General features: G+C 34.2%; 6 protein-coding genes and 1 long non-coding RNA gene across 37 annotated transcripts in view; 3 read left to right on the forward strand and 4 right to left on the reverse strand.

Moving 5' to 3' along the window:
- Positions 1-13,811: 13,811 nt before the first annotated feature.
- On the reverse strand, positions 13,812-78,280 carry LOC138701962 (uncharacterized). 5 transcript variants are annotated; one of them, XM_069829363.1, is made up of 10 exons: positions 77,826-78,280; positions 58,522-58,668; positions 54,722-54,888; positions 48,613-48,774; positions 44,917-45,013; positions 41,949-42,268; positions 36,360-36,488; positions 35,062-35,253; positions 31,857-32,579; positions 13,813-27,507 (listed from the first exon to the last, which is right to left on the reverse strand). In XM_069829363.1, exons 1-10 carry the CDS (start codon positions 77,933-77,935, stop codon positions 27,425-27,427), a joined length of 2,130 nt encoding a protein of 709 aa, XP_069685464.1. In that variant the 5' UTR covers positions 77,936-78,280; the 3' UTR covers positions 13,813-27,424. The 5 variants fall into 5 exon arrangements, with proteins under 5 accessions (XP_069685459.1, XP_069685461.1, XP_069685463.1 ...); XM_069829359.1 differs by having other exon boundaries at positions 30,904-32,579; XM_069829358.1 differs by having other exon boundaries at positions 13,812-32,579.
- A 35-nt stretch (positions 78,281-78,315) lies between these two features.
- LOC138701963 (uncharacterized) lies at positions 78,316-107,452 on the forward strand. Of its 4 annotated transcripts, none has more exons than XM_069829365.1 (4): positions 78,316-78,380; positions 81,135-81,184; positions 83,227-83,524; positions 88,294-89,869. In XM_069829365.1, the coding sequence occupies exons 2-4, from the start codon at positions 81,137-81,139 to the stop codon at positions 88,863-88,865; spliced, it is 918 nt and encodes a 305-aa protein (XP_069685466.1). In that variant the 5' UTR covers positions 78,316-78,380; positions 81,135-81,136; the 3' UTR covers positions 88,866-89,869. The 4 variants fall into 4 exon arrangements, with proteins under 4 accessions (XP_069685466.1, XP_069685467.1, XP_069685468.1 ...); XM_069829366.1 differs by lacking the exon at positions 78,316-78,380 and adding an exon at positions 79,008-79,917; XM_069829367.1 differs by lacking the exons at positions 78,316-78,380; positions 88,294-89,869 and adding an exon at positions 104,150-107,452 and having other exon boundaries at positions 79,008-81,184.
- An 8,359-nt stretch (positions 107,453-115,811) lies between these two features.
- Positions 115,812-189,164, reverse strand: LOC138701964 (anoctamin-5-like). Of its 2 annotated transcripts, XM_069829368.1 has the most exons (18): positions 189,047-189,164; positions 188,603-188,929; positions 188,335-188,485; positions 182,154-182,275; positions 173,318-173,389; positions 167,490-167,650; positions 162,629-162,797; positions 160,162-160,394; positions 153,063-153,223; positions 150,469-150,701; positions 148,167-148,331; positions 146,366-146,569; positions 141,056-141,153; positions 138,505-138,653; positions 136,652-136,857; positions 136,051-136,229; positions 133,318-133,423; positions 115,812-129,094 (listed from the first exon to the last, which is right to left on the reverse strand). In XM_069829368.1, the coding sequence occupies exons 2-18, from the start codon at positions 188,846-188,848 to the stop codon at positions 128,777-128,779; spliced, it is 2,973 nt and encodes a 990-aa protein (XP_069685469.1). In that variant the 5' UTR covers positions 188,849-188,929; positions 189,047-189,164; the 3' UTR covers positions 115,812-128,776. The 2 variants fall into 2 exon arrangements, with proteins under 2 accessions (XP_069685469.1, XP_069685470.1); XM_069829369.1 differs by lacking the exon at positions 173,318-173,389.
- Positions 189,165-208,561: 19,397 nt separating this feature from the next.
- Positions 208,562-371,323, forward strand: LOC138701965 (uncharacterized). Its single transcript, XR_011332735.1, has 4 exons — positions 208,562-208,723; positions 210,981-211,030; positions 334,043-334,231; positions 370,867-371,323. It is a non-coding gene; the product is annotated as an uncharacterized lncRNA (long non-coding RNA).
- Positions 371,324-384,333: 13,010 nt separating this feature from the next.
- On the forward strand, positions 384,334-394,744 carry LOC138702279 (uncharacterized). Its single transcript, XM_069829860.1, is given in 4 exon segments — positions 384,334-384,349; positions 392,406-392,664; positions 392,840-394,626; positions 394,629-394,744. Coding segments are annotated over 4 exon segments (2,178 nt in total).
- An 85,831-nt stretch (positions 394,745-480,575) lies between these two features.
- Positions 480,576-495,313, reverse strand: LOC138701968 (histone H2B.3-like). Of its 2 annotated transcripts, none has more exons than XM_069829377.1 (2): positions 495,188-495,313; positions 480,576-481,844 (listed from the first exon to the last, which is right to left on the reverse strand). In XM_069829377.1, exon 2 carries the CDS (start codon positions 481,811-481,813, stop codon positions 481,436-481,438), a length of 378 nt encoding a protein of 125 aa, XP_069685478.1. In that variant the 5' UTR covers positions 481,814-481,844; positions 495,188-495,313; the 3' UTR covers positions 480,576-481,435. The 2 variants fall into 2 exon arrangements, with proteins under 2 accessions (XP_069685478.1, XP_069685477.1); XM_069829376.1 differs by lacking the exon at positions 495,188-495,313 and adding an exon at positions 488,902-488,987.
- A 14,250-nt stretch (positions 495,314-509,563) lies between these two features.
- Positions 509,564-576,716, reverse strand: part of LOC138701967 (uncharacterized) — a 1,800,590-nt gene continuing 1,733,437 nt past the window's right edge. For 18 of the 22 annotated variants that reach the window (XR_011332758.1, XR_011332755.1, XR_011332753.1 and 15 more), the window contains 4 exons: positions 554,401-554,456; positions 552,330-552,401; positions 544,009-544,117; positions 509,564-509,707 (listed from right to left, as the gene is read on the reverse strand). The gene's annotated coding sequence lies outside the window, so the exon portion shown is untranslated. Of the gene's footprint in view, positions 509,708-544,008; positions 544,118-552,329; positions 552,402-554,400; positions 554,457-573,555; positions 573,601-576,716 lie in introns of all 22 variants that reach the window. The other 4 variants (XR_011332740.1, XR_011332739.1, XR_011332743.1 and 1 more) reach the window with 2 other exon arrangements.

The raw sequence follows: 576,716 nt of genomic DNA on the forward strand, positions 1-576,716 counted from the left end.
TCCTACCTCACCCCATACTACTCTATTCTATTCTATCATAGTCTATCCTACCTTACCCTACCATATCCCATTCTATCCTACCCTATCGTAATATATCCTATCCTGTTCTTTTCTATCCTACCTTACCCTACTCTACCCTATCCTATTTCTAACCTCTTCCATCTTTCTCTGCCCTATCCTACCCTTTGCAAACATTATGCAAATAAATAAAGACACTGTGTCCGTAAAGTCATGGTGCAGTTTTGAACACTTATAATTGCTAAACGAAACGAAACGATGAAACTTATGATACATCGAAGAGTATGTCAAAGAGTTTCTGGAGCATAAATTTCAATTTTGTGCGCGCGCAGGTAATGACGGAACACGACTGCTATTTCTATAATTAATCCAACACTATTTTGTACATAATTTTATTCTTTTGTTTCTAGATTAGTGGAAGAGAAGGCCTAATGACCTTAGCTCGGCAAGAATAAATAAATAAATAAATAATATTAAATCATTCAGTACGTAAATACTCGTATATAAATACTATACTATATTATACTATGGTATGCTAATATTATGCCATACCATACTATATTATATACCTCTGATTGAGGTTTTGGCTGATATGTAGGCTACATATATTATCCGGCAGTACATCACACTTGACGATATGTGTCAAAGGGAGAACAATATTGTTTGTATGCATCTGAAGTCTGACTAGTGTAATATGTAGCTAATCGACAATGTATGCAACGGAGGAGGAAAGGAACTGGCCACCCTACCCCATTATCTCTGGCCTAGTTGCCTCATAAGTGGTGCCATGTTGGTATCACTTGAGAGGTTCAGACCTGCCTTCGGACAGTTGACTAAACAACTAAACAACAACTATACTATACCATACCATAATATACTGTATCATGCTATACCATGCCACACCATAGCCTATACTGCCCTACCCTATATTGTTTTATTCTGCCATTCGTATACCTATCCTGTTATGTTCTATCCTCTAATTTAACAGCACTAAATAAAAATGTACTTTGGATCCCATCACATGACAGAATGCAGGTTACTGAGGTAGATATAGATCTCCTCGTAAAAGAGACATTAAAATTCAATAAATTCTATACCATCAAGTATCATATTAGTCGCCTAAACAGAAGTCAATGAAAATATTTAAAAAATAAATAGAAGAAAAACATACATTTGAAAATAACAAACAATTATGGTCTGTCTTTAGCAAGAGTTTTTCAGTTCCATACTCACAATATTATAATAGTAATTACATTATGCAACGAGCCTATAATGATAGTAATTAAGACGCGAGGATGTTTATGAAACGAGCGCAAGCGAGTTTCATAATTTTTATACGAGCGTCTTAATTACCATTATAGGCAAGTTTCATACGACTTTTTATGCTCGACCATATTTCTAACTTGAAATTATTCAGATGTATACATTTTATTTGTATCTGACAAGATCGGAAGTGACCTTGTTCTAGGTCGTGAATTGTGAGATGTGCGCAGACGCGAAATTATTGATTTTTTCCGAGGAACAATAATGTCATTGACCTTGACGTAATCCCGTTAAACTTGATAATATTATAACCTTGATTATTGAATTCGACATTGAAAAACGAGATGACAAATTGAATTTATTTGAATATTATTTACAATTAACGCTAATTATTATAGTAACAGAACATAACCTTCTGCGACAGTATTAGATTTCCAGCCTCCGTGACTTTTCGCTAATTCTGTTTCGATTGCATATCCGAGAATAATCGATACTTGCGGTTTTATAACGGTACAAAGCTGACTTATCATTGGCTAAACACATGTAAGCTGAGTTATCATTGGTTGAACACCTGTACTTTAATGACATGCATTAAAGGACTGCTACCAGGTGTATAATTACTACATTTCGGCATGGTCGAGCATAAAGAATTTAAAAGGACAGCAGAACAAAAAGAGAAACGTGGCAAGCCTTGAGAATTTATTATTACTCGTATTATGATATCATATCATTATTATTATATCATGTTGTTAGCAGCAGCAGCTGTATGCGCCAGTATGTTTGATATGGAAGCATATTTTTTGGGGGGAAAAATTACTGTAGTCTCAATGAAAAAAATATGGGAAAGGGGAGGACCATGCATTGCGTGTCACACTACCACACCTCTTCCTAACCTGGGGACTTTTAAATTAACACTTCCTACGTCATTGAACTGAACAATTGACTGCAGTTCTTAGCCTTGGATTTTAACTGTTGCTTGTGCCATTTTTCCAGCGAGAGCTGCATTGATAATGTACATAAAAAAGGTCAAGCTGGTTTTTCTGCCTCATGTGGGTTAACAATGGCCGAGGGTGTGGTCGCCTGATACAATGGAAACACCACGTGTAAAGCTCATGATGCTGACAGCACAGAGAAATACGTTCTAAAGGTAAGCGTTCACTACATCGTATCGCACTCCTCGTACGAATCGCACGCAACGGATATTTTAAGTGCAGTGCGTTCACTGTAACGGATCTACCTCATCGCCTCATCGGATTCCCTATCAGCTGTTTAAAACATGACGTCGTACGATATTGACATTACTGAAAAGAGAGGAGTTTGAGGTTAGGGCTATTATTTATAAGTGTTAGCGAATAAGAATTTGTAATTCCTTCATGCGTCTTAATTGAAGAGGAAGAAACGAAAGAAATATTGGTTACATAATATATATGTAAGAAACGACTTGATTACTATAATGGAAACGCGTCAAATTATGTAATTCTTTCCAATTTTCTACAAGCGAAATAAGTTTTCCGTCTGCCATTTTGGCGCGACACTGAACATGACACACCATAATAGTAACAGTTGACCAATTAAAATTGATTTATTAAAGAAGGCCATGATCGCACGCATCGGAAAAGTTGCCCATCCGAGAAACGTGGACGGATTTGCCGAGAGGCGATGCGTCCGATACGATGTAGTGAACGCGGTTACATAACAATTACAGCAAAGATAGTCTTTTTCCGATCCGTGCGATTCGTCCGATGCGTGCGATACGATGTAATGAACGCTTACCTTTAGAGTAAGCTTGATGCAGCTTTCGATTGCAAATAGGACCAGGCAGATGCCTGGGATTGGGGAATCATAGTTAATGTGCGATCGACTTGTTCTCTTTGTATTCCCCTTGTTCTTTTCCATGCTTCTTGTTCTCCTTGCATTTGCCTTGTTCTCATTTTCTTTCTCATGTCCCCCTCTTCCTCCTCTTCCATTTATCTTTTTATATTATTTTTCCCTTGTTATCCCTGTACACTTCATGGCCACTTTCACATGGTTATCAAAATTATTATGTATTTTACAGCCAGAAAAGTATGAAAAAATATCAATCAATCAAATGTTATGTTTTATTTAAAGACGCTCGCAACTGCAGATGTTATATCAGCGTCGCCAGTGTGCCGGAATTTTGTCCCGCAGTAGCTCTTTTACATGCCAGTAAATCTACTGACATGAGCCTGTCGCATTTAAGCACACTTAAATGCCATCGACCTGGCCCTGGATCGAACCCGCAACCTTGGGCATAGAAGGCCAGCGCTATACCAACTCGCCAACCAGGTCGACTCAATCAATCAATCTTCTAAATGTATCCAGCTGTTTGCCGACAACATAAAGTCCACTATAGTCCACTGTAGTCTATTCAGTTGTTGTTTTTCACGAGAAATGAGGGGTATTTTGATCGGTGTTCATTATAGATGCCTGTTGCTAGTAGCCAGTTGGGGTGTAGTCAATATATACTGCAGGGCTGTGTCTTCTGCAATTGATACTGATGATTTTAATTTACTTCTTTTGTGGTTTATGGATGGACAGTATGGAAGAATGTGTTCCAGATCTTCATCATGATTATTACACCACAGACAAGTAGGATTATCAGAAATGTGAAATCGGTTTAGGTACAATTGTGTGACAATGTGACCTGTTCTGGCTCCTGTCAAAAATGTTTGAACATGTCTGGGCAAGTTTTTGTTTCCAGGTCATTTGGTTTCTTTTGAACACACTGTGAAATTTTTCCTTTGTCAGAAGAGCCAATTATTGATTCATAGGTTTATAAAATGAGACCTTACTGAAGCAAAGGCACTGGATAGAGATATCACTTGAAGAGGTCTTCTTAGTTGCTATTATATTCCAAAATATCAAGAAAGTTACTTCATACCATGTTCATCCTCCTCCAGTCTTGACACTGAATTGCTAGCTATTGATGCTGCTCTTCAGTGTGTTACTCAAATTAAAAAAAAAATAATAAGAAAATACTTATTTTTTTTCTCCAGGTTGGAATATTTTTTTTTATTGAACGAATATTCATAATGTGATGAAAATGGCGACAAATATAGTCAATTGCATTGGAAATATGCTTGAATATTTATGAACCTGTAGTGCAAAGGGTTTCTGGGGAAAATGTTCCTAAAATGCCCATGTTTTTAACTTGAATTTAATTAATACTTGGCTTTCCCACCAATTCACATAGAGTGCAATAGTTGAATGTCAAGTGGATTACTGAGTATATAAAAGAAAAATTATCTAAAACCACCTTCTAAAAAAAGTTCATTTCCAAAAACACACATTCACCTTACTAAATAATCATTATAACTGAAAGAAGAATAATGTAGCAATGGAAACGTCTGAATATTTAAGAATAAACACTAAACGAATCAATTAAAAAGGGAAAGGGTAACAGGATCACTTCAAATGATAAAACAGGCCTTGTATGTTTCAACAAACCAAAATAAAATGCCATGAAAATAGAGATAATAAAAATATATTAATCAGGTTTGGTTTAATTATAATATTCAGAGATTTATTAAATATTAACTGATATTCTTATCATGACGGTGTTATTGACCTGGCTGAGCTTTCACCCTATTAAACACACGATGACATGTCATAAAATTGTACATTGAGAAATTAGATACGAAATGCGTTACATTCCATTACTATATCTATTTTTACATTAATTTTTTAACAACTAAAATATACTTTGTAGTTAATATTTACTTATACTGAGAATTCAACCATAATAATGATGTAAACATAACTGGACAAAAAAAGTCTTATATAGTAAAAATAAATACATAATCAGTTTAAATTACAGTAAAACCTCGTTAAAATGAACTGACCAGTAATGCAAAAAGCATATAATATAAAATTATACAAATCTGAGCTATCACACTAATATATACATAAAACAAACATTGCCTACCGAAGTCTGTTCATATTGTAAATATCAAACTCAGTTACGAATAAGCAGTCTAAAATAGGGATAATGTAATTCTTATTACAAAAATACTGCATTTATTTCATAATGTAAGATGATGTTTCTTTTCATCTTTGATTTTGGCACCTGCAAAAAATCAGGATTTTCTAAAAAAAAAAAAAAAGTGCACATAAAAATACTGTATATAGATGTACTTTCTATCTCTCTTTTTCTTTTATGGTACCAAACAGTCAACATTCTTAGGCCAATTAATGATGATGATTTGTATATTAATTAATACACAAAGGCCGAACTTATAAATGGCTAGATACACGAAGTTTAAATTCGATATATGGTTCAGAATGTAATACTTAAATCGATATAGAATATATTCAGCATTTCCCAAACTATTCCGACTTCTCCTTACATTTTATATAATCTTTCAGAGATAAGAAATAAAAATAAATTTATATGCAACAAAAAATTTTCATGCCAGAGCCAGAACATGGAGGGCCACATTTACAGCGCATGCATTTTGTCCAGACACTTCTAGACTCTTCCTACAGAGCTGCGCACGAGATCGGATGAGTCTACTTATGAATTATAGGGGCACCAGTGGCTTGTGCAGCAAATGCTGCAAACTAAGTTCATTAAGGTACGATCACACGTCGCTACTTTTGCAGCGCTGCAGTACAAAAAACTGCGCAACTCTTGTACTGCGACGTGTGAACAATGGTGCAACCCGAAAAGTAGCGGCTGCCGAACCTGCTGCCCGCTACTTTTCCATGCTGCGTGCAGCTTAAAAGTAGCGACGTGTGAACAGGGTTCTCAGGGTTGCAGCCGCAGCATTTTTGATATCGGTTTTGTTGAAACTTTTGCTGCGGTTGCAACCAGTGTTACCACCCAAATGTGCCAATGATACTTTTATTGCTTGGATATATTTTAATGTTAAATGTGATGAAAATAAATTATTTCTAACAGTTATTAAATACACAACACAGTCTGAGCATAATTGCTGACGATATAATTCATTTTTTTAATTTTCCGTAGCGTAGTTCCAAACAGGAGGGTTGCCAACATTGATTACGTGAATATACTGTTGGTTATCATTTAAGTATATAGGCGTTTTTAAAAGCTTTATAGTAAATATAATGCCAATTTCTGAATACTAGATACGACAGAAAAGCAAATGATAAGGAAGCTTTCGCATGAGTTTCTTAATAATGCGAACATAACCACAAAATGTATATTGAGAAGTCAACACGGAGATGGAAACCTGCAGCATGACTGCGGCTGCAAAAGTAGCGCCTTGTGTGTGAACAGACTCGCAACCTCCAGTTGCAACTTTTGCAGCACTCGGGTTGTGCAGCACGAAAAGTAGCGTGCAGCGCGCTACTTTTGGCTTACGTGTGAACACGACACGCAACTTTTGCAGCTGCAGTATAAAAGTAGCGCTGCAAAAGTAGCGACGTGTGACCGTACCTTTAGGCGTTCAAATGAACATTTTTCAGATTTATTTTCAACGAAGAATACCAGACATTTTGAAAGTTATTTGCTTCTGTAATGATGAAACATACTCCCTCTAAATGGTTTGTTTATGCCAAACTGTAAATGCACGCTAAAAATCCTGGAAAATCTCTCTCTCTCTCTCTTTTGACTTATGATAAATTAACAAGACTTCCAGATTCTGAAAAATGGAACAAATATGAAAACTGTAAATACACGTTAAAAACCCAGGAAAAAAAAATCTTTCTCTCTCTACGTAGTAGGCTATTGATGATATGAATGAGAAGAGTTCAGCTGGCACCGTGGATCGTGTCCCGGCATAGCTCAGTTGGAAAGAGCGCTCAGCACGCAGAGCTGAGAGATCCCGAGTTCGATTCCAGGTGCCAGAGCAAGTTTTTCTCAATTTAATAGATATATTTACAGTATGGCTACGTGCAGTCATTGTATTCAATGAGGATGGCAAGATCTCATATATGAATATATATATGTATATTCATCAAAGGAATTTTGCAATCCACTGGTAAATTATTAGACGGAAATTTGTAGTGGTAATATTAAACACACAAGTGCAAATTAAGTTATGTTGTAATATACAATTTAACGGAAAGACAACAAAATGAATATTACGATGCCAAAAATGAAACTTGTAGCAATTATTGAGATATCAGTGAAAAAACAGAATCCAAGATTAAAATTTACCTCCAATATCTTTGTTAGCAGTGTATAATGGTTTATAACAGTATATATTTTGTTTATTATAACAACTCTGTTCTTCATTAAGTGCAATGAAGACATCATTCATGTATGGCAACTTCATTTCGTTGTAAAGACGTCTGATAACTCCATATACACAAATATTACCTAAAAGAATGATTAAGCAGTCTTCAGCATATTAATTGAGGCGCTGACATGGGAAAGGTAGTAACTGCCAAAAACAAAATTTTTCAGGGGAAGCAAAAAACAAATTTATGTACACTTTCTCACTTACATTATTACAGAAACTGCTTTAAATGAAAGGCATACACTCATGTCTGTGTTACAAATGAAATTTGAAAAGTCTGACACAGATTTATCTGTGAAATCCTATTTTATGAAAATACAACATTGAAATCACTCCTTAGCCAAACGAGAATTAACGTTATTTATACAGTATGCACACATTTTTCGGTAAAATGCATGATACTTTTCATCGAGGAAGTCTAACATAGATAACAAGTCTCTCTTTTTGGCATCAGGGACGACTGATCTTCTTTCAAGGCGTTGCAAGCACTGCAAGTTAGTGATTGACGTTAATGACTGTACTTTCTTAAAAATCCTGTGCTCTGTCCACATTTCAAGGTCATTAAATGACTGTCTTGTTTTTATTAGAGGAAAATCAGCTCTTGAGAGTCTAATCCAGTTGAGGGTGCTGATTTTGATAGGAGTTGTATTCAAAAACTTGTCACATTTTGCAGAAAAGTCGAAGAAATCCTCATCCTTCATCATTATTACATTATTAGGCCTTACCTCTTCTGGAACCATGGTCTTGCATCTTTTTTTTCCTTTTCTCTATGATGCCAAATTCCCAATCACATGGCATGTAGGAATGTTCTGAAACCAGGAATTTCCAGTCCACTGAATCAAAATGTTTCTTGGCAGTAATGTAAATCAGGACCATTAGAATCATCCGATTCTTATTCTGCCCTGCACAGTTATCAGCCCATATTTGTCTAGACACACTCTGATGTTGTAAAAGGAGTTACTACCTTCTCCGTGCCAACAGCTGTGCACATACAACTTACAACATCTACTGATTATGTTTTCAACTTCGTTTCATTACATAAGGACATACTACCTTCTCTGTGCCATTGGCATGACCATTTACTACCTTCTCAATGAAAAACCTAAAAATTATAATTTTTGGCAGTTACGACATTTCCCATGTCAATGCCTCAATTGTAGATCCAATTTAAAAAGTATATATGTTGTAATAAGATAAAAGCAACTTCTTATATTTTTTAGAAGCTCGGATGTTCCAGCTTGGGAAACACTGTAGTAAATATTAATTGATTACCGTAAACTGGGGTTACTTTGAACACACGAGAAACTTTGAACATTTTTTCAGAAAGTCATATTTAGGTTTCTACATGCCGCACTTGTTATAGATGGAGGTAAATTATCATAAAAATCATTCTCATACAAAATTTACCTCCATCTATAACAAGTCCAGCATGTAGAAGCTAAATATGATTTTCTGAAAAAAATGTTCAAAGTTTCCTCTGTGTTCAAAGTAACCCCAGTTTATGGTACCTTAAGAATAAATATCCACTTCTAACTGCTTTCCAACTCATGCAAATATAGATTCTAGAAAAATGTACCACATCACAGTTCAGATTGACAATACAGACGGAACATACGGTATGTTGAAATTTTCAACCATTAACTCTTTATAGAGGACAACCAGATATCGATGCACTGTATTCACAAAGTTGTAGAATTTTCTGTACAATCTAAAAGAAATTTTAAAAAATCTCAGTAATAATATCCATTCCAACTGTCCTTATTGCTATTACATTATATCCAAATTGAGCTCAGCAGACAATTCTAATTGTAAGAACTGCAATTCTTTGGCAATTCCATTCAGACTCTTGTTTTGTCGATTACCACACTTCAAAGTTCCTCAGGGTGATATCAACCATTGCAATTACGCTACATAATCAAATCCCTTTATACCAACACTGTGTTTACCACACCACAAGCACACCATATACAAATACATGGTAAACTGACATTCACTGGACACAAACAAATATTTCATTTTTCAGATGATAGTCCATTATTACCTACACTAAACTAGCTACCCCACTTCTTCCCTTTCTATTTTTCTATTGCAGCCATCTACACTCTAATCCTTCCCATATGGTTAGGGGAAGACAAAGATGTCTAAAGTACAATGGAAACTGCCTCTCCTCACAATTATAATACGAATTAATTTGATTTCACTATACAAACAAAGCAAGTTACAAAGTATTATTTTGTATGAAGTACATTATATTACCTATACTTTATATTAACGAGGTCTTACAGTAAACATTTTTAACAAGAGCACTGTACACTGCTTCCACACCTAAATGTTAAAATGTCAGTTACTATTCAATCAGCATATTTATGTTGCTCTAAGTTTCTACATATATATATTTAAAAAAGGAAGAGTTTTATCACAGAACATTATGCAGGATGTCTCAGATTGGTGGGGAAAAGTGAACAGTGAATTTAGCAGTAAAATATCTCCTAAAATATTGTTTTTATTTCATGCATAACAGTGTTCAGTTTATAAAAAAAGTAATCCGTAACCTCAATATAACAGAAAGTATATTTACACGTTATTAGTTAAAATGATTTACAAAAAGGACAAGTGCAGTCTATCAGTTCTTGTTATGGGAGAAATTTGGGGACTTGTGTTGAGTAGGTACGGAAACTGAAATAATTTCCAAGGCAAATTCTTTGTTACTTTCCTCGTGGGACAAGATTTTTGGGAAGAACATGCAAGAAATGGAAAGAGATAATGGGTCACTAGGCCCAATTTGGGAAAGATTAATGATGATGATAATGATATATATGTATGTATATCTATTTCGCTTATGTTAAAAGAATCAATACTGAAACATTTTTTACTTAAACAGATTCCTTCCAATATAATAAAGATGCTCATGAGTGGTTTTTGAGATTAGTTTACAAATAAGAGAGAACTGAGTAAATCATATCCAACTAAATGAAGATGCAAGAAAACTTAGTACACAGACAAATCAATGAATAAGTTCTGTGGCCGGGAGGAAAAAGGTCTTAAGTAAAAATTTTATACTTTTCAGGAGAGCAATAGAAAGGTTGAAATTGGTGTTAATTATAGAGTTTTTTTAATTAAAAGGTTTTTCCTGGATATTATTTGTTTATATTTATTCTAAAATAGGTAATGTTGCTCATTTAACAATTTTCTTGATTATTTCCAAAAATAGCCGCCGGAAGTCATAGGCGGTAGTGAATTGGTGCAACATGATGTAAGCATAGCACATCGTATACCATCCAGGCCAGGAAAGACGCGTCCTATTGTCATCCGCTTCACAAAGAGGAGAAGTCGTGATGAATGGCTCCAGCTGTTCAGGAACGAGGCCAAGAAAGACGACAGCGGCCCTGGGATTGCGACAAAGAAAGTCAACAGGGAACTTCCGGAAGGAAGAATCACAGCAGGTGACCAACTGACAGCAGTGACCAGAGACCTTTTGAACAAGACAAGGGATGCAGCACGACTGAAGAATTATAAATTTGTATGGACAAGAGACGGTAAGATATTTGCAAGAAAAGATGAAGCCAGCCCCGTGAGTAAAATCACTAATGTTGACGATATAAATAATTTGTAAATACTATTGTGTCGGTAACCACGTTTAATTATACAATATAATTGACTTAAAAATGGCTAGTAATACTATATTAAATGAAATCCATCACTGCAAATTTAATAACAATAATAACACAATGGTTTTTAACGATTTACTTCACTGCAATGAGTATATTACCAATATTCTATCAGATCTTAAAATATTTCACTTAAACATTCGTAGCATCAACAAAAATTTTTCCGAACTCTGTGTTTTACTTAATAATTTTTCCTTTTACTTTGATATTATAGTTCTAACTGAAACCTGGCTTGATCATGACTCTGGCTATGATATTAATGGTTATAAAAAATTTGTTAAAAGCAATAAGTATAATAAATGTGATGGTATAGTTGTATATTTCAAGGAAAACATCGTAGTGTCTTTAAGTGATATTGACATTTCCCATTGCAACGCTATACATTTTCAATTAACACTTATTAATGATACTCTTGTTAACCTAACTGCAATTTACAGATCTCCAAAACTATGCAAAAATGAATTTCTGAAAAATTTTGAAAGCTTCTTGTCAATATACAAAGATTTAATCAACCATGTTATTCTTGGTGACATAAACATTCAAATTTTAGAAAATAGATTAGATAATTTTGGCAACACGTATTTAAATATCATGCATGAATATGGATACGTGAAATACTTAAATTCCATTACTCGTCCATCATCCAATTCATGTCTTGACCATATTTTCCTAAAAACGGGAAATAACTTAAATTTTATACCTGGAGTATATGCAAGCGCAATAACAGATCATTATATGACTTTTGCATTGTTGTCAATCAGTAATAAAAGTATTAGCAGAGAAGCCACTGAACCTTCGGACAATTATAAGCTAATTATAAACCATAAAAGCCTAATATCAAATATTAATAATATTAATTGGGAATCTATATTCTACAATGAAGACGCAGATACATGTTTCGATAATTTTTATAAAATACTCTGTAACCTAATTTGTAAATATTCTAATCATGTCCCTCTCAAATTCTCAAGTAAGTACAAAAAAATTAAACCTTGGATTACCACAGGTATTGTTAAATCAATACGATCTAGGGATAAGTTAGCTAAGCAAGTTAAACGAGACCAACAAAACAATGTTTTATTAAATTACTACAGGAAATATAGAAATATTCTCACTAATGTAATAAGAAATCAGAGAATCAAATATTATTCTGAAAAATTTAACAAAAATAAAAATAATCCAAAGCAATTTTGGAAGACCATAAACGAAGCTACTGACACCCAATGTAATAAAAATAGTATATTAAAGACAATTATAAGTCGAAATGGAATAACAATTGAAAATAAGGAAACTATCGCAAATGAATTTAACAATCATTTTACTAATGTAAGTCATGACATCGTATCTAATATAAAAAAGAAAGTATTTGGTACTCATCACTATAAGCTTTATAATAAAAGTATATCATCTATGTTTATGTTTCCTGTAAACGAGTGTGAAATCATTAATATTGTAAACAGTTTAAAAAATAATGTGGCTCCTGGTATTGATGGTATTACAACAAACACCCTGAAACTTATTATCGAAGCTATTTCTAAACCACTTGCCTTTATATTTAATTTGTGCATATCTCAAGGTGTATTTCCCTCAGCCCTAAAACATGCTGTGGTGATACCAATTCACAAGTCTGGTGACAAAAGTAATCTTAATAATTACAGACCCATTTCACTATTACCCAGTCTCTCTAAGGTATTTGAAAAATGTATAAAAACACGGTTAATAACATTTTTAGAAAAAAATAAACTACTAAATGATAATCAATTTGGTTTCAGAAAAAATTTGTGCACTGATGATGCTATTATGGCAGTTACCTCAAAAATAATTCAAGAATTAGATGTAGGAAATAAATGTCTAGGAATTTTTCTAGACTTACAAAAAGCTTTCGATACGGTCAATCACAGTATACTTTTGAATAAAATGGATAGATTAGGAATTAATGGAATTGCTTTAAAATTATTTAAATCTTACTTAAGTAACAGAACTCAAGCAACTAAAATAAATTATCACCTTAGTAAATCACGTAACATTGATATAGGTGTACCTCAGGGGACGATTTTAGGTCCTGTTTTGTTTTTAATATATATCAACGATTTACTTAAAATTGACATTGAGAAATATTCTGGTACTCTGTATTCTTATGCTGATGATACTGTGGTTATATTTAGCGGTTCGAGTTGGAATGAAACTTATCAAAATTCTAACAGTGGTATTAATATTATTAAAGAATGGCTGGATGCTCACTTACTTTCTTTGAACGTTTCTAAAACAAAATTAATACCATTTTCATTAACATCACATGGCCTTGAGCAACTAGAAATAAATAATAATATAAGTATAACTATACATGATTGTAACCTACCTACTTGCTCATGTAACGCTTTGAGTATATCCTCACAAGTTAAATATTTAGGCATTATTATTGACCAACATTTAAAATGGGACAAGCATATCTCCTTTCTGTGTAACAGATTGCGTAAAACAATCCACAAATTTTCCATTCTACGCTCTTATTTACCTGTTTATGTTCTGCGTACTGTGTACTTAGCTCTGTTTCAATCAATAATTCAGTATGGTATTTTAGGTTGGGGAGGAATGGCAAAATCGACTCTCCGTCCTTTAAATCTGCTCCAAAAAAGAATTATCAAAATTTGTCTATATAAACCTTTTGATTACCCAACAAAATTAATTTTTCAGGAATTTGGCGTATCAAATCTAGAACAAATTTATAAACAAAAATTGCTGATTTACTTCCATAAAAACCACAATAAATTTAAATATGATCCTCATGAATACCAGACGAGACAAAACTACAGTTTCTTTCTAAATACTCCCAAATGCCACACAACTGCTGGATTAAAACACAGCAGAAATTTTGGACCCAAAATATATAATACATTAATTAGAGCTTACCCTGAGCTAAGTACACTTAACACACATAGATTTAAGAAACAAATCAGATTAATTATTTAATTGTTTAAGCCAATTGAGTTAAAATTGTTACTCTAATATTCATGTACTTCTGTATTTTCTATTTGTATATAGACCCTGTTATTACATGCTGTATGTATTTTACCATTTATTAATGTGATTGTGCTCAATGAACTCTATTAATTTTGTGATATATTTTGTATAACTGATCTGAACTGCGCCCGAGCACGAGCTTCTGCTCTTTCGGGCTGCAATGCCTAATGTAGCTCAAGTGTATAGTATTAATAAATATTATTATTATTATTATTATTTTAAGTCTACAACCCAAACTGAGTAGAAGGACTATTTAAACATAAGACCTTTTTCATGTCAAAATAAATGAGAAATGTAAATTATTAGGAATACAAAATGGGTCTTAAAACAATTATAGGACTGTTTACCCTGGTGCTTAAAGTTTTAAAAAGAAAGGGCATCAATACGTGATAAAATAGCTAAAATATAATTTAGACCTTTTTAATAGGGAAGCATGGAAAGTAAACATGTGGTGTTTGCAAGGAATAAAGTATTAAATATTCTTAAGTCCTTTATTCTGTGTGTGATCGATTCAAAAAGTACTTTGACATTTGATAACGCTCTATAAATCCAGTCAGGAGTCTTATTTGACTTTAATCGTTTTACCAGATTGTAGAGAATTGTTTCTGCTTTCAGAATATATAAAAATCTCATTTTCATAAAAAATTGACTTAAGACCTTTTTCTTCCCGGCCACAGAGTTAGAGATTGAAGTAGCGACCTATTTCCTTTGTAATGAGGTCCAGAGACATTTCTTCAATTAAACCTCAACCTAACTGTTCACTCCATTTCTGTTCGTGTGTGATACATGGAAAACGTGTGAACATGCTCAGGTTGAAGAACATGAATTGTCTTATAGGTCGCATAGTGATACCAGTATGCAGTTAATTTTTATGCTCGACCATGCCGAAATGTAGTAATTATACACCTGGTAGCAGCCCTTTAATGGACCTCATTAAAGTACACCTATTCATTAAAGTTCAGGTTTTCCACCAATCAGAAAGCAATATGAAAGTGCAAGTATCGATTATTCTCGGATATGCAATCGAAAGACAACTAGCGAAACATCACGGAGGCTGGAAATCCAATACTGTCGCAGAAGGTTATGTTCTGTTACTATAATAAGTAGCATTAATTGTAAATAATATTCAAATAAATTCAATTTGTCATCTCGTTTTTCAATATCTAAACAAATTTCAAGGTTATATCAAGGTTAATGTTTATTTTACTCTCTAGATTATATCAAGGTCAATGACATTCGTTTCTCGGAAAAAATCAATACTTTCGCGTCTGCGCACATCTCACAATTTACGAGATATTGCACAAGGTCACTTCCGCTCCCCAGTCAGATAAGAATAATATGAATACTTATGAATAATTTCAAGTTAGAAATATGGTCGAGCATAAAAAGTCGTATGAAACTTGCCTATAATGGTAATTACGATGCTCGTATGAAAATTATGAAACTCACTTGTGCTCGTTTCATAAACATACTTGCGTCTTAATTACTACCATTATAGGCTCGTTGCATAATGTACTATTATGATACAGACAGAGACATGTCCCATACCATTCGAAATGACTGACCAGAATGTAATACCGAAACATGCAGTGACCAAATTCTTAATTAAAGGAAAGGAATGTAGCCTATGTATTGTGGAAAGGAATAAAATGATATTGAAGTTTTCATTTTGGTTAGAGATATTACATTGCAAAGTTCTAATGTTCAAGAAAAATGTAATAGAAAGATGGACGAAGTAGCTTCATAAGTCAACAACGAATCACTAGAAGATTTTAAGCAGCCTGAAATAGATCAAAGATTGTTAATCTGACAATTTAGGCGCGTTAGCATTAAAAATCATTTAAAAAAGTACTAACTTCTTAATTTATGTGCAACTTAACTTCATACTGGCCATAGCAATTTGTCAGTCTAAATCTACAAGTAAATTAGTAACTAATGCAAAGAACAACGATTCTACCATCCATCATGTTACAAAATTAGGATAAAACGGAATTGTACAATGTTACAGAATCACATATCAAACAAAGATTATGTTGTGTTATTACTGCAAAATTAAATTAGTTTTATTTTTTCGCCATTTCGTAAATGTCTGTTTTATAAAAGCAAAATGCTACAAACTAAATGTATTATAGTCCCATATTCTATCATTATAGTCATAGGTATCTCTTACTGCTTGCTCAATATTATATCTACTATACCTTCCAAAGTTGCAAGTCAGCCATTTTGAAGTGGAAAATACGAATTTTGAGTACCATATGGATGAATGACGCATATTATGTCCTCTGTTCAAACTTTCGTAACTTTAGAGCCAAATGCCCAAAGTTATTTTTAAAGCACTTCATTTCATTTCAAACTTTGATTTGGTACATAACATTTCTAAAACAGTTGAACATCAAGTTTTGCAAAAATCACAATGAAAATTCGAACAGAGTAATTTCTTGCAGACAGACAGACAAATAGGCAAACTGAACACAACTGGTGCTGTTTGTACTTATGCGAACGCACCTAAAAGTGTCATTAAAACTGTGGTGTAACTTTTAGGCGTTCCAACTGTGTGGTGGAAAGTTCTCGACATTTCACTATTTATTAATTTCATCCTCAACATGGATACTATATTACTCATTGCAAACATCCCTAGGATCCTAAAAATAGATAGTCTATTATTAAATATAGTATATACGAGTAGCAATCAATATATTTCCGAACTGCACTTGTATTTATTGTACTGTTAAACATACATGCATGTGTCATTGAAGATCATTTCTTTCATGCCTATTGAGTCGTCTATCAAACAGTGTCAGATTGTCTTTAAAAACTGAGCTTCTACTGTGCAAATATGTCATGGACTTATTGCGATTTTTTCTGAAATCTCTCCATATACACTTTATGGCTAGTCTTCTTCTCTGTCTTTCACGCAATGCATTTAGTATAGATTCCAAGTGTTTCCCTGCTTCTAGAAAACTTCTCAGTTTCCTATGTCCTGTGTTTTGCCTACATTTAGGGCAGTCCGGAAACTTATTGACTGCTCCTTGTGTGTATATTATATGTAATTCACATTTAAAATGTAAAATCTCGAAACAGTTGAGTAAACCATAGTGAAAAATTTATTGTGAGCTGGGACTAATTTCAGAATTTCACTTCATATGAAGAGAAAATATATTGCACACACTTCAATAATTTCTTCTCTTATCATAGACCCATACTTTCCATTTATAAACCGAAACAAAAATAAAACATTCAAACCAACACAATAAAAATTAGTTTTACTCTCGAAACTGAGTGATGTATTCTACATTCTTTTTTTTTCTCCAATTTTAAACCAAATGTCAGGTTATATATATCCCTCACCCCCTCTCTCTCATTTTGCCAAAGTACCATCTATGGTGTTTGAAGCTTCAATGTCTGCTGAATGTTAATAGGAGAGTTCTAGGCAATGCAGTCATACAAAGATGCATACAGAAGCCCTAGTAGAAGAAGCAAGGAGGTTTGAGTTAATATTTAATGAACAAAAGATTAAACAAGGACATTAAATGCTAGGCCACAAAGTTAATCTATTTGGAAAATTTGGCTCTAAAAGATGTGAAAGATGTTACATATCTATGGAGTGTAGTTACGGGCGGAAGAGCAGCAGAAAACATGAAACAATAATTAAATTGGCTTAAACAAGGTCTATCTATGCTTATCTTTGAAACAAACTAACTAAAGGTTATTTGTACATATTATTTAATAAGTTTAAATGTTTTCGACTCTACAGAGGCATCATCAGAAGTTATGCCATAGAATACATAGAAGTTTTAATGTGCATTTTTGAATAAATTAATTATTTCACCTTATTCACTTTGCATTCATATTGGTTTCCTCTATATGCATATTTAAACTTATTACAGCAATTGTTTCGTGTGCTAACGTCCATACTTCGCTTAACAAAGTCTGAAATAAGATTGTATTTTAGTTTATGTTCATTCAGGCTTATACACTACTTAATGGTTTCTAAGCATTTATAACCCCCATTTTCTTCATATTGTACCACTGTATTTCGTAACTTGGTGTTTAACCTGTTATTGTTCGCATACCATATGATTTGCATATCTATATGATACAATTCACATACAGTGTTCATTGTTTGTAGTTGTGTTTATTCTAAACACAAGACACTGCACTAGAATTATGTGATCCCCTTTTACAGACTGTTCAACAAGATGTAGGATCATCTTCATTTTAACATCATACTGATGCAACAGCTCACGCAAGCATTTTACTGATTTTTTTAGATTTTAAATTTTAATCACATAAGATTTCATAATAGTATTTTATAACCAGAGACCTTAAGTTTAGGCATTATGAATCATTAAAATAGGCAGGCAAAAAGGCATCATAAATAGCTAAAATAGGCAGGCAAAAAGGCATCATAAATGGCTAAAATAGGCAGGCAAAAAGGCATTATAAATAGGTAAAATACGCAATAAAAGGCAATTACAAAAACCTTGCATTAGACCCACAACCTTGCAATTTCCACAAAGGGATTTCGGCAGCAAGAAAAGCTTTACATAAGTCGAATGCAAATTGAGATTTTCGATTCAATGTTGCAATTACTGTTGGAAGCAAAGAAATGTTGCAATATGAAACAACATCGCAATGAAAACTGAAAGAAAAGTAACCGTTAAAAATAACGTTAGACCCGCACTCATTGTTGCTTTGTGAAATAAACACAAGCGATAATTAAAACGCTTACTGTTATAAATTTTTGCACGGCAGCACTCATTGTTGCAAAGAGAATATGAACTGACTGAAAGACAATAATATACATTCGGTGAAGTCACTTTCATTGTAGAGGTTATAGAAATAATTAAAATATGCCTGTAGGCAATTTTTAATAATAAATTAATAAATTACTGATAAATAATCAAATAAAGGCAAAAAAAGCATTTATTTTGTAGATTAGGCATTTAAATTAAAAAAGGCAGAAAAGGGCAACATAAAACTGTGACGTTTCAATCACAAAGGTAAAAGTTGTATAGATTTACTTCCAAAATGAAAATAGATTTAACACATTTAAAAAGGCATTTTGCCAAAGTTCCGGTCTCTGTTTATAACTAATGTTTGTAACTTGTTTATTCTTATTAGTGTTATATACTATAGCAGATCACAAAAATGCACATTCAAACTTCCATGCATTCTAAGGCATAACTTCTGATGATGACTCTGTAAAGTCGAAAATGTTTAAACTTATTAAATAATATGTACAAATAACCTTTAGTTATTTTGTTTCAAAGATAAGCATAGACGGACCTTGTTTAAACCAAGTTAATATAACTGCTTACTGGCTTCAACATGGTTTTTAAATTTATGAAACAAATTAAAAAGGCAAATGGGGCTTTTGTGAAAATCTATCTAATTTGCAAGAGAACAATAATTGTTACAATGAAACAAAATTGCAGATATACAGAAGTAATGTCAAGTCTGTGCTGTTACACGGATCAGAATTCTACAAGGTTACCTAAAAAATTACAGATTGGTTTCAATCTTTATAAACAGTTACCTCAGAAGAGTATCAAATATCTTTTGACCAGTAACCATGTTAAACAAAGAACTATGGACACAGTCATGAAAAGTCCACATCAAATACCAAATAAAAACAAGGGGAAGTGAAATAGGGTAGGACACATTCTCAGAAAGCTGGACACTGCCAATGAAAAGCAGGCACTTGATTGGAATCGACAAGGCACTTGCTGATGGAAAAGGCTGTAAGATTGATGGAGGCATTCTATAGAAGATGAGGGATGGCAACAAGGACGGAGTTGGAAGGAGGTTAAAAGGATCGCGAGTAACAGAATAAGATGACGCTGCTTTGCTGGTGATCTGAACTCCAATTGAAACTGTAGGAATTAAGTCAAGTCAGTCAGTCATAATGCAAAACGAGTTAAACTGTACTTCACCAAGAGTGTGATTTTTAAATTTCCTTTACACCACACAGTTCAAAACCTAAAGCTACACCACAACCTAATTATATTGCAAGACTCTAATCTCATGTTTTAGCAGTCATTAGTTCTATTGCTGAACTGTTCACCCTTATGCTCGAACTTAGGAACATTTACCTCTATTCTGAGACAGTCCTTATGTGATGCAAATGCGTACCTTTGTTTCAAGGCACTTTCCTTTTGTTACAGACTTTGGTTATAACTGAAGCACGTTTAAGAACTTCTATGTAAGCATCACTGTGTAAAATACTATAAAACTGTACAGAATACTCATTAGTATGAGCTTAAATGTAAAACTAAAATTACGACATTATTATGAGCATCAAATGAAATATACTACAGAGTGATTCAAAACCTACTTTATATTATTAAGTAGTTTCTAATACCATTACACGTGAGATACAGCAAAACCAGAATTCGAACAAGCCTAAAAGGGTGACCCAAGAGTTCAGTCTCATAAGTGATAATTACAGTCTTCGTTTCGGGTAGACGAAAATGGAATGTGGTGTGGATGACATGGATGGAACGTACACTATGTGAGAGAAGGCTGATCGTGTGATTCTGCATGCCTTAGATTTCTCTCAGCAGCAATATGTTATGAATTTCACAGTTATCATCCAGTCAAATCGAAACCTGGTATAAATAAATGAAGAGTCCACTGCAAGAATGATGGACGTCACTTTCTTGTCGAAAATGAACCAAGACTGTCAATGCATAGCTTAAGACGTATAGAATGTACATACAGAGTTATTGTCGGACCATCGGATCTGTGCCCCTTCAGCGCTGTCGTTGTTCTTGAAAATCAAACGTTGTCATAAATAACTGGTCCTCCATGCTACAATATCATTTCTTTCAATCAAAATACATCTTGTATTTCTACAATTTTTGAACCTAAATCCCATGTCTCGAATCACTTTCCGTAGCGTTTCTCTCCAACCTTGGAAATTATTGCTTCTCTCACAACCTTGAGTAATTTCTTCAATGTCGGAACTTCTTTCTGCAAGGTATTAAATTCTTGTATCTTTCTCCTTAAAATATACATTGATTCATATGATCTACAAAAATTAAAGGTTCCCTTGGTCTGTTCTTCCCTGGTGATTCTAACTTTTCATCTCCTGCACATACTCCTTCTCTCCTGATTTTCTTTATTAGGAGCTCTGACCTGCCTATATAAATTACATAACATATTGTATTAGTATTAGTTAAGTAAGTAATTTTAATACGTAATCAATTGAAATAAAATAAGCCTCACCAGTGATCGCAGCTGCTTTTATCATTGCCTTATTTATAGGAAAGAGATGACATGTTTGTTTCTCTTCATCGCAAAATGCTATTACTTGCTTAATATTTTTTTCACCACTCCGTCACAGTCTAATACATATTAGACTGTGACTCCGTGCTGCAGTATTCACGTTGAGTTGACAACACTGTACTGCAAGTGCAAATAAACTGTCCCGCAAGAAGGCTCAAAATTGTGAATAGTGGGGGAGAGAGATAGGAATGCAGGGAGAGAAATGAATTACCAAGGCTGAGGAGGAATTAGGGTTCAGTTCGCATATCTTACGGGGGCACAGATCCGATGGTACGACGATATATGGCATTAACACTGATAGTCAATGTCCAGTAATGATCGAAAAATCACAGTTAAGTTTTGAGCGCTAAGCATTTCAAACTTTCAATTGCTTCTCCTGCAAAATGTATTCCAAATGACATCCATCATTCTTGCAGTGGACTCTTCAAATGCAATTGAAGGGTTCAGAGCCATAGTGGACCAAGCATCATTTATTACAAACGGAGAAAACAAGGGTTAAAATTAAGTGATTACCATAATTCAACGAAACATATAGCAAGTAAGATAAAGTATGCACAATTAAATTAAATGATATGTCAATCTTCATTAAACTATGGTATTCACTTAACTTTAACCCTTGCTTTCTCAGTTTTTAATAAATGGCGCTTGGCCCACTATGGCTCTGAATCCTTCAATTAATTAAAAAATTCTTTCAAAACATACATTTTTAAAATGCTGATTTCCATCGAAATTTACTTATACTATGGATCTGAATTCTACCTGCCACTGAGTTGTCATGGAAGACACAACTTCTATTATTTACTCCAGTACTAAGAGGAGACAATGTGATTTTTATCTTGGGGACAATCCATTGTGCATGACATACGTTGTGCAGATCTCTAACAAATTGTTAGTGCTGCATTGTGTGTTATCACACTAAAAATTTTGCACAATGTAGGTACAAAGAAATCTGCATGCTTGTGTCCATGTATACAATATTCTCATAAGGGGCATCAGTTTAAATATCTGTTGCTGTAATGTTTACTTTTGGAATGGAATGGCACCTTACATTACAATAACTATATTCCATCTATGAGATTGGAGTTTTGGGACAACTGGTATATATTATTATGTAACATAATTAATATGCTTGGACATTTAGCTGTAAACATAATAAATCCAATATATAATTAATCTTTTTGTCATTCTTTTTTTTTACAAAGAGGAATAGTTATAGCTGCACGAGAGAAATGAGTAAAAATAGTGGTCTTCTGTTTCTCTTTTGTTTATCTCAGTAAACTTCTGTTTTACTTCCGAAAAAAACTTTTGAATGAACAGTAAAGTTTGAACACTTATCAAGGATGTCGACACATAACCATACTTTATGTACATCAGCTACTATAATTATTGCAGTACCAACAGGAAAATGTTTAAAACTATAAAATAAATATGAAAACATTACTCACAACTTTTAGTGTGGTGAAGCACAAGAAGAAAGTATTCTTCAATAAACGATTTGACACAATACTCACTCATTTATTAATATAAAACTTGTTAAATAAAAAAAAAAATGGTTTGTTCTCATTCTGGTTTTAGTATATTTAACACGAGATGCTGTATTGCAACAAGCTATTTCATTTTAGTTTTGAATGAAATGCCTTGTTACAGTTATGCTTTCAATTGGATATGTAAGTTATTTCAGGCATGGACAAGAATTAACCAAATGTAAACACCGTATACATACACATTCCTCGAAATGTTTAAATTCTTTTACGATCACAGTGGTGTACCAGAAGCCATAAGGCACCTTACCAATCATAACTATCGAATAAAGGAAGACAACATATCGTACCAGTCAAAATGACAGTGGCGTAGCATGAAATTTTGAGCAGGAGAAGCTAACTCAAGTTGTCTTTCATGCAATATGAGAAAATGTATTACAAAAATACAGTCTTAAAATAAATAGAAGTCAATTTCAAGTCAGCAGTCGAAGATTGGTTGGAACCTCGTAAGTAACACCAATAAGGCATGACCTCAAATGATACGTAATAAAATATGATTTCACGGTTTACACATATCTCTTAACAAATAGACACATATACGTATAACATTAGCTCACTCCCTGTCATACTTAGAGAAATCACAATATTAGTATCATTACGTAAGTATGCGTCTGTCTTTTGATTGTGTCCTTCACTCACAGCAAGGGAGTCTGTCATTTGTTTTTTAAATCACACTTTTGTTCGTAAGTCAGTTTTGATAATACAATTGTCCTAAAAAAATTCAAGTAAATTAGTGTCAGGAACTGATATTTCGCTCATTATTTATTATATCAGCCACAGTGCACACTAACACTTCAACTGAACACAACTGACGAAAAGGGATAACTCGGAAACTACTTATTTTAAATGTTAAAGCTAGCTTCTTGCAAGCCTTGTGACTAGGGTAGCTTAGAAAGGGATGGAAAATCTGAGGGGTGGATTACACAGAAGAAACCGGTCTGCTTGGAAGCTGGTGTGTGCAGGCTTCTTGTTTACTGCTGCATCAAAAATCATCCTGAGCTGCCGCATCACAATATTTAAAGCGTAAATATAAATTCTATTAAAATTAATAAATAATTTTCTTCATAAACTGCAGGTTTATTATGAAATTATTATTAACTGGGGAAGCTAAGCTTTTTAGCTTACATTGACGCTACGCCACTACAAAATGAGGAAGCAAAGGTAGATTAATTATTAAAAGAAGTGTTGCTTCGACCTTTTCCATTATCGAAAAAGTATACAAAAAAAAAAAAAAACTCACAACCTTCAGAGTTTTTGTGTACACACCACCAACAGAAAAAGTAAAGCTACAATATCGCACCCTCAGAACATTACTGTCGCAACTACCAAAAGTAGTTTTGAGTAAATGCAAGATAAACTTTTCAAAGTCCTATGAAAACTCAGAATTACCAAGTATGAGCCCTGCATACTTTGTCCTTGAACTTGAATGAATGAATGAATGAATGAATTTAGCCATTATGTCCCGTGAAGGGCAAAGGCCTCCTATAAAAGGGGTGGCTCGTTATTACTCGCCTGGTGAGCCATTCCAGGCGAGGTTTTACTTTGTTGGCCTGTATACCTTTAAAACTAATGTACACTCCCTTGAACTTAGAGATACAATATTTCTACTGTTTGACAGAGGATTAAACAAAGATTACAGAACGGCATGTACTGCCCGTGCCTCACTTCCTGAGCTGTTTCTTTGCGGGGCGAGACGCAGAGGGGGAGAGTAGGAGATCCTGGGTACAGCATGTGCCTACTACCCTACATTTAACACATCGGCCTTTTCAGGATTCCTTTCGTCAGCTATGGAGCAAGATCAGCCATGGACAAGCGAATGTATAGGCTGTCCCCTCACAAAACAAATTATGTTCTTCTCATCAATTCCTGAAACTAAACACTAATACCAGTGGTACACTACAGTCTCTACTCGAGATTATCGACCTAGTCGCGATTACGGTTGTCATGTGTACACATCTGTAAACTCTTTCCAATGACAATGTTTCTCAAACTTTTTCCACCGCGAAACCCCTTTTAATCTAAAGTGTAACTGCGGAATCCTTGTAATATTTTATTAGTATTTAATAGTTAACAGACAAGTGAAAGCTAGTATCTCAATAATTCTGTTCAGTGGGACGAATTTATTTGCTTTTTAAGCCTGCAATCTGGTTTTATGGCGGAAAGTTGTAGTCTCATTTCTACTGTACTTCTGCATTTTGTCTTTTCGGTATTTTGTTTTAGTGAACACATACACAGAGAATCCAATGATGAAAGTGATAAGTATTATGGGTAATTTCCGTTTTAGATGTTCATTAAACATATCATTATTACGCATAATCTTGGATTATTATTATTATTATTATTATTATTATTATTATTATCATCATCATCATCATTATTGGTGGTTTCATGTTATTATTGATTCATATTTTCGTAATATTTATATATTTTTATAGTATCCACTGAGTATAAAATAAGTCATTGGAGCAGCCCAGTCGGCTAAGGCGCTTGCCTATCGATCCAGAGTTGGGCTCGGGCGCGGGTTCGATTCCCGCTTGGGCTGATTACCTGGTTGGATTTTTTCCCGAGGTTTTCCCCAACCGTAAGGCGAATCTCATGTAATCTTTGGCGAATCCCTGACCTCATCTCGCCAAATACCATTTCGCTATCATCAATCCCATCGATGCAAAATAACTTAGTAGTTGATAAAATGTTGTTAAATAACCAAGTAAAAAAAGTGTAAAATAAAATTTAAAATCATATAGGGCTCACGGAACCCCAGAACATACTTTGAGAAATGCTGCTCTATGACAATTCAGCAGTTGTCCAGACTGAACAAAGATTGGCCTAGTGTGTATATACATTTTAGGAAATCGCCAACAGAAATAATAGCGATAGTGGTAACCACGATTACAGTATCCAGTATTATAAACAGTAAAGACCCCTGCAATGACATAGGATAATGTTTTCAGAACATGTAATATGCTGCCGTGCTACACGCTGCAACTGCCGTGCCGGTCCGAGCAGACCTAAGAGGCGTGGTTATAAGCACTAGGGAGCTCTCGGTTCAGGACGTGAGACACGGGCAGTAATTCAAAATTCAATTTTTGGAAGTTATGACAGTATTGCTCTAGGGTTGTGATATCTCTCTCATGATGAAAAATGTACTATGTTCATTAAAACTTAATGTGTATGGCAGTGAAAAAGTACTTTACCTAAAACACTGAAGGCTCAAAAGAAAAATATTAAAGGAGTAGAAAAGATCTCTTGCCTATCAAATTGGAAACATTATTATTTGAGATGAGCCAGACCCAACCATCTGAGGTCAACAAAGAGAAACAACAAATTTATGAGCCTACTATTCCGTATTTTCGAGAAAAATATCAGAAGGAAGGCACCTGGGAAGTACATGGTTTAATGATCAGAGCGAGGGGCACCATCCCACGATCAACTGTAAACACTATCAAAACATTTGGAATCCATGACATCATTCCAAAAATAATTACTTCTAGCATTAAAGGGTCTGTGGCAATTCTGAGAAATCATTTATACGGAATATCATAATTCCCCCCCCCCCCCCTTTCTATCCGTTAGTGTGTGATTGTTACAATATAAGTACAAATTTATTATTTCTTAAATTTAAGCTCCTAGTTCACATTTCATTTTGACTCATCTATTTTACTGTAATCATTATTATTCTTATATGTATGTTATTCTGTGTTTTTGGCAACCCAGGATGCCTGGGCAGACTATTTCTTGGAAATAAATGATATATTTATATATTATTATTATTATAATATATGATATGTACTTTAAAGTCTGTTCATACAGAGCGTGGCAGGAACAATAAGCATGTTTTAAGTGCAATTTATTTCAATTCTAACATATATTTTTTACAATTTCTAACATTATCTTAAACTGCAATTCTTGGAGTTTCAAAAACACTTTTCACTTTTTGAACACAATGCCTTTGAGATGCGCACCATAATTTTAAATGCATTGTTGTATGTGGCACTGTAAGTCCACCATTACTTTTCGTAATGTTACTGGCTCTACACTGTTTACCGCCTACTGGATTTGATTTTTTAGCTCTTCCAGGTTTCCTGATCTAGTTTCAAAGAATTTGTGCTTCAGACAGCCCCATAAGAAAAAGTCAGGGTTGTAAAGTCTGGAAAACGAGGTGGCCACGGTACTCTCCAAATTAGACGTCCTTGAAACAAGTTTCGAAGAACTGTCATGCTCACTACTGCTGTATGCATTGTTGCACCATCTTGCTGCAACCACAGATTCCCTTACTCGGACTACATATTGTTCTGTGCGAACTGAATGAGATCAACTAGGTGGTGATTTGTTTTTCACTCTTCCTTCTCCACACCATAGTCTCACCCATTGATGAATAGCATCTTCAAAAGGAGAATCATGATGGTTCAGTACTCATCGAAATGCTCTCTGCATTTAACAATTCAACAGCACAAATACGCTCCAGCGCTCCATGGTTAACTAAAATGTCGGAGAGAGAGAGAGAACACAAAAATGCCAAATTATTTCCAATGTCAACTCTACAGGCCTGTCACATATCCTCAACAATAAACCCACCAGATTCAAAATAATCTAAAATTGAAGACCTGAGAATGATAAGTGGATAAAGACCATTTTTTATGAAATTGAGATTTTAATGAAAAACGCAACAATAGCTCTTACTCCATCTATTAGTGTGAAATGGTATAGTCCCATCACTCTAATTTCCGGCAGCCAATCGCGTTGCAGGTCGGCTACATTTATACGTGTGTGTCTTGTGATTTGCTGATTCATTTCTTAAGGCTCGATAAATACTTAATATAATCGCCCGCCATTTTAGCTCTTTTGTTGGCGTTCGCAGAAAGCACACGAAGACGTTATTTGCCGCTCAATTATTTGCTGAATTACATTGCGTTTGATTTATTATCATAGGAGCTACGACATGATAATGTTTAACGGTGTGGCAAATAGATTCCTTGTATGGTAGCTAGGCAACATAAGAACAAAAATGGCTAACGATACTACTTACCTAGACTTTATAGAGCCTTCACTTTCGAAGATGTAAGCAAAGAGGCGGAGTCACGCCGGAAATAACAGCGTTGGGACTATAGTCAAATACTTCATACAAAGAGAACTAGATAGCTCTAAACATTATCATTTTTTAGATTTACAGTTTTGTTGAGGAGAAGTGAACAAAGACCAGACAGACATCCTACTCTCACTCTCAGCATAACACACAATATACTTGTGTCTGATACTTTTGTTGCTATGAAGAAAGGATTGCATGTGGATGGAATTAATTTGAATTTAGCTGAAAATCTGTACGATTCGCCATTGCCAATGTCAGAAAACACTGGGTGATATTTTGAACTTGAGAAGTTCATTCCTCCAGAGTAAAAGCAGTGATATGATCATATTCGTAAAGATGATTGGAATAGTAAAGAAAAGAACACAGATATGGACTTAAAGTGACAATACTTGCATATGAATAAGTATGATATGTTTCCTCGCAGCAGACATTAATATTTTGATAAATAGTATTTATATTATTATATACACATGTTATCTTGAAATAAATTGAGTACTTTCTTTGAGTGTGAAAACTGGATACGTGTATTGCTTATATTTGTCAATAATATACGATATAATATCGTATAATGGAACTTAGTTAATTTTTACTACAATGACATGAAATTATTATTTTCTTTATGCTGAAACACATTTTAAGTAAAATTATTAAAATAGAGAGTTTTTTAAGTTCACATTTTTGAAATTCAAAATTTTGATTGAGAACTGGTTGGCTCCATTGTCATTTTTTATTAATAATTCATTGGAGATTCAGACGTTATTGATTTCGTTTTCCATTGTACAAAATATAGAAAAGTTATTGATTTACTTTTTCATTGCACAAAATTATTGGTTTACTTTTCCATTGTACAAACTATAGATAAATTATTGATTTGCTTTTTCGTTGTACAAAGCATAGAGTATTATTGATTTACTTTTTCATTTTACAAAGCGTGTTAAAATTATTAATTTACTTCTTCATTGTACAAAGTGTAGAGATGTTATTTGTTTACTATTCATTGTGGAAATTATTGAGAAATGTATTTATTTACTTTTTCATTGTATGAAGTAAGTTATTGATATTTACTTTGATGATTAGGGCTGGGATTTTGATGAAATTGCATTTTTTCTAGTAAGCCAGAAATAGCTGCTTTAGTATTTATATGCTATGTGATAAACGGAGTATTTCAAAACATATTTGTTAGGGCATGCTTTTGCATTTTTTACCTCTTACAACTCATAAGAGCATTTTTTGTTTTATTCGGTCATTTGTGGGATATTTTCATTTATTAATTTTGGCCATAAATCCCCATTATTAATGTAAAATATTACTTATTTCCTTTGATATTATAGAAAATGTTTTTTTCAATTAATACCCATTATTTTGTATATTATTTTAATCGTTCTTCTACACAAATATTGTCATTTTAACGTAGTACACCCCCACGTAATGGATCAGTCCAACCACCCCTTCAATATAGACTCCTCTATACCTGCTAGTTCCGGATAAGAGTGGCCTTGTGGTGGACTACATGGAACTACATCAGGTAAAATAATTAATTAAAGTGTACTACTAAGAAAAATTATGTAAAATTAAATAAACTTGAATGTTGGTACTAGAATTTAATTTAATTACTAATCTAAAAATTAATATTCCTACTAAGCCAATTATGTAAGACCAATTTTTAGGGCATTTTAAGGGCATCTTTGAAAGACTTTTAGTTCATAAATGCATTGTTTTTAGGACACTTTTTCATGATTTATAGGTCATCAAAATCCTAGCCCTATAGATGATATAAAATGTTAAAAATATCCGATATTTTTCAATGACCATTAAGATATTTGCTGAATGATGAAAGAAAACGATGAGAGTAGTTTTTCTCGATTATCTCAAAACTACTATCTTGGTCTTTATCTACTTATCATTCTCAGGTATTCAATTAAAACCCACTTATTGTTTCTGCCATGCCCTGAACTTGTCAAAGAATACATACAAAATCTATTCACGTGTCAATAATATGCATAATTTCGTTTGAAACTGTACACCACTGAGTTTTTCTATAATTTAGGAATAAAGTTGGTGCCAGATGGCTAAAACTGATGTCCATGTCTGTATTATCACACTACAACTAGAGGAAGACAATGATACAATACTGACTTACGATAGCACAATACCTCATCTTCTGCACAAGATTTGTCTTATACACAATCCTATGGTGGAGATTGTACAGTCACTGTGTTGCATCCCATCTATCAGCTCAGTTGAACCATCTTCTCAGACTCAGTTGTCAATACTTCCACTAAATTTTCATAATTTTAAGATGCCTTTCATGTCAACAAGTTGCAAAAATTACAAAACTCACTATTCAGCTGTCAGACACACCTAGAAATAAATAAATATCGTTCGAGATACCGATTAAGTGCTTGCAACATGTGGCTAAGCACCAGTCCATGAAGTTAACGAATTTCAGAGGTAGAATTTCACGTATTTTTAATTCTAGTACCGTATTAAATAGATTTGATTATCATCACACTTCCGTATCTAATTAAAAACCCACAATATGCGACAGGGACCTTAATGCTATAGAAAGTCTTTCCTCTTTAGTACACATTGAACTCTTCAGTCCAACATGTGATCCATAATTAATTACTTATAACCTGAGCTAACTTAATTCACTTTGGAAGAAAATTATTTCTTGATGTAATTACAAAAGGCGTTCTGAATCACTCTATATTATTTCACACAACCCAAGTCTTCTAGAAAACATTGTCTATTAAGCTGTTCCAGCTAATTGTTAAATTCGTATTTACCAAATGCTACATCCTCGTAGGACTCATCTGTAGTGTTGGTCGAATGTTATCTGCGCCTTCTTTCTGATGACAGGACCTTTCTGGAATGGGAGAATCGATACTAGAAGAACTGTTACACCTTGCATCTGAATCCCCATTTAAGATATCCCACTTCATCCCCACTTCTTCATAACCGGGCTCAAGGTTGCCGGATCGTTGTTTCTCCTCATTGCGATCCTTTACTTTTTCGTATCCCCAAGAAGTATCGTCAGAGTCCCTGGTTTCGTTGTGTAATCTCTCGTAAGGTGGATCACAAGGTAAATCAAAGTAACTTACACTCTCGTAGTTGGGATCATCTGCCATGCCGGACATTATGTCTTGCCCTTCACTCGACATGCTCTCATAGTTTGGTTCCCCCGTGTTCATAGCCATTTCCCTATTCCTATCCACACTGGCATAATCGGGTTCAGGTCCGCTGTATGTGTCACCGTCACTTGACCCCCTGGACCGCAGACTCTCATAACCTGCGTGGGCACCAACAAGGTGGTTCTCGCTATCTCTTATGGCACTAGAGAAGACGATACTGCTTTTGTCTTGCGAGTTAACTTGTTCGTAACCTGGATCCTGCTCTTCACTGCTTATCGGTGTGCTTGTAACATTGTTCTCTGCACTACTCCCATTTTGTGACCCCACCTGGTTGTAACCCGGATCTGGTACCCCTATCCAGATGTTTCCTGAATTATCCCTCACGCCACTGTCCGCACTTGCCACTCTTGTTGATTCACTCCCCGAGTTTCCCAAACTGCTGTTTCTGTTCTTGTTAACACATGCGTAGCTAACTTCCAGCACAGAGGACCTCACTTGTTCATAGCCTGGATCCAGCCTGTCTAAAGGCATTACTTCAGAGTTCCCGCAGATATCTTTTCCTGTCGCCGACCTAACCTGCTCATAACCTGGATCGATATTAGACCTACCTGATGCTTCATTTCCGCTCTCAGAGTTGGTCCTGGTAGTGTCACTTGCAATGGTGTCATTACTACTAAAATGTTCTGTAAAATTTATACTCGAATTTGTAGTCTGGGAATCCCTGGGTTGTGGACGAAGTTCTTCATAATTGGGATCACAATCTGATGGGTTTCGATGCACTACTTCGTACCCTGGGTCATGATATGAGGTTCCGAGACTGCTTGGTCCACCAAGACTTTCATAGCTAGGCTCAACAACATCGGGTGGTACTAGGAATTGCTGCGATGGTGAGCCATGAAGCATTTCGTAACCAGGGTCGACTTTACTCGTAACAGAACTGAATCCCAAAATAGAGTCATGATCTGAGCTACAGGCTGAGATCACATCTGCGTCTTGCTGTGAGCGCAGCTCTGGTGAGCCGTGGCTGGAAGCTGTGTCAATGGACGTTACTGAGGCATGGCTCACGTTGTCAGTTGGCTCCAGAGTGCTTGTACCTTGCTGTCGATTCTGGTCTGCTTCTGGAGCTGCACTCCGTTGCTTCTTCTTCATTACCTTGGCATACATTTCTTCCAAATTTCGGCCAACTGTAAGTCCAGGATTTTTCTTATCTACAGCAGCATATAGGTCGGGACTACCAGCAGGGGGAGGAGGTAGTGGTGAGTTTGCTTGTCGCTTTTCAGGTTTAGGAGAACCAAGATTTGCAACAGAACTAGTAGCACTGGAAGATGAGGCTGAAATGAATAAAAATGTTATATGTATTAATAATGAACTTAAAAAAGTCAGCAATAATCACAAACTTCTTTCATTATAATATGTATCAATCTTTCGAACAACTTGTCAGCATTAGGCTATTGGGTATGCAACCGTGTCTTGAAACTTGATATTTCCAATGTTTTGGAACTACACTCAGGGCAGATAGGTATGACTAGGAGCCTATTCCACAAAGGTATAGTGTTGTACATTACAAGTAAAGTCTCTAGTAAGTAGTAAAAATACTAGTTTATGTTCCACAAAAGACTTTCCTACAGTAGTACTTTACCACTCCATACTTACACATTACCACTGAAATTTCATGATTGTATTACACAAAAGTACTACTAGTATTTGTAACTTATTAGTGAATTGTCAAATATTCTCTACCAATAAAAGGAGACTAATACATACTACTGTACTAATGTGATTTAAATTTATTTATTTCATAATATTAAGATTTATTTTGATAAATATGTGCTATAGAATATTTTTTCTTGCTTCTATTTCCTTCAAAAGAAACAATTTCATCTCCTTTGACACTATTTCAATAATTTTGCAGTGTTTGTAATTTTGTAACAATTTAGTTCGGGGGTGAATATCGTTATTAGTGGCATCTGTTGGCTAATATGGGAAACTATCAAGGAGCATTATGCGAGGTTCACGAAAAAAACATGATGATAATAATAAGGAAGTAAATTTTTCATTATTAAAGAAGTAAACTAAAATAAATAATGATAAAATACACATATTTGGTCAATATTACAGTACAAATCAAGATTTCAGGTGTAACTCCCTGTAAAGTTGATTTGAATAATTTCGAGGGAAAAATTGTTCCGGAGCCGGGTATCGATCCAGGGACCTTTGGTTTAACGTACCAACGCTCTACCACTGAGCTACTCGGGAACTCTAACCGACACCGATCCAATTTTTCCCTCTATATCCACAGACCTGAAATCTTGATTTGCATAATACACGTCACTGTTCGTTAACAGAAAACCACAATTTAAGTCACACGGAGTTAGTGTGCACTCGAAGTTGGTTGCTTGACGGTTGTCAGCCCACTTTGAGGTCTGTGGATATAGAGGGAAAAATTGGATCGGTGTCGGTTAGAGTTCCCGAGTAGCTCAGTGGTAGAGCGTTGGTACGTTAAACCAAAGGTCCCGGGATCGATACCCGGCTCCGGAACAATTTTTCCCTCGAAATTATTCAATATTACAGTGTTCATAAAATCGATAAAATACATTATAAAGGAGAAATGTTACAGTTATATGAACACCTTATAAGTTTATTGAACTTCTTAGTCAGACATGTTTCGGAGAATGCTTCATCTTCAATGATAAATTACATCGACTGCAATGAAAATAATTGCAATTAATAACTTTAATAGTTATTTATCAAATATTAAAATTTTAAAATTGATACAGTCAAAATGAAAACTGACCAAGTGCAAAAAGCAAAGTTTTGAGAAAACTAAAAAAAAAAAACTGTATATTATTCAGCTTTATGTGAATAATGACCTGAAAATGTTACAAGTACAACTTATTGGCATAAAGTTGAATTAATTCTTACTTTCTCACATTTAGATATATGGGTCAGTTTGTTAGCTTCCTCAGAACTTTGTTTTTTTGCACTTGGTCAGTTTTCATTTTGACTGTATCAATTTTTATACTGTATTTGATAAATAACTATTAAAATTTTTATATTTGATAAATAAGTATTAAAGTTATTAATTGCAATTGTTTTCGTTGCAGTTGATGTAATTTATCACTGAAGATGGAGAAGCATTCTCCGAAACATGTCTGACTAAGAAGTTCAATAAACATATAAAGTGTTCATATAACTGTAACATATCTCCTTTAATGTATTTGAAAATAAATAACATTGCAGGGTTACGAAATTCATAGAATCTACGAATCTTTGCTGTATAACCTACCTTAAAATAAATTACGATTAAAGAGCTAAACATAACCTAATTCAATGAATGAAATACGAAGATAACCAACTGCTTCATGTTATGAGGTAGTATGTTCACTTGTAGCAATTCATTGGTAATGTACAACACACTTTAATTCTTTAGTGGAACAGAAAGATATAACTGCATACTGCACATCTTTCATCAGTAATTTGTAATGTACAACACCATACCTTTGTGGAATAGACTCCTGGATAGGTATGCATGGAATGAGGAACGACAACTGCTCTGGATAGTATAAGATGAAGGTCTCTCTGTAAAGCCTCTATACCATTAGGTAGAAGAGGATCGACTAAGTAGGTAAGTAAGTATTATGATAAATTCAAGGAATGCTTTAGTGAAAGTAAAGAAAAATAAAAAACTTTACGTAATTCATTCTAAGAGAATTTTTACACAATAGCTTTGTAGTAAAGACGGTATTAAAAGAGTGAAATAAATGAAATACTGTTTCAGAACGGAAGACGATTTCAGGTGTTGGAAGCACTGACCTTGACGAGAATGGACTTGAGCCACCTGCTTCAAGCTGTCTACACTTGGAGGCTGTGGAGGGTAATGAGGATTGTCGATTCCAGAGACTTCAGGAGTCGGTTCCAACACTGCAAGTGGCTGAATCTGGGCATAGGTTTCACTTCCACTTGTGTACACCTGTCCAGGTTCATCAATAGCTGCATACATCTCGTCTGCAAAGTAAAGAGTGCAGCTTCAATCATCCTCGACATCTATTGTAGTTTCTTCTTTCATTTGTTATTTCATACCATGAATTTATATTATCATCGAAACTATAACAGTCGTAGCGATATTTTACTACTTAATTAACTTATTATTCCCAGAATATGAATTTTACCAGCTATCGAAAAGTATTGGGAATAAATTTGAATAAGGAACAAAAAAAGTTTCCTTCCCAGGCAGGATTCGAACCACGAAAGTTTTAGTTACCAGTCTATCGTGCTCTGGAGTGAACAAGGCTCTGAAATCAGCTACAAGGGTTGGTTCGGTTTTTTTGCCACTACTGTACATTTAGTAACTGTTACAAATCATTTATTTTCATCACATCTAACATTAAAATAAATCCAAACAATGAAAGTATTATTGGCACATTTGGGTGGCAACACTAGTCACAACCGCAACAAAAGTTTCAACAAAACTGATATCAAAAATGCTGCGGCTGCAACCCTGAGAACCCTGTTCACATGTCACTACTTTTAAACTGCGCGCAGCATGAAAAAGTAGCGGACAGCAGGTTCAGCAACCGTTACTTTTCGGATTGCACCATTGTTCACACGTCGCAGTACAAGAGTTGTGCAGTTTTTTGTACTGCAGCGCTGCAAAAGTAGCAATGTGTAACTGTACCTTAACGAACTACATTAGACACTGCAAGTGTGAATAAAGATACTATACTCAGATTTTTAACTATGGAGGATCTGCCACTGGTTGGCCGAGAGAGACACTGGGAACGCTTGCTGGAACTCACTGTATTTAAGCTACTACCGGTACTCTTCCTATGACAGAATAATTTAAATAATCCAACATTCACAGATACAGACTGACGTGCAATTTAATGACTTGTGCGTGTAGCTTTTAAAAATTCATAGATTTGAGCCTCTCATGTTATTCAACATGGTACGAAATATTTGGGTATTTGCACCATGCCATGAATGTAAAGCCATTCAGTATTTTGGAGCCAATAAGTAGCTCCGAAACATTGGATGTCTCTACATCTACGATAACATGCAAATACATACAATTCTTGCACCATCACTTAATTCCATTTCCGAAAATAACTCACCTGAATCATCTGATACAGTTGCGTAATGGGAATCAACCAACTCCTGAGTTCTGCTTCTCTGATTTGATACTCTTGTTTGTGCTTTGATATTTGCAAGGGGTTCCCTCACGCTGATACTTGTATAACCCTCTGTAAGAGGAAAGGCACATATTAGTGTTTACATTTGAACCAACAAACATGTGAATCTTTAGAATAAAATTTTATTTTTTAATGTGGGATTCAATTCATGGACGAATTCAGGGCCTAAAAATAATAAAAAGAGTTCACATAAACTTATGCTCATACAACTTTCACTCCAAGCTTAGGTTTTAATGTGTTTTGCAACAGTATTGTTTACCTTTAAAGGAATGAGTTTTTTGCACTTTGATACAGGCTGTACAATTCTCTTCTCCCTCTTGAGAACTTTCTGTGTTTGGTTTCCGTAGATGTGTGCTAGTGACCAGCATTTCTTATGCTGTTCTATTTACAGATACAGCCACATTCACACAGAATGATATGCTAAATTTTCACAACACTCGTTACTGTGCTGAAGAAAATCCCTGTTGAATCAGGACCTCAACAATTTGGTACCAAAATACGGCCATTTTTGCTCGTTTTGGTCTCAGCTAAACAGGGTCCAGAAGTCTTTTCTATGGACATCCTGGTCTCCGTCGTCCTTGTGGATGATACTGTAAGAGTACTTCTGGTATCCTGTTTGGTGACATTCTGAGTACATGTTGCAGTCATCTTTCTCGATATGAAAATAATTATTGGCAGTAATTTAATTGGATCTGTTGTTTCAGCTCAGACATTCAAAGGCGAATCCCTCTGCAATGTTGCTGGATGGAGAACCACTTGGTGTAATTAATTGAAGCCTTGCCCTGAATAGGGATCTAAGTGCCAGAATCGTCGAAAACGAGTTATTAGTGGAACAGGAATCTATGATAGTTTCTCTATCATAAGAGAACATCTGTCAGTAGCTATGCAACTATATCAGATTGAAATTCCAAAGACGAAGTTCGTTCGTTGTGGAAGACGCATCTAGCTTCAGTTAGTTTTTCTTAAATTTCTCAAAAGTACTAAGAATTGAAGCTTAGATCCCTATTCGGGGCAAGGATTCAATTACTTGCAGTTTTTACACAATGGTGCTCTTGCCCAATTTAAGTTACTAAGAATCTTTAGGTCATCACAATCATGGAAGAGCCACTTCAAATCCATTCCTTACACAACACTAATTAAGAATATTGTAATGTTTCATCATATTGAACAAGACTGTCAATAACAAAAATCTGAATTTTTTGAGGAGGTAATGGGTGAAATTTCTGTTTTCTACATTTTTCAAGCTACATTCTTGATTTTTTGTACACATAATCAAGTTTTGATAGATAATGATGTAGTGAAGTTTCATTTCTGTGAGTCAATTAGTTTCTGAATTATTAAGAAAAATATTTAAAAAATTTTCACATTTCAAAATGACCTAGTTCAATAACCTCAAATATTTGTTTTGCTGTTTCACTAATCATAATTTCCACAGCTACTGTCAAATGTTTGTCCATAAATTTCATGTTGCAGGGGGGGTCAAAGTCATGCTGGCCAATGAAATATATTAGGTTGGCAACTTAAATACCTTATTTAACAATGAGACAAATAGTAAAACTATTTTTGTTTTGTTTATATAACTTTGAGCGGGCAACTATCACTTTCAAGAAGTTATTCTATGTTATACTTATATCTTCTTCTTATTATTATTAATTATTTATAGTTCAAATATCACGCGAGTTCTCAACTCTTTGGATAATTCACTCCAGCTTGCATTCACAAATTTTTTATAGTTCAAATATCACGCGAATTCTCAACTCTTTGGATAATTCACTCCAGCTTGCATTCACAAATTTTTTATAGTTCAAATATCACGCGAGTTCTCAACTCTTTGGATAATTCACTCCAGCTTGCATTCACAAATTTTTTATAGTTCAAATATCACGCGAGTTCTCAACTCTTTGGATAATTCACTCCAGCTTGCATTCACAAATTTTTTATAGTTCACATATCACGCGAGTTCTCAACTCTTTGGATAATTCACTCCAGCTTGCATTCACAAATTTTTTATAGTTCAAATATCACGCGAGTTCTCAACTCTTTGGATAATTCACTCCAGCTTGCATTCACAAATTTTTTATAGTTCAAATATCACGCGAGTTCTCAACTCTTTGGATAATTCACTCCAGCTTGCATTCACAAATTTTTTATAGTTCAAATATCACGCGACTTCTCAACTCTTTGGATAATTCACTCCAGCTTGCATTCACAAATTTTTTATAGTTCAAATATCACGCGAGTTCTCAACTCTTTGGATAATTCACTCCAGCTTGCATTCACAAATTTTTTATAGTTCAAATATCACGCGAGTTCTCAACTCTTTGGATAATTCACTCCAGCTTGCGTTCACAAATTATTTATAGTTCAAATATCACGCGAGTTCTCAACTCTTTGGATAATTCACTCCAGCTTGCGTTCACAAATTATTTATAGTTCAAATATCACGCGAGTTCTCAACTCTTTGGATAATTCACTCCAGCTTGCATTCACAAATTTTTTATAGTTCAAATATCACGCGAGTTCTCAACTCTTTGGATAATTCACTCCAGCTTGTATTCACAAATTTTTTATAGTTCAAATATCACGCGAGTTCTCAACTCTTTGGATAATTCACTCCAGCTTGCATTCACAAATTATTTATAGTTCAAATATCACGCGAGTTCTCAACTCTTTGGATAATTCACTCCAGCTTGCATTCACAAATTATTTATAGTTCAAATATCACGCGAGTTCTCAACTCTTTGGATAATTCACTCCAGCTTGCATTCACAAATTTTTTATAGTTCAAATATCACGCGAGTTCTCAACTCTTTGGATAATTCACTCCAGCTTGCATTCACAAATTTTTTATAGTTCAAATATCACGCGAGTTCTCAACTCTTTGGATAATTCACTCCAGCTTGCATTCACAAATTTTTTATAGTTCAAATATCACGCGAGTTCTCAACTCTTTGGATAATTCACTCCAGCTTGCATTCACAAATTATTTATAGTTCAAATATCACGCGAGTTCTCAACTCTTTGGATAATTCACTCCAGCTTGCATTCACAAATTATTTATAGTTCAAATATCACGCGAGTTCTCAACTCTTTGGATAATTCACTCCAGCTTGCATTCACAAATTATTTATAGTTCAAATATCACGCGAGTTCTCAACTCTTTGGATAATTCACTCCAGCTTGCATTCACAAATTATTTATAGTTCAAATATCACGCGAGTTCTCAACTCTTTGGATAATTCACTCCAGCTTGCATTCACAAATTATTTATAGTTCAAATATCACGCGAGTTCTCAACTCTTTGGATAATTCACTCCAGCTTGCATTCACAAATTATTTATAGTTCAAATATCACGCGAGTTCTCAACTCTTTGGATAATTCACTCCAGCTTGCATTCACAAATTATTTATAGTTCAAATATCACGCGAGTTCTCAACTCTTTGGATAATTCACTCCAGCTTGCATTCACAAATTATTTATAGTTCAAATATCACGCGAGTTCTCAACTCTTTGGATAATTCACTCCAGCTTGCATTCACAAATTTTTCGACAAGATGAGAACTCTTGTGACATTACCTATAATAATGGAATAACAAATTATTATGTAAAATAATTATTTATCGGAAATCTAAGTGCAAATGTACAAAATGGAAGAGAACGTTTCAATTTATACTGTGCTCAGGATTCATCCCTTAAAAGGAATGCCACTGAACACCTTCCACCCTGTGTAAAGTTATTGTATTTCCCCTCAGATTTCCTACTTTTTAATCACTGCAGATATCTGCAATCTTACAAGAAGCTGTCCTGCGGAGATATCTCTCAGTGGAGATGAAACTTCACTTGTCAAATGACCTGTCAATTTTTCCTGAGGCCCTCTAATTCGGGAATTAAATTATTCAAAGTTCTGATAACCTACATTACAAGATATTGACTTTACTATCATTCTGAAGGAGACTATGTGAAGAATGGACAATAAATCTTACTTACTTACTTACAAATGGCTTTTAAGGAACCCGAAGGTTCATTGCCGCCCTCACATAAGCCCGCCAGCAGTCCCTATCCTGTGCAAGATTAATCCAGTCTCTATCATCATACCCCACCTCCCTCAAATCCATTTTAATATTATCCTCCCATCTACGTCTCGGCCTCCCTAAAGGTCTTTTTCCCTCCGGTCTCCCAACTAACACTCTATATGCATTTCTGGATTCGCCCATACGTGCTACATGCCCTGCCCATCTCAAACGTCTGGATTTAATGTTCCTAATTATGTCAGGTGAAGAATACAATGCGTGCAGTTCTCTGTTGTGTAACTTTCTCCATTCTCCTGTAACTTCATCCCGCTTAGCCCCAAATATTTTCCTTAGCACCTTATTCTCAAACACCCTGAACCTATGTTCCTCTCTCAGAGTGAGAGTCCAAGTTTCACAACCATACAGAAGAACCGGTAATATAACTGTTTTATAAATTCTAACTTTCAGATTTTTGGACAGCAGACTGGATGATAAGAGCTTCTCAACCGAATAATAACACGCATTTCCCATATTTATTCTGCGTTTAATTTCCTCCTGAGTGTCATTTATATTTGTTACTGTTGCTCCAAGATATTTGAATTTTTCCACCTCTTCGAAGGATAAATCTCCAATTTTTATATTTCCATTTCGTACAATATTCTGGTCACGAGACATAATCATATACTTTGTCTTTTCGGGATTTACTTCCAAACCGATCGCTCTACTTGCTTCAAGTAAAATTTCCGTGTTTTCCCTAATCGTTTGTGTATTTTCTCCTAACATATTCACGTCATCCGCATAGACAAGAAGCTGATGTAACCCATTCAATTCCAAACCCTGCCTGTTATCCTGAACTTTCCTAATGGCATATTCTAGAGCGAAGTTAAAAAGTAAAGGTGATAGTGCATCTTACAAAAAAAAAAAAACATCTTGATTACACAACTTTTAACACTGTAGCCTTTCACTTCGGAATATGTATGATAAGACTTTCTTCGTTAAATTCTAATGTACCTTGTTTATATGTTTTGACCTATTTATGGGTCGTCCTCAGAACTGGTCGTTGTTGGTCTTGGCGCCTCTTGTTTTGTTTCCTGTGAGGGTGTGTTCGTGTGGTATAATGTAGAGTCAAAGAGTGTGTGTTCTGAAATTGAGTTGTGTGTTGAAAATTTCGTTGGGGTGTGTTTTCGTGTGTCTGTGTATTTCATATTGTTCTAGTTCATGTCTTCTGGCTTTATGAAATATACAGACACACGAAAACACATCCCAACGAAATTCTCAACACACAACTAAATTTCAGAACACACACTCTTTGACTCTACATTATACCAAACGAACACACCCTCACAGGAAACAAAACAAGAGGCGCCAAGACCAACAACGATCAGTTCTGAGTATGACCCATAAATAGGTCGAAACATGTAAACAAGGTACGTTAGAATTTAACACAAGAAAGTCTTATCATACATACTCCGAAAAAAAAAAAATAAAGAAATAACTTACTTGAATCCTGAGAATCACCACTAAAATTGGCTTGCTGTGGCTGTGGTGGGTCTATTTCTGGAGCTGGAATAGGAGGAGTCATGTATGGCAGCTCCTGGTTTGCAGATATCCTGCCCGCAATAGCTGTTGCGGCCTGAATGTCAGGTACTGAGCCAGGTAGAAGAGTTGCAGTTGGTGTCAGCAGAAGGGAGTTGTGTGAGGAAGACTTCCTTGTTCTTGGAGGAGGCACAGGATTGGTTGAAGTGCCTGCCTGACTGGATAAAGGCCTCGATGTATTGTCTGCACTGGTGCTTAGATGCAATGATTGAGAATCTTCACTTCTGCAAGCATGTCACCACGTTCAGCACTTATCCATAACCACATTTATTTAATTAATCAATAATTTTTGTACGAAATTTACAATCTTACTGTTTTATTAACATACAGTAGAACCTCTATTTAACGTTTTTCTGGGGCCAAGGAATATTTAATCTTAAATAGGGATTGACGCTAAAAAGGGGTTTACTACTTTTGCAAAAATGCAATTTATTTGCAATAAAGCTACAATAAGTAAATTACGGACAATACTGCACATAAAATGGAAAACAAAAAGGGAAGCTGGGTGCCAATCAAGTCTTCTCACCATCTCAGAGATCTTAGCATTTGGACTTTTTTTCCATTTTGCGAATTAAATTACAGTAAAACCCCGATAAGATGCTGTTCAAGGGACCGGGTGTAAAATGCGTATTAGGCAGGTATACTAATTTTGACTTATATACAGTATCTATTAGTATTTTTCTTTATTAAAATACATGATTCATGAAAGGTAATACAGTATTACTCCATTATGTAATTACTGTACTGTACGTCAAGGACATTTACAATATGTACTATACTTAATTCTTTCGGAAAAAAAAAAAAGTCATTTATAGTTGTTTGCCAGGTGCATGTTCTCCAAGTCCTCATGTTTACCACACTTCAGTTTCTGCGAGTACATCCTCCCGACATCGCAGCTGTAGTGATTGAGTCGCGATTTTTTATTATCGTCCTTAATGTCGATGATGGGATTCCTAACGCATCAGGGAGTTGTTTCTGAGTAAGAGTACTGTTCTCATCGTACTTTCGTAAGATTTACAATTTTTCCGACACAGAAAGGCCTTTTCGTTTAACACTCAATGTAATCACATTGACAGACACTTCAATACACAAAAGGACAACAAACTGCCCAGCAAAAATTTCCAGAATTTTATTACGGCCGAGTAAGGAATGCTGTTTGAGAGAGAGGGTTAGCAAGTGGGTGGGTTACTGTAACTGTATGTAGGCTTTAATCGCACAGATAAGGAGTCGAATAAGAGAGCGTAACAAGAGGGTGGGGGAGGGGCGAATGCTAGTCACGAAAGTTAGGCTTGCTCTTTTATTCGTAGGGGAAGATGGGAGGATATAATAATTCATAATTAATAAAAATAATCAGACCCACATAAATAATTTATTTTATAATTATGAAATCACTATGAGTCATGGATCATATTCGCTTATCAGATGTAGAAGTTCGATATAATATAACAAACACGACCAACAAAACAGTTTATTTAGTTTTTTCGACCCTGCCAACCAATGCATATTGTTGTATTGAGCTGCACTGAACGAGCGCACATATTCTCTATAATGTCTGTCTTCTCTTGAATAGTCCTTCGGGAAAATGGATTTAATAATAAGGTTTCAATAACACACAATTCCGAACTCATTGTAAGAATTAATAATATATGCAGCAGCTAACATATGCATTCCACTCATACAATTACATTGCACTCGAAAATCACAGCCCATTCCCGCTGTCAATACTGCTCTGTGTAACGTTAAATAGTCGTTGGTGTAGCTCTTGGACCAGAGCTTCAAACAACACATAACAGTAGCATGTGCGCCTAGGACGGACTAAGGAGGAAGGCACTTGCGCGCGTATCATATTCTCGATATTTCTACGTCTTTCCTGTAGCTCCGAGAAACGAGCAAGCGTTGCGATACTTGCGGTGTGCAACCTGCGGATGGTATTACGCCTATACAGTATTCCAAAAATCAAAATAAATTTTAATGTACGTAACGCCATTTTGAGAAATACACATTCTACGAAAATATTGGGCTTGCGCAGCAAGCATAGCATGCCCTGAGAAATCGCCCCTGGGGTGGGGTATACTAAGGTATGAAGTATGAAGGTTTAAATGCGCAGGTAAAGGGTCGAATACCAATACTTTTCAGGTTAATGGCACCAGTGAGTTCAATGACCAAGACGTTTCATTGCTGATACACTACATTGCTGAAAATTACATCGAAAATATTCCACAAAATCAGCATATTATATGGGACTTGAGCGCAACAAATGGGTATTTTATAAAGGCGTTATATATGAAATGTGCAGGGACTGGACAAAAAACGCGTATTACACAGAATAGCGTAATAAGCGGGCTAGTTTTATCGAGGTTTTACTGTAACTTTTTCCACGAGCGAAAGCATTTTCCTTTTCACGATTATTGTTTTCTATTATATGTACAGTAATGGTGAAAAATTCCATCTCTTCACTGTAGTAGTGCTGACACCACACACCTCAGCAAGCACAACAAAGGCAAGAAGTAATTGTCATGCATGAATGGCTGTTACATCCATCACTGAATGTGATTGGTTCTCGAAAAGGACAGGAATTAGCAGATGAATAGGAATGCAGTTTCATGTTGAAGTGGTGAGGGAGAGGGAATCAAGTCTGGTGAGGCAGCAGCATTGCCAAGTCATTGATTCTTAAAAAAGATTACATTTTACGCGTTTAATTGAGAAGAGTTTAGGGCAGAAGATGATATCAGCTGACAGACGACATTAAGATATATGGATCATATGAGAAGAGAAAGAGGAAGCCAGAAAATAGGAAAGATTGGAGAAAGCTGGGTTTGCAGTGGAAGACCTGCCCTTGGCCAGAACACTGAATGAATAAAACAGAACTTACTGCAAAGAGGCTCGATGGTTCAAATTCCCCTGAGTCATATCATAAATAGCCGCATCCATCTCATGACTAGCTCCCACTTGTGCATATGGATGTTCACCTGAAAAGAAGTGTATGACGTGAATATAAATGACATTAGGAAAACACACAGAAACCAAAGTTCAATGTAAAATGGTGTCATTCATTAGGCATACTTTCTCATTATACATAAGATAGCAAGTGAATTAACCACTAGGTTAAGTAAAGGTTACAGGTTTGTCAATGTGTCCAAGATCACAAAGGCACAATATCTCCACTTCTGGAAATCTCTATATGCTCTACTATCCATCCAACTCAAGAATGAAATCTGATATCAACAAATGCATGTATTGTAATGTCTCATGATTGGCTGTCTACCACAGTACACCTCTTGGCATAAAAAATATAGTCCAATATCATATTTTATCATTTATTTTTCACTTTCAAATAGATGTTATAAAATAATAAAATATGTGATAAATAAATAATTATATTCTAATTTCAAATATATTTGTCATAAGATTACATCATTCATTACACAGTGGGATAGGCTGCGATACCTTACAGATATGCTCAATATCTTACTATAATAATACCGGACAACTGTATACTAGCAGCATTGATGTGAGTGCGAAATATCGCGGACCTGACATCTAGTGAAGCGGTGTGGAATTACGTCCAAAAATACAAATATTAACATAGTGAGAATCGGACTATTGTTTAAAACAATGTGGAATAATATACGAGACACTTAAGAAATGTTGAATAGTATTTAATGTAACATTATTATTTTGTATCAAAGCTGTATATTACGAGAAATATTGCATACTTCGTATTACTTATTGGCTTTTAAGGAACCCGGAGGTTCATTGCTGCCCTCACATAAGCCTGCCATTGGTCCCTATCCCGAGCAAGATTACATCATATCGCACCTCCCTCAAATCCATTTTAATATTATATTCCCATCTATGTCTCGGTCTCCCCAAAGGTCTTTTTTCCTCCGGCCTCCCAACTAACACTCTATATGCATTTCTGGATTTGTCCATACGTGCTACATCTTAAACATCTAGATTTAATGTTCCTAATTATGTCAGGTGAAGAATACAATGCATGCAGTTCTGTGTTGTGTAACTTTCTCCATTCTCATTCATCCCTCTTAGCCTCAAATACTTTCCTAAGAACCAACATGGGACTTCTTTAAAAATTGTTATCAACTGGAGACAATTGAAATTATGGGCCAATTCACTGGAAGCTAGGGAACAATAACAAAATATTTCTTTTAATTTTTGTGGACAATTTAATTTATCAATAACAATCTGTAAAAAAATTACACTTATGTCCCTTACGTTATCTATTCAGATTTTCAAATATAATTTATTTATATAACAACAGCGCATAATTTCAATTATTTATAATTCTGTTATATGTACTTTAAATTCGTGTTTATGTTCTTCTTTTATTATTTAAAATTATTACATTTTGTTAGGTATACTTCATCATTTTAGACAGGCCATTCTGTGGTAAAGTTTATAAATTAGAGATGAATAAATACAAATAAATAAATAAATGACTAACAATGGAAATTAATGTCACTACCACTAAATTCACATATTACGAGTGTCAGCCAAATATAAACCGAACTTTTTTTCACCTACTCCTTATTAAATTAATATTTTTTAAATGTTCACAAGTTATTCTTCTGCACAATTTCTGTTAACATTTAAACATTTTCGCCATCAGACTGACAGTTTTTTATTCCTTATTACAGCACGCAGAGTGATGTGTTTGAAGCTGATTTATTCCACTGCTTCATCATTTTTGGATCATTGTTCATGCAATGCCTCCTTCAGTGATCCAAACAAATGGTAATCAAATGGTGCTAAATCGGGGCTGCAAGGCAGATGTTCGATGAAGTCCAGTGGATTTGCCTTAATTTATTTTGTTAGGGCAGCATTTTTAGGTCGAGCACTGTTGTGCAGAAGCAACACACATCTCTTTTGGACCAATAGGTTGCCTTGACTTTGTCCAGCAGTTGACAGAAGTGTTGTTGTTGTTTTCTAATGCCAGGCGTTTGACAATAAAGTCATTTGACCTCTTGCACTCCAATATTTTTCAAAGATATTATCATGGCCAGCCACTGAAGCACAGATTTAGTTAGGAGACTGATATATTCCAATTCTATGCAGGTGTTTGGCCAAACAATCATGGCCTGTTGCCAATCTAAATGCAGCTACAGACGATTTTTGTGGTAAATCGGGAACTGTGGATTATGATGCAGAGAGTTCCATTTTTTCTCTTGAGATTGTGTTATCAAATTTTGTTTGTTGAAGTCTAAGTATGTAGATTTAATAAATCTTTTCACAGAGTAATACGTAGATTAAGTAACAGGTCTGTAAGTAGCAGTGCTGCCCTTCTTTGCTAAAGCATCCGCATTCTTGTTTCCCAGGATTCCACAGTGGGATGGTATCCATTGGAATACAATTCTTTTATTGAGTGATATTAATTGAGAGAGCATTTTAGTTATTTCTGCTGTTTGAGAGGAAGTTATGTGTTTAGAGACGATTGATAGAATAGCTGCTTTGGAGTCCAACAATATAACTGCATTCTTAAATTTATTGATGTAGCATAGAAGATTCCTGAGACTTTCACTTATTGCAATGATTTCTCCAACAAAACTTGTTGTTCCATACCCAAGAGATCTATAAAGTGAGAAGAGACAGCACGTAACACCTGCACCGGCACCTTGTTCTCTGGAATCAAGGATCCGTCAGTGTATAAATGAAGCCAGTTTTGTGGAAGGTACCTAATATTAATTGTCTCTAAAGACAATTGTTTTAGTATTTCAGTGTTTACTGAAGTAGGCAGTATTAACTGTCCCTTGTTCATGGAGAAAATCGACATACACAATTCCTTTGCAATCTCAAAACACAGTGGAAAGAACCTTACTGGCAAACAACCAAGTTTTGGACTGGTTCATCTTTTCTTTATCATTCCATACTGGTCTGCTTTGACTTGGGTATAATGATGCATCCATGACTCATTACAGGTGAGTATGCAATTAAAAAATGCTTCCTCCTCTGCTTTGTATTGATTGAACAGTCTGAGAAATTTCAACTCAGGCAAACTTACAATCTGCATTCAAGAGATGTGGAAACAGCCATTCTGAATTATGATTGCACACTGCCATGGCTTATCCCAATTTATTTAGAAATTCCGTCCACTTTCACAACTGGTCACCTTTTAAGTCTTAGAACTGCTCAAACATTGTCTGGCTTAATGCTGTTTTCAGGCAATGCAGATACGTCAAGTTTTGCACATTCTTACGTACACAGTGAATGCCTTATGCCATGAAAACATTTGCGCCTTTGATAATGTTTAATTCCCGAACTGTTGACGTAATCTTTGCAAAATCTCGGGTTAGTTTCACGTTTTCATTCGTTAAAAACTTAATTATAATGGACTGTTCAATGACATTAGGTACTGCTTGTTCACTCATTGTGCTAGCTATTGAAGAAACGAACGGCGAACAGGAGATGATTTGCATGGCAAACAGGGATTCTAGACATGCCCACTAATATCCCAACTTCATCTCAGCTGAGTACATTTGTTCACTCAGTATAGGATAAAAAGTTCGGTTTATATTTGACCTTCGTACATAATATAATTGTCTTTGGTGCATACTTCGTAATTTGTCATATGGATGCTCTGCTTTGAGACGAGCATATGGAGAGAAACTGTCATCAGTCTGGCTCAGAGAACTGTGCTCACTGCTTTTACTCTCATCTGTTGTACCATCTTGTGTAGAGCGCTTTTTACTTGTCCGAGATGTTCTTGCTGAAGAAACTACAAACAAAGGAAATGCAGAGAAAATTTATTTTCATTGTTGCTACTAGTGATAATAAAATGGTAGTATTTTATACAATAAATGCAATAATTTCAACAAGTGTTATAATTTTTGTTACGAATACAAATAATTAAACCAGAACTAATGCAATTTCATGCTTAATAATAGCATTACACTGATTCCATATGCACAAAGCCAGAAACAAAATTTGGCCCATCTGAATATTTATATGTAGTAAGAATTAAGAATGACTTCGAGTATAGTTGAGTCGATGTGATGCCGGTTAAGAATGTTTTAAGCCTGGTTGACAAGACTCGAAATGCAAGAAAAGTCACAAGGACTAGACAATGCAGCTGTTAAACCCCCCGCTGTTTTGTAAGTGGTGGTTAAGAGGTTTAAAGACCCTTAGCACTAACTGATGGAAGTACTGAATGTAAGAATGGCAAGTATAAGGAGTGGGGGCATGGCTTGCATGTTTATAAACTATACCGACTAAAAATATTAGCTATTACTACATACGAATCCTAGCTCTATTTATGAGTCCTGCAATGTAAACTGGCTCTTTTTGTAGAATTTATCATACAATTTAATTACAATCCTCCTATGTAGTTCAGATAGTAGCATTTCTAGTTACAAACTCAGTGGAACTGCTTTGATTCCAGGCAGAGAAATTGTAATTTAATACAATGCCATCGAAACTTTAATGCAGTCATTGTCTTGTGTTTGTGCTATGCTGGATCATGCTTTGAGTTGCAATATGCTTATAATATGATCACTAGAGCTAGGATTCGTATGTAGTAAAAGCTAATATTTTTAATCGGTATAGTTTATAAACATGCAAGCCATGCTCTCCCACTCCTTATACTTGCCATTCTTGTCATTCAGTACTTCCATTAGTTAGTGCTAAGGGTCTTTAATTCTCTTAACCACCACATACAAAACAGCGAGGGGTTTAAAAGCTGCATTGTCTAGTCCTTGTGACTCTACTTGCATTTCGAGTCTTGTCAACCAGGCTTAAAACCTTCTTAACTGGCATCACATCGACTCAACTATACTCGACGTCATTCTTAACTCTTACTACATATAAATCATATCTCTAGTTATAACTGGAGTTTTAAAAATTCAGGTGGCCTAAATTTTGTTTCTGAGTCTGTACAAGTCAGAAGTTTTTCAGTTTCAGTAATGTTGGAAATGATTTTTGTGTTGCAGCATTAATATACTTTCTCTACACTTCGTATAATGAGAAAGTAATAATAAGATAGTGTGAAACTATTAACCTATTTCTAGTACACTACCATTTTATGCAGGTTCCACAGGACCTCAAATGTCACAGTCATTTTTAGGTTTCTTTTTTATATTTCACATGCAATTTTCTATCACGTTATGCCTATATATTGTATTGTCCATGGTACAGGCAGCTATGTTAGTATCAAGGTTATCAGCTCAGAGTTATGTCACGTTTGTTTTTCATTACATGTTGTGTTGCTGCATAATCATAGAGAGTGTTTTCTTACGATTCACATACATGTGCTAACACAGTTAGCAAGTAGAAGTTCAAAGACAATTTCAAGAAAGACCCTGGTGATAAGTTCTAAGTCATATAAGTTCATATTTTCTCAATTCTGCATCCATCTCGCCTACAAACAGAATCACTGAATTGCAGTTCTTGCTCTGTAGTAATTTGATATCCAATAATTTCGTGATCTTCCATGGAAATTCTCCAGGTGATAAGTAGAGTCATCCAGTCATTCTTTGCTGTAGACCAGTGGTTCTCAACTTTTGAGAGACTGCATAAGATAAGATGGGGTCTGGTCCCAACAAATTTACTTGTAAATGCCTTTCCAATTTTTGTAAAGTTCATACATTTAACTAACAAAAAAAAATAATAATTAAATATGGCGTAAAGAGTATTAGTTCGCTACGAAAACGGTGTGACATGTTGACAAATAATTTAACTCATTATCAATCACGGGATTAATGAAATTTTGTAGTATTTGTAGTTTCTTCAATCCAACATCATAAATTAATTTATGCTAATTTTCATCGACTTTCTGACCACCAAAAACTTGACACAACAAAAATTGATAACAGTGATAACTGTATTATTACAATGATTTTAATGATGTTTCTTTGAAAAAAAAAAAAGGTAACTTGTAAATGCCTTTCAAATTTTTCTAAAGTTCATACATTTAACCAACAAAAAATATTAATAATCAAATATGGTGTAAAGAATATTAGTTCGCTACAAAAACTGTGTGACATGACAAATGATTTAATTCATTATTAATCACTGGATTAATGAAATATTGTAGCATATTGTAGTTTCTTCAATCCAACATCATAAATTAATTTATGCTAATTTTCATCGACATATTATCCCTTTCTGACCACCAAAAACTTGACACAAAAATTGATAACATCGATAACTGTATTATTACATTGATTTTAATTATGTTTCTTTGAAAAAGAAAAGGTAATGGAAGAAAGATGTCAATATGTTGGCAAAACACTTATCATACATACATACGACAAATGTTTTATATGCAGTGTATGTAATTTTGTGTATAAAAATATATGAATATGTCAATTCTAAACAATAGTCCTAATGCTAATTAATATTATGAATTAACGCAGCACATTAACGCAGTAATAATTATGAGTTATTGCAAAAGTTAATCTTTATGTTTAGTTTCTTTTATTTTTATTACACCTGAGAATTTTTAAAGATTTAGTGAGGCTAGTGAGCCTTTTGTTGCTGTTTTCTGTCCGTTAGCTTATTAATTCTGTGATGAATTGAAGTGATAGCCAAATGGAGACAGAAAGTTCCAGGCAGTTTCTCTGTTTCGTTTTAAGCACAGCATGGCAGAAAATGCAGTTTCACAAAGATATGTGGTGGAAAAACAAAGAAGAAATCTGATTGATGTGTCATGTAAGTTTGAATAGACACTACCTGGATCTGTGCTTTTTGATATAGTCATGAAAATTATTCTCCTAAGAATATTTTCGGTATAAGATATTTACTCGTGAAAAATGCTTACAGAAGTGAAATTACAAATTCCAGGGCCTAATACTGGGCCATGGCCCGGCGGTTGAGAAACATTGGTGTAGATTCTACAATGACATCTGGATTTCTAACAATTTGTCGTTCTCAGTGATCTAGCAAATACAACACTCTTACTGTATCTGAGGTTTGAACATTCAAACTTAACTGTTAGTTAGGTTAAAGCACTCGCTGGTCCCAATCCTACATCCTGTAGCAGTCTATACTCAACCATTTGTGAATAAGACAAATAATGCCATATCGTGGGAAACTATTGAACTATTCACCTTGTAGATACTGTAAACTGGGGAAAACTTAACCACAAAGAGAAAAAATATTTAAATCATGATATCAAATGCACTGAATATATTTTTAAAGTTCATTTTTTCTCAATTTCTTAAGTATTTTTTTATAATTCTTAGTCACAATTGGTACTGATACCATGATTTAAATCTTTCTCTTGTTTCTGTGATCAAGTTTACCCCATTTTACGGTACTGAATATGAAGAAAATCCGAAAAATCTACAGAGTGATTCACAACGAGTTACCGCAAGAACTTATTTCCAAAAACATTTTGAGCAAAAAAATGTTATATAAACATGGGTACTATTCTCAATATTTTCAGAGTTACACTAATTTGAAGTTGATTGTAAAATGCCTTTTTTTCTTTAGTTTTAAGGGTAAAAAAACATTACACATAGAGAATGAACTATTTTTTTTAGTAGGTTAATGCCTTTTTTTCTTTAGTTTTAAGGGTAAAAAAACATTATACATAGAGAATGAACTATTTTTTTAGTAGGTTATTTTACGACGCTTTATCAACATCTTAAGTTATTTAGCGTCTGAATGAGATGAAGGTGATAATGTCGTGAAATGAGTCTGGGGTCCAGGACCGAAAGTTACCCAGCAAGAGAATGAACTATTCAGAAGTTTAATTTCTTTAAGTAACTACGAGGGGGATCCAGGAAATAACGACCGTTCGCACATACCCACCGCGCAGCTGACTCCCCTTCCTTGTTTGAAGATCAACTGGCTTCCTTAACATGTGTTCTCATAATGTTGTGAGTACTGGTTGCAACAAGTCGCCATTGTGCATTTTGTGTTACTTCAAAATGAACAACGTGACTGATAATCCTGCCGACTGTGAGGTGAGGAGTGTGATTCGATTTTTGAATGCCCAACATTTGAAACCTGCAGAAATTTACCGGCAATTGAAAGAAGTGTATGGTGATACTGTAATGAATGAAAGAAACGTGAGAAAATGGTGCGAAATGTTCAACAATGGGCGAACAAATGTCCACGATGAAACTCGACCCGGACGCCCATCACTCATCACAGAAGACCTGAAGACTAAAGTGAACGACAGAATCTTGCAAGACAGGCGCACATCACTCGACGAATTGCATATTGCCTTTCCTGACATTTCTCGTTCTTTGCTTGGTGAAATTGTGTCGCAACATCTTGGCTACCACAAAATCTGTGCATGACTGAGTGACCAACACAAAACTCAGAGAATGGCCTCAGCATTGACATTCTTGATGTGATATCACACAGATGGAGACGCCTTTCTTGATCAAATTGTGACTGGTGATGAGACCTGGGTGTCTCACAACACCCCAGAGACCAAGCGCCAATCACGTCAGTGGCATCATCCCTCATCACCCAAGAAACCGAGAAAATTCAAACAGACTCTCTCAACACAAAAAGTCATGGCTACTGTCTTTTAGGATCGCAAAGGTGTTCTTTTGCTGGATTTCATGTCAAAAGGCACTACAATCAATGCAAATCGTTATTGTGAGACTTTACGAAAACTATGGCGAGCCATCCAAAACAAGAGGCGAGGAATGCTTTCGAGAGGAGTTGTGCTTCTTCACGACAACGCCCGCCCGCACACTGCTGCTTCAACTCGAGAATTGCTGGATCAATTCGGTTGGGAAATCTTTGATCATCCGCCCTATAGTCCAGACCTTGCTCCTAGCGATTTTCACCTTTTCACTAAGCTGAAAGACTTTCTGGGTGGCACGCGTTTTGGAAGTGATGAAGAGTTGAAGAAGACAGTGAACACCTGGCTTAATGAACTGGCGGTAGAGGAGTATAACACGGGAATTCTAAAGCTAGTGAACAGATACGACAAATGTTTAAATGTAGGTGGTGATTATGTAGAGAAGTAAAGGAAGCTTCAGTTATGTAACAGACTTTGTTTTTTCAAATAAATATATTTTTTTTAATTATTACAACAAAACGGTCGTTATTTCCTGGATCCCCTTCGTAGTATTGTGTAGCTAAAAATTTGTTGTAAATTTCATAGTTGCTTCGTACAATTTTTTTTTAGATTTTTAACCACAAAATTACATTTTTCTCATGCACTTACCACAACAATTTTTACAAGTCATGCTACTCTTGTAAACTCTTTAATACTGTACATTAGAATGCAAAACTGAACTGAAAAGAATCAAGTTGCTAAAAGTTACATGATTTGTAACAATTGTGAAAAGTGCGTAAGAATAATATAATTTTTAGTTAAAAATTGAAGGAAAAAAAATCTGTACAAAGCAACTAAGAAATTCACAACACATTTTTAGCTTTGGAATACCAGCCAATGAAAGAAATGATACTTCTAATTAGTTCATTCTCTATTTGTAACATTCTCTCACCCTTAAAACTAAATAAAAAAGGTATTTTACAAACAACTTCAAATTAGTAGAACTCTGAAAATATTGAGAATTAGGACCTATGTTTATATGACATATTTTCCTCAGAATGTCTTTGGAAATAGGCTTCATAAGCGACGGTAACTCCTCGTGAATCACCCTGTATATACAGACAGAAAAAAGTATGCCAAAATCGTCTTTTTCTTCACCCTGAATGCTGAAAATGGTTGTAAGAGTTATAACCACTGCACTCACCCAGCGGCTGCACTACGTGTTTGTTCTCCTCGACTGTAGCATAAAGCTCAGAACTCGTATCTCCATTAGGCTCATTGCTCTCCCACAGTGTGTCTCCACTCTCCAAGCGGATTCTCTCTGAGTCAATTGGGATGTCGGGTAGACTTCTGTTCGCTGTTGTTGAGGCTCTGTTAAACATAATGTTATTTAACAAGAGATCTTGTACTTCAAGACCAGAAAAATATTCTATATAACGACTACAACATACTGAATATTACACAGAAGTCTACTTTTACATGCACAAACAAATTTACAAATAGTGAAAGTTTTAAGTAATTTGAGCTCAACGTATTACAGACTCAAGCAATAGTACAGGTGATGTACAAGATACATGAAGACATACACAACCTAACCTCACATAACATACATAGTAGTGTAAATATATAATTATGAATGAATTTGATGTCAAAAAAGGTCTCAATTATTATTTAGTATTAGTCACAAAATAAAGTGACAAGTTATTCAATAAGAAAGATCTATAAGGATATCATGCTTCGCTAAATAACAAATTTCTTGTGGCGAGAGGGGGGGGGGTTGGAGGAGTAAAAAATAAAGATAATAGTACACAAAACTCTGCCAGTTGGTCTCGAAAATTAAATAAATTCAAAATGAATTAAGAGTATTTTTATGTACTTTAAATTAAAAAGAGAAGAAATGAACTTGTTTTATTATATACAAGTTATAATGTAAACCCGGAAATAAAATCCCCAGATGTGTGACGGAAATCACAAAGCAGTGTTTGCAAGTTTGCACAAAGACTTAAAATATTGTGCCGGCAACGTGAGATTCGATCTCACGACCGACGGAGGAGAGGCTAAGTCGTCCGTGTTTTGGGCGGGTTGCGCGCGCATCTGGTGCTTGCGGAGAGAAGAAAGGGGAAAGAGCGATCGCGGCGGAGAGGAGAGGGGTCCGGATTGTTCGAGTGCTTTCTCTGGAGTGCTATCTGGACGCGCGTCGAAATATCGAGAACTCGTACTTTCCAGAAACTGTGGCGTGAGTATAAATTACGCACGCGAGTGAACTTGGGACAGTCATCCATTCAGTCAGTCAGTAAGCCAGTTTTATGTAGCAGTGAAGCCAGCTTCGAGACCAGAGCGTGACTTGAGTTGTGTCCGTAACTGTGGAGCTGAAGCCCGGAGTTCGAGTGCAGTGGACCGCAGTTGGGGGACCTGAGTTCGAAGTTCAGCGGATCGTCTCTGAAGGTCTGTGGTTCGAGATTCTGTGAACGCGAGTGTCTGAGCTAGAAGAACTAGCCAAGACAAACGAGCTGTGAACTGAGAACTGTCCGTTCTGTGTTGTAAATAGTGCTTTGTAAATATTAGTTAAGATTAACAGTTCATTGTTGTTCGTAATAGTCCAAGTAAATTGTCATTGTCGTCAGTGGAGTGCACTAACGAATGCTGTGTTACTGTGCGGAGAGCAAATCCTATTGTTGAGATAATAAAGTTACATTGTTGTTCAGTATAAAAAAAAGTTACAATATATTCGGAAAGAAGGAAAAATTACTTAATTACAAATGAGGAAAACAACACAATGACAAATGCCATGTCTTACATCAACAATACTTGGTAGAGCGGCGAGTATAAACAAACACTCTCTGAACAGTTCTATCGCAATGTGTGGGTGTGTATATTCATCCAAGAACGATTACAAATGATTGGGTGAATCATTCATTGAAGAATAAAGTGAGTGCACTGTAGCTTCAGTATCAAAGAATTTCCGACATTAAACTTTTGAGTGGGACGAAAATTAATTAGATCCTAGTTATGTTGTCCTTTTAATTAATCTTCAGACTTGAAGCTGTCTGGACTCTGAAGCTGTCACATAAGTACGTCAGTTGTCATTGCTGTGAGTAACATTTCGGTCAGAGATGGCAATTTCTCACAGCTATGATTTTGAAACTATAATCACAATTGGAACCAGCAACAAAATTACAGTCTTTAAATCACACTCCTCCAATATTACTGACTGATGAAACAGGTTCCTGTACAGTCTCCACAACAAGAGAAAAAATGCACTGGATTTAGAATCAGATCCATATTAACATTAACGATTTTACTGAAAATAATCTCAGGAATAAATTCCATAAGTGTAGGTCAAAATTCGGGAGTCATCCTGTGTGTAACGTGTTTTTAGGAGACATGAGTTATCTGTAACTATTAGCCTCATATTGGTCAAATAATTCCTTTTAAATGGATAATGCCTGGTGAAATAACTGTGGATAAAGTGGTTAAGAGAGATTATTATCCTTCACGATAGGAGGACAAACATTTAATGTATGTTAGTATTTAATAATGTGTTACATTACTATTTTACAAATTATAAGAAATAAATGTAATATTTACACGAGAAAAAGAAACATCTAAAGCAAAGCATTCGACAGAGAAAACAGGCAAGGTAACAAGAAGCGTAGGGTGACCAGATACACATTGATTAAAAAAAAGGACACAAAGCTTCAAAAAGGAGGGCATTGTTCGAAAAAAGAGGATAGAAAATATGTAGCCTACTTTGATTTAGGCCTAGGCCTATATTATACTTTGAATTACATCAATACACAGTACAGATTTAGGTTTATATCATATTTAAAAGTATGTTAATATCTATTTTATTACAAAATAATTATGATGAAACTTAATAATAATAATGATTTTACAGTTAGCTACATATGAAAGTCAAGGGAACTATAATTATTAAAGAGGACAGAAAATATCTATTTATATTTCGGCTTAGGCCTAAATTATATTTAAAATTATGTCAATATCTATTTTATTATAGCATACTTATGATAAAACTTAATAATATAAAATGATTTTACAGTTAGCTACATATGAAAGTCAAGGAAACTATAATTATTAAAGAGGACAGAAAATATCTATTTATATTTCGGCTTAAGGCTAAATTATATTTAAAATTATGTCAATATCTATTTTATTATAGCATACGTATGATAAAACGTTAGTACATTATGCAGCGAGCCTATAATGGTAGTAATTAAGACGCGAGTATGTTTATGAAACGAGCGCAAGTGAGTTTCATAATTTTCATACGAGCGTCTTAATTACCATTATAGTCAAGTTTCATACGACTTTTTATGCTCGACCATATTGATTTTTTCCGGCAATTGGTGAAATGAATTTGCGGGAATGTGCTTTGTGAAAGGCTGGAAGATGACGGTGAATTGATGTTAATTTGTGTGTTGTTTTTTTCGACTGAGTTTAATATTGTCTAATCTCGCGCTAGTTGTCTTTCGATTGAATATCCGAGAATAATCGATACTTGCGCTTTCATATTGCTACAAAGGTATTTTCTGATTGGTGGAACACCTGAACTTTAATGAATAGGCGTACTTTAATGAGGTCCATTAAAGGGTTGCTACCAGGTGTATAATTACTACATTTCGGCATGGTCGAGCATAAAATAATATAAAATGATTTCACAGTTGGCTACTTATGAAAGCCAAGGGAACTATAATCATTATCAAAAGGAGGAGCAAAGAGAGTTATGAACATTGGAAAAGAGTATATTCCGTCAATACTGTGCCACCCCTACTGGAAAATTACTTGAAAAAAAGCGTCAGATCAGATAGTTTCAAAATATCAGGCATACAAGTTACGAAAAGGAGGACATTTCTTGAATTTTAGAAAATCTGCCTGGACCCCGGGACAAAAGCCTAAAAAGGAGGACATGTCCGGACAAAAGAGGACGTCTGGTCACCCTACGAGAAGCATGATTCTTTAATTGAATACTTGACATAAAACAACCTTTTGTTTGATTCAGTGGTGTCTGCACAAGACACCCCACTGCCAACCACAGTGCAAGCATCAATCTCATTCGAATGCTGGTTATGATTCAAATTCTCTTCAGGATTGGTTATTTTCACCATGCCTGCAAGCCCCAGTAACTCATTCCTACAAGGAGAGCAGACAAAATGCAGAGCACAAAAACATATCATTATCACAATGCACACTTGATTATCACACATAAAATTATGGAAAGCACTTACCGATACCAAAAAACACACAGATATAGTTAGACAAAGTGTACAGTTGAGAAGCAGTGGCTCTCAAACATAATCCTTGACTGCACAAAATATTGAAATCTTAAACGCATTCACATAAAAAAATCCAGGCAAATATCAATGAGAGAAGTACAGTAAAATCCCTCGTAATTGGCACCCAAGTAACTGGCAATACCAAAACAATGGCACTTTGGCTGAGCAAAAAAGAAAGAAAAAAAAAAAAGTTTAAATCTGCCATATTACCACAGTCTGGACCATCATATTTGCCACATTAGGAAGTTCGCAAGAACTTTAGTTTTCAGTGAATTTTCTAATCTAAAATTATTGTATATCATATAAATTAGTTTTTATTTTCAGTCAATCATGTATCATGTTAAGATGGCAGAAATGGATTCTGTTACATCAACATACAATATTAATATACGTCACGAATATTTTCGACTTACTTTCAAGTCATCTTCAGGTGATAGTTTACTAACAAAACAAACATTTGAACATGATGAAAAATATTTAAACACATCTATAATACACAAATAAATAGTCTAACCATGCGTACTTTTCTTAAAGTGGTTAAATGGCATACATGGTATTAAATTAACATTCAGATAGAAAGCCTTCCAGTGGATATAATTATAATTTATACAATATATTAAAAAGGCAGGCAGTGTGCCTGAGATATAAAATTAAAATCGTTTAAAATTATTGTTATGTAAAACTGAAGGCTAAGGCTTGTTCTTTATAAAGTCAATATATTAGAAGACTGTAGTGAAGTGGATGTAAAAGAAACTCTCAGTCTATTCACCGTGGTGAGAGGCATAATATCTGAAAAAATTAATCAAAAAGAGGTCTTAAAATTTTGAAGAGGAGTTAAGTGATTAAAGCCTGAAGGGGCTTTAAAAGTTAATACTCACGAAAGATGTACAGTGGAGGCTTTCTATCTGAATGTTAATTTAATACCATGTATGCCATTTAACCACTTTAAGCAAAGTATGCATGGTTAGACTATTTATTTGTGTATTATAGATGTGTTTAAATATTTTTCACCATGTTCAAATGTTTGTTTTGTTAGTAAAATATCACCTGAAGATGACTTGAAAGTAAGTCGAAAATATTCGTGACGTATATTAATATTGCATCTTGATGTAACAGAATCCATTTCTGCCATCTTAACATGGTAAGTGATTGAATGAAAATAAAAACTAATATATATATATATATATATATATATATATATATATAATATTATTTCACAAACTTATCTGAACTCAATATGACTTTTAAATTTAAAATTATTGTATTATTTGTGTAGCGTAATGTGTTTTAATAAGGAAAATCTACAGTTTATTTATATTTATTTTGTTATGTTCTGGCCGTCAATGTTGCCACATTAGGAGGTTCACACGAAGAGAAGTAAGTTTCACATGGCTGCAGTTTCAATATTTGGCACCATGAAATACGAACTTTTTTTTTTGTATATACCAGTACTTATTCAATTATCCAGAAAAATCTCGTATCCGAAACTAGCCTGGTCCTTTTGGTGCCGATTACGAGGGATTCTACTGCAATTACCTTTTTCTTTATTCATTTACTGTTACAGTTGACTCCCAGTCAATTCATTTTGCAGATAATTCATGACCTTAATGTTATCAGTTCTGTTTTTACTAGATTTATACTCTCTCCCTCTTCTCACATGGTTAGAATTTATTAAGGAAGATCAAAGATACAGACAAGAAGGTGAGAAACAGCTGATAGTGGAAAGGATGACGCAGATGAAGAGTGCGAGGATGAAGCCAGAAGTTATGAAGTTGCACACACCAAGCTAGTATTGCTTCAGACACACTTTTGTCGTACATGGAAAACTATGATTACTTTTCGTTTACAGATATTGTTTTCCTAAGAAATTTGCACTCTAAAATCAGAAAAAAATTAAAAATTCTCTAATAAAAAAAGAGAAAGAAAGAAAGAAAAATGCAAGATTATTTTGTTAAACCAGTGATTACCAGACTTTTTGAAGACATGACTCATTTTTGGACGAGATTTCAGTTTGAGATCCCCTCCCTCACTACCGTACCTGTTCTTGACTCCATTTCAAAAATACAAATCCCTGTAAAATCGTAAACAATTTAATCTGTCGGAGCTAAAAGGAATTAAGTCAAAATATGAAGTTTTGGGTTATGCAACAATTTGAACAATTGATGTCATGCACATCGAACAGTGGAAGAAGAAACTAAGACTTTTAAATATTCTTTTGTCTTCCATAACATAAAAATATAATATTTGTGTTATTAGTGGAATATTTTTTGCTTCTCCTGAAAAGTTGTCAAAAATGACTTAATTCCTTTTAGTTCCGTCTGATTCAAATATAATAACATTTTACTCAAAACCAGTAGATAAGTTTCCACCAGAAGTACGATTTTAAACAATAACTTTTAAAATATTTTCCAAAAAAAAATAATAATAAATAAATAAATAAAATAAAAAATAAAACTCGAAACAATTACGAGTCACAGATGGATATTGAATCTGTTGCGTCCAACTGGCTGAAATTAAAAAAAAAAAAAAAAAAATGAAGGAAAAATATGATGGAATGTAGAAAAAAAAAAAGGTTTATTTAACGACGCTCGCAACTGCAGAGGTTATATCGGCGTCGCCAGTGTGCCGGAATTTTGTCCCGCAGGAGTTCTTTTACATGCCAGTAAATCTACTGACACGAGCCTGTCGCATTTAAACACACTTAAATGCCATCGACCTAGGCTGGGATCGAACCCGCAACCTTGAGCATAGAAGACCAGCGCTATACCAACTATGCTACCCAGACCGACTGGAATGTTGAAACTAGCCCATTTTTCGCACAGCGTTGACTAGTTTGCATGAAAAAAATACCTCAAGCTTGCAAAAGAAGCTCCTATATTTTTTATAAAATTTGAAACACCTCTTATTCATGCAAATTAAGTTTCTCGTCCATGACTGCCATCAAAACAAAGGCGAGAAATCTCGAATTTGTAAATGATATCACTGTGTGTATCGAATACATAGTCCAGATTTGAGAGGCTACGTTCTGAAAAACAGGCACATTTATCATATTAACTATTTTTACTTTATTATTGCTGAAAGATTTCTTTAGATTTTTATGTTCAAAATTGTTTAGGTTTCTAAATGCAAAATAAATATATGTTAATAAGGCATTTTCTTTTCATTTTGTAAATCATCTCGCGACCCTTCAGCTTTTTACACGACCCCCACTTTGGGAAACACTGTTAAACTAAAATATCTTACGATATTTTGTAAAACTTGTGTTTCTCGTTTTAATATTCTATTCCACTGCGGTAGCTACTGTATAATATGATATTGTTTCAAAATGTTTTGTACCGTTTCACATTTTGCACTTGATTTTGAAGCGTATTTTAGTAATTAAACCTGCCTGAGTAACTTTTACTGGACTTTGATTAATAAAAAATTTCGCGCATAATTCGCAATTTTCGATATTCCGCAGAAGTTCGTGCATTAATTACCGCGAATTATTAGGAGTTCAGTGTATATAATACAGCTGACTATTTTTCCCCTCGTGTATGTGGTACCTAAGAGGTTACGTCCATTTTTGGTTTTTCCCCTTCAAAATTTTCTAGAGCTCCTTCAGTGGAGCAGTATAACCTGGAGTGAGACAAGTGGCCAACAGGCTTGGAGCTCACATATTTAGTTTCTTACAGCCCCAAACCCCTTGCAAGTACGCGTTTTAAATTTCTCCTCCCAATTCTCCTCTTTCAATTCAATTTATTTTACAGGCATAGTATGGAAATTAGTATGCAATAAGAAACGAGCAAAGACCTCACATTAGAAGCCTGTTTACTCTTTTGTTTATTGCACTGCAATAAGAAACGAGCAAAGACCTCACATTAGAAGCCCGTTTACTCTTTTGTTTATTGCATTGCAATAAGAAACGAGCAAAGACCTCACATTAGAAGCCTGTTTACTCTTTTGTTTACTGCACTGCAATAAGAAACGAGCAAAGACCTTACATTAGAAGCCTGTTTACTCTTTTGTTTACTGCACTGCAATAAGAAACGAGCAAAGACCTCACATTAGAAGCCTGTTTACTCTTTTGTTTATTGCACTGCAATAAGAAACGAGCAAAGACCTTACATTAGAAGCCTGTTTACTCTTTTGTTTACTGCACTGCAATAAGAAACGAGCAAAGACCTCACATTAGAAGCCCGTTTACTCTTTTGTTTATTGCATTGCAATAAGAAACGAGCAAAGACCTCACATTAGAAGCCTGTTTACTCTTTTGTTTACTGCACTGCAATAAGAAACGAGCAAAGACCTTACATTAGAAGCCTGTTTACTCTTTTGTTTACTGCACTGCAATAAGAAACGAGCAAAGACCTCACATTAGAAGCCTGTTTACTCTTTTGTTTATTGCACTGCAATAAGAAACGAGCAAAGACCTCACATTAGAAGCCTGTTTACTCTTTTGTTTATTGCACTGCAATAAGAAACGAGCAGAGACCTCACATTAGAAGCCTGTTTACTCTTTTGTTTATTGCACTGCAATAAGAAACGAGCAAAGACCTCACATTAGAAGCCCGTTTACTCTTTTGTTTATTGCACTGCAATAAGAAACGAGCAAAGACCTCACATTAGAAGCCTGTTTACTCTTTTGTTTATTGCACTGCAATAAGAAACGAGCAAAGACCTCACATTAGAAGCCTGTTTACTCTTTTGTTTATTGCACTGCAATAAGAAACGAGCAAAGAGCTCACATTAGAAGCCTGTTTACTCTTTTGTTTATTGCACTGCAATAAGAAACGAGCAAAGAGCTCACATTAGAAGCCTGTTTACTCTTTTGTTTATTGCACTGCAATAAGAAACGAGCAGAGACCTCACATTAGAAGCCTGTTTACTCTTTTGTTTATTGCACTGCAATAAGAAACGAGCAAAGACCTCACATTAGAAGCCTGTTTACTCTTTTGTTTATTGCACTGCAATAAGAAACGAGCAAAGACCTCACATTAGAAGCCTGTTTACTCTTTTGTTTATTGCACTGCAATAAGAAACGAGCAAAGACCTCACATTAGAAGCCTGTTTACTCTTTTGTTTATTGCACTGCAATAAGAAACGAGCAAAGACCTCACATTAGAAGCCTGTTTACTCTTTTGTTTACTGCACTGCAATAAGAAACGAGCAAAGACCTCACATTAGAAGCCTGTTTACTCTTTTGTTGACTGCACTGCAATAACAAACGAGCAAAGACCTAACATCAGAAGATATGCTGCTGTTACAATAATAATTTCACAGTCGTTTTTTTAAAAAACATTAATTTTAGGACCCATGTTTATTAGACCTTTTCTTCTTGTTTTTATGAATACTACCATGTCTCAAAATATTATACCATTTTTTCTTAACACCTTTTATAATAAATGTATGCTATTCCTAGAATTTAGCTACTAGGCCTATGGTATTTAATATGTTGGTTACTTATCAACACAAATTTTTCAATGTTCCACTATATTTCAGAACCACTGTCTCGAATACATAGACATAATAACTAATGCATAAAATAATTTATTTTCAAAATAGAAGTTTCATCCCATAACTCCATAAATAATACAAGTTTATTACATATGTCTGAATGAAATACGCATAAGTATCGTTACAAAACAATATTATGACAAAAGTTAATTTTTTTATCAACAGTAATCTCACTAGAGGTTTGATTTATCTACAGAAAATCAAAACTCGAGTGGAATTTAATTGACTATTACACGATAAGAAGAGACTATATAAAGATTAGAAGAAATAAAGTACTCTAATACAATAAAATATTAACTGACTTACTGAAATTCTATTACACTAATGTTAGCTTCACCAAAACATTTGAACAGAGCAATCATTTTCATTTGATTGGCTATGCTGTAAACAAATCACGATCCCAAAGCATGTTTTATAGTAACGTAAAGAATTTGCAGTTTGAAATGTTGGCAAACAAAGAAACAATCGAAAATCGAAAAAGAGAGGAGAATTGGGAGGACAAATTTAAAAGGTACGCAAAACGCGTCCTTGCAAGGGATTGGGGGCTGTAAGAAACTAAATATGTGAGCTCCAAGCCTGTTGGCCACTAGTCTCACTCCGGGTTACGCTGCTCCAGTGAAGGAGCTCTAGAAAATTTTGAAGGGGAAAACCGAAAATGGACGTAACCTCTTAGGTACCACATACGCGAGGGGGACGGAAATATGATCAAAATGATCATGGGACGGGACGAGGAGGAGATGGCTGGTGTAGATCTGCACATTGAAATGAACTGTGTCATTTCGCAGTGCAGGAGGAGTCGAGAAGACTCTGTCGTCTGTTGTTCGATGACAAGGCAGGTGAAGACCGCCAGGAGAGACGCCGTGAATTCTGAATCTGCAAATTGAAGATTCCCTGTCCTTTTGCATTGCGACATGAGTGACATTGCACATGTATTTCATAGTTTTACAGACTCTAAACTAGGGCATTAAGTTGTTTGGTAGAAAAAAGGGGGGGCTTATGGGGAAGGGCATATAGGTCCGTGGCCCATTTCTCTTAGGGCTCATCCCGACATTTGTCTTAACGCCTTAGGAAAACCACGGAAATACCTTAGGCAGGATGAGTTGTCTCAATATAAGAGACTAGCTAATTTGGCTTTTAGGTAATAGGTCGATTGATTTATGAATTTAGGATAGTTGTAATTATTAATTTAGAGTAATTAAGGGGTTCATGGGGATATGAGTGCAGGTCCGTGGCCCATTTCTTTTAGGGCTCATCCCGACATTTGTCTTAGCGCCTTAGGAAAAGCACGGAAAAACCTTAGGCAGGATGAGTTGTCTCAATTTCAGAGACTAGCCAGTTGGCTCTTAGGTAAAATGACTGTGAATCGATGGATGTATACTAGCCAATTGGCTCTATGATAGTTCCATCGATCAGAAAATGTAGATATAGTCAGGGAGGGTAGTGATAAAAACAAACAAATGCTAGGGAAGCGATAAAATTAAACAAATGCTAGGGAAGCGATAAAATTGTGCGATAAGCAGCCATGATTGATTGAAAGACGTCCTTTTGTACCGTTTTATTGGTCAAAAGTAGTATGATGTAGTAAAAGTGTAACAGCCGAAACAAAAATATTTCTCTATACACAAGAGCTACAAGATTAAAAAGTTTCTTAGTTGTCTTCAAAAAGATAGTCTTATTAATGGAGAAAAATTCGTCCCATGTGAATGACTACATACGTAAAGTCATAGATTACACAATATTCAATAGAGGATGGCGAGGTCCTCATATAAGTATATATAATGTGTGTGCGTTAACAGTGATTTAAAAACTGTTGTTGAAATGGCCATAAAGTCATTAAAATAAGCGCTTCTGCATACGACTTATGTCTAAAATGCAGGTAGTAGGACATTGACGATACAAATGAAGAGAGTTCAGCCGGCACTGTGGATTGGGTCTTGGAATTGCTCAGATGGTAAGAGGACTTAGTGCACCAAGCTGAGTCCTGGGTTCGATTCCCGGTACCAGAACGAATTTTTCTCCATTGGTAAGTATCTACGTGAATGACTACATAAAGTCACTGATTACAGAATATTCAATAGAAGATGACGAGGTCCTCATATAAGAATATATAGATAAGAGTCTGTCACGCCACTTTATCCCTAGCAACAGAACAACTGGGCTGGGTTGACTTTGGAATAAGCAACTTTCACAATTAATTGAACAGTCTCCTATCTCTGCTTCAATAAAGGACCTACAAATTCTCAAAATATCCTGTGGAACAGGTTCAGGACATTTAAACTGTTTGGGAAGGACTGTCTACAAAGTTTGGGAATTACTAATAACTTCAGGGAAAAAATGAAGTGCATAATATAGATTACAATCACCTTAAGACGCGAATCTTACTCACTTGAGACCATCAACTCGAGTTATCCTTGATAACTGCAATAAATGAGTAAGCGACAGCTGCAGTACGTATGACTCATTCGAGTTATCTTTATGTTTCTGAAGATTGAACTTGTAAAGAGTTCTGAAATGCTGGCAGTTCTCTATACAACACAGTTACACACATACCTGAACAATCACGCAATCTTTAAATCTCTCATCTCAACATACACGGCTACACCCTACAGTGCATGAAATTTTAATAAGAAGCCCAATCCTCCCAATTCTTCAAATCTATACTAATAATAAATCTGTAGCCAAAATTTTTCTGGTAATTTTCGATTTTCCAAAAATAATTGGTGTTAACATGTATAATTAACCATCCTGCGACCGAAAATCGGTTTTTTGAAATTTTTGCTTGTATGTCCGTCTGTCGTCTGTCTGGATGTTTGTTACCTTTTCACGCGATAATGGCTAGATCGATTTCTATGAAAATTGGAATATAAATTAAGTTCGTTGTAACTTAGATTTTAGGCTATATGGCATTCAAAATACTTTATTTAAAACGGGGGTTATAAGGGGGCCTGAATTAAATAAATCGAAATATCTCGCTTGATTTTCATGAAAAATATTACATAACAAACGTTTCTTTAAAAACAATTTCCGGTTAAGTTTTATTCTATACAAAATTTTGATAGGACTGATATTTAATGAGATAAATGAGTTTTAAAATTACAATAACAACGCCATCTAAGGTGCTGCACTGAAATAAAAACAAATGACTTCGTCTATAAGGGGCCTTGGACAACAACAATCGAAAGCTATTAAACATAGCCTACAGAGAATGTTTCTGTGTTTGTATGAAGTAATAGCGGAAGCTAATTAATTGTTTAATTATTATTTCACCATTGGAAAGTGTAGTTTCTCTAGATAGACATAATTCTACAATGTTATTACAGTAACTTCTGAAACATATAGCAAGTAATATAAAGTATACACATTAGAACTAAATGATATGTCAATCTTCATTAAACTATGGTTGCATATAATAACAATTAAGAAACATGTTAAAGGAATTGTCATTGCACCAAATGATTGCTCTCTGGACCAAAATGACCGCATTTTAATATTTTAAATACAATTTAAATTAAGTAACATATTAAACGATTTATCCTTCTATCAAACACGAATGTTCCCTGGATCAAACGCCCTATTTTAATTATGTAATTACTTTATATTTATTTCTAACAGGTGTAGCAGAGCGCACAGGTATGGCTAGTAAAGAATATTATTCTTACGTGTCTTTAATTACATTCCGAATTCTAACTTATCTGTTGTCATATTGACATAGGGGACTGTATGACTCCTTTGATTTTCCGCAGTTTTACAATTTGTACTGACATAATTATAAATTTTCCTAAAAATGTTTCCCTTGTTAAGGATTTTTGTTTTTGTTCATTAATTTTGCTAAGTTTTACAATAAAATTGAAGAGTGTGATTCCAAAATGCGCTCAGTCCATTTGACCATTTTTATGATTTGTACATACAGTAGAATCCCGATTATCCGTCACCCTATTAACCAATTGGCGGATTATATTATCCAACTATTCTTCTCTAGCTCCCTTTTTTTTTTTTTTTTGCAGAGAACAAATGAATTGCTGTACGTTATGTTAGTATATATTTGTCCTGCAGAGGGTTATTAAGTGGCAGCCGGGTAGCTTAGTTGGTAGAGTAGCTGGCTACGGACTGGAAGGTCCGGGGTTCGATCCCAAGTGGTGACGGGATTTTTCTAGTTGCCAAACTTCCAGAACGGCCCCGAGGTTCACTCAGCCTCCCGGGGGTAAAAGGTGGTCAGAGCGTGGTGCCGAACACACCACCTCATTCTAGTGCCAAGGTCATGGAAAGCATGGGACTCTACCTCCATGCCCCCCAAGTGCCTTCATGGTGTGTGATGGGGATACCTTTACCTTTTTAGAGGGTTATTAAGTAATTACAAGCCTTTACCCTTATATAGTATGTAGACCTAGTAGGAATGCTTTCGTTACTGGCAACAGGAACAGTTACTTGTGGGAGGGGGTGTTTTTTCCCCTCCCAACTTGTAAAATAGTCACTACATCCTTTCATAGAAATTACCGCAAGAACTTTCAAACCATATACTATTCAGACCTTATCCTTACTGTTCGAGTGGCCGTACTGTGTACTTCTATGCAAAATGTCTTCCACGGGTGTCAAAAGAAAACATGTTGTGCTAATTATCGAAAAAAATATATAAATAATTGAGAGGTTTGAGGAAGAAACTGTGGCTCATTTCGCATCAGAATACGAGATTGGCGTTACAACTGTGCACTATTTATTAAAAAAAAAAATTCAAGAATAAAATTGTACAAAGTACGAGTATAGGTAAATCTACAACATGAGACTTCTACTTTTCCTATCTTTCTGCAGACAACCATAACCCTTGGTCCTTAAAACCCGTCGTTGACGACGATACTTAAATCACTGAAGTTCTGATCCATTACCTAACATGCAGTGGCGGCTGATTGACTGAGGCAAGTGAGGCCGGGCCTCAGTCACTTGGCTTAAATGAAATCAAATTTTGTGTTTTTATACAATGTATTAGTTATTTGAATGAAGCATATATCGCTGTAGAAACATTTGAAAACTGTGATGTATATAGACCTGTTTTGCAGTAAAATTTGTTCCTGAGGCCAGGATTGCTCGTGCCGGGTCTGGCTTGTGATGTTAGACCTGTTTTGCAGTAAAATTTGTTCCTGAGACCAGAATCGTTCGTGCCGGGTGCAATTCATGTCCTTTCGCAGGCTTTGAGTTTACGCTTATAACATTGTAGCTGAGGCACAATTCGTCTGGCCTGGTCAGGTTTCACTTCTCCCATCCATGGGCCGGCCTCAAGGTTAGAGTGGGGTGGGAATAGCAGTGGTGACTTGTCTTCCTAACTAGGCCATAAATAACAAAATTCCAGCTCTTTGGCAGGCAGAGACCCACACTATTCTCTCCCCTTATGTCTTAGTATGACTTAAGCGAGAGTGTTGTACTATTGTACTTCGTAGTACAGTAGTGAATCTGGGTCAATGTTGTTATGTATTTCGGGAAAATATAAACAGAAACAAATGAGCGAAATAATGCTGGTGCAGTTAATTCATTGTTAGAGTGTCCTTTTTCGAGAAGAAATAATATTGAAAGAAAGGAAGTTTTAAATAAAGAGAGAGACTACCGAGATACCTACGACATCGCTGATAATTTTTCTGACACATAATCTTAAAATGCGAGTTTCTATTGCATCCTGGCATGGGCAACATAAATGGTTATGTGGTAATGTGATGCAAAATAAACTTCTCTTGGCCTTGTTTATTGCTGTCAAAGGAAAAAAATAAAAAGAAAAGAAAGAAAGGGGAATTTCAACACATAATATGGGATGCTTCATCGCACTGAAACAATCACTGAAACTCACAGCATAACAGCTTATTTGGTGAGTGAAATTATTTTTCATTAATAGTAATAAGAATAGAATAATAATAGTAATAATAATAATAATACAGTAATAATGATATTAATAATATAATAACAATAATAATTAATATCATAAACATTTCCTATCGGAGGCACTTAAACTAGTTGCATCTGGCCGTTACTGCTAACATGTTAAACACAACACCACGCAGGAAATTACGAAATTGTAGTTTAATTTTTGAAAATCTTTTATTTACGGATTATCAGATTTTTTCGATTAACCGTTTAGTCCATCCCCTTCATCAACACGGACGTTCTACTGTATGTATAAAATTGTGTTTGAGCATTCTATTATTATATTTTAAGCATATTTTCTTCCAAAGCAACGTCTTCAATCGGCGTACCTCCGTCAGCTAAGGTGCTTGCCTGCCAATCCAGAGTTGCACTCAGGTGCGGGTTCGATTCCTGCTTGGGCTGATTACCTGGTTGGGTTTTTTCCGAGATTTTCCCCAACCATAAGGCGAATGTCAGGTAATCTATGGCGAATCTTCGTCCACATCTTTGCCAAATAATATCTCCCTATCACCATTCCCATCAATGCTAAATAACCTAGTAGTTGATACTTACTTACAAATGGCTTTTAAGGAACCCAAAGGTTCATTGCCGCCCTCACATAAGCCTGCCATCGGTCCCTATCCTGTGCAAGATTAATCCAGTCTCTATCATCACACCCCACCTCCCTCAAATCCTTTTTAATATTATCCTCCCATCTACGTCTCGGCCTCCCTAAAGGTCTTTTTCCCTCCAGTCTCCCAACTAACACTCTATATGCATTTCTGGATTCGCCCATACGTGCTACATGCCCTGCCCATCTCAAACGTCTGGATTTTAAGTTCCTAATTATGTTAGGTGAAGAATACAATGCGTGCAGTTCTGTGTTGTGTAACTTTCTCCATTCTCCTGTAGCTTCATCCCGCTTAGCCCCAAATATTTTCCTAAGCACCTTATTCTCAAACACCCTTAACTTATGTTCCTCTCTCAGAGTGAGAGTCCAAATTTCACAACCACACAGAACAACCGGTAATATAACTGTTTTATAAATTCTAACTTTCAGATTTTTGGACAGCAGACTAGATGATAAGAGCTTCTCAACCGAATAATAACACGCATTTCCCATATTTATTCTGCGTTTAATTTCCTCCCGAGTGTCATTTATATTTGTTACTGTTGCTCCAAGGTATCTGAATTTTTCAACCTCTTCGAAGGATAAATCTCCAATTTTTATATTTCCATTTCGTACAATATCCTGGTCACGAGACATAATCATATACTTCGTCTTTTCGGGATTTACTTCCAAACCGATCGCTTTACTTGCTTCAAGTAAAATTTCCGTGTTTTCCCTAATCGTTTGTGTATTTTCTCCTAACATATTCACGTCATCTGCATAGACAAGAAGCTGATGTAACCCGTTCAATTCCAAACCCTGCCTGTTATCCTGAACTTTCCTAATGGCATATTCTAGAGCGAAGTTAAAAAGTAAAGGTGATAGTACATCTCCCTGCTTTAGCCCGCAGTGAATTGGAAAAGCATCAGATAGAAACTGACCTATACGGACTCTGCTGTATGTTTCACTGAGACACATTTTAATTAATCAAACTAGTTTCTTGGAAATACCAAATTCAATAAGAATATCATATAATACTTCCCTCTTAACCGAGTCATATGCCTTTTTGAAATCTATGAATAACTGATGTATTGTAGCCTTATACTCCCATTTTTTCTCCATTATCTGTCGAATACAAAAAATCTGATCAATAGTCGATCTATTACGCCGAAAACCGCACTGATGATCCCCAATAATTTCATCTACGTACGGAGTTAATCTTCTCAAAAGAATATTGGACAAAATTTTGTACGACGTCAACAAAAGTGATATTCCTCGAAAGTTACCACAGTTGGTTTTGTCCCCCTTTTTAAAAATAGGTACAATTATGGACTCCTTCCATTGTTCTGGTACAATTTCCTTTTCCCAAATAGCAAGTACAAGTTTATAAATTTCGCTATATAATGCACTTCCACCCTCTTGTATTAATTCTGCTGGAATTTGATCGATACCTGGAGACTTGTACTTTTTCAGATAGTAGTTGATACAGCGTCGTTAAATAACCAACTAAAAAATAAAATAATGAAATAGTAAGATATGAAAAGACCATTTAAGTCTGCAGGCTAGACTTTGGCTCTCTCCTTCATACAAAGAAAAAATGAAATAATTTTAAAATGCATTATAGTCCCTACTGTTTTAATATGATGCATTATCTTCTTAAAATACCGTGACAAGACTTTCAGGACTAATGTTAGGGTCTAACTATATAACTGTTTGTCACCTGTTCATAATAATTAGATTATATTGAACAAGTTCATAGACCTATGTCACATTTAATTTTCAGTAAATGAGTGCTTTTTGAGTGACAGGTTTCAAGTATCTTTGGAGATGTTCTTTTAATCACAACAGATAAAACTTCCTGTCATCCAGCTATTACTAAGGAAAACTGGGTTTGGTCGGAGAATCACTGTATTCCTTTCATCAGTTAAATTTTTAAGTAATGTTATCTTATCTCTACATGTCAATATCACTTGACTTCAATACAACTTACGATTTTAACTCACATTTAAAATATTTGTGATAAAAAAAAGTGTCAACAAATGTCATATTTGGGTGCCTTAAAGAACTACTTTTCTTATGAATGTTAGGATATTTCAGACTTTCAAAACAACGTATTTCACACAAACTACTCAAATAAAATTGAAGTACACGAAATGTATTATACAGTATTTATATTTGAAGCATATACAGATCTGAGGAAAATATCTACAAATAGATACTATATTCTAAATAGGATATGGTGATCATCTTTCCTATTAAAACATTATTATTATTATTATTATTATTATTATTAGGCATTTATTTTGGTTAAAATAGGCAGGCATATAGGCACTAAAAATAGTAAAATCAGGCAGTGAAATAGGCATTTATTATTCATGGAAACAGAGAAAAAAATAGACAAATACTTAATAAACTATCCCTTATGGTACTCACTTTCCTTGGTTACATGTGACAACAAGATGCATTTTTAAGTTGTCAACTGTCATAGTGAGCCGCCTGTCAGAGAGAACGTTTTTCATGGTGGAAAAAGATCTTTCTATGTCTACTGAAGTGATTGGAGCAAACTTAAAACAAGTTATTTCAGAAGGACTGCCTCTACTTTCTTTCAGAGATCAGGAAAAATCAACTGTGTATTGCCTCAAAAAGAGGGGTGTGAGAAGGGTTTAGAGACTTCAAAGTATGCGTGACTTGTGCGTGCAAGCGACAACAGTAACGGGACCTGGAGACTTGCTTTTAATACTTCCCTCATCTCCTTTCTTTCGCTAGTAAACCCCGAAGTGACCTGAGCACTGAGGGTTATACTGTTCAAACATTTGTGAAGACAGTGTCATCATGAATAAAGACCACCTTCTAGCCTGCAGATATCAGAATGCTGCCAACAGATGAAGAAGGACTTTGCAAGCCTCTAAAGGGAGGCAACAACATAGGCTAATAGATTATTAACGTCTGTACAATTATCTAGCATTGATGGAACTGGTAATAGATGGTGAAATGAATCCGAGGACTCATCATGAGATAACCTGATATTCGCATTACAGTTCGGGAAAATCTCTGAAAAAATCCAACAGGGTAATAAAGCCCATGTGGCTTGGATTTATTTTTGTGAGGCTAAGTTAAGGACTGTGTATATGTGTTAAAGTGTCTGACTGCCAATTTTACAAACTCACATCTGTGATGTGATAGCTACAGCAAAGATAGAGATAATATGTTGGAAAGAACATGACAAGAAATTTACTTCAGGTTGGATGTTGCCAGTTGTCTCTAGAGAGTCACATGCAGAGTTTAACTAATAAATGTTATACGGCAAGAAACATCCACCAAGTGGATTTAACTATTTGCAACCAAAATATCCTTTTTGCTCTTTCGTGTTTCATTCACCGGAAGGTGAAGATATAACCAACCTTCGAAATGTTGTGAAATCATATTCATCAGCAGCGATGAAAGAAGTACCAACTACACCTGTTCTGAAAAGTTCAGTTTCAGTTTCAGCTTTGATTTTTCAATAACAGGTCTACTACAAAAGATTATACTGTCACAACATCTGATAGAAATGAGAACTTGGGAATCCATTTCCTCCTCAATTCTCTTCCCTGCTGAAATTGTATAATGTCGTACCAGAAGTCACCATATTTCTCACACATTTTATTGTCCAAGAAGGACCAAACACCAGCAATTGTGCATTTAACTTAATATCTATAATAAAATTAACAGAAACATTTCTACGACTATTTAATATCTTCAACTTAACAGTAAAATACACCCCTTACAATTAATTGTATTATGAATACTTCATAATAAAATTATTGGTAATGCCATTTCAGATATAAAATTCAGATAGTATAGGCCAGCGTTTCTCAAACTTTTCTGAAGTGGGGACCACTTTTTAAAGTCAGAACAGTTCCGCGGACCACGTTACTCTTGTTCCGTTTGAAAGCAAATTTATCATTTATCTAGCATATTTTAATACCAGTATACTTACATTTTAATGTAGAAATAATTAATTAAAATTAATTTAATTCAATTAATTTTATATTAGTATTAACTAAATTAAGTTCATGTTAACAGAATAACATTTTTATATCGTGATTTGCAAAAACAGGAATAAACAAAATTAATGCAGAAACATGCCCTTTTTTTCAACAACAAAGATGCAATTTTGCATGTTCTATTATTGATGTACGACGTACAGCACGTGACCATTTGAATGTGCAGACTGGGTGTCAGCAAAACTATTAAAAAGTCATCAATATATGAAAAGGTTCGGTACTTTGGTCCTGTTATGAATTCGGGTGGTCCCTAGCTGGTAACAGGCACAGCGCCAGATTTGCACGGAAAAGATGGCGAGAAACATCACGTTCATAGTGCTTTAAATCCATCTTTTGTTGCTGAGAGTAGAGTGGGAAGGCGATAGATGGGTAGGGTAAATAAATTTCATGAAATGTTAGTACTGGGAGAAAAAGTGAAAGGCGATTGCCATGTGTAATTTATAAACTCTGAGATTTTCTGCTATTGTGTGATACGCAATTCGTTTGAATTTTATTTCTTCTTCTGTCTTTTTTGAAGGACCACAAGGACATACCTCGAGACCACAGGTAGTCCGCGGACCATAGTTTGAGAAACACTGGTATAGTCTTATTAGACCTATAATTAAAGTTAATTTTTTGTAATTGTTTCTAATTTAGAAAATTGGTACTTTAAATTGTACAATATTATTTACACAAGATTATTTCTCTTTTCATATGAACTTACTTAACATGCACAAACATTTAGGCTATACATGCAGAGAGCAACATGAAAATCTTGACACAAGAACTTAATGTTAAGAACAGTTCGCTGGTCATTCAGAAAAACACGAGTTATAATAACGGAAGTTATTACACTGTGGAACGGAACGCATATGAAATGCAAGGCAGACACTCATAAGTTGTACTTACCTGTATATTACAATGCACTGTTGTAGCACCCTGCCCCCAATCTATACTACTAATAAATCTGTAGCCGAAATTTTTCTGGTAATTTTCGATTTTCCAAATGTAATTGGTCCTAACATATATAATTAACTACCCTGAAACCGAAAATCGCTTTTTTTTTATTTTTGTTTGTATGTCTGTCTGTCTGTCTGGATGTTTGTTACCTTTTCACGTGATAATGACTGAACCGATTTATATGAAAATTGGAATATAAATTAAGTTCGTTGTAACTTAGATTTTAGGCTATATGGCATTCAAAATACTTTATTTGAAAGGGGGGTTATAAGGGGGCCTGAATTAAATAAATCGAAACATCTCGCTTATTATTGATTTTTGTAAAAAATATTACATAACAAAAGTTTCTTTAAAAATGGGTTCCGATAAGTTTTATTCTCTGCAAAATTTTGATAGGACTGATATTTAATGAGATAAATGAGTTTTAAAATTAAAATAACGCCATCTACGGCGGTGCAATGAAATAAGAACAAATGACCTCGTCCATAAGGGGCCTTGGACAAAAACAATCGAATGTCTCTGTGTTTGCATGAAGTAATATCGGATGCTAAATTAACCGATTTGTATAATTAATTATTATTTCACCATTGGAAAGTGTAGTTTCTCTAGATGGACATAATGCTATAATGTTATTACAGTAACTTCTGAGTGAATCGAGGATAGGTAAGATTAAAATTGCTTCTTACGCACAGAAAACTTAATAGGCTATTTTGTACATTCATTAAACTATGGTTGCATGTAATAACAAATAAGAAACATGTTAAAGGAAGTTATCATTGCACCAAATGAGTGGTCTCTGGACCAAAAGATCGCATTTTAATTATTTAAATACAATTTAAATTAAGTAACATATTAAACGATTTATCCTCCTAACAAACACGAATGTTCCCTGGATCAAACGTCCTATTTTAATTATGTAATTACTTTATATTTATTTCTAATAGGTGCAGCTAGGTGCAGGTACGGCTAGTATACAACTTGAGAGGTCCAGGACGTAATACTAAGGAAACAGAGATTTCTCTAGTATGCTATTTCGCCCTGGACCTCTCTCACATGTTATGTTGGTAATTAGTAACACATGGGAGTGGAGAACTACAACAGTGCGTTAGAAATACAGGCAAATATCAAACAATTGTTATGTTGAAAGTATTTGTGGCTACAAACTAAAACCACACATGTATCACTAGGCCTATATAGTCTACAGCTCACAGACACCATTGACACAAAATAAAATTATGCCTTCTTCAGTGTAGCTTTTCTGGAGAAATACCGAAACTATATCTAAGCAGTGATGTGGGTTAATGTGTGAAATGGAAAGAAGTTACGATGCATTTCCTAACAGTGTAGACCAACCTGGAAAACAAAGTGCTGTGATACACTGTAGGCCTATCTATTGTATAAAGTGAACTTCCATCCATATATCTAATGAACGAGACAGTACCCTTTAATACACAAGAAAGTGAAATACAACAGGCCTATTTTGTATGAATAGGCAGTAACGGTAATATATTGTAATACTTCTCCAATGAACTTGAAATTAATTACCAATTGCCCTCAACTATTTCATTATAATAGGCTAATTTACCCATTTTAAATTAAAATTGCAGTATACGGATTCTCACTAACAATTATATCTTAAAATACTAAAAAGAGCAGATTTGTCTGCGTTTGTCGAATGCGTATCATCATGCTTACGAAAATGCACTTTTCAGTGCCAATAATTTATTTTGTGGGCACAAGGTTGGAATTTTGAAGTAAGAGGGAAAGGAAGGAATCCGTGTTCTGAAATTTATCCAAAATATCTCTACTGACTTTACGTTAGTGAAGACAACATGTACATTTGACTACAACCACTTGTTTTGTAAAACACAATATAAGTGAATTTCTTACAAAAATATTCATGTGTTATTAACTTAGTTCAATTGTAGAAAATATAGGCCTATTCACATTCAGCTCAAATATCTCAACGTCACAATCAAAACATTTTAAATGTGGAAAGCTCTATGGACTGTGATTTAATCAATCTCTCATAAGTCTTACTTTGGCACAGTTTTCCTGCAGCATACACAAACAAGCAGGACAGCAACAAGAGGTACGGCCACTCCCACTGTCACTGCCCACAGCGACCACACGTCTTCAGTGATCAGCATTCTGGTTCATTATAATCCATGAAACATATATTCCTCTCAGCTTTATTTTTCATTTGATTTACAGTAATCCGTCCTTGTTTGTTTTATGCCCATGTGTTTTGACAGCGCGTTAACCTCTTGGCCTACTTGCTCAGTAAGCTTAACTATACTTTAATTAACAGGTTTAAATCACTCAATTTTTCGTTTCATCCTGTCACACAGCTCTGCTGACGTAAAGTGTATTATTGTAAATCTTCGCACACACTTAACAAACTTAAGAAACCAAATATGCGTTTATATAATATGCAACACATTCACTTTACAACACTCCCTACTCATTATAGGCAGCCATTTATATTGCGGCGATCTGACTGCTCTCTATTGAAGAATGTGTGTACCACAAAATGAATCCTCCTATCTCTGCCTTCGACATTACGAGATTATTATTGAGCGAGTGTTAAAAAACGTAAATTATTTATTTTCATGTGGTAAAAATACAAAAATATTTGCCAAAACATTACTAAAATATTGGGTTGATGCAGAAGTTCGTAGTGTTTTTTTTTTTCACTGTGACAAAAGTTTTTATTTGAGGTGAATTAATAGACGACAGAAATTAAACAGTAGGCCTATTATTATTATTATTATTATTATTATTATTATTATTATTATTATCTATGACCCTATGCCAATGCTGGGATAGTTTTTCGATTTCGTGTCTGAAGAAATGTGCTGGTTTGAAGCTAAAGAAGTCAAGCCAAGTTTGTAAAGCATCTTAGTTATCAAAGGCGTTGCCCTGAAGAGTACTGGATAGAGAACGGAAAAGGTGGAAATCTGAGGGCGCAAGATCGGGAAAATGTGGAATCACCCTCTCAACCAAGCTCCTGGATAGCTACTTTCGTCATGTTAGCGGAGTAGAGGCGTGCATTTCCATGTTGCAGCAGCACTTGATGCTGTCTTCCCAGTCGTTTTACGTGAATTGCGGCCTCAAGGCATCTGAGTTGTTGACAGTAAAGTCGGCAGTTATGGTTACATTCCTAGGAAGCAATTAATAGTACACGACGCTTTCTTTATTCCACTATATATATATATATATATATATATATATATATATATATATATATAAAATAGATCATCTTCTGTGGATAGTGTACACTAACTTTTGTATAGGGTGTTGTGTGTTGAAGCGATAGAACTATTTTCTTGCAGTGCTTCTCTCTTCTCCGATGGCATTCTCCCTGTACATGGCACATGTTTCGAGCCGCCTCCGACACCTTTGCTCCTTTATTATACTCAAAACAGAATACTATGTAGGAAGTGTCTTTTTTGTCCACTTGACACTCCATCTTCTTTAACCCACAAATAACACAAACTTTCTCCAAATCCCCAGAATTCAAGGCGTATTTACAAGCACAACATTCCAAATGACAAATGGTAAACAATCTCCGAACGCAAAGTTGTGATGAACGAAAATGCCACGAAATTATGCATCAACCTAATATTATTTAGCCAAAATTTGACACAAGTACCTATATACTTATATAGGGCTTTTTTTTTTCTGGAAAAAAAAAGGTGGTAGAACTGTGTGTAAAATAGGGTCTATTATAATGGACTGGGAGATGATTACTACCTACTGTACGGGAATTTTGTCGTTTTTAACTCCTTTTCAACCAGCTTCAAGACTTTCAAGGCCTAAGCAGAATTCAAAGAAAAATTAATTATTCACACACTTCATGGTTTAATCACAGTCTAGTATATACAGTCATGAAGCTTGAGTTGTGAGGGTACCGGCACTAGGAACAATAAACTGTGCTGGTACTATTTCACATTGTCTGTGATGAGGTGATAGTAGCAATCTTAGTGGTTAGCAACTATCTATGGATGCACATTCCCCACGTATTGAGCTTCGTGACTGTATATACTAGACTGTGGTTTAATGATGAAACATTCAATAAAAAGGTGCCGGAACTCTGGCACATTCCACCAGAAAAAAAAGCTGATATAAGGTATCTTGTAGTACTCCCCAATAACAGCCAAACATAGTTGCTGGTAGTTTCATTAAGAGTTTCGGTATATAAAAAAAAAAATGTCACCTAGAAATTCTCGAATTTAAATGCATGTCCATAGTTTCTGGATAGTGTGTGAAAATGTTCGTTCCATAGCACAGAATGCTAGCCTTGCATGTACCATATTTAAAGAGCACTCACATCGTAACTTTCACTTACAGTTGCACACTCCAAAACTTGGTATTCACTTTTTTTTAACCTGGTACCAAGCTCAATTTTTCTTCAATATATCTGCATCTCTCTGACCATTTCGGAAAGGAGATTTGTGGATGTTTCTGGTTTTTTATTATGTCGCACAAAAAGCCTAGATATGAGTATATGAATGCCAAATATTTTTTTTAAATAATCGTCTTTCAGTAAATCTTTAAGTATCTCAATCAACGATGCATTGTTTCTGTCCAAATTATTCACAATAGACACAAAACTTTAAAATACTGGCAATTAGCTATATACTCCAGCATGTTACCAGTGTTACTATGGGCAGAAGAGAAGAAAAAGAACATCGGGATATTCCTGTTTAAAGAGATTAATTCTTGAAGCAACTTTAATTAACACTTTTTTCCCATTTGATGTTAACCTAGCCACGTTAGGAAAAAGAGTCGCATATTTTCACATAAGCCTAGCCTGTATAGAGTATTAACCGCATGGTCTATGTAACTTTTATAACTTTTGGAAAGCTTACTGAGAGACTTTCGGCTGCTCTTTTCATATATGCGTACATATTTATATTCTCTCACATTATGTACAATTTTATACACTCACACTTTAGATAATAAATTATTATATAGCATTGTTAATTAAAAAACAATTACATTGAAATAAAGTTGCACAGGACTTAGCTTTTTATTTCAAATTTACATAATATTTTTAAAAATATATAAAAACCAATACATTTGTGGTGTGATACATTTATTTAAATAAAAGAAATTGGAAAATATGTTTTTATGTGAAATAAAATTCGGTTTAAACAGTCAGGAAGGTAAGGTCCGGAATTTTGAACCAATGTATGAGTGCCTATGTTCGTTCGTACAAAAAATATTTGTTCACATAAGAATTCGCTCCCTAATTATATATTCCAAAAGCTTGAATGCTATTCTGCTTCTATCTATAAAAAAAGTTTATTCATTATACTATATAAAACTTATTTTGTTTTATAGAAATGGATACTGAAGACAATGAGCAGCAGCAAATAAATCAAGCTAATGTGGTAAGTTTACAAGTAAGTTATATAAATGTACGAAAGTTCGTAAATTTCTTCATTTATAAAATATTCTTGAGTTTTCTTAATAGGTATTTCATAGGTGTTAATATGAGGTATGAAAAATGTATCAGTATGTAACGTGAAGTTAAACTCTCCAATGTCATAACATTTGGGAATTAGGAAGATGGAGGTCCCATGTTTATAAATCTACACATAAGAGATAACCACTTTTCTTCAGAAAAAAAGAATTCATCCAATTATAATCCAGAGTCATTTTAAAAGCTTTAAAGAAATGTCAACCAACAGCATATCCTATCCTGGTTTTGAAGTATAGGTGTAGCCAAATGCTTAAAAAAAAAACTCGCATAAGAATATGAAACTGTAAAATTTGTGTGTAAAACTCTTTTTTTTTATTCAATGTTTTTTTTTTTCTAATGGCAGATATTTGACTTTTCGTTATTCACCCATATGAAGCCAGTTGTGTAGACCAATTTATAGTCAGGCAACATTCAAAACATAGCACTTCTATTCTCGACTCACACATGACATCATTGTTCTACATGACTTAATCTCTACTCCAGTCTGACTGGTAGGAGAATTTGGTTTCTGCGCACTTTGAAATGTATGTTGCTGGGCTATACATATAGAGTCGTTCCTGAGGGTGTGCCATAAGATGGTGGTCTATGCTACACCAGCTATGAGATGAGATGATGATAGAGATTTGTTGGGATGACACAGGGGAACCGGAGCTCCTGGAGAAAACCCATGTGACTTGAACCAGGGGCTTGCTCAACACAAGCTATAAATCGGAAGCACACCTGGGATCGAACCTGGGTCCACAGGATTATAAGTCCAGTGCTCTAGCCACTAGAACACCGTGATGGCATTCAGCTCAAATTTATTTACAGTGTTTATTTCGGAAGTCAGATTTGAATAAATTATTTTTAATCTTGTATTATAATTTGAGAGTTGGAAGGCAAATTTTCCTAACTACAGTAAAACCCCGATAAGACGCTGTTCAAGGGACCGGGTGTAAACCGCGTATTAACTGGGACCACGTATTAGGCGGGTATACTAATTTTAACTTTTATACAGTATCTATTAGAATTTATCTTTATTGAAATACATGATCCATGAAAGGTAATATAGTATTACTCCATTATGTAATTACTGTACTGTACCGGTACGTCAAAGACATTTACAATATGTACTGTACTTAATTCTTTCGGAAAAAAAGTCATTTATAGTTGTTTGCCGTGTGCATGTTCTCCAAGTCCTCATGTTTACCACACTTCAGTTTCCTGCGATTATATCCTCCCGACAACGTCACAACTGTAGTGATTGAGTCGCGATTTTTTATTATCATTCTTAATATCGATGATGGGATTCCTAATGAATCAGAGAGTTGTTTCTGAGTAAGAGTACTGTTCTCATCGTACTTTCGTAAGATATCCAATTTTTCCGACATAGAAAGCGCTTTTCATTTAACACTCAATGTAATGACATTCACAGACACTTCAATACACTAAAGGACAACAAACTGCCCTGCAAAAATTTCCAGAATTTTATTACGGCCAAATGAGGAATGCTGTTTGAGAGAGAGGGTTAGCAAGAGGGTGAGGTATTGTCACTATATGTAGGCTTTAACCGCGCAGGTAAAGAGTCGATTAAGAGAGCGTGACAAGAGGGTGGGGTATAATAAGGTATGAAGTATGAAGGTTTAAATGTGCAGGTAAAGGGTCGAATACCAATACTTTTCAGGTTAATGGCACCAGTGAGTTCAGTGACCAAGATGTTTCATTGCTGTTGCAGTACATTGCTGAAAATTACATCGAAAATATTCCACAAAAACAGCGTATTATGCGGGACTTGAGCGCAACAAACGGGGTATTTTATAAAGGCGTTATATATGAAATGTGCAGGGACCGGACAAAAAAAAGTGTATTCACGGGATAGCATAATAAGCGGGCGCGTCTTATCGAGGTTTTACTGTACCAAGAGAGAGAGAGACTTTATTTTTTACTTGCTTACAAATTGTTATTTTTCAGAGTGAAATCCGAAAAATGGTGAAAAATTTGGATCAGCATCATGGTTTGCAACTTGTTGATGCTGTACCCGTTCTTTTGAAATTATTCTGTACGGACAGTATGAACCTCAAGTCTCTTCATCTTAAGTCACTTATACAAGTTGGGTTCCATGTTCTGGAAGTAAGCTATATCAAGGACAATGAGAGCAATGAATTTTCAGCACGACTGCTTACCCTACTATTGAATTCATCAGAAAATGAAGACAGAGAAGTGGAAAGGAGCAAGAAAATATATATTTTTGCAGCATGGTGCAACTCAGGTACGTCCACATCTCAACATGAATATCAAAATATCCTCAGTTTACAATTGAAATTATATAAGATAACTAATGCGCAAAGCTTGCCAATAGTCATTAAATACATGCAGCATAATTTGATGATTCTTCAACAATACTTACTGGTCATAATCCATTAACAAACACAGGGTCCTTCATATAATGATACTTCTATCGCACCCCGCCATTTCTACAGTAGTAACTTCAGCTTCTAAAATTTGTTTAGGAGTGAAAATGTTTATAAACAACAAAAATGAATACAGATGCATCTTACTTATGTCACAAGAGATATTCAAAGTGTCCTTCTTCTGTTTCAGTACATTTTTAACATCTCTCAAAATTGAATAATTTTGAGGGAAAAATTGTTCCGGAGCCGGGTATCGAACCCGGGACCTTTGGTTTAACGTACCAACACTCTACCACTGAGCTACTCGGGAACTCTAACCGTCACCGATCCAATTTTTCCCTCTATATCCACAGACCTCAAAGTGGGCCGACAACCGTCAAGCAACCAACTTCGAGTGCACACTAACTCCGTGTGACTTAAATTGTGGTTTTCTGTTAACGAACAGTGACAAAGTTCCCGAGTAGCTCAGTGGTAGAGCGTTGGTACGTTAAACCAAAGGTCCCGGGTTCGATACCCGGCTCCGGAACAATTTTTCCCTCAAAATTATTCAAATCAACTTTACAGGGAGTTATACCTTAAATCTTGATTTGCATCTCTCAAAATTGTTCTGATATACTTATATATATATATTATTTTAATGTACTGAAGTACATATGATATTTCCATGCAGATATTCTGCGTCATCATACGATGAAAGAGTAATAGAACGGAGAAAAATTCCCTCCGGCACCGGGATTTGAACCCGGGTTTTCAGCACGTAGAGCTGAAAACCCGGGTTCAAATCCGGCGCCGGAGGGAATTTTTCTCCGTTCCATTACTCTTTCATCACTCAAATACTTGGCTGATCTCTTCTTGCAGAATGTTCCTTTAACTTGTCAGATATTTTTTTCCACTTTTTCTATAACTTATAACTGCAAAAACTTTCATATTTTGTTAGCTTCATTTTATTACAAGGTCGGTACTAGGCGATAGGTCTCTCTATAATAAAGATAGTATTGTTATAATTCGAACATGCCGCATTACCAAACACAGGGATTATATGTTGTTGTTGTTTTCTAATGCCAGGTGTTTGACAGAGTCATTTGATCTCTTGCACTCCAATATTTTTCAAAGATATTATGGTCGGCCACTGAAGCACAGATTTTGAGGTGTTCTGAATCCATTGAAAATGGCAAGTTGTAGCCAATTTAAGTAAACACCATATTTTAACGTTTTGGTGGCTACTTCATTCACACACAACCCCCAGAATGTCTGGAGGACCACACCTGCTGTTGGTCGACGGGTCCATTGGACCTAGCTGGGAGATCTTGTTGATCACCAGCTTTCCCTCCTTAAGCCACAGAAGGACGATTTTAGTGCCATAGCAGGTCAACACTAGGAACAGAAAAGTAGAAAGAGGAGGAAGGAAAGTGAAATGAATGCTCTAATGCCGTTGGGGTCGAAGAAAGTAAGAGTTCAGTCAGAGGACTGGATAGGAAAGGGTAAAGAGGGAATTAGGTATTGAATAGAGGAAAATTATACCAAATTCAGTCATTAACTCATCATTATATTGAAGGAGGGGTAGGAAGAAGGAAGACTATACCTTATGTCGATGTAGATTTTGTTACTCTGACAGTTAAAAATTAGAGAAGGGAAAGCGATTATGGATAAAAAAGTACTCAAATCTAAATATGTCATTTTTTGAAAAAGCTCAAAGGTGTGGGTTTCAAACCCAGTAAACCTCCCCCCTTCCTTTGCATACGTACCTGCTTGAATTGCAGAGAAAATTTTATCATTCATAATAGCAGTACAAACACACGGCAAACAAAAATAACAAATTTTTTTCATATGAAATTAGCTCCTAAGTATTTGCATTTTGTTCTGTAACTAGGCCTAATGCACAATATAATATGTTTCCTATGAAGTGGTGTCTGAATTGTTTTCCCCATTTCATAAATAATTTCCCATGTATAGCGCTGTCCTGCTTATAACACTTTAAGGTCACAGTCTCTTGACGAGCATATTAATGGGGTTATACTGTATGCAGTCAATAAGAGCACATGAACACCTTGTTTCCATTAATGCACGACTAGTTTTATTATTTAATACCGTATTGGCATAGTGGGGATGTATAATATCAGAATCGAGTATTTTAAACTTCCCGCATCTTGCATAAACTTCTTATGTAATATATTATTTCAATGTACCGAAGTACATATGATATTTCCATGCAGATATTCTGCATCATCATACGATGAAAGAGTAATGGAAATATCATATGTACTTCGGTACATTGAAATAATATATGATATGCGTAAATCACGAAGTGATTTAAGACGGCGCCTATTCCGTCGGATCCCGGCCAACTAGTCACTCATAACGAGTGCACCTCAGCACATGTGTGGACTTCGGTCCTATGTTCAGTTCCATTACTCTTTCATCATATGATGACGCAGAATATCTGCATGGAAATATCATATGTACTTCGGTACATTGAAATGATATATGATATGCGTAAATCACGAAGTGATTTAAGACGGCGCCTATTCCGTCGGATCCCGGCCAACTAGTCACTCATAACAAGTGCACCTCAGCACATGTGTGGACTTCGGTCCTATGTTCATAGACATCTATGACGTAGTGCAGAGGGCGGCCACTAGAGGGAACCCAAGAGTTGGAACTCAATCAGAGACAATTCTGTCCGACGTCGGGGTTGTATCCAGTGTGGCTTAGTGGATAAAGCATCAGCACATAGAGCTGAAAACCCGAGTTCAAATCCCGGCGCCGGAGAGAATTTTTCTCCGTTCCATTACTCTTCTTATGTAAACTAGGCAACATCCGTTCACGTACAAGCCGTGCTCTTTCCAAGAAGGTTACAGGAATTTCACGCATGCGCGGGAGAAAATTGTCTCCCGCTGGCCGCTTATGACTCATCAAGAGCACAAAGCGTTAAGTGAACAGTGAATCTATCCTACAGATGTCAGGTGCATCGATGCTATCGTTCACGTGCTATATCTCAAGGAAGAAATTTAATAGTCTGTATTTTAGCCTGTAGGTGTCCGCATGTCACTGTCGGAACGTTTACTTTATGTGGATGTGTGTACAGTGCTGCTACGAGAGTGTAGTTTGTGAATTACTATACTTCAGTGTCAGCATAATAGCATAGTTTGGCTTTCAAATGTGTTGGCTGAATGTAGTGGTGGTATGAATTTAAGTATCTGTATGGTAGTGTATAATATTTAAGAATAATATTTACTGGCATGTATTTATAGTAATCAATCTGTGAATAGGATTACTGTACAGTACTGGTATAGGCTATAGTGTATCAGTGTGTTGTGAACCAAAATATACAATATTACTGAACATACGCTTTTGTAAATAATGGCATTGTGGTATGTATTAATACCTCTGAGGTGATAAAAGAGAGATTGAAAGAAGGGAATAGATGTTATTGGGCACTTCTCCAATTAATGAGATCTAGACACCTTTTGAAGGCAGGAAAAATAAAGATATACAGAACTGTGTTGAGACCAATTGTCACCTATGCATCGGAAACCTGGTCTATGCTTAAGGAAGACGAAAATAGAATTGCTATTTGGGAAAGAAAAATTTTAAGGAGAATATATGGACCAAAATTAGTAAACGGAGAATGGAGATTGCGATACAATAGCGAGTTGTACGAGTTGTATGGTAAACCTTCAATATTGGGGGAAATAAAAAGCTCAAGATTAAAATGGCTGGGCCATGTGGAAAGAAGAGAAGAGGACTCATTACTACACAGGATATATAGAGGAAATCCAGGAGGAAGAAGACGCACAGGGAGACCTAGAAAGACATGGATGAAAGATGTGGAGGAGGATATGAAGGAGCTGGGGATCCGAACATGGAGGAGGCGTGCCCGGGACAGGAATGATTGGGCTTCACTTTTTAGGCAGGCTTTAGTCCTACAAGGGCTGTAATGCCACAGATGATGGTATGTATTAATTTTTAGCAAATGTAAACAATGAACTCTGTTCAAGTAATTTAGAACAGTAAAGAACTGGGTAAACTGGCTTACCAGGAAAAATTGGAAATAAAAAGACTGGGTTTCATTATTATTATTATTATTATTATTATTATATGTTCTTTTGAATTTATATACGGTTTTTTCGATAGTGAAACATTGGAATCATGACATTTTATATTAGGCTAAACGTACGATTTCAAATTCTCTTCGATTTTGGAACACAAAATTGTGAACACATATAATATTTTATCACGAGCCGCCACTGACTGTATGTCAACCTGAAAATCAGACTCTCAAATACAATAAAATCCCTCTGTTGTGACTCAAACTTAACCCTGACCTTAACCCAATCGAGTACATGTGGGGTATCTTAATTATTTTTTCTTCTGTTCTTCCTAATAACAGACTGCAGGACAATTATCCTATTTGTTGCCTAGGGACCCAGGATAGTGCTTAAAAATGATGACAGCATTAAAGCATATTAATTTTTCTAACAGTAAAGAACTTTGGAATTAAAAATAAACAAAAAGATAACTTTTTTAAGAACGGCTGGAATACAGTAATTATATCACGTGAAGGTGAAGAATTTGAGTGTATGTACTGCTGATTTTGAAATGTTACAAATTATCTTTATCTTTACAGAAACCATTTCAATGCCACTTCACCTGCATGAGAGAATAGCACCAATATGGAAAAATTATCTTCAAGAAATTCTCTTCAATCTGGTAGCTGAATTTCATTCAACATGTCATAACGAACATCAGCAACAGTTAGACAAGATATTCACTTCACCAGATGTAATCATTTTTTTGAATATTTGTCGCCATTCACCGCTGATATTTCAAGCTACTGTTACAACATTCACTAATTTTCTTATAAACATGAATGGTTGTTCAATAATCGTATCTCTTATGAGTGAATTTATTAAACTAGTGGAGTATCACTGTAAAGAAAGTTTACCATCACTATTTCCAAAGAAATATAAAGAACTCGTTTCATACTTACGGTTAAATCCAGATATCAACAATAGTTTTGATGAATATGGTGGTGATTTTAAGAAGCAACATGTACTGGAGCTCTTGGTTACAGCTTTTAGAGAAGAAAAATATAATGGTCTGACTTTAGTGAGTTGTTTTCCAGCTTGGCTTTTCCATCTAGTTAAGTATTATTCTGAAGAATATGACAGAAAATTCTTCAGTGACTTCTGCTTCTAATACTCTCAGAGAGAATTAACGTTACTGTTGTATAGTTCAAGTGATTTATGCAAATTCTCGAAATATTAATTTAATTTTGTAACTGTTAACAAGTGGGTGCAATCTTTCTCTCGTAATATACACTGCAGCTGTAACAAAATAGTTCTTGAGGGACAAATCAATCGTTTGTTGTGACTCAAACTTAACCCTGACCTTAACCCAATCGAGTACATGTGGGGTATGCAGGACTGAAGCATTAGAAAGCATCTTGCTGTTTCACAAAAAAAAAGGAGCAACTACTGGAAGCACAACTATAGAATGGGAGATCACCATTCAAGAACAAATGCAAAAATTTATTGATAGCATCGGAGGAAGTATGAAGAAGCAACTCCTAAGAACCATGGAGGCCACACACACTATGAAAGAAATGCTTCAGTTGCTCTGAATCAATTATAGGAAGAAAGAAGGAATGAAGTTTTGGCAGTTATGTTAGTTAGTTAGTTAGTTAGTTAGTTAGTTAGTTAGTTAGTTAGTTAGTGGGGTTTAAAAGGGTGCATCAGTTACTTTGGCCAAATGCAAAAACTTATTGATAGCATTGGAGGAAGTATGAGGAGGTAATTCCTAAGAACTATGGAGGCCACACACACTATGAAAGAAATGCTTCAGTTGCTCTGAATCAATTATAGGAAGAAAGAAGGAATGAAGTTTTGGCAGTTATGTTAGTTAGTTAGTTAGTTAGTTAGTTAGTTAGTGGGGTTTAAAAGGGTGCATCAGTTACTTTGGCCATTTGGGCCCTTATCTAAAATTCTTCAAAACTATGGGTTCAGTTACGAGAGAAATTTTTTTCTTAGGGTCGACACCCACTTAAATAGAAACAAAATTATACCGGATTTTATACTAATGCAATTTTTATCGGGTCATGGGAAATTTGGGTCTTATTTAGAACGATTTAAATTACGTAAGGAAAATGGCTACTTATGTGTCTGTGAGGAACAGCAAACTGTGGATCACCTTTTGTTTCATTGTCCAGTATTCGAAAATGGAAGATTTATTTTGTTCGGACATTTACAGTTTTGTAATGTAATATATGACAAACCATTATTCAATGTGTTTAGAAAAATTTGTAATTTTATATGTAATGTATTTAAGGATTTGTAATTAATTCAAATTAATGTAGTAGATATGTGTTAATTTCAAGTAGCAAGACTGGGTTACCCACGTCAAATGAATTCTCCTTGTAATAATATAAACTATCAGTCTATAACTATAACCCTAATGTACTTTCAGATAAAATAGGGCTCTAGAAATTGTATGTTCAAACAAACTAAAAAACATAAACAATACAATAGGCTGAATGCTAACAAGAAACTAGAACACGTTATCACAGTAAAAACGAAGTACACAAATGCAGTATCTACAAGGTGATTTGTAAAAAATCGTAAAAGTGAGCAGTTCTCAGACCCTACAATAAAATAATAAAACAAATACCACCAGAGATGAATTGTATGGTGCATTTCAAAAGAATAAAATTTTATAAAGTATTCGGATGTAGGCAGTTATGCTGCAGCTATTTATTTATTTTTTATTTATCTATTTATTTATTTATTATTTTGCTAATAATTGTAACATAAAATATAATATATACAGAAAAACTTTAGCTCACCCCTGAAAGAGTGGAACTCGTGCTCAGGGGCGGATTCCTGAATTGAAATTAATAATTATACAATACAATTTGTCTTATGTCTACTATGCAATTATAGTATATAAATTTAAATTCACAATTTTTTCAATTTTTATAAAATCCATACATAACTTTTTAAATTTAATACTAGAACTATTAGAATTGACAAGATTAGGATATTTAAGTATAAATTTGTTATATATTCTTGGGCCTAAATTACTACTATGATTAAATACTATAACAGTGTTGCATTTTGGTTCAAACAATCTTAAAGAATTCTTATCTTTTGTTTCATAACTATGAGAATACAATTCAAAATTATTTCGATTTTTATGTATGAATTTTATTAATACAATATAAATGTTAAGTACATTAAAGTCTAGAAACAAATTTTGAGATGGAAAATCAATAGGTTTATGAAGACATATTTTAATTATTTTCTTCTGTAATAAATAAAGTGGATTAAAATTAGATTTAAATGAGCTACCCCATCCTATAATTCCATACATAATTACCGATTGAAATAAAGTTAAATATATTGTACGTAATAAACTTATGGACAAGTAATTCCTCAATAAAACAAAATAATATACTATTTTACGTAATTTATTACAAAGGTAATTAATGTGTTGGTTCCATTTTAAATGATTATCGAAAATTATGCCTAAATACTTAACTTCAGAGGATTCTTTAATAATCGGACATTTACACTGTATAAGACAGCAATCAGAATTATGTAATTCAATATTTAATATAGATGTAGGAGGTTCGTTACATTTTTCAGATAATGAGAATGGAATAATTATGGTTTTATTTTCGTTGATAGAAAGATAATTTATGTCAAACCATTTTTTTTTATTAATTTAAGTCCATTATTTGAATTATTATATGCATCATACCAGGTTTTTCCACCAAAAAGTAAAACTGTGTCATCTGCATAAGTATAATGAACACCATTGTATTGTTGTAAGTCAATTTTTAATAAAACAGTATATACAGTGAAAGCTTGGTATATATGTTTTATGTTGTGACGCACCATTGAAGGTTTGAATATGTTTATTTCGCCCAATATTACGTTAAGCATCGAAAGTGACCATAATTTTGTTGAGTTTTGATCATCATATCTTTAAATTACGTGATTTACGTGTTGGCGAATCCTCGGCCCCATCTCATCTCACTACACCTCGCCAAAAAATTGTAAAAAATTGAAATTGTAAAAAAAATTGTAAAAATTGTAATTGTAATCTTGTAAAAATATGACTTGTTCCACATCTTAAACCATCATTGCTAATGTAAGATCTATGGAATATAATAAATGAAATGAAATTTACATACTATATTGTGTGTTCTATCTTTCTATTAACATAGCAGAAAGATCCTCATTCAATTTGTCTCAGTTTCCTTATTCTGCACAGCTGCGACACATATACATCCATACATAAGCCTACATAATACACATTATAGAACATATAATTTTGTAATAATTGGTACGGTATATTATTAGGTTTTAGGAATGGAAAATTATATTAACATACATTACTGATGCATTTAGATCACAGTATAAAAATAATGTGGAAAAATATGATAGCCAAATATAGCCAATTTAAATTACATTTATGAGTCATTTCTTAATTATTAAAGGAAATGTTATCCATTTAAAAAAATACCTAATGTAAGTAATGGAGAACATGAAGACCCGAAACTTGAACTTAAATCATCTTATGCAAAACGCAAACGTGAGACTCTTCTGTCCCACGCTGAAGTTGATAAACAATGTTGATGAATAATTTCAAGGGAAAAATTGTTCCGGTGCCGGGTATCGATCCCGGGACCTCTGGTTGAACGTACCAGCGCTCTACCACTGAGCTACCCGGGAACTCCACCCGACACCATCTCAACTTTTCCCTTTATATCCACACAACTCGCGTGGGCTGATGAAACGCCAGAAACCGACGAGTGCACACAATCTCTGTGTGACTTGTAATTATGGTTTTCTGTTAACGTACAAGTCACACAGAGATTGTGTGCACTCGTTGTGGGTCTCTGGCGTTTTGTCAGCCCACGCGAGTTGTGTGGATATAAAGGGAAAAGTTGAGACGGTGTCGGGTGGAGTTCCCGGGTAGCTCAGTGGTAAAGCGCTGGTACGTTCAACCAGAGGTCCCGGGATCGATACCCGGCCCCGGAACAATTTTTCCCTTGAAATTATTCAAATCTGCTTTATAGGGAGCTTCACCTGAAAGACTAGATTTGCATAATGTTGATGAATAATTTTTATTAATAATGTTAATAAGGATAGGGACCAATGGCGGGCTTATGTGAGGACGGCAATGAACCTCTGGGTTCCTTACAAGCCAGTTAGTAATGTTAATAACATTAATTAATAAAACATCTTTAAGACACTGTTCACATCAGAATCACATGTTTAAGAAGTTAAAATATGGATGAGAAAGAAGAAAATACTTACTGTTGCTGCATTTATGATTTTAGTTATTCTAGTCATGTCAGTGAAATGCATAGACGAAAAGTGTAGCAAAGAGACATTCTGAAACGGTGTGCAGAATTAAGGGGAGGGTAGGGTGAAATATGTAAATTCTAAACTAATAAATGTTAAAGCCTTGTTTTTTGTACACTTATTACTCACATGTGTTGTAATAAGCTGTATTAATTTCAGATTGATATCTCTTCAGGTTTTCCCCTAACAATATTTTAAATGTTAATTTTTTGGTTAGAGTACAAAGTGTATTAAACAGGGTTAAAATTTAACATTTTTTGTTAAATTTTTTACATCAGGCTCCACATATTGTCCGCAATCAACCTTGCTATTTTCTTCCCTGAATCTTTGTTTGTTTGTTTTTTTTTTTTAATATTTTCTACTGAAAGCCAAGTGTTCATTGAAAAAAATAGTATTTACAAATTTAAATTTTTTTTCTCAAATATGATGATGTTCTCTAATGCCAGGCGTTTGACAATAAAGTCATTTGACCTCTTGCACTCCAATATTTTTCAAAGATATTATCATGGCCAGCCACTGAAGCACAGATTTTGAGGTGTTCCGAATCCATTTTTTGGTTTGAGTTGCACAATGGGCAGTTAGGGGACTGATATATTCCAATTCTATGCAGGTGTTTGGCCAAACAATCATGGCCTGTTGCCAATCTAAATGCAGCTACAGACGATTTTCGTGGTAAATCGGCAATTAACTGTGGATTATGATGCAGAGAGTTCCATTTTTTCCCTTGTGATTGTGTTATCAAATTTAGTTTGTTGAAGTCTTAAGTATGTAGATTTAATAAATCTTTTCCTATCCAGTCCTGACTGAATTCTTACTTTCTTCGACCCCGATGGCATTAGAGCATTCGAGGCCTAGGGGTTCATTTCCCTTTCCTTCCTCCTCTTTCTACTTTTCTGTTCCTAGTGCTGACCTGCTACAGCACTAAAATCGTCCTTCAGTGGCTTAAGGAGGGAAAGCTGGTGATCAACAAGATCTCCCAACTAGGTCCAGTGGACCCGTCGACCAACAGCAGGTGTGGTCCTCCAGACATTCTGGGGGTTGTGTGTGAATGAAGTAGCCATCAAAATGTTATCGGCTACAATTTGCCATTTTCACTCCATTTTCTCAAATATTTGAAGTCATACCAACATTAAAATAGCAAGTTATGTGACACATATATTAGACAAGATCCACAGAAAAAAATCTGCTTCCTAGATTTATTTTTGTAGGAGTTGATACATTTTTTACATGACAAAAAGTAAGAAAAATGAAAAGTTGAGAAATGGTGGTTAATTTTTACTTACAGTTTTGCTGAAAACAGAAACCCTGATCACTTCTGAAATATTAGAAATGGCCAGCCTTGTATGTTACTCCTTCCCTTGCTTTGTAACTTCTTCCAGTCTCAACCTAGCAAGTTTCACAGCACGACAGATCCTCTGGAGTATCATTGACTGCCTTTTCTTCAGTCAGGGAATGTTGACAGTCTCGTTGTCTTGCCAGTTTGATACCCTTAGTACTAGTTGACACAACAGTAGCAGAATGTGTATCGATAGTTTGTGGTCCCCATATTGTATCCATAAACTGCCTGTGCTACAGCCACTTCTACTCGTCGCCTCGATTCGAAACTTTCCTTCGGGTATACAGCCCTGAAAATTCGTGGAGTGATAAACCAAGCACGTTATTATAAAGCAAAAATGTAAAAAACCGTGTATTTTGACCAAAATGACCATTTTTTCATCTTACTTCCCCTTAAGTCCGGAAAAATCATTGTCTGAACTCTTAATGTACAATACAGGCTTTCGCAACTTTCTGAGAACGTTTCAAGAGGATCTTCAATTCTTATAGAGTCTTTGTGGTAAGATAACTAAAAAATGCTTACCTCATTGTTACTGGCGACCTTCTGCGTTCAAGCATCTTCACTTCACTTCTCTTTAGTATATTCTGACACTTTCTGTAGTTCAGCCTGTCTCATTAAAATTTTTAACGAGTCTATACTACACTGTGTTTAATTAAGATTTGAGGAGATACAAAACTTTATTGCAAGTAAACTATTGAACTTATGTTAAAAAAACCAGTCCAGAATATTCCTGCTGTTAGGCCGTTTGTTCAGCTGCAGCTGAAGCTCGTATTCTGCTGCACTGCCACTAGACTGTTAGTGTTTTGTTCAGCTGCAATTAAAGCTCGTATTCCTTATTGTTGTGCAATGGCTGCTACACATGTGGAGTAATCGTTCTGAGTTTTGGATTTTCACACTAATAGGACAGTTATTATTATCCAACGTGCATTTCGTACAAAATTAGAGAAGAACCCACCTAGTGAAAATTCAAATCGTGCATATTGCAAACAATTTAAAGAAATAGGATTTCTGTGCAAAGGAAAAATCACCTGGTCGCCCATCAGCCTACTTGGACACAGTGCTGCTAAGACGTTGTTGGGTAGGGCGTGCTTTTGAAAATTATGGCCCCCAAGATCACCGGACCTCACACCGTGTGAATTCTTTTTGTAGGGTTAGATCAAAGACAGGGTATTCGTCCTACCAAAGCTGCGTGATACCTAAGGGAGCATATCATTGTAGGGGTTGAAACTTTGAAGGTCATGTTGATGCGAGCGTGGCAAGAACTAGACTATCGTGTTGATGTGTGTTGTGTCAGCCATAGTATACACATAGAACATTTGTAGGTTTCAAAAAACGGTTTGTATTCCTAGTTCGTTCTGGACTGGTTTCATTAACATAAGTTTATTAGTTTATTCTTCATTTTTCTATAAAACACTTATAATATCACGATTAAATTTCTAACTTCTTTACTGTGTTAATATTTAGAATTTATCTTAGCTGACTAGTCCTTCAATGAAGGACAAGACTTCGAAACTATCAGCTAATGTATCTGGCACAAGAAAATTGGGAAATTGATGACGGAATTTTCGGAGATACACTTTTTATGAAGACTTTTCGTGAAAGTATTGCAAATGAAAATGTGTTGTTCTTCAGCCGAGCAGTGGAAACGGGATTTATTATGAGGGTAAACAGAACCATAAAACCCGAGTACATATAAGACGTTACCAGCCGACTGGTTTCCTTGAACAGCAGTGGCATTTTGTTTCGTCCAGTCTGCGCATGTGACGGACACAGGGTTGTCAAATGTCCTGGATTTCCCAGGATTGTTCTGGATTTTAATGGTGTGTCTTGTGTCCTGGATTCAGTTATATTTGTCCCGGAATGTTAAAAAGTTTGGAAAATACAATTCTTTGCTCATTTCTGTAAAATTATTAAAAAAATTCCTTAGTCATTTTTTCAAGACCCTGTTCACCATATGTTCAATGAAGTCGTCAATGCTGCCTGGTGCCTCAGGTTGTATTGAAATAAAAACGATAATACTATAATATGTATTAGGTATTATACAGTATTTTTATTCTTTACTCTGTTTGGGAGTTGATTTATTATTGATAGAATTTAAACAATATATCAATACTTTTTTGACGTGAATATGTTAGGAGAAAATATACAAACGATTAGGGAAAACACGGAAATTTTACTTGAAGCAAGTAAAGCGATCGGTTTGGAAGTAAATCCCGAAAAGACAAAGTATATGATTATGTCTCGTGACCAGAATATTGTACGAAATGAAAATATAAAAATTGGAGATTTATCCTTCGAAGAGATGGAAAAATTCAAATATCTTGGAGCAACAGTAACAAATATAAATGACACTCGGGAGAAAATTAAACGCAGAATAAATATGGGAAATGTGTGTTATTATTCGGTTGAGAAGCTCTTATCATCCAGTCTGCTGTCCAAAAATCTGAAAGTTAGAATTTATAAAACAGTTATATTACCGGTTGTTCTGTATGGTTGTGAAACTTGGACTCTCACTCTGAGAGAGGAACATAGGTTAAGGGTGTTTGAGAATAAGGTGCTTAGGAAAATATTTGGGGCTAAGAGGGATGAAGTTACAGGAGAATGGAGAAAGTTACACAACACAGAACTGCATGGATTGTATTCTTCACCTAACATAATTAGGAACTTAAAATCCAGACGTTTGAGATGGGCAGGGCATGTAGCACGTATGGGCGAATCCAGAAATGCATATAGAGTGTTAGTTGGGAGACCGGAGGGAAAAAGACCTTTAGGGATGCCGAGACGTAGATGGGAGGATAATATTAAAATGGATTTGAGAGAGGTGGGGTATGATGATAGAGACTGGATTAATCTTGCACAGGATAGGGACCGATGGCGGGCTTATGTGAGGGCAGGAATGAACCTTCGGGTTCCTTAAAAGCCATTTGTAAGTAAGTATATCAATACTTTTTTCTGTATAGACAGGCTGTAATGTAACATAATTTTTTCAGATTTGATCAATAATTCAAAGGAAATTTCATAATCCAGAAAAAATGTAACAAGATTAAAAAATTTAGGCTCTATAAAATTAGTTGAACTACATAAAACAAATAAAATAGTTGCATTACAAATTGAATTAATTGAAATATGTAGTTACATTAAGGTATGCAGTATCATCGTTTGTCCTGGTTTCCTGACTAGAAAATCTGGCAACCCTGTATACATAAGAGAGAAGAGGAAGACATATACAATTTTATTCCCTCCATTTCAATATGCTTTCTTAAAGGTTAAAATAAAAATAAAGTTCTTATATTCAATACAGTTTTACCGAATTTTTTATTTGTATTACGAAAAAAATCCTCATACAATTGTCACTATTATGGAGTTTCATATCTGCAATAAAATTACATAATGCAAGCATATTGCACAGTCCCTTTTAAAAAAATAAATGAAATCCTCTTTTTACGTACTTTCCTTTCATCAGATAATATTTTCAGGCAAGGAAAAGAACCAATCATAGCTTTATAGAACAAATATGAATTATTGAAACATTCAGATTTTCGTGACCTTAACACAGTACTGTTTAACAATCTTCTATTATAAGTCCAATTATAAATAAAAAAAACCATTATACAAGACGCTGCAAAACAACATAGGACATAGTCATAAGTCTTGCAGCTTACAGTTAGATTCTAAAAGCATAAAAATGTAATGTTTCTGCCTCACATTAGCGTCCAAATTATTAAAAATATAAATTTGAGACGTTCTGTAATTATTATATGTAAAGATTAATTTTTAGTCCTACAGAATTGATCTATTATGGTAACAATGGTTATTAGATGAGAAAAATTTGCTCCGGTGCCAGGGATCGAACCTGGGTCCTTGGTTCTACGTACCAAGCACTCTGATCACTGAGCTATGTCGAAGTTCAAGCCACAGCACCGGATCGAATCCCTCTAGAGGAGGGATGATGATAGAGACTGGATTAATCTTGCTCAGGATAGGAACCAATGGCGGGCTTATGTGAGGGCGACAATGAACCTTCGGGTTCGTTAAAAGAGCCAGTAAGTAAGTAAGTAAGTAACCCCACTCATCCCTAGGCTATCCCTCTCTGTGCATCTTTAGCTGACATTCAGGGGAAGCTATTGAATGATGATGGAATGGAGAAATGTTGACAGAACGATATGGGAAAACGGGAGAATCTCGAGGAAACCCCAATTGCGACTTTGTCTGCCAGAAGTACCACTATGGATTTTTCAGGCCTGACTGGGACTCGAACCCAAACCGCCTGTGTGACAGGCTGAAGGTCTGATCACTCAGCCACCGCAGAAGACATATTTCACATTATATTCTACATTTTACTCCCACTTTAGGTCATGGGACAGCATTAAAGTAATGTGAGAAAAAGGGCAGCTTCATCAAAAAGGTTGCAAAGCTCTGATGCAGGCAACCAGCGTGGTCTGGGGTTAGTAAGTTGGATTCAGGCCACTGAAATACTCTGGGGATTAGTGGGAGGCGTTCGTATTCAGAGACTGTGCTGTGCTCAGGTGAGGCTTCGAATCCTGGTTGGATTTTTTCAGAGTTTTTCCAACTGTAAAGTGAATATCAAGTAATCTCATGATGAATTCTTGGACTAATCTCGCCAAATACCATCTCAGTGCCACTAATTTTACCAGTGCTAAATAACCATTGTCACAGCATTGTTAAATAACCAATAACACTGCAGTACGGTATCGATTTTCGGTTTATGTGGGTTTCAGTGTTTTAGACATTTTTATGTAGATTTGCAGCGTCCTGTATATTAAACACATTATCTTTTATCTGTTGTGCAAAATAAGATTGTCCAAATTCCTTAGTACTTCCACTGATGCTTATCTACATTAGTAACGTAACTTTCTATCTAATGTCTCAGCTGTTCTTCTTGTTAGTATCAAAGTTTCTGATAGTAAATAGGTTAAGAACATAACAGTCTGTTAGCAGAAGTGGTGGATGGATGATTGGAAATTGTTGTCTGTATTTTCTCTTCAGTTTTTTTTGTCACTCACCAATGAAGGGCATTTCTCCGGAACTATTTACCATAAACTGGGGTAAAGAGGATCACATGTGGTAAAGTGGATCATATGTGTATTGTTAGATAAGTCAGCGCCACATGGATCACACATGCAAAGAAAACTATTTTTAGTGGCATTTATAGAAGAAAGGTTTTCTTTTCATGTGTGATCCATGTGGCGCTGCCTTATCTAGGCAATACACATATGATCCACTTTACCACATGTGATCCTCTTTACCCCAGTTTACGGTACTTTCCTGTTCACTGTTGTCTTATCGTCATTTTTCACACAACAATCACATAGGCAAAATGTTTATAAAAAAATTGCTAAGACGGAAAGCACCTTGAACTCCATGTCATCATGGCAACATCTAACTAGATGCCTGGGAATATATTTCACCACCCTCAAATGCAATGTTTCATATTTGGAAGTGACAAGGTATGTGGAATTCAAGAAAGGCAATAGGAGAAAAAAAAACATAATGGGGATAACCATCCATTTCTGGCTAGCTCTACTATAAATGCAGAATCTATTGTATAAGTTACAAGAAAAGAGTAATATATACAGTACTGTGGAAATTAAAGTATTACATATAGGGACTTAACATGGGAAATCAGTTTTTCTCAAACATTCTCTCCACTGTTCATTTTAGGGAAATTTTAAGATTAAAATGTGAGTCAGAATATAACAATAACAATCCCCAAGGCCGGGCAATCTGATCGATGTTTTTCATAGTTTCCATCAGTCACAAAGGCAAAAGTCGAATTGGAAATTTACCATTGCCATTTTAAACCAGTGTGCTACGAATGCTCTGCTGGTGTGCCGCATGAAAATGAAAATAATAACGGTTGTCATAGCAAAAATTGAAAAAGTAAAAGAGAAAGAATTTTTGGCCTAAGCAAAGCAAATTAACTCTGAAATAATATTTGCACATTGTTACCTCCATAGAGAAGTGTTTCAAAGTCACTACTTTTTGAGTTTGCAGTATTGCAATAAACACCTTTAAAAACAGCTTAAAAGATAACCTTATTAGCATTTCACTCCAATCATACTGATTTAAACTATCACTGACTACATTGTTACTTTTTTCTTTAGACATCATCCTGATTGTGCTGTATTTTAATTGTCTCGTAATAATATCTTTCTATTATCTAATATTATTTGAAATATATTAACATTCTATGTATTTTAGTTTAATTCTGCTACACAGTTTATTTCAGTGTTTAATTAATAGTTCATAGTATTTTGTTGTTTAATTTGTAAATAACTTTTGTATACATGTAACTCTCATCTAAATCAAATTGTTGAATTCTTTGTAAGTTCATGCATATGTATATACACTTTTTGCTGGTTGAGTGGAAGAGAAGGCCTTACGGCCTTAACTCTGCCAGCTAAAATAAATCATTATTATTATTATTATTATTATTATTATTATTATTATTATTATTATTGCAGCAAGTGATGAAAATGGTTAATTACATAAAAAGGGCATTAAAAACAACATTAATTTCATATCTTCGCTCTGCAATTGATTCTAAATATACATTCAACTGCTTATTTACACAGAAGTTAGGTGGTTATCACTTGATCTGAATATCCCGATTTTCTTAGTGATGATAGATTTATCTGATTTATTTGTATTTTATGTCCTCATTTCCAGGGCGCGAATTAAGATTTCTGATGGGGATAAATTCTAGATTGAGAATACCATACATAAATTTACTATTATTATTATTATTATTATTATTATTATTATTATTATTATTATTATTATTATTGCTATTGTTGACAGTACTGTAATGAAATGTAAACACTGTAAGTAAGAATGAAGAAGTACTGGTAATGAATAACTCACCTCTATATCACGACTGGATCACACTTTTAAAAATAGTTGACAAGATGTGTAATTCCTAAGTTATTGATTGTTGTCAGCTTACCGGTGATGATAATACATCAATATTATTTTCTGTGCTTACTTTATATTTTATAAAGTAGGGCTATACTCGTATTAAAACAATTATATTTTGTGAGGGTGATAGAAGTTATGCCTGGCAGGGTGTTAATATGAATTTATGAGAGGAGGATAACTTTCCAACAGGGGGGAAATCCCCCCATCCTCCATTAATTCGCACCCTGCATTCATTTCAATAAACGAAAAGAATAACAAACAGTCAAACCCGTAGAAAAAAAAAACAAAACAAAAAACAAAGATATTTATCCTAAAAACCATAAAAAAAATCCCTCCTAGGGGGGAATTCACCCCTACTTTGGAATTATTGGTTTAGATTATATGAGTGTGCCGCGGGATTTTAAATTATACCTTTAGTGTCATAACCATTGAAAAATTAAAATCAGTTAAATTAATAAAAGCTATATATTATAACTAGCCATACCCGTGTGCTCCGCTGCACCCGTTAGAAATAAATATAAAGTAATTACATAATTAAAATAGGATATTTGATCCAGGGAAGATTCGTGTTTGATAGAAGGATAAATCGTTTAATATGTTACTTAATTTAAATTGCATCCAAATAATTAAAATGCGATCATTTTGGTCCAGAGACCACTCATTTGGTGCAATGACAATTCCTTTAACACGTTTCTAATTTTTATTACATGCAACCATAGTTTAATGAACATTGACATATCATTTAGTTTTAATGTGTATACTTTATTTTACTTGTTATAGGTTTCCATTGAATTATGGTAATAACTTAATTTTAACCATTGTTTTCTACGTATTCAGTAAATGGCGTTTGGCCCACTATGGTTCTGAACCCTTCAAATAACTTAAATTATATAATATAATATAATATTATATTATTATTATTATTATTACATTATATTATATCAGAAGTTACTGTAAGAACATTATAGCATTATGTCCATCTAGAGAAACTACACTTCCCAATGGTGAAATAATAATTAATTATACAAATCGGTTAATTTAGCTTCCGATATTACTTCATACAAACACAGAAACATTCTCTGTAGGCTATCTTTCATAGCTTTCGATTGTTGCTGTCCAAGGCCCCTTATAGACGAAGTCATTTGTTTTTTATTTCATTATACGGCCTTAAATGGCAGTTATTTTAATTTTAAAACTCATTTATCTCATTAAATATCAGTCCTATCAAAATTTTTCAAGGAATAAAACTTATCGATCATTATTTTTAAAGAAACTTTTGTTATGTAACATTTTCCACAAAAATCAATAATAAGCGAGATATTTCGATTTATTTAATTCAGGCCCCCTTATAACCCCCCTTTTAAATAATGTATTTTGAATGCCATATAGCCTAAAATCTAAGTTACAACGAACTTAATTTATATTCCAATTTTCATCGAAATCTGTTCATCCATTATCGCGTGAAAAGGTAACAAACATACAGACAGACAGACAGACATACAAACAAAAATTTCAAAAAAGCGATTTTCGGTTTCAGGGTGGTTAATTATATATGTTAGGACCAATTATTTTTGGAAAATCGAAAATTACCAGAAAAATTTCGGCTACAGATTTATTATTAGTATAGATATGACAATAGAACACGGCCTACTGATATATCCTAAGGTCCCACACACGTGATATGACCTAGATGTTAAGATGTGTTTAAATAAACCTATTTAAATAAAAAAATAGTTTTTACTGTCAGAGTAAAACAGTAATATTACTACCAACATTAAATTTTTATATTAGCAATTCTGTTTCAATGATATGGGCCATGATTCGAAACAATGTTACATAATTAACTTTACTGATTTCAAGTAGCGCTGTGTTAGTTCTACCAGTTCCATATAACAGTGTGAAACTCGATGTTAAATACAGCAGAAATAAAAGACACGACTGTAAAATGTTAAATAAAGCAAATGAAGTTACATTTTAGAATTTTATTTAATTCATTCCTCTGAACTTAAGAAAATAAAATAGCTGGTAGTCATTTTCGATATATTTTTAGTCCTTTAATATTTTTCCTTATAAAATTTTGCTGTGAAACATACAGTGAAAATAGTTTTTACAAATAAAAGATTTCCCATGTTAAGTCCCTATGTCCAGTACTTCGATTCCCACAGTGTGTACTTTTTTGTATAATTATTAAATAGCAATAGGCTAAACATAATAAACAAAATTTGTAATGAATATACATTATAGATTCTTGAAGACAACATGAAAAGTATATTTTTAGTGTTCGAAAATTCTTCTGATGGAGCTGTGGTAAAGCTTTCTGAAGACTAGCACTACTTGGTGTAACAATGTATGAAATATGCCCAGCTAATTAATTTGTTATTTAAAACGAGTTACACAGCGGAAGTGACTGTAATATTACATGAAAATTTAAACAACATATTTGTTGTTATACACAGCAGTTGTAGAAAACTTACAATGAAATATTGGACCCATATTACATTTCCAGATTTATATGGAATACACTACTGATACGTAATTTCTAACGTTCATTTAGGGCATATACATTATAAGAAATGTATCTTTCTTCTTGATATATTCTGAAAGTATCTTGTTTTACAACATTAATAATTTTAGCAGGAAAGTGCTCAATTTTCAGTATGCATAGTATTTTAGTATCGTGAGAATACCAAGGTAAATCTCTTATAACACAATCTCTTTCATGCTGCATATATTATTTAAGTAAAAATAGCTTTTATCTAATCCTAAATACTAACACTAGAGAAATTCCTATTTCTGATTAAAGAATTCACTCAGACTAAATGGTTTTATTCTTGCAGGCTGAAGATTACGTCAGATTGTGCTTTACCTACCAGGCAGTATTGGACAACCTCTATATTGCAAAACATTTTACATAATACATATAAAACATATCATAGTAAAGCACCTACTATAATGTACATCAAATAGGGAGTACCGATATCACAAGAAGTAAAACATTTATCATGTACTACATATTAGTCATATATAATACTTCATTACATCTAAGTAGAACTGTATCATTTTTACCATTTATGTACGTTTAGTTACTTTGTATGCCATCATAATTGCCCCTTTCATACGCAGTTAACATTTTTATTTTTCTTTATCTTACAAGGGAGGTGCTCAAACTGTCATTGTGGATTTTGGTGAAAATGCGTCTTAAGCTAATTTAGGGTCGCTGACTAACCTGGTAATAGTCACTCGTTTTGCATTAGAGCCCTTCAGCTGCTCCAGAATCTTGAAGAATGCAATATTATACATCGTTTTTTCGCATAAGCAGCTACTGTTGCTGCACTTCGCAACTTTTGCCCCATTCTTACTGGTCGTGATATGCTACACAGACAGTGGTACACGAAGCTTGCAAGCAGCAGATTCTCTTGTGTTCTCATCAATCATAGTCAACGAATTTCAATGGTAGTGATAATGCCATTACCAAGACATTTAAACAAAAATGTGTGTGTGTGTCTAATGCCTACCCACTTCACTTAACGTGATTCGGGTTCCACATACTGCGGATAGATGGCAGAACTGTGACCCATTTTCAAGTTGCACACCACTTTGGCGGGCAACATAATGCATGATGTGAATCTGTGAAGAGTTATGTCGTGTACTAGTGAGTGTATGTGTAAGTGTTCGTGTAGATGTATTGTAGGGAATGGGTGAAGATGATGGTGAAGGTGAGGAAGGGAGAAGAGGAAACCCGGAGCGGGCACATAGCCTACTCCTGTCGAATAGCACCAAGGGAGCCGCCAGGTTTAATGTCCCCATCCGACAGACGAATCACTAACAACAGTGACATATGCCTTCTCTTCATATGCACTGCAGAAAAATTTGGGATTTAACCCAGGCATATTGGTGCACAATCTAGTGATTAGAAGTTGTGCACCGCCATCTCTTCTAGTCCCGAGGTAGAAATGTTACATTAAAATTTCTGACCGCACCGGGAATGGAACCCAGGCCGGCTAGTCTGGAGACAGACTTAAACAAAAATGTGGTACAAGAATTTCAAACATTTCATTCAAATGCCAAGATACTGTTCAGTTTGTAATTTTAATATAACTAACTTTTTATGATAAAGTTTTCGAACATCTTAGAATGACCAGGAAAACGATTTCTTGAAAGTATTATCATAGCATTATGGGAACCAATGAATAGCGTCCAATATAATTCATTTTCAGTTATTCCGTGTGTGTGTGTGTGTGTGTGTGTGTGTATTCCCTTATACTTATCATATTTACCCCTGTATAGCCGCACTTTTTTTACCCAAAATCTAAGTAAAAAAAATTGAGTGCGGCTTATACTTGAGACATTCTAAAGTATAACAAATTTCTTATAAAATACAGTAACATACGGTATCTTATTATGTATAAAAAACGTACTTCAACCAGTCATCTCCATCTGTGTATTCACAAAAATTCAAGTGCATTGTTTGCTTTCATCTATCGTCGCACATTTTTCGTCTATATCAGACTTCCTCTCTGCTGCTCTGTTTCCATTTCTCGTGCATATCGCACTACTTGCAATTTAAATTTTGACGAGTAGCCTGTTCTCACTCGACCCATGATTTCACACACTGAACTCCCACCGTAACGAATAACGAGCAGTGACCAACCCTCCAGCACCTTCGTTACACGTGGTACTGTTAGGCGGCCAAAGAACAACAATGCAGAAAGGATATGTGAAACAGGAACAGGCAAAATGTGCCTAACCCTTGAATTTTTTTTATTTTAGTAGGTTATTTTACGATGCTTTATCATCTTAGGTTTTTTTAGCGCCTGAATGAGATAAAGGTGATAATGCCGGTGAAATGAGTCCAGGTTCCAGCACCGAAAGTTACCCAGCATTTGCTCATATTGGGTTGAGGGAAAGCCCTGGAAAAAACCTCAACCAGGTAACTTGCCCCGACTGAGATGCGAATCCGGGCCACCTGGTTTCGCGGCCAGATGCGCTGACCATTTCTCTACAGGTGTGGACACCCTTGAATTGGAGGAGGAGAAGAAATGTTTTCTACTACTCAAGAAGTATGCAACTAGTAGTGTTTTAAATAGTACTTAGCACGAAGAGATATAAAAATGTTCACTTTGAAAAAGTTCAGAATTGTAAAAAAACGCTACAATGTTCGTTATCTGCTACCGCAAACGTGCTGCACAACTATATTCGTGCACACGTGGCTCTTTCTCCCATAATAAATGTCAGGAGTCACCTCCCGCACTCATGGATTTGCATGCAAAAATGAAACAATCAGCTAGTATCATATTAATCAACGATCCTAAATTAGTTTATAACAGCATTATCACGAAAATCCACCAATAAAAATTTAGCACTGCTCTTGTTAGTAAATATGCATACACAATCCTATATTGGCTCGGTGCAATACAAATACCGTTTCTTGTCACTTGTGTAGAATTTTAAGCATTGGGTATATATATTAGTAACTAGTGTGATATAAAAGATTTATAAAGCAGATGATAATTTTAGTAATAGATTTGATAACAGCAAAGGCACAAGATTAGGCTTTGAATACTTAACAACATTCCTAATGTATTGGCATCATATGACTGTATATATATAATCTCACATCATCAGAAGTAAAAATAAATCAATCATATAATATATGGAACACTTCTGCAAAAAACCACGCAGATATATTACACTTAATTTTTATACAAGTCTTACATCATATTCAATCGTAATTCTTTGCTTATTTCAAGATTCTTTTAGAACATCTCTCAACCCAGTGTATACAGCATCATCAAAGCAGAATAAAGAAGGGCAAAAGAGAAATAAGAAGCAGAATCGAGTATTACGAAAAATATCTCTGGGCTAAAGTACATTATAAAATACACTGGTCTACAAAAAAAGACTTTTTGGTCTGCTAATGAGGAAATTTCAAGTGTTTTATACTGAAATTGATGCCCTGATTCCAGATCTGTAATCCGATTTATCATAGCAAGTCAGGTTTTTGAGTTGTGGGACTGTAACATTAATTCTAAATCTTACTATTCGAGATATACCTGTGCTATAAAGTCAATGTTATAAATTGAGCTTAGTTTATATATTCTTTGTAAATTGTTATACTATTTTAAATAAATTTATAAGAAGATACACACTTACAATATGTAGTAAGCACTAAAAAACTCTGTTAAAAGTGCTTGAGACCTTTGCTTTTCCGCTTATGTTGGCATGTGGTTGATCGCTGTAGGAACCAGCAGAAATCACCCATTGTGCTCGGACCATATTGACTTTGGTACCTGGATTCCATCGTTGATATGTCCTGATGGAACCTCTCACCATGTTCGCCGAGATTTTATAGAAAAAAAAAGTCGAGGTGTGAATGAAGAAAGTGCATTTTTGAAGACCTGTGATAACCTAGATTCTGAAATGCTCTAAGCATGTTATAAACTAGCTCAGTATAATTATCAGCTCGATAATTTCCTAAAAACCTAGCTGACACTAGTACAAATGTGTCCCAAGCTTCCAGTTCAAGAGCACTCAATTTTGACCTGAATGTAGTGTCACACATCATAATTAAAAATTAAAAATGTTATTACTTGTGATGTGATAGAAAAAAACGGACTTCAGAGCTGTAATCAGCACACTCAAATTAAGGTTAGTACACTTGTTTTTGTTCGGTAGCAAAATCACAAATAAAATTAATAAAATGAATCTAAATGTATTAAAAATGCACAAATTAAAAATGTTATTATTTTAAAATTATGACGTGACAGAAAAATATGAACTTCAGATCTGTAATTAGCACACTCAAATTAGGATTGGTACACTTATTTTTGTTCAGTAGCAAAATCACTGTAGACCAGTGATATAGGGGAGGAAAAAGAAGGAAACTGGAACTTCATAGTGTCATTAATGCCAAAAGTTCAGAGAAATATTAGTTGACCATATCTGGAAAGGAACCAATCGTAATAATTTGTTAGACTTTAGAACGCAAATAATGAATTACTTATTAGTTATTACCTAGGTTGAGAAATATTGCACATTTTACAGACGCTAGTCACAGCACAATAAATTCATCCATCAAATAAAAATTTAGTTTACCTTCAGAACAAATGCAAAAATCACACAACAGTTGAGGAATCCAGTGACATAGTATGATTACAAACACTAAATATACCGAAATTTTCACAATGATTCTCAGAAAGATATAAAAGCACATATTATTAACATCTACTTAATATAGGTGTAGACATACATAATTGAAAACATTAGTATAATCTAGTTTCAAATTCGATAACTAGCAACAGATAGAAATCTCATTAGAAATTAAAATGTATTTATTATCATTACTCGAACCCACTACCAGGGACACGAGTCTAGATGATGAAGAAGATTATTTTAGCCTATACAAAAACATGATTTATGAAAAGATTATGCCAGTGTCTCCTAACATATCACGTTATAAGCTACCACAATTATAACTATCATAATATCTTGAGCAATAAGTCAAACGTAAATCAATTCAGCAAAGATAAAATGCCCATTTAACTCGTATTATATGAAAAGGATTGGAAGCTTAAGATGATAATTGACCAGAAAAATCTGCTGAATACAATAAGTGGAAAGACGATTATGAAGTAATCCTCCAAGATCACTTGATTTGATTAGGATAATCCACGTAACATTATTTATTAGAAATAATCTCGATATTCCTGAGTCACACGCATGTTTAGCACCAGATACTATGTTCGTAAATAATAAATCTGTTCTGGTCTGGTAATTTCTTTCTATAAGGAAGACATTTTTTTTTAATTCCTTTAGCTATGGTCAACTAGTCTTTTCGCAATTCTAATACAGTATAACCTTGTTAATACGTTCATCAAAGGACTGCCATAGGAAACATTTTATATTGTGTATTATTTACAGCGAAAAATGCAAATAAGAGGTTATTTCATACGAAAAAATCTTTCATTGTTGTTTGCCGTATGTTTGTACCAGTGGCGTAGCGTCAATATAAGCTAAAAAGCTTAGCTTCCCCAGTTAATAATAATTTCATAATAAACCTGCAGTTTATGGACAAAATTATTTATTAATTTTAATAGAATTTATATTTACGCGTTAAATATTGTGATGCGGCAGCTCAGGATGATTTGTGATGCAGAAGTAAACAAGAAGCCTGCACACACCAGCTTCCAAGCAGACTGGTTTCTTCTGTGTAATCCACCCCGCAGATTTTCCATCCCTTTCTAACTAAACTACCCTAGTCGCAAGGCTCGCAAGAAGCTAGCTTTAACATTTAAAATAAGTAGTTTCCGAGTTATCCCTTTTCGTCAGTTGTGTTCAGTTGAAGTGTTAGTGTGCATTGTGGCTGATATAATAAATAATGAGCGAAATAACAATTCCTGACACTAATTTACTTGAATTTTTTAGAACAATTGTATTATCAAACTGACTTACGAACAAAAGTGTGATTTAAAAAAGAAATGACCGACTCCCTTGCTGCCAATGAAGGACACAATCAAAAGACAGACGCATACTTACGTAATGATACTAATATTGTGATTTATCTAAGTATGACAGGGAGTTAGCTAATGTTATACTTATACGTGTCTATTTGTTAAGAGATAGGCCTATGTGTAAATCGTGAAATCATATTTTACTATGTATCATTTGAGATCATGCCTTATTGGTGTTACTTACGATGTTCCAACCAATCTTCGACTGCTGACTTGAAATTGACTACTATTTATTTTAAGACTGTATTTTTGTAATACGTTTTCTCATATTGCATGAAAGACAACTTGAGTTAGCTTCCCCTGCTCAAAATTTCATGCTACGCCACTGGTTTGTACTACTATTATGAATGGTAACATTTTCTCTGCAGTTCAAGTAACTACAGATAATTTCACTTGATACACCACTAGGAGCAACACAAATGTAATTTTTCACTTATAGATAGAGATTTCTGCTTTGTCTTTTTGCACTAACAAACTAACTGCACACTCACAGAATTCAAAGGATGACTAAATTTTACAGAAAGAACAGGAATATATTGATAGGGAGACTTTTGAGTGTTAAAATCATTTCATACAAAGGAAAGTACAGGTAAATACATTTTTGGGCCGGTCCATGATTGCCGAGGCCTTGAGGAAGAAAGGTCTCACTGTACACAAAGAAGTCCATGGCATCTCTCAAGAATGGATCCTGTCGGCGAATTGACATGCTTGCCATTCCACCAGGTTCTACATCCGCCTACATTATAGACCCGAGGAGCAACAGCCCGCTTATGGTCTGTCCAAAACTACTTCTGACCTGACAAATGGCGCCTTTAGCATGTTACCATGGCAACCATTCAAACCAACCAATCACGAGAGACACGTAACCATGGTAACGGGACAGTGTTGCCGTGTCTATGTTTACAAGTTGCACGTGAATACCACGACCTAGTGGCGAATACAGTGCCCGGAATGACTTTGAGTTGGATGGTTAGCACGTGCTTTGTGTGAATTAAAAATATTATTTACTTGTATTATTGTTTTAGTATATCGATAAATATTGTGTTTAAATTATATTACACGTATTATCTTCGTTGTCATTAGTGGAGGGTGTAACTAGTGTGTGTTTTCTAGTTTTTGCGAGAGTTTCTAAACAGGTGACTTGTGCAATGTCGGAAGGAAGGAAATGCAGGCAGAGAACAAAGAATATTGTACAATGTGCCCCGTTAAAGAGTCAAGCGCGAGAGATGGTGCGTCACGTAAGAGGGTATTTTGAGAGGGAAAAAGATAATGGTGGGCCTTGGGTCTCTTTTATCTTTGGCGCAAGTCGTAATGAGAACTGCTGCTTGTGTTAAAATTAATAAGAGCACTGTTATCGATATTGGAAAAGAAAAAGGCCGTGTAGATTTTTCATTATAAATATTTTTACAGTTTACAATTTTTTCAAAGCTTTTCTAACAATATTAAATTGAAGAATACCGGCACTCCTAAAAGTAAAGGCTTCGTATTAAATTTAAATCTGTTTTTACAGTTTACAGTCCTTTCGACGCTTTTCTAACGGTATTACATTGAAGACTACTACTACCACTAATACTACTTATAATAATAGACTAATAAATATAATAATGTACACCAATTTTAATGCCTAATGTTCAACAAATTGGTTAGAAATATGAGTTCATGTCTGCCGTTCATTACTGCACTCTATCGGCAGCGTGCTCGCTTACACGAAAGATGGGCAACATGACAACACTGCTCCCCCTTCTGTGTATGCTGTCAAGTCGGAAGTAGTTTTGGTCAAGGTATAAGTCCACGCAGAATTTACGAGACCACAGTTCCATATTATTTCGAGAAATATCACCTCACCTCCACTGAAGTTGTAGGCCAATGGTTGGAGCTAGGGGCACAATATCTCGCCTCTTTGTCAGTTTCTGCAAGAAGTTTCAGCTAAACAATGACTTCATTCGTGATGTTTCCCTTACTGCTATCAGAGGATCACTTGCCATTTTAAAATACCACCTGTACTTTGCTTCCTAACAAGGAAGAACTTTTGTTTGAATGTCTAATCTGTTTGTTTACTATGTCTAGTTTCAATTTTGTTTTCACTCTGTGTGTTAGTTGCTTTGTCCAATGAGGCAGTCTTGTTATTGGGAAAGCTGAAAGAATGTCTTTCTAAATATAATTGGTAGAAATTGTGTTAATGTACGAGTTATTTGTAACCAAAACTTTAAATGTAATCATCTCAAAAAATAAATTTTCTACGTTTTCAACCACAAGTATTCATTTTATTTCTCAGCAGTTAAAGCTAGAGTGATGAAACTTGACATACTTATTTATTAATATCTCTGGTGTGAAACGGAGCATTTGATTGGCTGTATTCAGCATAATTATATTGCTAGAGAATTATACGTAAAGCAGTATTATTTATTTTTATTAATGTTTGAACATTAAAGGAATTATATATATATATATATATATATATATATATATATATATATATATATATATATATATATATTTTTTTATACAAATGAACAAATTAGAGTAGGGGATTACTAATGCTCCATTGCACGATATACAGTGTTACCTTTAAGAAAAAAATCAGATTAAAATAATAATAATTCTTTTAGAACAGGATTTTCACTAAGAAAAAAAAAAAACAAAAATAAAAAAGTTAAAAATTTTTTAAAAAGTGTTTATGAGAAAAGATTGAAATTTATAATGTGTGATTATGATATTAATATGCATATTCAGTAAAAATTGCAACTCTCAGCTCAAAAATTGTGGATTTTAGACATTTTAGTAGCACGTCACCTTATTGGCGTAGAGGTAGCACATGAACTGCATTCTTCACATACCCCCAAAAAAGGAGTTACATAGTGATAGTAGTTAAATATATTGTTAATTAATGTGATTTATTATAACATATGAGCTTAAATTCCATGACTAATGCACATGAGAACACTAATACATACTCTTGTTTGCCATGTGAGTCCTTTCACTATAAAATGGCCCATAAAATTAAGAGTAATGCGTAACAGTTTGTAATAACAACGCAACAATGGGAAATTATGTGGTATTCAAAGTTAGGAAACACTGGCTACATCAACTTAAAAACAATTTCGAATCTCACGAAAATAAATACAGAACGATTAAATTCTAAATTACTGGCATTCTTACCAAGTCACGAGGCTGCTTTTGACAGGAGATGCATTGAGTCCTCAGCCAACTTCAAGCTAAGCAAAGCACACAATGCATGGAGTTTCCTAGTCAGTTGTTGCACTAAGCTAGAAACACAGATGGCATTTTACATTATCAATCTTACTCAGGTGTCTGAACTATATTGAGAAATACAGTATGTTCACAGAAGCTCTCTGTGATTATTACAAATAGGTATAATTTCGTAATGGTGTACATTACGAACTTTATACTAGTGTCATAAGAAATAAAGACTCAAAGAATTCCTGTTTTGAATATTGCGGTATGTGTAATTGCCGCCAAAAACAATAGATGGCAGCAGAAGCGAAAAAAAAAATCTGTTAATATGGGTTTCGTTTGTTCGAGTTTGCTAGTCTTTTATTATTTTTGCATTATTGCATAGTAGCAAATGTTTGTAACCATCTTAACAAACAACTAGCGGGAAAGTGGACTGGATGCACTGGAAACCAAGACATTTTCTGCAAGTGGCCACCGAGGTCCCCCGACTTGAATGTCTGTAACTTCCTCGTATGCGGTTACATAAAAGATATCTATGTACCTCCATTGCCTCAGAATCTTCAAGAGCTGCGACATCATATCTCCAGTGCCACTGAGTCCATTCTAGTAGATATTTTGGAGCACTAGTGGCATGAGTGGGAATATAACTTTGATGTCTGCTGTGTGACACACTGAGTGTCTGTGAGATATGCACTACAAAATTTTTGAGTTGCTTTTTTGGTGTCACCATTTTCATGTACATACATACATATGACTACCAACAGCAACAATACATCTTATTATAATCACAGAGGTTTTCTGTGGACACCCTGTACGTATTTTAATTATGGTTAGATACATAGTACAGCATAGCCGAGCTTAAAGCAAACAGAAGGCGAGAATATGAAATGTGCCATTTATAAAAAGCAACATTGTGGTTAGGTTACAATGCCAGTAACTTAGGTTTGACTTGCTCTGTAAAAAAACAATTCCAACAAGCATTAATGACAAATACAATTTTATGGGTATATTAATAATATATTTATCATAACAGCAACATGGAAATATCACATCATTTGTTCTGTGATTCATCATGCAACTCTTTGGTACCTAAAGGAACTATAATAACATAGTAATGTAAAATTGATAAACACTATGGAAGATATCACACATAAGTATTTGTACCCTGAGCAGGATTATCTTCAACTCAAGGAATAAAAATTTCCAGTCATTCTAACCTCACTATACATAAAAGACACTTCGCTGTTCAATCTCAGTCACGAGAAATCTATAGTTTCTCAAATGTTCAACATTACAATTATTCTTTACTCCAGACCTACAAATCAAACTCTGGTTTATGATGGCGCCACTTTATGCCAGTATACTGAGTCCTATGGGAGGCAGTTTATTAAAGGAACATTTAAATTAAATTTAAACAAATTAAAGTCCATTTGTAAACAGTGAAAATATGGATACTTTTTTCTAATTAATCTGACATGTTCAAAATCACAAGTTTAAATATATATACCGTATATAATACAGAAATATGACACAATTTCTGCTTCATGGATATAAAATTTACAATCTACAAAATAATGAACTGCTAACAAGCAATTAGAAGCAATTTGTAAATCACTTCACTTATTAGTTAGATTATAAAAGCAGTTCCATAACCTTACATATCTTTGGCCTTGATTGTCCATTCTACACAAAATATATCAGACGATCATTACATTTGCACCATAACTTTATGTTTATACAGCACTGACAGTTATTGTAACAGAATTAATTTTTAAGTAGAAATAAAAATGTACGACATGAAAACCAATCACATTCGATCCATTGGTAACTAGATCCATGTGATTTCCATATGCTGCAAACTGCAGTGAATATATTAAAAGCACCTTTGATATTCTCTGTTTATTAAAAAAAGAAGATATTTCAATTAATAAAGGATAATAAACAAATGGATAGGAGGTTGTATACATTATACACTCGTATACACATGTTCACCATACAAGAATTGAAATGCTCAGTGCAACAAAATAGTACAAGTCACTGACAATTTTACAGAATAGCATTTCAAATATTTCAAACAATGCCATAAATAAAATTTCTCTTGTTATTTCTTAACCTTTAGAAATTTATAAGGCTCTATATCATTATAATACATATCGTCGTTGTTCCTGCAATAACTTCTATGTGCAAAATATAAAATTTTTCAGTAGGAAGAAAAAACACATTAGTTCATCTTATGGCAGCCGTATATAGGAGACTGTGAATTCTTATATTTTCGAAACAAAGAAATATAATTACATATAGGAGATTTTATGATTTGCTGTATCACTATTTTAAGTTATTTAAGAGAACAAAAAACTGAAAATCAATAAATATGTCACATAGGAGTTATTGCAGGAACAACGACAATATACTCAATATGGAATTGAGCATTAATGTCAATATATGTCAATAAACAAATGTCAAATGCAATGGAGCTAATTTTTTACATGTAAAATAAAATCTTTACAGACATTTGTCGTGCTCTTTCTATATCAAGTTACAGTGAAATCTTGATTACGACAAAAATATTTGGTTTATGAATATGTTGCAATGAACCCTTCAATTGAAAATTTATAATTTAATTACGTTTATATCACACTCAATACAATGTGATGTAAATGTAATGATAATACAAAATAACCTTAAATACAGATGTATACCGTAATTGTAATTATTATTATTATTATTATTATTATTATTATTATTATTATTATTATTATTATTATTATTATTATTATTATTATTATTACGGGTATAAAATCACTTTTTAAGGGAGACATAAGATAATTTTAATTTATTAAATAAAATATTTAATAAAAGGATAACTCTAGGCCTATATGCATCAACATAATGAGGAAATTAATTGTAATATAGGCCTAATGTACTTGATATATGATAATGAACAGTAAGGAATGGACGAGAGTTCTTAGCAATATGAAATTTCCTGTCTCACAAAGATAAAGAATTTAAACAAATAAATTTTGAATTAACTAAACTTTTTTCTCTGTAGCTTGAAACAAATATTGGCGGCTATTTTAATTACAGAAAGAGCACCCCTTGATTGTTGGCTGCCTAAGAATCCATGGGCTAGTTGGTCTACCATGACACAATCTGTAAAATTGATCATGGGACTTTAATTTCAGATCTTCCAGTCAATATTATATTAATCTTTCGTTCGCAGCATGCTTGTTAGCTTCATGTATGGTGTTAGTAGGTGATATTGTTATCATGTGGCAATTTGCACTGATCGCTTCCTTCATAAGTATTTAAAAATTCTTCTTGTGAATGTTACAAAGTTCAACTGAAAACTTTACATTACAATTTAGAATAGTAAACAAAAATTGTCTGTTAAACCAATTATGTTAAAATGAAGTTGTTCGTGAGAATTTATTGGATTTTGGCTTCTGGAATTTTGATCAAGATCTAACAAATTTTCGTTGCACTGGCTCTTGTGACCCATTGGATATTAACACATTTACACAATATGAAACTAAAGAAATGACTGGATGCCTTTCATCATTGCTTCACAAGATGATCATAGAGTATTTATGTTTAATTTTTCAATATATATATATAATATTTTAAAAATTATCATGTACGATACATTATTACAACACCATGATTTCAAGGATATAGTTCACATAAAACCAAATCACCTTTTAAGTTAACAGAAAAAGTATATTGGTGACATTCTTAAACAAAAATAGGCCTATATTTAAAAAATACCGGTACGTATTTCTTAAACTAAAATGCGTATTACAAATTATAGGTACGCATTATATTTCTATGAATGGAAAGAAGCAATCAATAAGATCAATTTTTCATACATAATTAACACAGAAGGAAATTCTAAAAGAACAAAATACATAAAAAGAGAAGATCATATTGTTCTTCGGAAAAACAGTAAATGAGGTTAAAATGGACAAAATGTTAATAAACATCACACTATTACTTCTGAAAACACCCATAACCTGCTTAACACTGAAAAATCTGACTCAAATGTGTACAAGCAATCATAATCAGAATTCGGCAAACTACAATTCATGGTTGAATGAGGCGTTTCTTTGTTCGAGCCACATTACTGTTCTCTTTAAATAAAAAAAAGTTAAAGTTATGATATATTTAATGACGCTCATAACTGCCGAGGTTATATCAGCATCACCAGTGTGCCGGAATTTTGTCCCGCAGGAGTTCTTTTACATGCCAGTAAATCTACTAACATGAGCCTGTCGCATTTAAGCACACTTAAATGCCATCGATCTGGGCTGGGATCGAACCCGCAACGTTGAGCACAGAAGGCCAGCACTATACCGACTACGTTACCCAGGCCGACTCTTTAAATAAAAGAAAATGTATAATTGACAATATAAACTCGAAGTAACCAGGGAGTTATCATACTGTATAAAGTTTGCCGATTCCTAACTTATTGTAGAACCTTCATAAATAATATGCACACCTAGATTTAATGCACTGACGTGATTAGTACCGTATGAACTAAAAAAAATGTTTTTTGAAAATCATGAGCAACATTGCCTCAAAAATTGTCTGTAGTTACAGATTATGGAGTACTATATATTTAAAAACACGTGTAAGTACAACCTAACCTCAAAAATACAGAGGGAGAAAAAATTATTCTTTAAGTACATTGCTAATGGTGGATTATCTGGTTTGATGTAACAGAAACAAAAGTTTTCTTGCTGCTGCAGTGCATTTATACTTTTCTTTTTATACATAAAAGCCCCTAGCAGAGGAAATTTTCTTCAAACAATCTTTTCGATGAAAATGTTGTTCCTTTGCCTTAATAGAATGACACTGCAATATTAAATATTTACATACATTAGCAAAGAACACAAAAGCAGAATCATAAGATATATAACCAAATAATCTGCTTATGCATATCTGAATATTACAAACAAACAGGGTGTATCCGAAATGAGTATAGATTTTTTGATGAATGTAAGGTGGTGTCCATATGAATATTTTGACATAAGGAACAATGGACCTCAGATGTACGCTTACAGCACTAAACAATAAAAAATTAAATTAAAATCGTTCAAAGAAAGTTGTTAATTGTTACAAAAATTAGTCCAAAGCAATTTGTTATTCAATGCTAACAATGGAAGACAAAGGGATGTCTAAAGCTACCCAGCATTTTTATCTTTTAGGGCCATAACAGAAACAATGCATCAGCAGAGACTCAACATTCATCATATCAAAATACTCGTATGGACACCCCATCACATTCACCAAAAAATCTGTATTCATTTTGGGGATACACCCCCGCCAGGGCCATAAGAATGTATCAGTAGAGACCCAACGTTCATCATATTAAAATATTCGTATGGACATCCCTTTAGGCCTAAACAACAAAAAAATCTGCACTCATTTTGGGAACATACTGTATAAAATAAAACGAGTACAGTATCAAGAAATTCACACACACTTTCTCATTATATATTTTGTGTGTTTCACAATAATTCAGTTCCTTTATCAGGTTGCAAATGATACTATTTTCTTGACTCATGATTCGAAATACATACTTAAACGAAACCATTTAATATGCACCCAAAAAAGATTAATTTTCGTTTTCTACATTGCACATTAAAAAGGCAGTCCAAAAGTAAGACATCTAACTTCATTTTTACACTGTACAGTTTAAGTAGATTAGATGTAATTTATCCTGCACAAATTTGCGTAAAACAGCTATTTGTATATTGTAATCATTTCTAATAATATTTTTATATTTATGAAATTCGCCATTTATCTACTTATTTACTTATTTATAATTTATGTCTTTTTTATTTATTCATTAATTGACTGATTTATTATTTATTTATTCATCTATAAAAAGGCACTGCCCCCATTATAACAGACAGTACAAAAATATGGTCACTTATGTCATGAAAAAAAAAGAAAAAAAAAAAAAAAAAAGAGACGAGAGAGGGGTATATAAATATACAGACTGAAACGTAAATAATGTCATTAATTTCAAGGGGTTACTCTTTGAGATATTTGAAACAAAAGAGTTAATACAATTTTGCTCTTTTTACTTTCTTTTCGAGAAAAAATTATTTTACATGAAACATTTCACAGTGTATTTTGGGTAAACTATTGAATTAATTCCCGATATGCTCAGTCAATTTAAGAGAGCAGTGTATTATGATGATAATGAATGGAAAGAATTTTAGTATTGTCCTTTAAATGTGCAGAAATCTAATCCCAACAAATGTAAGTTTTTGTTCTGCAAGGGAATTTTAAAACTTAATGCACTCTGACAACCCTGTAAAGGTTATTGCCTGAAGAGATGCAGCTCGCGTAATGCAAGAAATGGATGAGACAATGAGGAACATAAATATAAAACACACAATTGCTTTTAAGGGAAATTTGATTCCTTATATGTAAGTTTACTGGTTACTACTTAAAAAATTAAAGTGGGCAGGAACTATTTCTAATTGGCTGAAGAAAATGTTTGAAGTACGACAAACAGAGATTTTTTTAAATCATTAATTAGATTTGTATAACGTAAAATAAGCTTTTCTTGTTGTCTGTGTTCACCGAATATTTAATTGAAATCAAATCAAAGAGTTTAAAATTAATATTTTTAATTTAGTTTAACGTAAAATAAGCATATTGTATTTTTATTTTTTCCCTTTACAGTTTTAAATGTTTTAAAATGTTGTTTTTATAACGTGACATAAGCATCATTATTGTTTATTGATAATATTATTAAAAGAGGTTGACTCACACGTAACAAATGTGTTTATGACAAGAGATCTCGTTCACGAGGAATAATGAGACTTTCATGAATTCTAACAAATTTCGCAACGAAAAGTAGGTGTAATTCAGCAAATAATAATTATTTTCTCCGAAACTTTGGGGTCTGGGAACATACTGCTTAGTTCATTCAATTATTTCATCTCATTTAAGAAGAAATTGTTAGGCTAGATTTCGAGTTCGCCATTTTGTGTTATCGATTTCAAATAAAGATCCATTAATCTTCTACTGAAAATTAGATTCCATGTGCATAATTTTCTGTTAGAATGTCCAAAACTACATTTTTTTTTACTATGAATGCTGACCATGACAATATCTTTGAAAAATATTGGAGTGCAAGAGGTCGAATGACTTTATTGTCAAATGCCTGGCATTAGAAAACAAAAACAACAACATTTTCTTTACCATGAATGCTCTGAAAACGTGCATTTTCGCGCAAAATCGTTTTTCTAAAAACATGCATTTCCACGCATTTTTTTTTTCAGGTTTAACATTTGATATTTCAGAGATATACCGCTTTGCTAGTTCAACATTGATTTAAATCAACATACAAATCTACAATGGCGCAAGAAAGAACTTCTTGCACTATGGAGCACTGCACATCAAATTTCATGCTATGATGAAAATTAAAGGATTAGTAAATAAATAATTTAAAGTTAAGGACATATTTATGATAATTTACTTGGTAATTGTATCCTGCGATGTGGTGTCGTGGTCTAAAGTATCCTGCCTAGGATTTGCATTACAAAATGTGCACTGGTTCGAGTCCTCATGGAGGAAGAAATTTTCTCATGAAATTTTGGTCATTGTATGGGACCGGTAAGGATTTTAAGTACAGAAATGGATGTCCTAAGAAGATCAGCTGGGAAATCTAAAATGGAAAAAATAAGAAATAGACGAATAAAAAACATTATGGAAGTGCAAGATGAGCCAGACACGTCTTGGGTTTCTGCCATCATGGAGAATTGCTCCGAATCAACAGACATAATACGGTTCGTTCTCTCATCGCAGCCTCAATCCATCAGAATGCTTCCTATGAGGTTTATGAGGAGGTTGGTTGCGTCTCTTCTGATGGCTCTACTAGACGGGCTGATATCATCATAATTGATCGGCAGAAGGATAAGGGTGTCATTCTTGATCCCACAATCCGTTTTGAGATGCATGAGCAACAGCCACAAGAGGTGTCGTGAAAAACAAGTCATACATGAGCCTTGTTGTCAGCATCTTGGAGCACAATACCACATTACACATTGGACAGTTTTTGGGCTCATGTTCGGTGCCCGTGGCACGATCCCACGTGAAACTTTAAATCAACTTAAACAATATAAAATTTCTGATGCAACGATTGATGCCATAGGATCTCACGTGTTAAAATCATCCTTAGCTATAATTAGTAATCATTTGTACCCAACAAAATTTTTATTGTAAATGATTTCCTACATTTTCTTATCTTAATGTTTTTTCTTTTTCTTTCCAAGTGTCACAAAATTGTTTTGTTTACTTATTATTCTTTATGAATTGATTAGTAGACCGATCTATCAAACCCTTATTTAGGGCGGCTTTTGTTTCTACAAATTATCTAGAAAGGAAAAGGTTACAGTGATATGGTCATATCAGAAGAATGCCAGAACTACGATTACCAAAAATAATTATGGAATGGATGCCACCAGATAGAAGGAAAAAAGGACGACCAAAGAAGACTTGGATGGAGGGTGTACTAGCAGCTATGGATGCTAGAGGATTAGAGCCAGGCTAATGGATGAACAGAGAGGAGTGGCATTTGATTTCTGGAAGATGCCGACAGCTGTTATGACACCGGAATGATTGATATGGGACCAGTGCCCACCCAGCATCGTGATGCACTTGGGGAGCTGCAATAGGTAGCGAAATCCGGTTTCGAAAGTAAGGTTAGTTGAATGACTTGGCAAATAGATTATTACGAGGTTTTGTCATTAATCATCATTTCTTAGGGCCGAATTCATAGTCAACACTTATCGTAAGGAAATCCTTACGCAGTTGCTTATAGATCATTTCCAATTCATAAATCCCACTGAAGTGAACACTTATTCAAATAAGGTAGCTTGTCAGCTTACTCAAGCGTTTCCTCATATGCATTATAATCAGCTGATTCGGTATACAATGGATGATAACTATGATTTTGATGAATTTATTGAGATCTATAAAGTAAATGAAAATTTGTTTCGCCAAAACAAAAGATATATCAGAGATATGGAAAACCTTTTACAGATGTACAATGAGCAACAATTTAAGAGGAGATACTGTTTCAACAAGAACGCTCTTGTGGATATTCTGGTGTCTCTCATTGAAATTCACAATGCAGCCATGAGGCTTACCGATTTCACCACTGCTGAAAATACTGGTTGCTTTGAGATTCTATCACAGTCTACAATATACAGTCGCGAAGCTTGAGGTGTTTTTTTGCAAATCTCGTGATAAAGCGCTCCAAGCGGTTAGCAACTAGAAACAATAGACTGTCCATGGTCGACTTTGGACTGTGTCATATTTCTATCGAGTGCTAGCTCGTTGCGTGTTTCACATTGATGCGTATGAAATGTTCGTTATTGGTTGTAATGAAAATGTTAATGGCTAAAATATAATAATTGGAATAATAATATGGGACAAGGAGGAGACGTTTGTAGTGCTATAAACTGTAGCAACAGTAAGCGAAAGAGGCCAGAGTTATCCTTTTTCCTATTTCCGAAACATTCAAAAAGGTTCCTGGGTTTCCACAAGAATGCTGTGCAGAAACAAAACTGTTAATTTGAAGTTCTTTGTGACTGTTAGAATACATTATATCCTTAAATTTCACAATGAAATGTTTCAGTCTAACCGAAAGGACATTAGATACCGGTTAAAGTTCTGTCACTTAGACTGCTAAATTTCCAGAGAAATAAAGGTTAGGTCTACTTTTTTTTTTCAGAGGATATATTTTTAATTGTAGCTATTAATTTTGTTATTATTTTTATGTGTTATTTTACTAAATACGTAGAAAAATTAAGTTTGTTTTAATGAAATTTATTGATCACGTTTTATTTTCACTTCTGGTGGGATTATTATTGCTTAGGCCTACTTTTTTCTTCAAAGGATATGCTTTTAATTATAGCTGTTAATTTTGTTGTTATTTTTATTTGTTGCTTTACTAGAGACGTAGAAAAAGTCTGTTACAATAAAATTTATTGATCACGTTTTATTTCCAATTCTGGTGTGATTATTATTGCTTAACCTCATCCCACTTTGTTAACTACGTAAGCCTACACTACAAGTACCGGTACACGTAAGTTACTCCATTAATTCATATTTCCATTATTATTGTTGTAAAGAGAAATGCAAATTAATATTTATTGGTTTCATAGTTAATTATCGCTATAATCCTGAATGAGTGAAGCTATTATAGTAAATTTCAGTTCGTTTTGCACAAACAAAAATTATATTAACTTATTTCTCGCAGGTATCTTCGAGTTTATGGTGGAATTTAATATACTTCATTAAAATAATAAATTAACTTTATGCATTTAATATTTCAATAATGGAAGGAAGGTGTTAATTTTTCCAAAAGATTACGACAACGAAAGTGTAACATATTTTGTTGGCTGCTAGGAGAGAGATCTGCGATGATGAGGCGATAGTAGCAATCCTAGTGGTGGACAACTACCCATGTTTGCATTTTTACTACATATTGAGCTTCGCGACTGTATATAGTAGACTGTAATTCTATGCTACAGCATCATTTCAGGTAGGTTTAAGCAGTATTTTTTCGAAAAGTATTCAGGTCCCAAAAAAGTGTTAATTGTATTTTCGTTTGTATTCTATCCAAGGAATAAGCTGTTAAAATTTGCGTAATTATACCACTTCCACTTTGTTTACCATAAAATAACTGAAAAATAAGTTAAAATGACTTACTGATAGGAATATTTCCGGAGTTTGCATTAAACTGAACTGCAATTTTGTCCCATGTCAATTTCTTCTTTTGGAGAGAACAATTGTCAGATTTTTTTACTTTTGACGATATCTCTATATTTCATAACTACTATATTTCTTTAGCTCATTTCTTTCTTCTTCCGTAAAATGTTTTCTCGATATTTTGTATAATTTTTAGCTCTATAATATTTACTTTTATATTTGTGTACGATATTAATGTCGAATTTGAAGGCGCTGGAAAACAAATGAATGTAAGAAAGCGTTGACATCTAGCCACGTTGCCATATTTCTTTCGATGTCAAGGGAATGCTCAGTGCATATGAAAGAGTAGCGTCTCTGCAATACGACCTAAAACAAGTGCTAAGGAAACGCTCATTACTTGTTTCCTCATTTTATAAATGACGACTATGAATTCGACCCTTAATAATTTTACTGATTTTTCAGTTCGTTAAATGACTTGATAAATATGAAATGATTATGTTTTGTCATTAATTTACAAGATTCTTCTATTTTCTCCAAGGAAATATTTCACACACGTTCAGGATACCTTCCACAAGAATTGTGAGGTCTACTAGCACTTAACTGATTTAATCTGGCCCTCTGTACTCTTCCAGAATTCTATGACTAATGCTTGCAAAAAATAAATGTATTTTTCCCTTTTTATGCTTATATGCCAATAATTGCAATGAAGTCATACTAAAGGCCACACTTACTTTCATGTAACCAGCATTGTTTTTTAATATTTCTGTGTACAGTACAAATTTTAAAAATTACTTTTAAATCTTCAAAAAAAATTCAGTCTTCATTTTTCACATATATTGGCCTGTACAAATGTCTAACTAAACCTAGAAAGCTTACAGAAGAATAAAATGCTTAGCAGTATCACTGAATAAAAATGGACATAGCACCAAACGTTATTCTTGACGATGCGATGTGTGATACAAAATTCTTAAAGGGAAAGTGCATTGCAACTATTCAAATATTCAAGGAATATTTTGTGGAGACAGAAGTGTTCATAATACGAAAATACATTTGCAGATGACCAGGTAATTTTAGCAAGAAGAAACAGTTATTTGCAGGCAACCATTTGCAAATTAAGCAAAGTATCCAGTGAACTACAATTTAAAAATTTCAATAGAAAACGCGAAAATGGTCTATTATGGAAAGTATCCTTTATGCGCAAAAATAATTTTGAATGACGAAACTCGTACAATTGAACAGCTTACGAATTTCAAGTATTTACGCATTTATCTGGGATGTAGTAGAAGTTAAGATGTAGGAGAAAATTTCCATGATTTTCATTATATCTATGGCACAATTACAAGAGCCGCTGTTGAAGAGAGTGAGAAAGGACACCATGATTAAGTTCGATAAGGTTTTAGCTATTCCTGCTCTTTTACATGGATTAAAAAGTCGGACACTGAATAGAGCAGACCTGGGCACTAATACCTCAATCGAGTCACTTTATATTTCTCCTTAACTCTCCACTCCACCTTCCCAGGCTGAGACGAGTAGACAGGAAGGTAAGCACTGCTCAGTGACGGATTGTATAAGGCATGCATCATAGCTCTCGCCGGTCGCCTGAAATCTATCACTGATGCACTGTGCGTATATTTATAAGGCAGTGTAAGCGAAAAGTACAACAAGTCTGTTGCATTAGTAGATCACACAACCAATGAAATAGCACAAGGAAGATAAACTAGTAACATACAACATTTATAAAATGTAATGTTCATAAAAATTATTTAACTGTGTTTGTCTATAATTTGTACACGTCACTTAGCTTACTAGGTCAATAGACACTTACGTACTTTGGATTTCTATAACAATTTCAGACATGCAAGGCTATAGAACTATCTTTAAATGTACTACAGGTATCAAATTCTGAGACACAGTGAAAATAACGTATGTTAAAAAATACTGTTATATATAAGTACGATGTTTATTTCAGTTCATCATTCAGTATAATATTTTGCAATTCTTTTGTTACATAGACGGCCCTATTTTCTTCTGTTGCTTAACTTATTTGTATTGAGAGAACTCTGTTATAAAAACTAGACACAGAAGTTTACTGTTCACAGTCTCTACAATTATGTAATTTACTATGAACAGGGCAAATTACATGATCTATGCAATGGATATAAAGCTGACATCATATCTAATCAATTCTACGTTTAACATTTAAATTCTGAGGTTCTGTGAAAGTTAAAATGTAATTTTTTTTTGTATAAATTAAAAACTATGTTATGACAATTATTTGTTATATAATTGCTACCGAGGTATAAATTTTAAATGGTATTAAATACAGGTTTTATTTGTCTACGTATTAGTTTGCTTTCAGTATGAAAATGTCTCTTTAGTTCATTTATCAAAAATGGAACCTATAAATTGGTTATTAAAGGGATACAATAACTTATCAACACAAACTAATTAGCTTCACTCTTAGAACTTATTAAAAGAAAGACAATAAAATGTATCACATATTTTATACTGTTTAAAGATGTAACATTTCATTTATTTTTATTTTATTTTGGACAGTAAAATCATGGATGGAAAAGTATCAATAGCATCAAATTAATAACAAATTACATTTTAAAATACAGTCTTTTCACGTTGTATTACCAAGGTTTAAAACTGTAAAACAGCTTACTAAAGTTTGTCTTGTTGTGTAGATTATTCAAGATTTAAATATGGCACGTTCTTAATTCAAGTACCGGTAACATTTGATTTTGTTACCGGTACTTTAACTTGAAACATATCAACAATGACTAGTATTTCGTAGACTTCTTTCCCTTTTTGCCATTGTGGGACGACTGTTCTATTTGTGACCAGAAAGGCAGTGGTTGAAGTTTTCATAATAGTGAAAAATGACTACATGTCAAGACTAAAAACACATGCCTACATGTAAAATGACTGAATATGTAATAACAAATACAATCAATCATAGTGACTAGACTTCATAGTCTTCAATATGATAGCAGCTGAGATATATAGAGTGGCCTTCTCGAACTTCCCCGATTTTGACTGTCTATGAAAGGAAGACAATAAGTGCAGGGAATGTTTTTACCATTTTTATTAGGAAGTTCAACTCAAATATTTTCATCATTGATGTGAATGGCACTGGTGATTGTTGTTGATGCGGGTATTACACAACATAATTATTATCCTTATAAGGTAGAATTTTCAAGAAATCAAGCCAAACTGACAAACTCCAGTGACAAGAATTTGCAATTGAGATTGCAGAGAGCATTACCAAAAATCAAGTTTTTTTAGTCATGTTAGTTTTCTGATGATGCAATTTTTCATTTGTGTGGAAAAGTTAATCAGCACAATGTTAGAATATCGATGGCTCAGTTCAAAAGAGAAACAATTGAAAATTTAAAGCTTTGAGAAACCTGTATTTATGTTCCTGTGAAAAATTAAAGGATCATTGAAATTACTCCAGATTCTATTAATAATGTTTTATATGTAAGTTTCAATTATAGTGATCTTAATCTGGGTTTTTCACAGCAACATGAAGCTTTAAAATACAGTTTTCACAAAACTTTAAATTTTGAGCTATTTCCCTTTTGAAATAATACATCGATATGGAGCTCTCAAAACTTCCGTAGATTCATGTAGCATATTGGAGACAGCCCTAAACTAAATGTATGATAATTGGACCTATCTTTTTTATTGAGCCTCCTGTCACAGCAGCTCTGTACTTAGACATGGTACAAGAATACGTTTTTTCAGAGATTGCACACAAACAACCTGGCATAATCTGCCAAAAAGATAGAGCACCATCTGTTGTATACCGGTATACAACACTGGACAACACTTTCCTGAACCGTGGATTGAACATGGCGGTACAATAGTATGAACTCCTTGCTCTCCCCGATTTTACTCCATTACATTTTTCTCTGGGGTTATGTTGAGGACACTGTATTCCACCAAGCTGACGGACCTCAACTACTTACGACATTGCATTGTGGAAGCAGCAGCAACTATCACACCAAATATGCTTAGAGAACCTGGATTGAAACTGAGTATCATTTCAATATAGTTTGTGCTATCGAAGCGGCTCATGTAGAACCTACTACTGATTGTTTTTGTGAAACTGTTTGAGTTCTACTTCCTAATACAGATGACAAAAATGTATCGCATTTTTCTTTCCTTTGAAAGGCAGTAGAAATCAGGGAAGTTCTAGAGGGTCACCAGGTATATGAACGATATTGATATCAGATTAGTATTCTGACATTTAAGTCTTGGTAATATAACTGAAAAATATCTATAGAAGCACAGACTTTAACAGAGTTTCGAAGTAAATGCTGCACTCATGCTTTTCACTTACGTTATCTTGACCATTTCTCGACTTCTATAATCTGATGGAGAGAATGAATTTAGTTGCGTGTTAGTACAAATAATAACACACAAATCCACTAAGATGGTGGTATGAAAAAAGAACGTTTTCATGTCGAGAGTACTTTCCATTTGTTATAGAAAGGTTTGAATTTATTAGTTTCTTATATTTTATTTGAGATTAGGTCAAATAGTCAAATAGTAGTGAAGTTGATACAAAAGTAAATCTGTAGAAATCCCTGAGAGTTATCAGACCTGACCAGGGCTCTTGCCTTCGCAGTGATGAAAAAAAAAGTCGATACTAACCCACACAACTTTAAAAACCATCCGTTTGCACACCTCAATAAATCTGCATCTCAAATAATATGGCCAAAAGTTATTAAAAATTCATTAAAAAACAATATAGTATGTTGAATATATTATTACACTAAAGTAGGCTAAAACAAATTATTAAAATATAAAATGCTTGCAAGAATTATTATTACTAACAGAAAACTATGGAAGCCAAACAGAGCCTCTTTACCACTCTAAAAACATTTTGATATAAATTACAAACTTCAATAGTCAATCTTAAAACAAACTAGGCTTGGATTACATATTTCCTTGCAAGCATTAACACCTACCAAGGCAGCAATTCCTCATGATTTTCATAAAAACATTAATGTTTCATACCATGACAGGACGATCAGATGACAGTGATTCCCCTGCTATTCTCCTCCTTACAGCTCTGTCTGTCTCTAATTCATGTTGAGCCATCATTGCAAGATCCAATTCGGAGCCTGAAAGATGTCCCCACTGAACGCAAGGACTTCTGTCTCCATCTTGACAAACCTTCCCATCTGCTCTATACCTAGCCCTCAGTGTCTCCTGATGAATGATGATCTCGTTGGTGATGTAAGCTTCACGACGGATCTGGTCTCGCAGCTGACTTGACATATCGGGAATGCACCAGCGTACTATTATCATCACCATTGCTACCACGTTCTGCACACATTTCATCATACAATAATTTAATTAATATTCAGAAGTGAGCCATATGGCACACTATGAGATAAGTGTAGTCTGTGAAAGAAAGGTATCTGGTTCTAATCAGTAGTGAATAATTGAGAACTGTTTTTGCAAAATTTGCTAACTGCAAAATTTGCAAAATTGAGATTTTGATGGATTCGTTAACATAAGGCAGGCCTCTACATGATGTTAAAGGCGTCTTAGTAAAACTGGATTATCTCTCTTCATTGTAGTGTGTCAAAGTGTGATCGTTTTTTCAAAACTTGCTTTCTGCTATAAGTAAGAGTTACTGTCTCTCCTGTAAAATTTAGTTTTTTCAGTTAGCAAGTTTTGCAAAAACGGTCCTCAATTATATAGCAATTTGTTTACCATTTAGACCTCCAAGTAACAGTAACATTAACCAGAATCACAAAGAGGGCAAAGAAAATATTTAAACAGACATAAAACAAATATATAGGAATATTTTACTTAACGTATTTTATCGCATAATCATCGCATTTTTTATACCTTCCCCCCCCCCCCCCCCCCCCGAGTGAAAATGTAAGGTGCGATCATTAAGTGAAGAATAAGATTTGCTGATGCTATGACGAGAGGAGATGATACTAAGGGATATGCTACTGGAGTTAAATGACAGCTGTGAACAGTATAGAATGAAGATAAATGCAAATAAGACGAAGACCATGGTCACAGGAAGAAAAATAGACAGTAAACTTGCGAATTCTAAATGAGACAGTAGAGCAAGTGGACAGCTTGAAATACTTGGGGTGTACTATAAGCAGTAACATGAGTTGCTGCCAGAAAGTCAAAAGGAGGATAGCAATGGCAGAGGAAGCTTTTAGTAGGAAAAAAAATGCATCTTATGCGGATCTCTGGAAAAAAGAATTAAGAAAGAGACTATTAAAGCGCTTTGTATGAAGTGCGGTATTGTATGGGGTAGAAACATGGACATTACGACGAAGTGAAGAGAAGCAAATGGAAACATTTTAAATGTGCATATGGAGAATGGAATGTGTGAAGTGGACAGACAGAATAAGAAACGAAGCTGTGTTGAAAAGAGTGGGTGAAGAAAGAATGGTGCTGAAACTGATCATCATCATCATCATCATCATTGGCGCTACAGCCCTTGGTGGGCCTGGGCCTCCCTTAGTAATTGTCGCCATCCGTCTCTATCTTGTGTAGCAGCCTTCCAATTCTTGCACCCCAACTTTCTGGCATCCTCTTCCACTCCATCAATCCATCGCAAGTGCGGTCGACCTCGTCTTCTCTGACCTCCCGGATTTGTTATTACAATTTTTTTGCAAGGTTCACTTGGGTCCATGCGTATTACATGTCCTGCCCACCTCAATCTGCTAGTTTTAACTGTATTGATTATATTTGGCTCTCCTAGAAGTCTATATAATTCATAGTTGCATCTCCTCCTCCAGAGACCTTCCTCAAATGTTGGGCCATAGATCCTTCGCAGAATCTTTCTTTCGAAAATCTCCAATCTTTTTTCATCGTTTTTGGAGATTGACCACATTTCTGCCGTATATGTCAAAACTGGTCTCACTAATGTTTTGTAAAGAATAACTTTTACTTTCCTGGATAGAGCATGCGAACTAAAGTGATATTTCAAGCCGAAATATGCTCTGTTTGCTTTCATTAATCGATTAGAGATTTCTTTGGACATGTTATTATCGCTAGTGACCACTGATCCTAAATATGTAAAGTTGTCAACTTTCTCAAAATTATAATCTAATATCTGCAGGCTGTCTATTTTGTCAACTATCTTTCCATTATCTGCCAACATATATTTTGTTTTCCTCTCGTTGATGATGAGGCCTATTTCTTTTCCAGCCTGTTCCAAGGAAAGGAACACTTCCTTTACATATTTCATGGATCTGCCAATAATGACAATGTCATCTGCAAATGCCAATATTTGTGTGGATTTATAAAAAATGTTGCTCCGTGTTTGCACTTCAGACTTCCTGACGACACTTTCCAATGCAATATTGAATAGGAGGCATGCTAATGCATCTCCTTGACGAACTCCATTGTGTATTTGGAATGGTTTGGATGTTAAGTTCTGTATTTTAACTTGATTGTATGTGTTACTCATTAGCAATTTAACCATTCTAATTAATTTAGTTGGGATATTCAATTCTTCCATTGCCACGTAGAGCCTTTCCCTGTTAATACTATCATAGGCACACTTAAAATCGATAAAAAGCAGATGAATTGGGATACAAAATTCCTTCATTTTTTCTAAAATTTGTCGTAAAATAAAAATCTGGTTAATTGTAGATTTTCCGGTGCGAAACCCTGTTTGATAGTCCCCCAATAAGTTCTCTACGTAAGGACGAAGCCTGTAGTATAGGATATTAGACAACGTTTTGTACACTGTGTTTAACAAAGTAATGCCTCTAAAATTTGCACATACTAATTGATCTCCACTTTTATGTAGTGGGCATATAATTCCTATGAGCCAGTCTTTTGGGATTATTTCAGTATTCCATACTAAGTTGAAAATGTGCTCCAGATATTGATTTAGTCCTCTTCCACCATTCTTTAACAATTCAGCTGCTAGATTATCTGATCCACATGCTTTATTATTGTTAAGTTTGTTTAATGCTGTCTCAATTTCTTCCATTGTTATTGGTTCTATTTCATCATTTACTACATTCAAAGCAGATTGGTTTGTTACTGTGGTTGTGCTTGCTTGACCGACACTGCCCCTGTTTAATAAACAGTCAAAATGTCTTACCCAGCGCTCAAGAATATCATTGTTGTTACTAATGAGAGATCCATCCTCATGCCTGCATAAGGTTAATCTTGGTTTGAACTGTTTCCTAGCCATGTTAATGCCTTTGTAGAAATTTCTGGTCTCGTAAAAGTTCTAATTTCTCTAATTCAGCATTCATCCATTCTTTCTTTTTCCTCTTATGAATTGTCTTTTCTACTCTCCTTTTATTCCTATACTCTTCAAGTAAACTTCTTGTTCCATGTCCCTGTTGTAATTTCCTATATGCTATATTTTTTGTTTTCAATGGCATTTTGACACTCCTCGTCAAACCATGTCTTAGGGCGCTGGGATTCCATTTTCCCAAATTCCTGTTCTGCAGCTGTATGTATTACTGCTTTTCCTTTTCCCCATTGCTCTTCAATATTATCTTGTATTGATATGATCTGTTTTAATCCCTGTTCCAATTTAAATTTGTACTTTTGTACCACTTCTGGCTCATTCATTTTCATTATATTATATTTTTTAGCTCTACTACCATTTATTTGCTTTGCATTAGATATTCGTGCTCTGAAACTGATCAGGAAGAGAAAAAGGAATTGGTTTGGTCACTGGCTGAGAAGAAACTGCTTACTGAAGGATGCACTGGAAGGAATGGTGAACGGGAGAAGAGTTTGGGGCAGAAGAAGATATCAGAGATAGACAACATTAAGATATATGGGTCATATGCAGAAACTAGGAGAATGGCAGAAAATAGAAAAGATTGAAGAATGCTGGGTTTGCAGTGAAAGACCTGCCCTTGGGCAGAAAACTGTGAGTGAGTGAGTGAGTGATTGTATTCTATTAAAAGGGCAGGTCTTTTGTAACTTCATAGTTTTCTGGGGCATAATGAGTTCATTTAGTAGTCTAAGTGAGAGGACCCCATTTAAAAGGCGACCAAATCCACTTTCATTCATTTATTGCCTCAGCTATGATGATGGCTTTCTTTTGTGTTCCCATGACACTATTTTTGTAAGTTAGTCTAAAAAATTATGATCCTATAGTCGCAACGCTGTTATTCCCGGCGTGACTCCTCCTCTTTGCTTATGTGTTAGGAAGTCAAGGCTCTATAAAGTCTAGGTAGGTAGTATCGTTCGCCATTTTTGTTCTTATGTTGCCGAGCTACCAGACGAGGAATCTATTTGCCACACTGTTAAACATTATCATGTTGTAGCTCCTATGATAATAAATCAAACGCACTGTAATTCAGCAAATAATTTAGCAGCAAATAATGTCTTCGTGTGCTTTCTGCGAATGCCAACGAAAGAGTCAAAATGGCGGGCGATTATATTAAGTATTTATCGAGCCTTAAGAAATTAATAACGTCTTCCTCAGCGAATCACAAGGCGTATATGTTTAAATGTAGCCGACCTGCAACGCGATTGGCTGCCGGAAATCAGAGCGACGGGACTATAGTACTTCTATTCACGTCTGAACTCACCTCAAACACAACGACAAAGGCAAGTCTGGCTGCCAGTATGTGCCAGTACATTGCTGTTCTCTCATACTTGTTCACTGCATTAGGTGGTTCTCTATAGTCTGCATATCTGCAAGGAAAATTCACCTCACAGAAATATCTGTAAACCAACACATCAGAAGGGAAACATGCATGTATTTTATTTTCTTCCGTAAGTTGGCTCTTTTAATGGAAAATATGATGTAACCTCATAACAGGTATTCAAAAACTTATAATGAAAATGGAAACAAAATGCGATAAAATTTAACAAAATCACGTAAATGAAATAAGTATAATAAATCCTTCAATAACTTGTCTATTTTAACCTAATTAGTATAAGAAATTACATTAGGTTATAAAGCAGCTATTCTATCAATAGTCTCTAAACACACACCTTCATCTCAAACAGCAGAAATAACTAAAATGCTCTCTCAATTAATAACACTCAATAAAAGAATTGTATTCCAATGGATACCATTCCATTGTGGCATCCTGGGAAACGAGAATGCGGATGCTTTAGCAAAGAAGGGCAGCACTGCTACTTACAGACCTGTTACTAAATCTACATATTACTTGTGAAAAGATTTATTAAATCTACATACTTAGATTTCAACAAACAAAATTTGATAACACAATCCCAAGGGAAAAAATGAAACTCTCTGCATCAAAATCCACAGTTAATTCCCGATTTACCACGAAAATCGTCTGTAGCTGCATTTAGATTGGTAACAGGCCATGATTGTTTGGCCAAACATCTGCATAGAATTGGAACATATCAGTCCCCTAACTGCCAATTGTGCAACTCAAACCAAGAAATGGATTCGGAACACCTCAAAATCTGTGCTTCAGTGGCTAGCCATGATAATATCTTTGAAAAATATTGGAGTGCAAGAGGTCAAATGACTTTATTGTCAAACGCCTGGCATTAGAAAACAACAACAACATTAGGTTATTACACAATAAAAATATGACTAGTGCTTTCGCCAATTAAATGGCATCTTCACGACTAATCAGCATATGGTAATTCTTTAAGCATAAAGACGCAGGTAAAATGCATGTTTTTGCAGACTTCTATTCAAGGCACAGATTCTGTATTTTAACATCTACTCTATATGAGGTTTAATTACCACAACTACCACGCCTTTTTCAAGTTATTATTATCATCACATTGCTTTCTGTTTGTGCAGTCATTCATAATGTTGTAATTATCTCACATCATGTATTTTATCATATTTTATTACAGTATGTTGCACTTTACCTACGTCTTTATGCTTAAAGCATTACCATATGCTAATTAGACCTGAAGATGCCATTTCATTGGCGAAAGCGCTAGTCATATTTTTATTGCGTAATGATCTAATGTAATTTCTTGTACTACTCATTAGGTTAAAATAGACAGTTATTGAAGGATTTATTATACTTATTTAATTTATATGCTTACTTGTCGGACCAATATGCCTTTTAAAAAAATCACGTAACTCGAAAACACTGGATTTGTGTGATTCGTAACACAAAACAATATTTATTACTGAGTTAGGCAGCGAATGAGTCTTTCCTGTGTTTAATTTTTTCAATTCTCAACAAATACTTGTTCATCACACCATATATACACGAATACTCTACGCATATCTTTTCCGAAATTTAGCAAAGAAAAACTGGGATGTGCACATTATTTGAAATAAGGTTAGCACCGCTTTGCCCCAACCACTGGATCCTGTTTATACTATAGCGTTGTCTGCCTCACGCCTCGATCTGTATGGCATAGAGTTCGGCAACACAATTCTTTTTCAGAAGTCAATTCCAACGCGATTCAATCATACATTACGAATCAATTCTAATGATTCATTTACGATTCTCCCAGCCTGTGATTCCAACTATTCTTTTGAATCGTCAACAAATGACTCACAGAACTATTCCCTTTTCAAACCATGGATAGAACAAAAAAATTTTACATCTCTTGCATAGATGATCTCTTTCTGATTGACTGGAATCATTCATCATGACTTCCATTAGTCTACAAAATTATCCAAGATAGTGTTTCCTAATATGCTATTATAGGTAGAGTTCCGGATACTTCTACAACAGCATGTGAAAACAAACTGATATTTTATTCAATTTTAGAGTACATCATTATGTAGAATTAATTTTTTGTAAATAAAACAAAAATTACAGTTTTTTTTTTTTTTTTAATTTTCTCTCCTAAAATTAGGGTGCGCGGATTATTTTATGGTGCGGAATATTTGCGTATAATTATATGGTATATTGTAGAAAATTATTATTCTTACTAAAAAGTTTCAAAGGAAGGAATCTTATGTGTAGCGTACTGTGTCAATATGCAATAACACGCCACTCTCGTCATCTGTGCTGAGGATACATTTTGCACTTCACAATGCACTTATCATTCTAGTGTTAAGTTTGAACGTATCCAACAGTATTATCCCATAACTTTCTCTACGGAAACTGTTTACCTAATCAGCACTTAAAATCTATCTGTAATTTTCGTGTCTTTTTTTTTTTTTTTTTTTTTTTTTTACACAGATAAAGAAAATTATTTCACATATTAATAACAGTACATGATAAGTACAGGAAGACCATATCGTAGCACTTTATAAAATTACTTCGATAACCAATCTTAAAGGCCTCCTGCACATCAGCCTGAAAGGTTTATTTCACTTCCACTTAATGTATATAGAAAGGGCACTTTTCATTCAAACTTACCTGCATTCTGTTATGTTAACGTAGGAACTATTGAAGGGCTTAGATTCTGACTGAAAGTCTGATGTATTGAAGACAGATAAGGAAAAATTAAGGAAACCTCCTAGACTGTTGTTTGGGGATACTGTAATTGCATATACTAGGTGTGGAATGAAGTCGGATGTGAAAGCAATGATGAAACCCTGCAACAAGATAATAAAGCACATGAATAATTCATTCATAAATCAGACAGTACATATTAGATGCTAGTAATGAACAAATAGAAGGAAAAAGGCAACACACAATGATTAGCTCTTTAAATATTTTAACACCATAAAAACAATTACTGTTAATCAGCTCATGTCAAAACCTCCTCTTAAACTGTACAAGGTGTCTGATTTAAGCCGTTCATTTTTTTTTAGGCAGCTCAAATATCAGTCCCGATATCTGGGAGGTATTTAATGGTTTCACAGGTGGAATCAGGGGTGGGGAGTTTGATGTTCACGATCATCCAGATAGGAATACAATACTGGTGTTCGTACGAAAGTTAGAAACAAGTTGGCATCTTGGGAGTAAAAACAGCAAGCATCGTTCAACTACAAATAAGACAGTTTCCATTACTTACATTAGTGATAACGGATAGTTTTCCAATAGAATCAAGAATGCGGTTCCAGACACCAATGTCACGTACTCTTTGGGTAACAGGTCTTCGATAATAAGTTAGCAGCTTCTTAGCATCCAGTCGCATTTCCAAAATATTGTTCAGTAAAGCGAAGAAAGGTGCAAGTGGAAAAGCAGCGACGAATATTGTGACAAATCCATACTGTAACACTAAACAAACATTACATGTTGAGGGCATATCAACTAATTTTATATTATTGAAATATTTTAATGAAACCTATTTACGTTCGAAAACAATCACTTGAGAATTACAATGGGCATGAAGAAGAATCAAAGGAAGTTCCTTATTATGTAGACAAGGATAGGAAAAATGCTTCTATATTTAAATGGCTTTAATGTAAACGTGCAGCTTTGTTGATACACCCTATGGCATGATGCCCTTGATGTGTATGAATTTAATGCACTCTTCATGATTTTAGATTTTACTCATTACAGTATTTAAGACATTTCCATGTTACTTGTCATGTATGACGATGTAACAAATATGTATACATTCGGTGCCAGTATCAGCAAATATGAATCTACAAGATATTACAATTAAATTATGGTTTATTTAACGACGCTTGCAACTGCAGAGGTTATATCAGGTTCGCTGGTGTGCCGGAATTTTTCCCACAGGAATTCTTTTACATGCCAGTAAATCTACTGACATGAGCCTGACACATTTAAACACACTTAAATGCCATCGACCCAGGCTGGTGCAACCTCGAGCACAGAAGGCCAGCGGTATACCGACTATGCTACCGAGGCCAACAATTTCATTGATGAAACAACAGAGTCAGAAGGGCGGTACACAGCTCATTTAATAATCACCAAAATGAGCAAAAATGAATCAAATAAACCACATCTCCTGTGTTCGAAAAACAAGAAAATTCCTCTACCCATTCCTCATATATGTGTGGCCTGTACCATCTTAAATTTCGACACTGTAACGTACAACACTTCTATTTAAAAATATTTAGCCACACAAGAAAAATGCATTTCTAATTCTGGTGAATGACTGATAAGTTTTCTGAAAATTTGGATATAAAAAAATATAATAATCCGTGGAGCTATAGCCCGTGAAGGGCCTAGAGACCGACCAGCCAGCTGCTGGCTTCACGCCCACATGCCGAAGCAGGGGTGGACAATCATCCAACCAGAATGTAGGTATCGTGTGGTTAGCACGATGATCCCCCTAGCTGTTATAGCTGGCATTCACAACCGGATTTCTTCGCTACCTATTGTAGCTCCCCAAGTCCATCACGATGCTGGGTGGGCACCGGTCCCATTTTCATGAGAAAATTTCTTTCACTATGAGGATTCGAACCAGCATGCATTCCATAACGCGAGTCCTAGGCAGGATGCCTTAGACCACGACGCCACGGTGCGGGACGAAAATTGGAATATTGACTGTAATTATTACTTAAATTTGGGATTCCCCGAGACTTCCATAATTCTCAACAAACCCAGTCATCTAACTCGACTTTCCTTTTATCACACACTTGTACTTATGTTTCTAAAGTGAGAGGGTGTCTAAAAAATCCCTGTTTGGGTCACATTCTGACAATATTTAAAAAATGTAAATCTAAAAAAAATTAAATAAATTAGTATACCTACAAAGCAATCAACGGGGGGAGGGGGGAGGGGACCTACGCAAAGAAAGGCAGGAAAATTAATAACTTCTTCAGAATCCTTAATGTTCAATGATTCGCATATATCATTGCATAGACTTTTCAAATCTTTCATTTACATAAAATAGGATCTTGTCTTAACATCCTATGTGAGGTCAAAAATTTAAAAAGTATTACAACTTACCCATTTCCAAATATTCTGGAAACAATCCTTGTGGCCCCCACTCCACAAGTTTGAAGTCTTTGACCCACTGGTAATAGCTGCGACTAGATTTCTGATCTTTAGATATTCCAGTCTTCACTTTCAGTGTGTTCAACCATTTATAGAACAATCTAGACAGAACATAATATTTTCAGACTACCTTAAAATTTAATGTGTGTAGAGAAATATGATCATAACAACAACCAACATGTTCAGGGTGTCTACCAAAAATATTGAACAAAATTTCGTTGCTTTTTAGTCACCACAACTTAATAATTAACTACTCATAAGCACGATGAAAAAAACATTAATCACATTTCAGTCATGTTACAATCTGTCGTCAGACTTGTTTCTTCAGTTCTCTGATTTTCATTTCAATGAACGTGCAGCCAACTTCTCTTCCAGCCTTTTGGACTACCATTAACCAGAACTGATCTTGCGAGGAAAATATACTTTGTCTAGTGTGTACCTGTACTTCGAATGGTTTGAAAATTTTATTCATTGCGTCTGTAACTTTAAGAATCAATGTCACCTATATATATACAGACATTACCACCAACCAACTCCAGATATTCCTCTGGTTACATACCGGTAATCTGTGAAATTTTCGCTATATGGAATAGAGTTGGCATGTTGAACTTTGTTATTGGTCAAAGAGTCTTTCTTTAGGAGAAATGTATCATGCTTGTAACTCTTTTTGTCATGTTTAGCATTATTATCATTTCATGTGAATGTATGTCCTATCAGAATGTTGATAATAATGATTAATGGAGGAATTCGTAAATCTGACAGGAGAAAAGGGAACATTATACAAAAATCTTCCCCATACACCATCTTTGTATACAATAAATTCTACAGGGACTTACCCGACTTTGAACCTGGGTCTTCACTGTGAAAAGCCAATCCTACAGCCATACTTACTTACTGGCTTTTAAGGAACCCAGAGGTTCATTGCCGCCCTCACATAAGCTCGCCATTGGTCCCTATCCTGAGCAAGATTAATCCAGTCTCTACCATCATATCTCACCTCCCTCAAATCCATTTTAATATTATCTTCCCACCTACGTCTCGGCCTCCCCAAAGGTCTTTTTCCCTCCGGCCTCCCAACTAACACTCTATAAGCATTTCTGGATTCGCCCATACGTGCTACATGCCCTGCCCATCTCAAACGTCTGGATTTTATGTTTCTAATTATGTCAGGTGAAGTATACAATGCGTGCAGCTCTGTGTTGTGTAACTGTCTCCATTCTCCTGTAACTTCATCCCTCTTAGCCCCAAATATTTTCCTAAGAACCTTATTCTCAAACACCCTTAATCTCTGTTCCTCTCTCAAAGTGAGAGTCCAAGTTTCACAACCATACAGAACAACCGGTAATATAAATGTTTTATAAATTCTAACTTTCAGATTTTTTGACAGCAGACTGGATGACAAAAGCTTCTCAATCGAATAATAATACGCATTTCCCATATTTATTCTGTGTTTAATTTCCTCCCGAGTATCATTTATATTTGTTACTATTGCTCCAAGATATTTGAATTTTTCCACCTCTTCGAAGGATAAATCTCCAATTTTTATATTTCCATTTCGTACAATATTCTCGTCACGAGACATAATCATATACTTTGTCTTTTCGGGATTTACTTCCAACCCTATCACTTTACTTGCTTCAACTAGAATTTCCGCGTTTTCCCTAATCGTTTGTGGATTTTCTCTTAACATATTCACGTCATCCGCATAGACAAGAAGCTGATGTAACCTGTTCAATTCCAAACCCTCTGTGTTTTCCTGAACTTTCCTAATGACATATTCTAGAGCGAAGTTAAAAAGTAAAGGTGATAGTGCATCTCCCTGCTTTAGCCATGTTACAGCCATGTGGCTACAAAATTGCAGTTTGAGAAACTAAAAGATTGTTTTGTAGAAGTAAGTTCTTTTGAAATTATTTTCCCAATCTTCTGGCTCTTAAATGTTTTTGCTGACCCTTAAACTCTAGTCAATACATTTTTGGTTCTCTCTCGTCTCATCCATTGGACGTAGCCTTACCAGATCAGTTGTCTTTCCCAGCTCTCCACTATATCAAGCATTTATACCTATCATCTTTCTGCAACATTATCGCTGTTCATTCGAGTCTTTTAAATTCGTTACCCTTCATTACTTTCGTTACCAACTACTTAAATTAGTTTCTTTTTGGTTACTTTCGTTACTGGTAGACACTTTGATGTTTTACCTTAGAAAACTGACAGAAATTAAGAGAATTGATAACGTCTACAAACAAAATAACTGAAACAGAACAAAGCTACTAAAACTTTACAAAACATTGGCAGTTTCGACATTGTTTTATGGACGTGAAAATGGGTTCTGACTGCTCCAGCTCCCAACACTACACGCAAACAAGTATATAGAAAAAAGGTCGGGGTTGTACTTGCAAACTTTAAATCTAATAACAGGCATGGTAGTAATTCAAGGACGATCCGAGTGAAATATGAAGCAGCAAGTGTGGCGTTAACTCATAGTTATGCATAGTAATATACTCACGGAAACATCATCTCCAGGATGGTATTCATTATCTGCTTTCCCACCATGATAATAGCAAGCTGGATACACAGTTCCATCAGACAGCCCCCTGGTCCGCACTGTACAGATCACAAACAATATCATGTGAAGAAAGCTACTATACAAGAATCACTTTAAAAGTAATACACAAGATACAGAGCTTGTATTATGTGTACTGACTGCTGACATAGTGTTTTGCTTCTTGGCAGCTGGGCATTTTGTAGCCGGCCACACTCATACAGTAGCGTGTAAATTAATCTGAACACGACATATTTTTACATTTTCTGTCATTGTTGGCCTCACAGCTGCTCATACCGCTTTAATTGACATCTGTAGTACGTGTAATTCCATTGTTGAAGGTCTGTCGTTATTATTTTTTTTTTATAATATGTGACATTTTGCCTGTCGTTTTGTACTTATAAGCATTTCAGTTGTGTTGAAGACTTAATACTGCAATCCTGTCGTCTTCACAAATGGATACAACTCCACGAAAACGGCCTAAAATTATAACATTAGTAGAGCATTCTTCTAGGACACAGAGGTAAATTGCTGCAGAATGTCACATAGGTTTGGCTACTGTTAATTCGATCATGAAACGATACAGGGAGACTGGATCCATCACACCCCAGAAAAAAGGAAACTGTGGCCGGAAAAGGAAGACTTCACCTGCAGATGATCGTTTAATTGTCAGGAAAAGTAAGTTAAATCCTAGACTAACTGCTGTCGACTTAACCCGCGAGTTAACGGCTACCACTGGGGCGAATATTCACGTCACAATAGTGCGGTGTAGGCTTTTGGAAGCTGGACGAAGGGCTCGTAAGCCTACTAAGAAGCAACTGCTAACCCCTGTTATGTGCAAAAAAACGCTAAATGTGGGCAAAATTACATCAACACTGGACAGTGAATGACTGGAAGAATGTACTTTTTTCTGATGAGTCTCATTTCGAGGTCCACGGCCACCGTGTTTCTTACGTACGGAAAGGATCCGAAAAAGTAACAGCAGCTCATCTCCAACAAGCACCCAAATACCCCCCTAAAGTAATGTTTTGGGGTTGTTTTACACATGAAGGGCCTGGAGCATTAATACCTATCAAGGGAATGATGAATTCTGACAAATATATTCACTTATTGGAAACCAGAATCGTACCCCAGCTGCAAAAATCATTTCCGGATGGCAGAGGTGTGTTCCAACAAGACCTGGCACCATACCACACGTCTCGAAAAACTACAGAATTCTTCAACAAGAAGAATATTCAGATACTCCCCTGGCCAGGCAACTCACCCAACATCAACCCCATTGAGAACTTGTGGTCAATTTGCAAAAGAAGAATGCAAAAAATGGATTGTTCTACAAAGGAGATGATGATTTCTGCCCTCATTGGTGTATGGTTTCGCGATGAAGAAATGAAGAATATTTGTGGGAAATTAGTGGAATCCATGCCAAATCGTCTCAGAGCTGTTATTAGGAACAAGGGAGGCCACTGAGGTATGTCTTAGATCCTTTTTTTTATCCCGTTTGAGTGTTTTTGCATAAGTAATTACGTTGTTCGGATTAATTTGCACGCTACTGTATGTTAACCTCACTACTTAAAATGTGTATAAAATCGAACCTTATAGAAGATGCTGGCTAAACAAGCATTGTATTGGGAAAACACATTCTGATTGACATGGAAAAGTTCAGCCACTGTAATGTTTCTGATTTCATTTGTTCGATATTTAACCTCACAATAATTAAAATACTCAATTTAAGATGAATGAAGAGCAGACTAAGTGTATTATATCCGTAAAAAATCGAACTGATTATTCGTCTTGCACTAACAGCACACCAAACTCCAACTTTCCTAGCATAAAGAGGAATTTCTTGTAAACAATGTGAATTTTCAGAACATCAATAGCAAGTATTTTGATTGTTTACATGATCAGTCAGTTGGAACCACAGCTTGTCTGAAAAGAACACGAGCTGTGGGTCGATTAAACTTTCAGTCACCAATGAAAAAACACACTCTTTGTCTTCTTTTCATTGTTCTAAAATTAAGCATTTTAATTATTGTGAGGTTAAATATCATATATACTCATAAAAAAAATAAAATCAGAAACATTACAATGGCCGAACTTAATCATGTCAATCAGAATGTGTTTTCCCGATACAACGCCTGTTTAGCCAAGGGAGGACGTCATTTCCAGCATCTTCTATAAGGTACGATTTTATACATGTTTTAAGTATCAAGGTTAACGTACGAGTATGGCCAGCTGCAACATGTCCAGCCACTGAGAAGCAAAACACTGCGCCAACAGTCAATATATATATAACAGAAGGCCTGTAGTACTATTATCATGTATCCAATGCAATAATCACGAGTCTTCAATCAGTTTTAAACTCGTATTTAAGGCAGATACCGGTACTAACAAGTCATCTGTTTCTTGCCATATCATTCTGCATCAAGAAGCAGTTGATGTTAGAAATTGTACAGTATGTGAAAAGATCCTGCTCTGATGAGAAGTTTCCTGGAAAGAGTGAAGAGTCATCATAACAGATGGAATACTGGGAAACTATTGTTAAAGCCATAGTGTTACATCATAATTTGCTGTAATGATTATACTCTTCAAAGAAGCTTTCTCGACATTGTTTATATAGTTTTTGGTCAATTGCGTCTGTAAATAAATTAATGACTTATCTTCACCCCAAAAAAATTACTAGTTGTATAGTAGATCTACTAGTCCAAATCTATTTAATATAATTTTACATGATTTACCTCATGTTCTTACATCTGAGGTAAAAATAAACATCTATGTAGATGATCTAACTACATGGGCTACTGATAAAGATAGAGATAAAATATTAAGAGTAATTCAAACAGCTGTAAATAACACTAATAATTGTGCACGCAAGTAGAACCCAGTTATTTCACACTCTAAAATTGAATATACAGTCTTCACAATAAGATATTTATTTAATGTTTTTCGCAATGTCTGCCACGATTCAATATCTTGAAGATCATAGCCAACAAGAAGTGGAAATCAGGAATCTATGATAATGTGTCTGTTTTATAACGCTTATAAAATGGTAAGATCCAAAATGACTTACAGTAGTGAAATTTAAGAAGCATCAGCAACTCATCTACACAAAATTTCTGCTCTTCAAAATGCTGATTTAAGGCTATGTCTGGAGGTCCCAAAACTGCAATTGTTTAAAAGGACAATGAAAAAAAAAATCTCTTCTGCATATTGGCGTATCCTGTGTTTTTATGTAATTTAAAAAATCAGATGTTTTCAGCTTATCTAACAGCCTATTATATGCTGATCTTCCAGATAAATAAAGTGAAAATGATTAATCCATTAAAAGATGTTATGAAGAGAAGTACACTACATCCTTCTTTAGGCTATTCTTGTAGGTGTTTAATTAATGTTCTTCTTGTTGGAAAAATATGTTAGCTTGATATAATGATCTTTCTGCTAACTACTGGATAAATTTGTATGATTTGAGGCTTTCTCGGCGTTGGTTCGCTAATATGTTTTCGCGGGATATCAGCCGAGTTAAGATTTTGGAATGCTCCAAGCTTTCGACTGCTATCTCTGCAGCCATCTTCAGGGAAGTGATGTCCGAACAGAAAGTCGAAAGGTAATATAGATGTTAGGCTGTCTCAGGTGAAACGGGATTGGTTGGCGGATCGGCCAATCTGGGGCCGGGAATTGTCATCTCTCGTAAGCTCCGCCCCTCCCGGGATTCCTGTGTGAAGTTTGGCGGGCGGTGAGCCCTGTTCCGCCGGTTGGAATCGGTCGCCGTCCTCGGTCCGTGATCTTCATGACCTTGATTGTAAGAGGGCCTAAGTTGGTCCAAGGCCGGTGTCCATGCCTGACTGAGCTGGAGTCCACTGTCTCTGTTAAAGTTGTTTTTTCTCCAGCTTGATCTCTATGGCCTCCTTGATTGTACGATCCCAGTAGTGGCATGATTTGTTAATGACCTTGGTGTGGTCAAACAGTATTTTATGCTCCTTTTCTATGCATATAGAGGCCATAGAGATCAAGCTGGAGAAAAACAACTTTAACAGAGACAGTGGACTCCAGCTCAGTCAGGCATGGACACCGGCCTTGGACCAACTTAGGCCCTCTTACAATCAAGGTCATGAAGATCACGGACCGAGGACGGCAACCGATTCCAACCGCAGAACAGGGCTTGCCGCCCGCCAAACTTCACACAGGAATCCCGGGAGGGGCGGAGCTTACGAGAGATGACAATTCCCGGCCCCGGATTGGCCGATCCGCCAACCAATCCCGTTTCACCTGAGACAGCCTAACATCTATATTACCTTTCGACTTTCTGTTCGGACATCACTTCCCTGAAGATGGCTGCAGAGATAGCAGTCGAAAGCTTGGAGCATTCCAAAATCTTAACTCGGCTGATATCCCGCGAAAACATATTAGCATACTGGATAAATTGTTAGCTTGTTCTTCTCGTTGGAAAAATACGCTAGCTTGATATAATGATCTTTCTGCTAACTACTGGATAAATTGTTAGCATACAGAAAAAGTTACAGAGGAATTTTATCTATCATTTATTAAAACATTTTCGCTTATTTTCTTGATGTCCTGTATAGAGGATGAACCATAATGTAATTAATTTCAGAAAGTTATTGTTTGAGATATTTGAAACAAAAATGTTTAATACAATTTTGCTCGTTTTTGCTTCGTTTTCGAGATAAAAATTGTTCTATATGAAACATTTCATAGCATGTTTCGCGAAAACCATTGATTTAATTCCCAATATGCTCAGTCAATTTAAGAGAGCAGTGTATTAGGATAATAAATGATTGAAAGAATTTTAGTTTTGTCCTTTAAATGTGCACAAATTATATCAGAATAAATGTTGTTGTTGTTGTCTAATGCCAGGTGTTTGACAATAAAGTCATTTGGCCTCTTGCACTCCAATATTTTTCAAAGATATTGTCATGGTCAGCCACTGAAGCACAGATTTTCAGAATAAACGTAACTTTTCGTTCTGCAAAGGAATTTTATAATATTATATTTGTTCGGATCAAATTTCTACACATTTATGCACATTTAAAGGATAAAACTAAAATTCTTTCAATAATAATTTAGCACCATAACACACTGACTGCTTTTTTTAAATTGACTGAGCATATTGGGAATTCAATCAATGGCTTTCCCAAAACACACTATGAAATGTTTCATACAAAACAATTTTTATCTCGACAAGGAAGCAAGAACGAGCAAAATTGTATTAAATTTTTTTGTTTGAAATATCTCAAAGAATAACTCCGAAATTTAACTCACCTCTTCCTGCCTATAATTGAAGAGTTTCGAGTAATTTCCAGGATAGCCGACAAACTTGCCCTTGAAGAATGCGATATAGAAAATAGATGCATAGTAGTTGACAAACTGGAGGAGGTAGATTTTCAGGGTGAGACTGTCATCAAACTCAGTCTGAGTTCTCAGAAGCTCCAGTTCAGTCAAGTATTCCGCAAGCCACGTGTATATCTGCATATCAAGGAAAAATAAAACATCTTAAGAACCTGCAGTGTGTCTTAAAAAAAAATACGTTTTTTTTTTCCACATTCTGTATACTACGTGAAGAATATTTCCAATAATTTTTCTGTATAACATTAATAAAAAATTATGAAGTTATGAGTAATATTCAATACTTTTTTACAACCTTTATACACTACTGTTTGTGAAAGAATGGCCCGAACGACTCCAAACTTGGGAGCTGTGTAGAACAGTGTACTGCCAATATTTGATTATGTTTCCAGAAAGATGGCGTACATATAGGCCCAACAGTGACGTCTCTTGTGTCACCACTAAGGTCAGTGTTACAGGGATTTCTCGGACAGTCTGTATAATAATTTTTCCACTACCGCAATAATAAAAAAAACATGTAAACAAACATTCATTTGTTTATGCTCGACCATGCCGAAATGTAGTAATTATACACCTGGTAGCAGACCTTTAATGTATGTCATTAAAGTACACCTACTCATTAAAGGTCAGGTCTCTCAGCCAATGACGACTCAGGTAACAACTGTTCAGTCAATGACAGGTCAGCTTTCTACCATTATAAAACCGCAAGTATCGATTATTCTCGGATATGCAATCGAAAGAGAATTAGCGAAAAGTCACGGAGGCTGGAAATCCAATACTGTCATAGAAGGTTATGTTCTATTACTATAATAATTAGCGTTAATTGTAAATAATATTCAAATAAATTCAATTTGTCATCTCGTTTTTCAATGTCTAATTTAATTTTAATGTTATCTCTGTAGGTTCTTATGGCCTAGCAAGGTCAACGTGAACATCTGTTCCTTGGAAAAAATCAATACTTTCGCGTCTGCGCACATCTCACAACATACGGGACATTGGCCAAGGTCAGATACAAAGAAAATTAATAATATCAAGTTAGAAATATGGTCGAGCATAAAAAGTCGTATGAAACTCGCCTATAATGGTAATTAAGAAGCTCGTATGAAAATTATGAAACTCGCTTGCGCTCATTTCATAAATATCCATACTCGCTTCTTAATTACCTTCATTATAGGCTTGTTGCATAATGTACTATTCTAACCATCAGAGTTGGGCAAGTTATTTTTCAAAAGTAACACAGTTACAGTTACTTACTAGAAAAAGTAAGAGAGTTACAATCACAATTACACAAAAAGTAACTGAGTTATAGTTACAGCTATCAATGCACAGTTACTATTAGTTACTTTTTAAAAACTTCGACTAGAAGACATTTTCTACATGTGATAATTCAAACCCTACAAGATATCAATTATTTTCCACCGTAAATACGGAAATGAAGCTGATTAAGATATCAGAATTATTTAATTAACACCATTCTTTTCAAATTTAAGAGTGGCACTCAAAGAACTGACTGGGAATCAAGCATTCAAGGCTATTTTAATCTGTCTAGAATTTTATTCTATTCTACATAAAGTGAAAATATAAAAACATTTTGTAATACCGGTACTTAAGATATTTTTATACTTTCACTTATTTATATATATTTTTTCTAATATCAGACTTCTATGGTTATACAAGAACTATTCCAGATATACATGTGAATTATTGTGTTACTTACCCAGTTGAATACCATAATACAACACAGATTGATTGATGCTGCTGTGGAAGTTGTAAACAAGAGAGCATAACTAGTGATGTAAGACTCTCCTTGTACTGCCAGAGCTGCTAAAACAGACATTCTGTACAGAACAACTCCCAGTACAGCAGCAACTGCCATTGCAACCTAAAAATGAAATGTATTTGTTACTTAAAATTTTTTAACAAGTAAAATTCGAATGTCAAAATAACTAGTGGCAGGACTCATAAAGCAAATCCTGTGAAGGGTCACGTGCCCTTGAAGCAGGCAGAGTTCAATTGAGGAGCATTTTCAAAATGTCTCGTGTCCACCCGATAACTAAAATGAGCTTTCTGTGTCCATGCATCCTTCAAATATAACTCTATATATAACTGTCACGATTTGGCTTTGGAATGCCCTCTAAACCACTAAAATCTTGCATTAAAAGTGACTACTGGAATCAAACTGACTCTTGTCCACAGCAGAATTGCGACAAAATATTAGTTCCAGCTTTGGAATCAAGAATTTAAATGTCATATTGAGAGTTCAGATAAGTTCGTGAATTATAATATCAAATAGTCTGTTTTATTTTCAGTTTATCATTTATCAAGTTATGGCAGCAGAAGTAGATTCTATTACATTAATTACAATATATTAATATGCATCACGAATATTTTCGACTTTTTTATGTAAGTCATCTTCAGGTGATGTAATTTACTAAACATGCAGATATTGGAATGTTTTTTATCTGAATGTTTTAATTTAATACTATGTTTGATGCCATTTAACCTCTTTAAAATGAGCTAGCAAGGTTAAATTTTTACTTGTATTTTATATGTGCTTTTTATCTTTATATATTTTCACCTACGTTCAATTGTACTTGTTTGTTACTAAATTGCATCACCTGAAGATGACTTACATAAAAAAGTCGAAAATATGTTGTTGTTGTTTTCTAATGCCAGGAGTTTGACAATAAAGTCATTTGACCTCTTGCACTCCAATATTTTTCAAAGATATTATCATGACCAGCCACTGAAGCACAGATTTTGAGGTGTTCCGAATCCATTTCTTGGTTTGAGTTGCACAATGGGCAGTTAGGGGACTGATATATTCCAATTCTACGCAGGTGTTTGGCCAAACAATCATGGCCTGTTGCCAATCTAAATGCAGCTACAGACGATTTTCGTGGTAAATCGGGAATTAACTGTGGATTATGATGTAGAGAGTTCCATTTTTTCCCTTGAGATTGTGTTATCAAATTTTGTTTGTTGAAGTCTAAGTATGTAGATTTAATAAATCTTTTCACAGAGTAATAAGTAGATTTAGTAACAGGTCTGTAAGTAGCAGTGTTGCCCTTCTTTGCTAAAGCATCCGCATTCTCGTTTCCCAGGATTCCACAATGGGATAGTATCCATTGGAATACAATTCTTTTATTGAGTGATATTAATTGAGAGAGCATTTTAGTTATTTCTGCTGTTTGAGATGAAGGTGTGTGTTTAGAGACTATTGATAGAATAGCTGCTTTGGAGTCTGACAATGTAACTGGATTCTTAGATTTATTGATGTGGCAGAGAAGATTCCTGAGACTTTCACTTATTGCAATGATTTCTCCATCAAAACTTGTTGTTCCATACCCAAGAGATCTATAAAGTGAGAAGAGACAGCACGTAACATCTGCACCGGCACCTTGTTCTCTGGAAAATATTCGTGATGCATATTAATATATTGTAATTAATGTAACTGAATCTACTTCTGCTGCCGTAATTTGATAAGTGATAAACTGAAAATAAAACAAAGTATTTGATATTATATTTGGAATCAAAAGTCTCACGCTTTCATTTGATTCTAAATGCACCCAACCTCTTTGGTTTCATAATGTTTCTTGCCTAGCTGATGAGAAATTTTAGACGTAAAACCATTTTTCGTGATTTTCCACAAAGTTATGAGAATGGACAAGGGTCGTTTTGAAAATAAGCTCCCCAATTGTAACACACTCCTTGCACAGAATGCCAAGATCGACAATAAAAGTATGAAAGAGGATAGATGATAGAGGATGATACCAAGTGAAAAGTGAAATATTGAACATGAAAACCAAGTAAATTTAAAAAAAAAAAAGTTTTAATCATTCCATCGGGGTTTCTCCAAAATTTGACCATCGTCATAACAATAGATAAAACATATTGAAAATGTAGGAAATATGCTGGGACCAATCAAATTTATCATTGCAACAGATTTTATCATTATATCAGTTTTCAGTGTTAATTTTGAATATAAACAAAAACAAACTAATGCAAATTAAACTTACCAACAGTATAACCACTGAAAAACTAAGAACTGTAGCAGGCAATTTCATTCTCCAGAATGGTACATGTGGCTCCATCATATTTGTGACAATGTTGACTTCCTTCTTTTTCACATTTTTAAGCCGTGCGAGATACTGAGGTCGGGGATGTTCCTCCTGAATATCGAATCCCGTCAGATCCCAACGATGAGTTATCTCAGCTGAATAACGTTTCCACAACTCTAGGAACATTGCAGCTATAAATAAAGAGTTAAAGGAATAAGAATTAGTTCCCAATTAAATTTATTTTATAAAGCAGTAATACGATGGGAAATTTAAGGCAGAAAATCAAAAGTACAAATCAGTGAACATAAAGAAAGATGAGTTTATAAGTAAGCTTAAGCATTATTATAATCAACAATTACAGAAAGCAACAGAAAATTCATATTATTAAATTATAAAATAAACATTCACCAACAACTCAAGGATATAGAAAGTATTTTTCTGAAATAAATATGTAACTGGTAAAATCAATAGCCTGAAATATGTGAGTTAGGAAGACGAAAAACTTTAGCTCATATTATTTCGTGTCAAGATTGACAACTAATTACTATGAGACATATTTACTAGATAATGCTAATAAGTATTAAAAAATCAGTTTTAAAGACAAAATATCTGTTTAGACAACTAATGGCATAAAATGTAAAGACTATAGAATTGAAAGAAAAACAAATTTAAAGAGATGTACCAGTAAATACATGTAATAAAAATAGTAAACATAATCTACCTACATTACATGAAATAACAGTCTGTGATGATAATACCGGTAATAGTAAGATAAAATTCTTAATCTACATAAAGATTAATTTTTTGGTCCTACAGAATATGTCTGTTTCGATAACAATTAACCACTTCCCTTATTATCCCGAGTTAACTCGGGTTGCTAAAATGTGTCAAAATTTATTAACCCGAGTTAACTCGTTTGAGTCCCATTGTCTACTCCATAGTGGTTTTTTACGTATGTAAGAAAATTAGTGATGTACAGTGATTCTGCAATATTAAATTACCTCTTTACGAAAATAAAAAAATATTACACTTTTTTTCACAAAACTGGTAAAATAAATAGTAAGGGAAGAGGTTAATATTAGAGGAGAAAATTTGCTCCGGCGCCGGGGATCGAACCCGGCCACCAAGTCACTCAACTGAGTGCACTCCTTGTATAATGGCAGTTGACTTAATAATATAAAAATGTCAACATACATATCGAACTTGGAGTCAGGCAACAAAGGAAAAAACACTGCAGGAGAGGGATTCGATCCAGTGCTGTGGATTGAACTTCAGCATAGCTGAATGGTTAGAGCGCTTGGTATGTAGAACCAAGGACCCGGGTTAGATCCCCGGCGCTGGAGCGAATTTTTCTCCTCTAATATTAAAATTCTTAAGTTAAAGTGCTTGAAATAACACAAGTTGCACTTCAAGATCAATTTTTGGCTAGGACAATAAGTCTGTAATTGATCAGAATTTTATTTCAATTTCTTTGGATGATATTAAGGCGCATGGAGGTCAGGAGGTCATGGAGGTAAAATTCTATTACACTTTCATGACCCTGGCACCAGAATGAAGTGCAATAGTCGACACCATGCTCTAACTATCTTTTTTTCTCTGGGGAAGACCCAGTACTCAATTTGATAGGACACTGAGCAGACCCTGGGACCGTTCTAGATGTTTAGATGAAGAATTTTATTCTGGTGGACTCTGAGATTGTTCAGGAAGAGATAGGAGGAAGAGAGTGGAAGAGAGAGGAGGGAGAAAGGGGGAGGGGGAGGGATCCATATACTTAGGCACGGTTTGGCACATTGTGCACCCTTATATGTGATGAATGTCCAAGTCCAACAGGTGGCCTGGGTGGGATTCGTGAATCCGACGCTGAAAGGGCCACCTGGATGGAAGGCCAGCGCTCTAGCACTATAGCCACAGATACGACAAAATAATTCTGCACATAATAACTTATTTCCTTTGGGAAATAATGTTTCCTTTATTATGAACTGTGCTGATTGATTTGTAAGATTATTTTAAATACAAACAAATGTCAAAATAACGACATAAAATTTCACGTTCCATTTGAAGTTTGTACACCACTGTTTTCTTAAACCAACAGGCTGCTTATTCATATACCGGTACACAAACCTTCCTCCTTTCATGCCTAGTGCTTAATGCCCACGTAGGACGTCAAGGTCAGAAAAATGCGCTTGCTTTGACATCACTGGTCTAGAGGTAACAATCAGGACTCATGCTTCAAGTTGAGCTAATTACCTGGTTTGGATTTTTTTTAGATATTCTTAGAAACAAACTTAAGACGAATGTTAGGTGATCCTCTGGCAAACCCTTAGACTGATTTTACTAAATACAATTTCGCTATTACCAATTTCATTGATATTAAATAACCGCACACAAGGTTAATTATGGCTGAGATGCATGCATATATTTGAAAATTTATGAATTCAAAACGAAACATAATCTTAATTAATCATATAAGAAGAAAGACAGTGAAGATTCAAGCTAGGAAAGCTTAGCTTCCAAAACCGTGCGCAAACAAAGGACATGCATAGCATGCTTACCCCAGAAAGACATAAATATGGCAAAGAACACTGTGGTAGGATTGTCGAACAGGTATGTGACTTTGGCATGAAGACACGTCTCCTCCAAATCCCAGTAGTCACAGAAGTAATCGCAAGTTGGACACATTGTGATGTTGAGGTGTGTGTTGCAGATATCCTGACTACATAATAAAACATTCACATCTAAGAACAACAATTTCCAAATTTATTGCAGAAATTAATACAAATTTTTAGAGAATTCTGAACAAGTACACAATATACGTTTCAAATTCAAAATCCATTTTGAATTTCATTAATTTACACAACTTCCAAAAATAATAATAAGAAAAAATATTGCGGTCATCAAATATTTATTAGCAACTAACATAATACAGTACTGTCTTATTATAACAGACTTCAATTTTACGTATTATTTATTAACAATTATTTTTGTTCATTGAGGAGCCCAATCTAGGCTGCCCTCAATTCAGTATCATGTATTGTATTTATATTTTATTTAGAAATGATCTGTATAGCGCTAAATGCGCTGATCGATCAATAAATTATTAAAAAAAAATTACGTACATATTTTAAATCTTCCATTAAAATTCCATACATTATAATGCAAAAATGTTTAACCCTTAACCCGAAATACAAGTCTGTCAGGCCAGTATAGTATTCTGTTTCTTGACTATTTGCAACGCTGGTTAATATTACAGTAGAACCTCTATTATCCATGGTAATCAAGTGGATGGACTGGACGGTTAATCGAAAAAATCGCATAATCCGTATCATAAAATATTTTCGTAAATTAAGTGCATGACAGTTTCATAATTTTCATCGTGGTCTTGTGTTTAACCCTAGAGCATATATAAATAGGTCGGCCTTATACGCTTTGAGGTTAACAACTTTTGTCAGGTTTACTACGCTGCCATCTAGTTGTTACATGAGGAGTCACGTCATAATTCCCATTTGAATTGCATTAGCAACTGTACTGCCACCTCGTGTTCGTTTATGGTGGACGGGTGGCGATCCTGGCAGTTGTTCTCTTCGAAGTGCTGCCGATTTTAACATAGCGATGAGTTATCTGTTACATATATGATCTAGAGTTTAACATGCTAGTGAATCAGAAGTTTATCGGTAATAATTTAAGTCTGGTTGTCAACAATGGTTTTATAAGGGCCAAGTAAATTCCTTGCGTTAATTCTTTGTGGAAAGATAGGAATAGCAGAGGTTTCTTGTTGTAGATTTACAGATTTTATACACTTCACTGTACCTACACCAATTTCACATTTCTGATAATCCTACTTGTCTGTGGTGTAATAATCATGATGAAGATCTGGAACACATTCTTCTATACTGTTCATCCATAAACCACAAAAGAAGTCAATTAAAATCATCAGTACCAGTTGCAGAAGACACAGCCCTGCAGTATATATTGACTACACCCCAACTCTGGCTACTAGCAACAGGCATCTATAATGAACACCGATCGAAATACCCCTCATTTCTCGTGAAAAACAACAACTGAATAGACTACAGTGGACTATAGTGGACTTTATGTTGTCAGCAATCAGCTGGATACATTAAGAAGATTGATTGATTGATTGATTGATTGATTGATACACTTCATTATTGTTTTTAATTAAATCGCGCACATTTGTAATGCCAATGTCATATTCTGATGCGAGAGGAGCCGTGATTTCTCTTTTCCCAAGCTGATCAATTATTTATTTGTATTTTTATTTTGATAGCCTACTTAGTAAAACACTTTTGACATCCGTGGAAGATATTTTGGATAGAAATTATGAAGTACGAGCACTCGAACAGTAGAACAAGGACTGAATGCTGCATGGGTTTGCTCTAAATTTTGCGGAATTTTTGGGACCACTTTTTTGAAAGCAGGTAGTGATTATTTTACAATTTGGAAAAAACACCTTCAAGTAGGCCTACCGGTAATTGTTCCTATTGCTGGCAGTACACTTGTAATATGTAAGGATAAAGGCTTATAATAATAGACTCTAGAAAAGAATAAGTACTAATATAAGGTAGCCTATAGCACTGGTGAAATCATTGCAATAAGTGAAAGTCTCAGGAATCTTCTATGCCACATCAATAAATTTAGGAATGCAGTTACATTGTCAGACTCCAAAGCAGCTATTCTATCAATAGTCTCTAAACACATACCTTCATCTCAAACAGCAGAAATAACTAAAATGCTCTCTCAATTAATATCACTCAATAAAAGAATTGTATTCCAATGGATACCATCCCATTGTGGAATCCTGGGAAACGAGAATGCAGATGCTTTAGCAAAGAAGGGCAGCACTGCTACTTACAGACCTGTTACTAAATCTACGTATTACTCTGTGAAAAGATTTATTAAATCTACATACTTAGACTTCAATAAACAAAATTTGATAACACAATCCCAAGGGAAAAAATGGAACTCTCTGCATCAAAATCCACAGTTAATTCCCGATTTACCAGAAAATCGTCTGTAGCTGCATTTAGATTGGCAACAGGCCATGATTGTTTGGCCAAAGACCTGCATAGAATTGGAATATATCAGTCCCCTAACTGCTCATTGTGCAACTCAAACCAAGAAATAGATTCGGAACACCTCAAAATCTGTGCTTCAGTGGCTGGTCATGATAATATCTTTGAAAAATATAGGAGTGCAAGGGTCAAATGACTTTATTGTCAAACACCTGGCATTAGAAAACAACAACAACAACTTTTTTCCGCAGCAAAGAAAGAATAGTGAGAGAGAAAGACAGTCGGATAATCTGCCGATCGGTTAATAGGGTGACAGATAATCGGGGTTCTACTGTATATCTTGTCCTTTGAGCTATGTTTTCTTTAGTCCTCCTTTAGGTGTGCCGTAGTGTGGTTGTCATCTAAATCTGTTCAGTGCATTGTTGTCACAGTTTCTTATTACAGTATGTAATGTCTGCTATATCTACCGGTTCATTATTACAAGAGACAGCCACAATCTGAAAAAAAAAAAAAAATTTGCCACACATGAAATTTATTTCGGCAAAATATGAATTAAAGATTATTTCACTGCTAAAATTTACAGGTTAGGATTGCGCTAATAGAAGATTAGAGTACAACAATGACAAATAATTTCAAACATGACCAACTCTTATTGCTTGCAATGAACACGTTGCCAAAAAATATCTGATGATCCTCATGATCATATCAGACAATAATCATATAAAAATCACTATTTTTCTCCAGAGACAATGACTGAAATAAGTACAATTTAACCACACGCAATTTTAATCTTTCAGTGTAGGCAGAACGTGATGTAAATTTGCTTACAATTGATAGTTTGCCAAAAAAATATTTGATGACCATCGAAAATCGTATCACAAAATAATAGCATAAAAATCACAATTTTTCATCAGAGGCAATGATAACTATGTGCAATTTGAATCTTCCAGTGTAAGCAGAATATGACGTAATTTTTGTACCGAAATCATACAATGTTTTTAAACTCTTTGTTCATGACACTTTCAAGAAGACAAACTCCTCAACAACTTGCATTCGTTTATGGGGGTGTAGCAGATGAGACAAAATTTACATTGATTGGTATTTTGGTCAAACTCTTAATATTTTGAACTAAATAAGACCTCATTTTTTCTATAAAATAACTAAATATTAATTAATTTGATTTGAAACAGTATTATTTTTTACATTAAATGTTCTGTAATTTCTGTAACAGATGTTAGTGGATATGTAACATGTATGACAAGTAACAAAAAATAAAGAAGGAAAAAAACGTAATTTATAAGAAAATTATATATAAAAATGGCTGCAATCTGTATTTTTACAACATTACACTATTTTATCTTTATTCTTAGCGCAACTTAGTAAAATGTACTTGACTAAATAAATATGTATTTCTCTGTTTTAACTTCGTAGTATAAAACCTATAAACGTTTCACTATTTGAATCTTTAGAAAATTCTATACAATTTTCCTCTATTTGAATCTTAAGAAAATTCTTTGTATTTTACTTCATAAACTTCTCATTAATAAGCGAAAAAGGATCGATAAAATTAGTAATGTTAATTGTATTAGACTTGTAGTTGGCGTACTATATACATAAATATTTACATATTTATGACGAACTATATACAACACATACAAGAAACGTTAGCTTCATTATAAGTCAATATATCATCCAATAAATTTACTCAGGTTTTATTTAATAAATACTGACACCATGTTTTAAATCCCCATCCTCTATAAGAAAAGATATGGAAGAAGGAACCAAAATGCAGGTTGGTGAACGACATCAATTTAATTGAAGTTATTGTATAAATTGTATGTTAGATTTAAATAGGAATTATGAAATTAGTTTTGATAGATAATTTCAGATATTTTTTTTTAAACATTAATGAAATATATTTAAAGACCGTCTTTCAACAGCCAATGTTTCTCTTTTTACTTGCAAAAATTACTCTAAATACTGTCATGTAGGACTAGAAACAAATCATAATGTGAAGGTTTACAGTAATTTATAATTAATTAATAGTAAGGTTTACTAAATGGCTTTCAAATTATATTTTAATACAGCAAAACCTCATTAAACCGGATATTGTTTAATATGGACATGTGTACTGAAGAAGTAAGAAATTAAAAAAAAAATTATGTTTTATTTAACGATGCTCGCAACTGCCGAGGTTATATCACCATCGCCGGTGTGCCAGAATTTTGTCCCACAGGAGTTCTTTTACATGCCAGTAAATATACTGACATGAGCCTGTCTCATTTAAGCACACTTATAAATGCCATCGACCTGAGGCAGGAATCGAACCCGCAACTTCGGACAGAGAAGGTCAGCACTCTACCGACTGCGCCACCCAGTCTGGCAAGAAAAAGTAAGATCTGATACAGAAGGTTCTGAAACAAATTATTGTATTCACGCTGAAAGGCTGAAGTTTCTACAGTTATATTTTCATCTTACAATGTTTGGTGACGTATATACGTCCATTGATGTGACATATTAATGAATTTAAATACTATTATAGTCACAATCATGCCATGGTATGAAAGAAAAATTTCACAACCTCGAGCGGGAACTCGATAGCTCAGTGGTAGAGCGCCTGACCTGAGTACAGGAAGTCGCAGGTTCGATTTCCGATCGAGGTTGTGAAATTTTTCTTTCATACCATGGCATGATTGTGACTATAATAGTATTTAAATTCATTCTACAGTTATTTCTAGGAAAGAGCAGTAAATAACTTCCATCCCCTCCATTGCTTTCTACTTGCCACCCAATTGAACAATCGTAGTTTACTCTACAAGAATGTTCAGTTGAACACTATGTAATATAAAGTGTGGTCAGAAACTTTCAATTTTGTGGCTGTAGTGAACAACACAGCGTCCTTTACATTATCAACACATGAAAGAAATTTTGTATTACAGCTGTGTTGAACTTCGGAGCAAAGAAATTAAAATCAAAGGCTATCATGAATTTCTGATTGGAACTGGTGAGCGATTCTCGCAGTAAGAGAGACTGAGGACTGGCTTGCAAATAAAGAACGTGATTCCGGCTATCACATAATGAAAATGAAGAAGAAATTGTGGCTAGTATGAACAAGGAAATGAGGATACTTTATCAGACTCCCAAAAACGAAGATAAATGAGGTTAAACAACACTTGAATTATGTTGTCGAGTTTATTCAACAAAGTGGCAATAATGAAATTCCTGCATAATACTACCATAAGAAATACTGCTTAAACTTACATTAAAGAAGATGTTAGACAAATTGCAAAAGACAATAGACTGTTATTTTTCAAACAAAGAAAGAAAATTACTTCTTGTGATATCATCTAAACAGATAATGCACTTCAATATGCTGTTACAGTATACCATAATTGTTTTTGTTCAGGATATTGCCTGTTTCTCTATTTCTGTTAATTCAGACTTAGTTAATCTGGACAATGTTCAGCCCCAATTGGTCTGGATTAACGGGATCTTACTGTATTTTTAAAAGATGCACGTCCAATATTTGATATGAATATAGTGTAATGACACCCAAAAATAGTTTTATCTGAAGTTCATGAAATACATGAAGCTACAACATTTTTGTGTACCAGCAGCACTGATGATTAGATTATACTTATTTTCTTCAATATTGGAATATTTCTTACAATAATTTAGTAAAAGATTGACGTGAAGCTTTGAAGATTACGGGTATTTTTTTTTATTTTTATTAATTATTACGATCAGTATGTATATACTGGGTGTTCAGTTCAAAGTGTGTCATGGCTCTCTGTATGCCGTCATGTGGCTAGTCGAGGAGCCTAGAGAATTCAATCTTCCTACACTTCCGCAGAGGCATATTACCCATGTGCCAGAGAAGTTGCCTATCAAGTACGGCATTCATTCTGAAGAATACTTACCGATACGTACGGTAACGCCTGTAGTGGCAGGAATGTGAACTGTTTGGAAACACGTACTGAGGTGAGTTTTTTTCTTACTGTCGGGATATGGGGAGAGGGTTAAGACGATTACTTACGAGTTTGTTGACATTAACTTCAATGGTCAACATGGACACGGAGCATTTGATTTGTATTGTAGAATGTTGCCGTACGCAACCGATGATAACAAATACCCTGCGTATGACTTGCCCGCGCAAAACACAGTTCGAAAGAGGTTATGGTAGCACACAGACCGTACAGACTACCATCTATTGCTATGACGTTCAAGTTATACCGTACATGTTCTCAAGTTCAGATTGAATGCCTTGATTAATAGGCAACTTCTCTAACATAAAATCTGAAACTCGCTTCAAATCGCTGACTCACAACAGTGACGTCATGATATACTTTGAAATGAACACCCAGTATATCTGACAGCATAACATTTTCTGACGTTTCTGAAACAATCAATACAGTTAACACAACATATTACATGGGCTAATTTCAATTATTTACTGATCACAAATATTTATTTCCTCTCTTCCCCAACATTGTGAATTTTTCATCTAGCTTTTTGCGTATTGCTTTCTCCGCCCCTCCCCCCTTTTACCTTCAAATTTCAATCTGAGAAATGTGGGCTTTAAATTATAATTTTACATAGTTCAGCTTAACGTTTTCCATACCTGGGCTGATCAGTGTGAAGTGTCAAGCAACTGTAAATGAAGCAGATGACTCCGACAATTGAAGGAGGCAGGAGTATGTGTGTGTAGAATCCAAGCCACGCAAAATAGAGACCTATCTTCACTCCAAAATATTCCTTTACATAATCAAGCGGTTGGTATCTGTACCACTTCTTCACTGCTGCCCACTCACTGTACAGTTTATTTCGCATACTGCCTGGCACTCTCAATTCTCCCTGTTCGAAAGAAAGAAAACTATATAAACGAAAGAAATACAAAGTTTCCACGTAGTGGTAGTAGTAGCACAGTATAAGTAGCCTATTCATACAGTAATACAGGCAGAGAGAGAACCGTTTGCTTATGGGGGCAAAGTAAACCCATAGGATCCCCATAAAACGGGGTTATGGGGGACATCATTTACCTCCTCTCCCCGTTACAGCTTGACCGTGGTACAGTATATTGAAATATAACCATTTAATGAAGGTATTTTCTGGGGGCATGTTTCTTACACTGTTACATCCATATCCGCGATGTTTTGGACCGAGTTGTATAGGGTAGTAGGTCTACTACAAATTATAATAGGGCATAACTTAAAACAATCTCCCTCTTTTTCTCTCTCGTACAGGAACACATGCATACATCAATAAAACTACGTAACAGTGCTAACAGAAACTTTTTTATATGAAGCTTACCTTCCTGAAGATATCAAATATATATGAAATATAAACTCTAATTATTTTATTTAATCTCGTCTTTAAGTTTACACAATATACCGGGATCACTTTTCTTTTTTTCTGCATTATTGTGCAGTATGTTATTCATACATCTTCAAGTGTCGGCCTGAACATCTGCAGACTTCTAACACTTGAGTACAGGCTATTGCAAAAGAAACATTACAGTGCTTCCATTCCTCAAATGAGGTATAGGAATTCTTAAACATTCAGAAATTTAAAATGAATATTACAGTCCAGACACATGGTCTGAAGACATTAATTCGTCAATTTAAGCACAGAAAATTAATCATAAACAAAAGAAAGAAAGATCTTTTGAATTGAATATTTTCTAACGTTAATAGAAAAAAGAGAGTTCAGATAAGTTTGAGAGGGCGGTGCCCCCCCCCCCATGCCCCTTTATAACTCCGCCTATGTACAGTAAGGGAATTGTGTGTTAATAGGGCTATGACAACATGTTAGCTTAGCATCACTAGCGTGACTGGTGGTGAATAACTGTAACTACATGCTCATCATATCTATTAACTTGGAAAAATAAATAAACACATCACAAAATATGTAATATTAAATACAACAATGCACATGTCTGACATCTTAACTTTAAATAAATTTAACTTGAGAACTGGCACTCTGGATCTACAATCCCCAGGAGATGATCACTGTGACTGTAACAGCCCTTGGGCCTTATACTTGTTTCGATGATGACGATTATTATATATATATATATAATAAGTGAGGCCTGGACAGCTCATAGTATTGATATACAGTGATTAACTGCAGCAGAACTGAAAGATATGAAGTGTACATTAGGAGACACAAAAATGGATGAGAAATTGCAACATTATGAAGGAACTAAAGATTAAACCAATCGTAGATTACCTACAAAATGACACCAAAATTGGAAATCACATGTAAACAGAATGCTTTGATCTAGAATTTGATGCCAAATGTTGAATTATCGTCCTGTGGGCAAGATATCCTTGGCAAAACATTGGCAAAAGACCGTAACGGGCCACTAGGCCCAATACATGGAAGGATGACGATAATGTTATATACTAATGGTGGGTACTTGGCTTGTTCGTCATTCACTCATATGAAGCCAGTTGTGTAGACGAATTTACAGACAGAGTCATTTCCCAGGCTGTGCCATAGGAGGCTGGTCTAGGCTACACCCGCAATGAGACGAAATGATGGAGATTTGTTGGGATGCCACAACTCCTGGAGAAAACCTCTTTGTTACCTGGATCATGGGCTTGCCCAACACAAGTTATAAATCAGGGGTATGCCTGGATCCAGAGGACTGTAAGTCCAAGGCTCTAGTCATTAGACCATCGTAATAGCTTAGGTGTAAGACCTAATTAAGAAATATGTCATGAGCTTCAGTTACTGTGGTTAATAATTTAACAGTACTACAAATTAATCGGCACAAATTAAAAAAGGTCGAATATATAGTAAAGGAAAGAAAACAAGCTGAAATTTTATACCCATAAAATTATGGCATTTCCAGTTTTGATATGGCTCGAAGACTTAGTTACTAATCTAACGGAACAAAAAAAGCTGGAAACGAAAATTAAATAAATTGTTAGATAGAGAATAAAAGATTGAATTGCTAAGCTGATGGTTCATTAAAAATCGGAAGAACTATGTAACAATGAAAAACTAAAACTAAGATGACGTGAGTGACTGTAATAAGAATGACACGAGCTGTATAGATCACACTTTGACGAGGAATTACTTACATCATGTAGAGGATAAGCTGCAGTGTACACCCACTCATTGATGAGTCGTTCAATACCAAATGCGAAGTCGTCATTTTGATCTTCTGAGAACCTCTGCCTATCCAAGATGAACTGTACAATGCGAGAATGTATAGCCGGTGTGAAGAAACCCTCGGAATGTATGTCAAATCTGGTAAAAAAAAAAAAAACAAACCAAAGACTAATAAATTTACAAATGTAATCTTCATCTTACGATGTTTGGTGACGTATACACGTCCGTTGATGTGACATATTAATGAATTTGAATATTATTATAGTCACAATCATGCCATGGTATGAAAGAAAAATTTTACAACCTCGAGCGGGAATCGAACCTGCGACTTCCTGTTCTCCAGTCAGGTGCTCTACCACTGAGCTATCGAGTGAAGATTACATTTGTAAAAGTTTCTTTCAACCCATAAGCAGTGCTGACTAGATCAGATGCTATGGACAATACTCTATAACAGAGTCGCCAGTATGAAAGGATAATTCCAAGCCTTTGGCGTGAGATGAACTCGATAGCTCAGTGGTAGAGCGCCTGACCGGAAAACAGGAAGTCGCAGGTTCGATTCCCGCTCGAGGTTGTGAAATTTTTCTTTCATACCATGGCATGATTGTGACTATAATAGTATTCAAATTCACTAATAAATTTAAAAATATTAAAATAAATGACTTAAATTAATTTTAATAATTTTACATTTTATGACAAATTTTCGTATTTCAAGTCATATGAATGTATAAAATGAATAGTTTTCACTTTATGGCTTATATTTCGTAATATCAGCAGTATTTTGTACACTGTGTATCGCAATTAGTAAACATCTTCAAAGATTTATTTTGACAAAACTATGGTATATGAATACAAGAATGAGATTTGCTGTACACTCCTCTAGACGCACTCTTTAACATTCAGTAACACTTCACTTTTATCACCCTTTAAAATCCATTGCCCTTGGAATGATTTAAACCCACTGAGCTTAGATTCAATAACTAGCATGTATCTGCTAGAACACTGAAAATGATTGTTTTATAATAACTATGTACCACATGTGTACACAACAATCATTTTCTATTCAACAATCATTTTCTCTCAATAACTGATAGCCTAAACATCCCACAGAATAATAATAATAATAATAATAATAATAATAATAATAATAATAATAATAATAATAATAATAATAATAATGCCATCGATTGTTTGAAAATATCTATTCCTGTAACTTTCCCAAATATTCAAATTTTTCCAACAAATTCACGAGAAATAATTAGGCCTACAATTCTAAAGCAATTAAAGTCTAAAAATTCCTTGGGATATGATGAAATTACTAGTAAAATATTAAAAGCCGGTTCACAAATAATAGCCAAGCCCCTGTCTTATTTATGTAACTTTTCAATGTTTAATGGTGTATTTCCAGAGCGACTGAAATATTCAGTTGTTATTCCTTTATTCAAGAAAGGGGACAGAACCTCGCCCGAAAACTACAGGCCCATATCCCTTCTACCAGTCTTCTCAAAGGTCTTCGAAAAAGTTATATATGAGAGAGTATATCATCATCTTGATAGATACAACATTCTCATTCCGGAACAATTTGGATTCAGAAAGAATAAATCAACTGAGCAAGCGACATTTAATTTAACTAATAAAATTCTGGAAGCTATTAATAAAAAATTACAAGTAGGAGGGATATTCTGTGATCTCTCCAAAGCTTTTGATTGTATTAACCATAAAATTCTACTACAAAAATTAGAATACTATGGTATTAAAGGCATAGCACATCAGTGGTTTGAGTCATATCTCCTGAACAGAAAACAAAAAGTGGAAATCAATGCATTTAATAACTCCTTTATATCTACTTCAACATAGGGAAATGTTCATACAGGGGTCCCACAAGGATCTATATTAGGGCCTCTTCTTTTTCTAATTTTTATCAATGACCTTGGCCCCATAATAAAAGGAATAGGTTATCCTATACTATTTGGAGATGACACAAGTATCATAATTACAGACAAGAACTTTGCCACATTCAAATATAAAACAGAAACAATTCTCCTTAAAATTTATGACTGGTTTACAACAAATAAACTAGTATTAAACATTAATAAAACTAACATAATTCAATTTAAAGCCACTTCAAATTTAATCTCTGAAACATTGGACACAACTATCAACAATATACCTCTACTAGAAACATCAACAACCAAATTTCTTGGTTTGCATATTAATAATACAATAAATTGGAAAAATCATATCAAAGAAATAACCCCCAAACTTAGCTCAGCATGCTTCGCAATTAGGTTGTTACAACAATTTCTAAACAGCAGTATCTTAAAGACAATATATTTTGCCTATTTTCATTCCATTATGTCCTATGGAATAATATTTTGGGGAAATTCTGTAGATAGTAAAAATATATTCTTATTACAAAAAAGAGCCATTAGAATAATAGTTGGAGCAAAGGCTAGAGAATCATGTAGATTATTTTTAAAAAAATCAATACATATACTCTTTAATAAATTTCCTCTTATGTAATACAGAAAATTTTCCAAATAATTCAGCCATACATAGTATAAATACCCGCAGAAAGAATGATTTTCATACGCCATCATCAAATTTATCATGCTATCAAAGGAGAGTACGTTACATGGCGATAAAAAATGTTCGATAGTCTTCCTAAAGACATTAAGAATCAGCCAAAACCCTGCATTATTTAAGGTAAAACTAAAAAATTACTTAATATCTCACACTTTCTATTCTGTAGATGAATTCTTGACATTTCGCAGTACTGTGTAAATATTTTAATACTATTAAATGGTAAACATATTGCATTGTATAAAATATTATTGTTATTAAGGTATTAATTCTGTATATATTTCATATTCGCATTTTATATGTTAAACGTAAGAATTGGACATGTTCTTTATTCTATGCTATAAAGCAAATGTAAGAATATTATGAAACGAATCCACCCACCCACTCACCCACCCACCCACCCATCCATCCATCCATCATCTATCGATGTCACTACACATAACCCAGATCCCACACAGTCTGCAGCTTTTTTTCTAAATGTCGGGAAAATAAAATCTCATATATTCCCTTCTAAAAGTGACCACGTGAGCAACTTAACATTCTTGTATTTGCACATCCACTATACTTATCCTCTGCACCTGCACTATTTCTAAACGTGTAGATCATTCTGTCAAATAGGTGATTCCATTACGAATGGAACTGTCCATGAATCTAAACCTGATAAATGATTGCATTGTGTTTTCAAATGTGTAACTCTGTAAAATTGCTTCTTCCAGATAACCAACTCATCCATTGCTAAGCAAGACAACAGGATCAACAGTTCAATATAATCTCCTGGTGGAATGCGGGAATAATAATGTGCTTATTGTCCATACTCGCTACATTCTGTTTCCCTTGGGTTGTAACTTGTAGCATTTGCCAAAATAAAGAAAATTAAGAACGGGAATAGTAAAAAAATTCATAGTCTGGGAATATTCCCAAAAATCATGTGGGAAAATTTCCGCATAAATTTCTTTCTGCAGGAATATTCCCATAGCCCAACACTAGTGAAAATGTCTTTCATTACTTTCTATACACATGTTGCAGCAATATGAAGTTCTGCAGTACTGGGTACATGAGGTCGGGAAAACTCAACAAACTAACTGCCATACAGGAATCTCGCAGCTCGGTAAGACTGCCAGACCAAAACACAATGTTTGGGTTCTTCTTATCAGTTACTGCATCACACTCGCACTTAGCTGTATAGGTCTCGCAAGCAGGGAATGCCGATGGAAGGAATGCGAATGAAACAATGCGACAAGGAAGAGCGGGTGACAGGAAAGGTCACGAGATAGCTTGAATGATATTCAAGAGTACAGTTGGAAGAGAAATGACATCGATAGAATCAATCTTGCATTGTGATAGTTACATTACGACTTTAGTTGTTCCATTGCACGTGAATACGTATCTTGTATTGCACAGTATTATTATTTCATTCATAAACATACGTTGCGTGTTTAATTAGCTTCGAATTTTTCTCTTGCTACGTTCTTTATTTCCACAGCGATGTCCTCATTTGTTCATCTTCTTGGAAGAGACAGTACTTCCATCGGCCCACACCTCTCGTCCCCTTGGCGTGCCTACATACACGTCAAAACAGGACAGCAACACCATCATTGCTTTTCGGTAATCGTTTCTTGCGTGAGCTATATCAACTGCATTGAGATATATTTTTAAACATAACAGTAATTAGATATACAGTACAGCAGCGCATTTTCCTCGTTGAAACATAATATCTACTATCTACTGAAGAATAAATCGTACGAATTGTGTTCAAGCAAGTATCGGAGGTGCTTTCTAGAGGCTACACAACTATCGAAAGATTGTGTTCTTACATTATTTAATAAGTGTCGAGAAACAGGTTTCGTTCTCGATAAGAAAAAGCATTATACACGCCAAATACGGTACTGTAACAGAATTTCATACATTGCTACATCATATGTACAGAATGTAGTGGAAGACAATTGAGCAACTGCTCTGAAATACAGGAGGATTCTTTCCATTTCCTTAAATAAATAATTCACTAGTTACGCAAAACAGTTCTGAGAGACGGCCGGCCCCTTAGGTTTGACTCAACCTCTATCAATACCTCTAAAATTTACAAAATGAAGTTTTTCGAAAGTAACCTGAAACAAACTACTCTAAGATACATCCAACAATATATATAGACAGAAAAAAGGCAAGAACGACAGAAACAAGGGCAATAACAAAAAGAGAATGATTTACATAACAATGATCTAGTTATCATAAGTTATTGCTGCAAAAACGTACAAATATTCCTTGTCTCTACTATATACTGCAGTGAAGCGGTGACCCTTGGCTGGAAATACTTTAGTGTCGACATAGAAGTTTGCCAGGAGACGATCTGCAAAGGTGTTCACTTCATCAAACAGTGAGTACGTCTTCTCGTGGACATCATGCAGTGCAGGGATCTATCACACACAATCAAACAAATAACTACTTTACCGACTGAATGGCACCCATAAACTAATGTTAAGGGGTTAGCCTTGCTATGCTGAAAAGAAATAAGATTTAAAAATGTCTTTAAAGTAATTTAAACACTTTTAAATTTTGAAATTAATTATTTCAAACTAGACTATACCAGAATATTTGACAATAATTTCATTCTTTTTTAGATTGTTTTTTTCAAAATACCCATCATTTCTCGTGAAAAACAACAACTGAATAGACTACAGTGGACTATAGTGGACTTTATGTTGTCAGCAAACAGCTGGATACATTAAGATTGATTGATTAGATTGTTTTTCGAAAAGTCCTTTTATTGACGTTTTGTCTGACATGTACATTATTATCATGCAGTACATCTCACTTGACGATATGTGTCAGAGGAAGAAGAATTGTTTATACATCTGAAATATGATTAGTGAAATATGTAGCTAATCAGCGATGTATGTAATGCAGGGGAAAAGGAACTGGCCAACCTACTCCATTATTTCCTGGCCTAGTTGCCTCATGAGTGATGCTTTATTGGTGTCACCTATGAGGTTCCAGGCAGTCTTTCGACTGTTGATTAAACATATACAGTACATATGAAGTAAAGAAAGACAAATAATATGTTTTCCGAAGTGATAAAGTGTTAAAAGTTGTGTAATCAAGATGTATGTAGAAGTAAAAAAATAAGAAAAAGTGAAAGAAAGAAAGAAAGAAAGAAAGAAAGAAAGAAAGAAAGAAGGAAAGAAAGAAAGAAAGAAACATACAAACAAACAAAGAACAACAAAAAAAGCCAGATGAATCAGAATAATAATTAGGAAAGACTAAGTGACAAACAATGCAAAAATAAAAAGAGAATATGAAATAAAAAGAAACATGAAAGGTATAACCTTTAGTAACGCATAGAGGTGGTAATAATAATAATAATAATAATAATAATAATAATAATAATAATAATAATAATAAAATAATAATAATAATAATAATAATAATAATAATAATAATAATAATAATAAATGTAATCAGTTTAATATTTTTTCTGCATACGCGAAATTATTTCTTCACTTTGATTCCACGTATTTTTAAAGTTACTGTATCTTACTTTTAAAGTTACTGATTGGTGCTGTAACGTCAACAAATTTTAGAGGTACTGACATCACCAATATTTTTCTATTTTAAGGAGATAGAATGTTTAAAACTTTAAATGATAACCCTTCCTTTTCAGAAAACAAAGCTGAAAGCAATTAGCACAGTTCTATAGAGTGCTTAATTTACATGCATAATATTAATAACAACTGGATCATCATTATTAAACACAAGTAAAAACTCCTTTAGTACTACTAAAAACTAATACAAGATGCATACATGACTTAGAAACTACTTTCTACAGTATTTTAGTATTTGGGACATCTGGCCGAAATCTACGGCTGACAACTAGGATCCAGAATACAAAGCAGAGGTTAAATGAAAAATACAATATGATTGCGGAGAGATTACGAAACAATGATAAATTTAAAAATAACGTACAATTTGATTTCGGAGAAACATGAGATGAAAATACATTGAAGAGTAATGAAATGCAGTGAAGAAAAAAATTACATAGTATTATACAAGTGATTGTGTAAAATGGATAATGAATCTCTCTGTACCATTAGACAAATTTTGTTAATGTCCTCAATAGAAAATTTAAGAGAAAGGAGAATGGTTTCGGTTAACTTAAATGAAGTTCCCCTAGCGCCAAAAAGAAGTCCTTTCACTTCCCATGTATTAATATTCATTTTGTATCTCTCACTGAAGTGAGGAATACATGGGTTGTAAATAGACTTCTTTTCATCGTTAACATTATTGGCTTGTTGATCATCCTTCTCAAAACGGACAGTGGGGTCAAGAATGAGGCTTCTTTGATTCCGGCGATCGATGGCTATAATGTCTGCTCTTCTCGTAGACCCATTCTCAGCCAAGCAGTGCACTTCTTTGTAAACCTCCCACTTTGCCTTCCGAAGAGTGGTTGCAATGGAGCTTCTCACTTTATGGTGGCGATTGTTCCTCAGTAGTTCTTTTAACACTAAACAATGTGTTAAAAATTGGCTATTATATGATAGTGTGCTAAACATACTTTTAACACTGATTGTCAACTGTTTAAGCCAAATGTCAATTGTTTCCCACTAGATGTCACACAACAGCAACCTGATTAATAATAAATAATGTGATACAATTTCACTGCTAAACATACTTTTAACACTGATTGTCAACTGTTTAAGCCAAATTTCAATTGTTTCCCAATAGATGTCACACAATAATATGTGATAAAATTTCACTATTACAAAGAGGGGGAATACAGCAGTGGAAAAGTCTGAGGAATTGTCTCCATATCAATACAGATGAACACTGTCTAAAAGAATAGTGTATGACACACACATTAAAAATGATTTTATTTCTGATCACTGATTTTATTTTATTCGTAGATATCCTTTACTTCACATGTGGATTAATTTCGTAAATATTCTTACTCACAAAATATAATGTAATTTTTAATACTTTTATCATAAATAAATATCTTCAATCTTTGTTTTAAAATTAAGAGATTGCTACAAGACTTACATCTATATGTAATAGGAGATAGAAACCAACTTCTTACCACAAAATAACATGAGGCAATATAATTTTATTAAGTGATCGAATTAAAAATTCCAGGAGTTAAGAGCACAGCAGGTGACAGTATGGAATGATAAAAGAAACTTTGCAATGAAGACCATCTATTCTAAAAATCCAGGAACTTATTTCCTAAGAACTTCACTTTGAGATTTAATACTTCTTGCTATTTCCGTTTGATTCTACTGTTTCTAAGACACAATGAACAAAAGTAAAATGTAATGTTAATTCGTAGACACGAAAAAGATGTAAGAAACTACTCGAGTTCTAATTGGGATAAATTTTACAAAGCTGTACTACGATTAAATTCGTTCCATATACCAAAGAAATGCATTTTTTAAGCAGAAAAGAATTATAAACAGCAAAAATGAAATGTTCCATAAGCAAGCAAGCAAATAAGCATACATACAGAAACAAAAGCAAAGAAAGAGAGAGAGAGAAAAAAAAAAGAACATAGCGATATCTTGCACAGACAATGGCAATACAATTTTAAATTAACCTGCTACTGTAAACTAGGTACAAGAGACGAGGCTCTAGGCTAAAATTACAGGTTTCACAACGCACAGAATGGAACTTTTGAAGATAATACCATATTCTATTGATTTTGAGAAAGCTTTATTATTCAGAATGATATGAATTTAATTTATATTTTATTAATTTTTTAATTGTTATTTTACGATGCTTTTCCAACTGCTATGGTTATCTAGCATCTGAGTGAGATGAAGGTGATAATGCCGGCAAAATGAGTCCAGGGTCCAGAGCTGAGTTACCCAGCATATGCTCTTATTGGGTTGAGAGAAAACCCCGGAAAAAACCTCAACCAGGTAACTTGTCCCAACCAGGATTTGAATCTGGGCTCGTGCATTTCACAGTTAAGCATGCTAATTGTTACTCACAGCGGTGGACTGTGAATTTTATTATAATTCTTAATAAAGGACGAATGTTTTTCAGTCACAATATGGTTAGTCTGTACATTAAGTCGGTCAATTGGTCCCCTTGGGTAAATACTCAAATTTCAACTATCAAAATATAAAATTGTTTATGCTCTCAACCCCTCTTTGGTTAAACGAGCATTGAGTGACTTTTTTTCCTATTGCGGATATGCATCTTCAGCCGTCTTACATGTCATACCAACATAACTTACAAGACATTACGAATGTATCATGCTAGTTTGCAATGTTCCAGCAGGATAGAAATTCGGCCATTTTCATACCTCCGGAAAGTATGTTGAGGTAAGAAAATGGAGTGTTATGACAGGTTAGGTTAGCCTATGGTAGTTTAGGGTTTTGTTATGCCTTGTATAGGCAAATATGTGACAAGTTAGGCTAGGTTAGGTTAGAATTTTAGTGACAAGTTAGGTTAGGTTAGTTTAGGCTTTTATTATGCTTTGCATATACGAAACTGTGAAAGGTTAGGTTAGGATAGCTTAGGCTTTTTATGCGTTGTATAGGCGAATCTGTGATAAGTTAGGTTATTTTGGAATTTTAGTGACAGGTTAGGTTAGGTTAGTTTAGGATTTTATTATCCCCGTGAAGATGAAGGTGAAAGCGATTGAGTGTGGTGCTTTTGAACAGGTGGTTATTTTTTGTTTTCTATGTTGGCAGTTCAAGTGCATCGGTGTCTACTCCAAAATTGGTGGAAGTCACTCAATGCTCGCTTCTCCCCCTCTTTATCAAGCAATGGTCAGTCTTCCAAGTACGTACAGTATTTTGTAATTTATCATTACCATGTTTTGTGTGATCTGTGTTTTATGTTCAGAAATGAATAAATTTTTTGTTTCAAAAGTTCTTACAAAAACCTGAACATCCATCATTGTTTCGATATTGATTCTTAATTAAATTGTTTCTCTGATTTGTCTCAAATTATTAAACTTGAAGATTCAGATTTAGTATTACAATCTTTGGAAATAATATAACAACTGATGGCCAGTCTTTCAGCTATTTGTTGTTAAATAATCAATTATAAAAATGATTCAACCAGAAATAAACCCTGATTGGAACAGAAAAAATTGTGGGTATGTACTTTAGAATTGCAAATTTTTTACTAATATCATTTTCTCTCATCCTGTATTGAAAACATAGTTATGAAATATGAAACTCTCTGTAGAAATTCATTTGTGAGATTATTAAACATCTAAATGACGGAAATTTAGTCACGCAAAAAATGTAATATTCCACAATATACAATAGATACATAGAAAATGTTATTAGCTTTATTTTCGAATATCAAATTTTGCAAAAATGTATATTTTCACATTAAGATCTGCTGAGCACAGACCAGTGACAGATGGAAGTAACCATAAAAATAGAGACTACGAATACCACAGCATCATTTACTATTTGAAACTTCCCCCCCACCCGAAAGTTAAGAAGTTTATGGAAGTTAACTGTGTACTTATCATGCCAACTTCGCGAATAAATTTCCCTAGCACTAAGAAGTTAGATATTCTTTATTGTAGTACAGTATGAGTTCTGGTTTAGAGTTTAATGTCCTTGATTTCCAGTTCCTTCAAATATTTTAAATTAAGAATTTCCTGGACTTTGTGGAATTCCATATTTCCAAGTTGGCAGCATTTGTAGACCTTTTATGATAAGATGGTAAACGAGGTTGATTACAAGCAGAATGTAATTTTTATATGAGGGAGATGGCCTGTAAAGTTTGCCTGGAGTTCTCTCATTCAGGGAAAGGTTCCTTAACGTGCCATGAATCTGTGCTTCTGAACTTCCGACTTCACTTCTTACCCAAAGGGATTCATGCTAATTATTTTCATCGCCCTTGAAACTCTGTCACCTTCTACAGGGTTTCAGCCTATCATCAAATGCTTCATAACAATGCAATATCTATGCTAATGTGAATAATTGTAATGGAGGATTTACTAGAAACATTAATGATGTATTTATTAGCCATCAGCCAATAAATGGGTATGAGAGGCTTAGTGCAGTCTGCTACAAACACACCCTACCACCACTAGAAAACCCACACAAATATTTAGATACCTTCTGAGACAGGTACATTGTAGCATGTAATAGAGGATTCATTTTGTTGTCCTTCTGAACTCTACATAGTTCCTAAAGGTCAAAAGAATACACAAGAGAATTAACAACACAATGATATATGAACACTTAACATGCATACATTATTCAGCAGCAGACATAAAATGGAATTTAAAAAATACATATACAAACACTGACGCAAATGAAATATTGAGACAATTGTTGAAATAAACTATTTTTGCTTCTCATTATACTCGTTCAAGTACCGAATGTTCCATTAAGTCAGTTTACCGAATGGGCTATTTTCCATATAGACACTAAATTTCGGTAAACTGACTTGGGAACACTCTGTATAAAATAGAAAGTATAGTCCCGTCGCTCTAATTTCCGGCAGCCAATCACATTGCAGGTCGGCTACATTTAAACGTGTGTGTCTTGTGATTTGCTGAGGAAGACGTTATTCATTTCTTAAGGCTCAATAAATACTTAATATAATCGCCCGCCATTTTGGCTCTTTCGTTGGCGTTCGCAGAAAGCACACGAGGACGTTATTTGCTGCTCAATAATTTGCTCAATTACAGTGCGTTTGATTTATTATCATAGGAGCTACGACATGATAATGTTTAACGGTGTGGCAAATAGATTCCTCGTATGGTAGCTCGGCAACGAAAGAACTAAAATGGAGGACGATACTACCTACCTAGACTTTATAGAGCCTTCACTTCCTAAGACGTAAGCAAAGAGGAGGAGTCATGCCGGGAATAACAGCGTCGCGACTATAGATACTACGATTTAGAGATTTTCGCGAAATACAAATTTTCGACATCCCTGATACAGAAAAGATGATTTTGAGCATGCAGTCTGTGTACAGCAATAATAATTTCTTTTATATTTTGTTCTCAAGGGAAAAAATGGAACTCTCTGCATCAAAATCCACAGTTAATTCCCGATTTACCACGAAAATCGTCTGTAGCTGCAATTAGATTGGCAACAGGCCATGATTGTTTGGCCAAGCACCTGCATAGAATTGGAATATATCAATCCCTTAACTGCCCATTGTGCAACTCAAACCAAGAATGGATTCGGAACACCTCAAAATCTGTGCTTCAGTGGCTGACCATGACAATATATTTGAAAAATATTGAAGTGCAAGAGGTTAAATGGCTTTACTGTCAAAAACCCGGCATCAGAAAACAACAACATTTTTGTTCATATATTTACTATTTACAATTCAATTTATCTGGGAAAGCTGTACTTGAAATATAGTAATTTTAATAAAACATGGAAATACTTTATTTGAAATCAAACTTCTTTTTAAGTGCTGTTTCTACCACTACAGCCAATCATCATCAGTATTTCAATTCGTTCCCTTTTTGCAAGATTCGCCATGATTAGTCACATGAAAGAACCACTGTTACTGGTATTCAACTGTTTTTGGCTATCTTTAATCTACGATTATTTAATTAATGGTCCCCTTATTCTCTGTAATGATACGTTTATTTATTTTAGAACTCTTCTCACCACAAAGGATAAGGTGTACTTTAAACATATAAATATGATTACAAGTTCAATGAACCACTGATTTTGTTTGAAACTCCTACAAAAATACAGAGCTGCAAATACATTTGTTGTTGTTTTCTAATGCCAGGCATTTGACAATGAAGTCATTTGACCTCTTGCACTCCAATATTTTTCAAAGATATTATCATGACCAGCCACTGAAGCACAGATTTTGAGGTGTTCCGAATCCATTTTTTGGTTTGAGTTGCACAATGGGCAGTTAGGGGACTAATATATTCCAATTCTATGCAGGTGTTTGGCCAAACAATCATGGCCTGTTGCCAATCTAAATGCAGCTACAGACGATTTTCGTGGTAAATCGGGAATTAACTGTGGATTTTGATGCAGAGAGTTCCATTTTTTCCCTTGGGATTGTGTTATTAAATTTTGTTTGTTGAAGTCTAAATATGTAGATTTAATAAATCTTTTCACAGAGTAATACGTAGATTTAGTAACAGGTCTGTAAGTAGCAGTAGATTAGTAGAAATATACCAGTTTTAGAGCAAGATAAGTATTACCAAAAAGTAAAAGAGCTAATGAACTTACTTTCTACTTCATTAGAGCAATTAATCCTTTCAAAGCAGCTAAAGTAATTTGAAATTAAAAAACAGAGGTGGAGGTGAAGAGTTGGAATAGAAAATTCAATCAGCAATGGTTTTAAACTTTCACCTTGAAAGCTAAGTCGACAAACTCTTCCTCAAAATCGTGTTCCCAACACATATAAAATTATTCAAAGTGGAAAGTTTTGAAATGAACAATGTATAGTGTTTCTTCACAAAATTAAAAACAGAATAGTTACAAGCAGTGTTCCATAATTTTTACTCAACCTGTATAACAGTTTAACATATAAGTTTACATCTTAAATTTCGTTTCCCAGTCTATACTAACTTCACCATCTAATTTGTTACAAAAAATCACGAAGGAAAATGCATTCCAATTCTTGAAGTGAAGTGTCATTGTCTGTTTTTGATTTCTAATTAGGAGGTACTAATTTTTTATTACAATTATCATATTTCATGTGTATTATTTCCAGACAAATTGACTCGTAGATAATGAATATGAACAAAATCCCTCCAATAGTATAGAAAAAATTGTTGTACACAGACAGATGGATATACAGCTTGCCCAAAAATACTTTTTGAGCATCAGAGGTGTTGAAAAAGTGTACTTCAGCAAAAAAAAATATCAAAATCGATATTTTACAGCATTATGATACTTACTCTATTGATGAAGTAAAAAATGTATATTCTATTTTAGTTATCAGTAATATTTGATACTGTAAAATAGTGCTGATATAAAAATGTTAATGGCATTATTATCCAATCCTTATACTGTAATTTCTGTGCAAAAGAATTAAACCTATACAGGATGTTAAATGTTAGAAACTTAGTGTGACATGGGACCTCCAACTTAATTTCTCTCCTTAAGGAGATTTTTTTTTCCGTTTTTCTCAGCTGATTCTCAATTTGGTTAGTTTATAAGCAAGCATTGCAACTACTAGTCCATGAAGACTGTAAAACAGCTAATGTCAACATTTGAAGCGTTGCGCCAAATAACAGTCTATATTATAATTTTTGAAAATCGAATTTTTAATGGAATAATGCTCTGTATAGTCTTACACAGCTGTCACAAAAATTGTTTTTCAATATCTGTATCAGAGGCGCTTCTACACGAGTTACAACCATGAATTTCTTGGTTGGAGCAACGGTCTATGTCACTAGTCACTTCTAGCGTATCCAGTTGTTTACATCGTATCAGGAGTTACTGCATAGGAGTTTGTTCTCTTTACGAATACTGAGTATTTGAACTCTGTGTATTAGATTTCGGTTGATTATTACATAAAATGGACGACTGCAAGACAATGTCGATTTCTATGGTAGATATTGACCAGCTTAAAAAAAAAAAAAACGGATCCAGAGTAATTAATATAGTGATCTTCAGTACACAACAGGGAAGACGAAGTCGCAAGTTAGTGCGAAAGATCCTCCAAGTAATGTAAGTTTCTGTCTGTTATTTTTGCAGTATTTTATTAGTTAATTTATACTTTAACTAGTGTTAATTGGTCTATGTTGTGTTTTGCCACTGTAGTTTATCAAGGTATTTCGTTTCAGGAACAGATTTGTGGAAATTCTTATAAAGAGATGTGTTCACAGCTTGCTCTCGATTTCAGAAAGGATCTGTTTAAAATGTATTACTTTCTTACAGTCAGCATTTAAAAACTGTGATTGTTATTGCCTTCATTATTAATAAAATTTATACTTAACAGATAAGCCATCTGTTGGGATGGATACCAGTGGCGTAGCGTCAATGTAAGCTAAAAAGCTCAGCTTCCCCAGTTAATAATTTCATAACAAACCTGCAGTTTATGAACAAAATTATTTATTAATTTTAATACAATTTATATTTACGTGTTAAATATTGTGATGCAGCAGCTCAGGATGATTTGTGATGCAGCAGTAAACATGAAGCCTGCACACACCAGCTTCCAATCCCCTCATTCTTCTGTGTAACCCTACCCGCAGATTTTCCATCTCTTTCTAACAAAACTACCCTGCTCGCAAGAAGCTAGCTTTAACATTGAAAAGAATTTAGTTTCCAAGGTATCCCTTTCGTGAGTTGTGTTTAGTTGAAGTGTTAGTGTGCAATGTGGCTGATATAATAAATAATGAGTGAAATAACTGTTGCTGACACTAATTTACTTGAATTTTTAGGACAATTCCATTATCAAGAGTGACTTATGAACAAAAGTGTGATTTAAAAAACAAACGACCAACTCCCTTGCTATCAATGAAGGACACAACCAAGATAGACGCATAACTTACGTAATTACTAATACTGTATTTATTGACCGTTAATATTGTGATTTCTCTAAATATGACAGGGGGTAAGTTAATGTTAAATTATACCTATACGTGTCTGTTTGTTAGAGATAGCCTATGTGTAAACCATGAAATCATATTTTACTATGTACCATTTGAGGTGATGCCTTAATGGTATTACTTACGAGGTTCCAACCAATCTTCGGACTGCTGACTTGACATTTACTACTATTTATTTTAAGACTATATTGTTCCAATATGTTATCTCATATGTACATGGAAGACAATTTGAGTTAGCTTCCCCTGCTCAAAATTTCATGCTACGCCACTGATGGATACTGAATATTGGGGACCGGGGTTCAAATTCCATTCCCCAACAATTTCTCAACTGTAATATTTAATTTTCTTTATTCATTTGTTATTGTTACAACTATCATTAATTTAATGGTGTCCCTACATGTCAATATTGCAGCTATTTTCTAATAATAGTGTTATTATTTGATAAATATTGTATGTTTATTCATAATATGACATTGAGTGTAACTTTAATAAATTACATGGTTTTAATTCGTATTAATACACATTATAGCATTTAAACTAAATGGCATAATCATTTTGTTTATAATTTAACCTTTTTATTGATTTTGTATATTTCATAATATTTTGATGGTATAAAACAGTTTATTGTCTGTATTCCCCAGTGGTTTTGTGGTTTTAAAAATGTTACAAACTTTTATGATGTGTAATATGACTTTTAATAACATACAATCGTATACTTCGCTTTGTGTACAAAACATTTTGATGGATTAACGGTCTATGTTGCCTGTCCGATAGTAAATATATGAGTGGAATTACGATGTAACATTTTTGTTCCTCCTGCACAGTTAGCAGATTGTAACATGGACCGTTATTCGGCCCAACGCTTCATTTATCAAATAATACATAATCGCCAATTCCCCCATTTGATAAGGAAATTCATCGATAAGATATACATTATGCAAGCACAGACTTTCTGGGACCTTCAAAACTGAATACAAAATACTTTAAGCAGCAATAAAAGTACGACTACAGAAAAAAAAAAAACAGAAAGCACCTTAGATGCTAGTACACTACTATTATGACTTATGACTAGTTAGATAAATGAGAGTTGATATGTTTCTAAAAATGATAGGGGAATAGCTGCCAAACGTAAATATATCATTATTCATTGTTCGATACACTCTTTTGAAACTTATAATCACTAAATAACTTTATATATATTTCTAAATTATAGACATCAGCTCAAAGAATTTGAGTGACCACAAGGGTCCTGAATACAATAAACATGTACAATATAATGTGATGTGATACATTAAAGAAAAGAGAAAGTTAATTGTTGAAGGCAAATATAAGTGGATTAATTGAAATAGAGATGATGATGTAATATTTGAAGAGAATCCTTGATAATATTTATATGAATAGACATTACATAATCAAAAGGAATGTGAAGTTCCTTAAGATAATTCCATGTGAATTTTGTGATTGAACCTCTACTGCCAAACAGCAAACCAATGACGGACCATTGTTTAAGAGGGACGTTGTACTTTTGAGAAAGATACGGCAGACAAGGTTCATATATGGACTTCTTCTCAATATCAACCTCGGTGGCCTGATTTAGGTTTCTTTCGAAACTGATAGTAGGGTCAAGAACAAGAGCCCGTTTTAAGTGTCCGTTAATAGCAACAATGTCTGCCAGTCTAAAAGAACCATCTGATGATACACAATGTACTTCTTCATGAATCTCCCAATTTAAATTTTTTAACGATGTCGCCAAAGCATGTCGTACACGATGATGTCTAGCATTGATCAGCAGCTCGCCTTTAGGGCATTGTCCAAGCACTATGTTAACTTTTGCAATTACCTGGCTGACTAGTTTTGAAGTGGTATCCTTCATTGTCTGCAGCCTAGACTTCAGGTAATTGCAAAAGTTAACACAATAAAGATATCATAAAGTTATTCAGTAAATATATTTCTTGGGCAAATGTTTATGTAATGAACTTCTCTTGTTTTCCTTCACAACCACAGATTTTATCAACTTTTTTTTATTCTATAATAGTGATGAGTACATTTATATCATGCAAGTATTAATAAAATGTATTCAAACATGTAGCAATTTGTGTTAGTAAAAAAGAGAAAAATTATTTTATTTACATAAGAAATATTTATCATAGTTGCAGATAAATATTACTTTCTGGTTTTACCTCGGACATTCCTCTAGCCGTCTGTAGATGCCCAATGAGTTGTTAATTATGGTTTTGTAGTAAAGTTATAGAGGTCATACACATCAGGACACTGACTTCTAAATTTTCTAAATTTTATTGACCATTGACTTGTGAACTTTCATGCATAATACATGCTCTGACTATATCATTCATTCATACTCTGTACTACCTCATTGTGTTATGTCATTCCAGCTTTCGTTTGTGAAACAAAACAATTAAATTAGCAAATGATTTTTATTGTACTTCATTTCACGAGTCAATGGCATAAATAATTCTAATAACGAATTAATTATTTCCATTTAACGATTTAGAGACAGAATACACATTTGAAATGTTCTGCTTATTAATATTTTTCATATTTTAGTAGTTAATTAACATACTATTTTTAGATTTTTAAACACTGCAAGAAATACGCAAAATGATATGCTTAAGAATTCTCAAATAACCGAGAAAAGAAACAGAAAGTTACAATGAAAAATGTCAAGTTTATCACAAAAAATATATAAACAGAACATAGACTATACTACTAACAATGTTAGTTTTAATTGTCTGAACCACAGACCTCCAGATATAGGTACTACTGATGCTGCATATATCTACAGCACCAATAAAATTACAATATTTATTACAATAAGTGCATTGGAGTATCTGAAATTTATTTTCCACTGACTTTGCGAGATAAAGGACAGTCTTTCATAGGAATGAAACAAAACTGGGTAGCTTATTCACAATTAAAGCTACGGTTTGGCTACAATGATCTTCATCGAACGAGCATCGCCGACGATTGAAATCGCCAGCGGTCATCATCAGAGAGTGGTTTCTTTACCGGTGAACTTGGTAGGTGGATAGTAAATTGTTTTATATAGTTGACCATGTCTAATCAGCTGATGTAAGGATGACAATATGATAACGTTATAATATAAGTTTTGCCTTGAAAAACAAGTACGGATCTTTAAAGTAGTTAATGCCATGTTTAGAAATAGATATACAGAAGGGTCTTTTAATTCACTGATATTAAGACATCTTGAAAATGAACCCACCAATTTAAGGAATATTTCAGACTTTCTCCCAAACAATTTCATTTTGTCTTAAGTTCAATTGAAAATGATACTGTAAAATTACCCACAAAATTTATTCACAAACCAATGAGCCCAGCTGAAAGATAAGCATAACTTTAAGGTAAAAACCAATGATATAAACACTTTATTTTTACTTTTTACAAAGTTATTTTTTTCATTTAGGAGCATTTATTTAGGACATAATGTTACAAATAAAAAAACAATGTAAGAAGGAGGTTGTTGCACTTCTCTCCTTTGCTCGGAATTCCACTTCAGTTACTATTTCACACTCAAACTTTGCTTCAGTAGCTAAATCTGCCGCATTGTGTGTATCCTTCAATTATGAATCACTTTACTCAATTGTTTTAACAGTTCTGGTTGTTGCAAAATATAGATTTGTTACTGTTTACGTTGGTTCTTCTTTTTGGCTCATGTCGAACAGGGATTTGTGTTTAATCAGTTAGTATCTCGTCTTCATTAGTGGAGAAACTGCAGAAAGATTTCTGTTTTACCGCCATTATGACATGTATGATGTATAAATCACATGTTATTAATTTATGATTTAATTCATCACCTACTGTAATTTTACAATTGGTTTCTCGGCGATGATCGCCAGGTTTCTGCCTCCAAGGCAAACGCCGACGATGGTTGTCGAGCCCAGCGACGTTCGTTGACGTTCATCGCCGTAAAGAAACAATGCACATTCAAATCAACGGGACAGAATCCCAACGAAGATCGCCAGCGATGATCGTCGGCAAAGATCGCCATAGCCAAACCTTAGCTTAACATAAATATTAATTCCTCAGTTTCATATAAAATAATTTTATCGTCGTCATTTTTTGTATCAAACAGAAAATGAAAATGCCACAATGTTCAGCAACTAATCCTCCTACAGATACAGACACACTAAATTTCTTTCATGCCACATGTTTTCAATTTTTATTTCTTCATAAACACAAACTACATGAAAATAAAATGTGAAGGAAAGCAGTTAAGGACCCTGGATTTAATTACAATTTACTATGTTCCATTAAAAATGCTGCATCAGCAATGGCTGTCATAATTATTGAATTTAATGGTACTCAAAACTAACAAAAAATTATGTAATTAAAACTAGTATATAAACAGTATAAAATATTACCTCTTTCATTGGCATCCGTAGTTTAAGGATTTCACTGTAACGGCGCAAGACTTCCAAAGGAGCATGGACTTTGATGAAATTTAATCCATTTGGTTCTCGTTTCTCGTATTCTAATTCTAATCCTGATAAAGAAAAAGGTAGAAATTTATTACACAAAATAAAATGATGGACACTGATATGTAATAGTCCACAAAATGGTCTTTATACATCAAATTTGATGACACTCAATTTAAGCAAAAGTAACTACCAACTATTTTCACTCGGTAAAAAAGAAAGAGAATTCAATATCCAATACACTGGCCAACAACTTCCTACGACTTATGAATCCAAATATCTTGGAGTTATTTTCGATAGTAAGTTAACATGGAGCAACCATTTGAAATACATTTCTGAAAAAGCTTAAAAGATTCTCCCTTCTAAAAAGACTAGCAGGAAAGAAATGGGGATGCTCTAGGAATACTTTGAACACTACATATAAAATGTTTATACAGCCAGCGCTGACATACTGCGGAGAAATTTTAATTACTTCACCTTTCATAAACGAAATATAATATGTTCAAAACCAAGCTCTCAGACTCATTACTGGTGGAATCAAAACAACTCCAATAGATTCTATGAGATTCCTCACTAATATTAACAGCATCAAAATGACAATAGAAGAAAAAGCACTGATTCAATATGAAAAACTTGTTAGATTACCAGGAAACAATTGGCATTCAAACAGTCCTCTCTGTAGATTGAAAACTCAAAAAAGTTTCATATCCATTGTTCAAGAATTAAAACAGAAAATCAATATCCCGAATTTAAAAGAAAACTTACAAATTAAACCAAACTCTTTAACTCTATTAAATATAGAATATAATCTAAATTTAACAGAAGATATACTGAAATCAGAAGTAAACAATGAAATACTGAAACAATTGTCTTTAGAGACAATTAATATTAGATACACTCCACAAAACTGGCTTCATTTATACACCGACGGATCCTTGATCTCCAGAGAACAAGGTGCTGGTGCAGGTGCTACGTGCTGTCTCTTCTCACTTTATAGATGTCTTGGGTATGGAACAACAAGTTTTGATGGTGAAATCATTGCAATAAGTGAAAGTCTCAGGAATCTTCTATGCCACATCAATAAATTTAGGAATGCAGTTATATTGTCAGACTCCAAAGCAGCTATTCTATCAATAGTCTCTAAACACACACCTTCATCTCAAACAGCAGAAATAACTAAAATGCTCTCTCAATTAATATCACTCAATAAAAGAATTGTATTCCAATGGATACCATCCCATTGTGGAATCCTGGGAAACGAGAATGCGGATGCTTTAGCAAAGAAGGGCAGCACTGCTACTTACAGACCTGTTACTAAATCTAAATATTACTCTGTGAAAAGATTTATTAAATCTACATACTTAGACTTCAACAAACAAAATTTGATAGCACAATCCCAAGGGAAAAAATGGAACTCTCTGCATCAAAATCCACAGTTAATTCCCGATTTACCACGAAAATCGTCTGTAGCTGCATTTAGATTGGCAACAGGCCATGATTGTTTGGCCAAACACCTGCATAGAATTGGAATATATCAGTCCCCTAACTGCCCATTGTGCAACTCAAACCAAGAAATGGATTCGGAACACCTCAAAATCTGTGCTTCAGTGGCTGGCTATGACAATATCTTTGAAAAATATTGGAGTGCAAGAGGTCAAATGGCTTTATTGTCAAACGCCTGGCATTAGAAAACAACAACAAAATGGTCTTTGTCATCATGTCATTCTACTTAAACCATTTAGGAATCTTTTGTTGTATTTTAAAATGCACACAGATTTGTAGTTGCTTGTAGGTCTACTGCAGTTTTCTTCAGTTATGAATTGTTTTAACACCTCATCACTTGTCAAGATTTTATTCTTTCATAGTTTCAAATCCTACATATGAAGTAAAAGTTTGATGCTACTCCTGGAAGGTGGAGTTAGACAACGTTTGGCCTCCACTTGGGACAACAAAGGATATCACATTCCAAGTTTGTATGTAGTGCATATATAAGGGGTAGTCATAAAGTTTTAATTATCACCTCGAAAAAATGAAACTGCGACCATGAAACTTGGTGATGGTGTTAGTCCTTCTCTACATATTCACCCTTCAACGCGACACATTTTTCCCAATGATGAATGACTTGACGGAGGCCTTGGTTGTGGAAGTCTGCATTTAGGCTGTTCAGGAAACGTTCCACCTCAAAAATCACCTCATCGTCATTCTGGAAATGCCTGCCACGCAATGGTTTCTTCATCCGAGGAAAGAGGAAGAAGTCACTGGGTGCCATACCAGGAGAATACGGGGAGTGAGGCAAAATTTGATAGCCTAAAGAAGCAGCATGTGTGACTGTGTCCTGTGCAGAATGAGCTGGGGCATTGTCATGAAGGAAAAGGACCCCCTTGGACAGCTTCCCGCGATGCTTCGTCTTGATAGCCTCTCGTAATCTCGTCAGGAGATTTCGGTAGTATGCTCCTGTGATGGTTTGCCCCTTCTGAGCATAATCTGTCAGCACCACACCTTGGATGTCCCAAAAAACACTCAGCATCACCTTCGCCTTTTTCGGCGGTGGTGAATCCACATGTTTCCACTCCCTGTATTCTCCTGATATGGCACCCAGTGACTTCTTCCTCTTTCCTCGGATGAAGAAACCATTGCGTGGCAGGCATTTCCAGAATGACAACAAGGTCATTTTTGAGGTGGAACGTTTCCTGAACAGCCAAAATGCAGACTTCTACAACCAAGGCCTCCGTCAAGTCATCCATCGTTGGGAAAAATGTGTCGCATTGAAGGGTGAATATGTAGAAATTGACTAACACCATCACCAAGTTTCATGGTCGCAGCTTCATTTTTTCGAGGTGATAATTAAAACTTTATGACTACCCCTCGTATAGCCAGTAGGCCTACAGTTAAGCATGCATAAAAAATGTATATAAAGTACGTCATAATCTTCAACATTTTATTTTCCAAAGCTGTTGATCTCCTTGCAAAGAAAGGTGCTGAACTACCCCTAAATAAGACAAAAATGTACCCTTCATGTTCACAAAAAGCACAATTACGTTGGGATAAACAAATTGATTTTATGTGTACAAGTATAAGAAAGACAATTTATAAATTCATAGTACTTCGAAATTTTATCATTAAGGAGGCATTGAGAATAATATTTTTAGCTTTACTACAATCATTAATACAATATGGTATAATAAATTGGGGTGGAGTACCATCATCTGTACTTAATCCATTAATTTTAATACATAGAAGTTTAATAAAAATTTGTCTAACCAAAAATATGGATTACCCAACAAATTTTTATTAATCTTCTGTGTATTAAAATTAATGGATTAAGTACAGATGATGGTACTCAACCCCAATTTTGTTATACCATATTGTATTAATGATTGTACTAAAGCTAAAAATATTATTTAATAATAACATTTTTATCTGAATTTTCATAAAGTCAAAATATGGCATGTTTTATGTGAATTTTAAACATTACAGAATTTCTATTATCGTTTTCTATTTGCTCTATCTTATTAGTTATAGCTCATCAATAGTAGTAGTTCATTTTAAATTTTAAACGATGTCATTACAGTCAAAATTCCATTATACTGATTTGTCTTTCTTTGCATAGGCTATTTGATGTTACAACAGTAGGCCTATTAATTTTTACATTTCATATGACCAGTGCTATAGTTGGGTTGGAATGCACTAGAATGCAGTTCCAGTAAAAATAATATTAGAGTTCCACAGTTCCAGTATAAATAATACAGGACAGGGGCGGCTTTTGGGGTAGTGCCAGTGTGCCATGGCACCGCCAATGAAATAAACAAAAAATAATATCCTAAAAAGCAGTTGTAATAGTTTATTTCTACACTTTTATTCGTATTTCATCTGAACGAGCGCGCGCACAGATCGGGACGCACTCTTGCAACGTTTTTCCGAACTTTGGAGCTACTTCTGTGTGGCACTCAGTACGTCCATATAACACTGTACAAAAGGCTACTGATTCTAGTTTATGTACGTTTCTTATGGCAGACTTTGAGCCGAATTCAGTTTGACTCAGTAGTTAATATTCCGCCCGCTAGAGCACAGTAATGCAGAAATTTCGCTAGATGGCAGGGTTGTTGGAGACTTTAGGCAGAAATCATCAACCGCAGACTTGCACGAAAACACAAGTTAAAGTTCCGCGCCAAATGTTAATGTAATGTTGCCAATTCAAAACTAATGCACATAACTTGGATTTGAATGTGTAAAGTATTATCCGTTTAACTATATTGAAGGCAGGGATAGTCATGGTTCTTTTTAGAAAGATAAATATTTTTTTCATATTATGTAACACTGTTTGTTAATGTTGTGTGATATTTGTTTTATTTTGCGGCAACTAAATATCGCTACACTGTTGCTATAGTGTTGATGCTTTTGTTAACGATACATGAGATCTATGCAGGACATGAACATGTGTTACTCAGGCCGCTGCCTAGGATTCATCGGCCTGTTAAATGAAATGCAAACGTGTTCGTTTATTATTTATATCACTGTTTATCTCGTGTGTTTTTGCCAGTAATTTTATTAGTTATAAAATTGATTTGTATTTGACTAACAATACTGTGAAAGTTTTGCATTATCTGTATCTGTAAATTTCGTTATTAGTTTCGGAAATGTTATTGTAACTGTTACTAGATGCATTATTAACTATACACCTGGTAAAATAGCTGGTTTAATTAATGTGTTTTATTTAACATAATGCAAACGTGAGCTGCGATTGTCAGTTTCACCAGGGTAATTTGCGTAAGACCTTTTTTCATTTTTGGCATCACCACCAGAATGCCTCACCAGCCACCACTGATACAGGAAACGACTGATAAAGCAAGTTGGGACTTCTGAAATAGCAGAGTTCCAGTAAATTTTTTTTTCAACTACAGCACTGCATATGACTAATAAAGAATGTATAAATTACATCTTGTTAGATTTTTATCACAACCATGAACTTTACACTGAAAATAATTGTATTGTATTGTATTTATTAACATTCCATGGTATTCATACATGCTTACAGCTAGAATACGGAACAAGTCAAAAAACTTAATACTATTATAAAATCTTAATTTATAGTCACAGTCTAGATGAAATATATACAGACGAGATTTACAATATAGTCTACTAGTACAACACATAGTTTTAGTATCAATTTCATGAAGTGTTATTGAATGTCATGAATTCACCTACAGAATAAAAGGCGTGAGAAATTAGGTACTTCTTTAATTTGGCCCTAAATAATTTTATGTTTTGAGTTTCATTTTTTATATCGATAGGGAGGTTATTAAAAATGTTTACTGCCATATAACGCACTCCTTTTTGATAGCACGATAGACTTGCCGATGGAGTATGAAAGTAATTTTTTTGACGTGTATTTATGCTATGAACTGTTGAATTAGTTACAAAGTTTTCACGATTACATACGAGGAAGACTATTAATGAAAAGATATACTGACAAGCCATGGGCATTATTTGTAGTTTTTTAAAAATAGTCCTACACGATTCCCAAGATTTGGCACCTACTATTATTCTAATTACTTAGCTACTGTATAGACGTAGCCAGACAAAACAATCCCTACAGAGTAAGTGACCCTTCAGGTTGTAGGCTACCTTTTACCCCAATGATGGAACCTGTACTTATACGGTATATAGTTTTCAAACTTTGAAAATGTTAAGAGTTCTAGGACACAATGGAGTACCCAACAGTCTATTTCTGAACACATTACCGTAAAAACCTAAAGAAATTACAAATAGTGAGCATTTAACCATTTTCAAATAAAGAAACAATAATTTCAAATATTAAGCCAATGTTCAGTGGTTCAGAAATGTTATAAAAAGTTCAATACACTAAAGTAAGAATGCTTTTTATGCTGGCATGAAAAAATGCAACCTAGTTAAAGTAATTGCCATTGACAAGTTTCATGTGAAAATGAAGAAGGCAGTAAGTTCACTTTCAGAAAACTTGAATATATCATACTGTAAAATGCAAAAACGTATTGCTTTTACAAGATGATTTATTACAATTCTTATAGCATTTCAATAATATTTGAAGGTAAATCATTTTTTATCTCAAACCATAGTACATGTCTTACCTATCAAATACATCACTGACCTTCTCGTTCCAAATTCTTCTCGAATACTCTCCTCTTTTCTTCAGAAGCTTTTGAATTTGAATGCTTCACTAAATCATCCCACACCAAGACGAAGTCTACACTCCGTATCCCATCATGGAAGAAAAGAGATGAACGACTTGCCGGTTGTGACTGAAAATGTTACAAAAGACATGTATAGACCTATTTTAGAACTTCTCTTATACACAAGTGTAAACATTACTGGTTAGCATAATTGACAGTTTATGACTTCAGTGGCATTTCTGCTACCTTTGTTTGCTGTTTGCTAGGTGAACGATGGATTTCAGCTCCTTCTCTTCCTTGTTCTTCAGCCTCATGTTTACACAGATCATCTTGTGGACTAGAACTGTCTTTCTTTGCTTCTCCGTTCAAATCTTGTGCACTATGATAGATGCTAAGGGCAGACACTCCAATGTCATCTGGCAATGTCTGATTACTCCTCTGTATAGATGCTGTTGCACCTGCACTTTTAGGTAATAAAGTGTGGTCTTCCATATCTCCCACACTATACTATAAAATGTACGTAGGCGTAACCGGTTAATACCGTATCTTCTTGTTAATGGGTAACTTTTTAACCTACAAAACAGAGACAAATGTAAGTTGTCACATGCTGACGTTTAAGTAACATGCAATTTTGTTATTCAATGTAGCTTTAATATCAATTTAAACTACAAGTAAAAAATAGAAACTTACCAAACATATTTACTTTTCTTATTACTTTGGTTACGAGAACATTATGCCTTCCATGACAGATCAGGGCTGCAAGCATAACCCGATAGAAAACTTTCCCAAGCGAGCAGTAAATTTCTCTGTAACAATGAAATAAAATGATATTGATACGTAAAATTACCAGAACATTAACACTTCCAAAATCAAACACATACGAATTGAAGTAACTTGCCAATTTCGTAATAACCGTAGTCATCCCAGATTTCATATTTTCTAGTTTAGAAACTGAAATAAAATATTATAAAGTTTATGCTGCCCTCTGTCAGAGCAAAATTGCGACTTTTCCTTCGAAATTTGACTTATTTGGATAACATTTCATCATCATCATCATCATCATCATCATCATCATCATCATCATCATCAGCCCATGAAGCACGAAACAATTTTCGCCCTCCACCAACACACACTTTTTTTTTTTAGATATTTAGCAAACTTTAAAAAAAGTCACATGTAACAACAATTTAACATATTATTATGCTACTATCCAAAGGAGGCATATGCGAAATAAGAGAAAACCGAAAATTTATTTCCAGCTCGATTTTTTATTTTCTCAGAATTTTACCGTCACTATAAATTTTTTGAAGGCATTACAGCAAATTATTCTCCTTTGATGGTGAAAGTGATCAGGAAGAGGAACAGAAATTGGTTGGGTCAGTGACTGAGAAGAAACTGCCTACTGAAAGATGCACAGATGCACTGGAAGGAATGGTGAACGGGAGAAGAGTTCGGGGCAGAAGAAGATATCAGATCATATGAGGAGACAAAAAGGAAGGCAGAAAATATGAAAGATTGGAGAAAGGTGGGTTTGCAGTGAAAACCTACCCTTGGGCAGAACACTAAATGAATGAAAAATGAAGAAGCTTTATATAAAAATATGTACTATAAATTGATTTCCATATTCAGCAGCAACGTCAATAAATTCAACAAATGAAACAATGATGTCACGAGTATATTGCAGGCTTTTGTTTTAGAGTAACTGATTAGAAATTTTATGTAGTTTTACCAAAAGGGCTTGATTTTTTACCAATTTCGTCTTCATAAAGAAAGGAAGAAAAAAAACTTATGAAATTCGTTTATAATATTATATAGTTATTGCATTCTTAAATAATTGATGTCAGTATGTATAGGCTATTGTAATTAACTATCATGAGACCGAAAATCACAGTTTTGAAATTTTTGTTTGTATGTCTGCATGTTTGTTACCTTTTCACGCGTTAATAGCTTGACCGATTTCTACAAAAATTGATAGGCCTATGTGAAATAAGTTAGGTCCCACTTAGATTTTAGGCTATATGATATTCAAAATACTTTTTGAAAACGGAAATTATAAGGCAGAATGAATTAAATAAATCGAAATATCTCGCTTATTATTTATTTTTAGCATTATATTACGCAACAAAAGTTGCTTTAAAAATACTTCCGACAAGTTTTATTCCAATCAAAATGTTCATAGGACCTATATTTAACGAAATATAACGAGTTTTAAAATAACACTGCGCTTTCTACCTTGTCGCCTCAATCAGGGTGATATCAAATACGTTACTATATAGTATTTGCTGATAATAATAAAATGAAAACAAATGACTCTGCGATTATTTAAGGTGACTTTGTACAAACAAGCGGAAAGTATTTATTGAACACTTTTTTTAATGTATTATGTCCGAACGAATGAAACTCATGTACAGGGGCCAGACAAGGACAGATACATAAGTTGTACAACATAATAATAACAAATCATAAATCTACAATCTGTGAAAAGCATGTAACATAACAAGAATTAAGAGAATAAAATAAATACGAACAGCAAAGTAACACTGAAGTTTTAGAGAGAAAGAAGAAAATGTTTGAAACCATCAAATAATAAACCAAACGAGAATTAAAATAAATAGCCTAATCTTGTCAAAAACGTTTTTTCTTAAACATTTCTTAAAACATGGGGAATTTGGTAAAACTTTTTGTTCTAATGGAAGCTGATTATAAGCCGTTATTAAAAAATGCTTAATCCCTTAAATTACTGAGCCATTTCGGGAAAGAAAAAAATATATTTGTTTCTAACAAGTGCTGCGAAGCGTATGGGTACGGCTAGTTTCACAATATAGGCTACTATTTCATTTTATCTGATTTGTAGTACAATAGACACCGATTAATTAATTTAAATAAAGTGTAAGCCCACAATATTTAATTGTAAAATTCAGATTTGTTTTTCTTATCTGATCTGTATAATACACAAGTACTTTAAATAGAAGATGTCAATACTCGAGATAAAACTTGTTCCATTATCTCGTTTATATGACAAGCACTGATTACTTTCGATAAAGAAATATATATGACACTTTTCACGAATCAAATTTTTTCTCGTAATTACATTTGCGTAACAGACACCAATTAATTGAATAAATGAAGGAGAGTTAACATATTTAAGGGTAAAACTTGTTTTTATTACCTCAATGGCATAACATTAATCGATTATACTTAGAAAAATTCGAGAGTAAAACTTGTGCTTATTATTTGATTTGCGTAACAGACATCGATTATTTTTAATACAAGAATGAAATAATTACATATTAATCTTAATTTATTATTTGATTTGCACAAGACACATCGGTTGCTTTTAAATAAAGAAAGAAGACAGTACTAAAGAAAAATTCTACTTGCGATTACTTTAAGCAAAGAAATATAAAATATTCAAAATTAAAACTTGTTTTCATTATGTGAATACTTAAAATAGAGGAAGATGACAAAATTCAGGATTATAACTTTTTATTATTAAAACGTTTATTACCTGATTTCCAAATAAAACTCGGATTGTTTTAAGCAGAGAAAGACAATATCCTGGATTAAAATTTGTTTCATTATTTGATTTGCGTAGTAGACACCGATTACTTTAAGTAATGCAACATAAGCTAACACTACTGAAAATCAAAACTCGCTTTTATTATCTGGTTTGAATGGTCACCAATTGTTTGAAATAAAGGTAGATAAAAATATTCAAGAACAGAACTTATTATTATCTGATTTGCATAACAGACACCGATTATTTTAAATAAAAAAAGATTGCAATAATGAAAATTAAAAATTGGTTTGTATTATCTGATTGTATACCGGACAGCGATTTTTTTAAATACAAGAAGATGACAATATTCAAGATTAAAGCATGATTAAATTATCTGATTTGTATAAAAGATACATAACTTTAAATAAAAGAATATGAAAATATTCAATGGCATAATTGTTTCAGTATTTTATTTTTACAACAGACAACGATTACTTGAAATAAAAAAAGTTAAATATATTATTATCCCATTTATACATACCAGCCATCTATTATTTTAAATAAAGAACGTTAAATGTATTATGATCCCATTTATACATACCAGCCATCTATTATTTTAAATAAAGAACGTTAAATGTATTATGATCCCATTTATACATACCAGCCATCTATTATTTTAAATAAAGAACGTTAAATGTATTATGATCCCATTTATACATACCAGCCATCTATTCTTTTAAATAAAGAAAGTTAAATATATTATGATCCCATTTATACATACCAGCCATCTATTCTTTTAAATAAAGAACGTTAAATGTATTATGATCCCATTTATACATACCAGCCATCTATTCTTTTAAATAAAGAAAGTTAAATGTATTATGATCCCATTTATACATACCAGCCATCTATTCTTTTAAATAAAGAAAGTTAAATGTATTATTATCCCATTTATACATACCAGCCATCTATTCTTTTAAATAAAGAAAGTTAAATGTATTATTATCCCATTTATACATACCAGCCATCTATTCTTTTAAATAAAGAAAGTTAAATGTATTATGATCCCATTTATACATACCAGCCATCTATTCTTTTAAATAAAGAACGTTAAATGTATTATGATCCCATTTATACATACCAGCCATCTATTCTTTTAAATAAAGAAAGTTAAATGTATTATGATCCCATTTATACATACCAGCCATCTATTCTTTTAAATAAAGAAAGTTAAATGTATTATTATCCCATTTATACATACCAGCCATCTATTCTTTTAAATAAAGAAAGTTAAATGTATTATTATCCCATTTATACATACCAGCCATCTATTCTTTTAAATAAAGAAAGTTAAATGTATTATGATCCCATTTATACATACCAGCCATCTATTCTTTTAAATAAAGAAAGTTAAATGTATTATTATCCCATTTATACATACCAGCCATCTATTCTTTTAAATAAAGAAAGTTAAATGTATTATTATCCCATTTATACATACCAGCCATCTATTCTTTTAAATAAAGAAAGTTAAATGTATTATGATCCCATTTATACATACCAGCCATCTATTCTTTTAAATAAAGAAAGTTAAATGTATTATGATCCCATTTATACATACCAGCCACCTATTATTTTAAATAAATAAAGTTAAAAATGTTCAAAATTTGAAATTATTATTCTCATTTATATACAAACCACCTATTATTTTAAATAAAGGAAGTTAAAAACGTTCAAAATTTGAAATTATTATTCTCATTTATATACAAACCACCTATTATTTTAAATAAAAAAAATGTTGAAATGTTAAAAATGTTCAAAATTTGAAATTATTATTATCTCATTTACATACCAGTCATCTATTATTTTAAATAAAGGAAGACAAAAATATTCAAAATTTGAAATTGTATTGTTCTCATTTACATACAAACCACGTATTATTTTAAATAAAGGTAGTTAAAAATGTTCAAAATTTGAAATTGTTATTATCTCATTTACATACCAGCCATCTATTATTTTAAATAAAGGAAGATAAAAATATTCAAAATTTGAAATTATTATTCTCATTTACATACAAACCACCTATTATTTTAAATAAAGGAAGTTAAAAATGTTCAAAATTTGAAATTATTATTATCTCATTTATATACCAACCACCTATTATTTTAAATAAAGGAAGTTAAAAATGTTCAAAATTTAAACTTATTATTAGCTGATTTACATACTAGCCACGTATTATTTTAAATAAAGGAAGTTAGAAATGTTCAAAATCTGAAATTATTATTATCTCATTTATATACCAACCACCTATTATTTTAAATGAAGGATGTTAAAAATGTTCAAAATTTAAACTTATTATTAGCTGATTTACATACCAGCCACGTATTATTTTAAATAAAGGAAGTTAGAAATGTTCAAAATTTGAAATCATTATTATCTCATTTATATACCAACCACCTATTATTTTAAATAAAGGAAGTTAAAAATGTTCAAAATTTAAACTTATTATTAGCTGATTTATATACCAGCCACCTATTATTTTAAATAAGGAAGATAAAAATGTTCAAAACTTGAAATTATTATTATCTCATCTATTATTTTAAATAAAGGAAGTTAAAAATGTTCAAAATTTGAAATTATTATTATCTCATTTATATACCAGCCACCTATTATTTTAAATAAAGGAAGTTAAAAATGTTCAGAATTTAAACTTATTATTAGCTGATTTACATACCAGTCATCTATTATTTTAAATAAGAAAGTTAAAAATGTTCAAAATTTGAAATTATTATTATCTCATTTATATACCAACCACCTATTATTTTAAATAAAGGAAGCTAAAAATGTTCAAAATTTAAACTTATTATTAGCTGATTTACATACCAGCCACCTATTATTTTAAATAAAGGAAGTTAAAAATGTTCAAAATTTGAAATTATTATTATCTCATTTACATATCAGCCACCTATTATTTTAAATAAAGGAAGTTAAAAATGTTCAAAATTTAGCTGATTTATATACCAGCCACCTATTATTTTAAATAAGGAAGATAAACATTTTCAAAACTTGAAATTATTATTATTATCTCATCTATTATTTTAAATAAAGAAAGTTAAAAATGTTCAAAATTTGAAATTATTATTATCTCATTTACATACCAACCACCTATTATTTTAAATAAAGGAAGTTAAAAATGTTCAAAATTTAAACTTATTATTAGCTGATTTACATACCAGCCACCTATTATTTTAAATAAAGGAAGTTAAAAATGTTCAAAATTTGAAATTATTATCACATTTACATGCCAGCCACCTATTATTTTAAATAAAGGAAGATAAAAATGTTCAAAATTTGAAATTATTATCTCATTTACATACCAGCCACCTATTATTTTAAATAAAGGAAGTTAAAAATGTTCAAAATTTGAAATTATTATCTCATTTACATGCCAGCCACCTATTATTTTAAATAAAGGAAGATAAAAATGTTCACAATTTGAACTTAGACAGCTACAGTATAATTAAGTAAAAGATGACGACGATTATTTATAGTGGATTGACACACTTACATAAAACCACCGATTACTTTAAATTAACGATGTCGACAATATTCAAATTATTAGAGCTTTAATATTTTATCTGACTTCGTTATAGACACTCATTAATTTAAATTAGGGAAAAATGACACCATAAAAAAAAGCATTCTTTACATCAGATTTACATAAAAGAAATGTAGTCTATTGCCGACATTTTACTATTGCTCCACTAGCTCGACGTAAATTTTCATGTTATCTCCAATTTTATGTTCTAAGCAAATATTTGTACTGTCTATTGTAAATGGGGCTTTGCCCTGTTAAATAAATAAATAAATAAATAAATAAATAAATAAATAAATAAATAAATAAATAAATAAATAAATAAATTCACTTCTTTTGGTGAAGGCGAGACTATAATGGCAAGGTCTCCACTTGCAGAGGGGAAGGGACGCTTGAAATATTGCTGAGAGCTCTAGTATTTGTCTTTGAGCATGAATATTATTTTTACAGTAAAAAGATATTTTTAATGTTTATTAACTTCAAATTTATTAGCTAAAATCATTATTATTATTATTATTATTATTATTATTATTATTATTATTATTATTATTATCATTATTATTAATGGTTCTATTGGAGCATTAAATCAAATTTTCCTGCGAAAAATCTTCACCTATTCTGGTAGGCTAAATGTTAATCTGTAGTTTGACTCGATAAAGATTCACTATCGGTAGTAAACGATTTTGAACATGTTTGACAAAGTGAACGAAATTAACTGATTTTAATTTAGTAGAGGAATTCAGAAGTCCGTCGCAATGATTTAGTAGATGCGAGTGTCCTTCAAACAAATGATCCATAGTTCGAGTTATTTCATGAGCGGATCGTGTATTGAGAAAGGAATTAAATAAATAAAACATGTTTTTCATCTCAATTACTTAGTATGGCCAAATCCGATCGCTTGGTATAGAAAGAAAATAAGTCACCCTTCTCTTTCCATAGATAGATATCTAGCGTATTCCAAAGAAATGCATTAAGTCAGTGACTTAGTTCTATTCTCCGCCACATGTAGCGCGCAATGACAGTTACCGTTACTATGCTGTACTACGTATATACTTCGTTCCATAATGTCTGATGGGAGAAGTAAATAGAGGAGGAGCGAAGTGTAACTGCTATATTCAACCAATGGCAGAGGCCTCATTCCACGCTTATTTTGAAGTTGGGCGGGGGTAGAACGCTTCAGACCGCCCAACTTCAAGTCAAGTATGGAGTGATACCTCTGCCATTTGTTGAATAGCAATTGTACTTCTTCCCTCCTCTGTCAGCAATGCATACGTCTGCTGTCAGATATTATGGAACGAGGTATAGGTCTGGCAGTATCAAAACGACTTAAGGGGTTAGGTACAGCTTACGGTGTTAACATTTTTGGAAATATTCAACATTTTTTCCTCCATTACTGTATCTTGTACAATAATGAAAATTGGTATGTGTAAAACACTGTCCTTCTGCTATGGGGAAAAAAATATTTTTACGATTAAAAACACAATTTATATACATTTTTTTTTTTTTTCAAAATTCAAAATGTTGGCAGTTCACTATGCAGTGATGAAGAGTTCCTCTCATAACTCAAACTTTTTAACTTTTTCATGTTCTCTTTTATTTTATTGCTGAAACTCATATTTACAATATCATGCTATTTCAACTACATTTATTAATAAATAATATTTTTTTATTTCGTGTTAAAAGAAAATACTGATAATTGACCATTTTTTAAAATGAATTTATTTTCTATCAGACAATCTATCAAAGGTAGAGAAGTGATTTTGCATCATATTGTAGATATGACATGCATAAATACACACAAAAAATTTAATCACATAAAGTTGGATAGTTTTTGAGTTTTAAGGGAAACGCTTCATCACTGCACAGTGAACTGCCACCATTTTGAATTAAAAAAAATATATATATTTTTTAAATCGTAAAATATTTTTTTATATAGTGGAAGGACAGTATTTTATACATACTAATTTTCATTATTGTACAAGATACAGTAGGCCAAATGAAGGGAAAAAATGTTGAATATTTCCAAAATTTTACTGCTGTAAGCTGTACCTAACCCCTTAAGGAGATTACACACTATTTTTCTGAGAGGGATCATTCTTTTCCACCCTGCGACAGAATCTTTTAGAGCAGGGATGTCAAAGCGCCTGCACTGCGTGTTCCCAAGAACCCGCACAACATTTCCTTAAGAGCGATGATTGCACTTTATCTTGCTGAAAAGTGAATCTTGTTGGATTTGTATTGCTTGTAGTATGAGCACGTAATACAGGCGATTTAACATCCCTGTTTTAGAGTCTTTAAGAAGCATCTTAAAAAATCAGATCGAGTTTACTCCAAGGAAGAATACATGGCGATTTTTGTAAATAGCAAAGCAAGTGTTGTGGGCTCTACTATGATGTACTAAATTTTGACAAATGGTGGCCTTCATTTTTTCAACAAATTTACCGTATCAGGTGAAACATTAACAAAGAGTACTCCTCGTATGAAAAGATTAAATTTGTCTCTTTTTCATTAAAGAAATTCCGATGCGGTGCAGATAAAACTGGTGTTGTTGAAGCTCGTCATTCTATGGACCTAATGGAAGCATATCCAGAAGTAATTGATTGACTAGCGGACTTACTAGTGTTAATTATGTAAGTCTGTGCGGCTTACAGCTGTTTCGGTGCTTCATCACACCATCCTCAGAGCCTACTAGATCTCGGCGTCATCTCGAACTTCTCTGCCTGTTATGTGGGTGCGTTTGATTGTTGAAAGGTGTTGAATAGTGGAGTCAAATAGTGTGTGTGTGTACTGAAATTGATCTGTGTGTTGAGAATTTGATCGGGGTGTGTTTTAGTGTGTTTGTATATTTCGTATTGTTCTAGTGTGTTGAGTTTTTGGTTCTTGGGTTGTATGTGTAGAATTTCCATGTCCGCATTTATGTTATTGTATGTGTGGTTAGCATTGGTTATGTGATCGGCGTATGTAGATGTATTGTGTCCTCTGGTTATTGCTTTAATGTGTTCTTTGTAGCGTGTTGGGAATGATCAAGATTCAAAATGGGCATATCCAGAAGGTAGGGTTCCCATATGTTCCAAGAATTCCATGAAGACTGGTGACATAAAGAAACAATTGAAGTATGTTGTAAACGAAGATGTTTCAACATTTTATCACAGTCTAGTATATACATCACGAAGCTCAATACGTAGTAAATATGCATCCATAGATAGTTGCTAACCACTAGGATCGCTAATATCACCTCATTACAGACAATGCGAAATAGTACCGGCACAGTCTATTGTTCCTAGCACCCTCACAACTCAAGCTTCGTGACTGTATATACTAGCCTGTGATTTTATATTGTAATATCATAGCCAATATTATCTTGTTCGACTAATGATCGTGAATAAAGCAGGACTGTGAAATGTTTTCTTCTGAATGTTGCCATGATACTTATATATAGTTTAAGTACGCAACTAAATGTTTTTTTTTTTTACAAAATCTGTAATACTTAGTTTAATATCTTTAATGTAAACTCTACTTTAGTTAGTGTTTTAATGTAATTTTGTCTTTTAGCAGGCCCTTTTGGTTATTTTTACAATCTGTGAACAATGACTAAGCATAGAAATGCTTAAAATGCCACATGACATGATTACGCACAATAAATAGCGTCATTTGATAGGAATAATACGATATATTTCCTGATAATTTCCACATGGTGTAAGCAATGGCGAGTAATTATGAATCCTCAAAAATCAAATTTAGTCAAATTTACTTATAAGAGAAACACTGCAAATTATCCAGTAACATTATGTGGTTCAAAAGTACCAATGGCTCAATTTATTTATTTGTTTTTTGTTCATTTTCTTATTCACTCATTTACTCATTGATTGATTGATTGATTTATTTATTTACTTATTTATTTTCTTATTCACTCATTTACTTATTTATTTATTTACTTATTTATTTATTTATTTATTATTTATTCATTTATTTGTCCATTTATTTATTTATTCATTCCAATCTTGGATTAATCTTAGATAGCAAACTTACTTGGCATAACCACATATCGGCTATTGTTAAAAGAATTAGACACAGAATCTACCTGCTAAAACACATTATTCAAGACAAATCTCCATTGCCTCTACACTACAAGAGACTTATCTATATTTCAATCATTTTATTTATTTATTTATTTATTTATTTACTTATTTATTGATTGATTGATTTATTATTTATTTATTTATTCATTCATTTATTTGTTCATTTATTTATTTATTCCAATCTTGGATTAATCTTAGATAGCAAACTTACTTGGCATAACCACATATCGGCTATTGTTAAAAGAATTAGACACAGAATCTACCTGCTAAAACACATTATTCAAGACAAATCTCCATCGCCTCTACACTACAAGAGACTTATCTATATTTCAATCATGCGCCCTGTGTGGCAATATGGATGTTCAATTTGGGGATCTGCTTCTGCATCACAAATAAGAAAAATACAGGTCATGCAAAATCGCTATTTGAGGCTGATGTCTGGTGCACCTTGGTATATCAGTAATAAGAACCTGCACGATGATCTCTGTATTCCTGAAGTGACGGAGGTCCTAAGACAGAGCTACATCAGACTGTATAATTCCTTTCTAAACCACATGAATCCGCTACTTCAAGTCATTGTCACAAATCCACCGCAAGATCCAGCACACAGAAGACCAAAAAGAAAAATGTCATAGTGATATGAGGCTATAGAGTACTTTTGGGATTGCCAATGGGCAATACCCATAAACAAGTGTCAAGTTATTTTATTTCATTTTTGTTTTTCCTTTCTCTGTTCTTGTTATTCTCAACTATAATGTATTTATTTATGTACAATAAAGTTTACTACATTATAAAAAAAATATATTTCCTGATATCCCCCAAATATTCATGTCTGTAATAGAACTAAGTCTAAAAAGTCTAAAAGATTAAAAAATATATAAATTAATCTGAAGGTTGTCTTTTCTATGTCTCTCACATTTTAATCATCATCCTGTATACAATATGAAAAAAAAAACTGAAAAATATTCATTGAAACACATACGAGTAGAGAAGTTTTTTTGCTCTCATGAAAAGTAATAATTATAGATTGAATTCCCTTCTGAAATGCACGATTCAATTTTGTCTATTCGCGGAATTCTGTCTTGTACTTTTCCTGTAACGTCTCCGTGGTTGCCCTCACCTAGTGTTCACAATCTCAGCGAAGCCCGCTTTGTGAGAAAGTCTAGTGATGCCTCAAAGACAAAGGCTACCTTCACTTACACCACAATGGATTCAGTACGAAACAAGGAGGTTGAAGTGAGATCAGAGGTTCTATATTACCAATGGTTTTGAAATTTATCGTTTGAAGAGGCGAAAAAATTCAAATATCTTGGAACAACAGTAATAAATAAGTAAGTAAGTAAGTAAGTAAGTAAGTAAGTAAATAAATAACTAAATAAATAAGTAAATAAGTAAGTAAATACGTAAGTAAATTAAATAAATAAATAAATAAATAAATAAATAAATAAATAAATAAGTAAGTAAGTAAATAAATAAATAAATAAATAAATAAATAAATAAATAAATAAACAAATATAGGAAATGCCTGTTATTATTCGGTTGAGAAGCTTTTGTCATCCAGTCTGCTCTCAAAAAAGCTGAAAGTTAGAATTATAGAACATATTACCGGTTGTTCTGTATGGTTGTAAAACTTGAACTCCCACTTTGACAGAAGAACAGAGGTTAAGGGTGTTTGAGAATAAGGTGCTTAGGAAAATATTTGGGGCTAAGAGGGATGAAGTTACAGGAGAATGGAGAAAGTTACACAACGCAAAACTACATGCATTGCATTCTTCACCTGACATAATTAGAAACATTAAATCCAGACGTTTGAGATGGGCAGGGCATGTAACACATATGGGCGAATCCAGAAATGCACATAAAGTGTTAGTTGGGAGGCCGGAGGGAAAAAGACCCTTGGAGACGCCGAGACGTAGATGGAAGGATAATATTAAAATCGATTTGAGGAAGGTGAGATATGATGGTAGATACTGGATTAATCTTGCTCAGGATAGGGACCGATGGCGGTCTTATGTGAGGGCGGCAATGAACCTCCGGGTCCCTTAAAAGTCATAAGTAAATCCCGAAGAAAAATAATGCCAAGTAATGTAACGAGTTCAGAACTATCAGCCTGATATCGCACTCGGCGAAGATTCTCTTGCGAGTACTGAATCGACGTTTATATTCTAAGATGAAAGAAGAGCAGTTTGGCTTCAGGAAGGGAAAAAGTACGAGAGATGCAATTAGACTGCTACCAACAATCGGCGAAAGATACCTAGAGAAGAATAAAGAAGTGTATGTAGTATTTGTGGACCTAGAAAAGGATTTTGACAGAGTGGATTGGAATAAACTGATGGGGATCCTAAAGAAAATTGGTGTCAATTGGAAAGAGAGAAGAGTATTCAGTAATCTTTATATGAAACAACGAGTCAAAGTCAGGATAGGAATAGAAGTGTCAGAAGGAAGTGAAATAGGAAGAGGAGTACGTCAAGGATGCCCTTTATCACCTATCCTGTTCAACATCTACTTGGAGGATGTAATGACGAACTGTTTTCAGAACATGGGAGGGGTGATTATAGGAGGAGGAAAAATGAAGTGATGATATGGCGTTGTTAGCAGAAGAGGAGATGATATTAAGGGATATGCTACAGGAACTAAATGGCAGCTGTGAAGAGTATGGGATGAAGATAAATGCAAATAAGACGAAGAAAAATAAAGAAGGTAAACATACGAATTCTAAATGGGACAGTAGAGCAAATGGACAGCTTCAAATACTTGAGGTGTACTATAAGCAGTAACATGAGTTGCTGCCAGGAAGTCAAAAGGAGGATAGCAATGGAAAAGAAAGCTTTTAATAGAAAAAGGAGCATCTTCTGCGGACTTCTGGAAAAAGAACTAAGGAAGAGATTAGTGAAGTGCTTTGTATGGAGTGTGACATTTTATGGGACAGAAACGTGGACATTACGACGAAGCGAAGAGATGCGAATAGAAGTATTTGAAGAGTGGATTTGGAGAAGAATTGAACTTGTGAAGTGGACATACAGAATAAGGAATGAAGTTGTGTTGGAAAGAGTGGGTGAAGAAAGAATGATGCTGAAACTGATCAGGAAGAGGAAAAGGAAGAAACTGCCTACTGAAGGATGCATTGGAAGGAATAGTGAACGGGAGAAGAGTTCGGGGTAGAAGAAGATATCAGATGATAGAAGACATTAAGATATATGGATCATTTATGAGGAGACAAAGAGGAAGGCAGAACATAGGAACGACTGGAGAATGTCGGGTTTGCAGAGAAAGACCTGCTCTTGGGCAGTACACTAAATGAAGTAAGTAAGTATGTAAGTAAGGGAAGAAAGGGTAAATACATTATGTTAGAAAAAGGAAGAGTTAAGGCAGTACAACCCTTTCAATACTGTATTTAGGATCTATTATCCATGAATCTGGAACCTGTGACATGGAGATTGACTATCGAATTTCTCAAGCGAGGAAATCTGTTAGGATATTGATTAGTATATGGTGGAGTAAAGAAATTGAGAAAGAGGCAAGGAGAATTTTCCTCTATACAATAAATTGTGGAATCCATAGACCTACTAAGCTATGGAACAGAAGTGTACTGAGCGACAAAAAAAATTCTATCTGTAGAAATGGATGGTTTAAGACGAAGTGCAAGGATATCCAGTTTCCAGAGAATAAAGAACGAAGACATCAGAAAGCGAATGGAGGAAGAAGAAACTGTGATACAGAGAATAGAAGAAAGAACATTGCAATGCTATGGGCATGTGAGAGGGATGAATGAAGAGAGTTGGCCAAGGAGGATGTTGGGATGGTTAACACCAGGAAGGAGGAAACGTGCCCGTCCTAAAGCATCCTGGAGAAATGGAATAACGATGATGATGAGAAACCGTAATTTAGAGGAAGGAGACTGGAAGGATAGGCAAACTTGGAGAGTGAGAGTAAAGGGCAACCGCTGAAGATGTGGAGAAGCCAATAAAGTAAAGTAAGGAAATTTATCCCTTGAAGAGGTGGAAAAATTCAAATACCTTGGAGAAACAGTAACAAATATAAATAATAATAATAATAATAATAATAATAATATAAATAATAATAATATAAATAATAATAATAATAATAATAATAATAATAATAATAATAATAATAATAATGATTTATTTTAGCTGGCAGAGTTAAGGCCGTAAGGCCTTCTCTTCCACTCAACCAGCAAAAAGTGTATATACATATGCATGAACTTACAAAAAATTCAACAATTTGATTAAGTGAGAGGTACATGTATACAAGAGTTATATACGAATTAAACAACAAAATACTATGAACTATTAATTAGACACTGAAATAAACTGTGTAGCAGAATTAAGCTAAAATACATAGAATGTTAATATATTTCAAATAATATTAGATAATAGAAAGAGATTATTATGAGACAATTGAAGGGTACACGGGAATAACGATCAAGGTACATTTTAGAAAGTTTCGAGAAAAACGAATTTTAAAGTTTAAGCACTTAATACTTTCTTATGTGTGTATTTAACAGAAATTGACGTAGTGGAATGTTAACAACGATGATTTCTTATTACTAGCTAGACCACATGATAGTACTTCCTTTCCACTATAAGTTAGCACTATTAACTCAATTTCGATTTTTGATGGACCTTGATTGTTTTTCTCGTGTACCCTTCAATTTTGAAAGTACAGCACTATCAGGATGATGTCTAAAGAATGAAGTAACAATGTAGTCAGTGATAGTTTAAATCAGTAAGATTGGAGTGAAATGCTAATAAGGTTATCTTTTAAGCTGTTTTTAAAGGTGTTTATTGTCTTGCAGCCCCTAATACTTTGTGACAAGGAATTCCATTGACGCGAGGTGGTCGAGAGGAAATTAAACGCAGAATAAATATGGGAAATGCCTGTTATTATTCGGTTGAGAAGCTTTTGTCATCCAGTCTGCTTTAAAAAAAAACCAGGAAGTTAGAATTTATAAAACAGTTATATTACCGGTTGTTCTGTATGGTTGTGAAACTTGGACTCTCACTTTGAGAGAGTAACAGAGATTAAGGGTGTTCGAGAATAAGGTGCTTAGGAAAATATTTGGGGCTAAGAAGGATGAAATTACAGAAGAATGGGGAAAGTTACACAACGCAAAACTGCATGTATTATATTCTTCACCTGACATAATTAGGAACATTAAATCCAGATGGGTAGGGCATGTAGCACGTATGGATGAATTCAGAAATGCATATGGAGTGTTAGTTGGGAGATCTGAGGGAAAAATACTTTGGGGAGGCCGAGACATAGATGGGAGGATATTATTAAAATGGACTGAAGGAGGTGGGATATGATGGTAGAGTTTGGATTAATCTTGCTCAGGATAGGGACCGATAGCGGGCCTATGTGAGGGCGGCAATGAACCTCCGGGTTCTTTAAAAGCCATTTGTAAGTAAATAATAATAATAATAATAATAATAATAATAATAATAATAATAATAATAATAATACTTGTGGCTTTTAAGGAACCCGGAGATTCATTGCCGCCCTCACATAAACCCACCATCGGTCCCTATCCTGAGCAAGATTAATCCAGTCTCTACAATCATATCCCACCCCACCTCCCTCAAATTCATTTTAATATTATCCTCCCATCTACGTCTCGGCCTCCCCACAGGTCTTTTTCCCCTCAAGCAATAATAATAATAATAATAATAATAATAATAATAATAATAATAATAATAATAATAATACGTACTAGCTTTTAAGGAACCCGGAGGTTCATTGCCGCCCTCACATAAGCCCGCCATTGGTCCCTATCCTGAGCAAGATTAATCCAGTCTCTATCATCATATCTCACCTCCCTCAAATCCATTTTAATATTATCTTCCCATCTACGTCTCGGCCTCCCTAAAGGTCTTTTTCCCTCAGGCCTCCCAACTAACACTCTATATGCATTTCTGGATTCGCCCATACGTGCTACATGCCCTGCCCATCTCAAACGTCTGGATTTAATGTTTCTAATTATGTCAGGTGAAGAATACAATGCGTGCAGTTCTGCATTGTGTAACTTTCTCCATTCTCCTGTAACTTCATCCCTCTTAGCCCCAAATATTTTCCTAAGCACCTTATTCCCAAATATCCTTAACCTGTGTTCCTCTCTCAAAGTGAGAGTCCAAGTTTCACAAACATAAAGAACAACCGGTAATATAACTGTTTTATAAATTCTAACTTTCAGATTTTTTGACAGCAGACTGGATGATAAAAGTTTCTCAACCAAATAATAACAGGCAATTCCCATATTTATTCTGTGTTTAATTTCTACCCGAGTATCATTTATATTTGTTACTGTTGCTCCAAGATATTTGAATTTCTCCACTTCTTCAAAAGATAAATTTCCAATTTTTATATTTCCATTTCGTACAATTTTCTCGTCACGAGACATAGTCATATACTTTGCCTTTTCGGGATTTACTTCGAAATCTATCGCTTTACTTGCTTCAAGTAAAATTTCCGTGTTTTCCCTAATCATTTGTGGATTTTCTCCTAACATATTCACGTCATCCGCATAGACAAGCAGCTGATGTAACCCATTCAATTCCAAACCCTCTCTGTTATCTTGGACTTTCCTAATGGCATACTCTAGAGCAAAGTTAAAAAGTAAAGGAGATAGTGTATCTCCTTGCTTCAGCCCACAGTGAATTGGAAAAGCATAAGATAGAAACTGACCTATACGAACTCTGCTGTACGTTTCACTGAGACACATTTTAATTAATCGAACTAGTTTCCTTATTTGAAGGATTCGTAACAAGCTAATAATAATAATAATAATAATAATAATAATAATAATAATAATAATAATAATAATAGTTGGCCTGGTTGGCGCAGTTAGTACAGCGCTGACCTTCTATGCCCGAGGTTGCGGGTTCGAACCCAGCCCAGATCGATGGCATTTAAGTGTGCTTAAATGCGACAGGCTCATATCAGTAGATTTACTGGCATGTTAAAGAACTCCTACGGGACAAAATTCCGGCACATCGGCGACGCTGATATAACTTCGGCAGTTGCGAGCGTCGTTAAATAAAACAAAACATTTAATAATAATAATAATAATAATAATAATAATAATAATAATAATAACAACAACAATAATGATGTGCTTAGTAAAATATTTGGAGCTAAGAAGGATGAAGTTAAAGGAGACTGGAGAAAGTTACACATTGTATTCGTCACGTAACATAATTAGGAATATTTTCTTAGTAGGTTACTTTACGACGCTTTATCAACAGCTTAGGTTATTTAGCGTCTGAATGAGATGAAGATGATAATGCCGGTGAAATGAGTCCGGGGTCCAGCAGCGAAAGTTACCCAGCATTTGCTCGTATTGGGTTGAGGGAAAACCCCGGAAAAAAAAACTCAACCAGGTAACTTGCCCCGACCAGGAATCGAACCTGAGCCACCTGGTTTCGCGGCCAGACGCGCTAACACTTACTCCACAGGTGTGGACAATTAGGAATATTAAATCCAAACGTTTGAAATGGGCGGGGCATGTAGCACATATGGGCAAATCCAGAAATATTATATCATTTTCTCGGGAGGAAATTAAACACAGAATAAATATGGGAAATGCCTGTTATTATTCAGTTGAGAAGTTTTTATCATCCAGTCTGCTGTCAAAAAATCTGAAAGTTAGAATTTATAAAACAATTATATTAGCGGTTGTTCTTTATGGTTGTGAAACTTGGACTCTCACTTTGAGAGAGGAACATATGTTAAGGGTGTTTGAGAATAAGATGCTTAGGAAAATACTTGGGGCTAAGAGGAATGAAGTGACAGGACAATGGAGAAAGTTACACAACACAGAACTGCACGCATTGTATTCTTCACCACATTAAATCCAGATGTTTGAGATGGGCAGGGCATGTAGCACGTATGGGCGAATCCAGAAATGCATATAGAGTGTTAGTTGGGAGGCCGGAGGGAAAAAGACCTTTAGGGAGGCCGAGACGTAAATGGGAAGATAATATTAAAATTGATTTGAGGGAGGTGGGATATGATGATACAGACTGAATTGATTTTGCTCAGGATAGGGACCTATGGCGGGCTTAGGTGAGGGCGGCAATGAACCTCCGGGTTCCTTAAAACCTTAAAAGCCAGTAAGTATATATATATATATATATATATATATATATATATATATATATATATATATATATATAATTTTAGTTGGGAGATGTGAGGGAAAATACCTTTGGTAAGGCCGAGACGTAGATGGAAGGGTAATATAAAAATGGATTTGAGGGATGGTAGGAATTGAAGTAATGGCCTAGCTTTTGTGAAGGCGGCAATGAACCTTCGGGTTCCTTAAAAGTCATTTGTAAGTAATAATAATAATAATAATAATAATAATAATAATAATAATAATAATAATAATAATAGTAATACGAAAGCGATAATATTTATTTAATTTCAATTATTAACGTACTAACGGATGCACTGGAAGGAATGGTGAACGGAAGAAAAGTTCGGGGCAGGAAAAGATATCAGATGATAGAGAACAATATTAAGATATATGGATCTTATGCGAATACTAAGAGAGTGGCTGAAAATAGGGAAAATTGGAAAAGCTGGGTTTACAGTGGAAGGAATGCCCTTGGGCAGATAACTATGAATAAACGAATGCACAGAATCGAGCCAATTTGAGGACAGCAAAAAAAAAGCACATTATTTAAAATTTATCAGGCAGACTATCTCTCTCTTTCCACAAAAGAACATCGACCAGTATAAAGCTTTACAGGTGACTGCAATGCCGGCCTGGATCTTCGGAGTTATGAGGTGGGCAGAAAACGTACTTGTAGATTTGCAATTTTTTTTTTCGTGAGTTCTCTAACTGTGTAACCCCTTGACCTGGAACTGTTGGTCGACCAGCTGGCTCATTATGAATACATGTCCGTCCATTTGCTGGAGCAATAGAAACCGGTTCTCCAGAAAAAATGTGCAAGCTTTGGCAAAGGGGGAAGTTTGTGCAATTGCTGGAGGCCGTGGTGTGAGGCTGGATGCTGGCAGATGCATGGAAGTGGTGCCAGTGTACCCCGGGTCACTGACTCGAGAGAGAGTCTGGCGTGTGTTTCGGGAGTGGGTGGGCCTTTTGCTCCCAGCTTATGGACAACAGTGCCACCTCCGCAATCCGAGCGGTTTTATTCTTCGTAGCGTAGGAGGTACTTGCGACAAGTGCGATTTTAACGACGACATTTAATCTAAATAAGTTACGCATTGTTCTTATCCGTGAAAAAATGCACCATTTTTTTTTTGACAACAGTGTACATTTCTTTATGCTTTGGATAAGATCTGTTTAGTCATTCGTGGAACTAAAGGAGATATTATTTTCTATGCTGATTATAATTAATTGATTAACTAGAGGACTTACTCGTGTTAATTATGTAAGATTTGTCCGGCTTACAGCTGTTTCAGTGCTTCACGCACCGTCCTCAGAGCCTACTAGATCACGGCGTCATCTCGAACTTCTCTGCCTGTTATGTGGGTGTGTTTGATTGTTGAAAGGTGTTGAAGAGTGGAGTCAAATAGTGTGTGTATACCTTATTTTATTTCATGGAGTGCAGTTTCGTAGAAAGGACTTTGCCGACAGATCTTCTACTGCCCACTACTAATAGGTTGTCATAAATAAATGTCTTCCTTACTGTGATGGAAATCTTGTCTTCTCTTCTTATTAACCAATCACAACCTTCGTTCAGAAGAATTGACAGGCTCCCCTCAAATCCACGTGGAGGCACAGTTATCGCATCTTTTCCGAATTCCAAGAATCCCGTCAGTCTGACTTCGATAGTCACCAGGATTGTGGCAACTGTGCAATCTTGGAACGAGGGGACAGGATGGAATTATCAGAGTTGTTTGTGTAGGAAGTCATAAATCTGCACTCTTTGAAATAAAATAAGGTATACTGAAATTGATCTGTGTTGAGAATTTGATCGGGGTGTGTTTTAGTGTGTTTGTATATTTCGTATTGTTCTAGTGTGTTGAGTTTTTGGTTCTTGGGTTGTATGTGTAGGATTTCCATGTCCGTATTTATGTTATTGTATGTATGGTTAGCATTGGTTATGTGATCGGCGTATGTAGATGTATTGTGTCCTCTGGTTATTGCTTTAATGTGTTCTTTGTAGCGTGTTTGGAATGATCTGCCTGTCTGTCCTATGTAGAACTTATCGCAACTATTACATGTGAGTTTGTATACACCTGTGTGGTCGTATTTATTTGTTTGTGTTTTTTTGTGTGTTGAGATGTCTTTGTAGTGTGTTTTCTGTTCTGTATGTTATGTTGTATTTCTGCTTTCTGAATGAAGATGCGATCTTGTGTGTGCTTTTGTTTTCATATGTTAGTGTGATGTATTTCTTGTGTTCTTGTGTTTGTGTTGTGTTTTGTGTATTTTTGTGTTTGTTAAGTTTTTGTTTTGTCTTTCTTATGATGTTGTCTATTATGTTTGGATTGTATCCATTTTCTTGTGCTATGTATTTGATTGTGTTCACTTCTTCATTGTAGTGTTGTTGGCTCATGGGTATGTTGAGTAATCTGTGTTCCATTGTCCTGAATGTAGCATGTTTGTGTTGTATGGGATGGTTAGATGTGTTTTGTATGTGAAACATATTGCACTGAAACAGCTGTAAGCCGGACAAATCTTACATAATTAACACAAGTCCACTAGTTAATCAATTAATTATATTCAAGTGTTAAAAGTAGTGTACGCAAGATTCAAAATGGATATGCTGATTAATTGCACAAAATCTTTAATTTACTTTTAATAGTCTTACTTCTTATGACTCTGGTCTTAGATATAGGCTATAGTGTGTTTTTTCTGGGTATAGGACATACAGATTTCACATTACCACAATAAATCTGTGTATAAACACAATGAAGAAATAACTTCATCAGTGGGCCACGTTCAGAAATTAGCAGGCTTTGACAATCTGTAGAACAAGAGAACAAAAGACTTCGACTAAATAACCATCAATGATGCGCACTTATTTTGAAAATTGTCAGAACCTACCAATTTGTAAACATGGCCCAACGATTAAGTTACTTCTTCATTGTTTTTTTTTATAGGTTTCTTATGACATTGTTAAATTCCTACAATATATCCTATAGCCACGTTACGTAAATATTAAATAAACTTTACTATTTCTACAAGTATTCCGTGCATTTGGTCACAATCTCAATTTAAAATAAAATGATATTCGTGAAAATAATTATGCCTAGCTAATTTTCGGCAAAGATACATGGCAAATATTTCCAAACACTTAATCGGCTATGCTGGAGTTCTGTCTTAAAAATTCAGGAATAAACTATTTTATCTTCAGGTTGTAATTTGTTCATGTAACTTAAAATATTATCGATTGAATGAATCATGGATAAACGTCTGTCTTTAATAACCTTGAATTAATTCGTGACAATTGAACTTACTAGGAATCTCAGAGATCGAACCAGGGACCTCAAGATACAAAGAGCAGTGTTCGGTAAGTGAGAATGCTTTGACTTGGTGATGGAGAGGTTGGTTAAAAATACGGAAATTAATTTCTTTCAGTTTCAAATGCTGGAACCCACCATACACACAAAGTTGGTAATACATTTTGTTGTTAGTGTGTGGCTTTCAAATGTATGGTGTAATTAAGTTTTCAAAAGAAAGAGTTGAAGTTATTATATAAAAATAGATATTGAAAACAAGAAAGAATTTTTGTTTTACCAGATTCACCTTCAGCAAAATCAAAAGAAGTACAATTGCTCCCGGGAAACAAGAAATAGAATCAGATTATAGCTAATAGAAAATTATGAAATAATATATTTAATTATATCTACCAATTAAAGACACAAAAATAATGAAATTAATACCAATTTTATTTTATAATAAGTGAAAGTCTGAGCAATAGTTTGTCATAAATATACCAGAAAATTGGTAAATAAATGGAAGTAATTAAATGAATAATAAATACAATAAATAATTTGATAATAAATAACTGGATAATAAATAAATAAGAAATAAATAAATAGATAGATAGATAGATAAATACATAGATAGATAGATAGATAGATAGATAGATAGACAGACAGACAGACAGACAGACAGATAGATTAGATAGATAGATAGATAGATAGATAAATAAATAAATAAATAAATAAATAAATAAATAAATAAATAAATAAGCCTATAACAATTCCGGTACCTCTCTTATGTCTACATAATGATTAAACAGAAGATTCTAAACGTATCAAGTCTTTTTATATTATCTAAAATAGTAAACTATTTTAAATGATTTAATATGATGAAGATAATAATAATAATAATAATAATAATAATAATAATAATAATAATAATAATAATAATAATAATGTTCAATTTATTATTCTCAGTCTTGTGTCGAAAAAATTAAAGTGTAATTTCATTCATTCATTCATTCATTCATTCATTGTGTTCTGTCCAAAGGCAGGTCTTTCACTGCATACCCAGAATTCTCCAGTCTTTCCTATTTTCTGCCCTCCTCTTTGTCTCCTCGTATGATCCATATATCTTAAATATAATTCCATACACTAATTAATTATTTTTTTGAAGTTCTTTCTTGAACATCAACGAAAAAAATTACAAAACACCAGTTGTTAACGTAACAGACAAAATTAAGGACGACTATGTATTATGCATTGAATATTTCTTGCTATCAATGTTCATTTTGAATGAAATGAATTTTGATACAGTATGTAGTATAACATTAATATATTTTACGAAGCTCGAAATTCAGCATTGTAATATTATCTATTTCTTTTCAGTGATTGGGTGGTTTGTTTGTCCTTTACACATGCTGGATTTCATTTTCTTTCGTAGGTCTGTTTACGTCGCATTTTCTTGATTGTTTACAGTTCTGTTACATTAAATGTTATTGTAGCCTCTCTTGTATTTTTAATTACTTTCAAGTTATTATACATTATAATTTAAAGAATAACTTTGATACATGTCCATAATAATAATAATAATAATAATAATAATAATAATAATAATAATAATAATAATAATAATAGCCTTAAGCATTTCCGCCTCTGGAGTCTGCATCTGACTCATCCAACGTCCTTTAGGCCATCACTGACCGGTCTGTAATTTAAAAATCTGCGTGGAATTCTAGTAGGTTCCATTCTATTTATTTGTGAAATACAGTTGTTTCTATATTTAATTACTTCTTCATTTACATCGAATATATCTAGTTCTTCTTTCATTGGTTTCTTTTTCTTATAAATCTATATTTTTGTAGCATTCCACACTTTAAAGGAACTTCACTTTAATTCCTAGGAGTCTCGTCTTGTCTCTGTGGCTCAAAGTCCACGTTTCACTTCCATAGAGTGAAGATGGTACCGGCATTACTTTATAAAACTTCAAAATAATATGTGCGTTCTTAAGGGGCTAGGTACAGCTTACAGCAGTAAAATATTCAATATTTTTTTTCCTCCATTATTGCATCTTGTACAATAATGAAAATTAGTATGTGTAAAACACTGTCCTTCTGCTATATGAAAAAAAAATTACATTTAAAAAAAATTATTTACATTTTTCTTTTCAAAATTCAGTTCACTGTGCAGTGATGAAGCGTTTCTCACATAATTCAAAAACTATCCAACATTCTGTGATGAAATTTTTTGTGTGTATTTATGCATATCATATCTAAATATGATACAAGATCACTTCTCTACCTTTGATAGATTGTCTGATAAAAAAATTAATTTTAGAAATGTTCAAATATCAGTATTTTCTTCTAACACAAAAAAATATTATTTATTAAGGAATGTAGTTGAAAGAATATGACATTGTAAACATGAGTTTCAGCAATAAAATAAAAGAGAGAGAACATGAAAAAGTTAACAAGTTTATGAGTTATGAGGGAAACGCTTCATGACTGCACAGTGAACTGCGAGCATTTTGAATTTTGAAAAAAAAAAAAAAATAATTTTTTTGAATCGTATTTATGCATATCATATCTAAATATGATACAAGATCACTTCTCTACCTTTGATAGATTGTCTGATAAAAAAATTAATTTTAGAAATGTTCAAATATCAGTATTTTCTTCTAACACAAAAAAATATTATTTATTAAGGAATGTAGTTGAAAGAATATGACATTGTAAACATGAGTTTCAGCAATAAAATAAAAGAGAGAGAACATGAAAAAGTTAACAAGTTTATGAGTTATGAGGGAAACGCTTCATGACTGCACAGTGAACTGCGAACATTTTGAATTTTGAAAAAAAAAAAAATAATAATTTTTTTGAATCGTAAAAATATTTTTTTCATATAGCAGAAAGACAGTATTTTATACACACCAATTTTCATTACTGTACAAGATACAGTAATGGAGGAAAAAAATGTTGAATATTTCGAAAAAAATTTACTGCTATCAGCTGTAGCTAACCTCTTAAACTATTTTTAAAAGATCTTCCGATAGCCCTTTAATTTTAAATATTGTAACCTTTAATGTGTCAAAATTTTCAATTTAAGACAAAGTACAGCCGAAAAATGATAAGAGCAATCATAGAATCTCTAAATGCATGAAACGCTTATGCTGTCTTTTATTTCTTTTCTTTATTTGTTTATTGTATGGTATATGCCATATAGCTGTACAATCATTTGCAATGGAATTACTGTGTTTCACCAGAATTGGTTTGTTGGAGAACCTTTAGTACGAGTCTGTGATAAGAGAAACAAGAAATATATAATTAATGTAATGAAGTAAATCTATCCCACTAGCAAACAGTATATCAATACAAGATTCTGATCCGTTACAAGCAAGTGGCGTCAGAATCGCCTGACGTAACTCATTGCCGTTGCAGTATAAGTGACAAATGTTGAAACTTCCGAAACTTTTTATCAATTTGACCTTCTTGCATAAAAGTTTTACGTTAAAATTTAAAATGAGTCGTATATTCCAAGATATTGTTCTCTATTACAACGAGTAGCTACTTTTGGTCTTATACAGGATGGAAGTGAAATATCTGTGTAGATCGAAAGGGACGATAGGATACACTTAAAGGAATAGAAAATCTATATTACGTTTTGTAATTAAATGTACGGTTAATTAGAATATTTAGTTGGATGTTTCAGCAGTCCGCAACATCACCGCTAACACGGTAATCTTTCTTGTAGTAATAAAGGGAATCCGGAATTTTTGTCACCGATTTTTCGTCACATATTACATTTTGCCACTGCAACATTTTGTCACCGATTCACTTTTGTCACCACTATATTTTGTCGCCAAATCACTTTTGTCACCACCATATTTGTCACCGATTTAATTTCCTCTTCACTATTCGCCACCACAATTTTCACCCCCTTCGTGTCGCTTCCTTTGATGATACCTATATAAAATGATATGCAATATAAACCCCCTTACTTCAGCGTGTTCATATTGTTCATTTCGTTTTCAAGGATACATTCATTTTTTCGTTTCGAAATCTTCAGGCTACAGGATTCATTGTGTTCATATTCTTCATTTAGTTTCCAAGGATACATTGATTTTTTTCGTTTCTAAATCTTCAAGTTACAGGATTCATTGTGTTCATATTGTTAATTTCGTTTCCAAGGATACATTCATTTGTTCGTTTCGAAATATTAAAGTTACAGGATTCATTGTGTTCACATTGTTCATTTCGTTTCCAAGGATACATTGATTTTTTCGTTTCTAAATCTTCAAGTTACAGGATTCATTGTGTTCATATTGTTCATTTCATTTCCAAGGATACATCGATTTTTTCGTTTCGAAATCTTCAAGTTACAGGATTCATTGCGTTCATATTGTTAATTTAGTTTCCAAGGATACATTGATTTTTTTTCGTTTCTAAATCTTCAAGTTACAGGATTCATTGTGTTCATATAGTTGATTTCGTTTCCAAGGATACATTGATTTTTTCGTTTCTAAATCTTCAAGTTACAGGATTCATTGTGTTCATATTGTTCACTTCATTTCCAAGGATACATCGATTTTTTCGTTTCGAAATCTTCAAGTTACAGGATTCATTGCGTTCATATTGTTCATTTAGTTTCCAAGGATACATTGATTTTTTTCGTTTCTAAATCTTCAAATTACAGGATTAATTGTGTTCATATTGTTCATTTCGTTTCCAAGGATACATTCATTTTTTCGTTTCTAAATCTTCAAGTTACAGGATTCATTGTGTTCATATTGTTCATTTCATTTCCAAGGATACATCGATTTTTTCGTTTCGAAATCTTCAAGTTACAGGATTCATTGCGTTCATATTGTTCATTTAGTTTCCAAGGATACATTGATTTTTTTCGTTTCTAAATCTTCAAGTTACAGGATTCATTGTGTTCATATTGTTCATTTCATTTCCAAGGATACATCGATTTTTTCGTTTCGAAATCTTTAAGTTACAAGATTCATTGTGTTCATATTGTTCATTTCATTTCCAAGGATACATTCATTTTTTGGATTCGAAATCTTTAAGTACAGGATTCATTGGTTTCAAAATCTTCAAGTTAAGGTATGGCGGAATTATTTCGATTTGTAAAAAGTAATTGAGCAAGAGACACATTAATCTATAATGGACATACATATACAAAGCACAGAATTATAAAGACCGGGATTGTATGTAGATGTGATCAGCGCGACATTTGTAATTCACTGATGACTATTTCCTCAGATAAGGAAATCATTACAAAAGATCCTACAGAGCATTCGAACTACTCTGCAAATTGGGGTAGAATTGGAGCTGCGGAATGTGTCGAAGCAATGAAAGCTGAAGCTGGAACTTCAGCGGAAGTTACAGGTACGTCATCTATTTTACAACGACGTAAATTATTATTTTGGTGACGAAATCCCCCCAGTATAAAAATGATGACAAAATTATATATGATGACGACATATGATGTATATGATGACGACATATCTTCGGTGACAAACTCTCTTGAGTGACGAAAAACATGACAAAATGTATTTGATGACCAAAAACGTAGTGACGAAGAATAGGTGACAAACTATAACGGTGATGAAATTTTCGGTTACGAAATGCCCTAGATCCGTAATAAAGATGTAAGAGGTCAACGAACTCAGGTTTGTCACTGTAAGCGAACCTCCCTCCCTCTCTCTCTCTCTCTCTCTCTCTCTCTCTATAACGTTGCAATCTGTTCGCAATGTTCAGTGACTTGAAATTAGTGGTTTTTAAATTAAATTTACACGAAAACCGACCATGCTATTGAAATACGCCAGAGGGATAAATGATTCTTTAGTAGATTTTCTATCGATGTGGACAAAAATCACGATCCTACTCACGATAATGATCGAATAAGAAGGTGTTAAACATTTGGAAAAAAACATTTTGTTCTGAGAAAACTATAAACTTTCCACCAATATGGTGTTACACTTTTTTTGTTACATACAACATGAGCTATTCGCCCTGAAAATCTGCAGGATTATTTCACTTCCACCCTGCATTATGTCTGTCGTTCTGTAGCTCTGTCATACTTGGCACTTCATTTGTTTCTATTTTATTTTCTCTTCGTTGTTCCAATATTTAATTATACTGGAATTTATGTATATCGTCGTTGATTTTATGAAACCTCCTATGTGACAGTACAGAGCATAAGTTTTCAGGAAAAAAGAAAAAAAGTAATTAAATATCAATAGGCCTACAAAGCATATTAAACAATTCGATAGAAAACAAACGTTGGTAAATATGACATCATTGAAAATCAGTGTAGGTCTATTGATTTTAATTAATTTTTTCTTCCTGCTGAAAAAATATGCTATGTACTGTCACACAGGAGGTTACACAAAATCAACGACGATATATTCTTCATAACCTCAATTAAATATAAAGGTAGGCCTATGTCTCTTTTTTTCATTATGTCCGAAAGAATCTTCTATTTACTCTAAGAAAAGGATTTATTTCTTATATTATTTTTTCTCGTCTATACTTTTATTATTCGAAGCAAGTTAATTTCCTTTGCTTGGATTCTGAAACGATTTTATTTTTAATCTCTTCTTTTTTCCCTTTTTTTTTTTTTTTTTGAAGAAATTGTCCATGACGTATTACCGTATGTTAGCATTGATTAGGTCATCATCTTACAACATTTTAGTTATTATATAAAACGTACATTATTGTTGAGCTTACACGCGTAACGCTGTTTACTGTAATTGTATTGTATTGTACTTATTAACATTCCATGGTATTCGTACATCGCTTCACAGCTAGAATATTGAACAAGTCAAAAATTTAATACTGCTATAAAGTCTTAATTTATAGTCATAGTCTAGTTGAAATATATACAGAAGAGGTTTACAATATAGCCTACTAGTACAACACAAAGTTTTAGTATCAACTTCATGAAACGTTGTTGAATGTCATGAATTCACCTATAGAACGAAAGACGTGAGAAATAAGGTAGGCCCTACTTCTTTAATTTGACCCAAAATAATCTTATGTTTTGAGTTTCATTTTTCATACCGATAGGGAGGCTATTAAAATTTTTTACTGCCATATAACGCACTCCTTTTTAATAACACGATAGACTTTTCGATGGAGTATGAAAATCATTTTTTGACCCGAATTTATGCTATGAACTGTTGAATTAGTTACAAAGTTTTTACGATTACATACGAGGAAGATTATTAATGAAAAAATATACTGACAAGCCATGGGCATTATTTGTAGTTTTTAAAAAATAGTCCTACACGATTTCCTAGATTTGGCAACTACTATTATTCTAATTACTCTTTTCTGTAGTAGGAATATACTGTTAATATCTGTGGAATTTCCCCAGAATATTATTCCAAAACTCATTACCGACTGGAAGTATGCAAAGCATATTGTTTTTAAGGTATTGATATTTACTATCTTTTGCATAGATCTAATAGCAAAACAAGCTGAATTTAGTTTGGGAGTAATTTCTTTAATATGATTTTTCCAATTTAACACATTATCGATTTTTAAGCCAAGAAATTTGGTTGTTGTTGTTTCTATTAGGGATCTATTGTTAATTATTGCGCTTGAAATTTGCGACGTTGAATTTGGACAGGATTTAAATTGAATTACGTTAGTTTTGTTACAATTTAATACTAATTTATTGACTGAGAACCAGTCACATATTTTAAAGAGAATTTCCTCTGTTGAAGATTGAAATATGTTGGGGTTATTGGCTGTAATTACTATACTTGTGTCATCTGCAAATAATATAGGATGACCTACATCTTTTATTAGGGGGCAAGATCATTTATAAACACTAGAAAAATTAGGGGACCTAATATTGATGCTTGAGGAATTCCATTATTAATAGTTCCCCATGTAGATGCAGATTTCATAGTTGTATTGATGTCAACTTTCTGTTTCCAATCTATGAGATATGAGTGAAACCATTGGCGTGCAACACCTTTAATTCCATAATAATCTAATTTATCTAGCAGCATTTTATGATTTATATAGATGGTTTGTATTCTCTTAATTTGGCTGTGAGAAGCAGAACTCCAAATTAAACAGCTATATTGTCAGATGGGTCCGATTAATGAAGTATATATGAACCGTTTATATCGTATTGCTAGTGCTGATTTGTGTGACATTATGTGCTTAAGTCTATAGATGCGATGTCTGCAACTCTTTGTCCTTTTTAAAAATGTCATTTCAATGCTATGTATTTTTGTTTCCATTATTTTTGTCGGCACCCATGTTTCACTCTCATATAGTAAAGTTGGCGTAGCCAACGACTTATTAAATTTAATCGTTGATTTCTTTTGTGTTTTAATAGTTCTATGTATGTTTGAAATGTATTTAGTTTCATTTTAATGTATTTTTCTGTTTCTATTCCTATATTTATATCACAACCAAGATAATAGAAATTTGAGACTTGTTCACTAGTTTTCTTATCCAGCACTATTTTTGATCAGATTAATGATTTCACTCAAAAATGCCATTATTTTATTTTTTGTCCTAATATTATTTTAAAGTTGTAATATTTTACTTAAAGAATTTAAGAGATGTAAAACATCTTCGTTTTTTCTGAATTACTTCTAAATCGTCAGTAGAATAATACAAAACACTCAGATTGGTTTCCTTGTTTAATTCTATTTCTAATTAAAAAATAGTTTTCATTATTTGATAATGCAATTTTATTAATATAATATAAATGTTAAAAAGAGTGGACGAGATGTTATACCCTTGTCTCACACCTTTACTTATTAAAATCTCTATAGTTCTAAATTTTTCAGGTTTATGAGAAAAAACTAATATGATTTATAGACAACAACTGAGGTTATATCATTATTTAAAATGGGAGACCGGAAATGATGTGAAAACTGTAAAGAAATATGCCTACTAAACACAATGTACAAATTATAGGCTGTAAAACAATTTTAATAACAAGCTTAAAGTAATATTAGACGCGTAATACATGTTTCCAATCACATTTAGCCTATTATATGTGATGAGTAATCTTGTTTTATTAGCCTATACTATTATTAGCAAAAAAAAATAAATGTAGGATAAATATTGAAGGGGAGATTAGACCGAATAATAAAAAGGTACATAGTGTAAATTGGAGTATTTGTGTAGACGTGTACTGCTAATAATGTGTTAGTGGTGGCACCGGATACAAACAAATGTGAGGTACACCATTACATGTAAAGAAGTGCTGTCACGAAAAATATATCATATATATCATACAGTATCATATTATACTATTATTATTCAAAGATTATTCCTTTTTACTCGATCGAATGCTTTTTCGAAATCAATAAAGTCTATGTAGGTTTGTAAATTAAACTCTCTTCTCTTAACAATCACTTTTTTATACATCTTGATTACACACTTTTAACACTATATCACTTCGGAATATGTATTATATGTCTTTCTCGTGTTAAATTCTATCTGAAGAAGGCCCATAACAGGCCGAAACATGTTAACCAGATATGATAGAATTTAACACGAGAAAGACATATAATACACTATTTTTAGTTGATTATTTGACGAAGCTGTATCAACTACTAGGTTATTTAGCGTCGATGAGATTGATGATGGTGAGATGTATTTGGCGTTATGACGTTGAGGATTCGCTATAGATTACTTGACATTTGACTTAAGGTTGGGGAAAACCTCGGAAAAAAACCAACCAGGTAATCAGCCCAAGCAGGAATCGCAACTTCAAACCGAGCTACGCATTTGGCTTTCTCAATCACTTGATGTAAAATAAATGCATTATATATTATACATCGTCCAGTACGAAAATCACGCTACTGTTGCATGAAAAGTACTTCAGATGTTACTTTATGCTCAACCATGTAGTAATTATACACCTGGTAATAGTCCTTTAATGCATGTCATTAAAGTACACCTATTCATTAAAGTTCAAGTTTTCGATTATTGTATTGTATTGTATTGTATTTATTAACATTCCATGGTATTCATACATGCTTACAGCTAGAATATGGAACAAGTCAAAAAACTTAATACTATTATAAAATCTTAATATATAGTCACAGTCTAGATGAAATATATACAGACGAGATTTACAATATAGTCTACTAGTACAACACATAGTTTTAGTATCAATTTCATGAAGTGTTATTGAATGTCATGAATTCACCTACAGAATAGAAGGCGTGTGAAATTAGGTACTTCTTTAATTTGGCCCTAAATAATTTTATGTTTTGAGTTTCATTTTTTTATATCGATAGGGAGGCTATTAAACATTTTTACTGCCATATAACGCACTCCTTTTTGATAGCACGATAGACTTGCCGATGGAGTATGAAAGTCATTTTTTGACCCGTATTTATGCTATGAACTGTTGAATTAGTTACAAAGTTTTCACGATTACATACGAGGAAGACTATTAATGAACTTACTGACAAGCCATGGGCATTATTTGTAGTTTTTTGAAAATAGTCCTACACGATTCCCTAGATTTGGCACATACTATTATTCTAATTACTCTTTTTTGTAATAGAAATATATTGTTAATATTTGTAGAATTTCCCCAGAATATTATTCCAAAACTCATTACCGACTGGAAGTATGCAAAGTATATTGTTTTTAAGGTATTGATATTTACTATATTTTGCATAGATCTAATATCAAAACAAGCTGAATTTAGTTTGGGAGTAATTTCTTTAATATGATTTTTCCAATTTAACACATTATCGATGTTTAAGCCAAGAAATTTGGTTGTTGTTGTTTCTAATAGGAATCTATTGTTAATTATTGCGCTAGAAATTTGCGACGTTGAATTTGGACAGGATTTAAATTGAATTATGTTAGTTTTGTTACAATTTAATACTAATTTATTGACTGAGAACCAGTCACATATTTTAAAGAGAATTTCCTCTGTTGAAGATTGGAATGTGTTGGAGTTATTGGCTGTAATTACTATACTTGTATCATCTGCAAATAATATGGGATGACCTATATCTTTTATAAGGGGGGCAAGATCATTTATAAACACTAGAAAAAGTAGGGGACCTAATATTGATGCTTGAGGAATTCCATTATTAATAGTTCCCCATGTCGATGTAGATTTCATAGTTGTATTGATTTCAACTTTATGTTTCCTATCTATGAGATATGAGTGAAACCATTGGTGTGCGACACCTTTAATTCCATAATAATCTAATTTATCTAGCAGCATTTTATGATTTATACAGTCAAATGCTTTGGATAAATCACAGAAAATCCCTCCTACTTGTAATTTTTTATTTACTGCCTCCAGAATTTTGTCAGTTAAACTAAATGTTGCATTTTCTGTGCCTTTAATTTTCCTAAATCCAAATTGTTCTGGGACTAAAATGTTGTATCTTTTTAGATGATGATATAATCTTTTATACATTAGTTTTTCAAAGATTTTGGAGAAGACTGGTAGAAGTGATATGGGTCTGTAATTTTCTGGAGACGTTGTTTCTCCCTTTTTGAAGATAGGAATAACCTCTGAATATTTTAATCTCTCGGGAAATATACCATTGAACATTGAATAGTTACATAAATAACTTAATGGCCCAGCTATAATATGTGAACTCGCTTTTAATATTTTGCTTGTTATTTCATCATATCCTGAGGAGTTTTTTGACTTTAGATTTTTAATAATTGCAATTATTTCTTGTTTGTTTGTTGGAAATATTTGAATATTTGGGAATTTTGTCGTAAAATATTGTGTTAAAGAATCTAAACTGTTAGTTACATTATCTTGGGGGAAGTTGAGGTTATCTGTTATTGTAAGAAAATATTTGTTAAATATGTTTGCAATTTCATTTGGGTCTGACGTTTTTGTATTGTTAGATATAAGGGTATAGTTTGTTACTTTACTTTTTGATCGTCCACTTTCTGTTTTAATTATGTTCCAAGTTGTTTTGATTTTATTATCAGAGTTTTGTATTGTTGTATTATAGTGTAATTCTTTAGCTTTTTGTATTACTTTGTGTAATATTTTTGAATAATTTTTATAGTGTTGTTTTAAGTTTGTATCATTACTATTTCTGCTCTGTATGTATAATGATCTCTTGGTTTTGCATGAGATTTTAATACCTTGTGTAATCCATCTATTGTTACATATTGTTTCATTTTTATACTTTACAGGAAAACTGAATTCAAAAATATTTAGAAATGTTTTATGAAACTCGTTGAATTTACTGTTCATATCACTTTGACTGTATACTGATTCCCATGTTTCATTTTTAAGATTTATTTCAAAATCATTTAATGATTCCCTGTTTATATTTCTGAATCTCACTTTAGTTGGTTTTTTTGATGATGTGTTAATATTTATAGTTAGGAGTTGAGCATCGTGATCCGAAAGACCATTAATTATTGGTGTTGTTTGAGATATACCTATTTTTTCTTTTCCGATGAATAAGTTGTCTATTGCAATAGCTGAATCCCCTTGTATTCTGGTCGGAAAGTTTACTGTGTAAATTAAATTGAAAGATGCTAGCAATGAATTTAGTTGATCTTTCCTAATGCTTTCTGTTAGATAATCGACAGTGATGTCTCCGCAAATATTCTCGGATATGCAATCGACAAGGGAAACGTCACGGACAAGGGACAAGGGAAACGTCACGGAGGCTGGAAATCCAATACTGTCGCAGAAGGTTATGTTCTGTTACTATAATAATTAGCGTTAATTGTAAATAATATTCAAATAAATTCAATTTGTCATCTCGTTTTTCAATTCTAAATCAATTTCCAAGTTATACATTCTCTGCATTACATCAAGGTCAATGACATTATTGTTCCTCGGAAAAAATCAATACTTTAGCGTCTGCGCACATCTCACAATTCAAGAGCTATGAACAAGGTCACTTCCGATCTTCTGTCAGATACAAATAAAATGTATACTTCTGAATAATTTAAAGTTAGAAATATGGAAATCCAATACTGTCGCAGAAGGTTATGTTCTGTTACTATAATAATTAGCGTTAATTGTAAATAATATTCAAATAAATTCAATTTGTCATCTCGTTTTTCAATTCTAAATCAATTTCCAAGTTATACATTCTCTGCATTACATCAAGGTCAATGACATTATTGTTCCTCGGAAAAAATCAATACTTTAGCGTCTGCGCACATCTCACAATTCAAGAGCTATGAACAAGGTCACTTCCGATCTTCTGTCAGATACAAATAAAATGTATACTTCTGAATAATTTAAAGTTAGAAATATGGTCGAGCATAAAAAGTTGTATGAAACTTGCCTGTAATGGTAATTAAGACGCTTGCGCTCGTTTCATAAACAAACATACTTGCGTCTTAATTACTATCATTATAGGCTCGTTGCATAATGTGCTATTAAGCTTTTCATTAATATTGTTTACAAGTCTATGATCTGTACATTGTATTTAGTAGGTATATTTCTCTAAAGTTTTGTCATCTTTTCCGGTCTCTCTTTTTAAATAATGATAGACTATAACTTCACCTTTTATCTAAAAAATCATAATAGTTTTCTCGCATGATATTGATCTCGTAAACAAATTAAGTTAATACTTTTATTATGTTTCAATAAATCAATGGTGTAATGCATTTATCTTTTCATAACGTCCTCGAAATACATCAGTCATTTATTTAAAATTTCTGTCTAGACTTACACTATATAGCAAAATCGATTCAATTGCACGTCATGTTACCGAAAACGTTAGCATGTCTCGTGTCTCTATGAAACTCGAGCTAATCCGTTACTATGTAAATCGTGAACCGTTGGACACACAGAGGCATTGCCAGTCTGTTGTTTCAAGACCTGTGTTATGTTCCTTTCATCTGATCATGTTGACAAGGAAGTGAATTTTGACGTAACACCTCATGTAAATTTCATGAACTTGCTAAGTGAATATTAGAACATTTCATAAGAACTATGATCCTAATTACAGCGTTGATTAATTACTCGCACTTATTAATATTCTACTTGCTGAATTTAACTTAATGTCTCTTGCCAATCGTAGATTACTGGCTGAGCAACTTTTATTATATTATAAAATATTCAACGGTCTACTGGATGATAGCGAAATATTATCACAAATGCAGCTTAACGCTAGAACATCACATTTAAGAAATGGTCAATTGTTATATTATAAAAAACCAAACACTTCTGCACATAAAATTTCATCAATATTAAAAATGCGTTCAAATTTCAATGCAATATATAAAACATGGGATCTAGATTTCAGCACTCCTTACATGAAATATAAACATTTTCTTATTAATATACTGAAGGTAGTTGATTTTAAATAATATTGCTATCTATTTGTTACTCTGTAATTTGCCAATTATAGCTACATTTTACATATTTTGGTTATATCTATATTCATAAATTTTTCATTTATTTTTATTTTGTATTTTTCATTTATATCTACATCTGTGTCTTTTATTTAGGTAGTATCTATTTTTCTGTTTTTTTTTTTTTTTCATTTTTCATTTGTATTTTCACTTGTATCTTGCATTTGTATCTGTTTTATCTCTTTTTTCATGTTATCTGCAATTTTATGTTCTAAGCAAATATTTGTATTGTCTATTGCAATTGGGGCTTCGCCCTGTTATATACATAAATAAAATAAATAAATTATTTTATTTTATTTAGAATCTGACACAGACACATGTGTTTGCCAAAAGGCATAGAATAGTTTACAACATTTTCCCCGATTTACAAAGAAGGGAATGAGTAGGTCTTCTTGTATAAGCAATGAATTTCAGGAAGAATGACGTTTTGATATAAAATAACAGTATAACTAGTTGCATGTTTGGAGTTATTTGAAAAATTTATGGGCATCATATAAGCTGTTTTCAAAGTAACAAAACAAAAATATGGATGCAGTTTTGGAAATGAACGTTAGAACTTTTTCTATATTAAATTTAAATTTTATTAAATTTAAACACTACGAACACTATATAACTATACAAGCGGTTTCTAACTACAGAAACAGAAACTTTTATGACTGACGTCACGATTTTATCCTGTACTTCTTTATAAAGTTTATATTTGTCATATCATTTAAGGGGTTAGGTACAGCTTACAGTAGTAAAATTTTAGAAATATTCAACATTTTTTTCCTCCATTACTGTATATTGTACAATAATGGAAATTAGTATGTGTAAAACAGTGTTCTTCTGCTATATGAAAAAATATTTTTTACTATTTGAAAAAAATTATTTACATTTACTTTTTTTCAAAATTCAGTTCACTGTGCAGTGATAAAGCATTTCCCACGTAACTAAAAAACTATTCAACATTCTGTGATGAAATTTTTGTGTGTATTTAAAAAAAAACTATGAACTTTTCACCAATAATAGGTTTTTGTTAGATATAACATGAGCTATTCGCTCTGAAAATCTGCAAGGTTATTTCACTTCCACCCTGTATTTAATATTAATCAACAAATTAAAAGAATGATGAGTAAAGGTTTACTTACAACTTCTTATTAAATATTCATAACTTTAGAATTAAGTCTGTTCGAAGACATTAAAAAGTACATAAATGTTTTTTGTTACGAAGTATATTGAAATTAATTATATTTATTAGGTTAAAACAGCAAATAATTAACGATCTAAAATGAATGAATGTACATCCATTTCATATTATGTATTTAAATTTGGGATGCGAACTATGTTGAGCAATCTTCGTTCTGAATAATTATGAAGAAACAGTGGTGAATTTTTCAGGTTCTCTTTACAAAGTGAAATAATGTCCAAGGACCACACCTGTGGAGTAACGGTCAGCGCGTCTGGTTGCGAAACCAGGTGGCCCGGGTTCGAATCCTGGTTGGGGCAAGTTACCTGGTCGAGGTTTTTTCCGGGGTTTTTCCTCAACCCTTTAGGAGCAAATGCTGGGTAACTTTCGGTGCTGGACCTCGGACTCATTTCACCGGCATTATCACCTTCATATCATTCAGACGCTAAATAACCTAGATGTTGATACAGCGTCGTAAAATAACCCAATAAAATAAAAATAAAAATAATGTCCAAGTGTCCTCAGGTAATCGAGGTGTATGCATTGCTGTGACAATCCTGACAATAACTCGTATTCGTGTTTGAAGTTGTAGCTACTCCCTCTTCGGTTATGCCCTCACTCGTCTACCTAATGTGAATTCCGCAATCAAGGTCCTCGTGTCGTCTCTTCCTTTTGGAGTTCATTCGGTTTGCGGCTGGCCCTTTCGGTACTTGCAGGTTATTAGGCAGAAGTAATCACCCGCGCAGAACATTCTTTGGAAAGTAGGCTAATTTTGCACAATCTCAGCATATATTTCCTCCAGCAGCACTCTTGACTTTTAAATACACGTAACCTTCCAGCAAAAGCTTTTTACCTCCTCGCGCTGAAGTTGTAATTGTAGCTTCATCTGCAATGTTCCTCATAATTATAATTTAATAATTTGTTTGCCTAAACGTAATTTTTGTATTTTTTTTTTTGTTTTCTAGCAACATATAGTGATTGTCAGTTCATGTCTTTTACTGTAGTTTTTGTAATTTTTTTATTTCTTGGCAACATATAGTGATTGCCAGTTCATGTCTTTTACTGTAGTTTTTGTAATTTTTTTATTTCTTGGCAACATATAGTGATTGTCAGTTCATGTCTTTTACTGTAGTTTTTGTAATTTTTTTATTTCTTGGCAACATATAGTGATTGTCTGTTCATGTCTTTTACTGTAGTTTTTGTATTTTTTTTTGTTTTCCAGCAACATACAGTGATTATCAGTTCATATCTATTACTGTAGTTCTTGTAATTTTTTTTGTTTCCTGGCAACATATAGTGATTGTCTGATCATGTCTTTTACTATAGTTTTTATTTTATTTTTTTTTGTTTCCTGGCAACATATAGTGATTGTCAGTTCATGTCTTTTACTGTAGTTTTTGTAATTTTTTTGTTTCCTGGCAACATATAGTGACTGTTAGTTCATGTCTTTTACTGTAGTTTTTGTAATTTTTTTGTTTCCTGGCAACATATAGTGATTATCAGTTCATGTCTTTTACTGTAGTTCTTGTAATTTTTTTGTTTCCTGGTAACATATAGTGATTGTTAGTTCATGTCTTTTACTGTAGTTTTTGTAATTTTTTTGTTTCCTGGCAACATATATTGACTGTTAGTTCATGTATTTTACTGTAGTTTTTGTAATTTTTTTGTTTCCTGGCAACATATAGTGATTATCAGTTCATGTCTTTTACTGTAGTTCTTGTAATTTTTTTGTTTCCTGGCAACATATAGTGATTGTCAGTTCATGTCTTTTACTGTAGTTTTTGTAATTTTTTTGTTTCCTGACAACATATAGTGATTGTCAGTTCATGTCTTTTACTGTAGTTTTTGTAATTTTTTTTGTTTCCTGACAACATATAGTGATTGTCAGTTCATGTCTTTTACTGTAGTTTTTGTAATTTTTTTTTGTTTCCTGGCAACATATAGTGATCGTCAATTCATGTCTTTTACTATAGTTTTTGTATTTTTTTGTTTCGTGGCAACATATAGTGATTGTCAGTTCATGTCTTTTATTGTAGTTTTTGCATTTTTGTGTTTCCTGGCAACATATAGTGATTGTCAGTTCATGTCTTTTACTATAGTTTTCGTAATTCTTTTTGTTTCCTGGCAACATATAGTGATTATCAGTTCATGTCTTTTACTGCAGTTTTCGTAATTTTTTTTGTTTCCTGGCAACATATAGTGATTGTCAGTTCATGTCTTTTACTGTAGTTCTTGTAATTTCTTTGTTTCCTGGCAACATATAGTGATTGTCAGTTCATGTCTTTTACTGTAGTTTTTGTAATTTTATTTGTTTCCTGGCAATATATAATGATTGTCAGTTCATGTCTTTTACTGTAGTTTTTGTAATTTCTTTGTTTCCTGGCAACATATAGTAATTGTCAGTTCATGTCTTTTACTGTAGTTTTTGTAATTTTTTTGTTTCCTGACAAGATACAGTGTTTGTCAGTTCATGTCTTTTACTGTAGTTTTTGTAATTTTTTGTTTCCTGACAACATACAGTGTTTGTCAGTTCATGTCTTTTACTGTAGTTTTTGTAATTTTTTTGTTTCCTGACAACATACAGTGTTTGTCAGTTCATGTCTTTTACTGTAGTTTTTGTAATTTTTTTGTTTCCTGACAACATACAGTGTTTGTCAGTTCATGTCTTTTACTGTAGTTTTTGTAATTTTTTTGTTTCCTGACAACATACAGTGTTTGTCAGTTCATGTCTTTTACTGTAGTTTTTGTAATTTTTTGTTTCCTGACAACATACAGTGTTTGTCAGTTCATGTCTTTTACTGTAGTTTTTGTAATTTTTTGTTTCCTGACAACATACAGTGTTTGTCAGTTCATGTCTTTTACTGTAGTTTTTGTAATTTTTTTGTTTCCTGACAACATACAGTGTTTGTCAGTTCATGTCTTTTACTGTAGTTTTTGTAATTTTTTTGTTTCCTGGCAACATATAGTGTTTGTCAGTTCATGTATTTTACTGTAGTTTTTGTAATTTTTTTGTTTCCTGGCAACATATAGTGATTGTCAGTTCATGTCTTTTACTGTAGTTTTTGTAATTTTTTTGTTTCCTCGCAACATATAGTGATTGTCAGTTCATGTCTTTTACTGTAGTTTTTGTAATTTTTTTGTTTCCTGGCAACATATAGTGTTTGTCAGTTCATGTATTTTACTGTAGTTTTTGTAATTTTTTTGTTTCCTGGCAACATATAGTGATTGTCAGTTCATGTCTTTTACTGTAGTTTTTGTAATTTTTTTGTTTCCTCGCAACATATAGTGATTGTCAGTTCATGTCTTTTACTGTAGTTCTTGTAATTTTTTTGTTTCCTGGCAACATATAGTGATTGTCAGTTCATGTGTTTTACTGTAGTTTTTGTATTTTTTTTTGTTTCCTGGCAACTTATAGGGATTGTCAGTTCATGTCTTTTACTGTAGTTCTTGTAATTTTTTGTTTCCTGGCAACATATAGTGATTGTCAATTCATGTGTTTTACTGTAGTTTTTGTAATTTTTTTTGTTTCCTGGCAACTTATAGTGATTGTCAGTTCATGTCTTTTACTGTTGTTCTTGTAATTTTTTTGTTTCTTGGCATCATATAGTGATTGTCAGTTCATGTGTTTTACTGTAGTTTTTGTAATTTTTTTTTTTGTTTCCTGGCAACATATAGGGATTGTCAGTTCATGTCTTTTACTGCAGTTTTTGTAATTTTTTTGTTTCCTGGCAACATGTAGTAATGGTTAGTTCATATCTTTTACTGTTCGGAAATTTCTCGCATAATATATTCGGAAATCTCAGTACCTAGTAAATGAACTTCGGGACCATGTCTTCAGGAATTTGCCTTCGGGAAAGTAGCATTCGGGAAAAGGTGGCTTCAGGAAAACGTCCATTCGGGAATGCGGATTGGGTAAAATGGGTGGGAACGTCTTTATACAGATGTTGAAATATGTTTCAACTTGAAAAGTGGCGGCTTTATCTTTCTGATTTGAAATTCGACTGCAACGAAAATACATAAATACATAATGAGCTCATTTTCAGCATTCCTGTGTCTATCAGAGCCTAGTTAATATACTCAGTGCAGTGCAAAACGTAAGAAACGAGAATTTCAAATCACATCACAATTGAGGAACAGGTTTAAATTACTTCCATCCAATATAAGGCAGGAAATAATTTTATACTACACGGGACGGTTCACCCCCATAAATTATTCCTGATGCGGGCTCACAAATTCAAGACGTTGTTTTCAACAAATTTGCATAATTTACAACTACTAATACTTCATAAAAATGCACACTTCACAGTCGAGAAACTCAGAAAACAAATCATAAATCACTAGATTATACCTTCACGTTCCTACAGAAATCTAAAATTCTTCCCCAGCTTTCTGTGTGACGTAATCTGACATAGTACTGTGATTATAAAACGATATTCATGTAGTAAAGGTATTATTTCTTCAATTTTGATCTACAAGACAGGTAGCATAAAATGTAACAGATTATATCTCATGTATACATTATATCTCGCTATCGCTATCGTGCTTTTGGAATACCCTATCCAGTGACATCAGAGACTGTCGGAATTTAGCAGTGTTCAAAAACAAACTTATTAAGCATTTTCTTACTGCGTAGAGTAGATTTAATTGTTATTTTATTAAAAAAATATATTCTTTCTTCTTAACTTCTACAATAAACTGTCTAGCCTTTATTAATCAGTTAATCTTTTAGTACTTTGAGTTTTATTGTATTTGTAAATTTAATATTAATTGTAATTATAATAAGTAATTGTATTATTATATTGTAGCTGTAATCCCCTGGTAGAGGGGAAGAGAAGGTCTGATGGCCTTATCTCTACCAGGTTAAATAAATAAATAAATAAATAAATAAATAAATAAATAAATAAATAAATAAATAAATAAATAAATAAATAAATAAACAAATAAATAATTAAGTAAGTAAATAAATAAATAAATAATTAAGTAAATAAATAAATAAATAAATAAATAAATAAATAAATAAATAAATAAATAAATAAATAAATAAATAAATAAATAAATAACTAAGTAAGTAAATAAATAAATAAGCCTAGACATTATAGAGCATGTTGACTACATATCGATTTCACAAAACGCTTCCACTCTGTTCTGTCTTTTGCTGGTTCCTCCCAGTTGGTAATTCCCATTTCCATGCATTCCTTCTGAATTTCATCTTTCCATCTACTTCAAGGTCTTCACAGTGGCCTTGTGTTGTTAACGGTGTTCATATTATATTCGTTTTGCGCTGTTGCAGTCATCCATACGTATAACATGTCCTGCCTAATTTAATCTTCTGGTCCGTATTACGTCTAAAATTGACGGTTGATTATAAAGTTTGTGAATATCATTATTATGTCGAATTTTCCACTTGTTTTCAAGTGGGTCAAAAATTGGCCAAAAACTGTATTGTAAATATAGGAAAATTATATATAATCTTTACGATTTTTTGTGATAATACTTTAAACATGTGTATTTGTATAATTGTTCAATTTCAAAGACTTCAAATTCAGAAAAGTTTAATTTACTCATAGAAGTGTAATTAGTAGCTTCTAAGCTTATTTTAACTATTCTTTTTTGTGAACAATTTAGAGCATCTAAATTTTTTTTTAAGTTCCATCCCACGCAATAATGCCATATTGGATAATTATGTCAATTTGTTTACAAGATTGTCCGACCCTTTGTCATCTTTCTTGATAATTTATACTTTCTGAAGTTCCGAACATTGAGAAGTTTCTTCAGCTAGAGAACGGTGAAACAATCCCAATAATGTCATACAAATTTTTATGAAATAACATTATCAAAATATGCAACTAATATTATGCAGTAATAATAATAATAATGATAATAATAATAATAATAATAATAATAATAATAATAATAATAATAATAATCCGTGGCGCTACAGCCCATGAAGGGCCTAGACCGACCAGCCGGCTGCTGGCCTCACACCCACATGCTGAAGCAGAGGTGAACGATCATCCAACCAGAATGGAGGTATCGTGTGGTTAGCACGATGATCCCCCCAGCCGTTATAGCTGGTATTCGCAACTGGATTTCGCTACCTATCGTAGCTCCCCAAGTGCATCACGATGCTGGGTGGGCACCGGTCCCATACACTGGCCGAAATTTCATGAGAAAATTTCTTCCCCCCATGAGGACTCGAACCAGCGCGCATTCGTAACGCGAGTCCTAGGCAAGATGGCTTAGACCGCGACGCCACGGCACGGGACAATATCATGCATTAGATAATTTAAAAAAAAACGTAGTAGGCCTATATCCTACTTCCATATTTTTCATTATTTTCTGACATAGGCTGCAATGCTACCGCTCGCATTGATTAAGGCTTTCTTGTGCACATACAGCAGTAACTCAATTACTTAAAACAATGCGGATCAAGTAGCGGCCCGCGGGCCACATGAGGCCCTCGTTGGGTAATAAGCTAGCCCCCGAACACTGGTAATAATTCTTAAAAGACTTAGATGATGAATACGTTGGCAAAGTACCGGGAAGACAGTGAACTTGTTTTTAACGTCAGGAAGGAGTTACCTGAATTTTTGCAGGAACATGTAAAATAGAAAACATTTAATTACATACAAAAGTTGCAAAACACTGAGTGGTTTTGCATATTAGCTATTCTGAATGACCTTATAAAACATCTGAATATTTTTAATTTGGGATTTCAAGGTAAACAGAACATAACAGAGCTTAGAAATCACACTGTTTCGTTCAGGAAAATGCTTATCACCTTCGAAGATAACGTGAACTGAATTTCTGAAACGCAAAACGGGACACTTAATAATGCTATAACTTCGCAAAAAAATTCCCTCTCCTAGTCATATAACATTCAGTATCGGAACTAGAAATACAATTATTTGATTTTAAAATAATATGGGCGTTGCCGGTTTAAGATTGATCAAATATAGCCTATAACAGCAATCCAAAAATAAAACAAAATTACATTACTCATAAGACAAAGCACAAAATTACAATCTATTGGTAACATTCCTATTGCGTATATGTTTTGGTGAATGAATTTCCATAAGAAGTTCTTCTTCTTCTTCAAGATATAAAAGAAGTGAAGGAAATTGTATTTGAAATTAACAAGACCTTCAATGTGTCAAAGTTCAGTTTTGTTTTCTTCTGTGTCTATAGTTCGCTCATTTTGGCAAAATCTCTTTCTACATGATTATTGGTTCCAGTCAGAGATAACCTATATTCTACAATTTTAGCAATGTTTCTGAATGCCGATAGTTTTGAAAGGAGAAATGTTGAAACATTAACTACCCAACTCAAATATACTTTTTCTCCTCTTCATTCGACTGAGTGTCTTTGTCATTGTTCAGTATGAATGTTTTTTTTTTTTTTGCATTTTCTTAGAAAAATGGGACTAATAGACGTCCCGACATGAGCTGTCGGGACACCGGGACGAAATGTCTAAATATGAGACTGTCCAGTTCAAAAATCAGACGTCTAGTCACTTTATTAAAGAAGATATTTATAAAAATGATATAAATTATTTCAAGTGCTGCTCTACGATTAAGGTAGAGTGCGAGGAAACTGATTTTTTTTTCCATTTGCTGAATATGTAATAGAGAAAGAATACCTGGTAGAGTTCGCAGGACTCTGGTTAATCACAAAGTTAGTTTTCTCTAGAACTGTATTACCTAGGATAACAATTTTTTCACTGACTATTACTTACGGAATGTTTTCTGAGTCCACTGCTATCAAAGATTTTTAGCTAGTATTAATTCCTTCAGTTGTTCAATTGTGTTAATCTGTGCATTAATTAAAAAATATATATACAGCTTCCAACGCAGGCACACTTTTTTCTGAAACTATACAGGGTGTTTAAAAATACAGGGAATAATTTCAGGTATGTATTTCCCACATGTAGACAATCAAATAGTTCATTACAACATGTGTCCGGAAATGCTTTTATTTCCGAGTTATGGCCTTCACAACATTGAAATTCACCGGAACGTTTTTCTTTCCGCAGGTCGTTACCGTCAAAGGACACATTAAGAGGGCACTCTGACAGTTCATTCCGAGGCGAAGGTTACATTCAGTGTTGTGTAGGCGTTAGACTGTGCGACATGTATTCAAATCAAGAGCTGGCAGAGATACACTTCATGTACGGTAAGGCGGACGGCAATGCTGCGCTGGCTCGTCGTTTGTACCAGGAGAGGTACCCACAGCGACAATGTCCAGATCGGAAGACATTTGTACGTCTCCATTACCGTCTGTGCGAGTATGGAAAATTTAACTCTCCTGGTTTGGGAAGAGGACGACCAAGATCTACAACTCCAGAAGTACAGGAGGAGATTCTGGAGGCTGTGAACATGACTCCTCCTATCAGCACACGAAGGGTAGCGTTGCAAGTCAATGTTCCTCATACGACTGTCTGGAGACTGTTGAAAAAGTATCAATTGTATCCTTATCATTTGCAACAACGTGTACAGGCCCTGCACGAGTTAGGTTCTGTCAGTGGTTCTTGCAGCAGTGTGGTGTAAATCCGAACTTTCCTGCCTTAGTATTATTTACAGATGAAGCACAGTTCACACGAGATGGCATAACAAATTTCCACAATCACAATGAAAACCCACGTGCAACTGTTCCATCTCATCACCAGGTGCGGTTCTCCCTCAACATGTGGGCCGGTATCATTGGTGATCGATTAGTTGGACCCCATGTACTTGTAAACAGACTTACGGGGCAGGCGTACACAAATTTCCTGGAAAACACCATACCTCATGTTTCAGAAGACACTCCACTGATCAATCGTCAACACATTCACTTCTTGCATGATGGCGCTCCTGCAAACTTCAGTCGTACGGCTCGCCGGTACTTGGATCGAAGGTTTCCTGATCGATGGATAGGTAGAGGTGGCCCAATTGCTTGGCCTCCACGCTCACCTGATCTGAACCCTCTCGATTTCTACTTGTGGGGCCATTTAAAATCATTGGTTTATTCGTCTCCGGTGCCTGATTTGGAATCCCTTCGGAATCGAATTGTGGCATGTTCTGAGGACATACGCAATACTCCTGGAATTTGGGATCGTGTTCGCAGGTCAATGAGACATCGATGTGAGGTCTGTATTCAAGCAGGAGGTGGACATTTTGAACATCTTCTGTAATGACAACGACCTTCGGAAAGAAAAACGTTCCGGTGAATTTCAATGTTGTGAAAGCCATAACTCGCAAATGAAGCATTTCCGGACACATGTTGTAACGAACTATTTTGATTGTCTACATGTGGGAAATACATACCTGAAATTATGCTCCGTATTTTTTAAACACCCTGTGTATCAGAACTTCACAAATTTTTATATTAATGCTATTGATAAATGTCTTGATATAGCCAGTTAATCAATAGGACACTCACTTACTTATGACTTTTAAGGAATCCGGAGGTTCACTGCCGTCCTCACATAACCCCGCCATCCAGAGCAAGATTAATCCAGTCTCTATAATCGTATCCCATCTCCCTCAAATCCATTTTAATATTGTCCTCCCATCTACGTCTCGGCCTCCCCAAAGGTCTTTTTCCCTCCGGTCTCTCAACTAATACTCTATATGCATTTTTGGATTCGCCCATACGTGCTACATGCCCTGCCCATCTCAAACGTCTGAATGTAATATTCCTAATTACGTCAAGTGAAGAATACAATGCGTGCAGTTCTGCGTTGTGTAACTTTCTCCATTCTCATGTAACTTCATTCCACTTAGTCCCAAATATTTTCTTGCTGTGGTCGTGCCAGAGAATCAGTCCTATTCCAAGGCTTATTGTGTGGTTTTGTAACAAGCTGTTTTTTTTTACAGTGATGGGTTGTCAGTCCTTCGTCCAACCCCCAAGCTAGAGGACCACGCCTCATCGGCTTTGAGAGAGGTGGGATATGATGATAGGGACTGGATTAATCTTGCTCAGGATAGGGACCGATGGTGGGCTTATGTGAGGGCGGCAATGAATTTCCGGGTTCTGTTAAAGCCATTTGTAAGTAAGTTGCCTAGCCCTTAAACCAAAAACAGTTGAACCATACTGAATTCTAAGATAGTTTTTATCTTCAGCATCATAGGAAAATGTTAGTCGGAAAGAACGTAGCAAACATACAGCCAAAAAATGAAGTCCTGTCGACCTTGAAGTGTGTTTACTGTAACATTATTTGTTTTAAACTTGTATCAGCTTTTATATTAATTCGATGCAAATGAACAGTTCTTACTTTCTGGAAAACTGCGCAGTAACCTCGTAGAATCATGCTATATCTATATTTAAGTAGCTTTCTGTTATCTTTGATGCCGCGATATGAACCGACTCAATTTTATACAGAGCCTAGGTGAGTGAGAAAGAGGATCCACGTAATATTTGTGTAGGACTGTACCATTTTTTAGCCTGTCTTTAACCAAAATTAGTAAATAGCATACTTTTAATGTAACTGAGAAAAGTAGTTCAATTCTGTAAGGAACTGTTTTGGATATTATAACCGCGTTTTAAGCATCCTCGATACCATGTAGTTATCAGTTTCCTCACTAGATGTCTGTACGGTCTGCCCGTAGTTGACCGTTTATACTACAAGCGAGTCAATAACCTCATATTCTCTTTTCGTAAATATACACAGTTTCCGTATACCGTAATTCATTAATTTATTATTTATTCTCAAATACCAATAATTCTTGCCTAACTATGAAATAAAAAGAATTCAAGCTTTACTTTTTACTACTTTCGGAAGTGTTGGTTTCTTAAGAGCATCATATTTAAACAGTTCTAGCAAACCTTTAACGTTATTGGCCGTTTTTATAATTTTAATTCTGTGATTATGAGACCGTTAACGGTCAAAGTACCAATAAATTCGTTCTTACAACGCAGAATTAATGTCATAACTAAGATAGCTATTGCTATTGTCTTTCTAACAGATACCTGATTCAATCCGTTTTGAAACTGACTGGCTGAAACGTATTATCTGTCACATGAGTATCAGTTAATAATACAGTGTTTGTGATAAAATTTAATTTAAATTTCTCTTATAAACCACCCTGCCACTATTTAACAACTTCATCAACTCTATATACAGGGCGATTCACGAGGATTCATCGTCCCTTACGGAGCTTATTTCCGAAGACATTCTGAGCAAAAATGTCATATAAACATTTGTCCTAATTTCAGTATTTTCAGAATTACACTAATTTGAATTTGTTTGTAAAATACCATTATTCTTGAGTTTTAAGGGTACAAGAATATTACAGATAAAGAATGAACTATTCAGGAGTATCATTTGTTTAATTAGCTAATATGCTGAAAGTAAAAATGTGTTGTGAATTCCATAGTTGCATCGTAGAGATTTTTTTTAAAATTATCTATAAAATTACATTTTGTTACGAATTTATCACAACAATTGTGGGGCTTAGAACAAAAAGCAGGTAAGTGAAGAAAGCTAGTTTTGAGGAAATTACAGTTAAAGTTCTACATGCAATGAAATATTATACACTAGTTTGGTGAAATGATGCCCATATAGCAGCACTGCACAGTGTGATCACTTACCTGATTTTATCCCAAAGAAACATCCTTTTGGGCTATCACAACACGCACTTACCTCATTTTTTTTAATAATGTCACTTACCTGCTTTTTGTTCTAAGCCCCTCAATTGTTACAAATCACGCCACTCTTGTAAATTCTTTAAGACTGTACATTAGTATGCATAATTAAACTGTAAAGAATCAAGTTTCTAAAGTTGTAAGGTTTGTAACAATTTTTGTGATAAGTCCGTAAGAATAACGTCATTTTTAATTAAAAATTGAAAAATTAAAACTAAAGTAAAGAAGTATTTTACGAACAACTTCAAATTAGTGTAATTCTGAAAATATTGAGATTAGGACAAATGTTGATATGACTTTTTTGCTCAGAATGTCTTCGGAAATAAGTTCCGTAAGAGACGGTAAATCCTAGTGAATCACTCTGTATACATATCTTGATTACCTATACAGATTTTAACACTATATCATTTCGGAATACTATATAGTTTATTGCTTTCACGTGTTAAATATTAGGTTACGATATCTTGTTGACTAGTTTCAGCCTGTTGTGGGCTATCTTTAAAACTCCAGTTCTGAAGATAGCCCACAACAGGCTGAAATTAGTCAACAAGGTATCGTTACCTGATATTTAACACGTGAAAGCAATAAACTACTATGTATACCGAAAAAAATATATAGGCCTATATACATCTTTCTAAATTACACAGGATATAAATAGGAAATCCTCGTATTTCTGATAACAGTCTTTCTAATATCTTAGCCATGTTGAAAATAGGTAACATAAAAGAACACTGTTTTACTTTGTTGTGCCAAGCGAATGAAGAATGTGCAAGCTACGAAGAGGAGGGGGGAGTGGTCAGTGAAAGAGGAAGAGAACAGTGCTGATAGCGACCTGTTTTACTAGGGGAAAAATGACTAGTGAATAGTATTTTAGAGTAATGAGTGACCAATATCAGTGAACTAATAAAAGATCAAGAAAAGAGTAGTAGGAATTGTCTAGCGGTACTGAATTAAATTATCAAGATTATCAGATTAACGAAGGTGTTGAATACAGGAACTATTCGATGGTGGAAGTAAGTTGTTATAGCGAATAGCGAACTGAATAACGAATCGGCTATAGAAGTGAACTAGTATAAACAGTAAGGCTTATGTGAACTAGAGAACAGCAAAAGAAAGGTAGGGTAAATTTTAATTAGACGATAGACTGAGTAGTAAGAAGAAAGATAGCTTGTGGGATTATGGTAGTTTTAATAAAGTGTACTACAAAGAAATGTTATTTGTAACGATTGTTAATGGCGGCACCGCATAGGTTACGTGAAAATGTGAGGTCCATCATTTACACGTAAAGAAATGCTGTGACGAAATATATATCATATAATTTTGTTATGCATAAATTTTTGCTGTAGAGTAAGCACAAAAAGTAATGCAAGAATAAACAATACTTAAAATTTAGTTAAGGTTTCCGCTATGAAAGTCAAGAGAAATTTATAGAACTTTTTATACAGGGACATCATTTTATTTTTACTTCAATTTTTATTGTACCTGAGTTTTTGAATGTACTTCACTCCCACCCCTTCTACTAAGGAAGTTCCAACTCCACACAGAACCAAGACCGCAGATAGTAAGCAGTACTGAGTTACTGAGTATAGTACGTTCCAGAAATATGTTCGCGTTTTCCAGTGACGAAAGAGCTTTCAATATTGAATCATATTTTCGCACAGGTACTGTCCATTTGCCTACGTAGGATCCCGATTTCCCCCTCCTGCTTCTGCTCGCCCCTCTGTAATAGCTGGGCTGTCTTAGCTCTTTTCTGAAAACATTAATTTCTCTTAGGAATTGGAAGTTTACGTAATATTATACAGCTGTTTAATTTAACTTAAATAAAAGGGCCTCGTTAAGTAATTAACTGTCACGTGATTCCTCCCTTTCTACAATGCTGCGGCATAACCACTTGGACGGACAGTAGATAGCATGTCTGAGTAATTTTATATTTTCGGGTCGGGCAGAAGTGAAGATTGAATTTACAGTACGTAGAGTAGGTACAGAATTATTTCAACATGAGTTACTAGTACGAAGGACGACACTGGCAATTGGAATTAGATGCAATAGTCTATAGTGCGATAATATGCACAAAAGAACTGAAGCCTGTATCGAAATGAACGGCCACCATTTTCAAAATTGTGTTTAAATATTCATATTATGATTATTTTTCAATTTAACTTTTTTCTCTATATTGTACGCTAATGTGCTGTAGACAGTATAATATACACTGCATAATGAATACGTTCGCATGGATAACTCACTTCGTGAGTAAAAACACTTATTCTTGATACAGTACTGTACTTTGATTAAAGAAAAATCTAATGAAAATTATCAAACTCAAAATCGCGATATTTCCTAGTTTACGTAAATGGATGAACTACTTTTCTTCCTTCCTATACCTAGTAGAGTGATTTGTGTTTTACGCCAGTATCATCGAACTCCAGTCTTGGAGGGGGGAGCAAGCGGTGTTCCCGGTTCTCTAAAGGTATAGACAGGTTAATATTAAAAATGTTAGTAAAAATAAAATGATGTCCCTGTACCTTAAGAGACAGTGGAGCAGATGATATAATGTTGATCATAAGTGTCGACTTCGAGGTGGGGGAGGCAAGACATTTTCTGCCCCCGCAACTTATATGCGTCATCCCGCAATAAAATTAATAGTGGGGCCTCGTTCCTTCTCACAAATAATTCGAAGATAAATTCCCTGTGTTTAAAAAAATAATTAATTTGTTTGAAAGACCAACTAGAACATAAGCCAAAAATGGTTAATTCACATTCATAGAGATGGCAGCTGCCGCATAGAGGAGACGACCTTCATATATGAGCCGTTCAGAGCAAAAGTGGTGTAAGTCAGAATTGGCTAATGAGGTTTAAAGTAAAAATTATGTAAAATACAGCGCAAAGTAGCAATTAATATGTCCTTCTTGCTATCCACTGACTACTAATAGTTTAAATAAATTGAATATTAATTGCTACTTTGCGCTGTATTTTACAGAATATTTACTTTAACCCTCATCACCCATTTTTGACTTACACCACTTCTGCTTTGAACGGCTCATATGGAAGGTAGCTGTAAATGTATTGATTGAATAAGCAGTCGCGGACAGCCAATAAGGGCTGGTCCCCCAACTTGGGGGTTGTGCGAAGGGCTAACAACCCATCACCGTAAAAAACAGCTTGAGGATAAGGTGCTTAGGAAAATATGTGGGGCTAAGAGGGACGAAGTTACAGGAGAATGGAGGAAAATTACACAAAGCAGAACTACACGCATTGTATTCTATACCCGACATATTTAGGAACATTAAATCCAGACGTTTGAGATGGCCAGGGCATGTAGTACGTATGGGCGAATCCAGAAATGTATATAGAGTGTTAGTTGGGAAGCCGGAGGGAAAAAAACCTTTGGGGAGGCCGAGACGTAGGTGGGAGGATAATATCAAAATAAATTTTAAGGAGGTGGGATATGATGATAGAGACTGGATTAATGTTGCACAGGATAGGGACCGATGGTGGGCTTATGCGAGGGCGGCAATGAACCTCCGGGTTCTCTAAAAGCCAATTGTAAGCAAGTACGTTCTTTCAATTGTGCCGTAAATAAGTTGATATTTTTTAATTTTATTATCAATGTCGTCATTAATATTATATCGATGGCTAATGAATTTGCGAAAATGGCCATTTAGGTTAACTACGTTTTATTATGTTCACAAAATTGGACAGTTACTGATATTTTGTCCCCGAATAGGTAACTTTACGAAGTAGGAAACTATGTAACAAGTTTTTCTAACTTTAGAAAAAATCAATTTTTAAAACAGTTTTCTAATTTACCCTCAAATTTACAGATACGAGGTTTGACTTCTCAGCCATCGATATGTAACTTCACAGCCGAGGTTAAAGTTAGAAACTTGTGGGACTGTGGTATTACTATTTACATCTATTGTTGATCTTTCCGAGGCTTTCCAATAAACCGTAATTACTTCTGATTTCTGTAAAAGTTTCGCAGTTAAAGTTCTCTGGTAGCTGGTTAAAAGTAAATGCCATCCTTTGTAATTTATTTTCAGACTTGACCATAGAACATCGTCGGCAAATAAAATACTTAATAATTATAATGATGAGAAAATTAGACAGATAAAAACTGATCCTGTCTCATCTAGTATTCTTTTTACACGTCTCCATTTCCACATCTTGGAATGTACTCAGAGATTAAGCTAGAAAATGAATAATTGTCACAAAAATGCACAAATGAAAAATGATATTGTGCAAATTGCGAAATGCCTGTGCAGTATTATATAGTACACAAAGATAAAATTAATAAAGTACGCAGAAACAAAAAGTTATATAATTTGTTTCTTGAAGTTTTATTACTTGCAATCCATCTTATCACACTCTAGATGTACTTATTAAGTATTAGACTTAGGTATGTTTAGAATCAATTACTGCTGAATTTACATCACATTAAAATACGTTATTTTATGGGCACTCTAAACATTGAAATTCTTTACTAGTAGACCCTTCAAGATTTATTGTTAGCAGAGTGCCAACTCTTTTTACTGAAAGGCGGTTTCTAATTCCAGTTTTTACAAGATTCATGCAGCTAAATCCTCGCTCACAATTTACAGTATGCGATGGAATTGTATAAATCAGTTAGAAGAAATTGTTCACTTAACTTACATGAACTTCACCAACTCTTTGAAATCAATTCCTGAACATCTATTGCTCAATACCTTTTTGAACATTGCCCATGTCATTAGAATTTCGTTTAAATTCAGATTGGTTCAAACACATCTCTGATTTCATTTTCTCCAGTACCATCTTCTTTTCTGAAATCCAATGAGTTGTCTCATCTTTGCACATTTACATTCAATGTTTGTTGCATTTTTGGAAGTCGAGTAGCAAAATGCAACAAATGCGACTGTGGCTTAAACCTTGGTTGTACTCTTTTCCGGTATTGTTTTTCTTATTATTTTTCTTCTTGCATTCACGTTCCGCCATATTGGTTTCAAGCTAGGTAGATCTTTTATTGCGCTTACATTTTTATAAAATATATTTTATCTACAAAACTTTTTATTGATTCTAGTTCACGTTAACACTTTGTTTGTTAAAAAATAAAATTGTTTAGTCACACGTTAAAAAGTGTTAATTTAAGAAAAAAGGTTATATACCTTGGACAGAACTACTGGTTCAGGAGACACTGATGAAGACGCAACATCGCGTCGAAACAGGCCGTCTGTCCAAGGTATATAACCTTAAAAAAAATTTATGCTCGACAATGCCGAAATGTAGTAATTATACACCTGGTAGCAGTCCTTTAATGCATGTCATTAAAATACACCTACTCATTAAAGTACAGGTGTTCAGCCAATGACAAGTCAGCTTACAGGTGTTCAGCCAATGATAAGTCAGCTTTGTACCGTTATAAAACCGCAAGTATCGATTATTCTCGGATATGCAATCGAAAGAGAATTAGCGAAAAGTCAGGAGGCTGGAAATCCAATACTGTCGCAGAAGTTTATGTTCTGTTACTATGATAATCAGAGTTAATTGTAAATAATATTCAAATAAATTCAATTTGTCATCTCGTTTTTCAATTCTAAATCAATTTTCTGGTTATACCAGAGTAATGTTTATCTTATTCTTTGCCAAGGTCATTGAAATTCGGCCTCGGAAAAAATCAATACTTTCGCATCTGCGCACATCTCACAATTCAGGTCAGTTCGCACATAACCATAATTTTGAATACTTTCAAGTTAGAAATATGGTCGAGCATAAAAAGTCGTATGAAACTTGCCTATAATGGTAATTAAGACGCTCGTATGAAAATTATGAAACTCGCTTGCGCTCGTTTCATAAACAATCATACTTGCGTCTTAATTACTACCATTATTGGCTCGTTGAATAATGTATTATAACACTTTTTAACGTGTGACTAAACAATTTTATGTTTTTACAAAACTTTTATAAACGAAAACCTATTACAGTGTCATATTCTATAAAAGATCTTTGTCAAATAACTTTGATAGTGTAATATTAGCCTATTATTTATGCAATATAGGTACATCTATAATTTATAAAATATTAAAATTGGCGTCTTTGAACTATCGTATGTATACAGTACGTAACATTACTTTAAATCTAATGTTAGAACCTGCATTTGATATTGTTTTATTTCCATCCGAGTTTCAAAACAATGCAACTCGAACTATCGGTGGGATCAAAGAGCGTTCTTTATTTCTACAACTCACAGTATCAAAATCGATGCCCATTTAGACCGCCCCTCATTCTAAAAAAATGCTTCAAAGTCTGAAATTAGATCCTAAATTTCACTCTTGCATTTAGCGTAACCATGGCAACGGAACCATAGGATTCCCATGCGTTTAGTTCACAAACTGTATGTTCCAAAACAATATTCAGTTCCACAGAGATGACATAGCACGAGGCTTGAATAATTTGATTGGTAAGTTTGCGTGCTTCGTTACCGATATAAATCGGTAAACTCGTTGCACGAAAGCAGAAACGAGATTCCATACAAGCTGTGAAATTAATCCCCACTCATATTGTGCGGCCTGAATTGTATTGACAAACCTGAAGATGCAGTTTTTATGCGAAACACGTAGCAAAATCAATAAATAAACTGAGTTTGAATTAAACCTGACTTCCCCCTCACCCACTATTTTTTTTAAATCGTAAAATATTTAGCTTCTGTGTGGAATATGATTGTTATGACACATAGATGCAAATAACAGAATAAACAGAATACATAATAAAACGTTTCATTTTTTACATTGCAGTAATGGATAAAGTAATTAACAAAAATAAAGATCTATAAACACTACAGACGTTTTATTACTACTTGCTTCGTGACTGATCTATTCTCAACAAGAATCATCATAATCATCATCATCATCATCATCATCATCATCATCATGCTGTCACTTTTTATTTATTTATTTAACGACGAAATCCTACCTTTCCTCTTTCCGATCAGTTTCAGCATCATTCTTTCTTCATCCACTCTTTCCAACACAGCTTCGTTTCTTACTCTGTCTGTCCACATTTCAATTACTTCTATTCGTTTCTCTTCACTTCGTCGTAATATCCATGTTTCTGTCCCATACAATGCTACACTCCACACAAAGCACTTCACTAGTCTCTTCCTTAGTTCTTTCTCCAGAGATCCGCAGAAGATGCTCCTTTTTCTATTAAAAGCTTCCTTTGCCATTGCTATTCTCCTTTTGACTTCTTGGCATCAGCTCATGTTACTGCTTATACAGGGACATCAGTTTATTTTTACTTCAATTTTTATTGTACCTGAGTTTTTGAATGTACTTCACTCCCACCCCTTCTACTAATGGAATTCAACCGTCCTCCACACAGATCCAAGACCGCATATAAAGTCATAGGCCTAGTAGCCTTACGGTCATAGTAAACAGTACGTTCCAAAAACATGTTCGCGTTTTCCAGTGACGAAAGAGCTTTCAATATTGCATCATTTTCCATTTGCCTTCGTCACATCCCGGTTTCCCCCCACCTGCTTCTATTCGCCTCACTGTAAATGCTAGTGGCTGGGCTGTCTTAGCTCTTTTCTGAGAACATTAATTTCTGTTAGGAATTGGACGTCTACGTAATGTTATACCCATACAATTGTTTAAAGTAACTTAAATAAAAGGGCCTCGTTAAGAAATTAACTGTCACGTGATTTCCTCCCTTTCTACGACGCTGCGACGTAACCACTTGGACGGACAGTAGATAGCATGTCTGAGTAATTTTATCTTTTCGGATCGGGCAGAAGTGAAGATTAAATTTACAGAACGTAATGTACTCTTTTATAGAGTAGGTACAGAATTATTTCAACATGAGTTACTGATACGAAGTACGAACCTGGTAATTGGAATTACGTACAATAGTGTATAGTGCGATAATATGCACATTAGAACTGAAGCCTGTATCGAAATGAACGGTCACCATTTTCAAAAATGTGTTTAAATATCCATATTATGATTATTTTTCAATTTAACTTCATTCTCTATATTGTACGCTAATGTGCTGTAGACAGTATAATATACACTGCATAATGAATACGTCCGCATGGAAAGCTCAGTTCGTGAGTAAAAACACTCATTGTTAATACTGTACTCTATTTTGATTAAACAAAAACCTAATGAAAATTATCAACTCAAAATCGCGATATTTCCTAGTTTATGTAAATGGATGAACTACTTTTTTTCCCTCCTATACCTAGTAAAGTGATTTGTTTGTATATTACGCCAGTATCATCGAACTCCAGTCGTGGAAGGGGGTAGCAAACGGTGTTTCCGGTTCTCAATCCAAAGGTATAGCCAGGTTAATATTAGAAATATTAGTAAAAATAAAATGATGTCCCTGTAATACACCCCAAGTACAGTAGAATCTCTCTTATCCCGTACCAAAGGGACCAGGCTAGTTCCGGATACGAGATTTTACTGGGTAATTGAATGAATACCGATAATTATATACAAAAACAAAAGTTCGTATTTCATTATGCCAAATGTTGAAACTTTAGCCATGTGAAGCTCATTTCTCTATCACTTGCTCATAATTGAATATACATAAAACTGTTTGGATTTTCTTTATTAAAACACATCACACAACACAAATAATAGGCTACACGAATTTTAGGTTCGAATATTCACTGGAAATTAAAGTTCGTGCGAACTTCCTAATGTGGCAACACTGACGGCTCGAACATAACTAAATATGCATAAAAACTGTGTAGATTTTCTTTATTAAAACACATCACACAACACAAATAATACACTAATTTTAGGTTTGAATATTCATTGAAAACGAAAGTTTGTGCGAACTTCTTAATGTGGCAATACTTACTGCAGGAACATACTTATATAAACATGAAAACTGTGTGAATTTTCTTTATTAAAACACATCACACAACACAAATAATACACTAATTTTAGGTTTGAATATTCATTGAAAACGAAAGTTTGTGCGAACTTCTTAATGTGGCAATACTTACTGCCGGAACATACTTATATAAACATGAAAACTGTGTGGATTTTCTTTATTAAAACACATCGCACAACAGAAATAATACACTGATTTTAGGTACGAATATTCACTGAAAATAAAAGTTCGTGCGAACTTCCTAATGTGGCAAAACTGATGGTCCCATCTGAGGCAATGTTGCAGATTTAAACATTTTTTTGGTCCATCCAAAAGTGCTGTTGTTTTGGTAGTACCGGTTATTTGGGTGCCGGTTAAGAGGGATTTTACCACAGTCTAGTATATACAGCCACGAAGCTTGAGTTTACGAGGGTACTAGGAACAATAGACTGTGCAGGTACTATTTAGCATTGTCTGTAATGAGGCGATAGTAGCGATCCTAGTAGTTAGCAACTATGTGTGGTTGCATATTTACTACGTATTGAGCTTCGTGACTGTATTTGAAGCTGTCCACTTGCTCTACTGCCTCATTTATAATTCGTAAGTTTACCTTCTTTACTTTTCTTCCCATGACCATAGTCTTCGTCTTGTTGGCATTTATCTTCATTTCATACTGCTCACAGCAGCATATCTTTTAGTATTATCTCCTCTTCTGCTAACGACGCCATTTCATCAGCAAATCTTATGCACTTTATTCTTTTTCCTCCTACTATCACTCCGCTCATGCTTTGAAAACAGTCCTTCACTAAATCCTCCAAATATATGTTGAACAGGGTAGGTGATAAAGGGCATCCTTGTTGTACTCCTCTCCCTAACCTATTGTCATTTTATATTATTTAATGGCTTTTAACTAAACTAAAGTAAACTAAACTTAACTATCAACCAATCCATTTATCCAGGAATGATGTACAAATACTCGCGCGCATCAACATGTACAGTATAAGCATGTCCGAGTGCATGTATGTGCCAAAGAAATAGAAATAGCCTACTTGAACGTCACAGATATGTATGTTGGAAGGGCTGTACAGTAGATAGTCTCCAAATGTCAATATTAATTTGTCTGTCCATTAAATCATTATGCACTTTTTGCGTTTCATGCTATTCTACGTCAATCATTCTGAACGCTCATTAGCGTCACAGCAACGTAGCGTGTGCCGGTATTTACCAAATATGACGCGAACAATTGAAAGCACTTAAGTGACGGACATTATTCTGTAACTTTCATAAGAACGTCACTTCATACAAATTCAATTTCTTTTACCTAATACATCCGAATACATTGCCTGTAGCATACGCAATGAGTGTGACTTAATCGTGATGATGTGGGTTTGAATCCCTATTCGTCCATGCATATAATATAGTACAGCGTTTCTAAAACTATGGTCCGCGGATCACTTGTGGTCCCCGAGGTCTGCCCTTGTGGTCCTTCAAAAAGGACAGAAGAAAAAATAAAATTCAAATGAATTGCGTATCACACTATAGCTTAAAATCTCAGAGTTTGGAAGTTATACATGGCAATAGTAATAATAATAGTTTTATTTTCCCTGGCAGAGTTAAGGCCATCAGGCCTTTTCTTCCACTCAACCAGGATCAAATCACATACAGAAAAAATACACACCGGTATACAAATATGAACTTAAAAATAATAAGAAACATAATTAAGTAGAAAAGAGAGATTGAATACATATACACAATCAGTATTAACTTTGAAATAACAATAATAAAAAATATATATATGTAATAAAAAAAGAGACTGAATACATAATCACAAACAGAAAAATACATTCTAGTATACAAGTATTAAGTTAAAAGAAAAAAAAAAGAATTAGTACATATGAATATAATCTCACAACTAAAGGAATAGTACAATTAGTATGATCAGCACAGCACGTGTTACATTGAGACAATGACAATTACCTAGATATTAGTGTTAATGGAAAAATAAAGTAATGACTGTGTAAAATAATAATAATAATAATAATAATAATAATAATAATAATAATAAATAAAAATTATACCTAAAAACTACTTCTGTGCATTTAAAATATTTCTAAACAACCTAATTTTAAACAACTGAGGACTAAGACTACCCCTGATTTCCAGCGGAAGCGAATTCCATGAGCGGGCCATGGCTATCGAGAAAGAACTTGAGTACAGAGATGTCTGATGACGTGGTATTGATAGCAATAGATTGTGCTGTGAACGTGTATTACGATTATGATGTGAAGCTAGGAGAGTAAACCGAGAGGCAAGGTAGTTGGGTGTGGAATCATGTATAATTCGATATAGCAGGCAAAGAGAATGTACTAATCGTCGATCTTGCAAGCGGAGCCAGGAGAGTCGTAGAAAATACTCCGATATATGATCGTGTCGGCGGATATTGAAAATAAATCGGACGCAGACATTCTGTACACGTTGAAGTTTTTGAGAAAGTTCAGCACTTAGGTCGCTATATAAAACATCACAATAGTCAAAGTGAGGCATTACAAGGGTCTGAACTAGAATTTGTTTCAGTTTAGTAGGAAGGAAATTTTTCAGGCGTTTCAAAGAATGCATGATAGAGAAAACTTTTCTACAGATATATCTGATTTGCGTATTCCAGTTCATATTAGAGTCGAAATAGATACCGAGGTTTTTTACAGTAGCACTGAAAGGAATTATTTTGTTGTTGAGAGAGACAGGCTGAAGGGTGTTCATAGTAATAGAGGATAAAAGCCTTTGCTGTCCCAAGAGAATTCAATTGCAATTCACTTTTTCTCCCAGCACTGATATTTTATGAAATTTATTCCCCTACCTGTCTACAGACTTCCCACTCTATTCTCAGCAACAAAAGAGGGATTTAAAGCACTATGAACGTGGTGTTTCTCGCCATCTTTTCCCTGCACATCAGCTGATGACATGTGGCTAAGCAGTCTACATTGGCATATCTTTCAGATGTATTCTCAAAACTAAACGAACTAAATCGCTCTCTACAAGGTAATTCTTTGACTGTTCTCAATGCGCATGAGAAAATAAAGGGGTTCAAGAGGAAACTTGGTTTGTGGGTCAGTTCCGTAAAACATAAGATTTTTTCACTATTTCCAACCCTAAGAGTCTTTTTTGGTTGAAAATGATTTCGTTATTGAAAAATAATTATGCAGTGACCAGGGGCGGCTCTACAATAAGAACTGCAGAGCTGCAGAACCGCCATTTAAATGGACCTGAAAAAAAATAAAAATGAAAAAACGTGCTTTTATGTAATCTAGTTTATTGTTCCATTTATTTTTCCAATTCATTCTCTTTCGATTCGAGATTTTACTGTCTGTAGGAACCTTGAACTACTCGAGAATTTTAGCTGTAGTGTACTTTTCTGATCTGTGATCGGCAGTTCCTGAAGCATAACATAGGGTAGTGGGCAGCAGAAAACCGGACTTAAAATGAAATTCCAAGCGTAAGGTATGGTGTATTTCTGGACCTCATCACAAGTGAACAGAGAATATAGTGAACTGTACAATGGTGCTTCACAGATTATAATTCAGTTTGCTTTAACGTATCTGTGTGAGAAAAGGTATTCATCACTAACTCTAATAAACACAAATTACCGAAATCGACTCGATGTATATGACGATCTCCGACTTAAGCGTACCAGCGTACATCCAAACATATAACAATTGTGCAGGAATCGGCAGGCTTATCCATCTCATTAATGTGAGTACCAACATTTATTTATTTTGTTTAGTTAATAACTTAAAGATTATCCAAACTCGAATAGCCTTGATTTATTAAAAAACAAAAATGAATTTTTTCTGTTAACATTAACTTAATTAGTTAATACTAATATAAAATTAAATGAATTAAATTAATTTTAATTAATTGATTCTGTTTTAAAATACAGGGACATCATTTTATTTTTACTAACATTTTAATATTAACCTGTCTATACCTTTAGAGAACCGGAAACACCGCTTGCTCCCCCCTCCAAGACTGGAGTTCGATGATACTGGCGTAAAACACAAATCACTCTGCTAGGTATAGGAAGGAAGAAAAGTAGTTCATTCATTTATGTAAACTAGGAAATATCGCGATTTTGAGTTTGATAATTTTCATTAGGTTTTTCTTTAATCAAAGTACAGTACTGTATTAAGAATAAGTGTTTTTACTCACGAAGTGAGTTATCCATGCGAACGTATTCATTATGCAGTGTATATTATACTGTCTACAGCACATTAGCGTACAATATAGAGAAAGAAGTTAAATTGAAAAATAATCATAATATGAATATTTAAACACAATTTTGAAAATGGTGGCCGTTCATTTCGATACAGGCTTCAGTTCTTTTGTGCATATTATCGCACTATAGACTATTGCATCTAATTCCAATTGCCAGTTTCGTCCTTCGTACTAGTAACTCATGTTGAAATAATTCTGTACCTACTCTACGTACTGTAAATTCAATCTTCACTTCTGCCCGACCCGAAAATATAAAATTACTCAGACATGCTATCTACTGTCCGTCCAAGTGGTTATGCCGCAGGATTGTAGAAAGGGAGGAAATCACGTGACAGTTAATTACGTAACGAGGTCCTTTTATTTAAGTTAAATTAAACAGCTGTATAATATTACGTAAACGTCCAATTCATAAGAGAAATTAATGTTTTCAGAAAAGAGCTAAGACAGCCCAGCTATTACAGAGGGGCGAGCAGAAGCAGGTGGGGGAAATCGGGATGCGACGTAGGCAAACGGACAGTACCTGTGCGAAAATATGATTCAATATTGAAAGCTCTTTCGTCACTGGAAAACGCGAACATATTTCTGGAACGTACTATACTCAGTAACTCAGTACTGCTTACTATCTGCGGTCTTGGTTCTGTGTGGAGTTGGAACTTCCTTAGTAGAAGGGGTGGGAGTGAAGTACATTAAAAAACTCAGGTACAATAAAAATTGAAGTAAAAATAAAATGATGTCTCTGTATAAATATACTGGTATTAAAATATGCTACAAAAATGATAAATTTGCTTTCGAAGGGAACAAGAGTAAGGTGGTCCGCGAAACTGTTCTGACTAAGAAAAGTGGTCCCCATTTCAGAAAAGTTTGAGAAACGCTGGTATAGTATATAGTGTAGTAGTATAGTATATACAGGGTGTAAGGGGTATAAGTGCCATTATTTTAACTGATGATTATTCGTGTCATAAGGAAGAAAAAATGTCCTTACAATTTTTTTCTAATTTACAATATTTAACTAATTATTAAAGTTTACAGTATTAGACGTTTTTTAACGTTACTGAATAGGGAGGAGTGGGTTTATAAGTACACAGTACAGCTCAAGCGGATACAAACATACCGGTAAAGATGCTCTGTTCTAATGCAGGAACGGACCATGATAATACTGTTGTTTACATAAAACGAGCAGCAAATACAAACTTTCAACCTCATTAATACAACATTATGGTAAATTTACATTTTATGTAACAATATTGCTCCATTTTTATTGTACGTCTAAAAAATAAACAATAATGGTTTTCTGTACAAAATCACACGAAATTTTTCTAATACAAAATTTTAATCGCTCCCGTTTCCGTAAAGCAGTATCATTTTTAAACGAATTTCCGGTTGTCTGATTTTCGAAAAGGGGTAAGAGACTCCTAGTTTCTTAAAATCGTTGAGAAACTGCTACAAAAGTTCGCCAATTTGGTAACCTTCTTTGCGGAAAATGTTGACGGTACATCCTTCTTGTCTTATTTGAATTACGACGACTTTCTCCATAAATTAATAACATATGATACTCGTATTCCTAAACTGTAAATGACATTGTAAGTTGTTTATTGAATACCCTGTACTGAACTGTCATCCCTTTGCAGTAGACCTATGGACAGGGAGCTTGAACTCAGCTGACTCGTACTTACGTCTGTGCAGAGTACTGCCTGCTGAACAAGTTGCCACGTCTCTCACGCCAGAATATTAACAAATTTAAGTGTGCCTTTTTATTTAAATTCACGAAAACGTAATAGAACACACAAATATGTATTTAAACTAATATTAACTCTTTGATAGATATTTCTACTGATGTAATTTTTTTTCGAAATTTTACTAACGATATAAACAATATAACACAAATAAAATAAGGAAATAAATATTTTTCTTTTCTGGGAAAACTATCAAGTTTTGACCCTATGTTGTAAGACTTTTTTTGATCCTGTAGACCGTCCCCGACGACTGTGAAAAGAACGGCGCTTATACTCCTTACACCTTGTATAGTGATGAAATTACTTGATATTGAAATATTTTGTGCTAGAATAAGAGAACTATTTACAAGAAGCCATGTCTGAACGAGTCTCAATTACTGACCAAGTGCCTAGTAAGTTTGTGTTTGAATTCAATTTTATTTCGACGGTCCCTGATGCTAGCAGGTAACGAATTCCAGAGTCTTGGCAGGGCTATTGTGAAAGAGGATGAGTATGAGGAGGTGCGATGGGATGGTATTGTTAGTATTGTTTCATGGCGAGAGCGTGTGTTCAGATTATGGTAGGAGGAAAGGTAAGTGAAGCGATACGACAGGTACGAAGGAATAGAAGAGTTCAATATTTCGAAGAGAAGGAGAAGTGAATGTAAATTTCTTTTCTTATCTAGTTTAAGCCAACCTATTGCTTCCAGGGATGGGTAATATGATCACATTTGCGAACTTTGCTTACAAAACGTACACAAAAAATATGAGCACGTAGAAGTTTCGGTTTGTTGGCGTAGGAGAGATCAGTCAGTAAAATGTCAGCATAGTCAAAATAGGGCAATACAAGCGTCTGCACAAGGGACTTTTTTTAAGCAAGAGGGAAGATGAACATTTATCCTTTTTAGCATATGGATAATAGAATATACTTTTCTGCAGGTTTCTGTGAGTTACCAATGTGATCATCATCCATTCAAGTAATAGAATTTTAAGTCTGTTACTGTCTTCTTGCATCTGAGTCGACTCACGGATCTCTTACTTCGAGGCGTATAGTGGAGTATCTATCGAGTCAATCTGGAACGATTCATTCTGTTGACGTACTGGAGCCAGTTTTGTCTGTAATTGAATACCTGCAGGCATAAAGGTTGTAACACGAATTTTTTTGTAGAAGTAATTTTATTTTTCAATTGAGAACGAATATATATGGTCTATGTCTTAGAAAGTGAGACTATTGAGTTAATAATAATGGCATCCCGAAAAGACAAAGTATATGATTATGTCTCGTGGCCAGAATATTGTACGAAATGGAAACATAAAAATTGGAGATTTATCCTTTGAAGAGGTGGAAAAATTCAAATATCTTGGAGCAACAGTAACAAATATAAATGATACTCGGGAGGAAATTAAACGCATAATAAATATGGGAAATGCCTGTTATTATTCGGTTGAGAAGCTTTTATCATCCAGTCTGCTGTCAAAAAATCTGAAAGTTAGAATTTATAAAACAGTTATATTACCAGTTGCTCTGTATGGTTGTGAAACTTGGACTCTCACTTTGAGAGAGGAATAGAGATTAAGGGTGTTTGAGAATAAGGTTCTTAGGAAAATATTTGGGTCTGAGAGTGATGAAGTTACAGGAGAATGGATAAAGTTACACAACACAGAACTGCACGCATTGTATTCTTCACCTGAAATAATTAGGAACATTAAATCCAGACGCTTGAGATGGACGGGGCATGTAGCACTTATGGGCGAATCCAGAAATGCATATAGAGTGTTAGTTGGGAGAGTAGGTTTAATTTTTACTTAATTAATAAAAAAATTCTCTCTTCTTAACTTTTACAAGAAACTGTCTTACTTACTTACTTACAAATGGCTTTTAAGGAACCCGAAGGTTCATTGCCGCCCTCACATAAGCCCGCCAGCGGTCCCTATCCTGTGCAAGATTAATCCAGTCTCTATCATCATACCCCACCTCCCTCAAATCCATTTTAATATTCAAGAAACTGTCTAGCCTTTATTAATCAGTTAATCTTTTAGTACTCTGATTTTTATTGTATTTGTAAATGTAATATTAATTGTAATTGTATTCTTAATATTGTAGTTGTAATCCTATGGTAAAGGGGAAGAGAAGACCTGATGGCCATAACTCTACCAGGTTAAATAAATAAATAAATAAATAAATAAATAAATAAATAAATAAATAAATATATAAAATAAAATGGGCGGCCGGGTAGCTCAGTTGGTAGAGCAGCTGGCTACGGACTGGAAGGTCCGAGGTTCGATCCCAGGTGGTGACGGTTTTTTCTCGTTGCCAAACTTTCAGAACGGCCCCAAGGTTCACTCAGCCTTCTATAAAATTGAGTACCGGGTCTTTCCCGGGGGTAAAAGGCGGTCAGAGCGTGGTGCCGACCACACCACCTCATTCTAGTGCCGAGGTCATGGAAAGCATGGGGCTCTACCTCCATGCCCCCCAAGTGCCTTCATGGCATGTTACGGGGATACCTTTACCTTTACCTTTTTATAAAATAAAATAAATAAATGAAATATATAAATGAAATAAATAAATGAAATAAATAAATAAGTAAATAAATGAATAAATAAGTAAATAAATGAATAAATAAGTAAATAAATGAATAAATAAATAAATGAATAAATAAATAAATAAATAAATAAATAAATAAATAAATAAATAAATAAATAAATAAATAAATAATTGCTCTTGGATGTGTTCGGATTTGAACAGGGATCTCCAGCGTGGAAAGCTGATGTCCTAATCATCAGGCTCTGAGCGTCTCGTAACATCCGCATGCTTCTGATTTGGATTCATTTAATGTATTACACTAACGAACGTCAAATTTAACAAATATCCGGCGAGTGAATGCAGGTTTTTTCGTGCTCGCAGTCCGACGGACGGGCACGCAAGTACAATAGACAGCTAAAAACGACAAAAAAAACTGAAAGTCCGTTAATATAAATGACTATTGTGAATTTGTGCTCTCCGGCCCGCAAAATCAAGTCGCCCCAGGCGAGAGGGTGGCTGTACAGTATTTTTCTGTCCCTCATGATAATCATATTCAGCCTCCTGTGAAAATGGCAGCGTAGCTTTTCACCGGGCTGACATGGATGAGTCTACCTGTGACGATAACAAACTTCTGTTGGAATTAAATGGAAATGTCACGAAAAGTACATCATTATTGAGATCGGAACACGGCTAACATCATCTTCCTTCTTGAATTAAAAAAAATACCAGTATTGATGTTGATATTTATTTGTCAGCGAACTTTACAAAAACAGTTATATTACCGGTTGTTCTTTATGGTTTCGAAACTTGAACTCTCACTGTGAGAGAGGAAGAGAGGTTAAGGGTGTTTGAAAATAAGGTGCTTAGGAAATATTTGAGCTAAGAGAGATGAAGTTACAGGAGAATGGAGAAAGTTACACAACGCAGAACTGTACGCATTGTATTCTTGACCTGACATAATTAGGAAACAGAGTGCTGCATTGGAGTTAAATCGCTCGCTTGAACTCGGTCGAATGTCGCACGCTCGAGTGAGATAAGATCGGTCGTGATACGCTCGTAATAAATAGAAGCACAGTACAAGGTCATCTCACCGACATGTCTTATCTTGTATGGAAGGCGACAGATAAGATACACATATGTTTTGCTCACACGGTAAAAATAAGGTTTTATTTTCTGCGTTTATGACAAACGTCTACTGGAACGTACCAAAACAGTAACATGAAATTATAAATAAAATCATATGAAAAACTTCGATATACTGTTATTATTCTTAGTTAATAATTATTCAATATTTGATTTACCACATACATACTGTAATATGATAAGTCCATACACAGTGTTTCGCCTATATACTGCGACAATGTAGAAACGTTTTACAAAATATTATTATATACAGTAAATTATTAACAATATTAGTACAGAGATAACGTCACAGAAAATATAATAAAACGAATAATCATGCTGCACAACTGTTAGAGACGCAAAGACTGATACAGTAATTATTAGAGATTATTATTATTATTATTATTATTATTATTATTATTATTATTAGCACGTATGGGCGAATCCAGAAATGCATATAGAGTGTTACTTGGGAGGCCGGAGGGAAAAAGACCTTTGGGGAGGCCGAAACGTAGGTGGGAAGATAATATTAAAATGGGTTTGAGGGAGGTGGGATATGATGGTAGAGACTGCATTAATCTTGCTCAGGATAGGGACCAATGGCGGGCTTACGTAAGGGCGGCAATGAACTTCCGGGTTCCTTAAAAGCCAGTAAGTAATTATTATTATTATTATTATTATTATTATTATTACTAGAACTTGATACATTTCTTGCATTATCGTGATTGTGTTCTCCGTTTATAATAATTACATTTACATCCAATGACATCTATCAGATGTGGCAAAAACAAAATCACTCCTGTGTGGGAGGGGGAAAAAAACATTTACCTACAACATTTATATTACATTTTAAAGCAAGTTTTGTAGTTGTACTATGGAGAGGTTAGGTAAACACTGCAAAGTTTTGAAATGATAAACATCTATGATGTTACTACACAGTTCATCACTGTAACAAGAACGAATGTCTAACGCTCGGCTTATACTGTTCGAGGATTTATCGCTCGCGACAATTTTACCCATCATGCATGTGCGCTACTATCGGATTATGCTATGAACTACTTGGCGCTCGAGCGAAAACTTCCGATGCAGACCTCTGGAGGAACATTAAATCCGGACGTTTGAGATGGACAGGGCATGTAGCACGTATGGATGAATCCAGAAATGCATATAGAGTATTAGTTGGGATTCCGGAGGGAAAAAGACCTTTGGGGAGGCTGAGACGTAGATGAAAGTCTAATATTGAAATGGATTTGAGGGAGGTAGGATATGATAGTGTCCCGCGCCGTGGCGTCGTGGTCTAAAGCATCCTGCCTAGGACTGGCGCTACGGAATGGGCGCTGGTTCGAATCCTCATGGGAGAAGAAATTTTCTCATGAAATTTCGGTCAGTGTATGGGACCGGTGCCCACCCAGTATCGTGATGTACTTGGGGAGCTACGATAGGTAGCGAAATCCGGTTGCGAATGCCAGCTATAACGGCTGGGCGGATCATCTGTTAACCACACGATACCTCCATTCTGGTTGGATGATCGTCCACCTCTGCTTCGGCATGTGGCGTGAGGCCAGCAGCCGGTTGGTCGATCTAGGTAGGCCCTTCACGGGTTATAGCGCCACGGATTATTATTATTATTATTATTATTATTATTATTATTATTATTATTATTATTAGGATATGATGGTAGAGACTGGATTACTCTTGCTATGGATAGGGACCGATGGCGAGGTTATGTGTGGGCGGCAATGAACCTGCGGGTTCCTTAAAAGCCGTAAATAAGCCAACTTTAAAATTCATAGTTATTATGGACCTTTACATTTCTGCTTTTCGATTCACCATCACTTTAATATATACCTTCATACTCCCTCCTTTTATGTTAATATATTTATTTGTCAAGTATTTCCTGATTACCTTCTATTCTTCGGTTTTAAGAGAACTGGGTATTCTGAGCGTATGGCCTTTGTGTATAAGTGAAATAAGTAAAGAAATTTTGCTACTACTTCTCAACTTTTGAATCTATAAAGTTACAATTTTTACAGCATGCATACAATGTTTACAGGCATATTTTGGTTTCTATATTATCTTTCTACTCCATATACTTGATTTTATAAAAAAAAAATTAAACCTGAAAAATATTAAATAAATTTAAGTTAAAAACATGGGTAACTCAAACAGAAAATATGTCGGAAGTCTCATTTTTCTTTCCACTTAACACTCCATTTTCTTTAGCTCACAAGAAAATCTTAAATCTGCAAAATTCAAGGCATATTTACAAGCATAACACTCCAAATAACAAATGACAAATGACGAACGGTAAACAATCTCCTAACAACGCAATATTGTGATGAAGAACAAAAACGCTACGAACTTAAGCATGAACCTAATTAGTGAGGGTCACATAAGAACAATTTCTAAACAGCAAATATTGCCGTCTTGTCAGTGTTGCCAACTGTTACCAGATATCACACGATCCTACGTACTAATTGACTTATTTACTTACAGTACTTTATGTTCGAAGGTTATTCTAAACAATTGAATAATTTGTAACATATTTTCGTAGGCAAACTATACGGGAAAGGGATCAACATGTCAAGTATTTTGTCTGGCAATACGAAATTCATTGGTTTGACTAAACAATTGACTCACGAAACCTAACCTAAAAATGTATTTTGTTTGACCACATGAAATTATTAGTACCAACTCCGAAAACTTACCTGACTATAGTCTTGAATTATAACCACAACGCAACACATGAAATAACTATTATGTATTAATTCATATTAATACTGATATTAATTAATTATTAGTATGTTCAAATTTCACTAGCTTCCAGGAACCGGTTCAGAAATCTAGTACAATTTCAATTTCATGGAACTCCAGTACCGACAAATATTGTCGACACTTGTCTCAGGTGCCTACATACGAGTTACAAAATTTTTATTTATTTATTTATTTAACCTGGTAGAGATAAGGCCATCAGGCCTTCTCTTCCCCTCTACCAGGGGATTACAACTACAATATTAAGAATACAATTACAATTATAATTACAATTAATATTAAATTTACAGATACAATAAAAATCAATTAATAAAAGCTTGGCAGTTTATTGTAAAAGTTAAGAAGAGAGAAGCATTTCTTTTATTGATTAAATACAAATTAAACCTACTCTAAGCAGTAAGAAAATGCTTAATAAGCTTGCTTTTGAACGCTACTAAATTCCGACAGTCTCTGATGTCACTGGGTAGGGTATTCCACAAGCGCGAGAGCGAGATTGTGTATGATGATGAATACGATGATGTCTTATGTGTTGGTATGGCTACCATTTGTAGTATTTGTCAGTATCGAAATTCGAAACGAAGTTGGCAAAAGAAAATTCAACCTGCAAACTAGAAAATCACCACAATCCACTAGCATATTTAGTAATGGGGGAAAAAATGGTTGTTTCACCCTTACGGTATGAAGTAAGCTGATCCGTACCATTATAGAAACAGAACGCTTGCTTTCGCCACATCGTTTGTCCCAGCTCCGTAGAGAGACGCCATCAGAGAAATGGCAGAGGGAAGATAGGTGTAAGAAAACTGTGCCTGTCGTATCACAGTTGTTCGAAGACAACAGATTTGTGACAATTGACTTGGTACGCTCCGGGCCCCACTGTCACGCAAGCACGCTTGTCGCGCGTTTCGGACGGGCGCCGTATCGCATGCACCACGCACATCAGATGTACCGTTCTGAGCAGGGGCCCCCCGCTCCGTGGGTGAGCCGCCTCAATTATATTCTTCCACTGTACGGCAGACTTTTTTGGCCTCTGCTCTGAAAGGAAGGGGGCGTGACGGAAGCGAGTATGTTATGGTGCTCCTCCCCCCTTTCAATTTGCAAACGGACGCATCGTTTTGAATAAATTTTTGCACAGAGGTACCTCCAAGGGGGGTACGTCTTACATCCGTTTGCAATGTTTCTCTGCATACGTTGGGTTCGAAACTAGATGAGTTACCGGGAAGATCGCATTAGTATACTGAAGATGGAAAAGTGTGACTTAATTCTACGTTATTTTATTGCTGTAATTATGTTATTTTATTCTGTAATTGTTATTTTATTGCTGTAATTATGTTATTTTATTCTGTAATTATGTTATTTTATTGCTGTAATTATGTTATTTTATTCTGTAATTATGTTATTTTATTGCTGTAATTATGTTATTTTATGCTGTAATTATGTTATTTTATTGCTGTAATTATGTTATTTTATTCTGTAATTATGTTATTTTATTGCTGTAATTATGTTATTTTATGCTGTAATTATGTTATTTTATTGCTGTAATTATGTTATTTTATTGCTGTAATTATGTTATTTTATGCTGTAATTATGTTATTTTATTGCTGTAATTATGTTATTTTATTGCTGTAATTATGTTATTTTATTCTGTAATTATGTTATTTTATTGCTGTAATTATGTTATCATATTCTGTAATTATGTTATTTTATTCTGTAATTATGTTATTTTATTGCTGTAATTATGTTATTTTATTGCTGTAATTATGTTATTTTATTGATGTAATTATGTTATTTTATTGCTACAATTATGTTATTTTATTATTTTTTTATTTGGTCATTTAACGACGCTTTATCAACTACGAGATTATTTAGCGTCGATGGGATTGGTGATAGCGAGATGATACTTGGCGAGATGAGGCCGAGGATTCGCCATAGATTACCTGAAATTTACCTCATGGTTGGGGAAAACCTCTGAAAAAACCCAACTAAGTAATCAACCCAAGCGGGAATCGAACCTGTGTCCGGCCCGAGCGCAACTCCGGATCGGCAGGCAAACGCCGTTATTTTATTCTGTTATTACGTTATTTTATTGCTGTAATTATGTTATTTTATTCTATAATTATTGTAGTATTTTAATTTTATTGTATATTATATAACATTTCTACCGGGAATATACCTAATTGAATCACTTTTTTGAGAAATCCCTTAAATCACGAAATACAAAGTTTTGGAGAAACACAAAAAACTGTTTAAAAGAAATGCATGTGTTACGAATTGGAATGTTTGAAATGAGAAATGTTGGTAAAAACATAACTAATATTTCTGTATGCAAAATAATATTTTTCAAGTAGAATATGACTCAATATTCATGTTTGAAATGTCTGACTTAAGCGGTTTCTCAAAATCTGGTAAAGATTTAACAAAACAATTTCTTTAACTACGGTTGTAATTTTTTTTGGTATTAACGATATACGCGAAATGTGTTAAAAAAGCATGAAAAATGCAAATCTGTTAGTGAACTGCCGCGAATTTTGAAAATTACACCTGGTAAGTTGCTAATCACGGCGAACAAATTTAATATTTTGGACACCTATTATAGAATGTCAGAATCGTTAGAAAAAGAATGGATGTTTGGGCTCATACAAGGAAGTAGGAAGCTAGGCAGATGCGGAACCAGGTGGATCGATGACGTGTGGAAAGCTATACAAATGGACTGGTCAAAAATCCATGAGGACATCAGATACCAGACAGCAGTGGAGGTACACTGTAGCAAAGTTAATGGAAAGCATAGTATGGGCGAGGGCAACACGTAGCTGCTACGTATATCCCGAGAGATCACCAGAGATCGCCCGCGATCTATGGACACACATACATACATACATACATACATACATACATACATACATACATACATACATACACACATATATACATACATACACACACATTCTTTATTCATTTCGCATTAAGAACTATTTTCATGTATTATTAAACTAATAGATATTTGCAACAATTTTTACATAATCTATATCAGTCATGTCAACTGATGCCCATATGGGGAAGCGCGCACTTCAGAGCCCAGGAGAACCTGAGCGCTTTACAGCGGAAAGGAAAGAGACAGACGAAAGAGGTAGGCCCAATTGTATAAAACTCCCTGAATAAAGATCAACTTTGATCGTAGATCGAAAAGTGAACCGAGTTCAGACACTTCTTCTATTGTATAAAACTTTTCTGCGATCAAATTACCTTGGTTCAAATGCAATCTAAGTTCACGTGAAAAGGATTTAGCAACATCGCATAAACAGGTGAAATACGTGATGCGCGGACAGGTTTGTTCAGTGTTGCCAATCTAGCGACTTTAACTCTTTTTCAACAACAATTTCTTTTAACTTTTATATTGCTTAAATAGGGATTTAGTGACCTTTTTAGCACCCCACAGTGACAAAATTTAATCTTTCTTTGTTGATAATGAGAAATCTAGCGACTTTACAACTACTTTTTGGCGATTTCCGTATTACACTCTGTTGGAGACACTGTTTTTTTTGTGCTATGTAAATAATGGCGGACAATAAGAAGAAGGTTGACTGTTCTCCAAGTTGTTATCATGTTATGGTGTTTGATACTGCTAAACATAATAAAGGTTTAGGTATAAAACGACAATTTTCCTTTAGTAATACAGTTAATTGAACATTTATGAATGTACCTGTCATATCCATTAATAATTAATGGTTGTTATAAACATAATATAATTATAGGTTATGTTATTTGATGCTGCTGAACACGATAAAGCCTTATAAAATGTAAGAATGTTTGTGTATTAAGGCAAGAAATTGAAAGAAATATATATATAAATGTACCTAACATATCTATTAAAATTAATAATAATGGATATTTTATTTGCACCATCTGTCACTCGTATATTTCAAACAGAAAAGAAATAACTGAACTTGGATCATCTAACTTAATCGGAGAAATTTCTTCAGTCAAAGTTGACTTTAGTTTGAGACAAATTAATCTCAGATTAGACTTTATACAACACAAAATTCCAAGTTCAGCTGAAACAAGGATCAATTTAACCTCTGATCTAAGATTAAATGGTTTATACAATCGGGCCGTAGTATATGCCGCTTGATCGAGCTATATTCAGGGATGGCCAGTACTGATTCAATGGATAAAGGGAAGAGAACGTATTAAAACTATATACATGTTAATTTTTAGATTTGTCTGAGAAGTATAGTGCATTGTATAAGAACGTAAGTTTCAATTTTAATGCTCATATTTCACGAGTTCCTTTTTATTCAAATGCAGTATTTTCTCAACTTTTTACAGAAAGGTGAAATTTTCAGATATGTTTATTTAGTAGTCTTACAGGTACTGAAACAATGTTTTCGTAAATCTAATATATCGTAAATATGTATTACTGAAGATACGTATTGAAATTTTTGAAAATATTCATATGAAAAATGTTTGTAAGAAAATGAATTAACAAAGGAACTACTGTTACATCATGAACAAAGATACGTGCCCATGTGTTGTAAAAACGTCTGCTTTAAAGCTTCAGCAGATTTCGAGAAAACAATTTAATATTCTGATGATAGGAAGTTGCTCACCAATATCATCTTAAAAGCATAATGCGATCAGGGTCTTGTTATGTAATATTAGTTACAGTTGAAACATATACCTAGGTAACTTTGCTTTGTACTGTAATATTGTTTTGATTAGTTTATTGATTACTTTTATAAGGCTAAAGATACCATGAATATCAATTCCAACTTAACATTTCATACTTAATCTCTTTCTTTGGGATATCACTTTCTTTATGAATAATGTTTCATTTACGTAACCCATTAACGCCCAAATTATTTTTATTTAATAAAAACGAAAATAGTATATATATTTCATAAATTTAATCCATAAGATGCCAAGAATATATTTTGTTTATTCTGCCGTGCACCAAGTATATATATATATATATATATATATATATATATATATATAAATGTATTTATGACAGTTTTATTATTTAATGCAACAATACAATGCTGCAGCAATAATGAAACACATCTATTTTAGTAATATCTGTCTTTACCGAGTGTGGTAAGCCTCAAAGCATCTTTGACAGAGAGTTTCATCTCACTTCTTACGGAATGTTACTGGTCTGCATTTACACCATTCCATCCGGCATTGTTTCTGAGAGGATCGTTTTCCCATGAAATTACCTCTACTATTTATCCTCATACCAAATTTCACTCCTCGAGGTGATGAAATAGGGCGCTTCATTCTCTTGCAGTTCGAAAACATCTAGAGATGTTGAACAGCCAAGCATCGTCGGAATTCAAGTAGGTCCAGGGAGTCTCGTCCATGTATTTCTCTGTAGACAATCCAACCATTTACTATAGCCATATCCAGCATTCTGACAAAGAGATCTCAGTACCACTTTTTTCCATGGATTGAAATGGCATATATCCCTGCTAACCAATCATGATGGTCCACTCCACCCATGTACTTACCGTATTTCTTTATGACCTGTGAAGTAACGGTTAGCGCATCTGGCCACGAAACCAGGTGGCCCGGGTTCGATTCCGGTCGGGGCAAGCTACCTGGTTGAGATTTTTCCGGAGTTTTCTCTCAACCCATTATAAGCAAATGCTGGGTAACTTTAGGTGCTGGACCCCGGACTCATTTCACTGGCATTATTATCTTCATCTCATACAGATGCTAAATAACCTAAGATGTTGATAAAGCGTCATAAAATAACCTACTAAAAAAATATGACGTGTGGTTGCTGCACACTTATATTCTGTCTTATATTTCTGTCCCACCTGCTTGCAGAAGCCCCTACATCAAAGTTTGATCCTACAGGTACACATCTGTTGTCATCCCACTTCACGAACACAATTTCACTATTAGTGTCAAATATATAATCGTAGGACTCTCGTACTACATCCTGTAGTAATTTCGTATCCTGAAGAGTAAAGGCATCCATTCTGTTTTCTCTCACAGTTTCTGTAGCGCGGAACTCAAGATTCTAAAGGTGGAGCAAAAGGTCTCTACTTATAAAAAAAATTATCAAATTATGTATCGTGAGCATGAGGATGTACAATGCAATCGAGCATATTCAGCACAACTCTGCTGCCTAAGACTAAGTCGTGCCTATTACTGACGTCATTTCAGCTGTGTCCTTACCAGAGTTTTTTACACAGGGAATAGAAAACCTCAATGTGATGTTGGCCACAGAAGAAATTAGTCAAAAGTGATACCATCTGACATAATATTACGAAAGAAAATGAAGCAATATATCGTAAAAAATAAATCCTTGGCGCTACAGCCCATGAAGGGCCAAGACCGACCAGCCGGCTGCTGACCCTACGTCCACATGTCGAAGCAGAGGTGGACGATCATCCAATCAGAATGGAAGTATCGTGTGGTTAGCACGATGATCCTCCCAGCTGTTATAGCTGGTTTGCGAAACCGGATTTTCGCTATCTATCGTAGCTCCCTAAGTGCATCACTATGCTGGGTGGGCACCGGTCCCATATACTGGCCGAAATTTCATGACAAAATTTCTTCCCCCATAAGGACTCGAACCAACGTGCATTCTGTAACGCGAGTCCTAGACAGGATGCCTTAGACCACGACACCACAACACGGGACAGCAATATATCGTACCATTACAATATTGAATTTTTTCCTGTTTACTGTTAGGATAATATATTGGTGAAAATAGGATGCATGGTTTTTTTAATTGGTCGAGAAGTATTATTGCATATTTTATAGACCACTGTACTTAGAAGTAAAAAGGAATATATCCATTGTTCAAAAATGTATACACTGCAGACGTACACCATATCACATTTCCAATTTAGGGCATACAATAACACGTTCTGGGGATCGAATAAGTGCTAATCATCTTTCAGATGCTAATCTACTTGCAATAGCACAGTACTATTGCCGACAGTCACTTGCTGATATCAACTGTTGCGGTACAGAGTGCAATGACACACCTTTTTTCCACTGTTACTTTCAAGTGATATCATAAGTGCCCAGCAGTCTATTTATAGACCGCAGCCGTTTCAGTTCATATTGCTCCAATCATTTTACATAAATGTGTGTTTTTCTTGTGCGATGCAATAGTAGTAACCTTGACACTACTAAATCACAAATCAATAGCAATATCGAGACATTATAATACGGAAAATTAATTATATTCTTTACACAGTTCAACATCATTTTATACCTAACTAATTCGAACTAAGATACCTTAATGAATTCTTACTTTTGAAGGAGCATAAAATGTTGGCAAGTTTAGTTAACATCTTACATGATATATTTATGATGATCATCAATATTGAATCAATGGGGCGCCAATAAAAAAATCTAATGTAGTCGAGTGTGCAAGGATCTATAAATAGACCACTGGGCGTTAATGGGTTAATATAGTATAGTTTTACTACTATGAAATTTATGTGAATATTCCTTCTTAACTCTTTATTATGTTATTAACTGCAATATTAAGAAACTGATGTTAGTACAGACAATATAGATAATATCAAACAGCAAATAGCCATATAAAATAACGACATAAAATTTCACATTGTTTGAAGTTTGTACATCACTGTTTTCTTAATCCAACAGGCTGCTTATTCATATATATAATCCTTGCTCCTTCCATACCTAGCGCTTGATGCCCGCGCACGACGTCAAGGTCAGAAAAATGCTCTTGCTTTGGCATCACTGATCTATATGGACAACACTTACAATTAGCACCAATGCACTTTTTAGTGAAGGAGGGTGCTTTATTATGTAATAATACCATTATTTAACAACCTACTCTTCGCAGACGACCAAGTTATTATTAAAAAAAAAACAACGGGGATTTAAGGCAATCCAATTGGTTGCTTGAAACGTTTATACTAGAATTGAAGTAATAAAATACATTCTTTAACATTGCAGTAGTGTACTTTGATATTCATATATGTACAGAGTGACCCGTAAATAATGTCATTAACCCAGATTTTCCCACCCTCCTTTTTTAAGGACAGTTGCAGTGCCTTCGGATATTATGTCATTGTTGGTGTTAGGGACATTTTATAAGTTGTGCGATAATGTTGGTAGTATTTGTTACCTTTAGAAAATATACTTCCCTTGTTTCACTTTATTTCAACATCATTTAACCGATTTTTGAGAGTAACTAATGTGCTACTGTATTTTTATCACAAAAAATTTTTAGGCTTATCTGAGTTAATTTCAGAGAGTTATTCTTTGAGATATATCAAACAAAAAAGTTTAATAAAACTTCGCTCGTTTTTGTTTCCTTCTCGAGATAAATATTTTATTATATGAAACACTTCATAGCGTATTTTGGGAAAACGACTGATTTAATTCCCAATATGCTCAGTCAATTTAAGAGAGCAGTGTAGTATGATAACAATTATTGAAATAATTTTAGTATTATCCTTAAAATTTGCAGAAATTTGATTCGAACAAATGTAACTTTTCTTTGTGAAAAGGAATTTTAAAATGTTACATTTGTAGGGGTCAATACTGCGTAAATAAATTTATTACACTCGTACATAAATGCTTGTGTACTTTGTGACTGGTACAGTGTAAGAAAAGGCCTTATGGCCTTAACTCTGCTAGTATAAATAAATGAATATTATATTATTATTATTATTATTATTATTATTATTATTATTATTATTATTATCATTATTATTAAATGGATTCATTACACTCGTGCTTAAATGAATTTATTACACTCGTGCGTAAATTAATTTATTACACTCGTGAGTATATGAATTTATTACACTCGTGCGTATATGAATTTATTACACTCGTGCGTATATGAATTCATTACATTCGTGCGTAAATGAATTTATTACATTCGTGCGTATATGAATTTATTACACTCGTGCGTATATGAATTTATTACACTCGTGCATAAATGAATGTATTGCACTCGTGCGTAAATAAATGTATTACACTCGTGCGTATAAGAATTTATTACACTCGTACGTAAATGAATTTATTACACTCGTGCGTAAATAGATTTATTACACTCGTGCGTAAATGAATTCATAACACTCGTGGATAAAATCGACGTTTGCTTACTTCTATAATAAATAACTATTACTATATTCATATCCTCTGATTCAGGTTCTGGCTGATACGTACATCTACAGAGCGTTCACCTACGGTTGGGGCCAAGAAAGCGTCATGTACTGATACGCCGCTTTGTGCGCGCAGTTGTTGAGACACGCTCGACAATCAAGGTCGACAAGTTATCAGTTGTGAGCCAGCTGTTGCAGTGTTTTTACGTTCAGTGCAGTTTCTTGACACAGTTGCTTAGATATTCAGCGTGTGTGTAAAATTTGTGAACAATGCAAAACGCAAAATTCACGCTTGAACAGAGAGTTTTTATGTATGATGCATATGTGAAAACAGAGTCACATAGAGAGGTGCGTAGGCAATTTGAAGTGAATTATCCGGGTGCTCCAATTCCGGGTAGAGAAACTGTTAGAGGTCTTGTTAACAAATCAAGGACAACAGGGTAGCTAAATGCTACAATTCCTAAGCGAAAACGAAGAGTATTGACAGAAGAAAAAATTGATGAAATCAGATGAATTGAAGGCGAATATAGCAAGAGAGATTAGGAAAATTACCGAAGAATAACTTACTCACGTGAATGAAAATTTTATTAAAAGATGCCAAAAATGTGTGGATTCAGATGACATCACTTCCAACATCGCTTATAACAAGGTTAGTTATACGTAGAAAAATTCTCGTGTGCATGCTATTAGTATAGAAAGCGGAAGCTTAGTGATAGACGATTCCCGCAAGCGACACCGCAGGCAGGCCGCTTCCCTGGCCCCACCTATAGGCGAACGCTCTGTATTATCAGGCAGTACATCTCACTTGACGATAAGTGTCAGAGGAAGAACAATTGTTTGTATGCATCTGAAGTCTGACTAGTGTAATATGTAGCTACTCGGCGATGTATGTAATGGAGGGGAAAAGGAACTGGCTACCCTACCCCATTATATCCTTGCCTAGTTACCTCATAAGTGGTGTCTTCTTGGTAGGTCTATCACTTGTGAGATTCAGACTTGTCTTCAGACAGTTGACTAAACAACAACAAACTATATTCATTGATACGAAAAATATACGAGGTCCTAACGTTAGAAAAACTATCTCATAAATATCGCTGTGCAATGTTTAACGTCCGTTGTCACTTTGTAACTGAACTACAGGACAAGAGAAGTTAGAAAATGTCTTTTTCCATAACTAGAAAAGTAATCTAATGAAAATTGGAGCTAAAGTGGAACGAGAAATGGGATGGGAAACTGAACATTTCGGAATAAGATCTACCACGTAAAGGCATTGTCAGCCTCAGTTCTAACAGAATACACCGGAGTTCGAACACCTGTCTGTTTGGAGAGAAACTGTCAGCTGACTGACTGGGCCTCTTACGAAAGTTAAAACAACTTTTTATTCAGTACAAGTTACCTTCCGGTACTTGCAACTGGGTTTATAGTACTCGATTGTGTTTGAACTGGACAGGTTATTAATAAGATGCACCGTTAGCCGAAAGGCTCCAGCGTCGGATTTCCATGTTGACAACCCGACTTCAAATTCCGGTGAATTTTGACGAACCAAGACAACGTTGCGACAGATTATCTCGAATATTTTCGCCTCATCTGCCACTGCTCTGTCATTTTCCCATAATTCACGATCATGCTTGTCATCGGTACAGCAGCACGGTAAACTATTGCACCGTGCAATCTTCCTCAAGACAGCAACTCCAGCATTCATTGACAGTAGACCTCAATTTCTGAGCCTCCGCAACGTACAGGTTCTACCAGAAATTTAAGGACATCCCTTTGACAGAGCTGTTTCACTCCCCTCCTATACTTATGTTAAATTCCCCGATGTTTATAAAGGGGCAAAGTGCCTGTGAAAAATGAAGTTTTTTACTGCAAACCCAATTTATCTATCTTTCAAACTGTGGATTTAATAATGACTTTTCTGTTATGAAAACTTACTGAAAAATTACATTTTTTTTGTAGGAAAAAATTAATTACTCCAGAATGGATGTATTTAGATCAATGAATTTTGGGATAAAGTTAGATATTATTTCAAGTCATTCTTCCACACCTCAGTAATCTGCCACTTCACGTCCGCAATCCTGAATTTCGACCCATTTTCACTTTTTTTTTTTCAAGGAAGAAAGCTAACCTTTTCACACTTGTTGCAAACCCAACAACTGTTTACTAAAATGGAAGGATTATTATTATTATTATTATTATTATTATTATTATTATTATTATCATCATTATCAGTTATCACTATCATCATTGCTATCTCTGTTTTCTTTCTTTTTTCTTTTATTAGCTAGATGAGAGCTCTATAATGTTCCTTTGTCTCTGTTTACCCTCTATAGGGCTTTAATTTAATATGTATTATTTTTATCTGTGTTTGTATTTCTTTTTTGTATTTATATGTGCTATCTGGTAGGATGGAAGAGAAGGCCTTATGGCCTTAATCCTGTCAGATTAAATAAATAAAAAAAATAATAAATAAATAAATAAATAAATAAATAAATGCACGAATGAATGAATGAATAAATAAATAAATGAATAAATGAATGAATAAATAAATAAATAAGTAAATAAATAAATAAATAAATAAATAAATAAATAAATAAATAAATAAATAAATAAATAAATAAATAAATAAATAAATAAATAAATAAATAAGCTTACTGATCAATATTAACAACTCCCAATGTTATGATGTAAGTGGCAGTGTCGGTTCCGGGTCAATTTTCTGGGTCATACAATGAATATAAGTGAATTTTTTTGGTTAAAGTAGTTCAAAGGTTTTTTAGGTTACTTTTATTGTTTTTGGGTGAAATCTTAATGTTTATTATAACTTTTAATTTCAGACTCTAGAGAATTTTAGAAAATGACAATTTTTTTCTAAAGAAAATAAAGAAACAAACCTGGATTTTAATGCGTGAACGAGGTGCCACAATTTATTTAAACAAAAAGTAATATTTGCACAAGAAGTCTTTCAGATATGTCTAACTCTGTCCCAAGTTTCATTGATCTAAGTACATTCATTCTGAAGTAATTAATTTTTATTATACAAAAAATGTAATTTTTCAACAAGTTTTCATAGCAGAAAAACTGTTATAATCTGCAGTTGGAAAGACAGACAGATTGGTTTTGCAGTAAAAACTTAATTTTTTCACATGCATTAGATCCCTATACAGGATGATTCACGAGAATTTACCGTCACTTACGGAGCTTATTTCAGAAGAATTCTGAGCAAAAAATGTCATATAAACATTTGTCCTAATCGCAATATTTTCAAAGTTACGTTAATTTGAAGTTGTCAGTAAAATACCTTTTTCCTTTAGTTTTACGATTAAAAAATATTAGAAATAGAGAATGAACTATTGGAAGTGTCATTTCTGTAACTGCCTAGGGTTCTGAAGCTAAAAATGTTATGTTAATTGAAGAGTCCATTGCAAGAATGATGGATGTCACTTTCTTGTCGAAAATGAACCAAGACTGTCAATGCATAGCTTAAGACATATAGAATGTACATAATAATAATAATAATAATAATAATAATAATAATAATAATAATAATAATAATAATAGTAATAATAATAATAATAAAAACAATAATAATAACAATAATAGTTTTATTTTCCCTGGCAGAGTTAAAGCCATCAGGCCTTCTCTTCCACTCAACCAGGATCAAATCACATACAGAAAAAATTCATACCGGTATACAAATATGAACTTAAAAATAATAATAAACATAATTAAGTAAAAAAGAGAGATTGAATACATATACACAATCAGTATCAACTTTGAAATAACAATAATAAATATATATATATATATATATATATATATATATGTATGTAATAAAAAAGAGACTGAATACATAATCACAAACAGAAAAATACGTTCTAGTATACAAGTATTAAGTTAAAAGAAAAAAAAAAAAGAATTAATACATTATGAATATAATGTCACAACTAAAGGAATAGTACAATTAGTATGATCAGCACAGCACGTGTTACATTGAGACAATGACAATTACCTAGATATTAGTGTTAATGGAAAAATAAAGTAATGACTGTGTAAAATAATAATAGTAATAATAATAATAAATAAAAATTATACCTAAAAACTAGTTCTGTGCATTTAAAATATTTCTAAACAACCTAATTTTAAACAACTGGGGACTAAGACTACCCCTGATTTCCAGCGGCAGCGAATTCATAGAGAGTTATATGGCATTAACACTGATAGTCACTGTCCAGTAATGATCGGAAAATCACAGTTAAGCTTGTAGCACTAAGCATTTCAAACTTTCAATTGCTTCTCCTGCAAAATGTATTCCAAATGGCATCCATCATTCTTGCAGTGGACTCTTCAATTGCTTTGTACAAATTTTATTTTTCAATTTTTTTTTACAAAAAGTGACATAATTCTTACGCACTTAGCACAAAAATTGTTACAAATCATACGACTTTAGGAACTTGATTCTTAAGGGCCGTATTCATAGACATTTTTAGCGCGGGCTTCCGGTGGATTATCAGAGTTTTTCGTATTCACAAATCAGTGTTAGCGATAGGATATGATTTGAGTTCTGTACTAGTAACCAGTGGATAGCCGGGGCTAGCTTAGTACGCTCGTAGCGCGTGCTGCGAAATGTCTATGAATACCACCCTTAAAGTTTAATTATGCATCCTAATGTACAGTCTTAAAGAATTTACAAGAGTGACGTGATTCGTAACAATCGCATCTCCAGACAACACTGGAATCTCGGACTTTATGCTGGCATGCATATATCCTTGCTGTATTAGTTTCACAAAGCCGCTAATACTTCGAGTGAATCGAAATTTCCCTTCGCGATGCTCCATCAATACAATAAATATGATAATAACTAAAATAAGTAAGAACATCACCTTACACCTAAAATTTTTTGCCAAATACTTACTGTATATGCATAACCACGGAAACAACCTTACAATGATAGTTAAATCTCATTATATTTATATGTGTGACCACGGAAACATCTTTAACATTAGATCTACATTTAACCCTTAAATTCGCTAAGTATCCTATAGGATACAACAGGTTATATGCTACAATTTTAATAGAACAATAGAAAAATATTGTAGGTAATTAAAATTTCACAACACTATATATTGTACGACATATAAAATATGGACATTAGGATAGTTGTTTTCTTTACAGTCCGACATGATTTAATAAAGTAGTGTTTTCAATAAAATATTAATTATTATTAAATCTAATACCCCTATGACTAAAATGTAATCGGTGACGAGAATTCCGAGACTTCTGAGATTAGTAAGGTCAGACCAGCGAATAGGGATTATAAAGAATGGACACTGAGCGAATTTTCCTGTGTTTTGTTTCTCTGTGCGCCAGCGTTTAGTTCCACTTTCAAGCGCTAGAGGTAGTGTAATCGAGCATACGCTAATATAATAAATTGAGAACAGAGTTGAGACACAGGATCCAAACATCGCCTACCTTATTGCATAATCCAGTAACGCTTTGCTTCAAATAAATTCAAGTTAACGGCTTTTCCTTATTTCTCAGTGACAAACTAATTGTAATAATAATATTTTATATTTCAGATATCATAAATTATATTATAAAATAATATAATACATTATAAAATTAAGTATCGAATTCGTTTAATATTTGTATAATAATATAATATAGGTATATGGTTTTACTTCTCGTAAGAGTTTTGTTTTTCCATTTTCAGCGCTATCAAATCATTACATATTTTAATTGTTGTTGGGTTCAACGTCTCAACTCTCATTATAAAGGAACTCTAGAGTCTAGAAATTACAGTTAATGACGGATTTATTATTTTATGGATCCAATTTATTTTATTTGAGTACATAATGTGCCTAGAAATATTAATTATATGTGTTATATTTCCGCTGTGTCGACTGCTAGCTGGTGTGATGTCAGCGCCAACTCTAGGGAGAAAGCAGAATCTCACGCTCTAGCTGGCTTGAAGGTCATTGAAATCAGTCCGGCTACATCAAAGGCACCGACGCGAAGTGTCCATTCTTTATAATCCCTATTCGCTGGTCAGACTAAAGACATTAGAGCTAATGAACAGCAATATAAGGAAAAGTCACAAAATTGTCCATAATTACTGAAAATGTGTAGCTACTTACTAATAAACACTGATTTGGTTAGTACATGAATTGTTTGACGTTATTTATAAATCAGCTAATTCTCGATATTTTGTAGTTTTCGCCAATTTTTTTCCTTCTGGGCCCTATTCCACAAAAGTATGGTCTATTACATTATTAGTTATTAGTAAAAATTCTTGTAGGCTATAGTAGCCTATGGAGTTGTAACATTTTGTTCCACAAAATAATGTAGGCCTACAACAATTGTATAGTATTAGTGAAAATTTATTAGAGACGCCATATAAGTGTATGGCAGAGGAACTGCTATTTTCCACATTACGTCATGCCTTGAATTAGGTTATGTCCACCGCCTTGGTAATAAATTCGTATTTCAGGATGCAAAAACGGTTTATTATCATGCTATAATATTTATCTGAATTAGTTTATTAGGAACAACAATAATAATTTATAAATACTCGTACTTTGTCATGTATTTATCAATATTTAAACATATTCTTTCACTTTATGATGACTGTTGTAATTTTCCTTGCGTAACATTACTAATTTCAATGGAGAGATGGCGGAAGTATCGATCTTCCCATATGTGCGGGTTAATTTGTTTGTTATTGTTTCGAAAACAAGGAAAATTCGTGAAAATGATGTTAAAACAGACGAAATTATTTATTTTAAAAGATCTAGAGTTAAGGAAAGCCATTCTGCTCGGTACATTAAGCGAAAGTCTAAAGAAAGTAGAAACGATAAGGAGCTGTACTGAAATGATATGTCATTTTTAGCTGCTATCATAGAATGAATTCATTTACACACTGAGAGCTTTGATATTCGATGCATATCTGCCATGTCATGATAGTGACTACCATTACCCAACCAATAAAGTATAATTAGTAATTACCAGGGAAAGGATTTATATGTAAATACATATTTACTTATAAAGCTAATATAATTTATATTTTGCATTATCTTTATGTTTCACAATGTGTAGGGTTGAAAAATCCTACTTTTATTTTCCATATTTTTCCATATTTTAGAGTTTAGTACATATTTTCGTTAATTTCCATATATTTTCCATATTTCATATAAAACAGTCCATATTATATTAGGTTTAACAATAAAACAAAACAAAATTCCATTAACTTTTAAAAATACATTTCAACAATAGAGATTTAAACACATGTTCAGTAATCCCTTTAACATCAGAGTTATTTGAAAATTAGCAGTCTTATCAACAATGGGAAAGTAAGTTACAAAACTGTATTAATTTAATTTAAAATTTTTAACAGACTTCAGTTGTGCAGCTCAACAGTTAAATGCCAGTCAGAGTACACATAGGTTCAGTTTTGTAAATCATACTATAAAGACGGTAAATATGCCAAAAGTACGTCATTCAGTCAATTTAAAATCAAAACTAACAAGTTACATTTCAGAATTTAAAGAAGATGGTTTATCAACTGACAATAAAATATTATTTTGTAATTTGTGTCAGTGTGCAGTATCATCTACACAAAAGTTCCTGGTGCAACAACACATTACAACTAGTAAACATCAGGCCAACAAACAACTAAATTCCAAGCAGAGACAATTGTTTTTAACACAACCAACAACATCGAATGTAAGATCTGAGTTTAACATCGACCTGTGCCGTTCTCTCATCTCTGCTGATATTCCTCTCTACAAACTAAAGAATAAGGTCTTCAGGGAATTCCTTGAAAAATATACTCAACATACAATCCCGGATGAGTCAATACTTAGGAAGACGTATGCTCCATCCATCTACGATGAGACAATACAGAAGATAAGAGATGAAATTAAAGATAGTTCAATTTGGGTTTCCATTGATGAGACTCCCGACAAAGAAGGTAGACTTGTTGGTAATGTAGTTATCGGTTTGTTAAGTGAACAATATTCTGAACGAATTCTTTTACATTGTGATGTTCTAGAAAAGTGCAATAACAAAACTATAGTTAAACTGTTCAACGAAGCTATGGGTATCCTGTGGCCAAAGGGTATTATGTACGATAATGTGTTATTCTTTATTAGCGATGCTGCCCCTTATATGGTCAAAGCTGGACAAGCATTATCTGTTGTATATCCTAAATTGACTCATTTTACTTGTGTGGCGCATGCATTTCATCGTGTGGCAGAAGTGGTCAGAGACAATTTCCCTAAAGTAGATTTGTTGATTTCATCAGTGAAAAAAGTATTTCTCAAAGCTCCCAGTAGAGTTAACGTGTTGAAAGAAATGTACCCTGAAATTCCATTGCCACCAAAGCCAATTTTAACTAGATGGGGTACATGGCTAGAAGCAGTTGAATATTATGCCGAACATATAGACTCTATTAACAATGTTCTCCTTGCATTGGACTCTGAAGATGCAGTCTCAATTGATACTGCGAAAACAGTTACCTGTGACATAAGTGTGAAGAATGACTTAGCTCACATTCAGCATACATTTTCATGCATCATAAAAACGCTCAAAAGTCTCCAAAATAGGCACCTTTCACTATCTGAAAGTTTTGAAATTATAAATAGTACTGTGGAACAACTGAATCGTGGTAGAGGTAAAGTTGCAGATGCAGTAAGAGCTAAGGTGGACACTGTACTTTCAAAAAAACCCTGGATATGAAGAACTACAAAAGGTTGTTGCTGTGATGAGTGGTGAATCAACAGTGAAGATTAACTTGGACTTATCCCCAGCAGACATTGTGAAATTGAATTATGTACCAGTTACTTCTTGTGACGTCGAACGCTCTTTTAGTCAGTATAAATCTATCCTCAGAGACAATAGAAGAAGATTCACTTTTCAGCACTTGAAAGAAATGTTTGTAACCTATTGTTATGGTAACAGACAATAAAAATTGTGTTTTGTTGAAACTACATTGGAAGATAAGGTACGTCCATTATATTTTTTGTTTAGTTTGATTAAAATGTACCAATATTTAACGTACATAGTCATTTTTTTATAATTTTAAGTCCATATTTAATTCCATATTTTGGTAAAAATCCATATTTAATTCCATATTTTGGTAAAAATAACTACATATATATTTACATATTTCATATATTTTTAGTCCATATAAATCCTTTCCCTGGTAATTACAATCATGCCATGGTATGAAAGAAAAATTTCACAACCTCGAGCGGGACACGAACATGCGACTTCCTGTACTCCGGTCAGGCGCTATACCGCTGAGCTATCGAGATCGTCTCACGCCAAAGTCTTGGAATTATCCTTTCATACTGGCGACTCTGTTATAGAGTACTGTCCATAGCGTCTGATCTAGTCAGCACTGCTTATGGGTGGGAAGATACTTTACAAATGTAATCTTCATACCATGGCATGATTGTGACTATAATAGTATTTAAATTCATTAATATGTCACATCAACGGACGTTTATACGTCACCAACATCGTAAGATGAAGATTATATAATTAGTAATTGATACGTAGCTGATAATGATTTACTTTGATTCGTTAGATGTTCTAATCCATGTCTAAAGTTAAAGAAAAAATCTTCTAATTCAGAACCACTTAACCTAAAAAGTTCATTGCATAAAAGTACAGAATTAAAATAGAAATTTATTCTTCCTTTGTATGCACGAATATTCTCACTTTTACTACTATTACATAGACTACATATCAGTCAACTAATTCCTTGATTTACACTAAGGATCGATTTATAAAACGAGATCTAGACCACCACCATGACTTTAAATCGTGTTTAGATTTATAAAACGAGATCTTGTTCATTTTTCTGAGTTATAGCTCGAAACCATGGTCTGAAGCAGAGACCACGGCTGGGTTAGGTTTAAAACAACGGCTTCATGTATACAAGATGGAGGAAGTAGATCAGCTGGATGATTATCAAAGGAACATTTGTGTCTACGGGTATTAAATCCTCAGATTAGAGCGATGAGAGACAGGAATAATCCTTTGTAACTATATAACGACGATAATTTCAGGCGAATATTTCGATTTTCAAAGGAATGAACGCAAAATTTAGCAAGCATGCTGAATAATAATCTGCAACGAAATGCAAGAGGCGGCAGGTTGACAATTTTTTACACCTTCTTGTTGCTTTGAGGGAAGTCAGATATAATATTTTATATTAATTATACATTTATGTCTATAAGACGATGTAACTTAATTCTTAGTCTTTACAGTACTTTTCAACATTTTATTTAAAACTCGAAATTGACGTGGGACTACAAGAATATGAAGCAAACTTGATTTTGTTTTCTTATTTTAGGTTTTATTCTACTGGGGCTTTCCACGTAGAATTATATGTGAAAATAGAACTATACTACATTTTAGTTTCAATTGACATTTTAATCCAGTTAATATTTAGGTTATTAATTCCTTAGAACCGCATTTTCAGCTAGTTAATTTCAATAGTAATGAACAGAGGATAATCTATAGCAAACGCTCGACTTGTGCTAATTATTTGGTCAATATTATTTTATTTTCATTCCGGCACCTAAAAATACGTTGCTTATTAAATACTAAGTAATGCCAGTATTTTAATCGCACATACAGGTGTTTCAAAAATACGGGGCATAATTTCAGGTATGTATTTCCCACATGTAGACAATCAAAATAGTTCATTACAACATGTGTCCGGAAATGCTTTATTTCCGAGTTATGGCCTTCACAACATTGAAATTCACCGGAACGTTTTTCTTTCCGCAGGTCGTTGCCGTCAAAGGAGACATTAAGAGGGCACTCTGAAAGTTCATTCCGAGGCGAAGGTTACATTCAGTGTTGTGTAGGCGTTAGACTGTGCTACATGTATTCAAATCAAGAGCTGGCAGAGATACACTTCATGTACGGTAAGGCGGACGGCAATGCTGCGCTGGCTCGTCGTTTGTACCAGGAGAGGTACCCACAGCGACAATGTCCAGATCGGAAGACATTTGTACGTCTCCATTACCGTCTGTGCGAGTATGGAAAATTTAACTCTCCTGGTTTGGGAAGGGGACGACCAAGATCTACAACTCCAGAAGTACAGTAGGAGATTCTGGAGGCTGTGAATATGACTCCTATCAGCACACGAAGGGTAGCGTTGCAAGTCAATGGTCCTCATACGACTGTCTGGAGACTGTTGAAAGAGTATCAATTGTATCCTTATCATATCTGAGGACATACGCAATACTCCTGGAGTTTGGGATCGTGTTCGCAGGTCAGTGAGACATCGATGTGAGGTCTGTATTCAAGCAGAAGGTGGACATTTTGAACATCTTCTGTAATGACAACGACCAGCGGAAAGAAAAACGTTCCGGTGAATTTCAATGTTGTGAAGGCCATAACTCGGAAATGAAGCATTTACGGACACATGTTGTAATGAACTATTTTGATTGTCTACATGTGGGAAATACATACCTGAAATTATGCCCCATATTTTTGAAACACCCTGTATATTCTTTAAATTGGTAATATAACAATAAGTTAGCTGAGAACAAAAGAATGTAGCCTACTACAGTTCAATAAAAATATTAACCCCGATGTTAATTTCTTTCTAATATCGAATGTTTATCAGGAATAAAAATCGATTCTTAGCTCCGTTGCCATATAAAACCCACAAACCTCGGTTTCTACTCAAGCCGCATCTCGATTATTTTAGAAATCGCATAAGGATTCAGACTTCGTTCGAGGTTTAGAAGCCGAGGTTTGGAACCATGACTTCGTCCGTGTTTTAGAAATTGACCCTAAGTTCATCTGTATTAGCATTCCTTCAGTTGTAGAGAAATCTGTACAAATTGCAACAGACTGTCTAGTACCACAGTCTAGTATATACAGTCACGAAACTTGAGTTGTTAAGGCTACTAGGAACAATAGACTGTGCCGGGACTATTTCACATTGTATGTGATGAGGCGATAGTAGCGATCCTAGTGGTTAGCAACTATCTATGGATACATATTCCCTACGTATTGAGCTTCGTGACTGTATATACTAGACTGTGCTAATACTAATAGTTACGTAAAATATAACAATGAAAAATCACTTCTATTGTTGTAAGTATGGAGTAATAAAGTACAAATGTACAAGAAACCTTTGTGGTACACAATTCTGCTAATAACTATTAATTACAGCTCAGTACACTTGTAATGTATTAGACCATACTTTTGTGAAGTAGGGACCTGGATTTTTCGTCTTCGAAATTTCTTTAAAAGAAGGGGGAGAAATTACGCGCGTGAATACGGATAATTAAGGTGCGTTTCTGATTTCATATATTAGATAAAATACCCATTACATAAGTATTGTGTTTCATGTTTCAGGGCACTGTTCTTGGTCCAATTTTATTCTTGATTTATATAAATGATTTGTTATTAATTGATTTACGCAAATATAATGGGGTTATATATTCATATGCGGATGATACTGTAGTTCATTTTGGTGAAAAATCTTGGGAAGGCACTTATATTAATGCAAATAATGGATTACAGGTAATTAAAGAGTGGTTTGATTCAAACGCTCTTTGCTTAAACAGATCCAGAACAACTGTTGTTCCATTTTCACTAAGGTCCAGTGGTCTTAAATCTCCTCAATCTTCTTTTAAGTTCAAAATTCATCTTTCTGATTGTTCTTCTCAAAATTGTGAATGTCCCATATTAACCGAATCCTCAGAAGTTATTTAGGCATTACAATCGACCAACACCTACGATGGAATAAACTTATTACATATTTATGCAATAGATTACGTAAAACAATTTATATCTTTGTTATACTTCGGTCATATTTACCACTTAATATTTTACGTCTCATTTATTTAGCTTTATTTCAATCTATTCTCCAGTATGGAATTTTAGGATGGGGAAATGCTTGTAATTCTAATCTCACTCCATTAATACTTATTCAGAAAAAATAATTAAAATATGCCTTAATAAACCAATTGATTACTCATCCGAGCTTTTATTCACTGATTTTAATGTTTTGAAAATTAAACAGATTTATTATATTGCCTTATTAAACTTCATACATAAAAATCGTAACAAATTCAAATTGTATCATCATAAATATGGAATTAAAAGATCCGAGTTTATACCACTAGAGGAACCAAAGTGTTTCACAAGCACAGCTCTTAGCTTAGTATCAGAAATTTAAAAAATAGCGTTAGGAATTTAATTTTTAAAGAATATATACTGGTTTAATATGTATATGTATTTGTATGATTTAAATTGTTAAAATAGAAATTATATTTTTAAAGTTAATCTATTCCTATTTTTTTTCTTGATTCACTTTGTGTCGAATAATTATCTTTGTTTGTGTTAAGTATGTGTTTAGGTAACTCCCTGAGCACGAGTTTTTAACTCCTTCAGGGAAGAATTAAGACTGTATTTTTGTACATGTTATTTTACTAACAATAAACACCAATGTGCAACATTCCCAGATAAATCAATTCGCAGATACTGAATATGAATATTAATAAAATCGCTATAAATCCACAGACGGTACATCAAAAGCCAATTTTTCGTATCAGGGATGCTAAAAACTGTTATTTATGTGAAAATATCCAAATTAACGTTTTGGTGTGTTACAAAACTTAGGCCCGATTGTATAAACCATTTAATCATAGATCAGAGGTTAAATTGATCCTTGTTTCAGCTGAACTTGGAATTTTGTGTTGTATAAAGTCTAATATGAGATTAATTTGTCTCAAACTAAAGTCAACTTTGACTGAAGAAATTTCTCCGATTAAGTGAGATGATCCAAATTCAGTTATTTCTTTTCTGTTTGAAATATACGAGTGACAGATTGTGCAAATAAAATATCCATTATTATTAATATTAATAGATATGATAGGTACATTTATATATATTTCTTTCAATTTCTTGCCTTAATACACAAACAATCTTATATTTTATAAGGCTCTATCGTGTTCAGCAGTATCAAATAACATAACCTCTAATTATATTATGTTTATAACAACCATTAATTATTAATGGGTATGATAGGTACATTCATAAATTTTCAATTTACTGTATTACTAAACGAAAATTGTCGTTTTATAAAGCTTTATAATGTTTAGCAGTATCAAACACCATAACATGTTAACAACTCTGAGAACAGTCAACCTTCTTCTTATTGTCCGCCATTATTTACATTGCACAAAAAACCAGTGTCTCCAACAGAGTATACGGAAAGTCGCCAAAAAGTAGTTGTAAAGTCGCTAGATTTCTCATTATCAACAAAGAAAGATTAAATTTTGTCACTGTTGGGGAGCTAAAAAGGTCACAAAATCCCTATTTAAGCAATATAAAAGTTAAAAGAAATTGTTGTTGAAAAAGAGTTAAAGTCGCTAGATTGGCAACAGTGAACAAACCTGTATAACATGGTCCGCGCATCACGTATTTCACCTGTTTATGCGATGTTGCCAGATCCTTTTCACGTGAACTTAGATTGCATTTGAACCAAGGTAATTTGATCGCAGAAAAGTTTTATACAATAGAAGAAGTGTCTGAACTCGGTTCACTTTTCGATCTACGATCAAAGTTGATCTTTAGTCAGGGAGTTTTATACAATTGGGCCTTAGTATAATGTGAATGTAAAAATATAAGAAAGGACGGAAAGCGAGCGAAGAGCAAAGTTCCGTTATATTTGAAGGCCTTGTCCACATAAGCGCCAGGTCCGAAAGAGGGAGTGTCGCACCTGCAGCAATGGGGCCAACTCTTCGCGAAGGCAGTTTCAGGAAGGACCAGATGTCTTGAACCAGTAATCTCCAGACACGATCTCTACTGTAGACTTAGATATTCATCCAGCATAATTTCTGCATTGTCTTATCACTTCTATTGTTTCCAATGGATTTTAGTTGACTATTTCGTTCGTGGCTAACAAGAAAGACAGGCTATGGTGCAACGTCACATTCTTAGTCATAACATGGCCATCATTGAACAAGTTTATATATAAATGCACGTTTAACACGAGTTTAATATAGCAATTCCAATGTTTTTTTATAACTTTGAACATGTATTTATATTAAGCGATTGTCAAGATGGCCGTGACTAGACCATGACCACGTGACTCCGATTTGTGCCGAAGCCTGTCTTTTTCGCTAGCCACGATTTCGTTTATATGACGTCATTCCATTTTCAACCAATGAAGTGTAATGAAATTTTGAACTCAAACCAATCACAATCATACATCGCGATAATTTTTACAACTCGATTTATCACCATCAATTTATCGCATGATCGTTCTTTTGTTTAGTCAGTGTCGCCAACTGTTTCCCCGCAAGTCGGTGTTTAAATTAAATTATGATTTCAGCAGATAATAAAAAAAGTATTTCTGTTATAATAACAAGAGAAAAGCGCAGTACATGTAATTAACATTGTTAAACCTGTATTTCGCTTTTCTCAATTGTCTTTACTGAATAACATCCAATTTCTTTATTTCAGTAATCGATATTCATCTATTTCGACCTCACAATGTCTGAATAGGTTAAGTATTCATAAACATACAATGATTAACATTTTGTGAGCGAATTTTAGGGATACTTTATTTACATTTCTATTTTATTCTATTCGCTCGCGGATTTATCGGGAAATCTCAGACCTCTTGTGACATTATTATAGATTATTTAATTACGCTGTATCAGTTAATAATTTATTAGAGTTAGTGAAATTTGGCGAAATGGGGCCAAAGATTCGTTATACGATTATCTATTAACATTTGCCTTAGGGTTGGAGAAAATATCACGAAAACCCCAACCAAGTAATAAGCCCAAGCGGGAATCGAACCCACGCCCGAGCGCAGCTCCGGGTTTGTAGGCAAGTGCGCATACTGCCTGAGCTACGGCGGCAACGCTGATGGATTTAAATTAAATTCCCATTGCTGATAATGTAAAAGGGTAAAATCATCACGACGTAACGCAGATTCCTGTATCTTAATCTTCAGTTAAAAAAATGAGTACACACTTTGCTATCGTTACAAGTAGCTACATGTGCTTTACTGATGCGTAGGACACTTTTCTGGCTTCATTTTTTTGTTTACCAGAACACGAGAGCGTTTCTTCGAAAAGTGATTTTATTTTCCATTTCCAGCAACAGAAAAAGAACAAGTTATTCGAAACAATCTACCATTGCTTTCTCCTTAAATTACTTTAATACTATTAGTTTACTTCTTAAAAATGTAGCTAAAACTGTGCAAAGACATCGCGCTGTCATTACTACAGAGATTGTAAATATCACTACCTTAAAAACAATATACTTTGCATACTTCCACTCGGTAATGTGTTTGGAATAATATTCTGGGGAAATTCTAGAGATAGTAACTATATATTACTACTACAAAAAAGAGTAGTAATTAGAATAATAGTAGGTGCCAAATCTAGAGAATCGTGTAGTATTAAAAAAACTACAAATAATGTTCATGGCTTGTCAGTATATTTTTCATTAATAAACTTCCTCGTATGTGATCGTGAAAACTTTGTAACTAATTCAACAGTTCATAGCATAGGCTAAATACTAGTCAAAAAATGTCTCTCATACTTCATCGGCAAGTCTATCGTGTTATCAGAAAGGAGTGCGTTATATGGTAGTAAAATTTTGTAATATTCTCCCTATGGATATAAAAATCAAACTCAAAACATAAGATTATTCAGGGCGAAATTAAAGAAGTAGTAACTTACCTAATTCGTCACGCCTTCTAGTCTTTAGGTGAATTTGTGTCATTCAACAGCGCTGCATGAATATTTCTGTCTTGTATTTAGTATCGATACTAATCCCTTGTGTCGTACTAACATATTGTAAAACTCGTCTGTATACGTTTCAACGAGACTGTGACTTAATTAAGACTTTGTAGTAGTAGACTACATGTTAAGATTTTTAAAAATATGTTCCATATTCTAGTTGTGAAGTAATGTATGAATACCATGGAATGTAAATAAACACAATACTATTAGTATACAGATGCGAAAGCTGGATATTAACTTCATATCAACTGAGGCGAATAGAATAATAATAAAAAAAATAGATTTTTCCGTTTTGTAGCTGGTCACACAATATTAGATAGTAAAAGTGTCGACATTTGACAAGATTTGAATGTCGAATCAATCGCAGCTACGACTAAAAGATACAGTGTAAACTGCAGAAATCATGTTCAGCTTAGGCCAGATATCAGAATAATTATGGCTGTCTTTCAGTGTAGTCGTACAGGAAAGATAAATATGTATTAACGCTTCAAAAATGACGTGAACAATTTTGAGACGGAACAGATCGAGAAGTCTAATCTCTGACGCTGATGATTCTTATGATGATAATGATCTTTACTTTTTCTTTGATTTATTGTGTCTTATTGAGAATGCCAATGAAAATGTGAATATTTCATTACCTGAACTTTTTAATGACTTTAATATTGTGAGAAAATATTAGTTCTGCATTCATTTTTTTCTTTCGTAGACGTCGAGCCATTTTAATATAATCATTTTAGAAAGTTCAAGCAATTAAGCTAATATCAGTGAAGTATTTAACTTTGCACTACTAGATCATTGTAATTTTCTTCAGAAAACTGGTTACATGGAATTCAACAACTCGAAACACAAGAATATTAGATGAAACTTCAGACCTGGAACAGGATCCGCCAAAGAAATGGAAATATTACAGTCACTAAAAGTATGAAATACTTGCATAATCCTGCAGAACATATCACAATATAAAGCAATCGAAAAGAAGAATATTAGATGAAACTTCAGACCTGCAGCAGGATCCACCAAAGAAATGGAAATATTACAGAGTCACTAAATTTTGAAATGCTACACAATCCGGCAGAATATATCAAAATATAAACCAATAGGAAAGACAAGAATACAAGATAAAACTTCAGACCTGCAGCAGGATCCACCAAAGAAATGGAAATATTACACAGTCACTAAAAGTTTGAAATACTACACAATCCGGCAGAATATATCAAAATATAAACCAATAGGAAAGACAAGAATACAAGATAAAACTTCAGACCTGCAGCAGGATCCATCAAAGAAATGGAAATAACTTATTACACAGCCACTAAAAGTTTTAAATGCTACACAGTCCTGCAGAATATATCACAATACAAATCAATCGGAAAGATAGGAATATTAGATGAAACTTCAAACCTGCAGCAGGATCCACCAAAGAAATGGAAATAACTTATTACACAGCCATTAAAAGTTTGAAATACTACACAATCCTTCAGAATACATCATAATATAAACCAATCGGAAACACAAGAATATTAGATGAAACTTCAGACCTGCAGCAAGATCCACCAAAGAAATGGAAATATTACACAGTCACTAAAAGTTTGAAATACTACACAATTCTGCAGAATATATCATAATATGAACCAATCGGAAACACAAGAATATTAGATGAAACTTCAGATCTGCAGCAAGATCCACCAAAGAAATGGAAATATTACACAGCCACTAAAAGTTTGAAATACTACACAATCCTTCAGAATACATCACAATATAAACCAATCGGAAACACAAGAATATTAGATGAAACTTCAGACCTGCAGCAGGATCCACCAAAGAAATGGAAATATTACACAGTCACTAAAAGTTTGAAATACTACACAATCCTGCAGAATATATATCACAACATAAACCAATCGAAAGAAGACGGTCTGATAAACCAAAAAAAATATGGAGTAATCAATTTAAGGGGTTAGGTACAGCTTACAGCAGTAACATTTTTGGAGATATTCAACATTTTTTTCCTCCATTACTGTATCTCGTACAATAATGAAAATTGGTATGTGTAAAGCAGTGTCCTTCTGCTATATGAAAAAAATAATTTTACGCTAAAAAAATTTTTTTTTTTTTCAAAATTAAAAATGGTGGCAGTTCACTTCGCAGTCATGAAGCGTTTCTCTCATAACTCATATACTTGTTAACTTTTTCATTTCTCTCTCTTTTATTTTATTGCTGAAACTCATGTTTACATGCCCTTTCACTACATTCCTTAATAAATAATATATTTTTTATTTTGTGTTAGAAGAAAATACTGATATTTGACATTTTTAAAATGAATTTATTTTTTATCAGATAATCTATCAAAGGTAGAGAGGCGATCTTGCATCATATTGTATATATGACATGCGTAAACACACAAAATTTAATCACAGAATGTTGGATAGTTTTTTATTTATGTGAGAAATGGTTCATCACTGCACAGTGAACTAAATTTTGAAAAACAAAATATAATTTTTTTTAAATCGTAAAAGTATTTTTTCATATAGCAGAAAGACAGTGTTTTACACATGCTAATTTTCATTATTGTATAAGATACAGTAATGGAGGAAAAAAATGTTGAATATTTCCAAACTTTTACTGCTGTAAGCTGTACCTAACCCCTTAAAGTAAAAAACTGAACATTTTTTTGAATTTAGGGTTGTTATTAAGTACCTGCCATATCAGTTGAAATTCATATAATTTTTAAACAAATTGAGCAATCAAGAAGAACTAAAAAAGATATAACGGGATTCAGTATACGTGCTAAAAATTGATTCCATTGTTATGATGCAACAACAAAATTAAGCTTTGAAAACTATACACAAGTTCGTTAACAATTTGGCTTGTTACAGGCCTATACATATTCCAATTTGAGAAAATGGGTTTAAATCTAGAAAGAAAAATTTATTTGATTAGAAGCTATACTTAAACAAAGGCTTGCAAATTCCATACAATACGAATAATAGTTCAGGACACTGTGCTATGAAAAAAAAAAGCACGAAATATCTCTCTTTACATGGGAAATACCGCAATGAGGAGAAATCGTCTTCAGCAAAAACCTGAGTCAAGTATACATAATACAAGGTGAGCCAATGAAACGAGCGATTTTAAAACTTTAATAATTATTGCACTGATTACTAAGAAACGAAACTTTCATTTTACAAGCCACAGGCGTGGCTCAGTCGGTTAAGGCGCTTGCCCGCCGGTCTGAAGTTGCGTTCGGGCGCGGGTACGATCCCCTCTTGGGCTGATTACCTTGTTGGGTTTTTTCAGAGGTTTTCCCCAACCGTAATGCGAATGCAAGGTAATCTATGGCGAATCCTCGGCTTCATCTCGCCAAATATCATCTCGCTATCACCAATTTCATCGACGCTAAATAACCTAGTAGTTGATGCAGCGTCGTTAAATAACCAACTAAAGTAAAAAAAAACATTTTACACTGATTAAAGTATATACAGTAGCATTTACATGTACCTCATGAAATTCTTATTTTCTGACACTACATCCCGCAGGTGAGACTCATTTCGTTGCACACATTCTCCAAGTCTAAGTTATATGTTTTCCATTAGGCCTACAAGACGCAACATGTCCACTGGAATTTCAGCAACTTCATGGCGAATTTTTTCTTGTAATTTTCCTTTATGCTCGTTGATAAAACTAACTCAAAATCAATCATTTTCGTGCGGCTAAGCTGTTCTAAAATACAATGCACTCAGGGGACTGGGAATGCCCTATCTTACCAATGTTAAATTTAGAATCTTAATGCCCCATTATCTCATTATCTATTGGTCACAGCTTATTGAAATTTTTATCACATATTCATGAAATATTAATAATGAAATAGACACATGGATATTACATTGTGTTGCATTGAAATGGTGAAATATTTTTTTTATTTCATGTTAATTTTTTAACTCAAATTTATCAAAATTTTCAGTGAGAAAATCTCTTCTAATTCATTTATCAAAATAATCTCCTGTTAAAAGTTGCAATGTTATGTAATAAAAAAAATATTTCACCATTTCAATGCAACACAATGTAATATCCATGTGACTGGACGGCTACCGAATAGAAGAAGCAAAGCGTGTGGTGCAAAATATTGAAATGAAAGCCAGACAGAACAGAAATGCAGCAAAACGAAAGTTCGAGGACCTTTATGAGCAGCAAGAAGACCCAGATGAACCATCTTATGGAGCTGGATTGTATTAGAAGTTTGGTGAGCTATACTATATGTATTGTTTACTTTGTATATAGTTTTCTCGAAACTAAGATTTTTCTTTGCAAATGCCCCATTTTCTCAGGAACTATTGAACCTAGAACAATGAAACTTGGAACATAAATTACTTACATAACATTGCAACTTTTAACAGGAGATTATTTTGATAAATGAATTAGAAGAGATTTTCTCACTGAAAATTTTGATAAATTTGAGTTAAAAAATTAACATGAAATAAAAAAAAAAATATTTCACCATTTCAATGCAACACAATGTAATATCCATGTGTCTACTTCATTATTAATATTTGATGAATATGTGATAAAAATTTCAATAAGCTGTGACCAATAGATAATGAGATAATGGGGCATTAAGATTCTAAATTTAACATTGGTAAGATAGGGCATTCCCAGTCCCCTTAACACATTGTCGAAGTTTCTTTGACACGTTCACACGTCACCATAATAAAATAAAATATTCTCATTTGCCACGTCGACAATTAAAACACAGGAAATTGCATTATCGTGCCTTAAATTAGGCCTTTTGTCGACAGGCGGCGAAATTCGAGTTTAGCCAGCGCAAAGAAATCTATCAGCACTTACTTTTAACTTGCACACCGATCATATTGCAGTGTTCTCCTAACAACTGTGAAAATGATATGCACATGCAAAGTAGACGATAAGGCGGCTTCTTGTTTTGATTATCTGTTCTTTTAATCTCGACTCCCATCCATCACAACGCCCCTATATTATTACATTTACATAAGTCAGGAATGCATTTAATTATAGAGAGCTTTGTTGATTGCGCGGAATTGTCACAATGATTTTCCGACAACAGTGGACTGCCTGTATGTTGTCAGATTGCCATAAATAAAATATTTAATCTCTGCCTTTCTTCTGTGCTCCATTTTTAAGATTTTTCGTATTCTAAATCTTGGTTTAAGCACTAGATTATCAAAAATAACAAAATACTCTTTTACATGCACTAAAAGCTGAAATATGCATTAACTCCTTAAAAATGAATATGCAGGGTGATTCACGAGGATTTACAGTCACTTATGGAACCTATTTCCAAAGACGTTCTGAGCAAAAAGTGTCATATAAACATTTGTCCTAATCTCATTATTTTCAGAGTTACATTAATTTGAAATTGTTTTAAAATGCTATTATTCTTTAGTTTTAAGGGTAAAAGAATATCACAGATAAAGAATAAACTATGCAGGAATATAATTTCTTTAATTAGCTAGTATTCTGAAGCTAAAAATGTGTTGTGAATTCCATAGTTGCTTCGTACAGAAATTCTATTCTATTTTAAACTACAAAATTACATTTTTCTTACGTATTTATCACAACAATAGTTACAAATCACGCCTTACTTACTTAAAAATGGCTTTTAAGGAACCCGCAAGTTCATTGCCGCCCTCATATAAGCCCGCTATCGGTCCCTATCCTATGCAAGATTAATTCAGTCTCTATCATCATATCCCACCTCCCTCAAATCCATTTTAATATTATCCTCCCACCTACGTCTCGGCCTTCCCAAAGGTCTTTTTCCCTCCGGCCTCCCAACTAACACTCTATATTCATTTCTGGATTCGCCCATACGTGCTACATGCCCTGCCCATCTCAAACGTCTGAATTTAATGTTCCTAATTATGTCAGGTGAAGAATACAATGCGTGCAGTTCTACGTTGTGTAACTTCCTCCATTCTCCTGTAATTTCACTTTTTTTAACCCCAAATATTTTCCTAAGAACCTTATTCTTCAACACCCTTACTCTCTGTTCCTCTCTCAAAGTGAGAGTCCAAGTTTCACAACCATACAGAACAACCGGTAATATAACTGCTTTATAAATTCTACGGCATCCAACTGTGGGGAACTGCTAGCAACTCAAACATTGAAATACTGCAGAGGTATCAGTCCAAAACTTTACGTTCCATTGTCACTGCACCGTGGTATGTCCGTAATGATGTCATTCATCATGATCTAAACATTTCAACTGTAAAAGAAGAAATCTCTAAGTTCAGCAAAAAATACCTGCACCGATTAAATCAACATCCGAATCATCATGCATTAAATTTGCCGGATAATAGTCAAACAATAAGACTTAAAAGAACCAATGCTTTGACCTTCCATTCATTTTTACTACAGCTATTTAAAACATTGTTATTTTTCTTGTGGAGTGTTGTCATGGGATAACATCTCCACTCATGTCATATTCTTTTATAATATTTACTTATTGTCTATTGTAGACAGATTGTAAATGTGGCATAAGTGTTATTTAAAAAAAAATTCTTCAAGACTGTACATTAGAATGTATAGTTAAACTGTGAAGAATCAAGTTCCTAAAATCGTATGATTTGTAACGATTTTTGTGATAAGTGCGTAAGAATAGTGTAATTTTTAGTTAAAAATTGAAAAAGAAAATATGTACAAAGCAATTAGCAACATGATTTTTAACATTCTTTTACCCTTAAAACTAAATAAAAAAGATAGTTTACTAACAACTTCAAATTAGTGTAACTCTGAAAATATTGAGGTTAGGACAAATGTTTGTATGACTTTTTTGCTCAGAATGTCTTCGGAAATGAGGGCCGTAAGTGACGGTAAATTCTCATGAAACACCCTGTATAGTATATGCACTACAAAATCTTGACCTTTGGTTTCAAGTAACTTGAAATGCCTTTATAGAATGGTGGCATATGATTTACAACTAAGGAATGAAACATGCGTATATGCTAAAATCCGCCTCCTAGCTATAAGATAACCCAGATATCTACAATTTTCTAAACTTTTAATCTAGCCCTAATAACATTAATTAGTAGTACCGTAGAAGAGGGTAAAGTCGATCAAAATTTTGCAATTTTTTAATGATATTGAGGTTATGCAATGGAGCGAAGTTCCTCAGAAAACAGCATTTTGTCGTCATATCCTTCGTTTATGAAGACACGTTACAAGAATTGAATTACAATCTATAAAAAAAACTGTTTTTTTATTTGACTTGTGATCGAAGTTACCTGCTTAAATAGGGTAAAAGCGATCACCATTGAATTTTTAGTTTAAGACCGATTTTAAAATATTGCGGATTAAAGTCGATCACAAATTAAGTGTATTACATATATTTTATTTGTTAAAAGGGGTGTAAAAACAATAATAATCTTCAATATACTGTATGCCTATAGCATTATGTAGTCTATCTTTTGTTACTGTGATCATACTATTCGATAAAATTAGGCCTATAGGTCTCCACTGTACAATCGTGACTATGATTGCCAACTTATGAAACATGAAAACACATTTTAATACTTCACATACCAACAAACAAAGATTTAAGAATTCAAAATTTACATTGAAATACCATACTTCAATTATAATCTAAAATGCAATTCAACATTGCTTAGGTTTATATCGGATGTCATTTGAAATCTTCCCCTCCTCATGTCACTTTAGAAACTACGTTGTTCCCATAGTCAGGTACAGAGAGGTGTACAAAATATGTTTCTTTGACAGTGCTTCTCTTACGCAAGAAATTCACCATAATTTCGTCTTCCTCTTTCCCCACTATCCCATCAATATAAGATATACTATGACACTTTTCTGTTTATAAGTGTTATTTGGAGGTATTTCGGTGAACAATTTATTCTTCCTGCTGGTCCTATCTGTTTCGAGTAGGTCGATGGCATGATCGACTTAACCCTACAAGGGTATGAGTTTTCTTAAAATGATAAGTTTCAATACTAACATTTACGAACTGCAAAACTATTATTTCAGGATACAATCTCAACGAAAAGTACTTACGTATACTTCCTGTCTACTTTCACTGCTGACTATAATTTAGAGTTTGTAAGACTTTGTTTAAGTTACAGGAGAATGGAGAAAGTTACACAACACAGAACTGCACGCATTGTATTCTTCACCTGACATAATTAGGAACATTAAATCCAGACGTTTGAGATGGGCAGGGCATGTAGCACGTATGGGCGAATCCAGAAATGCATATAGAGTGTTAGTTGGGAGACCGGAGGGAAAAAGACCTTTAGGGAGGCCGAGACGTAGACGGGAGGATAATATTAAAATGGATTTGAGGGAGGTGGGATATGATGATAGAGACTGGATTAATCTTGCACCGGATAGGGACCGCTGGCGGGCTTATGTAAGGGAGGCAATGAACCTTCGGGTTCCTTAAAAGCCATTTGTAAGTAAGTAAGTAAGTTAATGCGTTATTATTTGGTTGAGAAGCTTTTGTCATCTAGTCTTCTGTCAAAAAATATGAAAGTTAGAATTTATGAAACAGTTATATTACCGGTTGTTCTGTATGGTTGTGAAACTTGGACTATCACTTTGAGAGAGGAACAGAGATTAAGGGTGTTTGAGAATAAGGTTCTTAGGAAAATATTTGGGGCTAAGCGGGATGAAGTTACAGGAGAATAGAGAAAGTTACACAACACAGAACTGCACGCATTGTATTCTTCACCTGACATAATTAGGAACATAAAATCCAGACGTTTGAGATGGGCAGGACATGTAGCAGGTATGGAAGAATCCAGAAATGCATATAGAGTGTTAGTTGAGAGGCCGGAGGGAAAAAGACCTTTAGGGAGGCCGAGACGTAGATGGGAGGATAATATTAAAATGGATTTGAGGGAGGTGGGGTATGATGATAGAGACTGGATTAATCTTGCACCGGATAGGGACCGCTGGCGGGCTTATGTGAGGGCGGCAATGAACCTTCGGGTTCCTTAAAAGCCACTTGTAAGTAAGTTAATGCGTGTTATTATTCGGTTGAGAAGCTTTTGTCATCTAGTCTTCTATAAAAAAATACGAACGTTAGAATTTATAAAACAGTTATATTACCGGTTGTTCTGTATGGTTGTGAAACTTGGACTCTCACTTTGAGAGAGGAACAGAGATTAAGGGTGTTTGAGAATAAGGTTCTTAGGAAAATATTTGGGGCTAAGAGGGATGAAATTACAGGAGAATGGAGAAAGTTACACAACGCAGAGCTGCACGCATTGTATTCTTCGCCTGACATAATTAGGAACATAAAATCCAGACGTTTGAGATGGGCAGGACATGTAGCAGGTATGGACGAATCCAGAAATGCATATAGAGTGTTAGTTGAGAGGCCGGAGGGAAAAAGACCTTTAGGGAGGCCGAGACGTAGATGGGAGGATAATATTAAAATGGATTTGAGGGAGGTGGGGTATGATGATAGAGACTGGATTAATCTTGCACAGGATAGGGACCGCTGGCGGGCTTATGTGAGGGCGGCAATGAACCTTCGGGTTCCTTAAAAGCCACTTGTAAGTAAGTTAATGCGTGTTATTATTCGGTTGAGAAGCTTTTGTCATCTAGTCTTCTATAAAAAAATACGAACGTTAGAATTTATAAAACAGTTATATTACCGGTTGTTCTGTATGGTTGTGAAACTTGGACTCTCACTTTGAGAGAGGAACAGAGATTAAGGGTGTTTGAGAATAAGGTTCTTAGGAAAATATTTGGGGCTAAGAGGGATGAAATTACAGGAGAATGGAGAAAGTTACACAACGCAGAGCTGCACGCATTGTATTCTTCGCCTGACATAATTAGGAACATAAAATCCAGACGTTTGAGATGGGCAGGACATGTAGCAGGTATGGACGAATCCAGAAATGCATATAGAGTGTTAGTTGAGAGGCCGGAGGGAAAAAGACCTTTAGGGAGGCCGAGACGTAGATGGGAGGATAATATTAAAATGGATTTGAGGGAGGTGGGGTATGATGATAGAGACTGGATTAATCTTGCACCGGATAGGGACCGCTGGCGGGCTTATGTGAGGGCGGCAATGAACCTTCGGGTTCCTTAAAAGCCACTTGTAAGTAAGTTAATGCGTGTTATTATTCGGTTGAGAAGCTTTTGTCATCTAGTCTTCTATCAAAAAATACGAACGTTAGAATTTATAAAACAGTTATATTACCGGTTGTTCTGTATGGTTGTGAAACTTGGACTCTCACTTTGAGAGAGGAACAGAGATTAAGGGTGTTTGAGAATAAGGTTCTTAGGAAAATATTTGGGGCTAAGAGGGATGAAATTACAGGAGAATGGAGAAAGTTACACAACGCAGAGCTGCACGCATTGTATTCTTCACCTGACATAATTAGGAACATAAAATCCAGACGTTTGAGATTGGCAGGACATGTAGCACGTATGAACGAATCCAGAAATGCATATAGAGTGTTAGTTGGGAGGCCGGAGGGAAAAAGACCTTTGGGTAGGCCGAGAAGTAGATGGGAGAACAATATTAAAATGGATTTGAGGGAGGTGGGATATGATGGTAGAGACTGGATTAATCTTGCTCAGGATAGGGACCAATGGCGGGCTTATGTGAGGGCAGCAATGAACCTCCGGGTTCCTTAAAAGTCAGTAAGTAAGTAAGTAAGTAAGTAAGTAAGTAAGTAAGTAAGTAAGTAAGTAAGTAAGTAAGTAAGTAAGTAAGTAAGACTTTGTTTTTGTTTAAGAGAAAAAGTTTAAAATAACAATTTTCACTTCAACGGTAATTACACTGCGTTCCCAGTGTTGGCATGCGCAGGCTTTTTGTTGTCCCTCTCGCTTACATTTACAATGACAGGCAATGAAGTCAGCATAACAAAATTTTAACAAGTAACTGAGGAAATATATAATTTTCAATAAAATCGCAAACGATCGATTTTACACCCACTGATTGACTTTACCCACATCTACCGTAATAAGTCTGTATCCAAGAGATTCTTCTGCGACAATCTTGCGGGCTGCATGACGGAAGATAACGCATCTGCGGACAATAAAACTGTCATTTAGCGGTAAGGTGCAGTGTATTACTTAATTTTAAAACTGTTGAAGGAACGAGAGTGTTTTGAAATAAATATTGCCAACACTTATTGCTCGACTTGTTCTTTCATTTAACTACTGCGCCGTATTCCTGGCATCGGGTGACAAGTCGCATGCGACCGAGACTCCTCGGAAAACGACGCGCGGGTTGGCGGTCGTGCACCCCGGTGTCCTTCTGGAAACAGCGGCGCGCTCCAGGCCTTAAATGGAAGTCGCAAAACTGGCGTCCCTAATGAGTTTTACGTTAAATTTTAAGGGTGCTATGCATAGACATTTCGCTAGCCCGCGCTACGAGCATGCTAAACTAGTCCCGGCTATCGACTGATTACTTGTACAGGATTCATATCATATCGCTAACACTGGTTTATGAATACGAAAAACGTTAGTTCGCTGATCATCCACCTGAAACCCGCACTAAGAATGTCTATGAATACAGCCCTAAGATATTACAACTTACTCTGCATAGATTAGGAAAATTTATTTTTAGAGTTAGATGGGAAGAGAAAGTCAAAGTCGGACACGATAGGAAACTACAAAAAGTAGTCAATGAAGTTAACAGAATAATTTTTAAGAGATTGAGTATAGAAGTGAAAAAGCTAAAGTAAGAGTTTTAAATATAAAGCTATACTTATTAGTTTATTATTATTATTATTATTATTATTATTATTATTATTATTATTATTATTGTGTACAGAGGATGCATATAGGTTCAATATGTATTATTTCTTGTAATGTTTGTATAGAGAGTGATGGCGGATTAAGAACTGGAACACATCTAATCCGCCACGACGTGAACAAAAATTGATTAAATAAATAAATAAATAAATAAGTAAATAAATAAATAAATAAATAAATAAATAAATAAATAAATAAATAAATGAATGAATAAATGAATGAATTAATAAACAAACAAACGAATGAATGAATGAATGAATGAATGAATGAATGAATGAATGAATGAATGAATGAATAAACAAACAAAACAAATAAATAAATAAATAAATGAATAAATAAATATTACAACTTACAACATAAAACGGCTTTATTTGAATCAATCTAATTTATTTATTGGATATTTGTTTTGAACGTTTTTGATTAAGAACTTATTAGAAATTTAAATAGGCCTACGTATTTGACCAATTGCAAAACGCTGAGACAACAATAATAATAATAGTAATAATAATAATAATAATAATAATAATAATAATAATAATAATAATAATAATAAACAATACTTGAAGCAAGTAAAGAGATAGATTTGGAAGTAAATCCCGAAAAGACAAAGTATATGATTATGTCTCGTGACGAGAATATTGTACGAAATGGAAATATAAAAATTGGAAATTTATCTTTTGAAGAGGTGGAGAAGTTCAAATATCTGGAAGCAACAGTAACAAATATAAATGGTACTCGGGAGGAAATTAAACACAGAATAAATATGGGAAATGCCTGTTATTATTTGGTTCAGAAACTTTTATCTCCAGTCTGCTGTCGAAAAGTCTGAAAGTTAGAATTTATAAAAAAAGTTATATTACCGGTTGTTCTGTATAGTTGTGAAACTTGGACTCTCACTTTGAGAGAAGAACAGAGGTTATGGGTGTTTGAGAATAAGGTGCTTAGGATAATATTTGGGGCTAAGAGGGATGAAGTTACAGGAGAATGGAGAAAGTTACACAACTGCACGCATTGTATTCTTCACCTGACATAATTAGGAACATTAAATCCAGACGTTTGAGATGGGCAGGGCATATAGCACGTATGGGCGAATCCAGAAATGCATATAGAGTATTAGTTGGGAGGCCGGAGGGAAAAAGATCTTTGGGGAGGCCTAGACGTAGATGGGAAGATAATATTAAAATGGATTTGAGGGAGGTGGGATAAGATGGTAGAAAATGGATTAATCTTGCCCAGGATAGGGACCAATGGCGGGCTTATGTGAGGGCGGCAATGAACCTCCTGGTTCCTTAAAAGCCAATAAGTAAGTAAGTAAGTAAGTAAGTAAGTAATAATAATAATAATAATAATAATAATAATAATAATAATAATAATAATAAATCCCAACTCACTAGTAATGCTTTAACAAATTATTAGACTAATTATTATTATTGTTGTTCTTCTTATCTTTACCTCAAGATTTATGCCAGTATAGGCTAATCTGTTCGAATCTGCACAGTTAAATTCATCTTCCAATCATATAACTGTAACAGGTCTTCTAAAAAATCTAGTTTCTATTGGTTTGTAATTTAGGAGCATTTCAGGAAGTATAAGTATATATTCTGGAATTCTTAGTTTCTGTTCGTACAAGTTTGTTTTATAGTTATCAGTTTTTTCTCTTGAAAATGCATTTAATTTTTATCTAATATTTGTATTTCATTTCTTTCTTTGCCCATGCTAAGACTTCAAGAATTTCATTCCAGCGGTTTCTATTTTTTTCTATCTGATCTATTTTTTTGCCGAAATCCCACAACCATATCGAGGGCATCATATCTGAAGGGCGTTTCAACAAAATTGCAAGTTTATATTAGAACCATATAAATATTTTATGATTTTTCCTATCCTTTTCTACGCAACAAGGTACTTTCTTTGATTCTTTCTCACGTCCACTGCAACTCTCAAACGATTGTTTTCAAACATAGGCCTAAATGGGTTCTATTAATATATTTCAATAACGCAAAATTTGTGGATACGCCCTTCTGGAATAATGCCCTCGATATCTAATAGTAGGTACTTGTATTACTTTACACAACTTTAAAATTTTACTCTGCATTGTTTTATTTTTCATAGCTCTCCCAATAATGCCACAGATTCTTCGCAATATGTTCAGTTTAATACTGACGTCTTCTTTTTGGTAATATGATACGCCATTTTCTAAGTAGTTGAAATTTTAAACTCGTACAATAGGTTTATTATTTATTAACAGTTTACATCTTATGTGGTTTTTACCCCAGAGAGCCACTGCTTTAGTATTTATATCCGACATTCTCAAATTATATTATTTTCCCACGTTTTCAAGATTATGTGCAGCCATTTGAAATTTCATCCTAGCAGTTAACCATTTATTAAATTTTACAGGCTCAAACACCCTATATTTTGCAGACATTCAATTCTGATTATTGCTAAGACTGAGAATAATTTACAAAGATACAAATTTGCAATATATAATCTATAAAAAGATAAGAAATATGAAAAACCTGAATCCCATAAGGGTAACGGCCTCCTACAGTAGTGTAGGGTGAACTGAAGGTCTACTACACTTCGGGAGCCAGTCCAAGAGAGCTTACACTATACACTTACAAACTAAACACACAAACAAACTATACAGACTAAGCACATAAATTATACAAACTAAACACCCACAAGAAAATATACAAACTGAACACATAAATTATACAGTCTAAACACACATACACACACACACACACACACACACACACAAACTATCCAAACTAAACATAAAAAAAAATTATAAAAACTGAACACACAAATTATACAGTCTAAACACACACAAACTACTTAAACTAAACACAAAAACAATCATAAAAACTGAACACACAAATTATACAGTCTAAACACAAATGGAAACTATCCAAACTAAACACACAAGAATTATAAAAACTGAACACATATATTATACAGTCTAAACACACAGAGAAACTATCCAAACTAAACATACAAAAATTATAAAAATTGAACATATAAGTTATACAGTCTAAACACAAAAGGAAACTATCCAAACTAAACACACAAAAATTAAAAACTGAACACATATATTATACAGTCTAAACACACACAGAAACTATCCAAACTAAATAAACAAAAAATTATAAAAGCTGAACACACAAATTATACAGTCTAAACACACACAAACTATTCAAACTAAACACACAAAAATTATAAAAATGAACACACAAATTATACAGTCTAAACACACACAAACTATTCAAACTAAACACACAAACAATTATAAAAATGAACACACAAATTATACAGTCTAAACACACACAAACTATTCAAACTAAACACAAAAACAATCATAAAAACTGAACACACAAATTATACAGTCTAAACACAAAAGGAAACTATCCAAACTAAACACACAAGAATTATAAAAACTGAACACATATATTATACAGTCTAAACACACAGAGAAACTATCCAAACTAAACATACAAAAATTATAAAAACTGAACACAAAAATTATACAGTCTAAATACACACAGAAACTATCCAAACTAAACAGACAAAAAATTATAAAAATTGAACACACAAATTATACAGTCTAAACACGCAAACAAACTAATCAAACTAAACACACAAATAAGCTATACCAACTAAACACACAAACTACCTAAACTAAACACACAAAAACTATACAATTAAACACATAAATTACACCAACTAAATACATAAATTGTATCAACTAAACACGGAAACAAACTATCCAAACCAACATACATAAAAAGAACTATAGTATGCATAATACACAACTTCAGTATACACAGTTTACATAGTGTTCGTAATATTTTCCTGTATTTTAGGCGTAGGTAATGGAAATGTCTATGGAAAAAGTATGGAATTTTAATAAAGACCCAATAAGAAGCAAAATCATAACTAGGGACTATTAACAAAGATTTAGAGCAAGTAAAACATTTTGAAAACCTCGGGTGCGATATATCATATATTATGAAAATAAAATAAAGGAAGCTATATGTAATAATATCGCAAAGTTCACATAAAATTTTGGGAACAGTTAATAACAATCTAAAACCTATTTCAGTATAAAAATCCTCCAAAATCAAAATATATAATGCCGAAGCTTTTCCTACATTTTTATATGGAAGTGAAATTTGGATTCAATAAAAATGGGATCAGAAAGTATTGAATGCCTTTGAAATGAAATTTCTCAGAAGACCGGCACTATATATCTATAGGCATACTGTTATATGACTTGAAATGTAATGAAGACATTTTAGCAGAATTAAATGTTGAACCAGCTGAAAACAAAATTAACAGCTAGAAGCATAACTAGCTACATAAACAACATGAACAGTCTGACTGCAAGATGCAAATAAGCGATCTCAACATTCAAAATTTCAGGCTCTGCTGAGCAGTTGTTTTTTATATTATTATTTTTTATACGTTAAATCATGATAGGACATTATTTTTACAATGTACTTGCCAATTTTCACTTATTTTTTATAGAGTGACCAAAATAACTTTTGTCCCGCTGAATTTGCGTTTGGGGTCACCGCACATGGGCGAGAAATAGCTGCAAAACTTTACTTCATAGACAGGATCTACAATAGGGACGGCCAGCTATATTTTCCTTTTAAAGAATGCCACGCTAAGGATTTTCGTCGCTTTTAAATGTCAATCTATTTCGGACGGATTTGAAGTCGCGAGTCTCTGACTAAATGGCAGGCTGAGTTACCACAAAACACACGACGACACCGGCATCCGGAATTTTCGTCACTCGGTGATTTCGTCACATATTACATATTGCCACTGCAATATTTTGTTACAGATTCACTTTTGTCACCACCATATTTTGTCACCAAATCACTTTTGTCATTACCATAATATTTTGCCTCCACTTTAATTTCCTCATCAATATTCGCAACCACAATTTTTCACTCCTTCATGTCGCTTCCCTTGAAGATTTATTTATTTACTTATTTATTTGCTTATTTGCTGAAACATATTACATTTTTCCACTGCAACATTTTGTCACTGATTCACTTTTGTCACCAAATCACTTTTGTCACCACCATATTTTGTCACCAATTTAATTTCCTCATCACTATTCGCCACCACAATTTTTGCCTCCATCGTGTCGCTTCCTTTGATGATTTATTTATTTTATTGCTACTAAGTCTGAAATGAATACAAGTTAATACAATGTGAAATAAACTAGCCCACTCCTGAATGAATAAGATTCGTGCTCAGGAGAGGATTTCAATACAGACAAAAAATAAAATTAAAATTGAGAGTGAATACAGATTAAAAAGAGTTTAATATGTTTAAAACCAAACTATAAATCCAATACGATTTTTTTTATTTATTTTTTATTAATTTGGACACGATTTGTGGTTAAAATTATATTAGAATAAAATTTGTTTAATAATATTCTACCCAAGTATATAAAATGATACGTAGTCTAATATCAAACCTCCTACTTCATTGTGTTCATATTGTTCATTTCGTCCCCAAGGATACATTGATTTTTTGGTTTCGAAATCTTAAAGTTACAGGATTCATTGTGTTCATATTGTTCATTTCATTTCCAAGGATACATTCATTTTTTGGTTTCGAAACCTTCTAGTTACAGGATTCATTGTGTTCATATTGTTCATTTCATTTCCAAGGATACATTCATTTTTTGGTTTCGAAACCTTCTAGTTACAGGATTCATTGTGTTCATATTGTTCATTTCATTTCCAAGGATACATTCATTTTTTTGGTTTCGAAATCTTAAAGTTACAGGATTCATTGTGTTCATATTGTTAATTTCATTTCCAAGGATACATTCATTTTTTTGGTTTCGAAATCTTCAAGTTACAGGATTCATTGTGTTCATATTGTTCATTTCGTTTCCAAGGATACATTCATTTTTTTGGTTTCGAAATCTTCAAGTTACAGGATTCATTGTGTTCATATTGTTCATTTCGTTTCCAAGGATACATTCATTTTTTGGTTTCGAAATCTTCAAGTTACAGAATTCATTGTGTTCATATTGTTCATTTCGTTTCCAAGGATACACTGATTTTTTGGTTTCGAAATCTTCAATTTACAGGATTCATTGTGTTCATATTGTTCATTTCGTTTCCAAGGATACATTCATTTTTTGGTTTCGAAATCTTAAAGTTACAGGATTCATTGTGTTCATATTGTTCATTTCATTTCCAAGGATACATTCATTTTTTGGTTTCGAAATCTTCAAGTTATAGAATTCATTGTGTTCATATTGTTCATTTCGTTTCCAAGGATACACTCATTTTTTGGTTTCGAAATCTTCAAGTTACAGGATTCATTGGTTTCAAAATCGTCAATTTAAAGTATGGCGGAATTATTTCGATTCTTAAAAAGTAATAGAGCAAGAGATAAATTCTGTTGTCGATTTGCAAAAGGGGACACGTCCAAAATGACAAAGTGTTGGGAAATCGCAAAAAAACCAAAAGACTAAAAAAAATTAAAATGTTCACTGATCCTGAATGTATGTACCCATAGTGATCTAATTAGAAAAAAATTGTACGAACATTTTAATTTGTTAACTTAGTTATAGTTTTTGCGATTTTCCGACTCTGTTATTTTGGACATGTCCTCTTTTGCAAATCGACGACAGAATTAATCTACAATGGACATATGTATACAACGTACAAAGTTACTGAGACCGGGATTGTATGGAGGTGTGATCAGCGCGACATTTGTAATTCACTGATGACTACTTCCTCAGATAAGAAAACCATTATAAAAGAACCTACAGAGCACTCGAACTACTCAGCAAATTGGGGTAGAATTGGAGCTACGGAATGTGTAGAAGCAATGAAAGCTGAAGCTGTAACTTCAGCGGAAGCTACAGGTACGTCATCTACTTTACAACGACAAACAATTATTATTTTGGGGACGAAATTTCCCCAGTAAAAAAATGGTGACAAAATGTATATGATGACGACATATCTTCGGTGACAAACTCTCGTCAGTAACAAAAAACATGATGACAAAATATATTTGATGACCAAAAACTAATGGAAAATAGGTGACAAAATATAACGGTGACGAATTTTCGTTACGAAATGCCCTAGACCCGTCGACTACTACCAATATCGCCGCCACTATCTACATTATTAGCTACAAAATCACTTCCGTTCTTTACTAGTGTGTAGTAAATTATATTTATCCATGACCATAACAAAAAAACATGCCTTTACTAAATACTTTTGCATTTGTAAAGTAGGCTTTTATTCAACATTACTTTATTCCACTAGTGAGATAAAGACTTTACCTCATAGTTTGAACTTTACCTCACAGTTCATTAGTATTTTCCTAGTACCCGGGCACACACGTATATTTTTCCATTCAACTTTTACTCAAGAAGTTAATATATTAGTTGCTAGATGGCACTACCTGGAGTTCCTGGATACGACATCGTGAAGGCCTAACCTCTAGCGAGTGGCGCGAAGCTATTAAAATGACTGCACACGTGTCTTCCGTACGTTCCCTTCCGGGGAGGACTCGGGACAACATCCTCTGTCGGCGATGCCACAGAGAGCCAGAAACACTTGCACATGTCCTGGGCTCTTGTCCGCACGGTGAAGTACTCCGTAACTCACGACACCATAAAATTCGTTCGATGATCGCCGAACAGTTTAGATCAATAAATTTTCAAGTGTTCGAAGAAGTTCACGGACTGGCAGACAATGGCAGTACAAGAAGAATAGACATGATTGCCATCCCGCTAAATAACAACAATGGCTACATCATCGATCCCACCGTTAGATTTGAAAAACAAAAGAGCCAATCTGAAGATTTAAATAGGGAAAAAAACGACATTTACAGTATGTACGTACCGTTCCATATTTCATGGACAAATATGGCCTACAACAAATTGAAGTAATAGGCCTTATGGTTGGAGCGCGCGGAACTATTCCCGGTTTCTTCTTCCAAACCTGGCAACGTTTCGGCCTACAGAGGAAGGCAATTGATGACATCGTTCTTGCAGCTCTGAGAGGATCAATATTTATACTCCGCAACCATCTCTACGGTCAACAATGATCTTCAACTAATTAATTAGTAGCTACTTATTTATTCAGTCATTTCTTAGCATTGTTGTAAGACTCCCTTCAATTTAAACATATGTATATTATTTATACTTCCAACTGCCTATTGCTCAATATGCTCTGTCTCTGTGGCAGCCTGTTAATACAGGGAGCTGTTATCGTTTAGATAAACAAATAAAATACCATTTCTTAAATCTCCATACACTCAATCTCCTTCTCCTTTCTCTATCTACCACTACTACTACGTCGTAATTTGTGCATTGCATCCATATCTAATATGTATTTTTTTTTTAATTTTGTAATAATTTACCTTTTGGAATGCGAGGAGACTTGAACCTGCGAAGTTGCGTTTATAGGATTTAATAACAACACGCCTTAACACACGTCAGTCAACTGAGTTAACAGACACGATGATTAAATTACGTTTTAATATTCCTCTTAAGTTTACAGAAGTAAAATGTGGAATTATTTTAATTACATTAGTCCCGTGAACGCTTCTAAATAATGCATGAAACTTCAAAAAGATGAAAATACACGTTTAAAACGAAAAAAATATATATTAAAATTGTATAATTATAATATGTTATTTATCCAACGCCTTAGATACCATTCTTCACTATTCATGACCGCCTACATCATGACCTACCTAGTATGCGTATCGATTCTAAAATCCATGCCATGATATCTGATTATATGAGGACTTATTTTCAACATGTTTTCTTTTACAAAACAAAATTTTTTATTATGGTCATGGATAAATTACTTATGGTACTTGTGAACGTGACCTTCATTGCGCTCGTGTAATAAAGATACACTTACCTCACGAGTAGGGGAGACTGTTGTACCTTTAGCATAGTGTAGGTACCTTTGAACATTTTTTGTTTTTTAATTTTTTCGGCTACCTAGAGGACTCAAAATGAAGTAGATTGTAGAGAAAGCCGCTAAGTAGCTCTGGTCGTAGTTTCAGTTTGATTTATTGCAAAGTGTGAGTTCCGTAGACAAAAGAAGTTTTTTTAGTACCAAAAGTAAACATTTCGTTCATTGAAGTATGTTTTCTAACACAAAACCAGATTGCATTTGTTAATATCTTTCAAGTACGGTGTGTTCCCTATCATCTGGTGAGTTCATTCATTCATTCATTTATTTTATTCCATAGATCTTACATAAGCAATGAAGCTTTAAGATGTGGAACATGTCAACATTTTACAATATTACAATTACAATTTTTACAAATTTTTATAGTTTTACAATTTAGTAATTTTCTACAATTTTTACAATGTTGTACAATTTTTTTACATTTTGGCGAGATGTAGTGAGATGAAATGAGGTCCGAGGATTCGCCAAAATATTACCCGGCATTTGCCTTTTCGGTGGGGGAAACCTCGGAAAAACCCAACCAGGTAATCAAATCAAAGGGGGTAATCAAATCAAAGGTGTTGATGCCAACATATTTTAATTTCCATGATTTATTTGACTCTCTAGTTTTCGGAGCCATATTTGTTTAAACGTGCACCCTCTTGTACCTTTGAACACAAAACATCTTGTATCATGGAACATGTTCCAAATTACACGATACTATCGGTTTTTGTTTTTCTTTTATTTTAAGGTCATGTCACGAAGTGAGTCTGGAATTAAAGAGGTCCTCAATTGATTCGGATGTCTTGAAGAAAGCTGTTGAAGCAGTTATTGCTTCTCCAGGAAATAAAATTTAATCAGAGAAGCCTGCTCTGGTTTATGATTGCAAATACATTTTAAATATGATTGTCAGTTTTGACAGCTATATTCCCTCCTATATTCCATGTGTTCCAACTTACAAGAGTGTATGTTCCAAGGTACATGATCCTGTTGTACCTTTGAACACATTACATATCCCTTCATTTTATTTTTTCCATCCTTGATAGATCTGTAAAACAGGAAAATACATACAGGAAGTTGTAAAGGAATCTTCAATAATTATTTCAAGCATTTTTTCATTTTAAAAATTTCATTTCTCAAAATAAAAAAAATAAAATATGAAAAGTGTTTAAAGGTACAACAGTCTCCCCTACCATAAATAACTATCTTCTTGTACTTTCATAACCAGAAACTCAACGGCGTCAAATCCGGTAAGACAGTATTGTAGACAAGGGGTAGCAAGCGGGAATCGATTCTCCGAGACTGCGGTATTTGGTAGGTTCAAGTCCCTCTTGCGCTAATTCCAAGGCCATAATACGGTCAGAAGAACTCGATCCATTACCCCATCGGGAGTCAAACTCGCGACTTTCAATGCTTTAGCGGTGACGCTACCGTGCGTTCCCTAGCTGCTACACCTTAAAAAATTACGAAAGAAGTGTAAATTATGCACGCCCTTCTGGAAATATGTCAGCCTTTGTTGGACAGTTGATCCTATCATGAACAGGTTCTACAACATCGCCATTTTGTGTTTACGAACATACGGGGCCGACTTGAGGTCTACTCTTTACATAAAATGTGATGGGAGAAATACTTTGCAAGCGTTTTAGTGGTTACCTTTTATTCCTGTTTCCTGTAATTGTCTACCTTTCCGTGGTTTTAGCAACACATCCACTCCATGATATCCGAATTCGTCTTCATTTTCCTTGTCGACTAGTGGCCAATAATTTGAGCTGGTAATCTTGCATCTACCATTGCTTGCAGGCCTACTTGTCCGTACTATTACAGAGTTATCTTTTCCATCCGACCTAGAGTCCATTCCCGTCCCTGACCTGCTTATTTGCAACATGCTGCAATTTTAATAGTCTAATAATAATAATACAAAAGACTTTTAGAGAATCCAGAAGTTCATTGCCGCCCTCACATAAGCCAGCCATCGGTCCCTATCCTGAGCAAGATTAATCCAGTCTCGATCATCATATCCCATCTCTCTCAAATCCATTTTAATGTTATCCTCCCATTTACGTCTCGGCCTCCCCAAAGGTCTTTTTTCCCCTCTGATCTTCCAACTAACACTCTATATGCATTTCTGAATTCATTCTTACGTGCTATATGCTCTGCCCATCTCAAACGTCTGGATTTAATGTTCCTAATTATGTAAGGTTAAGAATATAATGCGTGCAGTTCTCCATTCTCCTGCACCTTCATCCCTCCTAGCCCCAAATATTTTCCTAAGCACCTTATTCTCGAACACTCTTAACCTCTGTCCCTCTCTCAAAATGAGAATCGAAGTTTCACAACCATAAAGAACACCCGGTAATATTATTCTAACTTTCAGTTTTTTTTTTTTTTTTTTTTTTTTGACAGCAGACAAGATGACAAAGCTTCTCAACCGAATAATAACACACATTTCCCATTTTTATTCTGCGTTTAATTTTCTGTCGAGTATATTTGTTACTGTTGCTCCAATGTATTTTAATTTTTCCACCACTTCAAAGGATACATTTCCAATTTTTATAATTACATTTCATATCTGGTCACGAGACATGATCATATACTTTGTTTTTTCGGGATTTATTTCCAAATCTATCTCATTACTTGCTTTAAGTAAAATTACCGTGTTTTCTCTAATTGTTTGTGGATTTTCTCCTAACATATTCACGTAAGCAGCATAAACAAGCAGCTGATGTAATCCGTTCAATTCCAAACCCTGTCTGTTTTCTTAGACTTTATTTATTTACTTATTTATTTATTCTGGTACAGTTAAAACCATGAAACCTTCTCTTCCACGTACCAGAAGTGAAATATACATTGAAACATAGTAGAGTAAAGTTAAAAAGTAAAGATGATAGTGCAAATAATAATAATAATAATAATAATAATAATAATAATAATAATAATAATAGCGTGCAAATTAATCCGAACAACGTAATTACTTAAGCAAAAACACTCAAACGGGATAAAGAAAGGATCTAAGACATACCTCAGTAATCTATGTGGCCTCCCTTGTTCCTAATAACAGCTCTGAGACAATTTGGCATGGATTGCACTAATTTCCCACAAATATTCTTCATTTCTTCATCGCGAAACCATACACCAATGAGGGAAGAAATCATCTTCTCCTTTGTAGAACAATCCATTTTTTGCATTCTTCTTTTGCAAATTGACCACAAGTTCTCAATGGGGTTGATGTCGGGTGAGTTGCCTGGCCAGGGGAGTACCTGAATATTATTCTTGTTGAAGAATTCTGTAGTTTTTCGAGACGTATGGCATGGTGTCAGGTCTTGTTGGAACACACCTCTGCCATCCGGAAATGATTTTTGCAGCTGGGGTACGATTCTGGTTTCCAATAAGTGAATATATTTGTCAGAATTCATCATTCCCTTGATAGGTATTAATGCTCCAGGCCCTTCATGTGTAAAACAACCCCAAAACATTACTTTAGGGGGGTATTTGGGTGCTTGTTGGAGATGAGCTGCTGTTACTTTTTTGGATCCTTTCCGTACGTAAGAAACACGGTGGCCGTGGACCTCGAAATGAGACTCATCGGAAAAAAGTACATTCTTCTAGTCATTCACTGTCAGTGGTGATGTAATTTTGCCCACATTAAGCGTTTTTTGCACATAACAGTGGTTAGCAGTTGCTTCTTAATAGGCTTACGAGCCCTTCGTCCAGCTTCCAAAAGCCTACGCCGCACTGTTGTGACGTGAATATTCGCCCCAGTGGTAGCCATTAACTCGCGGGTTAAGTCGACAGCAGTTAGTCTAGCATTTAATTTACTTTTCCTGACAATTAAACGATCATCTGCAGGTGAAGTCTTCCTTTTCCGGCCACAGTTTCCTTTTTTCTGGGGTGTGATGGATCCAGTCTCCCTGTATCGTTTTATGATCGAATTATCAGTAGCCAAACCGATGTGACATTCTGCAGCAATTTGCCTCTGTGTCATAGAAGAATGCTCTGCTAATGTTATAATTTAGATCGTTTTCGTGGAGTTGTATCCATTTGTGAAGACAACAGAATGTACACAGGATTGCAGTATTAAGTCTTCAACACAACTGAAATGCTTATAAGTACAAAACGACAGGCAAAATGTCACATATTATAAAAAAAATAATGACAGACCTTCAACAATGGAATTACACGTACTACAGATGTCAATTAAAGAGGTATGAGCAGCTGTGAGGCCAACAATGACAGAAAATGTAAAAATATGTCGTGTTCGGATTAATTTGCACGCTACTGTGATGATAATAATAATAATAATAATAATAATAATAATAATAATAATAATAATAATAATAATATCGGATTTATTTAACTTGGCACAGTTAAGGCCGTAAGGCCTTCTCTTACACTCAACTGTGAGTGTAACTTGCTCACATAACCTATTCGAACATGCAACTGTATTCGATTTAATTAATTACATATTAGTCTTAAACTAGACGGATACGATTTGCACAATGAAATTAAAAGATGCAGTTAAACAAAAAGAAGAAAATAAACAGTAGAATACATATTAATATCCTCATGCTTCTTCGAAGAACTTTCATTTCGACTACTCAATCTTTTACATTGCTTTTCCGCTTCCTGTAATGTCCAAGTTTCTACGCCATATTTAAGAACATTTTCTGCTATTGTTTGTAGAATATTATTTCTTTTTCATTTTTATATACATCTGTAGCCTACTCAAGAGCATTCTATTAACAGAGTTACTACTTTTGGTTGCTTGATCACACTCTTGAAATGCTTTTCCACATCTTCCAAAACTGTCAACTGTGGAATCAAGACCTTAAAATGCTCAAATAATTTTACATCACTCAGTTTCGAGAATGAAACTACAGTTGTGTTTGTTCTAATGTTCCATTTTTATTTCGGTTTACAAATTGAGAGTGTGTGTGTCTATGATAATGAACGTGATAATGTCTATGAATTGAACGCGTTACATCAGCTGCTTGTCTATGCGGATGACGTGAATATGTTAGGAGAAAATCCACAAACGATTAGGGAAAACACGGAAATTCTACTTGAAGCAAGTAAAGCGATAGGTTTGGAAGTAAATCCCGAAAAGACAAAGTATATGATTATGTCTCGTGACGAGAATATTGTACGAAACAGAAATATAAAAATTGGAAATTTATCTTTTAAAGAGGTGGAAAAATCCAAATACCTGGGAGCAACAGTAAGAAATATAAATGACATTCGGGAGGAAATTAAACACAGAGTAAATATAGAACATGCCTGTTATTATTCGGTTGAGAAGCTTTTATCATCCAGTCTCCTGTCCAAAAATCTGAAAATTATAATTTATAAAACAGTTACATTACCGGTTGTTCTTTGTGGTTGTGAAACTTGGACTCTCACTTTGAGAGAGGAACATAGGTTAAGGGTGCTTGAGAATAAGGTGCTTAGGAAAATATCTGGGGCTAAGAGGGATGAAGTTACAGGAGAATGAGAAAGTTACGCAACACAGAACTGCAAGCATTGTATTCTTCACCTGACATAACTAGGAAGATTAAATTCAGGCGTTTGAGATGGGCAGGGCATGTAGCACGTATGGGCGAATCCAGAAATGCATATAGAGTGTTAGTTAGCAGGCCGGAGGGAAAAAGATCTTTGGGTAGGCCGAGAAGTAGATGGGAGAACAATATTAAAATGGATTTGAGGGAGGTGGTATATGATGATAGAGACTGGATTAATCTTGTTCAGGATAGGGACCAATGGCGGGCTTATGTGAGGGCGGTAATGAACCTCCGGGTTCCTTAAAAGCCAATAAGTAAGTAAGCAAGTAAGTAAGTGAATGAGTAAGTAAGTAAGTAAGTAAGTGTCTATGATAAGAGAAGTGATTAATGAATGTAATGCAATGTAACTTATTTTCTTCTTCATAAGAAGCGACATTCCGCAATTAGTCCCAGCTCACAACAAAATTTTCACTACGTGCATCGTACGTGTCTATTATCATTACATTAATATTCAAACAGATCTGTAACGATTCTCGATGCCGAGATATTACTATGAGGTTGCGCGTCATGGCTAATTTTATAATATTACACAAATTCTGCGCTCTCATACTCGCAGCGAGAGAAAGTGGCGCTATTGGCGGCGGTCACACAAGTTACATTGATTCATTGCCTAATTACTAATAACATTAGCATTCGACTGTGGCTAATAGTGTTGTTACAATAAGCATTTCAAATTCTGTCATATACAGAGTGATCCGTTTGTGTATGGCTAAAATAAAAACACCGTAAAACATTTACTACTGAACTTTATTTGTTGAAACTTTGTGTATACAACAGTGAAAGATGGGAGATTCCTCAGAGATCAACATTGCGCGCATATGTCAGCCCATGTCCGTTGTAACATAAGAGGGGTGATTTGTTGAAAAATCTTGAGTAATTTTTACTCTCAGATCATCAATGTTCCTGGGTTTCTGTGAATAGACAATGTCTTTAACAAAACCCCACACGAAGAAGTCAGGAGGGGTTAAGGCTCATTCACAATGAAAATGAAACATAACGTAAGCGTTAACTTAAGAACATAAACGTTGCGGTAATAATCAAGATCATTCACGATGGGAACATATACATAACAGCAAACATACTTGGTAACCATGGAAACATAACAACGACGCCATTTCCTAATATTCTGTCGTATACTTCAGCACTCCGCGATTGTGTTCTGTTTGCAAATCACGTAAGCATAAGCATGAAAGTTTGGAGTTTGCAAACTTTCATGTTAACGTCTTACGGTAATGTTTATGACAATGCTTATGTGAATCATTGTGAATGATCCCATTTGGTAGCCTGGGCGCAAACTTCTATGTTTATTTTACGGTTATGTTTAATTGTCATTGTGAATGGGCCTTTACTGTATAATCAAGAACATTCACGATGGGAACATAAACATAACCGCAAAGATACTTGGTAACTATGGAAATATAACAACGACGCCATTTCCTCATATTATGTCGTATGTACATATGCGCTCCACGATTGTGTTCTGTTTGCAAATCACGTAAGCATAAGCATGAAAGTTTGGAGTTTGTAAACATTCGTGTTAACATCTAAAGGCAATGTTAATGTCAATGTTTATGTGAATCATTGTGAATGATCTCATTTGATAACCTGGCCGCAAACTTCTATGTTCATGTTACGGTTATGTTTAATTTTCATTGTGAATGGGCCTTTAGATCTGGAGAGTTTGCGGGCCAAGCCAAGAGATAACTGCTTCTCGTACTGGGTTTCGCCTGCGACCTCCTGCATGTTTTTATTTAACACAGAACCTGTTTCTACAAATGTTCGACACCACAACATTATGGAATCATATTTAAGTACATTACGCACACCATACTCAAGTCGAAATTCTTTGAACTCTTTTAACATACTCAAATTTAGCATACCAAAGAACACATTGTGCCCGCTGTTGATTTGCAGTAGCCATTTTAATCATCTACGATTTTCATTTGTCCTTTCAGATTATCCATTGTTGATTGTCATATATGGAAACTCCCATCTTTTAATCATACTATAACCAGCAATAAATTTTTCCTACTATCATAATACCTTTGTAATAATAAATTAATATTATCCATACCCAAAACGATCAGACTGTATTCTTTTAGCATTGATCCCGCAACGAGTGTCCATACCTACTTGGTGAGAGGAAAGACGCATTTTTACGTTAAAATCAGAAGTATCGGTTGTACTGTCGTTTATTTTAATCGTCGAACTACAGATAAAAGTTTTTAAGGTCAGTAGACCGACATCAGAACCTGCGTGAGGAACTATACAGGTTCACGTCTACATCGTCATGTCATGACATAAATTACTGTAGGCCTATCAGATTTATGAGTTTCCGACGAAACTAAAAGGGAAAAGGAAAAACAAACAGGCTTTCATCAACACGCAAAGAAAACAGTAATAATTGTCTTCCATTTGTTCAGCAACGCATGTTAGTGAGTGTAATCTCAGCGGACATCTCTTTTAACTTACGAAAATATACAATTTATTGAATCAGCAAAATTCTGAAGAGGTTAACTCTTTTCAATAACTTTGGGCCACAAGAATGACTGAAAACGGTGCTAAGGAAACAGACGTACCAATATAATACAATGTAATATTTAATACAGCCACCGACATAGCTCAGGCGTAGGTGCGTGCTTCCTGATCCGAAGCTCCACTCAGGCGTGGGTTCATTTCCCGCTTGGGCTGATTATCTGGGTTGAATTTTTTCAGAGGTTTTCCTCAACCGTAAGGTGAATGTCAGTTAATCTATGATGCATTCTCGGTCTAATCTCGCCAAATACCTTTTCACTATAGGCTAATAAACTTCATCGACACTAAGGGTCGATATCTAAAACAAGGTCTAGACCACCGCCATGGTTTTAAATCGTGTCTAGATTTATAAAACGAAATATTGTTCATTTTTCTGAGCCATGGCTCGAAACCATGGTCTAAAGCAGAGACCACGGCTGGGGTAGGTTCAAACAACGGCTTCATGTATACAAGATGGAGGTAGTAGATCAGCTGGACGATTATCAAAGGAAAATTTGTGTCTAAGAGTATTAAATCCCCGGATTAGAGTGATGAGGGACAGGAATAATCCTTTGTAACTATATAACGACGATAATTTCAGGCGAATATTCCGATTTTCGAAGAAATCAACGCAAAATTTAGAAAGAATGCTAAATAATAATCTGCAACGAAATGCAAGAGACAATAGGTTGACAATTTTTTACATCTTCTTGTTGCTTTCAAGAAAATAAGATGTAATATTTTATATTAATTATACCTTTATGTCGATAGGACGATGTATCTTAATTCAGTCTTTACAGCAGTTTTGGACATTTCATTTAATACTCGAAAAATGTTGTGGGCCTACAAGAATATGAAACAGACGTGATTCTGTCTTCTTATTTTAAGTTTTATGCTACTGGGGCTTTCCACGTAGTAGGCCCTAGTTGCCTATTATATGTGAAAACGGTACTACTGTTTCAATTGAAATTTTAATCCAGTTAATATTTAGGTTATTAATTTCTTAGAACCGTGTTTACTTAATTTTGGTAGTAGTTATGAACAGACGATAAACAGCAATATAAACGCTCGACTTGTGCTAATTATTTGTGTAATATCATTCTGATACCTAAAAATCCGTTCCCTGTTAAGTACCAAGTAATGCTAGTATCTTAAACGCACGTATATTCCCTATACATTGAAAGACACTATTTCAGCTTTCCCAAGGACGGGACTGCCTCATTGGACAAAGCATAATAAACATATTGAGTGAAAACAAAAACAGACCACAGAAGAGAAATGAGGGGAACGAACAAAAGGGAAAATTAAGTACAGGAAAGATAATAGTATGCATATAACAGGCCTAAACATAGTAAACAAACAGATTAGACATTCGAGGAAAAGTATCCCTTTTTAGGAAACAAAGTACAGATGGTATTTTAAAATGGCAAGTGATCCTCTGATAGCGGCAAGGGAAACATCACGAATGAAGTCGTTGTTCAGCTGGAACTTCTTGCAGAAACTGACAAAGAGGCGAGGTATTGTGCCCCTAGCGCCAACCATTAGCCCAACTACTTCAATGGAGGTGAGGTGATGTTTCTCCAAATAGAATGGAACTGTGGGCTCATAAATACCTTAGCTGAGAACAAAAGAACGTGACTTACTGCAATTCAATAAAAATATTAATACCGATGTTCATTTATTTCTAATATCGACTGTGTACAGGAATAAAAGTCGATTCTTAGCTGAAAACCCACGAACCTCGATTTCTTCTCAAGCCGCGTCTCGACTTCGTTTTAGAAATCGCATAAGGATTCAGACCTAGATCGCGGTTCAAAACCCGAGGTTTGGAACCATGACTTCGTCTGTGTATTAGAAATCGACCCTAAGGGTCAATTTCTAAAACAAGGTCTAGATCACCGCCATGGCTTTAAATCGTGTTTAGATTTATAAAACGAGATCTTGTTCATTTTTCTGAGCCATGGCTCGAAATCATGGTCTGAAGCAGAGACCACGGCTGGGGTAGGTTTAAAACCCTGGCTTCATGTATACAAGATGGAGGAAGTAGATCAGCTGGATGATTATCAAAGGAAAATTTGTGTCTACGAGTATTAAATCCCCGGATTAGAGTGATGAGAGACAAGAATAATCCTTTGTAACTATATTAATTTCAAGCGAATATTTTGTTTTTCGAAGGAATCAACGCAAAATTTAGTAAAAATGCTAAATAATAATCTGCAATGAAATGCAAGAGGCGGCGGGTTGACAATTTTATTGTACCTTCTTGTTGCTTTGAGAAGTAAGATATAATATTTTATATTAATTATACTTTCATACTATCAGACGATGTAACTTAATTCTTAGTCTTTACAGCAGTTTTCGACATTTTATTTAATACTCGAAATTGATGTGGGGCTACAAGAATATGAAGCAAACGTGATTTTGTTTTCTTATTTTAGGTTTTATTCTAGTGGGGCTTTCCACGTAGAATTATATGTGAAAATAGAACCATACTACATTTTAATTTCAATTGACATTTTAATCCAGTTAAATATTTAGGTTATTAATTTCTTAGAATTGGGTTTTCAGCTAGTTAATGTTAGTACTAATGAACAGAAGATAAACTATAACAAACGCGCGATTTGTGTTAATTATTTGGTCATTATTATTTTATTTTCATTCCGGTACCTAAAAATATTGAATACTAAGTAATGCCAGTATTTTAATCGCACATTCTTTAAATTAGTAATATAATAACAACTTAGCTGAGGACAAAATAATGTAGCCTACTACAATTCAATAAAAATATTAACCCCGATGTTAATTTCTTTCTAATATCGACTGTTTATCAGGATTAAAAATCGATTCTTAGCTACGTTGCCATATATAAAACCCACGAACCTCGTTCAATATATGCCACAACTTGTCTCGTCCAGATGGACATTTCGTCCAATCTTACTCGTCCCCTGTACTTTTGTCTCATCCAGTAGTTAGCCAACACAACGCAGATATCTATGTCATTCCGTTTCCACAGTACCGGTAACTAAAATTTTCTGTTTTCACAGTGACTTAACATTTCAGTTTCCACAGTAACTCAAAATTTCTGTTTCCACAGTAACTTAACATTTTTATTTCCACAGTACCGGTAACTTAACATTTCTGTTTCCACAGTAACTTAAAAGTTATATTTCCACAGGTAACTTAACATTTCAGTTTCTACAGTAACTTAACATTTCTGTTTCCACAGTAACTTAAAATTTCCGTTTCTACAGTACCGTCGAGCGGGGTAACTTTGTGCCATGAGGGTGACGCGAAAAACGTATGGAAGAATTCTTTAAGACCGTGACAAGGTTTTAAAGTTTACTTCCTTACGTTTAGTAGTCTTTAAAACCTTGTGACGGTTTTAATGACTACTTCCTCACGTTTTTTTATGAAATGCGCGAATGGCACAAAGTCACCCTCATGGCACAAAGTCACCCCTCGCGACGGTAACTTAAAATTTATATTTCCACAGTACCGGTAACTTAACATTTCTGTTTCCACAGTAACTTAAAATTTCAGTTTCTACAGTAACTTAAAATTTATATTTCCACAGTACCGGTAACTTAACATTTCAGTTTCTACAGTAACTTAAAATTTCTGTTTCCACGGTAACTTAAAATTTATATTTCCACAGTACCGGTAACTTAACATTTCAGTTTCCACAGTAACTTAAAATTTCTGTTTCCACGGTAATTTAAAATTTCTATTTCCACAGTACCGGTAACTTAACATTTCTGTTTCCACAGTAACTTAAAATTTCCGTTTCCACAGTAACTTAAAATTTCCGTTTCCACAGTAACTTAAAATTTCTGTTTCCACAGCAACCTAAAATTTGGTTTCTGTATAAACATCAGGGGTTTTCACATAAGTAGGGTAAGGTTGCGTATATCGCACCACTTTAGCATTTATAATTTTTATTAAACAATACAATTTTTATTTTCTGCATTCCTTTACAGAAATACATTCCCAGAACATTTACCTTTCATGTAAGAAAGAATCCTTGAATTTGATTTAATATTTTTGAAGTAGAATGACATTTTCGAAACACTTGTCAATGGTGCCATTTAAGCAACTAGTTTCTTAAATAGAACCTGTGGTTTCTTAAATCGCGCCTCTTTAATTGCAGGGAACAGGATGAAGGAAAGCTTTTAATATTGAACATAAGTTATTGAACAATATTTAATATGAATAATGTAATAAATGCAAATTACAAGTTTATTGAAATTAATGAAAGAGAGTAACGCATCTTCAAATGAAATTGAAAAAAATAGGGCTTAAATTACCTAACATTTAAACTTTCTGAATGCGTTTTTTATTGTTACACATTTTCCATGTGCTTCACCAGGCAGTTCAAACTGTAAACTACGTCACCTTTTCTCCATGATTATCTCGAAGCCACCTAAGAACTGCTTCATGCTTTAGCTGTCTGAAATGGTTTGAAGATAGAAACATCTAAAGGCTGGGCCTCTGAGTATTATGACGAGGAAGCTGAAATAGGAGCACATCATTTTCCCGAGATAATCTAGCTTCTAAATTTTTGGAATGGTTCGTATAGGTGGATAGCAATTTTTTCTATGGCAGGTTTGAGTGGCAAATAAAATGTTTGAGCTATTCGAAAATAGTTCACTGTTGATGTAACCTGAATCAGAGCAAACAAATAACGACCCTGAAAGAACACCAGCTGATAATGTAGGATGCGCTGTTTGACGTTTAAAAATTGTCATAGGTGGCACAAAATATCTGGTGGGCTTGAACAACACACACTTGTTGTATTAACGCCCTTTTTACCACTTGATATTGCACCCACCTGATGCATTCCTCGTTCAGTTAAAATTTTTGGCCTTCTTTTGTACGGCTAGAATTGCTACAGTTGCTCATATCGCACCGGTGCGAATTAGGTGCCTACAAAGTGGTGCGAATTAAGAAACTACGTCATAAGTTATTATTGCCTTCATTCTACCCTATAATCACCACACGTTCGAAAATCGTACTAAGTTAAGTGTTCTTTAATATTTCTTTTAACCAATAACATCTTAAGATTATGGATTCCTTTGCATACAAATCCGTCATTTAGTTACAAAATGTTAGCTAAATATACATCCACCTGAGCGATTATATTAAATACTCTATCACCGCGTTGCTAGCACAAAGAAGTGGCAGAAATCAAGTGACATGACGGACGTTCATATGGTAGATTGTAACAATATCACTAGATGCTACACTACTACAGTAACTTGTTTTAAACTAGCAGTGGTGCCATTTAGGAAGCGGTGCGATTTATGCTACTCTACCCTATAAGGGCAGGAGTGAAACGCCACTTATGGAGGGGTGTCCTTAAACTTTTGGTAGGAGCTTTAAGGGTCGTATTCATAGACATTTCGCAGCACGCGCTACGAGCGTACTAAGCTAGCCTCGGCTATCCACTGGTTACTTGTACAGAATTCAAATCCTATCCTATCGCTAACACTGGTTTATGAATACGAAAAACGCTGATCATCAACCGGAAGCCCGCGCTAAAAATCTCTATGAATACGGCCCTAAGTATTTTATAGATATACGTACTTACAAGTGGCTTTTAAGGAACCCGCAGGTTCATTGCCGCCCTCACATAAGCCAGCCATCGGTCCCTATATTATTTGTATTAACGTTGTATCAGATTCACTTTTTATAATGAATTAACAACTCTTAAATACCTATTCCTGTATGATCGAGTTTTTACTGTCCATAATAGGCTATTAAATAAAAATTTCTCGATTTTCATGCTCTACCTACACATGTTGCTTGCCGATTGCAGGGGACTTGATCCGTGTGTTATATCTAAGTGAGTAAACATTGGCTTTCTCTTATATCGACGGAGCAGTGTATTCATTTCTGCTTAATTATTGGCCCATATATTGGAAATGGTTCAGCTCTGGTTCAAGGAAACTGAAAGACTGAATGGGACAGAAAAAAATTTAGAATTCTAGTCAGATAGATAGTTTCGGAAATACGAAATGATTTAATAAAAGGGCGTCGGAATAACAAATTGTGGAATTCTGCGGAGGAATGTAGTAATTAGATCAGGAAAGATCATGGCGGCAATATTAATAAAAACTAAATGGAATAAAATTTAAGAACAATAAAAATAAAATGTTAATAAACTTAAGAATATAGCAGATCGCAAATTTACTGAAAGTAAACACGGAACACCAATTTTATTATAATAACAATTGCGAAGTTTACCCCATTTTCTGTTATCCGAATGACCAGATTGTTAGCTCTCAAAGTTGGAAAGACAAATTCAAGAAAGTTTTTCTAATCACAATTTCAATAAGTTCTGCGTAATACATAACTATCTTTATCAGCGGTTGAGTAACTCAGCATTGTCATCTTTCCTATGAGATCAAAACCATTGGAACCCTATGGCGAACATCCTATGGAGCAACAATCTACTGACATTCTTGAAGTTGTCATCGACAAAAATGTTTTCAGGTTTGTCATTAAACAAATAACATACAATGCCATGTTACGCTACAACATACTCGTATCGTGTGATTTTTATGTGAGTTCGATAATATTTATTTATTTAAATTCACCGCCAACAGATGCAGGCTTCCAATTATAGGTGGCTTACATAGATACATACACAAAATACACAATCAGAAAAAAAAAACAAAACAAACAACATAAGCGAAAGAAAGAAAGAAAATAGATACCGGTAATAGATGCTAGAATATAATATTGCAGTTAATATAGTGCCAAATGTCAATATAATGATGCAAAATTATTGAAAAACTAGAGTAAAAAACATAATACACTTTTTCATAATTTAAATATCTAAGGAAATACAATTCTTTTTAATATTGTATGAAAATGTTCAACTGTTAAACTGAAATCTAATTGAGAATCACAATTTATAGACAGAGAGTTGTATTACATATAACAAACAATGGAGAGTTCTTGAAGAAAACAGTTCTAGGAATGGGAATAACAAAAGGTTGCCTATGACGTAATTCTGCACTTCGATCCAAAAATCTAGACGTTCACGAGGAAGTTCATTGTATTGCTGATGGTGGAAGCAATCGTAGGATCGACATCATAGCTATAAATAGGAATAAACAGACAGCCGAAATAATTGATCCTACAATCAGATTTCAAATCTCAGCCACTCAACCATCTGAAGTGAACGAAGAGAAAAAGAAAATCTACGAGCCCACGATTCAGTACCTATCGGCGAAATACAACATTGAGAAAATCACAGTTACCGGTCTCTTCTTCGGAGCGAGAGGCACCATTCTGAAAGCTTTTGTAAAGTGGAGGGAAAAATACAAGCTGACGAGAGATCTTCAAGATGCCATCGTCACCACCATAATAAAATTTTCTGTAGCGATATTTCGTCAGCATCTTCATGGCGTACATTCAATTTAAACTATATTTGGTTCTATTTTCTTTCTTATGTCTTAATCAATTTTGTCTGAAACCTGTTTACATAATTTGTCATTTTAAATTTTATTGTGAGCTATTCCGTGTCGCAGGGCAAACCCAAAATATTGGGCCAGACCAATAAATTAAATTAAATTGAACTGAAGGAATTTAAGAAAATCACAGTTATTCAATATACCGTTAAGAGTCTTATAGAGTAAAATTTGACTATTTATTAATCGTCGAGATTTTAAAGTTTTATAATTAAATTAAAAAATTAAAACTGGTTATATGAAATTTGGTTGTCATAAGACGACACGTGATGTTTTTTAAAATATAAATAACGTAAAAATCTTTTCTGATCCTTTCTATTTGCATCTGATGGGACTGGAACTGAGGTGACCATGTTACAGACGCATAGTCTAGCTTACTCCTATCTAGAGTATTGATGTATTTGGTGTGGTATAATTATTAGGGCATTTCAAAGTAAAACCGCATGAATTCAAAATATTATAATGGAGTATAAATAACCGAACTGACACAATTAAGAAGCTTAAATAAGTGTTAAAATTAATTAAGACGAATTCGAAAGATCGAAGTGAACCAATTCAAATCAATACTAGGTCTATATATAACCAAACTACGAAGTAAAGAAATTATCGTAAGAAAATTATGAACATTTTCTCTCAGAGATACACTAATAATACAGGATAACAACAAATTGATAGTTTGTATTTTTATTAGGCTTACAGAAAAATGATGTTTTTAATACCTAATCTCTTAAACGTGATTATTACTAAAATAGTGAGTTATCTGTAGGAAGGCGGAGCAGCTTTATCTTGAAATGAGAGGAACAGCTCAGTACAAGGCTTATCGTTCAGTTACAAGAGGACTAAAACGCAAATGTATAGGCCCATTGTAATACTAAGGTAGCCTATATAAGAAAAATATTGCATTAAGGAAAAATAAGGATTCTGCAGACACACCTTGCACGTCACAAACAAAACCGGACAGCAAAATTGACTTTTCCAGAGAGTTGTGTAAAATTCAAGAAAATCTAGAAAAAAATCCTACTGTAAGGCATTTTTAATTAATGTTAAACGTTTGAAGTTATATAAGTTGCTACATAAACACCAGTCTTTTCATGGTACAATAATGTTGAGAGAAGAATACATACAATGCGTGCAGTTCTGCGTTGTGCAACTTGAATTTCTCCAGATGGATTGACATACAACCAAACAGATCATATCTTGATAGATAAACAAAGATATACAGTGAAACCTCTCCCTACGGACACTCCCAAGATACGGACACTCCTCATACACGGACGGATTTTTATGTCCCAACTGAAATAATATAGAAATAATGATAAATTTAACTCTTGTTTACGGACACACTCAGACACGGACAGCTGTTTCACAGTCCTAAAGCTTGCTTTAGCTCCTGACTGCGGACAGAACTTGGATTTCAAGACCTAATGTGTTACAAAAATGGAAAATTTAGTTTTGAATACTGTATAGAAATTCCTTAACATGAAAGAAGACAATAAGGTTCTCGTAGGCTACCACTAGCCCAGCCGGCTACCCCTTGTTAGCTGGAAGAGGGTGGATAAACAAAGTAATAAAATTTAGCTTGTCTGATGGTCCAAGATTTCCGGGATTGTGAAATTGTATTCGACACATGATAGGGTTAGTAGGATTATTCTCTTCACTTCAATCAGTTGTTCTGTTTCGAGAGACATGGCACCTGAACGTAAAGGTTAAGTTGAAAACTGTAAACGACAATACCGCATAACTGTAGATGTAGAATAAAATTGCATGGCACAATACTGTATTTTCCTTTTTCGGTCTTATCTACTGTAGTTCAAAGTTGCAAAGAATTTACTGTAGTATACTGTATTTAAAATTAAACTACAGTAATACATTTCATTTAAAGCATGAAGGGATACATAATGCATGTTATAAGTTTACTGTTAGATTGGGGAGTCTCCTTCACAATAAAGGACACCTCCCGATGCGGACAGATTGGTACGTCCCTTCGATGTCCGTAAATGAGAGGTTTCACTGTACTACAGTCAACGGCAATTCGGAAGGCGATAGTCTGCTAGTCTTTGCGTCGAGAGAGACAGATAGAGAGAGCAAGGCAGCGTACAACATTGCCACATCGTACTTCACGCGCACGTGCAATACAAATAGTGTAGGAGACAATTTAAATTATCAAAAGTCAATAATGACCTTAGCCGTTGATTACTGTAAGCATGACACCAAACAAACCCTCTTTCCTTCATTAACAATACATTCTTTGCACTGTTCTCAATCCCACTCCACATGCTTCTGCAATCGTTTATTGCGCGTTGGCAACGTTGCACCCAGCAACAAGATGGCCGGCAACATTCTGTTCGTCAACGTTTTTAAAATAATTATACACCTTAAACACTATTTTCCGCTTCTGCCTGTGCAATACTTGCCTTTTTACAGTCTCTTCTTCCATTTATTTACCTTACACACACAGTAAATATTAGTTTTACTTATTCAATGTATTGAACAAACGAACTCGGGAAGTACTTGTTTCAGACTGATTCTGATTGGTTCTACTATACAAGCTTGTGACGTCACATATCAGAAATGCTACGACGCATATAGCAGCTGACCGCCTTCCGAAATGCTGTCTAGTCTAGTATAGTAGACATTCGATCCTTCTGTTTATTGGTGAAACATTATTAATACTGTATTGACACGACATTATAAAATATCTAAGTGGGAAGAAATAACTGCCACACAGACAGATTGAAACTGAATTGATTCTTACACTCCATTGATGAACAAATGGCATAGCATAAAATTAAAGATATTCTACAATAGTGTCACTACATTCAAGAATGTCTAAAAATATATTTTTTTTTACAAAAAGTTGTTAGAGAAGAAAATAGTAATAGCTACTTCACAAAAGCCGAGCAAGCCAATTTAATGCATGATGAATAAAAAATAAAACAATTTTCAGCCTCAAACAGAAATGTACATTTTAATCTACTGATAAAAAACAGTAGGTGGTATGTTAATATTTCTTCGAACGCCCCCCAAACTAGCTGTGGTACGGTACGACGAATAGCAGGCAACCATCTACTGGAACCAGTTCTTAATATAACTGTCAATCACGGGAAGGAATAATGCATCGGACACGTCCATCTGTTTGTCGAATTCCCCCCCTCTTTCATTCACCTGGTATGCCATTCCCCGCGTCGGTACAAGCCCAACCCCTGCATGTACCCTTACGGCAAAGAGCTTAAAAATTCATTGAAAATCAACCCCCATCAGACAAAAGTCTATACTTCACTGCACTCCGTACGTGTATTGCTAATTGCCAACCTCTCGCGGCGAACTAAAAACGAGACCAAAAAACAACGAGAATGTGCCTCTTGTTACAGCAAACGATGCTATATATATGTTACTGAGAATGGTGTATACTTCCTTTATGACAGTGAGTGCATCTTCACAGAGGACCTATCCGTAGGACCAAACATTAGTCTGTTACCAATCTGTGCCGGCAGTCATTCTAAAATTCTAATCATCTCAACCATTAAAATACATCCAACCATCTCTCTAGTCACTTATTCACTCATCCATCCCCTAATCATGTTCAGTAGTACATTTTATGATGCTTTATCAACATCTACAGGGACATCATTTTATTTTTACTTCAATTTTTATTGTACCTGAGTTTTTGAATGTACTTCACTCCCACCCCTTCCACTAATGAAGTTCAACCGTCCTCCACACAGAACCAAGACCGCATATACATTCATAGTAGCCTTACGGTCATAGTAAACAGTACGTTCCAAAAACATGTTCGCGTTTTCCAGTGACGAAAGAGCTTTCAACATTGAATCATTTTCGCACAGGTACTGTCGTCCATTTGCCTACGTCGTATCGCGGTTTCCCCCACCAGCTTTAATTCGTCAGCTAGTGGCTGGGCTGTCTTAGCTCTTTTCTCAGAACATTAATTTCTGTTAGGAATTGGACGTCTACGTAATATTATACGACTGTTTAAAATAACTTAAGTAAAAGGGCCTCGTTAAGTAATTAACTGTCACGTGATTTCCTCCCTTTCTACGACCCTACGACATAACCACTTGGACTTGGACGGGCAGATGTGAAGATTGAATTTACAGTACGTAAGGTACTCTTTTACAGAGTAGGTACAGAATTATTTCAACATGAGTTACTAGTACGAAGGACGAAACTGGTAATTAGGATTAGGTACAATAGTCTATAGTGCGATAATATGCACATTAGAACTGAAACCTGTATCGAAATGAACGGCCACCATTTTCAAAAATGTGTTTAAATATTCATATTATGATTATTTTTCAATTTCACTTCATTCTCTATATTGTACGCTAAGGTGCTGTAGACAGTATAATATACACTGCATAATGAATAGCCTATGTCCGCATGGACAGCTCAGTTCCTGAGTAAAAACAGTCATTGTTAATACTGTACTGTATTTTGATTAAACAAAAACCTAATGAAAATGATGAAACTCAAAAGCGCGATATTTCCAAGTTTATGTAAATGGATGAACTACTTTTCTTCCCTCCTATACCTAGTAAAGTGATTTGCTTGTGTATTACGCCAGTATCATCGAACTCATGTCGTGGAAGGGGGTAGCAAACGGCGTTGATCCAGAGGTATAGCCAGGTTAATATTAAAAATGTTAGTAAAAATAAGATGTTGTCCCGGTATAATTTATTATCTAGCGTCTGAATGATATGAAACTGTTAATGCTAGCGAAATGATTCCAGGGTCCAGCGCCGAAAGTTGCACTAGTGACAGACTACAGTCACTATCGACCTAATCGCGATCGTGGTTGTAGCGCAGTCTAGTATAGATCTACAGCAGTAATGTCAATTGATGCCCATAGGAGCAAGCGCGCGCTTTAGAGCTCAGGACAGCTATATTCAGGGATGGCCAGCACTGATTCAATAGGTAAAGGGAAGAGAACTTATTAAAACTGTATCCATGTTAATTCTTAGATTTGTCTGAGAAATATAAGTTATAAGAATGTAAGTTTTAATTTTAATGCTCATTTTTCACAAGTTAAATTTTTTATTCAAAAGAAATATTTTCTCAACTTTTTTTTATAGAAAAATGAAATTTTCAGATATAGGTCTATTTATTTAGTAGCCTTACAGAATGTTTTCGTTTATTTATTTTTTTATTTTATTGGATTATTTTACGACGCTGTATCAACATCTAGGTTATTTAGCGTCTGAATGATATGAAGGTGATAATGCCGGTGAAATGAGTCCGGGGTCCAGCACCGAAAGTTACCCAGCATTTGCTCGTATTGGGTTGAGAGAAAACCCCGGAAAAAACCTCAACCAGGTAACTTGCCCCGACCAGGATTCGAACCCGGGCCACCTGGTTTCGCGGCCAAACGCGCTGACCGTTACTCCACAGGTGTGGACAATGTTTTCGTAAATCTAATATACCATAAATACGTATTACTGAAGATAGTGTATTGAAAATTTTGAAAATATACGCATGGAAATTGTTTGTAAGGAAATGAATTAACAAAGCAACTACTGTTACATCATAAACAAAAGATATGTGCCCATGTGTTGTAAAAATGTCAACTCTGTAGCTTCAGCAGATTTCGAGAAAATAATTTAATATTCTGGTGATAGGAAGGTGCTCACAAATATCACTTTAAAAGCATAATGCGATAAGAGTTTTGTTATGTAATATTAGTTACATTTAAAACAGATACAGTACCTAGGTAACTTTGCTTTGTACTGTAATATTGTTTGATTAGTTTATTTATTACTTTTATGAGGCTAAAGTTGCCATCAATATCAATTCCAACTTATCATGTCATACTCAATCTCTCTCTCTCTCTCTCTCTCTCTCTCTCTCTCTCTCTCTTTTGGGGGGGATATCACTTTCTTTAAGAATGATGTGTTTCATCCATTTAGTAGAGTATTGTTGTACTACTATGGAATTTATGTGAATATTCCTTCTTAACTTTTTATTATGTTATTAACATTTAAAACACAACTGCAATATTAAGAAATTGGTGTTAGTACTTTTGTTTTACAGGCAATATAGATAATATCAAACAGAAAGAAGCCATATAAAAATAACGACATAACATTTAATTTCCGTTTTAAATTTGTGCATCACTGTTTTCTTAATCCAACAGGCTGCTTATTCATATACACAACCCTTCCTCTTTCCATACTTAGCGCTTGATGCCCGCGCACGACGTCAAGGTCAGAAAAATGTGCTTGCTTTGACATCACTGATCTACAGTCACGAAGCTCAATAGTAGTAAATATGCATCCATAGATAGTTGCTAACCACTAGGATCGCTAATATCGCCTCATTACAGTTAATGCGAAATAGTACTGGCACAGTCTGTTGTTCCTAGCATCCTCACAACTCAAGCTTCGTGACTGTATATACTAGACTGTAGTTTTAGTGTGTCAACGTCCCGATCGCGATCAGGAGCTTAATCCTGTTTCCAGAACTAGGTAATCGCGCTCAGGCACGGCCTAGTGGACGAAAGTAACATTTTAGTAATCTTTGGTTTCGAATCATCTTGATATTTTGAAGTTTTATATTATTTAGGAAGCTGCTGCTGTGAAATTTTGTTACCCCTTCCATTGTTTTATATGGAAAAGAAAATAAAACGAAGTGAATGGCTAGAAAATGACATTTGGCTACGTTTGGTTACTATTAAACGTATTGGAGAAATTTAATGCAGATGTTTGAAACGTAAAAAAGAAAATATATACTAACAAATCGCAGATGAATTATTCATATTTATGGAGGGCAACAGAAGGCTGTTGAATGATGTTTCGTTTCAATATATCTTGGATTAACTGATTTTTTTGGCAGATTTTTAATTTTAGCTTTCACTACGATGATATCGTTGAGGTAAGGGTTCATTTTAAAAATAAGTTTTATTACAGAATAGTATAAATAATAGGTCTAATGATATAAATTATATAGGTTATAAATTACATTTCCAAAATAATATAAATAGTAATGGTATAATTGCATCAGTTTAGATTATAAAATCTCTAAATTTTTAACAGACTGTTTCGTTTATATGACGTCACTCCATTTTCGGCCAATGAAGTGTAATAAAATTTTGAATTCTAACCAATCACAGTCATATATCGCGATAATTTCTGCAGCTTGATTTATCACTATCAATTTATCGCAAGATCGCTCTTTTGTTTAGTCAGTGTCGCCAACTGTTTGCACATAAAGCGATGAGCATGAATCCATTGCACTAAATAAAGTGCGAAATCCTACTTCCACATCTACATCTTCATCTTCTAATTCCATGTCCATTGTATCTAAAGAAAATGACACTCCTTCATAGCAATTGTTCATTTAATTACTGAATTAATCGGGTTATTTATAATTATACTACAAAATGTTTAAATTAAATTATGATTTCAGCGGATAATGAAAACATATTTCTGTTATAATAACAAGAGAAAAGCGCAGTACATGTAATCAACATTTTTAAACCTGTATTTCGCTTTTCTCATTGGCATTACTGAATAACATTCAATTTCTTTATTGCAGTAATCGTTATTCATCTATTTCGACTTCACAATGTCTTAATAGGTTAAGTACTCATAAATATACAATTATCAATATTTTGTGAGCAAATTTTAGGGATATATTATTTACATTTTAATTTTATTCACGAAAAAGTCCTAATAAATGTCACTCGAAGTCTGAGATTTCCTAAATAAATCCACTCGCTTTGCTCGTGGATTTATCGGCAAATCTCAGACCTCTTGTGACATTATTATAGATAAATTCCCATATCTAGCTACAAGTAACAACAATAAAATAAAGGAAAACCAATGAACAAACATCGAAAGAAAGTATGAACTTCAGATGTTGTCCGTGGGAAACAAATATAAATTGTTTCCTCTACGGTAATTCAGTCAATTCAGCTGTTGACCAGACGGTATCAAGCGTAACCAAGTGTGTCCACATATTTTCGGTAATCACGATCGGAAATAATCGCGATAATGGTAATCGCGAATAGCGATTGTACTCTGTCATTAATATCACCCAATATTCGGTCTTTTAATGAGTTGAGAGAAAAACCCAGAAAAACCTCAACCAGGTAACAATATTAGAGGAAAAGAATTCGCTCCGGCGCCGGGGATCGAACCCGGATCCTTGGTTCTACGTACCAAGCGCTTTCACCATTAAGCTACGCCGAAGTTCAATCCACAACATCTCATTGAACCCCTCTCCTCCAGTGTTTTTTCCCTTTGTGGCCTGACTCCAAGTTGGGCATGTATGTTGACATTTTATATTAAGTCAACTGCCATTATACAAGGAGCGCACTCAGTTGAGTGACTTGGTGGTCGGGATTCCACAGTAATATGCACTGTTGCTCGAAGTATCTACGTAAAGATTATTATTTTTTATTGGTCTATATTACAATACGTTATTATAGGATGGGGTTGTGCTTTTAGTACCTTCTTCATGCCAATAACACTGCTACAGAAAAGACTAATAAAAATATGTCTTAATAAATCTCTTGATTATCCCTCAGAACTATTGTATTCTGTATTTGAAATATTTGATATCCATCAAATTCAGTGGCGTAGCATGAAATTTTGAGCAGGGGAAGCTAACTCAAGTTGTCTTTCATGCAATATGAGAAAACGTATTACAAAAATACAGTCTTAAAATAAATAGTAGTCAATTTCAAGTCAGTAGTCGAAGATTGGTTGGAACATCGTAAGTAACACCAATAAGGCATGACCTCAAATGATACGTAATAAAATGATTTCACGGTTTACACATATCTCTAACAAATAGACACGTATACGTATAAAATTAGCTCACTCCCTGTCATACTTAGAGAAATCACAATATTAGTATCATTACGTAAGTATGCGTCTGTCTTTTGGTTGTGTCCTTCATTGACAGCAAGGGCGTCGGTCATTTGTTTTTTAAATCGCACTTTTGTTCGTAAGTCAGTCTTGATAATACAATTGTCCTAAAAAAAATTAAAGTAAATTAGTGCCAGGAACTGTTATTTCGCTCATTATTTATTATATCAGCCACAATGCACACTAACACTTCAACTGAACACAACTGACGAAAAGGGATAACTCGGAAACTACTTATTTTAAATGTTAAAGCTAGCTTCTTGAGAGCCTTGCGACTAGGGTAGTTTAGTTAGAAAGGGATGGAAAATCTGCGGAGTGGATTACACAGAAGAAATCAGTCTGCTTGGAAGCTGGTGTGTGCAGGCTTCTTGTTTATTGCTGCATCACAAATCATATTGAGCTGCCGCATCACAATATTTAACGCGTAAATATAATTTATATTAAAATTAATAAATAATTTTCTCCATAAACTGCAGGTTTATTATGAAATTATTATTAACTGGCGAAGCTAAGCTTTTTAGCTTACATTGACGCTACGCCACTGATCAAATTTATAAAAATGTCTTACTGAATTTCGTACACAAAAATCGAAATATATTTAATTTGTATTCACATAAATATAAAACCAAAAGATCAGACAACATATGCTTGACAGAACCTAAATGTACCACAACTGTCGCATATAATCACAGTAGCAACTTCGGTTCAAAGATTTATAACAAGGTAACAGCTAAATTTACTAATGCCCCTTATTTTAAAAAATCAATTAAAAACTTTTGTTTAGAGAGAAAATATAATATTCCAGTTATTGCGATATCTGTGTTTTTCTTTTTTTTTCATTTTTTATTTGATAATTAATAATACATTTATTTAAAATTTTGTGGAATGCCCCCAGAGCACGAGTATGTATTCTTTCTGGGATTACTAATAATTAATTATAATTAATAATAATAATTTATTTATTTAATCTGGCAGAGCTAAGGCCACTAGGCCTTCTCTTCCGCCCAGCCAGACTCTAATTCTAATTAAATACATTTGCTTACATGGTTATTACATTAATATCTAGATCATAAAACAACATGAAAGTAAATAATGAAAACTGGATAACTAATGTTAGTGTGACAATAATAAACACTGGTAAGAAATAGTTCTAATAATAATAATAATAATAATAATAATAATAATAATAATAATAATAATAATAATAATAGGGTAAAAAGGTAAAGGTAAAGGTATCCCCGTAACATGCCATTAAGGCACTTGGGGGGGCATGGAGGTAGAGCCCCATGCTTTCCATGACCTCGGCACTAGAATGAGGTGGTGTGGTCGGCACCACGCTCTGACCGCCTTTTACCCCCGGGAAAGACCCGGTACTCAATTTTATAGGAGGCTGAGTGAACCTCGGGGTCGTTCTGGAAGTTTGGCAACGAGAAAAAATCCTGTCACCACCTGGGTTCGAACCCCGGACCTTCCAGTCAGTAGCCAGCTGCTCTACCAACTGAGCTACCCGGCCGCCAATAGTAGGGTAATAATAATAATAATAATAATAATAATAATAATAATAATAATAATAATAAGATAATTTAGATATTTATCTGTGATATATATAACCATTAAACATTGAGAAACCTGAAACAGCTATTATTGTTGACAATAATTGTTAGAAAAATATCTCGTTAGTCTATTCTTAAATTGATTTGATGTCGGACAGTCCCTGACATTACTCGGTAGGGAATTCCAAAGTCTAGGAACAGACACAGTGAAAGAAGATGAATAGGAGGATGTTCGGTGGGAGGGAATGGATAATATTGAGCAGTGTTGTGATCGTGTGTCTAGGTTATGATGGGTGGATAAATTTTGAAAACGAGACGCAAGATAGACAGGAGTGGAGAAATGCAACTAGAGATATTATTTTTATAAAATATAAGTATCTTTGATCTAGTAATAAATTTATTATTATTACTGTTACTATTATTATTATTATTATTATTATTATTATTATTATTATTACTACTACTACCAATCAGTCGCTAACGTATCTATCCACTCATCCGCCTAACCGCTCAAAATCATCAATTTATTCATCATTCCGTCCGTGTTTACTTACTACCCGGCCAAGCGAATTTCCGACTTGACCTTGTAAGTCAGGGCGCTGCTGTCAACCAGGTGTCCGTTTATGTTACGACACGATAACGTCAAAGCGTTGTTGCTGCATATTTTCCGTGTCGCAAGTTCTTTTTGTCGGGTAATTCGTATAACTCATGACGGAAACATAGTACTGTATACGGTATAACCTACGTCCGACTGTCCGTCGTTCTGTCCGTCCGTCCAGCCATCTTTCTCAGCCACTAAAATCCATCCAGCCATTCATATCAAAGTTAGATTTTTTTTTATAAAATTGTAACTCACTATTGAAGTAAGACTTGTTTATCAAATTTCACAGTAGTCTAAGTTATTTCTAAAGCATCATAAATAGGTAAGTGCATCGGTAATATGCTTAGAAGTTCAAAGTAACGTTCATGAAGTTTCGAAGTCTTAAAAAAAGTGTTATAATGCTATTCTGTCCTCTCGCTTTATATCCAAAATAAACACAATTAGGTCTACAACTAATTCAGGTTCACTAGAACCTGGACATCTTAATTCTAGGTTATGTCACTCCTTACAATGTTACAGGCATTAAAAAAATAAGGGTTTTTTTTTACACGCGACACTGAAACTTCTAACTTAAATTTTTACAGTTCTCCGGTGCGGTAATCTATGACAGATTAAGTTAAGTTATGTTGGGTTGGTTTAGGTTTTTCGTATGTCTTGTAAAAACGAATCTGTGACAGATTATTTTAGATTTTTGGTATGTCTTGCATATACGAATCTATGATAGGGCCCACACCTGTGGAGTAACGGTTAGCGCGTCTGGCCGGGAAACCAGGTGGCCCGGGTTCGATTCCTGGTCGGGACAAATTACCTGGTTGAGGTTTTTTCCGGGGTTTTCCCTCAACCCAATATGAGCAATGCTGGGTAACTATCGGTGCTGGACCCCGGACTCATTTCACCGGCATTATCACCTTCATCTCATTCAGACGCTAAATAACCTAAGATGTTGATAAAGCGTCGTAAAATAACTTACTAAAATAAAATAAATAACATTTATGACAGGTTAGGTTAGGTTAGTTTAGGCTTTTTCTATGACTTGCATAGGCTATACTAAGTGAAGTGAAATTTGAGTTTTGCATCATATTTTGAAGTATTCTACCTCTTTATTTCACGTATTAAATAATAACTTTTAGGTTATCTACACCGATAAATTCTTTCCAATTTTCACCTATTTTCTAATATGTTTTCAACTCAAATGACGTCCTATAACTTACGAATTCTTCACATTCCAAACTATCTTCCATCTGAAAGTTATACAATTTTTCCACTTTTTTCGTCAAGAAAAAACATTTAGTGCCGCATGTTATAGAAATCCCAAAAATAATATTAATAAAAATGTAAGTTTTCTACTCTTAAAACTACACTTTAGAGTCTAGCTCGAAACATGATTGCACTTACTTCAGTACTGGTACAATGAACAACAAACACCTGTTACAATGCTGGAGTTGAAAATTATTTGGCTTCTAAATATGTCGATTCATGTTGTAGGCTTGCAGCGGACTGAACAACTGAAGAGAAGGCAACAAGAAGCAGAAATGTCCGCGTTCCTTTGCTACACACACTGTTCGTGAAACTGGTCGAATGCTCCGCTAAAACAAAGCGGCATGCAGTGGATGTGCGCACGGAGGGAAGAAGACACACCTCTTAACGGAAGAGCTCCGCAGACTAAGCAAGGAAGTAAGCATGCTTAGTGATAATTGCGGTCTCGGAGACACTGTGCGACAACATCCGTGATGCCTGGCTAATTCAGTAGCTATGCAGAATAGCAAACTTAAAAATCTGCGTCCAATTATGTCTTCCATATACCAGATGAATAAAAAGTATGAACATTGCTTGTAGGTGTAGCTTTCCTATTTTTTAATTTTAAGTTTTTGGGTGTGCAAAAAGGGATATTTTGAAAGTGTTTTCAAAAACATTGTTTTTCATTTAGCTATAAAGAATCTGCTAAGGATTTCTTTTAAATAACACCATGTAGATATTTTTTTCTTTTTTTGGAGTATTCGGGTCTCAAAACGTACAAAGTAATTAGGCCTATGTTTTTATTATCTAACGTGTATTGAAAAAGATTGTTTTTCATTTAGCTATAAAGAGTGTGCCAAGGATTTTTTTAAATAGCACTATGTAGATTTTTTTTTGTGTATTCAGGTCTCAAAACGCAAAAAGTAATTGGGCCTATATTTTTATTATCTAACATGTTTTCCAAAAGATTGTTTTTAATTTAGCTATAAAGAGTGTGCCAAGGACTTTTTTAAATAGCACCATGTAGATATTTTTTCCTCTTTTTGGAGTATACAGGTCCCAAAACGTACAAAGTAGTTAGGCCTATATTTTTTATTATCTAACGTGTTTTCAAAAGGATTGTTTTTCATTTAGCTATAAAGAGTGTGCCAAGGACTTTTTAAACAGCACCATGTAGTTTTTTTCCCCCCTTTTGGAGTATTCAGATCTCAAAACGTACAAAGTAATTAGGTTTATATTTGTATTACCGGTATCTAATGTGTTTTCAAAAAGATTGTTTTTCATTTAGCTATAAAGAGTGTGCCAAGGACTTTTTAAATAGCACCATGTAGATTTTTTTTTTCTTTTGTGGAGTAGTCAGGTCTCAAAACGTACAAAGTAATTAGGCCTATATTTTTTATTATCTAATGTGTTTTCAAAAGGATTGTTTTTCATTAAGAATAAAAAATGTGCCAAAGACGTCTTTAAATAGCACCATGTGGATTTTTTTTCTTTTTTGGATTATTCAGGTCTCAAAACGTACAAAGTAATTAGGTCTATATTTGTATTACTGGTATCTAATGTGTTTTCAAAAAAATTGTTTTTCATTTAGCTATAAAGAGTGTGCCAAGGACTTTTTAAATAGCACCATGTAGATTTTTTTTCTCTTTTGGAGTATTCAGATCTCAAAACGTGCAAAGTAATTAGGCCTATATTTTCTATTATCTAACATGTTTTCAGAAAGATTGTTTTTCATTTAGCTATAAAGATTGTGCCAATAACTTTTTTATATAGCACCATGTAGATATTCTTTTTCTTTTGTGGAGTATTCAGGTCTCAAAACGTACAAACTAACTAGGCCTATATTTTTTATTATCTATAAACTACTATTGTCTATTTTGTACAAATTGTCTCAAATATATCTATGGTAAAAGAGCTTAACCTTCATCTTTTTAAATGTGGCTTTCTGCGTTAATTAGTGTAATTTGTTAAAATTAATTACAGAACGTGAAAATATGTTTACATTCCTTCATATAAAGTAACTAACAATAATGTGTTCAATTTACATACTATGATTCATCAGCGTCTCAATCACCAGTATCATAAACATTAATAAAAAATCGAAAATCAGTTATATGAGCACAAGCCATCTACAACACCCAATAGAAATAGCAACTCAACAGTAGTAACCACGGCCTACTGGTATACCCACATATTCTAAACACGCGCTATGACTACAGATGTTAAAAGTGTGTAAATAATCTTAACAAAAAAATTATAGTAAGTTCAAAATTTTTATCTATAATAATCTCTCTAGAGAAAATCAAAACTCCAGTGGGATTTAATTGACTATTACACGATTAGAAGAAAATATATAAAATTAGAAGAAATAAAGTACCCTAATACAATAAAATATTAAATTGATTTACTAAATACTAAACTGTCTTGAAAATGTATTATTGTACCATCCTATCAATACAAATATTCCACTAGATGGCAGTTGTGTGTTATGATCAGCTGTTCTTGTGTTACCAGTTGTGCCAACTATACAATCTTCATTGAACTCTATGGACAATTACTGATCAAGAAGGCTTTGTTGATTTAGTTTCAATTTTATTAAAACAGTCGCATTTCACTTCAATTATCAATATATATTAAACAATCTCTGATATGTGACTATCCATAGGCTCATACAGCAGAATGAAGCTATAACATAACCTAAACAAGATAAATGATAGAAAAGTTTTAATTAAGGATGATGAAATAAATATGGATCATTTTAAAAGGTGCAATGATTGAAAGTACAGTCTTGGCAAACAAAGAAACAAATGCTAGGGAGGTGATAAAACAAACAAAATTCTAGAGAGGTGATAAAAACAAATGCTAGAGAGATGATAAAAATTGTAGTATAAAAGTGTAATAGTCAGAGAAAACATTTTAATGTCTTTTTTATGAATATAACTCGTCTCCTTCCAGTGCCTTTCTCATTTCGCTTTTGCCTCATCGAATTATGTTCAGCCCAATCAAATGCCTCTGAAAAAAGATACCAATTTTCTCTTTTATATCCGATAATATCGAACCCGGGTCCGTTGAACTTGTAGCGTAAGATACTACGTCTTGAATTATAACATGAAAGACATATTACGTGTTTGTGTATTCGTTTTTTTTATTTGTAGTTATACGAGAATTGTATTTACGATAAAACTCTTTCGGAATGCCTTATAAAGCCGAAATAATTTATTATACGCATGTATCAGTAGAATTAAAATTAGCATGAAATTAGATAATTGATTCCATTAATGTGCAGTAGGGTAAATACATTTCAGTAATTCATACTTCAATCCAATTTTTTCTGGAAGCAGGGGATCGAACCCCGACTCTTTTTACCGCTCTCTTTGAAATCCATTTTAATAGGCCTAATAAATTATTCAATTATTTCTTTCGGGTTTTAACTTATTACAAGCTACGCATTTTAACTGATATTAATCTGTTTTGTAATTTTTCACTGCAAGTGCTTTAAATAGTAATATACGTTACAAGAGCGGTATGTTGACGTTTTCATGGTCGAGGAAAAGATTGAAAAAGCGAAACGTAGTTGAGCTTTTTTAATTTCTGAGAACATGAAAACAAACATACCGCTCGTGTATCATACATTATTTTGTGCGAAGATCGTTTATTACATACCTGAAAGACGAATTTCTAATTAGTTGCAATGAAATCTCCATGTTCGTTTCTGTTTAATGACGGCAACTTCGAAAAACTTAATATCTTTCTTCAACATTGTTGCTATAAAATGTTTTCTGTGTTTACTATACTCCAGCAGGCCGTGATATACGTCTGTCTTCCCCCCCCCCCCCAGTCTATAAATGCGAACTTAAAACAAACGGTAAGGTTATGTAATGATTTATTTTTCATTTTAATATTTTAACAATATTATTTATATAACATATTGCAGTAATAACATCCGCATCTGGAATGTTGTTGATTTTTTCACGGCTTCCTTAATGTTACTTGTATCAGGAATGCAATAAGTTTCGTGGAGTAGTAGACTTTACTTAATTTTTTAAAATATTTAAAAACAATAATTAACATTGCAATTTAGGTGAAATTGCAGTGGTAAGTTTCCAATGTATAATTATTACTATGTTAAACGTCTCTAAAAATAAAATGTTAAAAGCCTAAAGCAGTAAAATGAATGTCGCGCTTAAGCGGTAAGAATAGGGAAATTGTTATGTGTGTTACGTTGGGAATTCTGAATGTGGTATTTCACACTTACCGCGTATTGGTTCTGTGCGGAAAACAAGCAAATACGCACGATTTCGCACAAAAGTATTATGACATAGGCTACATAATTCTGGGATATATTAGACTTATTATAAAGTAACTAACATACTCGTATTTCTAAACAAATTGAGCAATCAAGATGAACTAAGTGGCTATGGAATTTGCTAAGAACTGAATTTAATCTATGCATGTGAGTTATCTGTTGTCCATATTCTACAATGTGTTTGCTTCATTATTGAGACTAGAGTATTCTACATAACTATTCCGGTTCAATTTTCATCTGAGCCGAAACACGTAATAAACAGTTGTAGGCCTATATCTTTTCATAATCAGCTACCTTCAATTCAAACATCATTTGCAGTTTATAAGGATATATTTCCAGAACTTTGCATAAGTTTTTGCAAATATTGCTTATGGCATTTGCAAGCGTTTTTTTTTAAATATATTAACAAATTATCAGAAGTTAACGTAAAATTTTCCAAACAGTGCTTATGGCATTTGGAAGCGTTTGCTTAACACATTAACACATTTTCTGTAGTTTCTTAAACTTTTTTTAAAAATTGCTTATGGCATTTACAAGCGTTGTTTCACACATTAATAAATGTTAAGAAGTTTGCGTACACAAAAACACAACCAAAACAAATCCTCAACACAACTGAATTTCAGAACACACACTATTTGACTCCACACTACACAACACAAACACACCCCACCGAGGTGAAGACACCGGAAGACGCAAGAACCACAGCAGTTCTGAAGATGGCTCTTAAGACGAAACTGGTCAACTAGATATTTATAAACTTAGTCAAAATTAATGGTGTTTGAGAATAAGGTGCTTAGGAAAATATTTGGGGCTAAGCGGGATGAAGTTACAGGAGAATGGAGAAAGTTACACAACGCAGAGCTGCACGTATTGTATTCTTCACCTGACATAATTAGGAACATTAAATCCAGACGTTTGAGATGGGCAGGGCATGTAGCACGTATGGGCGAATCCAGAAATGCATATAGAGTGTTAGTTGGGAGACCGGAGGGAAAAAGACCTTTGGGGAGGCCGAGACGTAGATGGGAGGATAATATTAAAATGGATTTGAGGGAGGTGGGGTATGATGATAGAGACTGGATTAATCTTGCACAGGATAGGGACCGATGGCGGGCTTATGTGAAGGCGGCAATGAACCTTCAGGTTCCTTAAAAGTAAGTGAGTAAGTAAGTAAGCAAGTAAGTCAAAATTAATACGTGAAAGTGATCACCAAATATTGTATTCCTAAGTGATATAGGGTCTAGATGTCGTCATTAGCCCTATACTTCTTGTCACTGATTGCATTTTAGTCACTGGCGTACTGGCCACCTATTACATTTTAACCCGGGCGTTTTCGCCACCGATTACATTTAATAACTTATTAATGTTTTATTGGAAAAATGTAATGAGATTTAAATGTAATTTTAAGGTTGTTCTCGTGGTTGCGCATATAAGTATAATGCGATTTAGGCCTAAATCTCATTGTACGGTTGTTTCCGTGGTTACGCATATAAGTATAATGAGATTTAAATGTTATTGTAAGGTTGTTTCCGTGGTTACGCATACAAGTATAATGAAATTTAACTGTCATTGTAAGGTTGTTTCCGTGGTTACGCATATAAGTATAATGAGATTTAAATGTTATTGTAAGGTTGTTTCCGTGGTTACGCATACAAGTATAATGAAATTTAACTGTCATTGTAAGGTTGTTTCCGTGGTTACGCATATAAGTTTAATGATATTTAGGCCTAAATGTCATTGTACGGTTGTTTCCGTGGTTACGCATGTAAGTATAATGAGATTTAACTGTCATTGCAAGGTTGTTTCGGTGGTTACGCATATAACTTAACTTAAGTAGAATGAAATTTAAATGTAATTTTAAAGTTGTTTCCGTGGTTACGCAAATAAGTATAATGAGATTTAGGCCTAAATGTCATTGTATGGTTGTTTCCGTGGTTACGCATATAAGTATAATGAGATTTAAATGTAATTTTAAGGTTGTTTCCGTGGTTACGCATACAAGTATAATGAAATTTAACTGTCATTGTAAGGTTGTTTTGGTGGTTACGCATATATAACTTAACTTAAGTATAATGAGATTTAAATGTAATTTTAAAGGTTGTTTCCGTGGTTACGCATAGCCTACAAGTATAATGAGATTTAACTGTCATTGTAAGGTTGTTTTGGTGGTTACGCATATATAACTTAAGTATAATGAGATTTAAATGTAATTTTAAAGGTTGTTTCCGTGGTTACGCATACAAGTATAATGAGATTTAACTGTCATTGTAAGGTTGTTTTGGTGGTTACGCATATATAACTTAATTTAAGTACAATGAGATTTAAATGTAATTTTAAAGGTTGTTTCCGTGGTTACGCATATAAGTATAATGAGATTTAGGCCTAAATGTCACTGTACGGTTTTTTCCGTGGTTACGCATATAAGTTAACTTAAGTATAATGAGATTTAAATGTAATTTTAAAGTAGTTTCCGTGGTTACGCATAGCCTATAAGTATAATATGATTTAAATGTCATTGTAAGGTTGTTTCCGTGGTTACGCATATACAGCAAGTATCTGGCAAAAAATGTTTAGGTGTAAGGTGATGTTTTACTTATTTTAGTTATATCATATTTATTGTATTGATGGAGCATCATGAAGAGGAATTTCGAATCACTCGAAGTATTAGCGGCTTTGTGAAACTAATAGTAGATCAAGAGTATGTGTAATTATACCAGGATAAAGTTTAAGATTCCGGTGTTGTTTGAGATGCGACCGGCACAGAAGATACAATAACGCTACAATAACCTTAACTTCAGATAAAACATTGTAATTGAAAGCCCTTCTGAACATCCAAGTCATGGTCCTAACTGGGGAGGGATTCACGACATTGAAACCGTGGATACAATTAAAGAAACTGCACGAACAGCAGATGCATCACCTGCAGTCATTATTCAGAAATGTCTCGAGTGAAGCAAACACGAACCTGCCAAAGGAAGAAACCGTGAAGAACACTGTCCGAAAAGTACGAAGACAAAATTTGTCACCTGAGTCCCCACATATAGATGAATTGGAAGACATTGATGATCAATGAGCCATCGGACACAATTTTGGTGGCAATTTTGAAACATAAATCATCTACAAATCAAGATTTCAGTATAACTCCCTGTAAAGTTGATTTGAATAATTTCGGGGGAAAAATTGTTCCGGGGCCGAGCATCGAACCCGGGACCTTTGGTTTAACGTACCAACACTCTGCCAACTGAGCTACCCGGGAACTCTACCCGACACCGATCCAATTTTTCCCTCTATATCCATAGACCTCAAAGTGGGCTGACAACCGTCAAGCAACCAACTTCGAGTGCACACTAACTTCGTGTGACTTAAATTGTGGTTTTCTGTTAACGAACAGTGACGTGTATTATGCAAATAAAGATTTCAGGTATAACTCCCTGTAAAGTTGATTTGAATAATTTCGAGGGAAAAATTGTTCCGGGGCCGAGCATCGAACCCGGGACCGAAGTTGGTTGCTTGACGGTTGTCAGCCCACTTTGAGGTCTGTGGATATAGAGGGAAAAATTGGATCGGTGTCGGGTAGAGTTCCCGGGTAGCTCAGTTGGCAGAGCGTTGGTACGTTAAACCAAAGGTCCCGGGTTCGATGCTCGGCCCCGGAACAATTTTTCCCTCGAAATTATATAAATCATGTAACATTTTATGAATTGTGGCAATTTTGAAACATTAATAACATAAGATTTCATACAGTGTACCTATGGATATTTTACTTGTCAAAACGAATTATTATTTTTAAGAAAATGTATATTGGTGACCAAAAAGTCGAAATGACCAAAACATTGGGTGAAAAAATTGAAGTGACTAGATGATACAATGACGAGATTTCCGGTGACGAGAATTTCGCTTCCGAGTGATACAATGTTTAAAGTCGTGTAATCAAGATTAATAATACAATAATGTTATTTTTTTAAAGATTACTTAGTAGATTAGTTTTATTGATATTATTACGTGAGTTTTCTGTAGTAGTTGTGTAGGAGAATGCCACAGAGGAACTGATATGAAGCTCTTTTAGGCCTGATCATAATCAGACACGACGGGAGTGGCCAGGAGACGTACGACTTGTCATATGAAACTAAATTGTAGTATAAGGCAGACCTGGGAAAGTAGCCTACAATATTTTAACAGGCCTGTTTTACAGAAATAAGATTGACGAAATAAATATTCTACTGTGGTCTATTCTATTCTAGGCTAGCTAATATTAACGAACATAACAATATAATTATTATATAAATTTTAATATTTTTTCTGTATTTTAAGCCTTTGGGTTTGCGAATATTCACCGAAGTTAAATTCTACTAATTTTTTTAAAATACTTCTCACACTACGGATGCGATATTTTGCTTCTGGCTCGGAAAAGGGATGAGGCAATACAAAATGTCTATTTTGTGTCAGTTTCAATGTAGCGGGGCTGACGGCTCCATGGCACGGGAAGACTCCAGACAATTGAAGGCCCCCATTCTGCTCCGTGAGTGACAGCAAACATCGATCTCTTGAATGCGGCGAACATACGTATGGATAACCCCCGTGTTTAAATTCTGAATTATAAATTCCAGCGCGTTCTCGTTTAAAACAAAGCGGCTAGAAATCGAAGTGGAGACCAGCCGGTAGATGCGTCTGAAAAATCCTGCCTGCTGGTTTACATACATGTTCCTGCAACACTGCGAAAATGCGAGTCTATGATCTCTCGCTAGAGAGGATGTATGTTCAAGGAGAAGTGTTTATTTATGTATTTACTAGCCGCACCCGTGCACTCCGCTGCACCCGTTAGAAATAAATATAAAGTAATTACATAATTAAAATAGAACGTTTGACTTAGGGAACATTCGTGTTTGATAGAAGGATAAATCGTTTAATATGTTACTTAATTTAAATTGCATCCAAATAATTAAAATGCGATCATTTTGGTCCAGAGACACTCATTTGGTGCAATGACAATTCCTTTAACCTGTTTCTTAATTTTTATTACATGCAACCATAGTTTAATGAAGATTGACATCATTTAGATTTAATGTGTATATTTTATTTTACTTGTTATAGGTTTCCATTGAATTATGGTAATAACTTAATTTTAACCCTTGTTTTCTACGTATTCAGTAAATTGCGCTTGGCCCACTATGGTTGTGAACCCTTCAAATAACTTAAATTATATTATATAATATTATATATCATATCATATCATATCATATCATATCATATCATATCATATCATATCATATCATATCATATCATATCATATCATATCATATCATATCATATCATATATCATATCATATCATATATCATATATCACATATCATATCATATCATATCATATCATATCATATCATATCATATATCATATCATATCATATATCATATCATATCATATCATATCATATCATATCATATCATATCATATCATATCATATCATATCATATCATATCATATCATATCATATCATATATCATATCTTATTATATTATATCAGAAGTTACTGTAATAACATTATAGCATTATGTCCATCTAAAGAAACTACACTTTCCAATGGTGAAATAATAATTAATTATACAAATCGGTTAATTTAGCTTCCGATATTACTTCATACAAACTCAGAAACATTCTCTGTAGGCTATCTTTCATAGCTTTCGATTGTTGCTGTCCAAGGCCCCTTATAGACGAAGTCATTTGTTTTTTAATTCATTTCACGGCCTTAGATGGCAGTTATTTTAATTTTAAAATTCATTTATCTCATTAAATATCAGTCCTATCAAAATTTTTCAAGGAATAAAACTTATCGAAAATTATTTTTAAAGAAACTTTTGTTAGGTAACATTTTTCACAAAAATCAATAATAAGCGAGATATTTCAATTTATTTAATTCAGGCCCCCTTATAACCCCCCTTTTAAATAATGTATTTTGAATGTCGTATAGCCTAAAATCTAAGTTACAACGAACTTAATTTATATTCCAATTTTCATCGACATCCGTTCAGCCATTATCGCGTGAAAAGGTAACAAACATACAGACAGACAGACATACAAACAAAAATTTAAAAACAGCGATTTTCGGTTTCAGGGTGGTTAATTATATATGTTAGGACCAATTATTTTTGAAAAAATCGAAAATTACCAGAAAAATTTCAGCTACAGATTTATTATTAGTATAGATTATTTATTTTCATTTACTTAGGCCTGATCGTTATTCTTTTTTTTCCAGCTATCTCTTTTTATACAGAAATTTATGTGACTATATTTAATATCTAGGGGAAATCACCCTAAAATGACATACCGTTTTGTTTTTGGTCTATAGTCATGGTCTGAATGACGATTCTTAGATTATTTTATGTGAAACATTTGCCTCATGTAGTTATTTATCTCACGTTGTCATGTTTATGTTTTTATGTTAATGTAAATCATGATATCTAGACAAGTTTGAAAATGTATATAATATGTAGGGCCTACATGTTTTCCGAAATGCAGCGAGATTGAAACACTTGGACATGTGCTGGGATCATGTCCACATAGGCGGAGAGAGACTTGTTTTCTTGGGGAATGCAAAACAAAACCATAGAATCCCCATATAACAAGGTTATGGGGGACATCATTTACCTCCTCCCCCACTCTATAGCTTGACCGTGGTACAGTATATCGGAATATGATTATTTATTAAAGTTGTTTTTGGGGGGCATGTTTCTTAAAGTGTGACATCCATATATCCGCGATGTTTCGGATCGAATTGTGAAGGGCTCGAACTGTAGATCTACTATAAATTATAATAGGGCATAATTTAGAATAATCTCTTTCTTTCTCTCTCGTATAGAAACGCATATGCATCAATAAAACTACGTAACAGTGCTAACAGAAACTTTTTTCATATTAAGCTTTTCTGGATATTCCGAACATATGGCATATCATTTTAGCCCGCAGTGTCATCGGTGATTCATCCGAAAATGCTGTGAACACTGTATGGTCTAGTAAAGCTTTAATCCTCCTTATACAAAGTTAAAAGAGTGCATTACAAGATAGATAATAATTTTACACGAAATGTTCTTCTAACAATGCAATCGAATATCTATTCGCGAAAGAAAAAAAACTGAATGTTACTTTTTAGTTTTCGGCTCTTATCAGTAAGAAGAAAGCTTCTGATTAGCAGTGGCGTAGCGTCAATGTAAGCTAAAAAGCTCAGCTTCCCCAGTTAATAATAATTTCATAATAAACTTGCAGTCTATGGACAAAATTATTTATTAATTTTAATAGAATTTATATTTACGCGTTAAATATTGTGATGCGGCAGCTAAGGATGATTTGTGATGCAGCAGTAAACAAGAAGCCTGCACACACCAGCTTCCAAGCAGACTGGTTTCTTTCTACTCCTCTTGTGTGTAACCCATCCCGCAGATTTTCTATCCCTCTCTAACTTAACTATCCTGGTCGCAAGGGTAGCAAGAAGCTAGCTTTGACATTGAAAATAAGTAGTTTCCGAGTTATCCCTTTTCGTGAGTTGTGTTTAGTTGAAGTGTTAGTGTGCACTGTGGCTGATATAATAAATAATGAGTGAAGTAACTGTTCCTGACACCAATTTACTTAAATTTATTAGGACAATTCTATTATCAAGACTGACTTAAGAACAAAAGTGTGATCTGAAAAACAAATGACCGACTTCCTTGCTGTCGATGAAGGACACAACCAAAAGACAGACGCATACTTACGTAATGATACTAAAACTGTATCTACTGACCGTTAACATTGTGGTTTCTATAAGCATGACAGGGAGTTAGCTAATGTTATACGTATACGTGTCTATTTGTTAGAGATATGTGTAAACAGTGAAATCATATTTTACTACGTACCATTTGAGGTCATGCCTTATTGGTGTTACTTACGAGATTCCAACCAATCTTCGACTGCTGACTTGACATTGACTACTATTTATTTTAAAACTATATTTTGTAATACGTTTTCTCATATTGCATGAAAGACAACTTGAATTAGCTTCCCCTGCTTAAGATTCCATGCTACGCCACTGCTGATTAGTGCTTTAATTTAGGAACAGGGTTGGCAATCCACCTCTCTAAATAGTATTGTACACAGTCGTTTAGTCGAAACTTTCATTGTATCATTTCATCCGAGTATGTCATTTTAGGCTGATTTCTCCTATGGGCTATATTTGTATGTTTAGGCCTATATATTTAATAAGAAAGAAATGCGCACAATGTGCAACTTAAATTATTCTATTCTCCAGAACTTTTGTGAGTGATTCCTACTTCTTTTCACATTTTTTTTGCAAAATGTGGTGTGTGTCATACTATTTCGCGCACAATGGGTCGCTTAACTCACGAAGACAAGATTTTCGTTAAACATTTGCACCAATATGATAATTTATCTGTCCGTCAAATTGTAAGGAACTCTGTTTAAAGTGTACAATGATTGATTAACAAGATACGGACATGATATCCCTCCTGAGAGATTATTGCGTGAAAGATCGCATTTCTCAGATTCTCTGATGATTTCCGCTGGAGTTTCAAACGAGATCTTAATCCTATGGAATATTTTGTATGGAGTCAACTACTAAAAGCAGTTTACTACAAAACAAGAATTCGTAATATTGAACATTTAAGACAACGCCTTCATGAATGTTGGGACCGGCTTGATCAAAGACAGATATCCAGTGCTATTGTATAATGGAGAAGATGCCTACAAATGATTGTGCGGGCAAATTACGGTCACAAAGAGCATCATTTTTAATTTTGATTATTTCAAAGATTATTAATTATTATTAATTTTACCAACATTCAGTTTCTGCAGTTTGAAGCAATAAATTATCTCCAAAAACCACATTTTTCGCATCGTTGTGTATCGACCTCCACAAGATTTTAATTGAGCCTCAAAAAACATAATAAAAAGTCCTGCTCATCTTTAAAATCTACTCTTTCCAATAGTGTATTCATTATAAATTAATGTTATGTATTTCCGAAAATGGAGTATTTCTAATTTTTTGTCTTTTTTGACCCACTGTGTATTTGTTTATAAAACATACGAAATGCACACCACTGTTGTCGCTTACTCCTTTTACGAGGGTACACAATGAGCATTTGACGTAAGAAAAGACAAGAAGTTCAGAGCCAAGGTAGTGGAATTAACATCTACACTTCTCTACGTGTCCCCATATCTGGTCCAATATCAAATGTAGTTAAAGTTTATGATCATATGCTTGACAGTACCTAAATGTACCACAATTATAGCTTACAATCACAGTAGCAACTTCGATCCAGGGCTTTATAACATGATAATAGCTAAATTCCCAAACATACAACTTGCCAAAATCAATCAATTAAAAATTCCTATTTAGAGAGAAAATTTAAAGTTCAAATATTGTGATATCTGGTTTTTTTTTGCTTCTTCTTTCTTTTTTTTTTTTACTTTTCGCTCTCTTATTTAATAAAATATCTTAACATTTTGTGGAATACCACATGAGCACGAATATGCAAATTTTTTCTGGGAGTACTAGAGTGTTTTTATACAAAAAAAGCAATATGTATTTTTGTTCTGGCAATAAATTATTATTATTATTATTATTATTATTATTATTATTATTATTATTATTATTATTATTATTATTCAATAAAATTCACAGGTATTCAATTTCAGTAAGGAAGGCACAGATGCCTAACGTTAGGTAGAAATATAAAAGTTTCACACGTAACCTTGCGTTGAAATCTCCTAGAAAAATATTCCGCAATTTACTCATCTTTAATACTTTGCTTATGGCCTTCAAAAGCCACCACTTCCGTAAACTCTTCTTTCATCTTAACATGACCACCCCTTTCGGAATCCATTTTGTCCTTCAACGAATTTATAATTTTTAGTTTCCCATTGCGCAAAATACACGTATGATGTGTGAAGCATTGTGATAATGCAATATAAAATTAGTTATTTACAATAGAAATGTTTAAATTAGCATTTTATTTCGTGAGTATGGATGTTTGTGAAACGAAGCCAGAGGACGAGTTAAATAACTCTACGAACAAAATAAAACAATTTTAAAACGTGTCGTACATAACAATTTTTTAAACAGTCGTTCTACACTACTGTATTTCCCCTCATTGTAATAATAATATAACTTTTATCAACAGTAATCTCACTAGAGGTTTTGAATTATCTGGAGAAAATCAAAACTCGAGTGGGATTTAATTGACTATTACACGATTAGAAGAAAGTATATGAAGATTACAAGAAATAAAGTACTCTAATACAGGAAAATATTAATTGACTTACTGAAATTCTATCTCACTAATATTAGCTTCACCAAAACGTTTGAACGGAGTCGCTATTTGCAGTTGTCTATGCTGCAAAAAAATGACGATCGCAAAGCATGTTTTATAGTACCGTAAAGAATTTGCAGTTTGAAATGTTGGCAGAAAAAGAAACAAATGCTAGGGTAGTGATAAAAACAAACAAATCCCAGGGAAGCGATAAAATTAAACAAATGCTAGGGAAGCGATAAAATTGTGCGATAAGCAGCCATTATTGGCTGAAAGACGTCCTTTCGTACCGTTTTATTGGTCAAAAGTAGTATGACGTAGTAAAAGTGTAATAGTCACATTAAAATCAAGCAATGATATATGTTGGTAGTAGAGCATTCGACTGCGGATAAAAGGTCACCGGGTCAAATCGGAGTGAAACCTAATTTTTTCAGATTACATTTCCCAATTGTTCCCTATAGTTATTAATAAAATAACTGCTGAAGCAATATATTTAATTTGCGTAAAATTCTTAATCAAAAGTAGTAAATTTTAAAAGCTGTCCTGACATTGATAGAAATACTTTATGACTGATATTGCTGCCGTGTGATATCCAGTAGGAAACAATATTGACAATCGGAGCTAAGAGTTGAAAGTCAGTATTAAAAATACTTTTCACACTAGTGTTAAAAGTACTTTTCGGATGTTACTATATAATACGGTTGGTTAGCGTTAGAAGATGTACTTTTAGGAATGGCCTTCTAAAAAAAATATGTTTTTGTTTTTCGTAAAAATACATGTTTTTATTCCTAAGCTGAAAATCATTCATGATTATTTTCCTTACTGAAAGTGAATAGGTAATAGTCCCAACTAAGATTGGAGAACATCTGCTTTTCGTAAGATAATGATCCTATGCGCTTCAGAAGAGAAGTAACGGACTTTCAGAAATAACATTTTTCCTGTTGAATGGATCAGAAGTGAAGAACACATTGAGTGGCCGGAAATATCACCTGACTTCAACCCGCTGAATTTCTCTCTGTGGGGCTACTTGTATCAGAATAAACAAAAATACATCTCGACCGTCTGAAGAAGGGAATTATTAAGAGACGAGATGTAACAGATTAGTTATGTGGCTGCGAAAAAAAACAATGGAAAGCTTTCGTGGTAGATTGGTACATTGTTTGACTATGGATGGTTTTCAATTCGAGAACATTTTGTAAAGATTGGGGAGCGTTTTAATTTATGTTATAATTTGATTAGCAATTGTCACTTGAATGCTATAAATTATAGGCCTATATTTTATAAACACAAAACTATTTCGGTTAACGATTGACGAAGCCTGATAAAATTATGATTTTAGTACATAGAAAATGAAAACATTAATAAAAAGATATCATTTGTAAATATTTCTTTATCACGTTCAATATTCGTGAATAAATTTATTTTCAAAAACATTGGCATAATGTTAATTGATTTATTTATAAGAACTTTGTGTATAAATTTATATGATAAAACTGAAATAATGTGAAGGTAATACAGGGACATCATTTTATTTTTACTAACTTTTCTAATATTACCTGGCTATACCTTGTTGAGAACCGAAAACACCGTTTGCTACCCCCTTCCACGACTGGAGTTCGATGATACTGGCTTAATATCCAAACAAATCACTTTACTAGGTATAGGAGGAAAGAAAAGTAATTCATCCATTTACGTAAACTAGGAAATATCACGCTTTTGTGTTTAATAATTTTCATTAGGTTTTTGTATAATCAAAACATAGTACAGTATTAACAATGAGTGTTTTTACTCACGAACTGAGCTGTCCATGTGGACGTATTCATTATGAGTGTATATTATACTATCTACAGCACATTTTCGTACACTATAGAGAATGAAGTGAAATTGAAAAATAATCATAATATGGATATTTAAACACATTTTTGAAAATGGTGGCAGTTCATTTCGATACAAGCTTCAGTTCTAATGTGTATATTATTGTAGCCTACTAATACACTATCGTACTTAATTCCAATTACCAGTTTCGTCCTTCATACCAGTAACTCATGTTGAAATAATTCTGTACCTACTCTATAAAAGAGTACCTTACGTACTGTAAATTCAATCTTCACTTCTGCTCGATCCGTAAAGATAAAATTACTCAGACATGCTATCTACTGCCCGTCCAAGTGATTATGTCGCAGGGTCGTAGGAAGGGGGAGGGGAAATCACGTGGCAGTTAATTACTTAACGAGGTCCTTTTATTTAACTTATTTTAAGCAGTTGTATGGGTATAATATTACATAGACGTCCTATTCCTAACAAAAATTAATGTTCTCAGAAAATAACTAAGACAACTCAGCCACTAGCCTTTACAGAGAGGCGAATAGAAGCAGGTGGGGGAAACCGGATGCGACGTAGGCAAATGGGCGACAGTACCTGTGAGAAAATGATTCAATATTGAAAGCCCTTTCGTCACTGGAAAACGGGAACATATTTTTGGAACGTACTGTTTACTATGACCGTATGGCTACTATGACTGTATATGCGGTCTTGGATCTGTGTGGAGGACGGTTGAACTTCATTAGTAGAAGGGGTGGGAGTGAAGTACATTCAAAAACTCAGGTACAATAAAAATTGAAGTAAAAATAAAATGATGTCCCTGTACTAATATTCCATAGGTATTATTTACACTAATTACAATGTGCCTGTGTTTTGTAGAGCTACGAAATTTTTTTTTTTTTCTGGAATAGAAAGGAAGTTCTACTTTACATAAAATTTGCGTAAATATCTATTACTGTTATTATAATGATCAATATATTGTAAGCAACAAAAGAGTACTTACATAAGATAAAAATGTCAATTAACCTTCATTTACTTTTAACTAAATACAGTAACTGGGACAATAATAGAATAATGCATATTTCTGAATTTAGATACAACAAAATTTATCTGCGTAATTAATTTTAAGCTCTGGCTATTCTTCTTCTCTCTTAGTTAGGGCACTAATTATTGATTAATTTCAATATTTATTCATTTCGTAATTTCAACATCATTATTTTTATAATCGCATAATTAATATGCTATGGTCAATTCAGTCTATATTTATTGATCATTCTTCTTTTGTTTATCACTAACAAATTTAATGTTCTCTAAATTGTTTCATGGGGATAACATTTAATGAATAATTCCTCCATCTGGCCTGGTTCCCAAAACATTAACCACAGCCTTTACTGTGAACACAGCTTAATCGCTATTTAGATTAGCGCCTCTTCCATTCGTTGGCGGGATTAATGGAAAACAATACCGGTTTGGTTGAATTCGGAAGAAAAGATGCAAAAATGAATAGAGAAGTCTCGTGTCATTTGTCTACGCAAGGTAATAATCATTGCGATGCTATATTAATTGGATACCGATATCTAAAACTTTTTACAAAAAATGTTACTTAGAAGACATACTTTGGATCAATAGAGAAAACGTCCATTACATTTCGTCTAATGACTAGATTTCGGATTATAGGTTAAATGACAATTTTTTTCTGTAGGCATAAACTAAAACTATTAAATATCTTCACATTTTATATAAAATATGAATGTTTGAAAGCGGTTTTATGGTGCCTAAAAAGCCTACTTTGTCCACTGAGTCGATCTGATTGGCTCAGTTGGTATAACGCTAACCTTCTATGCCCGAGGTTGGGGGTTCGATCCTGGGTCAGGTCGATGGCATTTAAGTGTGCTTAAATGCGACAGGCTCATGTCGTTAGATTTAATGGCAAGTAAAAGAACTCCTGCGGGACAAAATTCCAGCACACCGGCGACGCTGATATAACCTCGGCAGTTGCGAGTGTCATTAAATAAAACATAACATTAACGTTGCTCATTGATACCTATTTGTTTAGGTTTTAGTGTCTAAAATTGCCTATTTCTGTTTGTTAGGTATATATTTTTAAATTTTCGTGCAGGAGTGAAAGAGAAAGTTTTGAATGTCATGGGGTGGGTTTGGTTCAAATATCGTGTAATAGTTTGGTTGTAGGAATTAAGAAATTCCTGGAAGGTGTCTGGTTTTGTTGACCACTTGAGCAGATAGTAGGAATGTGATGAATCGGGAGGATGTAGTTCTCCCTAAAGCAATCAGCATGGCAAATATTTCTAGATTTAAATATGCTTCCATTGCTTCGGTATCATTGGGAAGAATTTTTTTTCGCTTATACAATGGTTCTGTCTAAGAAAAGGCAAAGTTTCACAATAGAAAATTGGAGAAAAACATTATGTATTGCAATGCCAATTATGAATAATGTGTTAATTGTAAATGTATTGGTAAATTAATTATATATTAACAGCCTTAGAGCAATGAGACCGATGATTAAAATTACGTACCGGTATTCATAATGTAAGACTTAACAAAAATAAAGTTTCTAACCGCCATATTTTTATACTTTTCTTGTCACTGTATTATACCGTAATGCTTAATACTCACTAATTAATTGCATTTTACTGTAGTTTGTGTGGATAGAAATTACATTGTAGCTGCTTGAAACTATATTTTTAGGTGCCTAAGTCTATGTTTTAGTGCCTATTTTCATAAATTCAGGACCTATTTTAGGTGCCTAAAAGTTAATTTTTAAGGGTGCTATTCATAGACATTTCGCTAGCCCGCGCTATAAGCGTGCTACACTAGCCCCGGCTATTGACTGGTTACTTGTACAGGATTCATATCATATCATATCATATCATATCATATCATATCATATCATATCATATCATATATCATATATCATATATCATATATCATATATCATATATCATATATCATATATCATATATCATATATCATATATCATATATCATATATCATATCATATATGATATCATATCATATCATATCATATCATATCATATCATATCATATCATATCATATCATATCATATCATATCATATCATATCGCTAACACTGGTTTATGGATACGAAAAGCGCTAGTTCGCTGATCATCCACCGGAAGCCCGCGCTAAGAATGACTATGAATACGGCCCTTAATGTCTAAAAATCCGAGGTCTACTAATGACTAGGGCCGTGTCATCGGTATATTTGTATTAGTCTGAAGGTGAACATACGACGCCGGACAGAATGTAATCGACGTGTTTCAAGTACAGACAGCGGAAGCGAATTTGACACACGCCTAAGCAAGCATGTTCCGTGTTTTGTATACAGTTATTGCGTATTATAAAATCAAGACAATACAATCGTTGTAGGCTATATGAGAGTTAACATAGGAAAGATCTAAAATGTTGAGGTTTAGAATAATTGTTGGAAATCATACTTAAGTTGTCACAAATGTGGTAAAACATAAGTCTGAATACATTTTTTTTTAATATTTAGAGTTTTTCATTACAGTTTTAGAATGTCGAAAACGTATATGATGAATGATGATATAAGAAAAAAGGTGTGTTCGAAAATGAACACAGTAATACAAAAAAAAAACTGTGGTTTCAATACATTATGCAAAATTGCAAAAGTTTTGTCAGATGACAAGTGTGATTGTTATAAACTTGATGTAGAAATGGATGATGTGAAATGTTTTACATATGCGCCCTTGGTTTCAACCGATGTTGAACGCAGTTTTTCCGCATACAAGGTTTTACTATCCGACACTCGGCGGTCATTTTCATTTGAAACTTTGAAAATGAATGTTGTTGTTTATTGCAGCAGGAACTGAAACCAGACAAACAACATGCAAGAAAAGTAAGGTACGGAATAGATGTGATAAATAAATTAATGTAATAGTTAAATATAAGGAAATCAAAATTGTACATCATATACGTTTTCGGCATTCTAAAACTGTAATGCAAAACTCTATACAGGGTGTATCTAAATTGGTGTCAAATATTTCGGGGACGTGTTCCTAACAGCAAAACAATTACAAAAAGTTCATATGAACATTGGTCTCAAAATAATTTATTTCAGAGTTACAAGACAAAATTTAATGTTACAAAAATTGCTCGGAGTGGCTTCCTCCTGCTTCGATGTGTCCCCTAAACCTGCGTTACATGCTCTGGCGTACTCTGTTGAAAATTCCTGGAGTGTTTCGTATTTCGTGAAATCCAGTTTGGATACGCTCTCAGAATATCAACATTAAGTACAGCAGTCGCATAAACCAGGGACTTTAATGTCCCCAGACGAAGAAATCCATTGGATTCAAATCAGGCGATCGAGCAGGCCATGCAATGAATCCCCTTAGACCAATACATCTTTGGGAAAATCGATCATTAAAAAATTACGAACTACCAGACTGAAATGAGCTGGAGCAGCATCGTGTTAAAACACATTCGTTGGATGACGTCCAGAAGCACATCATCAATTAAATGATGCAAATCATTTCGTTCTGTTCACTCACAGAATACATTTTCTCCTGATTTCTTTGCTCTACAAAATACAAACAAACAAAAAACCATCAAACAATCAACGGTCAATGAAGGGACAAATCCTTCAATAACTCCCTAACGAATGGTTTTCAGACCCATGTTATTGTTTTTGAGTTATGATCAGGCTTCGGTCCTGGGCACAGAAACGTATGAAGTTCAGAACGCACGGACTGTAGTGTTGTGTTGGTGGAGTGGAGTGGGAGATGGAGTGCGCCGTTACTTCGTGTCTCAATATGTAAACGTCCGTCATAGTACAGCACAAAATATATTTCACTCTGTATAGATGCAGTATATACAGTACATTCCTAGTGTAGACAATAAATGTCTACCATTAAATTATTAACGTGAGTTGTAACCTTCAATCAGGTGTCCTTACGCCGAAGCCTGTTACACGTACCGCAGCCAAGCAGCAATACACACAACGGTAATGCACACTACGGAACAACCTGTGCTGTTGCAGTCACCCTTTCACACGGGTCATGACATCATTTATACTCCGAGTACTCTAAACCTCATACTGGTTACTCTGTATCCCTAAGCCGTAGCGTGGTTATGATAAAAGAATACCATTTTACTCTCTATCTTTCTTTTACTCCTAGATTTGGAAATTATGGTCTGTACTCTGAATCGGGATCTTCATTTTCGTCATCGTCTTCGTGTATAATTTAAGCTTATAGCTTATTGCGTGCAAGTACTGGTCGTTGTTATCTTTGAACATTTAGAATTACAAACCTCTCGTTTTTCACATCTCCAATACATTTTGTTGTGGTCTTTGTTAAATGAATAAAAGTGGTAGCAGTAATAAAATTATTGTACACTAGAATATTTTTACTCCTTGATGTAGTAATAAAGTGTGCCGTGATGGATCCCTAAAAATTTGTACGGCCACTAAATATTTGTATGGATGTTGTTGTGTCACGGCTGAATTTTGTGTCAACGCAAAGGAAGAAAAACTACAGGGAATGCACATATGGGTATGATGTTTGATGTTTCCTTGGCGAACCGTCACTGACATTGTCTGTAGCAGTCTTTCTCCTCCCACTTCTTCCTTTGAGTTGACACAAAATTGAGCCAGTTCGCCTGAATTCACTCACCAAGAGTAATATTGTCCTCTTTGATGGTGGATCTTTAAGAAACCCCTCTTCAAAAAGTTCATATACCGCTTTCACAATAGCTTCGTCATCTCTACCAACTGTGTATGAACGAAAATAGCGCTCTACGAGGAATTCTTTTTCATGGATACTGAGTACCATTTTGATTTGTTTCTTTCACAGCCTTCTTTAGTAACAACTGAAGTAACATTGAACAATGCCGACAATATTTTTTTTCTCACTGAGCTGCGAGTGCAACATAAACTTCGGTATACTTTATTCTGAGTTGTAGAGGAGAAGGTGGTAATATGGGACAGTCTTTTTCCACAGTCTCTAATTTGAAAACAACTTAGTTAAGAATCTGATTTCAGTTGATATCTTATAGGAATATCACGTCTCCTTATGCGCGCAAAGTCATAACATGATTGTATCAAGGAATCAGATGTTATGTTTTATAAATTTCTTATACCGCATAATTGGACTTCCAGAAAATAAGGCTGCAATATGAGACAGACAAACAGCCTGCGTAAATTCTAAAAATTAAGCCTGGAATCACATGCAGTACTTAAGATATGAACACTAGTAACACATTAGATACAGAATTCATCTTATGCAAGTCAATGTCTTGATAGTTGTATAAAAATATGAAGTTCTCCGTTTTTCATTGCTGAAGGCTTTAGTTTTGTCCTCGGAAACTTTTATGCACATTTATCAATACCTTACTTACAACTTACTTACTCACAAACGGCTTTGAAAGAACCCACGGGTTCATTGCCTCCCTCGCATAAGCCCGTCATCGGTCCTTATCCTGTGCAAGATTAATCCAGTCTCTATCATCATATCCCATCTCCCTCAAATCCATTTTAATATTATCATCCCATTTACGTCTCGGCCTCCCCAAAGGTCTTTTTCCCTCCGGCATCCCAATTAACACTCTATATGCATTACTGGGTTCGCCCAAACGTGCTACATGCCCTGTCCATCTCAAACGTCTGGATTTAATGTTCCTAATTATGTCAGGTGAAGAATACAATACGTGCAGTTCTGAGTTGTGTAACTTTCTCCATTCTCCTGTAACTTCATCCCTCTTAGCCCCAAATATTTTCCTAAGAATCTTATTCTCAAACATCCTTAATCTCTGTTCCTCTCTCAAAGTGAGAGTCTAAGTTTCACAACCATACAGAATAACCGGTAATATAACTGTTTTATAAATATTCTAACTTTCAGTTTTTTTTTCGAGAGCAGATTGCATAACAAAAGCTTCTCAACCGAATAATAACACGCATTTCCCACATTTATTCAGCGTTTAATTTCCTTCCGAGTATCATTTATATTTGTTACTGTTGCTCCAAGATATTTGAATTTTTCCACCTCTTCGAAAGATAAATCTCCAATTTTTATGTTTCCATTTCGTACAATATTCTGGTCACGAGACATAACCATATACTTTGTCTTTTAGGGATTTACTTCCAAACCTATCGCTTTCCTTGCTTCAAGTAAAATTTCCGTGTTTTCCCTAATCTTTTGTGGATTTTCTCCTAACATATTCACGTAATCCGCACAGATAATTACATAGGCCTACTTATATTTTAACGTAACACACATGTCAATTTACAGTACAGGCTTTAATATTTTATTATAAGTGAAATTTTTATTATGTTCCTTAATGTAAAGGTCTACAATTTTTTGTAGAATGTCTGTGTTCATCATTAAGAGAATAATTTTTCAACAACGTTTAAAAATATAGTCTATATACCTGTGTATGTTGTATTTCATTGTATTGTATTTAGGCCTATTTACATTCCATGGTATTTGTACAAAGCTTCACAGCTAGAATATGTAACATGTAAAGAAATCTTAATAGTAGGCCTACTAGAAAGTTTTAAGTGTAGTCACAGTCTAGTTGAAATATATACCGAAGAGTTTCACAATATAGCTACTAGCACGACTCAAGAGGTTAGTATCGATACCTAATACTAGACATAAATATTCATGCAATGTTACTGAATGTCATAAATCCACCCCCAGAACAGAAGGCGTGAGTAATTATTTACTTCTTTAATTTGGCCCTAAATAACATTATGTTTTGAGTTTGACTGTGTTATATCCATAGGGAGGCTATTAAAATTGTTACTGCCATATAATGCATTCCTTTTCGATAGCACGATAGACTTGCCGATGGAGTATCAAAGTCATAATACATGGGAAGTGAAAGAACTTCTTTTTAGCGCTAGGGGAACTTCATTTAAGTTAACCATCCTTTTTCTTAAATTTTCTAATGAGGACATTAACAAAATTTGTCTAATGATATTGAGAGATTCAATATCCATTTCACACTATCACTTGTACAACACTACGTAATATTATTTACTTAATTTCATTATTCTTCATTGCACTTTCATCTCATGTTTCTCTGAAATCAAACTGTACTTTATTTTTAAATTTATCGTTTTTTGTGTACTTTCGACAAATCATATTGTATTTTATTTTTAAGTTAACTTCTGTTTTGTATTCTGGAACCTAGTGATCAGCCGTAGATGTCGGCCAGATGTCCAAATTTGTGGAATTTGTAGTTGACGAGTACTTATGCTATGAAGTGTTGCATTAGTTACAAAGGTTTCACGATTACATACGAGGTCTATAATGTAGCATTTGGAGCAAAACAAAATATTTGAACAAAGAAATGAAGTGTCTCATTTTATGGAAACATTTTAAAAACGTAAAATTTGCTAATATTTTTTATGCTCGACCATGCCGAAATGTAGTAATTATACACCTGGTAGCAGTGCTTTAATGCATGTCATTAAAGTACACCTATTCATTAAAGTTCAGGTTTTCGATTATTCTCGGATATGCAATCGAAAGACAAAGAGGGAAACGTCACGGAGGCTGGAAATCCAATACTGTCGCAGAAGGTTATGTTCTGTTACTATAATAATTAGCGTTAATTGTAAATAATATTCAAATAAATTGAATTTGTCATCTCGTTTTTCAATTCTAAATCAATTTCTAGGTTATATCAAAATTAGTTCATGTTATTCTGTAGATTATAACAAGGTCAATGACATTATTGTTCCTTGGAAAAAATCAATACTTTCGCGTCTGCGCACATCTCACAATTTACGAGCGATGCACAAAGTCACTTCCACTCTTCAGTTAGATACGAATAAAATGAATACTTCTGAATAATTTCAAGTTAGAAATATGGTCGAGTATAAAAAGTCGTATGAAACTTGCCTATAATGGTAATTAAGACGCTTGTATGGAAATTATGAAACTCACTTGAGCTCGTTTCATAAACAAACATACTCGCGTCTTAATTACTATCATTATAGGCTCGTTGCATAATGTAATATTATAATATATAGTTTAAATACTTTATTTCAATATTGCGGTTGTGAAACTATGTCATGTGACATCTAAGCACGGAAAGATAAAATAAATAAGTTTTATTTTTAGAAACTCTAGGACTTAAAGCATTTTTGAACAGGGATCTAATCTTCTTCTTATTCTTCTTCTTCCCATCAAGTATTAGGCCATATGGCCTGTTACGTTCTCACAGTTGAATTTTCAATCCAGCGCTTTTTTGGACGACAGAGATCTCTTCCCGTTTGGACGATAGTGGAGCATGACTTTTGGGATTCTATCTCTACGCATGCCATGCAAATGATTTATTCAGTTCTTCCGATAATGTTTTACGTTATTAATTGCAGGTTCTAGTTGTAATTCTTCCTTTACATCTTCATTGCGCTTGTGATCCCATTTCGTATAGACTATCCTGCTGTATATCTCATAAATTTCATTTCATTAGCCGTTATTCTGCTTCCGTCTTTCTTCCTCAATGTCCATGCCTCACTGCCGTAACAAAGTACAGATCTCGCCAAGGTCTTCTATAGGCGAATTCTAGCATGCCTTTGTACTAGGGAAGGTTTACAGGGATCTAATATGGGACACATCTACCATGATAAATAGAACTTTTCCCCAGTAGAGTACAATTTCTCATGATTAATCCGTCAATATTTTTCTGGATATTTACTTCCGATCAAAACATTATTTAGAAACTTTCAACGGAAATATACAATAGGCCTAATCATGTACAGACCTGTTACTGGTATGTAGGCCACACAGTATTCTACTCCTACATAGAGTAACTGATTATGTAGGTTCTCTAATCTCTTAAAATCAGCGGGGAATTCAGTACAGCTGAACAGTTTTGTTAAAATTTTGCAGCCAATAGGTTTTTCCCGACTCAACGACGTGTAGAATGATTCCACAAGGGCAGACGTCTCTCTTCCTGTCTCTCCTCTCTCATTCTCTCTCTCTCTCTCTGTTTCTCTCGTTAGAATGAAGTAAACTTGTTTAATCTTTGATTGAGCTATTTTCATGGACGGTTAGGAAAGCGCTTTGTGAATACTACAAAAAATACACTTTTCTAACAAATGGACTGTCGTCCTCTTCCCCCCTCCCATCCTAGAGGGGTACTAGCATTAACAACTACGTAGCTGCAAAACCAGGTAACTCACTTTGAAAGCGTACATTTTACTTCCTCAATACAGTAAGTACAAAGAAAATGTTATGACGAAGCTAAATGCAGATTTCGAGATTTTAATTGAAAATATACGTTTTCAACATCCAGGAGAATTTGTTTTGGGCATTATGTCTGTCCATTTACAGTGATTTCGCCTGACTATACAGGATGATTCACGAGGAATTACGGAGCATATTTCCGGAGACATTGAGCAAAAAATGCCATATAAACACGGGCCCTATTCTCAATATTTTCAGAGTTACACTAATTTGAAATTGTTTGTAAAATATATTTTTATTTAGTTTTAAGGATTAAAGAATATTACCTGCGGGCTAAAGCAGGGAGATGCACTATCACCTTTACTTTTTAACTTCGCTTTAGAATATGCCATTAGGAAAGTTCAGGATAACAGGCAGGGTTTGGAATTGAATGGGTTACATCAGCTTCTTGTCTATGCGGATGACGTGAATATGTTAGGATAAAATCCACAAACAATTAGGAAAAACACGGAAATTTTACTTGAAGCAAGTAAAGCGATAGGTTTGGAAGTAAATCCCGAAAAGACAAAATATATGATTATGTCTCGTGACCAGAATATTGTACGAAATGGAAATATAAAAATTGGGGATTTATCCTTCGAAGAGGTGGAAAAATTCAAATATCTTGGAGCAACAGTAACAAATATAAATGACAGTCTGGAGGAAATTAAACGCAGAATAAATATGGGAAATGCGTGTTATTATTCGTTTGAGAAGCTTTTGTCATCTAGTCCGCTGTCAAAAAATCTGAAAGTTAGAATTTATAAAACAGTTATATTACCGGTTGTTCTGTATGGTTGTGAAACTTGGACTCTCACTCTGAGAGAGGAACAGAGATTAAGGATGTTTGAGAATAAGGTGCTTAGGAAAATATTTGGGGCTAAGAGGGATGAAGTTACAGGAGAATAGAGAAAGTTACACAGCGCAGAATTTCACGCATTATATTCTTCACCTGGCATAGTTAGGGACATTAAATCCCGACGTTTGAGATGGGAAGGGCATGTGGCACGTATGGGCGAATCCGGAAATGCATATAGAGTGTTAGTTGGAATGCCAGAGGGAAAAAAGACCTTTGGGGAGGCCGGGACGTAAATGGGAGGATAATATTAAAATGGATTTGAGGGAGGTGGGATATGATGTTGAGACTGGATTGGTGTTGCACAGGATAGGGACCAATGGCGGGCTTATGTGAGGGCGGCATTGAACCTTCGGATTCCTTAAAAGCCATTTGTAAGCAAGTAAGTAAGTAAGTTTAAAGATTAAAGAATATTACAGATAGATAATGAACTAGTCAGGTGTATAATTTCTGTAATTGGCCAGTATTCTGTAGCTAAATAGTTACTCGTATAGAAATTTGTTTCGATTTTTCACTACAGAATCACATATTTCTTACGCACTTACCACAACAATTGCTACAAACATGTCATTCTTGTATAAACTCTTCAAGACTGTACAGTAGGATGAAAAATTGAACTGTAAATAATCAACTTGCTAGAAGTCATGCGATTTGTAACAATTGTAGTGGTAAGTGCGTAAAAATAATGTAATTTTCAGTTTAAAAATATCTGTACAAAGCAACTAGGAAATTAACAACACATTTTTAGCTTCAGAATAATAGCCAATTTAAGAAATGTTACTACTTCTGAACTGTTAATTCTCTATTTTTAATATTCTGAAAATAGAGAGAAAAGGACTCTGTTTTTATGACATAGAGTATATAAGCTTATACCCATAATACGAGTATAAGGTTTTTTTCCACGCTCACATTTTACATAATAAAAATAAATTTCTCCATTTTACATGATTTAATACCAGAACTGTTAGAAGGGTAGTCGAGTTTTGAGTATTCTTTTGTTTGTTGCTATGAGACTCTTGGGCGAAACATGTTTTCACTTATTTCCCTAGGGAGGTATTGTGACAAGTTCTGTCGTCAGTAATAACCAACAATATCACAGTAAAATTATATTTCTTTCCTAAACAAATATTGTAACAGCATAATTAAGGCAGTGGGAGTGGAAAAACTATGTAATTTGTTTCCTGGAGTTGTATTACTTTCAACCCATCTCAGCACACTCTAGGTAGGCCTATGTAACCTAAGTAAATGATTACACCTTATGCTGAATTTACATCAAATTAAAATACATATAGTTTTATGACCACTCCAATCATTGAAAGCACTTTGGAAATCAAATTCTTTACGAGTAGGCCCTTCGAGTGTTATTGTTAGCAGAGTGCTAATGGCTAAGTGCACCGAACTCGATTAATTTAAGCAGTTTCGTAAAGACTACTAAAGTTTACAGGTACTATTAAAATTTCTTATAGGGTGCACCGAACTTAACGGTTATGATGTCACCGGCGTTAGCTGGCAATCGAAATTAACCTCTCAACCTAGCCTATAGGTTTCTCCTTTGGACGTAAAACTGAACGCATTTTAGCCGTTCTGTTTGTCGATTTTTTGGCTCGCAATACGAAAGTTTCGCAATTGTTAAAATGGAGTCAATTAAGAAGATCAAAGAACAGCAAATTTTGCGAAAAGTGGAAATATTTGGTGGAGATTTTATCTAAATACAAAGACATTATTTCCCTAACAGATACAGTCGAAACCGGTTATAACGGCTCCAAAGGGACCGACAGTTTACATTCGTTATAGCCGATAGTCGCACGAACCGGGTTCTTGTTTTTTTTTCTTTTTCTTTTTGCTAAAAATTTCATATCTGTAAATTTTAGGCTGCACACTCAAATGGTTAAAGAAAAGTCACACAAAATATGGCGATTAGAAAATAGGGAAACAACAGGACGGATGTGACAACATAAAAAACGGGACTGTCCCGGCGAAAACTGTTCTCTGTTCTTGAACATTGCTCATTCAATTAACATTTAATTTAACTCAGATTCTCAAGAGCTAATTAAGTCATACACATTTATGATTTCATTTTCTACATAATCATCTTCGTTCCTGAGTAGGATAGCCAACTCCGGAGGACGGAAATTCAGGACATATTAAAAAAATACAAAGCACATAAACTTATAATGTATTTCAATGTAAATAAACTTGTATTTTGAAGCTCGATTAATGAATTAGAATTGCCTCCGTGTTATTATTTGGTTGTAGCGGTGTAGCTTTATATTAAAGAACATACCATAAGTCTGTACACAATGAAAAGCACAGGGTTGACAAGTATACATGTCTCTACACTCACTACATTAACATTGCTTGAAAGAATACTTGTTGCTTTCTTTGTTTTTGTTTAATAGTTCTTTGTTTGTTAAAATATAATAAAAAAAATTCTCTACATGACATATTAAAGTTCGTCTTTACCAGAGTGCTGCATTGGAGTTAAATCGCTCGCTTGAAGTCTGTCGAGTGTCGCACTCTCGAGTGAGATACGATCGGTCGTGATACGCTCGTAATAAATAGAAGCATAGTACAAGGTCATCTCACCGACATGTCTTATGTTGTATGTAAGGCGACAGATAAGATACACATATGTTTTGCTCACACGATAAAAATAAGGCTTTATTTTCTGCGTTTATGACAAACGTTTAATGGAACAGTCAATGGAACGTACCAAAACAGGAACATGAAGTTATAAATAAAATAGTATGAAAAACTTCGATATACAGTTATTATTGCTAATCAATAATTATTCAATATTTGATTTACCACATATAAGTTATAATATGATAGATCCATACATAGTGTTCTGCCTATATACTGCGACAATGTAGAAACGTTTTACAAAATATTATTAATATAGCAGTAGATTATTAACAATATTAATAAAGAGATAACGTCAGAGAAAAAATTAATAAAACGAATAATCATGCTGCGCAACTGTTATAGATGCAAATATTGATACACTAATTATTAGAGATTATTATTATTATTATTATTATTATTATTATTATTATTATTAATATTATTGTTATTATTACTAGAAAACTTGATACAGTTCTTGCATTATCGTGATTGTGTTCTCCGTTTATAATAATTACATTTACATCCAATAACATCTATCAGATGTGGCAAAAACAAAATCACTCCTGTGTGGGGGGGGGGAACATTTACCTACAACATTTATATTACATTTTAAAGCAAGATTTGTGGTTGTACTATGGAAAGGTTAGTTAAACACTGCAAAGTTTTGAAATGATAAACATCTATGATGTTACTACACAGTTCATCACTGTAACAAGAACGAATGTATAACGCTCGGCTTATACCGTTCGAGGATTTATCGCTCGTGACAATTTTACCCATCATGCATGTGCACTACCTATCGGATTATGCTATGAACTACTTGGCGCTCGAGCGAAAACGTCCGATGTAGATCTCTGGTCTTTACTAAGAGTTCTGATTTCTGGCCTCATCTGGTTCCTCTCGTCAGTTCAGAGATTCTTCATTAAACAAAAAAAAAAAAAAAAACTCGCTCCATATGAGCATTGCTAATTGAAAGAGCATGTATATATTCAGCAATTTTCTTTAAGTTGAGCACATAAAGTGTCTTCAAAGCAGTGTCCCAGAGTTCTTCAGGGGTTGACAGATCTTTCAATATCTGCATCATCTCTTTCAATAGGCAATACTCTTGGCACAATGCATCACCATTTTCAAAGTCCAGTTTTTTATTAAAATGCAATACTTATATTCACAATTTCAGTAAGGACACTGACTGTGAAAGTATCAATAAGGCTTAGAAATGTGATTTTCTTAAGAAGTGAAGAATAGTAATCAAACCATTTTTGCGAACAGTCAATGGTCCTCTGATACACATTCAGTGCTTCCTTCTTAAAGAGATGCACATCAGAGTCACTCAAGGTATTCAAATGCTGATTTACTACCAAGCCATGTCATCAAAGAGTGCCATGAACTCGCTTCTGTGTTCTATCCAAAGAGCTTATAAAGCTTACAAACTCTTTGCTTCTATTCATCAAAAAGAATATCGTATAATTATAAAACGTCTTTGGTAGTCATTGCAAACTACGTCGGATATCTAATAATGAAATATCAATATGAAATTTCAGAATATAATATTGCAATGAACAAAATTCCGGACATTAAGCGTCCTGAAAATAATTCAATTTTTTCCTGCATAGAGGACTGATTATATTAGGAGAAAATCCACAAACGATTAGGGAAAACACGGGAATTTTACTTGAAGCAAGTAAGGAGATAGGTTTGGAAGTAAATCCCGGAAACACAAATTATATTATTATGTCTCGTGACGAGAATATTGTACGAAATGGAAATATAAAAATTGGAGATTTATCCTTCGAAAAGGTGGAAAAATTCAAATATTTTGGAGCAACAGTAACAAATATAAATGACACTCGGGAGGAAATTAAACGCAGAATAAATATGGGAAATGCGTGTTATTATTCGGTTGAGAAGCTTTTATCATCTAGTCTTCTGTCAAAAAATCTGAAAGTTAGAATTTATAAAACAGTTATATTACCGGTTGTTCTTTATGCTTGTGAAACTTGGACTCTTACTTTGAGAGAGGAACAGAGATTAAGGGTGTTTGAGAATAAGTTTCTTAGGAAAATATTTGGGGCTAAGAGGGATGAAGTTACAGGAGAATGGAGAAAGTTACACAACACAGAACTGAACGCATCGTATTCTTCACCTGACATAATTAGGAACATTAAATCCAGACGTTTGAGATGGGCAAGGCATGTAGCACGTATGGGCGAATCCAGAAATGTATATAGTGTGTTAGTTGGGAGGCCGGAAGGAAAAAGACTTTTGGGGAGGCAGAGACGTAGATGGGAGGATAATATTAAAATGGATTTGAAGGAGGTGGGATATGATAGTAGAGACTGGATTGATCTTGCTCAGGATAGGGACCTATGGCGGGCTTATGTGAGGGCGGCAATGTACCTCCGGGTTCTTTAAAAGCCAGTAAGTAAGTGAGTAAGTAGAGGACTGATTTCCTGACAATCTGGAAAAATTCCGAACGGTTGGCAACCATATTCCTAAAGTTTTCTCTAATCCATTGTGGTTGTCACATTTTATGAGCATTCACATATGAAAATTTGTCGCATTGCGACTATGGTTCAAACTCTTATTATTATTATTATTATTATTATTATTATTATTATTATTATTATTATTATTATTATTATTATTATTATTATTATTAGCATTGAACTCTACCATTTATCACTATGTAACGGATTAGGCCTAATGCCATCGTCTCAGAACATCGTTTTGCAGTTGCCGATTGAATAGCTCAGCTTTAACTTTGCACAGTAGCCGCGGTAGGGGGTTCGATTCCCCTCCAGGCATGATGTCCGTTCTCACATGTCCGGTGTTGTCTTAGGTGGAGGCCCGGTCGTTGTATTGATCCCATATCACTGGGATCCTACCATGTGTTAATGTGGTGTAGGTCGAAATATGTTCTGAAGTAAACTGCGGTAGGTCTTTGGACGAATCTCAACAGGCGCATTAATTTGTGGACGGTCAATTTCATCGGAGAAATATTATTTCAACTTCAATTAATACGCGACACTATTGTAGTAACTGCTGTCAATAAAGGAAAAATAAATAGGAACCTGAATTTTATAAGGCAATCGTAACACCAACAATTTCATATGGAGACGAGATACTTTGTTATGAAACGCAGGATTGTAGCAAAATACAGGTGGCAGACAAAACCAGGAAGAGAAAAATAAATTGGTTGGGTCAGTGGCTAAGAAGAAACTACTTACTGAAAGATATACTGGAAGGAATGGTGAACGGGAGAAAAGTTCGGGGCAGGAGATATCAGATAATAGACAACATTAAGGTACATGGATCATATGCGGTGAGATAGGCAGACAATATCAAAGAATGGAGAAAGCTGGATTTGCAGTGAAAGGTCTGCCCTTGGGCAGAACACCATGAATTATGGACTAATTATTCCTTAATATTATGAAATTTAATATCAATTCAGACTCACAAAAGTAATAGGCCTATTTCGGTTTATGTCTAATTTTTCTCATTGATTAATAATATAAATAAATTTCTACAGTATGTTTACGTAGCGTAATATTTCGGGCTATGCCTTATTTATATCCCTGATTAACACAGAAATAAGTAATACTTCGGGTCATGTCTAATTTCTATTCTTGATTAAAACAGAAATAAGCTTCTTTGTTTACGTAGCGTAATATTTCGGGTTATGCCTTATTTATATCCCTGATTAACACAGAAATAAGTAATACTTCGGGTCATGCCTAATTTCTATCCTTGATTAACACAGAAATAAGCTTCTTTGTTTACGTAGCGTAATATTTCGAGTTATGCCTAATTTCTATCCCTCTAACACAGAAATAAGTAATATTTCGGGTCCTGTCTAATTTCTATTCTTGATTAACACAGAAATAAGCTTCTATGTTTACGAAATATGTCTAATTTCTATCCTTGATTAACACAGAAATAAGCTTCCATGTTTATGGAATATTTCGAGTTATGTCTAACTTCTATTCTTGATTAACACAGAAATAATCTTCCATGTTTACGTAGCCTAATATTTCGGGATGTGTCTAATTTCTATCGTTGACTAACACAGAAAACATTTTCTATGTTCACTTAGCCTAATATTTCAGGTTATGTCAAATTTTTATCCTTGATAAATACAGAAATAAGTTTCTATGTTTAAGTAGCCTAATACTTTGGATTATATCTAATTTCTATCCTTGATAGGCTATACTTGATTAACACAGAAATAAGCTTCTATATTTACGTAGCCTAATATTTCGGGTTATGTCTAATTTCTATCCCTGATTAACACAGAAATAATCTTCCATGTTTACGTAGCCTAATATTTCAGGTTATATCTAATTTCCACCCTTGATATCCTTGATTAACACAGAAATAAGCTACTATGTTTACGTAGCCTAATATTTCGGGTTATTTCTAATTTTTATCCTTCATATCCTTGATTAACACAGAAATAAGCTTCTATGTTTACGTAGCCTAATATTTCGGGTTATAGTCTACCTAATTTCTATCTTTGATATCCTTGATTAACACAGAAATAATCTTCCATGTTTATGTAGCCTAATATTTCGGGTTATATCTAATTTCTATCCTTGATATCCTTGATTAACACATAAATAAGCTTCTATATTTACGTAGCCTAATATTTCGGGTTATTTCTAATTTTTATACTTCATATCCTTGATTAACACTGAAATAAGCTTCTATGTTTATGTAGCCTAATATTTCGGGTTATAGTCTACCTAATTTCTATCTTTGATATCCTTGATTAACACAGAAATAATCTTCCATGTTTACGTAGCCTAATATTTCGGGTTATATCTAATTTCTATCCTTGATATCCTTGATTAACACATAAATAAGCTTCTATATTTACGTAGCCTAATATTTCGGGTTATTTCTAATTTTTATCCTTTATATCCTTGATTAACACTGAAATAAGCTTCTATGTTTATGTAGCCTAATATTTCGGGTTATAGTCTACCTAATTTCTATCTTTGATATCCTTGATTAACACAGAAATAAGCTTCTATGTTTACGTAGCCTAATATTTCGGGTTATACTTCATTTCTATCTTTGATATCCTTGATTAACACAGAAATAAACTTCTATGTTTACATAGCCTAATATTTCGGATTAGGTCTAATTACTATCCTTAATATTCTTGATTAACACATAAATAAGATTCTATATTTACGTAGCCTAATATTTGGGGTTATGTTTAATTTCTATCCCTGATTAACACAGAAATAATCTTCCATGTTTATGTAGCCTAATATTTCGGTTATATCTAATTTCTTTCCTTGATATCCTTGATTAAGACAGAAATAAACTTCTATGTTTACATAGCCTAATATTTCGGGTTATTTCTAATTTTTATCCTTCATATCCTTGATTAACACAGAAATAAGCTTCTATGTTTACGTAGCCTAATATTTCGGGTTACAGTCTACCTAATTTCTATCTTTGATATCCTTGATTAACACAGAAATAAGCTTCTTCTATGTTTACGTAGCCTAATATTTCGGGTTATACCTCATTTCTATCTTTGATATCCTTGATTAACACAGAAATAAACTTCTATGTTTACGTAGCCTAATATTTCGGATTATGTCTAATTACTATCCTTAATATCCTTGATTAACACAGAGAAAAGCTTCTATGTTTACGTAGCCTAATATTTTGTGTTGTATCTAATTTCTATCCTTGATATCCTTGATTAACACAGAAATAAAATTCTATATTTATGTAGCCAAATATTTCGGGTTATGTCTAATTTCTATCCCTGATTAACACAGAAATAGGCCTAAACTTCTATGTTTACGTAGCCTAATATTTCGGGCTATGTCTACTGTAATTTATTTCCCTGATTAACACAGAAATAAGCTTTTATGTTTATGTTAGAAATTTATTTTTTCAGTCGTTAACTTTAATACTTTATATATTTTGTTAGGTGTTAACCTTTACATAATAAATTACGTGATGTATGAACGTTTTCGTTGAGCATTTCAACATCGTCAGATACAAACTGTCATTTTACAATATCAATACTCTCAATGTTATCTACACAATCTACACATACAATACATGTTTACTATCATATGGGGATAAAACCTATTAAAAATTATATGAATTAGTTTTATAATGTTCAATTGTGGATACCCCAAATGTCAACAATTAAAATATACTTATATTATCATGGATATATTTTTTGCAAGTCATCACATGTGAACACTATTATGAGCGATGTAATGATATGAGACTAAAAGTGAGATTAAAATATAAAATTGAGCTAACTCTATTCAATGCTTTACTATGCATGTGAGGCTTTGCAAATTACAATGTTTTGTTACAAGGTATTCGCTTTTCCATATCATGGTGTAAGATTCTAGCCTGTTATAACTGCCTATATTTTGCAGATCTTGGTGTTATTATTTATACCAATATGTTGGGTTTAAATTGTTTATAGTTAATTAGATGATGGGCGTATGTTCTGTTGTTGCTCATGTTACGGGATGATTATTCAATCCAGCAGTGATGTTGTAGAAGTTTATTTAACATGGTGTGAATCGAATGTCTGAGATCGTTGTTTTAGAAGTGTTTTCTGTGGATGTTGGTATGTAGCCTAATATTTCGGTTTATGTCTAATTTCTATCCCTGATTAAAACAGAAACAAGCTTCTATATTTACGTAGCCTAATATTTCGGGTTATGTCTCATTTCTATCATTTATTAAACATTTATTATGTTTACGTAATGGGCCTATTTAGGGCTATGTATAATTTCTATTCTGGACGTAACAGAAGAGTAGATTAGCAGTACGGAAAATATAAAATAAAAAAGAGGGAATACCCTAGATAATACAAAAATACCGCTAATGTCACGACAATCGTATTAAAAAAAAATTGTCTAAGATTTGCACTTTTGTTCTCTTGCAGGAGATTTCTGACATCCTGAACGGGAAAGATCATTCAAGAAGAAATATGTGAAGAGAGAGGCTTTGGAACGAAGACAATACTTCACAATACTCAGGCCCAATTCTTCCCAATCGTTAAGTACATCACTGTAGGTACTAGAAGTATTCCAAGACAACAGTAGGCCTATAATACATTGTATAAGTGATGTAATAAATCAATGAATATTAAATGAAGACTATGGTGTTTTATTAAATAGAAATATCAACATTTATTGTCTACAGATGATTCGACGATTTTAGACATAAAATGATTTAAATAATGTATCAAGACTAATATTATATAAAAATGCTAGAAAGAATATAGGGCTGGAATTTTGACGATCTAAAAATAATAAAATCTGTCATAAAATAATAAATTTCAATTTCAAAATCCATTAGTAACTTGAAGTAAACTTAATAAGATTAAGGGGACACTCAACTATATTTTGGAACTTTTTTCCTATTTCACCAATCTTTTTCAAATTTGGAGTAAAAGGTTACTAACATGGAAAGTAACATGCAAAATCTCAGCTCATTAGATCCAATACTTTTCAAAATAAAAAGTATTTCAATTTTTAATCAATCATTAATTGAAATATCACTTTTAATTATCATTTTTTATTTTTTGGTTTTGTGCATTTGACTGTGGCTTCTCAATGAATAGGGGAAGAATTCTGCTTATTGATTTAGTTCTGTCACGTAAATTAGTGTAGAAATTTAATTTTTCATTTCTATGACACTTTTTCTCCAATTTTTAAGTTGAGTGTCCCCTTAAAATGATATTGTTACTTTAAACGGGGGGATAGTGTGTTAGAAAATACCTTTTCAACATTACATATCGAATGCTACTAATAGGCCTATGTGTAGTTTATCCGGTAATATATTATATATTATTATATATTTATTTATTATTATTACTATTATTATTTTCCTAATTGAATTAAATTGTTTCCTAGATCTGAAAAAAATTTATAATAGGCCATAATGTATTTAATGTAGGCCTATTTTTACTTTTTCTAGCTTTAGGCCTATGTTAATATATTAACACAGCGGTTCACAAAGTTTTTGAAGATCCGACCCACTTTTGGGTGAGATTTTCTTTCGCGACCGTACCGGTACTAAACCCCATATGAAAAATATAAATCCTTGTAAAATCGAAAATAATGATAGGCTAATTTTACCTAAAATCAGTGGATACCACCTAAAGTAGGCCTACGACCAAATTGAATTACATATGGTGCCAAAATCACATGAAATATTAGATGAACATCATTTCTAGTATTTCAAATCATTGTGGTAATGGTTAAGTTAACAGAACTTTTAATATATCTATACGTATAAGATGAGAAATCGGAATATATGCAAATCTATTTTCCAATTGTAGAATTGCATTCAGTCTATTTGGCCATTTTTATTATTAAATACATTATATTATATATAATTTTTATTAGAATTCTGTCATTACATTTTAAGTTCCTTTTCTTCCAAAACAACGCCAATCCTTGTCTAAAATTTTGTGTTATTATCCATATCACTTGAAAACAGGCTCAGTCCGTAGATCGGTGAATAAAAAGATTATTAGCCCACTCCTTTCATAAAAATGGACAGAACGCGTTTTGAATAATAAGTTTGCAAGGCCAAGATGTTAACACTATAAGAGCCAGAGATAAAATTAATGGGTTTACAAAGAAACTTGACTTCTGGTCAATATCATTTGACAAAAATATATTTGATTCATTCCAGTATATTAAGGAGCTAATGTAAAATTTAGTTACATATTATAGGCAAATACTGTGTTTTTGAGGACATGCAACCAAGTTTCCACAATTTTAATCAACTTTTAGAATATATTCAGGAAGAAACTGAAAACAATTATGACTATTACAAAGATGATGAATCCGTTTTTAGGCAGTTGCGTTCAACTAGATGAAATTTCAGAAACTATAAGGAAAATCTCCTTTAAATATGTAGGCTACCTACAGATGAAATGAGGCGCTGACATGGGAAAGGTAGTAACTGCCAAAAAAAAATTTCAGGGGAAGCAAAAAACAAATTTATGAACATTTTCTCACTTACATTATTACAGAAACTGCTTTAAATGAAAGGCATACACTCATGTCTCTGTTACAAATGAAATTTGAAAAGTCTGACACAGATTTATCTGTGAAATCCTATTTTATGAAAATACAACATTGAAATCACTCCTGAGCCAAACGAGAATTAACGTTATTTATACATTATGCACAAATTTTTCGATAAAATGTATGATACTCTTCATCGAGGAAGTCTAACATAGATAACAAGTCTCTCTTTTTGGCATCAGGGACGACTGGTCTTCTTTCAAGGCGTTGCAAGCACTGCAAGTTAGTGATTGACGTTAATGACTGTCCTTTCTTAAAAATCTTGTGCTCTGTCCACATTTCAAGATCATTAAATGACTGTCTTGTTTTTATTAGAGGAAAATCAGCTCTTGAGTGTCTAATCCAGTTGAGGGTGCTGATTTTGATAGGAGTTGTATTCAAAAACTTGTCACATTCTGCAGAAAAGTCGAAGAAATCCTCATCCTTCATCATTATTACATTATTAGGCCTTACCTCTTCTGGAAACATGGTCTTGCATCTTTTTTTTTCTTTTCTCTATGATGCCAAATTCCCTATCACATGGCATGTAGGAATGTTCTGAAACCAGGAATTTCAAGTCCACTGAATCAAAATGTTTCTTGGCAATAATGTAAATCAGGACCATTAGAATCATCCGATTCTTATTCTGCCCTGCACAGTTATCAGCCCATATTTGTCTAGACACACTCTGATGTTGTAAAAGGAGTTACTACCTTCTCCGCGCCAACAGCTGTGCACATACAACTTACAACATCTAGTGACTACTTCGTTTCATTACATACGGACATATTACCTTGTCTGTGCCATTGGCATGGCCATTTACTACCTTCTCAATGAAAAACCTAAAAATTCGAATTTTTGGCAGTTACGACCTTTCCCATGTCAATGCCTCAAATGTTTAATTTTTTTTCGCAGAGCGTAGATCAATTTTAGATCAAAAGAATGCAAGAATACCTCGAGTTTGCAAAAATAGGCAATTCTTAATTTTTTTAATATTTGCAATCTTGTATTTATGCAAAATGAGTTTCTCGTCTATGATCACCATTAAAACAAAAGTGAGAAATTTCCTTGAACTTTAAAATGATATTATTGTGTGTGTATGGAATGCTGAGTCCAGATTTGAGAAGATGCTTCTGAAAAACAAGCACATTAATGGCATTAATTATTTCTTATATTGTAACTACTGAAACATTTATTCTTATGTTCAATATTGTTTATGTTTATGTTTCTAAATACAAAATAAATATTAATAAGAAACTTTTTTACTTATTTTGTAATCATCTCGCGATCCTTCTCAACCCTTTAATGGCCAAGGAAGCTTTTAATAGAAAAAGGAGCATCTCCTGCGGGTCTCTGGAAAACAGAGAATAAGCTTAGTAAGAGCTTTGTGTGGAGTGCGGTATTGTATGAGGCAGAAACATGGATATTATTCTACGACGAAGTGAAGAGAAGCGACTAGAAGTATTTGAAATGTGGATTATTTTTTTACGACTCTTTATCAACATCTTAGTTTATTTAGCGTCTGAATGAGATGAAGGTGATAATGCCGGCGAAATGAATCCGGGGTCCAGCACCGAAAGTTACCCAGCATTTGCTCATATTGGGTTGAGGGAAAATCCTGGAAAAAAATCCAACCAGGTAACTTGCCCCGACCGGGAATCGAACCCGGGCCACCTGGTTTCGCCGCTATACGCGCTAACCGTTACTCCACAGGCGTGGACTCGATATGTGGATATGGAGAAGAATAGAGCTTGTGAAATGGAAAGATATAATAAGAAATGAAACGGTGCTGAAAAGAGTGGGTGAAGAAAGAATGACGCTGGAACGATCAAGAAGAGAAAAAGAATTTGACTGGGTCACTGGCTGAGAAGAAACTGTCTGCTGAAGGATGCAATGGAAGGATTGGTGATCGGGAGAAAAGTTCGGGACAGAAGAAGTTATCAGATGATAGACGACATCGAGATATACATAAATCATATGCGGAGACAAAGTGCAATGTATAAAATAGGAAAGATTGGAGAATGTCGGGTTTGCAGTGAATGATCTGCTCTTGGACAGAAAACTATGAATGAATAAATGAATACATGAATGTTGTAGTTGTAATTACATTGGAAGCTTTAGAATCAGAATACAGTAGGCCTATTAATTTTTAAACAAGAAAATTCTCTATTTCCAAATTAGGCCTACCGTGAAATAACGTTACCTGTATAAATTAGGCCTATTTGTATACTTATATAGCCTATGTTTTGAATTTTATTACGTATTACAGGAAAATATTAACTTACAGGGCTATAGGCCTATTTACAATAACGTAAGCTGAAAGCTCTTTGTTTACATTTTAATTTACTTAGGCCTAAATCTTAGAAGTTTGTGTTCTGTATGTTTTACAGGTAGGCCTATGGGTTATGCGTACTTAACGATGTTAGGCGCTAATGTTACTTAGGCCTAGGCCTACATCTTGTGCCCAGCACAGGCTCGTAGATAAACCTTATTCAACGTTAAAAAAATATCTTTCAGAGCCTAGGGATTATATAGGCCTATTATTTTCTACACTGCCAAATTAAGATTCTTTAGAAAATATTAGGAAAATTGCTTAGCACATTCTTCCCACTTCTCCCAGTAGGCCTACCTAATTTCGCAACTGAACAAAATAATAAATAATTTTACGCAAGTAATTCGTTACAAAGACAGTTGATATGTTTGTCCCATTTCAGATGTTTATCAATTATGGTCTCTAAATATTTAATTTCGGAAGATTCACTTATAATTGGATAATTAATTGCGGAACAACCCTAATTGTGTAGTTTAATGTTTAGGGGAAAATTAGGCACTTTATAACATTTACTAAGTTAGTTAATGAAAAAGGAAAAAACTATAGTTTCAGCAATGTTAAGAGAGAAAATAAAAATATCTCGCTAGGTGTAATTTATTGTTAAGTTATAAGCAGAGCTCGGATGTTTGGCAAAATGCCTTTTTTTACTGGGTGGAAGTAAATCATTATTTGCATACTGTAGATATAAATGTGATTTGGATAAATCAAAGTGATAGGGCCAATTTTTATTTTGCCTCTTTAAGGTGTTTCTTACTAATTCGATAATAAATTCCCTTTTTCGTCATTTTAAAGCAATATTTCTTTGTTATGGTAGCAATGGTTATTGTTTTAGGACCAAAAATTAATCTTTACGTACAATATTTCTTGTTTATTTGCAATTTTCTAATTAACTGTAATGTAATGTGTATGAAATTTAAATATATCAAACAATGACTAACTTTACTAATAATAATAAGTAAGAGTAATTTATTTCTGTGCTTAATCTGCTAATAATCGTGCTTTAATACTATTGGTGTAATATGAATAATGATCGACAATCCACAGTTACAAATATAATATTGTAATGTCTTCACGATACCAATAATCAGCCTTATAATTTTAAATATTAAGCTCGTTCTCATAGAAGTTATCACGTAGCATTTCCAATTGTTTGCTTTCATATTTTCAAATCTTACTGTTACAATTTTATGTTACACATGTTTATTATTGTAGGAGAAAGAAATTTGAGTGAGGAACAGTCAGTTAATAATAATAATAATAATAATAATAATAATAATAATAATAATAATAATAATAATAATAACAATAATGATTTATTATAGCTGGCAGAGTTAAGGCCGTAAGGCCTTCTCTTCTACTCAACCAGAAAAAAGTATGCATACTTACGTATGTAGCCTATCAACTTACAAAGAATTCAACAATTGAGGGGCGTTTTCACAAAACTCGTTATCTACATTTTTTTTCGATTTTGAGATTTTAACGTATCCTTATGGTTTTGGGTCAGAAGAATCCAATGGTACTCTCAGAATTAAGCTAAAGTTGGTAAATATATCAGTAAATTGATGTTGAAGTAAAAGAGATTTTTCAAAACTCGGTATCTACAGTTGTCGAATTTTTACAAAACTTGTTATCTACAAGAGTTAGCATTAAATAATGTTATAGGCTATTACTTATTTTTCACTTGGTGGCCTCGCTGGCTAAATAATACTTTGTATACCGTTTTCTTTCACTGTTAGAACAGTTTGTATTGCTTCAGGATGATTTAAATCTCAACATTCTGTAACTGTTACCCAGCAGAACAACGTTAAATAATATTCAAGAAAAGTGAGTGAATTTGTGTCACCCAGTGCAAGAGATTCCAAGAGGCGTTGAAGTGAACCAGAAATTCTACCTAAATATTAAAGGCATGTTGATTCTGGTGATTTACTTAATATCACTTGTGTTCACGATCTTGACATCGAGAGCAAAATGGTAAATAAGCATTGCCCCGCGTCTGATTTATCTTAAAATGAGATACATTATAGACAAAATTTTTATAACAATGATACAAAGTTGAAACAGGATATGTTTATAATCAAGTACATGATGGTTGCAAACTCTGCAAAGCGAACTACCACTGAAGGGGAGAAGGAGAGAAACAGATCTGTGACTATTTCCTACCATGTAACAGATGAAGATGTATCATGAGTGTTTCAAAGGACAGATTACAACGTCTGGCTAGAAAATATGTAATCACAGGACAAATTCCAAAAGAAAATCGTGATGATCGGCGAAAGAATGAAAAGGATGAAGAGCAGACAAATCAGATTAAAAGAAACATTTTGAAATACAAAGAGAGGCACACTATTCCCGGCGAGATACCTGCTGTTCTTTTTTGTCATCTGAACTGAACTTGAAGATTACGTGAAAACGATACAAGTGCATTTGGATTGGTGGTTTAAGATGTTCTTTGTCGAAAAACAAGTATTTCAATCTAGGATTTGGTTATCTTGGGAGGTCACAAACACCTGTTCTACATGTGCACAGTTCTTACTGAAAATTAAAGCTCCCTCTGTTGGATTAAAAAATGAGAATAGTATTATAGGCTTCACAAAATGAATGCCAAAAAGTTTTTTTTCAAATATTAAAATCGACTAAAGACGACGTTATTAATATCTGTTTCGACTGCCAGCAAAACCAGACATTTCCCAAAAGACCTGATATACAGGGTGTTTCATAATTCCTATTACAAACTTCTAGGGGTTATAGAGGGGACTAAGTAGATAAAGTTTTGATTAGGAACCCATGTCCAGAAATGTATCGTTTCGATGTAAAATAAGTGTGAAGATCGAATCGATTTCACATCTTCCACTTCACTAGAAACAATGAAGATCTTCCTCCGACTCTACAGGTGTCTCATAAACAAGATTCAAGGAAAAAGTCGAGAGCAGTTAAATCTGGCGACCGTGATGGCTAAGGAATTGAATCACCTCGACCTATGCACCTTTCCCCGAATGTTTGGTGGAGACGTTCACTGACGGCAAGTGAAAAGTGCGCGGGTGCGCCATCATGTTGAAACCATATTTGCTGACGTAGTGGCAGTGGAAAATCTTCACATAACTCTACCAGTACCTCTTGCAGGAAGGTCAAGTACCTGGGACCCGTTAGGCGGTGCGTGGAACCACTCTTGTAGTGCACACTGGCAAGAGCTCATTGTCTCTAATGAAGAGGGAGATGTGAAATCGATTCGATCTTCAAACTTATTTTCGATCGAAACGATACATTCCCGAACAAGGGTTTCTAATCAAAATTTTATCTACTTAGTCCCCTCGACAACCCCTAGATGTTTGTAATAGGAATTATAGAACACTCTGTATAAAGAAGCTAATGAGATATTTTGACATAAATTGGGAGAAGCAAAAGTGTTATACCAGGATATGTTCAAATGGTACACACAGAATGACAAAGACAACATCGATGCAGAATATTGGGAAGAAGCTCCATACTAGCTATATATTTCATACGTCAGTGTTTGTGTTATCCTGTGAAAATTAGTATTATTTCTTGTGATTGTTTCACCAAAAATTTGGACATGATTATCTCATAATATAATGTGTGTATACTGTAAATAACATAATATTATTCTGAGAAACACTGATGCAGAGAACTATAGAAAAACATTATTTTATGCTTCTTCCTGGCTAAAGTGAAAATATTAATTTGAAATGTAATATTTTCTAAAATTTTCAGCTTCATTGTGTAATGACAATGCGTTTTTGTTACAATAAATAACATTATGACACATAATAGAACAAATATATTGGATAAATTGATATAAACCAAATATTAAGGGAAGCAGATAACGAGTTTTGTAAAAATTCAATAAATTTATTAATATATTCTAGGAAAATACAAATTCACAATTTTGTTTGAAATGTGTTTACCAATTCCACTCAAAAATTGCAATATATTATATTTTTTACGGATTAAATTTTCATCATGATATAGGTGTAATTTAAAAAACAGCTCTCCTGAAAAAACTGGATTTTGTAGATAACGAGTTTTGTGAAAACGCCCCTCAATTTGATTTAGATAAGAGCTAATGTATACAAGAGTTATTTACGAATTAAACAACAAAATACTATGAACTATTAATTAAACACTGAAATACAAACTATGTAGCAGAATTAAGCTAAAATACATAGAATGTTAATATATTTCAAATAATGTTACATAATAGAAAGAGATTATTATGAGACAATTTTGAAAATACAGCACTATCAGGATGCATGTCTAAAGGAAGGAGTAACAATGTAGACAGTGATAGTTTAAGTCAGTATGATTGGAGTGAAATGCTAAGAAGGTTATCTTCTAAGCTGTTTTTAAAAGTGTTTATTGTCTTGCAGCCCCTAATACTTTGTGACAGGGAATTACATTGTCGCGAGGTGGATGCTGTAAAAGATGATGCATAACGAGATGTTCTACGAAGAGGTATACTTAACGCGCCACAGATAAGTGATCTGGTATTTACGTCGAGGTTAGAGTATAGATAAGAGAAACGAGACGAAAGGTAATTTGGTGTTGAGGTGTGCAGAATTCGAAAGAGCAATGAGAAGGAGTGTAAAGTTCTACGTTCTTTAAGTCGGAGCCACGAAAGACTTACGAAGGACGGTGATCGGTTATTGTCGGATGACAGAAAGTCATCGGTTAGTTACAGTGCCTAAATTCAGTAAACAATTGAAAAGTAAACTTCATGCTTACGTTAGTGAATTTGGTGCCCATGTGTTTTCAATCGATGGAACAGTTTTGCTATGTAAGGTTTGTGAAAAGACGAAGAAAAATATTTTATAGACTAAGTCAGCATGTGTCAAGTACGAAGTAAAAATGTGAGTTATGTGATGTAATTTAAATTTATTGCTAAAATATGTTATGTCTTTTTAAAATGTACGTCTTTTTAAAAATTGATTTTTGCCTTTTTTGCCTGCCTATTTTAATTGTTATAAATGCCTAAACATCCGGGCTCTAGTTATAAGGCTTAGAAGCAAATATTCTCATAGGGACAGATAAAAATTATTTATTTCTTCCACAATGTTAATAATGACAAAACAAGTGTTTATACTATACAAATTCTGCCTACATGAGCGCAACCACGAGAGCAGAAAGTAAGTTTCCCTGTGTAGTGATAATAGTAGTAGTATTAATAGTATTATCAGCAGTAGCAGTGGTGTAGTAGTTTTAGTAGTAGTGATAACAGTAGTAGTGATAGTAGTAGTAGTGATAATAGTAGTAGTATTAATAGTATTATCAGCAGTAGCAGTGGTGTAGTAGTTTTAGTAGTAGTGATAACAGTAGTAGTGATAGTAGTAGTAGTGATAATAGTAGTAGTATTAATAGTATTATCAGCAGTAGCAGTGGTGTAGTAGTTTTAGTAGTAGTGATAACAGTAGTAGTGATAGTAGTAGTAGTGATAATAGTAGTAATATTAATAGTATTATCAGCAGTAGCAGTGGTGTAGTAGTTTTAGTAGTAGTGATAACAGTAGTAGTGATAGTAGTAGTAGTGATAATAGTAGTAGTATTAATAGTATTATCAGCAGTAGCAGTGGTGTAGTAGTTTTAGTAGTAGTGATAACAGTAGTAGTGATAGTAGTAGTAGTAATAATAGTAATATTAGGAGTAGCAGTGCAGTAGTATTATTAGTAGTAGCAGTACTAGTAGTAGTGATAATAGTAATAGTATTAATAGTAATAGTTGCAGTATCAGTGCTGTAGTAGTATTAGTAGTAGCAGTACTAGTAGTAGTGATAATAGTAGTAGTATTAATAGTAATAATAGCAGTAGCAGTGCTGTAGTAGTGGTAATAGTAGTAGTGATAATAGTAGTAGTATTAATAGTAATAGTAGCAGTAGCAGTGCTGTAGTAGTATTAGTAGTAGCAGTAGTAGTAATAGTGACAATAGCAGTAGTATTAATAGTAATAGTAGCTGTAGAAATGCTGTAGTAGTATTAGTAGTAGCAGTACTAGTAGTAGTGATAATAGTAGTAGTATTAATAGGAGTAATATTAACAGTAATAGTAGCAGTAGCAGTGCTGTAGTAGTATTAGTAGTAGCAGTACTAGTAGTAGTGATAATAGTAGTAGTATTAATAGTAATATTAGCTGTAGCAGGGCTGTATTAGTATTAGTAGTAGCAGTAATAGTAGTAGTGATAAAAGTAGTAGTATTAATAGTAATAGTAGCTGTAGCAGTGCTGTAGTAGTAGTACTAGTAGTAGTGATAATAGTAGTAGTATTAATAGTAATAGTAGCAGTAGCAGTGCTGTAGTAGTATTAGTAGTAGCAGTACTAGTAATAGTGACAATAGCAGTAGTATTAATAGTAATAGTAGCTGTAGAAGTGCTGTAGTAGTATTAGTAGTAGCAGTACTAGTAGTAGTGATAATAGTAGTAGTATTAATAGTAATATTAGCTGTAGCAGGGCTGTATTAGTATTAGTAGTAGCAGTAATAGTAGTAGTGATAAAAGTAGTAGTATTAATAGTAATAGTAGCTGTAGCAGTGCTGTGGTAGTATTAGTAGTAGCAGTATTAGTAGTAGTGATAATAGTAGTAGTATTAATAGTAATAGTAGCTGTAGCAGTGCTGTAGTAGTATTAGTAGTAGCAGTACTAGTAGTAGTGATAATAGTAGTAGTATTAATAGTAATAGTAGCTGTAGCAGTGCTGTAGTAGTATTAGTAGTAGCAGTACTAGTAGTAGTGATAATAGTAGTAGTATTAATAGTAATAGTAGCAGTAGCAGTGCTGTAGTAGTATTAGTAGTAGGAGTACTAGTAATAGTGATAATAGTAGTAGTATTAATAGTAATAGTAGCAGTAGCAGTGCTGTAGTAGTATTAGTAGTAGCAGTACTAGTAATAGTGATAATAGTAGTAGTATTAATAGTAATAGTAGCAGTAGCAGTGCTGTAGTAGTATTAGTAGTAGGAGTACTAGTAATAGTGATAATAGTAGTAGTATTAATAGTAATATTAGCAGTAGCAGTGCTGTAGTAGTATTAGTAGTAGCAGTACTAGTAATAGTGATAATAGTAGTAGTATTAATAGTAATAGTAGCAGTAGCAGTGCTGTAGTAGTATTAGTAGTAGGAGTACTAGTAATAGTGATAATAGTAGTAGTATTAATAGTAATAGTAGCAGTAGCAGTGCTGTAGTAGTATTAGTAGTAGCAGTACTAGTAATAGTGATAATAGTGGTAGTATTAATAGTAATAGTAGCAGTAGCAGTGCTGTAGTAGTATTAGTAGTAGCAGTACTAGTAATAGTGATAATAGTGGTAGTATTAATAGTAATAGTAGCAGTAGCAGTGCTGTAGTAGTATTAATAGTAGCAGTACTAGTAATAGTGATAATAGTGGTAGTATTATTAGTAATAGTAGCAGTAGCAGTGCTGTATTAGTATTAGTAGTGTGATAATAGTAGTAGTAATTGTAGTAGTAGTAGTAATAATAGTAATAGTAGCAGTAGCAGTGCAATAGTATTATTAGTAGTAGCAGTACTAGTAGTAGTGATAATAGTAATAGTATTAATAGTACTAAAGAAAGCATAATTTCATGAAAAGATTGATTGGAACAGATATAGAAATTGTTGAGCTATTTTTCAACATATTCCCCACCGGAATTGAGGTAGGCTAGACTAATTGTGATCCCGTGGGATCAACAGAGAGGTCCAGACGGCTGTCACACACTGGTTCTGATCCCAGGCGACAGACTTCTACAACACAGGGATACAAAAGTTGATCTCATGGTATGACAAATGTCTCAATTCCAGTAGGGATGTTGAAAAATAGCTCAACAATTGCTGTGTCTGTTCCAATAAATGTTTCTACGAAATTGTATTTTTTTTCTGTAAACGGCTCCAGGGAAATTTGCTGTCTGGACGGCCATCAAAATTGCGCTCGAGTGGCCAGAATTTGTGAAAGCACTTATTTTGACATTACTAACATGGTGGAAGGAAAAAAGAAATTTTATCTGCCTCCGTGAGAATGTTTGCTTGTAAGCAATGGATAACGTTTTAATAAAATATGTTCGGCATTGTGATAGTGGTAAGATATTTAATTACAAACCCAGAAAATTTGACTGTATATTCACTAGAAACTAATTTATCTTCTTTTCCTAGGAACTGAAGAGTTCTTGGAATAGTAGCGGAAAAATTGGCAATTAACCGCCGAGAATAATGCAGCCAAATTGTGAGAAGAAGGAACCCTATATAATATTTCGCGAGGAGAATTTACATGAACTCGACTGCCAATACCACCTAAATTTCAAATTTTACCACATTTAAGCTTATTGTGAATTTAAGGGTACACCGAAGTGAAATTTCAATTTTTTAAACTAATTTATTCAAATTAGAGACTGAAAATTTGTATAGATATTATACTGCATGTAAGTTAAATAGTGTCTGTGCAAAGTTTCATTTAATTTTCTTAAGAAATGTGTAAATTATTAAAATTTTTGTAAATTTAGAAGGTATTTTTTAAACTTTTCTTTGAAATTTTTGTCCATACACCTGTAAAGCTCTTAGAAACAAAACTTACTGTCAAAGGTTTCCATTCCATGCCTAAAAAATTAGAAAAAAATATTTGATACAGTCGAATACAAAAATTGCAAAAAAAAAAAAAGACTGCAAGTACAGAGTAGCCCAAGAAATGGGAGATTTTAATTATGTTGTTGGTAGTACACGGAGTATGCAAATCTGACTTTCAGGTGAAGCAGACTTGAATAATTTCAAGGGAAAAATTGTTCCGGGGCCGGGTATCGATCCCGGGACTCTTCGCTTCGCGCACCGTCGGATGTAGTCCCTGGGTAGCTCAGTCGGTACAGCATTCGTGCGCTAAGCGAAGGGTCCCGGGATCGATACCCGGCCCCGAAACAATTTTTTCCCTTGAAATTATTTAGTAGACTACGTGAATTATTTTAGTAGGCTTAGATTCGTTATTCTCTAGCCTAACTGTTGCAGTTTATGCCTATTAAACATGGAGCGTTGGACTGGTGAGCAACGAGAATTTGCTGTTTTTTTTACTTCGTTATTTAACGACGCTGTATCAACTACGAGGTTATTTAGCGTCGATGGGATTGGTGATAGCGAGATGATATTTGGCGAGATAAGGGCGAGGATTCGTCATAGATTATCTGACATTTTCCTTACGGTTGGGAAAACCTCGGAAAAAAACCAACTAGATAATCAGAATTTGCTGTAAAATCTTATTATCTAAATGGTAAATGCACAGAAGTTGCTCGCAGGGAGTTCCGCCATCACTTTCAACTCGTCGTCACGATTCTGTGCCCTCCTCACATGCGATTAAAATCTGGGTCCGCAATTTAGAAGAATCAGGCTCAGCACTAAGAAGAAACCTCCAGGTAAAGAAAATACTGCCAATGGTCTTGAACAAACTGTTAATGCAACTCGTTATGTGATAATGATTAAAAATTTTTAAGTGGTCAATTCAGAAGAAGAAATTTTCTTATCAACAGATCAACTTGGTTTAAGCAAGACGGTGCGACAGCACATAGGCCTATTGCACCTGTATCTGTGACGTAAATGCGAAATTTTATTGCGAGTCATGTCATATCGAGAAATGGAGATATTCCCTGGCCTGCACGATCCCCCGATTTAACCCTTAAATTGACAAAGTATCCTATAGGACACAACAGGTTAATAGGCTATATTCTATCATTTTAATAGAACAATAGAAAAAAAATTGGTAAGAAAATTAAAATTTCACAATCTATACTAATAATAAATCTGTAGCCAAAATGTTTCTGGTAATTTTCGATTTTCCAAAAATAATTGATGTTAACATATATAATTAACCATCCTGAAACCGAAAATCGCTTTTTTGAAATTTTTATTTGTATGTCTGTCTGTCTGTCTAGATGTTTGTTACCTTTCACGCGATAATGGCTAAACCGATTTATATGAAAATTGGAATATAAATTAAGTTCGTTGTAACTTAGATTTTAGGCTATATGGCATTCAAAATACTTTATTTAAAAGGGGGGTTATAAGCGGACCTGAATTAATTAAATCGAAATATCTCGCTTATTACTGATTTTCATGAAAAATATTTACATAACAAAAGTTTCTTTAAAAATAATTTTCGATAAGTTTTATTCTATACAAAATTTTGATAGCACTGATATTTAATGAGATAAATGAGTTTTAAAATTACAATAACAACGCCATCTAAAGCGCTGTACTAAAATAAAAACAAATGACTTCGTCTATAAGGGGCCTTGGACAACAACAATCGAAAGCTATTAAACATAGCCTAAGAGAATGTTTCTGTGTTTGTATGAAGTAATATCGGAAGCTAAATTAATCGATTTGTATAATTAATTATTATTTCACCATTGGAAAGTGTAGTTTCTCTAGATGGACATAATTCTACAATGTTAATACAGTAACTTCTGAAACATATAGCAAGTAATATAAAGTATACACATTAAAACTAAATGATATGTCAATCTTCATTAAACTATGGTTGCATGTAATAACAATTAAGAAACATGTTAAAGAAATTGTCATTGCACCAAATGATTGCTCTCTGGACCAAAATGACCGAATTTTAATTATTCAAATACAATTTAAATTAAGTAACATATTAAACGATTTATCTTTCTATCAAACACGAATGTCCCCTGGATCAAACGTCCTATTTTAATTATGTAATTACTTTATATTTATTTCTAACAGGTGCAGCGGAGCGCACGGGTACGGCTAGTACTGTAATATTGTAGAACATATAGGCTAAAATATGGACAATGCGATAGTTGTTTTCTCTACAGTCCGACAAGGTTTAATAAACTAGTGTGAGAAATAAAGTTTTGTCAATTACGGGTGTGGTTTCTTTTTATAGGGGTATCTAAAAAGTATACCTAAGGTATATACAAACGAACCGAAAAATATTGAACAATTGAAGATAACAATTCGTGAAGAAATTTCGAACACCACAGTCGAAATCAGAAGTGTCGAATGTCAAATATTTAGGTATCATTATTGATCAGAATTTAAAATGGCCTCATCACATTACTTATCTTTGTAAGAGGCTTCGTAAAACAATTTATAAATTCGTTAATCTTCGATGCTACTTACCTATTAGAGTTCTACGAAATGTTTATTTGGCCATTATCATCATGGTCTATCATTCAATATGGTATAATTGTTTGGGGTGGAAGTACAAAAATTAATCTTAGTCCGTTAAATTTACTACAAAAACGAATAATTAAAATTTGTTTGAAGAAACGTTTCGATTATCCAACTAAATTAATTTATTCTGAATTTAATGTATTTAATATTGAACAAATTTATAAGTATACGCTGTTTATCATAAAAATCGTAATAAGTTTGTATTACAGACACACAATTATGACACAAGACGAAATATTAATTCAACATTAGTAGAACCTAAATGTCTCACATCTGCTGGTCTAAAGCATAGCATAAATTTTGGCCCTCGGTTGTACAATGCTTTAACTAAATTACACCCAGAACTTCTAACATGTAACCCACTAACATATAACAAGAAAATTAGAAATGTGTTAATATCTTCAATTTGATTAAATAAATTTATAGCCTATGTGTATGAATTAATCAACCTATATTATATTTGTATTCTATAATTTTGAAATATATATATTAGTCCTACTTTTCACGTGCGATATTATTCTTCTCTAGTGTTAATATTATATTATATAATTCCATTGCCGCTGTAATTATATTTTAGTTCCTATTTTATTTTACTTATATATTTATATTATTATTTTTTTTTATTTTAATATTATATCTGAACTGCGACCGAGCACGAGCGCTGCTCATTCGGTCTCAAATTTTGTTAATACTACTGTATCTGCTTTTTATATTGCTTGTATTATTTTATTTGTATTTCTCTTTGTTTGTTTTGTAATTATATTTCTTTATTCTGTATATTTAAATTTAAATAAATAAATAAATAAATTATTCAAACTTTTTTATAAAATGCGCTAAATCCATTTCACTTTCTTACAGATTTCCCCTCTTTTTTTGGTCATGATTCAGTCTGTGTTTTTGGTTTGCTTTAAAAAGTGCTTTCTCCTTGTCTCCAATAGCCTTAAAATAGTCTACGTAAGTTATAAAAATTATGCTGTCTGGTACAAAAGCACTGATTAATTCAATATTGCTCTCTTTTGAAAACTATTTTCGTTTGGACCAAGTATATTTTTATTCAATGCTCCTCAATGTTGAGAAACTTTAAAGATTGATTACAAGAATATATGCACGTTAGTGGAGTGCATTTGAAGGAAGTCATTTTCAAGAAATATATATTCATACTATATTCTATATTTTCATATAAGCTTAACGAAAGTTAATTTAATACAATATCCAAAGTTTCATTTCACTATTTAAAAGTCTCCCGTTTCTTTGGCTCACCTAGTAACTTATAGGCCTAAGTTATAAAAATATAGGCTAATAGGCCTAACTTAGGCTATATGAAAGTCTTGATAGCAAATGTTATTAAACAGACATTTCAAGATATCCATAAAAATCATAAATCTACTACAACATTTTTTTCAGAAAGATAAGCATTTTTAGTAAAAACGTAAGCCGAAAAAAACGAGTTTGAAAGTTTGAAATTATAGAACTACTCGTAGGGTTAGAGTCGAAAGTAAACACATGCAATTTCTCGCAAGTGTAACAGCTGCTATGGATATGAAAATTGGTGGAGGGGTATTTTAGAGCTAAAGCAATTTTTAATGACTACTAGGCATACACTTTTACTACGTCATAGGCCTAATATTTTTGACCAATAAAACTGTACGGAACGACGTGTTTCAACCAATAATGGCTGCTATCCTATAATTTTTATCACCTCCCTAGCATTTCTTTTTATCACCTCCCTAGCATTTGTTTGTTTTTATCACTTTCCTTGTTTGCCAACATTGCACTTTCAATAATTGTAGGATAAAGTTGGTAATATTGTGATAGTTCTTTTTGAAAATTTAGTACAATTTTATTGAGCGAGAGAAGGACCGGTTTTGTGCAGAAACTTGACCACGAACATTCCCTTAATATGTTGACGCGAAAAAAAAAAACGATTTTCCTCTCGCTCAGTAAAATTGTAATAAATTCTCAAAAGAACTATCACAATATTACTCATATCACAATATTACCAACTTTAACCTTACATTTTAAAATGATTCATGTTTATTTCATCATCCTTAATTAAAACTTTTGTATCATTTATCATTTTTTATATTATTTAGGTTATGTTATAGCTTCTGCTATATGAGATTATGTATAGTCACATATCAGAGATTAATACACTTTGATAATTGAAGTGAAATGAAAATCTAATATATAAAAGTCAATGTGGGTATGTATGTATGTTCTCTATACAAATCTACACGCTTTGACCGATATGTGCCAAAGTTTGCACATTTAACCTTCATAACCAGGAGAAAAACATAGGCTACATTAAAATTGTGCAAATGGACGTTAAATTAATTAAACAATAAAATCATAAAAATAAGTACGATCAAACATTCATGTTTAATACTAAATTGCAGTCTTCTATAGTCAATTGTTTTTTTATTATTGTCTGTTGTATTCAACATCGACTTTCACGAGGCCGTGGAAATTATAACGCGAAATTAAATAACATTGTTGATACACATCATGAAGGCTAAAATCTAGGCAATTCACGCAGTAAATATCTTTACGCAGCCCAGGACCATATTATGAATTTCTCTATGCAGTTGTAGATAGTGAGCAGGCTGTGTTTTAGTCAACTGAATTCTTGAATTCTTTGAGACTACAAGGTTTGCTACCGTATAATTGTTTTAATACTTGATATTGAATCACCAATAGTACTATTGCGAAATATTGACCCACCAAAATCATGCAATGGAACAAGAATTGGTGTGAAAAAACTCATTCGAAACAATATTAACTGGAAAAACGAAACGAGAAGATGTTTTTATCTCACGTATTCCTATGATACCCACTAACATCCCTTTCGATTTTAAGTAATTGCAATTTCAATGCGACTAGCATTTGTAATGGCCATATTAAAATTATGATCAAGGACAGTCGCTCAAAGTAGCAGGCATTAACTTAAAAACTGCGTGTTTTTCACATTCTTAACTATATTTTATACAAAGAAGTAGGGAAAAAAATATTTTACACACATCAAAAAGCAATTCAATGATACTTTTGTCATATTGCTAATTTAGTATGTGAATGTACGTAAGGCGACTCAAAATAACACTGTACTAATTCTAAAATATACGTCTCTCAAAATATTGTTGTTCATGTCAGAAAAAATGTTACTATGAAATTCTAACTACATAATTACGTTACGAATGTAGTATGTTTTGCGTTGTGGAAATAATCTCTTAATTTCTAAAAAATAAAAACCGGTATATACGTCCTTGAGAATATTAGTCTTTATGTTAAAAAATGACTTATTGAGAATTTATATTGTATCTGTATTCTGTGTATAAAATAAGAATTAATATTATATGTTCTGAATTTGTGAGATACAGTTTCTCAAGTCATATTAATAAAAATAGGCGTACAGCGGTTAAGGGTAAAAAATCTTTTAATATAAATTAAATTATATACGTATATATTGATTCTTTGGTATGATCGATAGAGAGAGAAATTTTGGCTCTCGATGACACCCCAACGGGTTCAGACTGGGAACAAGGGAATTCCCTGTTTATTGTCAGCTGTCTCTGAAATGCAAGTGAAAGCACACACAGACATTAAATTACGTGAAATGTACAGCTTCAGATCAATGTACAGATCTTATAATTATTTTACCTCTGCCTCTGTGCAACGTCACATTTGCGGGGGAGGAAAGCAGACGGCAGAAAGGTTGTAATGCTTTTTAATACCTTGACTCCCATGACTAAGATAAGCCACTTGAAATTTAACAGTCACTGACTGGCAGAGATAAAATGTAAGATCTGTAGAACATTGATACAATGCTAAGTGGGTCTATAGTGACCGAAGAGTGTATCTTTGTTTTGCTGAACTTCAAGACAATGCTAATGCAATTAAAGTTTGTGTGACTGTAGCCTGTATATTATATGTTCGTTTGGTTTCACTTTATTTATAGTTTGGTTTCTTTATTATTTTATTTGTATTTCTGGTGATGTGGAAGAGAAGGCCTGATGACCTTAATTACGCCAGAATAAATAAATAAACACACACACATATATATACATATATATGTATACAGTATAAATACATACAAATTAAAACACATTTGAAAGTAAGGCCAGTGATTAAATGTTTCCTTTCGTTGCCTGATCTGTAGTTGTTTTAAATTGAGTTAATCCTTTGAGGCATGTGGCTAAGAAGTTCATTAATTCATGTTAGTGATGCTATGTAAAGATTGATCTTTATGGACGAGGAAAGCTTATTGAAGAGAATTCGTTTTGATTGTCTATAGTTGAGTTTCTGAGATTTCCGAAAAGTCTAACAACCAGTTTAATTAAAAAAAAGAAGCGAAAAGGACAACCCGGGCAACGACGGGTGCTTTCAGCTAGTGTTTTAATAAAAATGAAACTGAATCAACACGCCTTCTTGATTATTAGGCCTAATCGTCCATTGAGTTCAATGAAGATTGCGTAGTTGGCAAACGTGGTAACAAAAGAACAACTGATCATAACACATTACTGTCATCTAGCGGATTATTGTAATGATGAGATGGTACAGTAATACATTTTCAAGACAGTTATTAAGTCAATTAATATTTTATTGTATTAGAGTACTTTATTTCTTCTAATATTTATATACTTTCTTCTAATCGTGTAATGGGTCAATTAAATCTGACTCGAGTTTTGATTTTCTCTAGATAAATCAAAATCTCTAGTGAGATTATTGTAAATAAATCCCTTAAAGGGATCAACAATTTCTATATTTTATCATGAAATAGGATAATATACAACATCTTGAATAATGTATGCATAATAATAATGTAATTGAGTGAAGTTCTTTAATAAATAATATAGGCTAACTTATACTGTTAATAAGTCCACACCTGTGGAGTAACGGTTAGCGCGTCTGGCTGCGAAACCAGGTGGCCCGGGTTCGAATCCCGGTTGGGGCAAGTTACCTGGTTGAGGTTTTTCCGGGGTTTTCCCTCAACCCAATACGAGCAAATGCTGGGTAACTTTCGGTGCTGGACCCCGGACTCATTTCACCGGCATTATCACCTTCATATCATTCAGACGCTAAATAACCTAGATGTTGATACAGCGTCGTAAAATAACCGATAAAATAAACTGTTAATAAGCATAGCCTATCATTTATTTTCACAGCTACTAAATTGCCCTCTAATAAATTACTGTTATTTCTATTCATACTGGAAGTCCCTTAAGAATTCTTTTCTCCGATGTAACTCCTTGCAACGACTTGTGCAGTTGCTGCTCTCAACACCGCCGTATTCTTTTGAACGTTGAAGCATGAACCAGACGTCTCGTTATGTGGGTCATTGTATTAACATTTCTGTGCAGACGAGGGTGTGGTATATGGCTCCTCCCACCTACCCTCAACACCGACAAACATGGCGTGCGTGTACAGGGGGATGAATTTCAAGTAGACTCCACCCCTAGGTGGAGCGTCTAGGGGGAAGAAGGGTTAGCTGTGGGTACAATTAGTGAGGGACGACTCCCTCCATGCAAAATGGCTGTACGCACACATGTTGGCTAGACGTCGCGTCGGGTGGTCAGACGGCTAGCGCACATTCAATTGTTCCTACAGGATCGGGGTATGGAGTATCTCCATATACAATTTCAAATATATTATGTTAACATATCTGCACTTCTTTCTCGAATTACGACAAAGTAGGCCTATAACATCACTAAGAACAGATCTGCGTTATTGAAAGAAAATCGTGAAATAGAACAGAGAGGGATCGCAACAGACAGAATCGACATAATCCTATAGAGTTTACGCCATCATCATCATCATCATCATCATCATCATCATCATCATCATCATCGTCTTCGCTGTTATAATCATTTTCACAGTCATCATTCCAATCGTCTTTATCATTAGATCTACTACCTTTGCGAGTCATCATCTTCGACAACATCAAAATCGTATTTTTCATCGTTATCTTCGCTTTCGTCACCGCCGTCATCATCGTCGTCTTCGTTATTGCCCTTCAGCATCATCATCGCCTTTCTTTATCGCCGTCATCATCTTCGTCATCGTCATCGTCATCAGCATCATCGCCTTCGTCTTCGTCATCGCCATCATCGTCATCGTCATCGCCGTCAGCATCATCTTCGTCATCATCATCTTCGTCACCGCCGTCATCATCGTCGTCTTCGTTATTGCCCTTCAGCATCATCATCGCCTTTCTTTATCGCCGTCATCATCTTCGTCATCGTCATCGTCATCAGCATCATCGTCTTCGTCATCGTCATCGCCGTCAGCATCATCGTCTTCGTCATCGCCGTCATCATCATCTTTGTCATCGCCATCAGCTTATCATCGTCTTCGTCATTGCCATCAGCATCATCATCGTCTTCGTCATTGCCAACAGTAACATCATCGTCTTCGTCATTGCAATCAGCATCATCATCGTCTTCGTCATTGCCACCAGCATCATCATCGTCTTCGTCATTGCCATCAGCATCATAATCGCCTTCGTCATTGCAATCAGCATCATCATCGTCATTGCCATCAGTATCATCGTCTTCGTCATTGCCATCAGCATCATCATCATCATCATCGTCTTCGTCATTGCCATCAGCATCATCATCATCGTCTTCGTCATTGCCATCAGCATCATCATTGTCTTCGTCATTGCCATCAGCATCATCATCATCGTCTTCGTCATTGCCATCATCGTCTTCGTCATTGCCATCAGCAACATCATCGTCTTCGTCATTGCCATCAGCATCATCATCGTCTTCATCATTGCCATCAGCAACATCATCGTCTTCGTCATTGCCATCAGCAACATCGTCTTCGTCATTGCCATCAGCATCATCATTGTCTTCGTCATTGCCATCAGCAACATCATCGTATTCGTCATTGCCATCAGCAACATCATCGTCTTCGTCATTACCATCAGCAACATCATCGTCTTCGTCATTGCCATCACCAACATCATCATCTTCGTCATTGCCATCAGCAACATCATCGTCTTCGTCATTGCCATCAGCATCATCATCGTCTTCGTTATTGCCATCAGCAACATCATCGTCTTCGTCATTGCCATCAGCAACATCATCGTCTTCGTCATTGCCATCAGCAACATCATCGTTTTCGTCATTGCCATCAGCAACATCATCATCTTCGTCATTGCCATCAGCATCATCATTGTCTTCGTCATTGCCATCAGCAATATCATCGTCTTCGTCATTGCCATCAGCAACATCATCGTCTTCGTCATTGCCATCAGCAACATCATCATCTTCGTCATTGCCATCAGCAACATCATCGTCTTCGTCATTGCCATCAGCAACATCATCGTCTTCGTCATTGCCATCAGCAATATCATCATCTTCGTCATTGCCATCAGCATCATCATTGTCTTCGTCATTGCCATCAGCAACATCATCGTCTTCGTCATTGCCATCAGCAACATCATCGTCTTCGTCATTGCCATCAGCATCATCATCGTCTTCGTCATTGCCATCAGCAACATCATCGTCTTCGTCATTGCCATCAGCAACATCATCGTCTTCGTCATTGCCATCAGCAACATCATCGTCTTTGTCATTGCCATCAGCAACATCATCATCTTCGTCATTGCCATCAGCATCATCATTGTCTTCGTCATTGCCATCAGCAATATCATCGTCTTCGTCATTGCCATCAGCAACATCATCGTCTTCGTCATTGCCATCAGCAACATCATCATCTTCGTCATTGCCATCAGCAAAATCATCGTCTTCGTCATTGCCATCAGCAACATCATCGTCTTCGTCATTGCCATCAGCAATATCATCATCTTCGTCATTGCCATCAGCATCATCATTGTCTTCGTCATTGCCATCAGCAACATCATCGTCTTCGTCATTGCCATCAGCAACATCATCGTCTTCGTCATTGCCATCAGCAACATCATTGTCTTCGTCATTGCCATCAGCAACATCATCGTCTTCGTCATTGCAATCAGCATCATCATCGTCTTCATCATTGCCATCAGCATCATCATCGTCTTCGTCATTGCCATCAGCAACATCATCGTCTTCGTCATAGCCATCAGCAACATCATCGTCTTCGTCATCGCCGTCATCATCTTCGTCTTCGTCATCGCCGTCAGATCATCAACGTCATTTTCGCCATCGCCATCGTCATCATCTTCGCCGTCATCAACGTCATCGTCGTCATCTTCGCTATCATCATCATTATCATCATGTTCTGTAAATGTAGGCTAGTAATAAGCCAAACTTACAAAATTAGCCCATTCCGTCTAATAGCAATAGATGAACCACCAGTCAGCTAAACCTCTCACTGCTTCCTCATCGTCAGACACGTCACCAGAGAATGCCGAAGATACCACACAAAGAAAAAAGTTCAATTTACCAAATGATGTAACAATTGATGGTACAAATAGGCCTATTCAACAAATAAGTCTAAAATAATTTAAATAAAGTTCTTAGTACAATAGGCTATGACGTAGGCTAATCATTACAAACTCTTATTGTCATAAGTTACACTGTCTAGTCCTAATGTTTTTATATCCCGATAATTAGGCCTATTTTGATTGTAATTTCATGAATTGTAACCGTTAGAGCTATTGTATTTGTTTCTACGTATACCTTATTTTATTTCAAGGAGTGTAGTTCGGTGGCTCCTTTGAACACCCACTTACAGGTTTATGACTTCCTACACAAACAACTCTGATAATTCCATCCTGTCCCCTCGTCCCAAGATTGCACAGTTGCCACAATCCTGGTGACTATCGAAGTCAGACTGACTGAATTCTTGGAATTCGGAAAAGATGCGACAACTGTGCCTCCACGTGGATTTGAGGGGAGCCTGTCAATTCTTCTGAACGAAGGTTGTGATTGGTTAATAAGAAGAGAAGACAAGATTTCCGTCACAGTAAGGAAGACATTTATTTATGACAACCAATTAGTAGTGGGTAGTAGAAGGTCTGTCGGCAAAGTCCTTTCTATGAAACTGCACTCCATTAAAAAAAAAAAATAAGGTATAAATATTGTGGTCGCAGAAAGACCCAGCGGTAATGCCACCTAAAATATATCTCAAGCAAATCTATTTCCATTAGTGAAAAAGGCATAAGTATGAATTAGATCTGCATTTTGACAGTAGGCTTAGCTTAAAGTTGACGAAAGCTCTGAGCTGGGCCCGAGTAGGCCTACAGGCTATGTTGTAATACGCCTAGATGCTCGCGATATTTACGTGACTGGCCATTCTCTTACTGGCGTTATAAAGCAATGCCCTTCGGAGACCCAATGAAATGGAGAGAACAGAAACATGGGCTGACATCACCTACCGCCTATTACTTCCATTTAACATAACACATGTGGAGTAACGATCAGCGCGTCTGGCCGCGAAACCAGGTGGCCCGGGTTCAATTCGATTCGCGCAAGTTACCTGGTTGAGGTTTTTTTCCGGGGTTTTCCCTCAACCCAATATGAGCAAATGCTGGGTAACTTTCGGTGTTGGATCCCGGACTCATTTCACCGGCATTATCACCTTCATATCATTCAGACGCTAAATAACCTAGATGTTGATAAAGCGTAGTAAAATAACCTACTAAAAAAACATAATTCGAAATCAAGACATGACAAGTTTATTCCAATTTCCTTCAGCCAAAAGACAAATGAACCATGACAGTTCAACACCAGTTCCTAAGGCATCTAAAGAATGGACACTAGATAGACATAGACGAATCTGTAGCAACATTTTCAAACAGTGTGATTTTTCAGAACGAAATGAACTTCATATAAGGCTATCATTACAATCTAATCTAAACCGTCTAGTGATGGACATCAATTTTTCCACAAATTCAAGCGTAACTTTTAAAATGCAGTTTGGATTTTATAAAATTCTACCACTTTTTGTGAGTGAGAGAGCAGAGCAGATGAAAAGCATTATATAGTCTGACCATCGGATCTGTGCCCCCGTAAGATATGCGAACTGAACCCTAATTCCTTCTCAGCCTCGGTAATTCATTTCTCTCCCTGCATTCCTATCTCTCTCTTTTCTATCTCTCTCCCTTTCTGTCCCCCACCACTCATAATTTTGGCCTTCTTGCGGGACAGTTTACAATATTTGCATTTGCAGTCCAGTGTTGTCAACTCAACATGAATATTATAGCACGGAATGGCGAAAGAAATATTAAGTACGTAATAGCATTTTGCGATGAAGAGAAACAAACAGGTCAATATCTGTTTCCTATAAATCAAGCAACGAAAAGAGCAACTGCTATCACAGGTGAGGCTTATTTTATTTCGATTGACTATGTATTAAAATTACTTACTTAACTAATACTAATAATACAACATTTTATGTAATTTATATAGAAAGGTCAGAACTTCTAATAAAGAAAATCAGGAGAGAGGGAGTCTGTGCAGGAGATGAAAAGCTAGAATCACCAGAGAAGAACAGACCAAGGGAACTTTTAATTATTGTACATGATATGAACCGATGTATTTTAAGAAGAAAGATATAAGAATTTTATGCCGTTCAGAAAGAAGTTTCAACATTGAATAAATTACTGAAAAGTAATAATTTCCAAGGTTGGAGAGAAAAACTACGGAAAGTGATTCGAGACATGGGATTTAGGTTTAAAAAATGTAGAAATACAAGATGTATTTTGATTGAAATAAATAATATTGTAGCATGGAGGACCAGTTATTTATGACACCGTTTGACGGAAGTTTGGCAACATCCCTATTCGGCAAGATTCGTGGCCTGCTGTTTAACGTGGTGGGAGGAAAGCGGGTGGAATGGAGTGAGTACAGGCGTTAACTTTTCCAAGAACGACGACAGCGCTGAAGGGGCACAGATCCGATGGTCCGACAATACTGTCCGCACTTCAGGAGAAGATCCGAGCAAGGAATGCGAGTTTTTCCCCCACTCTCATAACCTATTCTCAACACGGTACCGGCCGGCCATTGACTGGGTTTTGTTTGTCCCAGCCGGCCAATGACACCACCCCCATCCACCTGCTCCTTCAAGAACGCCGAGTGATTGGCTTACTATCTCCTCTTACCCCGCAAGGACCATACTCCCTCGCAGGGATCCTCTCATGAAATTTGGACAGTAGGTCCCTAACATCAAAGACAATTCCAGGTAAGATGAGTTTGAAGAATCGTCCTCTAGTTGCAAAAGGTTCTGTTACCATTACTACAAATTAAGTTACGGTTATGAAAAATATTGCTAAAATTTTGGATAAATACGATTTTTTGGGTATTTCAGAACAAAATTTCCTGAATTTAATTATGGGCCCTATATTCATTGGGACCCAAATTCGTGAAGTCATTCATGATAGGCCTATGCGTAATATTTAAGAACCAGCTGACAGAAACTGAAAGATTTGCATAGTCATGCGCGAATTTCCTTCGGAATGTGAAAGTCCACAACTTCAAGGAACTAATTGGGGACTTTTGAATGCATAGGTTCATATGCGAATGGGATACAATGTGAGTTTGAAATTTCATCATTTACACTCCAATTTGGACTTCTTTTCTTCTAATCTGGGAGCAGAGAGTAGGCCTAACGAGTAGGCCTACAGGGAAAGATTTCACATCCCCGGATACTTCAATTATGCAAAAAAAAAAAAAAAAAAAAATCAGGAAAAGCTACTTTAGAATAATGCTAGTATACAATTTTGGGCCCTTGTACAAAGGAATTCTTGTAGCAGTTACAAAGGAAAGAGCTTTAAAAATTTCTAAAATATGTGAGTAAAAATACACTTTTATTTAATTTTCTTTTAACCCTTGTACTACCAGAAATTTTTGTGACACTGAATACAGTGCTGCCAATGCTGACTTCAGTAATAATTTTAAAAGTCGTAAAAGAAATACATTTTCAATAATGATGTTTCTGTACGAAATTAGCCTTCAACCATTGTTTTAATAATAATTTATTCATAAAATGAATAGCCCTATGTAACTACAATATTAGACTAATAAGCGTAAAGAAATAATATTTTTTCAAACTTTTCCATGTGTGCTTTGAATAACTTCTCATCAATTGCTAACTTACATTGTTTGCATATCAAATGGTCTTAACATGTAAACTTTGCAAAACTTGAGCACCTGCTTGAATGATTTCGGTACACAGAAGTGCCCCGAGAAGTCATTATTAGAGCCCGGACGTTTGGCAAAATGTCTTTTTTACTGGGTGGAAGTAAATCATTATTTTCGTAGATATAAAATTGATTTGGGGTAAATTAAAGTGATATGACTAATTTTTATTTTGCCTATTTTGCCTTTTTAAGGTGTTTCTTACTAATAAATGCCTTTTTTCTAATTTTAAAGCAATATTTCTTGTTTATTTGCAATTTTCTGATTAATTGTAATGTAATGTGTATGAAATTTAAATACTTGAAACAATGACTCACTTTACTAACAATAATAAATCAAAGTATTTTATTTTGGTGCTTAATCTGCTAATAATCGTGCTTTAATACTAGAGGAAGTTCGGGTAATGTGGACCCCTCTTTTGAAATGTCTATTTCTGCTCTTTTATTTAAAAAACATAATTTTTGTATGATTATAGTAATTATCGTTAGTCTTTGAAGTATGAAGTAACATTGTCATTTTACTTATATATGCAACAGTTCACATTATTTTTTAATTTTTTTACATGGCAAGAGAGGTCCACTTTAACCGCCATGTTCGGGTAAAGCGGACCCTAGGGTCCACTTTACCCTCTGGTCTCAATCCAAGTTTTCAGACAAAATTAATCTTAACAGACTATCTCAAATGAATCTAAAATTATTTATCAAGAAATTATATACTGACACTGCATATTAGGCCTATAATATAACACTAATGACATAAGTAATTAACACGATATAAATTAAGGAAACACATTAGGGTTAATTCAAGATAGTTCTGATATGAAAGAGTGTTCTTAAATTTTTGTGTCCTTTGCGGGTTTATTCGTTACAAATATCGCAAACAAACTGATCTTTATTTTCCGAACTAGCACACTCTTCATGACACCAGTCGTGACAGGAGATGCACTGTATCCACACCTCGCCTTGGGTGTCTTCGGAGAATTTCCCGTCACAGTAAATGCATTTGGAGTCATTTTCTGTATTCTTTCTTAATTTAATTTTTTTTGTATTTCCTGCATTATCATTATTTGCGAAAAGTTTTCTAGAAGCAGATCGATTTGTGATAGACTCCACTAAGGCGTTTCTAAATGGTGAGGCTGTTATCACTTCTGCTTTCCCCTTAGGTCTACCACGTTTCGACGACTTCGCACTTGTTGATGGGGGAGGAAGAATGTCTCTGGGTGAAACTCTCATTGTAGATCTATTACCTTGACCTGACGTTGATGGTGTTTCCAGTGTTCCATTACTGGAAGTGTTCGAACATCCTTGCTGACTTGAAGTGGAACCAACTGACCTCGGAAATTCAATCTGTTCTTCAGTGGGTTCAAGTTCACCATCTAGTGCATCATGTGCTGTGGCTGTTTGAGGCTCATCTTCTTCTGAGGCAAAATCAACGTCAGTGAATATTCCTCTATTTACAGGATAAATTCCTGTTGCACGAAAACCATTCACAGCAATTGCTCCTGTTTGAGCCTTTAAATAGGCTTTTCCAAAGAGCTCGGACACCTCATAATGGGTCACAGCTCGGCCACTGTTACGCAGGTATGTCCTCACTTCTTCACTGTAGTAGTGCTTCAGAGCCCCCATAAATGTCTTGTCTAGCGGCTGGATCTTGTGTGAGCTGTGAGGTGGAATGCACACGATTGTCACATGATGAGCTCTTGCTTTGTCAATCAAAGCAATGTTCCTTGTATGGCTGTGATGACCATCGAGAATCAGTAGCACTGGTTCATTTACTGAAGGCTTTACATTAGAAATGAAGTGATCAAACCACTCTGAGAACACAGTGGTGTTAATCCATCCAGAAGGCTGGCATGTGAATACTGTTCCTGGAGGTGCACCCTTAGCTAGCAGGCCACTGAAATTTTTCCTAGGAAAAATCATCATCGGAGGAACATACGTCCCCCCAGCACTCATGCAGGCGACCACAGTTACAAGGGATCCTCTTTCAGCGGATGTAATTGCACCGATCTGTCGTTTTCCTTTCAGTGCAACAACTTTTGGAATTTTGCTTTGCACGACAGACAGCCCAGTCTCGTCCACATTAAAGACGCGACTGGGTTCAAAATTATGCTTAGCAAATTCTGCTTCGAGGATGTCAAAGAAAGCACCAACGCTAGCCTTGTTGAATCCCTTTGTTCTTGATAGTGATGTTCCCGTTGCAGAACGAATTGAAATTCTGTCTTTATGGCGTCTTAGAAAACCATAAAGCCAGTCTTTGCCAGCAGAACCTCTCAGTTCAGAGAACCTATTTGTGATGCCATTTCTCTTAGCAAGCTGAAACGCAAGCATTTTAACGTCCTGTCTTGTTAACCCGAAATATTTCTGTTCCATCATAACAAGATAATCTACCAGCTCTGTCTCCAATTCTTGCGAGAAAACAGGTTTCCTTCCTAATTTTGTGCGAATAGCTTCTTCCGCGGGCTTGTCCATTTTCACATATCTCCGAAGTGACGTCTTCGGCACTTTAAACAATTTCTCGGCTTTGTTGAAACCCATTTCTTTGTTTCTTATAGCAGTCACTGCTCGAATCATCGCCTCCTCATTCCATGATTTTAATTTTCTTTTCTCAGACATCTGACAAAAAACAAATTTGGAATGAATTAGTGAATATATATTTGGAGTTAATGTAAGAAACATAGATATTTCCTTAGTGGCATGATAAAGTTATTGTCCCTGGGCATGGTCGTAATAATTCACATCTTCATCCCTCTGCAGACGGCGAATGTTTCTAGCTCTAATGGCAGTACATGGCCGTAGTTTAATAAAATGAATAAATAAGTTAATTACCATGACTTTGTAATAAATTTGTTTATAATTGATAAATTTCACTTAATTTAATTGTTGTAAGAAAAAAGCAGGAAGAAGCATTGTTGGCGATAAAAAATGTATAGTGTTGTATTTTGTGTGGTTAAATATATTGCAAGTTGTAACGTAGTGCATGAATGTGGCAAATTTAATTTATTGAATAAATATTTTTCATACTAAATTTTAACATAGTAGATTACACTAAAATGAGTTTAATTATTGGAACAGAGCGCGAGAGTGAAATATTGTACGATTCTTTACGCAATATTTGTCACAATGCAGTTGCATTGAAGAAAAGCGTGCGAGCGGGAAATGTGGACCCGGGTCCACTTTCTCCGCCACAGGGAGGGTCCACGTTAGCCGAAGTTCTTTGTTTGTGTTCACATTATTGCACAGCCGGCATGCCACATAGTTTCAAACAAATTCCGTAGATTATTAACAACAATATCTATACTGAATAGTATACTTAGGAGTTGTTTTAATATATACAGTATTCATAGCAATATTTAGGAATTTTCTCTTACCTTCAAAAACTTACAGGAAGACCGTTTCACAAATACTAAAAAATACACCCTTCTTCTCAGTCACAATAAAGAAAACTGACCTTCTACACGTCAAACATGATGAGGGGAAGAAGTTAAGAGGGTTGTCGTTTGATGGCAGCACCAATTGGAGAAAATATTAACAGGGTCCACTCAAACCGAAGGGTCCACATTACCCGAACTTCCTCTATTGGTGCCATATGAATACTGATCGACAATCCACAGTTACAAATATAATGTCATGTCTTCACGATACCAAAAATCAAGTTTATAATTTTAAATATTAAGTCCGTTCTCATAGAAGTTGTCTCGTAGCATTTTCAGTCGTTTGCTTTCGTATTTTCAAATCTTACTGTTACAATTTTGTGCTACACGTGTTTATTATTGTAGAAGAGAGAAATTTGAGTGAGGAACAGTTAGTTATTGTCGGGTGACAGATGTTATAAGATCGGTTAGATAGAATGCCTAAATTCAGTAAACCATTGAAAAGTAAAATGCATGCTTACGTTAGTGAATTTGGTGCCTAGGGTATGTTTTTTCAACCGATGGAACAGTTTTATTATGTAAAGTTTGTGAAAAGACAGTTAATCAGGAAAAAAGTAGCCTATTTTATACGTCAACATGTGTCAACTACGGAGTAAAAATGTAAATTATGTTGATATAATTTAGGCCTAAATTTATTGCTAAAATATATTATGCTTTTCAAAATTTTATTGTGCATTTTTTTTACGTTTTATTGCCTTTTTTGCCTGCCTATTTCAACTGTTATAAATGCCTAAACTCCGGGCTCTAGTCATAAACTTCCGATTTTATCAATCACAATTATTATTTCAGTCAACATCGGAAATTGAACACAGGAACATGTAGTCCACACCTGTGGAGTAACGGTTAGCGCGTCTGGCCGCGAAACCAGGTGGCCCGGGTTCGAATCCCGGTCGGGGCAAGTTACCTGGTTGAGGTTTCTTCCGGGGTTTTCCCTCAACCCAATATGAGGAAATGCTGGGTAACTTTCGGTGCTGGACCCCGGAATCATTTCACCGACATTATCACCTTCACCTCATTCAGACGCTAAATAACCTAAGCTATTGATAAAGCGTCGTAAAATAACTTACTAAAAAAAACATGTAGTGATAGAGATACACGCTAGCGCTGATGAACTGGGAGCCTTATTCTATGTTTGGGACATTATACAATTATTTATTTATTTATTTATTTATTTATTTATTTATTTATTTATTCTGGTGTAGTTAAGGCCATCAGGCCTTCTCTTCCACAACACCAGGAATACAAATACAATAATATAAATAAACAGAAATAAATACACTATAATAGTGTACGTGACTTACGTTTTTTGTAATGTTATTTAAGGATACTGTATCAACTACTTAGGCTACTACGGGGTATCTAGTGACGAAGAAATTGCTGATAGCGAGATGGTATTCGGTGAGATAAGACCGAGGATTCGCCACAGATTACCTAACATTCGCCTTACTGTTGGGGAAAACCTCGGAAAAAACCCAACCAGGTAATCAACCCAAGCGGGAATCGAACCCACGCCCAAGCGCAACTCCGGATCAGCAGGCAAACGCGTTGGCGCATGAGCTACGCCGGTGGCCATGACTTAGTTGAAAATTCGTTAGACAGGAGCAGAGTCAACATTCTCATCCTCACAGTCAGATGAGGACTCAACACTTGATGTACTGTACAACTACTCGAAGCATCACCTCTTCATCGTCATCAGAAAGGTCCTGGTCATCGTTCGTCAACAACGTAGCATTACAATGTTTCTCATCACAATTTCTTCTAACAGAATTTTGCTTACTTTACGATCGGGAAGATTTACAGCAGCCATAATGGCGTCGCTCAACAGACCGCAAAACAAAGGCAGCTAATCACTAAAGTACTAGTGAAATCTGACCGAAAAAATAGAGTGTCATAATCTGCCACTAGGCAGCACAAGAATTAATTACGAGTAATTTATCTACAACAAATTATAAAACGCACAAAATGTCGTTTCGGGGTCAATGTTAACCCCGCGGTACTAGATATAATTAATTAAATGAATAGTTCAGAAACTAAAACTGTAGACGAAAAGTATTTTAAAGGGGTACCATTAAGCGAAAATAAATAGGAGGGTTAAGTTATTTTTGCATGCCATTACATTAGCCTAATGTTTTCGTACATGTAAGCTAATATGATTTTTTCCTCTAATGTCTCAAATCATCTTAATATATAAATCGCTTTTATAACATCAGAAACAGAATTTAAGATTATGATGTAGTATCACAAGAAAAGTTGAACATTTTGGAAAGAAATTATAGAATTAAGTTCTGAAAAAAAAAGAAAAACTTTAGGTGATGATGTATTTTCATTTTCATAGGCCTATTTGAATTCAGTGAGATCGAATTATAAATATTCACCTATTATTATTCTGGGGGAAACAAGAATGTTTAAATCTGTCGATACGTTTTATGAATTAGGAATGAATTTAAACTATTATGTTGAATTACTCGTATTTTAAAAGATCGCACACTTCGTTCTATTCATTAACATACAGAATTTCCTGAAATGAAGAAAACGAAAAACTTTAGAAAATGAAGACGGCGGGGACCTTTGGGAATTCCGAGGATGACGCGAACTTTCAGAGATTTTAAGATGGTGGGATCATTTAGACCGATGTCGGAGGAGTCCCTTAGAGGCTGAGGTTAACGGAGTCCCTTAGAGGTTGAGTTCGGCGGGGTCCGTTAGAAACTTAGATCGGCGGAGTCTTTTAGAAACTAAAGTCGGAGGAGTCCCTTAGACTAGAGCCTGAGGACGGCAGGATTCCTTAGAAACCGAGAGCAACGGGGTCCTTTAGAGGCTGAAGTCGGTAGGTTTCCTTGGACTAGAGGTTGAGATCGAAGGGGTCCCTTAAACTAGATGCTGAGGACTGTGGGATACCTTAGAAACTGAGGCCGGTGAAGATCCTTAGAGACTGAAGTGGGCAGGGTCCCTTAGAGGCTAAATTCGGCGGGGTCCGTTATAAACTTAGATCGGCGGAGTCCCTTAGAAATTAGAATCGGAGGGGTCCTTAGACCAGAGGCTGAGGACGGCGGGATTCCTTAGAAACCGAGAGCAACGGGGACCTTTAGAGACTGAAGTCGTCAGGTTTCCTTGGACTAGAGGTTGAGGTCGAAGGGGTCCCTTAGACTAGATGCTGAGGACGGTGGGATACCTTAGAAACTGAGGCCGATGAAGATCATTAGAGACTGAAGTGGACAGGGTCCCTTAGAGGCTGAGTTCGGCGGGGTCCGTTATAAACTTAGATCGGCGGAGTCCCTTAGAAACTAAAATCGGAGGGCGCCTTAGACCAGAGGCTGAGGACGGCGGGATTCGTTAGAAATTAAGATCAGCGGAGTCCTTTAGAGGCTGAAGTCGTCAGGTTTCCTTGGACTATAGGTTGAGATCGAAGGGGCTTAGACTAGATGCTGAGGACGGCGGAATACCTTAGAAACTGAGCCCGGTGAGGATCGTTAGAGACTAAAATCGGCAGGATCCTTTAGAGGCTAAAGTCGGCGGGGTCCCTTAGATTAGAGACTGAGGACGGCGGAATTCCCTAGAGGCTAAAGTCGGCGGTGTTCCTTGGACTAGAGGCTGAGATGGTCACGGTCCCTTAGACCAGTGGTCGTCAACATTTGCCGATTTGCTGAAATGGGTAAAGGGTAAGGAGTGTTTCGGAATATGCACCGTCGCGTCGTGCAGAAGAGAGAGAGAGAGAGAGAGAGAGAGAGAGAGAGAGGACATAACCGCCAGCAGCCACGGATGAACGATAATGCAATGTCTTATCCGTGGGTAACAGAATGTAGTCCAAGAGTGCACTGTGCTGATGACCGCTGCCTTAGACTATAGGCTGAGGGTGGCGAGACCCCTTAGAGCAGGGCTGGGCACCAAGAGCGGATTCTACTCTCTCATGGGGAGCCATATGATTTCTCTTCATCCCCTTTCTTCCCCGCCGAACACCGCGCAGAGTTGATTCAGTGACGGATGAATATTAAGCGTCCCTGTTTAGAGACTGGTTCCGCTCCCGATGCCCAGCTCTGCCTTAGAGACTGAAGTCAGCGAGGACCCTTAGAGGCTGAAGTCGGTGGGATCCTTTACATACTACAGTCGGCGTGTCCCTTAGATGCTGAGGACAGTGAGGTTACTCAAAATTCATGAATATTAAACATTATGTTCCCAGAAGATCAATTTTAGGCGCATTATTGTTTTAGTTTATATTAATAATTTAGTCTCAATCATAAGCTTAAATAATTTATCCTGGATAATCTTATTTGCAGATGATAAAAGAGTAATTTCCTCAAGTAAACAATGTAATCGCTTTGTAAACACTTGTAATACAGTGTCAGAACTAATTAATTATTCTCGGTTTAATGCAATTAGACCCGAAACTAGCACTTAGGGCCTAATGATAAATTCAGTATAATCAAATTTAGTACATAGGCCTATAAGTTAATAATGTTCAGATCTACAAAGTTAGATTAAATGGTACTGATTTCAAAGACTCTATAAGCACGAACTTTCTTGATTTGCAATTCGATAATCACCAGAACTGCAAAACACACACAGAATATAACTTATTACTTCTGAATTGAACTCTGCGTATTACGCGTTAAAATCCTAACTTTCTACTGCCGACATGAATCCCTTGAAAATGGTATATTTTGTATACGGTAGGGCCTACTTTCATTCCATAATGAAATAGCGTATGGATTAGTATTCTAGGCTAACTCATGTAACATACTTTTATTTTACAAACGCAAATTACAATGTATAAAGGGACAGTCTGTAAAAATGTTTTTCAAAATTCAGAAGTCCTAATTTCGTCTTCTGAGTAGTCTACAATCTTTCCCCAATGATATTTTAAATTAAAATCGAGCTACTTTAGTACTAATCAGACACTTCACAGGACGTTGTGATTTGAAACAACAGCCATTTTTAAACAATTCATTTTATTTCATGACGTCATCAATCTTCTTAGATCATTCACTCTGAGATTTTTAGTTCTCCACTTTCCATCCTTCACTGAAAATGTCAATATAATCCACAGATTTATAAATACTGTGGTAATAATTGGGTGTTAGCATAACAAAGTTTTTTTCTTCAAAGATGTTTTCCCAGCTTAATAAAATGAATTTTGGACACATTTTCTGATAGAAAAATTATCTATCATCTATGGAACAAACCGTATTATGTCCAAAACATTTTCTTTAACTTCCTGAAACATAAGAAATGATTTCATTTTTGCTAGTTCCTAAAGATACAACTAAAGCATTGTAACATCCAATTTTGTTGTTGTTGTTTTTTTTTTTGGAAACTTGTCCGGTTTACGAGTAATTCAGTTTTCTTAATTCCTGTAAAAAATTGTTTCTTGGTCATAATATGATTTGAAACAATGCTCCTCACACCTGATTTCTAGAGAAACTAAAAAAAATAACACGGCACTGTTATAGCAATAAACTATTAGGCTATGTACGGGAAGTTATTGAATACAGCTGCCATTACGTAATTTATATAGGTCTAAGCTGATCTTCATACCAGTAGCGGCCGGTGATCGAAATCCTCGGTGAGGCCAGATGCAACTAGTTTAAGTCCTTCCGATAGGAAATGTTTGTTTTTGATATTAATTATTATTGTTTTTATATTATTAATATCATTATTACTGTATTATTATTATTATTACTATTATTAGTCTATTCTTATTACTATCAAGAAAAATAATAATTTCACTCATCAAATAAGCTGTTATGCTGTGAGTTTCAGTGATTGTTTCAGTGTGATGAAGCAACTCATATTATGTGTTGAAATTCCCCTTTCTTTCTTTTCTTTTTATTTTTTTCTTTTGACAGCAACAAACAAGGCCAAGAGAAGTTTATTTTGCCTCACATTACCACATAACCAATTATGTTGCCCATACCAGGATGCAATAGAAACTCGCGTTTTAAGATTATGTGTCAGAAAAATTATCAGCGATGTCGTAGGTAGTCTCTCTCTTTATTTAAAACTTCCTTTCTTTCAGTATTATTTCTTCTCGAAAAAGGACACTCTAACAATGAATTAACTTCTCCAACATTATTTCTCTAATTTGTTTCTGTTTATATTTTCCCGAAATACATAACATTGGCCCAGATTCACTACTGTATTACGAAGTACAATAGTAGAACACCCTCGCTTATGTCATAAACTGAGACATAAGGGGAAAGAATCGAGTGGGTCTCTACCTGCCAAAGAGCTGGAATTTTGTTATTTCTGACCTAGTTAGGAAAACAAGTCACCACTGCTATTCCACCCCACTCTACCCTTGAGGCCGGCCCATGGATGGGAGGAGTGAAACCTGACCAGGCCAGACGAATTGTGCCTCAGCTACAACGTTATAAGCGTAAACTCAAAGCCCGCGAAAGGACATGAAATGCATTAAGCCAGACCCGGCACGAACGATTCTGGCCTCAGGAACAAATTTTACCACAAGCCAGACCCGGCACGAGCGATCCCGGCCTCAGGAACAAATTTTACTGCAAAACAGTTCTATATACATCAAAGTTTTCAAATTCTTCTACAGCGATATATGCTTCATTCAAATAACGAATATATTATATAAAAACACAAAATTTGATTTCAGTTAAGCCAAGTGACTGAGGCCCGGCCTCACTTGCCTCAGTCAATCAGCCGCCACTGCTTCATACTCATAATAGTGATTATTATTGAATACAAAGTATACGAGGAAGTTCAATGTCTTTCTACGGAAGGATCTACTCGGCGTGCTGACATAATAATTAACCGAAAAAAAAAACTGGTCTCATTCTTGACCAAACAGTAAGGTTTGAAATTAATAAAGATCAACCAAAGAAAGTACATGAAGATAAGCGCGCTATTCACCTTCCATGCTGTGATGATTTCAGTCATAAATATAATATTCAAGATTGGAATGTCATTGGACTTATGTTTGGTGCGCGAGGAACAATTCCCACATTTACATTAGAGATCCTCAGAAAATTAAAGGTTCCTGAAAAGACTCTTCGGACAATTGCATCAACCATTTTAAAATCTTCAATGAGCATCATCAATCTCTACTTATTTTTATAATATTCAATGTATATTATTTACTTTTCTATAAATTCTTATCGTATTGATAGCTACCACATCTTGTCGCAGATTATTAAATATAAGTTATATATTTTTAATTTCATTATGTATTTTTCTAATATTAATTTAAATTTTCTTTTTTGTTCATTTGAATTGATTAGGATGCCGATATTTTAAATCCAAGATTTGGACGGCTATCAATATGATGACTCTCTCTCTCTCTCTCTCTAAAATATGTTTTCTAAGAAAGTAAGGAAAGACAGCATTTTCGACAAGAAAACTGGCATTGAAAGTAAGTTTTCCCATAATGGCACTCACTTTCCGTACGCTTTCTAATAAACGCACCTACAGAATTACATCCCTTGTTCATGACTGGAGGAAATAGTTTGGATGAAATTCTGTCAGCAACTTTAGCAACGTCTGGCGGAGTATATCGAAATTAATTGATTTCATTTTCATCAACAAAATCCTTTATTTTTGACGCAAATTATTCAAACTGTAAATACAGATTACATTTTCTACTTAACTAGAACTTTACTATTGTTTACATCAACAATATAGACCAGTGTTTCTCAACCTTTTTCATGATGAGGCCTCCCTTTTCCTCACATTATTTTATTGAAGCTCTCTGGCCTATGTGTTGAATGTAGAACATACTAATGTGAAAATTTTTATCCATTTAAAAAGATTTTTTTTTTTTTTTACGAATAATGGACCCGAAAACTTTCACTGCAGCCTGAGGCATATTATACTTAATATTTCTGTTCTGCGAATGATTTTGTCGCCGAACTGTTGTGCTCTTGTACGAATACAGCACGCTGCACAGTGAACTTAACCTGGGCTATGGTAATGATGAAAATGACATTTTGAATTAATGATGGCGAAATGAGTCTGAGATTCAACGCTATAAGATAGCCTACTCAGCAATTCTGTTTCAATGGGTTTAGGGAAAACCTGGAAAACATCCTCGAACAGGTAACTTGTCCTAACTAAGGTTGGAACCAGGGCCCACTTGTTTCACGCTCAGACGTGCTAACCATTACTCTACTGCAATGAACAAGAAAAAGATTTAAGTACTGGTAAGTTTTTATTCAATGCAAAATAGTCGCATGTTTAAATTTTCATAGAATATATTTTAAATTATTATTATTATTATTATTATTATTATTATTATTATTATTATTATTATTATTATTATTATTATTATTATTTACAAATGAGTTTTAAGGAACCCGAAGGATCATTGCCGCCCTCACATAATCCCGCCGTCGGTCCCTATCCTGTGCAAGATTAATCCAGTCTCTACCATCATATCCCACCTCCCTCAAATCCATTTTAATATTATCCTCCCATCTATATCTCGGCCTCCCCAAAGGTCTTTTTCCCTCCGGTCTCCCAACTAACACTCTATATGCATTTCTGGATTCGCCCATACGTGCTACATGCCCTACCATATCAAACTTCTGGATTTAATGTTCCTAATTATGGCACGTAAAGAATACAATGCGTGCAGTTCTGCGTTGTGTAACTTTCTCCATTCTCCTGTAAGTTCATCCTCCTTAGCCACAAATATTTTCCTAAGAACCTTATTCTCAAACACCCTTAATCTCTGTTCCTCTCTCAAAGTGAAAGTCCAAGTTTCACAACCATACAGAACATCCGGTAATATAACTGTTTTACAAATTCTAACTTTCAGATTTTTTGACGGCAGACTGGATGACCCAGCATTCTCCAATCTTTCCTATTTTCTGCCTTCCCCTTAGTCTCCGCATATGATCCATGTATCTTAATGCCGTCTATCATCTGATATCTCCTTCTGCCCCGAACTCTTCTCCCGTTCATCATTCCTTCCAGTGCATCTTTCAGTAGACAGTTTCTTCTCAGCCAGTGTCTCAACCAATTCCTTTTTCTCTTCCTGATCGGTTTCAGCATCTTTTTTTTTTACACCCACTCTTTCCAACACAGCTTCGTTTCTTATTCCGTCTGTTCATTCACACGCTCCATCCTTCTACATATCCGCATTTCAAATGCTTCTATTCTCTTCTCTTAGTCAGAATGTCCATGTTTCCACCCCCATACAATGCCAAACTCCACACAAAGCACTTCACTAGTCTCTTCCCTAGTTCTTTCTCCAGAGGTCCGCTGAAGATGCACCTTTTTCTATTAAAAGCTTCCTTTGCCATTCCTATCCTCCTTTTGACTTTTTGGCAGTAGCTCATGTTACTGCTTATAGCACACTTCAAAAGTAGATTATGTAGACCTATACATGCCGACTCCCCTTCTTCATATTGCTGAGCTTATCGGATATGACGTAAGAATTTGCATGGAAAGTCAATTCAAACGACGTCAGTGTAATTTCCGTTCCAGGAAATCTTTTAATTTATTTATTAATGTAAATGTACACGATCGATAGATCTACAGAATTAGATAATGTTTAATGACAAAATGTCTATAGGTCTATTGGGCCTAATGGCAGTTAGCCTACAATATTAAATCTATTAAAGAATGTCTATCTGTGAAAAATGTGTAATGATTAGGAGGCGGATTATTATGCATTAAAAACGGGAAAATATGCATACACGTATGCATTTAAAATACAGGATATGTGCACTGAAAATATCAAATACGCACTGTTAATGCTGAAAAAATGTAGTATTTTATTTTAAGCAATTTACTATTACTGATCGTTTTCCTGTTATACATAAGAATATTGAATTACTATAAATAATATGGCCTAATCGAAAACGGAAAATTACGTAGGCCTATCGATAATAACAGTTATAAGCTTAGGTTAATATAGCTTTCTTAAATGAGTTAATATATATGAAAATCGAAAACTGAAGATTACATATCGACAATAACAGTTATAAGTTAGTACAGCTTTCTTAAATGAGTTAATATAAATAATAATCGAAAACGAAATATTACGTATCGACAATATCAGTTATAGGTTAGTTATAGCTTTGTTAAATGAGTTAATGTAAGTAATAATAATAACGAAAACGGAAGATTAAGTATCGACAATAACAGTTATAGGTTAGTTATAGCTTTGTTAAATGTGTTAATATAAATAATAATCGAAAACGAACATTACGTATCGACAATAACAGTTATAGGTTAGTTATAGCTTTGTTAAATGAGTTAATATAAATAATAATCGAAAACGAAATATTACGTATCAACAATAACAGATATAGGTTAGTTATAGCTTTGTTAAATGAGTTAATATAAGTAATGATAATCGAAACGGAAGATTAAGTATCGACAATAACAGTTATAGGTTAGTTATAGCTTTGTTAAATGAGTTAATATAAATATTAATCGAAAACGAAATATTACGTATCGACAATAACAGATATAGGTTAGTTATAACTTTGCTAAATGAGTTAATATAAATAATAATTGAAAACGGAAGATTAAGTATCGACAATAGCAGTTATAGGTTAGTTATAGCTTTGTTAAATGAGTTAATATAAATAATCGAAAATGAAATATTACGTATCGACAATAACAGATATAGGTTAGTTATAACTTTGCTAAATGAGTTAATATAAGTAATAATAATAGACAACGGAAGATTAAGTATCGACAATAACAGTTATAGGTTAGTTATAGCTTTGTTAAATGAGTTAATATACATATTAATCGAAAACGAAATATTACGTATCGACAATAACAGATATAGGTTAGTTATAACTTTGCTAAATGAGTTAATATAAATAATAATTGAAAACGGAAGATTAAGTATCGACAATAACAGTTATAGGTTAGTTATAGCTTTGTTAAATGAGTTAATATAAATAATGAAAACGGAACATTACGTATCGGCAATAATAGTTATAGGTTAGTTATAGCTTTGTTAAATGAGTTAATATAAATAATAATCGAAAACGGAACATTACGTATCGACAATAACAGTTATAGGTTAGTATAGCTCTGTTAAAGGAGTTAATATAAACAATAATCGATAACGGAACATTACCTATCGAAAATAACAGTTATAGGTTAGTTATAGCTTTGTTAAATGAGTTAATATAAATAATAATCGAAAACGGAACATTACGTATCGACAATAACAGTTATAGGTTAGTATAGCTCTGTTAAAGGAGTTAATATAAACAATAATCGATAACGGAACATTACCTATCGAAAATAACAGTTATAGGTTAGTTATAGCTTTGTTAAATGAGTTAATATAAATAATAATCGAAAACGGAACATTACGTATCGGCAATAATAGTTATAGGTTAGTTATAGCTTTGTTAAATGAGTTAATATAAATAATAATCGAAAACGGAACATTACGTATCGACAATAACAGTTATAGGTTAGTATAGCTCTGTTAAAGGAGTTAATATAAACAATAATCGATAACGGAACATTACCTATCGAAAATAACAGTTATAGGTTAGTTATAGCTTTGTTAAATGAGTTAATATAAATAATAATCGAAAACGGAACATTACGTATCGGCAATAATAGTTATAGGTTAGTTATAGCTTTGTTAAATGAGTTAATATAAATAATAATCGAAAACGGAACATTACGTATCGACAATAACAGTTATAGGTTAGTATAGCTCTGTTAAAGGAGTTAATATAAACAATAATCGATAACGGAACATTGCCTATCGAAAATAACAGTTATAGGTTAGTTATAGCTTTGTTAAATGAGTTAATATAAATAATAATCGAAAACGGAACATTACGTATCGGCAATAATAGTTATAGGTTAGTTATAGCTTTGTTAAATGAGTTAATATAAATAATAATCGAAAACGGAACATTACGTATCGACAATAACAGTTATAGGTTAGTATAGCTCTGTTAAAGGAGTTAATGTAAACAATAATCGATAACGGAACATTACCTATGGAAAATAACAGTTATAGGTTAGTTATAGCTTTGTTAAATGAGTTAATATAAATAATAATCGAAAACGGAACATTACGTATCGGCAATAACAGTTATAGTTTACTATAGCTCTGTTAAAGAAGTTAATATAAACAATAATCGATAACGGAACATTACCTATCGACAATAACAGTTATAGGTTAGTTATAGCTTTGTTAAATGAGTTAATATAAATAATAATCGAAAACGGAACATTACGTATCGGCAATAACAGTTATAGTTTACTATAGCTCTGTTAAAGAAGTTAATATAAACAATAATCGATAACGGAACATTACGTATCGACAATAACAGTTATAGGTTACTATACGTCGTTGTTCCTGCAATAACTCCTATGTGCAAAATATAAAATTTTTCAGTAGGAAAAAAAATACATTTATTTATCCTATGGCAGCCGTACATAGGACACTGTGAATTCTTACATTTTCAAAACAAAGAAATATAATTACACATAGGAGATTTTATTATTTTCTGTATCACTATTTAAGTTATTTAATAGAGCAAAAATCTGAAAGTCGATAAATACTCTATGTCACATAGGAGTTATTGCAGGAACAATGGCGTATAGTTTTGTCAAATGAGTTAATATAAATAATAATCGAAAACGGAAGATTACGTATTGACAATAACAGTTATAGGTTAGTTATAGCTTTGTTAAATGAGTTAATATAAATAATAATCGAAAAATGAGCATTTTGCTCGAGATATTCCATGCACGAGTATGTCTACAAAGCCAACTCATCGGTTCTTGCCCACTTGAACGCCACTAGTTCGTCCCCATGACTCACTGGACGTTTTGAAGCATGCGAGTGATTAAAAACTGCGGTATTGAGTCCGGGTTCGTTCCCATTTGAGAGGATTATGCTGTCGCCATATTGCTATCGATGCGATGAGGGATTTAAAAATATGGCGGCTGTTTGGTTCGTTGACTCAGACGTAATGACGAGAGAAGTGAAACGTGCAGTCGCTGAAGGGGTGTAGCCGGGGTTCGAAACCAGCGCCGCGACACACCGTCTTCTGCCGTTACAGCACGATCCGTATTATGCGATGCGTTGCTGCAGTCTGTTGCATCTTACAGAGCACTTATATTTCTTCTCGTAATTTCTCATTATATGAAGTGCAAAGGGAGACTATTATGATAGAGACCGTAAATTGTAGGTACCGAAAGTTAAAAATGACACCGAACAACATTCTGAAATCTAAGAGAGGAGAGAGGTTTTATAGAGAATGGAAAATGCATGTAGTGAAGTGCGTTCGTTAATTTGAAACTAACTGTTGAGATCGTTCAGTTGAACTTGGTGTTTGAAAAGCATGTCCACATACTAAAGCCTTCCTCACGTTAGCTTAAGCTTTAGCCAATTGTGCTTTTCTTTCTTCTGCCTTTGAGGTTTTCCGTTGCATCAAATCGCTCTTTCCTTCATACAATGATGCAGCTGAAATCTGTCATGTGCGTGATGCTCTGACTAGTCGGTATACTTCCTCACAAACCACTCATCCTCCTGCCCATCCTGAATTTCAAAAGCAGTGGGACGTTTTTTTCCCAAAAAATTTTAGATAAACTTCTTTCTTCTTTCAAATCCGAATAAGACATTGCACATCTCCTAGCTCTTCAAGAGAGTGAGTCTGGAGCTTAGTTACATGCATTACCTTCTCCTCACATCGGCACCCCAATAGATAGTACATCCTTTAAAATCGCAATGGCTTTACGCCTTGGTTGTAAATTCTGCCAGCCACACCAATGTATTTGCGGAGGATATTTACGGCCATCATGCACTCAGCTGTGCGAGGAGCAAGTGTCGCATTCCCAGACATACATCACTCAATGATATCATTAAAAGATCTCTGACTTCTTGTGGCATCCAGTCTCTTTTGGAACCACCAGGTACAGTATTAGTCGCGCGGATGGTAAACGGCCCGATGGTCTCACCTTAATTCCATGGTCTATAGGAAAATCTTCAATTTGGGACTCCACTTGCGTTGACACTCTAGCTCCATCTCACTTGCCGAATACCTCCAGACGCGCAGCATCTGCTGCTGAATTAGCCGTGAAGAAGGAAGTCAATAAATATGCTCATCTTTTAGACAATTATATCTTTGTCCCCTTTGCAGTGGAGACCTTCGGTCCTTGGAGTCATGACGCTAAAGTTTTGGTATCTCAAAACGGCCAAATTTTGATCTCCATTACTGGTGATCGTCGTTGCACTACGTATTTGCGTCAACGTTTTAAGTATTGCAATTCAACGCGGAAATGCAATGAGCATTTTGAGTACTCTTCCCGAGTCCAGCCCTTGGATGAACTCTTTCTCTTGTAAAATTTATTTAGAAAATTGTAGAGAATGGCGAGAATTTCGTCAAATACATTGTGAATACAAGGTTCACAGCAATCAATCCAATTACAATCATCTGGTGTAACTTTGTACCACTTTCGTCATATACTTACCTAAAATAGTGTCTATTGAAATTGATGTTTAAAAGCAAATTAATTCTTTAAGAAAAGTTATTTCATAGGTTGAGACATAAGAAACATAAAAAAATCATATTTTAAATCATATTAGGAAGTTTAAATGTAGAAAACAAACAAAATTTTCCTTTGTTAACCGCACAATAGTAGACTGGAACAGCTTACCTGCGGCAATCTTTCAGGGTGGTCCTCTCAAAATCAATACATTTAAGGAAAGGTTGAGAAGATTAGACTCAAAATGTAATTGTAGGTGCAGTGTAATTAACTAAGTTGTGTCATGTAATTAATTAAGTTGATATGTAATTAATTAAGATGATATGTAATTTAGTTGATATATAGACAAATTAAAGTGATATGTAATTAATTAAGATGATATGTAATTAAGTTGATTTGTAATTAATTACTTAAATTGGTAATAGTTGGGTGAAATAGAAGTACTTATAAGTTAGGTTTACTTTTGCATATTATAGGCGTTATTATAGAATAGCTTTTATTTATAGTCCCAGGTTTATTGCATCTATTTATTTATAGTTAGAAATAAATTTAGGTTTATTTTATTTTATTCTTTTTATTTTTCATTTATTGCTGTAATTATTGTATAATTGTAATGGTATTATTGTATATTATATATTACTGTCACCGGGTGTATACCCAATTGTAGTGTTAATAAATAAATACATACATACATACTTACATACATAAATAAATAGGTGAAATTTGACATTTAATGGTCGTACATAGTTACATGGCTAATTGACGAAACTTTGTATCACATAGACCTATGTATTTTCCTATTAAATTCAATTCTCTACATCCCCCTTCAAACGCAAGGTAACTTTTGACCATTCAATAAGAAAATATATAAAATTTTATTTCATGTAAGTCACAAAAAAGTTCATTAAAAACTTATAACGTTTACTATAACAATAAAATATACTAACAAGACAGAAGAAAATATAAACACAATATGTATGTGTTTATTGTCTACATATAATATGTTTAATATAAGTTATTTTTAATTCGCTAATCAAATTTTTTATAGTCTTAATCTGTTCATACGTGTCCCTTTTATTTACCAACTTATTAACTTTCTTTATTACTCTAAACTGGTCAAGCCACGTCTAATGCCTTCCCTTCTTGACATTACAACTGAATTTCTATCTAGAGATGGGACCATAGAGTTCAATGCCATTGACTGTAGGCCTAACAGGGAATAATGATCCTTTATATGAGACTAGTACAAAGTCATCATAGTATAGAGGATTAACATTATTGGAGAAAACATATTTGCCCTTCAAAATTATTTCTGTGTTTATTTTTCAATTTATTCACTAGTGTCTGTCTTGGGGTGGAATACAAACGTGCAGCTTCCCGTTGACAAAGTTTTCCAGTGTTTATATCATCTGGAATATCTTGTCTTTATTGCATAATGTATACTCTCTGGAGAATCCTGTTGACCCCTTGTCATCTAAAAATTTCAACGCGTTATGGAAATCAAAGTTGAGTGTAAAAATTAGAACAGCAATTGAATAAACTATGTCAAAGAAATTTCGTTAATAAATCAACTATATGGGACGTAGTAAATTAATTCTTCTATATAAACTTAAAGTGTGTCTATAGTAGATTTAGTAGTTAGGCTATATTTTATATTAATTTTATGTAATAATTGTCTCATGTTATTTAATAAACAAATTAATTATGTTCATTTATGTACAAATTTAAATGCTTATAATAGAATCAATATTATCATGCAAACTTCGTAGCGGCACAAAGTACCCTGAAATCGAACCAAAATAGCACTGTCGGATTAATTTTATAATTTTCAAGACATAGGATTATGTATATCACGAAGTTGTTAATGTATTTTAAAGAGGAGAAGATAAGCATTAACATTTACAATAATTGTAACGATAAAGATAAAATGATATGCATAAAATATAAAGTTTAAAAATCTTCATAAACCAGCTACTATAAGCAGAATGCAAATATTTAACCACGTGGAGCCTTAAATATTCTTCAGGGACCGGACATAACAGCACAGTCTAGTATATACAGTCACGAAGCTCAATACGTACCAAATATGCATCCATAGATAGTTGCTAACCACTAGGATCGCTAATATCGCCTCGTTATAGACAATGCGAAATAGTATCGACACAGTCTATTGTTTCTAGCACCCTCACAACTCAAGTTTCGTGACTGTGATAATAAATAGAAAGCAAAGCATAGAGATCATAAATTATGGACATGACCTCAGTCCAAAGATATCACACTTAGGAAATGTGAAATTAAATCTTCTAGTAAAATTGGGAACTGGCAAAAAGTTACATTGGCCTGTACAAAGTTACTCCAAATGACTGTATTGGTTACGACTTTCAAACCCGTGGCATTATTTATACCAGAATGAGAGTATTGCTTACTCGTTTATAACTATGGAAAATTAAAATAATACATTTCCAGTCATCAAAGGATTACATCAAGGTTGTTGCGTATCACATCAACAGTACCGGGTATTTATGGAGATCACAAAAATTACGAAATAATAGATATACAATAGATTTTTACTAATCTTTACGAATTAAGTGATTCTGATTAATAATTGCGAATAAAACAATCGCGACAAATCGCGAAATAGAGTTCTAATAGCGAAATATGAACACATTTGTGAATTATTACTATTGCGTCGTTTTATAGCGAATTTCATATTTTGAGTTTTTTTTTTTTTAGAATTTTCTTTTCATTTGAATTTGTTATATATCCAAGTAGGCTACATTACATGCTATTCCAGGTGTTCTGATTAAAAAAAAATAAATCTAATCTTCCTCAACCCGGTGAGATTGCCAAAGACAAAAAATGTTAAACAGTAACATTTAAAGTCTGATATTAAAATGTCTTAGAAGAAATTTGTTTACAATAAACTGAAATTTACAGTAGTTAATGTTTTACAATAATGAAAACTTGCAGTAAAATAAAAAATACAGATAAAAATAAAATATAATGAGAAAAAGACTCAAAAGAGGAGAATTCAACATTTCACTAATAATTTGAAAGTGTTAATTTGAGGACTGCAAGTTTTTTTTTTTTCGTTTTTTAACGAATGTGTGTTAAATACAATATCAATCCATCAAATATAGTCTATTGGCCATACCGCACCTTTACCAGAATCCAACGAACCTTTAATGTTAATTATTTGGAAAGTAATATTCATACTCAGTTAATATTCAAATTCCAAAATAATTGTATTTTCCAAAATGTCCATTAATCTCCGCCAAGAGTAAAAATCAATCTCCAACAATCTCCGCCGACACCAATATTAAAAAACATAAATGATAAAATTAATCTCCGTAAATACCTGTCCCTGCACATTACCAACTTTATTTAAAATGTATATACATGAAGCATTGCAAATTTGTAGAAGAAAATGTTAACGGATGGGTTTACAAGTTTCAGATAAATTTATTTACACTCTTCGTTTCGCTGATGGCCAAATAGTCATAGCTCAGGATCAGGAAGATGTGGAGTATATGGTCAGGAAATTAATAGAAGAATATAATATGTGGGAAATAACGGTAAATTGTAATAAATCATGGTATTTTTAGGACAAGACCCAGTCAGAAGTAAGATAATACACAATAACCAATGCCTCGAACAAGTACAAAATTTCAGTTACATGGGTTGTGAAATATCTTATCAAAATGAAAAAGATGTGAACAAAAAAATTACCAAATTTACAAAAATTCTAGGGATAATAAACAATACATTAAAAGCTAAATTAGTACAAAAATCTACAAGAATAAAAATATACAATACACTAGCATTAACCTCCTTTTTATACGGAAGCGAGATTTGGACATTAAAGAAAAAAGGCATGAACAGAATCAAAGCAACGGAAATGAAATTTTTCAGGAGGACAGCAGGATATACTCTGTTAGATAGAAAAAGTAATGAACAAATTTTAGAACAATTAGAAGTAGAGTCAGTAGAAGAAAAAATCAGCAGATACAAATTTAATTGGCTAGATCATGTAAGAAGAATGGAAAATAAATTCAAGAATCCCAAAAATTATGATGCAGTATAAACCTAGCATCGTCGACCAGGAAGACCTTTTAGAAGACTGCTAGATGGGGTCGAAACAGGTCTATAGAGACCTAATTCGTGAAGGATGATGATGATGTAATAAATCAAAATATTTATTAATTGGAGACACAAAAATACAAAATTTAGAAATTGAAGGTCGAATAATTATAAGAGGTTACGACGAAATAGAATACTTAGGAGTAAAATAAATAAATATGAAATTTGTGATGAGATTAAACACAGGAATAATAACGGCTGATTTGCTATATTAACTTTAAACGGAGTGCTATAGGATAACAATATAACAACACCAACAAAACAGAAATATATATAACACTATCTGTTAAAACTTTATGGAGCAGAAATTTGGCCACAGAAAAAAACAAATATAGCTAAATAGTTGGAAACAGAAATGGATTTTTAGCATCGAGGTGCCAGAGCGTCAAGAAGAGAAACAATTAAAAATGAAGTTATTAGGCAAAAATTGGGAGTCAACCATAGAATTTTGGATGAAATCTCAACTAGTCATTTGAGATGGTATGGGCACGTGCGAAGAATGCAAGAAGGGAGACTTTCCAAAAGTATATTCGATTGGATATCAAAAGGTGAAACGAAGAGAGAAAGATCAAGAGCTACCTGGCCAGATGGGATAGCAACAGAGATGACAGCAAGGAATTTGGAAGATGGTCTATGGCGCGATGGAGGCAACTAGAGAAGGGTAATCGGAAAATGTCGAAGGCATTGAAACCCCGAGATACAGAGTAAACTGTAGGTAATATCAATTTCAGGGGGTTATTCTTCGAGATATTTCAAACAAGAAAGTTTAATACAATTTTGCTCGTTTTTGCCTTCGTTTCGAAATACAAATTGTTACACATGAAATATTACATAGCGTTTTCTTGAGGGAAAGTCGTTGATTAAATTCCAAATATGTTCAGTAGGTAAGGAGAACGATGTATTATGATAATAAATGAATGAAAGAATTTTAGTTTTGTCCTTTAAATGTACAGACATTTCACCCGAAAAAACCTAACATTGAAAAATTCCTTTGCAGAACGAAAAGTTACATTTGTTCGAATCAAATTTGTGCACATTTAAAGGACAAAACTAAAATTATTTCAATCATTTATTATCATAATACGAGTACATTGCTCTCTTTAACTGACTGAGCATATTGAGAATTAAATCAATGGCTCTCCCAAAAAACGCTATGAAATGTTTAATATAAAACAATTTTTATCTCGAAAAGGAAGCAAAAACGATCAAAATTATATTAAAATTCTTATTTTAAATACCTAAAAAAATAACCCCTGAAGTTGATGATACTGTGTCATATAAACATTTGTCCTAATCTCAATATTTTCAAAGTTACATTAATTTGAAGTTGTTAGTAAAATAAGCCTACCTTTTTTCTTTACCTTAACGGGTAACAAAATATTACAAATAGAGAATAAACTATTCAGAAGTGTCATTTCTTTAATTGGCTAGTGTTCTGAAGATAAAAATGTGTTAATTACTTTGTACAGATTTTCATTTTTCAATTTTTTAACTAAAATGACGTCATTCTTACTCACTTATCACAAAATTTTTACAAATCATACGAATTTAGAAACTTAATTCTTTACAGTTTAATTATGCGTCCTTATGTACAGTCTTAAAGAATTTACAAGAGTGACGTGATTTGTTTATAATTTGTAACAATTGTTGTGATAAATGCGTAAGAAAATGTAATTCTGTAGTTAAAAATCGAAAAAAAAAAATCTGTAGGAAGCAACTATGAAATTCACAACACATTTTGTATTATTATTATTATTATTATTATTATTATTATTATTATTATTATTATTATTATCAACTTCAGGTTTTTTTTTTAGATATTTAAAACAAAAATGTCATTTTGAAATTAAAATGAGAAACAAAGTGTCACACTTATAGTGTGGTTGTCTAAATTTGAATTTTATACCGCCTCTAGTGTAAAAGACGCTAGGCTAAAAATTTGTAAAAGTTTGACAAACTAATTACTAAAATATAAAAGTGAATCTAGAAGCACAGTATAAAATATGTCGGATCAGAAACGACTCACAACAACACAGATGCCATATAGGCCTGTCAGAAAAAAACATCTGAGTGTTCACTTTTGGATCATAGAAAGAACTTAGACATCTTAACAAGAAATACAAATGCAGCCAATTATGGAATTTATTCAGGGCTACAAATTGAATTGAGGTTGATAATAGCAGGGTGTCCAAACAGTTTCTCCACTAACAACCAAAGGAGAAGAAGAAGAAGTTCGGCATCATCGAATAAACGAATGAATAAAACTGTAACAAGCCAAGAGAACTAAAAACAGGACATGATGATGATGATGATGATGATGATTATGATGATGATGATGATGATGATGATGACGATGACGATGATGACGACGACGACGATTTTTCGAGTAATGTAATTAATATGTTAAATATATTTTTTGAATTACTGTATCTTGATAAAAGTTTCAAGTAGGTTCATTAGTTCCATTACATATTTCACTTCTCCTAATTGTGAAAATGTTCATCTCTAATGTGTCCGCAAAATCATGATAAGTTTTAATGGTTATACACAGTGAACCGTAAGTAATAGAATTAATTTCGAGGGGTTTTTCTTTGAGATATTTCAACCAAAAAAAGTTCAATACAATTTTGCTCGTTTTTGCTTCCTTTTCGAGATAAAATTGTTTTATATGAAACATTTCATAGCGTGTTTTCGGAAAGCCATTGATTTAATTCCCAATATGCTCAGTCAATTTAAGAGAACACTGTATTATGAAAATAAATTATTGAAAGAATTTTAGTTCTGTCCTTTAAATGTGCTGAAATTTGATCCGAACGAATTTAACTTTGTAAAATTCCTTTGCAGAACGAAAAGTTACATTTGTTCGGATCAAATGTCTGCACATTTAAAGGACAAACCTAAAATTCATTCAAGTATTTATTATCATAAGCAGGGAAAGGAAGTTCATGCCCAAAAAACGTGAAGAATATATATGCATTTATGCTTTAAAAATAGATAAATATGCTACAAAATATGTATTATCAGTCTGAGATTATTTTAACAGAAAAGTAAGGTATAGGTAACTTACGTTTAGTCTATGGATTTTGAAGTGCTTGCCTCATTGCTAAATGCTCCATTTATGCTGTTACAGTTCACAACTAAGCAGTGACGTATGTTTTCTGTTGTCATTCTTCGCCTGTTGTCTCTCAGCATAGCTTTGTAGCGTGAAAAACTCCGTTCTACGTCACAAGAAGTAAGAGGGGCTTGCATAAAAGCTGTGAGCTGTTCTATAGAAAATTTTGTTAGTTTTTTGGGGTGTTTTTCTTCCGAGAATATCTTTAATTTGTTTAAGTTGATAATATCCAGGGTTTTTGGAAAAAATATTTGCTGTTTTCTCGTTCACTTTATCTCCTTCACTTTCTGGAACTGATGTTAAACTGGATATTGTTCTGCTAAAGACTGCAGTAAAGGAATACCAATTGCTAACTTGAGAGGCTCCCTATGAGAGCGTCTTCGTTACGTTCAAAATTCATAAACACAAATTAGTCGTGTTTACGAGGTTACACACTTTTAAAAATGAGGGAAAGACAAATAAACATACATAATATACAGTTTCTCTGCATAAATGTTAAAATATGATGCTTTTATAAATAAAGGCAAAATATGCACTTTTATCCACAATAAAAGTAATATCACTGTATTCAGAAATTTGTGATTCATGTAGATAATCTTTCAGCATATTCACACAACGATAGAGAACGAATATGCAAATGCATGAACTTCCTTTCCCTAATCATAACACACTGCTCTCTTAAATTGACTGATCTTATTGGAAATACAATCACCAGCTTTCCCAAAGAACGCTATGAAATATTTGATATAAAACCATTTTTTTCTCGAAAAGGAAGCAAAAACGAAGAAAACTATATTAAATCTTTTTGTTTGATATTCTATTTCAAAGAATAACCCCTTGAAATTAATGACATTACTCTTTCTTTTTCAATAAAACCAGAGAAGAAAATGTACTCTCGTACAAGTATGCATTAACTATTAGGTCTATAAAGAACTTCTGCAAACATCGAAATATATGGGTGATGCATGCAACCGAGATTGCAATAGGGATGCTGTAGGAAACAGGATTTTTAAGTTCGAATTAGAAGATAATTATAATAGCTATGTAATTCAAATAACCTCTCTTCCTTTTGACGGACAAACTAATATTTATCACTAACAAGCAAACGTTCTGATGGGGGGGCAGATAAAAAAGTTACATTTTTTTCTTCCACCATGTTAATAATGTCAAAAGAAGTGCTTATACAAATTTTGGCCACTCAACCGCAATTACGCGTGCCGTAAAAAAATAAGTTCGCCAGGGGCCGCTAACAGAAAAAAAAAAAAACATAATTTCATTGGACAAATTAATTGGAACGGACACAGCAATTGTTGAGCTATTTTTCAACATATCCTCCATCGGAACTGAAACATTTCTCATATCATGGGATCAACAGAGAGAGGTGCAGACGCAGTCAAACGCTGGTTCCGATCTGAGGCGGCTGACTTCTACGACATAAAAATTGATCCAATGATATGACAGATGTCTCAATTCCAGTGGGAGATATGTTAACAAATAGCACAACAATTGCTGTATCTGTTTTAATAAATATTTCTATGCAATTGTGCTTTTTTTCTATAAACGGCCCCAGGGAAAATCACTTTCTGGACGGCCTCGTAATTGCGGTCGAGTGGCCAAAATTTGTATGAGCACTTCTTTTGACATTATTAACATGGTGGAAGAAATAATTTAACTTTTTTATCTGCCCCCATCAGAACGTTTGCTTGTAAGTAGAGAATTTAATTACAATTGCTTTTTCCATTCCAGATAGAAAAATATTCTCTGAAATTCAATGCCAATCAATGAAGATTTTTTATACTTGCATCGGACGACAGTTCATGTGTTCCCAGAAAGTCATTGAGAGTGGGAAATTAAATTAAATCTCAAATTGATAACTTAACGAGATCACAAGTTAAATTTCTTTATCATTACTTCCCAGTCTTATTCTGAACGTTTAACACTAAACACAGTTAAATTTGGACCCTGAAGATTAGAATTAAGAAGAATCAAAATATCGGATAGGCACGTAAGACTTATAAGCTAAGAGAATTTACTCAGGAGAACTCATTCCCATTAAACTCTGTGTCTCAAAATTCTGAGATAAACAAACAATATTCCAGCAAACTGATAAAAATTAGAGAATGTGATACAGTTAATCTTAATTAAAATACAGTCTGAAAACACTATTGGTTCCGCGGAAATCTTTTGAATCAATTATGGGGTCCGCAGACCATTGATTGGGAACTGTCTCTTTAGACCACAACACTATGGCGCAAAGATTCTAATGTAATAGCCTAACTGAAGAAAATTATTGCAACATTCACAGCACAATAAATAAGCAAATACATACATACAATACACACATGAATTAAATAACCTGTTGGATCAGTAATAGCTGCAACTTTGCATATATAAAGCGGTTTTGTTTCCTCAACTGATTAGCCATGCAGTTCTAACAGAAATCCATTTAAGTCTACTAGCAAATATAAGTAAGTATAGCGTATATGAACAAATGCATATATTGTGAAAATAATCTTGCATCCACTTCACAAAATTTGCAAAATACCAACGAAACAGCTAGGCCTAATAAGGTAAAACACGGGACTCAAACTGAATTTTATTTTGCCCTCTACATTATTATTATATCCGAAGTCTTGATAAAATCCCCGAGATTGTTTTTCTTCGAGATATTTTGTGTACTTATTTAAGCTATACTGATACTGATCATGTTTATGAGCGACATTAACTTCATATTATTTTTTGGAAAATTTCTGTTCGAATTTTTAGAATTCTTGTGGAGAAGATAGCGTCTGTGTTGACAATGATTCTAGTGTATGTGATGACAATGTGCCCAGTGTATGTGTTGGCCACATTTAGTGTCTGTGTTGGCAACTTCCAAGTATGTGTTGGCAACGCTTTAATGTTAGTGTTGATAACGTTTCTAGTGTCTGTGTTGGCAACGTTTCTAGTGTTGGCAATGCTTCTAATGTCTGCGTTGTTAATGTTCCTAGTGTCAGCGCTGTCAAAGTTTCTGGCGTCTGCGTAGTTAAAGTTTTTTGGTATTTGTGTTAATGTTTATGGTGTTTGTGTTGTTAATATTTCTGGTGTTTGTATTGTTAATATTTCTGGTGATTGTGTTGTTACTGTTTCTGGTGCTTGTGTTGTTAATGTTCCTGTTGTTTGTGTTGTTAATGTTTCTAGTGTTTGTATTGTTAATGTTTGTAGTATTTGTACTGTTAATGTTTCTAGTGTTTGTATTGTTAATGTTTCTAGTGTTTGTATTTTAATGTTTCTAGTGTTTGTATTTTAATGTTTCTAGTGTTTGTATTGTTAATGTTTGTAGTATTTGTACTGTTAATGTTTCTAGTGTTTGTATTGTTAATGTTTCTAGTGTTTGTATTGTTAATGTTTCTAGTGTTTGTATTGTTAATAGTTCAAGTGGTTGTGTTATTAATGGTTATAGTGTTTGTATTAATGCTTCTAATGTTTGTATTGTTAATGTTTGTAGTATTTGTATTATTAATGTTTGTAGTATTTGTATTATTAATGTTTCTAGTGTTTGTGTTGTTAATGTTTCTAGTGTTTGTGTTGTTAATGTTTCTAGTGTTTGTATTGTTAAAGTTCCTAGTGTTTGTGTCGTTAATAGTTCAAGTGTTTGTGTTGTTAATGTTTATAGTGTCTGTGTTGTTAATGTTTATAGTGTTTGTTGTTGTTAATGGTTATAGTGTTTGTGTTAATGTTTTTAGTGTTTGTGTTGATAATACGAGTATTTATGACGTTTCTAATGGTAATGTTGCTAGAGTTTGTAATTATACTACTTTTAATGTTTGTTTTGGTAATTTTTTCTAGGGTTTCTAGAGTTTCTAATGACAATATTTGTAGCCTTTCTAATGATAATGTTTGTAGTGTTCATAATGATAAAGCCTGCAGTAGTAGTATCCATAGAGACAGTATTAATTGCACCACATTCTGCAGAAAGGAACCATTTCACAAACAATTTTAATGTCTCAATAATTAAATAATTCCAAGGATCCATATTTTGAATGAAGATACTTCATATAATATGCTTTTGATTAAAGCAATAAGTATGTAGTTATATTTACTTGTGAATTTATCACTCACGTTTAACTTTAAAGTGCATTTTTCTCAGTTTAGGTATAATCTGAGTTGGTTCCTTTCTGTAAAATGTGGTCCAATTGTAGTGTTTGTAGCTGTAGTATTAAATTTGTAGTGCAATGGTAGTATTTGCAGTAGTGGTAGAAGTAGTATTTGTAGTGTTGTCAGTGACGATATTGTGACCCAATTGTAGTGTTTGTAGCTGTAGTATTAAATTTGTAGTGCAATGGTAGTATTTGTAGTAGTGGTAGTAGTAGTATTTGTATTGTTGTCAGTGACGATATTGTGGCCCAATTGTAGTGTTTGTAGCTGTAGTATTAAATTTGTAGTGTAATGGTAGTATTTGTAGTAGAGGTAGAAGTAGTATTTGTAGTGTTGTCAGTGACGATATTGTGGCCCAATTGTAGTGTTTGTAGCTGTAGTATTAAATTTGTAGTGCAATGGTAGTATTTGCAGTAGTGGTAGAAGTAGTATTTGTAGTGTTGTCAGTGACGATATTGTGGCCCAATTGTAGTGTTTGTAGCTGTAGTATTAAATTTGTAGTGTAATGGTAGTATTTGTAGTAGAGGTAGAAGTAGTATTTGTAGTGTTGTCAGTGACGATATTGTGGCCCAATTGTAGTGTTTGTAGCTGTAGTATTAAATTTGTAGTGCAATGGTAGTATTTGTAGTAGTAGTAGAAGTAGTATTTGTAGTGTTGTCAGTGGCGATATTTGTTATGTTGTCAGTGGCGTTATCCGTAGATCTAATGTTTGCAATGGTAATATCGTATATTTTGTTGTGTAGGCAATGCTAGTAGTTTCATAGCGGTATTATTAGTTCTAATAAAATTACTAGTACGAAACAGGAAATGAAGAACGTGCGCGCTTAATTACTGAAACGAGGCAATTAGCAGCGAAAACAGCGGAGTAGAAGATTGCGCAGAGGCTGACCTTGCAGGCTGGACGCGTCGAGCTCCCCCCGCTCCAGCCGGCCGCTGCTGTTGCTCCTGCTGGAGAAACTGGTACTGGAGCGGCGGCTGGACAAACGGCTCCGTGTTCGAATCCGAGCGACCGTTGTGGCACCAGCTGCAGGCGTTGCCAGGGGCGTACAACTTCTTTTGTGGCTGCGGCGACAAATATGGTTCTTCACCCAGCGCGCTGCCCTCCCGTCTGAAAACAGTACAACAAGAGAAACCAAACTTAATCTTCTCGCATTAACAAGTGCCTTACACATTGCGAACACCACCAAGAGTAAGTTCAAAATTCGAGCCTTAAGTCATGTTTGATAGTTAATACTTGTAATGATTTGCTAACAATAAAATTATTAAGTTCTCCTAATATTTAATCCTTCCTTCCTTATGAACAATTTGTTGACAACAGCTATTGAAAAAGTATGTTTTGACGAAGTATCTTAAAGAAAGGACCATTATAAACAAATGGATTTTCTTGTTATTTGCTGGTAATTAGATTTTTTATTAATATAAGATATATATATATATATATATATATATATATATATATATATATATATATATATAAATGAATTATTTAAATGAAATAACGGTTTTACTTTTTTTTCATTGGATATAATCTTTAGTTTTTATTTAAGTCCGATTTTTGTTTTGTAGTTTGCTTAACGAGTTTTATTCTTGCTTGGGCCTATTTATTTGCTTTTTAAACACGCATATCAATTTTGTGAAGATAGCATAAAAATTATAGATGAAGGCCTAGACAATTTCTTCAAGAATGTCTGGTTTTCATAGAGCTATATGTTAATATCCCTATAAACCAAGTTATTAAATTATTCATAATAATAGTATTATCATTAATCAAGTCATTGGAAACTTCAAACATAGTGGCAACATCTTAATACGAGACAGTCCGTTCAGGTAACAGATATTAATAAACCAAGAATATAATTTACCAATATTAAAATAATTTTTAGTGCTTATAGATAATATTTTTTACACTGGTTAACAATGATTTTGTTAAACGTAAAATTTCTGCTGTTTCTTATGTAATGTCATCTGCTGATTCCAAAATTGAAGTCAGAATTTTTCTACCATCCACCATTTTTTTGTAATTTTAGAATAACTGATTTATTTTTATTGTTATTATACAGTGCTTAACATGTTAATGGAAAGAACATATTTCAAATATTTCATTTTATTTCTTTAATAATTGACCTATAACTTTAGATCACTGTTGCCTGTAAGGTCAGAATTCATAAAAATAAATTTTATTTCTCATAAGACTGCGTGAGTTAGTAGTAATTCTCAGTTGAGTTGGAACTTACAATCATGAAACAAGTTTCATAACCCATGTTTTCTTTGTACTAATTTTGAGCGGTAAAAAATATCTTATAAAGTGAAACATACCTCGAAATACCGTGTAAATCACAAACAATTTTTGTTATGTTTGTGGTTAATTAACTTTGAAAGCACACAGATGAATTTTACTACACTAGTTAAAAGAGCTTAAGAGTATTCTTTTGATTGCAAAAATAGACGAGGACAGGAAATGGACCCCTTAAATCTGTTGTGCTCCATATAATTATATTAGCTCAACTGGTTGACTGAATGGATTTCGTCATATGCCTTTTCCAGTTTTAATGATATGCCGGGAACCTGAGGATCATTCAATAGACTGTTACTTTCTAGGAACCACAGATCAGAAAATTACAGAGAACTTTTCAGCGAGCTGATTCAGAACTATAAAGTGATGGGGTGTCATGTACATCTCAAAATAACTTCTTGGATTCTCATCTATTTTTTCTTTCCTCAAAACCTTCGGGTAGTGAGTGACGAACATGGGGAGCGTTTTCCTTGGGTTTCTTCTGAAATGGAAAGAAGCTACAGGAAAAATGGAGCCCAAATATTCTGTCAAACTACTGCTTGACACTCAAAAGAGATGTTTCTCATGCAAAGTATAGCTTAAAATCTACTTCACACACATTTTAGCTAAATAAATATGATAAAATCCTCTCTAAAAATCAGTTTGGTTTCCGCAATAATATTTCTACTGATGATGCTCTTATTAATGTTACTGGAAAAATTATCAATGAACTAGATACCGGAAACAAATGTTTGGGTATTTTCTTGGATCTACGGAAAGCTTTTGACACTATCAATCATAATTTACTTTTGGACAAACTACATACTATTGGAGTTAGAGGTATAGTTTTAAAATTATTCCAATCATATTTTAGTAACAGAAGGCAAATTACCAAAATTGAAGATCAATTTAGTGAATACAAATATATTGATATAGGTGTACCGCAAGGAACAATTTTGGGACCTATTTTATTTCTAATATATGTTAATGTTCTGCTAAATATAAATTTAGAAAAATTTAATGGATCTATATATTCATATGCGGATGATACAGTAGTTATTTTCAGTGGTTTTTCTTGGCAGGAAGCATATAGAAATGCTAATATAGGTGCTAACATTGTTAAAAAATGGCTTAATTCCAACTTCCTTTCTTTAAATATATCTAAATCAAATTTAGTTCCTTTTTCGTTAACAGCTGCCAGTGTTCAAAATTTAAAATTTAGCGATAAATATAGACTAATAATACACAGTGAAAATTGTTTAGATGCCAAAAGTTGTAAATGTCCACCTTTGAAAGAAGCCACGTATGTCAAATATCTGGGTATCATTATTGATCAGAATTTAAAATGGCCTCATCACATTACTTATCTTTGTAAGAGGCTTCGTAAAACAATTTATAAATTCGTTAATCTTCGATGCTACTTACCTATTAGAGTTCTACGAAATGTTTATTTGGCCATTATCATCATGGTCTATCATTCAATATGGTATAATTGTTTGGGGTGGAAGTACAAAAATTAATCTTAGTCCGTTAAATTTACTACAAAAACGAATAATTAAAATTTGTTTGAAGAAACGTTTCGATTATCCAACTAAATTAATTTATTCTGAATTTAATGTATTTAATATTGAACAAATTTATAAGTATACGCTGTTTATCATAAAAATCGTAATAAGTTTGTATTACAGACACACAATTATGACACAAGACGAAATATTAATTCAACATTAGTAGAACCTAAATGTCTCACATCTGCTGGTCTAAAGCATAGCATAAATTTTGGCCCTCGGTTGTACAATGCTTTAACTAAATTACACCCAGAACTTCTAACATGTAACCCACTAACATATAACAAGAAAATTAGAAACGTGTTAATATCTTCAATTTGATTACATAAATTTATAGCCTATGTGTATGAATTAATCAACCTATATTATATTTGTATTCTATAATTTTGAAATATATATTAGTCCTACTTTTCACGTGCGATATTATTCTTCTATAGTGTTAATATTATATTATATAATTCCATTGCCGCTGTAATTATATTTTAGTTCCTATTTTATTTTACTTATATATTTATATTATTATTTTTTTTTATTTTAATATTATATCTGAACTGCGACCGAGCACGAGCGCTGCTCATTCGGTCTCAAATTTTGTTAATACTACTGTATCTTCTTTTTATATTGCTTGTATTATTTTATTTGTATTTCTCTTTGTTTGTTTTGTAATTATATTTCTTTATTATGTATAGTTGAAATACATAAATAAATAAAAATAAATTTTATGTAAAATGTTACAAGGCATCAGTACTAGAAAAGTTTGAAGTACTTTTCATATAATTAGGCCTACTCAAAAGTCCTGGGCGATAGACAAATTTTGAAAACAGATCTGAAATCAGCACGAAAATGCTATAAGAATCACCTATTCGTTATCTTTTAACAAAAAATATATTTAATTTTGTTGACCAATTATCAACATTAAATTTTTTCTTTATTCTTTTTTCGTATAGGTAATCATTTCACAATATTATTGTAATTCATATGTTCTATAATGTTAATTTTCATTTATTTCGAAGATTCTAACATTATTTTGTTAGTGCAAAACATATTAATAAATCAAGAATCTCAATTATTAACATTAAAATATTATTTCCTCTATTTTTTTTTGTTTATAGATAATCATTTCACAACATGGCTCATAATTATTTTCCATTTATTTCGAACATTCTAATATTCTTTTGTTAGTGTAGAGCATATTAATAAATCGAGATTCTCATTTACCAACATTAAACTATTTTTTATACATTCTGTAGTGTGTATAGCTATTATCCCTTACAGTGATAGAGTAAAAAAATCTAGGAATTTATATAGACAAAAACTTAAGTTGGAATACTCAAATCACAGACATATGTAAAAGAATTCTTATGAAAATTCACGCACTAAAAAGAAGAATTTAGTGCAGTCGCTCTTGATGCCTCATTTTGATTACTGTGACACTCTACACTGACCTTAACATGAGACTGACAGACAGACTACAGCGTGTTCATAATGCATGCGTTCGATTTATTTGCAACGTCCGTAGATCTGACTAAATATGTTGTCCTGGGTACGTCTTAAAGAGCGAAGAACTATTCACTCTCTCACTTTACTCTTCAATATTCTTCAAAACTCTAACCCTAGCTACCTAGCTTCTCGTTTTCAACATTTGTCCTCATATCACGAAATAGATACTCGCTCACAACACCATATCACACTCTCCATTCCTAAACACAGAACATCCTTCTACTCTTCATCTTTCACCGTCTCTGCAGCTCATCTCTGGAACTCTCTACCACAACATGTCAGAGACTGTCGGACATTGTCTAGTTTCAAAAATAAATTAAAATTGCAGTTTTTGAATTAGATTCCTTTCAGTTATAAGCCCTTTTCTCTGCCATAGTTTTGTAAAAATATAGGCTATATATTTCTTTTTCCGTCCTTTCCCTTTTTTTTTCTCTTTATCAGCCGATGAATTTATTATCATAGCCTTTTTATCGTAAATTTTATTTAATTTTCGTATTTCTTTTCTTTTTTGTTATTATTTTATTACATTCCATTTTGATATATTCTTCCTTACGTTTTTCCATATTAACCATTTGTACTAAATGAATTGCTTTCACTATATTCCAATGCATTTTACTTTCTTTTTTTTTTTTCCTATTATGGTATTATTTTCATGTTGTTTAGTGTCGATTTTATTATGCTATTATTATTATTATTATTATTATTATTATTATTATTATTATTATTATTTTGTAATATGTTAGTATTCTGTTCTTTAACTTTTTTGTTAAATTTTAACTGCTTGTATACTTTGTGACCTGGTAGAGTGTGAGAGAAGGCTCTACGGCCTTAACTCTGCCAGCATAAATAAAGAATTATTATTACTACTATTATTATTATTATTATTATTATTATTATTATTATTATTATTATTATTATTATTATTATTATTATTTTGTAATATGTTAGTATTCTGTTCTTTAACCTTTTGTTAAGTTTTAACTGCTTGTATACTTTGTGACCTGGTAAAGTGTAGAGAAGGCCCTATGGCCTTAACTCTGCCAGTATAAATAAAGAATTATTATTATTATTATTATTACTATTATTATTTTGTAATATGTTAGTATTCTGTTCTTTAACTTTTTGTTAAATTTTAACTGCTTGTATACTTTGTGACCTGGTAGAGAGTAAGAGAAGGCCCTATGGCCTTAACTCTGCCAGTATAAATAATAATAATAATAATAATAATAATAATAATAATAATAATAATAATAATAATAATAATTATTATTATTATTATTATTAGCTAGGTGCGGGCTGTAGGATGGATGTTGAAACATCTCCCAGCGGAACTCCTGCAGAAGATCTGTTGTGCGCCGAGCCGTATATGGCAGAGCGATTACCATCGTTTTAGCCTCTATGGCTACCCTACCCTCTTCTGTATTTTTCTTCCGACAACCATGGTCTTCGTCTTGTTTGCATTTGCCTTCATCCCATACTGCTCACAGCTGTCATTTAGCTCCAGTAGCATATCCCTAGTATCATCTCCTCTTCTGCTAACAACGCCATATCATCAGCAAATCTTATGCATTTTATTTTTCTTCCTCCTAATTTCATCCCTCCATGTTCTGAAAACAGTTCTTCACCAAATTCTCCAAGTAGATGTTGAACAGGATAGATGATAAAGGGCATCCTTGTCGTACTCCTCTCCCTATTTCACTTCCTTCAAACATTTCTCCTCCTATCCTGACTTTAACTCGTTGTTTCATATAAAAGTTACTGAACAGCCTCCTGTCTTTCCAATCCACACCTATTTTTTTTCAGGATGTCCATCAGTTTGTTTCAATCCGCTCTGTCAAACGCCTTTTCTAAGTCCACAAATACTATATACACTTTTATTTTTCTCTATGTATCTTTCGCCGATTGTTCTTAGTAGTCCAATTGCATCCCTTGTACCTTTTCCTTTCCTGAAGCCAAATTGCATAAGCTATAATTCTTTTTATAAAGCCTTTTCTGGCTTGGATATGGACTTCTTCTTTCTACTTACAATACAAAGCGTTAGATTCGATGTAAGTGGGTTTAAAGTCATTCAGACATGTTGGAATTTAAAGGACAATAAAATCCCTATCTCGACTTCCTTTTCTGAACAAGAGGGTTCCATATAAATATATCTATGTCGTGATTATTAAAATAAGTTGCGATGGAGAAGCATGGAATATCAATTGAAAATTATAAGCGTCATGCAAATTCACCCACTTGATGCTAATATCGTGATAATCAGGGAAAGGATTTATATGTAAATACATATTTACTTATAAAGCTAATATAATTTATATTTTGCATTATCTTTATGTTTCACAATGTGTAGGGTTGAAAAATCCTACTTTTATTTTCCATATTTTTCCATATTTTAGAGTTTAGTACATATTTTCGTTAATTTCCATATATTTTCCATATTTCATATAAAACAGTCCATATTATATTAGGTTTAACAATAAAACAAAACAAAATTCCATTAACTTTTAAAAATACATTTCAACAATAGAGATTTAAACACATGTTCAGTAATCCCTTTAACATCAGAGTTATTTGAAAATTAGCAGTCCTATCAACAATGGGAAAGTAAGTTACAAAACTGTATTAATTTAATTTAAAATTTTTAACAGACTTCAGTTGTGCAGCTCAACAGTTAAATGCCAGTCAGAGTACACATAGGTTCAGTTTTGTAAATCATACTATAAAGACGGTAAATATGCCAAAAGTACGTCATTCAGTCAATTTAAAATCAAAACTAACAAGTTACATTTCAGAATTTAAAGAAGATGGTTTATCAACTGACAATAAAATATTATTTTGTAATTTGTGTCAGTGTGCAGTATCATCTACACAAAAGTTCCTGGTGCAACAACACATTACAACTAGTAAACATCAGGCCAACAAACAACTAAATTCCAAGCAGAGACAATTGTTTTTAACACAACCAACAACATCGAATGTAAGATCTGAGTTTAACATCGACCTGTGCCGTTCTCTCATCTCTGCTGATATTCCTCTCTACAAACTAAAGAATAAGGTCTTCAGGGAATTCCTTGAAAAATATACTCAACATACAATCCCGGATGAGTCAACACTTAGGAAGACGTATGCTCCATCCATCTACGATGAGACAATACAGAAGATAAGAGATGAAATTAAAGATAGTTCAATTTGGGTTTCCATTGATGAGACTCCCGACAAAGAAGGTAGACTTGTTGGTAATGTAGTTATCGGTTTGTTAAGTGAACAATATTCTGAACGAATTCTTTTACATTGTGATGTTCTAGAAAAGTGCAATAACAAAACTATAGTTAAACTGTTCAACGAAGCTATGGGTATCCTGTGGCCAAAGGGTATTATGTACGATAATGTGTTATTCTTTATTAGCGATGCTGCCCCTTATATGGTCAAAGCTGGACAAGCATTATCTGTTGTATATCCTAAATTGACTCATTTTACTTGTGTGGCGCATGCATTTCATCGTGTGGCAGAAGTGGTCAGAGACAATTTCCCTAAAGTAGATTTGTTGATTTCATCAGTGAAAAAAGTATTTCTCAAAGCTCCCAGTAGAGTTAACGTGTTGAAAGAAATGTACCCTGAAATTCCATTGCCACCAAAGCCAATTTTAACTAGATGGGGTACATGGCTAGAAGCAGTTGAATATTATGCCGAACATATAGACTCTATTAACAATGTTCTCCTTGCATTGGACTCTGAAGATGCAGTCTCAATTGATACTGCGAAAACAGTTACCTGTGACATAAGTGTGAAGAATGACTTAGCTCACATTCAGCATACATTTTCATGCATCATAAAAACGCTCAAAAGTCTCCAAAATAGGCACCTTTCACTATCTGAAAGTTTTGAAATTATAAATAGTACTGTGGAACAACTGAATCGTGGTAGAGGTAAAGTTGCAGATGCAGTAAGAGCTAAGGTGGACACTGTACTTTCAAAAAACCCTGGATATGAAGAACTACAAAAGGTTGTTGCTGTGATGAGTGGTGAATCAACAGTGAAGATTAACTTGGACTTATCCCCAGCAGACATTGTGAAATTGAATTATGTACCAGTTACTTCTTGTGACGTCGAACGCTCTTTTAGTCAGTATAAATCTATCCTCAGAGACAATAGAAGAAGATTCACTTTTCAGCACTTGAAAGAAATGTTTGTAACCTATTGTTATGGTAACAGACAATAAAAATTGTGTTTTGTTGAAACTACATTGGAAGATAAGGTACGTCCATTATATTTTTTGTTTAGTTTGATTAAAATGTACCAATATTTAACGTACATAGTCATTTTTTTATAATTTTAAGTCCATATTTAATTCCATATTTTGGTAAAAATCCATATTTAATTCCATATTTTGGTAAAAATAACTACATATATATTTACATATTTCATATATTTTTAGTCCATATAAATCCGTTCCCTGGTGATAATCAACTGAATCAGTGCCGTTTGTTATTACTCCTCACAATCTGATCTAGGCTATATGAATATCTGTAAAATAACTTACATCCAAATGCTCCTTGCACCTCAATGTAGTAATTCCGCAACAGTAAAAGAAGAAAGTGGTTGTCAAAAGGAACGACTTTAGAATACCGCGTAGGTACTCATATCTTTATTATTTTTGGTCCATGATATTCATTCATTCATTCATTCATTCATTCATTCATTCATTCATTCATTCATCCTTTCATTTTTTCCATCATTTAATCTGTTAGACTAATTTTTTATTATTTTCAATTTCTACTTGTACGTTCAGTTGTTTTTTTTATTTTCAATTTCTACTTGTACGTTCAGTTGTTTTTTTATGTCATATTCACTTTGTCACTCGTTATTACTGTAGAAAATTGCACTGATGTATAATTTTTCTTGTAGTTGTATTGAATTTCTGATGGCCTAACTCCACACAGTAAATAAATAAATACGTTAAATAAATATAAACGGCATTAGTAAGCACATTCCTAGGGATGTTTTCAATTACATACATCCGATATTGACTGTTTCAGTTCCTCACGTGTAACAGATCTACTAAGAAATACCTTTTCTTTTAGATAACCTCATAACCTACTGATTTATGTCTGGTGACCTAGAAGGCCAACTGTTCGGAAAATGCCTACTAATAACACGATCACCAAGCGTGTTGCGCAATAGTGTTTTTACATTATTGTGTGTGTGAGGCGGAGCGCCGTCTTGCATGAAAACAAAGTTTTCGATTTCACGATTCTGTAACGCTGGTATTGCAAAGTCTTGCAATATTTGAAAATATCGCTACCCGCTTACAGTCACTGTTTTTGTTTGTCCGTTTTCAATTTCTTCATAGAAATACAGTCCTATTATGAAATGTCACGTAAAATCACATTAGACAGTAACCTTGATATCATGTAAAGGTAAAATCATTATTTATTTATTTATTATTTGTTTTGCTAATAATTGTAACATTAAATATAATATATACAGAAAAACTTTAGTTCGCCCCTGAAAGAGTAGAACTCGTGCTCAGGGGCGGATTCCTGAATTGAAATTAATCTATACTAATAACAAATCTGTAGCCAAATTTTTTCTGGTAATTTTCGATTTTCCAAAAATAATTGGTGTTAACATATATAATTAACCATTCTGAAACCGAAAATCGCTTTTTTGAAATTTTTGTTGTATGTCTGTCTGTCTGTCTGGAGGTTTGTTACCTTTTCACGCGATAATGGCTAAACCGATTTATATGAAAATTGGAATATAAATTAAGTTCGTTGTAACTTAGATTTTAGGCTATATGGCATTTAAAATACTTTATTTAAAAGGGGGGTTATAAGGGGGCCTAAATTAAATAAATCGAAATATCTCGCTTATTATTGATTTTCATGAAAAATCTTACATAACAAACGTTTCTTTAAAAATAATTTCCAATAAGTTTTATCCTATACAAAATTTTGATAGGGCTAATATTTAATGAGATAAATGAGTTTTAAAATTACAACAACAACGCCATATAAGGCGCTGTACTGAAATAAAAACAAATGACTTCGTCTATAAGGGGCCTTGGACAACAACAATCGAAAGCTATGAAACATAGCCTACAGAGAATGTTTCTGTGTTTGTGTGAAGTAATATCGGAAGCTAATTAATTGTTTAATTATTATTTCACCATTGGAAAGTGTAGTTTCTCTAGATGGACATAATTCTACAATGTTATTACAGTAACTTCTGAAACATATAGCAAGTAATATAAAGTATACACATTAAAACTAAATGATATGTGAATCTTCATTAAACTATGGCTGCATGTAATAACAATTAAGAAACATGTTAAAGGAATTGTCATTGCACCAAATGATTGCTCTCTGGACCAAAATGACCGCATATTAATTATTTAAATACAATTTAAATTAAGTAACGTATTAAACGATTTATCCTTCTATCAAACACGAATGTTCCCTGGATCAAACGTCCTATTTTAATTATGTAATTACTTTATATTTATTTCTAACAGGTGCAGCGGAGCGCACGGGTACGGCTAGTAAGTATATAATACAATTTGTCTTATGTCTACTATGCAATTAGAATATATAAATTTAAGTTTACAATTTTTCAATTTTTATAAAATCCATACATAACTTTTTAAATTTAATACTAGAACTCCTAGAATTGACAAGATTAGGATATTTAAATATAAATTTGTTATATATTCTTGGGTTTAAATTACTACTATGATTAAATACTGTAGCAGTGTTGCATTTTGGTTCAAACAATCTTAAAGAATTCATACCTTTTGTTTCATAACTATGAGAATACAATTGAAAATTATTTCGATTTTTATGTATGAATTTTATTAATATAATATAATAAATTTGTCTTATATTAAGAACATTAAAGTCTAAAAACAATTTTTGAGATGGAAAATCAATAGGGTTATGAAGACATATTTTAATCATTTTCTTCTGTAATAAAGAAAGTGGATTAAAATTGGATTTAAATGAGCTACCCCATCCTATAATTCCATACACAATTACCGATTCAAATAAAGTTAAACTAATGGCTTGTGCAGCAAATGCTGCAAACTAAGTTCATTAGACGTTCAAATAAACATTTTTCAGATTTATTTTCAATGAAAAATACCAGACATTCTGAAAGTTATTTGCTTCCATAATAATGAAAGATACTCCCTCTCGAGCCAATACTGAAGAGAACCACGCATATAAACATCTAAACCACACCGCCATTAAAGATATGAAAAAGATCCAACTCCACTTGATTAATAGCTATAAAAATATTTGATTTTTAATAATATTATTATCTTATGTAAATTTTATAGCTTTCAATAACGTATACAATATATATACTATATAGCCGCCACTCAGTAAAATATAGAAATCAAAATCTAATTTAAGATATTCTCTATATCTACTTATATAACCCCAAAACGTTTCACCTTCATATCATCAATATAGCATTAATATGTATAATTAATGAAAAATAGTCACATCATGACATTAACTACAATAATATTTCATTTCTAATGGTAATAATGTCATCAAACCACCTCAAGTTTTGTAGTTTTTAATATCCAATACACAGCTGTACCCAGAAAATTACACACCACAGAATCGAACCTGTAAATTATTTTTAGTAAGTTAAGTTTTTAATAACCAATTTAATTTGAGCTCTAAATATGTCAGCATTCTTGGAGGTCATGGCCTTCGTGTAATATTGTTTACTGTAGTGTGTGTTTTGTTTTATTCTGAAATGCAATTAGCTAGTTCTCAAAACTGACGACAGATGGATTTTGTAAAATAGGAAAATTATATTGAAAAATTAACATTTCACTGAAAACTGCTATTTTTCTGAAGAACTTTGAGTTCCAAGCTTCAAAATGAGGGGTCATTTATTCAAATCCGTTCAGCCGTTTTCCCGTAATTTCTATCATCAGTTCAAATTATATATAGATATATTGTGCGTAATAAACTTACCAAACTGCTGATAAGTACAGAAGATACAGCTGGTTCAAAATCGAAACTTACTTTTTTAATGTAATTTGAATTGGTAATGGAAATTACGGGAAAACGGCTGAACGGATTTCAATGAGTGACCCCTTATTTTCATGCCTGGCATCCAAAGTTTTTCGGAAAAGTAGTAGTTTTCAGTGAAATGTCAATTTTCCTACATAATTTTCCTATTTTCCAAAATCCATCTGTTGTCAGTTTTGAGAACTAATTTTATTGAATCATGGCCGTCTTGATTGAATTTCAGAACAAAACACACACTACAATAAACAATAGGCTATTACACGAAGGCCATGACCTGCAGGATTGCCAACATATTTAGAGCTCAATTCAATTTGTTATTAAAAACTGATTCTGCAGTGTATAATTTTCTGAGTACAGCTGTGTATTGGATATTCAAATCTACGAAACTTGAGGTGGTTTGATGACATTATTACCATTAGAAATTAAATATTATTATAGTTATTATCATGATGCATCTATTTTTCATTAATTGTACATAATATTGATGCTATATTGATGACATGAAAGTGAAACGTTTTGAGGTTATGTAAGTAAATGTAGAGAATGTCTTAATTTAGATCTTCATTTCTATATTTTACTGAATAGCTGCTATATATAACTACAAAACTTAAGTAAGATAATAATATTGTTATTAAAAATCAAATATTTTTATACGTATTAACCCAGTGGGGTTGAGTCTTTTTCATATACTTAAAGGCGGTGTAGTGTAGATATTGATATGTGTCATTGTCTTCAGTATTGGCTCGAGAGAGCGCAAAAATTACAGTTCCTAAGGAAAGATCAAAAGGTATTACTTACTGATAAAATAAGAGGCCTAGAAAATTTTTTAGTCTCCAGATCATTCCAGCAAGATCTCTTAGTAGGATAAAATGATTTTACGCTCTACATTTCAAGTTCTACCTGCAGCAGCTATATGAAAATGCTATTGCTCGAAAGCTTAGCAAACCTGACATTTTTTTTAACTTTTGCCTACAATCCACAATGACCTGAAATAGCTACTGCTATCGTCCTGACATTGATACTTGCGTTTTCGCGTTGAAACTCAGAAACTGAAGTTGGATAGGTTCAAGAAAACATATTTGGCCTAAAAAAATCCATTCAGAGGGAGTATGATTCATTATTATGGAAGCGAATAACTATCAAAAAGACAAGTATTCTTCATTGAAAATAAATTTGAAAAATTTTTATTTGAATGTCTAACGAACTTAGTTTGCAGCAGCATTTGCTGCACAAGCCACTAGTGTATATATGTATATATATAGGGTATATATATATAGGGGAGAGTCGGGTAGTATCGGACATCGGGTAATATCGGACAATGCGTTTCTTTCATCTACCACCATATGGTAGTACCTGAATGAAATGTTTACGTTTCTCTATGCGACATCACAGAAACGTAACCATGTCAATCAAGTACTATCATCGTGTGGTAGATGAAAGAAACTCACTGTCCGATATTATCCGATGTCCGATACTACCCGACTCTCCCCTATATATATATATATATATATATATATATATATATATATATATATATAGGCTATAGTGAATATGAAAAAGAAATCCGTCCAATAGGTTGAAAGAAATCACTGTAAGCAAACAGAAGATATGACCAAAGCTAGCTTTTCGTCATTAGAATTACTGGAAAAGTGTATTTCCGTCAAAAACTTTGAATCGATTTTTGCATCGTCATGAAACTTTTCTTTTGTACTTGTATAATGAGAAAGTAAATAAACCATTGAAATACACAAATGCGACGAAATACTAAAGAGAGAGAGGCTCTCAACGCAATGTACTCTTTCATGCCAGTTGCTGGGACGGGCAGGGCAGGCACTTGAATATACCGGCTTCATTTATCTTCCCGACCATCTGTTCAGAGAGCACCATTCAATGCGATCTCAATTTTAAGCAACAAGACATAAAATCGTTCAGGCAGAAGTGGGGGACCAGTTTCAGAAACGATTTTTACGTATTTTACTAGTTTTATTTCGGAGTTATTATAGCTCAACATCTGCACCCTTTCCCACAGTCCTGTTGCCAAAGGGGTGGGTGAATAAAATTTCTGCCATGTGTTCATATTTACTCAGATTGATAGCCAACGATCACAAACCGAAGTGAAAATAAGTTACGTAAGGTGTTTTAAATCAAATTATCAATGCGGAATTACCTGTTGACGAAAAAGTATGGTATAAAATGGTTGTATAATTTTCAGCCAGAAACTTTTCGAAGTATAAGTACAGAATGAATTCTGTCACATCACATTAGGTTATATATTTCACAAATCACATTATATTACGTTTCACGAATATTTTTGACTTGTACAAAAGTCATCTTCAGGTGACATAGTAAAAGCAAACAAAGTAAATCGAACACAGGTGATGGCAAAAGAATGAATGACACATATACGCATTACAAACCAGGCATGCTCATTTTAAAAAAGCTTACAGTAAGTGTGGCTGTAAGCTTTAAGTCACAACAGCATACAATGTAATTGGTTAAAATAATCATGTAAAAAATTACAATCAAGTAAAAAGGCTACACTTAGATAATTCCATGTTGTGTGACAAATGACAAACTGTGTAGCAATATTTAAAAATTAAGTTTAAAAAGTATCTAGGAGGTTAAAACGACGGAATATGTATATATAATAATAATAATAATAATAATAATAATAATAATAATAATAATAATGATAATAATAATAATAATAATAATAATAATAATACTTACAAATACAGTAGCTTTTAAGGAACCCGAAGGTTCATTGCCGCCCTCACATAAGCCCGCCAGCGGTCCCTATCCTGTGCAAGATTAATCCAGTCTCTATCATCATACCCCATCTCCCTCAAATCCATTTTAATATTATCCTCTCATCTACGTCTTGGCCTCCCTGCAGGTCTTTTTCCCTCCGGTCTCCCAATTAACACTCTATATGCATTTCTGGATTCACCCATACGTGCTACATGCCTTGCCCATCTCAAACGTCTGGATTTAATGTTCCTAATTATGTCAGGTGAAGAATGCAATGCGTGCAGTTCTGTGTTGTGTAACTTTCTCCATTCTCCTGTAACTTCATCCCGCTTAGCCCCAGATATTTTCCTAAGCACCTTATTTTCAAACACCCTTAACCTATGTTCCTCTCTCAGAGTGAGAGTCCAAGTTTCACAACCATACAGAAGAAATGGTAATATAACTGTTTTATAAATTCTAACTTTCAGATTTTTGGACAGCAGACTGGATGATAAGAGCTCCTCAACCGAATAATAACACGCATTTCCCATATTTATTCTGCGTTTAATTTCCTCCCGAGTGTCATTTATATTTGTTACCGTTGCTCCAAGATATTTGAATTTTTCTACCTCTTCGAAGGATAAATATCCAATTTTTATATTTCCATTTCGTACAATATTCTGGTCACGAGACATAATCATATACTTTGTCTTTTCGGGATTTACTTCCAAACCGATCGCTTTACTTGCTTCAAGTAAAATTTCCTTGTTTTCCCTATTCATTTGTGTAGTTTCTCCTAAGATATTCACGTCATCCGCATAGACAAGCAGCTGATGTAACCCGTTCAATTCCAAACCTTCTGTGTTATCCTGAACTTTCCTAATGGCATATTCTAGAGCAAAGTTAAAACGTAAAGGTGATAGTGCTTCTCCTTGCTTTAGCCCGCAGTGAATTGGAAAAGCATCAGATAGAAACTGACCTATACGGACTCTGCTGTATGAATAATAATAATAATAATAATAATAATAATAATAATAATAATAATAATAATAATAATAATGAGAAAAATGCGCTCGAGTTGAGCATTAATGTCCAGTTTAGTCTTTGCCATAGTCTGTTATTGGTTTAACTCTCTTCGCACACGTTATGAAGTCGTATTTCCTACATCTTTGTCCGCACAGCACACATTTGCAGCCTTCGGTCGCTTCATGGAACTTGTTGTTCGCACATATTTTAAATGATGATAATAAATCAAACGCACTGTAATTCAGCAAAGAATTGAGCGGCAAATAACGTCCTCGTGTGCTTTCTGCGAACGCCAACGAAAGAGCCAAAATGGCGGGCGATTATACAGGGAGATCATTTTATTTTTACTAACATTTTTAATATTAACCTGTCTATACCTTTAGAGAACCGGAAACACCGCTTGCTCCCCCCTCCAAGACTGGAGTTAGATGATACTGGCGTAAAACACAAATCACTCTACTATGTATAGGAAGGAAGAAAAGTAATTCATCCATTTACGTAAACTAGGAAATATCGCGATTTTGAGTTTGATAATTTTCATTAGGTTTTTCTTTAATCAAAGTACAGTACTATATTAAGAATAAGTGTTTTTACTCATGAAGTGAGTTATCCATGCGAACGTATTCATTATGCGGTGTATATTATACTGTCTACAGCACATTAGCGTACAATATAGAGAAAGAAGTTAAATTGAAAAAATAATCATAATATGAATATTTAAACACAATTTTGAAAATGGTGGCCGTTCATTTCGATACAGGCTTCAGTTCTTTTGTGCATATTATTGCACTATAAACTATTGCATCTAATTCCAATTGCCAGTTTCGTCCTTCGTACTAGTAACTCATGTTGAAATAATTCTATACCTACTCTACGTACTGTGAATTCAATCTTCACTTCTGCCCGACCCGAAAATATAAAATTACTCAGACATGCTATCTACTGTCCGTCCAAGTGGTTATGCCGCAGGATTGTAGAAAGGGAGGAAATCACGTGACAGTTAATTACTTAACGAGGCCCTTTTATTTAAGTTAAATTAAACAGATGTATAATATTACGTAAACGCACAATTCCTAAGAGAAATTAATGTTTTCAGAAAAGAGCTAAGACAGCCCAGCTTTTACAGAGGGGCGAGTAGAAGCAGGTGGGGGAAATCGGGATGCGACGTAGGCAAACGGACAGTACCTGTGCGAAAATATGATTCAATATTGAAAGCTCTTTCGTCACTGGAAAATGCGAACATATTTCTGGAACGTACTATACTCAGTAACTCAGTACTGCTTACTATCTGCTGTCTTGGCTCTGTGTGGAGTTGGAACTTCATTAGTAGAAGGGGGTGGGAGTGAAGTACATTCAAAAACTCAGGTACAATAAAAATTGAAGTAAAAATAAAATGATGTCCCTGTATTAAGTATTTATCAAGCCGTAGGAAATGCATAACGTCATCATCAGCGAATCACAAGATGGACACTGCTTGACAATATGTCCATATGTAATGCACTGTTCAAAACGGTAAATTCTTTGAGATGTGGTGGGTATTATACGTGTGTTTTCAGTATGAGGCTGATGTATTGAGATGTTGAAGCCTTCTCATCGTTGCGTTACAAACGTGTAATATTGCTACTCATCGCTGCGAAAGACTGAAACAACACGTATAATATCCACATCTCAAAGAATTTACCCTTTTGAACACTGTATTGCTTATGGACATATTCCGTCGTTTTAACCTCCTAGATACTTTTTAAACTTAATTTTTAAATATTGCTACACAGTTTGTCATTTGTCACGCAACATAGAATTAAACTAGGTGTAGCCGTTTTACTTGAATTCCTTTATGCCCTTATATAAATCTCTAATGTTGCTCTAGAGTATGCCATTAGGAAAGTCCAGGATAATAGAGAGGGTATGGAATTTAACGGGTTACATTAGCTGCTTCTCTGTGCGGATGACGTGAATATGTTAGGAGAAAATCCACAAACGCTTAGGGGAAACACGGAAATTTTACTGGAAGCAAGTAAAAAGATAGATTTGGAAGTAAATCCCGAAAAGACAAATTATATGATTATGTCTCGTGACGAGAATATTGTACGAAATGGAAATATGAAAATTGGAAATTTATCTTTTGAAGAGGTGGAGAAGTTTAAATATCTTGGAGCAACAGTTACAAATATAAATGATACTCGGGAGGAAATTAAACATAGAATAAATATGGGAAATGCCTATTATTATACTGTTGAGTAGCTTTTATCATCCAGTCTGCTGTCAAAAAATCTGAAAGTTAGAATTTATAAAACAGTTTATTACCGGTTGCTCTTTATGGTTGTGAAACTTGGACACTCACTTTGAGAGAGGAATAGACATTAAGAGTTTTTGAGAATAAGGTGTTTAGGAAAATATTTGGAGCTAAGAGGGATGAAGTTACAAGAGAATGGAGAAAGTTACACAACACAGAACTGCACGCATTGTATTCTTCACCTGACATAATTCGGAACATTAAATCCAGACGTTTGAGATGGGCAGGGCATTTAGCACGTATGGGAGAATCCAGAAATGCATATAGAGTGTTAGTTGGGAGACCGGAGGGAAAAAGACCTTTAGGGAGGCCGAGACGTAGATGGGAAGATAAAATTAAAATGGATTTGAGGGAGGTGGGATATGATGATAGAGAATGAATTAATCTTGCTCAGGATAGGGACAGGGCTTATGTGAGGGCGGCAATGAATCTCCGGGTTCCTTAAAAGCCAGTAAGTAAGTAAGTAAGCAACTAAGTAAGTAAGTAAGTAGCCTTTTTACTTGATTGTAATTTTTTACATGATTATTTTAACCAATTACATTGTAGCTGTTGTGACTTAAAGCTTACAGCCACACTTACTGTAAGCTTTTTTAAAATGAGCATGCCTGGTTTTTTAATGCGTATATGTGTTCATTCATTGTTTTTCCATCACCTGTGTTCAATTTACTTTGTTTGCTTTTACTATGTCACCTGAAGATGACTTTTGTACAACTTGAAAATATTCGTGAAACATAATATATTGTGATTTGTGAAATATATAACCTAATGTGATGTGGCAGAATTCATTCTGTACTTACACTTCGAAACGTTGCTGACTGAAAATTATACAGTCATTTTATATTATAATTCCAACTTATCTGAATGTCAACATGACCTTAAAAAAAGTATGGTTTTTAGGATCCTATTCACGCACTACTGAAACAGCTATTGTCAAAAACTAAACAAAAGAAAAAGAAGAAAATTGGCAAGGATCATCGCTTTATCCCAAAATAATCTCTGAATGACTATTTTTCTGAAAAATATATATGGCACGCGGTAAAGGAGCGTGAGTCACAAATTTCAAGTTTTTATCAGAGAAAAAGCAAAGTGAAATGAGACCTAATAGCGTTATGATGGGTTGGAAATCTGACGCTCTATCAGTGGCGACTCGTATATTTTTGTATGTAGGATATGAAATTGACGACTGTTGACCAAGACAGGACCCATGGTTCATTGCCGCCCTCACATAAAGCCGCCATAGGTCCATATCCTGAGCAAGACCAATCCAGTCTCTATCATCTTATCCCACCTCCCTCAAATCCATTTTAATATTATCTTCCCATCTACGTCTCGGCGTCCCCAAAGGTCTTTTTCCCTCCGGCCTCCCAACTAATACTCTATATGCATTTCTGGATTCGCCCATACGTGCTACATGCCCTGCCCATCTCAAACGTCTAGATTTAATCTTCCTAATTATGTCAGGTGAAGAATACAATGCGTGCAGTTCTGTGTTGTGTAACTTTCTCCATTCTCCTGTAACTTCATCCCTCTTAGCCCCAAGTATTTTCCTAAGCACTTTATTCTCAAACACCCTTAACCTATGTCCCTCTCTCAAAGTGAGAGTCCAAGTTTCACAACCATAAAGAACAACCGGTAATAAACTGTTTTATAAATTCTAACTTTCAAATTCTTTGACAGCAGACTGGATGATAAAAGCTTCTCAACCGAATAATAACTGGCATTTCCCATATTTATTCTGTGTTTAATTTCCTCCCGAGTATCATTTATATTAGTTACTGTTGCTCCCAGGTATTTGAATTTTTCCACATCTTCAAAAAATAAATCTCCAATTTTTATATTTCCATTTCATACAATATTCCCGTCACGAGAGACAATCATATACTTTGTCTTTTCGGGATTTACTTCCAAACCTATTTCTTTATTTGCTTCAAGTAAAATTCCTGTATTTTCCCTAATCGTTTGTGGATTTTCTCCTAACATATTCACGTCATCCGCATAGACAAGCAGCTGATGTAACCCGTTCAATTCCTAACCCTCTCTGTTATCCTGGACTTTCCTAATAGCATACTCTAGAGCAAAGTTAAAAAGTAGAGGTGATAGTGCATCTCCTTGCTTTAGCCCACAGTGAATTGGAAACGCATCTGACAGAAACTGACCTATACGAACTCTGCTGTACGTTTCACTGAGACTCATTTTAATTAATCGAACTAGTTTCTTGGAAATACCAAATTCAATAAGAATATAACATAAAACTTCTCTCTTAACCAAGTCATATGCCTTTTTGAAATCTATGAATAACTGTTGCACTGTACCCTTATGCTCCCATTTTTTCTCCATTATCTGTCGAATACAAATATCTGATCAATAGTTGATCTATTACGCCTAAAACCGCACTGATGATCCCCAATAATTTCATCTACATATGGATTTAATCTTCTCAAAAGAATATTGGACAAAATTTTGTACGACGTGAACAAAAGTGATATTCCTCTGAAGTTACTACAGTTAGTCTTGTCCCCCTTCTTAAAGATAGGTACGATTATGGACTCCTTAATAATAATAATAATAATAATAATAATAATAATAATAATAATAATAATAATAATAATAATAATAATCGTGCGCATGGAATCATGCTAACCAAATTTGGAGATTTATTCTTCCATTGGTGGCTGCATTTCAATGAAATCTTAATAAATAATTTAAAACCCATCATACCTTTACGGGCACTTTGTAGAAATTTAGTTATAGTTTAATCTAAGACTCTAATACAACTCGTATACATAAACATGAAGTTTTGATGTTAGAAGAAACCTCTGTGTCTGTGTGTCGTTGCACAGTCCTCCCTCGTCTGACCTATTTCCAACTCCACCCGCAAAAGTTATTCGTTGGCTGTTTACTAAACCACTTGCGCACAACGCCCGCAACTTTCGTGTTAGCCGTTCCGAATCTGCGTGTTCCAAAGCTTTCTTGGAAGGTTCGAGCATACTGAAATTGTAGTAGGGTCAAGTAGGGCTAATACGATACAATAAATGAATGAATGGAATGAATGGAATGAATGAATGAATGAATGAATGAATGAATGAATGAATGAATGAATGAATGAATGAATGAATGAATGAATGAATGAATGAATAAATAAATAAATAAATAAATAAATAAGTAAGTTAATAAATAAATAAATAAATAAATAAGTAAATAAATATATAAATAAATAAATAAATAAATAAATAAATAAATAAATAAATAAATAAATCTATACTAATAATAAATCTGTAGCCGAATTTTTTCTGGTAATTTTCGATTTTCCAAAAATAATTGGTCCTAACATATATAATTAACCACCCTGAAACCGAAAATCGCTTTTTTGAAATTTTTGTTTGTATGTCTGTCTGTATGTTTGTTACCTTTTCACGCGATAATGGCTGAACCGATTTATATGAAAATTGGAATATATATTAAGTTCGTTGTAACGTAGATTTTAGGCTATATGGCATTCAAAATACTTTATTTAAAAGGGGGGGTTATAAGGGGGCCTAAATTAAATAAATCGAAATATTTCGCTTATTATTGATTTTTCTGAAAAATGTTACATAACAAAAGTTTCTTTAAAAATGATTTCCGATAAGTTTTACTCTTTACAAAATTTTGATAGGACTGATATTTAATGAGATAAATGAATTTTAAAATTAAAATAACGCCATCTAAGACGGTGCAATGAAATAACAAATGACTTCGTCTATATGGGACCTTGGGCAACAACAATCGAATAAGGGGTCTTGGACAGCAACAATCGAAAGCTATTAAACTAATCTTATGCACAGAAAATTTGATAGGCTTTTTTGTACATTCGTTTTCTGTATTTCTTAAAATAATATTTATGTACTCACTCATTTTAATCTCAGAGAATTAATGAACAACGAGAGTGTATTGATTTAGTATGCAGTAATAGTACGTTAGCTTAGCAATCCATTATTTTATAATTCAAATTTTAACTATGCTCAATTGAATCGTGTTAAAATACATAAAATAGACTATATATGCAATAAATGCAATGCAAAAAAAAATTGGGTAGTGAGCCAAGCAGATTGTGTTGCGCTGTTGTAAAGGTTGTTGCTTCTGAGATTCAAGAGCCCCCACAACAAATTAAAAACTTTCTTATCGGAGTACATCCGTTATCAACGCACTTTTTAATTGTAATTGTAACGGTGAAAATATTGTTAATCCAATAATTTTTTATTTATTTATTTATTTTTTCATAAGTGTATATTATTTTTGGGAGTGTTTTTGTAAGTAATTTTATGAGGTTGTTATTGATATGCTGATAAATTATTTGTAATGATATTTCATTATATAACATATTGCAATTATTGAAATTAATTACAAAAATGATAAATTTTTATATAATATAATATGATATAATATAATATAATATAATAATAAATATGTAGCCTAGAATTTTCTGGTAATTTTCCCTTTTCCAAAAATAATTGGTGTTAACATGTATAATTATTCATCCTGAGACCGAAAATCGCTTTTTTGACATTTTTGTTTGTATGTCTGTTTGTCTGGATGTTTGTTACCTTTTCACGCGATAATGGCTGAACGGTTTTCGATGAAAATTGAAATATAAGTTAAGTTCGTTGTAATTTAGATTTTAGGCTATATGGCATTCAAAATACTTCATTTAACGGGGCCTGAATTAAATCGAAATATCTCGCTTATTATTGTTTTGTTGTGAAAAATGTTTCGTAACAAATGTTTCTTTAAAAATGATTTCCGATAAGTTTTATTCTATGCAAAATTTGGTAGGTCTGATAGACTTTTAAAATAATAATACAATACGTTTTCACCACCGCCTCAGATTGTAGCGTTGTTGTTCCTGCAGTAATTCCCATGTGCAAAATATAAAATTTTTAAGTAGGAAGAAAAAACACATTTATTCATTCCATGGCAATGGTACATAGGAGATCGTGAATTCTTACATTTTCGAAAGAAAGAAATATAATTACATATCACTGTTTATGCTGTATTACTATTTAAGTTATTTGAAGGTTTCAGAACCATAGTGGGCCAAGCGCCATTTACTGAAGACGTAGAAAACAAGGGTTAAAATTATTATCATAATTCAATGGAACCATATAGCAAGTAATATAAAGTATACACAATAAAACTAAATGATATGTCAATCTTCATTGAACTATAGTTGCGTGTAATAACAAATAAGAAACATGTTATAGGAATTGTCATTGCACCAAATGAGTGCTTTCTGGACCAAAATGATCGCATTTTAATTATCTAAATACAATTTCAATTAAGTAACATATTAAACGATTTATCCTTCTAACAAACACGAATGTTCCCTGGATCAAACGTCCTATTTTAATTACGTAATTACTTTATATTTATTTCTAACAGGTGCAGCGGAGCGCACGGATACGGCTAGTAAATAAATAAATAAATAAATAAATAAATAAATAAATAAATAAATAAATAAATAAATAAATAAAAGTTGGCTTATTTGATACGGACTTTAACAGTACCAAAGTCTCAGTTTAAAAATGTTTAAAACTGCGATTATAGGAGTAAATTTTATGCTCTTTAAGGAGCAATAGGCCTATAGAGCGAAGCTAATAAAATCATCATCAGCCTCATAAATGTATTAAAAGAAAAGACAGTTCTGTTTCTTGAAAAAACTTTGATGTGATACTCTGTTACTTGAACGAACAAAGATAAAATAATTTCTAAATTTTCCTTTCATTGAGGATAACGTCAGCTTCTTTTTTTTCTCTAAAGCAGCCGTGGCGAAAATGTGATCGTGCGCCGAGCCACTGTGTAACCTGCAACATGCATAGCACCTATGGGGGGAAGCAGACACCCGAAGGGGAAGTGAAGCAACTGTCTGACTTATTAACGGATTTTCATTTTCCTTGCGTCAAGCACTTAAATATAACTTTACACAGTACAAGGCTACAAACTAATGTTTAGTACGTGTAACGAAGAAAGAAATTAACAGTAAATGAACAATATCACAACCTAAAATTAACTGTCTTCAGAATGTCTCTGCGACAGAGTTTCAAAATCAGGAATTATGTCACTTACTGCCAGTCGTAGTTGATCACGAAGGTATTTGTCTGTCAGTTGTGGTCTAAATTTGGTTTTTACTATTGTCATTGTTCAAAATAATTTTTCACAAACGTAAGTTTGGATTCAAAAGAGAAAGCGAAAGAACGACGCTTCGGATATTTATTTTTTGGCAAAGATTTGAAAAGTTCAACATTTGTGAAGTCCTTACATCTAGTTTTCATTTAACACCACATTGTAAGTCTGTGAGTTTAAATTGAATCGGTCATTGCAGAAAGGGGATAAGTCATGAAAAACGCGAAAATTAGTTGAGAGTGTCATTGCTTTCTCCAGACCTAGACACACATTTCCATACAGAAATGGAACAAATTTGCTCTTTCTCAACGCAAAGCAGAGTACCATTAGCAGCGCAGTCATTGCAGAAAGGGGAAAAGTCAGCGACTTACCTTCTTTCTGCACTGACTGACGACGTGACGCAACTGTGTGCCGCGGATCTAATAAGTTACGGCCCATCAGCTGATAAGGAAAATGACAGACAAGCTAGAAGTAGTAAGTGACCCAGGGGAAGAAAACTGTGTTATTAGTGGTAAACGTAAACGCAATGAAATTAACTACCGCAGAAATGTTAATAAGAAAAATTAACTGAAGGCACTGGAACGTCAATTCCATTGGGAAGTGAGGAAAACACAGATTCTGTATGAAAAAACCAGGTTCTGGACGTATAGTAATGCCTACAAAAAGTATACAACGGAAAAATTCCCATTAATACGAAAAAACTTGGAACATACTTTCTTTTACGAAGAGATCCTGAACTGGCCACCTTGTGACAAGGAATCTACAAATGACGTGGCTTCCAACGTCTAACAATACACTCTATAACAATTGAAGCAAATGATGTTGTGTAGTACTTTAGTGTATTTTTATTGTGCTCTCCTATACGCAGTTTTTTAGTTTTGGTTTAAAAGTAGAGTTTTGATTTAAAACTGCGATATAAAATCGCAAAATGGTACATTTCTGTAGTACGAATAGGCTTAATGATTAAAATGCAAAAATAATTATGTAAATGGTGACAGTAATGTAGTAATTACACACAAAAACATCGTTATCATTGTAATTATTAACATTTAGTTTGATTTCAAATATTACATTAGCCCAAAATTGTAAATTATATATATTTTTTCTTTTTTATTTAACAATTCCTTGCAGAAAGGGGATAAGTGATGGTTCGATTAAACAACTTTAAACAAAAGTGTTTGAGATGTCAGATGTCTAACATGATGTATTAGACTTCACTATTCATAAACAAAGTAAGAAAAAATATTTATAATGATTATTCCAGTATTGGAAGAAGAAAACAGTTTTTATTGATTATCTCAAAAGTAAGATTTTATGACTTATCCCCTTTCTGCAATGACCGATTCAATTGAAGACCTAATCGCATTATTCGTACATCTGCTGAAAAACGATCGACGTACAGAGATAATAATATAATAATAATAATAATAATAATAATAGTAATAATAATAATAATAGTAATAATAATAATAGTAATAATAATTATAATAATAATAATAGTAATAATAGTAATAATAATAATAGTAATAATAATAGTAATAATAATAGTAATAATAGTAATAATAATACTAATAATAGTAATAATAATAGTAATAATAATAGTAATAATAATTATAGTAATAATAGTAATAATAATAATAGTAATAATAGTAATAATAATAATAATAATAGTAATAATAGTAATAATAATAATAATAATAATAATAGTAATAATAGTAATAATAATAATAATAGTAATAATAGTAATAATAATAATAATAATAATAATAATAATAATACTAATAATAGTAATACTAATAATAGTAATACTAATAATAGTAATACTAATAATAGTAATAATAATAATAATAATAATAATAATAACTTTCCATGAAAATTTTCAGGTTCCTTTTTTTTTAATCCATTACGAAGTTCAATATTTTTCACAAAACATTTGATTCGTGTTATGGAGCATCGTGCGCATTATATAATTATGAATTTAGACATCCGACAGGTAAAATCCGTTAGACGATTTAGTTGCAGTCGCCAATAGTTGAATATTTTATCAATGTTTAAGAAACGAATAAATAACTTATTAATGGTCTGCTTTCTGGGACATGTCAAGCGATCTATAAATTACTGCACAGCATTTAAACCCCCTATTGTTAGTGTCCGGTAACAGAGATTTGACCGTCCATGCATCAGAGGCCGATATGGGTCGAGACGTCTAAACGCTAAAATGCAGCTGTAGAGACAGCAGAAAAAAAAAATTAAAAATAAAGAACAAGGCCATAATGAAAAAAAAAAATAAATAAATAAATGAGAAAGTGCCCATGTTCAGATTTTAATGGCATCCTCGTGGAGAGTGTTTGGTTCCAAAGGAAATTGTAATTTACGATCTCAAACAAAAGACTTCCCGTGAGAAAGAACGCCAGACATATATAGAAACGATAATAAAACTTGAGATATACATGTCAGAGTAAGAAATGCTCTCGGTATAAAGTGCGTAACTAAGCTGGATTGTTTTGGGGAGTATAACTGTACTGTTATTTCAGAACAGTTCCGAAAGTAATCGGCACACCCTGTTCCGAAATAACGGTTGCTAGTAACAGGTGGGAGGTGACTTCCAGAGCCAAACTCCACTTCGAGTAAGGTTCGGTACATTATTTCTTTCTTTTTATCCGCGGGGCGACAGCCCAGGAAGGGTCCAAGGCCGACAAGCCGGCTGCTGGCTTCACGTCCACATGTCTCAGCAGAAATGAAATATCATCCAGCCAGAAAGTTGTATCGTGTGGTTAGCACGATGATTCCCCTCAGCCGTTATAGCTGGTTGTCGTAACCGGATTTCTCTGCATATCGTAGCTCCCCAAATTGATCACGACGCTGGATGGGATCGATCCGTTACATTGGTCGAAATTTAATGAAAAAATTCTTATCCATAAGGACTCGAACCAGCGCTCATTCCTTAACGCGAATCCAGGCATGATTTCCTACAAGAGAACTCTCCAAGGTCATGGAGCTTGAATTTAATGAAAATGCATATTTAAGCTAATTTTGTTCTTTAAAAAACGTGATGATAGTCGTTCGTTTCGCTTTTTCCTCTTTTACGAAATATAATGACTTGAAAATCGATGCTACTTATGCCGCTTCTTGCGCGTACTCGAATCTTCATAGTTCCGAGACACCGTATCACAGTTCCCGCATTAATTCTCTAGTCCAGTGATGTCAAAGCAAGCGCATTTTTCTGACCTTGACATCGTGCGCGGGCATCAAGCGCTAAGTATGGAAAGAGGAAGGATTGTGTATATAAATAAGCAGCCTGTGCCTGTGCACAAACTTCAAACGGAACGTGAAATTTTATGTCGTTATTTTTATATGACTTCTTTCTGTTTGATATTACACTGGTGGCCATAATTCTGGAAACTTTTTGCTTTTGTACTGAATTATTATAACATTTGTATTGATTCACAGATTTATACAATTGAAAATGTTATTCGTGACTGACCCGTTAATTATGGGGTTATAATAAAGGTATTATATTAAATCCTAAATATTTTAATAATAAATAATTACCAAGTGGAAATTATGTTCTTGTAGTTTAAGATCTAAATATTAATTTCAGATTTCATTATAATTTCCCATTATTTACTGTAATAAAAACTAGTCCATTGTCGAGTTTAAGATTATTGTATCTCTTTAGAAAATTTCCTTCGATCTTTCAGTGCTTATCGACAAATCTGCCTCACATCTCTTGGACTTACTTTAGGTTTTCTACTAGTCCTAAGTGTTGTTTTACGAGATTTTGTGGATTTGTACTTCTGCCATACCTTCTGGACGCCAGACACTGTAGCACCATTACCAAGTTTTCTTGCAATTTCCTTGATTGTGTAGCCTTCTTCTCGAAGTGTGACTGCCCTAGAAGGTGTTCAGTCCTTTCGTGCATCCATTGTGATAAAATGATCAATAAAGTTTGTTGTAAAGCAATCAGGTGTTCACCTAACGAAATCTTAAGTCAGACAACTGGTAGAAACACACTAATAATGTCCACATTTTATGCTAACATTGCTCAACAATGCTTCTACCGATCAACAATAATCTTAAAATCAACACTGGACTAGTTTTTATTGCAGTAAATAATGGGAAATTATAATGAAATCTGAAATTAATATTTAGATCTTAAACGACAAGAACATAATTTCCCACATAGTAATGATTATTTATTGTTAAACTATTCAGGATTTAATATAATACCTTTATTATAACCCATAATTAACGAATCAGTCACGAGTAACATTTTGAATTGTATAAATCTGTGAATCGATGCAGATGTTTTAATAATTCAGTACAAAAACAAAACGTTTCCATAATTATGGCCATCAGTGTATCTATATTGTCTGTAAAACAAAAGTACTAACACCAATTTCTTAATATTGCAGTTGTGTTTTAAACGTTAATAACATACTAAAGAGTTAAGAAGGAATATTCACATAAATTCCGTAGTAGTACACATTGAAAGACACTCTTTCAGCCTTTCCCAATAACGGGACTGCCTCATTGGACAAAGCATAATAAACATATTGAGTGAAAACAAAAACAGACCACAAAAGAGAAAGGAGGGGAACGAACAAAATGGAAAATTAAGTACAGGAAAGATAATAGCATGCATATAACAGGCCTAAACATAGTAAACAAACAGATTAGACATTCGAGGAAAAGTATCCCTTTTTAGGAAACAAAGTACATATGGTATTTTAAAATGGCAAGTGGTTCTCAAGTACTAAGTGAATGAAACACATCATTCATAAAGAAAGAGATTGAGTATGACATGATAAGTTGAAATTGATATTGATGGTACCTTTAGCCCTATAAAGTAATCAATAAACTAATCAAAACAATATTACAGTACAAAGCAAAGTTACCTAGGTGCTGTATGTGTTTTAAGTGTAACTAATATTCCATAGCAAAACTCTTATGGCATTATGCTTTTAAGGTGATATTGGTGAGCAACTTCCTATCATCAGAATATTATATTATTTTCTCGAAATGTGCTGCAGCTATAGAGCTGACATTTTTACAACACATTGGCACGTATCTTTTGCTCTGTTAATTCATTTCCTTACAAACAACTTCCATGCGAGTATTTTCAAAATTTTCAATACACTATCTTCAGTAATACGTATTTACGGTATATTAAATTTACGAAAACATTCCGTAAGGCTACTAAATAAATAGGCCTATATCTGAAAATTTCACTTTTCTATAAAAGAAAGTTGAGAAAATATTTATTTTGAACAAAAAAACCAAACTTGTGAAAAATGAACATTAAAATTAAAACTTACATTCTTATAATGCACTTATACTTCTCAGACAAATCTAAAAATTAACATGGATACAGTTTTAATAAGTTCTCTTCCCTTTATCTATTGAATCAGTGCTGGCCATCCCTGAATATAGCTCGACCAAGCGGCATATACTACCTCTTTCGTCTGTCTCTTTACCTCATTCTAGTGCCGAGGTCATGGAAAGCATGGGGCTCTACCTCCATGCCCCCCAAGTGTCTTCATGGCATGTTACGGGGATACCTTTACCTTTACCTTTTACCTTCGTCTGTCTCTTTCCTTTCCGCTGTAAAACGCTCAGGCTCTCCTGAGCTCTAAAGCGCGCGCTTGCTCCTATGGGCATCAATTAACACGACTGCTCTAGTCTATTTCCCTTTTCTCTGAACTCTCATTAATAGAGTACTCTTGCTGAAATACAAATTCAATTTGAATTTAAAATAGACTTATGTATTAACTTTGTGACTCATCTTAAATATGATATATAGAGTGGATTCGAAATGAAGTGGTCGGAACAAAGAGCCATTAAACAGTACAAACATTTTATGCCCATATAGGCTGATTTTTTACACTCTTCTATTAAAAAAACACACACACACATACTGTTTTCAACATGCAACATTGTTGCAAGAACGTTATCGAACTTTCTCTCATATTTCCCCGTCACATATCCAAATCTCTGCCACGCGTATATTAGCACGTCTTTGAGGACAGGTGGATGACTGTTGATACATAACAGAATGTAATGTCATTATGAAGCCCCTATCGTGCAATGTGTCTGGAATGTTTTCACAGATAATTTTGTGTTTGAAATACTCTTCTAGCCTTCGAATTACAATTTTATATTGCCTAAAAAAAATACACATCCAAAGGTTGCACAAATGTTGTAGTTTTTGGAGGGATAATTTTTATTTTAATTGTCTTGTAAAGTATTGTGTACTCCTTCAAAAGTAAATATAGTGTCATCTATCTGACCACTCCAGAAACCCAGAAGTAGTAGTGTGTCTTTCTAAGACCCGAGAGAAATAAACCTACATCTCTTAACCATCTTCTCACGTGAGGTTTTGTCAGTTTACCGAAACTACTTGCTTCGACCACGAAATTAAATGGCTTATCTTTGTCTACACGTTGTTTTACTTTAGGTCCAAATTCCCTTTGTTCTTGAAAGCATATGTACAGTCGTGATCCTAGACTTCCAACTGCTTACCTACGGATTTGGACGGTGTACGAATGAGTGAGAGATGCCTTGGTTTGTACTACTACTGTATTAATGTGAGTGAAGGAAAAAAAATTGACTGGAACATTAATGAGAGAGCTGTGATGCGGTGTCGCGGAACTATGAAGACCTGAGTGAGTGCAAGAAGCGGTATAAGCAGCAACGATTTTCATTTCAATATATTTCGTAAACGAGGAAAACGCGAAACGAACGATTATCACCACGTTTCTTAACGAACGAAAATTAGCTTTTAAGGGGTTAGGATAACTTAAAACAGTAACATTTTTGGAAATATTAACCATTTTTTTCCTCCATTACTGTATTTTATACAACAGGCATGTCAATTGATGCCACAGGAGCAAGCGCGCGCTTTAGAGCCCAGGAGAGCCTGAGCGCTTTACAGCGGAAAGGAAAGAGACAGACGAAAGAGGCGGTATTTGCCGCTTGGTCGAGCTATATTCAGGGATGGCCAGCATTGATTCAATAGATAAGGGAAGAGAATTTATTAAAACTGTATCCATGGTAATTTTTAGATTTGTCTGAGAAGTTTAAATGCATTATAATTTATTTATTTATTTAAATTTAAATATACAGAATAAAGAATATAATTACAAAACAAACAAGAGAAATAGAAATAAAATAATACAAGCAATATAAAAAGAAGATACAGTAGTATTAACAAAATTTGAGACCGAATGAGCAGCGCTCGTGCTCGGTCGCAGTTCAGATATAATATTAAAATAAAAAATGATAATAAAAATAAATAAGTAAAATAAAATAGGAACTAAAATATAATTACAGCGGCAATTGAATTATATAATATAATATTAACACTAGAGAAGAATAATATCGCACGTGAAAAGTAGGACTTATATATATATATATATATATATATATAAATTATAGAATACAAATATAATATAGGTTGATTAATTCATACACATAGGCTATAAGTTTTAATTTTAATGCTCATTTTTCACAAGTTTGATTTTTTTATTCAAAAGAAATATTTTCTCAACCCTTTTTTTTTTTTATAGAAAAGTGAAATTTTAAGGTATAGGCCTATTTATTTAGTAGCCTTACAGAATGTTTTCGTAAATCTAATATACCGTATATACGTATTACTGAAGATAGTGTATTGAAAATTTTGAAAATATTCGCATGGAAATTGTTTGTAAGGAAAAGAATTAACAAAGCAACTACTGTTACATCATAAGCAAAAGATACGTGCCCATGTGTTGTAAAATGTCAGCTCTATAGCTTCAGCAGATTTCGAGAAAATAATTTAATATTCTGATGATAGGAAGTTGCTCACAAATATCACCTTAAAAGCATAATGCGGTAAGAGTTTTGTTATGTAATATTAGTTACACTTAAAACAGATACAGTACCTAGGTAACTTTGCTTTGTACTGTAATATTGTTTTGATTAGTTAATTGATTACTTTTGTAAGGCTAAAGATACCATCGATATAAATTCCAACTTATCGTGTCATACTCAATCTCTTTCTTTGGAATATCACTTTCTTTATGAATGATGTGTTTCATCCACTTAATACAATATAATATTATACTACTATGGAATTTAAGTGAATATTCCTTCTTAACTCTCTATTATGTTATTAAGATTTAAAACACAAGTGCAATATTAGGAAATCAGTGTTAGTACTTTTGTTTTACAGACAATGTAGATAATATTAAACAGAAAGAAGCCATATAAAAATAACGACATAAAATGTCATGTTCCGTTTGAAGTTTGTGCACCACTGTTTTCTTAATCCAACAGGTTGCTTATTCATATACACAACCTTTCCTCTTTCCATACTTAGCGCTTGCTGCCCATGCACGACGTCAAGGTCAGAAAAATGCGCTTGCTTTGACATCACTGTTGTATAATAATGAAAAAAAAAAAATTATTGGTTGATTTCGTGAGAGCTTAGATTTACACGTGAAGTAATTTCTTATGCACGACGCCACTCTGTTTTTCCTTTGTTTTGTTTATTTGTTACTTACCGTATCTGTTTATAGGTCAAGTGTTATGAATAATCTATAACGGACATATATTCAAGGAGTAAATTAGGTGCAAAATAAACGTCCTTTCCATTGTCGTGTGAACCAGGCGCTACCCGAAGTGGACTTAGACGAAATTCACGTTACAGGAGATATGTCATTTTTTGTGTCTAAGGCTGTACATCAGGGATGAGACGATATTAGCTCCCAATCATGGTAGAAGAGCTCGACCTTGATCACGAGCGCATCCACTACATAACATCGTAACGTATACATCAGGGATGTACATGCACATGCAGCGAATAAAGGCAGCAATTATTACAATAACTTGCGTTACTAAATTTCTGGCTATGTAATAGGGCTAATTATTCAGTTATTTAATATGCATGTAGCCTACATATATAAACAAATCGCAAAGGGAAGGGTTTTTTTAGGAACTAAAAGAGAAGTAGGAAAAGTTAATTGTATGTAAACCATTTTCTTTTTAAAAGCAATTATTTATTATGTAAATACTTGACTTCATTGGTTAGGAGAAACTAATAGAATCTACCTGCTCGACGTGTGTGATCTCTAAGTACTTTTGAGTATTTGTTGAAAAAATAATAATGACAGTATTGATTGCAATAGAGTATATTGATTGTGTGATTGTGAAAATGTAGTCCTTACTCTCCAGTCATGATTATGTAATGAGTTTTCTTAGAGTGATTTGTGAGATGCACGTAACACGAAAAAACAAATTGATTAAATTAAGATATTGAGAGCCATCGTAATTTTTGGGGTCAATCATTTAAGGAGATATGTGTGATTTTTAAAACTTCCACAATTTTCGGCCAAAATTTGTGAAATTTAAACTATATAAACAAATCTATAATAATATCATATGTACAAAATTTTGTGCAATTAGGTCTAATAGTTTTGAAATTATATTTTAAGTATATTTTATATTGACGTTACTAAAAAAGCTCCTTCCATCAAAGTTTTCAAAATGTTTAGTTCATATTTGCTCAAAATATTGAAAATAGTTATTGGAATAAAAGTGAATTAGCTTTTTGAGCTTAGTAATAGTATAAGTTAAGGTGCAATCAAATATAAAATATTATTTCTAAATTAAAGAAACACGTAGTCTAATAAAAGTAAATATCCAGAAACAAGCAACAAATAAAATATCAACAATACGTTTAAAAGAAAGAAATAAAAGGAATCTAGACACAGTCTACTGACCCAAATGTAAATTAATTTACCTTCGATGTCAATTCCGAAATCAATTTATTTCTCTCTTCTCCTGAACAATGCCTATTTTTTTCATGTTGTCTCATAATGCCGTTTTATGTTGCTTTTTTGCAAATTATATTTTTTTTACACAACAAACACTGGACTTCATCACCATGTTCGAAGCATAAATATTGTATCTTCTTGAAAGCTTTAAGCGCTTCCGTTCCGTCATGATGCGCTGTGTTCTAAGATCTGTACATCCTTTAGCAATGTTTACAGGTAAAAGAGCTCCGCGCGCGCGCAGCGGGCATAAAAGAGCTCTCGCTCGAAATTATTAGTCACCATCGCAAGACTGCTGTACATACATAAAAAAATCGCCCAATAGCTTGGATTAAATCGTTATATAGAAATTAACGGTCGGGCAGATAAAGGAACATCACACCCAAAACCCCTTTTCGGTATCAGTGATGGTGGAGAAGTTTATTTCCTTTAAAAACTCAAAATTCGTTTTTTGTACCATCAGAATATTTTCTCTATTGAGGAAACTAAACAATTTAATATAATTCAATATTTAATATACAGGGTGTAAGGGGTATAAGTGCCGTCCTTTTCACAGTCGTCGGGGACGGTCTACAACATACCTGCACAAACAGCGCTCAACGAGCGCGCGCGCTCCTTCGGAGCGGGAGAGCCGTGTTTACCGCTCGCCGAAACGGAGAGGAAGATACGTCAGAATGACATAGACTTGCTATAGGTAGAGGAGAGAGAAACGACCACTCAGTTATCTAGTGGAGTGCAGTGTGTAGGCCTATTCTCAGTAACTGTTTCACGTTGCTTACCTACTGCTACAGTACAGTATGTAGGAATCTAAAAGACGGAACATAACATTTAACATTTAACGATTTACAGCTCGAACTTATTGATCTTCAATGTGACCTAAGGGCTAATGATCGTTTGAATAATACTACTAGCCTGGTTGAGTTTTACAAGACTCAACATTAGCAATAATATCCACGACTACACAGGCTGGCTGTGAAAATGATTGCTATGTTTGGCTTAACATTTATATTTGTGAGCAAGTGTTTTCTATAATCAACTTTAATAAAGGCAGACATCGAACATCTGTAACTGATGTTTCATTACGATCAGTAGGCTATTGTTCCTTTCAGCTGCCAACAGCATAAAACCTCGTTTTGATATACTGATAAATAAAAATATAACAAAATGATATTGTACATTTAAGTAGCTATAGAATTTCTATAATTTCTGTAAAATAAATATTTATTTATTAATTAATAATTGTCCAAGATAGTTTTGCAAACACTGAAAGAGAATTCATTTCATAAATACTCGTAATAGTACTTTCTTTTGTGTATATTTTGTACGATATCACCCCTTCTTCCAGTCCACCTTTATACAGAGCGCAGCTAATATCTGCATTCCGCTCATGAGCTGTGAGCCAGCTCGGAGAGCGCAGACCTTGTGCAGGCCTGGACTCTACAAGATCAAAAAATGTCCACACAACATAGGGTCAAAACTCTATGCAACAGATTGAAACCCTACGCAATAGAACGAAATCCTATAGTACGCAATAGAAGGAATCCTTACGCAATAAAACGAAACCCTACGCAAAAGCACGCAACCTTACGCAACAGCACGCAACTCTACGCAACAGCACGCAACTATATGATAGTAGTCTACATATTATATTTCTATGTAACAATAAACCTTTATATTTATACCCAATAACATGTATTTCTTTGTATTATGTATTTTAATATAGCCTAATAATAGTAGCCTATGTATTTTATATGCCATACTGCTATATATGTATTTTATGTGTAGTACTTGTATTTATGTACTCGTACTTGGATTGTGCTTGTATTTATTTTATATGTACTAGAGTATATATTTTATATGTACGAGTAATACTAGTAGGCTACGCGTGTACGTAGGCCTATGTATTTGTGTGTAAGTCTATTTATGTGCATGTGTATTTAAATGCGTATGTGTATGTGTGTGCATATACGTATTTGTGTGTAAGTCTATTTGTGTGCATGTGTATTTAAGTGCATAATTGTGTGTATGTGTGTGCATTATTTGTGTGTATGCGTATTTAAATGCATAATTGTGTGTATATATGTATTTGTAAGTCTATTTGTGTTTGTGTGTATTTAAGTACATAATTTTGTGTATATGTGTGCATATATGTATTTGTGTGTATGTGTATTTAAGGACATAATTGTGTGTATATGTGTGCATATATGTATTTGTGTATATGTGTATTTAAATGCATAATTGTGTGTATATGTCTATATATATATATATATATATATATATATATATATTTATTTATTTATTTATTTATTTATTCGTGTGTAAGTATATGTGTGTATGTGTGTGCATATATGTATTTGTGTGTAAGTCTATTTGTGTTTGTGTGTATTTAAGTACATAATTGTGTGTATATGTGCGCATATATGTATTTGTGTGTATGTGTATTTAAGTTCATAATTGTGTGTATATGTGCGCATATATGTATTTGTGTGTAAGTCTATTTGTGTTTGTGTGTATTTAAGTACATAATTGTGTATATATGTGCGCATATATGTATTTGTGTGTAAGTCTATTTGTGTTTGTGTGTATTTAAGTACATAATTGTGTGTATATGTGCGCATATATGTATTTGTGTGTATGTGTATTTAAGTTCATAATTGTGTGTATGTGTGTGCATATATATATATATATATATATATATATATATATTTGTGTAAGTCTATTTGTGTGTATTTAAGTGCATAATTGTGTGTATATGTGTGCATATATGTATTTGTGTGTATGTCTATTGAAATACATAATTTTGTGTATATATATGCATATATGTACTTGTGTGTGTGTATTTAAGTACATAATTGTGTGTATATGTGTGCATTATGTATTTGTGTGTATGTGTATTTAAGGACACAATTGTGTGTATATGTGTGCATATATGTATTTGTGTATATGTGTATTTAAATGCATAATTGTGTGTATATGTCTGTATATGTGTGCATATATATATATATATATATATATATATATATATATATAACTTATATATATATATATATTTATTTATTTATTTATTCGTGTGTAAGTATATTTGTGTGTATGTGTGTGCGTATATGTATTTGTGTGTAAGTCTATTTGTATGTGTATTTAAGTACATAATTGTGTGTATATGTGTGCATATATATATTTATTTGTGTGTAAGTATATTTGTGTGTATGTGTATTTAAGTGCATAACTGTGTGTATGTGTGTGCTTATATGTATTTGTGTGTAAGTCTATTTGTATGTGTATTTAAGTACATAATTGTGTATATGTGTACATATATGTATTTGTGTGTATGTGTATTTAAGTGCATAATTGTGTGTATGTGTGCGCTTATATATATATTTATTTATATATTTGTGTGTAAATATATTTGCGTGTATATGTATTTAAGTGCATAATTGTGTGTATGTGTGCGCTTATATATATATTTATTTATATATTTGTGTGTAAATATATTTGCGTGTATGTGTATTTAAGTGCATAATTGTGTGTATGTGTGCGCTTATATATATATTTATTTATATATTTGTGTGTAAATATATTTGCGTGTATGTGTATTTAAGTGCATAACGGTGTGTATGTGTGCGCGTATGTGTATTTGTGTGTAAGTCTATTTGTATGTGTATTCGTATGTATACATATACAATAACTTATTTGTAATATGTATTTATATCTAATTCATGTAGCATATGTAATTTACTATAACTTTAATACACCTCACGATAAAATAGGGTTTAGTACAATCAGTTATTCAGTAATTAATAAATGTCCGTCTTTAACTTGGAATTTGTGAATAAGTTGGAGATATTATGCACTCTCTGTCCCCGACTGTCCTTTTATTGCCCTGTACTCACTCGGTTTCCGCGCTACGAGGAGTTACCGGCCACCAACTGCAGTCGCCGAACTCGGCCCTGTCGGGTCACTGGCACTGCGATCCTTACCGCTGGCTTGCTTGCATGGCAACAACCATGCAGCAGCAGTGATACTCGTTTTGCCAACTTTCAAAGATTGAAATTATGTTTTGATACATGCCGATGTTTGAGACACATAAAACTGTGTATTATTAATAAACAAAGTTGACAGTCAAATACTACATGTGCGCAAGAATACTATAGCGTATTCTATACACATACAGCACTCAACGAAAATATTCAAGGAAAGGCGGAAGTAGACGAGAAAAACATCTCCCTAATAAAACTGTAAGTTAAGAAGAAACATAATTTCTAGTGCTGTTGATCGATCAAAATATTTAGTCGATTAACTATTTGAATTTAATCGATAAATCGACAGATTAATCGAGTTTTGGCCGAGCTGAAAATTTTTTTAATATACTTTAATACACAATATTATTGTTAAATTTAACTTGTGTTCGGTGTTAAGCATAAGTATTAAATGTTGCATATGTCGTATTATATCGGTATATTACAAAACAGATATTTTCATTACTTAATAATATATTTATTATGAGGCTTATATTTTATTGTGTCAATTTTTAGTATGAGTTTGTAATAAAATAATAATTAATACCAACTACATACTTACTTACTGGCTTTTAAGGAACCCGGAGGTTCATTGCCGCCCTCACATAAGCCCGCTATTGGTCCCTATCCTGAGCAAGATTAATCCAGTCTCTACCATCATATCCTACCTCTCTCAAATCCATTTTAATATTATCTTCCCATCTACGTCTCGGCCTCCCCAAAGGTCTTTTGCCCTCCGGCCTTCCAACTAACACTCTATATGCATTTCTGGATTCGCCCATACGTGCTACATGTCCTGCCCAACTCAAACGTCTGGATTTTATGGTCCTAATTATGTCAGGTGAAGTATACAATGCGTGCAGCTCTGTGTTGTGTAACTTTCTCCATTCTCCTGTAACTTCATCCCTCTTAGCCCTAAATATTTTTCTAAGAACCTTATTCTCAAACACCCTTAATCTCTGTTCCTCTCTCAAATTGAGAGTCCAAATTTCACAACCATACAGAACAACCGGTAATATAACTGTTTTAAATATTAACTACAACCGATTAATTTTAATAGACTCGATTATTCGATTAAATATTTTTGTTCGATTAATCTTACAACAGAAATTGATCGATTAATCCATTAGATTAATCGATTAAATCCCACAACACTAATAATTTAAATGTGTAGTTATATGCAGAATTATTGTTCGTGATTTTGTTTATTTTATTACAGACTTCAGAATTTAGAATATTTATTGGGTTATTTTACGACGCTGTATCAACATCTAGGTTATTTACCGTCTGAATGAAATTAAGATGATAATGCCGGTGAAATGAGTCCTGGGTCCAGCACCGAAAGTTACCCAACATTTGCTTGTATTGGGTTGAGGGAAAAAACCTCAACCAGGTAACTTGCCCCGGCCGGGATTCGAACCCGGGCCACCTGGTTTCGCGGCCAGACGCGCTGACCGTTACTCCACAGGTGTGGACCATTTAGAATATTACTACATATGAAAAATTTACTTCTACTTCAAAATTACCTGCATTGAAAATAACATGATGCATATTCTTAAAGATCACAGAAATAATATTTTTAAAATTGGTTTATTTCACGACGCTTTATCAAATGCGATGATTAGCTAGGGTCCTATTGAAATGAAGGTGATAATGCCAGCGAAATGAGTCCACAGTTCAAACCGAAAGTTTCCCTTAGTGGCTTGTGGGGAAACCTCAATCATGTAACTAGTCTCAACCAGGATATGAACCCGAGCCCGCTCGTCTCAATATCAGACATGCTAACCGTTACTCCACAGTGGTGAACGAGATTTATTATTATTATTATTAATAATTATTATTATTAATTATTATTATTATTATTATTAATCTGAAAGTTAGAATTTATAAAACAGTTATATTACCGGTTGTTCTTTATGGTTGTGAAACTTGGACTCTCACTTTGAGAGAGGAACATAGGTTAAGGGTGTTTGAGAATAAGGTACTTAGGAAAATATTTGGGGCTAAGAGGGATGAAGTTACAGGAGAATGGAGAAAGTTACACAACATAGAACTGCACGCATTGTATTCTTCACCTGACATAATTAGGAACATTAAATCCAGACGTTTGAGATGGGCAGGACATGTAGCACATATGGGCGAATCCAGAAATGCATATAGGGTGTTAGTTGGGAGACCGGAGGGAAAAAGACCTTTGGAGAGGCCGAGACGTAGATGGGAAGATATTAAAATAGATTTGAGTGAGGTGGGATATGATGGTAGCGACTGGATTGATCTTGCTCAGGATAGGGACCTATGGCGTGCTTATGCGAGGGCGGCAATGAACCTCCGGGTTCCTTAAAAGCCAGTAATTATTATTATTATTATTATTATTATTATTACTACTATCTACTTGCTTACTTAATGACGCTATATCAACTACGAGGTTATTTAACTTCGATGGAATTCGTAATATCGAGATGATATCTGGCAGGATGAGGCCGAGGATTCGCCATATATTACCTGACATTTGCCTATTATTATTATTATTATTATTATTATTATTATTATTATTATTAGTAGTAGTAGTAGTAGTAGTAGCAGTAGTAGTAGGTTATTTTACGACGCTTTATCAACATCTTAGGTTATTTAGCGTCTGAATGAGATGAAAGTGGCAATGCCGGTGAAATAAGTCCGGGTCCAGCACCGAAAGTTACTCAGCATTTGCTCATATTGGATTGAGGGAAAACCCCGGAAAAACCTCAACCAGTAACTTGCCCCGACCGGGAATTGAACCCGGGCGACCTGCTTTCGCGGTCAGACGCGCGAACAGTTACTCCACAGGTGTGGACGATGATGATTATTACTTACTTACTGGCTTTTAAGGAACCCGGAGGTTCATTGCCGCCCTCACATAAGCCCACCATTGGTCCCTATCCTTAGCAAGATTAATCCAGTCTCTATCATCACATCCCACCTCCCTCAAATCCATTTTAATATTATCTTCCCACCTACGTCTCGGCCTCCTCGAAGATATTTTTCCCTCCGGCCTCCCAACTAACACTCTATATGCATTTCTGGATTCGCCCATACGTGCTACATGCCCTGCCCATCTCAAACGTCTGGATTTAATGTTCCTAATTATGTCAGGTGAAAAATACAATGCCTGTAGTTCTGTGTTGCGTAACTTTCTCCATTCTCCTGTAACTTCATCCCTTTTAGCCCCAAATATTTCCTAAGCACCTTATTCTCAAACACCCTTAACCTATGTTCCTCTCTCAAAGTGAGAGTTCAAGTTTCACTACCGTAAAGAACCGGTAATATAACTGTTTTATAAATTCTAACTTTCAGATTTTTTTACAGCAGACTGGATGATAAAAGCTTCTCAACCGAATAATAACAGGCATTTCCCATATTTATTCCGTGTTTAATTTCCGCCCGAGTATCATTCATATTTGTTACTGTTGCCCCAAGATATTAGAACTTCTCCTCCTCTGCAAAAGATAAATTTCCAATTTTTATATTTCCATTTCGTACAATATTCTCGTCACGGGACATAATCATATACTTTGTCTTTTCGGGACTTACTTCCAAACCTATCTCTTTACTTGCTTCAAGTAAAATTCCGTATTTTCCCTAATTATTTGTGGATTTTTCTCCTAACATATTCACGTCATCCGCATAGACAAGAAGCTGATGTAATCCGTTCAATTCCAAACCCTCTCTGTTATCCTGGACTTTCCTAATGGCATACTCTAGAGCAAAGTTAAAAAGTGAAGGTGATAGTGCATCTCCTTGCTTTAGCCCACAGTGAATTGGAAACGCATCTTACAGAAATTGACCTATACGAACTCTGCTGTACGCTTCACTGACACATTTTAATTAATCGAACTAGTTATGATGATTATTATTATTATTATTATTATCATTATTATTGCTATGTTTTGTAATAGTATGAATGTTACAACACCTCTTGCATAAAATATTTAATAAATAACCAGATTTACTTCAATGGTCAATATCACGAAACAGGTTTTTGTCGGTTAGTCTGTTATTGCGTAACTCCGTCCAATTGTAATACAAGCGTAACTTCAAAATGAAAGGGAAACGTGCGCGAATCGCTGTGCTTATTTTTGACTTTATTTTCACTGGATGTATACGAATAAACCAACAGATGTTCCACACTAGAATGTAGACACCAGTTTGTGAGGATCCCTGTATTAGAAACAATGGACCTGTTCTTGTCTGGATGAGAGTGCATATCAGTCTTCTGTCCGGTGCAGTGGATGCACCAAGGTCACGCGGGAAGGTCAGGGCATCGCACCTCTTCCAACACCCCCACACATAGTCACTTTCTTTAATCCGGGCAAATAGCCCGTTCTTGGCGTTTCTCACACCAGACCCAGATTCTTGATAAGATAAACCGCGCGGTTGTGGAAGAAATGTCTTCTGCACAACTACTCTTTGAGAACGTTTGATAGAGTTTGCCAGCTGTTACATAATTATGATTTAACCTACCTTATAAGAAATTGAATTTTCTCTAGTACTATAGCAGATAAACAAAATGTTCACCAACCATAAAACAGACTCTGGACAGTGCCTCCGCGCGATTATCTAATTTTGGAAACGATTAAACTTCTAATCGCGATCGGGACGTGTACACTCTACAACAGTGATGTCAAAGCAAGCGCATTTTTCTGACCTTGACATCGTGCGCGGGCATCAAGCGCTAAGTATGGAAAGAGGAAGGGTTATGTATATGAATCAGCAATCTGTTGGATTAAGAAAACAGTGGTGTACAAACTTTAAACGGAACGTGAAATTTTATGTCGTTATTTTTATATGGCTTCTTTCTGTTTAATATTATCTATATTGTCTGTAAAACAAAAGTACTAACACTGATTTCTTAATATTGCACTTGTGTTTTAAATCTTAATAACATAGTAGAGAGTTAAGAAGAAATATTCACTTAAATTCCATAGTAGTATAATTATACTGTATTAAGTGAATGAAACATCATTCATAAAGAAAGTGATATTCCAAAGAAAGAGATTGAGTATGACACGATAAGTTGGAATTTATATTGATGGTATCTTTAGTTCTACAAAAGTAATCAATAAACTAATCAAAACGATATTACAGTACAAAGCAAAGTTACCTAGGTACTGTATATCCTTTTAAGTGTAACTAATATTACATAACAAAACTCGTATCGCATTATGCTTTTAAGGTGATATTGGTGAGCAACTTCCTATCATCAGAATATTAAATTATTTTCTCGAAATCTGCTGAAGCTATAGAGCTGACATTTTTACAACACATGGACACGTATCTTTTGCTTATGATGTAACAGTAGTTGCTTTGTTAATTCATTTCCTTACAAACAATTTCCATGTGAATATTTTCAAAATTTTCAATACACTACTGTATCTTCAGTAATACACGTAAGTTATACGGTATATTATATTTACGAAAACATTCTGTAAGGCTATTAAATAAATAGGCCTATACCTGAAAATTTCACTTTTCTGTACGAAAAGTTGAGAAAATATTTTTTTGGATAAAAAAATCAAACTTGTGGAAAATGAGCATTAAAATTACAAAAACTTACATTCTTACAATGCACTTATACTTCTCAGGCAAATCTAAAAATTAACACGGATACAGTTTTAATAAGTTCTCTTCCCTTTATCTATTGAATCAGTGCTGGCCATCCCTGAATATAGCTCGACCAAGCGGCATATACACTACCTCTTTCGTCTGTCTCTTCCTTTTCCGCTGTAAAGCGCTCAGGCTCTCCTGAGCTCTAAAGCGAGTGCTTGCACCTATGGGCATCAATTGACATGCCTGCTCTACAACCACAGTCTAATATATACAGTCACGAAGGTCAATACATAGGGAATATGCATCCATAGGTAGTTGCTAACCACTAGGATCGCTACTATCGCCTCATCATATAGCCTACAATGTGAAACAGTACCGGCACAGCCTATTGTTCCTAGTACACTCATCAACTCAAGCTTCGTGACTGTATATACTAGACTGTGGTACAACTATGATCGCGATTAGGTCGATAATCACGATTAGTCTGTCACTAGTATAAAGTGACGCCGGATACAGCAGGGTCAAGACCTTACCTCCGTGTCCGTACCCGATCGTGTATGTAGGCTACCATCCGACACCCGACTTCAAATCTGTCTCAAGCAGTGCTGAGTTCTACGAGCAGTGATAGTGATTGACTGATCAGGAATTATTTCACATTACTGCATTATTATTGTATTATTTTAATAATCTTTCCCCCAGTCGTAATGTCTTAAATCTTTTATCAACAATTCAAAAGAAAACATTTAAATGAAACACGTATAAGTTTTATATAATATTCTTATTGAATATGGTATTCCCAAGAAACTAGTTCGATTAATTAAAATGTGTCTCGGTGAAACGTACAGAAGAGTCCGTATAGGCCACTTTCTATCAGATGAATTTCCAATTCACTGTGGGCTAAAGCAAGGAGATGCACTATCACCTTTACTTTTTAACTTTGCTCAAGAGTATGCCATTAGGAAAGTCCAGGATAACAGAGAGGGTTTGGAATTGAACGGGTTACATCAGCTGCTTGTGTATGCAGATGACGTGAATATGTTAGGAGAAAATCCACAAACTATTAGGGAAAATACGGGAATTATACTTGAAGCAAGTAAGGAGAGAGATTTGGAAGTAAATCCCGAAAAGACAAATTATATGATTATGTCTCGTGACGAGAATATTGTACGAAATGGAAATATAAAAATTGGAAATTTATCCTTTGAAGAGGTGGAAAAATTCAAATACCTGGGAGCAACAGTAACAAATATAAATGATACTCGGGAGAAAATTAAACACAGAATAAATATGAGAAATGTCGTTACTATTCGGCTGCGAAGCTTTTATCATCCAGTCTGCTGTAAAAAAATCTGAAAGTTAGAATTTATAAAACAGTTATATTACCGGTTGTTCTTTATGGTTGTGAAACTTGGACTCTCACTTTGAGAGAGGAGCATAGGTTAAGGGTGTTTGAGAATAAGTTTCTTAGGAAAATATTTGGGGCTAAGAGAGATGAAATAGGATAATGGAGAAAGTTACACAACGCAGAACTGCACACATTGTATTCTTCACTTGACATAATTAGGAACATTAAATCCAGACGTTTGATATGGTTAGGGCATGTAGCACGTATGGGAGAATCCAGAAATGCATATATAGTGTTAGTTGGTTGGCCGGAGGGAAAAAAAGACATTTGAGGAGTCCAAGACGTGCATGGGAAGATAATATTAAAAAGGGTTTGAGGGAGGTGGGATATGATGGTAGAGACTGGATTAATCTTGCTCAGGATAGGCACCAATGGCGGGATTATGTTCGGGCGGCAATGAAATTATTTTACATTAAAAGTGGACTTAATCGGCTTTACTAGTAACAGTACGATATATACATATGTAGACCTTCTTACATTATATGCACACATACATTTTGAAATTTATTTTACATGATTTAACTTATTTCACTCATTCATTTTTCTCTTACTTTCCAAAGGTATGTTCCTAAGAATTTTGTTACCTGTTCATTTGTAATTCTTGATAGCGTATTGTATACCTGCCGCCGCAAGAATAAATGTTGAAGCAGCCGAGCGTAACAAGGACGCTACGACTGCACTGGTCGGAAAGGTGGGTGGGGTAAGAAGGGGTACGATAGCAGTCGCTCTGAGGAGCTACAGTTCTGCTGGTCTCTAAGCCAACTCGCTTGGTCATGGAACTATTATGCAGGTCTACTTCATATCTAGGCAAATAGCAAGCAATTATGAACTAATACGCAATAAAGAATTTTTTAAATGTCCAACCAGTTCATGTTCTCTGAATTTCGTTTCTGTTCTACTCACAGTTGACTCAAAAATAGGTGGCCGATTTGTATGTCACCAAATCCTATCATCAGAATCTCAATTCTCTCACTCTCTATTAACATCTTGTTTTAAGTTGATTTCATTAATAAAACTGCTTTTATAACACAAGGAACTAACAATACGTATCAACAACATAGTTACCATTACTTACAATCACAGTGCTTCTGTATAAAATAAATGAAATATTACATAAATATTATGTTCTTTCAGATGGTTTTGTTAAAAAAACTATAGCGTGTTATCGATGACTCACACAATAATCGCAAAAATATTTTGTTTCATTAAAAAATATTCGTTTCTAAATGAACAGTCCACTGCAAGAATGATGGATGTCATTTGGAATACATTTTTCAGTAGAAGCAATTGAAAGTTTGAAATGCTTAGCGCTCGAAGCTTAACTGTGATTTTCCGATCATTACTGGACAATGACTATCAGTGTTAATGCCATATAACTCTGTATGTGCATTCTACAGGGACATCATTTTATTTTTACTTCAATTTTTATTGTACCTGAGTTTTGGAATGTACTTCACTCCCACCCCTTCTACTAGTAAACTTCCAACCGTTCACGACACAGAGCCGAGGGCGCGTAAGCAGTACTGAGTTACTGAGTATAGTACGTTTCAGAAATATGTTCGCGTTTTCCAGTGACGAAAGAGCTTTCAATATTGAATCATATTTTCGTACGGGTACTGTCGTCCGTTTCCCTATGTCGCATCCCGGTTTCCCCCACCTGCTTCTGTTCGCCCCTTTGTAAAGTCTAGTAGCTGGGCTATCTTAGCTCTTTTCTGAAAACATTAATTTCTGTTAGGAATTGGACGTCTACGTAATATTATTCAAGTGTTTAAAATAACTTAAATAAAAGGGCCTCCTTAAGTAATTAACTATCACGTGATTCCCCCCCCCTCTTTCTACAACCCTGCGACAAAACCACTTGAACGGACAGTAGATAGCATTTCTGAGTGATTTTATCTTTTCGGATCGGGCAGAAGTGAAGATTGAATTTACAGTACGTAAGGTACTCTTTTATAGAGTAGGTACAGAATTATTTCAACATGAGTTACTCGTACGAAGGACGAAACTGGTAATTGGAATTAGGCACAACAGTCTATAGTGCGATAATATGGACAAAAGAACTGAAGCCTGTATCGAAATGAACGGCCACCATTTTCTAAAATGTGTTTAAATATCCATATTATAATTATTTTTCAATTTAACTTCGTTCTCTATATAGTACGCTAATGTGCTGTAACAGTACAATATACACTGCATAATTAATACATCCGAATGGATAGCTCAATTCGTGTGTAAAACACTAAGTGTTAATACAGTACTGTATTTTGATTAAACAAAAACCTAATGAAAATCATCAAACTCAAAATTGCAATATTTCCTAGTTTACATAAATGGATGAACTACTTTTCTTCCCTCCTATACCTAGTAAAGTGATTTGTATTTTACGCCAGTATCATCGAACTCCGTCGTGGAAAGGGTAGCAAAGGGTGTTTCCTGTTTCAATCGTTAATAGAAAGATATAGCCAGGTTAATATTAAAAATGTTAGTAAAAATAAAATGATGTCCCTGTATATGTCTTAAGCTATGCATTGGCAGTCTTGGTTCATTTTCGACAAGAAAGTGACATCCATCACTGTTGCAGTGGACTCTTCAAATGATGGGTTCAGAGCCATAGTGGGCCAAGCGCCATTTATTAAAAACTGAGAAAGCAAGGGTTAAAGTTAAGTGAATGCCATAGTTTAATGAAGACTGATATATAATTTAGTTTTAATGTGTATATTTTATATTACTTGGTATAAGTGTTAAATGTTATGTTTTATTTAACGACGCTCGCAACTGCAGAAGTTATATCAGCGTCGCCGGATGTGCTGGAATTTTGTCCCGCAGGAGTTCTTTTACATGCCAGTAAATCTACTGACTTGAGCCTGTCGCATTTAAACACACTTAAATGCCATAGACTTGGCCCGGGACCGAACCCGCAACCTTGGGCATAGAAGGCCAGCGCTATACCAACTCGCCAACCAGGTCGACTACTTGGTATATATAGTAATTATAGTAATAACTTCATTTTAACCTTCGTTTTCTACGGTTTTAGTAAACGGCGCTTGGCCCACTATGGTTCTGAACCTTTCAAATACCAGGTTTGACGCGTCTGAACCTTTTTGTCCCAAATCCCGCCAGTCGATTTTAATTGCAATTATGCTTTACTTTTGAAAAACACTTTGAAAACCCAAATAACGAGTTACATTTTCAGACCAGATTTTCTACGGACAACAGAATTACTTTTTCTTCTCCCCGTATCGCAGTGCGTGAGGTCACAGAGTAGCAGGCCTACTTGTGAGTGGAAGGTGCTCGACCAGGTTTACGTCCCTCGCTGACCCCGCGGTTCTGAGGGCAAGTGTTTGCACACAGTCGATCTTCCTGCCGTCCGACCCTCCGCGAGCCACGCGTCCGTCGCAAGTTTCGGGGGTCCACAACCTGTCCCAAAACGTGGCCAAGCACCTTCCCTGCCGTCTCCTAAAGTGATTTAAATGTAATTCTGTCTGTCATACATCAAGATTCATATCCTGTATTGGCGATGTATAGGCCTATACCCTTATAATGGCATAAATGTACTTTGTGCGAGATCGTGCGTATTTGCTTGTTTTCCGCACAGAATCAATACGCGGTAAGTGTGAAATACCACATTCAGTATTCCCAACGTAACATACATAACAATTTCCCTCTTCTTACCGCTTAAGCGCGACATTCATTTTACTGCTTCAGGCTTTTAACATATAATTTTTAGAGACGTTTAACATAGTAATAATTATAAATTGGAAACTTACCACTGCAATTTCACCTAAATTGCAATGTTAATTATTGTTTTTAAATATTTGCAAAAATTAAGTAAAGTCTACTACTCCACGAAACTTATTGCATTCCTGATACAAGTAACATTAAGGAAGCCGTGAAAAAATCAACAAGATTCCAGATGCGGATGTTATTATTGCAATAGGTTATATAAATAATATTAAAATGAAAAATAAATCATTACATAACCTTACAGTTTGTTTTAAGTTCGCATTTATAGACTAGGGGGGGGGGGGAAAGACAGACGTATATCACGGTCTGCTGGAGTATAGTAAACACAGAAAACATTTTATAGCAACAATGTTGAAGAAAGATATTTTGGTTTTCCGAAGTTGCCGTCATTAAACAGAAACCAACATGGAGATTTCATTGCAACCAATTAGAAATTCGTCTTTCAGGTATGTAATAAACGATCTTCGCACAAAATATTGTACGATACACGAGCGGTATGTTTGTTTTCATGTTCTCGGAAATTAAAAAAGCTCAACTACGTTTCGCTTTTCCAATCTTTTCCTCGACCATGAAAACGTCAACATACCGCTCTTGTAACGTATATTACTATTATTTTTGTTCTACGAAACAAAGCTCTAAGAACGACAGGTGTGCATAAAAGGAATAATATTAAAGATTATCCACAATTTACGAACTTGCGAGAACATTCACTTTTGTAATTTAATTTAGGGTTTTCAATAAATCTTACATCAGTATTATAGCTTTGAGATTTAGAACAAACCAAAAGTTATACAAAAATAGAATTAAATTTAAAAGCATGAACAATTCATCATTTGAGTACGAGATTTGAGTATGGGGAAATGTTAATATTGTTCCTTCCCTGGTGTTTAATTTAAGAATGAATATACTTTTAGTACTAATCAGATTAATACAGGATAACCTGAAGACGTACACGAGGAGAAACAAGCAATCTACGTTCCAACTATCCCTATTATAAAGATAAATACCAACTTAACGATATCAGTGTTACGGGATTGATGTTTGGAGCAAGAGGAACGATACCTAACTTCTCTTCTCAAGGCCCTAGGACTGCGCAAATCTTTTCTTAAAATCGTATTCATAAACGAGACTTTGGATGAAGACTTTCCAAAGTCGACTTTCGTAGTAAAGTTTAACTTTGTTAAAAGTCCTATTCATAGACAATACTTCTGAGACTTTGACTTAGACTTCGGTAAGTCGCGACTTTACGATCTTGTTCCAATGTTGGAAATCACAATCACTGCCTTTTAAACGAATTGAACGAATGGGTAGTTGAAATAGAGTGGGCATTGTCAAAATCAAAACCATCTTTTGAATCACAAATCAATGAAACAACTGAACATCGGTACATGTTAAGCGATTGTTAGCCATTCTTGCAGCTTTATATAAGAATAATTATTTCATTGTAAAATAATTTTATTCTGAAGATATGAAAGATAAGAAGATACCATCAATGACAAACTATAAAAGAAACATATTATCCTGTTGGCAGTTTGTAGAGTTACTCCCTGCAGATCTGCAGAAACTACTTGGAAAATTACACGAAATCAATATGCAGAAAACCTTATTATGACGACCACAGGATTATAAATTAACTGTAATATACAACTGTATAATCTTTCCTCTGTAGAAGTAAATAGTCAAAATCAGTATTAAGCAATCAATCCTTATCTTTAGCATAAAATCGCGACGAAATAAGAAGTGGTGTTATTGGTGGAACAGATAATCCTCATCAATGAACGTTGAAACATGACTAGGATATCTAATATGGTCTGTTTATTAGATGTACTTTTATTTGAATTTATCATCTATATCTAATAATACCCTAAGAAACATGACAAGCTTTAATAATCTCCTGAATGTCCTCAACATTCTCGGCAAATTCAACAATTTTCCAAAAATAAGCAATTTCCCCTAATGTCCAGAAAGGAAAGTCAAATTCAAAGTCAAAGTCTAGATTTTTGGTGACTTCGAAGTAAAGTCACGACTGAAGTTTACTTTCGTCAAAGTGTCGACTGTGAATAGGAGAATTGGAATTTTACACTTTCCAAAGTCAACTTTGGTCCAAAGTCTCGTCTTTGAATAGGACTCATAATAAAATACTTAAATTTAACTATGGATGGTAAAACCGCCTCTAAAACTTGCATGGCTAAAAATATAATGTACTTAAAACAAAGTAGGCCTAGTTGTAAACCAAGCCAGACGTCATAAAACATGAAAGTGAACAAATGTATGTGACATATTGGATTATTATTCTTACACAAATTGGAGTGATTAACAAGTGCGGAGAGCAAAAAGAAAATACATAGTTAATTTAACAGAGTAATTCTGAAGTACTTAACTGTGGTATTAAGTTCCAATTCTCTGTAATGACATTAATTATACACATTGAATCAACTCATTGGTGTCATATCGATATATGAATAGTTTCGATTATCAATTGCATTGTTGTTTCTAGACTGGGCTTCATTGAATGACAGAGATTGTAAAATAATTGACAAGAAGTTAATTTAAATGCGGGGAGTATGAAGATAGAAGTGAAAACAAAATTTTATTTCAAATCCCAAACATCCTTACAAGCCAAGCCGTGTTCACAATAATAAGCACGAACAGCATTAAAGTTTCACGCAATTTATAGGGATTCGATGAACGCAGTCATTTTACATCTTCCATATCTCAATAATGATTCAGGCCTAATATCGTCGAATACAGTTATTTACATGAAAATCTATTAATTACATTACTGAAACAACATTGATTAAACTTTTACTATAACAGCATGCGTGTGATTAAGCTATCATTCAAAAGTCTGCATAAACATACAATATTGACAATAACTGATTCTGAATCAGACAGTGAAGTTTACTACAAGTTTATTACAAGAAATTCACAAAATGCATATGTACGAAGAGACGACTAAAATCTTCATAAAATTTTAACATTATCTAAAAAATGTTCGAGTCAGGAACTTTTTATTATTTTATTTACTTGACAGAACACAAGAACAATTTTTTTTTATAGATTTCAACTATATGTCAATAGTAACATTGAGTCGAAATTCAGCATTTACAATCACCTAAGACGTTGGTGTTTATAAAATTTATTAAATTTTCACTCTAAAAAGTTAATAAAATATACCAGCCAAAAAATGAGTACTATTTTATTACAGCTATTTCAACTATTTCTCAGTTATTCTGGGCATTTTTTCTTCTTCCATTTCACTCTATACTCCACTGGTAATAAATGCTGATAAATCTCGACTTCGTCAACTCCAATTTTGAACAAGGGAAATAATTAAAATTTTATGAAGGGAAATTTTCATTTAAAAAGAACAATATTTAACATTATGTGTTGGCAGCTATAGGTAGACCTAATCAGTATTCAACGAGTTATTACGCCGGTTTAGAACTGCTGTATTTTGTAACAGCCTTCGTGCCTTCGCTGACAGCATGTTTGGCGAGTTCACCAGGCAGCAACAGTCGCACGGCCGTCTGGATCTCCCGACTCGTTATAGTAGACTTCTTGGCGTACTGGGTCAGATTAGTTGCTTCGTCAGCAATTCTGTTCAACATGTCGTTGACGAAGCTGTTCATAATGCGCATCGCATTGGCGCTGATGCCAGTTTCAGGATGCACTTGCTTGAGCACTTTGTGTATATAGACGGCATAGCTCTCCTTCCTCTTCTTCTTTCTCTTCTTTTCATCTTTTGAAATCATCTTGCGGGCTTTGCCAGATTTCTTGACTGCTTTCCCCAGTACTGTGGGTGGCATAGTGCTGAGTTAGCAACTGCTTCTGGTGTAGCTGAAATACCACAATGATTTTAGTAGACGTTTCTCGGTTACATTTTAATAAATGTAACTAAAGTAGTACTGAGAAAATTACATTCTGGCAAGTTGAAGTAAAAGAAGAAAATATTATCTATAGAACCTCGGGTTTTTCATACTACGTTGCGAAAATACAATGGACGAAAATGTAGTGGAAAAACGTTAGCTGCCATATACTCCATCAAGACACTGACAAAAATAGTTATTTACGATATGAGTACAGTAACGTTTCATATTACGAGTTTGATAGCCAGTCGAGTGTTGTAATATAAAGTTACGATGAGTATATCGTACAACGTTTTATCCACTTTGATAAAAATTAATTTTTTAATAAAATTAATTGCATTATTTTTATTTCTTTTGAACATGTCTTTTGTGAAGAGAGTATATTATTATTATTATTATTATTATTATTATTATTATTATTAGTTTCTTCCTGCGAGAGGCGATTCGTTTATGTTAGTTCCTTTTTTTTTAGGTTTGAACACGATAGGCTTTTGTTTATAACAAAAGAACAGAAATACTTACTTACTGGCTTTTAAGGAACCCGGAGGTTCATTGCCGCCCTCACATAAGCCCGCCGTTGGTCCCTATCCTGAGCAAAATTAATCCATTCTCTATCATCATATCCCACTTCCCTCAAATCCATTATAATATTATCTTCCCATCTACGTCTCGGCCTCCCTAAAGGTCTTTTTCCCTCCGGCCTCCCAACTAACACACTATATGCATTTCTGGATTCGTCCATACGTGCTACATGCCCTGCCCATCTCAAACGTCTGGATTTAATGTTCCTAATTATGTCAGGTGAAGAATACAATGCGTGCAGTTCTGAGTTGTGTAACTTTCTCCATTCTCCTGTAACTTCATCCCTCTTAGCCTCAAATAACCTAATAACCTTATTCTCAAACACCCTTAATCTCTGTTCCTCTCCAAGTTTCACCACCATACAGAACAACCGGTAATATAACTGTATTATAAATTCTAACTTTCAGATTTGTTGACAGCAGAATAGAAGACAAAAGCTTCTCAACCGAATAATAACACGCATTTCCCATATTTATTCTGCGTTTAATTTCCTCCCGAGTGTCATTTATATTTGTTACTGTTGCTCCAAGATATTTGAATTTTTCAACCTCTTCGGAGGATAAATCTCCAATTTTTATAGTTCCATTTCGTACAATATTTTGGCCACGAGACATAATCATATACTTTGTCTTTTCGGGATTTACTTCCAAACCGATCGCTTTACTTGCTTCAAGTAAAATTTCCGTGTTTTCCCTAATCATTTGTGTAGTTTCTCCTAAGATATTCACATCATCCGCATAGACAAGCAGCTGATGTAACCCGTTCAATTCCAAACCCTCTGTATTATCCTGAACTTTCCTAATGGCATATTCTAGAGCAAAGTTAAAAAGTAAAGGTGATAGTGCATCTCCTTGATTTAGCCCGCAGTGAATTGGAAAATCATCAGATTGAAACTGGCCTATACGGACTATGCTGTAAGTTACACTAAGACACATTTTAATTAATCGAACTAGTTTCTTCGGAATACCAAATTCAATAATAATATTATAGAAAATGTCTCTCTTAACAGGATCATATGCCTTTTTGAAATCTATAAATAACTGGTGTACTGTAGACTTATAGACTTTTTCGTACTACGTTGCGAAAATACAATGGACAGAAATGTAGTGGGGAAAAGTTAGCTGCCATATACTGCATCAAGACAGTTTGACAAAAATAATAGTTATTTATAATGTGAGTATCGTAACGTTTCATATTACAATACGAGTTTCATAACAATCGTGTGTTTTATTCTAAAGTTTAGACAAGTATATCGTACAATGTTTTATCCACTTCGATAAAAATTAATTTTTAAATAAAAGCATTGGCATTATTTTTATTATTTTTGACCATGTATTTTGTGAAGAGCGATCGTATTATTATTAATTTCTTCCTGCGAGAGGCGATTTTTTTGAACACGATAGACATTTGTTTATAACAAAAGAACAGAAATACTAGGAGAAATAAATAAACATTGTTGAAATGAGTTCAAACGAGGATTCAGATATTAAAAATGCTGCAAATTCTGCAATTGAATTTTTAGTACGATCGAAATCCCGCGTAAGATATGAAGTTCGGTGTTCAAGAAAAATGTAGAAGTGTGCCCGAGGTGGTGGAATCGGCCGTGGTTTCTACATGAATACGTTTGGCTTAAATCAACAGATTTAGAAAAGATCTTTCGTTTGGTACTAAAATTATAGCGCTAGCATATCGAAGTATCAAGATATACTGCCCGAAAATTTTCGCCCACGCCCAAAATAGCAACCAGTCACTGTCTTTAGTTTGCCACTAAAATCAGAACACCAACATATGAGAGTCGCGAGATATACTGCCCGGAAATTTTTCCCATGCTCAAAATGGCTGCCAGTCGCCATTAGAAGTCTCTTCCGATGAGATGCGTTGCTTGTGTTTCTTCTGGGCTTTTCGGTGAGAATGTAGAATGAAAAATATTTTATTTTTGCTCACAGAGTTAATGTCAAAAGGCCTTCTCTTCCACTCAACCAGCCTTAGGGTCCAATCAATATAGTAGTGCAGCGGTGACCAAAACTTGAGCTGCAGTGATTACATGGGATAGACAGCTTATGAAGTAAGGAGACGGAGGAAAGGTACTTGGCATGAAAACTACAACCAGTGGTGGTTCCTGTACTAACATCTTGATCAATCCCACGGGTAAAAATCTCAAGCTTTGCTGTATCAGTAATGTCACTGCTGTCATCAAGAGCCAGTGAATAATATACGATTTTACTTGCTGCTTTTTTTAACCTTCCTCTTGAATATAATCAGGAATTTTCTAAATTATTCTGTCGATACTTGGTCGAGAAGTTCGTAGTTTTTCAAAATTAAAAAATTCTTATGGACAAGTTATTTAAGCTATTTTAATCATTACTCTTTTGAGAAATTGTGTTCTATTAAAAGGCTTTAGAGCACGAGATATTCCAAACCCCATTAGGTAGCTGACCCTTACATTTATTTATCTCATCTTTCTCTTCCTGGCTATGACTTAAAACTTGTCAATTCCTGGCGTTTAACAGTTCGTTGGCACATAATATTCAATCAGTTTTTCCACAATATTATTATTAAATGAATAACTAATGAATAGTTACCCCATCTAAATATTAAGAAGATTAAAACCGAGATAAAACCTAATAATTTTATCCTTCTAGGGACAAGATCTGAAAATATCAATATTCATGCACGTACAGAATCTCTCTTAATTTTATTAAAATATATCTCCGAAGACATTATAAAGTAACATTTTCTTCCTTGAACATTTAGTAAAACTCTAATGAAGAAACAATTTGGGTTTACTTTACATATACAGAGGGAACTGTAAGTAATGTTAATTTCAGAGGGTTATTCCTTGACATATTTCAAACAAAAAAGTTTAACACAATTTTTCTCGTTTTTGCTTCCTTTTCGAGATAAAAATTGTTTTATATGAAACATTTCAAAGGTATGGATTTAATTCTCAATATGCTCAGTCAACTTAAGAGAGTAGTATATTATGATAGTAGGGCCTACATTATTGAAATAATTTTAATTTTGTTCTTTAAATGTTCGGAAATTTTATCGGAACAAATGTAACTTTTCGTTCTGAAAAGGAATTTCAAAATGTTACATTTGTTTGGATCAAATATTGATAATCTCATAGGACACGTAACCATTCCTGAGGCCAGATTTCACAACCGCGCGTATTACGAATGCTATTTCTTAAAATTGTATAAACAGGATGTAAGGGGTATAAGTGCTGTCCTTTTCACAGTCGTATAGGACGGTCTACAGGACCAAAAAAAGTTAAATCAACATAGGGTCTAAATGTTAGAGTGTTCGCGAAAAAGAATATTTATTTCCTTATTTTATTTGGTTTATATTCCTTATGTCGTTAGTAAAATTATGAAAACAATTATCAGTAGTTATATCTAGAAAAGACTTAACATTAGTTTTAATAAATTGGTTACTTGTGTGTTCTATTAAGTTTTCATCAAATTAAATACTAATGCATGCTTAAATTTGTTAATATTCTGGCGTGAGAGACTTGGCAACGTGTTCAGCAGGCAGTACTCTGCACAGACGTACAGATCAGCTAAGTTCAAGCTAAGCATTTGACTGTGTGTGTTGTAGTGAATGCGAGATCGAAATTTAAACGGTAAAGAAAGATGTGGTTAAAGAAGAGATGAATAAAGAAATCTGAGAAGTAGAAAATAAAGATAAAAAATATAAGAGAAAAAGTAAGTTTTTCCGTCTTCGGAATTGAATCCTGATGTCGTATCTGACGACATGAATTGTTACATGTTCTACGAATTTACCCAAGTTTCTGCATATTTAAAGGACAAAACTAAAATTATTTCAATAATTTATTATCATAATATACTGCTCTCTTAAACTGGGTAAGACTATTGGGAATTAAGTCAATAGCTTTCCCAAAACACGCTATGAATGTTTCATATAAAACAATTATAAGGTCCTTTTGCTTCAAAAAAGGACCATAAAAATTGTATCAAATGCAACTTTTAATGAACATTGTAAACAATTATTTATGGAAAATAAAATCATGACTGTAATAAATTTATATAGTTTTTTTAGTTGGTTATTTAACGACGCTGTTTCAACTACTAGGTTATTTCGCGTCAATGAGATTGGTGATAGCGAGATGGTATTTGGCGAGATAAGACCGAAGATTCGCCATAGACTACCTGGCATTCACCTTAAGGTTGGGGAAAACCTCGGAAAAAACCCAACGAGGTAATCAGCCCAAGCGGAGATCGAACCCGCGCCCGAGCGCAACTTCAGACCGGCAGGCAAGCGCCTTAACCGACTGAGCCACGCCGGTGGCAAAATTTATAAATTCTAGAGTTACTTTTGCATGTTAAAGATAATCTTCCAACTTCAATATTAAGAAATGATGTTCATTCCTATGACAAAAGACAAGGAAATGATTTTAATCTCTCTACATGTAGACTTCCTAAATTGCAAAAAAAAAAAAAAAATTGTCGAATACCATTGAAGGTTGCAAATAAATTTTCATCACATATTTTTAATTTAAGCAGAGTTGCTCTCAAATTTTACACCTCTAGTTGGTTAATTTTAAATCCTTTTTATAATCTTGAGGAATATTTTTATTGTACATTCTCCTTATAATTGTTCCATTTTAACAGATCTTGTCTATACATATTGTTTTAGAGATGTACAGTAATTTAAACTATTAAACTAAGTTTTTATCTCTGAAAGAAAAGAAAAATTATATTAAGCTTTATTTGAAATATGTCAAAGAATAACCCCCCTGAAAATAATGACATTACTTACAGTTCACCTTCTATACACCGTCCAGTTTGAAAAGAGCGATAGACGCAATGACATTGGCATTGCTTATAATTTGCTGAAATCTCTTGTTAGACCGAAAAAGACCCAAGTCAATTCCCAATACCCATTTCATCCCCATGGCGGTTTCATTTAGAATGAATTGGTAGATTTCCTTATTTTGCCAGTTTAATGTCAATTTTTGAACCGATACAATAAGCCTATACGATAAAAATAAGCACATTCTTAAACAATCAAGAGCTGATGATTTTAGGCTGACTAAATCTTTGAGGACTTATAAGATCCAATGGTCTATCAAATGGGAGTGGATATAGGGAAGAAAGGAAGGTAATTGTTGACTTCTGTGCCAAATTTATAGTATTAATATTTTCTTCAAAATCCCCAACTTACAAATAACTTGCATGTTTGTATTAATGGTAAACTAACGCAAACACTTTACTAAATCTGTATGTTTAATACATGACCAAATTAAATACTACAATATCAGTTACCGGTTTTCATTTTCAGCATGTTTAAAAAAACCCTAAAAATAGTTATTTGGAAACAAATACTCCCCTGTTCCAAAACATGTATAGTAACAAACAAAACAAGTCTGATTATTGCACATGCGTGCATGAAATGTTTCGCGGTGTGGTATTCTGTTCAATAGAAGAGACAGTGCAGTTGTGAATGTTTCTAGTCTTCTGTAGTGCATCAAACTATAATATTCAAATAGTTCATCATGAACAGAAATCAAATGGGCACCTGCTGTGGTGTTCCTGTTGCAGAAAATGTAACAACAACCCAGTCAATTTTGAATAGAACATCTAAGACTCAATAATCGTATAAAACGGGTTGTAATTTATTGCAGTTTTTATGTTAATTTGCCTCAAAACAAAGTTTGTTTTTTCTTTTATTAATTTGACATCGCATAGAATGAAATGTACTTCATTTATTAGTTTTTCTCAAGTTAATTTATGAATCAAATAAGTATCTAGAAGATGCATTAAAGTTACATTATATTACTGAGAATTTTAACAAATCTATACCATATTTTGAAACGGAATAAATGATCTCTTTCTATACCATATTTTGGGACAGAGGGAGTAAATGAATAAGTAAATAAATAAATAAATAAATAAATAAATAAATAAATAAATAAATAAATAAATAAATAAATAAATAAATAAATAAATAAATAAATAAATAAATAAATAAATAAATAAATAATTGTATATATATAAATTTTTTACAGAGAAATAATTGCCGAAAAGAATGTGTATTAATTCATGAACATACAGAATTTTGTTTAGAATATAGAATGAGATAATGTTCAAACTTTATGCAAACGAGAAAAAAAGGACTAAAAAAAAAAGTATCGTGCTTTATGGAGTAGAACATAAAAACGAAAAAAATACGGCTTAAGCAAACAAACTAATTTCGACGAAATATTATGAACAGTAACGATTTTGCTTTACCAGAAAACAATTATGAACTAAAAATGCTACATACCTATTAATTATATTTCAAAACTTCATGTAACCATAATTTGTGAAATGATAATAATGTTCATATTTGAAGCAAATAGAAAGACTATGAACTAAACAAACATGAATTTTTAGTTAAAATGTTGACTTAATATGTAATCATTCACCAATATCAATACCTACCTGATAGACGCTGGTAAAAGCCTCAACTCGCTGTGGATCAATTATGTTCCTCCTCCAGCATACGACGCTGTAGTACAGGCCACAGGAGTTCGTTTGCAAGAACCCAATAACATCACTGCGCTTCATTTCCTTACATTTGACTAAAAATGGCGGATTTAGAAATTAAATAATTGTATGCGAACTGATCATGATTCCCTTAAGAATAAAAATTCTTACTGGGGCTTGCCTTTGAGGAGAAATGACGTTGCGGTCGCATGTCATAAATTTACCGCAAACCTGACCCTGAAAAACAGGGCCCAGGCAACATTTGTCGCTCGTTTCTCGTGCACGTCAAATTTTTGAATGTAATACAATGAACGCTTAAGGGGGGACTCAATTGAAAATCATAAAAATTTTCCAATTTTTTTTAAAGCTATTTCACTTCTTCAGAATTTATATTTTCATGCCCCAAATGAATTTAGCTCAATTCTGAATATAAATATGTTTACATTTTTTTAATTAAGGCTGTAAGGAAGCGTGCCATTAAAATAGCTGTTAAAACTATTTTTTCATCGACGAATTCATTTTTAAAATTTCTGATTACAAATCTAGTAACTTTTTGTTCTAAAGTTGGCTCTCTGAAGTTACTAGATGAATGTAGCGGAGGGGAATATTAATTTACATAAATATTCATTTTATTTTCAAATCCATTTTTCCGTGTTTATTTATTTTTTTTATTAACACCAACGTTCTTATGCCAATAATATTAATCTATCTGGATGAAACTTATACTGCAAGATTTATGAGGTAGCTGCATATTTCTATGCATTTATTTTTTGAGAAATACTGTTAGCTTATTTCATTAATTTTTCTTTAATGAAATATCGAAAAAATAATATTTCTAACATTACAAAAATTTGTTTGAAAGTGAATAAATGAGATATTTCATAAAATTAATGCATAGAAATGTTTGTCTCAATCAGCATTATTAAAAAAATTATCTTTCTTAGAACTTATATTTATTGACAAAATCTGCTTCGTTTTGCTTCGGTAAAAACTTAAATATGAAGAGTCCACTGCAAGAATGATGGATGTCACTTTTTTTGTCGAAAATTAACCAAGACTGTCAATGCATAGCTTAAGACATATAGAATGTACATAGAGAGTTATATGGCATTAACACTGATAGTCATTGTCCAGTAATGATCGGAAAATCACAGTTAAGCTTTGAGCAAACTTTCAATTGCTTCTCCTGCAATATGTATTCCAAATGACATGCATCATTCTTGCAGTGGACTCTTCATATATCTCCAGTAGTTCCTGAGAAAATGGGCCATTAAGTAACCAAATTGAAAATTGGTGCATTGCGGGGTAGGGCAGTTAATCTCCTCTTAATATAACGAAAACCAATGCAAGGACAAGATGTGTCATGTTGTGGAGCAAGTTGTGGACCCCCGAAACTTGCATTGGGCGCGTGTGAGCGCGTGACTCACGGAGGGTCAGACGTGGGGAGGGCAGTCAGATCAGCTGTGTGCAAACACTTGTCCTCAGAACCACGGAGTCAGGAGGGACGCAAACCTTGAGTAGACGATCGTGCATATTTATAGAATACTATTACTTGTACAGGGACATCATTTTATTTTTACTAACATTTTTAATATTAACCTGGCTATACCTTTGGATCAACACCGTTTGCTACCCCCTTCCACGACCGGAGTTCGATGATACTGGCGTAATATACAAACAAATCACTTTACTAGGTATAGGAGGGAAGAAAAGTAGTTCATTCATTTACGTAAACTAGGAAATATCGCGCTTTTGAGTTTGATCATTTTCATTAGGTTTTTGTTTAATCAAAATACAGTATAGTATTAACAATGAGTGTTTTTACTCACGAACTGAGCTGTCCATGTGGACGTATTCATTATGCAGTGTATATTATACTGTCTACAGCACATTAGCGTACAATATGGAGAATGAAGTTAAATTGGAAAATAATCATAATATGGATATTTAAACACATTTTTGAAAATGGTGGCCGTTCATTTCGATACAGGCTTCAATTCTAATGTGGATATTATCGCACTATATACAATTGTACCTAATCCCAATTACCAGTTTCGTCCTTCGTACTAGTAACTCATGTTGAAATAATTCTGTATCTATTCTATAAAAGAGTACCTTACGTACTGTAAATTCAATCTTCACCCCTGCCCGATCCGAAAAGATAAAATTACTCAGACATACTATCTGCTGTCCGTCCAAGTGGTTATGTCGTCGGGTCGTAGAAAGGGAGGAAATCACGTGACAGTTAATTACTTAACGAGGCCCTTTTATTTAAGTTGTTTTAAACAGTTGTATAATATTACGTAGACGTCCAACTCCTAACAGAAATTAATGTTCTCACAAAAGAGCAAAGACGACAGTCCAGCCACTAGCTTGCGAATAAAAGCAGGTGGGGGAAATCGGGATGCGACGTAGGCAAATGGACGACAGTACCTGTGCGAAAATGATTCAATATTGAAAGCTCTTTCGTCACTGGAAAACGCGAACATATTTTTGGAACGTAGTGTTTACTATGACCGTAAGGCTACTATGACTGTATATGCGGTCTTGGATCTGTGTGCAGGACGGTTGAACTTCATTAGTAGAAGGGGTGGGAGTGAAGTACATTCAAAAACTCAGGGACAATAAAAATTGAAGTAAAAATAAAATGATGTCCCTGTACTAACAATACTGAGAGCAATAAATGTAGAATAATACGATCCTTAATATAAGATTACTTCTTCTGGTAAACTCTGCGTCTACGCGGAAGAGTCAGTCAACAAAAAATGTAACGAAATCTTCCGATTAAGATGTAACAAAATCTTTCGCAGACTTCAATGTGCCATAACACACAAACGGTAAGAGCGAGGCTGATGAAACATATAATTTAGACAAAATTGGTAATTTCTTTCCTAACAAGTAAATAATTGTACACGAACTTTCATTTGACGGTCATTTTTATTGTTAATCACTTAATACGATGTGAACAACATGTGATATCAAGTATTGGCTACGAGTATTTTCGTCTTTAAGGCATTATTAGGGAGCGTAAGAGGTAGATTCATATGAATGTAATACTTGAAGTTGTGTTATATAGTCATCTTAAAGACTAATAATTGAACATGATGATTACAAAGAACATAAAAACCTTGAATTCATGAAGGCGGATCACAGGAATAATGAACAGTCTAAAATTATAAAAATACACCAATATATATCTGTGATGGTTCCAGATTAAAATTATCAATTAAAATTAAAAACAATTAGTTCTATAAAATAATGAGTGATGTTTATATAAAAATTATAGATTACTAATTATACAAGGTGTAAGGCAGTGGTCGTCAGCACTCGCTGAAATGTGCAAAGGGTATCTCGTGCAACAGGGAGAGATAGAGAGCATACCCGCTAGCAGCTACGGAGTGCACTATAGTGCACTGCGTTTTCCGCGGGTAAGGGAGACTAGCCCCAGCGTGCTCTGTGCTGACGACCCCTGGTGTAAGGGGTATAAGCGCCATTATTTTAACTGGTGATTATTCATGTCATGAGGAAGAAAAAATGCCCTTACAATTTTTTTCTAATTGTAACATTTAAGTAATTGTTAAAGTTTACAATATTAGACGTTTGACAACTATGGGGAGGAGTGGGTTTACAAGTACACAGTACAGCTCAAGCGGGTGCAGACATATCGGTACAGATGCTCTGTTCTAAAGCAGGAGCGGACCATGACAATACTGTTGTTTACATAAAACGAGCAGCAACTACAAACTTTCAATCTCATTAATAGAACATTATGGTAAATTTACATTTTATGTAGGCCTAACAATATTGCTCCATTTTTTATTGAATGTATAAAAAATAAACAAAATCACACGAACTTTCTTCTAATGCAAAATTTTAATCTCTCCCGCTTCCGTAAAGCAGTATCATTTTTAAAGAAATTTCTGGTTATGTGATTTTCGAAACGGGATAAAAATTGTTGAGAAACTGCTACAAAAGATCGCCGATTAGGTAACCTTCTTTGAGGAAAACGTTGACGGTTGACGTTCTTGTCTCACTTGAATAACGACGACTTTCTCCATAAATTAATTAATAACGTATGATATTCCTAAACTGTAATTGACATTGTAAGTTGTTTATTGAATACCCTGTACTGAACTGTCATCCGCTCGGCAGTAGACCTATGGACAGGGAGCTTGAACTCAGCTGACTCGTACTTACGTCTGTGCAGAGTACTGCCTGCTAAACACGTTGCCACGTCTCTCACGCCAGAATATTAACAAATTTAAGTGTGCATTTTTACTTAATTTCACGAAAACGTAATAGAACACAAATATTTATTTAAACTAATATTAACTCTTTGCTAGATATACCTACTGATGTCATTATTTTCGTAATTTTATTAACGATATAAGCAGTATAACGCAAATAAAATAAGATTTTTTTTTTCTGGAAAAATTATCAAGTTATGACCCTATGTTATACGGACATTTTTTGATTCTGTAGATCGTCCGCGACGATTGTGAAAAGGACGACACTTTTACTCCCTACATCCTATATATCTGTAATAGTTCCAGATTAAAATTATCAATTAAAATTAAAAACAATTAGTTATTTTAAATAATGAATGACTGCTCATATAAAGTTATCATAAGGAAGAAAAAGTCCTTACAACTTTTCATAACTGTAATATTTGACTAATTATTAAAGTTTACAATATTAGACTTTTGACAACGTTGCTGGATGGGAAAGAAAGAGTTTACAAGTACACAGTACAGCTCAAGCGGATACAGACATACCGGTACAAAACAGATGCTCTGTTCCAATGCAGGGGCGGACCGTTATTTACATAAAATGAACAGCAAATACAAACTTTCAATCTCATTAATAGAACTTTATGGTAAATTTTCATTTCATTTAACAATATTGCTCCATTTTTATTGTAGGTCTAAAAAAGAAACAATGATGGTTTACTGCAAAAAAATCACACGAACTTTTTTTATAATGCAAAATTTTAATCTCTCCCGCTTCCGTAAATTGTTTGTTTAGTATAAACTCTGATTACGTTTGTATGCTACTGTATTTTCTGTACAAAGCTTAAAAAAATCCTTTACGTAGGAAAGAAGTTATTAATTTTGCCTAGGGGGAAAGGAACTGGTCACCCTACCCCATTATCTCCCGGCCTAGTTGCCTCATGATGATGCCTTATTGGTGTTACTTATGAGGTTCAAATCTGTCTTCCAACAGTTGACTAAACAACAACAATGCACCCCTGTAAAGGAGTAGTTCATTTTATACAAACGTAATCAGAGTTTGTGCAGGAAAAAAATTATATGCTACCTGTAGTTTCTAAATAAAACTTCATAAAAATCTGTTAGACATGAGACAAGTTATTTTTTTTAAATGCACCCTCTATAAAGAGGTAATGGTGAATGTTACTTATGTCCCGCCCACTATAGGAGACATAGGCCAGTTTTACACTAATCCTAAACATTCAGTATAACTTGTTGCTTGTGTAGGCAGTCTTTTACATTAGATTTGCGAAAATTGGTTTATAGCGCAACATTGGCAGTGATAAAAGTGTGAAATATTGGGGTGAACCGAGAGTTGAGAGACTTCCGCCGATTTTGGAATAGACACCGACGCACTTGAACTGCCAACATAGAAAACAAAAAATCACACTCAATCGCTTTCACCTTCATCTTAACGGGATAATAAAAGCCTAAACTAACCTAACCTAACCTAAGTGCATCGGTGTCTATTCCAAAATCGGCGGAAGTGGCTCAACGCTCGTTTAACCAATATTCGTTCAGTGGGCGGTGGATACTCTACATTGACCCTAATTTTTTCTAAATGCATCCCCTGTAAAGGGGAAGTTCATTTTATACAAACGTAAGCCTAATCAGAGTTCGCACACAAAAAAATATATGCTACTTGTTCCGTACAAAGTTTTATAAAAATCTGTCAGATAGAGAAAAGTTACTAATGTTGTCTAGCTACAGAACATTCATTTGCATTTTGACCCACTGTGCGTCCTGAAAGATATTTTTTTATTTAAGTGAGCTGAGGCACGTAGAGGCATATGAAAATTGTATAAACACGAAACCAAGACTTCCCTCTCTATACTATACGACCTGTGTTGAATTCATATTATGTGTACACATTTTATAGATCAAGAGAAATGGAAGGAAAATTATCAATATTGATAAATAATGTAAAATGTAAAAATTTAAGAGCAAATATAGCAGATTGTACAAATACATACCCTGAGGATTGGTTTCCATCGTAAGAAATTCACAATATTCTCCTGCAAGACAAACCACGTCTACTCAAGCCGAGCGCACGAATTCAACTGACAGGACGGAAATAGACTGACAATAAAGATTCCACAATTTTATCACGTTAACATAGTCTTCCTTAATGGATTGTAACAAAATAATATTTGTACAGTCTAATACACAGACGCTCAAATCGTGAATCGCGATCATTTGTGAATTGTTTACATCACACTGCAGCTATGTGCTTCCACCCCTCATCAGCACTCTTCACGTCTGAGCAGTCAGTAGATTGCTTGTTCGCTGCTGGGAAGAAGAGTTTTTCTGTACAGGGACATCATTTTATTTTTACTAACATCTATACTAATAATAAATCTGTAGCCGAAATTTTTCTGGTAATTTTCGATTTTCCAAAAATAATTGGCCCTAACATATATAATTAACCACTCTGAAACCGAAAATCGCTTTTTTGAAATTTTTGTTTGTATGTCTGTCTGTCTGTCTGTATGTTTGTTACCTTTTCAAGCGATAATGGCTGAACGGATTTCGATGAAAACTGGAATATAAATTAAGTTCGTTGTAACTTAGATTTTAGGCTATATGGCATTCAAAATACATTATTTAAAAGGGGGTTATAAGGGGGCCTGAATTAAATATATCGAAATATCTCCTTATTATTTATTTTTGTAAAAAATGTTATATAACAAAAGTTTCTTTAAAAATAATTTGCGATAAGTTTTATTCCTTGAAAAAGTTTGATAGGACTGATATTTAATGAGACAAATGAGTTTTAAAATTAAAATAACTGCCATCTAAGGCCGTGTAATGAATTAAAAAACAAATGACTTCGTCTATAAGAGGCCTCGGACAGCAACAATCGAAAGCTATGAAAGATAGCCTACAGAGAATGTTTCTGTGTTTGTATGAAGTAATATCGGAAGCTAAATTAACCGATTTGTATAATTATTATTTCACCATTGGAAAGTGTAATTTCTCTAGATGGACATAATGCTATAATGTTATTACAGTAACTTCTGATATAATATAATATAATATAATATAATATAATATAATATAATATAATATAATATAATATAATTTAAGTTATTTGAAGGGTTCACAACCATAGTAGGCCAAGCGCCATTTACTGAATATGTAGAAAACAAGGGTTAAAATTAAGTTATTACCATAATTCAATGGAAACCTATAACAAGTAAAATAAAATGTACACATTAAATTTAATGATGTCAATCTTCATTAAACTATAGTTGCATGTAATAAAAATTAAGAAACATGTTAAAGGAATTGTCATTGCATCAAATGAGTATCTCTGGACCAAAATGATCGAATTTTAATTATTTTGGATGCAATTTAAATTAAGTAACATATTAAACGATTTATTCTTCTATCAAACACGAATGTTCCCTGGATCAAATGTCCTATTTTAATTATGTAATTAGTTTATATTTATTTCTAACGGGTGCAGCGGAGCGCACGGTTACGGCTAGTTTTTAATATTAACCTGGCTATATCTTTGGATTAAAGATCTCCGCTTGCTCCTCCTTCCAAGACTGGAGTTCTATGATACTGGCGTAAAATACAAATCACTTTACTAGGTATAGGAGGGAAGAACTAGTAAATTTATGTAAACTAGGAAATATCGCAATTTTGAGTTTGATAATTTTCATAAGGTTTTTGTTTAATCAAAATACAGTACTGTATTAACAATAAGTGTTTTTACTCATGAACTGAGCTATCCATTCGTACGTATTCATTATGCAGTGTATATTATACTGTCTACAGCACATTAGCGTACAATGTAGAGAATGAAGTTAAATTGAAAAATAATCATATTATGGATATTTAAACACATTTTTGAAAATAGTGGCCGTTCATTTCGATACAGGCTTCAGTTCTTTTGTGCATATTATCGCACTATAGACTATTGTACCTAATTCCAATTACCAGTTTCGTCCTTCGTACGAGTAACTCATGTTGAAATAATTCTATGCCTACTCTATAAAAGACTACCTTACGTACTATAAATTCAGTCTTCACTTCTGCCCGATCCGAAAAGATAAAATTAATCAGAAAGGCTATCTACTGTCCGTCCAAGTGGTTTTGTCGCAGGGTCGTAGAAAGGGGCAGGGGAAATCACGTGACAGTTAATTACTTAACGAGACCCTTTTATTTTAGTTATTTTAAACTGTTGTGTAATATTACGTGGATGTCCAATTCCTAACAGAAATTAATGTTTTCAGAAAAGAGCTAAGACACCCCAGCTACTAGACTTTACAGAGGGACGAACAGAAGCAGGTGGGGGAAACCGGGATGCGACGTAGGCAAACGGACGACAGTACCTGTGCGAAAATATGATTCAATATTGAAAGCTCTTTTGTTCACTGGAAAACAGGAACATATTTCTGGAACGTACTACACTCAGTACTGCATACGCGGCCTAGGTTCTGTGTGGAGAATGGTTGGAAATTTACTAGTAGAGGGGATGGGAGTGAAGTATATTAAAAAACTCAGGTACAATACAAATTGAAGTAAAAATAAAATGATGTGCGTGTACAATGTTTTCAAACAATTTTGTAAAAATAAATATGCATATCTTCGTTCCTTTCGATATGCCATTGAAGCTATGTTCGGTATAGGCAGGGCCAGGTATTTATGAAAATCATGTCGTAATAGATATACAATAGAGTTTTACTAATCTTTACGAATTAAGTGATTCTGATTAATAATATGCAGATAAAACAATCGCGACAAATCGCGAAATAGAGTTCTAATAGCGAAATATGAACACATTCGCGAATTATTATTATTATATTTTTTACTTGGTTATTTAACGATGCTGTATCAACTACGAGGTTATTTAGCGTCGATGGGATTGGTGATCGCGAGATGGTACCGAGGATTCGCCATAGATTACCTGAAATTTGCCTTACGGTTGGGGAGAACCTCGGAAAAAACCCAGCCAGGTAATCAGCCCAAGCAGGAATCGAACCCGCGCCCGAACATAACTCCGGATCCGTAGGCAAGCGCCTTAGCCGACAGAGCTACGCCAGTGGCTTTAGCGAATTATTACTATTGCGTCGTTTTATAGAGAATTTCATATTCTGGTCCACACTTGTGAAGTAACGGCTAGCGCGTCTGGCCGCGAAACCAGGTGGCTCGGGTTCGATTCCCGGTCGGGACAAGTTACCTGGTTGTGGTTTTTTCCGGGGTTTTCCCTCAACCCAATACGAGCAAATGCTGAGTAACTTTCGGTGCTGGACCCCTGACTCATTTCACCGGCATTATCACCTTCATCTCATTCAGACGCTAAATAACCTAAGCTGTTGATAAAGCGTCGTAAAATAACCTACTAAAAATTCACATTCTGAGTTTTTTCATTTGAATTTGTTATATATCCAACTAGGCTACATTACATGGTATTCCAGGTGTTCTGATTACATTAGTGAACTTAAAAGACGGAGAATTCAACATTTCACTAATAATTTGAAAGTGTTAATTTGAGGGTTGAAATTTTTTTTTTCGTTTTTAATGAATGTGTGTTAAATACAGTCTCAATCCAACAAATATTGTCTATTGACCATACCGCACTTCTACCAGAATCCAACGAACCTTTAATGTTAATTATTTGGAAAGTAATATTCATACCGAGTTAATACTTCAATTACAAAATAATTGTATTTTCCAAAATTTCTATTAAAGAAACCAAGTGTTAATTACGGGTCAAAAATCGGATTTTTTATTTTGCGTTTAAAAAAGTACAAAATTTGCTCTTTAAAATAATATAAATATTTGGGGGAGGGTATTTCTGCAGATAAGCCCTTTAAATAGCCTCTTTAAATTTGGTGGTGCATGTAATTCATACATCATCCTCTTTTTTTAATGAAGTTTTCCATAAGTTGACATTTTTCAACTTGAGTACATTTTTCTCTGATACTACTGAATCAATTTACATGAAATTTTTACAGTGTTTTCTGCAGACTATGTTCTACATAGCAGACCTACGGGTTTAAGAATATCACAGACATAACATGAGAGAAAAAAAATATATATAGGCATTAAAAATTGCAAAAAATTTTAAACAAAGTTCAATATTTTTTCTGTTTCATTAGAGACGAAATATTTAACTAAATTTTGCTTTAGAATTTACAATATACACATTACTAGATAACTTAAAAAATACAAGATATATTAGTGAAGATTGTAGCAAGTAATGTGCATCTAAAGAATGAGGTACACTTAGCAAAGTGAGAAAACAGGTTATCAGTTAAGGCCTTTCTTTTGCACTTGGATACGAAACTAAATGGTTGTCTTTTATACCACTGAATTCAGAATGATTGATTGTATAAGAATGGAAATTTTTATTCCACTCTGAGCAGTAAAAGCCTAGAAATACTGAACTAAACTTTTGTACCGAAATATTTTAATCGCACAGACGTCACTACCTATTCCCCTTAATCTCCGCCAAGAATACAAATCAATCTCCAACAATCTCTACCGGCGTCAATATTAAAAAACACAAATGATAAAATTAATCTGCATAAATACCTGCCCCTGGGTATAGGTCATTTGTCATCTCGTGAAGCGCAAACGTGCGCTGTAGCTTATAGTAAGAATCTTATGGTGGGGGTAAGTGAGCTCGCTAGATAGGGGTAGAAGGGCAGCGAGGGAGGGAAGCTTCTCACAAGGGAACGTTCAACACTGGAAGGTTGCGTAGAACCTTCAAATTTTGTACACTGATACGTCTTCTTAGTGTAAGATGTGCCAAAAAAGTTGCGAAAATAATATGCAAGATATTAAAACGATGTTCCGAATATCGCTGTGAATCTAGTAGCAACTCTGGCAGAGACGAGAAAGAAACAAGGTCGTAACTCAACGTTTGTAAACAGCAGAGTTAAATAGGGTCCATCACTACGAACAAAATATGAACTGATATCAAGGAATTAAACCAGCGGTGACCAAAACACGAGCTGGAGTGATTACCAAAGCTCGGAGCTTGGGGACTTGTGTGTCGTGCGCTTGAGTAAGGTTACAGGTACAACGTACAAGCTGCAAGTGCTCAGGGACAGTCGTATGTACTAAGAAAGTGGCCACATCGAATGGCAAGAAGACGAACGAAGAAACTGTGTCATATCGAAGCTAATGACATTAAGAGAATTAAATAGGGTCCATCACTACGAACAAAATATGAACTGATATCAAGGAATTAAACCAGCGGTGACCAAAACACGAGCTGCAGTGATTACCAAAGCTCGGAACTTGGGGACTTGTGTGTCGTGCGCTTGAGTAAGGTTACAGGTACAACGTACAAGCTGCAAGTGCTCAGGGACAGTCGTATGTACTAAGAAAGTGGCCACATCGAATGGCAAGAAGACGAACGAAGAAACTGTGTCATATCGAAGCTAATGACATTAAGAGAATTAAATAGGGTCCATCACTACGAACAAAATATGAACTGATATCAAGGAATTAAACCAGCGGTGACCAAAACACGAGCTGCAGTGATTACCAAAGCTCGGAACTTGGGGACTTGTGTGTCGTGCGCTTGAGTAAGGTTACAGGTACAACGTACAAGCTGCAAGTGCTCAGGGACAGTCGTATGTACTAAGAAAGTGGCCACATCGAATGGCAAGAAGACGAACGAAGAAACTGTGTCATATCGAAGCTAATGACATTAAGAGAATTAAATAGGGTCCATCACTACGAACAAAATATGAACTGATATCAAGGAATTAAACCAGCGGTGACCAAAACACGAGCTGCAGTGATTACCAAAGCTCGGAACTTGGGGACTTGTGTGTCGTGCGCTTGAGTAAGGTTACAGGTACAACGTACAAGCTGCAAGTGCTCAGGGACAGTCGTATGTACTAAGAAAGTGGCCACATCGAATGGCAAGAAGACGAACGAAGAAACTGTGTCATATCGAAGCTAATGACATTAAGAGAATTAAATAGGGTCCATCACTACGAACAAAATATGAACTGATATCAAGGAATTAAACCAGCGGTGACCAAAACACGAGCTGCAGTGATTACCAAAGCTCGGAACTTGGGGACTTGTGTGTCGTGCGCTTGAGTAAGGTTACAGGTACAACGTACAAGCTGCAAGTGCTCAGGGACAGTCGTATGTACTAAGAAAGTGGCCACATCGAATGGCAAGAAGACGAACGAAGAAACTGTGTCATATCGAAGCTAATGACATTAAGAGAATTAAATAGGGTCCATCACTACGAACAAAATATGAACTGATATCAAGGAATTAAACCAGCGGTGACCAAAACACGAGCTGCAGTGATTACCAAAGCTCGGAACTTGGGGACTTGTGTGTCGTGCGCTTGAGTAAGGTTACAGGTACAACGTACAAGCTGCAAGTGCTCAGGGACAGTCGTATGTACTAAGAAAGTGGCCACATCGAATGGCAAGAAGACGAACGAAGAAACTGTGTCATATCGAAGCCAATGACATTAAGAGAATTACAGGTAAATGGTCTGTCTGAGGAATGAGAAAATACGTGTTATTCGAATGGGTGTTATGGAAGTTTGAAAATACATTTCTTAAATTTTAGGTACAGAATTTCGTGGAGGAATTCTGAGGAGATACATTATTTTCTTCTAATGCAGAGTTTATATTTTGTAAGTTGTGCCACACACAAACTAGAGCTGGGAACGGGCATTCATTGAAAGACATTGCAGTCCTTTAAATTGATGGAAAATTTGTCCATAGCCATGGATCAAGTCGTAGAGGGATCTTCCCTAGTAGTGATACACTAATTGAAAACTATTTGCGAGAAAAATTTAGGATATACTTATCTTTCTCAGATACGAGATCTGCTGAAAATCGAACAGGAAACAGTGGCAGTGTAAATATTCAGTATTTTATTTAGGCCCAAGACTTTATAATACAATTTCAAACCATTTTCCAAATTTGAAATTTTTTAAAATTGAAACTTTTAAAAAAGAAATTTGTAAAATTATCCATGATATATAATAGTAACAAATGTACTTTTTTTACCTTTTATTTCTATCGACTACATTCATGTTTTTATTGAATATCACTGGCTTCTGTCGGATTGTCAATTTATATTAAATGTGTATTTTTCTCTCGTTTTCTCTTTCTTCTTTATTCTTGCTCTTGTGTTGTATTTATTGGTTTGAATTAAGTTACTTACTGTATTTAGTAAACTTTCCTTGTAAATTTTATGTTATATTATTCACTAAGACCACACCGTACACGAGCCTGGCTCTTACGGTAGTGGCTAGAAACATTTTTATTTTATAAATGCAATTGTACTCACTAGGTAGCTAGTGAAAATAAATAAAATAAAAAAATTTAAGTTTGCTCCCGTCACTTCATGTGACGTGGAAATAAGTTTCCTTCGTTTCAAATCATGTTTAACTAACAGACGAAGAAGGTATGGGTTCGAAAATCTTCGAATGCATGTAGTCATACACTGTAATGAAATGTACAGAGCAGAACTGTAAATTTGATGTATTTTGCATGTTTGTTTATATATATGCTATAAAATTAGGTGTTTCAACCTATCATAATATTATCATTATGTTGTTCCAGCCAGGAACCACTTTTATAGCAGACCTGACAGTACCTCTGTGCTGGATGCGGGAGTTTGTTGACATTGAAGTCCGGTCGCTTAGCCACGTTCAAAGACACAAGTCCCCAAGTTCCGAGCTTTGGTGATTACATGCGACAGACAGCCTATGAAGTAAGGAGACGGAGGAACGGTACTTGGCATGAAAACTACAACCAGTGGTGGTTCCTGTACTAACATCTTGATCAATCCCGCGGATAAAAATCTCAAGCTTTGCTGTGTCAGTAATGTCACTGCTGTCATCAAGAGCCAATGAATAATATACGATTTTTCTTGCTTCTTTTTTTAACCTTCCTCTTGAATATAATCAGGAATTTTCTAAATTCTTCTCTCGATACTTGGTCGAGAAATTCGTAGTTTTTCAAAATTAAAAACTTCTTATGGACGAGTTATTTAAGCTATTTTAAATATTACTCTTTTGAGAAATTCTGTTCTATTAAAAGGCTTTAGAGCACGAGATATTTCAAACCCCATCAGGTAGCTAACTTCCTTACATTTATTTATCTCATCTTTCTCTTCCTGGCTATGATTTAAGACATGTCAATTCCTGGAGTTTAACAGTTCGTTAGCATATAATATTGAATCAGTTTTTCTACAATATTATTATTAATATGGATCAACATTCTTTATTGCAACAGGAAAATTATAAAACGAGTGTCCATTTGAACAGTCGTCTTCTGTGACCCGAGGTGGTCTTTCATACAGGCAGGTTCGATCCCCGGAAAAGTCGTGATAGAATCTGTAGTGGACAATGACCATTGCAGTTTGGGGGGGGGGTACTCTCATTTTCTTCTAGCATTCTAACAACACTCTCAGTCCACACCTGTGGAGTATCGGTTAGCGCGTCTGGCCACGAAACCAGGTGACCCGGTTTCGATTCCCGGTTGGGGCAAGTTATCTGGTTGAGGTTTTTCTCGGGGTTTTCCCTCAACCCAATATGAGCAAATGCTGGGTAACTTTCGGTGCTGGACCTCGGACTCATTTCTTCGGCATTATCACCTTCATCTCATTCAGACGTTAAATAACCTAAGATGTTGATAAAGTGTCATAAAATAACCTACTAAAAAAAAGAACACTACCTTCCTACATTTTATCTGTCGTCGGCAATAGTTGTAGACCAAATGGACTGGGGAGAAGTCTTGAGGACAATACAAATTTTCGATTTTGATACAGGAAGGGCTTGAACGCCATCTCTCGGACTTGGACAATCACCGCATACATAGGGCATAAAATGGGTCAAAATAAGCATCCGTCCTATGTCCAACCGCCTAAAATCGAAGTCGAACCAAGAGAAGTTATGCCTTACGTGTAATTAAATTTAAATTACACTCATGGAAACGGAAATTGTAAAATCTACTTCGGTTATGGTCATTCAGTGTTATCGTATGATTTAGTTATCTGAATTTTGGCATCTGAAATAACACATATTCAAAATAGACTATAAAAAGGAGATAATTCTTAAAATTACTATTAGACGAATGCCCGTTCGAACATAAAGTTAAAATAAATTTAAAATTATGTTCGGAAAACGTATTATTTGACTTTCTTGTGTTAAATGTTACATTACCTCGTTAACATGTTTCAGCCTGCTATTGGCCATCTTCAGAACTGGTTGTTGTTGGTCTTGGCGCCTTTTTGTTTGTGTTTCATGTGAGGGTGTGTTTGTGTAGTGTAATGTGGAGTCAAAGAGTGTATGTGTTCTAAAATTGAGTTGTGTGTTGAGAATTTCATTTGGATGTGTTTTTGTGGTCTGTATATTACGTATTGTTCTAGTGTGTTTAGTTTCTGGCTTTTTGATTGGATTTGTAGAATTTCCATGTCTGTATTGATATCTTTGTAGGTGTGGTTAGCATTTGTGATGTGTTCTGCATATGCGGAAGTGTTTTTTGTAATTTTGTTATGGCTGTGATGTGTTCTGTGTAAAGTGTTTAAAATGATCTGTCTGTCTGTCCACAACTCAATTTCAGAACATAAAATCACACACTCTTTGACTCCACACTACAATACACAAACACACCCTCACAGGAAACGCAAACAAAAGGCGCCAAGACCAACAACAACCGGTTCTGAAGATGGCCAATAGAAGGCTGAAACATGTTAACGAGGTACTGTAACATTTGACACAAGAAAGTCAAATAAAACGTTTTCCGAAGTAATATAGTGTTAAAAGTAGTGTAATCAAGATGTATAAAAATTATGCCTTTGCCATACATTTATATTTTGGAAACTGTACTCTTCATGTATTTTTCATAACACAAGGACAATCAGTAATATAAATCTCGTCCATATCTGTGGAGTAACGGTTACCACGTATAACCGCGAAACGAGTGGGCTCGGGTTCAAATTCTGTTTGGGACAGGTTACCTGATTACGGTTTCTACTGGGGTATTTTCTCAACCAATACAGCAGAATTTTTGAGTGATTTTCGGCGTCGTGCCTCGGACTCATTTCGCCATCACTAATTCACATATAATCATTCATACCATAGCCGAGGTTAAGTTCGCGGTGCGGTATGCTGTACTTGTACAAGAGCGCAGCCGTTTGGCTACAAGTATCATTTACAGAACGGGAGTGGTAAGCGCAATAAACTTCAAGCTGAGGTGCAAGCCTTCGGGTCCCTTCTCCGTAAAAAAGAAAAAAAAAACATACATCTCAATCCACTAGAAGTCTTAATAGTCTATTTCATAAAGGTAGGCTATTAACTTACGTAATAAATTTCATTGCCATCTTAGAGAACTTGAACGGAAAAAATTTAAAAATATATAATTAATTTCGGCGTAGAATCTCTTGCCAATACAGAATCTAGTTTATATTCTAAGATGGAAGGACTGTTGAAAGAAGAGCAGTTAAGATTCAAGGAGAGAAAAGGTACGAGGGATACAATTGGACTACTACAAACACTCGGCGAAAGATACTTAAAAAAGAATAAAGAAGTGTATACAGTACTGAGGACCTAGAAAAGGCGTTTGACAGAGTGGATTGGAGTAAACTGATGGGAATCTTGAAGAAGATAGATGTGAATTGGAAAGAGAGATGGGTGTTCAGTAATCTCTACATGAAACAACGAATCAAAGTCAGGACAGGAGAAGAAATGTCTGAAGGAAGTGGAATTGGGAGAGGAGTACGTCAAGGATGCCCTTTATCACCTACCCTGTTCAACATCTACTTGGAGGATTTAGTGGATAGTAGGGAGGAGTGATAGTAGGAGGAAGAAGAATAAAGTGCATAAGATTTGCTGCTGATATAGTGTTGTTAGCAGAAGAGGAGATGATATTAAGGGATATGCTACTGGAGCTAAATGACAGCTGTGAGCAGTACGGAATGAAGATAAATGCAAACAAGAAGATCATGGTCATATGAAGAAAAATACAGAAGGCAAACCTGCGAATTCTAAATGAGACAGTAGCGCAAGTGGACAGCATCAAATGCTTGGGGTGTACTATAAGCAGTAACATGAGCTGCTGCCAGGAAGTGAAAAGGAGGATAGCAATGGCAAAGGAAGCTTTAAATAGAAAAATGAGCATTTTCTGCGGACATCTGGAAAAATAACTAAAGGAAGAGACTAGTGAAGTGCTTTGTGTGGAGTGTGGCACTGTATGGTGCAGAGACATTGACATTACGACGAAGTGAAGAGGAACGACTAGAAGCATTTGAAATGTGGATATGGAGAAGAATGGAACGTGTGGAATGGACAGACAGAATAAGAAATGATACTGTGTTAGAGTGGATGAAGAAAGAATGATGCTGAAACTGATCAGGAAGAGGAAAAAGAATTGGTAGGGTCACTGGCTGAGAAGAAACTGCCTACTGAAGGTGTACTGGAAGAAATGATGAACGGGAGGAGTTCGGGGCAGAAGAAGATATCAGATGATAGATATAGCCTAGGGATCATATGCAGAGACTAAGAGGAAGACAGAAAATAGAAAGACTGGAGAATGTTGAGTTTGCAGTGAAAGACCTGCCCTTGGGCAGAATACTATGTTTGTATGTATTCATTAATTCATGCGCCATTTTGTATAAATGAATGATCACTTTTACAGTTTTATTATATTCGTATATTCAGGGTTGAAGGTGTTCAACGACAGTTACTTTAAGGGACGAATTCTTGGAATAGTATAAATAGGTAAGTTCTCTACCATTTTGTTCTTTTAAGCTTAGTTTTAACAGAAATAATTGTTTTACATGATAATTTTTGATCTCATTTAGAGCTTGTATCATAAGTAACTGTTATTACGAGTGAAAGTTTTAGCGCCCGAGGCGAAACTGAGGGTGATAATTTCCACAAAAGCATAAAATCTGCTTACTCTTGTGTGCTATACAATATTTTATCCATTATTGGTATCTAAATTTCATTAATGATAACTAAATTAATTTTAATTAGGCCGTTTCTTTGTAATGTGTTCTCTGTGAAGAAGTTAATCTATAAATGAATGGCTTTATGTACGGATTTTACTGTTGCTAATGTGTTGGTTGTCATGGAGAGAGTGATTTAAAATATTTTGTGCTCGACCATGCCGAAATGTAGTAATTATACACCTGGTAGCAGACCTTTAATGCATGTCATTAAAGTACACCTACTCATTAAAGGTCAGGTGTTTCAGCCAATGACGACTCAGGTTACAACTGTTCAGCCAATGACAGGTCAGCTTTCTACCGTTATAAAACCGCAAGTATCGATTATTCTCGGATATGCAATCGAAAGAGAATTAGCGAAAAGTCACGGAGGCTGGAAATCCAATACTGTCGCAGAAGGTTATGTTCTGTTACTATAATAATTAGCGTTAATTGTAAATAATATTCAAATAAATTCAATTTGTCATCTCGTTTTTCAATGTCGAATTCAATAATCAAGGTTATATCAAGTTTAACGGGATTACATCAAGGTCAATGACATAATTGTTCCTCGGAAAAAATCAATACTTTCGCGTCTGCGCACATCTCACAATTCACGACCTAGAACAAGGTCACTTCCGATCTTGTCAGATACAAATAAAATGTATACATCTGAATAATATCAAGTTAGAAATATGGTTGAGCATAAAAAGTCGTATGAAACTCGCCTATAATGGTAATTAAGAAGCTCGTATGAAAATTATGGAACTCGCTTGCGCTCGTTTCATAAACATCCATACTCGCTTCTTAATTACTATCATTATAGGCTCGTTGCATAATGTACTATTAATTCGTTGCTGTGAATAAAGCCATTGTTTAGCTTGCTAAGGACGATGAAATAAAAACCAGTTGAGATACATAAAAATGTTAAATTCAACCATAAATTATTTATCGTCTCTCGTTGCACGAACATTAAAAAATTTCTATTACACATTTACATCTTAAGAAATTTCACTACTGTCCGCGTAAGACTATAATACTTTTTTCTTTACCTGAAGATGAAACGTCGACAACTCATATTCAACATCGTGAATTTTGATAATGTAGCCTACAAACTATATACATGTCATTGTTATTGTCAATGGGGAAATGGGTGGAGAAACATTTAAAAGGTCTACACGAAACCGCGTCTTTGCAAGGGATTTGGTGCTCAGGAAACTGAATATGTGAGCTCCAAGCCTGTTGGTCACTTCTCTCACACCGACACACGATCACAACACTCCTCAATATTATCCATTCCCTCCCACCGAACATCCTCATATTCATCTTCTTTCACTGTGGCTGTTCCTCGGCTTTGGAATTCCCTACCGAGTAATGTCAGGGACTGTCAGACATCAAACCAATTTAAGAATAGACTAACGAAATATTTTTCTAACAATTCTTGTTAACAATAATAGCTGTTTCAGATTTCTCAATGTTTGATGGTTATATATCACAGAATAAATATTTTAATTATCTCATTATTATTATTATTATTATTATTATTATTATCATCACTATTTCTTACCAATGTTTATTATTGTCACACTAACATTACTTATCCAACTTTCATTATTTACTTTCATGTTGTTTTATGGCCTAGATATTAATGTAATAACTATGTAAGCAATTATTTTCAATTAGAATTAGAGTCTGGCTGGGCGGAAGAGAAGGCCTACTGGTCTTAGCTCTGCCAGATTAAATAAATAAATTATTATTATTATTATTATTATACTAATAAAATAATAAATAACAATACTAATAGTCTAACAAGAATGACAAATGTTATTAGTGAAAATAAACATAGTTCGTAAATGAGACGTTTCAGAGTGGTATTCATAGACATTTCGCAGCACGCGCTACGAGCGTACTAAGCTAGCCCCGGCTATCCACTGGTTACTAGTACAGAATTCAAATCATATCCTATCGCTAACACTGGTTTATGAATACGAGAAAAGCTGATCATCCACCGGAAACCCGCGCTAAAAATGTCTATGAATACGGCCCTAAGTGACGTACTCTAGTAGATGTTGCAACGCTACTTCCTTAGTCACGTGTCGAGTTGTGTAACAACAACCACTGCTTCGGTAGCTTACTCACTTATTGCACCTCTTCCCCTTTTTTTTCTCCGAGCGAACGTACAATATATTATTTCAACTGTATCTTTTCATGGTAGTGTTATAAAGCGATATTTTAGCTCAAATTTGACATGAAAAAATTATAAAAAGTATGAACTTCAACAATTTCGATGAACATAAAATATCAAGACTTGTCACTGTTTGCAAAAATAAAATCCTCATACCAAAAGCATGTGGGATACAAAAAGGATGCCAAGAGATGACAAAGGGTACACTGTATTAAGACAAGATGCGATTGATTATGTTGCCTTTATTTACAATTCAAGTCATTTGTTATCACAACAAATTAAAAAAAAACTTCTTCGGAAGCCTTCTTTTCGGTGAGTAGAACTTCGTATCTCCTCTGCACCCTGTTACACAGCCATCAATGCGTCACACCTGAAACAAATGAAGCAAGAATATTAATATCTCTTCATATTAGAAGACAAAAATTTAGTCTTAAAGGTAATAAATACAGAAATATATTGTTTCACACCCTGTACAAAAATTCTTCAACTTCAAGTGGATCCAAATTCCATTTATTAAATTATAACAGTTATTTTAATTCTTTTTATATAGGACAGGAAGTAATCGACAACACCCAAATCAACAATAAATTTAATTAAAAAATGAATACAAAACATCGAAGCAAGTATTTCTTGGTGCATTTGTTTCACTTTACTAAACCATATACAGATAATTCATAGAGGACGTGGGACTAGAAACTTGTTTGTCACTATAGTTAATGAAAAGTTTCCAAATCGGTGGATAGGACGTGGTGGTCCTTGGAGGTGGCCTGCTCGTTCCCCCGACTTGACACCATTACACTTATTTTCTAGGGCACGCTGAAAGATAATGTGCATCAGGAAACCCCAACAACAATAGAGTATTACTGAGGCGTGTGCGGTACCTGGGAAAACACTGCGTTCTGTGCAACGCTCTCTTATTCACCGTCTTCACATGTGTGTAATTATGAACATGTGCTTAAGTGAAAAAACTTCCTAATGAGATAATATGTTTATTTTATGATTATTTTTCAGCGCATTTTCTGTGCTAGTTATAATATACAAGAATTAATGTTTGTGTTTTCTTTTGACCTTCAGATCACTAGTATTTGGTTTAGGAAAGTGAAATCAATTCTGTTATCAATAATTGAAGGGTTGATAGCAAAAAGCGGAGAAGTCCAAAATATTACTTTTTGAGAAAACGAAAAAACTGTCCCTCACGTTTCTCATACAATATAATAAACTGATAGGTATTTCATATAAATCTACCAACTTTGGTAAAAAGTTTAACTGTTCTTTTATATGGTTTCTTGGGAAAAAAAAAACATTTGGACATATTTACTTTTTGCAGAAAATTTCATACGTACACATATTAATTGAGAAAAAGTATACGAACACATGTTTCATTCATATTGTCAACTGTATCAACATACAAATACATACTTTATAAGTGTTTCACTAAATTAAAAACTTAACGATAGAATGATTTTCTGAAGAAGAAGAAGAAGAAAAACAATATGTTATGTTTATATTTTTCTTCTTTCTACATTTGTGTCCTTGAGCCAGAATTCTTGGCACGAGGTATATCAAGTAGGCTACCGAAAAATAATTATTCTAATAACACAATATACTATGCTCAATAAAAAATTATTATTATTAGGCTATTGTTATTATTATTATTATTATTATTATTATTACTATAACAGCTGTTTTCAGAGTCTTGAAATTAGTTTCCCAACATGATTTATATGTTCTTCATCTTTAACTTTGGCATTTCTTATTTTATCTTCCTTGCCATACTTGCCCTCCCACCGAACATCCTCATATTCATCTTTCTTTCACTGTGGCTGTTCCTCGGCTTTGGAATTCCCTACCGAGTAATGTCAGGGACTGTCAGACATCAAACCAATTTAAGAATAGACTAACGAAATATTTTTCTAACAATTCTTGTTAACAATAATAGCCGTTTCAGGTTTCTCAATGTTTAATGGTTATATATATCACAGAATAAATATTTAAATTATCTCATTATCATCATCATCATCATCATCATCATCATCACTATTTCTTACCAATGTTTATTATTGTCACACTAACATTACTTATCCAACTTACATTATTTACTTTCATGTTGTTTTATGGTCTAGATATTAATGTAATAACTATGTAACCAACTATATTCAATTAGAATTAGAGTCTGGCTCGGCGGAAGAGAAGGCCTACTGGCCTTAGCTCTGCCAGATTAAATAAATAAATTATTATTATTATTACTACTATTATTATTATTATTATTATTATTATTATTATACTTCAATATTTTGATTATGAACATTTATAAAACCAAATATTTAACCAATAACACTGACAATAACATTTAATATGGCGATGAAACAAAAGAAGGCAACACTAATGCCATCTTCATAATATTTTCTATCAAGAACCGAATAAGTTTGTGACTTGTCCGTCTTTGGCTAGAAAGACGTTGGACTAATCCGCTTTTTGTAGAAACGTTACATTTTCAAACACTCATCTCAGGGCACAAATCTGGTTTTTGTTCAAACTTTTTACGTCAATAGATGTCGTTTGAAATGAAGTGAAGAGAACTGTACTATACTCAAAATTTGAATTTTTGGACTTGTCCGATTTTTGCTATCAACCCTTCAATTATACCTCTACTTTTCATTTTGAGAGAAAGAATCATGAAAATAATAAACTTTATGTTGAAAGTAATATTTTCTGAATTCGCTAGATATGCTGTGATGATTTCAGTCATAAATATAATAATCAAGATTGGAATGTCATTGGACTTATGTTTGGTGCGCGAGGAACAATTCCCAAATTTACATTGGAGATCCTCAGAAAATTAAAGGTTCCTGATAAGACTCTTCAGACAATTGCATCAACCATTTTAAAATCTTCATTGAACATCATCAATCACCATCTCTATTCATCTTTATAATATTCAATGTATATTATTTATTTTCAATAAATTTTTATCGTTTTGATAGCTACCAAATCTTGTCGCAAAATATTCATTTTAAAAATCTCATTATGTATTTTTTAATATTAATTTACATTTTCTTTTTTGTTCATTTGAATTGATTAGGATGCCGATATTTTAAATCCAAGATTTGAACGGCTATCATTTCGATGATATTCTCTCTCCCCTCATTTTGTGAGCACTTGACATGGGTACACTCCTGTGCAAGTTGGTTTTCAATATTTTGTTTCGTTTCGAAAATATTTGTATTATACGCTAATATGTTTTCGCGGGATATCAGCCGAGTTAAAATTTTGGAATGTTCCAAGCTTTCAACTGCTATCTCTGCAGCCATCTTCACGGAAGTTGTGTCTGGACGAAAAATCGAAAAAAAACATCGAAAGAGAATTGGGAGGACAAATTTAAAAGGTACGCAAAACGCGTCCTTGCAAGGGGTTGAGGGCTGTACAAAACTAGATATGTGAGCTCCAAGCCTGTTGGCCACTAGTCTCACTCCGGGTTACGCTGCTCCACTGAAGGAGCTCTAGAAAATTTTGAAGGGGAAGCCGAAATTGGACGTAACCTCTTAGGTACCACATACGCGAGGGGGACGGAGATTTGATCAAGTGATCACGGAACGGGGCGAGGAGGAGATGGCTGGTGTTTGCCGTTAGGGTGGCGAGACGCTGTCATCTGTTGTTCGATGATAAAGCATGTGAAGGCCGTCGGAAGAAGCGCCGTGAAATCTAAATCTGCAAATTGAGAGGTCCCTGTCCTTTCAAATTGCGACTAATTGAGTGACCTCGTATATTAATAGACAATTTATAGGTTCTGAACTAGGGCATACATCGTTTATAATAAAAGGGAATATATATGGGGAAGGGCATATAGGTCCGTGGCCCATTTCTTATAGGGCTCATCCCGACATTTGTCTTACGCCTTAGGAAAACCACGGAATACCTTAAGCAGGATGAGTTGTCTCATATATAAGAGACTAGCCAATTTGGCTATTATGTAGGAGGTGATTGTTGTCATGAGCCTTGTTGAATCGTCTCAATTTTGAGACCAGCCATTTGGCTATGTGATGGCTCAATTACGAAGAGGGGGGAGAGATGTAATTGTTAATTAATTTAGAGTAATTAGGGAGATTCATGGGGATATGAGTGCAGGTCCGTGGCCCATTTCTTTTAGGGCTCATCCCGACATTTGTCTTAGCGCCTTAGGAAAACCACGGAAAAACCTTAGGCAGGATGAGTTGTCTCAATATCAGAGACTAGCCAGTTGGCTCTTAGGTTGAATGACTCTATGAATCGATGGATTTATACTAGCCAATTGGCTCTATGATTTTGTCTGGACAGAAAAGTCATGGGTTATATAGATGTTAGGCTGTCTCAGGTGATACAGGATTGGTTGGCGGATCGGCCAATTCGGGGCCGGGAATTATCCTTCTTCGTAAGCTCCGCCCCTCCCGGGATTCCTGTGTGAAGTTTGGCGGGCGACGAGTCCTGTTCCGCCGGTTGGAATCGGTTGCTGTCCTCCGTCCGTGATCTTCGTGACCTTGATTGTAAGAGGGCCTAAGCTGGTCCAAGGCTGGTGTCCATGCCTGACTGAGCTGCAGTCCACCGTCTCACCTGAGACAGTCTAACATCTATATAACCCACGACTTTTCTGTCCAGACACAATTTCCCTGAAGATGGCTGCAGAGATAGCAGTTGAAAGCTTGGAACATTCCAAAATTTTAACTCGGCTGATATCCCGCGAAAACATATTAGCGAGCCAACGCCGAGAAAGCCTCAAATCATATATTTGTATTATAACTTCTCAATATTGAATCTCTGTTACACAGCTTGAATACCGGTACCAATGTTACAGCTACAAATAAGAGAGCTGTCACACGGAGTCAATGCAACATGACGCTGGCTGTGTTCCATGAACACCAAGAAGGCCAAGAAAAACAAAAGCAGTTTGTTTATTTTAGCACTTTCTATATCTAGTATTTTTTTCATTGTTCTGGCCTATGTATTTGTCTCGCTACATAATCGGAGACACAAAACTCATCAAGTTTCAATTATAATATGGAACAGGGTCACACATTATTTTCGACTGCTGAAATCGTAAAACTTGCCGGAATTCCGACTTTCTGAAAGTAGAATACGGAATGGGTCAAGCAATTAGCATCTTCTTTCTATGAATCTCGCGTAACTGTTGATGTATCTAACAAGGAACTATCAGTGAGGTCATATCGAAACCTACCTTGAAATTTCGCTGACAAAATCTACATCTTATTCTCCTGAGGGTATAGTATACTATATCATACTTCATGCATTGTATTATTGTTGTTTATTGTTAATGAAATAACACTGACAGAAATACAATCTTAGTTCTTCCCTGAAAGAGTAAAAAAGTCGTGCTCAGGGAGATATCTAAACACAAAGATAATTTTTTGACACAAACTGGGTCAAGAAAAAAAAAATTACGGGAATAAATTAAATTTAAAAATACAAATTTCAATTTTAACAATTTAAGTCATACAAATACATATACATATTAAATCAATATATATTCTTTAAAAATTAAATTCCTAACGCTATTTTTGAAATTTCTGATACTAAAATTTTCCAAATTTGGGTATTTATCAATTATTTTATTGTATAACCTTGGACCAAAGTAGGTACCATGGCTCAGAGCTGTGCTTGTGAAACACTTTGGTTCCTCTAGTCGTATAAAATCGGATCTTTTAGTTCCATATTTATGATGATACAATTTGAATTTATTACGGTTTTTATGTATGAAGATTAATAAGGCAATATAATAAATATGTTTAATTTTCAAAACATTAAAATCAGTGAACAAAAGCTCGGATGAGTAATCAATTGGTTTATTAAGGCATATTTTAATCATTCTTTTCTGAATAAGTATTAGTGGAGTGAGATTAGAATTACAAGCATTTCCCCACCCTAAATTCCATACTGGAGAATGGATTGAAATAAAGCTAAATAAATGAGACGTAAAATATTAACTGGTAAATATGACCGAAGTATAACAAAGATATAAATTGTTTTACGTAATCTATTGCATAAATATGTAATAAGTTTGTTCCATCGTAAGTGTTGGTCGATCGTAATGCCTAAATACTTAACTTCTGAGGATTCGGTTAATACGGGACATTCACAATTTCGAGAAGAACAATCTGAATGATGAATTTTGAGCCTAAAGGAAGATTGAGGAGATTGAAGACCACTGGACCGTAGTGAAAATGGAACAACAGTTGTTTTGGATCTGTTTAAGGGAAGAACGTTTGAATCAAACCACGCTTTAATTACCTGTAATCCATTATTCGCATTAATATAAATGCTTTCCCAAGATTGTTCACCAGAAAGAATTACGGTATCATCCGCATATGAATATATAACCCTATTATATTTGCGTAAATCAGTTAATAACAAATCATTTATATAAATCAAGAATAAAATTGGACCAAGAACTGTGCCCTGAGGGACCCCTACTTTTATGTTATGATTATGATATAAGATGTATGTGCAGAAACCCGAAGTATAGTGTAATATACCTGCATTTGTGTCATAACTGTAACCTGCAGAATTTTTTCAGCATTTTTCCTCATGTCAGTGACTCTTGTTGCCTGTATGTACTTTCGCTCGTCTTCAAGATGGAAATGTCATACAAGTTTGAGATGCTTGTATCTCTATAGGTTACGCCTGTATCTGTTTATATTTACAGCAGTCAAATCTTTCAAGTCTCTTTTTTCTGCCTTCCATTTTGTATCGCTAATCTTAGAATTTGAATGTAAGTAGGATGTTTGTGTGGGAATGATAAGCCTTTGCTTAAGATTTTCTGCCAGGTTTCTGTAAAACTGATCAGGGTTTATTTCAACTGTCTTTGTCCTGCTGTGTAGCTCAATATCTTTTATGCCAGATATCAAAATCAAAATAAATGTTTTTCTAACATCTAACACCCTCCATTTTCGAGTCTTTTAAAGACTTAATATGTTTCCGAGTTTTTTTTTTTTTTTGCCGGTATGGTAACAGCGTGTTTTTATTTTAGACGGTATGGCGTACCGGCCCGTACCGGCTCAACTATAGCACTCATTATTTTGTAAAAATTTAGTATGTTTGCATTATTTTACTCAACTTGTGCTTGTATAACTACATCAATTTTTTAGTGTTATTTAAATATTAGGCGGTAATTATTAACCTGTAGGCTATTATTGCAAATTGTTTCAGTAATTATTAACTTGTATTATTGAAAATAGTATAGGTAATTATTAACTTGTATTATTGCGAATTGTATCGGTAATTATAAACTTGTATTAGTGAAAATTGTATCGGTAATTATCTTGTATTGTTGAAAATTGTATCGGTAATTATCTTGTATTGTTGAAAATTGCATCGGTGATTATTAACGTGTATTATTGCAAATTGTATTGGTAATTAACTTGTATTATTGAAAACTCTATCGGTAATAATTAACTTGTATTATTGAAAATTGTATCGGTAATTATTAACTTATATTATTGAACATTGTATCGGTAATTATTAACTTGTATTATTGAAAATTGTATCGGTAATTATTAACTTGTATTATTGAAAATTGTATCGGTAATTATTAACTTGTATCATTTCAAATTGTATCCGTAATTATTAACTTGTAGTATTTAAAATTGTATCGGTAATTATTAACTTATATCATTTCAAATTGTATCGGTAATTATTAACTTGAAGTATTGAAAATTGTATCGGTAATTATTAACTTGTATTATTGTAAATTGTATCGGTAATTATTAACTTGTGATATTGCAAATTGCATCGGTAATTAACTTGTAATAATTCAAATTGTATCGGTAACTATTAACTTGTATTATTGAAAAGTGTATCGGTAATTATTAACTTCTATTATTGCAAATTGTATAGCTAATTATTAACTTGTATTAATGAAAATTGTATCGGTAAATATTAACTTGTATTATTGCAAATTGTATCGGTAATCATTAACTTGCATTAATGAAAATTATATCGGTAAATATTAACTTGTATTATTGCAAATTGTATAGGTGATTATTAACTTGTATTATTGCAAATTGTATCGGTAATTATTAACTTGTATTACTGCAAATTGTATCGCTAATTATTACCCTGTATTATTGCAAATTGTATCGGTAATTATTCACTTGTATTATTGCAAATTGTATCGGTAATCATTAACTTGCATTAATGAAAATTATATCGGTAAATATTAACTTGTATTATTGCAAATTGTATCGGTAATTATTAGCTTATATTATTGAAAATTGTATCGGTAATTCTTAACTTGTATTATTGCAAATTGTATCGGTAATTATTAACTTGTATTACTGCAAATTGTATCGCTAATTATTACCCTGTATTATTGCAAATTGTATCGGTAATTTTTAACTTATATTATTGCAAATTGTATCGGTAATTATTAACTTGTATTAATGAAAATTGTATAGGTAAATATTAACTAGTATTATTGCAAATTGTATCGCTAATTATTACCCTGTATTATTACAATTTGTATCGGTAATTATTAACTTGTATTATTGCAAATTGTATCGGTAATTATTAACTTGTATTAATGAAAATTGCATAGGTAAATATTAACTTGTATTATTGCAAATTGTATAGCTAATTATTAACTTGTATTAATGAAAATTGTATCGGTAAATATTAACTTGTATTATTGCAAATTGTGTCGGTAATTATTAACTTGCATTAATGAAAATTATATCGGTAAATATTAACTTGTATTATTGAAAATTGTATTGGTAATGATTAACTTGTATTATTGCAAAATGTATCGGCTTCTTTTGTTTTTGGCTAAGTGGAAGAGAAGGTTGATGGCCTTAACTTCGCCAGAATAATAATAATAATAATAATAATAATAATAATAATGACAATATTAAATATTTGTGAGGTGGACCACAATTCCTATGGGCGGTTCTGGTCTGGGGGGGGGGGGAATGCTCCACACGTATTGCATTAATGGAGAACTCATGGAAATAAAGAAGCAAAATTTAGCAAGCTAATGCAGACAAAAAAAGTGTCGTTTGCGAGAAACCGCCCACATCGTTGAGAACAATACAACATTTAGCAGATAATTAGTTTTCCCAAGATTGCTAACGAATGCAGACCCTAGAATAACTGCCTACACATATTACATTTGCTTTGTTAACAAATGGGGCTGTAGAGAGATTCCATCGTTCACTCAAAGGAGCTTTAATGTGCCTCGGGGAAGATAACTGGAGTAATACATTATGCACAGTGTTGCAGGCCTTGGGCCATCTCTCTAAGAACTTCCACAATGCGCTACAGCTGAATCGGTCTACAGTACAACACTCCGCACGCCAGGTGAAATCGTTTTCGAAAATCTGAATTATTGATATGCTCAAAAATGTTTCTTCTACAGTTTGTGTACTGTACAAGGCCTCTATACACTCGCTCTCATGTTTTCCTGAGAGACCATTACATCTCTAGAGTCACTCTATGGCTGCTATTACACTATCAAAGATCTTTGACAAAGAATATGAGAAAATATTTTATCAAAGATCTTTGATAAAAGATAGGATTTGGAGTATATTACACTACATAAAATCTTTTATACGGTAATAGTACATTATGCAACGAGCCTATAATGATAGTAATTAAGACGCGAGTATGTTTGTTTATGAAACGAGCGCAAGCGAGTTTCATAATTTTCATACGAGCGTCTTAATTACCATTATAGGCAAGTTTCATACGACTTTTTATGCTCGACCATATTTCTAACTTTAAATTATTCAGAAGTATTCATTTTATTCGCATCTGACTGAAGATCGGAAGTGACCTTGTGCATAGCTCGTGAATTGTGAGATGCAGACGCGAAAGTATTGATTTTTTCCGAGGAACAATAATGTCATTGACCTTGATATAATTTAGAGAATAACATGAACTAATTTTGATATAACCTGGAAATTGATTTAGAATTGAAAAGCGAGATGACAAATTGAATTTATTTGAATATTATTTACAATTAACGCTAATTATTATATTAACAGAACATAACCTTCTGCGACAGTATTGGATTTCCAGCCTCCGTGACGTTTCTTTGTCTTTCGATTGCATATCCGAGAATAATCGAAAACCTGAACTTTAATGAGTAGCTGTACTTTAATGACATGCATTAAAGGACTGCTACCAGGTGTATAATTACTACATTTCGGCATGGTCGAGCATAAAATATTTTATCAACAGTAATCTCACTAGAGGTTTTTATTTATCTAGAGAAAATCAAAACTCGAGTGGGATTTAATTGACTATTACACGATAAGAAGGAAGTATATGAAGATTTGAAGTAACGAAGTACTCCAATACAATAAAATATTAGTTGACTTACGAAAATACAACTGTCTTCAAATGTATTATTGTACCATCTCAACATTACGCTAGATGGCAGTAATGTGTTATGATTAACTGTTTTCTTGTTATCAGTTGTGCTAATTATGGAATCTTCATTGAACTCTGTGGACGGTTACTAGTCAAGAAGGCTTTGTTGATTCAGTTTCATTTTTGTTAAATCAATTGCATTCCACTTCAATTATCCGGATCCCAGTAATCAACGTCACTTGACAGATGATTTTCAATAAATCTTATGGCCGGTTTGTCCAAGTATTGTTAGAACACTTAACGACTGTTAAACCTTCAACAGTTTGTTAAATACAGTTTTTCCATTTGTTCAACACCAGTTTGGCTTAACAGATTCTTAACCGTTTGTTAACTTTAAATGTAGGATTTCAGGCCGTTAACTCATTTAACAAATAGTTAAACATGGCGGATAACACCAGAGCTGTTCAGACAAAAGTTGTGAAAATAATATGTTATGTTTCTCTTTGAGGAATGTTTAGAGTAAGGGCCGGTTTCACCAAGCTTCAGTAAATCAGTCCACATGAAACATTAACTAGTACTGAACACTGAAATATTTACACGATTACGTTTGTATGTGAGCTGTCCGTAGACTTCAAACCTAACAGCTATATATTCCTTGTCGCGCTGGTTACGTCACAACACACAAATGGAGTAGTCGGTAGCGTGTTGGCTTGCCATCCCAGTGGACCGTGTTCGATTCTGGCCTATAACTTTTTTTTTTTTAACGTAACTAATTTTTATACATGTTACCTTTCTTCATTTTTATAATTTTGTGTAGTGGAACTTATTATTTCGCAACTCTGGCTCCACTAGGAGAATTTAAAAAAACTCTTGGGAGATCAATTTTCTTCCCGAAATAAAACAAAGATAAACAAACAAATTAAAGAAAAATAAAACAAATACACATGTGGATCTAATACATTGTCCACATGACATCGGCGTCTATCACTGCTTGGCATTTTCGGCGCATTGAGTCCACCAGATCGCGGAAATAGTTCTGGTCCTTAGCGAAATCTTCCCAGGTAACCAGAACTTGATCCCAGAACTGATCTGGATTTTGAGGTGGGATGTCTCGATATTTGTCAATCCTCCTCTTTTTCATGCTTTTCCGTGAACCGTCTTTGAACGTTTATGGCGGTGTGCGCGGGGTGATTATCCTGCTGGAAAATTAAATTTCCATCGGAAAGAAAACGATTATAAATTCCAAGAATCCAGCTCTTTCGCTTCTGTTTTAAAGCCAGTGCAAACATATCTTATCGCTAGCTATAATATAATTCTAATAAAAGAAAGTTAATATACCAATTAAGTTTTATTATGTTTGAATGCACATTATGTATTAATTTACTAATATTTCTTAGGTACCGGTATGTAGTTATAATAATCACTTTCATGTCTTAAAATAAAACTCAGTTGTATGTTACCTAGTTGAAATAGGCCACTTGTTCCAATTCACCAGCTACTATTAACTCTAGATTCTATGTTACTGGCTCTTCAACTATAGCCGATGTCAATAGTGCTTCAAAATACGCAGTGAGTAAATAATAAAATGTTTCAGCAGCAATTGCTTCTTTAGGACGAAATTACATATAATTTATACATGAACCTGAATTAGAGAATTTTATATGATACGGAATTCTCCTCGGGGTTTTCTGTACAGTTGACTACACACACATTCGTGTAATTATTGTCACCTGGTGGTCATAATGCTGAGATTTTTCTAAACAGAAATTCATATTTAGCGTTATAAAATATAACCATATATAATAATAATAATTATTATTATTCAATAACAGTAAATGCAACTTTCATTTATCAATTCTCTGTACTGTATGAATCATGGCTACTGTAACAGGTTACGATTTTACACATGTTTCATGATTTACTCCATAGTACAGAATTTAAATAATAATAATATCAGTCAATAAGAAGTTGTCTTATATATGCAAAATTATTACCAACTGCTGTTGAGTAGTTAGAATAGTATTAACGACAGTTAAAGTTAAGTGTTGGTTATTTTAAACAAAATTATGTTGGAAAAATGGAAAACATCTTAACAAAACGTTAAAAATAAACCAGCTGTTAATTTAACATTTGTTAAACCAAATTAAACATTACTTGGAAAAACTGGCCATTAGTATATTAAATAATCTCTGATACGTGACTATCCATAATATCATATAGCAGAAGCTATAACATAACATAAATAATATCAATAAGTGTTAGAAAAGTTTTAATTAGGGATGATGAAATAAACAAGAAAAGTTTTAATTAACGATGATGAAATAAAAAATAAACATGAATAATTTTAAAAGGAATAATTATTGAATGCACAATTTTCAAATTTGAATGTTTTAGTGATTGGTTGTTTAGTTGATGTTATATATGTTATATTGGACGTGTGCGTAAAAGTGGAACTCGTTGATGTACATGGTATATTCCTCAACTTATTCAGGATTTCCGAATGGTGCTCTTCATTTATTCGTAAATGGGGTTTCAGGGAAGATGCATAGCTATGACCAGTGATCTTTATTAATTCTTGTCCTTGAATGCTAATGCGAGTCATACTTGAAACTGCTGTGCATCGACTGGAGTGGTTTGTAATTTTCTGCTTTTTTTTTTTGACGTCCAGACCAGCGCAGTTTGAAATGTTGGAAAACAAAGAAACAAATGCTAGGGACCCGATAAAATTGTTCGATAAGCAGCCATGATTGGTTGAAATACGTCCTTTCGTGCCGCTTTATTGGTCAAAAGTAGTATGACGTAGTAAAAGTGTAATGATAATCTAAAATTAGGAACAAAAGCTCACCTAACACTTATTTCACAACAGTTAACAAGTGTTCCGAAGATTTGTTGATACTAATATTTACGCGTTAAGTTTAACACCATGAATGAAGACCAGTATTATGCTTATTTAGCTAGAATTAGTTCAATTATTACATAAGCATTTTACTGAAAAAGAAACGTCTGTGGGTTAAACCGTGAATTGCAAAATGTAATAAGAGAGATATCCATCAGAATTTATTGAAAGAGCTACAATGCGAGGACTTGAAAAGTTATACAAATTATTATAAAATATTATTATATAATATTAATATTAAATTATACAAATTATTTATTTACAAGATTTAATTTCCTTCACACTCCGATATCAGAATTCTTGTGGTAGCAATGGTCCAGTTATATTTGCGATCCGTCATATTTGTTTCAAGGTATAGAAATCTTTTATCAAATGAACTTTTATAAAAGAAAACCCATTACATTTTCATATATTTTATAATACTATTTATTTTATAAAATTTCTTTGCCAAAGAACTTTGATAGTGTAATAGCAGCCAAGGAAAATATTTGGAGCTAAGAGGGATGAAGTTACAGGAGAATGGAGAAAGTTACACGACACAGAACTTCACGCATTGTATTCTTCACCTGACATAATTAGGAACATTAAATCCAGACGTTTGAGATGGGCAGGGCATGTAGCACGCATGGGCGAATCCAGAAATGCATATGGAGTGTTAGTTCGGAGGCCGGAGGGAAAAAGACCTTTAGGGAGGCCGAGACGTAGGTGGGAAGATAATATTAAAATGGATTTGAGTGTGGGGGGATATGATGATAGAGAATGGATTAATCTTGCTCAGGATAGGGACCAATGGCGGGCTTATGTGAGGACGGCAATGAACCTCCGGGTTCCTTAAAAGCCATAAGTAATTAAGTAAGTAAGTAATATGCAGAGCCTTACAAGACAGTTAAACGAACTATAGATATCAACAAGTGGTTTAAGTGTTCATCCTGAGGCTTATACTAGAGTACACTCTCACAAACAATGCCTTAATTGGCAGATGGCCATAACTAGGGCTCGGGAGTTGATGACCTAAAAACCACAAAAAGTTACCTATAAAATGACTTTAAATTTCCGAAAATATGGCATTAAAATTTAAAAAAAGACTATGATTTTAACAGTATCAAGTGGTTGTAATTAAACTGACGGTGTTCAGCGTGGCACAGCACGGACTGTAATGATCTTAAGAGTGTGAAACCTCGTAGATATGCTTAAGCAATGCGCTCGCGAATTATGCAAAAAATATTCGAAGTCTTGCCAGTCAGAACGTGGTATGGGCACAGGAAAAAGGTAGAAAAGATCAAGCACATGACAAAAATAGTTCTGGTACGTTTATTAGGAATTATGGTTACAAACACTTCATTCAACATGGCCTCCCACCTCAGCAACGTGTTGCATCCGTAACACGGCATGGTCGACAGTCGCTCGCAGCATATTTGGTGAAATCAGAGCGACATATCGTATGCTAGCCTTTACGTCAAGCAGACACCGGATATGTCCCTGATAGACACGATCTTTCAAATATCCCACAACCAGAAGTCACATGGATTTAGGTCGGGGGATCTTGAAGGCCACACATCTGGATATTGCCTAGAGTTGATGCTGTTCTTACTGAAAGTTTCTCGCAGCAAATCTTTCACCTGGCGAGCGACATGCGGTGTTGCCCCATCTTGCATGAAAATAATGGTGTGATCACAGTTGCGTTCGAACAAAGCTACTGTAGAATCACGTGTTGCACAAGCAAGTCTCTATAGCTAACGTGCAGAAATCACTGTACACCTAACAGGCCCGCAAGGTGTTCATGTTTTTTATTTTTCTTGCCTTTTTCCTGCGCCCATACCACGTTCTGACTGTTTACAGCGCCATATTTACACCTGGTGTCAAGACTAGGAAATAATTATTTTTTTGTTTGTATAAATCGCGAGCGCACTCCTTAATTAGCGTATCTACGATCATTACAGTCCGTGCTGTGCCACGTTGAACACCGCCAGTTTAATTATAACCACTGGTACAAACAAAATAGTATACTTCCATCTATGGAAACTAAATTGCCACCAAACTCAGTCACCAACTGTCGCAAAAAACTGTGTCTGTTTTGTTTTACTTTAGGCATTTTTACGTCCTCACTCGTGAGATGCAATATGTTGACTGCGGACACTGCGGCTGCAGTATTTGTTCTGTTGTGTTGAATGGAGGGGAAGCACGTAACACAGCCAAGGCTGGTGAAACCATAAGGAAAATTCCTGCATGAAGCAATCGAATTATGTAAGCAATCTGCAGTAGGTTCTCGAATATAGACTACGACTATAGCGTAAAAAATAGTGGAATAGAAAAGGGCAATAAAAAGTAGAACATTTACTAAAAAAATTACCAATAGACAATTAAAGACCGAAAAATGCAAAAATAAAAATGCAAAAATAAAAGTAGGCTATAGTAATACGTAGTTCTTTTTGAAGTGCAATGAGTTTGTATTGCATTCTGCATTGTCTGTGATGAGAAAATAGACGATATTTCATCAACTTCCGAGTCTCAGTCATAACCCAGTTCACTACTTCGGTAACAAAAAGGAAATCTCCACTACGGTGTGGCCAATGGAGGAGTCATATCGAAAGCAGTTTGTAGTTAAATTACAGATCTACCAAATTTTATGCATAATGTGCGAGTTACCAGCTATTGGCTCAAGACTTCCGCTCTCCCGCAATGACATGATAAACTATAGAATTTGCAGATTATGCCATAACTTTAGTGTTCGTTTGAGGATATGACCGCGTATCCTAATACTACGACCCTTCTTTCTGGGTGATGGAGACCCTGTCAGAGACTACAATAAGAATTTTCAAGTACCCTTATAGCCTCCTTAAACGCTGTTCATTGGTCATTTTAAAAGAATAGAATAAATGAAATAATAAATATTTTAAACAGATTATTTCGTTTAAATGACGTCATTGCATTTTCGACCAATGAAGTGTAATGAAATTTTGAATTCCAACCAATCACAGTCAGACTTTGCGATAATTTCTGCAGCTAGATTTATCGCTATCAATTTATCGCATGGTCGTTCTTTTGTTTAGTCGTTGTCGCAAACTGTTTCCCCGTAAATTGATGATCATGAATACATTAAGATGCAACTACACGGTTAAACTTTTCTTTCAACTTTAAAGCAATGAATGCAGATTGATATTTAATATTAATTAATATATTTACGCAGTGAAGACCATGTTCAAAACGGCGCACCATGTAGACACAAAATCTTTATGCATTTTAATTGAACGTACCTTTCAAACTTGATTCTTTCAATATTCTTCCCAGATTGCACACATACGCGATTGGAATATTGAACTGTGTAGATGCAGCTTTAGTTCCGTTACACACTACAGCGAGAATGCGTTTGTCGAGCTATAAAAAATGCTTTCGTGTAGCACTGATTATAAGTAACGGTCGAAACAAGGCACAGCTGACATTGGTCCTGCTTCCACAGGTAGGCCTAACGTAACCTATAAAATTGTAGCCTATAACATTTGTATTGAAATTAAACAATTAATAGACGTTCAAATTTATGTAACATCATCGCATATCAAACTCAAAGACCTTGCATAGTAATAATGTCTTTGATCAAACTGCCTTTCGTATGGAGTAATAAAATTCGTGTTTTAATTAGGCCTATCTATACAGAGATGGCTTCACTGTGTAGCAACATGTCTCGCTGTGAATACATAAGCATTGGTATATAGCTGTACCCACTGTTACTGTTAAATTAAATTATGATTTCAGCAGATAATGAAAATGTATTTGCTACAATAATAATAGAAAAGTGCAGTACATGTAATTAACATTGTTAAACCTGTATTTCGCTTTTAGCAATTGGCATTACTGAATAATAACATCGAATTTCTTTATTGCAATAATCGATATTCATCTACGAGTATTTCAACTTCACAATGTCTGAATAGGTTAAGTATTCGTTAATATACAATTATAAACATTTTGTGATCGAATTTTAGGGATATATTATTTAAATTTTTATTTTATTCACGAAATAGTCCTAAGAAATGTCACTCGAGATCTGAGATTTCCCAGATAAATCCACTCGCTTCGCTCGTGGATTCATAGGCAGATCTCAGACCTCTCGTGACATTACTACAGATAAAATATAAAAAATAAAATTAATAAAAAACAAAATTACATACAAATAAATAAAATAAGCTATAATAAATACAAGAATTAACAGGACTTTCAGATGACAGGACAGCCGAAAGAATATCTAAAGTTGTATTTCTGCAGTGCTTGGGAAAAGTGACATAAGTCAGTTTCCACAAACCTTTTTTGATAATTTATTGACAACTTACACTGGTTTATGGCGATTTGATTTTTTTCTGTATGAATTAAGCGAGCAGATGTTCCGTAAGTTGTCAAATTATCAAAAAATGTTTGTGGAAACTGACCTATGTCTCTTTTCCCGAGCACTGCAGAAGAATTATTTAACTATAGCAAGAAATTAATTGCGCAAACGTACGACGGATCATCGGGTAGTACCATGGCTTAGGAGCCATCTTCGCAACTAAAAAGAGGAGCAGAATCGAACTTCACTACTAATAAGTTGCCAGTTCCAGAATGGTGAGTTAAAGACTGACATAGGCCTACTTACATTGATCTTGCATGCTCTATATTATTATTATTATTATTATTATTATTATTATCATTATTATTATTATTACTAATATTATATTATTATTAATACTAGTTGCTGTCTTGGTCAACAGTCGTCAATCTCATATCCTACATACAAAAAAATATCACGAGTCGCCACTGGTCAACAAGGGGAATATAAAAATAACAAGTAGAGGGGTTGCAGGGCACAAACTTGAAAACGAAAGATATACGGGATAAAAGACAAGAATCATATAAAAAGTGAACAAACTAGAATACCAGAAAATAACATAAAAAGACAAAGAAAGGTCGGACGGTATAGGCCTAATTAGGTAGGACTAATTTCCAATCGAGCGTAACAGAGTAACTGGGTATAATTGCCAATGAAGATGTTCCTACTAATATTGAGAATAAAGGTGCTAACATGAAACAAGTAGAACTCAACTTTTAGAAGAAGCCGCTAATGTTTCGTAACGAACGTCCTTTCGTTTCTGGCAGTGGCATATAGGCCCCTACTTTGCTTAAGGCGAGACAAAAATAAGCTTCTATCAGAATATTAAGTAGGAAGACGCTAAGTATATGTCATGCCCGCAATATGAGGAGCCATTTTAAATTACAGAGTAACCAGTGGGCAGAGCGGTTGCTACATACTCTCGAGCTGATGGGATTCTTACACAATTTGACTATAAGCAAATTCAGTCATGAAACAGCCAAAAAAAGAGCCATCGCCGTGGCTCAGTCTGCTAAGGCGCTTGCCTGCCGATTCGGAGTTGCGATCGGGCGTGGGTTTGAATCCCGCTTGGGCTGATTACCTGGTTGGGTTCTTTCCGAGGTTTTCTCCAACCGTAAGGCGAATGTTAGGTTATCTATGAGGAATCCCAGGCCTCACCTCGCCAAATACCATCTCGTTATCACCAATCCCATGGACACTAAATGACCTAGCAGTTGATACAGCGTCGCTAAATAACAAAATAAAAAACAGGCAAAAAAAGTTGACGTTTTTTGGCTTATTGAACGACACTGTATCACCGAAAAAAACTATTTAGCATAGGTGTAGCAGTTGATGGGGAAAAGAGTTAGGAGGATATGCTATGGTATTACCTGATAACAGCCTTACAGTTAGAGAAAAATCGACTATGATCATATCTTCACGTACTGTCTTTTACTCAGGAGACGACGAGCGGAAAGAATGTGACCTTCTTGATTATCGCTGTTGATTATTATAAACATCGCTCAGATAAGCATCCCAGTAGCCAGGTTATTACTCGTGCAGGAAACATGAGTAACAATGCGTATGGAAATTAAAGCTGAGTTGAACAGAAGGAGACCTAATGTTTCCGCTTACTGCAGTACAAATATTGCACGTGTTGTCTTACGTTATCTGTTCACATCCCTTCCTCCTCAGTCCGCTCTCGTCTTCTCCTGAGTCACCGACAGTACAATTACGACACATGGATAACGAGAAGAATAAGGGAAATACAATGAGGGAAGAGGAATAGAAGGAAAACAATAGGAATACAAGAAGAAGGGAAAGATAATGAGAACAAGGGCAAGATAAAGAGAACAAGGGGAATACAAAAAGAATAAGGGAGTACAATAATAACCAGGGAATACAAGAATAACAAGAGGAATACAAGGAGAACAAGGGGAAAGCAAGGAGAACAAGGGGAATGCAAGAAATAGTGGATTACAAGGACAACAAGGGGAATAAAAGAAAAACAAGGAGGATGCAAGGACAACAACGGAATATAAGGACATGGGGAATACAAGAAAAAAGGGGAAATGCAAGAAGAACTATAGAAATACAAAGAGAACAAGGGGAATATAAGGAGAGTAATGTGAATACCAGAAGAAAATAGGAATATAAGGAGAATAAGGGGAATAAAGAGAGAACAATGGAAATGAAATGAGAAAAGGGAGATACAAAAAAAAAAAGGGAATACAAGGAGAAGAAAGAGCAGGAGGAATTGGCTGGGTCACTGGCTAATAGACTATCGGTCTTACTAATAAAAACTCTATATACAGACGTTTAACTCTCTTATACTTATACAATGAGTAGCTCGTTTATAAGTCGTGTGTAAATTCCTTACTAATAATCACTACATACGTTGTGTATAACAGTATAACTGTTACACAGCCACGTCATAGTTTCGTCATTACTTCATTACGAAAGGCAGCTAATAGAATATCTGAGATTCTCTATTACATCCGGTAGAGCGCTCTAGTGTGCCGTGTTAAGTATTCATAGTACAACTGGCTCTGATCGATTACCACACTATATATATTTTGGTCAAAGAGTACAAGCTACAGCAATAATATTCTACTTATTCTGTGCTCTTTGGTGTGTTCTTCTGTGGTTACAAGGCATGCATCATCATAAAATGACAGTCGATACGAAAAGCTGTTAGAGGGGCGGCCATTTTTTCCCTATATACAACGCTTAAACAAGGGGTTTCGTGTATATAACTACTGCAAAGCAATTCCCATTGTATTGTTACAGATTGTTTATACATCCATCGCTTATGCATGGTTTATTAGTAACGTTTTCTGCCTCAATGCTGCATAAGTCTCGAATAAAAACTATACACGGTTTATTAGTAAGACTGTATAAACATGGGAGGTGTGATAGTTGGAGGAAGACGAATAAAGTGCATGAGATTTTAAAACGATATTAAGGCATATGCTACTGGGGCTAAAAGACAGTTGCGAGCAGTATGGATTAAGATAAATAAAAACAAGGCGAAGACCATGGTTATCGGAAGATAGATAAAGAAGGAAAACGTGAGAATTCGAAATGAGACAGTGGAATAAGTGGACAGATTCAAATGCTTGGAGTGTACTGTAAGCGCTAACATGAGCTGCTGCCAAGAAGTCAAGAGGAGGAGAGCAATGTTAAAGGAAGCTTTTAATAGAAAAAAGAGCATTTTCGGCGGATCACTTGAACAAGGACTAAGGTAGAGATTAAAAGCTTCCTTTGCCATTACTATTCTCCTTTTGACTTCATGGCATCAGCTCATGCTACTGCTTATAGTACACCCCAAGTATATTCATATTAATTCTCTAAATTAGTTTAAAAATGTTTAAAAAAATTAACTAATATACAGGGTGATTCAGACCAATCATAGCAGTAATTTATTTCGGAAACTAATGCATTATCTTTTTGTACGTTTTCTCATTGAAAGAGTAGGAATTGGTAAAAACGTTTCCTATGAAAGTTGTTTGTTTTGAAGAGCTCTATCAAATGGTACCTTATTTGACCCGTACTCCCATATGAAATTTTAAAGTGATACGCCACTGACTCTACTTCCTGTTAGAGCTGATTAATGAAATCAAGCTCAAGTGAAAGTTCACATGTGGTTTAGTAATAAATATTTTTGTCTCGAAAATTTTAATGCGATAGATTCCGAAATAAATGACTTACGTGTGGTCAGAATCACCTATTGCCTTTTCGTACGTTTTCTCATTGAAAGAATAGGAATTAATAAAAACGTTTCCTAAGAAAGGTTTTTTGTTTTGAAGAGCTCTATCAAATGGTACCTATTTGACCCATACTCCCATTTGAAATTTTAAAGTGATAGGCCACTGACCCTACTTCCTGTTAGAGCTGATTGACGAAATTAAGATCAAGTGAAAGTTCACATGTGGTTTAGTCATAAATATTTTTTTCTCGAAAATTTTAATGCATTAGTTTCCGAAATAAATTACTGTTACGGGTAGTCTGAATCACCCTGTATTTCTAAATGAAACTTAAAAAGCTGCCAAAAATGTTAAAATTCTCTTTTTGATAATTATTGTCCCTTATCCCCCTCATAGCATCAATTTTTACCTAGAATGTAGGAAATTTCCCTCCATCTTTTTTTTTAAGTTGGTTATTTAACGACGCTGTATCAACTACGAGGTTATTTAGCGTCGATGAGATTGGTGATAGCGAGATGGTATTTGGCGAGATGAAGCCGAGGATTCGCCATAGATTACCTGGCATTCACTTTACTGTTGCGAAAAACCTCAGAAAAATTCCAACCAGGTAATAAGCCCAAGCGGGAATAGAACCCGTGCCCGAACGCAACTTCAGACTGGCAGACAAGCGCCTTAACCGACTGAGCCACGCCGGTGGTTCCCTCCATCTTACATCACTGGTTGGTTCCATCAAGGTTCGGTAGCCCTCCTACCCGCTTACCAGTGTAACGATGCTGCTATGAAGGAAGGATAGGATATGCCCATAACTATACGCACGAGTCTGAGACGGAATACAAGTCTCAATTATTAGGCTGTAACTCTCGTCCCAATCTTATTTCATTTGCTAATCACTCTTCGCTAGCATCGAATGAATTTTATAGCCTAACTGAAAATCATATACATAACACCGGAAGGAATATCCCAACTCTTTTGGCAGAACCTAAATGCCACACTACATCTGGATTAAGACACAGCAGAAATTATGGACCAATACTATACAATTCAGTATTGAAAAATAATCCAGACCTAAGCAATTTACACATTCTTAAGTTTAAAAATATGGTGAAAATGTTAGTATGATATTTGTTAAATTTTATTATTATTTTAAGTGTTACTAGCATTGGAATATGGTGCTGCATATTGGGATCCTTACAGATTAGAACATATAAAGACACTGGAAAAGATTCAAGAACGGGCTCTCAAGTGTTGTAATAATTCACCATTAAAATGGGACATACGGACCGGAGAACGCGAATTCGATTATGCGCAATGTTCAAAACATACAGAGGTGAGCCTGCCTGGGGAGAAATAAAAAGTAGGTTGCAGCCGCCAAATTTCTCTTCAAGGAACGACCACTCATATAAATTGAGGGAAAGAAGGCAGAGGACGGACACTGGAAAGTTTTCTTTTCTCAATCGCACTATCAGGGACTGGAATGCTTTACCTGCAGACTTACTAAAGGCTTTACCAACAACCAAAAATGTATTTAAAAATAGGCTTAAGGACTTTACTAATAGACGGTAGTATATGATACACACTACTTAAAGGGTGTAATTGATATCTTGTTATTTGAAGTGTTCTATCAGTGAGGAAGTGTGTTGTGTCAGTGAAGTGGCTGTGCAAAGTATTTGAACAATGGAATGGTTAGAAGTGTAGTGAAATCAGGTAGAATCAGTGCAGTGAGTGAGTTGACAGGGAAATAAGTGTAGTGCTGAAAGGTACTTGTGCAGGTATGAACCTGTCACACTCGTGGGTCTTAGTTCGAACTTAGGGTTAAGATACAAATTAGATTTACTTTAAATGTTATTTTAAGTGACCATGCTTCATTTAATTTAGGATACTCCTTATTATTTTATTATTATTTTATTATTATTATTATTATTTTGTTATTATTAATTATTGTTTTTATTAGTTGTGTTTATTATTAATTGTCATTATAGAGTGTAATTAGTTACCACTGCCACCGGGTATATACCCATTTGCAGTGTGAATATATATACATACATACATACATACATATGGTACTAATATTTATTGTATTTACCTGATGCATGTAACCTATAAGATAAAACATTGTAATAAATATAAGTAGATCATTTTCTTAATTAATAACAATGAAAATTTCCAATAAATGATTTCTTAGCATCGCCACAGACACACTTGATTGTACTTGTCACTATCTCTGTCACTAGAGCGTTCTTGAAATTTATATTTTCCCCGCCATTCATAAAATAATTTGATATGATACATCTTGCACAAAAGGGGAGATCTATAATTGAAACTTGATTAATATATTTCAGTTTTATTTGTATTTATCCTGGTAATAGTGAACAGTTTGACTCGTAGACATTTGGTTTTTCAGCATTAACTTCCCATGATTGTATGATAGAAGATTCGAAGAGAACGTCAGAATGTAGACCTTCGGCTCCCCCCTACTACCAATAATGCATAACACAATGTCAATACGGCGGTTGCTGTCGTCTGCGATACAACGAACTTTTTTGTTGATTTTCGAGTTCGTTATTCTTTTTTTCTGGTTATTATATGCTTATTTAAGTTGTGTTAACTCTCGCTAAGTGGTTTTATTATTTTATTTTATCAGTCTTAGTATTTATTTTATTATTGTTAATATTTTTGTTTTATTATTACTAATAATTAATTAATTTGTATTACTATCTTTGTATTATCTCCGTCACGGTTATTCTATTATTATTATTATTATTACTATTATTATTATTATTAAATATTTCTACATTAACATTATTGTTGATCTCTGTAAAATTTATGTAGACTACTGGACTGTACCCGAGCACGAGCACGTGCTCGTTTCGGGTATCTATTCATATGTACCATTTCAAATGTAAATTGTGAATAAATTTGAATTTGAAATTTGAAAAAAAAAAAACATTAATATTAATAACAAAAAGAATTTTAATAGGGTCAGTTGTAGTTGTATACAGGGACATCATTTTATTTTTACTTCAATTTTTATTGTACCTGAGTTTTTGAATGTACTTCACTCCCACCACTTCTTCTAATGAAGTTCAACCGTCCTCCACACAGATCCAAGATCGCATATACAGTAATAGTAGCCTTACCGTCACAGTACGTTCCAAAAATATGTTCGCGTTTTCCAATGACGAAAGAGATTTCACTATTGCATCATTTTCGCACAGGTACTGTCGTCCATTTGCCTACGTCGCATTCCGGTTTTCCCCACCTCTCTGTAACGGCTAGTGGCTGGGCTGTCTTATTCTTTTCTGAGAACATTAATTTCCGTTAGGAATTGGACATCTACGTAACATTATACCCATACAACTGTTTAAAATAACTTAAATAAAAGGGCCTCCGTAAGTAATTAACTGTCACGTGATTTCTCTCCTTTCTACGATCCTGCGACATAATCACTTGGACGGACAGTAGATAGCATGTCTGAGTAATTTTATCTTTTCGGATCGAGCAGAAGTGAAGATTGAATTTACAGTACGTAAGGTACTCTTTTATAGAGTAGGTACAGAATTATTTCAACATGAGTTACTAGTACGAAGGACGAAACTGGTAATTGGAATTACACACATTAGAACTGAAGCCTGTATCGAAATGAACGGCCACCATTTTCAAAAATGTGTTTAAATATCCATATTATGATTATTTTTCAATTTAACTTCATTCTGTATAATGTACGGTAATATGCTGTAGACAGTATAATATACACTGCATAATGAATACGTCCGCATGGACAGCTCAGTTCGTGAGCAAAAACATTAATTGTTAATACTGTACTGTATTTTGATTAAACAAAAACCTAATGAAAATGATCAAACTCAAAAGCGTGATATTTCCTAGTTTACGTAAATGGATCAACTACTTTTCTTCCATTTTGAATCTTGCGTACACCACTTTTAACACTTGAATATAATTAATTGATGAACTAGTGGACTTACTCGTGTTAAATATGTAATATTTGTCCGGCTTACATCTGTTTCGGTGCTTCACGCACCATCATCCGAGCCTACTAGATCGCGGCGTCATCTCGAACTTCTCTGCTTCACAGTACACACACACTATTCGACTCCACACTTCAACACCTTCCAACAATAAAACACACCCCCCCCCCCTAACAGGCAGAGAAGTTCGAGATGAAGCCGCGATCTAGTAGGCTCTGATGATGGTGCGTGAAGCACTGAAACAGCTGTAAGCCGGACAAATATTACATATTTAACACGAGTAAGTCCACTAGTTCATCAATTAATTACTTTTCTTCCCTCCTATACTTAGTAAAGTGATTTGTTTGTATATTACGCCACCGAACTCCAGTCGTGGAAGGGGATAGCAACCGTTGATCCAGAGGTATAGCCAGGTTAATATCAGAAATGTTAGTAAAAATAAAATGATGTCCCTTTATATCTTAACGTGGAAGCTTAGTAATAACACCATTTGCTTCCTGGCGTGCCAACATAACGTTGGAAAATTGGTGTCTTGTGTTTAAACTTGTCTCATTTCGTAAGGTACTCCATATTCATCACAGACTCCGCATGCATGCTGGAGATGAGTCGATCCTAATGGATGCAGATGAGCTGCCATGCACTCCCGTCCCGTCACTTAGGCCTGCGTAATTTGTTTGACATGTGGATGCATTCTGTGTACGAAGAACTGTCACTTTGTTGCAGTACAAGTGTTAACTAGATGATGAGATTGCATCTTACGCATTTACACGAGTGTTAAAACACTGACACAGAAAATAGATCATCGGGACTCCAGTAATGAGATATTTAAGACACGCAACAGGATGTAGATTCGATCTAATTTTTTTATTTATACAACAGAGTCCGTATAGGTCATTTTCTATCTGATGCTTTTCCAATTCACTGCGGGCTAAAGCAGGGAGATGCACTATCACCTTTACTTTTTAACTTCGCTCTAGAATATGCCATTAGGAAAGTTCAGGATAACAGGCAGGGTTTGGAATTGAACGGGTTACATCAGCTTCTTGTCTATGCAGATGACGTGAATATGTTAGGAGAAAATACACAAACGATTAGGGAAAACACGGAAATTTTAGTTGAAGCAAGGAAAGCGATCGGTTTGGAAGTAAATCCCGAAAAGACAAAGTCTATGATCATGTCTCGTGACGGGAATATTGTACGAAATGGTAATATAAAAATTGGAGATTTATCCTTCGAAGAGGTGGAAAAATTCAAATATCTTGGAGCAACAGTAACAAATATAAATGACACTCGGGAGGAAATTAAACGCAGAATAAATATGGGAAATGCGTGTTATTATTCGGTTGAGAAGCTCTTATCATCCAGTCTGCTGTCCAAAAATCTGAAAGTTAGAATTTATAAAACAGTTATATTACCGGTTGTTCTGTATGGTTGTGAAACTTGGACTCTCACTCTGAGAGAGGAACATAGGTTAAGGGTGTTTGAGAATAAGGTGTTTAGGAAAATATTTGGGGCTAAGCGGGATGAAGTTACAGGAGAATGGAGAAAGTTACACAACACAGAACTGCACGCATTGTATTCTTCACCTAATATAATTAGGAACTTAAAATCCAGACGTTTGAGATGGGCAGGGCATGTAGCACGTATGGGCGAATCCAGAAATGCATATAGAGTGTTAGTTGGAAGATCGGAGGGAAAAAGACCTGTAGGGAGGCCGAGACGTAGATGGAAGGATAATATTAAAATGGATTTGAGAGAGGTGCGGTATGATGATAGAGACTGGATTAATCTTGCACAGGATAGGGACCGATGGCGGGCTTATGTGAGGGCGGCAATGAACTTTCGGGTTCCTTAAAAGCCATTTGTAAGTAAGTACGTATTCTATTCGGTTATTTTACGACGCTGTATCAACATCTCAGGTTATTTAGCGTCTGAATGAAATGATGGTGATAATGCCGGTGAAATGAGTCCGGGATTCACCACCGAAAGTTACCCAGCACTTGCTTATATTAGGTTGAGGGTTAACCCAGGAAAAAACCTCAACCAGGTAACTTGCCCCGACAGGGATTCGAACCCGGGCCACCTGGTTTCGCTGCCAGACGCACTGACCGTTACTCTACAGGTGTGGACGATTCGGTCGAACCTTGGAAACTATCTGGTGATTCAAAATACACACCAAAATAACATTTTTCCATGACCGAGAGTAAATGTCGGTTTGTTTCTAGGCTAGAAAAATCGAGAGAGAAAATAACGTTAACAATGAAATATATCAATCGTTGTTGCTATGACATTATTTCTTTGCCTCCGTGCATATGCGATCAATAAAATAGCTCCAGTGGACTTCAATAATAAAAATTTTAGAAATAAAATGCGACAATTTACTCTCGATCTTGGAAAAATAGCATATAGGGTACGCCACGGGATCGAAACACAATTTTTCCCCCGGTACATTTGTAGCCCTCAGGATAAATCCCTCGGGCTACAAACATGTACCTCGGGAAAAACCATGCCTTTCTCTCTTAATGTACATAGGCCTAGTAGTTTACAGTTATAACGTCCTCTTTATCGACTAAGATTCTACTCCCCTCATATTTTCTCTATTCCGTTCTCCTCTAATTTTCTCTTTTCTCTCTTCCTTTTCCACTCGCCTCTTTTGCTTCTCTTATCTTTTTCTTTCTTTCCTCTCCCCTTCTTCCTTTGTCTCTATCTTCCCTTTTCTCTCTCTTCCCTCTCCTCTTCTCTCACCCTTCCATCCTTTTTACTCTTTTTTCCCCTCCCATCTCCCTTCTTTATCTTTTCCCCTTTCCTCTCCCTTTTCCGCTCCTTTTCTTTCTCCCCTTTCTCACTTTCTCTTCTTCTCTCCTACTCCCTCTTTTTCTCTTTCCTCCCCTTTCTTCTGTGCCCTCTCCTCTTCTTCCCATCCCAGTTTTTTCTTTTCCCCCTCTACTCTTTTTTACTCTTTCTTTCCTTCCACCTTCCTTCCTTTCCTTCCCTTCTCTTCTCTCCCCTTCCCTCCTCTCCTCTCCTAATTTTCTACTCTCGTCTCTTTTCTCCCCGTCTCTCCTCTCCTCTCTTTTCTCCCGTCTCTCCTCTCCTCTCCTCTCCTCTCTTTTCTTCCCGTCTTTCCTCTCCTCTCCTCTCTTTTCTCCCCGTCTCTCTTCTCCTTTCCTCTCTTTTCTCCCCGTCTCTCGTCTCGTCTCCTCTCCTCTCTTTTCTCCCCGACTCTCGTCTCCTCTCCTCTCTTTTCTCCCCGTTTCTCCCCTCCTCTCTTTTCTCAGTCTCTCCTCTCCTCTCTTTTCTCCCCGTCTCTCCTCTCCTCTCTTTTCTCCCAGACTCTCTTCTCTTCTCTCTTTTCTCCCCGTCACTCCTCTCCTCTCTTTTCTCCCCGTCTCTCCTCTCCTCTCTTTTCTCAGTCTCTCCTCTCCTCTCTTTTCTCCCCGTCACTCCTCTCCTCTCTTTTCTCCCCGTCTCTCCTCTCCTCTCTTTTCTCCCCGTCTCTCCTCTCCTCTCTTTTCTCCCCGTCTCTCCGCTCCTTTCTTTTTTCCCCGTCTCTCCTCTCTTTTCTCTCCTCTATTTTCTCCCCGTCTTTCCTATTTCCTTTTCTCCCCGTCACTCCTCTCCTCTCTTTTCTCCCCGTCTCTCCTCTCTTTTCTCTCCTCTATTTTCTCCCCGTCTCTCCCATTTTCTTTTCTCCCCGTCTCTTCTCTTCTCTCCCAGTCTCGTCTCTTCTCTTCCCTTCTCTTCTCTTCTCTTCTCTTCTCTTCTCTTCTCTTCTCTTCTCTTCTCTTCTCTTCTCTTCTCTTCTCTTCTCTTCTCTTCTCTTCTCTTCTCTTCTCTCTCCCTTTTTCGCTCCTTTTCTGTCTCCCCTTTGCTACTTTCTCTTCTTCGCTCCTTTTCTCTCTCCTATTCCCTCTTTTCCCCTTTTTTCTCTGCCCTCTCCTCTTCTTCCCTCTTCTGATCTTTCTTTTCTGCTACTATCTTTTCTCTCTTCTCTCCTTTACTATTTTCCCTCCACACCCCCTATCTTTTTTCTCTTCATATCCTCCATTCAGCACAATCTCACAGAACATTTATTCCTTTTCTTCACTCACCTACTCCTCTTCCTTCTCGTTTAATCTCTTTTCTTATCCTTCAAATCTAATTCTGTCTGTCAGGTTTGCTCTTTCTCTTTTATATATCTTATCACTGTGTTCGTCAGTATGGCTTTATCAATGCGATCTGCATATTCTTTACAGTAATTTTGTAGCTTTAGTAGGACTAGGCTACGTGTTTACTCCTATGCAGCTCTTCTTCCTCTGTATTCGTCTGTTATAATTTTTATGATTGTCACATAGAAATAAGCCGGATATTATGTTTGTATGTATGTATTTAATGCATAGTTCCGATGTCGGAAATAAGTACCCCCTGATGGAAGGTTCAATATCTATAAGGAATTTAGTTAGTACATTTATTTGCCGCCAGGGGCAGTAGAACAAGAGCTAAGCTAATCGTATCAAACGCCATCTAGTATACAACTAAGATATTGATAGAACGCGAGAGAGGAAAAATTGGTCCATAAGCTCTAATTTAGGTTTGGAAGTCTTTAAGGTGCCGGAAAACTCAGACACGGGACAACGGCTTAGGCCCTCCCAGAGGACCTGAGTCCCGAATTTTTGCGTTGAAAAATCGGCATCCCTTGGATGTAGAGGAGAACATGGCTATGTTTAGTATACTCGTATTTAATTTGTATTTATTTCTTGTATTACTTTTGCACGTTCTTCTTATAGTAGGGTACCACAAACTGTGGTCATTCGAGTAATAAATGTTGTCCATGTGACATGTGGAGGAAAGGAACTGGCCCCCTGTCCCATTATCTCCTGGTTTAGTTGCCCCATGAGTGATGCCTTATTGGTGTCACTTATGAGGTTGAAAACTGTCGTTGGACAGTTGGCTAAACAACAATATCACATGAGATTCGTTAATTCTGTAGAGAATTTTTAGTAGGTTATTTTACGACGCATTATCAACATTTTAGGTTATTTAGCGTCTGAATGAGATGAAGGTGATAATGCCGGTGAAATGAGCCCGGGGTCCACCACTCATATTGGGTTGAGGGAAAACCCCGGTACCTCAGCCAGGTAACTTGTCCCGACAGGGAATTTCTGTAGAGAATGACGGAAGGAAGACAATTCTTTAAATACTATTATTGTAGGTAATCCTGCTATTATTCGGTTGAGAAACTTTTGACATCCAGTCTGCTGTCCAAAAAACTGAGATTTAGAATCTATAAAACAGTTATATTACCGGTTGTTCTGTATGGTTATGAAACTTGGACTCTCACATTGAAAGAGGAACAAAGGTTAAGGGTGTTCGAGAATAAAGTACTTAGGAATACCTATATTTGGGGCTAAGAGGGACGAAGTTATAGGAGAATGGAGAAAATTACATAACGCAGAACTGCACGCATTGTATTCGTCACCTAACATAATTACGAATACTAAATCCAGAGGTTTGAGATGGGCAGGGCACGTATTTATTTATTTATTTATTTATTTATTTATTTATTTATTCTGGTGTAGTTAAGGCCATCAGGCCTTCTCTTCCACAACACCAGGAATACAAATACAATAACAGAAATAAAAAGGAAAAAAAAAACACTATAAACGAAGTAAAGTCACACAAAAATATACACAGGTTGCAGTCACACAAACTTTAAATGAGTGATTAAGTATAATTAATTGTATCCTAATTAACTAACATAAACAAGAAACTTGCGATTTTAATCTGGAGTAAAAAAAAAAACACAAATCGACACTTCTAGCAATATCTAAAAAGCATTAAACAATACAAAATTTTCCAATTTAATTTTGAATTGTGATAAAGTCCGGCAGTCCCTGACATCATTAGGTAGCGAATTCCAGAGACGAGGTATTTCTACAGTGTACGAGGATGAGTATAGAGACGTTCTATGATGAGGGATAGAAAGAAGTGCTTGATGTCGGTTTCGAAGAGTTGTAAGAAATTGAAAGCGCGATAAGAGATAATTCGGAGTAGAAGTATGCATGATTCTAAATAGAAGAGACAGTGAATGTATTGTTCTTCGTTCCTTCAGACGCACCCATGAAAGTAACTGGAGGGAAGGTGTTATATGGTCAAATTTACGAGTATTGCAGATGAATCGTATGCACACATTATGAACACGTTGTAGTCTCTCAGCTAAGAGTGAACTTACATTAGTTAGTAAGGAATCGCAATAATCAAAATGGGGCATTACAAGCGTCTGAATAAGATTCTTTTTTAGACTAAGTGGTAGAAATTCTTTCATATGAAACAAAGAGTGAAGTTGAGAAAATATTTTTTTGCAAGTGTGTGTTACTTGGGTGTTCCAATTTAGATCGCTATCCATAAAAATGCCAAGATTTTTAACTGTTTCACTGTATTTAACAATAATCCCATTCAATGTTATATGTGGTATAGTACCACTATCAAGAGTACTTCGTAGACGATTATGTCCCATTACGATTGCTTGCGATTTCTCTGGATTTAACCTTAATCCAAATTTGTGTGACCACAGTGAAATCGAATTTAAGTCTTCGTTTATTTTATTTACTGCGTCACTAGTCTCATCAGGGTGGAAATGCAAATAAATTTGCAAGTCGTCAGCATACATATGGTATTTGCAGTGTTTTATCATTTTAGTCACGTTATTAATATAAATCATGAAGAGTAAAGGTCCGAGAACTGATCCTTGTTGAATTCCAGATTTCACGACACACCATCTTGAAGAATAATCGCATGCAATGACACATTGTTGACGTTCGCGAAGGTAGGATTCAAACCAAGTAACAGAACTTTCAGAAAGATGCAGAAGTCTTAATTTACATAATAGAAGGTCCGTGTCAACTGTATCAAATGCCTTACTGAAGTCAAGTAATGTCAGTAATGTTAATTTACGTTCATCTGTGGCTTCACGTATATCCTCATTCACTTTTAGTAGTGCTGTAGTCGTACTATGTCCATTTCTGAACCCGGATTGGTATTCGTCCAGTAAGGCATGTTCGGTTAGATAGTTCATTAGTTGTTTGTGAACAATACGTTCCAGAGCTTTTGATAGGGCAGGTAGGATACTAATTGGACGGAAATCATTTGCACATAATGGGGTTTTAATTTTAGGGATCGGACGGATAAAGGCTTTCTTCCAGAGGTTCGGGTAGGTAGAAGTTATGAGTGAGGCGTTGAATATATGTGTTAATGTCGGCAGTATTATGTCCAATATTTTCTTCAATAATATTATACTAATATTATCCACACCTTCAGCTTTAGAAGTAATACGTTTTATTGCCGCTCTCACTTCAGTTTCTGTGACATAAGTGAAGAAAAATATTTCTCTATCCGGAATTGGAGTCATTTGTAATTCGTTAACTGTCTGCTGTTTGTCGACCGTATCCAAGGTTATTGACTGTACCGTTGCAAAATGGTCATTTAGTTCGTCAAGAGAAACTGGCACACTGTCTACCTGAGTCCTGGGATTTCCTAAGCCAATTGTCCGTAAATTTCTCCACAGTTTGGAAGGGTCAGCTCCCCCCTTCAAGATGTTATGAAAATGTCTCAGTTTTGCGTTTCTAATGGCTTGAGTAGTTCTGTTACGTAAGAGTTTATAATAATTATAAGAGATTTCTGTCTTGTCATGTTTAAACGTTTTGTATGCAGCGTTTCTGTCCGTAATCATACTACGTATGTCAGCAGTCATCCATGGTGCTGGTGTCCTTTTTACGCGTTTAGATTTGATAGGAGCATGCTTGTCATATAAATTTATAATATACTCATTTAGTTTAACAAGTTTCTCGTCAACAGTATGTAAGGTCCATATTGAGTCCCAGGGAATCTTTATTGCGTCTTCAAGTAGTTGGGTTTCATCAATACGTTTCAAGTCACGATACTTTATGAGTTTAGGTGTGGGCTTGGGACACTTCAAAGAATATACTAGATAAATAATATCGTGGTACGAAATTCCCGAAGCCGCACATTGTCCATGTTTTTGTACTTTGTCTGCATTCTTCGTAATAATTAAGTCTAATAGGGATTCGGAAGATTGGGTATGGTGGGTTGGTTCAAGGGGAAGGACTGCTAGATCAAGAGCCTGGAACATGGTCAATAGATGTCTAGTGTAGTTCGAATCAGAGGCTAACAAATTTGTGTTAAGATCACCCATTATTAAGACGTGTTCATAATCTGTGATGAATTCCAATAACGATCTCTCGATCTCTGCAATATCGTTAATCTTCGGGGGTTGGTAAATTACACAAATAAGGCATTTCTGAAAGCTTGTCAGTACTTCTACAAATAGCATTTCAGGTTTTCCGGCATACTCGCCAGGAGATGTGTGTATTATTCTGGGATTGAGATCTGATCTGACATATGCAGCAACGCCGCCCCCTTGTTTATTTAAACGATCATTTCTTAATAGCGTATAACCATCTATGTGTAATGTCGCTGATAATGTAGGTTTGAGCCAAGATTCAGAGATGAGAAGAGCATGCAAATTCTGATTCGAGAATATGGATTGAATTTCGTCAAAGTGTGCAACCAAACTCTGAGCGTTAATATGGGCTACGTGAAGGGATGAAGAGTTCTTGGAAAATGCTGTTGTTAAAATGTTGAATGCTTCAGGGTGAGAGAGAGGGTTCCAGAATCCAGAAATGCTTATAGAGTGTTAGTTGGGAGACCTGAAGGAAAAAGACCTCTGGGGAAACCGAGACATAGATGGGGGAATAATATTAAAATGGATTTGAGGGAAGTCGGATATGATGCTAGGGGCTGGATTAATCTTGCTCAGGATAGGAACCGATGGCGGGCTTATGTGAGGGCGGCAATGAATCTCCGGGTTCTCTAAAAGCCATAAGTAAGTAAGTATTTTGTAGGTAATTGTTATGAAATTTTGAACTACCTTATGTATTTGATAAGTTAATGCTTGAAATATTAAACGCTTACATGTATGGCTAACACGCAAAACAACAGAATTGGAAATAAATGTACCTTCAATTTCTTTAACAAAAATATTTAAACTGAATATTATTACCTACACCTTAACGTTGCTCGATATTTTTATTTTAGTAGGTTATTTTACGACGCTTTATCAACATCTTAGGTTATTTAGCGTCTGAATGAGATGAAGGTGATAATGCCGGTGAAATGAGTCCGGGGTCCAACACCGAAAGTTACCCAGCATTTGTTCATATTGGGTTGAGGGAAAACCCCGGAAAAAAACCTCAACCAGGTAACTTGCCCCGACCGGAAATCGAACCCGGGCCACCTGGTTTCGCAGCTAGACGCGCTAACCGTTACTCCACAGGTGTGGACTGCTCGATATTGTACGGAAAACAGCAGTGTAAAAATTACATATTACCTTACCATAGATTCTTTCTGTCCATCTTCAGACAATTTCCAAGTCCAGGTCAGTGACATACAAATCTTCATGACGGGATAGTTCTTCAGTCTAAATACCCCATATAGTAGACAACTGCAAAAAGAAAGAAATCTGGCATTATTCACCTATTCCAATACTATAGACAAATTGTAGCATGCCGGTCGTATTTGAATGAATCAATCAATATGTTGCCATATTGATCAACTGAATACACAAATCTTTCGTCTTCATCTATTTCCCTTAACGTTAAGAAAAATGTTATAAACGAAATCATTTTGTACGCATATTTCTCGAAATATCTAAGCATTTTGTTTCGTGCAGCTCTATGTGTTACTGATTTCTGCAGGTATAATCTTTTTATAGAATGTACGTGTTGGTGGTACACATTCGGCACATACACTGTGGAAGTGAAATAGCCTTGCAGATTTCCAGAGCGAATTGCTCATGTTGTATGTAACAAAAAAAACTATATCATCATATTGGTGGAAAGTTCATAGTTTTGTACATATCGATAGGATATCTAATAAAGAATAATTTATCCCTCTGGCGTATTTCAATAGCGTGCACGGATTTCCTACAAATTTAATTCTAAAAACCTCTAAATTCAAGCCATTGCACGATGCGAGCAAGTGGCAACGTCTTGGCAGACAACAGCTCACCTATAGAGACACACCGAGTTCGTTGACCTCTTACATCTGTATCACAAGTAGAGTGTGTTAGCGACGATGTTGCCGGACTGTTCAAATGTCAAATTTAATTTTGTAATTAACCGTGCATTTAATCACAAAACGTAATATAGGTTTCTATTCATTTCAGTGTACCTTATCGTTCCATTCAATTTGCATTTCATTTCTACCTTGTATGTATATAGAGTGTTAAAGAAAAAGTATCCAATATTTTTTAAGGTTACAGTATGCATCAAAACAAGAAAAAAAAGTCTAATAAACATGGGTCCTACAACACATATTTTCTGAGATATGAATACTTGTTCATAGGAGGTGCTCAATGTGATGTCCATTCATGGCAATGCATTTTTCTGCCCTACAATACAGCAGACTACCAGATAATCATACCGTAGTTGACACCCCTGGCTTGGAATAATGTTACATCGCAAGGAATACTGACAACAAAAGTTTGGTTGCGGATATGAGCAAGGTTCAGCACAGATGGTGTTGTGAATTTTGGTAATCAGCATGTGTGGGCTGATGAAAATTCTCATGCAGTTGAAGAAATAAGGCATCAGCACCAATTCTCAATCAACTTATGGTCAGGTGTTCTTGGCGATAGATTAAGGGCCATAGTGCTACCACAGAGATTAACTGGGGCTCGTTATCAGGATTTTCTAATTAATGTATTGCCTACCTTGCTGGAGCATGTGCCATGTCAGCAAAGACTACAGATGTGGTTCATGCATGATGGCACACCAGCACATTTTTTGGGCAATGAGCGTGAACACCTGACGCTGACATTTCAGGACCGCTGGATTGATCGGGGAGGCCCCACACCTTGGCCTGCTCGTTCCTCAAATCTAAACCCCTAAGGCCATATTCATAGACATTCTTAGCGCGGGCTTCCGGTGGATGATCAACGAACTAACGTTTTTCGTATTCATAAACCAGTGTTAGCGTTGTGATATGATATGAATCCTGTACAAGTAACCAGTCGATAGCTGGGGCTAGTTTAACACGCTCGTAGCGCGGGCTAGCGAAATGTCTATGAATTACACTCTTAGACTTTTGGTTAAGAACGACCAGGTCAATTTCAAAGAGTGCGTGATTCCTTACGCCGAAGGGCAGAGGAATGCATTGCCATGAATGGACGTCACATTGAGCACCTCCTATGAACAAGTGTTCAGATCTCAAAAAGTATCTGTTGTAGAACCCATGTTTATTAGACATTATTTTCTTGTTTTGATGCATACTAGCACCTCCTAAAATATTGGATATTTTTTTCTTAACATTCTGTATTTGAATTTTTAAGAATGTTTTAAGCAAATTAAATTTGAAATAGTGATGCCACAGGAGCCCATATAAAAGTCACACATAAAATAAAATATCAAGCTAGTAACTTGCGTATGTACGAGGGAGAATCAGTAAGTTTTTTTTTTTATTTTAGTTGGTTATTAACGACGCTGTATCAACTACTCATTTATTTAGCGTCGATGGGATTGATGATAGCGAGATGCTATTTGGCAAGATAAGGTCGAGGATTCGCTGTAAATTACTTGTCATTCACCCCAAAGTTGGGAAAAACCTCGGATAAACCCAACCACGTAATCAGCCCAAGCAGGAATCGACCCCACGCCCGAGCGTAATTCCGCATCAGCAGGCAAGCGCCTCAGCCGACTGAGCTACGCCTGTGACTGAGTCAGTAAGTTACAATTTGAAGTAGTGCCTGAAACTATCATAGCTAGAGAGAAGTGTTATTGATGTGCGCACAAGCGAAACGAAGAAGCAGTAGCTCCAAGATGACGGTAACTCTGCTCAAGTGCAGCACTGGCGACATAATCCGGGCATTGTCGCAGGCTATGCCTCGGGCTGATAATGATGCAACCAAGACCCATCACCTGTGACTCCGGGCTAGCATTCGTCCCCCTAATCATGTCTACTCTGACTAAGTCGCCAACTTGTTGCACATTTGTCTCTGTGACAATCTCCACTGGCCGACCGACTCGGTATTTGATACTGTCCACCATTCAGAGAACTTCTGCTTGACGTGACAAGCTTTGATTACTATACACGGGCAGCATTTCTTTATGAATATCCTTTACTGCCAGATCTTTTATCAAGAAAAATCGCAAACGGAGAGCTGCTTGTCAACGGTGCGAGTACACTCGTGTAAAGTTGTTGACATCTTACAACTGCTGCTACCTTGTTTTGTGCACATCGATCACCTTGACATCTGAATAATATTGCCATCTAGCGGTGATATTTCCATTTGTAACTAACTGACCATCTTGTCAATTACTTTTGTACTTAACAATAGCTACGTCGTTTAAAACGGATATTGGGAACTTTAATACTAATGCAAACCTATTTGTAATATAATAATAATAATAATAATAATAATAATAATAATAATAATAATAATAATAATAATAATATTGATGTCTTGATTCTAAATTACTAGTGGCTTGTGGAGCAATTGCTGCAAACTAAGTCCATAAAAAGTTCAAATAAAAATTGTTCAGATTTATTTTCAATGAAGAATACCAGACATTTTGATAGTTATTTGCTTCCATAATAGTGAAACATACTCCCTCTGAAAGTTTTTTTTTCTTTTGGCCAAATACTTTTCCTTGAAGCTATCCGTCTTCAGTTCTTGAGTTTCAATGCGAAATCGCTAGTAACAATGTCAGGATGATCAGTGGGTTTTTCATGTGGGAGTAATGCAGTAGCTATTTCGGGTCATTCTGGATTGTATGTGAAAGTTAAGGAAATGTAAGGCTTGTCATGCTTTGAACAAAATACTTAACATCTTGGTATAGCTGCTGCATGTTTCGTGAACTACCCTGAAATGTAGCGGGCAGAATCACTTTTTCCCACTAAGAGATCTTGCTGAGGTAATCAAGAGACTACAAAATCTTGTAGGCCTCTTATTTTATCAATAAGTAATAACTTTTGGTCTTTTCTTATGAATTGTAATTTTTTGCGCTTTTTCCAGACAATACTGATCTATCAAATACTGCTGGATTAATTTGTGTAACAATGAATGTTATTTCGTATATTTTCTGTAATATAGGCTGTTGTGAGGAATTTATTGCTGAGATGTGGAAAATGAGGCGAATGATATGTCAGAGTTGTAGAATCTTATATGCGCCCTAAATAAAATTGTCCATCGTAAATCGTTAGCAGCTTCAGTGTTTCATTTGTTGCTGGTTGCGGGAAATAAACTTACTCATCACGGTAGCAAGAAGTGAAATGACATGCTATTTTCCCTACAACAAAATATGCTTGGGAGCGATCACAAATCTAATCAATTAAACCAAAGGAATATGAAATTAATTTTGATGTAGTTTAAAGACGCAGCTAAAATAGGAAGCATGACAATTACTATCAAGGAAAGTTAGACGATAAGACATATAAATATCTATATCACACTGCCATTACATATATGAAAAGGACCCACACCACTTGATTAATAATTGTAAAAGTATTTCATTTTTAATAACAATATTGTTACCTTACGTAAGTTTTATAGTTTTCAGTAACATAAGTTTATATAGATCTATAGCCGTTACTCAGTAAATTATAGAAATGAAGATCTAACATAAAATATTCTTTCTCTGCGTCTACTTACATAAAGCCCAAAATGGTTTCACTTTCATATATCAGTATAGCATTATGTGTTGCATTAACTATAATAATATTTCATTTTTAATGGTAATAATGCCATCAAGCATTCTTAAGTTTTGTAGTTCTTAATATCCAATACACAGCTGTACTCGGAAAACTACAGATCAGAGAATCAGACCTGTAAATTATTTTTTATACGTTATCAAAAAATTACACAAATGAAGATCGACATATTGGCATTATGATGGGAAAGAATCTGAGCCGTCTGAACTCTATGTCAGCAATCCTGTAGGTCATGGCCTTCGTGTAATTGCCTATTGTTTGTTGTAGTGTGTGTTTTGTTCTATTCTGAAATGCAACACGGCCGACTTGATGCTCGCTTCGCTTAAGGAAGCGAACATCAAGACGGCCGTGAATGCAATTAATTAGTTCTCAAAACTGACGAAAGATGGATTGTGGAAAAAAGGAAAATGATGTAGGAAAATTGACATTTCACTGAAAACTACTATTTTTCCGAAAAGCTTTGGGTTCCAAGCTTCAAAATGAGGGGTCATTTATTAAAATCCGTTCAGCCGTTTTCCCGTAATTTCCATTACCAGTTCAAATTATATATATAGATATTTCCATGATCATGTGCAATATATTTATACCCATTCATTGAGAATGCTTGGTCTAATTAGTTCTATAACTTATTCTTTTTCTACTCCGATGTCTCAGCCTTTTCAAAGCTCAATGGGAAGCATATTTACAGCATCTCAATATTTGCAACACATTATTGAGAACCTCGAATCCTCTTGTCGTTTCTACAAGGAACATAGCAGCAGAAAAGAAAGTATGTTCCAGGAAGTTAAAAATTCCACCTGAAGATCTGGATATAAGTAACATCAATGTCCATAAACTACGACAAAATCTTAGGAAACAAGAGTACGACAAATGGTGTGCGCTTCCACATAAAGGAAAAGGTGTTATTTTATTTCATGAATATACTCCCGGAAATAAATGGATTTTTTCTAAGGAGGGTCTATCTTCCTCTGAATGGCGGGACGCAATTAAGATGAATGCTAACGTAGCACCAGTGAGAAGTCTTCATGGAAGATCCTTGGACGGTTTCCGTTGCAGATACTGCAACGAGATTGAAACCTTAGCACACGTCCTAGGATCCTGTCAGCATGGAGAACTCCTGAGAAATTCACGCCATCATAACATCCGAAAACTAATAGCACAAGCCCTTAGAAACAAATCCTTCGAGGTCCATGAAGAGGTGCACTGCGTTGCGTCTGAAGGCGGCGGAATTCGAAGAGCGGACATCGTGGCTCTAGACAAGACTAATAGTAAAGGCTTTATACTGGACCCAACTGTTAGATTTGAGATGAGCCAGACCCAACCATCCGAGGTCAACAAAGAAAAACAACAAATTTATGAGCCTACTATTCCGTATTTTCCAGAAAAATATCAGATGGAAGGCACCTGGGAAGTACATGGTTTAATGATCGGAGCGAGGGGCACCATCCCACGATCAACTGTAAACACTATCAAAACATTTGGAATCCATGACATCATTCCAAAAATAATTACTTCAACCATTAAAGGGTCTGTGGCAATTCTGAAAAATCATTTATACGGAATATCATAATACCCCCCCCCTTTTCTATTCGTTAGTGTGTGATTGTTACAAATATATGTACAAATTTAGTATTTCTTAAACTTAAGCTCCTAGTTCATATTTAAATTTGGCTCATCTATCTTACTGTCATCATTACTATTCTTATATGTGTGTTATTCTGTGTTTTTGGCAACCCAGGATGCCTGGGCAGACTATTTCTTGAAATAAATTATATATACTATACATTGGTCAGATCCAAGCTTGAATATGCATCTGTTGTATGGGACTCCATTACTTCCATTTACTCGGCTAAATTGGAGAATATTCAAAGAAAATTTATTTCCTTGTGTTGGTATAGATTTTTACCCAATTCCGATGATTATAAATATGAGTTTAACTGCAAATATTTTAATTGCTGTAGTGTATTTGCCAGACGTCAAGATCTTTATTATTTATTTTTTTGCAAAGCCATTAAGGGTGATATTGATTGTGAATCCTTCTTAAGCAATATCAGTCTTCGTATTCCTGCTAAGGTTTAAGATTTCATAAAATATTTTATAACAGAAATTCTCTCTCTCTCTCTCTCTCTCTCTGGCCTGCAGATGTATAAAATATGCAAATTTGCATGGATTGAACTTGGATCCATTTAATGTGTAGTATATACTCTTGGAGTTTATGTCTGTTATTAATTTATGTCTTTTGTTTAGATATGTATTATATTATTCTCGTTATCTACTATATATAATTTATATCATATTCATTTATAATATAATTCCATCCTTTCATTTTCAATTATTATTTTTTTGTAATTATTTTAAATAATTATTCCAATGTACTTTTATTGTAACTTGTATCTTTGTTAATATTTTTGTAATGAATTGTCTTGTGCTGAACTGTTATTGGTTTCTGGCTGTTGTATAGCATATTATATACATATATATGTATGTATGTGTATATATATATATATATATATATATATATATATATATATATACACACATCTTGATATTGATGTGCGCACAAGCGAAACAAAGAAGCTGCAGCTCCAAGATGAAGGTATATATATATCTATACTAATAATAAATCTGTAGCCGAAATTTTTCTGGTAATTTTCGATTTTCCAAAAATAATTGGTCCCAACATATATAATTAACCACCCTGAAACCGAAAATCGCATTTTTGACAATTTTGTTTGTATGTCTGTCTGTATGTTTGTTACCTTTTCACGCGATAATGGCTGAACCGATTTATATGAAAAGTGGAATATAAATTAAGTTCGTTGTAACTTAGATTTTAGGCTATATGGCATTCAAAATACTTTATTTAAAAGGGGGGTTATAAGGGGGCCTGAATGAAATAAATCGAAATATCTCGCTTATTATTGATTTTTGTGAAAAATGTTACATAACAAAAGATTCTTTAAAATAATTTTCGATAAGTTTCATTCCTTGAAAAATATTGATAGGACTGATATTTAATGAGATAAATTAGTTTTAAAATTAAAATAACTGCCATCTAAGGCCGTGTAATGAATTAAAAAACAAATGACTTCGTCTATAAGAGGCCTTGGACAGCAACAATCGAAAACTATGAAAGATAGCATACAGAAGCTAAATTAACCGATTTGTATAATTAATTATTATTTCACCATTGGAAAGTGTAATTTCTCTAGATGGACATAATGCTATAATGTTATTACAGTAACTTCTGATATAATATAATATAATAATATAATATAATATAATATAATATAATATAATATAATATAATATAATATAATATAATATAATATAATATAATATAATTTAAGTTATATGAAGGGTTCAGAACCATAGTGGGCCAAGCGCCATTTACTGAATACGTAGAAAACAAGGGTTAAAATTAAGTTACTACCATAATTCAATGGAAACCTATAACAAGTAAAATAAAATATACACATTAAATCTAAATGCTGTCAATCTTCATTAAGCTATGGTTGCATGTAATAAAAATCAAGAAACATGTTAAAGGAATTGTCATTGCACCAAATGAGTGTCTCTGGACCAAAATGATCGCATTTTAATTATTTGGATGCTATTTAAATTAAGTAACTTATTAAACGATTTATCCTTCTACCAAACACGAATGTTCCCTGGATCAAATGTCCTATTTTAATTATGTAATTACTTTATATTTATTTCTAACGGGTGCAGCGGAGCGCACGGTACGGCTAGTATACATATATGTGTGTGTGTGTGTGTGTATATATATATATATATATATATATATATATATATATATATATATATATATATATATACACATCTTGATATTGATGTGCGCACAAGCGAAACAAAGAAGCTGCAGCTCCAAGACGAAGTAAATCAGTAATTAAATAAATAAAATAAATAATTATTAGTATTATTACCTTTTACGTAAGAGGTGCACTACTATGTTTCACAACTCCATAGTAACACAGGCAGGTTGATAGTTCGTCTACCTGGAAACATAATGATTACGTATGAAATACCTCTTTTGAAGTAAGTACCATTAGCAGAGAAAATGTAAGATGGCATGGGAATCCGAAAGTAAAGTAAAATAAAAAAGATAAAGGAAAACTTTAAATTTATAAATGGAAAAACGAGTCCATGAAGTTAACACATACTTTCTAATTATACAGTAAAATACCAGTATAACGAAAACCTAGATAGGTACCTCTTAAATTACTTCGTTATATCGTTGTTCATTAACCTCTACTTACACAGTAAATTCCGCATATTTGACATGTAGGTCTGAAAAATATCATTAAATAAAATAAAAGATTGAACTTGTATTGCATTTGAAAATATAAAATTTAAAGAAAGGCATAGGAAAAATACAAAATTCAAGTTTGTTTTACGAAGAACTTTGGAGAAAAAGAGATGTCATGTTGTTTGGGAAGCCATATTGTGAGATTAGTGAGCTGTGATTGGTAGAAGGAAACTAAAAGAGGATAACAAGGAAACAATTGCATGAAAATTCAGAGACATTTGAATCATAGTATAACCTTGCATAGTATACATAGCGCGTTCAACAGATACTTAATGACGACGCGGCCACAATCCCGTTGTAATATTATTATAATGTAAAATATGACCTAATTGCTAACTAATTGTACCTACTGTATATTTAAAATAATTTTCGTTAAAAATTAGTTTTTTTTTTTTGACAAGGAAGCGAAATTATTATTTTATTATACTGATTTCTTCGTAAAAATTAAATTCGTTGAAATGGAATATTTTAACATTAAAAGTGATATGGGGGGAAAAGGCACGGAGAAGAAAATAATTTCGTAATATTGAAAACTTCGTTATAGATAGTGGCGTTCGTTATAACGAAAATTTAGTGTATATGTTTTACGAGCCCCGTAGCAATTACGTTTCTTTATCATGTTACGAAGGACTACTGCTTATATTTATTGATTTTCGATAGCTATTATTCGATAGACATAATATGTGAAGTAATTTATACTCCGCATCACCTTACTTAATACCGTACGGGTGAAATCTAACCATTCCCCCCCACATTACTACATATGCTAGTGGATTATGGTGATTTTCTAGTTTGAAAGTTGAATTTTCTTCTGCCAACTTTGTTTCGAATTACTGTACTGAGAAATACTACAACTATTAGTGATTTTCTAACTGTTATGTTGGCAGCAGTGACAGCAGTTGTCTGTAGTGCAAATTCTAAAAATTCAAATTGTTCCAGATTTCTGAGCCGATTATTGGAAGCTAGTGAAATTTGAACATACTGGCGATTAATTAATATCAGTATTAATATTAATACATATTAGTTATTTTGTGTGTTGCGTTGCGTTGTGGTTACAATTCAAGATTATAGTCAGGTAAGTGTAAATAAATATAACATCCGGTATGATACATGCATTTGGGTGATCGATAGAAATGTTGAAAGCAACGGGTAGCTACAAACATAGGGAGCATTTTCTGCGGACCTCTGCAAAAAGAATTATGGCAGAGACTAGTGAAGTGCTTTGTATGAAGTGTGGCATTGTATGGGGCAGAAACATGTACATTACGACGAAGTGAAGAGAAGCGAACAGAAGAATTTGAAATGTGGATATGGAGAAGAATTGAAAGTGTGAAGTGGGCAGGCATAATAAGAAATGATACTGTGTTGGAAAGAATGGGTGAAGAAAGAATGATGCTGAAAGTGATCAGGAAGAGGAAAAGGAATTGGTTGGGTCACTGGCCGGGAAGAAACTGCCAACTGAAGGATGCACTGGAAGGAATGGTGAACGGGAGAAGAGTTCGGGGTAGAAGAAGATATCAGATCATAGACGACATTAAGATATTATATGGATCATATGAGGAAACAAAGAGAAAGGCAGAAAATAGGAAAGATTGGAGAAAGCTGGGTTTGCAGTTAAAGGCCTGCCGTTGGACAGAAAACTAAATGAAAATGAAAAATGAAGTAGATTTCTTCCGTATTAAACTCACTTTAAGTTTTGAAAGATGCAATGCAACTGGTCATCGCCTACTAGCAACGCCTTCACCTGCAAAAATCAAAATGCAACACTGTAATACCGGTATTTCTAATAAAGTTACAGTCTTTGAGCTATTTTGCTTGTAATATTATTAGCAGAGACCGGAAGTTTAGGCATTATGAATCATTAAAATAGGCAGGCAAAAAGGCGTCATAAATAGCTAAAATAGGTAGGCAAAAAGGCATTATAAATAGCTAAAATGTGCAATAAAAGGCAATTACAAAAACCTTGCACTAAACCTATAACCTTGTATTTTCCACAAAGGGATTTCGGCAGCAAGAAAAGCTTTACATAAGTCGAATGCAAATTGAGATTTTCGACTCGATGTAGCAATTACTGTTGGAAGCAAAGAAATCTTCTTCCTAGTAGCCTTGGAAAATGCATTTTTGTGTTTGGTTGTACTGATATGTTGCGATATTAAATATTTAGCTAGCTACAACAAGTCGCAATGAAAACGGAAAGGAAAATAACCGTTAAAAATAACGTTAGACCCGCACTCATTGTTGCCTTGTCAAATAAACACAAGCGATAATTAAAACGCTTACTGTTACACATTTTTGTACGGCAGCACTCATTGTTGCAAAAAGAATATGAACAGACTGAAAGACAATAATATACAGTCGGTGAAGTCACTTTCATTGTAGCGGTTATAGAAATAAATTAAAATATACCTGCAGGCAATTTTTAATAATAAATTAATAAATAATAATAAGTATAGAAAATGGACAAGGAATTACGAACAAAAGGGTGGCAATAAATCAGGGAGTGAAACAGGGATGCCCATTGTCACCAGCAATTTTTGATGTGTATATATATATATATATAGACGCAGTCAATGAAGAATGGCAAAGTATTTTAACAGAACATTTTATAGTCGGCAAAGAGAGTATAGACACTCTTTTGTTTGCCGATGATCAAGTGATTTTCAGTAATTCAGAGGACGGTTTGCAAATAGCAACAAGTAAGTTATTGAAAGTTATTAAAGATTATAATCTTAAAATATCTTTAACAAAAACTAAAGCAATGGGCTTTCTGGGGACTAGGCATCTTACTTACTTACTTACAAATGGCTTTTAAGGAACCCGAAGGTTCATTGCCGCCCTCACATAAGCCCGCCATCGGTCCCTATCCTGTGCAAGATTAATCCAGTCTCTATCATCATACCCTACCTCTCTCAAATCCATTTTAATATTATCCTCCCATCTACGTCTCGGCCTCCCTAAAGGTCTTTTTCCCTCCGGTCTCCCAACTAACACTCTACATGCATTTCTGGATTCGCCCATACGTGCTACATGCCCTGCCCATCTCAAACGTCTGGATTTTAAGTTCCTAATTATGTTAGGTGAAGAATACAATGCGTGCAGTTCTGTATTGTGTAACTTTCTCCATTCTCCTGTAACTTCATCCCGCTTAGCCCCAAATATTTTCCTAAGCACCTTATTCTCAAATACCCTTAACCTATGTTCCTCTCTCAGAGTGAGAGTCCAAGTTTCACAACCATACAGAAGAACCGGTAATATAACTTTTATAAATTCTAACTTTCAGGTTTTGTGGACTAGGTATCTAAGGACCAAAATAGTAATGGAGGATAAAATAATTGAGCAGGTGAGTAGTTGGGTTGCAACGTATCCTATTGCGAAAATAACGATGTTAACAACAAAATTAATAAATTCCAGAGAATGTGCGGTAGGCTACAATAAAAAGAACTTTATCCCGGAAAACACTAAAAGAGACCCAACTAAAATTCTATAAAGTAATGGCAGTTCTTATGTATGGCAGCGAAAAATGGGCATTGACTCGATCAGAAAGAAGAAGGATAGAGGCTGCAGAGATGAGATTTCCGAGATCAGTGGCAGGATACACTCTATTGGACCAGAAAAGAAGCACAGACATAAGGACGGAACTGGGAATTTTCAACTTAAACGACAGATTAGCAAGACAAAAGAAAAACTGGAAAGAAAATATTTTAAGGATGAATGAAGACAGATTCCCCAAAAAAATACTGAACTACAGACCGGAAGGAAGGAGGAATGTCGGAAGACCCCGCAATAGATGGGACGACACTTTCCAAGAGGAAGGAACAAGCCACCAGGCCTAAACCTTGAAGATGATGATGTTGATAATGATAAATAAGATAAATAATCAAATAAAGGCAAAAAAATGCATTTATTTCGTAAATTTGGCATTTGTATCAAAAAAGGCAGAAAAGGACAGCATAAAACTGTAACGTTTAAATCACCAAGATATAGGCCTAATTCGTACAGATTTACTTTCAAAATGAAGATAGATTTAACACATTTAAAAGGGCATTCTGCCAAAGTTCCGGTGTCTGATCTATTACTAATACCACGGCAAATGTGAGTAATGGAGTAGGTAAGTTAGCCTTTCTTTAGGTTGAAGAAGGAAAACAAGATCACTTCTTGCATTCTGTGAATCACATGTTAACAGAGGAGGTAGTCTATGCAGCGAATTGGGATTATAAAGAATGGACACTTCGCGTCGGTACTTTTGATGTAGCCAGACTGATTTCAATGACCTTCAAGCCAGCTAATGCGTGAGATTCTGCTTTCTCCCTAGAGTTGGCGCTAACATCACACCAGCTAGCAGTCGACACAGCGGAAATATAACACATATAATTAATACATCTAGGTACATTATGTACTCAAATAAAATAAATTGGATCCATAAAATATAAATCCGTCATTAACTTTAATGTCTAGACTCTAGAGTTCCTTTATAATGAGAGTTGAGACGTTGACCCCAACAACAATTAAAATATGTAATGATTTGATAGCGCTGAAAATGGAAAAACATAACTCTTACGAGAAGTAAATCCATATACCTATATTATATTATATACAAATATTAAACGAATTCGATACTTAATTTTATAACGTATTATATTATTTTATAATATAATTTATGATATCTGAAATATAAAATATTATTATTACAACTAGTTTGTCACTGAGAAATAAGGAAAAGCTGTTAACTTGAATTTATTTGAAGCAAAGCGTTACTGGATTATGTAATAAGGAAGGCGATGTTTGGATCCTGTGTCTCAACTCTATTCTCAATTATTATCTTAGCGTATGCTCGATTACACTAACCTCTAGCACTTGAAAGTGGAACTATACGCTGGCGCACAGAGAAACAAAACACAGGAAAATTCGCTCAGTGTCCATTATTTATAATCCCTATTCGCTGGTCTATGTAGGTAGTTACTGTCACGCCAAGAATATTTTGCGCAGTATTCTTGCAAATATTTTAGTATAAAAACTTCTAAGGCAGAACTTCTATTTTTAGATACTTTTATTGGTGCAGACACATTTAAATTGTGAAATCTTTGCCTTCTGAAGGGAGCGAAGCGAGCTTAGTCGTTTGAACGATTGGCTACGGACTTCAATTATGGGGATTTGATCTCGAACGGACACAAATTTCTTTTTCCGTCATAAGAAGGCGTCTTTGACGCAAGTAGTGGAATAAATCGGCTGTAACATAAAGCCGATTATTCACCTGCAAGCATCGCGTTTAGAAAGAAACACATGTTTATCTACCTGCTCTCGAAATAATATTTATAACAAGGATTGAGATGGTTTTGAAACCAAATAATCGTGTTAACAACATCCTCATCGCCATGAGCAAGAATCATTCTTATAGGCTGTCCTGTATCCAAGTAGAAACGACTAAATCTGTCTGCATCTTAAAATCGTGCTTGGAGTCTCGTATTAAAATAACACAATGATTTTTATAGACCCAAATCCGAAAGTGCTGTCGAACTTATACAGAATGACTTACGAAGTTCTGCCCCGGTTTATGGAGGTGATTCCAGAGGTTATTTGGAACAAAAAATGTAAGTACATTACTGGGATTACATTCATAATTACGAAGATACGATAATTTGAAAACGGCAGAAAAAATGTTTATTTCAGGATTTCGTTAACAAAAATGCAAAAAAATAATAAAATACAAACAATTAATTGTTTATGTACCACTCTCTTTCATTTAGAGTGGATTTAAATCACATTTTCGAAAATGCCTCCCTGAATTTGAAGGCAACGGTCCGCACTGGTGTGAACCGCACGTGTAGCATTTCGCAGCTTCACACGTTTCTTCCTTATTGACACCGCGGCATTCAGAATGAGCTGAAGCAACTCTTCGCGTGTTTGTACCTTAACCTGATACACGATGCCTTTCATTTACCTCCAGATGCACATGCACGCAGTTATGGCGACAAACATGCCTAGCGCTCCATTCACAATGACGCGTCTCGAAAATGTGTTGTAACTCCATTAGTACAACAATCACCATCGCTAGGAGTCACATAATGGTCGGAGATGACTATTTCTTGGATTTTTTGGAATTATAATCACAGTCGGAAACAGTGGCAAACCTGACACAGCGACAAAATCACAGGTCTTAAATCACACCCCACCACTAGTCCAACTTGGACGGGAAATAACAATGCAATAATATGATCGTTTTCTAAGGTAATTTTATAAGGATCTCAGTTCAAATGTTGGTCACGAATTCTAATCTGTCAACAGAACCAGAGAATTGGTTTGTGAAGGATTTAGTGAGGTATTAATGTCATCAAACATTCCCCTAAAGAATACAGAAAGTTCAAAACTCTACGTTTCTTTTGGAAAACTATTGCAAAAAGGATATTCTTTTCGAATTAATCTTAAGAAAAATATATGTGGATGTTGTTTATAACAAGCTCAGAAAAAAAAATCACACAATTTCACCCTTAAGTCAGCAATTTAGAAGATGGGAGATTCGATGAAAATTGTAGCAGAAGTACCAGGACTCAAAGGCGGAATTGTGTTAGAAAAGTCTGGGTCTATGTTGAACAAAAAAAGATGTTACAAGGTACTGAATGAAGTGAATTAAGTTCTTGAAGGTAAGACAAACATTTCCAATAAACATTAAGGGGTTAGGTACAGCTTAGAGCAGTAAAATTTTAGGAAATATTCAACATTTTTTTTTCCTCCATTACTGTATCGTGTACAATAATGAAAATTGGTATGTGTAAAACACTGTCTTTCTGCTATACAAAAAAATAATTTTATGTTTAAAAAAAATATTTATACATTTTTTTCAAAATTCAAAATTGTGACAGTTTATTGTGCAGTGATGAAGCGTTTCCCTCATAACTCATAAACTTGTTAACATTTTCACGTTCTCTCTCTTTTATTTTATTACTGAAACTCATGTTTACAATATCATGCTCTTTCAACTACATTCCTTCATAAATATTGTTTTTTTTTATCTTGTGTTAGAAGACAATACTGATATTTGACCATTTTTTTCAACGAATTTATTTTTATAAATCTACCAAAGGTACAGAAGTGTTCTTGCATCATATTGTAGATATCATGTATAAATACACATAAAAATTGCATCACAGAATGTTGGATAGTTTTTGAGTTATGAGGGAAACTCTTCATCACTGCACAGTGAAATAAGTTTTGAAAAAAAAATGTAAATAATGTTTTTTTTGATCGCAAAAATATTTTTTCATATAGCAGAACTGATTTTCCAATTCACTGCGCGCTAAAGCAAGGAGATGCACTATCACCTTTACTTTTTAACTTCGCTTTAGAATATGCCATTAGGAAAGTTCAGGATAACAGGCAGGGTTTGGAATTGAACGGGTTACATCAGCTTCTTGTCTATGCGGATGATGTGAATATGTTAGGAGAAAACCCTCAAACGATTAGGGAAAACACCGAAATTTTACTTGAAGCAAGTAAAGCGATCGGTTTGGAAGTAAATCCCGAAAAGACAAAGTATATGATTATATCTCGTGACCAGAATATTGTACGAAATGGAAATATAAAAATTGGAGATTTATCCTTCGAAGGGGTGGAAAAATTAAAATATCTTGGAGCAACAGTAACAAATATAAATGACACTCGGGAGGAAATTAAACGCAGAATAAATATGGGAAATGCGTGTTATTATTCGGTTGAGAAGCTTTTATCATCTAGTCTGCTGTCAAAAAATCTGAAAGTTAGAATTTATAAAACAGTTATATTACCGGTTGTTCTGTATGGTTGTGAAACTTGGACTCTCACTCAGAGAGGAATATAGGTTAAGGGTGTTTGAGAATAAGGTGCTTAGGAAAATATTTGGGGTTAAGCGGGATGAAGTTACAGGAGAATGGAGAAAGTTACACAACGCAGAACTGCACGCATTGTATTCTTCACCTGACATAATTAGGAACATTAAATCCAGACGTTTGAGATGGGCAGGACATGTAGCACGTATGGGAGAATCCAGAAATGTATAGAGAGTGTTAGTTGGGAGACCGGAGGGAAAAGATCTTTGGGGAGGCCGAGACGTAGATGGAAGGATAATATTAAAATGGATTTGAGGCAGGTGGGATATGATGATAGAGATTGGATTAATCTTGCACAGGACAGGGACCGATGGCGGGCTTATGTGAGGGCGGCAATGAACCTTCGGGTTCCTTAAAAGCCATTTGTAAGTAAGTAAGCAGGACTACAGTGTTTTATACATATTAATTTTCATCATTGTACAAGATACAGTAATGGAGGAAAATAATGTTGAATATTTCCAAAAAAAAAAATTACATGCTGTAAGTTGTACCTAACCTCTTAAACTAATGTAGCAACCTACAAATATGTAATCATTTCTAGGGGTAGTGTTCTGGTCCAGGGCGAACGGAGATAATTAGCACTCAAATTTGTATAAAACATCATTAACAGAATTTGAAGTAATTTCAATGATCCTTGGATTTTTCACAGTAACGTGACGCTTGAAAATGCAAGTGTTTTTTTTTTTTTTTTCAAAACTTTACATTTTAAGTTGTTTCCGTTTTGAACTGGTCCGTCGTTTTGTATATTTTTCATATTTTGACATTTTATTTTTCCATATTTGACAAATATTTCACCGTATTTTTACTCACTCCAATTATGACTTTTATTTAACGTTCCTTTTTAAACTACAAACAGCAGTTTACTGGCGACGAGACGATGCGATAATTATGAAGTAGGTAATGGAAATAACGTGCAAACCGAAGTACTCTAAATCAGCAGTATTACAACCACAGGGAAAAACCAAGTATTGAGAGGTATAGATAAAATCCTGGCCCTTTTGGTGAGAAGCCAGGAATAGACTTGATCTCTCGGCAGGTTACTGGAAGTCCTTGGTTCCATCCCAACTCCAGGCAATCTCAGATAATTTATTGATCCTTTCTATTCTCAAAATATATTTGGGTGTATACGATGCCAGACTTCTGAAGCTCCTATCGTTCATTGATACCTCCCATGTAAACCCAGCAGCAGCTCTGCTATTACGAGTATCATTATTAGATCAATCAGAGCGGCTGTGAAACAGGATATCTCCCACCGTATAGATCTCCTTTGCCGTTCCCTTCTCATCATTTACTATCATCGTCATTACCATCGTATCACTAGAGATCTGAATAGTGTGTGATGTTCAAAGGGAGGAATCGAGTGATAAAGCGAAAATATGACGACATAAATAAAGAATGAAAAACTCTTACGAGAGAGGTCTGAAAGAGAAGTAGTGTGCCAAAGAACATCAGCACAGATGGTAGTGGTGCTAACTGTGGCAATAGTCGTGCTGACGAGAAGCGATTCTGGCGGTAGTAACTGTAGCACTGGTAGTAGAACGACCCTGGTATTATTACTCGTGTTAGTGGTGAGTTGTGGTGCTGGTAGTGATAGGCAATAGTCGATAGTGCTACCGATAGTTATGACTTCAACTATCAACTATCGATGGTAAAATTGTTTCCAATACTATCGAATATATATGCACAAAGTTATCAAGGGTTATATATCTATAATAATAATAAATCTGTAGCCAAAATTTTTCTGGTAATTTTAGATTTTCCAAAAATAATTGGTCCTAACATATATAATTAACCGCCCTGAAACCGAAAATAGCTTTTTTGAAATTTTTGTTTGTATGTTTGTCTGAATGTTTGTTACCTTTTCACGCGATTTATATGAAAATTGGAATATAAAATTAAGTTCGTTGTAACTTAGAATTTAGGCTATACGTCATTCAACATATTTTATTTAATGGGGGTTATAAGGGGGGCCTGAATTAAATAAATCGAAATATCTCCCTCATTATTAATTTTCATGAAAAATATTACATAACAAAAGTTTCTTTAAAAATAATTTCCGATAAGTTTTATTCTATGCAAAATTTTGATAGAACTGATATTTAATGAGATAAATGAGTTTCAAAATTACAATAACAACGCCATCTAAGGTGGTGTAATGAAATAAAAAACAGATGACTTCGTCTATAAGGGGGCTTGGACAACAATCGAAAGCTATGAAACATAACCAACAGAGAATGTTTCTGTGTTTGTATGAAGTAATATCGGGAGCTAAATTAACAGATTTGTATAATTAATTATTATTTCACCATTGGAAAGTGTAGTTTCTCTAGATGGACATAATGCTATAATGTTATTACAGTACCTTCTGAGTGAATTGAGGACAGGTAAGATTAAAATAGCTTCTTAAGCACAGAAAACTTGATAGGCTATTCTGTACATTCGTTTCCTGTATTTCCTAAAATAATTTTTATGGCCAAATGAGTGGTCTCTGAATCAAAATGATCGCATTTTAATTTTTTTAATACAATTTAAATTAACATAATAAATGATTTATCATTCTATCAAATACGAATGTTCCCTGGATCAAATGTCCTGTTTTAATTATGTAATTACTTTATATTTATTTCTGACGGGTGCAGCGGAGCGCACGGGTACGGCTAGTTTATTAATAAAATTAGTGACTTGCGTTTCTCAAAATTATTTAAGATGTGCCTACTTTTCGTTCTTTCAGACGATAATTCGGTATGCCTTAATTTTCTGGGGAAATGGTAGCAAAATTGGGAGTGTCTTGGTTTTGCAAAAGAAAGCCATTAGAATTCTATGTCAATCAAACTATCTTGAACATTGTCGACCTCTTTTCAAACATCACAGATATTAACTCTGCAGTGCCTGGGAAAAGTGACATAAGTCAGTTTTCACAAACCATTTTTGATAATTTATTGACGACTTACACTGGTTTATGTCGATTTGATTTATATATATATATATATATATATATATATATATATATATATATATATATATATATATATGACCTAGTTCTTTACACTCGAAAAAATACAATTACTTATTAGTAGTCAATATACATGATCATGGAATTATAAATAGTGAACAAATTAATATTCCATACTGTAAATTACATAAAACTAGTACAAATTTTTCTGTCATGGAGATGAAATTATATAATAAGCTTCCCAGTCAATATTATAAGTTACCAACCAATAGTTTCAAAACTAGATTTTATAATTGGCTTTTAATTCATCCTTTCTATTCTGTAGATGAGTTTCTTTACGTAAATACATATGAAATTATTTTTTTAATAAATAAAGTTATTTACATTTAGTTACAAATAATACATTAAGAGTGAAGTGTTTTCATTAATTTTTTAGAGTTTCAAAATGTTTTGTGTTTTCATTCTAATTAAACTTTACTGTTTTCAATTATATGTGCATTTTCAAATGTATATTTTTTTTCCTTTTTGCATTTGTGACGAAGCCTATCACTGTATATTTAATGGCTTAATAAATTGAATTGAATTGGTAGTTCTGGCGATTATTGAGAGTATTGAGAAAATGGAAGGGCACCCATAATACTTTAAGGGTTTCAAACTGGAGTTGGGTCACTGGCTAAGAAAAAACTGTCTACTGAAGGATGCACTGGAAGGAATGGTGAACGGGAGAAGAGTTCGGGGTAGGAGAAGATATCAGATGATAGACGACATTAAGATATATGGATCATATGAGGATACAGAGAGGAAGGCAGAAAATAGGAGAGATTGGAGAAAGCTGGGTTTGCAGTGAAAGATCCGTCCTTGGGCAGAACACTGAATGAATGAATGAATGAATGAAAAAATATATTCAGTTTATAACCAATTACTGTACCAGGAAGTGAACAAACACCTATGTGAATCTTGCAGTGTATTTTGTACATGGCACATCACATTAAACCCGCAATTCTTTTAAAGAACACTTTCATTTTTGCTTAAATGACTATTGGAACTTCTGCTGATTGGTATAAATATTTGAACAGTATTATTATTCTTCTACATCTTGCGGTGTCGTTATTTCTATATCTCTGGAATATACAGCAGAGTGATTGCTACAGGCAATTGTTAGAAGGGATATTGAAACATACCAACATTATACATAGATCGTGAAGGAATACAATTTATTATGTCTACTTGAGTCAAATTTTGAAGTAGAATGTTTCTCTTCATTGTTGTTTTTTCCATTCAAAGAAAGAAATTCCATAATAATATAATTTCGTACCACTGTCCCTGAACTAATATGTGTCTTGTAGATTATATTTCCACATTACATCATTTACAGTAAAATTTTTCTTCATTTCTTGATATAGGATTATCAGTAAACCTTGAAGTATTGGACTCAACTTCGTGTGATTGGAAGACTTAAATTCTGCCATGTTAAAAACCACTCACTAAACTGCACAACTCCATTGCGAACGTTAGCACACAATGAAATTGCTTCTCTTCTATGCATACTCCTATAGCTTTAACGTGGTTACGAAAGTCATCCATCCACATTTGCGGATATACTTTTGTGTTGTTTATGTGAACAGAATATAGTATACACAGAAGACAACTAGGGTAATAGACTCGCCGTGATCTATATGCGTGGCTGCACGTAACCTGAAAACTATATTTTGGTACGAACTTCCTAGACATAGTTATTAGTGTTGGTGTTGGAAGGTGGTGTGGAAGTGTTAGTAGTAATGGTGCTGATAGATAGGGATGTTGAATTGATATTGTTGTGTCAGTAGTATAACCAAAGCCACCGTTTCTGATGTGTGAAGTAAGTAATGGGAACGTTGAGTGCGAGTATCTTATTTTTGCCGCAGTCTGTAGGCGGAAAAGCTGACTGCTGTGATTGGCAGATTGCTGACGTGATTTCTGTTTAGGAGGTGGTACCACTCTCAGCCGAAGTGGCAACAGATGCCACTGACTGGGCAATGTACTCAAGGACACATATCAGAAACGCAAAGTGCGAGTACCTTGCCTTTTTGCAGTCAGTGGGCAGTAAGACGGACAACTGTGATTGGCAGACTGCTGACGTGACGTGAATTTGAGTGGTACCGTTCTCAGCTGCACTGGCAACAAGTGCACACTGGCTGGAATTTTTACTCAAGGACACGCGCCAGAAACGATGGCGCTGGCTGTAATACCGCCGATGCTGCAATCTCTCGGAGTTGGGCCCAAAGTGTTATATCACAGTAACGTCGATAACGCCTGGATCCTTTGCCACGTACATCGTCTGGATACTTGACAGGGACTACACTGGAGCAAAATATAGGAACATTGAAGCAGTCGAGATGTGTATAGTAAGGTGGAACACAATGGAGGTTAGATTCGTCATTAATACTTGCCCACACACGAGGGATGATGTTCATTAAAAGTTTTTTTTTTTACTCTAACAGTAAACAAGTAGACGGGTAACAATAGCAGCTATTCAGAAAGTCTGTCAGTCTGGTCGGATCTTGGTTGCTAAGCAGCTGTTGCCATCGTCGTCCCACTCACCGACACTCAAAATCGATTGAGAGCAGCATCATCCGACTTTGCTGCGACTTGTTACACTCAATCGCCCACCAGTACAGTGTCCGCTTAACAGTCGCGTTGTAACAGCAATTTCTGGTCCCTGTATTTGTATCGGACAATCTAGTCCAGCCATCGTCAACTGGCCTGCATACTAGTTCGGAGCGTCGAGACGCTGGCTGAGGAGGCAGTAGTGTGCAGTGTGTCGAGCCAAGCCAACGCATCCCATCACAGAAGCCAACTTTCTGACCATAATTTACAATGCCTTCTTCGATTGTGTTCTACACGAGCATTGACACCTAACATAAACCAGTTATTGAGGGGAAAAACGAATTAAAAATCCAAGAAAACCAATGCTAATGATCGGCGAAAATAATTTTTATCATTTGTTATTTACATTGTAATAAAATAAGTTAGGCCTACTTCAGTCTTGTAACAGAAACGACAATATGTTTCATATGTTATACAAAATAACAAATAATTGGTTTTGTGATATATAGTCAGATAAAAAATGGATAATTAATTTTATTTTATTGACGACACTTGAACAAAGGAATAGGATGACACGATTTAAATATTGCTAATGGATTCGATTTGTTTAATATTTTGTAACAGTGAAAATGCATTATAGGTCTGTAAGTTCTCAATTACTTTAATATGAAAAAAAAACTATTTGTTTTCAAAACCGCTGTAATACATAACGAAAAAGTACAACTTGCTTGTTGTCTTAAACTAAAAAGTGATTTAAAAATCCAGGAAAACCAATGCTAACGAACAGCGAAAATAAATTTTATAATTTGTTATTTACATTGTAATAAAATAATTTAAGCCTACCTTAGCCTTGTAACAGAAACGATAATTTGTTTCATATGTTATACATAATAACAAATAATTGGTTTTGTGATATATAGTGTCTGATAAAAAATGGATAATTAATTTTATTGTATTGACGACACTTGAACTAAGGAATAGGATGACATGATTTAAATATTACTAATGGATTCGATTTGTTTCATATTTCGTAATAGTAAAAATGCATTAGGTCTATAGGTCTGTAAGTTCGAAATTACTTTAATATAAAAAAAAACTATTTACTTTCAAAACCGATACAATACATAACGGCAAAAAACATTTTGTTTTTTGTCTTAAACTGAAAAGTGGTTTACTTATTACACAGTTCCTGTTAAAATAAATTAAGTACATGCTTCTTCCGTGTTTATTGTAATTATTAAATACATTAAAAGGGTTGAACAAGTGAACGGACGCCACTGCCATCACCCGATTCCTTCCCCCCACCTCCTGCTGCACAGTTGATGTCTAAGGGGTAGAAATGAGCAGCGAGCAAACTGTGCCTGCACCATAGTGCATTGAAGTGACGACTCCTGATCTAGTCTATAATACAAAATCAAACCCTGAAACACAAAGTCCAGAGTTGTAATAATCCATTCTTCCTCAACTTCGCCAGTCATCCATTCTTCCTCTACCTACTTTCTCATTGATACAGTAATTTTGCTCTAGGATGATCCATATCTCTATTTCCTATAGGCTCGACTTACGTGCTATAATCTGTTGCAATAATACATTCTGGTCCTTGGTACAATCTCAATTCTGGTTTGTTTTAATTATGTTACTTAATTACGTCATTATAGCGATATTTTTGTTCTTATCAGAATTAGTGATGTGCAGAATCGAATAATTTTAAGGATCGAATAATCAGTTTTCGAGTAATTTTAAGAATTAAGTAATCTGTTCTCGAATAATATTAAGAATCGAATAAAAGTTCTCGAATAATATTAAGAATCGAATAAAAGTTGTGCAAGGACAGTAGTTCACCTTTTTTTACTATTCTAATCACATGCTGTAGCTATCTGCAACTTCCGATAAAGATTTTATATTCTTGCGTTCCGTAATTAGACGAGAGGAAGAGAGAGGTGAGACAGAGACAGAGACAGATCTGGAGCAAATCTTTATTGCACGGAACTACGTCATGTTTGTTGGAGAAGTTATACGAATGTATACGATTGATGAGCAATCGGTGTTCTCGAGAACTTAGTTCTCTATACTGTTTCATTCTGTTCTCATTCTTCATTTCTCGCAGCATCTATCATCCGAGAAAATTATTCAAATACTTGTTCACGATTCGAGATAGATCTCGAGAACTTACAAGAATCGAATAATTCGTATATATTTTTATTCGAATACTGCCATCACTAATTAGAATCATTTCTTACCAAGAATTTCAAATCCGCTCTTTTTAATTTTCCTGACGTAGAATAAGTCTTTCTCCGCACCAAGTACGGGCATACGTTACGGGATCCGTGGTAAAACAAATCGCCGAAATTTTAAATGCTGAATGTAACAAAACTATTAGCCACAGCCGAATGCTAATGTTATTAATAGTTAGGCCATGAACCAATGAAGCACACAGTGGCGGTGTATTCCTCATACAACATAGAATTTTTTTTATATTTTCTCTTTCCGTAGTCCAGTCTTTGTACTCGTATGTTAATAATGGAGATAATAATCTTTTACAAAATATTAGCTGAATCAACTTACGGTATGTATTTCTTTTGGGTTTGAGCTGCGTTTGCACGTGAACTACTGTTTTAATTTAAAAAACATACAATTCTAATGTTTCCCGTAGAAGTTTTTTTTTAATAACACCATTTGATCATCGCGTACTGGATAAGGAATCGCGACCCTATGTTGTCTGACCAAAATAAATTTTCTTTGCTTTCTCAACTACCCTTCCTAGTGTGTGCACTATATTCTCAAACACACTGTATACAAGGTGTTAAAAAAAAGTATCCAATATTTTAGGAGGTGCTAGTATGCATCAAAACAAGAAAATAATGTTTAATAAACATGGGTCCTACAACACATACTTTCTGAGATCTGAACACTTGTTAATAGGAGGTGCCCAATGTGACGTCCATTCATGGCAATGCATTCCTCTGCCCCTCGGCGTAAGGAATCACGCTCTCTTTGAAATTTGTTTTAATACGTTAATAAGAAAGTCCTGATAACGATCCCCAGTTAATCTCTGTGGTAGCACGTATGGCCCTATTAATCTATCACCAAGAACGCCTGCCCATAAATTAATTGAGAATCGGTGTTGATGCCTTGTTTCTTCAACTGCATGGGGATTTTCATCAGCCTACACATGCTGATTACGAAAATTCACAACACCATCTGTGCTGAACTCCGCTCATATCCGCAACCAGACTTGTTTTCAGTATTCCTTGAGACGTATCAGTATTCCATGCCAGGGGTGTCAACTACGGTATGATTATCTGGTAGTCTGCTGTATTGTAGGGCAGAGAAATGCATTGCCATGAATGGACGTCACAATGAGCACCTCCTACGAACAAGTGTTCAGATATCAGAAAGTATGTGTTGTAGGACTCATGTTTATTAGACATTATTTTCTTGTTTTGATGCATACTATCACCTTCTAAAATATTGGATAGTTTTTTAAAAACCCTGTATATTTATATTTTCATTAGCATATATGCACTTAGATCTACAACTTCACACCTTTTCGTTTTTTATGTCTAAAAACAACACTTACCAACTAAAACAACAACAAAAATATAGTTTTGATGATGACGCCATTGAAAGATGGTTCAGGTGATCCAATCTTGGTGTAATGGAGTTTCGCCCATACCTGAGATTCTAGCCTGTGAGATTTATAAACAATACGTCACAAGTTAGGGTCTCAGGGAACGGGAAAAATTCGGCATCTTCTTATGTGGCAATCACGAACCTGAAAACAGAACAGTTTGCACATAACGTGAAAACATTTGCTTTCAAGCCCACAACAATCAACTTGAAGCAAGCCTCTTTGTGAAGCAGCAAATACCAGGCCTTTTAGATGGCCGAATAGCCAAAAATCACAATATGTGAGATCGGGTGATATTGCCGGCCACGAACAGGCCCATTCCTCTCAATCCATCGCCCTGGAAATTTCATGTGCAAATGTTTGGTTCATGTGCAGCATACAAACGGGCAGCAGCACATGAATTCAATCGTTATTCCCCAAAATATGACTCATCTCAGTACGTTCCCCGTTAGAATTCTGATCGTCTCTAATTTTGAGGAACTCTGTAACTATCTTTGTAACAGATTACTTAGAATTATATATTATTTTGTTCAGTTACGAAATTACAAGTAGATGTACTACGTACAGTTTACCTTGTTTATTTCAGTCTTTAAACTAATATGGAATATTACGATTGGGGGTAGTATTTTTAATACTAATCTCAATCCACTACATTTATTACACAGAAGAATAATTACAATATGTCTAAAAACCTATTGATTATTCTACAGAAAAATTGATTTTAGAATTAAAGTCTTAAAAATACATCAAATTTATATTTATTTTACTTGGTTATTTAACGACACTGTATCAACTACGAGGTTACTTAGCGTCGATGAGATTGGTGATAGCGAGATGGTATGTGGCGAGATGAGGCCGAAGTTTCGCCATAGACTACCTGACATTTGCTTTACGGTTGGGAAAAACCTCTGAAAAAAGGCAACCAGGTAATTAGCCCAAGCGGGGATCTCAAATTTATATCAATGTATTATTAATTTTATAGATAAAAATCACACATATTTCAGATCATATACTCACAGACACAAAAGCAAAGGCATGGATACAATACGTTTGTTTGAACCTATATGCTTAACGAGCACTGCTTTTTATCAAAGTAGTAATATCGGCCCTAGAATTTATAACAAATTAATAAAGGAATACCCACATCTACACTCCTACAGTTTCAGATTTAGGAATATATGCAAACAATTTGTTGTGAGTAAATATTAATTTTTAGATGTTATTTTATTGTAATTTATGAATGTACTTTATTATGTATCAAATTCTCCTCTGAGCACGAGATCACTCTCTTTCACTGAAGTGCTAGAATTTTGTATTATATTTTTCTGGCAATAAGCATTATTGTTATTATTATTATTATTATTATTATTATTATTATTATTAATTAGAAAAACATCTCACGAAAGAATAATATAAAATGGCGATAATAACAACAATAATAATAATAATAATAATAATAATAATAATAATAATAATAATAATAATATAACCATAGACTACTAAATTGCTGGACTAATGTAAATTACGGATATATTATTTATGTAGAAAGAGCGATTTAACTCCAATGCAGCACTCTTGTTGTGACGGTGTAGGGAACAAAGACGTTATACTAGTAGGGAATTGGTGACCCAACGGTCGCATATTAGCACCACTACTGACGTGCGTTCAAAGTGCTACTAATACACATTCACATTGCCACTAACATGCCACTAAAAGTGGCTTCGTCTGAAGGAACACTTAGACTTTACAATTTTATTAGCTGCTTTTTCTTTTGCTAAAGCACTTCCTTAGAATCTGTGTAGCGAAATAAATTAATGGGATTGCATTGCCGGTACCCAAATAATAAATAATAGCAATTATAATATAGGCTTATAATACTGATTTATTATTATTATTGGCGGCCGGGTAGCTCAGTTGGTAGAGCAGCTGGCTATGGACTGGAAGGTCCGGGGTTCGATCCCAGGTGGTGACAGGATTTTTTCTCGTTGCCAAACTTCTCGTTTCTCGGTTCTCGTTATTATTATTATTATTATTATTATTAAATAGACGTTTAGACAATTTATTAGTTCTTGTAACTTTTGTTTATTTACAGGTGTATAACCACGGCACGTATTTAAGGTATAGTCTTACAATAACGGGACACCCTGTAGAATATTACAAAATAAGTTAAAATATTATGACAAATGGTACACAAAATCACTAGGAACTAGAAATCTTTACTCTAAAAGATTGTCTATACAGAGGTAGCACGTTTTACGAACAAAAAGCACATTTAAGAGCCTGGAAGATTAGACTGCACGCAGAAAATGGTAATGCTCTTCGCCTTTTAAGACCTTAATTGAATTAGCCGTTAACAGTTCGTTGGATAGATTGCCATTTAAACTAAAACCATCTCATTTTTGTAATGCATAAAAGGACTCCGAGTTATACTAATATACCTAAGGGACTTTGTGCCACTCATTGTTCTCTATTACTCGAACAAATATTTGCACTTGTTTTCCCTAGCAAAAACTATATTGTTGCGAAATAACACATTAGTAATCAGATGATATAGGTACTGTGGTAGGTGGAAAATAAAATAAAAGCCATGGATAAAATATATATAATAACACGCGAAACAGCGCTATCAGGATGCATGTCCAAAGAAAGAAGTTACCATGTTATTCAGTGACCATTCAAGCCAGTATAATTAGAGTGAATAACTGCTAAGCTATTTTTAAAAGTGTTTATTGTCAGCTGCCCCTAACACTTCGTGACAAGGAATTTCATTGTCGCGAGGTGAAGACTGTAAAAGATGAGGAGTAACAAGGTGTTCTATGAAAAGGTATACTTAGCGTGCCACAGATAAGTGATCTGGAATTTACATCGTGGTTAGAGTATAGATAAGAGAAACGAGACGAAAGGTAATTTGGTGTTGAGGTGTTCAGAATTCGAAAGAGTAAAGACAAAAAGTGTAAAGTTCTGCGTTCTTTGAGTCGGAGCCAAGAAAGACTTTACGGAGGACGGTGATATGTGATCGTATCACCGGATGTTGCACACGTATTTGACGCACATATTCTGAATTGGCTGTATTTCTAAGTTAGCTAAAATTATTGTGTGAAAATGTGTAAAATAGGCGTATAGAAACTTACCTGAACGAATATTGGATAATATTTCAGTTAATTATATTACACAAATCTGTAACACTTTACTAATACACACACTGTATCAAGTAATATTCAATAAAATTGACTTGGTAATCCACACACCATAAAGCATAACCAAACACTGACCACAGAGCTGCAGATATCCATGTCTATTATAGTCACACTTCTAAGTACTATTGACTAGAATCGAAGCCAGTAACGCTGGATATAATATAACGCGTTCAATGAAGGAAAACGTGGATAGAAAAGTGTTTTCTCCCTCCTCTATAGCATCCCTCAAAGGAAGCGTCCACACACACCCCTTCCACTGGACTGATTTTGCAAAGGCCCCAGGGGATGAGTGCGGTGACCGGGCATCGAACACAGAGCCGTCTTGTAGGTTGCAACGTACCCCTCTCTCAACCCTCCGTTGACATAAAACTACTTTCCGTATTCAGTAACTCGCATGAAAGCTACAAATTTAAAAAATGTAATGTGCTTTGTATGTATGAAGCACCTCCCCTGGCATCAAACTCCTTGCTGGTCTTGATTCAGTATCAGTAAAAATTACAAATGTTGAAAAATGCGGTGCTCTGTCACCCCATATCCAGTATAATCCCCTGACTCGGTGCAAAGAGGTTACTTGTTGGTTATTCATTAACATAAAAATCACAAATTCAATACTCAACCTCATTCCAGAAACCGGTGCTTCTCTATTCAAAAGCTCTCCCCTTCTGCAATTAAATAAAAAAGTACAAATTATTTAAAACGTACGCATACAAAAGATTTTAGAGTAATATTTATTTATTCGTGTTTTATAGCACTCAGGCACCCAATCTCAAATCAAAAGACGTTGCGATAAACGTCTGTAGAAAAATTTCTTCGCGAACCAGTTCAACGGACTCTTTGCCGAAGTGGTTTAAAAAATTGAAGCAACTTACGGACCCCCCCATTCTGGGAATCAGGGCAGCGTACATAACTTTTTTGTATTTTTCATAAAATTCAACTAGAATAACACCGGGCCCCTTTCTAACGTTCCTAATTCAATATCGACCGTTGCAACGGTTTCCTGCAGATGTTCGATAACGCATTGCACATGCCGTCTGAAGAAAAATGTGTTTTTCTTAAAATCGCGAAGGTGTATTATAATATTGTGGAAAAGAGTCTTATAAACGGTTGGCATACCGTCTTAGCTGTAAGAATTATAAATATCTCTGCACCAATCAAATATCAAGAAAGTGTTCTAATATTTACGCATCATAGAATTCATTAAATTTATAATTTCGATAAACAATAAATACCAACGATGTAAGAGTAATGGAACGGAGAAAAATTATCTCCGGCGCCGGAATTTGAACCCGGGTTTTCAGCTCTACGTGCTGATGCTTTATCCACTAAGCCACACCGGATACCACCCCGGCGTCGGACAGAATCGTAACAGATTAAGCTCCAGATTAAGCTTCGATACATTAAAATAATATATATGATATGCGTAAATCACTTCGTGATTTAAGACGGCGCTTATTCCGTCTGATCCCGGCCAACTAGTCACTCATAACGAGTGCACCTCAGCACATGTGTGGACTTCGGTCCTACGTTCATAGACATCTATGACGTAGTGCAGAGGGCGGCCACTAGAGGGAACCCAAGAGATGGAGCTTAATCTGAGACGATTCAGAGCGGCGTCGGGGTTGTGTCCGGCGTGGCTTAGTGGATAAAGCATCAGCACGTAGAGCTGTAAACCCGGGTTCAAATCCCGGCGCCGGAGAGAATTTTTCTCCGTTCCAATACTCTTACATCGTATGATGACGCAGAATATCTGCATGGAAATATCATATGTACTTCGGTACATTAAAATAATATATATAAATAAATACCAAGCTTAATAATATTTTAATAATAAATATTTATAACTCGAAGAGAACAGTACTAAAAACACTTTCTCAAAAAACATCTTCAATTACACTCCTTCAATAGTAGGTCTAGAAGGTATTCGAGAAAGAATAGTGGTGTTTCATGAGGTTTTTTTTTTCTTTTTCTTACGGAGGAGGGACCCGAAGGCTTACACTGCAGCCTGAGGCTTATTGTGCTTATCACTCGTGTTCAGTAAAAAATGATTGGGTAGCCGAACGGCCAGGCTCTTTTACAAGTACAGCACGTCACACCTGAACTTAACCCGGACTATGATATGGATGATGATTATGATGATGATGATGATATGTAAATTAATGATGGCGAAGTGAGTCCGAGGTCCACCGCCAAAAGTTACCCAGCAATTCTGCTTCAATTGGTTGAGGAAAAACCCTGGAAAGAGCCTCAAACAGATAACTTATACCAATCAGGATTTGAACTCGAGCCCGCTCGTTCCGCAGTCAGATATGCTAACCGTTACTCCAAAGCAGTGTACGTTTCATGAACTTATTATAAAGTATGTATTGTGTGTAGATCTCGGATTTTAAGCTGAATGCCTTCTTTTTTTTTTTTTTTTTTTTTTTTGTAAATGGTGAAACTAAAACTAATTTAATATCTTCACTCTTTATATAACTATAAACGTTTGTAATAGGGTTCTATGGCGCCTAAATTGCTTTGATCATTGTGATCTATTTTACGTTTTTAGAGCCTGCAATACGGTATATATATTTTATATATGTATGGTAAAGTTGCCTAATTCCGTGATACGCTTTTTTCACTGAATGTTACGGGGTTGGATATCTTGATAGTAAGTTCACCGATGTCTCAAAAGTAGGCGAAAGATGTCTGGCGTTTTGGTCGAACGGCAAAACTTTGACTGGCATTCAATTAAAAAAAAAGTATCACGGGATTAGGGGTATCACGGAATTAGGCAACTTTACCCTACTAGCTGAAAGCATCCAGCGTTGCTCTGGTTTTCTTTTTTGATTGTATCTTCAATGAAACTGGTTTTTGGACTTTTCGGAAATCTCGGAAACTCAACTGTAGAGAGCCAAAACGAATTTCTTTATTAAGCTTTACTCGCTACTGAAGACGAATCTTTACATAGCGTCAGTTACATGAATTAATGAACTTCTTAGCCAAATTCCTGCCACGGTTAACTCAATTTAAAACATCTGTAGATCCGGTATCGAAAAGAAAAAATTTCCATAATGTGTATTACGTTCAACTGTTTTTTAAATTAATTTATATAGGCCTATATATATATATATATATATATATATATATATATATATATAATTATTTTCGTGTATTTACTGTGGTGTAGTTAAGGCCATCAGGCCTTCTGTTCCATACCACCAGAAAGACAAATAAAATAATAGAAAAAATAAAACTAAAATAAACTAAACGAAAAAAGATATATACAAGCTACAGTCACACAAACTTTAAATGATTTAGCATTGACTTGAAATTCAGCAAAGACACTCCTCCGTCACTGTACGTCCACTTAGCATTGACTAAAATATTCTACAGATCTTACATTTTATCTCTGCTGGTCAGTGACCGTTAAATTTCAAATCGCGTCAGCGTATTAAAAAACATTACAACCTTTCTGCCGTTTCCGTTCCTCCCGACTGCAAATGTAACGTTGCACAGAAACAAAGATAAAATATAAGATCTGTACATTTATTTGAAGCTGTGCTGACATACATTTCACGTAATTCCATATTTATGTGTACCTTCACTTCAACTTCAGAGACAGCTGACGATAAATAGGGAATTTCCTTGTTCCCAACTTCAGAGACAGCTGACGATAAATAGGGAATTTCCTTGTTCCCAATCTGAACCCGTTGGGGTATCATCCTGAGCCAAAATTTATCCCTCTATCCGCCGTACCAAAGGACCAATATATACGTATATAACTTAATTTATATTGGAA

This window comes from Periplaneta americana, chromosome 6 (assembly GCF_040183065.1).
Source record: "Periplaneta americana isolate PAMFEO1 chromosome 6, P.americana_PAMFEO1_priV1, whole genome shotgun sequence".
NCBI classification, from domain to species: domain Eukaryota; kingdom Metazoa; phylum Arthropoda; class Insecta; order Blattodea; family Blattidae; genus Periplaneta; species Periplaneta americana.

Coding starts and splice junctions, on each gene's coding strand:
- LOC138701963 (XM_069829365.1), top strand. CDS start 81,137: ATGGATACTGAAGACAATGAGCAGCAGCAAATAAATCAAGCTAATGTG. Junction 81,185..83,226: donor AAATAAATCAAGCTAATGTG/GTAAGTTTACAA, acceptor GTTATTTTTCAG/AGTGAAATCCGAAAAATGGT. Junction 83,525..88,293: donor TGCAGCATGGTGCAACTCAG/GTACGTCCACAT, acceptor TTATCTTTACAG/AAACCATTTCAATGCCACTT.
- LOC138701962 (XM_069829358.1), bottom strand. CDS start 77,935: ATGCTGATCACTGAAGACGTGTGGTCGCTGTGGGCAGTGACAGTGGGA. Junction 54,889..58,521: donor ACCACTGAATCAAACAAAAG/GTTGTTTTATGT, acceptor TATGTTTAACAG/AGCCTCAACAACAGCGAACA. Junction 35,254..36,359: donor AACTGTATCAGATGATTCAG/GTGAGTTATTTT, acceptor TTTACTTTGCAG/ACGAGATGTATGCAGCTATT.
- LOC138701968 (XM_069829377.1), bottom strand. CDS start 481,813: ATGCCACCCACAGTACTGGGGAAAGCAGTCAAGAAATCTGGCAAAGCC.
- LOC138701964 (XM_069829368.1), bottom strand. CDS start 188,848: ATGGAAGACCACACTTTATTACCTAAAAGTGCAGGTGCAACAGCATCT. Junction 160,395..162,628: donor CAGCTTATCCTCTACATGAT/GTAAGTAATTCC, acceptor TCTTTCGAACAG/GGAGAATTGAGAGTGCCAGG. Junction 138,654..141,055: donor ATCCTGGAGATGATGTTTCC/GTGAGTATATTA, acceptor TGTTCTGTCTAG/ATTGTTCTATAAATGGTTGA.